Source organism: Emydura macquarii, unplaced genomic scaffold (genome assembly GCF_026122565.2).
Source record: "Emydura macquarii macquarii isolate MOO-44397 ecotype Brisbane River unplaced genomic scaffold, CSIRO-AGI_Emac_v2 contig_3114, whole genome shotgun sequence".
Classification (NCBI taxonomy): Eukaryota; Metazoa; Chordata; order Testudines; family Chelidae; genus Emydura; species Emydura macquarii.
Window position 1 is genome coordinate 2,060,617 of NW_027133251.1, and position 576,716 is coordinate 2,637,332.

Genomic DNA, 576,716 nt, shown 5'->3' on the forward strand with positions numbered 1-576,716 from the left:
TTGCTTGGGATTAAATTCTTACACAATCACATGCCACTGGATGGAGGACGACAGTTGAGTTGACCACCTTATTGGGCACTGCAGAAGCAGCTCATTGATTAAAAAGTTACCAGCTGGTGGCTGCTTGGTGACTTTTGTGAGAGGAGTTTTAGTCCAGTAACTAATGGACAACTGGTGAGGCCCGTTGGCAGAGGACGGCATGAAAGGAAACTTGCCCTGCTGCTGCTCATGTTCTACCTGTTTCCAGGAACAAGTCAGGATTCCAGCCTCCAGGGCTGCCCATTGCACCTTTTCCCACCATCCAGGTTACTTTTTAGGAGGTGATGGGAAACATGTGACAAACTGCAGAGTGATAAGACTTCGGACCCCCAGATTAGAACTTCAGGAGTCAATAATGGACCCAGTTGATATAGCTCAACCACAGAAAGTTGTTGGAAGCCTGGATATGTCCAAACCAGAGACTCAAGCCCATCTCCATTGAAAGCTCTTCAGAGTTAGAGCTCTTCATGAAGAGTCTGGCCAACACCGCCAGCTGCATAGTCCTACCCCCAAAGTCACAGGCCAGCCCTGTGGTCTGCAAGTTTGGATCCATTGCTACAGTTTCTTGTGAATTGTGTCCAGCTCTGTCAACCAGACACAATATAAACATGGGGCATTTGGGCATGGCAGGGATGGCCTGGGTTTGCAGGACCTACTAGGAGGGACTGATTTCGATTACATCTCTCCTCCCAATTGTAACAACGGTAGTTCCCTCTCCTCTACTGAAGCCAGAGCGCAAGAGAGAGTCAAACATGACACTGGGAATTCCATTTTAGGGTTTTATTTAGTAGTTTTCTGCAGAATCAAAATATTTAGCAAATTAAAGATTCATCAAGACTGCTTATATTTTATGTATTTAGATCTTTAACAATGTACAACATAATACACTTTGTACTATCAAAACCAAACCAAAAAACTGATTGATATTAACTAGATGTTATTGAATATGTAACTAAACCAGTGTGAAAAAAATGAAACTAACGCAGTGAGTATATTGTTTGTTTTTAAAGAAAGTGCTTGAAAGAAACCCGCTGCTTCACACTGAATATCATTTAGAACAGACGATCAACTGACTTCCTAGGAGGGCATTTGTTTAAATAACCTATAAACCTGGGGAAGAGAGATTGTGGAAGCCCAGCTCTCACCCTTTAGGTTCAAAAACCAGCCACTGGGTGAGAGTCCAGGTAGAGTTCACAGCTTGCCTGTTGTGATAAAACTTTGTTTACACACCACTCAAGCACTGAATACTTACGCCTGGCAGAAGTATGGGGTCTATGGGCCAAAAAGAAGAGGGAGAGGAACAGCTTCTCTTTTTATGCATAGCGACAGGTTAGAAACCAGTGTTCCACTAAATTACAGACTCATTTTCAACCCCCCCAAAAATCCATTGCACTAAAGGTCAGCGTCAGTTAATCTGGACTGTGATACAGTCAGTGTTCCAGTGGAAGCTGACATCAGAAAAGCAGCTTCAAAGAACCAAAGCTTCCTTGTTTCAAAACCAGCTTTGTATTTCTCTGTCCAAGTCCAGTAAAATAGTGAGAAAAAAAAATACTTCCAGCTTTGTCTATGTACAATTCCAATCGAGGTCAGGCAGGCTGCACCCTCCGTGGCCAAACCAGAAAAGGAAACTTAGGAAAGGGCACTTAAAAAATTTAATTGAAGAAAGGAAGTTAGCTCTTCTCACTGGGAAGAGTGCGCTGGAGCGATGCTCGCAGAAAAGCTGGGTCAGTCGCATTCTCCAATGCATGTGAAACGCAGGGCTTCTTCCCACAGAGAGAGCAAGTCACGCTCCTTGGCTGTGAAGATGGCAGGGGTCTGGTTACGTGGGCAGGCTGCCTTCCCCTGGAGACGCTCTCCATTACGCTCCAAGAAGCCTGGTGTTTTCAGCTGGCTCCTGCCCGGGTCATTAGATCTTCCAACGCACTGTCCTGGTCATTGTTATGTAATAAGACGACTTCCTTAATGTCTTTCAGTTCAAAGCCCATTTCTGTAAATTTACTCATTAGCTGGAGAAGTTCGGTTGTCTGGAAGAGAGAGACACATGAAGGGTTTGAGAAGGAGATGGTTCAAGGAAGGACTCAGCTTTGATTCAAGGGATGCTGACAGAGGGCTGGGAATACAATGCAGAGCTGGTCTCCGGCCACGGCCAGAATGGGAGTGGCTCAGTTAAATGGCCAAAACTCCCAGCTTCCAAAAAAACCAACAGTTCAATCTCCATGGTTCAAGCAGACGGGAGTAGGAGACATCTGAACTGGTAATTCACACAAAGTGGGTTCACAGGCAACCCACGTCCGCAACAATCCCCCGGCTTCCCTGCCTCCCACCAACCTCACTGCAGCCTTCCCCAAAGCGGGTGTCACCTGTGCACTGGCCATTCCCTGGGTTTGGGTGAGGCTGTGGCCAGGTCTGCAGGAGGGGCTGGGTGCAGATTCCTTCCTGCAGCCAAGTCCTCACCACTCCATCTTTCCCATGCCACGAGCTGCCCCCTTGGGCTTGGCTGCCCCTCCGCTGTGAGCTGCTGCCAAGTCCCATTCCCACAATAAGCCCAGGAAAGAGCAGGGAGTCGGCACGTACCAGCAGCACAAGCCAAGGGGGGAGCAGCCAATTAATGGCATAGATGGGTGGGACAAGGCTGGCTCTCTAGTCCTGCTGTCCAAGCCGTAAGCGAGGAGATTGCTTCTTTTACAAAGGGAATGGTACAGTAAAGGCACCGGGCCCAGCTCAGAGCACAGCCACATGCTAGAAGCACTCAGGGCACAGGACCTGGGACCTCAGCGCAGTGTTTGGAGAGTGAACGCAATGATCCTTAGGGTCCGACAGATTAAACACCAACCCTTCTTACAGTCAGCTTCCCAGCCACGGCTATTTGTCTCCAGCCTCCGGCATTAAAACAAAAGTCGGGGTCAAAATCATTGACTTCTGCTACTGGAATCAATCCAGTGTGACCTCGGCTGCAGCACAACAAATGGACGCAGCACTCAAGCAAAGCAGCTGAAGCGGGTGAGATGAGATCTTAAGGCAGGTCTCCTGTTTTCATGTATATGTTGCAGTAGCAAAAATAATGAAAGCGGCCGACATTTGGAAGCGGAGGAAACAGTTCTGTAATCTGAGCAGAACTGCTCCTGAATAAGCGGTTTCTCAGGGCGGAGCAGGCATTCACTCGACGTCCATGGCCAGAGATGCTCTCAAAGTCGGCAAAATTACCCGATGCCACAACAACACTGTATAGGGCACCTAAGGTACTTTTTGATGCACTTTCGCTACTTCCTTGGCAAGAAAGCCTCACCAAGACAGCCTCACCTTCTCCTCTGAACACTGGTGCATTTCCAGAGCTGCTTCAACAAGGAGCGGATCGAAGCCCTTTTCACACAGCTGGCCATGTGCAAACAGATAATCAAGAACCTGCGGGGAAAAAAGTAAGTTGGAGAGTGGAACACACCACAAGCTGCAAACTGTGCACCACAGCTGTGTGGGCAAAGGGCGGGAGCATTCCAAGTGACAGGACTTCCCAACAAGCAGTCAGGGATGACAGGTTCTCAGCAGGGCAACTTGTTCAGAGAAGTTGAACTAAACTCTTTTGGCCTTTCGTTCTCTCCCTCCCTGAAGCTTTGGTTTTCACTCTTTCAGCCAAAGAGGCAGCCTATGAATTCAAAGCTGGCCACTCTTTTGCCTTTTAATACCAATAAAACTTCTGCCATCGAGTCACTTTTTCGGAAGTGGCTAGCACTCTTACACAACAACTGTTTTTAACACCATGCTGAAGGTTCAGTGACCAAGATGAAAAGTCTTTTCAATCATGGCTCCCCCACAGACTTTAGGGAGCTGATCCAATCTGGACGCTATCACATCTTTTGAGATCAGTTTATCTGGCAGTATGTTATTGGGTGCCCTGCTGAGAAAAGAGCCAATCCGATCACAACTCAGGTACCTTAGAAATTGCTGTCCAATGGCCTACGTGTGTGGATGGCTGAGGTTCAATACAGTTAAGAAGGAATGCCTGGTAGAAGGGTGAAAGAAACTGGATGATATGGCTATACCTGCCCTTTAATTGAGAGTCGGCCTGTTGTCCAGTACTAGAACTCACAGACTAGGGATACTGCTCCATTAGGGTTTTAGAAAACCCTGTGCCAGAAGTTGGACTGTTGATAACTCAGGTACCTTATGCCGAGTCGCCAGACGGTACATACACCAAGTCTGCCTGCTCTTTGTTGCTCCACTGGAGAATAAAAAGCTTGAGACTGGCTAGAAAGAAGATGAGTCAATCAAGCAGCCAATACAAAGTATCCTTTTAGCAACTGCAAGCCCAGAGGGGGCACTAAACCCATCCCCTTCTCCCTGCCCAGCGAGAGAGGCAGTGGGGAGGGCATGGAGCAACTGTAAGAATAAGGAAAATTTGGCAGCATTCTTCCCGTTTGTTTGCATTGAAACATTTTCTTGGTCTGAAACGGATCCAACAGACCATAGCCGCCGCTTCACTCCGCAGTAAAGTGTGCTCTACGACCTGAGTTTAGCAAGTGCCTTTCTGAGGCCATCTGCACATACGCTACAGTGACACGAACTCCACACTCACAAAAGAGCTAACTGCTGCATCTCTGCTAGAGCCAGCGGATGTCACTGTACCCGTATCAAACCCCTTGGGGCCAGGACCTGCCGCCACCCATAACTGTGCAGTTGGTCCAGAAGCTGTGCAAAAGATCACCCTCTCTAGCTAGGCACTCGTGTGGCTTTCATCACCACGTGTCTGAGCAAGGTGAAGAGCCCCGCTCAAGTTTCAGAGAGTGTCTGACTGTGGGGATCTCACCTGAAGTCTGGATATCCAAGACCAGCCGTTCTCTCCCCACAAGAGGAAAAGCCACGTGTGGCTGAGGGCCTGCGCTGACTTCAGATCAGTGGGGAGGAAGCATTTCTAGGCTGGTGCTGACCTAAGGAATGTGTCTCAGATCTGAAGTCGGCCACTGGGCTGCAGCCAATGGGCATGCGCTTTCCTTGTAGCTCGTTTGCCTGGTACCAGAGACACCCAAACTTCACCTCCAAAACTCATTCCCAGTTCATCTGAATATTACAGCAAACCCAGACCTCCAGTAGATCCTAAGAGTTTTGCTTTTCGTAAGGCCAAGGCTCACGCTACTAATAGAGATGGCTGCACCTTGGGAGCTCCCACCGCTTTGCCAGGGGCTCTTACCTGTTCTATATTCTGTCCTTTCTTCTTCATGGCTGTCATGACATCTTCGTACGAGTAACCCATGTTGACGACTGTTTCCACACACTGCCTCTCGCTGGCGGAGAGGGCCTGCAGCAGGTCTGAGTACGTGGGGCCGCGTGACCACGTAGTGCAGCTGGTATTACTGGGCACTTGAGACACTGTGAAGTTTTGGTGCGTTACCTAGGAAGGGGAAGCCAATCACAAGTGAGTGGTGATACACGCCTATCGCAGCACCACGCTCCTTCCGCTCCCCGGCCACTGTAGGACTACTCCCTACAGCAGAGATCCCCAAACTGTGGGGCGCGCCACAGAGGAATGTTTGGGGGGAGGTGTGGCCGGGCCCAGGCCAGCCCCTGTGGGGGAATGGGAGGGAGCATCACCTACTCCTGCTCTGACCCAAGCTCTGCTCCAGGCCCAGCCACAGCCACGGCCTCTGCCACAGGTTGCAGCACGCGGCGCCCAATCCCTGCCCCAGTCACAGTCTCAATGCCCAGCCCCTGGCTGTGGCCCCCAACCCGTGCTCCCAGCCCTGACCGCAGCTCCCCGACTATGGCCCCACTCCCAGCTGGGGAGGAAAGGGGAGGGGGACGCAGACAGGAGTAAGGGAGCATGTGGGGTAAGAAGTCTGGAACCATTGCCCTACAGCATTTGCAGGCTTTATCTGATCTCGTCTGAAATGAACAGAGCACCGCTTCCCACCAATGGGAGACCAGCGCTGCTGGGATGAAACTGAGCAGGAGGACACAAAACATTCCTTCCGCGCCCAATGAGCTCTCCTACCATCACCCTAGGCAATTCCTCACTTCGTAGCTACCTTGAAAGGTGCTAGATCTGCCCTTGCTAATTTAGCGGAGCTCTGCCATGAGCTGAGAGCCGGCTACAGAGAATATTCGGTAACAAAAAGATAGCATTTATGGAGTAAGGAGAAGCAACGCCTGTCCCCAAGAAGGTACAGGAGACCACACCCACATCCTGACCAGTCTATTGACTGTCACTACACACACAAGAGCCATTCACTGTTTGGTAATTTAAGACTATACAATTCAACATACTAACGTATGTAGGTCATTTGGGAATTTACCACAGGAAGCTCTGACTCCTTGTAGTCTGGGTGTACCTCTAAAAACCACCGATGAGAGAGAAGATGGAAGGAATGAATGTCGACTATTCTGGCAAGCAGAGTTCCTAGTGAGAGGGGGCCTGGAAGGAGGGAGCCAGGAGAGATGGATAGGAGGTTGGACCAGTGGTGCAGCTAGTACGCACCTGTCTTTGCCAAAGAAATGTAAGACACTCTGTAGTGGATAATTACGGAATAATCTGCCCAGAAGAGATGTTTCTTCCTAGCCTGCCAGTTGGCAGATGGCTCATGCCCCGAAGAGGAAGGATTTATATCCCGTCTCAGAATAATTCTAAAACATTTTCATCTAATGTAATTGTGGGTGCCAATTATCCATATAGACGTCCAACAGATTTCTGAAGCCTACTAAACTCTTGACCTGAATGAGGTCTTGCAGCAATGAGTTCCACAAGCCGTTTTTGTGCTGTGTGAAAGTATTTCCCTTTATCAGTTTTAGGGCTGCTGCCTATAGATTTCATTGAATATCCCTTTGCTTTGGTGTTATGAAAGAAAGTAAAAGGTCACCCAGCAATTTACCTTCTCTACCCATTCAGCATTCGGTATCTCTTTCATTTCCCCTTATCAGTCTTCTCTAAAACTAAACTATCCCAATATTTTCTACTCTGTAGGCCCCTAACTGCTTCTGTGGCCCATTTCTGTAGCCCAGCTGTTCTATTCTTTTCCTAGATAAAGCCTACAATTGAATGCCGTATTCCAGGGGAGACCATAGCATTGATTTCTACCATGACAGAATTTCAGTATTTTCTATCCACCCTATTCCTGATACATCCAAACAAGGCTTGCTTTTTTGACTGCCCTTTCACTGACAAACACATGCTATCTAGAACCCGGGGGGCCCCTCACGGAACTTTTGCTATGTTGAAAATTGGCCATTTATTCTTACTCGGTTTTGTGTCTGAGCTAGTTTCTAATCCTCCCATCCCAGACTCCAGAAGCAGCTTTGGGTTTTCCCAGGACTATTTAAAATGCCACATGAATCTCTGGTTTGCTGTTATCTAGATTAAAAATCTAAATTCAAGAGCATTCATCTATCAAATACTGGAAACTGATCAGCGGCAGCTCTCTATTCCAGTTAAAGATTTGTTCCCCTTTCCCAGTGCGACAGGCTGTACCCCATGTTCACCCTCCCAGTGTAACTGTGCATGGTCTGATGCAAAGTGTGCCATGTACAGTGTTTTTGGCATGCTCCTGGCATGCTGAACATTACTTCTGGTAGCATGTTTCCTGCAATGTCACACACATGTACAGATCCAAAACTCTGCTGTGTCATATCCCCAAATGTGTCTCTCACATGGTTTGAATAGATGCGGACGAACACAAGGCTGTGTTTCCACGCCCGCAGAGGCAGGCATACAGGAACAATGGACTGACCTAAGCACCTGTGAGCACTTTGGCTCATGTGGGAAAAATCATGCCCATGGCCAGACAGGGCCGATCACCTGACCCCAGGGAGTGTTGGAGAAACTTGTTAAAAACTGAGGCATCTTTGTCTCTTGGCTGTCTGTCCTCTGGAATCCATCTTCTAAGCAACACCAAAGACTGAGAATCCACCCGCGGGGGAAGGGGGGACCTGGTTGCAAGAGGCATTGCAAACAGCCTGTGAAATAAACTGAATACAGACTGACATCTTAGTCTTAGGTTAAGATGTGAGTTATCTTTTAGTTAATTGTGATTAACTCCTGGACTCATTAATAATTAGACTTAGATTCACTTAAAATCTTGCTGTAGTCAATAAACTTATTTGTTTGCTTTATCTAAAACAGTGCAGAGATCTCACTTAGAGCGACAGAGCTGGTGCTTATCAATTTCTTTGATAAACTGACGGACAAGTGTAAATGAGTTTGCAGAGTGCAGTGTGCAGCACTGAGCCCTGCAAGACAGCAGTTCCCGGGGTTGCATCTGGGACTGGGGGTGTTTGCTGGGGGGCTATCCCATGAGTGGCTGGCCAGAGCGCTCCTTCACTAGGTCAGGGACCGATTACACACAGGAAGCTGGGCGTGGGCTGACCCAGGAGTGGGTGGTTCACACAGCAAAGCAGGGTAAGTCGGGGCCCAGGACTGAAGAATTGGGGTGACACAGCTACACACCAGTCGAGATTGCAGGGGGGAGGGAGAACGTCACACCCATGCTCAATAGAAAGGTGTTGCTTGTCCACTACTAATTCAGTACAGGCCACCATCCAGCTAGCAGGAATGCAGGCCCACTTAGGTTTATTCCAGGGCTGAATCAACTTTACCCAACCATGGGCCATGTTGGAAACTTGCCTGGAGCCTGAGGATCAGACCTATTTGAACAGAATTGTGCAGGTTGCACCTACCCAGATTACACATCCCAGCACACACAGCATCTCCAGAGTTGGCTGCCAGAACTTTACAGGACTGAAGCATCGAGTGAGCACATGGCCCAAACTCCCCAGCACTGTTTTTCAATCTTACAGAAACCACAAGTTGCATATTTACATGTTTTTCTTGTGTGGGAGCAGGACATAGATCATCGCTGGAGCTAAGAGGAAGTCACCATCTGACTTCCCTCTTCAGAAAGCTTTCTCCCAGAAGTTTCCTCTGAGCAGATGGCTAAGAGCCATTTGGAGAATTGAAAGAACAGAGATTTCAATCACAGATTTGCTTGGCGAGGGAAAGCATTGGATGCTAGCACACTGCATTCTCCATAGCCCTCACTACTATGCTGAAGCCACTGATGGTCCTGGACTGCATGTGGTCCACACTCCAGTCATATCTGGCTTACACAAAAGCCTTTAAATAAGGAAGCCAGTGAGCAATGCCCAACTCATGGAGATAAATTAAATGAAAATGAACTGTTACAAACCAGCCATTCCAGCCTTGGAAGCCCCAAGAGAATTCGATTTTACAGTTATTCATAGTTGATATCACTTCAGTGCAGGCGGGACAGGAAGCGGATTCTCTTCTGGGAGCAAACACTTGTTAGAGAAGGCTCATGTATTCGGATACTGATTTGTCCCAGAAAGTCTGATTTCTGTGGTGTAACAGGAGGTCAAGCTAATTAACGGTAGATCCCAGAGCAATTTAATTTTGGGAGGAGGCAGGAGACAAGCGAAGAGGGGAGTTGCTCCTCATCCTCCCCCACCCAAAAAAATATTCCCAACTAAAGGAGAAAACCACTGAGAAACAACAAGTGAACTGTTTTCTTTGCAAAATGAAAACCATTCACCACACTCACCAACCTGCTCTTCTATAAACCACAAGCCATGTTTATAGTGTATACACAGGATTGTGGCTTAACACTTGCCCTGTTCATGCTTTGACAATACCATTGCCTTATTCCATGCAGGCCAGGAACCACAACAACGATCAGATAGGAACTCCACTGAAAGCATCACGGTAACATTAAAAATTCAGTATATAATTATACCAATAGCCCAACAGTCAATACCCACATTCCAAGCAGTAGGTAGAAATCACACACTTCACAACATTAACACTACAACCAGATCCATTTAATTTCAAACCATTAGTTCTCACAAGCAGTTTTTCCATTCGTCTTCTTGTCTACTTTGCGTAAACTGAATCAACGGTGAAGATCATGAATCGTCAGACACTATCTGACATCCAGCAGGGCAGAACCAAAAAGTTCAACATCTAAAAGATCTAAACTCCGAAGAGGAAGCACCTTCTACAACAGAAGGCACCTTGTGCAATTTCAGGTAAATCCCAGTTTAAAATGACCAGAATTCTTGTGCAACAACCGTAAAATCTAGTCTCTATTGGCAATTATTAAAACATTAAAAACATTAACAAGTAACTCCAACTCCAAACAACCAAAGTTTGTCTCAATTATGAGAAAAGAAGCTGTGAGTGGACACCATCACCCATATGGATAGTCCTGAGGCTTCCCAAGCAGAGCAAACAATCCATCTGAAGACGTACAGGAAGAGGCTCTCTGCATGGACATTTTTCTTCAGACGCCAAGAGCGGCTCTTAATAAAAGAAACCCTCAAAATTTCCTCAGACCGCATCTGGCTTCCAGCCACACAGCCATGATTTCTGATGCTCAGAAGTTATAAAACTCACCAAGAGTACACTTCCTAAGCCCTTAAGACAGGGATTCTCAAACTTTTTTTTTGCTGGGACTCCCTTTAAAACTATTTCAGACTGTGACGACTCCCTCCATACCATCCCCCCTTTACTTCTGTGCTGCTGCTGGGGCGGCACTGCCTTCAGAGCTGGGCACCCGGCCAGCAGCCGCTGCTCTCTGGCCACCCAGCTCTGAAGAGCTCAGGCTGTCAGTCCCACACGACTAATAGCCACAGCCCTGGCATGCAGAGGGGCTGACAGCCGGAGTCCTGGCATGCATGGAGGCTGACAGCTCACGACCCTCCTCCCCCAAGAGATCATGGCCCCCCAGTTTAAGAACCTTTCCCTTATGACCATAGCATGGGAATCCAAAAGCCCCTTAAGCGTATTAAGACTCCTAGAAATTAGAAACAGGAGGGCCCAGTTACGTCAGCTTACCTATTTCTCAACCCTCAAATATTGTTGCCGACAGCATTTTTTCTACAACTTTGTCCAGTCTAGTGTAAAGTGTCTCAACTAAGGAGATGCCAATCACCTTCCTTGAGAAACAGCTCTCGTCTGGCTTTTCTTGATATCCAATGCAATTGTTGAGCTCCTTCCTTCATTTCACTCCACGAGTCCCTATCCTCCCTTGGTGCTTACAAGGATTTATCCAGTCTAGATGGGCCCAGCAACGACCACATCTCACTAACTCTAGCGGCTTAGAGCTATTAGTTAGTTTTTAATCTTTTCTCTTATCAAGCTCTCTAGAGCCACAGGGTATTCCACGGCTCCCCTGCCTGCGCCATCTGTGAAGATGGAGTTTTCACAGCCACGATTTGATGAATGATGCTCTCTAGTAAGAAACAATATTCAGAACAATGACTGCTCACTGATGGGTTGGACATATTTTCTTTTCCTGCTGCTTGCTGTATTAACAGTGTTTGCCTTCAGCCGCTGCACAATTCTGTTTTTATTGCTGAAGATAAAACTCATCCGTTTTGCTGTGCTCCAGCGACTAGTTATTTCTAAAACGCTGGGTTTCTGTATTCACATTATCCATCCCTATGCCTGCCTACGGATCTCTGGACTTTGGTTTCAAGACTGTATGTACAGACTGTGGTAAAAGGAACACCCAGATGCAAGAATTCCTCACAGGCTCTCTCCACCTTTGTATGGCTGGGTGCTAGGTAATTTGTTTTCTGGCATCCAGTGTCATGTAGCAATGTACGATGGCTTTGAATGGAGAACTTATACCGGTGTTACCATGATGTAATCTTTATATGGAACATGAGGGAGTCTCCCAGCATGGGACCTTCAAACCCTTCCCTGCACTAGCTATGCTTGCGATTTCCACAGCCAACTATGGGATCTGAATATCCAATTCCCATTAATTTTAATGGGAATCGGATATTCGGATCTCTTAGGTTCTCTGAGAAAGTTCAGCCTATGTTTTTAATGCAAAAGGAACAGACAGGAGTAAGCAAAGTTCACTTCTTCACTTCTAGCTTCGCTGGACTGAAATGGTCTCTGATCTCTAGTCCAGAGCCAATGTTTAGAAGCATTTACAAGTCATGACAAATTCGCTCAACCACGCAGAGCACAGAAAACAACTAACTTATTCTAAGCACTTTTCCCGACTGTTTTGATTGCTATACAGCAGCCAATCACAGTCCTGGTGGTTTGAGACTGATCCTTAGAACTGCCAAAAGGTCCTCAGAGCACGCAAGGCACTTTGGGCATGGGTTCAAGCCAGAGAAAAGCAGGCACCAGATTTCAGACAAGTGTCATTTTACTTAAAACCAAACCCTTAGGTGTTTGGAGTGGATGCTGGAGGGAAGAGAATGGAAAGGTGCACAATTTATCACACAAGTCAAGGCTCAGGCATACAGCTCTACACGGAAGCAGGGATACTTGCACTACCACCGTCTAAGGCAACGCTACATCAGTCTCCCAAGCTACAAGTTGCATCACTTTTAGCAGCTTGATAAAGTCATCTAAAACAGTCCTGCCGTGTCACTACTGCCTCGTGTTCCTAACGAAAGCATTTCAACACTATATAATTGAACCCATCATGGTAGTCGAGAAATGAATGTCTCAGTCTGGGATGAACGGGCAGAATGTAAAATAATATAGCAGTGAAAATCTTACCGTCCCTTAAACCCAAGGTGTCCAAGATTTGTCTAACCATGAATAACTCTAGCAATTTGCCAAGAGCCAGAAAACACATAATGGGCCTAAAATGAATCAGATTACAGTTGTCTACATCCAAAACAGTGACAGTCTCAGAGGATCACAACTCCCAGCATCCAATGTTTCATCTTTATCTTATCAGCTTTCCACTTCGATCAAGATGGAGCAATGCAGGAGGGGACATGTATTGTCTTCACTCCCCATCTGAGTATTAAATCAAAGGAAGCTACAAGACGGATTTTAGAAATAGGAATCACATTCACTTTCACCTTCCTTTTGAACCCTCCACATCTATTTTAACCTGTTAAATCCTTACCTTAGTTGCTGTGTTTTGAGATGATTGTTCTTCTGTACAAGGTGTTGACACAGACAGGGAAGGCAGCCTGGATGAAGAGGATAGCGTCATCTCCATCCCACTGTCCCCATTTAAAGCAACCACATGATGTCCGTTGAGTTCGCTAGCCTTACTCTGAGAGCAGGCCTGTAAAGAGCTGAGGAAAGTGCCATTGCGGAGACAGGTAGCGCTGTGGAAAGTGCTTGTGAGCTTTGACGTTTTCTGATCGCTCTCATCCAAGTCGAGTTTGGGAAAGGAAAGAGATTTGATATTGCTCACAGAGGTGATGGGGGAGAGGGACACTTTGGAAGACAGGGACATCTTTTCACAGTTTCCCAACTGTGGTAATGTGATAAAGCCATTGGGTTTGTGAAGGGGCTTGAAGTCCAAGGTAGCCCTTTCTATGGATGCCAGAACTTCCTGATCTTGTAACACAGACTCAGGCCCTCCTTTGGGCAAGCTGTTGTCCAACAGTTGGGCGACAACTGGCCCCGTAGTCCCAACGTGAATTTCAAGAATATTTTTCAGTTCTTCTTTCTCATCAATAGTTTTTAATTCCAGTTTGTCAAATGGGTCTTCTTCACATTCAAAGTCTGCGGGGTTGAAATCTGCCTTTGGGTAAGGTGGACTAAGGACCTTTTGCTTTATGGCACTGCTGTTCGCAGGGGTGGGAGTAAGAATGTTATTGTGCTGTAGACTAGCAAGAATAGGATTAATGGGAGGCGGCATGGCCTCGGAGAAGCTCATTTTGCTGTTGTCGTCTGAAGCAGCCTTGGAATTAGCTATTGCTTCCTCAGCCTTTCGCTCAGCTTCTCTCTGAGCTGCTTGGATTTTTTTGATGTCTTCGGCCCACTCGATAGTTCTCTTTTCCAGAGAGAAGTCATACTGTCAGGAAAAATGAGATTCAAGGGTAAGGAGCATAGTCACTACTTTATGATGCAACATGATCCCATATGTAGCAAGGAACATGGAGTAACAAGTTGGGTCTATTACTAAGAGGTGAGGGGGATTTTGCTTAACTAATATCTCTATTGATCACCTACAGACAAGTATGTTCCTTATGCCTCTAGTCGCTAACCCTGGTTATATGCCAATGGGTATGCTATATTTCAACTTCCCACATGATTTTGCTTAACTGTTAATCAAGATCAACACAATATCATAGCATTTATCTCCTACAGAAGAAAGTATGTGTACAGTAGAAATCAAGTGCACTAATCGATAGTAGACCTCTGTTTGGATCTAGCTTCCATGTTTGCCGCTAGGAGGCAAATTTCCTAATTGATGAACTGTCCACAAGCCACACAATACAGCAGATTCTGGATTAGCATCACTGGAAACATCATGGAATTGTTTTACCTCCCTTTAGAAGAGGTTAAAAAGTCTGAATCAGAGTTTACTATCCAAACGAAGGAAGAGGTGCTAACCTCCACACTTTACCAGTGATGCCAAGTCAAGGACCAGTCACTTGAACCAGCAAAGGAGTCATAGAACTAAGATATTAGCCACTAGCTTTGTGTGTGTATTTCTGTAGAAACAGATCTGTGTCACTATTACTAGCACAACGGGTTCCCCTGAGCTTTTTCTCATTTGAATATGAGCTCTTTCAAGGAAGTGCAAGCTCAAGGATCAACTTTTACACAACCCGCTGTGACCGAGTGCACCTCTGTATTCACACCCTACATACCACTGTAATAATCTGTGTGCGCCTTGTGAGGTATCACTTGAAAACTAACAATTTGCTGGTCAATAATATCATATCATGAGGAAATGTACATAGCAACAAGAGCTGAAATTATGACTGAAATGTGTTTACCAGACATCTGGGGAGGAGGGAAATCTGTTTCTCAAAGACAAGCTGACACCTCTAAGTATCACCAATGTTGACTGGCAATCACCCGTCAAGAGACCATTCTTTGGCAGCAAAGTGGGGCAGGAACAGATCGATTTGCATTTTAACCAACAACAAGGAATCTCCTTTACCATGAGACGCCATGCCTCCATCCTCACAGCTGGAAAGAACTTTATCTAGGAGTAACCCTCAGCAAAATGCATATTAAAGGGTGACTGGACCATAAAAGTAAGGAAAAAAACTCCAGGTACACCCTCTCTCTTGCCCTCCTCTTTTACCCAAGACGACAAAGGAACAAGCCTTTGGACTTAGTAAGAGATCCTGACTTGAAAATTTGATCAGCAATATTACTGGGAACCTGTGGTAAGGATTTTACCTAGAACCAAGTCTAGTTTGTTAAGTTTAGTTACTATAAAGATAAAACACTTTCTTTCTCTTGTAACCATTTCTCATTTCAATGACTTATACTGGTACTCAGTTAAAATCTATTACTTTGTAGTTAAAACTAACCCAGTTTTGTGTTTAAACTTAATTGTTTGGTAACTCCAACTGAAGTAGCAAACTGTTGTACATTGACTCCTTACAGCAGCAAGGGACCTCTAATATCTGAACTGTCCAGGAGAGGGCTGGGCAGTTCAGAACACATGTTTCTGGGGAAAAGCTGGAACTTACTACATCCTACAAGTAGTACGCAAGGATGCTGGAAGCCAAAATGGGGCTGGTGTGTACCTGACAGGCTGCTGGGTTAGTCAGAGTTGCTGGACCAGGACTGCAGCTACACGCAGACACTCAGGGTGTGACCTGCATGCTGTTTGGCTGTTTGTGAGAGGCCCAGGTCGGGAGCTACAGCAGCAAAGCATTGTGATACATCCAAGGTTGCACGGCAAGTGGTTACAAAACCCCTCACGTGTCTGGACTTCACCCCGGAATGTAAGACCTGCCCACAACCAGTTTGCAGGACAAGAGAATTGACAGTGGCACACCTGACAGAACAGTCCAGAGCCAAAATTCAGAACAGACTGAATTATTTGAAGGGCTAATACTTGATAAAACAAACAGTGACAGAGTTCACTGCCTTTTTGGCTAGCCATGATATGTTCTGAGAGCACAGGCTGAGCCTGTGGCTACTCAGTGGATATTCAAAGGTCAGACACTTAGCAAAGTGGCCTTCACCCTTACGCAGTGCTACAACACTTGACATGTTGAAAGCAGACAAGCCTGGCACCAGCATGCTGGACTGTCTTCTGCTGCAGATGTGAAAGGAAGCAGTGCACCTTCATACATCAGCAGCACCTTGACTTCCCTGCAGTAGACACATCAGGCTCATCCCATTTATGTCTCACTGGCTTGAGGGGAAGGAAAAGGAGAGTCAGCGTTACGTCCAAGACTAGCGATTTAGGGTTAAATAGACCTCTCACGCATCAGATCCACTTCTTGTAGAAAGTAAATTATGAAATCAAAAGATTTAACCATTGATTTGATTGGCTCTGTGGCCATGACAGAAAATCCACACTCCAGGGAACGCCGTAGAAACATCACATGGCATAAAGAACACAAAGCCACTCTATTGAGACCTGCCATTCTCCCGAGTCAGGACTGGCAGTAAGTAGGACCTTGGCTCCAAATTTAAAGTTCTGTTACATTAGCGTGGATGGATAGAGAATACCAATTTCAAATGATAAGCACGCAAGGATTTTTAAAAAGCAGTCTGTTTAATCAACTGATTTCAAACTAACCAATAAATTAAGGCAACTTAAGACCACATGCCTGGAAAAGGGTGGAGAGATTTATTTGCCAAGTTACATGACTTGGCCATGTGGTTGGGTAAACAAACTAAACTACAAAAGAAAACAAGAGTTAGAAGTGTAGTTCTCTACCCAACAAAGCAGGACAGGGGAAGTCAGAAGCCATACAATGTCATCATGAAAATGCACCAAAGCACAAAATCTACTCGTCCACTCTTTACACAAATTATTAAAAAAAAAAAAAAAAAGAAGAAGAAATTTATTTGGCCGTAAAAAAAAAAAAATTCCACTAACTCCAGACACACAGGATTTTGAGAGTGCCATAGCTCCTATAATTGAATTTTCCATGCTTGTTAAAACAAACAGTCCAGACTTGTAAGTGAAAACTGCAAAAGTGTAGGATAGAGTCCGGGATAGAAGGCGCAGAATTAAGCTTGTTGTTGGAATCCGGACTCTGAATTTCCCGACTTTCACACTCAAAAGTTCTATTTCAGTATAGTTTTACAACTTGAACTGTATTTCTTTGGCTTTTATTCCATTTTGATCAATTATGACATATAAAGCGTTTGTGATAAGTTCTGTAAAAATGCAATTACATCAGGAAAATAATAATGACCATATCTGTCTGTATGGTCTAGTATCCTGTGCAGCGCAGTGACTGGAACCAGATCTTTCAGAACAGGGGGCAGGAGACCCCGTAAGTGGGCAATTCTAGAACAATAGCTCTAGGGAACATTTATATAAGACCTAAATTGGAATATTTCGATTTTATGACATACCAAACACAACAACAAGGGGAAAAATAAACAAACAAAACACCCACTTACCTGGGCTTCTCTGACAAGCTGGGGAGAATCAGGCAAGCAGAAACCAATGGGTAAGCCAACCTTGGCTGGTGTTTTGAATTTGTCTCCTATCTTAAATGGGACATCATCAAGGTAACTGAAAGGCCCTAAGATCAAAAACAGAGGTTACATTAGAATGTATTAGGTCTTCCTGTTAGCTTCCAAATATGGAAATGTGGATCTATTTTATCTTTGCTAATCTAGCTGCACTAGAAGACTGCACAAAAATGAAAGTAGCCAGAAAAAACACACACTGAACGCATGCTTGAGTTTGCTGCCCCACTTTTATACAAAATTTTTTGTTCTGCACAATTTTCAAATGGCTAAAAGGTTGATTTCGTATCAGATTTCTGGAGAGATCATCAAGTAAGTTTTCCTACACTAGTTTCCTTTGCCTTTAGTTTTGTGTACACTTAAAAGTTATGTTGACATAGCTATGTTGGCCAGCAGTGTGAAACCACCACACTCATGACCAATATAGCTATGCCTATATAGCTATACCCACAAAACCCCTTTACAGACACAGCAGTGTCGACATAGCTAAAGGTGTTTGTGCAGGTGGTGTTTCTACAGCGACAGAAAAACTCCTGTTGGTATTAGCTGTGTCTACACTAAGGGATATGCTGGCATAGCCTCCATAGAGTAGACATACCCCTAAAAGGTGCGTCTACACAGATCTTTATTTCCTGTTGAACATGCATGATATTTTGATGTGTCCCTATAAAATAAAATCCTTAAATATTAGTCACTATTCAAGTTATTCAAGAAACAGATTTTAAAATAATCTCAGAGAGAGGGTGGCTGTCGCTAGATAAAATTCAATTTGTGGCTGAAGGAAAGGGCGGAGACAAATTTTGTTTACAAGCACGTCCAGAGTTAGGATGCATAGTGATGCTCACAAAACCTAGTCCTATGCCTAGAAGTAGCACACTGAACTTCTTACACACTAAATCAGTTCTCCTCAGAGAGAGTCTACAGTGTCTCAACTTTAGTTTAGGGACCCCAGCTTCTGTAACAATCTAATCTCACTTCCTTGGCGGTCAGTCAGCCAGTATACTGTATGGTATACGGACCACATGTGATCACTCTGATCATACACCTCTCACAGTTACCGTGTTCCTCTTGTTCCCCACAATCTGTTTTATCCATTTGTTATCTAGTCTTATACTTGGATTCTAAACTGTTTGGGGCAGGGACCATCTCTGTGTTTTAGGCCTGTACAATGCCTGGTGCAATGGAGCTACCAGAACACAAGTAATAAACACCCATTTATCACAGCACCCCCAGCTGGGAAATCAGAGTTCCAAACGCCAGTCTAAATGGCACTTCGTTTGAAAGTGATATTAACCCCATTACTATACCCTGGTCAATGAGCAGCCCATCTGTATGTTAACTTTTGGGACTGGAATATTAGAGAAGACACAGCTGCAGAGTACTGCCACCACCTTACAGGAGAGGCCGAGTTCAGTAACTCAACTCTTTTCACAGCTTAAGCAATGCCAAAGATCACTAATGTGTCATCTCCATCTGACCAAATTTCAGACTTACATGGCCATTCATAAATACCTCCTGCACGCCTCTGTTACTGAATCATCTACAAGAATGCAGTCAAGCACTTTAATGAATGAGGTTTTCAAAAACAGGAAACACCCTCTGACCTGGGGGCAAAAGACAGCCCAAGCATTGACAGCACTACAATATGTAGCACATCAACCGGCTCGCAAATGTGTGCTAAAGAAACAGTGAGTATCCTTTCAGCTTTGAATCCCTGGCATGGACTATTCTAGAAAGATGTTTCTCATCATGACTTTGAACTGAAGAAGTCTCTCAGAGAATTCAACAGTATTTTTATTCTTTGCTTCCTGAGCAGAATCAGCAACCTCCTCAGTGATTGCGGAACAGCACTGCAATTGGGTTGTCTGGAGAGGAACACGTTTAAGAATTTGTATTTGAACTGGCAAACAACTCCGAAGTCTTAGTTTATGCAGAGACAGTGACCAGAGTGTGCCCATCAATGCAAATAGTAATTACATGTAATCGCAACCCATCTAAACCAGACTAGACTCCCTTTGATTCTATGGGAGACACAAGATGGGTGAGGTAGTAGCTTTTATTGGAGCAACTTCTGATGCTGAGAAAGAGATGCTTTCAAGTGTACACAGAGCTCTTCTTCTGAGAAACATACTCCGGCTACATCCATATTACAGCTCTTATAATAGCGCAGCTGCACTGCCGAAGCGCTTATCATGGAGATGCTCTAAGCCCACAGGAGAGAGCTCTCCTGTTGGCTTAATAACTCCTGCCTCCACCAGAGGTGGTAGCTATGTTGGCAGGAGAGCTTCTCCCACTGACACAGCGCTGTCTAACACCGGCACTTAGGTCAGTAGAATTTACATTGCTCAGGGAGGTGGATTAGTCACACCCCTGATCGATGTAAGTTATACTGAAGTAACCTGTAGTGTAGACAAGGTCTCGGGTGTCACAGCTAAATATAAGGTGGAACCGATTGTTTAGCATAAGTGGTTAACACATTTCGGGGACCATTCACAGTGAAAGGGCCCGTTAGCACCCCTCCAATCACGGGAGAGAGGGGGGCTTTGTTAGAGGTTATAGACTGCTCTAATAAGCCATAAATCCAGTGTCTATTCAGTCCATGATTTTTAGTATCTAGCAAAGTTATGAATTTAAGCTCCCAGGGTCATCTTTTGTGCAGGTTTCCGTTGAGGAGGAGGACTGATAGGTCAGAATTAGAGTGATCACCTTGGGAAAGGTGTTCACCCACAGGTGATAGGGTGTTTTTATCTTTTATCACTTTCCTGTGAGAGTTCATATGAGAGCGGAGTGATTGGCTGGCTTCACCCACATACTTGCTATTAGGGCATTTAGTGCACTGCCTAAGTGAGATATGCCCATGTGTGATAGGCATGTGTGGGAGTGCTATTGCTGCTTTCTACCTCGTCATATCAGAGCACCAGGTAGGGAGAGATTACAAGCTATATGGTATTAAAAATAACCGTGAACTAAGATAGCACATATAGCACTAAGGTACAGTCACATAGACTGGCTGTTTTACTCAGGAACTTGCTTGATGCTAGATTCACCGTAGCAGTTGGTCATTACAAACACGATTGGAAACTGATTTTTAGTTTGTTCCCAATATACTGATTTTCTGAATCTGTGGCCACCACGGTAATGTGGTATTTAGCAAAGGTCTGCTGTAGACATGGGAAACACATTCTTTTGGTCAGGGTAGCCTTTCCAGGACATTTCATGATGGATTTATAGAATTTCCTTTTCTAGGGAGAAAGGAGAGGAAAACCCCAAAGGTATATTTCATTTGTTTTACCTGGGTCAGGGTATATGTTTTAAGCCAATAGTTTTTTTGCAGAGGGCTGAATAGTGCCAGTTCTCCTGAGATAATTTTAAGAAACAGATTCTACAAAGCAATGGGCAAAAGGAAATTGGATTTTGGTGCAGAAGCAGAGTGGCGATTGCACGATGTTCAGCGCCAGAAGCATAAATGAGTTTGTCACAACTCACAGTAAGTAACAGGATGATTTTTAATACATGGCTACTTGGAGTTTGGATGCTCTTTAAGCCACTATTATAGCAGCCTCAGGAAGTTCAGAAAAACCATGCACCCGCTTTATTCAAAGCATCCTTTCCGCCTCAGCCAAGGCTGTCAACAAAAGTGTCACTGCGTATCACTGTCTGTGTAAGCATCTGACAGATCTGACACCGGTGCGCTTCAGGTGCATCTGAGAAGTGCAGGTAATCCAGATATGAAATGTTATATTTTTGTAGCAACTGACGAGTCCCGAGCAGTAATATCGGCCTCCACAGTCTGGCAGCTCGATTAGTGAAAGCATAAGGAGGCCACCACTGATGTGGGAACTTGGTTTGAAACGATAAGGAAAGCAACTTTAGTCATCACACTGGGTGGAGGGGGTAAAATGGGGACCAGCCAGGAGTGCCCCTCCCGCAACATTCCCCGGAAGCAGAACTGTGCGAGGAAGACCCCCATATACAGGCACTCGGGGCAGTAGGATCCAGGTGGTGTCTCCCCTCCCTGCCACGTGGCCTTGGGGGGAAAGGTGCAGAGAGCAGCCAGCCAGAGACTCCAACGGGGAGGAAATGGAGCAACCACTGCAGGGACCTTTGGACAGTCTAGTCAAAGCTGTAGAATGGTCTGACTACCTCTGCACTGTCTCGGATTGACTGTTTGCTCCAGCCCTCCCTCTCCATCACTGCCATCACCTCAGCTTCACTCCTACCTCTCCCTCCTTGCCCTCTTTCCTCACACCCCTTCGCTTCCCTTCTCTTTCCATGTAGCTGATCCCTCCGGCACTAAACCCATCCAAAACCAAAAGAAAATCAAAAAGCCCTGGAACTAACACAACACTTGCTGCCATCACATTGTTCACTCTGCTTGCGTTCCCCCACCGTGTAACTCTGGTCTGCTTAGATTGCTAGCTCTTCCCAGAAGGGACTGTCTGCTTCGTTTGTACAGCCCCTAGCATGACAGGACCCCATTCTTGGCTGGCCCTAAGGCACTGCCATAACAAACATGAGGAATAATGGGAGAAGCACACACTGGAGCAGTTTTCAGACACCACCCAAGGAAGTGGGAGCAGTAGCTTTCAACCTGCGTGGCCACAATTAACACTGCAACAGCAAAACACTGCACACTGCCCTTGGAAAACTGCACTTCATCCTTTCAACCCCGCTGCAGAAAGCTACATTTCCAGGCACTGCCATTCACTCTGGTTGCAAGTCTCTGAGCTTCTAGTTCTTCAAACCACCACCACAGTGCACCGAGCTATGCGCTCAGAGAAACCTGCCGGAGCATTCTCTTTCTGAAGGATAAACTCAGAAAGGGCCTTCCTCACTGCTCCAGTTATAATCCATGTCCCATTCCCACACACCCTTCGTAATAGCCTCATGTCAATTCCCAAAAACCATGAGCATGGCGAGTGCGTTCTTGAGATGTCAACTCTGAAAAGTTCTGGCAGGCTGCTCTGCACGTTGAGCTGCAACTACTTGCTGGGCTAGATGTTTTGTAATAAGCTGCAATTAGAGGGACAACGTCACCTATTTGTCTTATGGACGCTGAAAAAGAATTTTCCCCACTAATTCCCAAAGAGATGACACAATAGAAGTTGCGCCTACCCTGTTCCAGCGAGTTTGAGTCAGCACAGCAATAAACTGCTTAGGGCTGGAACTGTCAACACAGAGGGCCTCACCACAGGGTATTTCAGTTAACTACCGATGCTGCAGAACCATTTGTTTGGTTCTTGTTATTTTGAATCCAAGGGGTGTTTTCCACCAGATTATAACAAATAGAGCCCATAACTGCAAACCTATGGCTCCAAATGTAATATTGATGCTGCATTGCACACACACTTATTATATTCAACAGCAATTAGCAATTAAAGATACTACTTATGCACATGGTCCAGCTTTGCTCCTGGAACCTTAAAAAGACATGTCATAAATTAAATCCCATTTCTTACCTATTTTCACACCTTTGATTAAAGAGAACCTTACAATCTAGTTTCTGTATTTATTATGTTTTCATTTTGCATTTCTCATTTTGGACAATGAAAGTAGGCTAGTCAGTCTGACTTGTTTATAGACCTTTCCCTGCTAATGTCACTTTCTGGTCCCTTTGCCCTAGGACAACGAGAAAGTGTGGAGGTAAAACTTAATGGCTCAGACTTTTCCAAGCCACCATGCTTCCCATATAGTGTGCAGTGTCATCTTGTTCACCTGAAACACTATCTAGAAAGAGAAGCGACTCTGTACTCTATGTAAAGAAAGAAGTCTGTGTGGACAATCATTGTAACTCAGTCACATAGGCTGGTACTGGTAATTTCACATGCAATTCTTGATTACACATACACTTCCAGGATTTGCATGTAATTGTAAAAATCTGACCCTTAATCACAGAACTTTGAAGGTCATAAGAGTTTCCCACCCTCCCTTCCCTACAACTGAGGCCCCAAATCAGCAAATGCACACTTAATTTTACACATACAAGTACTTCCAAAGACTTCAGTGAGATTATGTGTGTGCAAAATTAAGCACGGGCTTAAATGTGTGTAGGATCAAGACCTTACAGAAAATTCCTTTCCTCTCCTCCTTCACCAACCCAACTGTAAGTTACTTAAACGGATTTAGTTCAAACTTTGTTTGAAATAAATTCATCATACGGCTGACACCAAGCATGAATAGTTTCAGTCATAAAGAGACTTTATGGAAGTTATAAATGAGGAAAGACGGTTTAAAATTAAAAGTGGAGTTGCAACCTTAGCTATATAGAGTTTGCTTCTGCAAATGCTATTCCACTGTCCTACTATTGGCTTAATTTCACACATGCATGCACCCGACTACGGATTTTCTCTTTTCATGTATGAAGTCTTCTTAATGCCGTGAGTAAAAGATGCCAGACTGAATTCTGAAGTTCTGAGAATAAGCATAGCATGGGCAGCAGCAGTGCAAGATTCTTCAATACTGCATCCCCCTCCCCCCAAAGCCCTGTCCACCCGTGACATGGAAGGACCAGCTCTAGTAGAGACAGAGCAGACTAATCTCCACTGAGCATGCTGTCAGTCCCTGGCCTCTGTGCTGACTGCCAGTTAATGCCAACAGTGGAGGTTTCTGAAGTGCACACGTATCCATTGAAAACCTGGATTTAGACCAAACTCATTTCACACAGGTCAATAAACAGCCAACAGAAAATGGCTACTTTTGGACAACAGCAGGATGGCGAAAAGCTCTAGAATCTCCTATTAATCCCAAAAGCCACCCAATTTCCAGTCCTGTTATTAGATGAAACAAATGTATATTAGAGGCAACACAGAATGTTTTATGGGAGCTTCCTCAAATTAATCTTTTCAATACAAAAATGCTGCACTTCACTTACCATGAAAGTCGGATCCCGACTTCTTAGAAGCCATTTAGAACCTGAAAAACAGTTCAGAGGAGCATTAATAATCTTCCACATATGTAAAATAGTATTATACGATGAACTTCTATTGTTTCTTCCACCCAAGGATCTCCGGACGCTTTGCAAACATTTGTTCAACGTAGCGTAAAGCCCCTGAGACATGGGTAAACAAACCCATTTTATAGCTTGCAAAACAGACAGATTAAGTAACTCAAAGAGCACTAAAAGCCTGAACGAGTGCCCAGCTAGCTTTCAAACACACAGCAGCCCTGTCAAGAAAAAGTAGATGGCGGTTTAAAAACAACACGACAGCTATCATGTTTTAATTAATATTATTTTAAACAGCACTTCATGCCTAATGTATACAGGATTTAGATCCTAGAGTTTCATATTATGCATCAATCAAGGTCAGCACTTAAAATTTTAAATCTTCAAATGCTGGACCGGGGGAAGGGGCATTCTCCCCACTACTAGGCAATCTTCAAGGGACATTAAAATGGTCCGGCCCCATTTACACTAGCAGCAGACAAATCTCAGCCTTGGCTGGGACAGATCTATTGTTGACACCCACTTATCACAGGACATCTTCCTAGAGGAGAATAAGCCTAATAGACAGCATCATTAGGAAGTTCCCCCCAAAATATTCCTTTTCTTAATTTAATCCCCCCATTAATTCCCACGCATTTACAGCACCCAAAAAGGATTCTTCTCCTTCCTTAATGCCTACATCCTTTATATCTATGCACAATCACATTTTCCCTGTCCCCCACCGCAACCCAAAAAGGCATTGTTTGACCAAGCTCACTCTTTTACTTGGTCTTTCTTGGATACCTTCCAATATGTCTGCCCCCTTCTATCAATGAGAGGACAACATTTGAAAAGAGCATTTTTGGTGTAACAACACTTGAACCAGAGAAAGGAAAAGAACAACCTAACCTGATCCACAAGTAACACACATGAAAACAGCTACAAGTTTTTGGTGGGGTTTGTTGGGTTGGGTTGGGGGGAACAGACCTTGGGGGAAAAATGAAGCATGTCTACTAGTTCAAGGAGTAAATCTGCTAGTTTGCGCGCGCACACAAAAAGTTACACTTGCGCTGCAGTGATCCCTTCCATTTAAAGTAATAAGACAGCTGTGCGCTGTTTATTGTGAATTCAGCTGAATGAATGTTCCAAGTGTAACTTTAGTACCTCTCTTCCTATTACACTTTCCCTCCTAACTTCACTCTGTTGTCTCTTGCTTTTCATTCCTCTACTAAGTCCTGGTGGAGCTCTTCCTGTGTTGTATTCTGCACCTATGTGTCTCCTTTCTTCTCCCTCCATACAAGCCCCTCACACCCAGGAAGTTGTTAATGAATATCCAGTACACAGAACTAAACCTAGCAGCAAAGGGGATGTAATCCAGGTGCCACCCCCACCCCAGGTACTGTCCTAGGGACGTATCCAGGTAAAAAGCCAATCAACTCCCAACCTACTGCCCCTGGACCACGTTCAGGGTTACCATCTTTCATATCTGCATCCAGTTCGTATGAGTCTTCCTCCTCTATGAATAGCTCCAGTGCTGTCCTCTGCTGCTGCTGCTATTCAGAGCCGCAGCTGAACTCCAATCCATTTCATTGCATCCCAGAGGGTACTGAGCAGCAGTTTTTAGCATGCTCCAGCCTGACAAGTACTGAGTTGGAGCCATCTGCAGACTCAGGAAGACAGCAGTGCCTCAGTTTCTATTCAATTCTTATTTGGAATGTTTTCTTTGCAATTATAAGGGCTGGAAATGTAACGCACACACTGGGAAAGTTTCCTGCTCACCATGGGCAGAGGGTTCTTCAAGAACTGTCTTTAATACTGCTGTACAGCCATCTAGCTCCCATTCCTTCGTGACTCCATATGCAAGAGCTTTTGTGGAGGAGCAACACCCTTTATGACTCTCTGGGTTCTGTCCAATGGGGGTGATTTTAGCATTCTACCCAGCCTTACCTGCCAGGACTTGCATGCAGGTCAGCGGTACACAATCACTGACAATGATAAAGGCAACAGAGAGATCCAGTAGTGACTACATGAATGTTTGACTTTGTTCTGTGCTCTTAAGGTTCCCCATCACCGCCACCACATCTGTCAGTGCGCCAGGTCCCAAGATGAAACAATTGTCCAGAGTCTAGCAAGCCTTCCTGGAACGTGACTGGAGCACAGTGGGCGGATTTTAGGCCGTGAGCAACAACAAGTCAGGCAAGGTAACTCCGAATCCATTTGTAACTAAACCATGTGTAATTCTGCTGATGCTTTCTGTAGTACCCCTGTAAGCACTACAATTTCTCTTAACGTCTGTACAATTTCCCAAAACACACTTTAAACCAAACACTACTGGCTTTGGAGTCTGTTTGTTCCCTCTTCAGGGCTACCAGCTAAGTATTGAAGCTTCTCAAGGGATGTAGACAATATAGCATGAGGTGCCAGGCACTAAGTCTGAAGCCCAAAGAACACAAAGGAAGGCAGCCAAGGAGCAAACCACCTATGGATTACCTGGCACAGCTGCACTGTTTAACTGCCAGTGTGAATGGGACTTAAACGGCCTCAATTCAACGAAGAAAGGCATGAGACAGTAGATCTCACACACTTACTAAAGACACTGTGCCTTTCAGACACTAAATCACAGGGCTGGGCAACAACTGAACATTTAACTAAAATACAATGACTAAGCAAAGGAGGATTTGGGGAAAGTCAACTTGATATTTATTACAAGAAAAAGCAACAAGAATACATATGAGATAGAGACCATATTTGATTCCATCATCCTCACCCTTCATATGTCACTAACCTTGCATTGTAAGATCTCTCGGACAGGCTCTGTGTGTAACTCTAATTTCCGCACCTAGCACAACAAACTCCAATTCAAAACAAGGGCCTTTGGGTACTACGATGGGTTATTACAAATCCTACATTCCTTATTACGATCATTTCTCTATTTACCAGCTAAGATTGGAGAATTTTCAGAAATAAAGTTTGAAAAGATCCTTTAAAAGGAGGTGAGAAAAAAAATCTCAGTAATTAAAAAATCTCAGAGCAAAGGGGAGGGATTGCTATGCGAATACAACAGGAATTATCTAGAGTCAGCACGCACCCTATGCTTCTGGCTTCAGGTCAGAGTACCAGAAGCAGTTTAATCATTCTGCTGCAGGACCTTATGTAACTGGTTCTCCTCTACCAGCGTACGGCTTGGGGTTTTCTGAGTGGCTGCAGCTGGTTTTTCATTCCTAAGGTTTTTTTGTTTGTTTGTTTGTTTTTAAGTTAAAGAAGCCCTCTCCATACTCCACCGTCTTTATAGCTGTTGACCGTATCACTAACACTGCATTTGAGGCCCCAACCCTGCAATGAGCTTCCCACAGGCAGATCCCCACAACCACAAGGAGGAGCCTCAATAAGTAATAAAAGTTAGTTCCCCGTTAGTGTCCACCTCCCTGGAGCTCACTGCAGGAGCGAAGCCCTTATTCGCTTTTCCTCATTAAGTAAGGAAGGTTCCTCTTTCCCCTGTCCACTTTCAGCTTAGCGGTCACCAATAGCTCATGCAAAGGGTCGGTGCATATGCTACAGCAAAGGCCTTCTGAAACGAGAGCTGGTAAGTCTGCTTTCAAGGCACTAACTCCAGGGGCACGGCAAGCTCAGAAAGGAGAGCGCTGCACACCATAGAGCAGTCCTCTCCTGCCAACTTCAGGCTTTATTAGGCCCACTCCCTCTCAGAGAGAGGCTCAGATGGCACAGGAGGAGCCAGATAGATAGGTGTGGCCAAGGGACATTGTGGGACTGTCTCACCAGCGAGTGAGACGGGCATTAGACAGACTACTGCCAAAGTTACCGGGGTGGCGGGGATTTTACTCCTCATTTGCATATATATTCTGTTGCTGTATTTTTGCAAGTTTATGACTGTGTTCCCTGTCCCCTAATAAAGGCGTCCTAGTTTGTACACGGTCTGAGAGTGCTTGTGAGTGGGGAAATTCTGCCTGTTAAGGGCACCAAGGAGGGTGTGTTTATTTTCCTCAGGTATCAGAGTGGGCTCAAGCCAGTTTACTTATACGTCAAGAGGAACCCGAGATACATTTTTGCTGCCATTCACCACCTGGAATAAGGGTTACACTTGTCTAGATTCCAAACCACAGGCGCCCTTCGAAACCACTCTCCTGCTAAGATTCCCATCGCAATTGTGTACGTGGATTTTTGAGCGAGGGTTTCCTCAAGCTCCTGATAGAATTTTTCCACATCATCATCATCGCTTGTGGGAGCATAGATTTGGATAATTTTGAGGCTGCTGTTCAGTTGGAGATGTAGCATTCCAATGCATGATAACTTAAACTTGCAGGAGATAATTTTTGAAGACCATTCCTTGTTGACGATAAAACCGATTCCTCCAACGGTCCTCACACCTTCTCCTTTTCCTAACATGAGGGTGCTTCTGTCTCTCCACTTTACTTCCATCTCCTTTTTTGTTGTGTTTTGCAGAGTCCCAGGACATCACAAACTATCCTTGCATTCTCCTCCATTAGATAGTTGGTCGAGTCGTCCTTCATCAATGTCCAAGATTCAGATGCCTCAGCACAGGGGGCTGGAGTTGATGACCTCTCATAGTCCCTCTTCCAGCCCTGCATTTCTATGATTCTACCTGTGATTTGATTCAAATATGCAATTACTAACACAAATGCCATAGAAGGTATTTTAGATTTAGACCTTATTTTAAGGCTCAAATTTGATATTAAGTATGTGTGTTTACAGTAGCATCCACAGACCATAAAGAACATCTATTGTGCTAGGCTATGAACACACACAGATGTGTACAAACCCTGCCCTGAAGATCATACAAGCTACAAATTTTAGACAGAAATCTTTTACTCCAGATAAGTGTGAAAGCATTGTTACAGGATCCAAGTACTAATTATGAAGTCTAAAGCCTAGTAAAACCAAGGCTGGCCAGAGAAGATAACCAATGTACAAGGCACAGACTCAATTACCATTTTGTAGACACTTCTGTTTCCATACAGGTGATATTTCCCAAAAGTCTGCAGCAACTAGTCCAGCCTTGTACTTCTAATGAACTCTGCAGACACCAACTGCATTGATGTAACTGCTGTCGGTATTCCCCTTTCATAAAAGGAAATTGCACTGAACTACCCTCCATAATGACTATTTTGATATCTGATGTCCTTCGAAACCTTGATTTATGTCAAGTTACAACCACATTCCCCTGAGCAGAGGCTGCTACTCTTTCACCAAGTTTGGTAGAAAGGGAAGTCTGAAGCAAACCCACGCTAATCACTTCAAGTGCCACTGCAAGCTATGAAACATTCCTTGTTTCAGGGTGGACAAACATGAATAGCTTCCATTTCAGCTCACCTAAACGTACGGAGTTTGAAAGTCACTCTCTGAAATTAAAACAGTAAGACTACTAGCTAAGGATTTAACGAGAAATCCCACAATGTGACGTTACTCAATTAAGGAAGAACATAGGGGTTATATGGTATGAAAATACAGTTTAATGATACCGATAATGTTCACTAAAAGCTCCTCGCGTATAGCATGTCTCCAACAGTGACAAAGATTCAGCAACTGAACCATTTAGAGAGTCCAATTTCTTTTAAACACCCTCCATCTTTTATTCTTAAAGAAAGCGTATGTAGCATGTTATGCCTCCTGCTAAACCAAGACCAGACATCAATAGGAGTTAAACCTGAAAGCAGAGCAAAAGAAACTATAAATACAACGTCTTGTTTGAAAAGAATAGTTATTGTACAATACAGTGACTGTATTCACCACATTCAATATTACTAGGTACTGCTATGCAACTACTTTCACATAATGTTCTACTCTGTTCCTTAAAGAAACTAGACTTACAAGCACATCTCGAAGAGGTGGTGGTCTTGGACTTTCAAGACTCTTCTTGGGGGAAACAGGGCAGCCAAACAACAGTTTTCCTTTATAACCCCAGTACAACCAAGACACTATTGATCTTTACAGCCCAGATCAAAGTAAATTATGTTTCCCATTTAATTAATCTATATTTATCAGAAAGAAATTAAGGACTGGCGAGGTACAGTATGTGAGCACATTAATTTTTACATTGCTAAACAGCCCATCAACAAAATGAGTTAGGGCAGTGATACTCAGATCTCAGTGGTTCAGGAACCAAATTAGCAATCAACATTACCCAAAAAAGCCACAATCGTGTGAATTCACTTTTATTTACTATGTTTATATATATATAATTCTCACAGCAAAGAGACTGACCACGTATTATTTTTTTATCAACTACAACTTGTTAATAACAAAGTAAAAGCCTCCTGACTGGTTAATAATTAAATCACCCAGTGTTTTAATATCACACGCTGCAAAGAGCCACAGGAGACACATTAAAGAGCCACTTGTGGCTCGCGAACCTCAGTCTGCGCATCACTGATGTAGGGAGACAGCTGGGTTTACTAAACACGCATTTTTCTAGGACTACAAGTTTCAAAACACACAAACACGAGAAAGGGAATAACTGAAAGCTGGTCCTTCTCTTCAGCTAGAGGCCATCTTTGGACACAAGACAGTGGAAATTGCATGGAGAATGAGAAAGCTACGGTCCAAGCTTAAGTAAAGCACAAACAGTGGGACAGTGAAGCAGTGCAAGAATGGAAAATGCAGCCTGTTTAAAATGGGGGCTTTAACAAAAAATGGAATTCATAATGAGCACCAGTAGCACCAGAGAGAAAACATCACTACCCCTCATGTAGGATGTATGCAGCAGTCGAGCCATGCGGGGCTTCAAACTCTGAACTCGTCAGAGAGGAGACAGTGTGGTGATCAGAGGAGGTGAGAGTTCTGGTACCACTTCTGCCACTGATCCTATGCTAAATAGAGCAAGTAATTTACAGTTAATCTGAAAGGGGAGGGAATGGGTTTCTGCCTTTTCTGGCTTCTTTAAGGTCCATAAAGTGGGTTTTATGCCCACCACAAGAATGTTTCCTTGAATGTGTGTTACATTACAAATTCAAGCCTTATCTACTCTCTTCTTCTTGGAACACTTTATGGACAAGCAGGGAGCTAGCCGAATTATAGCATAATATATCAAACAAGTAAAATCTGATTGAGAAGGAAAATGGTAAGTATTCTACCTGTTTACATTTTATTTGGCATCCATTTAACTTATATATTCTATAAACAGTTGGAAGAGAAGATACACCACCATTACCTCTTCCATTATGGACAGAGAAAGCCCACAACATACCTCTGGGACCTCTAAGTCCTCTGGCAAAGCTAGGGAAGGTGAGACATGAAATTCCTGATATTTCTAAAGTAAAACAATCGTTTCTGACGAGCTTTCCAGGCCTAATTTGCTATAGAAAAGGAAAAAGAAGGAAACATGCAATTTTATCCCTTTTGCAAGTTACGTTTAACTTCTATTTTGGTTTGATGATCTGTAACATGCAGATAATACAGATACTAAATAGCTCAGAGATCCTCAGATGAAGGGCACTAAGTGCCTATTCTCAAATGATTTCATTTACTGGTTCAGCTGTAGTTTGTCTCATGACAGAACCTCGTACTACTAAGGAAGAGAACCAGGAAATTTTGAGAGTCTCTCTGAACTGGCCCTGGCCCTAGGCAACGTTATTAGCTTCTCCCCTTAACACAGTAAAATTTAACCTAAAATATTTTTTTTAAAGTAAAGCACTATCTAGATAGCTTCCTCTGGTCTATTTAACCACCACATATGGAAGAGCCGCTAACATTAAGATGAAGTGCAACAAACTGCAGTTTAATTTTATTCTATTCTGCTGACCAAGTTGAATGAAAAATACTAGGTCATTCTGCACATGTGAAAAAGATCTGGAAACCAAGTCAGCATATGATTAGAATGCTGTTCTAGTTGTTGCACACTGCGGGGAAGCCAGATGGACACAAAGTTTACCTGGACGTATTCAGCTATTATGCACACAGGAAAGTCTGCACAGTTTGACCAAAAGTGCCCCGACGACATTTCTCTAACTCAGCTTTTGGGACTGCCCCATACTACTAATTTTTTGTCTCTAATCCATAAATTCTAGGTAAAAGTGAGTGAAAAAATCTTACACTAATTAGAATTTCCTTATGCCTGTTAGGTTGAGATTATCAAAAGGTTTGAAGCAGGAATGATTTGGAAGTGTTTGTTCTGTTACCTAGAAGCAACTTCTGAGTTTCTGGATAACAAATGCCAGTCCCACCATTGATATTTAGAGATGAGCTCTGAACTGCTATCTCAGACTATTACATTTGACTTTAAACCTTATGGAAAAAACCCAACAGTTAACTAATGCCACAAGTTCAGTCTTGTGGAGGTTTAACACACCATAATGTTATACAAACTCTCTCCATGCCATGGGAAGAAATTCATCTCCGATGACACTCACTAAACTCTAAGCAACAGTTGCGCTTTTCTTTTTAATGTCACTTCTTACGTAATTATAGTAGTTGCTCCAGTTTTTAACTAGTGTTTTTGTGAGTCTTCTCAATTGTGAATGTTTATTGGATTATTGTTTTTGTTTAGTAAAACTATCTAAAATTCTACAAAGAAATCCACCCAGAAAAATTTGCAGCGAGTTACAACAGATTTTAGCCTTTACATTAAGCAGGTCAAATACCAGCCTATGTTTCATAATAGTGTGAAATCAGTCAGCATAATGGACATAAAACTGCCCAAGAATAATAGGCCCAGTGTTTCATTTGATTTATAAATTCAGCCATTTGCATTTAAACTAAAGTCACATGCACTGCCCTTTTTACCACATGCTTAACCTTTTCCAATAGGACATAACTTCTTGTTTCTATAAGTTTCACAGAGATGTCAAATATAGGAACTTCACAAAGCATGCCGTATTTGACTTTTCCAGCTGAAAAAGCCAACTCTCCCTACCCCATCTGGTTAGCTTCCCAGACACACTGCTTCCACTCCAGACCACCACAATTTCTCCACTCACCTTGTACAACTTCTGGCAACACCTTATTTCCCCATAATGCTACTTTTACTCCCCCTCTTCCAACACCCTGAAGCCTCCATCATTTTCTTCTAAGACATCTTAGATCTACCAGCCTCAGCAACACAACCCAGAAGAGCATTAAATATGCAGATTAATCATCAACCGCAAAATTTCCACCAAATTCCAAGACACCTGGGAGCTCATAACTGATACTGAAATCAGAAATAAGGCTCCATATTTAATGTGCCATTGACATCTCTTGATGCCAACAATATTAACAGGGAAGCTTTCCCATTAGGGACTGGATCCTACATTATTCTCTGCTGAAACATACCTCATATTAATATATGAAACTGGGAGTTTTGAAAATGTACTACTACTGCAGAAAACCCACTGCTGAAGGATCATGAAATGCATTGAAAAAAATGTGATTTTTGATTGGGCAACATAAACATCTGGATTCTGACACAAAGTTTCCTTAAAAACTTTATCTTGTACTCTATTAAGCACCCCATCTTACTAACAACTTTGTTATACCGGTCAAGTTAGAAGTGGACAAGAAGAAGGTTTAGAATGCAAGCCTCAATTCAATCTTACTACTATGGAATTGTGACCAGCTATTCCACAATAACATCTGATTTTAATTTAGTCAACTACCTTCTCTAATAGTCAAAGCCAAATGATTTTCAGCTCAGCCTGAATAAGTTTCAATGCTAGTTCACTCTATTCTATCTAAGGTCACACAGTGCACCCATCATTGGTATCCAAGTGCCTAAAACAGAAGAAGTCTGTCCTTGTGCAACCCATGTGGTCAGGCTGAGAAGAGAGGATAGCAAGAATGAGTCTTAGGATAGTGTCTATGCAAAAATACGTGCAAGGTGAAAAAACTGACTTTCCAATGGCACAGCTTCTAAGAAAAGTTCTCTCAATATAAATGCTGCCAAGGATTACAGCCAGGGGAAGTGACCATTGATTGCTAGGTCTTAAGGGAAACAACACTCAACATATTGTTTTGTAAGTCCAGTGAGCTGTGGTGTCAGCACTGAAACATTTCTTCCCCGCACATAACACTGTACTGTACAGCCAGAAGGCAAATTGTAAACTATAACCTAATAAAAGACAAGCCAAACTCATACCTACAGTCCTATGTCCAACTGTGACTAAAACATCATCAGAAACCTTGGCTCATCTCTGAACACTGTTCTAGCTAAATCTGTTTCTAAGTTTGTCCAGCCAGTCCAGAGAGGGCTGAATGGTGGGCTGTTTTATCGTTTTGGTTTTTTTAATTACAATCGATGGTAGAAGAAAGCTAGGTTTGGATCAGTGCACGTTGGCTAGCCACACTGGGTTAGAGAGGTTTCACAGGAACCATGTGTTAAAAACAATTAACCAAGGGTCAATGGTTACAATGCAGCTACTTTCTCATTGTGTACCCTCTAATCACCCTTTCGGGGAAACGAAAGCGGCAAGCAGCACACTGAATCTCCTGGACTCTGGTAACTGTGGAACTAAACAAGCATAAGGAAATACTATAAAAGATTGGCCCTTCAGCTGAATATCGAGGGCCTATCAGCTGCAAAGGGCTCCTAATTCTGTTTTAACCACAGAGGACGTGGGTCCCATAAAGAAAACCTAGAGAGGAAAAAGGTCTAGAAAGGGGGAAATATGGATCCAAAAGCAGACACTTAAAACCCTTTCACAAACAATTTATAGATATTTGCTTAAAGTCTGGGGAGAAGGGCTGAGGCTGATGTCAAGGGGGAGCACGTTCCATACTGCAAAGAGCACTCCTGTGAAGGTACGATCACCTGGCAAAGGACGACACCGACGTGTGTCAAAAGGAGAACAAGCTGTCAGAACAAGCACACACAGGACAGTGAGTAGGTGCTCACCTGGCTGTACTAAATGCTTTTCCGGAGCTCCAGATTCAGCTGTCCTTTGCCTCCCAAGCAACAACAGCTTGGGCATTTCCATTTTTGCTGATGGTTTGTCCTGCACAGTTCTATATGTTAGATCCTCACTTTCATGAGCAGAGAAATCATACCCCCCAAGTATGGGGGGTTTAACTACCATGGGGTGGGGGTGTTATATTATAAAATTAGAATGACAATTCGATAAGCAGCTTGTGCCACTGATGTCCACTAGGGATCCCCAAGTGACTAGGCTGCCTTCAGCTATACTATCCTCTTAACACAGAAAGGCATTTATTCATCAGGATCTCTTTACTTTCATGCTCTGCAGCAGGAGGCAGCCCTACCACAGGCCACTCCAGCAAAAAGAAATGCAGCTCAGATAGAAAATCTAATGACAGCATCTTGAAGTTTCAGAAAGAGGAAGACACAGGCTACAGTACCCTGATTCTGCAGTCATAAAAGGATGTTTATGTGAACAGCTGTACTTATAGTAGATAAGAAAAATTCAGGAGTGTGATCAAGCCCAATTCTTCAGGGCATAAGCAAACCAACTGCCTACCGCTAGGAAGCAGTGTCCCTCCAAGGCAGACAACTGCAAAACTGGCCCTTATGGTTGCCTTTTTTGGTTGTTTGTTTTTGTTTTTTAAACCTCCTCGTAACAGATGCAACCCCACCCTTCTCCTGAAGCAACTGATATTTGCCACTGTCAGAGACTGGATATCCAACTAGATGGATCGTGGTCTGGATCCTGTATAATAATTTCTATGTTCCAACAGCGGTACTCTGACTGTAATTATTTCCATTATTTAAAGCAACTACCAACATCTCAGTTTGCTCATACGGGATCACATGAGTGTGAAATGAAAGACCTCCTGATGATCAGGAGTAGGCTGTACATCAGCGCTTCACCAAACTGACACAGAATGGATTTGATTCAAATTAATGTGCAGAAAAACACATTAAACTACACGAGACTGAAGGTGACCGACAAACACAAAATTACACCTACCCAAGACCAAACGCCACAATGTATGAACTAGCATTCCCTGGACAAACGGCAATTTCATATTCATGTATGGGAGAGGGAAAGGAAAAGCACATCCAGAAAATAAGCTGCTTATAAATAAAAATTAGAAAAAACCATGGGTTTTATATCCCCCTCCCAACAGGAGGTGGTATTTCACTGTTGCATACACTTCCTTAACCATCCCCAGAGCAGAGAATTACCTTGCCACAGTTTCATAATAAATCAATCATAACAGTAAATAATAATAGCACCTAGTTCTTATACAGCCCTTTTCTCCAGTAGGTATCAAAATGCTTTACAATCGAAGGAAGAATCATTATGCCCATTTTACAGATGAGGAAGCTGGAGTACAGAGATGAAGTAACTTGCCCAAGGTCATCCAACAGCCCAGTAGTGGATCTGAGAACAGAATTCAATTCTCCCAAGTCCCAGCCCAGCATCTACATGGAGCATTTTATGAAATTCTCCCAGCTTTGCTCTCACACTGGTGCAGCTCAATTTTCTCCTTCCCTTCCACCCCTCACTTCCAACTGAACACACACACAACTTCCCCTTCTTTTATGTTAATAAAGCATTCATCTCCAGTTTATTCTCCTATCCTTTTGATATGAAAATTTGGTTTATGGAACAGTAATTCATAAATTGTTCCATGGTCTTCACGTAGGCTTGCAATTCTGCACTGATTTTTGCCTACACCACCTTCAGTCTGGCCCAGCAGTACACAGTGCAAAGTAGCATTTCTCTCTGCACATTAACAGTTTCTGCTATATCTTCAAGAAAGTAGTCACCACAGAAGTGTTTAGGACAGTCAATGCTATAACAAATCAAAGCCACTAGCTTTATAAGTAAGAGAAGTCTTAAGAAATACATTAACCTCTTTTTCCTCAGCCAATTCTAATGTCAATCTGACCCAATTGCCCCAGGCCCCATTCAGTTACAAAATGAAACTAAGACTAGAGTTAAACTGCTGGTTGTGACAGCCACATGACTGTCTAACAGCTGTGCCTGTCGATATCTCCACTGGGAAAACCAGACAGTCAGGTCACATTCCCAAGTGCAGTGTGCACAGCTGATAGCCATTACTGCAAGGTAGAAGTGGGGCAAACTAACCCTTGGACTATCTTCTAGGAGACAGAAAGCTGTGATGGAGAGTGTGACAAATCCCTGTACACTAGATTCTCACCCACATCACCTAGGAACCATTCCCAGTCTGCCTTTCTTTCCCAGTATGTCTGAGCCAAGCTGGCTTACTTGAGAAAATAAATCCAGTGCTACCTGGTGACAACATAAGTGTCACATTTATGTGTCTACAGTCTGGGTCGAAGATGACAGGAGAACATGTATTACAGGCTCCATGAGGGTGTAAGAATGATCAACTGTCCTCACTCCAAATTCCAAGAGAAACTAGGAGACCATTGCAATACTACCCAGAATAAAAGCCCCGTTCACCACACAGTACTGAAATCACAGGTCTTTTCATTAATGAAATGTTTCTCTGGAATGCATTTGAAGTCCTTCTTTGGACCAATACCACAATACAGTCAGCATCTCCCAAAAAGAAATAATATTTCCAGAGTCTGTACACTTCCTCTATCCGTGATGTGGAAACTCAGTGCAAAGAAAGGGAAGTTACAGAGCAAGGGTATGTCTATATTGCAAAAAGGAACCCGCAACAGCGAGTCTCAGAGCCCAGGTCCACTGACTTTGGCTCATTCTACAGGGCTAAAAACTACAGTACAGATCTCCCCCCTCAGGCTGGAACCTGGGCTCCATCCCTCTCAAAGGTTTCAAAGCCAGGACACCAGACTTCGTTGGAACATCTTTGCTGTTATCTTTAGCCCCGAAGCATAAGCCCAAGTCAGTTGACCTGGGTGCTCAGACTCCCTGCCAAGGGATATTTTTTAGTAGCATAGATGTACCCTGAGTGAAGTATTAGGCAGCTCATCTTAGTGGAGAGGCAGGGTCTCCATTGGTTAAAATGGGGATGAGGATTGCTTAATTCTATATGCAGTTCTTGTCTCACTGTGTGACCATGGGCAACTCACAACTATCTAGGTATTGGCACCAGAATAAGTGCTGTATCTAAGCACACCCGGCTTCACAATCTCTCCCTACCTCCCTTTACCCTGACTTTAAAATGGAGATAACATCACCCAGGTTCACAAGGCTAGAGTCAGTACAAGTTTGGGATCTTCAGATGGAAGATATTACATAAATTGGAAGTCTGTGCCCACACTAGACTTCTCAGGCTACCACTTTGCAATATCACTTAGCTAGGACTAAATCAAAAATTAAGAGCAGCATAGTTATAAGTTAACAAAAACTTTGACCTCTTCGCTTCCTAACTTAAAAAGCAGTTTAACTGCTCATAGTCGTCAGTGCCCAGGCATCACAGTGAAGGGCACATGATAAATGCTCGTAATAATAACCAAGGAGGTAATCCACATGACACAGATGTCAACCCACATCCTACACCAGAGGAGGAAGCTTTGGGGTACAGAATAGCTAAGTCAATTGGAGCCTCACCTGTCCTAGGACACAACTCAAACATAGTGATTCAGTTGTTCCCATCTGACAGTTTGGTGACTCATGTGAGGTGAGCAGATTATTTCTATCCAGTTCTAAGTACTGAAAGTCTAGGAGGTGGCAAGCCCCAAAATAAAGAGACTGAACATAATGAATTACTCTTGTCAGCTAGTTCATGGCCCATAATTGTTTTACAAAGAACCATTCCAGACAAAGGTAGTTCTGTGTCTACTTTCCTATTCTCATGATTCTGCAATTAACTCAGAACAAAAACAAATCTTTATAAAAATCTCTTTCCAGACACACACCTGCTAAGTCAGAATAAAAAGAGCTTCACTCAGAAGAGTACAAAAACCAGCCATTTAAATATAGCTATGTGATTACTTGTAAAATTACCCCAGAACTGTAAGTACAAAAAGCTTCCTGTCTGTCAATTACACTGAATTCCTGTCAATAATGTTAATTAGTAACTCAAGTCCAGTCTTGTGAGCAGCTTACATCACAATGATATGCAAAATCCTGCAATATCACAGAGAGAAGCAAAACTTTAAAGACACACTAAAAACTGAGAAAGTGCCCTTTTTTGTATTACTATCACAATTTTTCTTCTTTTTTGTTTTTAAACAATTCTTTTAACTGATGTTTCCATGAGGTCTATATGGGGAATTTAATGCTTTCTATGTTTAGTTAATCTTTTGTTTAGTAATAATGAATAATACTAGTACTGTCTATTTCTTATATAACACTTTTCATCAGTAGATCTCAAAGCACTTCACAGTCTTTATTTATTCTCACAACACCCCTGTGAGATAGGGAAGCATTATTATGCCCATTTTACAGACTGGGAACTGAAGCACAGAGGCTAGGCGGTTTGCCCAGGGCAAACAGTAGTCCACAGTAGAGCAGGAAATAGGATATGGGAAATCCAAGTTCAAAGTCAGAGCTGTCCTGCTTAATTAGAAGTTAAGATGCCAGGTACTCTTTTCCTAAGTTGCATAGAACATAGCACAATTGGATCCATTTTCCACACACACAACTCAATGTAGTCCAGATCATTAAAGGTAATTTTCCCACTCTTACAAATGCCCATCTCTACTAAACTGTATAACTAAAAGCACCTCCTATATTTCCATTTCAGCTTGTCTTTGCACAGAAACAGAATAAAGTGCATGACAATGAAATTCATGGTATCAGCATAGCACCCAGTTGTTCTGCTATAGTGAAAGGAAACCTAAATCCCACGTCATATATGGGATTCTTTCACTCGGTGCTTAACAAGAAGTCTAAGATTTTATTAAGACATTTTTATTTTAAGGAGTTTAGTGTTGGTGAAACATGCAAATCTGAAGGCTTAAGAATCCTGTCCACTGTCCCCAAAATAGGTGTAATACAGGCGCTATCATGCCAATATGCCTGATCGTCTAGAGGCACCACTTCCTTAGCCAGGAATGGAGGGAAGTAGGTTAACACAATGACTACACTACAAAATTAAGTTAATCTACTTTATGTTGGCATTCAGCTGCTGCTGTAAGAACATCACTTGTGCGTGTCTACGCTTTGCTCGTGTCCGTGGTGCACAGCCTCACCAGGAACACTTGTATCAATTGTAGTGTCAGCATGAGGCATTGTGGGATGGCTCCTGAAAGCCAGTACCAGTAAACATAAGCAACGCAGTGTCTACACTAACACTCCGTCGACCTAACTACATCAACCATGACTCTACGTCACTCATGATGGTGGAGTTAAGTCAGCATAGGAGGGCAGTTACGTCAGTGGGAACAGAATTTAAGTGTAGACATTTCCATAGTTAGATTGACATAAGCTGTCTTGCATCAAACTAACTCGGCAGTGCAGAAGACCTAAGTCTCCATAGCCATTTCAATCTGTGACCTGTTGAAGTTAATAAGTGGCCCAAATGTAGGAATGGGAGTGGGTGGAGGAGGTATACACATTTGTCCATTCAGATGGGACTTAAACTCACTTCACACAGGCTACCAGACAGCCACTGTATGGGTAGACAAGGTGGATGAGGTAACATCTGTGTTTGGATCTACTTCTGTTTGTTAGAGAGACAAGCTTTTGAGCTACACAGAGCTCTTCACTGGAGGCCTGAAGAAGAGCTCTGTGTAGTTCAAAAGGTTCTCTCTCTCACAAACAGAGGTTGATCCAATAAAAGATATTACCTCAACCACCTTGTCTCTGTAATATCCTGGGACCAACATGGCTACAGCATTGCAAACATTGTATGGGAATGAATTCTAGTCCCTATAACATAGGTTGAACCAACTAGCAGTTAAAAGCTCCTGATCTCGTTACCAGTCTCTGAACTATTCAGTACCACCAGCCAAACAGTTTTTTAAGTACAGTTCACGTTCAGCCTGTTTTTTAGCAGCAGAAGCACTGATGGCTTCAGAGGTGCAATTCATGCCCTCCTGAGCTACTGATCTTCCTAGTTAAACTATTACTCCTATGATGTCAGAGTTGCCGATAGGACAGCTAAAAATGTAAAGCATTAGTCAGAAATTTCTGGTCTAACCCTAAAAATAAAACAGCTGATGTAATATAGCATTTCAAGACATCTATTTTATTTTATAAATATACTACAAGTTTAAGGATCCTAAATAAAGCCTGCAGCATCTTTAAGAAAACCAGCAGAATCAACTCAAATTACAGACTGTAAAGGCAGTACTTCTAAAAGCCCATCTCCCATGAGCTATGTGAATTTCTCAGATAATCTAACATTTATGGAAATACCCAAGAGAAGCAAAGATTTAGAACAACTCAAATCTGATCTCTCCTACTGGAAAAAGGCAAAAAAACCCCACAACCAACATTGGCTTTTCTGAAAATAACTTCGTCTCAAGAATGCATCAACTGCAACCAGTTATGAAGGCCGCTGAACTTGGGCACTCACTCAAACACTGCCTACTCAAACTACATCAGAGGATCTTGGCACTAAGTAATGCAGAAGCATACCATAGGGGATTAGCTACCTAAGTGGTTAACATGGAGGCACTGTGTGCTCAACTTTTTAACAATCAACTACAATCCCAGAGGCTGATTAGAAAGCATGCTCTGAAAAAACAGTGATATTTCCTTCCTACGGCATCAGGGGTAGGTAGATTTAAAGCAAAGGGACAAGAAACCAAACAGTTCTGTCATGACACAGAGAAGCTTTTTTTAAAGCAAAACAGCTCTTTTATTGTTCTCAAATAACCTCCCTCTTTTCCTACAAATCTCTCTTTAAATACATCTCACAGAGCTTTTCTATTATGGCCCCTCCAGAAATTCTCTACCACATCAAACATATTGGACTGACTTGTTCTCTCTGTGTCCTAAGCAGACTGTAAGATCTCCTGTCAAACAGTAGCAGTTGATCAAGGCCATGGAAACTCATCTGAAGAGAGATTATAAAACAGGGACCATTTACCTAACAAATGATGAAAAAGAGAGGACACAGTAGAAAGTATATAAAATAACGAATGGGCTAAAAGAGGAAGATAAGGAGAACAGAAGCTCCCAATCTCTTTAACATGGCTTGACGGAATTCCAGTTTTATTTTTTTTATAATTGACAGATAATATTGATTCTTATTTTTAAAGAATTTTTTTCCTATTTTTATCCATTTAAATGTTTATAGTTGTGCAAATTTATGGGTTTAAGCATTTTTTTTTTTATATATTTGTCAATTTACATTTTCACAGTTGCAGGAATCTATGGGGGAAAACAGATAATGGAGGGGGTTGCACAATAATTTAATGATGGTAGATATTGAGATCCAAAAAGTTAAGGCTTTAGAACTATTAGAACACAAATTGTCAACAGCACGTGTCAAAATTTACATAATCAGTATCGTTAAATCAAACTCCATTAAGTTCTCAAGCACCATTTTTCTTACTTTACCTATCTGTAAATTTTGATTATTGTCAATTAATATATTTTTCATTAGTTTATATGCATCCGGACAAACTTATGTTTATCTTATCTAATCCTTCCAAGGCAACTCATAACACAAAGGGACAATCAATTACATTAAAAAGGTGGGGAATTTAAACCCGATAAAAGGAATTATTATTTTGTAAAACATGTCTTTTTTTTTCCCCAACATCAGGAAAATTAGGTTTTGTTGCTGTTTGTCAGATTTCCTGTGAGAGTAAGGACAAAACACTTAACTTCTGTGTCTGTTTACCCATCAGCATCATAAAGGCATTACCTACCATGCAGGATTTTTGCAAGGTTTAGTTAGCTGATGTATATGCTTTAAGATCTATACATGTACAGAACTAAATGTATTTAGCAGTGTGTTTTCTTGTCCTTTCTATGACATAACAATTTTTCATAAATAAGTGCACCACACAGTACTTTCAAAAGCAGTTCTAGATGTCTTAAAACTTAAGATTTGAAATGCAAGAAAAGATTTAAATACAGATCACCCCACTCTCACCAACAACTCTCATGCTTTCTCCCATTGAATTCCTCCAAAATGGGAAAAATTCTCATCAAAATCAATATAGCCATCACTTTATCCTCCTTCCAACCCCTCCACAAGACTCATCTTTGCTGTGATGCCTATAGACCATTAGCATCAGAAAAGAGCTCAACAGTTGACAAGCAGGGTACACTTACTATTTTGTAAAACACCAGCCTGTTTTAATGTTGCTTGGTCTCTCTCACCCCGTTTGTCTGTTTCATCCACCTGCTATGTCTTGTTATAAACCCAGACTGAGAGTTCACTGGAGAAGATTGGTTTAGCGGTCCCAACCAAGCCCCTAAATGGCAATTTCTCTAATAACCATAAACATTTTGAAGGTGGCAATCTGCACCTAGGTGTCATTCATCAATTCACAGCTGAACAACAGAGAGACACAATACTGTTCTCCCCTTTACAGCACAGCCTTTAGCTGAACTGCCTGGAGGACATTAGGAGCATACCACTAACCGAAGGAATGAAAACCTGTGACTAGGAAAGGTCTCACGCTGGGTGAAGCAACTGTGACTCAGGAAAAGGAAGTTTCACTTGACTACACTGAACTGTATTAGCACTGGGAGAGTCCAACAAGCCAAGAAGGTGAGTTCCTTCCTGCAGTCCGCCCTGAAAACCAAGGGCAGAGAAAATGGCAGCAGGCTTGAAAATAGCAAGTGTCAGGGGCCGGGAGTGGAAATGGAGAAGTCTCCCCAGCCCTGCCCAGTTGGAAAGCGAGGTCATTACACCTCTTGGGAGCCTTCAAAAGGGGAGGAAGAAATACATTCCTCAGTTCCCAGGAGAGGAATAGCAGAGTCCTCACTGTCCACCAAGAGGGGAATCCTGGAGGGTAATCAGAAAAGGGTAAAAGACTGCAGTCCTTATGGGGGAGAGGAAGGGGGCAAGAAATAGAGTATCTGTTATACACACGTCCTCCTGCTAGAGCCCTGAGGGGGCTGGTAGATGTGTGTAGTAAGGAATCTGGGGTGCGTGGGAGGGCTAACTTGACCCTGTTCAAGGGGCGAGAGGGTCAGCATGGGGGGAGAAGTATGAGACTAACAGAGGCCCTGCCCTCTGGAGGGGGGGGGGGATATGGGATGCATGAGGAGAGACTAGGGGGGTAACAGTCTCCTCCCGAAAATCAGAGAGGTGGCAGGGAGACCTGGGGGTAACAGAGGCTCCCCGCTCCCAGGATCGGGGCGGCGGGGGGGGGGGGGGAAAGAGGCTCCCAGGATCGGGGGGGCACAGAGGCTCCCCGCTCCCAGGATCGGGGGGGGGGGGCGAGCCGAGGGGGGACAGAGGCTCCCCGCTCAGGATCGGGGGGGCGGCTGGAACGGAGCGGGTCACGACACTGCTCAGGACACCCCCCCGCCCCACTTGCACTCACCCGAGCGGCGCCGCGCGGCCCCGCTGACGACTCCGGCTGTCGCTCTCGGCCTGGCCTCGCCCCGCCCCTAGGTCGCCCGAGCGGCGGCGTCTCCTCCTCCAGAGCCCCGACGGGACGACACCATCTTGTCTCTCTGACCCAGGCCCGGCCCCCAGACCTCCGCGACGGCGACGTGCTACGTCCCCGACGCCGCCAGCCTGACCTCGCCGGCCAATCGGAGGAGGGGACGCGCGATGACGTCTCCCTTCTCGAATAGGGGTGGGTGGGAAGATGGGGAGCGAGCCGGAGGCGGGGCGGCCTTTGACGTGGCTCCGCCCCCAGGGCGGGGTAATGGCGGTTGACGCCGGCCAGGCGGCGGCGCAGCTGTGGTGCGAGGCGCGTGCCCTGCCCGTCCACCTCCACCCCCCACAATTAGAGCTGGAGCCGCTGTTGGCTCCGCCCCTCCCATCAGCTCCGCCCCCTCGCCTGAGGCGAGGAGCGGGAGTCTCCGGCCACCCGCTGCATGCCCAGCCCCCCGCCTCACAGCACAGCAACGCGCCCCTAGGAAAGTGGGGGGGGGGGGTCGTGCACAGCGCCCCCAGCCAGGACTCCACACACCTGGCTTCTCGCCCCACCTCCGCCGCTGGCCTGCTCCGTGCCTCAGTTTCCCCATTTGTAAACCAGGGCTGAGGAGACTGAGCCCTCTGGAGAGGAGGCGAGCGCCCCGACTGAGAGAGGGCTAGGGCCGGGGTGAGTCCCTCACCCGCCCCAGAGGCCCTTTTCTAGGTCTGAGGTACACCCCATCCCCCCAACACCTGAGCACCTCCAGGCTGTAGCGTGTTTATCCGCCCTGGCCGATCCCCGTCGTACACGGGGCACTGAGGCAGCGAGACGCAGCGATTTGTACACAGTCCTCAGCGAAATATTTGGAAAATTTTGTTATTTTTCCTGAAATAAAACTGTGGATTAGAAACTGGGAGACATTTCAGGAGACCACCATATTCAGAGACGCACACGTTCATTTCGATGACATTAATTTTGCCCCCTGAGGGCACGGGTTCGCCGTATGCCCCAAACTCTCATTACCTGGGCTAAAATGGGCTCTCAATTAATTTTGACCAAATTCTCACAAAAAGTCTGTGACAGAGCAAGGAATCAAATGCAGGTCTCCCAAGTCCCTGGCTAGTGCCTCAACCGCTGGACAATCCTTCCTGTGTGTGTGAGGGTGAGGGGGGTATCCCTGTAATTCTCTTCCGGCTCTTAAGTGTTTGTGCCTCTCTACAGTGGAAATTGAAAAGCCGGCAATATTCATCTTGGCTTCCCCCTGCACCCCTCTTCCCAAGTCTTCTCTTTTTATAAGACAAAAAAAAAGACTATCTTTTAAATTAAAATAATATATTCTCTGACTTCAGGTGACTCTAGGCAGCAGAAGGTTTCAGGCGCTCAGCAACTGTCCTCTTTGCAGTCTGCTTGAACAGGACACATTTCTGCCTTCTCTATTCAGTTCAACATCCCTTTCAAAGCTGCACCACGGAAAGACCTGAAAGTCTGAAGACGGGTCTGACAGTGTAAGAAATCCCACATAAGCCTGAGGTGGTACACAGGTCTCACAAGCCTGAGACCGACAAAGGTCGGTCTCTACCACCTAATGTCAGGCTTGTGAGACCTTTGTCCATATTCATCCGTTTTCACCTCCCGCATCCAAAAGAGACATTTAGAAAATGGGGTTTCTGTTGTTTATTACTCTAATTTTCACCTTGATAAGTAACAGGAAAAAAACATAAGCTCATACATTTCAGGTATTAGTGCGTTATAGCCAACAAGAGGATTTGCCAAAGGGATGGAGGTTAAAAAGTATCACTAAGGCCCTGATTCTGCAATGAGCTGCATACATAGGACCCCTGCACTCACACATTGATTTTAGCAGGGCTCTGTCCTGACAGGGATCTGTCCACATGGAATTTGGGACAAAGTATTGCAAGGTTGAGTGGATGCATATGTATGCAGTGTTGTTGAAGCCGTTGTCAGTCCCAGGATATTAGAGAGACAAAATGGGTGAGGTTATATCTTTTACTGGACTATCTTCTGTTGGTGAGAGAGACAAACTTTTGAGCTTACACAGAGCTCTTCTTCAGGTCTGGAAATGAACACAGTATCACAGCTAAATACAAGGTGGAACAGATTGTTTAGCATATGTGTTAAATCATATTATTGGATCTGAGTTGTGAGTGAAGGAAGAAAGTGGGATGTAATGTCTATGGACAGATTCTCCCACAAGTGATCAGTCAGATACTTTAACTAAATTGTAAATGTTACGACCAACAGTAATGCTTCCATAGGCTAGCTAGCTATACATGGATATATATAGAATATGTATCTGCCTCTGAAGACAGATGTAATCTGTAGCTTTGATCTGCCAATGTACCCCTCATTACACCTTGGCAGTGGTGTCAACTCACTTTCTCTGGCCCTCAGCACTGTGATGTAATTGCCCTTCTGTCTCTCTCCCCCAGTGCAGGCATGGGGCTGCAAGAATGATGTCTGTTCCTGCCCTCCAGGCAGACTTGTAGCAAGTTTCAGTAGTTTTTTAAAAAGACACACGAGGAAAGCAGCCAGGCCTCTTCTGCCTGAAACTGGCAAAGAGACAATATCTTATAGGGTGATTTATCATATACAAAAGAAAAGCAATGGGTTTAGGATTTGTATGATAAATTTATCAGAACCTCAGAAATTTGCATGTCTCAAAATCTATCCACAAAATGCAAGTAGTATCTCCCCACTTCTCAGCAAATATATAAAACAGGAAGCTGGCAAAGAAAAGACAGCCAGAAGGAGGCAACACTAGCAGCCAGTGCACCCTGTCATAGCCCTGAAAAGATTTATGCACATGCTAAGTTTTAAACATGTAAATAGTTCCATAGAAGATAAGTAGTCTCACTGAATGCACAAGACTGAGAGTCAAGATTCCTGGTTTCTTATCTGACTCTGCCATTGAGTGACTTCAGGAAAGTCACATTGCCTCTACGTGCTGCAACTTCCCCATCTGTAAAACTGATCTATCTCCCAAAGGAGTATTGGCATGAATTTATTATTATTAGGAAGGAGGTGACAGATTGAATCAAAAAAGGCCACACATCACATACTGACATCTGCCAAATTTTCACTCAAGGAAATACTTAGAATGGGGCAGTTCAGAATATGCTCCCACAGATTATGCAAAATGGGCCAGATCCTTGGCTGGTGTACGTCTGCATAGACTCAATAGATTCTTGTAGATTCTATAGGTGCAGCAAAATGTGCATCCTCCTGGGAAAGTAGCATGTATAATACATTGCTCCCTACTTTTATAAATAAATAAATGATAAAATAAATAAATGATAAAAGAAGTGTATAAATAAATAAAAGTGTACGTAATAAAGGACTGTTATCCACAGCTTCTGTTTGACTGACATTCCAGATCAGAGACAAGTTCACTGCTTATTCCAGAACTAGGATCACTTAAAAACGCTGCTATTTTTCACATTTTGTGGCTGTGACAAGCCCAAAATGACTGGGCCCCAGTAGTAGGGGAAATTTGCCCAACTAGTTACTGTTATTGGGAGTTGGAGAGTGATCTTTGCAGTTTACTGAGGCAGAACAGTAATGAGTTTGCAAACACCCTCCCTCCTCTGTTACCTCACTCTTCCCAGATGCAGCCAGGACAGCTGGATGAGATTGGCAGGAGATCTTCCCCTCAGGACAGTCTCCAGAGCAATCAGACTGTTCCTTTGGGAATGGGATCTCTGTAAGGAGCGGATGCAGCAGTCAGAGGATTCTGGGGGTGAGACAAAGCATACAGAAGGGGTGGGGGTCAGCTTTCAGAGGGATTGCAGTCCTATGATTAGACACCCCCAGAGGGCACAGTGTTCTGTAGGCACTTGGCTGGTTTGAGGAATCTCCCCAGAACTGGAACACAACATTCAGAGAGATTGGGGTATTTTTTATTGAGAGAGGAGTTCCTAAGCCCAAAGGCGTTGAGGTGTTTTAAAACCCTTGTTTTACTCTCACATCATTAAACAGCTAATTGTGGTCCAGGATTTTCATAACAAAAAGGCTGGCCCAATCCTGCTGCAAACCATATCATTATATCATAATATCATAAAATGCCATAATATCATGGTAACCATTTATTAAACACGTTCAAAAAGAAGGGGTAAAACAATAAGTAAAAACTTAACTTTAATTATTTTCCTTGTTTTGATGTAAAGAGCCCTATAAAATGAATATCCCTTGATTGACAGTCCTTTATATGATAAAGATCCTTATTAGGGCAAAGCGGGTCAGTTTTAGATGGTAACTCCTACATTACTCTTGTTGAAGTCCAAATCCTGTTTCTTTTTAAGACAATACAAGAAGAGCAAACACAAAAAGAGAATGAGGAAAGAACAGCTAGAGAGGATCTTTCTAGGTGTATGAACAACAGAAAAAGCCGATCCACTCCAAGCATAAAACGGTTTTGGGACTATAGAGATAAAGGATGGGATTGTCAAAGGAGCCAGGCAACAACTCCCACTGAAAGTTGGATGCCTGCTTCCCTTATGAAAATGCCTACTGAAATAGCTACGTGTGATGGGATTCTGTACAAAGTATATTGTTTGCAAACCACACAGGATCAGGTTGAAAATACTAAGTGTAATCTATAGTTCCCATGCGAGTATTGAGAAGTTTAAAAACAGAGCTTGAAACGTCCTTTTCAGGCCAGACATAAATGCTGCTGTGTAAGATGAGGCATCCAAATATGAAATCTGCAATAAGCACAGGAAATAATGCAAAAGAACCACTGAACTCACATGAGATTTCTGAACACTTTTGGGTCAAGGTGGGCACCAGTCTATTGAAAATAAACAAGAAAGTTTATCTCTTATTGGTATACTATTATTCACATGTCACCATTGCACAACACGAGTAGTAATGTAAAAATACAGTATAAATTGCACTTTGCTTTCCATAGGATTCTAAATGAGTTAATAACAGATAATGTCCTGCAATTTATGAGTGTCATATTTCTGCAATTTCCTTTAAGCCCTTACTCCATCCAGTGTTTACTGTACACAGTTAAATGGATTAGCAGAAAAGTCTGTAGGGACAGCAAAGAAGTTGATTTAAAAAAAATCCTTTGGGGAGGTAACCCAGTGTTTGAATATATCAATGCACCACACAATGTCTAATTAGGATCACCCATTCAGACACTTATGGACAGAAAGACAACAAACTTAGTGCCAATATCTAACATGCTCCTTCAGCAAAAGACAACCCTGAAATAGTTACAAAAGAGCTTAACATCATGAAAACGGAACAGATGAAATGTACTTTAGCCCTGTCTTGGGCCATATATACACTAGGAAAATGGGTTTGTTTTTTTACAAGTAGATAGCTGACACTTGACAATCTCATACTTTATTAATGATGGGTCTGCTAGCCCCACCTATTATTAAGGTTCCCCAATACTTCCCATTATAAGACCTTGTCTTCGATTGCTGAGAACTTCCCAAACTTTAACCATTCAGGCTCAATTTTTCCATGCTGGATGTGTGTGCCTCAAACTGATCTTTTTCTGGAAATTCCAGCCATTTCTGAGAATAAGGCTAGAGAAAAATACATTGTCATGCCCATGTTAAAAAGTTCTGACGACCTTCTTCTACCCCCTTGCTTTGAACCAGGGACTAGAAATTTGTCAGGAGTTTGGCCTTTTGTGTCAGGGATATGACTTTTGCCAACCCAGTGAAAATCCACCCACATGTGGCCAAGTTATAAACTTTTGAAAAAACTGCAGTTTGAACATGTCCATAGAGACTTCTTTTATATTAGCAGCTGACATCTCCAAAGATTTTGTCCTCGGTGAGCGTTGTTGAGTCTCTCACAGCTCCTGTGTGTGACTAGACAGCATGTGTACCATCCCCACAGAGCAACTGAGTATGCTGCCTCCAACCCAGGATTACAAGGGCAAAGCAGGACTCTCCCTGTAATGGCTTCAGCCAGCTGCTCCAGACTAGGGTGGGGCTAGCCGCAGGGACCCCATCTCTCCTGTGCTGCCAGTGACCACTTTGCTGGCACCCAGGCAGAATGGAGGAGAAAGATGTGATTCAAATACAGAGGGGGAACAAGTTGGACAGGGCATAGGGAAAGGAGTAGATTGGGACATGGAGACTGGGAGTGGAGAGGAAATAGATTGTGACTGAGACCGGCTGGGCAAGGAAACTGGAGTGGGAGCTGTGGGGAAGAAAGGCTGGAATTAGAAACCAGGGAGGAGGGAAGGTTGGGATGAGCTGGGCAAGCAGACTGGAAAGTGGAACTGTGGGGAGGAGACTGAGACTGGAATTTGTGAGGGGCAGAGGCGACAGAAGAGTCAGTAAACTGTGGAGGAACACTGAGGTTGGCTAAGGAGCTTGGGGGAAGGGAGGAGACTGTGACTGACAGGTCTTTGTAGATGCCCAGCCAATAGAACTAGCTTGTAATTCTATCAAGGGTTTTCTCTCTTCCCAGGGGCCCAGTGGATGTTAGGAGCATGCAAGCCGAAGTAACTGCCTCCAAGTGGGCCGGGATACCAGAAGTTGGGCCCAAACTTCGTTGCTCTGGTGGTCACATACCAACTGGTAGAGTCGTTACTCTTTCCATTCAAAACATGGACATTGTTCTAGCTTCTGTTAGTTGGTTACCTCCCCATTGACAGTGGCCAGCTGTTTGGATCCCTGCCACAAGGTGGGATCTCCGTACTGTTCCCCTATGAAATCCTTGTTTGGGGTCAGTTATTCCATATTCAAATAGACTTGAATTCGCTGGCCCTGCCAGGGGCCCTCAGAGGCCCTTCCGCAGGTTGTGAAGTCTCCTTCCTCTGGTCTTCTCACACTCCTGAATCAGCCAGCTCTGTGGACCCAGCCTGAGAAGCACAGTCATTCCTCCTGGCCAGGTCCTTCTCCCATGCCTGCAAGACTTTGCTGAAGTACCTCCAGACTTGACCCAGGACCAATGAGTAGGTGAGAGAGGCCGTCACCCCTACATGGAGAGTCTCAATGTGGTCCTTACTGTCAGCAGTATCTCCTTTATGGGGTACCGGCGCACATCTCTGTGTACACACTGTAAGAAGATTGTGGTGGTTGGCATCCCATGGACCTCAACCGGCTTTTCCTTTACGAGGGTCTGGCTGCACCCTGAATCTGAGACTCACCAGAGGGTTCCTCATTTGCAGGTGCCAGTCCAGTTGCACATACCTGGGACAACCTTGCAAAATCCCATCCTCCCAACCCTTATTGACTCAGGCACAGCAGACTGCTTCAGAGATGCAGCGACAGTCCGGATCCTGCAGATCCTCCTGCGATGCAAGGCCATTCCTAACCTTATAGAGACTTGACGGTCCCCCTTTGTTTTCTGGTCCAATAACAAAGGATACAGCTCCCCTGCAGGCCGTGATTCAGGGGCATTGAGAAACATTACACATTGGAGGGATCCATTCTTCACATTTTCCCCTGATCCTCAGTATTGCCTAGTTGGTCTTCCACAACCTATTCATTTGGTGGCAAGCACAGGAAGTCTGTTTTCCATCAGAGTTTTGTCAGCAGCACTGTTAGGGACCAGTAGCTCCTGTCCCAGTATCCGAACCACAAGGGGCCCAGATGGGGGCAGCTATCCAGGGAGAACCTTCCATTGAAACCACATCTGAACTCCCCTCAAAATACCAAGACTATTCCAATGTTTTTGGAAAGAAGAAAGCAGAAATCCTACCTCTGCATCAGGACTATGACTGCCCAATAGGTGCAAAAATACCATTTGGATGCATTTATGCCATGTCAGAACCTGAGCTTTTGGGCTTCATCTTATCCCCAGAAGGGATCCAGATGGACCCATGCAAGGTTTGAGCCATACAAGATTGGCCGATTTCCCCAAATGGTATGCGACCTGCAATGCTTCCTGCTCTCCTCTGGAAAAATACCCATGGCAGTAATAATAAGATTACTAATAATAATTAATAAAGAGTGGGGGAGGCGCGATTGATATTGGATGAGGAGCCCAGGTGGGGAGACAGTGGTGGGAGGGAGAGAGAGTTCAGATGAGATGCTATGAGGGGGGAACAGGGACTGGTTGGGGCATGGAGACTGCAACTAGGATGAGAAGGCTGAGGATTGGAGACAGACTGGGTACACAAGGAGATGGGATTGGGAAAAAGAGTCAGTGGTGGAGAAGAGACAGAGCAGGGGCGGGAGAGAAGGGGTCAAGCGTGGGGGGAATGGGCAAAAGAATCTGTGCCCACTACAGCAAATCCCCTCCAGAGCCTAGCATAAAACCCAAGATCCCTGTATCTCACTGTTCCTCTGTTGTCAGCAAATATCAGTGAAACCTGGTTGCAAAGTGTGTGTCCCATCTCCCCTCTAGTGCTGGTCCACATAGAGTTGTCAACCTACTATTGCTCTCAGTTATTCCATTCACTCCAGAGGTCCGTGTGGTGGATCTAAAGGTTCCAACCCTGCTGATGACCTATATGGGTGTCAATATGATGTCACATAATAGAATTTCTGTTTTTTCATTCTGCTTTTTAAAAAAAACCTAGGAAATTATACATACAAAACTATGTTAAGAGGATATTATTAAGGTTGCAAAGTCCAGCACTCCAAAATTAGGAAATGCTGGGATTAATGTTACCTGCGCAACCTTATTTCAGCCCTTTTGTGCAGATACATTACAATACAGTCTTTAATGACATGGTCACAAACTAATTTTTTCCCTGGGACCCTTGTTTCATTCAGTGCACAAGATAAGCCTGGCTCTGGGGATGAATCAGGGTTGTGTAGAAAAGGAGGCTGTTGTCTGTAGGATCCTTGCCTCATTTATTGCAGAAGTGGGAAGACAGGGAGTAAATGAGGCAGGAGATTGCAGGAAGAATAAGGAAGGTTTCATGGTTAATGCAGTTGAATGCTACTGAAGAATTGGATTCTATCCCGAGCTGTGCCACAGAGTTCCTGTGTGATGCTAAATAAATCACTTAAACTAACCATTAGTAACAGGCAGTTACTAATTGTGTGTTCTTCATTTTCTGGGTGCCCAACTTGATATGCTTGGGTCTGATTTGTAGATGTGCTGTGCACTGCAAGCTGCAACTAAAATCAATGGGAGCTGTGCTTTAAACATATAAAGTACTGTATAATGAGTACTCTGAAAAGTCAGGTCCTAGTTGTCTCACACTAAATCTTTGGAAAATTATTGGAAACTTTTGAGTGCTTGACTCATGTGTGTGTGTATGCGTAATACAATGCTGGTGTAGACAATGCAAGTTGTAGCTTTATCTCAATGTAGCTGGTCAAAGCATGTCCTGACCTAGGCTTCCCCTTCATGGCCTTAATGAACATTTAGAGAGCTTTTCAGTCATGATAAGTTAACTCAGTTCATAAGCAGGGTTATTCAGGGAGAACTAGGGTTTAAAAAGCCCACTCCTAAGCAACCAGAGGAGCTAATCACCAAGGGCAGCTAACAGGGGAGTTTTGTGAGGGAGTTTAGAGCGAGAGTGGGGGTAGGGTGGGGAAAATACACTTCATTACCATTCTGTAAAGTAAAGACAATAATCCCCCCCAGTAAAAGACAAACAACGATAAAAAAGAGCTGCAGAAGTAAAAAGAGAATGCAGGCAGAAGTCTAGCAACAGAGTGGGACCTATCTAGTTTATTGAATTGAATGCAACATGTATGATTACCTGCCCTATGGGCGGGTGGCATATGTGTACATTCAGTGCAATGAGCTCCTGGCCCTCAGAGGCTGCATACGGGCTTTGGAGACCAGGGTTGCTGAACTGCAGGAGCTAAGGGAGACAGAGAGGTACATAAATGAGACTTTCCAGGACACAGTAGTATAGTCCCAGTCTCACTATGACAGCCTCTGTACTACTGAGGAGATGAAAGTCTCAGGGAAGGAGAAACATCAAACTGGAGCGGAGGGAAACGATCCCATAGTTGCGACCCTCCTTCCAGATGATGTCATGATATCCTCTCACACTGAGGATACCTCTCTGGGGGAGGGAACGCCAGTTATTAGGAAGAAACAGGTAATAGTAATGGGGGACTCGATCATTAGAAACATAGATAGCTGGGTTTGTGATGACCGAGAGAACCGCATGGTGACTTGCCTGTCAGGTGCGAAGATTGACGATCTCTCGGGATATCTAGACAGACTTATGTGTAGTGGTGGGGCGGAGTCGGTGGTTGTGGTACATGTAGGTGCCAATGACATAGGGAAGGATAGGAGAGAGATTCTGGAGGCCAAATTAGACTCCTAGATAAGAGATTAAAGCCAGGACCTCCATGGTAGCATTCTCTGAAATGCTTCCAGTTCCACATGCAGGGCCAGTTAGAGAGGCAGAACTGCAGGGTCTTAATGCGTGGATGAGATGATGGTGCAGGGAGGAAGGGTTTAGATTTATTAGCAACTGGGGAACCCTTTGGGAAAGAGGAAGGATGGGCTCCACCTAAAGCAAAATGGAACTGGTTTGCTGACACGTAAAGTTAGAAAGGTTGTAGAGCAGTTTTTAAACTAAGGGCTGGGGGAAAGCCAACAGGTGCGGAGGAGCACATGGTTCAGACAGAGACATCCCTTAGGGAAGGATCTATTAATGGAGATTCTCTATATCCTAGTAAGGAGGAGAGGATGGAAGAGGATAAAATATTGGTTGGATCTGATGAGAAACAGTCAAATGAAAAAGAATACCATTCATTACATCACATAAAGGCAGACAGTTAATAAGTGACAATTTTTAAGTGCTTATATACAAATGCTAGAAGTCTAAATATTAAGATGGGTGAACTTGAATGCTTCATATTAAAGGAGGATATTGATATAACAGGTATCACAGAAACTTGGTGGAATGAGGATAATCAATGGGACAAAGCAATACTGTGGCACAAAATGTATCAGAAGGACAGAATGGGTCACACTTGTGCGGGGGTGGCACTATATGTGAAAGAAAGCATAGAGTCAAATGAAATAAAAATCTTAAATGAACCAAACTGTGCCATAGAATCTCCATGGATAATAATTCCATGCTTGAAAAATAAGAATATAGAAGTAGGGATATACTAATGACCGCCTGACCAAGATGGTGATAGTGATTGTGAAATGCTCAGGGAGATTAGAGAGGCTATAAAAATAAAAAAACTCAATGGAGGATTTCAACTATCCCCATTACTGACTGTTCACCTCAGGTTGAGATGCAGAGATAAAGTTTCTTGACATCTTAAAAGACTGCTTTTTGGAGTAGCTAGTGCTCGGACCCACAAGGAGAGGTAATTCTTGATTTAGTCCTAAGTGAATATAGCTGAACTGCTTGATAATAGTGACCATAACATAATAAAATTTAACATCCCCATGTGGGTGGGAAGGGAATACCAAAGCAGCCCAACACGACAGCATTTAATTTCAGAAAGGGGAATTACAGAAAAATGAGGAAGTTAGTTAAACAGAAATTAAAAGGTACAGTGCCAAAAGTGAAACCCCTGCAAGCTGCATGGAAACTTCAGACACCATAACAGAGGCGCAATATAAATGCGTACCCCAAATTAAAAAACATAGTAAGAGGACAAAAAAGTGTCACCATGGCTAAATAACAAATTAAAAGAAGCAGAGGCAAAAAGGCATCCTTTAAAAAGTGGAAGTTAAATCCTATTGAGGAAAATAGAAAGGAGCAGAAACTCTGGTAAGTGAAGTGTAAAAATATAATTAGGAAGCCAAAAAAGAATGTGAAGATCAGCTAGCCAAAGACTCAAAAAGTAACAGCAAAAAAAATGTTAGGTACATCAGAAGCAGGAAGCCGGCTAAACTACTAGTGGGGTCACTGGACGATTGAGATGCTAAAAGAGCACTCAAGGAAGATGAGGCTATTGTGGAGAAATTAAATGAATTATTTGCATCAGTCTTCACGACTGAGGATGTGAGGGAGATTCCCAACCCTGAGCCATTCTTTTTAGATGACAAATCTGAGGAACTATCCCAGACTGAGGTGTCATTAGAGAAGGTTTTGGAACAAATTGATAAGTTAAACAGCAATAACTCACCAGGACCAGATGGTATTCACCTAAGAGTTCTGAAGGAACTCAAATGTGAAATCGCAGAACTACTAATGGTATATAACTTATCATTTAAATCTGCTTCTGTACCAGATGGCTGGAGGATAGCTAATGTGACACCAGTTTTTCAAAAAGGCTCCAGGCAATTACAATCCTGGCAATTACAGGCAGGTAAGCCTAACTTCAGTACCAGGCAAACTGGTTGAAACTGTAGTAAAGAACAGATTTATCAGACAGATATATGAACAGGATTTGTTGGGGAAGAGTCAACATGGATTTTGTAAAGGGTAATCATGGCTCACTAATCTACTAGAATTCTTTTGAGGGACGTGTGGACAACAACAAGCATGTGGACAAAGATGATCCAGTGGATACAGTGTACTTAGATTTTCAGAAAGCCTTTGACAAAGCCCCTCACCAAAGGCTCTTAAGAAAACTAAGTAGCTATGGACTAAGAGGAAAGGTCCTTTTATAGATCAATAACTGGATAAAAGTTAGGAAACAAAGGATAGGAATAAATGGTCAGTGTTCAGAATGGAGAGAGGTGTCCCTGAGGGGTCTATTCTGGGACCAGTACTGTTCAAGATATTCATAAATGATCTGGAAAAAGAAGTAAACTGAGGTGGCAAAATTTGCAGATGATACAAAACTGCTCAAGATAGTTAAGCCCAAAGCAGACTGCAAAGAGTTACAAAAGGATTTTACAAAACTGGGTGACTGGGCAACAAAAAGGCAAATGAAATTCAATGTTCATAAATGCAAAGTAATGCACATTGGAAAACATAATCCCAACAATACACACAAAACGTTGGGGTCTAAATTAGCTGTTACCCCTCAAGAAAGAGATCTTGGAGTCACTCTGGATGGTTCTCTGAAAACATCCACTCAATGTGCAGCGGCAGTCAAAAAAGCTAACAGAATGTTGGGAATCATGAGGAAAGGGATAGAGAACAAGATAGAAAATATCATGTTGTCTTTTTAAAAATCCATGGTACGTGCACATCTTGAATATTGCGTGCAGACTGGGTCGCCCCATCTCAAAAAAGATATATTGGAATTGGAAAAGTTACAGAAAAGGGCAACTAAAATGATAAGGGGGATGGAAAAGCTTCCATATGAGGAGAGATTAATAAGACTGGGACTTTTTAGCTTGGAAAAGAGACGACTAAGGCATGATATGATAGAGGGCTATAAAATCATGACTGGTGTGGAGAAAGTCAATAAGGAAGTGTCATTTACTCCTTCTCATAACACAAAAACTAGGGGTCAACAAATGAAATTAATAAGAAGCAGGTTTAAAATGAACAAAATGAAGTATTTCTTCACATAGTGCACAGTCAACCTGTGGAACTCCTTGCCCAGAGGATGTTGTGAAGGCTAAGTCTATAACAGGTTTCAAAAAAAGAACTAGATAAGTTCATGGAGGATAGGTCCATCAATGGCTATTAGCCAAGATAGGCAGGGATTGCTGTTCGCCAAAGGCTGGGAATGGCTGACAGGATGAATCACTTGATGATTACCTGTTCCATTCATTCCCTCTGAAGCACCTAGCTTTGGCCACTATCGGAAGACAGGATACTGGGCTAGATGGATCATTGGTCTGACCCAGTATGGCCATTCTTATGTTCAATTGAGCTAACACAGTTGAAGAAAGCATCCTTTTTGTCCATCAAGACATGGTCTACAATGATAATTCCAAAGAATTGCCCCATTGCAAGTGTGAGGCCATGTCTACTCTACATTTTGACACAAATGACATCAGTGTACAGCTGCCGAAGTTAGTTAGTATATCACTTATACATGTGCATATTTGACTGTTTGCATTGGTGCTGCGCATACTCGCCAAGCGTGTTTGTGTTGATGCTAAGTACTGAGCACCACAAGTATGTATCCCAGTGTGCCATATGCTGCCATCTATTTTGATGCCTTTTGGGAACATTTCCCAATGTGGTGGGATAGAAAAGACTCATCCAGGAATCTCTGGGACCTAGGAGTCAAATTCTCAGCATGCAACTTTCTCCATCCCATAATGTCATCCATAGCCCATAATTTGTGTGCTTTGTTTTTTAAATCCCACAAAGCTGCACAACACTTTTTGCTGTCCGCCATCTCTAACAGAAGCATGGAGCCAGAAGAGCTCTGCAGTATTCTCATGAATGTTGCAAATAATAGGACAAAAAACTCTCTTGTATTTGCAGACCTGCAGGAAATACATACCAGTGATTGACATGACGATTTCTTGGAGGACAGTTTGGTTAAGGACATAACACAATTCAAGATTGTTGGTGGCGTTCATGGAGCAGCTGCAAATGGTGGAGTGCCACTTCTGGGCTCAAGACACGAGCACTGATTGGTGAGATTGCATCATAATGTAGGTTTGGGGCAATGCGCAATGGCTGCAGAACTTTCAGATGCAGAAGGCGACATTTCATCAATCTGTGTGCTGAGCTTGCCCCACCCTTTCAGTGCAGGGACATCAGAATGAGAGTGCATTGACAGTGGAGAAGCGATAGGTGATCACACTCTGGAAGCTTGCAATGCTGCATCATTACAGGTTACTGGGAAAACATTTTTGGAGTTGGAAAGTCCACCGTGGGAGCCATTGTCATGCAAGTGTGTAGGGTCATCAATTGTTCCCTGGGAGGCTAATATGAGGGGGAAAGGAATCCAAGAGAGTTGGCTGTATTTTAAAGAAAGCTTATTGAGGGCGCAGGAACAAACCATCCCGATGTGCAGAAAGAATAGCAAATATGGTAGGTGCCCAACTTGGCTTAACAAAGAAGTCTTTGGTGAGCTTAAACACAAAAAAGAAGCTTACAAGAAGTGGAAGCTTGGTCAGGTGACTAGGGAGGATTATAAAAATACTGCTTGAACATGCAGGAATGAAATCAGGAAGACCACAGCGCAATTGGAGTTGCAGTTAGCAAGGGACGTGAAAGGGAACAAGAAGGGTTTCTACAGGTATGTTACCAACAAGAGGAAGATTAGGGAAAGTGTGGGCCCCTTACTGAATGGGGGAGGCAACCTAGTGACAGAGGATGTGGAGAAAGCTGAGGTACTCAATGCCTTTTTTGCCTCTGTCTTCACAGACAAGGTCAGCTTCCAGACTATTGCACTGGGCAGCACAGAATGGGGAGGAGGTGAACATCCCTCAGTGCTGAAGGAACAGGTTCAGGACTATTTAGAAAGATTGGACATACACAAGTCCATGGGGCCAGATGCAATGCATCCGAGGGTGCTGAGGGAGTTGGCTGATGTGATTTCAGAGCCATTGGCTATTATCTTTGAAAGCTTGTGGCAACTGGGGGAGGTCCTGGATGATTGGAAAAAGGAAAATATAGTGTCTATCTTCAAGAAAGGGAAGAAAGAGGATCCAGGGAACTAAAGACTGGTCAGCCTCACTTCAATCCCTGGAAAAATCATGGAGCAGGTCCTCAAGGAATCCATTTTAAGGCACTTGGAAGAGAGGAAGGTGATCAGGAACAGTCAACATGGATTCACCAAGGACAAGTCATGCCTGACGAACCTGACTGCCATATATGAAGAGGTGACTGGCTCTGTGGGGAAAGTGGTGGACATGATATACCTTGACTTTAGCAAAGCTTTTGATACAGTCTCGCACAGTATTCTTATCAACAAGTTAAAGAAGTATGGATTGGATGAATGGACTATAAAATGGATAGAGAGCTGGATAGATCATTGGGCTCAATGGGCAGTGATCAATGGCTCCATGTCTAGCGGGCAGATGGTCACAAGTGGAGTGCCCCAGGGGTCAGTCCTGGGGCCAGTTTTGTTCAACATCTGGAGGATGGGGTAGATTGCACCCCCAGCAAGTTTGCAGATGACACTAAGCTAGGGGGAGGGGTAGATACGCTGGAGGGTAGGGATGGGATACAGAGTGACCTAGACAAATTGGAGGATTGGGCCAAAAGAAATCTGATGAGGTTCAACAAGGACAAGTGCAGAGTCCTGCATTTGGGATGGAAGAATCCCATGCACAGCTACAGACTGGAGACTGATGGGCTAGGCAGCAGTTCTGCAGAAAAGGACCTGGGGGTAACAGTGGACAAGAAGCTGGATATGAGTCAGCAGTGTGCCCTGGTTGCCAAGAAGGCTAATAACATATTGGGCTGCATTAGTAGGAGCATTGCCAGCAGATGGAGGGAAGTGATTATTCCCCTCTATTCGGCATTGGTGAGGCCGCATTTGGAGTACTGTGTCCAGTTTTGGGCCCCCCCACTACAAAAAGGATGTGGCCAAGTTGGAGAGAGTCCAGCGGAGGGCAATAAAAATGATGAGGGGGCTGGAGCACAAGACTTATGAGGAGAGGCTGAGGGAACTGGGCTTGTTTAGTCTGCAGAAAAGAAGAGCGAGGGGGGATTTGATAGCAGCCTTTAACTACCTGAAAGGGGGTTCCAGGGAGGATGGAGCTAGGCTGTTCTCAGTGGCAGTAGATGGCAGGAGCAATGGTCTCAAGTTGCAGTGGAGGAGGTCTAAGTTGGATATTAGGAAAAACTTTTTCCTCTAGGAGGATGGTGAAGCACTGAAAGGGGTTGCCTAGGGAGGTGGTGGAATCTCCATCTTTAGGGGGTTTTAAGCTGTGGTTTGACAAAGCCTCGGCTCAGATGATTTAGCTGAGGTTGGCCAGCTTTGAGCAGGGGTTTGGACTAGATACCTCCTGAGGTTCCTTTCAACTCTAATATTCTATGATTGTCTCCTGCTATGCAGGACTGTGACTCTCAGCAATGGGCAGGACATAGGAGAAGGATTTGCAGCAGTGCAGTTTTCAGACTACAATGGGGCAATAGAGAACACATACGTCTCTATTTTGGCTCCAGTCCACCATGGAAGGGCTATTTTTCTACAGCTATGCAAATATTGGTGGATCACCAGGGACACTTCACCAATATTAATTTGGGCTGGTCAGGGAAGGTGCATGATGCTCACATCTTTAAGAACACGGGACTGTTCAGAAAGCTGCAAGCAGGGACAGTCTTTCCTAACCAGTGGATTACCGGCGCTGGCGATACTGAAATGGCACTGGTGATTCACGGGGACCCAGCCTTCCCTTTGCCATACACTGGCCATCATGACAGCACCAAGATTCAATTATTGGCTCAGTAGGTGAAGAATGGCAGTTGAATGTACTTTTGGTAGATTGAAGGGACGCTGGCAGGTTTTACACACTAGATTAGATCTCAGTGAGACAGATATTCCAATGATAATAGCTGCCTGTGTCCTGCAAAAATATCCATGAAGCAAAGCTGCTGCCAGGATGGACTGGCTAGCAGATGACTTTGAACAGCCAGACAGAAGGGCCATTAACAGAGTTCAAGGTGGGGCTAGACGGCTAAGGGAGGCTTTGCAAGAGCACTTGAGTGGTCAGCTACAGTAGTGGTCTGTACTGGACTGTTCTCTGGGCCTGCAGTTTTGTGGGACGTCAGGAATTGTGTACTGCTTGCTGTACGTTTATAGCTATGACAGTGTCTTTTACTGAAACTGTACATTGTATGGTGTTTTCTATAATGTATAAATGTGACCGGGTGTCTTCCTTAACCTGACTTCTGTGGTGCTGAACATGGATAAGTACTGTGTGCTTTGAGCATTGCTCTGCGTTCTGTAGTGTGCTGTGAACTAATAAAAGACAAGTTTATTTTCAAAAAACAAAAACGTAGTGAGTGGCAAAACCAGTGCAAGAAACAACAGGCAATGCAGTGCAAACCTTTAATGCAGATTAATGGAATGGAACTTTAAAATGGGAAAGGAGCAAATACTTCTACCCATTTCAGTCCACAAACGTAGTCCCTGGGCGCTACCCCGACTCCGACCTGTGAGAACCCTGGCTGGTGTATGTGAAGCTGTGCTTTTCCTCGCTGTGCCCTGGGGAAGTAGGAATAAAGATGGGGACTGGGATACCAGGTGGCATGTTTAGAGGCAATGGGAGCTGCTGCCATGGATTTCTCTATGGACTGCAAAGGGCGGGCAGTCTGGGAGTGTTGGACCTGTACGTCAACCTGGGTCTGCAGCATTGGGGTTTGCCACTTAAGACGACGACCCCATTACGTCTTGGTGCATCTCCCTCTCCTATGGAGGGAGGGACTCCAGGGTCAGAGGGGAGAGTGCCGGGGGGGGCAGATGGGAAGATCACGCTGGGAATAGACGGGAGGGTTGCACCGGGGGGGGGGAGGGGCAGCAAAAGAGGGTCAGGCTGGGGGGAGGGGCAGCAAAACAGGGTCAGGCTGGGGGGTAACTGGGGCAGACGAGGGTCACTCACGCAGCGCTCCGGAGCAGAAGACGACACAGGGAGATCACGTGGGCAGAGGGGCAGGCCACGCCCTGACTTTCCTGCTGCGGGCCGTCAGCACGACGGGCCGCGCGCTCGCCCTCGCCGGCCAACCACCGCCCGGCCTGCCGGGCCGGGGCGGGCCTGGAGTCGTTCCCGCCCGCCCCCGTTCCCCTAGCAACCACGCAGGGCGCGGCCTCGGCGGTCGCTAGGAAACCACGCGACGGGAAAGCTGCCGGAAAGTTGTTATCCGGAGGGGGGGGGCCGTAAAATGCCGTGAAGCCCCCGGCCGGCTGGGGCCCTGTGGGCGGTGAGAGTGACCGGGCCCGGCGGCTCCCCGCACTTATATGCCCTGTCCCTTGGCGGCCGCCTCCCCCTCCTGCTCCATGTGGGGCCCGGGCCGGGGCCTCGGTGTCTCTCTCGCCTACTATGGCCAGGAAAACAGTTAGCAGGAAGCGGAAAGCGGCGGCTGCCACTGCGGCGGCGCCCGGAGGGCTGCGCGGGGAGCAGGTAACGGGGGGGGGACGCGGGAGGGCTGCGGGGGGGAAGGTAACAAGGGGGGAGGGGCCCTGTAAGGTCAGCGGCTCTGCCTGAGGAGCAGGTAATCGAGCCCCCCTCCCCCACAGGAAGCGGGGGGCGCTGCGCGGAGAGAGCTGGGTCCGGGGGACAGGTAGTGGGGGAGGGGCAGGGGGAGCCAAGGGTGGTGGGGGAGGGGCAGGGGGGTGCAGAGAGCGCAGTAACGGACGCCTGGGGCAGGGGTGGCGGGGTCCCGGCTTTAGGGGAAAGGGGATGAGATGGTGGGGCGTGCTGAGGGGCCGGGTCCTCCCGTCCCCGGCCGGTGGAGGCTCGAGGGGGGACTCGCTAGGGACCGGGGGGGGGGCAGGTACCGGGGGCTGGTTGCTAATCGACCCAGCGGGTCAGGCCCAGCAAGACGGGGAACTGAGGGGCCGGGCCAGCTCTGTCCGGGCCGGGCTCCTGCCGTTCGCTCGGTTGGGGGGTGTTGTCCGTCCCGGCGTGGGCCCTGCCTCGCCCGGCACCTGCCCTCGCCCCGGGCTGGCCTGCTGCGGGGGAGTGCCGGACTTTGCTGACCGCGCTGGCGGGCGGGGGGCCCCCGTGGTGTCAGCTGGCAGGGCGGTCCCCCCGGGGAGCAGCGCCCGGGCAGGGTGCCGGGGGGGGGAGGAAAGGGGGGGGTCCCGTCCCCCCATCACAGCGGCTCCGGAGCGGGGCTCGGGCTGGCCCGTGTTGGGCTTCGATCGTTCGAAGCCCGTAACCGCCTCGCACTCCGGGCCCTGGGGCGGCGGCCGGCGGGCGCTGCTGCTGCTGTTCCCCTCTAGGAACCTCGCTCGGCTGTGTCCCGATACACCCACCCCATTCGCCCCTTCAGTCACTGACCAGCCAGTAGTGCTAGATGCTCCGTAGCGATTGTAAACGGAGCGGGAGGAGGTGCTTTGGCGCTAGGGTTACCATCCAGGTCGGTACTGAGCCCGGCTGTGCATTTTAAAAAACGCTCCTCCTTTGTGTTTGAATAGGGGAGATATTTGCTGGACCCCCCACTCCTCCCCTTGCAGTCAAAATTCACATCATTAGACCTGTGAGCTAAAAGCGTCCCTGATCAGCCTCTTTGAAAGTGCTTTGGGATTTCCTGTTGCTCATAGGCATCTTTTAAATTTCATTTCAACAGCAGCACACTGCAGTCAGAATTTCTTTACAACATCGCTGCAGTGATAGTTGTCTGACGAACATGCACTTTAAAATCCTTAATACTGCTGAAGTTTATGCTGAAATGGGTTTAACCCACTTGTATAGTATTTTAGGGCTGGTCACAATATTTCATTTGTTTATTGATAACTTCCTCCTTAATACAGAACCATAAGTTGTTTAAAATATATAGTGATTACAGCATTGATTTTGATTCTCATTCACAGTATGGCTGGGATCACTCTGCTCACAAAAGGAAAAGACTCCCCCCAGTAAAAAAGTCTCTGGTGTACTATCTGAAAGGCAGAGAGGTCCGGATGCAGAATGAATCCAGCTACTATCGCTTGTTGCATGGATATGCAGCCCAGCAACTTCCCAGTCTTCTGAAAGAGAGAGAATTTCATCTTGGGACCCTTAATAAAGTTTTTGCATCTCAGTGGTTGAACCACCGACAAGTGGTATGTGGGACAAAATGCAATACAGTAAGTATGACTTACTTGTTTTGTTTCTTCTGGTAATTACAACTAACTTTTTTTTTTTCCTGATGTTGCATATCATAGACACATTATATAGGTTGTTGGGGAAGATATTAGCAAAAACCTGAAAGTAGAATGTAATTTGATTGTATCTGGTTTGGTCAAATCACATGCCACTCTCTGTCTAAATTAGGTATTTATACAGCACTCATATCTGTGATAATGGAGCATCAGGCAAACTGACATAAAACCAAATGCATGGCCTATGTATAGATCCAGCCTCTTTATGGCACAGTTGAGTCTTGATTTTTGTCATGAGGATGGCAAGATTTGATCATTATTTGCTTTTGTGGAAGGTAGCTATAGAACTGTAGGCCAGTTGCTATTAAGGCTCTATTTTCATTTCTCATTACTCATTCTTGTATGTGTTGGTCTCTGTGTACCATATTGTGTAGGTGACTTTTAAGGGGCACTGTAAAGATAAAAATCATATACTGAAATGCAAAATTTTCTCAACTTTATGGTCCTAAACTGCTAAACTCAATTTTAAAAATCCATTTTTTCCATTTTGCTTTACGTTTGTCAGCTTCACTCTATTTGGGCGCTTGAACTAGATTAGTTAATTTCACTTGTTTCTGGTGAAGTTAAAGGTTTTCAGGTTCTTATTGCTGCAGTGTTTGTATTTCAAATACTGCAGAGACTATTAAAGTAAAATGTTTCATGTAAATAAAAACATTAACATTTCTATTCCTGTTGGATGAAATCCTGGCTCCATTGAAATCATTGCAAAATTCCATTGACTAAATTGGGGCCAGGACTGCACATATCAAGCTCCATGAAGCTTCATTGAGAAATAAATGTTGGCCTTACGCTAAGTTGAGGGACCTCACGAAAAGAGAGTTAGTTATGTGCTGGAACAAACTGATAAATGTTTGTCACAGCATGCAGGTCACCTAGACTACATGGTATATGAGAAGTTGATTTAACGTTGGCTTTTTGGTTTAAACATTTTGCAAAATGTGAAGAAATGCATTTAGCTGTTGAGTTATAAAGAGGTAGAAATGGTATTTTCTCACTGAATTCTTTTTTTAAAAAAGTATAACCATGTACAACAAAAGTGGCTGAATTTAGAAAACTTGGCATGTAGTATCTCTTAATGAGAACTAGTGCCATACTATATAAACTAAAATAGCTATATAGGCTCTGCTCAAGGTTTATTTAAACTAACAATGCTTTGCCCTTTCTGCTTGTACATTTTTCTTGCTCTGGGACTGCTGCTGGAACAGTTTACATGAGGGAGACTTAGTGAAACAAAACAAATTCTTAGAAAATCTTGCTTTTTTCTTGCATAAGAATTGCAGATCTTACAGGGTTACAGCAATTTTTGATTGATTAATTCATTCATTTTATCTGTACATTATGAAGATAGAAATGGGCTGCTGCCTTGTTAACACAGCCTTGTGGAAACCCATTGCTAAAGCATAGGAGTAAAAGTGGTTAAAGCATAGGTGTAAAAGCATAGGAGTAAAGGTGAGGTTATGCCCTCACCTCAATCACATGTAAATTCCAGAGACTAATGAGGGTTATTTAAATGTCAATACAAAGCACAGGCAGTATCCTTTATTAAAAGAGAAAAAGTAAGAGATAGAAGGCAACATTGCTTCTTCATAACTGAGACCTTAAGGAAATGCAAAAATGAAGTTTCTTACAGCTGGTCTATCTTGGCCACTTTATGGTACGTGTTTAACAGGGTTTTAAACCACATGTTTATTTAGAAAATCGGGTAGAAAGTCTTCCCTGCATTAGTCAAGTGCACTAACAATAGGAAAGTTAACTGATTCCCCCACAATGGGCCAAATTGTGCTATACTGGGGGAAAATCTGGAGTAATTAATTGACTTCAATTGAGTTGCATGTAGTTTATCTTAGCGTAAAGAATTTAGTTCATAGTATTTACTTTAATGCAAAACGCTGTTGGTGTCATGTTAAAGCTTTCATTTGCTATGTAAGCTGCCTATGGCTGTATCATAATAAAATTAAAATTACTTTTTCATCATAAACTGAAAATATATTGACACAATGTTAGGTGTGGCTTTTGTTTTTGATGAATCTGCTTATGAAGTGACCAACCATATGCATTGCAATGTTGTAAGGAATATAGACCAACTATCCGTTACTACAGTTTCTATCAGATATAGAAGTAACTTCTTCTCTGATTCTCTGAGTCGTTAATCTTTTCCTTTAAATAACCCTGTACATGCTCTTGCATATATAAGAGCTTGATCATTGTCCTAAGTATCGTGGATTTCACAATTGGCAAGTATCAAAGTAAAATTTGGCTTCTATTTTGTAATTGTTACTAATATATATGACAAAGGGGTCCTATCCTAGTATCTAGGTCTCCACTAAAACTCTCTCACACAATAGATTGTGACTTCTCTGAGGTGAGTTCTTATTTTGTCCTGATTGTACAGTGACTAGCACCGTAGGGCCCTGTCCCTTGATTGGAGTATGTAAGTGCCACTGCTGTACACACAACCAAATATAGCTATCAACTCACCACTGCCCTGCAACCTCGGGTGCCTTGTGGAAGTAGCTGCCACCTGGGCTGCTCGCAAACAGCCTTCTAGTATGCAAGCCACACCATGTCTATGTTTATCTGGAGCCTCTCAGCCACACTTGAGTTACTCTGGCTCCAACCAGCCTTGGTTATACTGCAGGGTGACCCCAGCACACTCCCCTCTTGGATTTGCCAGCAGAAATGTATGTCCTGTACTGCCCAGCCCTTTTCTGGACAATACAAGTTATATTAGGTCTGCTATTTCTTTAAAAGAATAACAGGCACACAGCTTGTCACCCCAAATGGAGTTACTCAGGCACTTCAGTTTAAACTCATTGGATCAGATAAAACAATAAAACAAGTTTATTAGCTATAAAGAGAGATTTTAAGTACGTATAAGTAATGAGGCATAAAAATCAGAAATGGTTACCAAAAAAATAAAGATAAGCCATTTGCGGATATCCAATGAACAAACTGTCAGATTCAAGCAAAATTGCTTACCACGTGCTTTCAGCAGTCTTACTGACCAAACCCTATAGGTCAGGACCCCTCCCTCAGAGTCCAACGAATGCTTCCTTTATTGCTTCAGGTGCAGTGAATGCCATGGGCAGAGGGGGGGGAGGGGGTGTCCCTTGGGATATTTGTCCTTTCTTTGTATAGTTTCAGTCCACCTCTTGAAAAATATTTCCAGCTGGGCACCAGGAGACAACAAGTCTTTGTGGAAGGATGTTCCCTGCTGCTTTTTTCTCACCTGTTTGAGCTTTCTTTCTGCCTGATGACTGTTTGCTGCTTAAATGCAAATGAAGCAGAGCACACATTCCTTTGTTTAGAACAGACCTGTTTGCCAACTTCTATTTGGGCAGGGCTGTGGGGTTTGGAACATGTGTTAATAGCACCCAGTGGGGATATCTTATAACTTCACATAGTATGCCACTCATTTTACCAGAACAATAATGACCAAGAAATTGAGTTTTCAAATGACACCTCACAAGGCACAATTTGTATAAAATTATTACCGTAGTATATAGGATGTGAACACAGGGATATGTTCTATCACAGGCCCTGTCTCTTGATTGGGGTCTGTAGGTGCTGCTGCAGTGAACATAATCAAATACAGCTAGCAACTGCTTCTCACTCCCAAACTGAGATCCTTTTACATGTCTGTCAAAGGATGTTTTAAGGCACATTGGTTAAATACAAATGATTAGTACCATGTGTTGAGGCAGAGGAGGGGGTATGGATACGATTGCAAACAAACTCTATGGAGAAACTTCTCAAAGGGATGAGTGGTTTGCTTGCTAGATGCTCATTAGACACCCATTCTCCCAGCTCAGTGGTGGTTATGTTGTGCTCAGAGCCTCAGCAATCCTGCTGCAAGTCACCAGCTCTTGTTTGTGTTTGAATATTTGTAGCCTGTGCAGAGAGCCCTACCTCAGCACTGGTCCCAATAAGAGGTTCTTTGCACTTAAGGAGATCAGCAGCCTAGTCCCACATGATCAGTCCTGGTTTGTGCCAGAGGAGTTGATCAGGTGATGAGCAAGCATTAGAGCACTTTATCTTCTCTCTTAAATGACAAGACAATCATGAGGAATACAACGGGCTTCTGATACTGCAATGCTTTGCTACTAGATAGTGTACATGGTAGTTCTCCCCCCTTGTATGGATGCAGGCTCTGATAGTTCCAGAGGGAAAAGATGGTTTAGCATTTGCTTTGCAAGCCATTTTACTTTCCACTCTTACTCTTAGGTTATGTCTTCACTGCAGTTAAACACCCATGGCTGGTCCATCTCAGCTGACTCGGGCTTGCGGGACTTGGGCTACAGGGCTATTTATTTGCAGCGTAGACATTCCAGTTGAGATCTTCCTCCCCTCGCAGGGTCCTGAACATCTACACTGCAATTAAACAGCCCCATAGCCTGAGTCCTGTGAGCCAGAGTCAGCTGACACAGGCCAGCCTTGGATGTTGAATTGCAGTATTGACATACCCTATGTGTCTGCAATGGAGAGTATAGGAGAAGAGTGTTCATCTCTGGCATCAGGGTTTCAGTCTTTTCTCTTGCAAGCCAGCATTTGGAGTTTGTAACCCTGAAGATGCAGCCTCCTGAACAGATTAAATCTGACTTGGTGCAAATGAGCTTCTAGAGCAGGCCTGTTGTCCAAGGCTTCCGTTCCCTGTTCTTTCAGTTGCATGTTGATAAATAGAGAGGTGACCATTTTTGTACCCTATAAGCAGCTGCTCTTCTGCCACCTGCTGTATGATGGCAGCCATTTGCATTAATATTTTTCTTCAAATTCTGTTTTGGAATTTCTCCACAGATATGTGATGGGGTGTCAAAATTGATGCCGTCGGTAGGCACAATCTCTATCCTCTGCATCCTTTGCAATCTGTTAAAAAATATGAACTATCTTGCCAGCCTCTTGCAATTAAACCCAATGGGAGAGGCGCATGAGAAACTGACAAGCTGGGCTTCTGCAAGGAGCTAATAGAACCATAACACTTTTCTCTTATTAACAGGCATCACCCCAACCTGAAAACAGTTTGTAATTTAAATTGCTGACTGCCTTAGGGACACCATCTCGGTGTAATGTGACATTTGGTCTTTGGTACTGTGAGCTAGTGTTTGAGTTGGCAAGCAGACTTATGTCCTGCTGTCATCATTTCTGTCTAGGTTCTTATTATGCCCATCACATGGTATAAAACTGATAGCAGCTTCTTTCTGCCTATTTGTTAGCTTCTCAAACAAATCTTCCTGTTCTACACTGCCCCTTATGCATGGATTGTTTTCCATGAACGGATTCATAAGGCCGGTACTCTCTTTTTATATCTGTCCCTTAAGAAGCACCAATACTGCAACACTGATAAGTGGATTTTATGCTGGAGGTACTGAGATTTATGCGTATTCCAATCTCTTCTGTGAGGGAGCTCTACCAGTTTGAGAGCTTGACCTTTTCATAAAGAAATATTACATGCTTAAAGAGTGAAGGCTAATGCATAATCTCACTGTAAACCACTTTCCATTCCAGTTTGACAAACTTACTGTCAGCTCTCTGTGACCTTACTTTTCAGCAAGGCAGCCATGGTCAACAATAAACTCAAATGCTGACATGAATAACCAAACTAAATTTTCGTTTATACGGAGGTAGCAATGTTACTTCCTACAAGAGACTGAAAATTGCTGTGCCAAATGAGTATAATCAGCATCTTTCCTTGAGTGAAAAATAAGAAGTCAATGTGCATGCATAACCCTGGTATTGTATAAATTTAAGTTTGTGCCTACTTATGATTGTTTATTGAAAATACACTAACTAGACAGTCACACATCTTATTTGGTGTATAGTTCAGCCTGCTTAAGCAATGAGAGCAGCATATTAATCACTTACCTGTGATACATGCGCAGCAGCAGTTTGCCAGGGAGAGATCTTCAGCACGAAACGGGCACTCTCAGCTTCGTAGTCCTCTCGCACCAGTGGAAATCAAACTTCCCCATCTTTCAATTTTCATCAAAATCAATAGTTCTGCCGATTGATGCATAGAGTGTTCCCTGGAATTTATCAAATGGAGTGTTCAAAATTGTCGTGTTGCAGACAAAGAAATGCTGTTGCGTGAAGACCTTGCTTTACCAAGCCAAACGTTTCTAGTTACAAAAGATAAAATTGAGCATGCAAATCATGCGGCTGTGTTTCATGTGCTGGTGAGTTTGGCTTTCCTTATTGCTGTCTCTGAAAGCAGGTAAAGAACCAAAATGGAACTGACAGAAGAAGTTGCAAACTGATTTAAGTACTTCATTAAGAGAGAAAGGATGGACTGTGATAAAAGCACTAACCTGTGTCTTTGGAAATCTGGGTTCAATTTCTGTCTCTGCCAAAGGCTTACTGTGTGACCTTCAAGCAACTTAATTAATTGCTGTCTGCCTCAATTCTCCCACTGTAAAGTAGAGAAAAAATCCTTGGTATGGTCTAGTTCGATTGTAAGCTCTGTGAGGCAGGAACTCTCCTGCATGTATGTGTACAATGGAACCCTGTTTGCTGCTGGGGCTTCTAGTTGCTACTATAATACAAATTATGAAGTATGCATAAAGTTAGTAATCAAAGAAGGTACAGTTGGGTGGGTCAAATGTTGCCATGGCTACCCTTATCTATAACCTAAAGGGGGTATGACTGTGGCAAATATAAGTCCCAGCATTCTGTGTCCTATATTAGAATCATAGGGTTAGAAGGGACTGCAAGGGTCATCTTGTCCAGTGGTTCTCAAACTTACTTGATTGTGCCCCCCCCCCTTTGTGTCTGTAATAGTTTATACCCCCCATCACACAACTACATATACCAGTTAACAAAAAAATCGACATGCATCTCTCACTAAATATTAAAAACAGTAATGCATTGATTCAGACAGAGCCAATGATTCATTGTAATAAGAGCAAAAGCAAAACTGATTGTGGTCGATGCCTAAAATTAAATGTGCACACCATATCGTAGCAAATGGATTAACCTACAGAAGGCAATGACTTCGTATAAGCGTAAAAGAAATCCGTCAAAATGCCCAGTGCCACCTAGAATCAAATACATAGCATCATCTGAGGACCTGATACGTCGGGAGGAATCAGCTTTGCTAGTTATGCTGTGGATAAAAAGTGTACAGTAAGGTTTTTTTCCCCCTAAATTGTCTCATCCCGTCCACTGAATATATTCCCTGCCCTCCAGGGGGGTCCATCTCGCAATTTGAGAACCTCTGATCTAGTCTAACCCCCTGCCAACATGCAGGATTGACTCCGGCATTCTCTTCTTGATTCTTGAGCAGTGTAGACATCACAGCCTATACCTCCGAATCAGAGATGAAGCATCATAGAAACTAGAGATGGGAAAGATCTGTTGGGTGATCCAGTCTGTTTTCGTGTTAGTGTAAGATTGTTCCCCACTGGAAAGCTTGAGTCTGCTCCATTTGATACAAATTAGGTGCGATCCTCTGGTTCCTGGTAGGTTGCAAAGCATTCTTTTGTCTGGTTAAAGCTTGGATGCCAAGTTACTGCATACTGACAATTGATACAAATCACTCTGCTGCTAGTTAATACATTTATGCAAGATGTTAAAAAAATAAAGCAACAAATATACATAACTAACCATTCAGGTATAGCAGCTGTTCAGTGCTTAGTATGTCAGCATAAGCTTGCACATGAGTTGTGGTTCTTGAGCCCCAGACCAGAGTGAAAGTTCCATCCAAATGATGGAGGGAGGTGTTCTCATTCTCACTTGAAATGAAAGAGGAGGAGGGGAAAACTATTAGGGTTGGATAGTGTAGCCATTTGATGCCATAACATGCTAGGTTTTAAAAAAACTATTGAATTTAAAGCAACCAAATATTTCACACTTTTGAATGCATGCATTGATAATAGATAGGAACATGATTGTTTGCCTTCGTGCCTCTTGCACTGTTTGACAGCAGAGCATGTCTTACTGGCTGCGTTAAAGGCAGTTCAATAGACTTGTCAGTGGTTGCATTTAGCTTCCTGTTGGTTCCTTCCAGTCCTAAACTTCTGTGATTCTGACTATATCATGAGCAAATGTAATGAAACCAGCAAGACCTGTCAGCAGTCAATTGTGCAAACTGAACATTGGCCACTGCTTCCTCTTTGTCACGCCTGCCCCCCTGCGATGGTCTTGGTTACTATGGTAAAATCAGGCTATTCTGGTTATTTTATTCTTTTCCATAATTATTTTTAGATCATCCAGAAATGTGCTGGGCACTTCACTGAAACAGTCCATGCCTGTAAGAGTTTACAATCTTAAGATTTATGTCCAAATTCTTAACACCACTAAGTATCTTTATTATAATTGCAGTGCAATTTAAGAAAACAGTGGCTTGCAGTAGAAGTAAGGGTTTTAATTTGCCTTCTGTTGAGGAGGTAGAAAGAGAAACAGAAACATAGAACAGGACTGACAGAATAGACTGGCACAGAAGGAGGGTAGAGTACTGTCATAGGTTCATAGCATGAGCAACAAATTGAAACTTAAATTGTTCGTTTGATTGCTTGCTGTGTGTGAATGCTATTGAGGATGGAAGACCAAATATAATCAAAACCAAGGGATTGGATGTCACTGAATCTTGATGTTGTTTCTTCAAGTCTCCTTTTGTGTGTCTCTCTAGCTTCTCAACCCTCTTGTAGATATTGGTGGGGCCTTAATGCTTTTGCATTAGTGTCAGTTTTTTAGACTTTGATCTACAGTGTCAAATGCCTGCCCTGGGTGCCTGATGCAGCCTGTATGATATATCAATGTGCATGTGGCATATTCAGATTCTACAGAATCTAAGGTTTTATTTTTTAAAGACGTTTCTAACCCACATAGCTGTGAAGAAAACCTTCCAAACATGAACCAGGTGTAACCAGTGCAATGCTGTTTTCCCGAGTCTGCAGGCATTCTGACTCAATTATTCTGAGTGGAGTGAATGAACTTGTCCCACATTAATCCAGCTAGGTGCTAGTGATGACACTTGCACGTAGGAGCACTATTTATTTATTTGCTGATGGCTGAAATAAAGAGTAGGGTAGGAACTTGGAGTTTCTCCTGGAAGAAAGGACACAAACAAGAGGGAGGAAAACAAAAATGGGGGATAGGGAAGAAATAGTCATAGTCCTAAGGAGTGTGGCGCTGCATGCGACAGTAAGGTACTGAACAAATAGTGATGTTCAGATATTCTGTAGAGGCTGTGTTCTACTCTGACTTCTTTGCAAAACTCCCATTGATAACAGTGGGAGCTCTGTTGTGAATTGAAAGTAGTAATCAGTCCTAGACTCTCATATCATCACTAAAAGTGGAATTCAACCCTCTCCACAGAATGAGTTGGATTTTTCTGGCTTACAGAGTTGTGCAGGTGTGTGGGGTAGTAACTGTAAGATCTACAATTGTATTACATGTTGTTGGTTTAACTCACTGTTTATATTTGATGGTTATTGGAAGAATGGAAAAGAATGACTATTTTCTGTGCCAGCTGACAAAGAAATGATACGTAAATATAAATTGTAAGCACCAGTAACTGCTATGCTGTCCCCAATATAGAAGTGTCTCTGGCAAAGAAAGAGATAATTTCAGAACATTTTCCCATTTTATTATTTCAGCTTCTTAAAAGCCTTGATACTAAGGTTATGTCTACACTGCAATTAGACACCACTAGCTGGCCCATGTCAGCTGATTCTGGCTGGCAGGGCTCGGGCTAAGGGGCTGTTTAATTGTGGTATAGATGAGTCTCAGGCTGCAGCCCAAGCCTGAAAGTCTAGATTGCAATTAAACAACCCTTTAGCCTGACCCTTGTGAGCTCAAGTCATTTGGTACGGGCCAGCTGTGGGTGTCTGATTGCAGTGTAGGCATATCCTAAGTGTCCTGTGTTTGGAGTTAAAGGAACGATCAACTTAATACTTCTGTCTGAGTGTTGGGCTTCTGTTCTTACAGGTAACACCTAAGAGGTTAACTTTTTAGCAACTGATTTTAACGTAGCTCTGTCCCTTTCAATCACACTTGTGGCATTTCTTTGAACTTAAATTTTTGTGGCTTAGCTTTGAATTTAAGCACCATTGTGAGAACCGACAACGCCATAACTTGGATCAAGAGTGGATCAAGTGACCTACCATTTTGTTTCTCTTCAAACTTAGGGTGTGAATTTAGTTTGATGGCTCTGTTTCTGCAACTTCCTGTACTTCTGTCTTTCAGCTGTTTGTGGTAGATGTCCAGACTGGTCAAATTACGAAGATTCCTATTCTGAAAGATCGAGAACCTGGTATGGTAAACCAGCAGGGCTGTGGTATTCATGCAATTGAGCTGAACCCTTCAAGGACACTCTTGGCTACAGGAGGAGACAATCCAAACAGCCTTGCGATTTATCGTCTGCCTACACTTGATCCCGTCTGTGTGGGAGATGTAAGTGAACATATTTGGGAAAGGTGTAAAATCACTCAGTAGGTACTACTGTGAAGCGTCCAAGGTCTGAAATTTCACTTTATGCAGAGTTGACGTTGTCAGGGTGAATGAACTGCAGATCTAGACACACATCTCTGTTTGATGTGGTCTGTGCACATCTTTAAAAATATTCTTTTTAGTCTGGAAGAGTGAACAGGCAGACAGCGCAAGGGATGAGTCTACCCCAGTAATGCTGGGTTATTGATTCTGTCTCTAATAAGCAATCTTCTTGCAAAGGCTTCACTGTAGAAAGAGCTTCTTTGTAAGCCACATTCCCCCCCAATAGACCCACTTTGGAGGCTACTTTACAAGAGTTACCCTTCATTTAGAAATTAGCAACATTGTGAGTTGCTAATGTAAAACTAAAATTTCACACACAATAAACCGAGGCACAAACTAGGCAGTTCATCATAAAAAATGTTTAGAAATGAAACTGGGGAGATGATCCTGTGGGAGTCAATGAGTTCTTCCCTACCCCAGTGTGACTTTCACATGGATTCTGAGGACAGAATTGGGCTTTGAGGATTAGTTCTAATTCTGTAGCTCTTGGCTGCATATGATGTAAACTGTACCATGCTCCATTTAAAAAAAAAAATTCTTATGACCCTTTCCACAAACCATGCTAAAAGGCGTGTCTTCTTGAAAGCTTTGTTCTTGTGCAGGACCCTCACATGAGCATCAATGAGCCACAGCAGCAGAGGTCATAATGTCTGTGGTAGCTGTTTTAGGTGATAACTTACTGCAGGGTAGCCTGACTTCTTCCTAAGGTTTATAGGATGTCACTTGCTGCTCAGCTGCATACTTCTGTGACTCAACCTCTCACACAGAATTACTCCCATTAAAGTCAAAAGAGAGCATCAGGCCCACGGTTCTTTGTGAACAGACTACAGTTGCATCCTTTGAGTTCTCTCGCTTTACTATATGAGTAATGATTGTGTATGAACATCTGTATTTCCAGCCTGACCTATTTTTCCAGAGCTGCAGTATGTCATGGGTTGTAAACACACAACTATTTTAATGGCTTCCTCATATAAAATGTATAACACAATTAGTTACGTCAATAATAGTGACGTATGTAGAGAAGATATACAGGAAACGTGATTGTTTTTCAGAAGTAAGGGATGCACCTATCTAAGTGCAACATTTGATTCTTCAAACTTAAATTTTGGAATTAAATTAAGTTTAGTCTTCATCAGGGGAGGCTTTTTTTCCTCACCACTGATGTTAAAGGGGCACTCTCTATTTGAAATCTATTTCAAAAAGTGAGTTAAAAGTAATTTTAGGTACTAAACTAAAATTTGCAGGTTTGTGGTGTTGCTATTACAATTGTCTATTTTTTAAATAGACCTTTCTTTTCATTGCTATACAAAAAACCAAACTCCCTGTTCAAGGTAAACTGGACCTAGCTGTACATTTGCTAGCATTTGGTATGTAAAATAAACACACTGATAAATCTGACAGGCTGGTGTCTCCTTTTTATCTTTTCAGGATGGACACAAAGACTGGATATTTTCTATTGCATGGATCAGTGATACTATGGCTGTTTCTGGTAAGTTTATCTTCATGTCAGACTTCTGTAGAGTGGTTGTTTAATGTCTGTGTCTTAAGGAAAGACTGCAAAGTGCTGTTGTGTATGTATGTGTTGTCTGACAAGGTGATGAGAATATCAGGAAGATGTATTTAGTGGAGGAACAATGGAGCACTATTTTTTCATGATGCTTCCAATTTAAAACATGTCAATCAAAGGCACAATCTACACTTGAAATATAATCATGCTATCACCAAGATGTCTGGTATAACTAGGATTGTCCTTTTTCTAATGCATCTTGTTTGTGGTGAGGATGGTATAACGTGGCTGTAGAACTGCTGTACTGGCCAGGCTACAAACAAAAAGCCTTGTTAGAACATGAGCACCTCAGGCCATGTGACAGACAGCCATGAACTAACATGATTAAACTTGAAGTGTAGTTGGGGCCTAATGATGTGTGTGTAATTTAATGTGGGTGATCTCTACCAGTTCTGTAGCTAAACTCTTTAGAGACAGCAAATGTCTTTACATGCAATGACATAATAAAACCATGCTTTAAAAAAAAAAAAAACAACCCAAACCCCCCACCCATGTAGTTATACTGAGTGAAATCCCCCTAACACAGTTCTTAGTGTGCATCCGGAAGAGAATGTATTCCACAAGGGAACGTTTCTGCATATCCATGCTTATTGTAGAAATAATCATTGGGAGGCCACTGGAAAACTGCATAAAGTGAAACAACTCTTGTGTAGGAGGTATGAAATCTCCAGGAACATGTTCTCTTCAGCACTGAACAGTGTTGTTTAGATTCTTCAGTTGGTAAGGTTTCATACCGTTTAATAAATCTCGTTGTAATTGTTAGGTATTGGATACCATCCCTCTGTATGTAGAGAGGGAGATTTGAACTCGGCTGTGGGCACATCTCCATTGAAAACCACCTGAAGCCTCAATGGCCCTTTTAAAAGTCACTTATTTTCAATCTTGGGTCAGCTCTGAACAGCATTGGTCTTACAGGGGGACTGGCCCTGCTTTCACACTTTTCTAGTTTACGGCTGATTGTAGCTTTCCTTTAATATTAGTTTCAGCCTTCAGTGAGCCTAGATTGAGGGGATGGGGGAAAGTGTGTCCACACAATGGGAAGTGTCTCAATAAAAGCAAGCTAGTGAAATTGGAGAAAAGAACAGATATTGGTGAGAATGTTTGGGGGGGAGAGAAGGGAACACCAGAGCAACAAGAAACCTAGTATATGAAGGCTGATTGTTTTACTGTTTGTTAACCCCAAATAGCTTCATTGTTGTGCATTCAGGGTAAGAGAGCCTGCCACATTGCTTATATCATGTGACACTTCAGGTTTGCTCTTTGGCATGTGTCCATGGGGCGTACAGGTTCTGCAGTCTGGACACGTCACTATAGCAACAAATAATAAATCCAAACATAAATACTATATTTAAAATTTTAGTCAGCTTGCCAAGTTGTGTTCCAGAAAACTTGTTTACCTGTGAGTCCTAGTGCAGAAAATGCCAAGGACAAAATGATGCAGAAGGAGAATTAAAAAACCCCTACAATATGAAACTAACTATATTTTGCCATTAAAGTTAAGAATCAGAAATATTTGAAATAAAGTTGGGGGAGGAGTTACCACATGCTTCTGTGTAGGTTGAGAAACTGACGGCAAAATTTCATGCCACATTCTGGGTGGCAGGTTAAACCTGATTCGCTGAGGAGAGAAACTACTGGTTCCACTGCAGGTCAGGTCAGATTGCCAGCCACTGTCTTGGGGTTAGAGGCCTGCTAGCCTCTGATGTCTCACATGGACGCTCGGAGAGCGCTTTTGTATTCTTCTCCAGAGAGTGCAGAGAAGGCTGGAGAGTTGACTTTCCATGTCACTTTTTCTTGCTGGTGTTTAGATGTAGGCAATGGTTAACCTCCACCCAAGCGGGTAGAGTAACTTATTCAAGGAGTTCATAGACTTAAAACTAAACCTCTTTTTATCTAAAGCAGCCTTGACTGAAGGAAGAATAAGTTGGTCATTATAGGCAAACAATAGGCTCTTCCTTGGTAAGTGCTTCTAATAGGATGAAAAATTCTCTAGATGATATTTATAAGCCTAGGGTGACAAATGAAATTCTCCCTCTGGCTTCAGGGCTAACCAGTTTAATGAGATACTGTGACACATTTCTCTGCTAGTAGTAATAAAAAGAACAGCTTCTTTAAAAAGCGTATCAGGGTGTTTAGAAATGAATGGGGGTGCTATTGAATTTTAAATCCCCATAGCAAACAAGATTATGCTCCATTAAAAGCCATGACCATATAAATTAATTGTGTGGTAGGACACTTGTATGGCAAAATGTTACTGGGAAACCCTTTGTTGTGATTGTCAGTAGTGAGCATTAGTGGGAGCTGATTGGATTTATTTGACTGTAAAAGACAAAATATGTTGAGCCAATGATGTCATGCCAGGGTACTGCCATGTCCTGATGACTCAGAATCCATTTTATACTTAAAATACTTAAAATACTTTTAAAAAAAAGTATGCCAAAGTCTGTAATTTCGAGGAGTGCTAATACTTAGCCTTTTCAAGCTTCAAAGGGACACTAAATTGACCGCACATGAACAGAGCCCTGTGTAGATCATGAATTCACAGAGAATGCAGAAATCATGATAATGCTCCCCCAAGCACGATCTTCTAATTTTTTTTTTTAAAGGAAAACATCTACAAGGTAAACAAAAAATTATCTTTGCTCATCAATTTCAAGAACGGAATGGATTTATTGAATTTACTTGTAAACTTCATTCCACGCAAACTGTGAAATTCCATACTTTGTTACTAATGCTGTCATGAATTTTCTTAAAAAATTACACAGGGCCCTATACGTGAATGCTGTGCAGACGTTATCCATATTGTATGGGCAAAGAAGTGGAGGTACAGATGGCAAAATTTAGGCCCAGATGGAAGTGAGTTGTCCAAGGCCCAGAGGGATTGGGTCTCAGGGCTGGGAATAAGAACTCAGTTTCTTGCTCCCAGACCCTGTACTCAGTGTGCTCCTCCGGTATTAGCGTGGCCTAATTTCAGTCAGGTGACTTTAAATCAGCTATTTAAATAATTATTTAAATTATCAAGTGGAAAGCCTCTGTTTAAATAATAAATTTTAATCAACCTTTTCATTTGTACTTATTTTCTAAAGAAAGGTGCATTCTCATTGATTGACATAATCCTTAAAACATGTTGATTGCCAACTCAATAGAGCCTTTACACTAGATTTCATATATCTTTTTGCTACTTAGAAGATTACGCTATGACGTAATACATTTATTTAAGCAGTTGTATAGCTTAATATTTTCAGATTCTTAATTATGCACTTTTAGTGTGTTAAGCAATACATTATTCACCATTTTCTGTTTGTTAGGTAATTAACTTTTTTCTCATGATTTGTGGCAAGCTACATTAGGATGGTAACAGGAATTTAATTAAATGCACAACAGCATATAAAACTTACTTTTATGAAACAAAACAACCTTAAATGTTTTGGAAACATGAATTTCTCTTATCAAAACATGTTTCACATTTACAACTAAATGATTTATTAAAGGAACAGAGGGATTAACTGTAGTCAGTGAATTAAACTAATTATTTCAGGTCAGCCTGGAAAAATTTTCAAATCTGCCTAAGTGAAAGTGATTGGAGCTTAAGTTCCTACTCACCTAAAGTCTCTTGAACATGAGACAACAGTGTCTTAAGTTACTTAAGCTGTCATTCAAACTTTTAAAACTAGTAGATGTCATCCCTAGACTGGAAGAGAGAGACAAATTTTCCTGCTTTTTCTACTTCCAGTTGATTTTCAACTTTGAATGAATAGAATATTTTCTTCGTTTGGACTTTCTGTGCCTGCAGAGGAGGCTATTGCTGTGAAAAGCTGGTTTAGCACTTAAACTTTGGTGCTTAGCTAGTGACGTCTACCATTTCCGTGGTGTGACTTCCTTTAAAACATCAGCAAACATGTACTGTTTTGAATGGTTCACTTCCAGCCCTGATGTTATTTTAGTTGTATGCAGTGTAGTTGTAGCTGTGTTGGTCCCACAATATTAGAGAGACAAGGTGGGTGAGATATCTTTTATTGGACCAGCTTCTGTTGGCGAGAGAGAGAAGCTTTCGAGCCACATAAAGCATCTCTCCCAAGGTAGGGAGAAGCTATAAAATAGCTATAATAGCACTGTTATTCTTCCCTTCTTAAGGCCCTGTGTTGCTTGACTGAAGTTGTCTTCAATAGGGAAATTGAGTGTGCTAACACATGTTTCTATGTCCTTTCTATTCAGGTTCCAGGGATGGCTCAATGGGTCTCTGGGAGGTGACGGAAGATGTGCTGAGTAAAAGTGATGCCAGGCACAACCTCTCTCGAGTCCCTGTGTATGCTCACATAACACACAGGGCACTGAAAGACATCCCCAAGGAGAACACCAATCCAGACAATTGCAAAGTCCGAGCACTGGCATTCAACAATAAGAACAAGGTCAGTAAGATATAAAACAGAGAACCTGAGAGGAGTGAAATTGGTAACCTTTCAGTCTGTAAAATTGGATGCAAAATTAGACTGGGATCATTTCAGTAAACTAACAGCAAGCCTGTATTTGCAGTATATTTTGCTTGCTGATTCTTTTGTCTTCCCTTTTTCTGATCATGTTCTTTGTCTGCTTCTTTTGTGTCTGCCATCAGCAAATAGACAGGGACTGGCGCAAACACAAAATGTACTTCTAAAAGGAACAATTTTCCTGTGGATTTTTTGGTTTTAAGCTCTTTGGCCTATACAGTGTGTCTGTCAACACAATAAACACAACAGGCAAAATATTAGCCTGGTTTGGACCCTGCTCGCTGGTGGTAATCCTTCCTGGCTCTTAACTGGTACAGAAATTCCCTCACCGTGTGCTTATCAATAGCATTGTTACTTATCAGTTTATGTCTATCAGTAGCCAGCTAGTGAACATTCAACTGATTTGACTCCTAAGACACGACATTAGACAATTCAACATTTTTTGTTGGCAGAGCTTGTTTTTGATGTTTGTCAAACTGTAAAAATGTGAAACTATCTTGCCAAACATGTTATGTTCACATCTGCATTAATACCAATGGGTAGGAAGGAGGAGGATATGGTTTCTAAAACACTCTCTCTGTTGTGATGCAGGGCTTGTGGTTTTGTTAAAATACATGCATGCAATCTTACTTAGTAGTTGTTGCCACACATTGCATTAGGTGCTGGTGCTGAGAATTGCCAGTGCTATCCTGTAATGCATTTTCTAAGGGTTGATCTCTTGATCTGACACGGTTCTTATACTGGCTAAGCTACCGTTTGGCTGTAGGCTCACCATTTCACTTCTGGTCCTTCCCCACAGTACCTTTCATGCTGTTGAGTTCCGCTGAAATCAGTGCACAATTAAGGCTTACCTTGTACAAATTCAGCAACAGTTCCCAGTAGAATTCATCTATATGTTCAACTCAGATCACTAAAGTAGCCTTTTAAGTGCAAAGCAGCTGCTAAACTTATTGTAAGAATGTATATCATATGGAAGCTAACTTTTCTTTCTTCTAGGAACTAGGAGCTGTGTCCCTGGATGGGTACTTTCATCTTTGGAAAGCAGAGCATACGCTATCAAAGGTTGCCTTTCTCTTGTGTTTATACTAAATTTCAGTGGTTAACCTACCAATTCAGGATGCATCCTACTCTACGTCAGTTTCCCTAGAATGTGTCTGAATAGACTCCAGCAGTGTCTTCAAGACGCCTTGCCCAAAACCTTGATTTGAAGGTTGAAAAGTCTCATGACAAAGGCAGTGTTTAGGAAGTTAGAGCACTGGACATGTGAGTACTCATTTCCCTCTTGACTTGAGGGAGGGAAGCTTCCAATTCCTTACTGATCTTGGACAAACGAGGGGCTTTCACTTGTCTTGTTCTAATGTTAGTTATACTAAGGGTTTATCAACACGAGGAAGTTGCGCTGGTTTAGCTTAGGCCTGGTCTACATGTAAAACTTATACTAGTGTAGCTATGTTGGCTAGAAGTGTGGGAAAATCCTAGCCAACAAAGCTGTGCTGGCAAAATCCTCAATGTAAATGCAGTTATGCTGACAAAGTACTTCTGTTGACATAGCTAAAGCCGTTCAGGGAGGTGGCACTGCTGTGCTGGCTGAACTCCTCTTCCTGTTGGTGTGTGCTGCATCTACAGTAAGGAGCTATGCCAAAATAGACTCTGTAGTGTAGATATGGCCGCAAGATGTAATTTCAAGATGGTGTAGGCTGGTGCAAACTGTTATTGATCCTTACTTTGGCTTAAACTAGGCTTACTTCAATTTAGCTTAAGTCAATAAAGAGCAGATTTAAACAAAACTGAAGCAAGAGTCTCTACACAGGGAGTTGCATCAATTTAACTAAACCTGTTTAAAAACAGACTTTAGTTAAACCAGTACAAATAAGGGCTAAATGCCTATCTCCCTCCCTTCCCTGCTCTCCAGGAGCTGCAATTTTCAACTTTTCTCCTTTGATCCAGTGGCATTACCTTCTCTCCCTCTCCTTCAAGTCTTGGTTCTATAGAACAAATGGTTCCCTTCTTCAGGAAGATCTTCCAGTTCCATGTTATTGCTTGAGTGTAGTTTCCTCAGATATGGTTTCAAGGATGTTTAGATTTTGTTCAGTCACTTGCATCCCTCCTCCACCATATGTTTTCCAGAGTTAACGTCTTTCTCCATTTATTTCCAGCTACTTTCCACCAAGTTGCCATACTGCAGGGAGAATGTGTGTCTGGCCTATGGTCAGGAGTGGTCAGTGTATGCAGTAGGATCTCAGGCACATGTCTCCTTTCTGGATCCAAGGCAACCTTCCCACAACGTTAAATCCGTCTGTTCCAGAGAACGAGGCAGTGGTAAGGAAACGCTGAAGTGAAGTTTCAAATTGTTGATCTTTCCACAAAGATAACAGTCAGGGCTGCAATAAAATACAGTCAGTTAGTGAATATCAAGGCTTTTCCTATGAACTACCCAGATCAGTAGTAATATATGTAAACTTAAACTTCGCACCAATATTCCCCAAACAAAACAGATTAAAACAGAGTCTATGAAGCTAGGGGGGAGAGGCAATCATTTAGCTCTTTAATTAGGCCTAATTAAATATTTTCTATTTAGACATTGTCACATTTAAAGGGATACTATCCCTTAAGAGTATAAGTTGTAAACTTTTTTACAGTTACTAATAACACAGTAGATTACAAATATATTGATTTTTCAGTAACTGTTAGTGCTCTGTTTACTTCTTGCATTTGTGTGTGCTATGAATGAATAGCAATTTAGCACCTTCATATACCCTATACTACAATCTTGAGCTTCAACGCTGCAAGAGAATATTTTCACTGGAATTTTAAAACCATGAAGGAAACGTTTCTACTGTTAAATTTTATAAACGGTTGTTCTTACAAAAATATAAGTTGAGCCAAATGTAAATTGTCTTAACTGAAAACTTCTGTCTTGTTTTGTGTTATACACAGTGAAGAAAACTTTAGGTACCTAGGTTTGAAAATTAATGCCTAAATCCATATTTAGGCACCTGGAATAGCAGCCTTATTTTCAAAGATGCTGAACATCTGTAGCCCCCATTAACTTCAGTGGGATTTATGGATACATAACACCTTCGAAAATAGGCCATTTTTATGTAGTTGATTCCCAGTCTAAATATGGGTTTAATTTTAGACACCCAAGCTTGAAAATATTGGCCAACAGCTCTTTGCTGCTGAATGTTCAGTTAGCATATTCAACACACTACAGATGCACTCTAATGTTTTGAAACTTCATTGTGACATGAGTGAATCACAGCAATGAAAGAATTTGATATTTAAATATTGTTCTGAAAGACTCTTAATTGTCAAGACCTGAGTTGACATTTCTGTGTTTTTCACTGCAACACTTGATGCTCTTACTGAATCTAAAACAGAATGGTATGACCTTGGGTAAAAGTCACAGCTGTGTCTGCCTCCCAAGTTGTAAAATACAGAAATGTCCTTGTCTTACAGGAGTGCTGAGACACAGTTCATTGATGTTCATAATGTACTTCAAGCACCACAGTATTATAGGAGTGCAGAATATTACTAAGGCACCCGCATAGTATAGCGATGGGCACATGAGAGCTTCTTTTGATTTCTCATCAGCTCCAGGTGCAGTTTTAGTTTAGTGCTTCTGGTTTAATATTTATGATGAATCCTAGTTACTTTCAGCCCCTTATGGACCAATTTGAAGTGCCATTTTCCAAAATGTGCTCTAAAACATCGTCCTAATAAACTGGGAGAATCAGTGATGTGCTAATTAGCCTGTGCTTAGAGAAGGATCCAAAGTTTTATTAATAAAAGCTATAAAATGCAGGAATTGGTTTGGAGTCCTATGTATTCATCACCACCTAATCTCCTTGTGTGAGCGCTCCTATAGATTGCTCTGTAAGAGCAGTTTCAGAGTAACAGAAATAAAAGGGCACCCCTCATGCTTTTTTCTAGCCCAAGTGACTGATCTCTTACTGACTATACTTAACTGACTGTTTTTAATCCCATTTTGTTAGGATGAATTAAATTTAAACTGTAGTTTGTCATAGCTGGATGGGAGCGGGACATATTATTTACGCACAACTTTTACTTCCATTTTGAATGTTTAATTTTCTCTTATTTTAAACAGACTAACATGCTTCATAAGCTTCTTGTATCATACTAAGAAGATAGCAGAAGCTGTGTGGTTTTTGTTCCTCAGTGATTTATTGGGTTTCTTTGTGGAAATACAAAACAAATTCTTTTTACAGCAAATAGTGAAGTGATGACTGACTGGACCTTAATAATAAAGTAATGCTACGTACTTTTGCTTGGGTAAATTCTCTCCCCAAAGCAGATCAGTTTAAAGGACTTGTTTAGTTTAGGGCCCAAACCTAGATTTTTGAAAATCAAAATTACATCCCTTTCATATAATCTAATTTAATGTCATGAAACGTCAAGTAAAATGCTTTGTTTGGATTGAAGCATCATCCTGTGTTCCCAGACTGTCCAACTTTGTGCAGCATGTGAGAACTGGGAAGCAAAACACCTAGCCCTGTGTTCATTGCGGAGGTTGAGTGAGATGCTAAAATGGAAACGACGTGGTGTATACTGGTTTTAAAAATCTTTGAATGTTGCTAATCTGAAGAGACATTTGGAACACCGGGAGATCAGTCTTAAATGACAGTCTCCTTTCTAGTGATTTGGTGTATTTGCATATGGTGACCCTCAAAGTCTTTATGGGCCTGCTCCTGCTCCCACTGAGATGAAGGAAGTCTTTCCATGGTTTCCTTGTGCTCCCCCTGTCCGTACTCACCTCTGTAGTTCATGTCTTATACTTGGATTGTAAGCTCTTTGAGGCAGGGGCCATCTTTTGGTTCTGTTTGAATGTTGTCTGGCACAAGAGTGTCCTGCTTTGTGAATGGGGCTCTTTGGCGCGCTACTCCAATATTAATAAATAGTGGGAGCTAGATCAGGTCCTTTGTGAGGAGAGGGAAAGATATTTGCAATAGCAACTGCTGTTTTGTAACATAAATAGAACCGTCTTGTGCGGTTTTTCAGTGAAAGGGAAATGAAATAACCTGCCTACTAATACATTCTTATAACACGGGGGGGGGGGAACTAAAGCAGCACCTACCACTGCATAGCCAGAGCATGCATCGCCTCTTAAATCTGGTTGTAACATTCCTTTCTCTTTGACAGGTATTCGGTCAGTGAGCTTTTATGAGCACATTATAACAGTGGGAACAGGGCAGGGCTCCTTGTTGTTCTATGATATCCGAGCCCAAAGATTCCTGGATGAAAAGCCCAATCACACCTGCTGTGGACAAAAACAGAAACTAGGAGGAAGTGAAATTTTAAAGTTGACGACTGGGAAAGGCTGGCTTGTGAGTAGCTTGTAGCTGTTGAAGCCTTTTTATATAGGGATGCTACAGGACTTGAAGACAAGTTAATTCTACAGTTTTGAGAATTATACATGTCAAAGAAGCTTCATTAAAACACTGACCCAGTGACTGAAATCCCTTTAACTTTTCCTCAGAAATAACGACCTAAGGGGAACATTTCTCTAACTTGTTGCAATTCTTAGGGAATGGCACTTTATATTTTCAATGTATTGTATTGCACTGTAAATCTAAGTACTCTTTAAAAATAAGGGTACATTCTCTACCTGAAGAATTTACTGTCTTAGACCAGGCAGAAGGAAAGGGTGGTGCAAAGAATTAAAGCACATACTAGTAAGTCTGAATTCAAATGTCAATTCTAACTCCTATTTTTCAGTTGCTCATAACTGTCACTCATTTACAGGTATTCTTTTTTTGAAAGCTTAAGCAAAATACAATGAGACAGTTTTGAATGACTCAATATTGACAAAATATTCTCCTAGCAAAACTTTTGCATAACTGCTACTGAAGGGACAAACTTCATACATTGCTATTTTGTAGTTCTCATTGAGATCTCAGAAGTAGCTCTTGATGTCAAGCATTGGTACAGTACTGTTAGTTACACATAGTTAAAGTAGATCTTATGTGGTTGTGGTAGACTTAGTCTTGGAGGCCTCTGTTAGATACCTGCATTCAGGAGGGATCAAGGTAAGAGCTGACATCAAAAAATTGAAACAAGTCTACACATAAACTACTGCATTAGAAAAAATGCCATCTCTGTTTTATACTTGTCAAATAATACATTATACTCCAACTGTATTATACCCTTACATGCAGCATACACACTGTGTACAGTAGGCTATTCTGTTGCTTAATAGAATGTACATCGAACCTGATCATTTAGGAGACCAGAAGTACACAGTATTAGTGGAATTGTATAGATTTTTCAGACTTGCTCCTGTTTGGTTAGCACATCTTCCCTTTTCAAACTGTGCGGGGGTGGGGGAACCCTGATGCTTGATTGAGGTTCTTAGGTGCTGCCATAATTTAAATTATTCAATATCAGTACAAAGTAATAAATTTAGCATGACTCTCTCAGTTCTAGTTATTAAATTAAGTCTGAGTGATTTATAAATGGGATTTCCAACCTTATTTTCCTCCCCTCCCTCCCAGTATTCTTTCTGAGGAAGCTTGCGCCATCAAACAGGCTGCAGGGAGTCCTTAGTATCTCCCAGTTCTAGCCTATCTGCCTAAACCCCAGGGATTGTTAATGCAGAAAACTACTTTTTAGGCTACGGAAACTTAATTTTGCTTTTGTGAAACAAGGTCTTGTCTTTGGCTCATTTTCAGTGATATTGATCTGAACTTTCCTTTAACAGAATCATGATGAAACCTGGAGGAATTACTTTTCTGACATTAACTTCTTCGCAAATGCTGTTTACACCCACTGCTACGACTCGTCTGGAACGAAACTCTTTGTGGCAGGAGGCCCCCTTCCATCAGGACTCCATGGGAATTACGCTGGTCTGTGGAGCTAATGATAACTCTTCCCAAATGCCCATCTTTACACTGATTTCCACTGTCTTTCCTTTTTTAACAAAGAAATTGTGTGATGACATTGATTTCTGGTTTAAATGCAAGTTATTTTTTGGCAGTTTTTTCCGTTGGTCTTCAACAGTTTTGTACATCTTTTTTTGAACCAGTTTTTGCTTTAAATTCCTTGATCCTTTATATGAAGGGTTTTTTTTAAATCCCTTTTTATTGTATTTACTCCAAATTATTCTCTTCCCCTGTGTAGGCTAACTCAGCCATATGCCCCCTACTTTGCTGTGAGGTAGGATTCCTTTCTTATAGAGTGGTTGCTGCCAGGCTTTCTGTGAAAGTCCAGGGGCTGTGTGTATGCAAGTACTTTGTGTTGGTTACGTTACCTGGAGTGAGGACTACTTGTAATTAAAACTATTAAAAATATTTATGAGATAAGCTACTACTTTATCTGCAGAGCCTGGCTTAGGCCTGGCTAGATCTTTTTTTAAAAGTACAAGTCTAATGACACTGTACACATAAAGGAAAGTAAGTCTGAACCATAGTCACTGGAAGCCAGGGCAAGATCATCTTATCTCATCCAGAGTGTAGCAAAGGCACCAAGCCTGGCATCCAATGATTCTCTTGATACCCCTTCACTCTCTGTCCTGGGTGTCAGCTTGCAAGGGTGTTGGAGCTTCAGAGTAGACTGCCTGAATTGCAGCGGGGGAAGTGTGTGACGTGCCAGCTTTTATGATGGCAGAGTGTGGTTTATTGGGGCACTAAGGGAAATAGCATCCCAGGAAGATTTGCATAGTGGCTAACTTAATTCATTCTGATGAATTTCCAGACAAGCTGGGATCCACAGGGTGGCTGGGGCTGGATGGCATGCAGGAGCCAGGGCTCAAGTACCTGTAGTCTGCCTACAGCCACAAATCTATCTCTGGCTGGAAACATTCCCTCCACCTCCCCATGTTTTCTCTCTTGTTCTCCAGCCAGCAGTGACGTTGGCAGGAACGCTCTTTGCTAGCCAGTTGCTGCTATTAAAGCTGGTGGGGGGAGGTTACGCTAATATTTTGGGGTTTTTTTTCCCCTTCCTTGCCTTTGGAAAGAGGGTGGCATATGCAGTCAGTTGATGCTTTTAGCAAATACAATTGTCTTCCTCTTCTCAAATGACTGTAGGTTTAATTTTTTAATGCAGGTTAGAAACTTACCAGCTAGTTAGACTTCCTGTTCAACTCATTATGTTAAGAAGAACATAGGCTGTCAGTTGGATTTTATAGGAGACTTTCAGTCTTCTCTGCGTGCCTCACTTATTGCTAAGTCCTTCCTTGGATTTCACCAGGAGCTGTGGGTGCAGAATGACACTCAGAATGCACTTAGTGAACAAAATACAGGCCCGGTCATGAAGGGTTTGTTCATTTCTGTTAAGGAAAAGATGGTCTTGTGGCTAAAACACAGTTAAGTGTTGCACTCCTAGTTTCTATTCGTGGCTCTGCTGCAGTTGCCCTGTCACTTCACCTCTCTGTGCCTCACTGTCACTATCTGTAATATGAGGTTAATACCACACATGGAGGCTGAGGCTTAATTTCTAATTTGTAAAGCACTTGAAATGATCAAATGAAAGACATGGTAAAAGTGCAGGTCTCCCCTTCCCCCCGCCCCCATCTGATTGCAAGTTAAGGAAAGTATTGTTCCATATGCACACCTGGATTTGAAGCATAGGTTACTTAAACTAATGCCTGACTTGATCACTTTCCAAACCAAGAAACTTTACTGCTGCATTCCAAACTTCTCCTGCTAGTGGATTGGTTGCTTAAAATCTGCATCAAACCAAACACTGAACATTAAATATGGTTTTATTATGCAGTTTCCAAGTAGTAGCCATTCAATTATAGGGCTGTACATGAACTAGTTTTCTCAGAATTTCCATTGTTAAACTAATGTAAAGATCCTAAGTATTTTTATACTGTCACCAGTCACTGTTCCCTGATTGGAACATGTTGCTTTTGGGGCTTCTTTTATGAATATTTGGAAGGGCAGAGATGTAGCATTTGTCTCTGCCCAGAAATATGCAAAGGAAAATAAATATTTAATCTAAATTAAATATGGTGACACTTCATCTCTGTGAAGGAGTAGTCTTAAATTGTGTATAAGATCACTCTCTTCTTCAGATGGGTTCTGCATTCTGTTGGAGTGTGTTTTATTCCCAGGCAGGTGCTGTTGTTTGGGGATAGATGTTCAGAAGCACTGAACACGCGGCTCCGGCTGACGTCTCTGAGAGCAGAGCTCAACTGTGTTAACATTGGGTCCACAATGTTCAGTACCATTTTAAAAGTTTTTAATGCTGAAGGAAGCAGTTTGGTCTCAAAATCTTACCCTCTACAGTTAATTTTGTTACTTTGAAACTCATTTGTTTGTAGGTGAGAGTCTTTGGGGAAATTGTTCTCTCCAGATTCTTTTGAGCACTGTCTAATGTAGATGTGTTGCTGTTAAAGGGACACCAATTTAAAATTAGTCACTTTCACAGGAGGGAAAAATTATGTGTTTTTAGGTGCTGCACTAGCCCCTGCGTCTTCTGCCAATGTTTGTGGTCCTATTAGTAACTGTTTCCTGTTTTGGGGGGGAAATTTTTCCTTTATGTGAAAAGTCCATCCAAACAAGGGAAATGGAATGTATATCAACTACTGTCCAATGCAAAAAGAAAACTGGGAAAGACTTCTTTTCTTTAACATAGTAATCATGTGTTGCTTTTAACAGAACTAAATGGTAGAGTTTCAGACAAGTGTTTTAAGTAGGTGTCCCTTTAAGATGGGATGCCTTATTGTGATGTGATCCTGAATGTCCAAAGTCAGATAATTTTTGATCCATTGAGCATTTATGGAAACTGAGGCAGGGAGGGGAAGTGACTTGCCAAATGCCATGCAGTGAATCAAAAGTAGAAAAGGAAAAGAGCCAGTTTCCTGATTTCCAATCCACGCCCGTTCCATTGCAGTATGCTGCCTCCACCACACAGGTTTAGATTGCAAATTGAAATACAGGAGCATGATGAAGTGGATAGAAGCAGCATGATGGGGATCCAAATGTGGGCCACTGATTCGCTGATGCAGCAGAGTCAGAACAACGGGGAAGTTACGAGCTCAGCCATAAAAGTTGGTGTGAAAGCAAATCTCCCATCTCTCAAGCAGCAGTGGAGAAGCCCTATTGGGGGCGAATCTGACCTTCTGATTAGATTTCAATGGCTTTAAAATATTGTGCAGAAGCCCAGTGGTGTTCTCACTTTGTGTCATTTGCAGGCTGGCTAACTTTTCCAAGTGCTCAAAGTCAGATATCCCTAGTGACCTTTTTCTTTCTCAGTCAGGTCAGTTGGGCCTCACACGGCTGCTCTGTCCTGCTATAGCCTTGCATTGGATGGGAGAGATCTGGGGTCATTGGCATTTGCCCAAGCTGTGTTATTGGGAGACTTCAAAAATAAAGCAAGCAGAGCGTCTACATTTCTTGCTTTGAGGCTTGGGCCAAAATCTGGGGAACCCTACCTTTGATGCACTAATGCATGTTAGCTGGGTGATGGGATTACTCCTTAATAGCCATCTACTTCTGAGAGGGTTTTCCAGTGGCTGGCCTTGGGTTGTTCCACTCAAGTTACTTTGAGGGAAAGAAGGTTCTTAAGGATCATTAAGACAGACAGGGATTTTTCACTCTACTTGAAATTGTATTAGCATGGTGTGCTGTTTGCATCATAGTGTCTCGAGCAGTTTATTTTATCACCCAGAATTTTCATAAGGCTCCTGCACAAATCATAGTATCTTGAAGCACCATATGCATTTGTTTTCACATAGTATGAAATTAATTATTTAACAGTGATGGTCTCAATAGCAGCCAACTCATGAGTTCTGAGCCCTACAGTAACTAACCAGTGTGCTTGTGATGAGAGAGAGAACCAATTTCCATTTTCTTTCCCTAAACTATCTAACTTTTTCCATCATCAAGCTCAGAGTTGTCCCCCCCAACACCATTTTCCTGTTAACCATTCCAACCTTAGTTCCTCATCTTGCTGCCTGTCCTGCTAGCCAAGGAATCTTGACACAGCTCTCTCCAGTACTGCTCTGAGTGAGCAAAAGAGGCCCCATTACACCAGGTGGTTTCCCATTGGGGCGGAGCGTGAAACACCCCTGTACTCCCAGCTCAGGAGAGCCAGAGACCAAGCTCAAGTTTCATTTGGATTCCTCAGTGGTAGCTTGTGTTAATCCTAGGCCAGTTCTAGTGGTGCCAAAGAGAAATAGATAGCACATATATTTCTAAGATATTTAAAAAAAACAATTAAGACTGGGACTATAAGGTCCAATTCAACACCCACTGAGGTCAGTGCAAAGATACACTATCACAGTGCTAATCCTCGACTGCATGGCAGTTTTCGGACCTTCAGGAGTGAGTCACTTCCATCTAAACTTCACTCTCTGGGACTTTGCAGCTACAAACTTCTCACAAGAAGACTTGTATTTTTCTGATGCCCATCTTTGCAGTGGTGTCAAAGAAGCTCTTAAAGTGACTCAACTTAAATTGCATCACCACCTGAAAATGCTGCATCTGCTGTCGAAAGTAACAGCAGGGATTCCTAGAATGGAAAGATAAGAATTAATTTTTTCCAGATTGACACTGTGGATTTTACAGCAGTTGGTGGAGTATTGATTTCACTGTGGTGTTGGTGGTCAGTTGCATCACTCCCAAGCCCTAATCTTAGGGGCAGAGAGTGGGGGCGAGGTGAATGCATTCACACTCTGCTCTAAAGGGAGTTTCTGCATGCTCTTCTTGGTCTGCAAGTAGCAGCAGCAGCAGCATAGGGGCAGGCACGAGCGTGTGCAGAAAGGAGGGCAGGTTTGGTATTGCTCTCAGAACCACCACCAAGTTCTATTTAAAAGGAAAACTGGATTTTTAAGTTAGTTTAAAAAAACTGAAGTTGATATTGTCCTTTTATGTGGAATCTATTCTTGCTGTTTTCTATGTGCTGGAATTTACTGCTTGGGAATTAGATAATCCTTTAACTTCATTTGTGTTGGGTGTTCTCATCCAATGATGTCATGCTAATCCTGTATTTGATTTTTTTTTTTTAATTTTTTTTAAAAAAGCATCCATCTTCTCAACAATTGTCTGAGTAGAATCTGGCCTGGTTTCCCCCTAGCATCCAGAGGCTTTCAGAAGCCATTTTTCACCTCTCCTTTAGCTGCATGCTGGAATCTGTAGTTCCAGCAGGTCATTCACATGTAAAATGAAATGCTCTGGCTGGCTGAGTTGTAGGCTGCATCTGACCAAGTGGGTAACTGTATTGACCATGTACAAATTGCTACAGTCATGGACTTAAGTAAAATACAGGGCTATGTAAAACACTTGAAGACATGTAAATCCTGTCTCTACCCCTTCAAACCCTGATTCTCTGGTTTCAAAACTAAAAACATGGCGATAGCATGTGATTTTTCTTTCTTTCTTTTCTTTTTTTAGGAACTGATTTTAGATTTCCTTAATTAGAAAGGAAGTTTCAGGTGCTGAACCTTAAATCTCATTAAACTTGTACTTTTTTGTTTTCCTGCTCACCTTGTTTCCTCTCCTATTAAGGCCTCCTGCTGTCTCAGGGTATAAAATCACTATGATTCATCCAAATAATAACAAAAAGGACCAATCAGAGGTTAACGTGCCTTTCTCTTCTGGTACCTTGATCTTTGTAAAGTTATCTGACGGAAACTCATTGTCTTTTTCTAAGATGTAAACGATAAAATTGCAACAAGTTTGTATTGTTAGTTGTGACATTTTTTTCATTTGACATTCAAGAATGTGGGGTGTGGACAAATCAAATGCATTAATTTGTCTTGAGATGGGTCCTTGCACAAACATCAGTGCTGACATGTTTAGTAATATGTACAAAAGATGCTGGATCTTCCCCACTTACCTATGATGTATGTGTTAGTATATACGATGCACAAACTACACAAGGTGTTTAAAATATGTGGTGATCACAACTTGTGGCTTGGGGTTAGGATGTCTTAAAGTGAACTGTTGTTCTTTTAAAATATTTTTCTAAATAGACTGCACTTCGTAGACTTAAATGTCCAAGGCACTGAAAATACCCAAACTTCTGTCACTTGCCTGCTTCTGTTTTGATTTCAGGACCCAATGATTCTTGGCATATGTTGCTATTGTGCATGCACGTGCGCACACACATTCTCAGCACAGTTTATAGCATCATCAACTATTTTGATGCAGTGCAGAATCTTGAACTTGCACCTAAGCAGTGAAGCCAAGGAAGTAGAGGTTTTTTCAAATATTCTGTCATTCGTGTGTTTAACGTGGAGGCTAAAATGGTTTAAAACTGTCCATGCAATTTGCAAATTAAACAGTGCAAACTTGCAGACTGCATGCAGAAACCAGCCTGTTCATTCGTGCAGCTCGGTGTCTGGAACGTTAGCCTATACATAGCTGTTCTTCTCTGAAAAATGACTTTAAAAAAGAAAAAGGCTTTGTGGGGTTGGTTCTGTTTCTCAGTGACTTCCAGTGTGCTGAATTTGAGTACAAAGGTGACTTTTCAAACTGCCCTGCGAACTCGGTCTGCTCTGGGTTTCTCCTTGTAGATCACCAATCCCCATTGCCTTCAGTGACTTGGTAAATGAGTCCCTAATTGGAACTTGGAGTAACTTAGAGATCCTATTAATGTAGCTTTTGTCCTGACCCCATCTCACTTACCCTCATTGGATCATACTGAGTAGAATTAATCTGACTTGCCTTCTGATTTGTAATCTTTAGCAGTTTAACTTTTTTTCTCTGTTCTTTGCAGCTCACTTTTAAGAATAAATTCCAAGCTTTTGTCTAGTTTGAAAAATATTGAAATAGTTTGTATGGAAAGTTGTACAAAAATACTGGTGACCCCCTGGTAGAAAGAGAAGTGTGTGCTGTGTCATAAACCTATTGCTATCCAGCTGCATGTGAAATGACCATTCCTGCTTTTTTGGCAACCTCCGCAGAAGCTGAAATTCTAATATCCGTATTTCATAAAGCAGTGGTCAGCAGGGTGGGAAGTGGTGGCACAAACTGCCTGCAATATGAGCAGCAGTGAAACAAAGAACAATATTGGTCATTCAACTTCAGAGTTCACCTCCCTTTGGAATACCGGGAGATACATCACACTTCCTGTTCCAGGCTGATGGCTGACTCCATCTGGTTACAGCACAGGGCTCTCTTCACAGCTCTAATGGCTAGAAAGGTCACTTTAATATTAAAAAAAAAAGCTGTTTTCTCCAGTAGTTGATGATGGGGGCTGCCAGAAGGCTGCTGCTGCAGCAGATCACTGAGCATCCAGCTTTGACCGTATGGTTAAGTGGCAGACACATATTGCAAACAGTATTGCCCATTTGAATTCCACAGGCCTGTTATTTTAGAAGACAGCAGCTATTTTAATACACTTGAACAATGGAGGCCTGGGGGTTTGGCTGCAGATCTTCATCAATCCTTATCTGACAGCAGTGGAAAGTGCTGGTCTTCTATCTTCAGAGAGGCAGTGTGAAGATAGTGCGGGGAATTACCAGTTTCATCATCATCATCAGCCTGCCACTTAACCCCTTCCTCCCTAGGCTCTTACTGCACTCGTCCTTTCCATTTTTCCTGACTGAGGAAACTGCTTAATTTCTGAGGTGCTATGGGGCAGCACTCTTCCCACTGCTGGCACGCCATAGTGCAGAGGGCCCTTGTTTGTGGCTTCCCCCGCTTGGCTCTGCCTAGTGATCTTGCATTATCTGTGGGTGTAGAAGGTGTAAAATTCCAGCTGGGCCTTACTACTTCAACTGGCTGCTTCCCCAGGCCCTCGCAGAACGTAGGAGGGGCTGCTGGTACCTTTGGTCAGATTTCCCCTCTCAGAAAACAGCCTGCAGCAGGCTCTGTCCCTTCTGTGGAAGAACAGCCTTTCGTCCCTGTTGCTCTTCTGTGGACTCTAGCATGTTCCCTGTTCCATCATGGCTTGCTGACTTGGGCTCTTCTTCAGCAAAACACGGGGGCCTGTGCGTAAGCCCTGCTGAAGCTGATGAGACGTCAAGCCCTTCCTTCAGTATGTGCTTAAGTAACTTTGCTGGATCAGAACCTCTCTTCTACAGTTTGATTCCCACCTTTCTAGTCCTCTCTCTGTTACCCAGCCCTAGATGTTTCCCTAAATATCTCTGGTCTGGAGGGCTGTGCTCCCAGTTCATTAATTCCTGCACTGCTGGCTGTCTCAATCTGATTTTATTTTCCACCTTATTGTTCTGGGAATCACTGCATATGTACAAACCCTATTGATTCCTACACCACACACACACACACACACACACACACACACCCCCGCCGCCGCCCCTTCTCTTGACATACTTCTGGGACCTACCCTGTGAGGCATTGAGGTTGTTTGTTTCCAATGTGTACAGAAGTAACACTTTCTTAGATGAAAACAAACCTTAGGGAGGAAAACAGACTGTGTGTGCAGAGAACTGGAAAGGTACCTCTAGTTCCAATAGATGAGGGAGAAGTTTAAAATCTTCTTAATGGAATAAGAATGTAGTTCCTGAATTTTGTTTAAATCATTTCCAGGTTCATGTCTCAGATTCCAAATTCATTGAATGTTGCAATGTATATCAGGGTTATTGTTGATCAATGCAAAATGTGCCTCTCAGATTTCCTTCAGTATAATGTACAGATCAGTCTGTTTTACTTTGTGTGTCCCCAATACGAGCAGTTTAACTGACGACTGATTATTCTTGTTTCTTGCTGTTCAGTGTTAACATCCATAGAGCAGTCCTCCCTGGTCTTGCTTGAGCAACATACAGTGCTATCTCTTGCTGTTTGAATGCAAAAAAAGGGGATATCGATAGCAAATGGAACCTGTGGGGTTTCCCTCGTGTTAGGGAGATGGTTTAAGGAAGGTTCCATGTGTTTTCATTAATTTTAAACCCCTGCAGTTACTCTGTCAGATCCAGCACCACTTTTTCTCTATTTTAATGTGGGATTGCAAACATATGAATCCAGCAACATGTGATGCCGGCTGGCTTACTTGCATAACTTTTTTTATGGGGGGTGAGGTTTTTTCTTGTGTGGAAGAATTCAAACGGGCTGCAAAGATTTGACTGTGACTGTCCCATGTCAGCTTCCTAAATGCAGTTGAGTGTGTTGGACAGAATGCAAGAGGAAAGCAGTTCACGTTGGGCTGTAACTGTGACTGCTTTAGGTCATCCGTGTGTTGCCTGATCATATGGACAGAATAATGAAGTTTTATTTGCAAGTTGGCTTCCTTGTATCAATCAAGGAGTAAAACTCTTAATTTGTGGTTTGGGAATATTTGTTAATAGATTCATTTCCAGATCAAATTAAGAGGTTAATTTTCAATCTCACATTAACCAGGTACTGTGTCCACATACCAGAAAGAGGCTGCTCTTGGAAAAAGCATGTCAGTGTATGTGGCAATGACCCAGGCACTTTTTAATACCTAGATCTGTACATTCTCATCTGAGTGTTACCCATTCTGTAGTCTGACAAATGGATCTTTTACTACTGCCCTGTTATATGGACTCATTGTCATTAACTGCAGTTTGTTTTTTCCACTACTTGAAGTTGTGTGAACTGAAATTGGTGAACAAAAGTATTTGTGCATCTTAATATGGATCTCTCTAAATAAAATGTATTTGTATAGTGTTAGTTGGTGGTGTCCTTTACTATTTACCCCGCCATTGTACGTAAATCCAGGGGCAGCCATGTTTAGCTGTACGAAGAGCTGTATTAACAACCTGCTAGGAGCCGGAAGTAGTGTCTAATGTTCATATAGCAGAGTATAAATGCCTAATAGCCATCAGTGCCATTCTAGGAATCTAACTTCAGACCTACTGTCTTGGTCATGCCTCTTTTAAACAGTCAGGAGGTCTCCTTGCTGGCATGGGTTGTTCAAGGGGAAATAAATCTGAAGTGCTTTTGGCATATTAATGATTGCATAGTGAAGAAAATAATCTCAGGCACACAACTGAGCACTCCTCTTGTCCCCACCTCATGGCCAAAATCTATCCCATGCCCTACCTGGCCCCAGCAGTAGAGTAGTCTCAATTTCACGAGGAAATTGACCTAAAGGCAATAGTAGGGATACTTTAGACGTCTAGGCTGTTTTATCAGAGGATCTGATGGTAAACATGAAGTAGCTATACACTGCTGCTTCACCCTTTTGTGGCAGGTATAATCTCCATTTAACCACCGCTTTGGCTACCTTAACTGTCGCAATTCCTTCAGGGTGCTGGTGAGAATGTAATATAGAGCCCTTAGGATGTCTGGAAGACCGGGGGCACACCACTCCTAAGCTTGTCTATACCAGCAGTTCCGAACCTGTGGTCCACGGACCCCTGGTGGTCTGCGAGGCTACTACAGGGGGTCCGTGGAAAAGAAAAATAACATCCTCACTGAAGAAATGTACAATTTCAATAAAACGAGTAGCATGTGGTGGTCCGCGAAATGCTTGAAGGTTGAGAAGTGGTCTGCACACTCGAGAAGTTTGGGAACCGCTTGATACTATTTGGCACCTCTCTACTTCTTTGCACAGGATACATTTTGCATCTGCCCATGACATTTTTCTCATTGTTTCCCTTCTCATAGTGAAGTTTTTTGTTTTTGTTTTAACCAATCTACAGACACATTTGCTGTGTCTCTGCATTTCCCTACCTATCCCAAAAGATTTGAGACTACTCCTTCTGGCTGAGGAGGATTGGATGCTGTTTCTTCAGTCCTTACCAACTCTGGGGAAGGAGTCTCTTAGGTGACTTAGGAGACATATTTCTTCTGCTTAAGATTTAATATATAGGAACAAAGCCCTGTACCTTGAAGAAGATCCTAGCTAGTTCAGAAACCAGCTGCTTGCGGACTCAGCAACACAGGTTCCCAGGTACCTCTCATCCTGTGTCACTGCTCTGTGTTGGCTCCTTCTTGAACAGACTCCAGTTCAAAGTCATGGCCTTTACTTTTTGTGTGTGTCCAAAGTGCTGTGTGGGTCCTAGCTACCAGAGACCATCTCTCTGATCACACAGCTGTGCTCCACAGGGGCAATAAAACTTGATCAACTGGGAGGGACTTGTGAGCACAGATAAAAGGAGATAGGCCTGAGTAGACTATAGAGATCACTGCCACGACTGCTACCCATCTGCTTTCCTGCAATAGTAACACTTCCATTCTATAAACCCTGCCCCCCCCATGGTCCCTCCGAACCAGACTTGCCAGGCAAGGCAGAGGGAGAGTGTTGTCACTTTCATGTGTGGGAGCTCTGGTGTCCTGGCAATGAAGGCCATGTAAGAACCTAGAACATCTGTACTGCACTTTGAAGGGACAAACCCTGTGTTAGTGCCACAGTTATTTTGCTTCCTCCCACTGCGGAGTCCTTTGTCTCGCTAGTGCTCCCAGGCCAGGTACTGCAGGGCTACCTCGTAGTATGAGTGTTGCTTGTGTTTTACGTTTTGTTGCTGTTGAATGTAATGTGGTGTCTTGTCTCTGCCAGTTGGTGGCGCTGCTGTTACAAAGCAAAGAATCACAGTGGAACAGTGCTAAAGGGCCTCGCGCATGGAAAAAGCCACTCCACGATGCTACCCGATCAGACACCGTTTGGTTTGCTCTGCTTGGGCCCAGTTCCATATTTCCTGAGTGGTTGTATGCATTTCCTGCTGATCAGTGTAATCGTACAGGGCTGCTCGTTGCACTTTGAGTCCTTTTGGTTTTCAGGCAGTGGCCTATGCCACCCTCTGCCGGGAAGGGGGATCAGTCACACCTTGAAAGTTAAATACTGTCCAGAGTAAAATATTATGACTAAGAAAATCTGTCTCAGATAATGCGCCTTTCTCCCCCGGAGGGGAGAGGAGTCTATTCTCAACCAGCTTCCAAACTCAATGCCCGTGGAAGGGGAGCTGCTCAGACCTCCCCAGTCCCTGCCTAAATTTTGGTAGTCTTTGAGTGCCCTCTGCATATTCCCACTCTTGAGACGCGCCGAGCCGGTGCATCTAGGATGGAGTTGCAGTGCCAGTTAGCAGTGCCTCACCCCTCTTCTATCCCCCGAGCCCAAGCTGGTCAAGGGGTGTGGCTAGAGGAGGGATGTTGATGCTTCTACTGCCTTAGTTCTTTCCAATTGCCACGGAGTTAGGGCACAGGCTACTGCACTAGCTTTAGTGTTCAAGGCCATGTCTTCACTTTTGTTGGTCAGGCGTGTGGGGGAAAAGAATTCTAACTGACGTAAGTTTCACTAACAGAAGCACCAGTGTGGACAGCACTATGTTGGTGGGAGATGCTCTCCTGCCGACATAGCAACCACTGCTTGTTGGGGGTGGTTTATTCATGCTGATGGGAAAGCTCTCTCCCACCAGCATAGAGGGGTTACATTGGAAATCTTACCCCTGTAAGCACACCTGTACCGCTGTAATGTCTCTTGTGTAGACATAGCAACCGAATAAATATAGTTGAAGTATTTTAGTAGTAAGATAATATAGATAATAATTTATAGTTGCTCATAAAAAAATAATAAATAGTTGACTTACCAGTTGTGAAGGATGTCAAAATGAAGAAGCATAGCTTCAAAAAAAAAATGTAAATTTGTGTCCAACAGTCTTTCCTTTCTCTATGCATGTCTGATGCTTAAAATGTCCAGGAGAAAGTCACTTGCCAGCATGCTGTCAGATATGCAACATGTTCACCCCCTGAGCCAGGAAGGACGGACAAAATAGACTTCAGGTCCTTCTGTTAAAGGAGGTGCTATCTGCTAAGCCTGTGGATCTAAAAGGTCAAAGAGATCTGGCTATAAAAGTAAGAAACCAGAATCAGCTCAGTCTACTTCTGGATCCAAGAAGTCATTCTGATCCACAACAGAAACTTTGGCTTTGATGTCAGCCTCCAGTTCCAAGTCAGCTGAGGACCTGATAGTCAGGCCCTCGGAACCGACTTTGACCAGGGTGCAGTCTACACGAGTCCTGGATCTGAACAAGCATAGTAAGGAGCTGCCAGATGTGCCCAGAACATCTCTCTTTTCTGTGAAAGAGAAAAATTAAGTACATCTCCAGCATCTCCTTTGATAGCTTGCATGGGGCAGAACCAAAGTCGAAAGACTCAGGGCCTCGACCTGTGGATCTGTTAACAAAGAGCCAATGACACATGATTGAGGCGACAGCTCAAATTCACCTGCACCCTTCTACAGATCCAATTGAAACAGTCTCCTCAGGACAAAAAACCAAGACTACAAACTTTCAGAGGAAGTTCCCTGGTTTTGCTTCTACTTTTACCTAAGCCCCTACAGGGTCACCAGGGAAGATCTTCTCCCTACCCTTTTTTTTTTTTTTTTTTTTTTTAAAAGAATTCCTATGTTGAGAGTCATCAATGGCTTTGGTATTGGATCTAAGATAGGGCCAGATTCTGCATAGCTGTGGAGTGGATATTCTTTTCATGGAAGAAATTGCAGGCAAGGAACGGTCCTGAATAACTTAGATGTCCTTCTGGAGACTGATACCTAACTGGGCAAGCTGGCAGGACTACCCTATGCCTCCTTAGATGCCATGGACATACTGGCTAACTCCTTTACCTTTGTCTTTTTATGCTAGAAGACTGGACTCACCAGGGCTAGAACAGATTCCACCCCATTCTATGGAGCCAAGATGTCTGGATCCATCAGCCATGGATCCAAGATCTTCAGATCATTCTGCCCTTCCCCCTGCAGATAGGAGGTAACCGCAGCAGAAGAATATTAAGAGGGACCACCACACAATGATTTTCCTTACAACTTAGAGTTACAAAGCAGCTCATCTCATGATGATGATGTTGGGGTGGTGACAGCTGTATTTCCCTCTGAGGACATGATTCAGTTTCACTAGTAAGTGAAAAGGATGGCATTGACCCTGAATTTAGCATTAGTAAGGAGGAGATTGCATATCCAATATTTGACATTTTAGGGTTGATGATGGAAACCTGAAGTCTTTTTGCCTATATTAGAAGGGGTATGGCAACCAACAAAGTCCCTTTGGTTCAAGTCATCTTTGTGCCAACCAGTTTCTAAAAAGGCTGATAAATTGTATCAAATCCCACAGGAGGGCTTGTCTTGTTTTCGTGTACATCCTCAACTGAACTCCCTGGATCTAACTGCTACACTTTCAAGGAATTAAATCAGGCTTTCAACCTTCTACTCCAATGGATAAAAAAGGAAGAAAGTTAGGGTCCATGAGCAGAAAGTAACTTTCTTCTCTGTCCTTTACTATGTGTATAACCAACTGTCAAGTAATGATGACTAGATATCCATTCTAATTGTGGGAGAAGATATCTCTATTTACCAAACGCCTACCAGAGGACCAAAGAAAGTTAACATCAGCCATTATTAATGAAGGCTAAAACATAGCCAAACATGCCCTCAGCGTGTCATTTGGCATCTGGGACACTACTTCTAGATCAGTGGCAACAGCAGTATGCATGGCTACACTCATCCTCTCTCCTACTGTGTACCAGAGCCAAAACAGAGGATTTACCTTTTGAAGGAGATGGTTTATTTAGTGTAAAGATAGATCATAGAAGATTAGGGTTGGAAGGGACCTCAGGTGGTCATCTAGTCCAACCCCCTGCTCAAAGCAGGACTAACCCCAGCTAAATCATCCCGGCCAGGGCTTTGTGAGATGAGATGACACATTGGGTAAACTGAAGGAGACTCTGTCTACACTACAGCTAAATCTCTAGGCCTTATGCCGCCTTAGAGAAAAATATTTTTTACCCTGGTGTTCAGATATGACAGGCAGTACATACCACCTCCTTTATCTACATCTTATCCAAGGAAGCAACCATACCATCAGCAGCGCCATCAGTAACAAACACTCACAGGTATGTGACGGGAAGAAACCCTTCAAACTTCATATGAGGGCAAAGAATCCCTCAGGCACATCTACTTTATCCCATGTCAGGCTTCAGGTTTGACATGTTAGTTGAGTACTTTGAACCAATTTTATTAAATCAATTTGGGGATAGTCTGTCCAAATTTTGCAATGCTTGGACACTCTCCCCTTGGACAGTTGGGTTTTGGGTACAGTAAAAGAAGGCTGTACCATCCAATTCAGGTCACTCTCTCCATACAACCCCTCACCTCCCTCTTCAGGGACTGACCACTCCCACAAGAGACTTACCGGTGGAAGTACAAGCTCTTCTGAATCTAGACTATACAATGAGTTCCCTTGAATCCCAGAAACAAAGGGTTCTTCTCCCATTACTTCTTAATTGCCAAAATAAAAATAAATAAATTTAAAAAAAAAATGGAGACCTCAGACCAATTTTTAGGTCTTTGAGATCTAAACAAATACATCAGGAAGTTTCCGTTCAGAATGCTTTCCTTGGCTCTGATCATTCCTTCCCTCTCTGCTCTAGATTGGTTTGCTGCTCTTAACCTCAAAGAGGTGTAGTTCCATCTTCCCATGGGAACATCCCACCAAAGGTACTTATGCTTTGTCCTTGGTTTTACACCACTTTCAATACAGAGTCTTACCTTTTCGGTCTCTCCACTGCACCCAGACTTTTTACCAGATGCCTGGCTTGGTAGCAGCACATTTAAGAAAGCAGTGGATTTTTGTATTCCTGTTTTTAGACAACTGGTTGCTGAAGGGCCAATCCAAAGAAGAATTGGTGGGAGCCATTCGGACAACTCATTCTCTGTTCAGAACCTTGGTTCTCATAAACAAGCAAAAGTCACTTCTCATCCCATCCCATCCCTTCATAGGGGCACTCCTTGGCTCTATAAGCAGAGAAGGGCCTTTCTGCCAAAGGAGAGGTTTTTGAAAATAACAGATTCTACACAGTCACTGACAATGCAGCCAGTGATAAAGGGTCTTCGGAGTTTCAAAGAATCCTGGTAACACACAAATGTATTAACTATGGGTGATCCATTTGGCCTTCAAAGCGTTTCTCCTGCAGATGCACAATACAGTTGGTCAGGCTGCCATTGACAACATGACTGCAGTTTATTACGTGACCAAACAAGGAGGGACTTGTTTGACCCACCTGTGCAGCAAAGCAATAGAACTATGAGATTGGTGCATACATCTCAGCATTTATCTGATTGTTTTACAGGTGGCATAAAATAACAAGTTAGCAGATTGTCTCAGCAGAGACCTGTCACAGATGTATGAATGGTCTCTAAAGAATTCATTAATTGAGGATAGCAGGGATCTCTTGCTATAGACCTGTTTGCCACCTGCCTGAATGCAGAATGCCCTCTTTTTTTGCTCACAAGTAGGAGTAGACAGTCAATCTTTCACAGATGACGTTCTAGCCATGTTGGTCCCAGGATATTAGAGAGAAGGGGGGGCGAGGTGATATCTTTTATTGGACCGACTTCTGTTGCAAAGAGAGACAAGCTTTTGAGCTTACACAGAGCTCTTCTTCAGGAAATAATGTGTTCCACCTTCTATTTAGCTGTAACATCCTGAGTATGTTTCCTAGACCTGAAGAAGAGGTTTCTGTAAGCTTGAACGCTTGCCTCTGTCTGCAACAGAAGTCGGTCCAATAAAAGATATTACCTCCCCAACCTTGTCTCTCTAATCTTTGACAGTGCATTTCTCCTAAACTGCTGAATGGATCTTGTGTGTATTTCCCCCTACTCCCGTCTAATTCTCAAGGGTCTGAACAAAGAAAAATAAGATTATTCAAGGATGATCCTAATTGCTCCAGTATGGACAAGGCAACAATGGTATACCGCTCTACCCTACTTATCTAATGGCAATAATGGGCCTGTACCTGTATCAACTGACCTATTGTCACAGCATCAAGGGAAAGTGCTTCATCCAGACCTCTGATCTCAACATCTACCAGGTTGGGCGATAGTACTGCAAGAGAAACAGAAAGTTCATGCTCCACTGCAAGGTTCAGCAAATTCTCATTAATGATAGGGAGCCTTCTAGTGGAAGTTATGACTTCAACTGGAAAAGATTTGCTATATGGGCAGAAAATAGAAACAGTGATCCAATTTCAGCCCCCATTCAGCTAGTCTTAGAATATCTGTTACACTTATATATGATATAGACAGACCGTCTGTTTCTTAGAGTGCATTTCACAGCTCTTTCAGTTAGGACAAACCTGTTTTCTCACATGACAGAGGGAAGAGATTTTTGAAGGGGTTACTGAACCTTTATCCACCTACCAGAAGCCCTGTCCCTTTGTGGAATTTGAATTTAGTACTGACTCAACTGAGATCGTCCCCTTTCAAGCCATTACAAGATTGCTCCGTTTCAACTTTTTGATAAAAATCATCTTTAGAATAGTAGTCTCTTTCACTAAATCTTCCTCCATGCTATTTTTCATAGGGACAAGATGGACTTTAAACTACATACTAAATTCATTTAAAAATTGGGTCTCTCGGAAATCAGAAACAATGTATAAACTTTTCCGTATCCTTTCTGACTCCTCATATAAGTAAGGGAGAGGCTTGGTTATATTCTTTAGATGCAAAAAGAACACTCTCATATTACCTGGATAGAAGTAGGGACTTAGAACTTCTCCTAAGTTGTTTATCTCTTATACCAGTTCTTTGAAGGGTAGGCCCAAGGCTGAGCTCTAGGCTAAACAATAGCTTGTGAAGTGTCCAGCCTTTGTACGAGGAACTAGTGTAAGTTATACTGCCAAAAGGATGTTTTTGATTGGTTTAAACTTTTATGTAGATTAGGAACAGAGAAATCCTAGCAATGGGTATAGGCCCATTCCTAGAAGATGGTAAAATTGTTAATGATGCAGAAAAGGCAGAAGCATGCAAGACTCTATTTAGAAAGAAGTAGGAAGATGTGCTTATATCAACAGCTGGATGACGACGTCCTCTCCAGTTACTTAGTAACCAAGAAGGATTTGAGTATATTAGGAGCAAGAGAAAGAAGACGGAGAGTGTAGATCCTCTACTGAGCAGAGGAGCACCAATAAGTGCTGCTAGCAAGAAGGCTGAGGAATTCTAATGCTTATTGAGCATCAACCTTCACTAAAAAGATACATGGTGACTAGATACTCAGTGCAATTAATAGTAACAAGCTAGAGAAAGGAGTGCAAGCCAAAACAGGTGAAAGAACATTTAGATAAGTTACAGGTTTTCAAGTCAGTTAGAGCCTAATGAAAATCACCCTATGGTGTTTAAGGAACTTGCTGAAGCCATCTCAGAACTGTTAACAATTATCTGTGAGAGCTCATGGAGGACACGCAAGGTCCAAGAAGATTGGAGGAGGACAAACATAGTACATATCTTTTAAAAAAAAAAAAAAAAAAAAAAAAAAAAAAAAAAAAAAGGGGGAGGGGGGGGACCACAAATAGGACCTGGGGAACTCTAAACCAGTCAGACTAGCTTGGACACATGGAAAGATCCTGAGTGATAAGGACTAGCCAACATAGATGTGTAAAGAACAAATCATGCCCAACCAACCTAATTTCTTTCTTCAACAGGGTTACTGGCCTAGAAGATGGGGGGAAGCAATAGGTATGATACATCTTGATGTTAGTAAGGCTTTTGATATAGTCCCCCATGACATTCTCATAAGCAAACTAGAGAAATAGGGTTGAGATGAAATTACTGTACCGTGAGTGCACACCTGGTTGAAAGAACATCCTGAAAGAGTAGTTATCAATAGCTCACTGTCAAACTGGGGGAGATGTATCTAGCAGGGTCTTACAGGAGTCTGTTCTGGGTCTGGAACTATTCAATATTTTCATTCATAACTTGGATAATGAAAGGGAGAGTCTCTTTATAAAATTTGTGGATGACACTGAGCTGGAGGGGGTTACAAGGCCTTTGGAGGACAGGCTTAGAATTCAAAATGACCCTGACAAATTAAAGAATGGTCTGAAATCAACAAGATGAAATTTAGTAAGGACAAGCACAAAGTACTATGCTTAGGAAGGAAAACACCCAATGCACAACTACCGAATGGGGATCGCTGGCTAGGCGTTAGTACTGCTGAAAATGACCTAGTTATGGTGGATCACAAATTGAATGAGCCACCCCTGTGATGCTGTTGTGTGAAAGGCTAATATTCTGGGGTGTATTAACAAGGATGTCATGTGTAAAACACAGGAAGTAATTGTCTTGCTCTACTCTGCACTGGTGAGACATCAGCTGGAGTACTGTGTCCAGTTCTAGGTGCCACACTATAAGAAGGATATGGACAAATGAGAGAGAGACCAGAGGAGAGCAACAAATGATAAAAGGTTTAGAAACCCTGACCTATGAGGAAAGTTTTAAAAAAAAACAACCCCAAAACTTGGCATGTTTAGTTTTGAGAGAAGAAGACTGTCGGGGGGACCTGATAAGTCTTCAAATATGTTAAGGTCTGTGATAAAGACTGCAACCAGTTGTTCTCCATCTCCACTGAAAGTAGGGCAAGAGGTAATGGGCTTAATCTGCAGCAAGGGAGATTTTAGGTTAGATATTAGGAAACATACTTTCTAAAGATAAGGATAGTTAAGCACTGGAATAGGCTTCCAAGGGAAGTTGTGGAATCCCTACTGTTGGAACTGATTAGATAACTCCTGTCAAGGATGGTCTTTTAGGTAGACTTGGTCATGCTTTACTGTAGGGGGCTGGACTAGATGACATTTCTGGAGTTACTTCCAGCCCTGAGTTTCTATGGTTTTATGATTAAACAACATCTAACGATAAAAATTTTAAAGCAGCAGCAGGCCTGGATAACTTGCACCCAAGCACCCTAAAAAAGCTGGCTGAGGAGAATCTCTGGCCTGCTGATACTAATTTTTAATAAATCTTGGAATACGAGGGAAATTCCAGAAGACTGGAAGAGTGCTAATGTTGTGCCAGTATTCAAAAAGGGCAAGTGTAGGCCAATTAGTCTGACATCAATACTGGGGAAAATAAGAGAAAACCAGCTATGGAATTCAACTGATAAAGAATTAAATGCTAGAAATATGCTAGTCAAGATAGTTTTATGGAAAACCGATCTTGTCAAAGCTGATTTAATTCTTTTAGGAGATTATAGGTTTTGTTGATAATAGTAATGGCATAGATAGAGTATACTTAAACCAATCTAAGGCATTTAACTTAGGGGCACCATGACATTCTGATTTAAAAATTAGTACTATACACCTCAATAGAGCACACATTAAATGGATTAAAAACTAGAAACTGACATCTCAAAATGTAGTTGTCAATGGGGAATCATTGACTGGTGATGTGATGTTCCAGAAGGATTGTACTAGGCCTCACACTATTCAACATTTTCATTGACGAGCTGGAAGTAAATAAAAAAGTCACTGCTGTTAAAACTGGCAGATGGCATAAAACTGGCGTAGTAGTAAATAGTGATGAGGACAGAGCGATCTGGATTGGTTAGTAAATTGGGCCCATTCAAACAAAATGTATTTTGATACAGCCAAATGCAAGGTCACTGCATGTAGGAACAAGGGCTGCAGGCAGTAACTTACAGAAGGGAGGGACTGTGTACCCTGGAACAACCCTGTTCAACATCTTCATTAATGATCTGGAGGATGGGGTAGATTGCACCCTCAGCAAGTTTGCAGATGACACTAAGCTAGGGGGAGGGGTAGATATGCTGGAGGGTAGGGATAGGATACAGAGTGACCTAGACAAATTGGAGGATTGGGCCAAAAGAAATCTGATGAGGTTCAACAAAGAAAAGTGCAGAGTCCTCCACTTAGGAAGGAAGAATCCCATGCACAGCTACAGACTGGGGACCGACGGGCTAGGCAGCAGTTCTGCAGAAATCTGCAGAGTAACTGGGTGTTACAGTGGATAAGAAGCTGGATATGAGTCAGCAGTGTGCCCTGGTTGCCAAGAAGGTTAATAGCATATTGGGCTGCATTAGTAGGAGCATTGCCAGCGGATCGAGGGAAGTGATCATTCCCCTCTATTCAGCATTAGTGAGGCCGCATTTGGAGTAGTGTGTCCAGTTTTGGGGCCCCCACTACAGAAAGGATGTGTACAAGTTGGAGAGAGTCCAGCGGAGGGCAACAAAAATGATTAGGGGGCTGTAGCATAAGACTTATGAGGAGAGGCTGAGGGAACTGGGCTTGTTTAGTCTGCAAAAGAGAAGAATGAGGGGGGGATTTGATAGCAGCCTTTAACTACCTGAAAGGGGGTTCCAGGGAGGATGGAGCCAGGCTGTTCTCAGTGGTAGCAGATGACAGAACAAGGAGCAACGGTCTCAAGTTGCAGTGGGGGGGGGTCTAGGTTGGCTATTAGGAAAAAGTTTTTTACTAGGAGGGTGGTGAAGCACTGGAATGGGTTACCTAGGGAGGTGATGGAATCTCCATCTTTAGAGGTTTTTAAGATGCATCTTGACAAAGCCCTGGCTGGGGTGATTTAGCTGAGGTTAATCCTATTTTGAGCAGGGGGTTGGACTAGATGACCTCCTGAGGTCCCCCTTCCAACCCTAATCTGCTATAAGTCTATGGAAAGCAGAGATTCTGGAAAGGATTAGGGTTCATAATGGAAAAGCAACTGATCATATGCTTCCAGTACGACAAAGTGGCAAAAAGGGCTTATGTGATCATTGAAGATATTATTATTTGTATTATGAGGGCACCTCCGAGCCCTAGTCGGACCAGGATGAGATGTAAACGGGGGAGTAGTGAGTAGGAAGAGAGAGGTAATTTTACCTCTGTAAAAGGTGTTGCTAGAGACTGGATGTCAAAATATTGCAGGGGACTCAGAAGAGAGACAGGTCTGGAGAAAATTCCTTACAGTGAGCGACTTAAAGAGATCCATCTATTTAGTTTATCAAAAAGACGACTCAGAGGTGACTTGATTGCAGTGTGAAAGTGCCTTCGGAGAGAGAATACTGGATACTAAAGGGCTCTTTAATCTAGCGGAGAAAGACAAAACAAGATTGATGGCTCCAAGCTGAAGCCAGACAAATTCGAATGGGAAGTAAGACACACATTTTTAGCAGTGAGGGTAATTAACCGTTGGAACAAACCACCAAGGGCAGTGGGGGATTCTCTTGTCCCTTGATGTCTTCAAACCAGGACTAGACGCCTTTCTGGAAGATGCTTTAGCCTAACACAAGTGATTGGGCTCAGTGGAGGGGTATGTGGGTGAAATGTAATAGCCTGTGATTTACAGGAGCTCGGATTAGATGATCTAATGGTTCCTTCTGTCCTTTGAATCTGGGAATTACCTCTACCCTAGGCGTGTTTGCCAGTACAGCTATACCGGCAAACCTTGTAAGTGTAGACAAGGCCAAAGTCTGGGCTCTGCTCGAAGATTTTAGCTCAGGTGGCTTAGCACATATTAAAGAGAGTGGCCCAGATCCACAATGCTATTTAGGCTCCTAACTTCCATTGATTGCAGTGGGAGTTAGGCACCTAAATACACTTGTGGATCTGGGCCCATGTGTCTTATTTTTACGTGACTTTTAAAACATTTTAGCTAACATCTAGCCTAGCCTAAAGGCCTAGTTTAGACTTTAAAGATTCTTTCTTTGGAGCGTTTCATCCTGGGTGTTCATGCAGCAGTGACCCATACCGTAGATGATGTGATTAACCGTTGACGTAACCCCCTTCAATTACTAATGTCCAAGCTTTTCTTTGTGCCTCCCACTGCACCGAAGTTGGAATTCCTGCCCTAAAACTCTTACAGACAGCATGGAATCTGAAAGGCAACCACAGTTCTCTTTGATCGTGCATCACCTCTACAGATTGTGTGGCTGGAACGGTGCTGCGCTGGTTATGGAGCACGAACAGAAGTGAAATGTAGGAAAAAGATATCCTCACTGAAGCCAGCTGGTCAGATTGTGATGCACACATCTCTTATTTATGTTATCGCTTTGCTGACCGTAGCTATAATTCAGAATTAGATTCTCAAAGCATTGGGGAATATACATGAAGGAACAGTCCTGAGCCAAGGGAGGCTAAATTAGCCAATCCAGCAAGTCGGGACATAGAAACTGCCATAATGGCTCACAGGAGTGGTCCCTTTAGTCTGGGATGCTCTCTCCAAGAGCAAGATGTACCTGATGCTTCAGAGTGGAAAGGAAGAACCCACCGCATGAGCAATTATGTACGTCTTTTAAAATCCCTTTTGAATGGCTTTGCAATGAAGTAATGGCTGTGCCCTCATTTGTATTTATTGCATGTACTGCTCAAAAAAACCCACAGAGCTTTCTGGATGGGTCTCCTCTCTTTTTCTCTCTTTCCCCAAAGGCTCATAGACTGACCTCTTGTGTGATGACCTGATTCAGCCTGCGTATCATTACTGAAACTGGCGCTCCACCATCTGACCGTAGCATCCTCTAAAACGTCGGTCTTTGTTGCTGTGCATTGCATGCCAGATATCCATCTTTGTTAGCATGGGACTGCCAAATGACGATTAAAGAATGCTAATAATACTCATTGATTGCACACAGATTAGGGAGTGCAGACAAATGTGTCACAGAGCTTGTGAAACTCTTGAGAGCTATAATTAATTCCCCTCCTCTATAATAACAAAACAAAATATCAGTGGCTGGCTTGAGAAAAGCAACTTTACCTGCTTGCTGTTTCATTTCCATTTAGCTAGCAGAAAGGGCCCTTTTAGACAGGGAACTTTCACTGGTCCTGGATGATGTGAATTGTCCTGGCATGTGCCCATCAAAAGGTACGTGTACACTGCATAACAAACTGTGTTCTCAATGTGGGTTAAAATAGCAGTGAAGACACCGCAACTTTTAACTCAGGTTAGCAGCTCAGTTTAAAGCCTATAGAGAGCCCGGAGTTGAACACAAGCTGCTAACCCAAGTTACAAACCAAGTTGCCCTTTCTTCACTGCTGTTTTAGCCTGAGTTAGCTAGCAGGGGTTAGCTAATCTGAGTTAAGACTGCACCTATTATTTGCAATAACCAATATAAATCAGGATCAATCCAGATCTCCAGTAGTTAAAATGTCTCCCTTGCAGAGTGTGACAGAATGGGAGTTTTTCATAATGTTTTGGATGAATATGGCGTGTGCCTCAGTTTCCCGTATGTGCTGCATGGTTAACTGGGGGAGAGGGGGAAAGGTTATTTACTCTTTGCAGAGTTCCAAGCATGACTGATGGCTGTCTGGGGTTTGGGCCCATGCCCTTGGAGAGTCCGAAAAAGACAATGGCCTCTTTAATAGCCTAGATGTTTATCATCTAGGAACTAATGACCATGGAGGGCCCACTCTCTGCATGAAGCCAGCCGCTTGTGGCCAGCTGGGGAACGAAGGTCTAAGGAGGACGCCAAGGTGACTATGTTTCCTGGGGATAAGAATAAAGGACTAAGGAGGGGCTCCTTGGGCTTGTTAAGTGTGGGCTGTTGGAGAAGTTTCTGGACTGGGTCTTCAGAGAGGGCTCTGGTGTAACCCAGATGGACTTTGCTGTAACTTTCTGTTCTCTCTCTTAACTAAGGACTATCTGCACTGTGTTCCAGACATCTAATAACCCCTCCTGCCTTTACAACGCTGGCTGAGACTCACTCCAGTTTAAGCAAGCTGGGGGTGCAGTGCTCCCTTTGGGTGTACAAGTCTCCCTCGGGTGTCCAGGTCAGGTTGACTGGATACAGGGCACTCAGGGCATGACGCAGGGGCACTGAAGCCACTGAAGTTCAATCCCAGGAAGTGGTGGAAGCAAGGGGCTGACGCCAGTGAAAGGGTGTAACCCTGAGGGGGCTGACACACTGAAGGGGTCCTCCCAGGGACTGTTCCAGAGCTGTTCCAGAGCACCACACCTGTGGATCCGTGACACAGAGCAAGGACTGAAGGCCATAATGCTATAATTGCTAACTTGGTTAATGCAGGGAAAGGAGGAGGTGGAGGCAAGGGAGGTAGGACCCCAGAACCGGCCAGAGAATGGAGAGATACAGCAACCATTCCTCGACTAGCATGGGGTTTTGTCACTGCCTGCCCTGTAACTGTGTGTCTCTGTGCTGTGCTGTGTAACTTAGGTGGAGAACCCTGACCCAGACTGTGCTCACAGCACAACAGCCTCAGCCTGCCTTTTACCAGCCCAGTTACTCCCCGCAGAACGATGCCAACCCCCTCCCAGTCCCACGTTCTTCCCAAAACCGTCTTTCTCTGCAGTGCTTAGCCCCTCTGCCATGACGCTGGCCCAACCGTATCAAGGTTGCTGCACCTCGCAAGAGACAGGCCACTGCAGCATGTTAACTGGGGCTGACAACTCCCCCCCACTTACATCAAAGCCCCCCGCAGGTTGATGGTAACAGGAAAAGAAGTTTCTGAGGAAAAGGACAGAGGTCTAAGTGATACCCAGCGTAAGGACGAAGGATGGAAATGATTGCAACCAAACCAGATACGCTTCTAGAACTCAACAAACTAGAGAGAGACCGTCTTTTGTTCAAGGAAGATTTTCTCACCGTAGTCATTCTTTCAGCAGGGCTGGCCTATTCTGTAACCTGGACCCAACACACTGTGCTCAACGGCGCTTGGTTTATTTAACTCCTCAGGTGCAGGATAATTTTAGGGGTTCTCTTCTCCTCTCGTTATAGTCCAGTACACTTTTGAAATGTATTCTTCTGAAGTGTATCCCCAGATAACCTCCTTTCCCCTGCTGGGTGTGGATGTCATGCTGGTTCCCTCCTCGCTCCCCTCCCCCCCCACTTGTGATTTTACAGTGCAATTGATCTTCCTTCAACAGGGACATGCACAAGGGGAGGGGGCAAGCAGGGACATGGGCACCCCCAATAATCAGTGGGGAGGCACAGAACTCCTCCATCCTCTAGGGCCCCACCAGAGGCACAGAACGTGCCAAAAAGCAGTGGAATTTAAATTCTTGTGTAATGCCCCTGTCCTCCAATCTCTGATACAAATGAATAGCCCACTGTCTTTGGCCGCATCTGGCTTGAGCAGTCTGGAAAAACCTGTTTGTTAACTTCCCCTGATGTGCCTGGTTTAACAGCATTTTAGTCACACATTTCCAGCACATCTGTATAATTCTTTGTAGGTGAACCATACATAACACACAAGAACACTCAGTGAGTTATTAGTTTTCCTCTGATAACTGTTGTCATAATCTGTACCTAAAAGATGTTGTGTAAGGTGAGTCGAGGGTACAGTGAATATGTCAGCCCTAACTAGAATTGCTGACACAGAATAATGAATCACCAGTGGGCCTCTGTGTGTGTGAAGCCCTCCGCTCATGATGAATGTAGGGAAAGGAGGAGGTGACAGCAAAGGAGGTGGGACCATAGAAAGGAGCAGAGAATAGAGGGGAAAGACAGCAGATGTTGCACTGGCTGAGTGGCCCATGGCTGAGCAAACACTCTGAAGGTTAAATATGTGTTGGAAGGGTGGGGGGGGGAAGAAGTTCTCCAAGCCACAGGAGGTGGCTTGGCGGGAGCCGCACAGCCAAGAGTGGGAGAAGGAAACTAGAGCTTAGCTGCCGGAAGGGGTGCACAAAGGCCCCACAGGTGACTTGAGGGGATCGAATGGGCTGCAGGAAGGGGGGATGAGGGGTAGAGATTGTCCACCTCTTTCTTTACGTTAGAAATCTTGCTTCTCACGCTGACATCAGGATTGTTCTGGGGTCTCCAGGAATTAACTATTCATTTTTAACGGAAGATTGTCACGTGATGAAACCACCAAGAATAGGTCCAACCAAAACTGACAATACGGATGCCTCCTCTTCTGCAGTCAGGCCAGCTCCTTCCCTTAGTTCTTCAGCTCTGCCTGCCTCCCTCCCTGCCAGTGCCACTGCTGCAGTGGGGTGATGGCCACTGCTGCACCCTGCATACCAAGTGGACTCCCACTCACACAGGTCTGCCATCTCCACTCATTTCAGTTTCCATTCGTCTCCAGCTGACACTCACCCCTGTGCCTCCTTGGCCTTTCCTTGGTGCAGCTGGACCTTGGACTAGTGCCATTCAGGATTCCTTCCCATTAACTGCAACACCCTTTCCTCGCACAGCCTGCTAGATGATCATTACATTTAAAAAACAGGCTCCAGGTTAGTTCCTCACTCCCAGACTAATGCTTGTTCTGATTTGCTGCCTGCTCAGGCCTCTTATTTCAGAGCTTGCTGCATCTAAGTGAAGTGCCAGGTAGGAGCCTGCCTTCAGCTTTCCACATAGTAATCGAAGACCTTTGCACCCCAAGTTTATCAGAATAGTTGGTTTCCTGGCAGCCACTCTGGCATTTCTTGGGGTTGGCTGTCAGCTCGGCAGTCCAGAGGGTCCTGCAGGATGGCCACTGCCTGGCTCAGGTGGTTCTCCCAGCAGCAGCTCTAAATCACAACATCGTTGAGATAGGCCGCAGTGTACTCAGTGTGGGCCTGCAGCAGATGGTCCATGAGCCACTGGAAGGTTGCGGGGGCCCCATGGTAGCCAAAGGGCATCTGGGTAAACTGGTAGAGCCCACTGGAGGTGGCGAAGGCTGTCTTTTCCTTTGAAGCTGGCTCCAGCGGGATCTGCCAGTATCCCTTAGCAAGTCCAGGGTGGTGATGTTGCAGGTCTCCCCTAAGCAGTCGAGACGCTCACCCACCCGAGGCATGGGGTAAGTATCAAATTTCGAAATGGCCTTGATGCGCCAAAAGTCAATACAGAAGCAACAGGTCCCATCTGGCTTGGGGACTAGCACAATGGAGCTGTGTCACTCACTCTGTGACTTCCCTATGACTCCCAGGTCCAGCATTGCCTGGACTTCTTGCTCCACCACCTCTCGCAGATGATGCAACTTCCCCCGAGTTGGTCTGGATGACGTGTTGGGCCCTGGTGGTTTGACCCGGCACAGCAGTAAATGTTCTGAGGTAGGCCTCCAGCACACATCAGGCTTGCCTCCACTGCTCTGTGGAGTGGGTGCCCCTGAGCAGGGGTTCATCAGCGGCGGAGACCTGGGGTCCCAATTCTGGCTCAGGGGGGTGTGGGGTAATCAGCGACCCCTCCCGTCTGCGCCTGGTCTTCAAGAGGTTTATGTGGTAGACTTGGCTCTTTGTCCGTCAGTCTGGCTGGCGGAACTTGTAAGTGATGGGGCTGACCTGGCGGATTACCTCATACAGACCTTGCCACCGGGCCAAGAGCTTGGACTCCTCTGAGGGGAGCAAGACGGGGACCTGATGCCCCGGCTCAAAGGTTCGTGCTGGGCTCCCCGGTTGTAGGTCCTGGCTTGGGCCCCCAGGATGGCCTGTAGCTTCTCTATGGTGTGGTTCCCAACCCGGGTCAGGTTCTCATACAGTTGCGTGATATACTGGAGGAGCCCCTGGGTCTGCTTCCAGGTCTCATGCATTAGGTCCAATAGTCCCTGGGGCTGGGGTCCACAGAGTCATTCAAATGGGGAGAACTGGGTGGAGGTTTGCAGTACTTACCGGATGGTGAGCACCAGGGATGGGATTGATTGGTCCCAATGGCGGAGGTCCTCCAGTGGGAACTTGTGGCACATCCCCTCCGGTTAAAACTTTCCATCAGGCCATCTGTCTGGGAAAGGTGGACCCAACTAAGGGTGGGGTCCTCCCTCTGGTCTTGGCTGAAGTCAACCCCTCTGCCAATGGGAGGGGTTCCTCACCATCTGGTCGGGCCAGAGCATCCTCCCAAGGTTCACTGAGTCCTGGGGGCGGGGCTGGTGGGTCATTCAGATGACTCCCCGCCCGGTGCCTCATCTTTGCCCTTGAGGGCGTCTCCTTCAAGGGCCTTGAGCGGGTCCTAGAGGGTCGTAGAATGCAGGACCCCATTGAACTCTGGCCAGTCTTGCCGGAGGATGATGGGGTACAGGAGCTTTGGGGCGACCTCCACGGTGATCACCCAGGTTACCCTGTCTACAGTCAGTGTCACTCAGTCATGGCCTCACGTCCCCATGGATACAGCACAGCTAGATCTGTCCTCCGGTTGGGTCTGTGGCTGGGGTGAGTCGCTGCTGCACAAGGGTCGGCCCGCAGCCAGACTTGACTAGAGCATCTACTTGTCCTCTGTTGAGGCCTATGGGATCACCACCTTGATGCTGGCGTGTCGGTGGGCTCGGGTCTCTCCCGTATACACCTTCCCGAAGGAATAATTGATGGTAGGACATTGCCACTGGAGGTGCCCGAAGCAGCCACAAGTGAAACAGGGCCCCATCTTCTGGCTCTGTCACGGATAGCCTTTATGCCATGAGGCTTCGGAGCGGATCGTGGCAGCCCAATGTCAGGCGAGGAGCGGCCTTAGGACTGGAGGGTCTTCCAGCAGCTGGGAGAGAGTTCCAGGAGGTGGTTGTGATTCCCGGCGCCACGGGAGTCTCTGCAGCCAAGGCAGAACTAAATATTATCTAGACCATCCCTGACAGGTGTTTATCTAACCTGCTCTTTAAAATCTCCAATGATGAAGATTCTACAACCTCCCTAGGCAATTTATTCCAATGTTTAACTACCTGGATACAATTAAAATTCAGAGCCAACTACTTTGGACAAAATGAATAAATCTCTGGTCCTTTTGCACTGTGGATCCCTATTGTAGCAGTCTCCTAAGAGACTAGGAGAAAATCCCTGTTACACTAGACGTTCTAGAGGTTGGACGTAGGCTAGGGAATATGCAATCCCTTCTTTAGAACTGTCACATTTGGGCATTGGGTATGCAATGAATGCCTAAAGTGTTCAAAGCCTAGGTGGAACTCCAGGGTTACATCTTATCACCTTTACTTGCTACTTCATCCAGCTGCTGATTTTGGAAATGGCACTGTTTACATCTGACATGAAGGGGATACGGCGCAGTGTGTCATATGCATACTGCAAGCAGCTCTCCAAACAACTTCACGGAGCAGTATTTGTTGAGTAACATGATGGAGAGGAGTGAGCTCTGTGTGACCCCATAGGGGAGCATTTAGAAGTGGAGGAACAGTTGCTTGTAATGAACCTCTGGATTTAGTCTGAGAGGATGTACCTGAGCCGTTTCAGGACTTGCTGATTGCTGGAGTCTGGGCAGACATGTCTGATGATCAATGATATCAATTGCTGTAGAAATGTCCAGTTGGATGAATATGGACATACTTCCCTTGTCTTTGGACACTACACAGATGAAGTAAGTATTTTACAGTTGTCCTAACTAATTACATAAATGTAAAACAATTTGTAAAAGAGGCAGTGTGGTCTGGAGTGTAACAGAGAGGTTTCTACCACCTGAGATCAGGGTCCTGTTCCCCATTCTGCCACAATATCCCTCCATGGTATTTTTAGTAAAAGTCAGGGATGGATCACGGGCTTCCGTGAATTTTTGTTTATTGCTCACAAGTTGTGACCTGTCCCTGACTTTTGCTAAAAATACCCGTGACAGAATCTTAACTATTGTTATAACTCAAGTGTTGCCTCTAACTCAAGTCCTGTCCACACAAAAAAATCCTTGAGTGTGATGGTGCTTTTTCACTTAAGTTGAGCGGCCCATCGGGCTGAAATTTGAGTTAGTGTGACACTTCTGCTGCTAATGTGACTACTTCGCAGGGTGGGTGCTAGCTAGCTCCACTCAGTGCCACTAATGCTCCAATGCCTTCCCACAATTCCTACCAAGTGCCCAGAAAGGACAGACAAGGTCTCCCATAATTCACTGGGAAAGAATTCAGAGTGGCGTAACTTACTGCTGTGCAAAGAACCATGGGATATACCCCCAGAAGTCTTAGTGCTACACAGTGAGTGCCATGCCAATACAGGCACAGCAGCTTGTGTGTTATTTGATAGTGTAGCAGTTTTGACCTGAGCTCTGACAACTTGAGAGAAGTAACTCAAGTATAGATAATTTGATTAACTCAGCAGGGAAGACGTACTCTTAGACGTGATTAGCTAACTGCACCTAACAGGCTAAAACAGTTCAATTCTTGCTGAAGTCAGTGGAAAAACTGTTTGACATGAATTTGAGTAAGATGGGGCACAATACCCACAGAAAATGAATAATTCATAATTTCCATGAGTTACACTATTTTCTTCAGTGAAGCCAGTGCACAAGTTTGCAAGAGGATGTAACTGTATGGAAAGTTGAAAAGGGAAGTAAGTAACATGCTGTTTCTAAGTTAGGGTTGATTTACATGAGAAAGTTACCCTGGTTTAATGTAAGGTATGATTTTTAAACCAACTTAAATTGTTGCAAAAGTTTGTGTGAGCACCCTTGTCTTTTCTCAGTTTAGTCTAAATCGATAAGGAACCTCTTTAAGCTAAACTGAAATAAGATACACGTAAACTGAAATAAAACTGGTCTCCACCCAGCTTTTTACAGTGGTTTAAAGTTAAGCAGACAGGGCCTTAGAAGAGGGGAACAAAGAACAAATGTCAGTTCTGAAATCAGGTTAATTTTCAACGACCTATAGCTCAAAAATATACAAGGCATCTTCTGCAAACATTGCAGATGCACCCTGCCCTGGCTTTAGAGTAAGTGTGACAACTTGCACACCAAACCGCTTTTCCAAACCAGAGTGTTAGAGGGGGCTGAAGGAAGGCAGTTGCATCTCTAATGATGGAGAGTCTGCCACCTTTACAGGCCCCCCCCCCGGGGTGCTGACCTCCCCTTGCCCCCCCCGGGGTGCTGACCCCCCGGGGTTGCCCCTACTTGCCCCTACCCCCTCCCCAGAGCTCCCCTCTCCCAGCCCCCCCCCCCGGGGTGCTGACCTCCCCTTGCCCCTACAGCCCCTCCCCCACCCCAGAGCTCCCCTCTCCCTTCCAGCCCCTCCCACCCCAGGGGGCGAAGACTGACCTGCCCCCCCTCCCGTCTAACCCCCGCTTGAACTGCCCCAACCCCGCCTTACAGCCGGAAGGCGCGCTGGACGCAGAAGCCACGCCCCCTGAGGAGCTAAGCTCCGCCCCTGCCGCCGGCGGGGCGCAGAGTCACTCCCCTTCCCGCTCCCGGCCTCGCTAGGCAACCCTGGTCACGCGCTGAGGGCGTGTCTTTGTCTCCCTGTGTCACGTGGCGGGAGCGGCTGAACCCGACGTCGGGGGTCACGTCCCGTGAAAAGCCGCGGGGCGGGCGGCGCGCGCGCGCGCTCTGTGGGTCACGTGGCGGGGGAAGAGGCGGAGGCCGCGCGCGGCGCTGCGCCGCAGCGGGGGGGTGGGGGTGGGTGTCACGTGACAGTGGTGGGCGCCGCTGCTGCTTTGTGAGCACATTGGGCAGGTAACGAGCGGGCCGGGGGAGGGAGCAACCCCCCCCCTCCACCGGGAACCAGCCCGGGGCCGGCCGGGGGGCGGGGAGAGCGGAGCCCCCAGAGCAGACCCGGAGGGAGCCCACCTCTCCCTCAGCGCCAGGGGCACGGCGGGGGGCGGAGCCCCCCCCCCCCCACCCGCCTCTCTCCTCCGGGGGGGGAGCGGAGCGGAGCCCGCTCATCCATCCCCGGGGCAGCGGAGCCCCTCCCCCGTGCGGCCCCGCTCCTCTTCCCCCGGCGGGAGCAGAGCCCCTCCTCTGCCCCACACCCCCGGGGAGAGCGGGGCCCCCCTCACCCCCTGTCTCCTCTTCTCCCCCTGAGAGAGAGCGGAGCCCCCCCCCCCGAGGGAGGGAGCAGAGCCCCCCTCGGCCCCCATTTCCCCTTGGGGAGAGAGAGAGAGAGAGCGCGGAGCCCCCTCGCCCCCATTTCCCCCCTTGCTCCCCCAGAGAGGGGGAGGGGAGCCCTCTTGCCACCCATCTCCCCCCCCTACCCGAGAGAGGGAGCAGAGCTCCCCTTGCCTTCATCTTGCTTCCCTCCAGAGAGGGAGTAGAGCCCCCCTGCCACCTCTCTTCTCCCCCCTCAGAGGAGGAGTAGAGCCCCCTACCTCTCTTTTCCCTGAGAGAGAAAGAAGACTCCCCCCCCCCCATTGCCTCTCTCCTCTTCCCCTCCTCCCCCGCCAGGGAGAGCAGAGCCCCCTTCCCCACTGTAGCCCCTCTCAGGAGGGTAGAGCCCCTTTGGGTTTCAGGGGGCAGGAGATGGGGGAGAGAAGGTCAGCAGAACCTCATCCCCTCCCCTGTTAATGAGAAGGGGCCCGGGTCTGGTGGTGGGGTGAGCAGAGTGGATCAAGAGAGCCCCTCCGCCCACCCAGGGAGGTCTTTTGTTTCCAGGCCCCAAACTCCCTTGTCTTTTCCCTGCACCTAGCAGGGAGCTCTAGTTTCCCCTTTCTTTCTGACACTCGAGGGGTGGTGGAGGAGCGGAGTTGGGGGTGTTTCTGCTCCTCGGGCTCCCCTCTCTCTCCCCTCAAATGGATTGGGGGAATCGAGCCCTCCTGGCCTTACTTCCCTTTTCCCACCAGAGAGACCCCATTGCCCCTTCCTTATAATCTCTTGCACTCCCCCCCCCCCCCCCACTCTCTGTCTCTCAGGGGAGTGAAGGCCCGAGTCTCCTTTCTCCATGCCTTGTCTGCTTCTCCTCCCACTGTAGGGTTGGGGGAGGCTGCTGTCCCCTCTCACTGGAGGGGGCAATGTTTTCTCTTCCAGGTCCTAGTCTCATCTCCCAGTTGGGAGGTCAGAAGCCTTCGTCAGCCCTTTCTACCCCGCTCCACCCCACATGGTTCCCCTAAGAACATCAGAATGGCCATCCTGGGTCAGACCAATGATCCGTCTAGACCAGAGGTCTCTAAACTGTGGGGTGCTTCCCCCCTAGGGGGAGGCATGGTGGGGGCTGGGAGGAAATGTCATCCAACTCTGGCTGTGGCCCTGCGCCCTGGCTCCTGGCCAACCCGGCCCCAGACCCATGGCTGCAGCTCCAACCTCCACCCTGGCCCCAGCCACAGCTTGGGTCCCGGCCCCTGACCGCAGCTTTGGTCCCGCTCCTGGCCCCGACTACTGATTGCGGCTCCTGGGGGGGCGGGGGAGGGTGCGACCCCAAAAGTTTGAGGACCACTGATCTTGACCAGTATCCTGTCTTCTCACAGTGACTGGTGCCAGATGCATTCAGAGGGAATGAACAGAACAGGGCAATTATCAAGTGATCCATCCACTGTTGTTTAGTCCCGGCATCTAGCTGTCAGAGACTTAGGGGCACCCAGAGCGTGGGGTTGCCTCCCTGACCGTCTTGGCTAAGGTTGAGGGCTTTGTGTGTCAGGCCTTCCAATTCTGTGCCTCTTACTAGGCCTAAATCCCCTAATGCCCGTTTTCCCTGTGCCTCTCATTGGAGGAAGGGGCTCTGACTTACTTCTCTTGGGACCCCAACTCTTGTGGTTTTCACTACATCCCCAGAGTCTTTCTCCCAGTGAGAGGCACAGGAAAGGGGCCAGGGAGTGTAGGTCAGGCTCTTACGGGAAGCAGGAGGGGAGAAAAGCCAGAATTGTAGGGCTCTTTACCCCCTTAAAACTGATTTTTTTTCTTTCCATGTCCATTTTCAGTGTGGGAGGGAGATCTGGTTTCTTCTTCCCCCAGACTCCAGTCTGTCTTCACTGGTTTGGAATTTGGACTTCGGTCTCCTCTCCCTCTCACCAGATTTTTGGTTGTCCTGTACCTTGGCTGTCAAGGAGAGGGGTCTCTGATTCCTCCCCTTCTCTTGTCTGCCTTGAATTCTTGTCTTTTTTATTGCAAAAAGGAGCTCTGTTTTCCTCTGCTGCCCCACTGTTCTCTGCTGCTTCTGTATGTGTGTTTTGTTGGGGGAGTCTAGTCCCCTCACAAGATACCAGGGTTGCTGGGAATGTCTGAGGTCTGCTCATGTTGGGGTCAGGGTTATGGGCAAGGTCTCTGTTGCCTTCAAAGTGAGGGTAGGGTTGATGCAGGGGGTGTGTCTTTGGTTCCTTTTCTAATTCATGTGCAGGCTGAATGGGAGCTGGCATTACAGGGAAGAGAAGGGTGAATTATTATTGAGCTGGATATTGTGTGATGTTTCCATGCTGCTTTTCTTCTACTGCTTCCTGGTGCTCCCCTCTTATTTTGTGAGGGAGGTAGCAAGTCAGTGGCTGTGATCATTGAAAGGCCACCCAAACAATAATATCTTCTTCTTCGCAGCAGGTTGCATGAGGACAAGACTGTGAATGATCATCTCTATATCAACACTCCCCACCCAGTCTTCTCTTGTCCCTGATTTTGCTTGGCTGCTGGAAAATTGGTGTCCAGGTGTTCCTGCATTTAGTCACTTACATTTTGAAAACAAATCTGCACTTTCATTGCTATTGTCCTTGAAGAAAATTATCTCAGGAAAGTGTAAACTCCTCTGCTGGGAATTGGGTGTAGAAAGGGAACTGCTGTCATTTCAGATCTGACTGCAATGGGGTCTGAATTCAGCTCAGACTAAAAATTTGGCTACTGAAGTATCTGGAAATGCTATTTAATATTTGTTATGAATAGACTAAAGTGACCCAGGTTTAAAGTCTCTCTCCTCTAGGAACATTTTGAGTGTGGACACACACAGCCATCTTGCTTATGTTCAGAAAAATCCTGTGAAACTGAAACCAAGGGTTCTGTGTTGTTGTGTGCATGCCCTGTAAGTAACTCAAGGGGCCAGCTCTCCCCTCCCCTTGTCACCAAAGAGCAATCAGTCCCCTAGTCATCTTAATTTGAGTAAATGATGTATGGTTATAATAATGCAGAAGATCAAGGCAATAGCCTCTGGGGTGGTGTTGCCTGGAAATGGTGGGGCCCTCCTGGCGTGACAGCAGCTGTTTTTTTCAAGGAGAGAAATTGGAACTGGATGTGAGTGAAGGAAAGGGAGGGGGAGGATGTGCAGGACGGGAGGAGCAGCACTTTCCATTGAAATGGAGCCCTTCACAACAAATGGCATCAAATAAGCCTTTGGAAAGCTCTTTCGTTTTTAATATCCATCAGCCTCTTTTAGCAATTCCCATGGTCTTATCATATTCCCCGGTGGAATCTGGGTTTGGATTCTTACCTGACTGGCCCCATATTTATATGGGAGCCTTAGTCAGGTATGGTGGTTTGATTTAATTTTTGCTTGAAGTGTTTATTTTTAAGTGTATCTATAAAACTTTAGCAACTGAGACTAAATCAGTTTGCAGTGTTGGAGATGGCTTTTTTGTGCTCCTGAAATGTTATATGCAGGTGCTGTATTAATTAGTGTAAATACATGCCGATGATTTATAATTTGGGGAAAATGAGCAAAGTTTGTGTTTATTAATGCTTCCGATATTTGCTCACTTATAAAAAAGTGGTTGTGAAAGTTCGGTTCCACTTCATACTAGTTACTGCATTTTTAGCTGATCAGTACAGAAAATGACCTTTACAAATGTTATAATTAAAATAAAGACAAAATCCGGGAAATTCAGAAATGATGGCCAGCTCTCTGTTTACCTCATGACACTTTGGCCAGCCTCCTCTATCTTCTCCCCCCCCCCCCCCCAATAAAAAAAAAAAATAAAAAAAATCCTCACATTACTGAGAGTTAAGGATGAATTGTCAGTATTATGACTACATGTAATTCTTGCTTATTTTTAGAGCTAACAACATTTTTAATATTACTGTGTAACCTAAGCAAATGCTAAACTCTTACACAAAAACAAGGACTTTGGTAGTTTATTTAACTTTAGGAATGGCTGCATTATTCTTTTGAAACTTGCTGTTTAAAAGCAGGATATTTAGGCAGGAGACAGGTCAGGTTTTAGGGCAGGTCTACACTTAAAATGCTGCAGTAGCATTACTATAGCGCTTCAGTGAAGACGACACTACGCCGATGGAAGAGCTTTTCCTGTTGGCATAGTTAATCCAACGCTGCGAGAGGCAGTAGCTATGTCAACCGGAGAAGCCCCGCCGTCCTTATAGCACTGTCTATGCTGGGGATTAGGTTGTTATAACTGCATTGCTCAGTAGTTAAAGCAATGTAAGTTAGTAGTGTAGACCTGGCCTAAGACTAGTGGATTTTTACATTTTTAGGGAAGCTTTTATCTTTCTATTGCTCATGCCCTCTTAACTACACTAGTTGTTACAGAACTGTCTAGTAATTAGTGCCCAAGACAGGTGTGGAATATTTGTATAAAGACTAGAATAGAATGTTACTACCATAGTAACACTTGGGGCAGGTATTTCAGAATGGAATAAACCTGCAAACATACCCTACTTTATCATGAAAACACTTCTTTATAGTCAGTCTTGTGGCTAAAGCACAAGACGGGGAATCAGAAGATTTTGCTTTTGTTCCTAGCTTTGCCACAGACTTGCTGCTGTGACTTGGATAGTCATGTCACCCCTCTGTGCCTCAGTTTACCCACATGTAAAAAGGGGATCACGTGGACAGCACAGGATGGTTGTGTGAAGTTTTATGTTTTTGAGGGTGTGTTGAAATCCTTGGACGGAAGGTCATATGAAAATGTGCACATTTTTATTTCATAATTTTTCTTAAGACATTTTTCAGATGTGTTTTTTAGTAAAAGGTTTTTGTTCCTTCAGAGCTCATCACATCCTACTTGCTCTTCAGTGAAGCCCAGATTTAGGGCTTGTGATACTTATTCCATTTAACTCACCTAAATGCATTACCATCTATTCATTGTAGGAAGCATGAGAGGCTGTGAGATGAAGCCTTTTATTAAGGCGCCAACCTGTAATAATAGCAAAAGAAATGCAGAAAAACCCTGTCCATATTACACCAATGTAATATATTCTCTACCCACCTTTAATGTCAACAAACTAACTTCAGCCAGAACTCTTCACATGTGGTTCCTGTGGATGGAATTGTTCCCACCTTCTGTGCTCTTTGACTGCTTCAGTTAAGACTGCAAGAAGCTCTTGCTGCAAAGTGTTTTGAAGGTAGATTTGACAGCCAGTTTCTCTTTGTTTCTTAAATCAATCTTCTAGCAGGTCAGATGGAGGAATTACTAACTTGGTTAAGTGTAACAGGTTGTGTTAAAATCAGTGGAGTGTTTTCCATGTTGAGGGAGCTTTGATCTTTCCCAGAACTTTTTTTAAAAAACTTTTAAACAGAAAAAAGTTCATCCTAAGTGAGCATGGCAGGATTTTTGCTTTATCCTACTGAAAACACAGTTTACTCCAAATTTGTAACGGGTGCATACACAGCAAAGTTTATCAGTGCTCTTAAGATTCAGATGCCAAACTTCTGTGGTTACTTGAACAAAACAAAAATATTTTGCTTTTCTTAATTTCTATTTTTGACCCATCAAGGTTATAAAAACGTCACCCAGTTTAATGGCAAATATCCTTTTCTTACTCCATTAAGCAGTCATATAGTTTAGTTGTAAAATTCAGATTTTACAGCTGAGTGTATTCCCAAATATGCATCGTGGCACTGTGTGGCATGGAATCTATTTGTGCAGTTTTACTGTGAGCAAAATAGATTTAATCTGAAACATTTTACTTGCATTTCTCAAGACTAAGATATTGTTTCTAGAAGTAAGAATTGTTTGAGGGAAGAGCTCTCGAGACCAAATTAAGATCCTTTCTGATATATTTATTTTAGATTCTTCGTACTAGATCTAAATTTGAATACTGTTTGGGCCACAGTGATTATAGTCATTCATAGTGGAACAAATGGTTAACTATTTGGTTGAAAATATTAAAAGCTCTAAAACTGAAATATGGTAAAAACATATCTGTGAGATTTGATGTTTTATCACATTGTACACATTTTTTGTGTGCGAAGGAAATTGCTATTGGCTATTTCCTCTGACAATTCTATGAACTGCATTTTGCTTGGTCTTAAAGCTTGTACTGTGCATAGCTGTCTGCTAGACCAGTTTCAGCTCAGTGTGACTCTTTTAACTTGTACTGTGGTCAAGTTTTGCTCTGTTGCAACGGTGTAATTCCAGAGTACCTCCACTGAAGTAATTGTGATGCCAGAATGTGGCTTACTGTCTTGTCTACACTGTGGGCATAGCTGCTGTGCCACAAATGTAGATGCTTCCTACATGGACAGAAAGTTTTTTTCCAGGTATGTTGGTGATCTGTTTCCCTGAATAGTGGTACCTCACTTGATGGAAGAATTTTTCCATCGATCGGCTGTGTCTACACTGGGGGTTAGGTTGGCTTCACTATGGCGCTCAGGGGTATATGAGTTTTTCACTGATTGAAATCAAGGCGATTTAAAGTGGCAACTTAAATCATGATTTTAATCACGAAGTGGAAAACCTTGATTTAAATCATTGATTTTAATCAGCTTTTCCATTTGTACTTCAGTTATTTTCTAAAGAGAGGTGCATTCTTATTGGTTGATATAACCATTAAAACATGTTGATTTACAACTAAACAGATGGTTTACACTAGATTTGGTACATCTTTGTGCTACTTAGGAAGGTACACTATAACTATGTACATTTATTTAAGCAACTGTGTAGTTTAATATTTTCAGATTCTTATTAGTTGTATGTTTTTAATATGTTAGAAAATGCTGAATGATATATTGCCTACTTATGTAATTAACTCTTTGCTCATGATTTGTGTCAAGCTACATTAGGATGGTAACTGGAATTTAATTAAACACCTAACAGTATATAAAACTTATTTTTGGGAAACAAAACAACCTTAAATGTTTTGGATATTTAAGCATCTCTTATAAAAACGTGTTTTACATTTACAGCTAAACGATTTATTAAAGGAACAGAGGCTTAACTGTAGTCAGTGAATTAAACTGATTGTTTCAGGTTAGCCTGGGAAAATTTTCAAATCTGCCTAAGTGAAAGTGACTGGAGCTTAAATTCTTACTCACCTAAGTCCATAGAAAATGAGATGACAGTCTCCTAAATTACTTAGGCTATCCTTCAAACTTTTTAAACTAGTAGATCTCATCCCCCCCTCCTTGTTTTTATTCATAGACTTGGAGAGAGAGAAGTTTTCCTGCTTTTTCAACTCCCAGTTGATTTCTCAACTTTGAATGAATTGGACCAAAAGAATAAAATATTCTTTTTGTGCCTGCAGGAGAGGCTACTGCTGCCGAAAGCTGGTTTAGCATGTCAACAAACTGGTTCTAGGTACTTAGCTAGTAACTTCTACCAGTTCAGGGGTGTGACTTTTCTTAAAACATCAGCAAACATGTACTGCTTGAATGGTTCATCTCTAGTCCTGACATTTTTAATGGTTGGCATGATTGATGGGTGATTATTAGATGCCCATGTCATAGCAGCAGCATCTTTTTCGGCAGTTAGGCTTCTATCCTGATATTTTGGGTTGAGAATATTGGCAAGAAAATGAGGTGGAGCAAGTGCTAGATCCATCTGCTTTTTTAATGACTACAATTGAATTTTGTTGTTGGATATTTCTTTCTTCAGTGTCTCTTGAAGTTCTCTCCAAATTTCAACAGCATCAGCAATCTTCAGTTTGTGTCCAAGACTATGGAAATAGGTTTCAGTATATTCAGCATATCTTCTACATTTCTTTTTCGTTCAATGTTGACTACTTTGGCTGTGATAGTTCCATCTATTTTGTCATGATTTTCTTCACAAATTGTCATCAGAATAGGCCAGTTCTTAATACATTGTTCAAAACACTCAACCACTGAATTCCGTTGTACATCTTGCAAGAGAATTAATTTGTATCTTTCTGCTCTCTTTGGTGAAGATGAAGCAAAGTAGTGGTTACAGAAATATTTAGCAATTTCAACAACTTTTTGCTTTATTGTCTGAGTTATGCGTAAGTCATTGGCTGAAAGATGCATCAAATGACCACCGCACCCATGTGTTGTAAGTTTCAGGTTCCCTTCATTATTATCTTCTAGATTTCTGTGACAAATTTATACAGTTGATGCTTGAATGTTCACAGTTAGAGCTTTTACTGCTACTTCTTTTAAGTGTCCTGCTGTATGGGCATTTTCTGATGTATCAGTTGTTTCTGTAAGACAAACAACCCCATCTTCTGTTGTCACACAAGCATTAGTTACTGAATCGTGTACATTTCTCCACCGATCAAAGATTCAGATTAACAAATTTCCCATTAATGTTTTTTGCATACTGTTCAATTTCCTTCTCTAACACTATATCTAGCGACCTTCCAGCAATGTCTACTATGCCAGGTGTAACGTTTATTCTGAAAAAGATGAAAGGGAGAACTTGTACATAAATGAAGAAGGTCTTTGTTTTGATACAGAAATGTATTGTCTTATGTATGTTTAGTTGCAGCACTGCTGGTGGTACCGGCAGGTGACTCTGAAGTTGTAGATGTTGCAGGTGATGGACATTTATAACTCCTTATGTCTAAGCCAGACCTTGCAACAAAATGGTAAACAAAAGTCACTCTCACTCACTGAGACTGTAAATTAATGATTGCTCCTACCGCAGCTATTTGTACCAAATCATAAGAGTATCTAAATCTATTTAAACTCTTATCTCTAGCAACATACCAAACAGCTTGGGGGGGAGGGGGATTTTTAAATGTTAAAATTCATAAATGTATAATAAAACTTTATTTTTAAACAGGAAATCTTCACCTAGGATGTTTGCTTATATTGAGCAACTAAAATTATCTCAGAAGTCCAGCAGTAATAGTAAAAATGTAATTGATAAATACTCCCTCAATAAATTAACATACCAATTATATTTTGAACGCAAACATTTTGAAATTCGTAAACCACCCAAAACACACATATATGACAATGGGGATAGATAGATTTATTTCAGAAATAGACTTTCATTTTGGCTTTAGATCAGACATTTTTTTGTCACTGTCTTGGGGGTGCAGTTTGGGATTTGGACATATAAGTGATCTCAGTTGCAGATGTTAAATTCTGGTGCTTAAATGCTATAGGGATGAGTGAGATATAAATAAATAGAATTGCACTGGACACCCTTATACTTCAATCTCATTTGGCCAAGTTGGTGCAGATGAGTAGATTATCCGATGCATAACTAAATATGGGGGGTAGGAGAGGGCTAGTGGTTGAGTCTTATTCCAGACAAGATTGAGATAATACTATGAGGTTGGGGAAAGCAATTTAATGAGTGAGTGGAGTGGTTGTTTTGGATGCTTTGAAGGGAAGGGCGTCTGCCTGTTGCTTGTGATACAGGTTCACAATCTGGGACTTCTGTTTCATTCCCAGCTGCTTCTAGAACTCCAGATAGCAGCAGTGGACAAAAATGTTTTTTCATCTGTCCTTGGGTAGAAGATGAACCTCTTCTGCAATAATCAGTGCTTGTATCATTTCACGGTTAGATTGCTGCAGTGCATTCTAGAGGAGGCTACACGGGAAGACCAGAATGTGGTCTTCACTTGCTTCATGGAGCTTGTCACAGGAGTGGTTTATACCCGAGCTGTGTCATCTGCTCTGGCTGCCATTTTGTGTCAGGAACATTTTGGGGTGTTTTATTCTATAAAACCCTAAATGGCTTGGGAGTTGCCTGGTTAACTGAGACACAAACTGTGGGTGGTACCATCAAAGCTGAGGTGCTTGAGCTTAGCAGTTACCCAAAAGGAGGTTGATAGCAGGGCATTTTTGGTGAGAGCTCATCCGTTCCAGAACTTGTTTACCCCTTTACTTGACAGAGCCTAAATCCGCTGACCTTCAGGGCACACTGAGGATCTGTCTGTTCTCTCAGGCTTTTGGAAAGGGGATAGATTAGAATCATAGAAGGTTAGGGTTGGAAGGGAACACAGGAGGTCATCTAGTCCAACCCCCCTGCGTTGGTCAGGTGAAGGAGACGCTAGGTGGATTTAAGTGTAATGTTGATGGTGGGAGTTACTAATTACTCCTGCTGAGGTGAAGGGGTGAGAGGAATTCATACTTTGATCTCTGTTGTCTTTCTTTTTAAATGAACATCTAAAACATAAGGATATATTCATGTTTTAAAGAAATCCACATTTTTGTGGCTGCAGAATGGAGACCTGGTTAGCCACCCATAATTCAGTAGAGGTAGCTCTAGACAGGGCTCCGGCATTTTACCACTGTCATCTGCACAGTGCTAGAAGTGCTTGAACTGTGTTTAGACAACAGTTATCACCGCAGCAGTTGCATGTGTGGTGAACGATGTCGATGTCCTTTACTGCCAGTGTACATACAGCAGTTAAGGCTGGGCAGAGTATTTGGCACCTAATATATATACCCTTTTGTAATTTAGAAAATAAGTTTTTTTTTGTTTGTTTTTTGTTTTTACCAAATTGTATAATACTTCAAAAACGCTTCTAAAACAAAACTTTGTTTTGAAGCATTTGCTGCTCATGTATTTCTGACTTGGGCTAGTGCATGAAATTCTGAAAGTGGAAACAACAGACTACCCTTTTTTTCTCCGTGTTAAGTGCAAAAAATAAGCAGACTGCAAGTGTAGTGACAATTGAATTAGATGGTTAACATTACTTCAGTTCTAATAATCTTGGGTATTAGAAATACAAGGAAGGGAAATCTTAAGGCTTTTACCTTTTATTTCAAAGGACTGAAAAGACATGTCAGGTTTTCCTTAGAAGCTTATGTAAAATGTTTCTGTATTGTGGCTTGTTTCCCTCACTGGTACTGACAGTGTTATATAGGATTGCTCATGAGTGCTAGGTCATTGCAATAGGAGGAATGCACAATATCCTTTTGTTTTTATTACTTTTCTCAATAAACAAGAGAGCAGATCAAAGATGAGAACCTTAATATTTTTAAATAATTACATGCAATTGGCTACAGGAGAAAATGGGGTAACATTTTGAGCCTAGAAGCCTCAAATGTGTCCCTTTTTTTGTTTATATTGTAAACAAATAAGCCAAAAAAAAGGGTATTCAGTGACTAGACTTACCTTGCCATCCGGCACAAGTGAATTTGACACTGAGTCAGTCTGTGATAACTAGAAGCTTCTCTCTGCCTAGAAGAAGGTAGCAAATGTTTATGGGATTGGAACCTAATTTAGGAGAGAACAGATGGAAGAGAATTAAGCATTCAGGGAAGCTGCCAGCAGCAGGACTCTGTTGTGGGGGAATGAGATGGGCAAGGACTGGCCTATGCATTCCCAGTCCCCTCCACTCAGAGACCTTGCTGGGAAAGCTGACCATCACAGCATCTTTCTCCTCTAAATTTCACATGGGAGGGATTGAAACAACTGAGGATAAAACTTTTACACACATACATATATGTATATGTATGTTTTTGGCCAGTCTGTTCTTTCTGACAGAACACGTAGCTGTTAATGGGGTGCGCATGGTGACAGGAGGACAAACAGGGCTGTCTGTGGCATGGGGACAAAGATGTGGCGGGGTTGGTTTGGTGACATTCAGGGGAAAGGTAACCAGTTCTATACTCTTGCCATGTGAAATGTATGTTTTTTGTATATTTGAATTTTTGTTGTGTGTACGCTGAGTCAGGCATTTTCAGACAGGGAACAAATAATTTTAATATGGCACCATAGATGTTCCTGGCACAGACAAATAAACATATAGTAAATAAACAATAAAAGTCCATGCTTAGAGGAATTTATAGTCTAGGTTAGATAGGACATGATGTGACGCAGGAAGAGATTAGGTCAGGCAGGGGGCATGATGGGAGCAGGGTTTGCCTGATAGCCATGTCCTTCCTAATCCTAATCTTCTCTCCTCTACCCATTGGTTGTATCTCTTCTTATGTTTATATTTTAAACTCTTCAAGGCTGGGGCTGTCTTCCACTCTCTAGGTGTTCTTTTTGTTTTTGTTTTTTTTGTTTTTTTACAAGGCCGAACACAATAATAATCGGGGCCTTCTGGTTCAAGTGTAATCATAAATAGTGTAAAGTTATGAGATCATCTTCTGCATTATATGCATTGTGCCAGTGACCTGGTTCTTTTTATAAATGTATTTTTATTAAGTTTGTGTGGGAGCATGGGTAAATTGCTGTTGTATTCCATAAACTTTAATATATAAACAGCAAATTTTGGGTGTAAGTTTTTTTAGATATAAAATGAACCACAAAAGGATTTTTGGTGGGGAATAACCTCGTGGTGGCTTTGTAAGATTCCAAATGAGGGAGAGACTAGCTAGCTGTTTAAACATGCTATTAATTCTGTAACTTAACAAAATGAGACCATTGCCTTCTCAGTTTCCTGAGAAATCTGAGCTGCAGACTTTGTTTTCCCTGCCAGACTGTGACCTCACATAAACATAGCTCATAAACTGACTTTGCGGAAACTTCAATAAAAAAAAAAAATCCCCACAAAACCCTCACCTTTGGTTGTGATGAAGCCTGCATATGTTTTCCTGAAGACGGAAATGTATGAGGGAGTGAAAACAGGACTAAACTTTGTCTGAATCAATCCATTCTGATGTTCGTGGTGGTTGTTTCATTTACAGTGGCAGAAGCAACAGGAAAGTCTGGAGTTTAGATTTCTCAGCATCTTGGGGCCCAGTCTGGTGAAGGTGTCTCAGCATGCTTAACTCATTGAAGCCACTGTGCGTTCAGGGCATTTAGCACTACACAAAATAGGGCCCAGGTGTAATTGTCTCAAATTTTGTTGAAATCCTGGGCTAATTATGCTTTAAAATGGCCACATCTACTTCCCCCTCTTGCTGAATAGCACACGTTTTAAAACAAACAAAAAATCTTTAGCAAAAGGTTCTGCCCCTGAAGGGATGCTGTTAATTTAGATATGACCCAAAACTTTGGTCTGAGGTTTTATAAAAACATTTTACAATTGAATAATGTTTCCATACACTTGCTTAAAAACAGGAAAATAGCTGGTTTTGAACAAACATTTCCCTGCCTTATTTGAAACCCAAACACTGGTGCATGGAGAGCTTGAAAATGAATCTAAGTGTTAACACTGATTTTCAGTGTCCAAACTCAGAGAGGCAAAAATAGAGCCTTTGTCAAGTTGGGTTTTTAAAATACTTCAACTCTGAATAATACTAAAATGGCTTTAGTAACAAAAGCTGGGATTTTCAAAGAAGCCTTTTAGGGCCCCCAAAACTCATTGAATTTCATGGTACTTGGGCAGCTAACTCCCGAAGCTGCGTTGTGAATCCCAGCCAGAGAAATATTTATGTGAAATATATATGATTTATAAATTGACACCACTGTCCTCTTAACTCTTAAACAGTCAATTGCAGTTCATGCCTCCCGTTGTCACTACATTTCTGATGGATTAAATGGGTCCCATGAAAACATTTTTAAAGGACTTTTTGTTTGAGATGTCTCCAGTGTCAAGTTACAGCTTTCTCTGGCTTCTCATTAAATGATGAGATTTTTATTTTCATGCACCAGGTTTAACTTCAGTCTCTTTTTTTCTCCTTGTCACCTCAGGTCACTGATTTCCAGACAGTCTCTTTATTTGATTTCATTCTATTTTTTACTTGGCAATAGTCGTCGTGACAGAATTAACGTTCGTTCAAGGTTTTTGTCGTCAATTCTGACTATACAGTAGTTCTATGTGAATTTATATATGAATTGTCCTTAAGGTGGGAGTTCTTAGCTTCACTGTGTGTTTAAAATGATGTCCATAATCTTTGAAAAATCAGAGTAATTTTAAAGGAGATGGGTATATCTTGTGTCCTGGAAACAAAATGGTATATTGAGCAGTGTTGGTTTTCTCCCTTCCCTTTACCTCTACAAAAAGAATCTCTTCTGAAGAGAGCAAGAATTGTTATTACTCTTGTAGTGTATATATTTTTAACTCTTCAAATGGGCTTTAATGAATGAGTAGGAGTAAAAGAAATTTTACACTTTTGGGTTTACTTAAATCAATTTTTTTGGGTAAAACGTCAATAATTACAGTGATTAGGAGAGCTGCTTCTTTACATGCCATTTATCTTTTCTATTTGATCCTGAGAATGAAGGTGTAATGCTTTTCTTGTGACCTCATGTTCACTCTCATGACCACAGCCTGATGTCACAAACTCAGGATTATGACTTCATTGCAAGATTAGTGAGGATAACAAAACTGGGCACTTACCTAGTGCCTCTTGCCTATGGGTCTCAAAACACTATGCAAAGGCAGGTGAGCATTATTCTCGTATGTTGCAGAGGGGAAAATTGAGTCACAGAGAGAGGCCATTGCTTGGATACTATGGTGACTGGTGTTCTATAAATAGAACACAAATTAGGTATGTGACTTGGCCAAGGTCATGCAGTGAAAGAGTGGCAGATTTGGCAGTTAACGTGTACCTCCTGACTATATAAGCTTTTAGGGTGGGCGGTGAAGGAGAAATTACCCAAATTTAAATACCTGAGGTGGTATCAAAGAGAATACACAGAATGACTTGTTGAGAAACATATATTTGTGTGTTCTGGTTTTTAGTTTCACCTTATTTGTTCTAGTGAAAGCTTCTTTTTAAGATAGTCTTTAAAATTCCTGTTCTTTGGAGGAAGTGTTGGCTGTGCTTGCAAATACACAAAGGCTGTTATGCCTTCAGTACATCTTAAAAATGACTAATGTGCAACTCTGTGCTTTACACTTACCATAAAACTGTTCTCTTAATTCATTTACGATGACATGACCTTTCAGCAAGTACAATAACTTACAGCCCCCTGTCACTGTGCCAGAATCGTACCGAAGGCTGTCCAGTAAATGATGTTGGAAATAAGCATATGGGTGTCACACTCATGTTTCAGATTAATCTTTTATCAGGTTTTTGATGTAAAATTTGGTGCTTCTGCTTGATAGTCCATAGCTAAAGTTCTTAAACTTGTAACATTTTGTCTAATTTACCATTCTTCCTTCCCTCCCTCACCTATGCATATATAGCATTTTTATTAGAGAGTTGGGTGTACATTTGCCATAGATCATCTACTAGAACAGTCCAAAAGATGGGGCATGCATTTAAGATATTTGTCCAGTGATGTTTCTTATAGGTGCAAAATTGATATTTGTAATATTTTAATGCTTGTCTGACAGATTCCTTTCAGTTGCATGGTTTCGTTTTGAAGTTGAGGGTGTTGGTGAAACCTACGTGATCATAACTCACCTGCATGATAAGGGTGAAATGCTGTAATAAAATAAAAGTAGCTGTTTTATAAACTTTAATGTAAAGACTGCAATGGGTTTCGATAGCTGTTTTAACAGAAGCCAGAGTCCACTGATCTTGCAGCAGATGTGCTGCTGTTTAGGTTCGCCTCTTGGTCAAATATGTATGTGGCTGCTAGCATCTCTTTTCAGTGCATGCTGGAGGATATCTTTGGAAAAAATAGTTGGCCCTATTTATGGTAGTATGTCTAAATGGACCTTGTTAAAGTAACACACACACAATTGTGTACGTGTGTAAATGTGTAAATTGTGTATGGAGAGAGGTAAATAATGGTGTCTCCCAGGGTCTGTACTGGGATTAGTATTGTTCAACATATTCATAAATCATCTGGAAAAAGAGGTAAACAGTGAGGTGGCAAAATTTGCAAATGATACAAAACTACTCAAGATAGTGAAGTCCATAGTAGACTGTGAAGAGTTACAAAGGGATCTCACAAAACTGGGTGACTGGGCAACAAAATGGCAGATGAAATCCAATGTTGATAGATGCAAAGTAATGCACATTGGAAAACATAATCCCAACTATACGTACAAAATGATGGGGTCTAAATTAGCTGTTACCCCTCAAGAAAGAAATCTTGGCATCATTGTGGTTAGTTCTCTGAAAACATCCACTTAGTGTGCAGCGGCAGTCAAAAAAGCTAACAGAATGTTGGGAATCATTAGGAAAGGAATAGATAAGACAGAAAATATCATATTACCTCTTTATAAATCCATGGTACGCCCAGATCTTGAATACTGCGTACATATGCAGTTGCCCCATCTCAAAAAAAGATGTATTGGAATTGGAAAAGGTGCAGAAAAGGGCAGAAAATGATTAGGGATATGGAAAACCCATATGAGAGATTGGGACTGTTCAGTTCGGAAAAGAGACAACTATATAGTGCCCATCTTTAAAAAAGGGCAGGAGGAAGAGTCGAGGAACTACAGATCACTCAGCTTCAACTCAGTCCTCGGAAAAATCATGGAGAAGGTCCTCAGGGAACCTATTTTGAAGCACTTGGAGGAAAGGATGGTGATCAGGAACAGTCAGCATGGATTCACCAAGTGCAAGTCATGCCTGACCAACCTGATTGCCTTCTATGATGAGATGACTGGCTCTGTGGATGTGAGGAAAGCAGTGGACGTGATATGCCTTGACTTTAGGAAATCTTTTGATAGTCTCCCACAGTATGCCGGCAAATTATAGAAGTATGGGTTGGACGAATGGACTATAAGGTGGATAGAAAGTTGGGTAGATCATTGGGCTCAACAGGTAGTGATCAATGGCTTGATGTCTAATTGGCAGCCGGTATCAAGCGGAGTGCCCCAAGGGTCGGTCCTGGGGTTGTTTTTGTTCAGCATCTTCATCAATGATCTCGAGGTTGGGGTGGATTGCACCCTCAGCAAGTTTGCAGATGACACTAAGATGAGGGGAATGGTAGATACACTGGAGGGTAGGTATAGGATACAGAGTGACCTGGATGAATTGGAGGATGGGCCAGAAGAAATCTGATGCGGTTCAACGAGAAGTGTATAGTCCTGTGCTTAGGATGGAAGAATCCTATGCACAGCTACAGACTGGGGACCGACTGGCTAGGCAGCAGTTCTGCAGGAACGGACCTGGGTACCTAGAGGTTACAGTGGACAAGAAGCTGGTTATGAGTCAACAATGTGCTTTCATTACCAAGAAGGCTAACGGAATATTGGGTTGCATTAGTAGGAGCATTGCCAGCAGATTGAGGGAAGTGATTATTCCCCTTTCTTTGGCACTGGTGAGGCCACATTTGGAGTATTGTGTCCAGTTTTGGGCCCCCCAGTACAGGAAGGATGTGGACAAATTGGAGAGAGTCCAGTGGAGGGCAGCGAAAATGATTTGGCACATGGCACATGACTTATGAAGAGAGGCTGAGGGAACTGGGCTTGTTTAGTCTGAAGAAGAGAAGAGTATGGGGCAGGGGGGATTTGATAGCGGCCTTCAAATACCTGAAATGGAGTTCCAGGGAGGGTGGAGCCTGGGCTGTTCTTGGTGGTGGCAGATGACAGAACAAGGAACAATGGTTTCCAGTTGCAGTGGGTGGTGGGGCGTCTATGTTGGATCTTAGGAAAAACTTTTTCACTAGGAGGGTGGTGAAGCACTGAAATAGGTTTCATAGAGAGGTGGTGGATTTTTCATCCTTTGAGTTTTTTACGGCCCGGCTTGACAAGACCTGGCTAGAATGATTTAGTTGGAGTTGGTCCTGCTTTGAGCAGGGGGTTGAATTAGATAACCTCTTCAGGTTCCTTCCATCCCTAATCTTCTATGATTCTATGACCAATGGAGGAATATGATAGTGATCTATAAAATCATGACTGGTGTGGAGAAAGTAAATAAAGAAGTGTTATTTACTCCTCATAACACAAAAACTTGGGGTCACCAAATGATATTAATAGGCAGCAGGTTTAAAATGAACAAAAGGAAGTATTTCTTCACACAACGCACAGTCAACCTGTGGAACTTCTTGTCAGGGGATATTGTGAAGGCCAAAAGTATAACTGGGTTCAAAAAAGAATTGATAAGTTCATGGAGGATAGGACCATCAATGGCTATTAGCCAGGATGGGCAGGGATTGCTGTTTGTCCGAGACTGGAAATGGCTGATGGGATGGATCACTTGATGATTACCTATTCTGTTCCTTCCCTCTGAAGCACTTGGCATTGGCCACTGTTGGAAGACAGGATACCGTGCTAGATGGACCTTTGGTTTGTCCCAGTATGGCTGTTCTCATGTAAATTATTCCCAGAAATAAAACTTCAGAGGTCTTGTAGAGAATATGTTGAGTTCAGGGGGGAAGGGGAGAAAAAGCCAGGAAGTTCTGTTCTAGTACCAGTCCTTGTGTTTGCCTGGCCTAGTCTCCCCATTTATAAATTCCCATCCCCCAAATCAGTTATCAAAATTTTCTTCTATGACAATGTAATCTATAGTCTCTTCTTTTTTTTAAATTAAGCACATGTAAATATTTGACTTGTATTTGGAGGGTGTACAGGATTACATCCTCACCATATAATGGGTCTAGGGTACCCTGCCATATATCTGGAAGAAGGGGTTTCTTGATGCCTACAGGGAGGATGAAGGGACATAGTAATATCTTCAGCCTATATCAGGAGGGTGTCCAAAATACAGTAGGGAATTCTCATACCACTAAAGGGGTGTTTTCTGACTTGTATATAAAGGGTGGGTATCAAATGGTTGGCCAGCTTGTATGGTGTGCTGGGGGGGAGAGGGTCTGTAGCTCTTATTGAAGTCTACTACTGTAGATGGAGAGTGAGCAGTGATACAAGGGCAGCATTACGGTTAATTTTTTTAATCTTAATTGTGATTTTCCTGACTTTCAAATGTCTGTTTAAAACAAATTATTAATGTATTTTAGATGTCTGGGAAATACTTTAGAGAGAGACAAGGAGCGTTTTACTCCATAATCTTAATGAAATGGAGTTTTGGAGATTGGGTGTGGGGGTGCAGTTCTGATCAGGGAATTTCTGTAGATTGTGTGTAACTAATACATTAAGTAGCTTTTAACTTGATTATTTTTGTAATGTCCCATGGGTGCCACATGAGAATAAAAAATGCTCTTCTGTTGCTTTTGTTAGGTCTATTCCAGCAATGATCACAAAACAGAGCTGGAACTATAGAATTTATGGGGTTTTTGTTTGTTTGTATTTTAACACAATTTCACTGTAGGTTTGATTTCTAAGTTTTCCACGAACCTTGCTTAGGATTTAAAATCTCATGAAGGTTACAAGTTTTGCAATTGATGCTTGTAACCATCACAGCTCAACCACATCTGAAACTACTTGGAAATTGCTTGTTCCATGCATATCTAGCAGCATATGTAAATTCCACAAGTGCAGTATTTTTTCTGTGGTGCTCAGTGTGATTACAAACTCAGTTGATAGTGCTTGTACAGCTGCAATTTCTGAGAAGCCTCATAAGTAGCTCTCTGAGGAATACATTTCATGAGCACTCATGAAAATTACAAGCTCCCTCAGCAGAGGGAACGTGGATCGTAATTTTTACCAGGTGGATGACAAATGTTTGAAACATTGCGTGAGAATAATAGTGAAGCATGGAACCTCAGTCCAGGAGCCACTTAATTCAGCATAATAAGGAATGGGCTCACAAAATGCAATAGTTTAGGTGTATTAGATTTCCAAAAAACAAATATTGAGGAACATAGTGAATGCATTGTTGTAAGAGGGAGTATTGAAGCCCATCAATGTGAAGGAAATTTGGAGAATCTTAAAATACGCTAATTAAGGTGCAACTGCCTACAGTTCCTCTGAGGAAAAAAGATTGCAAGAACCATGAAGCAGCCCTTGTGGAACTTTATCAGAGACTGGCTCCAAGAGCTGAAGGGAGGAGATTAAAACTTTGTACTGGAAATGGAGAACAGGGGTGACAGCCAAACTCTCAAGTCAGTTAAGATTTGCAGAGGAAAGATAAAGGCAGGAAAAAAAGCAGAACCAGTCAATGCTGGCCAAAAGGAGGAATAAGAAAGGCTTTTACAAACATCAGGGGGAAAAGAAGCCTAAAGTAGATCCATTAATAAATGACAAAGGGAATAAAATTTATGACGGAGTTACTTGACTCCTTTTAACATTTTTTCTTTAAGAAGAAAGATGATAAAACTTGAATTAGGAAGTAAGAAAGACCCCATAAAACACACACACGAAAAAAAAAAAAAGATGGGGAAATATGAACATATACCAATCAACTGATCTAGATTATATCTGTTTTTAGTTTGTATGACACATTGGGCAGGCATGATACTCTCATAGCCTTACTTCTGTGTAATATGTTGTATATAGAATCATTGAAATGTACGACTGGAAGGGGTCTTGAAAAGACATCGAGACCAGTCTGCTGTGCTAAGGCAGGACCAAGTAAACCTAGATCATCCCTGATTAGGTGTTGGTCCAAACTGTTCTTAAATACCTCTTATGGGGATTCCAGAGCCTCCTTGGTCTCTCTTTCCTTATTCATGGGGTTGTACAAGTGAATCATTTATATTTTAGGATGGCAGCATATCATGTTTCGGTTTAGTGGAATTTGGTATGGATCAGTGCTAGGTCTGACCTTATTAATGTTCTTAGAATCATATGAAGAACACATGAATGAAATTTGCTGATCGTTTTACATTTTGAGGTGTTTCAAATGATGAGGACAAAAAAATAGATTAAGATGAGAAACATGGAAAGAAAAGAGATTTAGTTTAGAAAAAATGCAATTGTTACACCTGGGGGAAAGCAATCCAGATTCAAGTAAACAGCTTCAGTGAAATGGGGGGAGCCTAGTAAACAGTAATGCCAAAAAAGACCTAAGGGACAATCATTAAGATATGAATTTGCTGTATAAGTGTGGACGACAAAAAAGTCAAATGCAGTTTTTTGATAGTGTATGCAGATGGGTCACGTAAGACAGCAGGCAGATAATATTCTGTCTCTGTACAGCTCTGGTGCAACTACACTTGGAATATTGCATTTATTTTGGGCATGCTCGTTACAGAAAGACATTGATAAATTGGAAGGAGTTCAGAGAAATAGATAGGGAAGAATCAAGTGGTTGGAGGAACTGACTTAAGAGGAAAGATTAAAAGAACTAAATATATAAAGCTTGACTAAGAGATGACAGAAGGCCTGAGGGGTGTCCATGATAAGCGTACACATTTGAAAGTTGTGTGCTTCAGAAAGAGGAATTATTTAGAAGGGCTCAAGGATGTACAACCAGGACTAACAAATTGAAATTAAGGGGGAGAAAATTTAGGCTGGATATTTGGGGGGTGGAACTTTACTGACTTTCAGATTAGTTACTCAGTAGACCAGTGTTCTATTGAATCTAGCAGAAACCTCATTATTTAGCTAATTTTAAACTAGATAAAACACTAGCAGTAGTAAAGGTACAGAAAGGAACAATCCAGCATTGGCAGCAACTCCAAATGCATGTCTATACTGTGCCTGGCAGTTTGGACTATATGGATCTGAATAGCAGTGCACACTGAAGTGCTGCGCTGTAACTTATTCTGTGTGGGTGATCCACGCACAAACTAAAAGCTCCTAGTTTGCATGAACATAGTCTTTGTCAAACAGAACTACATTACTACGAAGTAGGAACCTTTTAGTTTTAGTTTGCACCTGAGGTGTTCAGATGCGGGAATTACAGCGCAGCACTTTGGTGCACACTCCTATTTGCACCCCTCTCCGAAATGCTGAGCATTGAAGACATGCCTTAAGGCTTAGTCCTTGTCTGGTCTATTTTCATGATTATTCACACCTGAGCTTCTGACAAAAAATGTTACAACCAAGAACTTGGCCTTCTAATAACTTTTCAGTTGGAAAAGTAAAGTTTACCAAACATATCCTATCTGAGTTTTCAGCAACATATGCATAGTATAAGCTCAAGGTTGATAAAGCAAGTAACTTTTATATGGGCATAGAAACTGTTAGTTAATTTCCCTAGATGGATAAAATATAACTTTTCAAAGCCACACGTGTCTCAAATGACTTATCTGATACACTTCACCATTAAAAAAAATTGTGATGTGCCCTGAAATAAAATATGAAAAGTTTTCATTATAAAAGGAGACTTTTCCATAACTGGGCTAGAAATGTAATCTTCTTTTGTTTAGATAAGAGATTCCCAACTTTTTTTTGCTGCAACCCTCTTTTCCACGGGAGGTCACATAACAACCCCCCACGTCCCGCTACTGCTCGTTGGGTGTAGAAAGTGACTTACTGAAGGGAGTGGGGGGACTCTCATCCACGGTGGTGGCAGAACCCAGCTGGCTCCATCCCTGGAGGAGCTCATGGCAGCACAATGTGGAGTGGGCTGGAGCTCTTTGCCTACCTGCCCTCCTGTCTGGACCTCCCCGCTCCAGCAGGCTCTGGAGGGTTTAAAATACAGTAGAACCTCAGAGTTATGAACACCAGAGTTACGAACTGACCAGTCAACCACACACACCATTTGGAAGCAGAAGTACACAATCAGGCAGCCGCAGAGAGAGAGAGAGAGAGAGTCAATAAAGAACAGTACTGTTAAACGTGAACTACTTAAAAAAAAAAAAAAAAGGAAAGCAGCTTTTTTCTTCTACATAGTAGTGTTTCAAAGCTGTATTAAGTTAATGTTCAGTTGTAAACTTTTGAAAGAACAACCATAACATTTTGTTCAGAGTTATGAATATTTCAGAGTTACGAACAACCTCCATTCGTGAGGTGCTCGTAACTCTGATGTTCTACTATATGCAGGGCGTTAGCCAGTCGGCTGTCCTGAAAGAGAAAGACTGCACTGAGGCGAGCACGAGACCGCTCCCTGGACGTGGCTGCATTTCCTTTCCCTCTCCTGACTTGTGGGGATTCTGCACACTCTCCCCACTGCTGTCCTGGCCTGGCTTGGACACCTGGCTGGCCACAGACCCGTGCCCTCTCTTTGTGCCCCACAGTTTGGGAACCTTTGGCTTCAATCATAAGATCTTTGAGTCGGGGACCTTCCTTATTTTGTGTCTTGTGCAGGGACAAGTGCATTGTTAGTGAGTGACAAATAAGAAGCAGTCTGTTATTGTGGTTCTGCTTAAGAAACCACTATCAGGGAAGAAGTCCCCACTGTGCTAGATAATGTACAAACATATACAGTCCATGGAATATGATTATCAAAACTCCTGAAAATAGAATTTAAACTAATTTAATGAGATTTTAACAACATGCCTACTTGATGAGAGGACTTTCTAGAAATAGCGTAGCTAGGTTTTCATCAGTGTTTACTGTGATGATATTCTTGATGGCTGGTAATTTAGCCATTGGGTTTTGTGTTGGAAGCTGTAATGTGATCTGTTGAGAAAGTTGTAGGTCTGTATTAAGGTGGCTCTCTGTGGTTCAAACTTTAAACAGCAGCTCCTTCATGTATAGAGCTCTCTCTCACCTTTTAGTGTTTTCCATTTCTAATGTGAATTGGGGCTAGGCACTTTTTGATGCAGTGGTATGCAACAGTTTGGCACGCAAGTTTGCATTTCTTCCAGTTCAAGAAAGAGTGTCAGATGTGTCTGAATCCTTACTTGGCTATTTATAGATACAGTTGCTTGTATCTGTTTCTATTCTAGGAATTCATTTGGAACCTGTTCCAGGGGAACGCTATTTAGAAGTGCAGTGGGGGAGCAGAAAGGGGGCGGGAAGAACACAAGCACTGAGGATATTCCTGTGATCTGGCAAGAGTGTGCACCATGTTGGCCTCTGTCTTCTGCCTTATTGTTTCCCGTACAGCACCTTGTTTACAAGAACCACGGTCAAAGTAAATTCCCAGCACTGGAAGTTATCTTATCTCTTTGGTGCAGGGCTTCGTGTATGCTTTTTCTTACTGTGATTTGCAGCAGCCAGCTTCATACTCTTCAATTTGCAGCATGTCCTTAAGTCTGTTTTCAAACGTGAATGGTGGTAAACTTTAAGGGCTGCCTCCAAGTCGATAGCTATACCAGACTGAATAGCTGAAATCCATTTTCTCTAGTTTAAGAACTGAAGTTATCGGCTCCCTTCTCCCATGGTAATGGAGAATCCTTTTTATCCTGTTAAAACCTGTTTGAATCTGATTAACTGACTTAATCAAAATATTCAGTGTTCTTAAACCTTTTCTGTTTAGCAGCTAATTTGTTACGTGAATCGCCAGTCTTGTTAATAGTTGGTGGCATTGTTTCTTCAGTCGAATGTGAATTGCATGCTGCAATATTTCTTCTTTTGATTCTTACATTTCTGGTATTTCCTTAGGTTTGTTTTTTATTCATGTAAATTGTTTAGCTTGACCTGTTGAACTGTGCCACTTAATTGCCTTAACAATCTTTGTTGTTTAATTGTGCCTTTTGAAGGATAGGTCCATTTTCATGGAGGATAGGGTCCATCAGTAACTATTAGACAAGATGATCAGGGAAGCAACCCCTTGCTCTGGGTGTCCCTCAACCTCTGACTTCTAGAAGCCAGACTTCTGGATAATGGGATGGATCACTCCATAATTGCCCTGTTCTGTTCGTTCCTTCTGAAGCATCTAGCACTGGCCACTGTGGGAAGACAGGTTACTGGGATAGGTGGACCATTGGTCTGACCCAGTATGGCCGTTTTAACGTTCTTATATGTTCTCTTAAAAGTACTAAAGGCTTATGTTGGACAGGATCTAAGTGGTACTTATGAACGAAGAAAATTAATTATGAAAACTTTGTAAACCTCTATAGTAGGTATGTCTGGTTAACTTTACCAATAGTTTGTCCTTCTTGCCTTATTACAGGTAAAACTAGGTTAACTGCTGGTTTGTTGATGAGTGTACAGTGGCTTTTTGGGTTGTCAGCATACTTCTGATTTTATTGGGTAGTGACTGATACTGGAAAATGATTCACTTTAATTTTTTTAATAGCTTTGTCCAGCAACTGGAACTCTTGGCAAAATGTAAGCCTGCAGTGCCCTTGAACTGTGCGTATAGCTAGTGTTCAGCATGCTGCAGTAGCCCAACCTTGTACTGCTTTGAAAATGCCCTGCTGACGTCATGGAGACCTGAGGGAGTAATGGCACTGAAAGAGTAGGTAGTGGAGGCAAGAGATGGGCAGGCTTTCCTATATGACTCTTGCAATGCACCTCTGACTTGACTTAACCTATCTCTGCTGCTTCCAGTGTTACCTGTAATATTAATAGATGGAGGCAGTGAATAAGCTGAGGTCACAAATCTCCATTTGCATTTTGAGCTAAACAAATTTGCTTTTCTTTCTGTCTGAGGGCTCAGTGCCTCCCCTATGTGATTCCTTTTGCTCCATGTGGGACTGCTTCCCTGATCTGCAGTAATTCTGCAGTTGCCATGCATTTAGGGTCTCACCGAGTCTACTGCTATTCCCTGAACTTAACTGGGAGAGGAGAGGTGCTATGAGGTGCTGCACAAGTTAGTGCGGATAGCTTTCACTAGTTTGTTGCTTTGTCCTGTGGGTTTTGGAGGTAGTGGGGAGAATCCAATGGGGAGCAGCCAGCCCTGCCTCTTCCTAAACTGTGCGATGGGTTCTTCACCCTCCCACCCCCTGTGGTGGATTCCCGTGGCCTTGACTGGCTAGGGGGAGAGCATGCTACAGAGCTAGCTTTCCTTCCTTTTTTGCTCTTGCCCAAGCCAGATAGCAAGGTCTTGACTCCCTTGCAGAAGTGAGGGGAGTGTGGATCTCATAGCATATTAGCTTAGCAGAAGTTGACACTCAGCAATGGGACCAGAGGAAGCATGAAAGCCAGTGTGGTATCCAAATTATTGTAAGATGGTTGGAATTTCTAGAAGCTTATGCAATAGTTGTGCTTCTCTGGTAACAACTATTACTGCACAGAGCAGTTTACTCTCTTCTCTTGTTTAGTCTGCCAGTGAAAAGCTTGGTCTTTGATGGGGTGTGAGGAAACTCAGATTGCTACCAGCACTTCCCTGATTGAAGAAAAGAATTGAGTTACATTAAGAATATAAGAATGGCAATATTGGGTCAGACCGGTGGTCCATCTAGCCCAATATTCTGTCTTCTGACAGCCAGAGGGAATGAACAGAACAGGGCAATTATTGAGTGACCCACTCTCAGTTGTCCAATCCCAGCTCCTGGCAGTCAGAGACTTAGGGACACCCAGTGCATGGGGTTGCATCCTTGACCATCATGGCTTCATGAACTTATTCTATTTTTGAACCCAGTTATACTTTCAGCCTTCACAACATCTCCGGGCAACAAGTTCCACAGGTTGACTATGTGTTGTGTAAAGAAGTACTTTCTTTTGTTTGCTTTAAACCTGCTGCCTGTTAATTTTGTTGGCGGACCCATGGTTCTTGTTATGTGAAGGAGTAAATAAAACATTCTTATTCACTTTCTCCTTACCAATCAGGATTTCATAAACCTCTATCATATTGCCCATCAGTCATCTCAAAACTGGTCGGTGTTTTGAATCTTTCCTCTTATGGAAGCTGTTCCATCCCTCTAATAATTTTTGATGCCCTGCTCTGTGCTTTTTCCAAGTCTGATATTTTTTGAGATGGGGTGACCAGAACTGCATGCAGTATTCAAGGTGTAGTCATGCCATGGATTTATATAGTGGAATTATGATATTTTCTGTCTTATCTATCCCTTTCCTAACATTTTGTTACCTTTTTTTTTTTAGTAGATATTTTCAGAGTATTAGCCACAATGACTGCAAGATCTTTTTAAAGTGGTAACTGCTAATTTAGACCTCATACTTCTGTATGTATAGTTGGGATTATGTTTTTCAATGTGCAATACTTTGCATTTATCAACATTGAATTTCCTCTGTCATTTTGTTGCCTAGTCACCCAGTTTTGTGAGATACCTTTGTAATTTTTCAGTCTGCTTTGGACTTAACTTTCTTGAGTAATTTTATATCGCCTACAGACTTTGTTACTGCACTGTTTACCCCTTTTCCCAGATAATTGATTAATATGTTGAACAACAATGGTCCCAGTACAGGTCCTTCAAGGACCCGCCATTTCCCTCTTCTCACTATGAAAACTGATCTTTTATTTCTATCCTTTGTTTCCTATCTTTTAACCTGTTGCTGGTTTATGAGAGGACTTTCCCTCTTATCCCATGACTGCTTGTTTTGCTTCAGAAGCTTTGATTAGGGACCTTGTCAAAAGATTTCTGAAAGTCCAGGTACTCCATGTCCACTGGATCACTCTTGTCCACATGTTTTTTTAATCCCCTCCAAGAATTCTACTAGATTGGTGAGGCATGATTTCCCTTTACAAAAACCGTTGGCTCTTCCCAACTATATTGTATTCTTTTCTACAGTTTCAACCAGTTTGCCCAGTACTGAAGTTATACTTGTTGGCCTGTAATTGCCAGGATTGCCTCTGGAGCTTTTTAAAAAATGGGCATTGCATTAACTATCCTCCAGTCCTTGGATATAGAGGCTGATTTAAGCGATATATTACATATCACAGTTAGTAGTTCTGCAGTTTCATATTTGAGTTCCTTCGGAATTCTTGGGTGAATACTATCTGGTCCTGCTGACTTACTACTGTTTAATTTATCAATTTGTTCCAAAACCACCTCTGTTGATACCTCACTCTGGGACAGTTCCTCAAATTTTTCACTTGAAAGAATGACTTAGGTGTGAAAATCTCCCTCGCATCCTCTGCAGCAAAGATGGATGAAAAAATTAATTTAGTTTCTCTGCAATGGCCTTATCTTCCTTGAATGTTTCCTTAGTACCTTAGTTGTCCAGTGGCCCCCCTCACTGGTTGTTTGGCAGACTTCCTGCTTTTGATGTACTTAACACCAAAAAAATTTCGGTTAGTTTTTGTGTCTTTTGCTAATTGCTCTTCAAATTGTCTCTTGGCCAGTCTATTTATACTTTTACACTTGATTCGCCAGAGTTTATGCTCCTTTCTGTTTTCCTCAGTAGGATTTGACTTTTTGATCCTGAGTGCCTCTTTTACTCTCTTTAGCCATGGTGGCATTTTTTGGTCCTCTTACAGTTTTTTAAATTTGGTGTGCATGTGTGTGTGTATGGTGTTGTTTTCAGAAAGCTTCTGTGCTGATTAAAATAGATAGCGTGCTTGGGAGGACAAACAATTCCAGTGCAGACAGGCTTTATCATCCTCCTTTCTTTGGATAGAAACACTTCAAAGCCGTCTGCAAACAGGGATGTCTTATAACTACAAATTACTGAACACTAACACGTAACACAGGCATTTAGGAATTAAAGACTATTTCTCAATGAGGGTAATAATGACTTTGTTTCCTTACTGTAAATGAGGAACAGAATACATTATAAAAGAACAACAGATACTGAGACACACAGAACCTCACACTTGCAACTGATCGAGACCTCACTACTCCTGACAGATTCTTCCTTTGAGGGTTTTCACTTTTTAAAAGAATTTGTGCTGCTGCTGCAGAGTTATTTAATAATTGTTATGGTAGTGTGCAGAGGCCCAGTTGGGATCAAGACCCCACTGGGTTTGGAGGATGCACTGAGGAAGATTTGGTATTCAGAGTAATTGCAGAGGGTTTCAAAAAGGAGTATGCAGTTGCTGATTCACTAGACACTATTCATCAACAAAATACGTAGTTAAGAGTTAAAGCTGAAAGTATATTTCAGTGGAATCAAGCTAGCACCCAAACAACAGTTTTACACTCTTTATAGAAACTCTGTACCTTTTAAAAATAAACGTTAAATTTGGAAATGAATAATTAAGATTGCAACCAGTTCTCCACTGCCACATAATCTCTCTTGCCCACCCAGCCAGAAATTTGACCCTTGTTTTGTTTTATAAAAGAAATATGCTGTTAGATTTTATAAAATGTTTATTAAATTTATATAAGAAAGATTTCAAATGGAATAGAGTCCCAAGGTACATTGTTACATCAGAGTTCTGTAAACTTTTGCATAGTGTGATGAGTGTTTGGTGTAGAAAACTATTTTTATGGGTAGAATTGAACTTACTGTTCTGTTACAGTCTATGAAATTAGTTGATTATTTAGGTGTAAGTTTATATAAATGTATGTAGACCTTGCAAGTTTGTTCTAGTATCAGTATTATGTAAGAATGAATGTGTAGGTTTTTACAGTGACTAATTTTATGGTATATGTTAGTGTAAATTGGAAATGGGATTTTATAATCTTTGTTTGTTGGTTTGACGTACGTGTGTGCGCGTGCATGCGCACACGCAAATTTTTTAGGGGGCAAAGTTAAGGGTGGGTGGCAGTGTAAGGACAGGTGAGATGGTAGTGAGTAATGAAAGATGATGTGGGGAATTGGCTATACACTTTCATTGCCAGGCTCATTCTTTTTAAAGGCAGAATTTTTGGAAACAGGCTATTTTTGGGGGGTGTCTCCATTGGATAGCTTAGTATGAGTGTGGCACTTCATCCTTCCACTTTTAAGTCATATACGCACATCTGCATTGAGCATTGTACAATGAGCCAAGGTAGGCAAGGAGTCGGGAGCAAGGCTGTCTTCACCCTGCCTCTAGAAAGTAGTGAAACAGCCAGCAAAAGAAGTTGGTTTCAGCTGAGGGAAATAAGTCCTCAATTTCCCAAAGTCTCTTGTAAGCGTATAGTCCTGCGTAAGCAAGATGGCTAGTTTCCAAGTTTCTTCTTGTTCCCTGCTCTGCCCTTAGAAGCTTCCAGACCCTGTTAGTGGGCTGGGCAGAGATAGACGTCCTGTGCCTCCCTTTTGTATCCCTAATGAGCCTCTCGCTAACTCCTTTCTTGCTTCTCTTTGTATGGATAATGCACAGACCTTTTCAAACAGTCTTTATATTCTGTATCTTTATATTGCTCTAGCCCTCTCTCTAAAAGCCACTTCTCTTTAGCAAGGCCAGCAAAATAAGTGTGAAATTTGTAGGCTAAGGAAATTTGGAAAGAAGATACAAAAAAAAGCTTTCAAAAATTTGAAAACTTTCAAAATTATGGAGACTTTTCAGTGCTAACTTTTATAAACTCCTCTTTTGATATTGTCCCTCCTCAAAACCAAACCCTCCCTTCAGAAATTCTACCGTATGAGGAGATATGATGTATAATTCCTTTTGGGGAAATTGATTTCTCTTTAGGGAAGTTTAGAGTTGGCACATGAAAATTTGGCCTACATTGAGAAAATAGTTAGCTGCATTCAACCTTTATTGTGCAGCATTTATTACTTTTCCTTAATGTATCTCAGGCATCCTTGTATTCACTGTAGTATCTATCGTCATGGTAGTATCTAGGATCCTCAATCAAGGATCCAGGCCCCATTATGCTAGGTTCTGTACAGCCAACGGCATTAAATATGAACTTAAGACTTGCATTGTTTTTCCATAAATGCCCCCTGCTTTTTTCCACTTTGATGTTTAGCCAGCCACTGTTCTTGAAGACTTCTACAAATTCATTCTTCAGCCTTTGTTACAGTGGGAATGCTTCTGTGAGATATTACTAACGTGTTTAGCATCACATTCGGAAAGTGCACAGAGCAGGTTTCCTCCAGATCTCCTCCTCCAGTAAGAAGTTTCTCAGCACTTGAGAAGCTAAACAGTATTCAAAGTGAGGGGCTTTTAGCTGGTAGATCATTTTCTGATAGTGTGAATTAGCATCTCCCAGATGAGGATGATCTTAATTTACATGGGACTTGCTGAAACTGCTCCCAAGTAGCACAATTTTTACTGTTGTAAGGGAAAGTGTGACTGCTCCTTTATAGCGGTGTCTGGAAGTCCAATCTGTTGTGTTCCTAGAGCATTTTCTCCCTCCTCCAACATTTATGCTGTGGTGGTCTATAGCTTAACATGAATCCATTTATTCAAAAAACAGATGTTCTGGGTGCATATTAGAGCAGCAGTGTATCTGGAATACTTGTCTTTGCAAGGTCAAATATGAATCCCTGACTTTCACACTGGGCTAGACATCAACATGGATTGTACAGATACACAAATCCATTTGTCAGATTTTTGTAACTTTCCTGAATAGATCTTTAACCGAGAGTTTTTCTTCGAGTGCTTGCTCATGTCCGTTCCCTTGTAGGTGTGTGCGTGCCATGTGCACTGTCGCCAGAAGCTTTTTCCTAGTGTTATGTGCCGGGTTGGCTCTGGTGCCTCCTGGAGTGGCGCATTCATGGCATGGTATATAGGCAGCCGCTGCCCCCTCAGTTCCTTCTTTCCATCAGTGATGATCGCTGGAACGCTGTTCTCCTCTTGCTTTGCAAGTAGTATCAACCGGTGGTTGTGCCTGTAATTAATAGTTATTAAAGTGTAAATAGTTAAGTAGTGTATATTTGATTAGTTAAGCACTTAAATTCCCCGCCCTGCGGGGCTAACTCGCCTGGAGCACTGGAGCATGCCTCGTTCCCAGGGCTTCAAGCAGTGTGCGAGCTGCTCAAAGAAGATATTGGTGAGTGACCCACATGACAGCTGCCTGAAGTTCCAGGGCGAGGGGCATGTCCTGGTGAAGTGTCGAATTTTCAAGAACTTCAGGCCCAGGACCAAAAAGGATTGGGACAGTAATTGAAGTTCCTTCTAATGGAGTCCTTATTTTGCCTGGCATCGGAGCACCAACCAGACCCGGTGCTGAGCACCTCCTCGGTGAAGAGTGCACTGGCCTTGATCAGGGAGCCGCAAAGAGGCAGGGTGTCTCCGCCACTGAAAGCCCCCAGGTGCTGTGATTCTCCCTCGACTGCGGAACATTGGCACTGCTGGTTCGGCACCGTTCCACATCACCAGTGCCAAGGAAGAGGTCGAAGAAATTGGCCATGGATGCTCCCTGACAAGGAAGGGCACGGAGAGGGCTAAGCTGTTAATGGGCCTCTCTCAGGTGGCAGGCGGCCAGCCGGCCCTATTGACTCCGGCCCGTTGGGTACCATCAAGTCTGGTGCACATAGACTCCCCATTGAGGGTGAGCCAGGAATGGGATTTGACCCTGGCAACACCATCAACACCAGAGGTTTACGAGGCAGTGAGGAGTCTCTTGACCCTCCTGGCACCTCCCTCTCCCCCAAGCCAAGGCTCACAAGATGCAGCCCGGTCGCATGAGACTATCATGTGGAGACTGACCCCCTGCCCTGGGCATGATGTTAATGCACCATCCCCCATCTCGTCCAGATTCGCGAGCCTCGATGCCAAGACAGCATTTGCCAGCATGGCATAAGTCAAAATCACACCACCGGCTAGAGTCCTGGTACCCGTCTCAGTCGCAATGACGGTCTGTGTCACGGTTCTATTCTCAGTCATGGCACTACTCTGGGTCGAGGCACCGCTCATCATCTCGGTGCTGTTCACCTTCTAGGCACCGTTTATCAGCTTGGTACCGTTTATCAGCTTGGTGCCGTTCACCATCATGGCACCGCTTGATATTATGGCATTGATGCACAGCACCAAAGGGTACGGCACTGCCATGGTTGCCCAGAAGTGACTCCTCTGAATCAGCATCCCAAGCGGACACAAGTATCACGGTGGAGCGGATACTGATCGGGCCGGAGATATGAGGCAACATCTCAGGGGCCCATGCCACCAACATGGACCCCATCCAACTGGTAGATGCTGCTCCAGTGGCCAGTGTGGACCCAATGGATGCCCCAGACCTTCCAAAACTCCTGAACAGGTTGGTCGTAGTTGTCCCCCTCGGAAGCAAGAGCCTCTCCTTCTCTTCCTCCGTTGGAGAGAGGGTCAGTACCGGGAGCAGAGGTGGTGGAAGCCTGCAAGACTTTACAGCATCGGAGGAGCCCCAAGACCCTAAGATGTGATCCTGGCCACATCTTCATCCTCCCCAGACGAGGCTGTGGTGGGTATGTCCATAGACCCAGTGCAGAACAATTACCAGGCCTACTAGGAACTCTTAAAGAGAATGGCCCAACACCTTGGTTTGAAGGTGGAGGAAATCGAGCTCCAGCATTGTTGGACATACCGACACTCTCCACTTCAACGAGGGTGGCCTTACCCCTCAGTGAGGCCATTTCAAAGCCAATAAAAGCACTATGGCAAATTCCCGCATCCCTCCAGCCCACAAGTCATGAGGAAGTACTTTGTGCCGCCGCCGCGCGCCCTCTCCCTCCCCCCCCAGGAGTACAAGTACTTGTGTACACACCCTCCTCCGGGATGCCTAGTGGTGGCTGCAGACAATGAGCTGGAGTGGCAAAGGCAGCAGGGGCCATCTCCCAAGGCTAAGGAAGTCAGGAAGTTGGACCTGCTAGGGAGAAAGGTATGCTCCATGGATGGACTCCAGTTAAGAATATCAAACCATCAGGCCCTCTTAAGCTGATATGTTCATGTCTAAGTTTAAGAAACTCCTTCTGTCGGAGACTAAGGCGGAGTTCGCGCTTTAGTGAAGGAAGGCAGGGCTATAGCCAGTGCATCCCTATAGGTCTCCATGGACACGGTGGATGTGGTGTCACGCACCATGACCACAGCGGTGGTGATGAGGCACAGCTCCTGTCTCCAGTAGTCAACTCTAGCCTACAAGGTACAGATGATGGTACAGGACCTACCGTTTGAAGGAGGCCCCCTCTTCTCTGACCAAATGGATGCAGGACTGCACAGCCTGAAGGACTCTCGGACCATCTCTGGGCCTTCACACACTGGCCCCTTCCCAGAGACACTTTAAGCTCCAGCCTCTGGGCTGCTTCTATGCCCCACAGAAAAGGCAGGACTCTGGGAGGCGGTGCAACAGGGGCCTCAGAAGAAGGGACCCACACTTCTCCTTATCGGCCCCCACGACTAGGTCCACGAGGCCACCGTCGGGGCCTAGACAGAACCTTTGAAGGTGTGGTCAAGGACGACACACCAGTTTGGATCCTGGATTTTACCCCCAGATTTGGAGATCCAGAATTTTACCCCGCTTTTACCGGGCATGGGCCAACATCACATCGAACTGCTGGGTACTCTGCAAGGTAGCAGTGGGATACACCCTTTAATTTATCTCTTCCCCTCCTTCCCACCTTCCATCCCCGTCCCTCTTCAGGGACCCTTCTCATGAGAGACTTCTAATCCAGGAGGTGCAGTCCCTCTTAAAGGTGGGTGCAATGGAGGAAATTCCCAACAGACTAAAGGGGAACGGGGTTTTATTCATGTTACTTCCTGATCCCAAAGTCCAGCAGGGATCTCAGACCCATGCTAGACCTGTGGAACCTCAACAAATTCATGGAGAAATTGAAGTGCTGCATGGTCTCCCAGTCCTCAATCCTCCCTTCCCTAGATCCATGGACTGGTATGCTATTCTTGACTTAAAGGACACATACTTCTAGGTAGTGATATTCCCGGGCTGCAGGAAGTTCCTCTGATTCATCATAGGCCAAAACTATTATCAATACATGGTACTACCATTTGGCCTGGTGGCAGTGCTGAAACTATTTACAAAATGCCTGGTGATGGCATCGGTATACACACCAAGCTGTCACCTTTGGACTAGGTGGTCACAGTCCCAATGGCGGTGACCTTCGCCTGCAATGGTGGCTCGACCAGGACACTGTGTGTGATGGTGTCCCATTTTCAAGACCAGACCCGTCAATATCTCTGGTCATGGATGCCTCAGATATGGGATGGGGAGGACGCCTTGGGGCCCTCAGGATCCAGGGCCTATGGGCACCAGACAAACTGTCCCTTCACATCAACATCAGGGAGCTGAGAGTGTTATGCTTGGCGTACCAGGCGTTTCAGCCCCACCTGTGAGGCAAATGCATCTCCATACTCACAGACAATATCAAGGCAATGTACTACATAAATAGACAAGGCAGGGTCCGCTCCTCCCACCTATGTCGGGAGGTGGTGAGTGGGACTACTGCATAGCCCAGTCCATTCACTTGGCGGCCTCTTACCTGCCAGGTTTGCAGAACAAGCTGGCAGACCACTTGAGCAGATCCTTCATCTATTCGCTTGGATGGCCTAAATGCCATTTTCCAGAAGTGGGAATTTCCCCAAGTAGACTGGTTCGCAACCAGACTCAACAGAAAACATCCCCAGTTCTGCTCATACCTGGGACACAGCTCTGGATTCCTCTCGGGAGCCTTTCTCCTTCCCTAGGGAGGGAGCCTGTTTTATGCCTTCCCACTCATGACTCTGATCCACAGGGTGTTGGTCAAGGTCAGGAGGGACTAAGCAAGGATGATCTTTAAGGCCTGGCATGGCCACAACAGCATTGGTTCTCGACCCTCCTGCACCTGTCAGAGGACAAACCTGTCAACTTACTGATGCTCCCAGACCTGATCTCGCAGGACCATGGCCGCCTGCTCCACCCAAAACTCATGTTGCTGTATCTGACAGCAGGGAAGCTGCATGGTGGAGCGGGGCTGCTTGGCTCTTGTGCAGACAGTGCTTGTGAATTACAGGAAACCATCAACCAGATTGGCATACCAGGCAGAATGGAAGAGATTCTCGTTGTGTGCCTTGAGGAAAGTAGTCCTGCCAAATGAGACACCCCTGCCTCTTATCCTAAATTATCTGCTTTACTTGAAGGAAGAAGGCCTTGTGGTATCGTCCATACAAGCGCACTTGGTTGTGATCTCAGCTTTCCATCCACCGGTCAATGGTGAAACAGTCTTTGCTAACCTGATTTGCTCCCTTTTTTTTTTTTGAAAAGGGCTGGAGTACTTATGTCCCCAGGTGTACCAGTCCCTGCCTCCCGGGGGACCTCAACCTGGTGCTGTTGAAGCTCAGGTATGGTAATGTGTTTCTTACTCCACTTTTCTTGGAAAGTAGTCTTAGTTGCCATCACTTCAGCTAGAAGGGTTTCAAAGATGGCCTTTACCTCCGAACAACCATATACTGTCTTCTTTAAGGATAAGGTGCGACTTCGGCTCCATCCATCCTTCCTTCCAAATGTGGTCTTACACTTTCACAGTAACCAGGACATTTTTCTCCTGGTCTTTTACCCAAAGCCACATAATACCAGGGAGGAACAAAGGCTTTGCTCATTAGATGTTAGGTGCGCCTTGGTGTTCTACGTAAAGAGAACCAAACCATTTTGAAAGACCGCTCAGCTTTTTGTAGCAATTTCAGAAAGGATGAAAGGGGATCCAGTCTTGGCCCAGACAATCTCCTCATGGATTACATCATGCATGTATATGTGCTATGATCTGGCGAAAATCCCACCACCTCGTCTGACAGCACACACTACAAGATCACAAGCTTCATCAGCAGCATTTGTAGTACAAGTTTCAGTCCTAGACACCTGGTCATCTGTACACACATTTACTACTCACTATGCCATCACACAGTAGGCAAGGAATGATGCTTCCTTAGGTCAAGCAGTCCTGAATCCGTCTCAGCACAGAGCTCTGACTACTTGACTCTCGGCTTGGAATCACCTACATGGAAATGGACACGAGCAAGCATTCGAAGAAGAAAAAATGGTTACTAACCTTTCCGTAACTGCCATGTACCACTAGGAAAAAGCTTCCAATGACGGCGCACATGGCGCACGCACACCTGCATGGGAACGGACATGAGCAACACATCTTGAAGAACAACAGTTATGAAAAGGTTGGTAACCATTTTTTCTATCCCTCCCAGACCATCTTATCCTTGACACTTGATCTTGCCGTCAAGATGTGATGCTTGAATTTGTGACATACTGGTCATTTCCATGGCAACAGACTGTCAAACAGATTTGACTAACTTGCAGGATCAAGCTGAAGGAGAAGCCCATCTGCGAGGGAGAGAGGCTCTTGTTAAACCACATCTTAAATAATTAATGATATACACTAAATACTGGAAATTCTCAGCACCATACTAACCCCTGATTTAGAAAGCAGCAGGTGTCTGTTGCCCTCTTTTTGTATTTGTTCCTGAACCTCTGTAAAGGATGATTGCGTGAGTTTGGTGAAATTCTAGTGAGGAAGTGATACAGCAGGGCCCTCTCTATGCTGCATTAGGGAGCAATGTTAGCACCTATCTAGAGAACTGCCCTAACCCTGTTGCTGCTAGAAAGGTGCTGTGTTTCTTTGCCTGGTGCACATGGTGTAATTGTGCAATAAAACCATTTAAAGCGTGATTTCTTAGGGCTTGTCTACGTGGCGAGTTAGTGCGCAGCAAGCTAGGATGTGTATCTACAACATGCCTGTTTGCAGCGTGCTAACTCGCTGTGTGGACTCTGCTAGAGCACAGTGAAAGTCCTGGCTGTATAGTAAACTATGCTCTGGTACTTTCACTGTGTTGTAGCGATGTCTACATAGCAAGTTAGTGCACAGCAAGCTGGTGTGCTGTAGATTCCACCCCGTCTTGCTGCACACTAACTCGTGTAGACAAGCCCTTACCTTGTCTGCTCTTCAGCGCAATTTCCAGGGTATGTCTGAGGCATAGTGTGGGGGCTGCCGGAATACAAGTGGAGTAATAGTTTTTATTTGTAAGGTCGCATCTGCACAGGCCTTTCAGCTGTGTTTTAAAGAACCATGCTTAAATTTGAGTCACCGAAGGACTGTAGTACATTATTCTAATCAGATTACTGGGCTCAATGCAGGAGTAACGGTGTGGGGTTTAGTGGCCTGTGAATGTGCAGGAGGTCAGATTAGATGATCTGACAGTCCCTTCTGGCCTTAAACTGTGGGTACATCTACACAACAAAGCAAAACACCTCCCAAACACAGTGCAGCAAGTCTCTGAGCCTGTCAGCTGTCTCAGGTTCGTGCTATGGGGTAGCATAGCATAGCAGTATAGACATTAGGGCATGTACTGGAGTCCGGTCTCTGACGCCCTCCCCACTTGCCAGGTCTCTGAGCCCATGCTCCAGCCTGGTCCTAAAAGTATACATGGCTATTTTTACCCCCATAGTGCAAGCCCAAGTCAGCTGACCCGGGCTCTGAGACTTGCTGTCATGTTTTTTTGTTTTGTACGTGTTGCTGTGTAGACATACCCTGTGACTCTAAGCATGATTAGTCTTGCTTGCGGCTGAGCCAGATAATAACATGATCTTGCTGGTCAGGGTGGATGGGCTCCAAATGAGTTACAACTGGGTTTAAAAATAGCGTGTTAACCTAGGTCTCTAATCTGGGCTAACATTTTAAAACAACCACTGTTATAACACGAACAGTACTTGGCTTTGTGCACGTTGGCAAACCATGCTGTACAACTTGATTTCCCAGTAGAATTAATACCATGCTTTTGTGTGTGTTTTTAAGAGTTGTTTTACACTGGAAAAGTAAACATGGTTGTGAAATGTGGTTGTGGCCCAGCTATGTAATAAAACGGCTTATTTTTGTCTGTGGGGGCAGGAATAAAGGTTATAACTCTATTATAAGGAACACTGTGTTAGCCTAGGTATCTGAAGGTTAAAACCTGGTTAAATCTGTCTTATGTTTATACAGGGAAAAAAACCAGTGTTATAAAATAGCTGAGCTACAAGCATATGTTAAATGTGCATATTTCCGTAATACAGAGATGGACTTGTTTAGTGTAAGTAGATTTAGACAACATTTCCAGTGAACGCCTTGCTTTGGGAATCCAAATCTCGATTTAGCCACCAAAATGGGCTGCTTTAGGGAGGGCTGAATCCACACAACTCAAATTGGAGTCAGTGGGAGTTGCAGGTGCGCAGCACCTCTTAAATCAAAACTGCCCCATTGTTTATTTAGGTGCCTAACTTCAGGTACTCAAGTGTGAAACTATCAGCCATAGTCTTTGAAAGGTATTCAGGCTCTTTCCATGCTCTGTGTACACAGGGCTGTACTCATTGCTTATAAGTTGGATTCAGTGTCTGATGTCGTGGGCAGTACAAAACAAAAGTGACTCAAAGTTATCTGTCTGAACTTAAATCTTTAACATTCTGGAGTTCAGACGGCTGCTAAGTGTTTTTCCAGGCAGTATAGTTTAAAAGCTTTTGTAAAGAAGTGCTAGCAATAGAACGGAGATTTGCAAGTTTCCCATTAGAGAACTTTTATCCAAGGAAGTTATTTTAAACTGCTGAAAGCTGTACTCTTGCAATACCTATTTGAAGTATTACCGAACAGCCAAGTTGAGGTAGTGTGTGAAGTAATTGACGCACTTCTAGTTTAAATGATGTCCTCTACTACTCAGTATATTAGTTTTCATGTAGATCAGACTGTCAGCTGAGCTTGAATTACATGTGGTCTGTTTTGATCCGGGTCTTTTGAATGCAAAAACATAGTTGCTGTGAAGATCTATGTATGTTGGAGCTGTGTAGACAAACTTAGCCTGAAGGACAGATTGGCTTTGACAAACCTATTCATAAAACCAGGTGAAACTGTCTTCTGGTTCACAGCATGCTAGTCAATTCCTGGTAATGGCAGCCTTTTTCCAATGAAATATGTAAGAGTTCAGGAAATACTGTGTTTCTCTTCAGAATCTATTGAATATGTTTTAACTATCACATCAGAAATCTTAGTGGCCGAGTTCAATCTTCATCAATAAAAATTGTATATATCTGTAAACTGAAGAGGAAGAAGAAGGTGAAAAATATTAAATTAGACCAGCATATAGCAATAATGGGATTAGCTATAAAATTCCTAGGTAACCTTTAAAAAAGGCTCTTTTACCCTTTAGGCCTGAATTTCAAAGAGTTGGGCATGCGGCTGTCTCTCTAATTTCTGCATGTAGCTACCGCAGATGCACTTTAGAATATTTATGCATGCTGATGGCCAGTTATACATTGAACTGGCCCTTTGCCTATGTAGTCACAGTAGTGGTCTCCATGTATGCGGTTATGCATCTAGCCAGTTGAAAAAGTTGTACATCTATTTTCATCCCTTTATGGTACGAGTTAGGCAATAAATCCTTTGGACAACGAGTTTACCCATCCCTCTTGTGTTTGTATGTGTAATATATGCTTGAACCACGAGATATGTATCCTTTTTTAACCAGCTGATATGTTTTTTCCTGTTCTTTCAGATTTTCTATTTTGTACATACATTGTTTTGTATATACTGTATATGATGACTTCGGTGGGCAGTGAACGTACCCGGGGCACTCGGGACAAAACACAGATATCAACCACACAACCAACGCAACCACAGAAACAAGTAGTACAGGTAGGTGGTGTGTAACATCTGTCCCTCAGGTTGAGAGTAAATGCCATATAATTTGTAACCATCCCCTAGGTTCAGTGAGGGTGAGAATGGGGGAGGGAAGAAAGCATTGCATCAATTTGAAGAACGTATCTGGTAGCTTGTATTTTAATACTCTGTTGGGTTACTGAGCAAACTGCTTGCTGGCTTCAGTCTTGGGAAGGATGTATATTCCTACATCCATGCTTGTCTTGCATTCTTCAGGAGTGCTCCAGATCAGCAAGGAACTTCAAGGCTGTCTGCTAGTCTTCTGCCAGGATCTTATCCCACGGGCTCTCTGTAGACTTCAGCTCTTTGTACTGGCCAGAGGCTAGAATCTTGTTGCTAGAGGATCTGCAGTTAGTGCTGGACCTTGGGTGGGTGAGAGAAACTTCTCTCAGTGGCTGAATAGGGACCACACTCAAAAAGGCATCTGTAGCAGGGTCCAGAAAGCCTCAAAGTCATGAATAACCCCCAGACCTGTCAGGTGGGGGTATATACCCACAGAAAACAGTACAATGAAGATTGATTAAAGAAAGAGATTTGTATTTTGAGGACATTGAGGTTGACACTGTCTGTGAAGGACTTTGGACATCTTTCCATTGTTTAGAGACCTGAAACCCTGCATGATGGTCTAGGCCAGTTTATCAGAGTGGGGGAAGAAAAGAGAAGCTGGGCACTAATAGGCAGATTTTCAAAACAGCTATGGAGCTGCTGGATGCTGAGCACATCTGAAAATCTGGCCTTAATTCATGAGTCACCTGACTGTTCTGCTGGGCTGACAAGAGCCTCTGTCTTAGGCCTGCATGTCCTAAAATGCAACAGGCTGTGGTCCTCTCCTGGGGAATGGTGCCTGTTGTTGGCTCTTGGATTGACTTGTGGTATGGAGAGGCTGACTTTCTACTGCAGTAGTCTCTTTTAGTATGTAACCCCAAGTTTCCCCCTCTGATTTGCATTCGTAAGTCTTTAAGCTGCTATCTTGTTCAACTGCACAGACCCAGAAAGTGGTTTTCGTAAGCTTTGTTTTTATAACCTGACAGCTTGTATACAGTAAATCTTCTGAGTTTTCCCATATGGTGTCTAAAGCTATGTTTACACTATAGAGCTTACAGCGGCACAGCTGTACAATGGCAGCTGCGCCGCTTGTAAGATCACTCGTAGCTGCTCCATCCTGGTGGGAGAGGGTTCTCCTGTCGGCATAATAAAACCACCTCCATGAGCAGCAGTAGCTATGTCAGCGGGAGAGCTTCTGTTGGTGTAACTTATGTTGCTCAAGAGTGGTTTTTTTTCCCACACTCCTGAGCGACATAAGGTTGTCCCAACAAAAGTGGTAGACAAGCCCTAAATTCTTCTCTTCTCCCTTTGTATAAGGTGATGCTGGTTTAGTCAATTGAAGAGCTGCTTATTTTAAGTACTGACTGTTCTGTTCTCACTATGCGGTCTTTAGATATCACACTGGCACTTTTGCATGGAGGAGTTTACAAACCAACAGAAATATGCTGCATTTTATTATGTGATCACTGTTTATTCATTTCTCTGAATTGAGAGGATGCTGCTAACTTTGGAAGCCACCTTAAAACCCCATAATGTAATGCTGATCTTAATTTGAATTGTATAAGACATGACATTACACATTTTTCCTTTCTCTCTGGATGGTAATCCAACTAATATATCACTACTACACTGGGCTTGTAGTATTTTTGTTACTTGATTTTGTGTGTTTTGCCTTCTGATGTTGTGTGTTATAGTTAGACAGATAATTAAAAATTACTATGTTTTGTGCATCTGTTACTGTGAAGAGCAAGGTTTTTCAGATAGGTAGAACTTAGCTGTCTTAACATGTTAACATTTTATTAGTCATAAGAACTAAAATTGACAGCGCTACCTTTTGTAGGCTAATATGAGGTTAGTTATAGAGTTGACACTCATACGATAAGGGCAAACCAGACTGCAGATATTGAAAGCGACACTTCCCATGACTAATGCTGGTTTGGTAACTGTCTGTGATTTTTGGACCCATAATTCAAAATGGGTGCAATTCCACTGATGATAGCTGGTCACACCTTGTATTACAGTCAAGCTTCAAAAGGTTTTGGTTTTTGTCCTGGACAAAAATTCAAGAAATTCTTTGAGCAGTGATAAAACAACCGGTTTCTTGTTTCTGGTCAAATATATAGTTGTCTCTGTTCAGGAATTCTACTGTTTGTGGTGATTGCTGTCTAAATTCTTCACTGAGATAAATTAGTGGGCAGATCATCAGAAATGGGGAAACAGGTGCCTTAGCATGACAGGAGTATTGTGCCCCTAGATAAGCCTGAGCAAGTGGTTTTTACTTATCAGGACTTTGTTCCTAAAATTATTTGTGGACCTTACTCCTTTACAAGAAATGTGCTTAACAGCTTACTGGGGTGTGCTATGCTTACATGCATTTGGTGCTATTCTGATTTGAATAGCTTAGGTATTTTAATGGAGGCAAAATGGTCTGTCAGGTTGAATATAGAGCTGGGAGTTAAGGACCCCCTGAATACTCTCTCAATTCTGCTTCTGACTTACTTTGTGAAGATAATGTATGTACAGCACCTTGAAAATGTAAACTACTACGTACTGTTATCAATACAAAATGATTACTCTGCAGCCTGGAACCTGACTTTTCATCACTGCATATGGCACTTCCCTCAAGGAACTGGGACAGCTGCAGTGACTCCTCAGTAAGTCGGCAACTGATGGCTGTGTGTTGAAAACCATTTTTAAACTCTTCTTCTCGGTGTTTAGACTTGTTGCAGGAGTGATAGCCATCTGCCTCCTTTAAATCGTGCGCTTGTGGTAAACTCCTAACAGCACAAGCATTCTTCTTGAAAGAGGTGTTGGCTACTTTGACTAGCAGCCAAGGAATAGAATTTCGCTGTGCAACCTTTCTGATGTGGCCTCATAGTAATGAGATTCAGCCTCGATGGTGGGTTTTCACCTGTGTTCTTCCATGGATAACTACGATCCCCTTTTTCCACTAAGAAGTCTTTCTCAGTGCGTTAGCATCAACTTGGGACCTCAGTCATCTCCCCAACATTCAGTTTAGTATCCTGTGGCAAAGGTTTCCAGTTCTGGGTGGGAATGGAATGAGACTCATAAGCAAAAGGTGGCCCAAAGGCATTTTCATTTTTCCTCTGGATGTTCATCCCACAGAGGCTATAGATCCCCGAAAGCCATGTGATCGATCAAAATTTAGGATTCCGTGATGTGGCCACTAATATCTGCAGGCTGCTGCTGCTTCACAGGAAAGACGAGGGCAGCTGCAATCTGCTCCATGTTATGCCAGTTCAGCATGGCTCTTGGGGTTCCTAACGAATTGCCAGTGTGGCTCTGTTGTCCAAATTATTACCAAGGCACCAAACATTCCAACAGCAAAAACAGACATTACCAAAGATATTCAGTGACAGATGGAGAGATAAAGGAAACCAGCTTAACACTTTATAGGGGAAACAAGTGAGACTGTTTGCAAGTGAAACCTTGAGCTATAAGACTATAGCATAGTCTAGTGGCGAGTTACAGCGCTGACAAAGCTGTAGTGTAGATGGAATCCGTCCCTACAACTAGGCGAAAGCTCTGGACTCTTTAGGGCTTTTACTCTTACAGGAACATGGTTAGGACTTACCTAGATTCCCTGACTGTGTCACAGTTGTAGTGTAGATGGATTTATCTTTGACATACCTTCAGCACAACCCTAAAGCTAGTCCAGATGAGGCCCTGTTTAGTTCTTTCCTCACGTAACTTCTGAGCCTGTGCCCTGTATTCCTCTTTAAAATCTGGGAAGAAAAATTGGTGAGAGTTGGCAGTGGAAGGGATATTACACAAGTACAGAAACAAGTTTTTGTTTTATATTTTAATTAAGCTTTTTAAGCTCCTTACTGGATATTTGTACTTTTCAGGCAACAGCAGAACAGATTCGCCTCGCTCAGATGATCTATGATAAGAATGATGCAGATTTTGAAGATAAAGTAAAACAAGTACGTTTCCCACGTTATTACTGGTGCATTGATTTTTATATATAGCTTTAGTCTGGCACTTAATGGTTTTGTTTGATCAACTTTTGAGGACCGTGATCTCTCTAAAGTTGTCACACTGCATCCTCCCATCCTTCAACCTTCCCCCTTAGTTAAGTCTTTTGGTGGCAGCGGATTGGATGGCCTCTCAGCATGCCCTGAAGGTTAATGAGTCAAGGTTGTGATGGGAAGCAAGTTCCAGAATGCAAGACTTCTCACAGAGAATGCCCTGCCAGTAGCCGCCTCCCATTTTAAATCAACCTGAACACCTCCGCTAATTGCAATTGTGGCCATATTGCCCGGGTGATAGGTGTGCAAATAGTCTCCCACCTAGGCATGTCTCAAACAATTTGGGGCTTTTGTTGGTCAAAGTTACCAGCCAGAATTCCACCTAGAGGATGATAAGTAGCCAGTGCAAATTTTGGAGCACTGATGTTATGCTCTGTCTACTAAACCATGTGTAATAACCAGACAGGTGCCTCCTGCACTAGCTTCTGGATGATCTCAAGCAACAGTACCATGTAGATCAGTATTGCTGTAGTCTAATCTCAGGGTGGCAAGTGCATGGGTAATTGTAACAAGGTGTGCTTTCAGCTGAAACAGTCACATCCCACAGGTGAAAACAAAGTGATGTTCTTCCCAGGTAGGAACAGCCCAAGGTATTTCAAGATCCTCAAACTGCAAAACTCAGTGACAAGTGCTAGCCTCAGTCAGAGGTGCCAATATCATTGTCATCGATTTTTCCAATTGCTCAGTTTTCCATTGGGCTGGTTTGGGCTGAACCTTATCCAGCGAGTCCTCATCGGTGCCCTAATTTCCTACAGGTGCTGTGTTCCTTCAGTGGGCTGCTGTTGCTTAATAATCCTGAGAATACAGAGCGTATTTAGCTTTTATGCATATACATAGATGGGACATATCTATCATCTGTGTAACCTGAATGTGCTAACATCTTGGCTGATTTCCATGAAAAGTGGAAGTTTAAACATAGCTCAAAGGTGAACTGAATCTTTTTAAAAAAAGTATAATGACAGGTCATTAAGAGCATGTATAGGCATAAATTTGCAAATAAATGCATTGTAAAATCAAAGTGCTTCATATCAGTTCCTCCTCCACTTGCATGCCCGGATCTGAGTATAGGCCCTACGGGTTCTAGCTATCTTGCTGTAGTGGGTAATCACTAGCAATTCAGGCAGTGTAAAGAATACAGTTCCTTGCTGTGCTGTGGGTGTTGATATTATCACTTGCTGTTGGGTGCTACTATTCGGGTTACTGTTGAAGACCAGTCAGCAGCTTCAGCTGATGCAGATCCAGCAATCCACCTACTTGAGGCCCAGGTTAGTGTGAGTGTGTTGTAGCTTCCTTCCTTCCAGTGGCATTTTCTTGGTTTTCATTTATAAAGCCTGGTCTGAGGCATTGTCTTTATCCCTTACTTTTTTCTGATTTCTGCATTATACAGTTGTCTGGTATGTGCTGAGTTGCCATGGCAATGGGTGCATGCCAGGAGCCAAGTTGTGTACTCCCTGCTCGAGCCAAAGGGCCCTGCGTATAGCATAACTTGTGTGCATCTGTTGTGTGCGGAAATAAATAGGATTCCAAGACGCTGCATAGGAGGGCTACATTACCTGCATGGACCAGAATGTGGCAGAGGCTTCCAACGAACATCATGTTTCTGTGGGGGGAAGGGGACTGGGTTGGTGGATCTGCAACTGCAGAGATTATATCTAGTCAGTCATTCCTCCCCCCCCTTTGAAAGTGCACTGCCCATGGTGAGGAAGGTTTCCTCGGGCTCCTGCACTTCTCCGCTGTACACAACTACCTGGGCTGGGAACAGCATCTGATTCTAAGAAGTTATAAATATAAATAAAAATCAAACCCAGAAATCAGGGTGGATTGATTTAAATCAAAGTGGTTTAAATCATGATTTAAATCACCAAGAGAAAATCATTGATTTAAATCAAGTTTCTTGATACTACTGATACTGATACTACTTCACATATTTCTTAAACAATGGTGCAAATCTGATCACTAAAATATGTTAATTTACAACTCAGTACAGAATTTTACAACATCTAGGAGGGTATACTTTGTGTACTTTTTTAGATAACATGATTTTTATTAATTTAGGAAATAGTACACAATACTCATTACCCGTCTCAAGCTGCAGACGCAGCAGCAGAACATTAGGAATGGTAACAACTAAATCACACACACAAATACAATAGCACTTATATTTTATTAAACTAAATATTAAATGTAACATAAATGTTTCACATTTGCAATTGCAGCAATCTCCTGAGTTGCTGGCTGACGGCTGTCCTTAAACTCTTTTTTAAAATTTTTTTATTTTTTTTTATTTTAATTTTCTCTGTTTCAAGGTGGCTGGCTGATGATTTCCACCAATTCAGGAGACGGACTTTGTTCAAAACATCATCAGTAAACATGTACTGTTTAAATGGGTCTGCTCCAGCCCTGAAATTTATTATGACTGGCATAACTGAGGAGTGGTTTTTGAGATGCCCATGCTATGGCAGCATCATCATCTTCAGAAGTTAGACATCTACCTTTATATCTGGGGTTGAGAATGTTCGCAAGAAAATGAGGTGGAGTTAGTGCTTGATCCATTCACTTCTTTATTGCCTGCAGTTTAACTCTGTGGTGAGGTATTTCTTTCTTCAATGTCTCTTGAAGTGCCTTCCAAATTTCGACAGCATCAGCAATGCAGCAACTATTTCTATGAAGTTTATTTAAGGCTATGGATATAGGCTTCAGTATACTGAGCATATCCTCTAAATTTCTCTTTAATCCAATGTTAGATACTTTGGATGAGATACTTCCATCGGTTTTATCACTGTTTTCTTCACAAAGTTTTGAGAATAGGCCAGTTCTTAATAAATTGTTCAAAACAATCAACCCAGAATTCCATCGAACATCTTGAGGGAGTATTAGTTTGGAACCTCCTGCTCTCTTTAGTGAAGCTGAAGCAAAATGGTTGTTACGGAAGTATTTTGCGACTTCAACATTTTCTTTTATTCCTGGAGAAGACGTACTTAAGTCTTTGGCTAAAAGATGCATTAAATGGGCACTGCAGCCATATGTTATTAAGGAGCATCCTTCCGTTTCTTCTTCTAAGTATCTTCTCATCTTTGCCACGTTTACAGCATTGTCTGTGACAAAACTGCGCACATGACAGTTGAAATTTTGTTCACAGGTTATTACAGCTTTCACTGCCACTTTTTAAATATTCTGTTGTGTCGGCATTTCCCGATGTATCTATTGTTTCTGAAAGATATGCAACCCCATCTTCTGTTGTCACATAGGCACATATTACTGGATCATTGTGTACATTGGTCCACTCATTGAGGCTTAAACTGGCAAATTTTCCTTCAGTATTTCTTGCACACTGTTCAAGTTCCTTCTCATACACTGTATCTAGCAACCTTCCACCAATGTCTGCTCTACCAGGTGGAGTGTAGCCTGGTCGTAAGAATTCAACCATGTCAATGAAGTGTTTATTGTTAACAATGTGAAAAGGAGAATTTGTGGCATAAATGAACCAAGCACTCTTTTCATCTATGGTGTCTTGTTGGTATTTGCTGGTCCTTACTACAAACCCATCCATGGTGGTGGTTTTACTGGATGATTGAAATCTTTTGCTTGCTACTGATACTTCGTTGTCTGAAATACGTTTAGTTGCAGCACTGCTGCTAAAAGTACCAACAGATGACTCTGAAGTTGCTGCAGATAGACAGTCACAGTCAGTCTCTTATGCTTAAATGGAATCCTGAAACAAAATTCAAAAATGATTTTGAATAGTTGTTTTTCTCACTCTCTGTTATTCAGTTAATCATTTACAATTTTTTAGCAAGGATGCAGATCCAATTCCAAATTACCAAAAAAGCTAAGACTGACTGCACTTAGAGTGCATTTAATTTTGTAGGAAGCCCCATAAAATTCACTGGCACTTCTGGTTTTTGAGAAAACAAGTATAGGATGGAGTTCCCTTGGGAAAGCTGAGTTATGCTGAAGTAAAATAGGAAATAGACTTATGGCATCACCATTGTGGTTGGTGGCCATGATGTTCCAAAATAAGGGGCATGTATTATGTAATATAAAATAAGAAAATGACACCCAGTGGCAACTGCAACTCTAGTGAGGCTTCCCAATCAGCCACAAACAATGCTTCTGATTCCCCACACTTGTTATCAAGAAGCTAAAACAAAATATACACAGCCCCCTTTATTGCATTTCAGTCTCTGGCTCCCAATCAGCCACTAGGTCTAGTAAAGAGAGAAGTTATTTAAAACTCTATGCTCTTTACCAAAAAGGTTCTCCTGACCCCCAAGGGTCAGCCACATTACCAGGTCGATATAAGTTTGGATCTTACCCAAAATACCACGCTGCCAGCCAATCCTTTAGTAACTAAAACTAAAGGTTTTTTATAAAAGGAAAGAAACAAACTATAAGAGAAATGTTAAATGATTAAAGCACTCAGATACATACAAATGATTTGAAAGTCCATATACATCAGGTTTCCAGTAGAATTGTGGAGTTTGCAGGCTAGTATACTCCCACTGGTGTACATCCAGTACCTGGATGGGTCTCAGTCCTTTGTTTCACAGCTTCAGTTGTAGATGAGTTGATCCAGTGGTAGGTGAAGGCTGAAGACTAAAGACTCAGTGAAGATGATATGGATGTGGTGCAGCTGCCTCTTATGTCCCTTGGCCGTTACCATGCTGCTGTGGAAATTTACAGAAATAAGATGGAGTCCAGGGTCACATGAGTAAATCCTGGTGATTCATCAGATGTAGCCCTGGCTTCTCCTCCTGGGCCCATTTTACCTGTGAGTTTCCTTAATGGGCCATTTAAGCAAGCTATTGCTGCTGCTCTCCTGCCTGGGGAGTCACCCAGAAATTTGAAATACAGATACATCAAACATATCCATAACTTCCAGTACAAATGTGACACATATATACAAACAATATCATCATCCTTAGCAAATTATAACCTTTCTAATGGTACCTGACATGGCATATCTCATATGAATTACTGTAATTCTGAAATATCATAAATGGTCCCCCTAATCCAGATTGTGTCATACACATCATTTCAGTTCATCTTTGGTATAGCAGCTATGTTCTTCTTGGGAGAGTCTGCAGTGGCACTCATTCTTGCCTAATTCCTCCTAAGAATGCTTTATTTGACATCTAACATGTTTGTAACTTTTTTTTTTATCAGCTTATGGAAGTGACAGGGAAGAACCAGGATGAATGCATAGTGGCGCTACATGATTGTAATGGGGATGTGAACAGAGCAATCAACATACTGCTGGAAGGAAGCTCAGACACAGTAAGGATCCACTTGTGAATAAAACTGCTTATTTTTGTTACGGTCTCTTTTTCACTGGGCGTGGATTGTGGGGGAACAATCAAGCGCTCAACCTCAGGAGCCTCCAGTTCCTCTATCTCCTTCCAGATCTCCCCAAAAAGAAAAGAAAGGCTGGGGAGACTTCTCACTCACATATTGGTAGAGTAAAATATGGACTATCCTTGTAGTGGAAAAATCTTTCATGCCAAGAGAAGTGTACGCAAGAGAAGTGCTAAAGAGAGCATAGGTTTTGAGAAATTTGCATGCTCAGAGGAGAAGGAGGGTTCCCCAGCCAGCAAGCCAGAACCTTTAGCCAGGTTCTTCGAATATTGACCTGATCCCGAATAAGTAACGTATGATGTAGCATGTTAATATTTTATTGTAACTTTACCTTAACAAAAAGTTTAAAAAAACAGAACTCATGCACACACAACAAGGTTTTGAGAACATTACTGCTATCATGTCACTTCACTGCTGAGTTCCTCTGATAGACGCAAAGACTTTATATAAACAAAACCACTTTAGCTCCACCTCTAGATCTGATACTTTGTGACAAAGGCAGTCTTATTTGCTGTCATGTCTATCATCAGTCTGGTATCTCAGGCAGTTTGGGATGGTCCAGAGTAAGCAGCCTTGTGTGTTTGCCATGAATGGCCATTTTTCACTACTGTAATAGGAGGATCAGCCACTGGTAGATACTGTATAGTTTCAGAGGTGTGCGCTGCACTTAGCAAGTGTAAAATTAAGATGAGGTCTGTGCCCGGAAGAGTTACAATTCAAACTCTAATAATGGACCAAGAGGACATAGCTACTAGTTTCACTAATATCCTCATTAGTGAGGAACCCTTGAAAAGAAGGGCAGAAAATATCTCCAGATGTGTGTTTAATAATATATGGAGTAGTACAAACTTCTTGACCCAAGAAGTACTGGACAAGAGTCGTAATGTGAGGGAAGTTGTTCCTGCAGTGTCTTTTAAATGGGCAAGATGGGATCCAGTCTGCTTCCTCAGCTCATCCTAACTGGGAAGGAAACAATGGACTTCACTTCTTTTCTCCTCTTATCTCTCCTGTAACTAGTCAGTGCAAAGACATGTCCTGGTTAGATGTTGCTATAAGCCAGTTATTTTTCTTAGAGTGCTTGCTCATGTTGATTCCAAGTAGGTGTGTGCGTGCTGTGTCGGAAGGTTTTTCTCCTAGCGGTACCATTGGGTTGGCTTAGGTGCCCCCAGGAGTCGCACCACCATGGTGCTGTATAAAGGACCCTGCCGACCCGCTGCCTCTTCAGTTCCTTCTTACCGCCTGTGATGGTCATTGGAGCTACTTTTCTCTTTTGCTTCAGCAAGCGTTCCTCTAGTGTCTTGGTCGTAGATATCTGTAAATAGTTAGATTAGTTTAGTAATCAGTTATTAGTTGTTAGTTAAGTTTCAGTTGGGGGATCCTCCCCCTCCCACTTTTCTCCCCCTCCCCAGGGAGTCAGGGCATGCCTTGATCACAGGGGTTTAAGCCGTGGGGGTCCTGCCATAAATCTGTGCCTGAGTGACCCCCAAGAGTCCTGTTTGAAGTGTTTGGGCAAATCCAACATACAGACCAGTGCAGAATTTGCAAAGGCTTTGCTCGTGGATCAAGAAGGAGAGGAGGGTCAGGCTGAAGTACCTCCTCAGGGAGGCAGCTCTATGCCCCCAACCAGCAGGCAATTTGGACCCTAGCACTTGGTGTGGAGTGCGCCATTGTCAATTAGGGAGCCGGTGGCACCAAGAAAGAGCTCAGCACCCAGAGACTCCCAGCACCGTCTCTGATTGACACCAGTCAACCTGGCACTGCTCCCACTCACTGGTGCTGTGCAAGAAGCACAAGAAAACAGACAAGACTCGCCCACAGTGAAGTGGCGAGAGACCATGAGGGTGTGTGCGCCGGACAGGAACGTGCCGCACTGTAGAATCAGGTCCCGCAGAATTGTGCATCGAGTCCAGTACCCCTGGACTCCCCTGCAAGGGAGAGTCTGGTAGAGGAGCTGGATTCCCCTTCCACTGATAGCCATGATGGTACAGCAGTCTCCCACCAGGCCAGAAAGAGCACCAGTGGTAAGATCTCCGGCATCGCAGCGGCGTGGTGCCGTCTAGAGGCAAACCGGCTATGATGTGGCACTGTTCACCTTCTCCACGGTGCTGCTCACAGGCAGTGTCCAGCCTGGCACCTCCGTGATCCCCATGCTCGAACTCAAGATCTTCAGACTCAGAGGCTGATTCATACACGTCATGGCAGCCGGCACCAGTCGAAAAGGCACCAGCACGGACAGGACATGGGACAAGTCCCTCTTATGGGACCATGGTCAGCTCAGTGGCAGATGCTTGTGCAATGGCCCTTTGGACACCATGGGCATATTACCAAGCCCAAGGGACTTTCTTGAGAGATCCCCAGTCCCTAGCCTTCAAAGGACAGGCTCCCTCAGCATCCGAAGACCAATGATCACCATGCAGCACCAAAGCGGGCACCGAGATTCAGCACTGAGGTGTAGTCAGAGAGAGAAGTAGGGATTCGCATCGGGAATGACCCAGGCACCGAATACGACATCCCTATACAGGGAGATTCCCACGATCCCAAGGATCAGGAGGATCAGACACTGCCCAAGGCATACTCATCCTCATCCCCCATGGACAACAGGGCCCATCAGGAGTTGCTGCAGAGATTGGCCCAGAACCTGTTGATAGGGATGCCTTAGAAGACAACCCTAGGGAAATCCAGACTCCTCTTGGTGCCTGGGGGAAACTCACCTTCATGGAAAGAGTAAGATCTGCAAAGGATTTGGCCCTCAAACCAAGAAGGACCGGGACATTAGACTCAAGGCCCTTCTCATGGAATGAGCACTCAGACTGGTGTCGGAACTGCGATCGAACTCGGCACCCAGTATGGCGGCATCAACCAGAAGTGCTTCCTCGGCTTTGGTGCCCGTACAGCACTGATCGGCATTGCCAGCCCCAAAGAAGAGAAAGGTGCATGCTGAGAAAGACCCGAAATTGGCTAAGAAAAGCTCGGGCACCGCGGGGAAAGCTGATTTGGATCTGAGAACATCTCCGTCCGCAAGGGCGTCGAGCATGACTCCAGTGCCACTGCCAACGCTGGGCAGTGGCAGAGGCACGTACCGTTTACTGGTCCCTTCGATACCTGAGGCATTTAAGGCAATGAAGGACCTGTTGGCCTTGCCCGTGCCACCTACACCGCGGGAGGGTAGGGCAAGGCACCGAAGTTCAGATGCTCAGGCCAAGGGCCAGTTGAAGGGGAAACTAGCCCTGGTTCCATCACAGCCCCTCCCTTCCTCGGCGGTTTCACAGTGGTCACCGGAGTCCCAATACCGCTCCCCGGTACCGCATCAGCATACATCAGGGTTGAGTCTTTGGTCTCCGGGTGTTAGATGCCGGTCACTGGCGCATTGGTACCAGTCCGAAGAATGCTGATGTCGATCTCCAGAACGCCAGCACTCCCTAAACCCCTGGCACCGCTTTGAAAGCTGTCATGGAGGATCTCTGGAGCCCCGGCGTCTTGAAAGTCCCTATAAGAAGCCTAAGGACAAGACGTGGTCAAGGCATGGACCGTGCTCGGGTTCTCGGCACCACTCCTTGTCACTGGCGCCTCGACACTTGAGAAGCAACAAGGAGAAGCATGCGGCGTCGGCGCCACCATGGTCGCTAGCATTTAGCTCCTCGGACGCTGGAGAGGAAGTAGTCATCCCCTCAAAAGGACAAGCCCCAAGCAGCCCACTGGGTTTCCCATGCTGCTACAGATGGGAGCATGGCTGCAAGGACAATGGCCAGGTCCCTGGCAATTTTGGAATCCGTGGGGATTCCCTCAGGGCACGATGTCATACGCTCAATTGTCTGCAAGCGCCTCAGTACCACGATCTTTTAAGGGCCTGGCTGTGACACCAGAAGTAGATATTGGGTCGGACCGGGAAGGCTCTCTTTCGGGTAGCCCCTCGGTTACCATCCCGACCATGGAGAAAAATATAGCTCCCCCTCAGATTCCTGCCTGCTCATCCTCCTTGCCAGACGAGGCTGTAGCGGTACCCTCTCATGCCGCCCCTCTCGATGATGACAGGGTGCACCAAGACCTGTTGAAATGGGTAGTGGCTAACCCGGGCCTCATAATAGAGGAACTTTCTGAGCCAGCTGGTGAACTCTTTGGCATCCTGACATCTGCAGTTGCATCCAGAGTGGCCCTCCTGGTGCACGATGGGGTGCTGAAGCTTGCTAAGGTGCTGTGGCAGACCCCAGCCTCCCTGCCCCCAACATCTAAGCGGGCGGAGAAGAAATTATGTGCCTGCCAAGGGGTTTGAATATTTATTCATGCACCCATCTCTGGACTCGCTAGTTGTGGCAGCAGCTAATGAGCATGACAGGTAGGGACAAATGAGTTCAACACCCAAGAATAAAGAGGCCAAGAAATTAGATTTGTTTGGTCGCAAGGTGTACTCAACAGTGAGCCTGCAGCTGAGGGTGTCCAATCAGCAGGCGCTTTTGGGACATTACCATTATAATATCTAGCAGTCGCTGGAAAAGTTCACCGGCTCCCTCCTGCAGTCCTCCGAGCTGGAATTTGAGGCAGTCCTGGAGGAGGGGAAAGCAGTGGTCAGAGCCTCCCTACAGGCAGCATCGGACGCAATGGACTCGGTGGCATGGGCAATGGCTTCCACAGTGTCGATGAGGAGAACGTCTTGGCTCCAACCATCCGGTTTTTCACCGAAGGTCCAGCAGTCCATCCGGGACCTCCCGTTTGAGGGTTCCAACCTCTTCGCGGACCAGACTGACGCCAGGCTGCGTAGGCTGAAAGACTCAGTCTACTTTGAGATCATTGGGCCTCTACACCCCATCTTCGTCCAGGAGGCACTTCAGGCCCTCTTAATAGCAGCACTTTGGGAGTCAGGCCCGGATGGAGCCCTCCGACAGGAGGCATAAGAACTATAAACACCATCGGAGCAATTTGCCAGCTTCTGCCTCGAGATCAGGGTCGAGCTACCATCCTTCTGGGGAAAAGTGAGGCTTTTGAAGGTGTGCCCGGGAGCAACCTACCAGACTTATTCAGGATCCAAATTCCTGATTATTTTCTTCCCGCCGAGCATCTTTCCTCCCAGCTTGGGGGGTCATAATGACAGACCGCTGGGTTCTAAGCACATTGGCTGTTGGCTATATCCTCCAGTTTCTTTTGCTCCTGCCTTCCCACCATTCCTCCCCACTTCTGGAGGTACTGCTGGTAAGTCACCTAATTTTTGAATGGACATGTGCAAGCACTCGAAGAAGAAAGAACCGTTACTTACCTTGTAATTGTTGTTCTTCGAGATGTGTTGCTCATGTCCATTCCACAACCCACACTCCTTCCCCTCTGTCAGAGTTCTGGCAAAAAGGAACTGGGGGGGTGTCCAGCAGCGCTCTATATACGAACGTATACGCGAGCCACTGCAGAGGGTGCTAGAGCCAGCCCTACGGATACCACTAGGGGAAAAGTTTCTGGCACCGGTGCATGCAGCACACACATACCTAATTTCTGAATGGACATGAGCAACACATCTTGAAGAACAACAGTTACAAGGTAAGTAACCGTTCTTTCTCATCAATTCAGGTAAATTCTCTCTAAGGAGGAACTGTGATCCTCTGCTTCTGAAGTAGATGCTGTAGTAGCCTCTGTTTTCAGCAAAACATCTCTTCCCATATTGGGGGACACCAATTCCATGGACTTGTTAGAAAACGTCCTGTGTAAATTTGCCACTACCCAACTTCTTCTGATCTTTGCACTTACCTTATGCCTGAGCAAGCTACTGACAACACCTTTTAAGACCCATCCCATTTAGGGTGATTTGTAGGTTATCTACCCTGTAGGATTTACTTTCCTTTCATAGATGTCTCAAATACTCTTAGGGTTTCAGCATATAAATAGACTTCATCCGTCATAGTGCTTGGACCCCAACGGTAATTGTCCTATACTGGAGGAGAATCAAGCCTTCTATCACATTAATGTCGTTTGCATACTTTGTCACTTGTCTGATGAGCAACTCTTAGTCCCGGCTCTTGTCAGCTTAGGAGAAGCCCTAAACCTATGACACTTCAGCCTCTCATACCTGAGAAGAAATTGAAGTAGGATTGTAACTATCACTTCCTCCAAAAAATATCAAGTAGCCATGAAAGGGAATCACCAGAGTAACTGTTCCTTTAGTACTAACTCTTTCCAGCGGAGAAGTTCAAGCAGACTACATCCCTGGTATTTCTGATTTTTTACTTTTAAAATGTTAAGTTACTTGATATTCAGTTTGTGTTGCTACCTTGATAACTTTTGGGCCTTTTGCTTTGTTTAGCCACCATTGGTTAGCTGGTCACTGCTCATACTACAGGAGTGGGGACTTTGATTTGAGTTAAGTGGAAACTGCCTGAGGGGTTCAAGAGAGACTGGGCAGGACCTAGAGTTAATGGCAGTCAAACTATTGTCTTCATTATGTTTGGTACCATTTCTTCTCTTGAGGTTACAGCTCTCTCCAGCATTCCAGATGGTGGTTGAAAGTATAAATTGCCCTCTGTTTGTATGTTGTCTGTCTGTACTGGAAGCTCTTTTGAGGCAGGGACTTCATTCTCATAACCTGTATACAAAGTGCCTAGCACACTGATACTGTGCAAATACATTTTAATCTTTCTCCCCTGCTTTGTAACTATGTGCTCAGTAGCTTAATAATTACAATTACATAATTTATTATCAACTGCCATACTATTCTGAGCAGATTTTTTTTTAGATATTTCATTTAAAATTCCTATAAATATTTTGTAAATCCTAAGGGCCTGACATGAATCTTGAATTTACTTTAACTCTGGATTTAAGATGAGAGCAGAGGTCTGACTTTCAAGCCTTGATTGTTTGTCTTGCTTGGGTATTGCAGAAGTTTCCGAAAAGAGCAATGTTACAGGTGTTGTGCTGCAGCCCTTGATCAAAGTGGACTGACTTGTTGTGGTCCAATTTTCTCAAGCTCTTATTCTGATACTCTGATCATCAGTGCTTAGATTCCAAGGAAGTCAGGTCCATTGGTTTTATTTTCTAATCCATCTGCTCTCTGGTTGACCTCTTTCTCCCTCTTGCCTATATGCATTCTCCTCTGTCCTGTTGATAGACGAAAAGATTTAGTCCTGTTTGCTTCCAGTCAGACTTCTGAAAACAGTTGAGAGGATAAATGCCAACCTCTTTGCAGATTTTTTATTACGCTGTCTACCTAGACTTCTTTAAAGTAACCTTGAGTCAATTGTAGCCAGCAAGATTTGAGATACTAAATGCATGCTGCCTGTGTTCCATGGGAAAACCCACTCTCAAAAAGCACTATCTTCTTCACCCTCACACATAGTGTTGTCCTCCTTGCTCTCTGTCCTAGGTTAGCATGTGTAAAGCATGACATACATCTATGGCTTTATACACATAAGATCCATTTATCTACGAAGTGGGGGTTGGGGCTGAAAAGTTTTGCAAAATTAACTGTGAATATCTCTGCTTTTTGATGTGTTGTGTCTAATACTTCTCCATCCAAATAGACTTCATGGGAGACTGTAGGGGGAAAGAAGAAAAGTATTGGAAAAGAAAGTTCAGAAAACAAAGAGAACAGAGAAAAGCGAGGGGACAGAGAAGTGAGCCGTGGACGGGGAAGCTCCAGCAGACAGGGAAGAGGAGGCAGCCGTGCCAGAGAATGTAAGCACAGAGACCTTCATTCGTAAAGCACCAGTCACCTTAGTCTTTCTCTTTCTTGCAGCTGCAATTGGTTGAGTTATGAAAGAGAAGAGGATCTAACGGAATAAAATCCAAGCAGAGCTTCAGTGTGTTGACTGAGTTATTACATTTGTTTTTTTGGCAACAGGTATACATGATGGTGTTACATGTCTTGATTCCGGGATGATTTATTTTTTATCTATCTTTTTAGAGACAATTTGAGTTTGTTTTAAATCCCTTCTGCCTTTTTATGATCACATGATCTTTTGCGACTTACTGTTGGGCACTTAAGTTTGGAATAGATCATTTGTAAGTACTGTGTGCTGATCATTTTAGAGCAGATAAGTCGCCATAGAGCTGATACATTTTCTGTTCATTTCTTTAAACAAGCAAATTGCCCAGTTTTGACTCCATGTTGTATGGGTGGGAGAACCTGAAGGTGATCTGAGTTTTATGAAACGTTTTTCCCCTTAAGGGAAAATGAAAAGGCCTTGTTATATCCTGGGGATTAATTATTAGCGCACACATGCACAAAAGATAAGTTTCTGCACAAATAGAAAAGATTCCATTTGAACCTAAACATTAAGTGTATTCAAGGGCAGTGATTGAAACACATTGCACAAAAGAGTTCTAGTATGCTGCAAACACTATTTCCAAAGTTAGATAGTACTGAATTAGATTGAGTACGTTGCCCATTATTTAAGCCATTTCTTAAAGTGTGTATATATATTTTTTAAAACCCAACCCTCTGCCCATAACAAATAGAACACTGCACACACAATTCTCCCCCTTGAGATGATGAGAGAGAATGAACTTCATGTAGGAGATGTTAGTCACATTGCTTAATGCACTACTGGAAGACCCTCAGATATTGCAGTGATCAGGATGATGTAAGAACCTACTGTATATAGAATAGAATAATATCTAGATGCTATTTCATTTAATGATCTGGAAGATGATGTAAAAAGACTATTAATGAAATTTACAAGTTGCTTTTAGAACAAATAAGGGAATATTGAGACTCAGTGCCTGGGAAGCCCAGGTGTGAATGTACAGTGCTCTATTGTACCATGCACTAACTGGCCATGTGGACCCTTCTGCTGTGCTCCAGGGAACTTTTAGTGCGTGGTAGCAGGGTCCAGGCTGATTTGTTAGCATGTGGAAGGCTGCAGCATTGTAGATTAACACCCTCTCTTGCCACGCACTAACTGACCATGTGGACAAGCTCTAATTCATCAAAACAAAAAGTAGTTACCCAGATTTTGTTTTGCCAGAGCCAATTGCAGCTTGGCCTTCAAGTTTTGGGCTCTGTGCTAAATTTGGAATTCAGGGTTTTCAGATGCGTTCTAAATCTTGCAAAATGTGCTTGCCGCACCTTTAGGTGCATGTGGTTATGTACCCATTGCAGTGCTGAATACAATCTCCATTTAGCAATAGCAAATGCTGTAAGTGATGAGAGTCATAATTTTCCTTCAGGGAGCCCCTCCTTTAGATTGCAGCTAACTCTTCAAAACATGCAGCCAGAAGTTTTCCAATGAATGTAATCGTAGAGCTCTTGTAAAAAACATTCTGTCCTATGCAGGTTAAATGTAAAGGATGAGATTCAGGTGGAGTGTGTGTGAGATGGGGGATAAGGAAAGGCACAGGACGGGAGGGAGGCTTCTAACTCCTTCCCTCCCAACCCCAGCCCCCTGCTAGTCCCTCCTGGTTCTTTCACAGGGGACCGCCAGAATGTGGCTCGGTAGGGAAGGCTCAGTTCAAGGATAGCCTCAGTACCTGCCTCCTCAGAGGGGTGAGATCATGACCCTGTCCTCCTTCAGATTGGTCAGCAGAGCAGGCCAGGGACTGGGTGTGATGCACACGCTTCACTCTTCCAAAAGGTGACAGAGTTTGTTTCCCCATATTTCCCCCTGCAGCCCCAAGAGTTCTGGTTGATTCAGAATTACTCCTAGGGTTCCTGGTGGAAGGTGATCCCCCCCACCCCCCCTCCACTCTACAATGCAGCTCTGTAGCCCAAGATTTACAAACTTAAGTTTAGGTACTCAAATCTATGTTTAGATACTTACATAAGTGCATTGATTTGAGAGATGTGGCGCACCCACATCACCTCCAAAACTCATGTGCTGTACCAGCTCAGCGCCTCCGAAAGTCCAGCGGCTCATGTAGCTGCTCATTAGAAACTGTGACGCTACACAGACTGTTGTTACTCTCCATTGTTTTCAAAGCTTCCTACAAATAAAAAGATAAAATGTCCTTCCCTTTCAGTTTTCTGTCTTCTTTCCCCAGTTCGAGCAGAAGAGAATGGAGTGGACAACAGTCAAGGGGAGAAGCCTTCAGACCGTGGGAAACGTGGCCGTGGGAGAGGTAAGATGGTGATGCTGCTCTTTGGCCATCACGGCTTTTCTCTTGTTCAAAGGATAGCAGGCTTTTTTTGATTAATTAAAAAAGAGGTGTTTGAACAGCCCAGCCATATAGGGTGTAATTTGATTTTCAGTAAATGTTTGGCTTGAGTGACCTAAACCAGGGGCACAAGCCTGCATGGCAGGTTCGCATGTGGGCTGGCGTACTCGGATCCCCAAAATTGACCCCAAAGACACCCTACATTTGGACTGTGAGCCCCGAATAACCTACTGTTGTGGGGAGTGCCAGGCCCTCATGAAAGTCAAAACTGAGGGGAGAGCTGTGGGCTCCCCAAGATGCACTATGGCCTGAGGGGGAGCACTGGGCTATTTCATTGAAGATGATAAAGGGGTGGAGGGGTTTGACTTGCTCTCGTGCCAGTCCCTCACAGTGGATTCTGGCAGCGTCAAGAATGCCATGTCTGCTTTGAACCTGATCAGAGAGCACCATGCTTCTCTGAGGCTTCCTAGCTAGGAGGGAGGATGGCATGGAGGGGTGGAGGGAGCTCGGGTACTGTGATGGAAGAAGGGGGATCAAGAGGAGGAGGAAGGAATCTAGATTGTGTTGTCCTGAAGATAAGGGAAAGAAGTGAAATCTGGATTTACAGGTGATTTGGGGGTCAGGGGAAGCTAGTGTTGGTTTAGACTTGCATAGGGTGGCTTTTGGGAGTGGAAGTGATTTCCTTAGCATGGGGAGAGGGTTTGTGGGAGCTCTAGTATCTTGTGGGTTGGAAGAGAAAAGGTTGTTGCTAGGAGGAGCTGGGGTAAAAGTATGTCAGAGCTAATAAAAGCAATAAGTAGCATACTTCTAATTTCATATGCACAGAATATTTTTGCAATACTCCCTATCCCTGGCATAATACCTGATGATGATCACATGTTCAATGACACATGATAGCAACAGTTAATCTGTATCCAACCTGCTCCTTTAAGGACTGGAAGGAAACAAGGGCATGTAGCTTCCAGAGCTGCATGGAAACATGACTAGGTTGTGCATGTGAATCAGCAAATACCAGGCTATGTGTGTGTGCAGATGTAGCTGTTCATAAAGGGGTATGTGACAACAAACTGCTACAGTTTTCAGAGTTTTAGCACCAAAAAACAAAAGGTGCAAAACTGGTGGAGCTCAGTTTTTATTTAGAAAGTGAAATTTCTGCTTAAGCTTCTGAGGTATAAGGAAAAGAAATTGGAAACAAAAAATTAGGGGTTTTTAAATTGATGGTGCCCACCTCAAGTTGAAATGTGTTTCAAGAATTAGTCTGACACATTCACCCAACGCCTTACAATTTTAATAAAATTGTAGTGAGGCTTAAGTGCAATAGGATAACTAATTAGTTTCTGTAAATGTTTCACAACTAGGCATTTAATAATTGCTAATAGAAAGCTAGAGTACCTTACTGACAAAAGGAATGCCTTCGGGTCTGCCATCTTCAGCCAGATACAATTCATTGCATTGTGTGGTACTTCTAGGTCTGCCTAACAAATAAACTGCACATTCACATAAATGAGCTAATGTTATGAAAGGCCATCTGTGACTCTTAAATATCCATGATAAACTCTCTCTTCTTATGGCTTCTGGATCACTGGCTGATAAGTGCATTTTGTGGGGGAAAAATACTCAAGGTTAAAATTTACTAAAGGAATCCTTGAAAGCTGCAGGGATTGCTTAAAGCTGTACATTTCACTTCCTCCCTGTTAAGTCTTCCGTTTTCAAGACCACATGAGCTTCTCCATCTTTGCACATTAATAGAAATATAAACTTTCTTGAAGTCAGCTTAATGCAATAAAAACTGGTTTCTTGCTGCTTCCATTAAATACAGAAAAGTTGAGGCCAGGAATAAAGTTTCCCTTTCAATAAAGAGCAAATTGGCCACTTGTGATCAGCATGACACCCTTACTTTATGTAATCGAGTAATAACTATGTTGAAAGGCATCCCATGCGGCATTTCTATCTGCATTTCTAATGCACGTGTCACTCAGGAATCTAGGCACCAGATACAAAATTAGGGGTCTGTTAATGTCTGAACAATGGATGGACTCTGTCTCTCCCTTCCTATTTTAAGCTGCCTTCTCAGGCAGGAATAATCTTACTGGTTGTTTTCTAGGAGAATCCTTGCTGGGCCGTTGTGTTACTTCTTTATAGGAGAACAACCTGATTTAAAGAGATGACGTATACTCATCCCTCAATGTGGCAGGAAAGGGGCTAATCTTCTGGCGATAGTGGTGGAAGCCCCTGCCCTGAGATTTTCAACCTCTCATCTGTATGCTGCATACTTATCCAGCAGAGATGCTGTGATCAGCTGCATGACACTCCTTCCAACTATGTGCGCTTGACATGGTGCTGCTATGTTTACAATGTACGAACAGTGCAAGTTGGTGTAACAGCTGCTTGTCTACCGGGCAACCGATCTGGGTTTTGGAGCAGATTTGTGCTATTGGCTGATTAGTAGACGGCAAAAGCCCTTGTGTGTTAACATATTTCCTGCTGGAGTGGCTCTGCTGCTCAGATATTAATCTCTGCTTAATAAGCAGAGGGCATAATCTTTGATTTGGAAAGTAGTCAAGGAAGGAAAACTTTTTAGCTCAGTCTTCAGCATCTTTATCTCTCATTCTCAAGACTGAAATTCTTGAATAAGCTTAATTTATCCCTAAGGAGTATTATAATGCTGATGGATATTTTTCTTGCAATTACTGCCTGATAGTGTTACAACATGCAGTTACAATATATACTGAGATATCTGGAAAGATACTGGAACAAATTATTGAACAATCAATTTGCAAGCACCTACTGGCTAAGGGGGTGATAATTAATAGGTAATATGGATCGGTCAAGAACAAATCATACCAAACCAACCTAATTTCCTTCTTTGACAGGGTTACTGGCCTCGAGGATGGGGGGAAGTAGTAAATGTAATGTATCTTCATTTTCGTAAGGCTTTTGATAGTCTCACAGTCCCAGACATTCTCATAAGCAAACTAGAGAAATGTCGTCTAGATGAATTTAGTATAAGATGAGTGCACAACTGGTTGAAAAACTGTACTCAGAGTAGTTATCAATGGTTCTCTGTCAAACTGGGAGGCTGCAGGTATCTTCCAATGTCTGGTACTTTTCAGTGTGTGCTTATAAAATTTGTGGACGACACCAAACTTGGAGTGGTTTGCAAGTATTTTGTAGGATAAAGATTTACAATTAAGAATGATCTTGACAAATTTTGGTCTGAAATCACTCAGATGAAATTCTGTAAAGACAAATGTAAAGTACTATACTTAGGAAGGAAAAAAAAAAGCACAAACTATAAAATGGGGAATAACTGACTAGGCAGTAGTACTGCAGAAAAGGCTCTGGGGTGTTACAGTGGATCATAAATTAAATACGAGTAATAATGTTATGCAGTGGCAAAAAAAGTTGATATTCTGGGATATATTAGCAGGGATGTTGTGTGTAAGACATGGAAGGTAATTGCTCTGCTCTACTCTGCACCGGTGAGGCCTCAGCTGGGGAGTACTATGTCCAGTTCTGGGCACCACACTTTAGGAAAGGCGTAGACAAATGGGAGAGAGTCTGGAAGAGAGCAACAAAAATGAGAAAAGGTTTAGAAAACCTGACCTACGTGGAAAGGTTTAAAAAAAACAAAACAAAAAACTGGGCATGTTTCCTCTTGAGAAAAGAAGTTTGAGGGAGGACCTGATACATTTTCAAATATGTGAATGGCTCTTATAAAGAGGACAGTGTCAATTGCTCTCTATGCCCACTGAAGATAGGACAAGAAGGAATGGTCTTAGTCTGCAGCAAGGGAGATTTAGGTTACATATTAGGAAAATCTTTCTAACTGTGAGGATTGTTAAATGCTGCAGTAGGTTTCCAATGGAGTTTGTGGAATCCCCATTACTAGTGGGTTTTTTAGAACAGGTTGGACAAGCATGTGGCAGGGATGTTCTAGGTGTATACTTGGTCCTATCTCAGCATTGGGGGCTGTACTAGATGACCTCTTGAGATCCTTTCCCGCCCTACCTTATTCAATAGATAAGGACTTTTAAAATAATACTACGCAAGGCATACTTTGTACAGAACATATAATTACATGACATTGGTGAATATGTAGTTTCTGGGGTGCTCTTTCAGACACTTAAGTGTCACACCATGGAAATTAAAATAATGAAAAAAGTATGCCTGTTTTTACAAATCTAAATTTTGGGCCTATATTACCTGACAGGTGTCCTTTTAACCTCCTTTCTGGGATGCTTAAGGAAAAAAGGCTGCTCTTTATTCTTGTGCATGTTTAATTATTGCAACAAATAATAAATATGCCTTTTGCCTGTGGGTTACAGCCCACGAAAGCTTATGCCTGCAGAAATTAAATTTGTTAGTCTTTAAAGTGCTATAGGACTCTCGTTGTTTTTGCTGTCTTTTTTTTAAAGTATAGCAAGTTTCTGTCTGAAGGAGACTGTCTGGTAAAACGTTCAGCCTCTGTAACCAAAACTACATGTCTCAGCATTTTCTTGTTTTAAAACCTTAACACAGTTGGCACCAAGTTTGTTTTGGACCTGCTTTTCCTAAACTCGTAGGAATGTCATTTGTCTTTCTAAACTATATGAACATAGAGCAGACCTTTTGGAGGCCACAAGCTTAAAATCCGTCTAGTTAAGCTGTAGTAGGTTCTTCCTTTTAAGTAATTAGGCTGAATATGTTTACATCTTTTTACTTCTCTGATGTGTTTCTGATTTAAAGTAGCCTGTTTTGTGTGCTGCATAATCAGAATTTTATTCTCTCAACATGATCCTGAGATTTGAAAAAGCTTGTTCTGAAAGATCAGTGTGTGCATGTTTCTAAAAACGGTTACAGCAGTAACAAGCTGCATATAAACTGATCCAATGTCTCTAACTAGACAAAAATTAGTACAAAAAATAATTCTCTGGCCTAGTAAATAACAAAAATAATCTTTTTTTTTTAACTTGGTCAATTGGGTTGCCTTGAATATAAACTGTCTGTACTAAAGCTTGTGTTATCAGTTCAAAACAGGCTAGTCCTTTTCCATCTGATAACATGGACTGTTGCCTCAGTAGGTCTGAAGATGCAATACCAAACTGACTGAAGTGTGTGTGTGTGTGTGTGTGTGTGTGTGTGTGTGTGTGTGTGTGTGTGTGTGTGTGTGTGTGTGTGTGTGTGTGTGTGTGTGTGTGTGTGTGTGTGTGTGTGTGTGTGTGTGTGTAGCGAACCCAGTAAAAATAAAATAAACCCAGTGACTTTTCAGTCTTCAGTTTCCATTTCCTTTCTGCTGTTCATAGACCTAGTCCTTAATCTTGAACTTGTCCATGTCAAAAACTCAGGCTAGAAAGCAAGTCTGCGTCAAGCTGATGGGATCTAACTCACTTTAAAGGTGCACTGTCCTGGTCTGCAAGCTAAGCTAACTTTGTTTACCAAGTAATGAGCTGCCAAAACTTAATGGGATAGCCTGTTTCAAACTGTGGGGTGCTGGAGGCCACATCAGGCTCCACTTCAGTAGGGTTTTGTGTGAAGGGGAAAGGAAGTGTCTCTGACTTGGAGCCATCAGTTTCAACCACTAAGTCGCACTAGGGCTTGATCCCGTGGGTATCGGTGTGTTCAGAACTCTCAACGGACTTCATTGCCAATGGGGAATGCTCAGCACCAGAGGATCCAGGTATGCTATCTCCTTTAACTCAGATGCTATGGAAAATCTTGCTAAATGCAACACAGCAACAACAGCTGGTGTTTGAAGTTGAATAAGAGTGTGAGATACATTAGAGAACAGAAAAAGACCAGAGTGCTCAATTACTAAAATGTGGGAACAAGCTAGAGTAAAATGTCAAAATGAGCAAAATAATTAATGGTTTAGGGAAAAAAATGGCAAGAATTTTATACAGAATCAACTTAAAAAAATCCAACCAACTTTCCACTGCTGGCTGCCTGTGGGCAGAGAGGCATAGCCATGATTTGGCTTGACACTTGAACCCTTTGTTTGCAGATTTAGGTGTAAAGGAAGTTGAGAAATGTCAGGATTAGGAGTAACAATGAGAGCTGTAATTTTATCCTCTGCCATTATTTGGTTTTGTGCTCAGTAGTTGATTAATTGCATCAAGGCCCATTCATGCAGCCTCCTTGGGAGAGTTTAAATGTGCTGCTACAAAGTTGCTCCTTCTCCTTTCTTAGGCAGATGGAAATTTACAATCACAGAATTGCCTGTTATGTAGCCAAAAAACCTGTGACTTCCTTTTTATTTTGAAAGCTGACAATTATGGTGCATTTTGTGTTGTGGAAAATATATACGCACCATCGCCTCCACTAAAGTAACATTAAGGGTCTGCTTTCCCTCCCTTCAATGGAGGCTGCATCACAGCACTATGGATCCATCTGCACTGCAATCTGTTGGTCACTGTTAAGAGACAATGTTTAAAAAGTTTCCTAATACAGGGTGGGGGGAACCTGTAGAGAATGGTCACCTTCAGTCCCTACACCACCAGAATACTTCCAATTCCACTTGTTCAGCAGGTCTTTTGCAGTGTGTCCAATGGACTCTTCTGTGATGGAAGCAAAGATGGCAAAATATTGTAGGTGCTCAGATTGTGCACAGCAGGTTTTCCAGAGCAGGGGCAGGTTGCCACGCATGGTAGTAGCATGTCTCCTCTTTTTAGGATGCAGCCAGCCTCTTTTGATCACCCAGTCCCCTCTGCAGTAACCGTCTTGTGTCACTTCATGTTGGAACTCTCCCAAAGGACACAGGAGGCGTTAACGTCAAGGAAAGTCGGGGCTTGTCTACATGGGGACACTCAAGAAAATTAATCCGAATTAACTTTTAAAGTGGATTAGTTAAATTCCAATAAAACCCTGAATGGATGCTCTTATTCAGAATTAGTGACCTTAATTTGGTTTGTTTAATTTCCCTTATTGAATTAAACTGAATTAAGGCCACTTTAATTCTGAATGAGAGCATCCACATGTGTTTAATGTGGTTTAATTAATCCACTTTTAAATTTACAGTCTTATGCTTGGTCTACACTTCAAAGTAATGTAGTCATAGTGGTGTCAGTTGGGGGTGTCAAAAAAACAAAACAACCCAAAGCCAAAACCCCACACCCTGACCAACTTGACAAAACCCTGAGTGTAAACACAGCGGAAGAGGGCTTTTGTTGACATAGCTAACGTCTTTCAGGAGGTTGTGTTCCTACGTAGACAGAAATATTCCTTTTGTCAGTGTAGGCTGCATCTGTACTTGGGGCTGTGCTGGCATAACTGTGCTAACACAGCTGTGTCAACATAGGCTCCATAGTGTAGTCATACCCTTTCTTAATTTGGATCAATTTTCCTGAGTTTTCCCACATAGACATGCCCTGAGCTTGTCTGTATCCCTTTAACAAAGATCCAAAATGGAACTTCCTGGATAGTTACCTAGAAGACCACCTCTCTCTCGGGGTCAGAATATGGTGTGAAATTGCTGCAGGTCATGATGTTTTAGCCCTAACCAGTAACTCCATTTTTCACTCCTTAATGAAACAGCAGAAATTAGTTAATGGCACCAGGACAGGAACTGGCATTCTCCTCCCGAACTAAATTCTCATCTTTCCTCTACATGCCAGCATTCTCCTGTAATGCCTTCACCTGGTCAAATAGAAAAGGGGCTGTGCTGTTCAGCCCCTGTTTATATGCTTCCTATACCTCTGCTTTAGCTATTCAAACAGACGTCTCCTGCTTCATTCAAAAATACCTTTTCTGCTCTAAACTCCCTGACTAGTTCTGTAGGTTACTATCCACGTGTTTTGCCTCTGTCAATGTCCAAAACGATATCGCTGAAGAGTCCTTGAAACATTCCTACTCATCAGCATGTGTTAAGTATTTCAGCCATTTCCAAATGCAGCTTCTGGCAGGACATTTCCCTAATCATCTAAAACTAGTCCTCTCTATCTAAATCTTTATACTGTGATCTTTGGGGTTCTCTACTCTGTTTCTGAAGGAACCTTCACAATGTCATCTTTTCTTCAGCCCTGTTGTGCAGTCCAGGTACCCTGAGTTGAATAGTTCCTCCTCTTTTGGAGAGCGGTTAGAGAAAGATTGAGGCAAGACATGCCAATAACAGATAAACATGCTCCAGATTCCTCATGTTCTGCTTGGAGCTCACTCAGTTCAGGGCTGGCAATGCCTTGCTGTCTTGTACATGTGTTTAAGAGCTTAAATTCCACACACTCATCCAGTTGCTTGATGACCTGGAACTAGTACTTGGGAGCCCTAAAAGATTACAGTGCGAAGGTAATGTTACAAATCCATACTTGTCCTGATAGTTGGGGCAACCTAAAGATCCCTGTTTTGGTAACCTGTGATTGCATCCCTAATAAAATATTCTGCTTTGCTGTATTGAGGGAGATCTAGGCTTCCAACTGTTCTGTTATGCAAATAGGTAGTCGTGAACTCTGAATGTATTTTCTTCTCAAAAAGTACGCCATCACATGTTGCAAAAAATGAGGAGAACCAGGTGTAGAAATGCACCACACACAGGAAATACTGTTACAAAATGCTAAAATAGCAGACTGCTGTCGGGATTATTAAGTGATATAAATAATTCTAGTATATGGTCAGCTCTAGGCAAGACATGAAAGTAAAGAGAATTCCTGTATCGAAGAGTTTATAATCTGTGGCTGATGTCAAGGGTGCAACCCAGAGGAGGGAATACTTTGGTGTTACATAAAATATAAACTATTAACTAATCAATTTCTTGTGGGAATTGTGTAAGAAGGGAATCAATGGGTATAGTGCGAATAAGGTGAAAGTTGTAGCTTGGTGAGAGGAGAGGTGAGTAGGAGAGGAAAACAAAATGGTTGTTGAAGCTGATATTGTTGGTAGAGCAGAGGAATGAAAGAAAGTGCTTTAAGATTAGGCCACAGGTATCGGCATGGGGCTTGTTGTGTAGGGTCTTCGAGTCAAGCACAAGAAATTTAAAGGTAAGGACTGTACATTGAACTTACCTCTAATAGTTGTACATCTCCATACTAGACCTAAAAAAAAAATACAGTTTGAGTAGTTTCTAGTATATATTTGCCCACCTAAGATTAATTTGTGTGCTGTACAGAGCTAGATTGAGTGATTGAAATGCATTCAGCAGCAGGGGCACTGTGTTGCATACAGTGTATTATCATATAATCATAGAATATTAGAGTTGGAAGGGACCTCAGGAGGTCATCTAGTCCAACCCCCTGCTCAAAGCAGGACTAACCTCAGCTATATCATCCCAACCAGGGCTTTGTCAAGCCTCAGCTTAAAAACCTCTAAGGATGGAGATTCCACCACCTCCCTAGGTAACCCATTCCAGTGCTTCACCACCCGACTAGTAAAAAACTTTTTCCTAATGTCCAACCTAGACCTCCCGCCCTGCAACTTGAGACCATTGCTCCTTGTTCTGTCATCTGCCACCACCGAGAACAGCCTAGCCCCATCCTCCCTGGAACCCCCTTTCAGGTAGTTAAAGGCCGCTATCAAATCCCCCCTCACTCTTCTCTTTTGCAGACTAAACAAGCCCAGTTCCCTCAGCCTCTCCTCATATGTACCTAAAGATTTTATGTTGGCCCTTGGTCTGTTTGTTGATCTCCACCATTATTTTTAAGAGGAGGGGAAAGAATTGTTGCATTACCAGACGACTAAATACTAGGGTGAATTGGCTTTTGTTCTTTGTATGTATCAGAGGAGGGTTTTTTACTTTGATGGGAATCGAGGAGGGAGAAGTTTTTAGTAAATTCACCCATCCTAGCTTTCTTTCTTAAACCCAGTATTCTCCTGTGTGACACATCAACAATCAGCCCATCGGTACTGGTGCTTTTAAATCGTTTTCTCTCTTCTTGTAGGGTTTGGACGTGGCAGAGGGCGAGGAGCTGGGAGGTTTTCAGCCCAAGGCATGGGGTAAGTGATGCGCAGTAAGCGTAGTTCGCAGGGAAAATCAAACAGAGCAGCAGTGTTAATTGCTGTCCAATCTGTTAATACTGCTTGACAAATGTGTCATGTATTTTGATATGGATAGAAAATGTACAGATCTATGAACCATTCATTTGATTCATTGTCTGCATTATGACTATTGCCATCTCTAGGCAGACTAACACTAGTGTGAATACACAGGATGTTAACATGTCCGAGAACTCAAAAAACCCCCAACAAACTCCCCAGTCCTCAGAAGTCTGAGCTTGTCCCCATGCAACTCAACCCCCTCAGGAAAACCCCAAGTCAATCAAGAGGCTTTGCAGGCATCTGAAGGTTGAAAGTTCTGCATGGCTGGTTTGTAGCCCAGTTTGAAAGGAAACTTGTGTGGCTGTAGTTTGAAACACCTAGATTCTAAAAAAACACCAAAAAGACAAGTGAATCTAATCTTTTCTACTAGAAAGTGCAGGAGCTTCCTTCCATTCTCAGTGTTTCATATTTTAGACGTTGTTCTTTGTGTGCACATGCCCCTTGATACAGAGTCAATAGAAGCTTCTCCCCCTGCTGAACCTACAACTCTGAAGATTATTCAGTTTTGCCATTAGAACTCTTAATCTGGATTGAAGAACTGTAGCCTCACGGCCTCTGGCCATTCTTTGTTCTCAGCAACTGTGTGTGTAGTATCAATGGAGTCAAGATAATAAAAATTAGCTTTTTCTCTTCTCTTGCATGCCTTGGCTTCCTTCACCACCCAGATAATCCTTCTCCTTGCCCTTTTCCTCTTTTCAGCCCATTCCCATGTCATAGGCTGAACAACAAGCCCATTTTTCTTTACCAAAAAATCAGTTTCCATGTCACCATTTGGCTACCTCTTAGATATTGAGTTGTTTTGCCTTCAGTAGGTATTTCAGAACACTTTACTGGTACGCTGAGTGTTGGCCTGCATAGAAATCTGGCACACTAAAAGCATGTGACAAGGGTTTTGCATCAGTAATATCTTGCTGAAAAATGGTCAATTGATAAGCTTTGTGCTGTGACTATAAAATAGTGTTTAACGAGGATCGGAATGGTTTGCCTGCTATTGTTGTTTTCCCAGGAACTAGGTTTTATTCAGATTCTTTACAGTGTCTGTTTTTGTTAATGTCCTGATTTTTGGTGCTGGTCCCTCCTCCTCCCCCCCAAATTATGACTTCTTTGAAAAACACAAATTATCAAAATGGCTGTATATGAAAGACAAGGACTGTTAAAAATCTAATACAAATATAGACCATAAGTTGGGACATTTTGTTTTAATGTGTGGTTTTTATATTCACTTTCTGTGTATTTCTATCCTTCTCAACCTTTTTAAATCCGTAGGACATTTAACCCTGCAGACTACACGGAGCCTTCCGCCACAGATGGCTTTGGGACAAAACCAGAGGTTTGGGAGACTGGTCAGAATGATGCAGATGATGGCACTGGTAAGATGGCTTCCAAAAGCAGAAGAGCCGGAATGAAAAGCTGTGGCAGGTTGCCCTTAAAATAATAGTTCTGCTGTTTTTTCATGAGCATCTGAAAATATTAATACTTCTCACCTGACATGGGTATTTGCTCACTTATATATATACTTACACTGTACCCCAGCCTCAGTAGGGCTGTATGCTCACAGCTCTGTGGCTAGACAATGAGAAGGGCAGTTCCCGTTTGCAAAATGCTAAACAATTCCCCACGAGTCAAAAGGGGTTGAGCTATTCAAATCAGCTGTACATTATGGTGGGATTTTTCCAAAGCACGAATGACTTACAAGCACGTCTCATTAAAAGTAATTGGGGCTGGTGCCCCTAAGTTAATCATACACGTTTGAAATTCCTATCCTTACCATACTGGAAGGCAAACAGATGAGTTCTTGAAGTGGGGGAAAGTTTCTAGATCTTGCCTTCTTCTAGGAGAACAGGATAACTAGAAGTGTGAGTAGGCCATAAAATGGCTATCAACGGAACAGTTTGTATCTTCATATGAAGATTAAGAAGGCTTAGTGTTTATTGATGGAGTCTTAAGGGTGGAATGTGCATTGCTGGTTAGATGCAGAGGACAGAAGTAGTTTGAAAGGGGAGTGGTCTTGTCCAGTGACTGAAAAGCAAAGAACGTAACCTGACTCATCTGTGACTCAGCAAAAGAAGAGGGTTATATGCTGCCTCTTTGAGTTCCAGGACAAGAGATGTGGTGAGGACAAAAAAGATCCTGTGTCATGCTGGGGAAATGCCACTATTTACAGTAGTCCACTTGAGAAACAGCAAGAGGAGGGAGAGATTCATTAGCAAAATGGATAACTTGAGCATCTGAGGACTTGCTTACAAGATAGAAGAGTTTCTACCCAGGTCATCTTTTTGATGACCCTTCTACTGTCAAATGAAAGGAAAAGGCTGATACTGGAAACCAGCTGCTGATATAAGGAGAAGGATTTCAGCTTCATTGAGCACTGGAGAGGGCTCCATGTGTTGTGATTTCCTGGGTTAGACATTCTCCATTTAGGCAGAGAGAAGGCTAACATCCTCAGCTCAAAACTGGCATGGTTCCTTAGGCAGACTTTAAACTAGATGGAAAGGAGCTTTTACTTAGCTGAGAATCTGGCATGTATTTCCACAATGAATGATTCTAAATAGATTTGTCCTGCAGCAAAACACACATAATTGGAATAAAGAGTATTAATGCACTTTTGTTTTTTTAAAATTAATTTTTAAGGCCATAAGAGGCGGTAGAAGTGATACCACACATTGTGAAAATCCCACCTATGATGTTAACATTGGTGCTTGTTATATAGATGCAGAGAAGAGGGATGGGAGGCAAGGCATGCTGTCCTAATTATTTTAGAAGTAATGAAATTCTACTTTAATTGAAGAAAGGAAAATATACAAGAAGTGTAGATTCTCTACACTGAGAAATTGATAGTCTCATCCTCACTGAGAATGGAGAGCTAGAGAAATTTGTGGACCAGCTATTTATGTTCAAAATCATGAGATAGTATACTGATGGGGGATTCTACTCAGATATCTGGATAACAAAAACAGCTAAATATGACTAAGCAGAAATTCTTAAGTTACATAACGGACAATTTTGTAACCCAGATGGAGAAGCTCTTCTTTATCTACTTACCAAGAGTAGAAAAATTCACTGAAAAACCATGTGGCGATAATAGAAAGCTTGGTGCTAAAACATGAGCCACTTAGGTTCTCCTAACCCCTAAATGGGCTAGAAAACACGAGTACAAGGATATTAAATTCCAGGAAACCAAATTGTGAAGAATATGGAAGGCTGATGAACATGGTGCAGTGGGAGGAAAATGTGAGGAGAAAATGCTGGAACACCCTAAAAGTTGCCAAGTGACTAGAAGAATAAGAATAATGCAAGAAAAAAAGAAGGCATGCAGAGGAAAGATAAGGGCAGCAAAAACGGCAGAGTGAGGACTCTCTAGGTAGGAGCAGAAAGACCGATTGAGCGAGAAGGGCTTTTGCATGTTTAGCTGGAAGAAAAGTAATACTGGACAGCTAATGGGGAAACACTAAAACACCAGTTCTAAAAGATCTGAACTGTTTTGTGTTTGTAAAAGATGGCTTCCTAATCTCAACTCAGTTTTGAGTTCATCATACTCGCTAAATTGTCCCCCACTAACCAGGCTCAATTTTTCCGCTTTTTAAACCTTCTTAGCTTGTGAAATCCATTTGCACTAAAGATGCTTTAGAATGCGTTGTCCTGGGCTGTTGCAGATGGCAGAAGGGTTGCAAAACACTGCATGGATACTTTTGAGATGCATCATTCTGGGGGCATCATAGGAAAAGCCAGCAGGTTGCATGGTGTTACAATGCAACACCAAAGTATTGCTGATTCGAAGCGAAAAGGGGAGGAGGAGTCTAAACTTCTAGAACCTAAAAAAGTTAAAACAAATCTATTCCAAATAATAGACGAGAGATATTTATAACACCTGCCCTACTATTTGCTGCTTCCGTCCACTATTTTCTATAAATAGTTTAGAGAACTTTTTAAAAGTGCAAAATGAATGATCCGTACTTGAATAGCAATAAACGTTAGCACTGCGTGAGTTGGTAGATTAGTGGGGTATTTCCCAGGTGGCCAAAAGCACCTCCTGCTTTCAGATTTCTTTTGCAATACACCAATTGGGCTCACTTTCTTAAGATTTCTTGCTATGAGAGAAACCTGTAAGCATCTAGAGCAGGGGGTGGCCAACCTTACTGACCCCTGAGATCCCTCTCCCTGCTGGGCAGAATCCTCTAGCCCCACCCCCCTGCTTTAGGACAGAAGCTCCAAGCTCCCCACCCCAGTCTGGTAGGTGGAGAATTGGGGGGACACAGGGGGTTCTGCGAGCCATACTTTGACTGTAAAAGAGCCACATGCGGCTCATGAGCCACAGTTTGGCCATCCCTGATCTAGAGACTAATGGGATGGTGAGCATTTAACAGCACAGGTTTATATACAGCAAGTCGTGGCAGACTCAATCACTTTTTAAACTGGGATTATAAACGCAGTGAATGAGAAAAGTGCAGTAGATATTACCAAATGTTTAGTAAAGTACGGATACTGTACCTCACAAATTTACTAGTGAATTTAATTCAGATTGGCTTGGATGTGATCAGTCACATGTGACATATGAAACTGTCTGAAGGGCCACAAAGAAGAGAGAGCAATAAATCTCAGTCTTTGGAGGATGGAGGTAATGGCGTGCTGGGGAAGCTGCAGGGAGTTGGGTTTTAGGTCCATTGTTGAAATGGAGAGAGCATTTTAATGAAAACTGCAAATTATACCAAATTGGGAAGGGCTGTAAATTACAAGAATAACAAATAACACAAAAGGGAGCTAGGGAGGTTAGAAATATAGACAGGGATAGAATGAGTTTCACACTCAAAAAATGCAAGCTAATGTATCTGGAGTGTAATTCAGAAAGGCGGAAAAAATCCCAAAGGTGTGATCAGTCACCAGAAATTAGGAGGAAAACCGTTGCAATTTCTCCAAGAATAAATAGTAGAATGTGCACTTTTATTGAACTGCTGAGATGCTGCAAAGCAGATAAACTAGCTTTTACAGAAAAAAAATGGAAGTAGCCACAGATGGAAATCCAGGATGAAATTTGCATAATAAACATACTTGGAAACACAGAACACAAACTTTCAGTGGAAAGAAGATGCTTGTAAAAATGGCAGTGCTCTGGAAGACCTAGGGTAATAGTGGAGAGAAAATTATACATGTTCGCAGTGCTGAAAGGTGGCAGTAAAGTCAGCATGTGGGGTTTTGTTTTGTTTTTTTTGGACTGCAGAGGCGTAAGGGTGTGGAACCAGAGCACGTTGAAGAGAGGGCCTGTTGTGCTAGTAGCAAAATCATACCTGCAATACTGTATGCAGTTCCAGACCCTTCAATCCAGAAAGACATTGACAAACTGGAATTAATTCATAAAAGAGCAATAAAGTATTTGAGGCTACTTGGGACTTTGGAAGCAAGAGGGAGAATGAAATACATATAACTTGGCTAATCTACTAAAATGTGTAGTGGCGGAGACATGTTGATTGTCACCAAATGTTCGAAGGGTGCCAAAACAGAAAACAGGGTGATCCAGTGTGGGTATTACATAAGAATAATGGGATGAGCCATTAGGCTGAATGTCAGGAAAATGTCCTAATTGTGCCATCTATTAGTTTGGAATAATCTTCCAAAGGGACTGGTGGAAGCCCCATTGCTGGATTTGTGTAAAACAAGACTAGACAAAACACTTGGAGCACCATTATTTATTATTAAAGTACTGACACAAGACACAAAATACAGAAATCATCCTTACCCTGAAGAGCTTTACAATCTATGCAAGACAGACCTAGAGTAGACAGGTGGATGCATTCTTAAGAGAAACAGATAAAAATATGTATAGAACATATCCTGTAGGGAGCAATCCTGCACTAGCCAGGAGGAAGAAGCCAGAGGAAAGGCTGATCTCTAACTTCCATGTCTAAATTATACTCACTTGGTCTTACTCCTTTCTGAAATATCCATGGACACATGGGCTAACTTGGGAGTTTGTCCAGGAATTTGTGACCTGGTGAATTTCCCTGGGCCCATCAAAAATTCCTTTGCTTAGCTTCAAGTACATGACAAAACACTTCATACGGAGAGCTTCAATGAGAGGCTATTTGGTATAGTGTGTTTGAGAGACATTTCAGGCAATTTTATATTGCTCCACAGAGCCAGCCCAGAGTGGACATTATCTTGCTCAGGACCTGCCAAATAATTGTGGACTCCAAGGTATAAGTCCTCTTTCTTTTTTGGGGGATGTGTGTGTTGGGGGCAGGGTTGTTCAGGCTCCCAAATCAGCGGCGTTCAATCCTACTGTCTATCGCTTAGCAGCAATGTAATGCACACAGAAGAATGAGCTAAAATATATTGATATATATATACACCTATATTGAACTAATTAGCGCAGACTGGATTTGTCTTCAAAGGGATGTATTTTAAAATTCATTAATTACAAATGGTTCATAATGAATACAAGAATGTGATTAAAACCGAGATGTTTTGTGAAGCTATATTTGATCAAAGGTGATGGAAACTGAAATTTTACTGCGGGTGGGTTCTTTGCTTGTGGTGTAGTTAATTTGGGGGCTTTGTTACTGGGATAACCTCAAGCGTGTGTGCCCCAGCACACCTGCCTTCTAATAATTTCCCACTGTTGTGTGCCCCCACTCTCCCTTGCTGCTCCCTGTGAAAGAGACCAGTTTTTAAAACACTAGACACATTTCCGACTCCTGCAAGCATTAGTCTTTCTGCTGCACTGCACAGTCTGCTTCCTACTACGTGGTACCATACTGCCAAGCTGGAGTGGCCGACCGCCATGCTGCCGCTGCTGCAGTAGGAATGATATTTTTACCCCTGTAAAATGGCTCTCTTCCACCTTAGGGGAAAGTGGAAGGGGGTTATTCTGGCCCGAGGAGACATCCAGCAGGCTGGAAGGGAGCATCTTAGAAGGGACAGCACAGTAGTCTCCAGCTCATGAGGGTCTGGACTAGTGATACTCAGGTTGAGGTTCACGATCCGCAACCGTCTCTTTAACGTGTCTCCCGCGGCTCTGTGCTGCGTGTGAATCAGGAGGCTTTTACTGTTCTTACCCAGTCGTAGTTGATAAAATAATACTTGGTCAGTCATTTTGCTGTGAGAATACTTTTTTATATAGATATATACTTTAAAAAAAAAAAAAAAAAGTAAATGAAACAATGAATTCACACGACTGTGGCTCTTTTGGGTAATGTTGATTTCTAATTTGGCTCCTGAACCATTGAGGTCTGAGTATCACTGGTCCAGACACCGATTTTGGATGTCTAAGCAGGTCTTGCTCCACTATGCATGAATCCCATGTTTATGGGGATGCAGAGCTCGGATTCTACTCTGCAGTTAGGATTCCATCACTGTTAAGCTTAATCATCAGGGAAAGGTGAGTGGGGTGAATTTCTCACCATGTTGGGTGCTATTGATTGATTGCAGATTTAAGGACACTGTAATCTTTAACATAAACCATTTCTAGTACCAGAAGGGCTAGAAATGTCCTTACATTCTAGAGAACATGTTAAAAATATCTCCCAAAAGATCCTAAATCTGCAGAGCATCCCATGATCTTGACCATAATTTCCTTCATGTACTGCATTATCATTTTTAATGTACAAGCTGAAATATGATATTGGGCCTTAGGATTTGTGCCTAATTTCTCTTTTGTCTCAAACTGCAACAGGAGCATGGAAGAATTCAATCGAAGAATGGACGGCAGAAGACTGGAATGAAGATGTAAGTGCATGTGGATGGGTAGGCAGCAACTATTTACTCTGTGCTCTATCTGTGTGTCTCTTTCAGAAGGAAAAAATAAATGTCCTGTGTAATATTTTGCAACATATGTGGAGTTATTTTTCTTACAAACATTTTTCAGTTAATTCCTATTTAGTGGAGATCATAAAACCAATTATTTGATACATTTCATTGTACTTTTTGTTTCAAATGTAACAATATTTTAGCTCTAGTTCATCTTTGAACAGCTTCTAAAATCGTGCATTAATTCAAATGGAGCTGGGGTAGGAAAAGCCAAGAAATAGTCAAGATGACATGAAGTTCAGGTCTACAGCTGGCAACTTTCTAAGGCTTTATACCATTGTAAAGCTGATAATTTCCATTTTCCAAAGGTATAAAGCATTGATGTCTATCTTTAAAATTGTCAGGGCTATATTGGTCCCACAGTCAACCATTGTTGCTTTTAGGACCAGTCTAGCAATTCCCTGACCTTGAGGCAGCATCATTTCTGTTCCGTGCTTAATACTTGTATAATACAGCCATAGGGAGGTTAATAGGATGTTTAGACAACGTCTAGTAGGTTTTTAAATCAGCAGGCCCAGATAAGAGTCCTAAAAGAGGAGTTGGTTGAGAAGATCTCTGGTCTGCCGATGTTAATTTTTGATAAATCTTGGAATATCAGGGAAATTGCAGAAGACTGGAAAAGTGCTAATGTGCCAGAATTCAAAACAAGCAAGTGGGATGACCTGGGTAAATATAGCTGGTTAGTCAAACTTGTCTGGCTAGGCAAAATAATGAAAAGCTGATATGGGATTCAATTAATAAGGAATTAAAGATTAGGAATATAATTAATACTGGTCAGCGTGGCTTATGGAAAATAGGTCTGGTCAAACAAACCTGATTTCATTCTTTGAGATTACAGATTTTTTTTGATAAAGATAACGGCATGGATTTAATATACTTGGACGATTGTAAGGTATTTGACTTAGTATGGCACAACATTCCGATTAAAAACTTATCTCTATACATATCAACAGAGTGGGTGCTAAATGGTTTAAGGACTGGCTAAAAGTCTCAAAATATAGTTGACAATTGGGAATCATCATTGAATGGGGAGTTTCTAGTGGAGTTCCTCAGAGACTGGTACTAGGATCAACTCTACTCAACATTTTCATCAATCACCTGGAAGTGAATAGAAAATCATTGCTATAAAATTTGTGGATGGCAAAGTTGTGGAGTTGTAAATAATGATGAGGATACAGGGTGATCTGGATTAGTTGGTAAACTGGGCCTATTTAAACAATGTGTTTTAATATAGTCAAATGCAAAGTTACACATCTAGGAAAAAGGAATGTAGGCCATTCTTACAGAATGGGGGAGTGTATCCTGGAAAGCAGGGATTCTGAAAAGGATGAAGGGGTGGTAGTGGACAAGCAATTGACTATAAGTTCCAGTGAGATGATGTGGCAAAAGGGCTAATTGTTGGATACATAAAGAGGGGAGTAGTGAGTATGAAGGTGATTTTTACCTCTTTACGGCACGGGTGAGACTGATAGTGGAATGGTATCTTCAGTTCTAGTGTCCACTTTTTAAACAGAATGTTGAAAAACTGGAGACAGTGCTGAAAAGAGCCATAAAAACGGTTTGAGAGCTGGAAAAAATGTCATAGTCAGACTTAAAAACCTCAATCAAAAAATTGAGAGATTACTTGAATTTGTTCATATGTTAGACAAGAGGGCAGACTAAACGATCTAATGCAGTGGTTCTTAACCTTTCCAAACTACTGTACCCCTGAAGCCTGAGTCCCACCCCCACGGGGCTGAGGCATGTAACTTAGTTTCATGGCGCCCCTGTGGCTCCAGGCAATTGCCTTTCTTGCCACCCCCAATACCAGCTCTGCACTTGCGACCCCTCTAAAACCCCAGGTTAAGAAACACCATTCTAATGGTTTCTTCTGGCCTTAACTGTGAATCTAGTATAGTGGTACTCTGCATTCTGTTTAAACAGTATCAGACACTTTGAATTACAATATATAAAGATATTCCCTCACCCACCTTGTCTCTTTAATATATGAATTTGTATTTTGTTAAAGGGACATTGTCAGTGTGAAGTCAAGTCAATTTAAAAGCAAATCTGTTTTCAGGTACTACAGTCCTGAGTCTTTCTGCCAGTTTTTGCAAAGTTTCCTATTTTAAATTTTTTTTCTTTCTCCAGTCGTACATGAAACTTATAAAAATTGCTGTCAAATGCACAAAATAAATTGAAAAATAAATCCATGTTGTTTTTCTTATTTCTGTTAGTGATCTTAATTTTTACTTGCAACCGTAGATCTGTTTTATAAAATGGACAGCAGTGTGATTACATTGGCAGTGTCCTGTCTTAAACAGGATTTAAGACAGCCTGAAAACCGTCATTTTTATTGAGTTTTAACTTCTTAGGCCCCCAGTGTTGCTGGGGGAGGTGCCTCCCAGCCTAGGTCGATAGATTCATGCTAGCTGGGCTTGATTGAGCATGTTAGAAATAGTATTGTGGCCTTGCAGCACTTGGCAGAGGCTAGGGCTAGCCACCTGAGCGCCGACCCCGGGATTTGGGTGGGCTTGTGAACCTGAGCCATAAGGTCCAGGCTGCTATTTTTAGTGCACTAGTTTGACCTGAACTAGCGTGAATCTGTTTACCCAGGCTGGGAAGTACACTGCCAGCTACTACAATGTAGACATACACGTTAGGGTCCTGATTTTGCTGGTTTGTTACTCTTACATTGTGTTTCACTTGGGTTCTTAAATGTACATCTTGAGTATTCGCTCCATCCCATTTCAACTGCATGTGGGAGATGGTTGGCAGCTGGTAAACGTTGCATATTTGATGACTAGGCAGGGGTTTTACAACTAGAACTTCCCTGATGTTTGTATTAGAAAGGATGTCACTGCAGGAGGGGGAGGTGCCCCCTGTGAAGCTGACTTTTAAAAACAATTGATGGCCATTGTTTGTCATCCATCTATTTCTAGGAATGTGCTAGTACATTAGTGTGAAGGGTGGGTTGGTTTGTTGCATAGCACAATTGGTTATCCCAGACACTTAGTCAGAAACAGATAAAATTGCTTCTAAGAAATTCTGGTGGAATCTGACAAACGCCATAATCCCAGCAGACTCTCATATCAGATGCCTGTTTACTGTTTGTCACAGTCCCATAGCATAAACTTATATACCGCAGAGCTACTAACCTGCATCTTGGGAGTTGTTTTGCATGACGTTTTCCTTGAATAGCGAATATTTTTTTCCCCTCCAGGCGCAAGAGGCGCTTTTGTAATTGTCTGTCTGTCAAGCTCTCTAGTTAACCTGCTTTCAGGATTTGTCAGTGATTTAGTCACAGTCAGTCTTACTCCAGGTTAAGTGGGCATGGGAAACTCTTAACATTATATTAAGGATTTAATATTTAACTAAGGGATTGCAGACCACAGCCTACCACTCTGCTCTTAGCTGATCTCCTAGTGCCTTAATAAGGCAGGAATCTCACAATGCTGCAGAAAGTACAGTACAGTCTGTACTACAGTAACATGTAATGGGGGCAGGGAGCTACTGATGGAGCAGGAGCCTTTACTATGAATTTATTTGGTCTGAAATTAAGCTCTTAACTGTCCTTATCATGGTTTATTTTGTATTTAGAGCTGGAGGCGTGTATGGTGCTTTGCATAAGAGACGTAGTTGGAATCTCTGCAAGAACTAAGTTAAAACAAGAACAGGCAGAGACAGCACGGAGAGGGATCAAGGAAGGGGCTTTGTTTCATTTTCTTATAACATGCTGTACTTTGCATGAACTGTATGCCAGCATAAAATCAAATACACATCCATCCAGCTCTTCCAGCACAACGGAACTAGATCTTACCATTGATTGGTGGCAGGCATTCACCTTTAAAATACACATCAGAATCAGTCCTGGCATGTAACGCTCAGTTTGGATGAGCATCGTTCCGTAAAAGAATCCCAATCACATGAGCACTCTTGCGGCTTAATTTAGCTGTAGCATATTTAGGGATGTAACTCCCAATGACTTCAGTGGAGCTGCAAATTTGGCTCTTGCTCTCAAAGGCCTCAGTGGAACTGCTCACAGTGTGTAACTAACTTTAAGTACATGTGTAAGGCTTTGCAGGGAGCAGACCCTCAAACTCTAGTGAACAAGCCTTGCTAACTCACTTTTGTGGTAGTTCAGCTGCCCTTGCGCTTGGTCTACACATAAAGTTGTACTGATATAACTAAAGGGACGATTTTATACTGAATTAGTTAAACCAGTGCAGTGCTGTGTGTGGGTACTCTTAGATCTGTTTGAACTTTTCTTCATAACAGTTTAGCAGCTGTATAGATATAATCACTTATATCGATGTAACTGCATCCACACTGGAGGGGGTTTAATCAGTTTAAAGTGGTTTCTTAAGGCTTGTCAAAACTCAAAAATTGTCTTGCTTTAACTATGCTGTGTACTAAAAGCAGGACAGTTCCCGTAGAGTAGACACAGTCAGACCAGCATAAAGATATTTATACTGTGCTGGTGTAGTTTATGCCAGTATAAGGTGTCTTTATACCACTATAACAGCATCCACATTAGGGTCTGTACTGGTATAACTATTTGGGTAAAAAGTCACTTTAACAGATACAGTTATACTGGTACAAAATCTGTGTGTAGACCAGGCCTTACACCAATGAACTTAAATCAGTGCAGAACTGTGTACAAGACAGTACTAAAATTGGGCTGTTTTCTTTGCCTTTTAAAGGTTATCTGCGGTGCAACTTGTGATTATGTTCATGTTTTGGTGTTACTGATCTCTTAATTACATAATCAGGGTTGGCTTATTTATTCTGCATATTGCTGCATGTACAGTTTCAATGCACATGTAACTAAAACACACTTTCACGCTCCTTTTTTCTTCCCCCTTTCTCAGCTTTCTGAAACAAAGGTCTTCACTGCTTCCTCTGTTCCAGCTGAGAACCACATCACGCCTGGGCAAAGGTAGGGGAGGATTTACATCTTTTTTTTCCATTGACTATTCTCACAGTCCCCCTATAAAGTAGTGGAAGCTCCAGCATTTGGCACACTTTAAAATTCCGTTGGATAAAACACTTGAAAACAATCCTGCACACATGCAGCGTGGTTGTGACTGGACAAGGTCATGTCTAATCAGAATTTTGGGGGTAAATTTGCTTGTGTTAATACTTGATTATATCTAATGTTAGGCTCTAACTGCACTGTAGCATACAAGAAGCCATACTAAGTATATGAAAGGTGTGCGTTCCGAATCCTAATTGATATGTAATGTGGAGTAATTTCAGGCACATGCCTAGGATTTTCCTGCTTCTGTCACAGAATTCCTATATGATAAATGGGCTAGTAACTTCACTGCTATGTGCTTGAGGTTCCCTATCTATAAAATGGGAATAATACTCACCTCATGGAGGGGTGGAAGCTTGACTCAGTAATAATTATAAAATGCCTTGAGATTCTCAGGTTGGTATAGACCCGTAAAGTACATACTGACTGAGAGGCAGGATCCACTCAAATAAGCAATTAACACCTCTTGTTACTTACCCCCCAATTACTCTATCATGTTGGTCTCCATGAGCTTATCAGGTACGCCTATTGGTGTTTAGCTACTGTGGTGGTAAGTACTTTGGACACACCCAAGAGACATGATATTCAAATTACATTGCATTTCGCTTTGAAATGCTAAAATACAGAATAACAGTCAAGGTTTTCTTCAATTCTGAAGTGGTAAATGTGGCCGTGATAATAGGACTTCCCCATGCTCAGGCGGCTAGCAGGATCTTACCATCTGAATAAAGAACTGAATTCTTTCTCTTCATCTGAGCGGTGCTGTGTGATGCAAAGACGAGACCCAGAAAGGTTAAATAATGTTGTTAGTATAGTGTCCTTCATTAACTGATTTTCTTTGACTCCTCAAACATCCCAATTTTGAGTATTCATGACCGCTTCTAACTCTTTTTTGTAGCATTGACCTTGTAACATTACTTCAGAAGCCTGTGACTTCTAGCCAAGAAACGGAAGGCAACTCCTTTGAGTCTCCCCAGCAGCAGAGCTTTGGCCAAGCCCTCGTCTTCACAAATTCCCAACACAACACCCAGGTGGCATCAGGAACTGGCAATTCCAATGCTGTAAACTCCTATTCTCCTCAGAGTCTGGTAAAATTCATCTTGGCTTTTTAAAGACTCAGAATCTTAAGGAATAAATACTTCATACTTAACTTTTTCTGTTAGCATATTGTTTTTTCATGGCTTTTCTTTGCCGCACTTAAATTGCAGGTGGTTTGATATATATGAGAGGACCCTGGTCTAAGAATGTCCTCACCAAAAAAAAAAATATCAGATGACACCCGATGGATCTTTTTGGGCTCATGAGTCAGTCTAAGTGAACTGCTTGTATTGATTCTTGAGAAAAGAGCAGATACGTTTTCTGCATATTGATTAATTTGTTGAACAATTTGTTCATAAAGCAGGGAATTCTAGACCAGAAGACTGTGATGTGATATTTTCCAAGCACATATCTGATTTCTCTGTGTGGAAATCAACTATTTCTGAGTTTTCTGGACTAATGAAAAGTTGGCTGCCCTTTGTTAGTTTTAATAGAGTTGGAGATTAATTTGATTGAAAACATTTTCCAACATCTAAATATTATCAGTAACTTTATCTTTACACTGTTCTAAGGCACTATATAAATGAAACTGCATGGGTCAGATCCTTAGCTTGGATAAATCAACATAGTTCCATTAACAGTCGTGGAGCTAAACCAGGATACAAGAGCTGAGGATCTGCCCCCATATTGTTAGTGCTCAGTTGGATTTTCTTGCGAAATTTTAACTTTTCATTTTTAATTAGAAATCTTGGGATTAAGTTAAATTGAATTGTTGTTGACTGGAGCTATCAATACTTACCTCCCAGGCTTGTTCATGTTAACATATAGTGAAATATTTCTTCCTCATTTTCTTGCTAGTCTTCAGTTCTCTGTTCTGGGTTTGGAGAACTTGGATCCTCTAAACTGGCAAACTCCACTGGATCTCAGCTCTTGGACCAATTGAAGTCTCCCGGTTTGGGTCAGTTCACCTCTCAGAACTCTCAGCAAAACAGCAGTAGCTCCACGGCCACCACTGCTACCACCACTTCATCCTGGGATCTAAAGCCCCCTATTAGCCAATCCTCTGTCCTCAGTCAGTTTGGTAAGTGTTTAGGGAGAGTATGTTTAAAAAAAAAAAGCCATTGACTGAGAAACTTTGACTCTTCAGTGTCAGACATTATGTAAGAGATTTTAAAAATGATATTGAGAAATGGCTTATCTCTTCTGAAATTAGACTCCTAAAGGAGAATAGTAAACTTGGTCACATTATACTGAGGTTCCATTTATAAAAGTGTAATAAATAATAAATAGATGTTATAAGTATATTAGACATGAGTAGCATTTTTATAGATGACTTCAATAGATGGTGTTACAGATGGTTGTAAACAGCCTGTTCAGCTCACCTCTAACCATTGGTTAGCCATTAATTTTTTTTTAAAAAAATCTATAAATCATTAACCCTTTATAAACGGTTTGTAAATGGTACCTTAATATAAAGTGTGACTGTAAATGTCTCTAGGAATCCTGGGCAAAGATCTTTTTAGGTTACCTTGGCTATACTTCTGCCAGCGACGGACTATAAATGGATACTGTATCTTATGCATTTTTCAGGGTTTTCAATCTTAGACTAAGTTAAGGCCACCTTATAATGGGCTCTCTGGCTCTTCATAGTTGGATTGCAACTTAATACTGGAACCTCCTGCATAATTCCCTTCCTGTCTATGATGGAATAGATCACTATCCCTCCCATTCACAGTTCCATAGACTCTTCTCTGAGGAGAGTTAGAAAAGACAGTGATGAAAAATTGCTTGACCAATCTCTACACTGTAGTTTCCAGTGGTGTGCCTACTGCAGAGAATTAGAGGTCCTGATTTTGCCAGTATAGAAGCAACCATTGTGGTAGCAACTACAGTTGTTCACAAAAAGTAATATTAGGAAAACGTTTCATGTGTTTTCAGCTGTCTTTTAAGGCAGTTTAGCAGCTGGAAATATGTAGAAGCTGGCACCATGTGACCTGCAATGTTCTGTGGATCTCTTGTGTTTGTGAACCACAGTTTTGAATCATTGGTTATACGCCTGTCCTCTAACAACTAAAAATTATGGCGGAGATTTACAAAGGGCAGTTAAGCATCTAACGCCAATTGAAAGTCAGTGGAAGTTGGGTATCTAACTCCTATATGAGCCTTTGAAAATCTTCTCCTTAGAATCAGGAGACCAGAAAACCTAATTACGTTGTCTCTAACGTGTCAGTATTTCTTGAGAAACTTTGTCCAAAAGTCACGAGTTTTAGCCTTTGCTGTGAATTACGCTTCCCACGTTTGACAGATACTCACACTGCAGAGCAGTATGAGGTCTCACTAGAATAATATATAGAACTTGTGCTAGGGACTTGTGTATAATGTAGTTGTGTGACCATGTGAATAGCTGCGTAATTCCATGTTTTAAAATGACACATAGTCCTACCTCAAAATCTTTTTTCATTTCAAAAAAGGAAAATTAAGTTGCCAACCTCTGTGGTTGCAACCACAATCTTCAAAATCTGAAGCTCATGTAAACTAATCTGGTGACGTCTGACTAAGTGTGCACACAGTCTGTAGCAATAGCTCTGAGGGGGAGAAAAAAGCACCAATTCTTTAACTACAGTTACTGAGATGGCGCATAAAAGCCCTGGGCACAGAGTTTAATGCTTCAATTTTGATTTTCTTTTTCCACATGCTGGCTAGACTTTAAATCCCAGCCTGAACCATCCCCAGTTCTCAGCCAGCTGACCCAGCGACAGCAACAGCAGACTCAGGCAGTCCCTGTTCCTCCTCCTGGGTTGGAGTCCTTCTCCTCTCAAGTAAAACTCCGAGAGCCATCGCCTGTGGACAGCTCTACAGCTGCCAGCAAAATGCTCCAGCTCCCCAGCTTGTCTATGGATAACCAGGCAGTGTCTGCCCATCAAACACAGCAAAAACAGATCAAACCACCGAAACGGAAGATACCCCCAGCTTCTAAGGTGAGTAACATAACAGAGGCAAATGTATGGCAAATGTAAGCTTCAAGATACATGGGGGAGTGGGGAACTTCTATAGGGCTGGTCTTGTTGCACTTTTCGTTACAAAGCAGGAATTCTAAGGTGGGTGGTTTTACAGTCCAGAAGACAGTGATGTGGTAATTTCCAAGCACATATCTGATTGCTCTGTGTGGAAATCCAACCATTTCTGAGTGTTTTTGGACTAACTCGCGATGGGGAGTTAAATGCTTAATACAAATTACTCTTTAGTAGGTACAAAGGACAGCATGATTTAATCTTTTAGGCCCAAAAGAGTATGTAGGACCAACAAATTAATTTTTTAGATGGAGGGACTCTAGTCAGGTAGAATTATGCAGCTCTATCTGAGAGGCAGCTGCTGTTGCCAAGAGATACAGATTAAAAGCAAAGGCTGTGAGCTTGTAAGAAGTCGGGTACTTTGTGTTCTGTGTGTTTGTAGTTCCTTCGAGTTCAAGGTGGTTAGGTTGAGTGATTTCTTTCATAAAAACTGTGTAGAAACAGGATTTGGTTTTTACTTTCAGATCCCTGCCTCTGCAGTGGAAATGCCTGGGTCAGCTGATGTGACGGGGCTAAATGTTCAGTTTGGAGCTCTGGAGTTTGGATCAGAGCCTTCTCTCCCAGAGTTTGGATCAGCCCCAAGCAATGAGAATATCAGCCAGGTGCCCAGCAACAGCTTGTACTCGAAACCTGTAAAGTACGTAAGAGTTCCATTCCTGCATCCTTATGTGCTCTCTTGTACCAAAAGATTGGCATGTGAAGATAAAGGCCTCTTGAGCAAAGGCGCTGTTTGGTGTAACTGTCTTGGGAAGCAAAATATAATAGCTTGTAAGCCTCAATCTTTATTTTCTGAGGCTGGCACGCTTAAAAGCAGAAAGGTCCCTTTTCTGATGGGGTGGAGGGGAAATGATTGAATTTAAATGCTTGTTTCATGAGCTACCCTTCACATTGTTGCTTTATCATTTTTAATTATGCTGATTCCGAAAGCTGTTTAAGTGAGGATTTGGCTTCCTCCCAGCCCATCTCCTCTTATAATCGACCCAACAAAGATAAATGCGTCACAATGTCCATCTCTGTCAGCAGACTGACACCATAAACTGAAGTCTGACTTCACTGTAAGCTCACCCTAAAGGCAGCCAGGCTCTCAGGGAGGCAGAAAACCCTTATTAAAATGCGAATATCTCCAGTAATAATAATAGAAATGCAAACATAGCAACCAAGTACATTGCTTACCTTCAAATGTTCTTTCAAAAAAAAATTTCAGTAACATCTTCCTTACAAAGTTTATGGAGAATTTTCAAGAATTAAGATTTGCAAAAATAAATTCCTCCATTCATCTTAAGTTTTGTAAATGTTTTTAAAAATCCAAAACAAATATTAAAAAAAGAAAGACAGACCTAACATGCAGCATTGTACTGATGTACTGGAGACTGTATAAACAAAATGGAGGGATTCCTAGTTTCAGTATCTAAGACATGAAAAATACAACGGGCCTGCATTAACTGTTTTAAAGCAATGTTTGTATCACAGGCAAGAAAATTTAGTTTTTTAAAAGTGCTTTTTAACCTTTAAAGTCCTACAAGACTGATGTTGAATCAAGCAATACTGGAAAGATGACCAGCGTAAAGAGATTAGAAAGATCTAGGGGCAGGGAACAAATCTTAATCTGTGTAGGTAAATTGTCATGTACGTTTGTAGCACTGTGTTATGTGTAGTAATAATACTGACCTCTTATTTAATGCCTTTCATCAGTAGATCTCAAAGTATTACAATATTGACTAGAGGCCTCAGTCTGATTAGACCCCATAGTGCTGGGCTCTGGTGCAAATATATGGTAAGAGGCAGTCTGCCCTCAAAACCTTACAATCTAAAAGCAAAAGAAACCACTTAACAAATAGAGCACTCATTCTAGCCATGAATATAATTATTGTAGCTAGCCTCTTTGGGAGGCGGAAGAATGGAATGTGTGATGACGAAATGCAGTTGTCCCAGGAGGGGGAAATGTCCCCTTATGCTCAGTGCAGATGCTGGCTCTGAACAAAGGGCAGCTATAACTTTGTCTAGGTCCACATTCATCTCTGTTATGCTAGGAAACCGGAATGTGAGCAGCTTCTAGCTGAGCAAATGGGTGTCCAGTTCCAGCTTGCTGTGCAGGAGCTGGTAATGTCATGAAAGTGTCTGAAATGACATTTAACAAGATGATAAATAACTTTTACTTTTTTCAGTGATCCTTTGAATACCTCTTTGCCAATATCCAATACAGTACAGGAGTCCACCTACACAACCTCTGCCATCACCTCTTCCAGTCTGACCTGCTCATCCCAGAGCACTAGCCCCGTAACAACAACTTCCTCCTATGACCAGACTTCTGTGCATAGCAGGATAGCATACCAAAGCTCCATGGCTCCGTCTGAATCAACCCCTGTTGCAGTCACGGTTAGTAGATTTCAGAAACCTTTGATATTGAAAAGAAATGAGTTGGGTTAATTAGTGATGGATTGGTTGTTAATGACACACTACGGCTATAGCTCAACTGTTTTGTAAGCTCGGAGATAGTACTGATGATGCTCTGATACTTCCATGGCTAACACAGAAATTATGTTCTGTTAACGTCTCTTGGACTGGTTAAAAAGATTCTCTGTTGACACCCCCCACTCCCTTCCCCCAAAACTCTGTCCTCCTTTGCTGTTGCTTTTCTTGCCCTTGGGTTCTCAGGTATGCAGATCTTTGTGATGTTTCTCTGGATTTTGATTTCTTGATTCGCCCTTCGGGCTGTTTCTAGCTAACATTCTCAGTTTGGTTGACTCCCCTTTTCCTGGAGCTTAGCATCTTGATTTTTAAAAAACAAATTGACAGTGCATGACCACCATGGTATCTTGCCAGCATAACTTTGGTGCAGAGATGGTTTGTTACATTTCCCTGCCATATGATAAATGTTTAATAATAATAATAATAATAATAAAAATACCAAACCAAAGGGAACATGTATGTTGCATTTTAAAGATCAGCAGGTCCAAATAACTTGCCATCCAAGCATTTTAAAAAGATCTGGCTGAGGATCTTGGTGGGCTGTCAGTGCTGATTTTCAGTACGTCTTGGAACATCAGGCAAGTTCCAGAAGATTGGAAGAAAGCTAATGTCGTGCCGTTATTTAAAAAGGGTAAACGGGATGACCTGAATAATTATAGGCCTGTCAGTCTGACATTGATCCTGAGCAAGGTAATGGAGCAGCTGATCTAGGACTCAGTTAATAAAGAATTAAAGGAGGGTTAATACCAATCCAATGTAGGGTTATAAAAATAGATCCTAGCAAACCAACTTGATATCTTTTTCTGATAGAATCACAGAATCATAGAATATTAGAGTTGGAAGGGACCTCAGGAGGTCATCTAGTCCAACCCCCTGCTCAAAGCGATTACACGTTTGGTTGATAAAGTTAATAGTGTTGATGCAATATACTTAGACTTCTGTGAGGTATTTGACTTGGTACTGGATGACATTTTGATTTAAAAATCTAGAACAATGTAAAATTAACATGGCACACATTAAACGGATTAAAAGCTGGCTGACTGATAAGTCTCAAAATGTAATTGTAAACGGGGAATCATCACCAAATGGATCTGTTTCTAGGTCCTGCAGGAATCACTTCTTGGTCCTACACTATTGAACATTTTTATTAATGACCTGGAGGAAAACATAAAAACATCACTGACAAAGTTTGCAGATGACACACAAACTGGGGGAGTGGTAAATAATAAAGACGATAGGTCACTTGATAAGCTGGGCATAAGCAAACAATGTGTGTTTTGATACAGCTAAATATCAGTGTATGCATCTAGGAATAAAGGACATAGACCATACTTACAGGATGGGAAACTCTGTCTTGGGAAGCAATGATTCTGAAAAAGAATCATTGGGTCGTGTTGTCTAATCAGCAGAATGTGAGGCTCCCAGTGTGACTCTGTGGCCAAAAGGGCTAATGCTATCCTTGGATGCATAAACAGGGGAATCTCAAGTAGAAGTAGAGAGATTATTTTATCTCTGTTTTTGATACTGGTATGACTGCGGCTAGAATACTGTGTCCTGTTCTGGGGTCCACAATTCAAGAAGGATGTTGATGAATTGGAAAGGGTTCAGAGAAAAGAGCTACAAGAATGATTCAAGGATTGGAAAAGATGCTGTTTAGTGATATACTCAAGGAGCTCAGTCGATTTAGCTTAACAAAGAGAAAGTTAAGAGAGGACTTGATTATGGTCTACAAGTACCTAAATACGGAGCACACATTTGATAAAGAACTTTTCAATCTAGCAGAGAAACATATAACAAGATCCAGTGGCTGAAAGTCAAAGCTAGACAAACTCAGACTGGAAATAAGGCATACATTTTTAACAGTGAGGGTAATTAACCATTGAAACCACTTACCAAGGGTTGTCATGGATTCTCTGTCACTGGCAATTTTTAAATCAACATTGAATGTTTCTCTAAAAGATCTGCTCTAGGAATTATTCTAGGGAAGTTCAATGGCCTGTGTTGTACAAGAGGTCAGATGAGATGATCACCACGGTTCCTTCTGGCTTTAGAATCGACGAATCTATTAATCTAGAGGACAATAACATCTCCTTTTGTATTTCTCCATATGATCTGCTTTCAGCAATTTCAAACATAATTACGTTCTGGTCTCTGTAACTTAATGGCTCAATCACACTTATCTTCTGAACCAAATCCTATGTGGTGCTCAGGGTTATAAATCTAGAGCATCCACTGTTGTAGTCTAGAATGATCCTAAGAAGCAATTGTTCCCTCTCAAACCTTATCTCCCAATGGAGTGTTTCCAGCCTCTCTCTAATTTGCCTGGGTGCAATTGTGTATTCTGTTAGATCAAGATGACTAAAGCTTTTCATGTGTTTCTGCCTTTACCATCACTCATTCATACAGCTTTCTTGTTTCATTTTTATTCCTGTGACCCTGGGGTGTGGATCTCAAACATTGTACATGTACTTTCCTATATTGTTTAGCCCAAGGAATGGCAGTTGATTATTTTACATCCCTCTTGACTTTGTTTGGAATGAATATAAAGTTTTGCAATGAGCAGCCTGTTAAATGTCTGAATCATTGTCGGGTTTTTATTACCACCTCTGTTAGGTGGCTTACTCATTTGTTTTTCCTTTGTTTGCAGAATGGGCACAGTGGTGTTCGAACACAGCCAACTCTTGACAGTAAGTTTGTAAAGCTCCATTATGTACAGAACTATTTTTCTGACACTCCTCTACCCCTTGGTATGCACACCATTGTAATCAGAGATAGCTTAAGGTTCTGTACAAATGTCTGTTTCACTTTTGGCTGAACAGTTTGCATTTTAAACTTAGTATCAAAAAATAAACACACAGCTTACACAAGTCCCATTGCTGCTCAGTCCTTTCAGAGAACACACTGCTGCTGCAACAGAGCTGTCCCCTGACTCCCTCAGAAAACCATCAATCCTTAAAGGGACAGGGCCTAGGTACATTCAACCCTGACATTCCCTTGAGTGCTGCACCCCCCTCTTGTAAATGTAATGTTGTCCTGACATTTCTGTTAACAATGTTTAACATACAGCCCATTCATTTGTTTTATTAGCAATAGTCTGCAAGTTCCACAAACTCATAATTGTCATTCTCAGCTGAGTCTTTGGGTCTCTCCCATCACAGGTTCTGGTACTGATGGTGGAAACATACGCATCTCTCTTCAGTTTATTCAGAAAAATTCTCTGTCAATTTTAGTTCCACTGTCCAACTGAATAGTCAGTTCTGAACATCTTAATTCCCTAAAGATAGTCATGTATCATGAAATAATAGTTCCTGTATGAGCATGGCAAACTATTTAGAGAACATACTAAATTAACATAATAACAAACTATCCAGAATTACAAAACACCTCATTTCCAGCAATAGACATACCATAAGTCAAAATCACTTTACCAGTATGACATCAGTCTTTGATAGACTGCAGGATAAGGTACAAGAATAGACATTTGGTATGGCATCTGACAAACATGAGGATAACTGCATGGTGCATTCACTAGTCCAGTAGTTGGATTTAGGCACTGATAAGTAGGTGTCTCTAAATGTTCATATGTCCGTGTCTGTGGGGCTTGCTTTCTAGTTGGATGACTTTGAGTGTCAGTGGATTGGTTTGGTGATCTTCCCTCTTGTGCACGCTGGTTTCAGGTTCCATGGTTTTGTTTTGGCATTGGTGTCTTTCAGTGGCTGGTGTGAATGTCACATCAGCCTAATGAGCAGTTTCCAAGTTCACAGGGTCAACCACATCCTCATTTCCCCGATGTGGATGCATGTTTCTGCCTTGGGATTCCCAGAATCTGTGGCCTGGGCAGTATCCGGTACTGACGTCACAGGGAGCTAAAAGAGTGTAGTGAAGAACTCCCCACACATCCTTCCCCATTTTTTGCTTTTTACTTCACAGAGTGGACAATACCCTTTCCTTTCAAAAACCACATGAATCTTATCTTCCCAATAGGGTCATAATTTTCCTGGTCATCCTCTCTGAAAGATTCTGCACAGGCACTGTCCCCTGGCAGGAGCGATGCAACATGCACTCTCTGACCATAGTGATTTTTACCACGAGCAGCAGATTTTTGGGACCACTTCGATGCCAATTCATAAACGTCTTCCGTCTGCTCTTTCCATTTCTCATCTTAATCTTTATGGTCCCCAGGTGCAGATTCAGAATTTATAGGTAAACCAAATGCAATGCCAATGGACAAATGTGTGATCTTCCATATAATACACAGAAGGGAGAATACTGGAACCTCATTTTGTGTAGTTATAGGCTTAGGTGACCTTATTAAGGGAGACCTTCCAGCTTGACTTTTCTTATGGCAAGGTTCTCAACATAGCAGAAGAATTCAGTTCAGCCTTTCCACCTGCCAATTGCCCTGTTGGTGATATGGGGTTGTGAGATGTTTCAGTTTTGCAGTAGTGCTGTAACTTTCTGAATAAATTATTTTCAGCCTCTGCTTTTTGGTCACGATGAATCCTTTTGAGGAAACCAAATTTTAAAACAGTCAGTGAAGATCTTGTCTGCCACAGTCTTTACTGCCTTTCTGGCGTTAAGTTAGGCTTGGACAAACCTAGTGAAGTGATCCACTGTGACCAAAATATATTCATATCCTCCTTTACGTCTGCCTTGATCCAAGAAGTCTATTGATACAAGCTCAAATGGCTCTGTTGTAACTGTTAGTGGAGCCTCTGGTAGTTTGGGTGAGGTTTCTTTTGCTTGACTCATGTACAGACTCTAGTAATATGATGTTTGATTTTCATCTGTGGCCAATTAAACCAACTGCTTGCAACACTGATCACTTTCTCTGTTCCTAAGCATCCCATTTCTTTGTGTAGCTCTTGATATACCTTTATTTTTTATTTTTCAGGTAATACCAGTTGATTTTATAATTTGGTTTTCCAGTGAAGTACTCCATCTGTTTCCAAATGCAGTGGTACCACTCATGCATCATAGTGCAGAACTCACAGAAGGATATGGTGTTCTCTTGGTTACTTGGCTTTTACCCCAATGACTTCTTATGAAGAATTTTAGCGATAGCTGGGTCTTCCTTTTGAGCTGCCAAAATGTCTTCTTGTGGAATTGGCTTGATGGCGGATTTAATGCCCATGGAGAAGTGTTTCTGCTGTCAAAGAGGTGGTAATAATGGCTACTAAGATACTTTGCCATCTCTTTGTACATCCAAGGATTGTAAAACAGCATTAACATCTTCGTTGGTTTCTATGACAGAATGCACATGATATTTTTCCATATCAAGGGGCATTCTGGATAAAGCACCTGGCTTCACATTAGATTTCCATAGATATCGTCTAGTTTTGAGTTAGTCAGCTAATTCTGCAGCCTGTATGCTGTGGCATTCAGCGTGGCAGAGGTGAAAGCATAGGTTAGTGGGCTGTTATTGCTGTACACTGTGAAGGATTGTATGTATAGAATTTGTCAGGAAGAGCCCACTTCAAAGCTAGAAACCCCAGCTTTTCTGAGTCAAGGTGATAATTCTTTTCAGCTGCAGTAAACGTCCTTGAATCATAACCAATTACTCTATTTACCTTCTTGATGTTAATACAAGAGTGCACTTAGTCCCTTAATGGAAGCATCTACATGATGGATAAATGGCAAGGCATAATCAGGATAGGCTGTTGTTGTGGCTGTACCAGGCACTCACTCAGCTCTTTTAAAAACTTTTTGATGTTGCTCAGTCTGGATAATTGACTGGAGGGTATCTGTCCAAATGTCTTTCTTTGCTCTTTAGCTTTCTTCTTTTCCCGAGCCACTTTTGGCAGTGTTGAGTCAGATTCCAATAGAACAATCAATTAGTCAAACAGTGGCTTTGCTATTCTAGAAGTCTTGAATGTAGTGTGACAAAGTGCTTCCTCTCCCTTGGTGGATCCAGCGCTTCCTTCTAGCGGTAGGTCAGGGAACTGTTTCACCCTTTAGGGTTCTTCCAACCTCTGGTGGTGGGGGAGGGTAATACAGCCTCTCTAAGATGGCCGCACCCTGCTGGCTCCCAATCCGATCTCTGTTTCTCATAGGCCCTTGCCTCTTCGCTGGGGCTCTTGCCCCATCAGTGAATGGCCGGTAGGGGGGACCTGGTCCCACCCTTGAATCCGGGCCCCAACCCAGGGATGCTGTAAGTAGCAGCCTCGTGCTGTGACTTCAGGAAAGCTGCTAGTTTCCCTGGGTTACTTCCCCACTCCCCTTGGCTTAATGTCTGGACCCTGCTTGGACAGGGGCCTTTCCTGGCCCTCCTTGCCAGGGGAGGCTCTTGGCCTCTGACAGCCCCACTGGGCATGGTGGTGCCGAGCCAAATGTCCAATTGGATCTTCTCCTTCTGGCAGGGTCTCTTCTCCTAGGCCTCCAGGCCTGGGAAAGGTCCTTTGCCCTCTTTGGGCAGGGTTTTCCCTGCCCCAGGCTTTGTACCTGCAGGGTTCTTTCCGGCCAGCGTTCTGCTCCTTCTCCGTAATCCTCCTGGCTCTTGACAGAGTCTTGCCTGCTCACCTCACTCCCACAACTCCAGCTACACCCTTGGACTTGCTAATCCAGGGGCTGATAGATCAGCCTTCTGGAACTCTCTGTTAGCCATGCAGTCTGACCCTGTCTCAGTAACTTCAATACTAGATGAGGAAGGCTAGCAGCTTGCAGAGTTCCCTTGTGGTGTTCGATGGTTTCTTTGTGAGAGCCTGAAGTGCCAAGATGTCAGCAGGATCCATCTTATAACCTGCAGCAGATACCACCATTCCCAGGTAATGTACCGCTGTCTTAAAGGTCGCATTTAGACGTTTTCATCTTAATAATGAGATTCAGTAACTGTTGCAACACTCTCCTTATGTTCTCTGCGTGTTCTTGAAATATGCCACTGTCCACAATGACATTGTCGAGGTAGGGAAATAGACACCTCATCTCATCTTCCGTCAACTTAGCAGCTGCCTCTCGAGGGGGTGGATTTACTACAGTGATGGGGAGAAACCTCTTCTGCTGCCGTGGCAAGTGTCTGCGCTACCTCGGCGTAGCTGGAGTGCTGCAACTTGTACTGCTGTAGCTCTTGAAGTGTAGACAGAACCCTAAACTGGCTACTTTGGATTGCAGCTTGCATGTTTAATGGCAAATGCCGGCCACTCCTGGTAGATCAGTTACTGTGTCAACTTCGCCTCTGCTCTCTTGTGGCTTTCCTGCAGGACATCCTGACTGGTCCAGTTCTGTACTGCCACATCTAAAACAGCGGTCACAAGTACCGCCTCTGCCAGATTGTCCACAGCTAGCACATCGTCGTCTTTGGGGTTACCTTGTCTGCCTGTCGGTTCATACCATTCAGTGCTTTTGTATGAACCCGGACAGCTTGCTTCGATATAATAACTTCAGCTTCCGCACCTTTGAGTTCATCAATACTGGCCTTTCGTTTCCTTATCTCATTCATCAGCAAGTCACCTTTTGAGATTCTTTTTCCTCGAGAGGAGGTGCTGCTTCCCATTCTGAGCTGTGTAGGGGGATTGCACAGAATTACAGCTGCTGCCTTAGTGTGCGCTCCACTCCCCAGCTTCTGGTGTTTCTCTATTTCCTCACCTACATCAGCGTGTAGCTTCTCAAACGATAATCATCTGCAACTTGATTATCTTTTACATGAGGTTGCGTCACAATCTAAACATCCCATCCGGACTGAATGGAGGAACGTGTTTTATGTAGGGACAGGGTTATATTTAAGGTCAGAGTCAGCTCTTCGTGTGGCAAACAATACTTTCAGTTTCAAATCAAGTGCTCAGACTAAGAAATCCTGAGGTGTCTTCTGCCTCTTGCACTGGGCTTAAGAACCGCAGGTAAAGTTCAGTTGCATCTTTTTCCTGCTAACAGGGCCTTGAGATGCTCCTCCGTTTTGGCAGGCTCAGTTAGTTTTTTTCTTCCAGCTAACTCCTGAGGCTCAATTCTGGGCAAACTGCCCTAATTACGGCGTCTGTGATCTCTACCTCAGCATACCCCTTTCAAATCCCACTTTCAGTTTGATAAATCAAACTGCTTAGCCTCAGTTAACCTGCCCTTTTGGTGGTAGTTCCCAATCTACCCTTTTATAAAATATATGAAGTGTTGTTGTATCCGTGTTGGTCCCAGGATATTAGAGAGACAAGGTGTAGAAGATACTACCTCACCGACCTTGTGTCTATTATTTTACAGTCTTTCTTTAAAATTGGTTGTTTTCTGGGATGGGGTGACAGATTTTCCCCAGGGGTTTGCCCTTTAATTTCTTTCATGCTTTCTGAAACTGTATACAAAGTGACTTTGCTGATCTTGATTCTTAAAGGGACAGGGCACAGATAAATCTAACCCTGATATTCCCTTGTGAGTGCTGCACTTCCTTACTGGCTAACAACGAAATGTTAAATCAGTCTTATTAAATCTGCTCCCAGGTGTGCAACACTGAACAGTCTCAGAGTCGCAGCAGTGTTGCCAGTTTTATTTTTTAATTCATGTTTTGTGAACAGCGGTCGTCAGTTTCCAGATTTGTAAACATGGCATGTTTTATCAGCACAAAATTGAGTTTAAGGGTGAAAAAAAACTTGAGAGTCAAACATCTTTGAATCAGTTGCTCTCAAAATATTTGGTAAAGTGTATTAGGAATCCAAGTTTGAGCTGCCACCAGGGAGCTGTGGAAGTTGCCTTTCTGTATCACAGTGGTCTGCTTTTGTATTTCTTGGATTTGTCCATCTCCCAAGTTGCAAAGTTCTCTGCAGAACACTTGGCTACTTCTTTAGTCTCAAATTCTTTGCTGTGCAAAATAAATCATTCTTAACTGACCTTAGAACTCTTAAATGTTATGTATTTGTTCCAGAAACTAGCTCATACAGACTCCCCTCTGCCCACCCCCAGTCCACTATTTTTATTAACATCACTATCCTCTGTCACACAGGTTTGTAAACTGAGGGCTGTCTTTGACTCCTCCTACCCTTACCCTACACATCCAGACTATGTTCAAACCCTTCTTTTCTTCCCTCTTAATACTCTCAAACTCTGACCTTTTTCTTTCTGTCTATGCTGTTAAAACTCTACTCCAAGTCCTCCTCATCTCCCATCTGGACTTCTGTCACCTCCTCTCTGATACCCACATCATGTCTTCTCCAATCCCTCCTATCCTTTCAAAATACGGCTGCTGGGATTATATTCCTGCCCATTGCCCTAACTATGTCACTCCTCTTAAGTTCTCTTGCCTGGTTTTCCCCCTCTCAATACATCGTGTTCAAGCATCTTGTCTTCCCTGTCAAGGCCCTTCATGACTGCCCCCCTCTGCTTGTTCTGTCTTGTCTCTTACAGCGTCACCCTTGCTGCTTCCTCCTCTGCAAAGGATGCCAGCCTTGTTCATCCATTTATCAGCTTCTCCTACAACCATCTACATAATTGGACTCCTTAGGGAGTCGCAATGTGGCTATGTTGAGGTCGTGAGTTGTGAGCCCCAGCCTGGCCAGACACGGGGCTGTGAGCCTCCCGGCTTCCTCCCAGTGGAGGAACGTGTGTGTGTGTGTGTGTGTGTGTGTGAGCGATGACACAGATACTGCTCACCTACTCCCCAACGTTCCTCCACACACCCCGGGGGGGGGGGGGGCTGTGAGAGGAGGAGCAATGCCAGGGCTCCCTGCATCCAGGTCAGTTTCCCCACCTGGGAGATTGTTTACAAATAGATGTTTTTAGTTCTATTTATTTCGTAAATGTGCCTGGAGCTTTAAAGGCAAATACGACACAGATCCTTATCACAGGGAGTTTATGCTTCAAGTTAGATGAGGTGTAACAAGAGGAACAGAGTGATATGGGAGAGGCAAAAGAAGAAGGAATTGAAAGGCAGAGTGTTACCTTAGTTGCATACAAGCCATTAGCACCTTTATTATTTTCTATTGGGGTTGGTGGTGACTAATAAAGTCATTATACTGGAAATTTGAGAGAGCAAAACCTTGTAAAGAGGGCAGGAATGGAGGCCACCTATCCACAATAAGTGAGCCTTGAGGAAGGATCACGAGGAGGAGGCGGCTACATCAGGGTTGTGGATGATGTTCAGGGCATGGGGGGAGGCGCAGGGTTGTCGGAGGAGATCGCCATGGGATTATCCGGGCATGCTGTGTTGGTAGAGCATCGGGTGGAAGTGGGGCAGTTAGGAGAGGGGCAGAGACACAGGCAAAGGTTGGTCAGGGCCTTAAAAATGAGGATGAGGAGTTCAAAATGGATGTGGAAGAAGATTGGAATCAAGGCAGGAGATTCAAAGAGGGGGAGTGACCAACCAGTAGGCCGAAAAAAGAAAGAAGCCATAGTAGATAAGTATCTAAAGGAGTGTCACTCATTAAAAATACATCATTGGAAATCATAGCCCTGCAGAAGGAAGGTAACATATGCCGTGGCTTTACCAATGTCTGTGGAATTTACTCCAGTAGCCGAGTCAAGCGGGTCACTAAGTCATTGGCGCCAGTTCATCACACATTGACGGGAATGTTCTGCCTTTCCTTTAAAGTCTCTGTCCCTGAATCAGATATGTGGGGTTGTGTGTGTGCAGGAATTCCTCTCTGATTGGCTTTTTCTAACTTGCAGCTACTTCATCAGTTCCAACGTCTAAGACAGAAACCTCTCCCTCGCTACCTACTGCGGGGTCTCTGCCTAACACGGCGTCCTCCACTGCTTCGCTTCTGCCTTCAGCTCCACAGCACACAGCAGCATTACCCAGCTTGCCCCAGCCCAGTGACTTGGTCAGCAGCTCACTCTCCCAGTTAAGCAGGTACAGTAGGAGACATGGGACAAAGGAAAGCGTGTGGAATTTGGGGTTAGTGGCAGTGTGCACAGAAGAGAAATGGGTCACTGTACAGAGAGACTGACTCCAGAGAATGGGGTCTCCTCTCTTGTTTTAATCTGAACTAGGACAGGTATTCACAAGAAATCCAGGATAATGGTTCTGGTTGGAATATATGAACCATATACTACATTTCAGTGATGCTATGCCCACAGATCTCTGTTCTTGGAGTCTCCTACATCTAGCAACAATATTGTATTTAAGGGTCTGCTGCTTCAATGGGACTCTGTCTGTAGTGACTCCAAATGAGACACTTCACTTGATGTTTCTTCCGCCTTGTCCATAGCACCAGCTATTGATCTGGTCAGTTGGTTAGTGTATAAACATCCAATTCTTTAGCAGTTTCTTTTCTGACCATTTTTAAATGTTGTAGATATTTAAATCCTTGATTGTCACACTTTTAAAAACAAAAGCTTCTCCACTGGGATTGAGGGCTGAGTGGGTTCTGAGTGCTTCCTGATAAAATGCGGAAATGTGAACTATCAGTCCCTCAGCACTCGGCTCTTCTGTGCCAGCTGTTTGCTTCCCCCTGCATGTTGTTAAAACTTCATTCTCCAACAGGTGGCAACCTGAGTCTATTAATTATATAAGCTACTGTCACTGTTTGACTTCTGCACTTTATTTCTCGAATCTAGCAGTGGATTGAACCAGGCCTCAATGGGTCTTGTCCATCATCCAGCTGGTGCATGGTTGTGCCCTATTGGACAGTTACTGTTAAGAGTGAAGTTTTAAATGCCTCAAGTGACTGGGATTATTTCTTTCACATGATACTCAATCTCCCTTGTATTTGCTGTACCACCATTCATCTAAACGGTTCACAAACTGATCTAGGCGCCTTGCTAGAAATTTGGGTTGGAGTGTGTGCGCTTTGTCTTGGGGCAGACTTTGAGTAACCTGAAAAGACAGTGATGCCTGATTTCCAAGCACATATCTGACTTACATGTGCAGACAGCTATTGAGTCTGAGTCTTTTCAGTAGTGGGCCTCCTGATGAATCAAAGCATCAGGGGGGATGTGCATTTCAAAAACTACCTGTGCGTGGCCGAACCACTTCCCTCCTCCTGCCACAATGTCTCATCATCCTGATGGCTGCAGGAGAGGGAGGCACTGAAGAGTCGTAGTGAAATTGGTCTGTAAAGCTGCAGAGGTGTACGCTGATCCTCCTCCTTGGCATGCGGCTAAGGGCCTGGTCCTGAATTAGGAAATGCCCTTCCTTGTTAACTTTCAGTCTGGTTATGAAAACTACTGATGTTTCTCATGGCCATCCCCAAAGAAAATGCCGGTATTTAATCATGTTCAGGACACTTGTCCCTCCTGCCCTTATTGACGTGAGTGGGGCTTTCTTAATGCCAGAATTCTGAAGGGAGCATGTAGATGTATGGGTGGTGAGCAGACCTGGTTCTCAGCTGCTCTACTCATCTGGATAGTTGGCTTTGTCTGTGGTGGTTTTATTTTGTTTGCTCTGTGTTTTGCTGGGGTGGCTTTAGTTTTGGGTGGGAGGAAAGGTGAAGCTGTTGGTTATTGAAAACACTTAAAAAAAAAAAAAAACTTTAGCCACCTTCCATGAAGACTTTTATAGGATTGCTGCTGAAAGCTGGTGCTGGTGTTGTTAATACTATAAGCTTGGAGATTGATTGATTGAAAACAAGCAGTTGTGGAAAGAATGGATTTACTTCCTAAAAGTAGAATCTCTATAGGAATCCATTTCCATTACTTACAAAAATTTTGAGCCTTTTCCCCCAAAGATTAAAAGAAGCTTGAAGATAAAGTGGTTGAGCTGCAGAACTTCTGTGCCGGATGTACTGGGACAGACTAACTCAAGGAGGGGAAAAACAAAACAGTGCAGTGCAAGAAAGATGAGCTGATTAAAAAAGTTAGGGTTAGGAGTTTGAGAGTGGCTAGCTTGCCTGAAAACGTAGGAACTGGGAAGATGGAATTCCTTCTGCTGTGGTAACAGAAGAATCACATCTAGCAGGAAGAATTTGCATCGCTTTCCTTAATTTCTGCTAGGAGACTTCTGAGGAGTAAGTCTGACTCTGAGAACTGTCCTAATGTATTTGAATCCCTGATGGTGAGAAACAAGCACCTTATTATTGCAAAAGGAGCTGATCCTTTGCTGATTTCAAAGCTCAGTTCTGTTCTTAATTCTGCATATCTTAGGAGAGATGATGTGGCTTTTCTTTTGTAAGCAGGATGAGGGATTTAAGCTTTAAATCATCTAGTTGAATGAAGAGTATACTTTGGAAATCAAGTTTGTTTTTTAAGTTCAGAAAGTGAAGACCTGCCTTAAAGCAGTGAAGGTTTGAGAGCTCAGAAGTTGCTCCAGAATCTTAGTTTGAAGAGTCATTGTGAGATACAGATACATGCAAACTTCTGTTTAGTCTTTTTTATTTTTATTTGAGCCACTCTTTCTTCACTAATCTTCCTGTATCTTCTCACTGTCTTTCTACCTAGAATTTCTATAGTGGATATTCTGTGTAATGGACACTTTAACGGGCTCTGATTCCCAGAGTTTTACGGTGTTTGAATATTTTACAACATAATTGGAAATAGTGTTATATAAGAGCGACGAGGTGGATGAGGTAATATCTTATTGGACCAACTTCTGTTGGCGAAAGAGACACGCTTTCAAGTTCCACAGAGCTCTTCTTCAGAAGTTGGTCCAATAAAAGATATTACCTCACCCACTTTATCGTTCTTGAATCCTGGGACCAGCCAACACTGCAGATAACAATAGAAGATATTTAGTATTGTGTGTGCATACTGTGGGTGATTAAAATGGATTTGGGGGGTAGGTGGTGTGATTTCACTTTGATATTGGAATTCCCTTTTGGTGTTCTGAGAAGAGTTCTTCCTGCTTTTACTTCACCCTTTTTAATCTACTCTTCTCTGGTCCCCATTTTCCTGAAGAGGTTGAAACCGTTAGCAGACTTGTGGTGTTAATACCATGTAATGTTCATTAATGTGGTGAGAGTTATGCTGTTGAATTCAGAAGGGATTTCATTTCTCATTATAAATGGCTTGGAGTCATTACTTTGGCAATTCCAGAAGAAACTTTTACTCATTTTAAAACATGAGAAATGTACAAGCACTAATGAGCAATGTTTTCAATGTCTGTCACAATGGCTGTCTTATAACACTGAGAGGAGGGAAGTTAATTGCGATTCTCCATTGTAAGAAGCTCTTTGATTTCATGTTGCTTTTCATTCCAGACCTGGTTTTCTGTATATCTAAATAACTTCTTTTTACTATTCAAATAAATCAATAAAACATTTAAAAGTAATTTTTTAAAATGCTTTTATAAAGTCCAGTTGTGAGAAATTTCAGGGTATGAATTAGTCTATTTAGTGTAGTTTTAGTCATTAATCCTTTAAAATGTGTCATTCTAGTTCCCTCTCCAATCATCAGAGCAGCCTCTCCTCTGCTGCCGTGCTGTCTGCGAGTACCTCACATGCGGTAAGTCCCATTTGCATCATAACAGCTCGTAAGCCTACATTGTGGTATGCAGTATTTGCAATGTGTGTCAACCTATTGAAGCTAAACAATCTGTTCTGCCTTACATTTAGCTGTGACTGCATTTCCCAGACCTGAAGGAGAGCACTGTGTAAGCTCAACAGCTTGTCTCTCTCACCAACAGAAGTTGGTCCAATAAAAGATATTACCTCCCTCACCTTGTCTCAATCAGTCTCCAGTCAGCTTTCTTGGTAAAGGTTTAAGATACCTGTTAAGCTGACTGGACTGCCTCAGAACCATAAGTATCAGCCTCAGGGCAGACTTAAGAAGCAGCATACAAACCCCAAACTGGCTGTGAGTTCTATCCTTGGATTTCAAGTGTGAACTCTTCAAGCACTATAACAGCCTGACCAGGGAGTCACAGACAGTCCCTTGGGCACTCTGGTCTATCTTGCCACCCATGCAAGCTGCCTTTGTGATAGACGGTCCCTTACACCAAAAATCACCAGAAATATGCAGGTTACTCCCAGTCGATCAGTCACTTACCCCAGGTCAGTTGTATCCTAAATTCTATACCAAAGACAGCCAATCCTATAATAAACTATCTAAAGATGTATTAACTAAGAAGAAGAAATATGAGTTATGTACAAGGTTAAAGCAGATAAACATACACACAGAAATGAGTTAGTCTTAAGTGCCAAAAAGTGGCAGAAGCTTCTATTATAAGTATGCTCTATAAGTCCTTTACGGCTAAGCCACATCAACCACTGGGGATGGTTTGCTTCTGTGTAGTAATCCTTGCCCCTCAGTGTCCAAGCAGCATAAAAGACCCAGTTTTTTCTTGTCAGGGATTTTTATTCCCTTCCTCCCAGAGTTCATGCTGGTGGGATGAACTCACACACAGGTCTCCTCTTCATGGGGTGGCTGGAGGAATGTTGGTAACAAAGTATTTGTCCAGTGATGTTTTGTTTGGTTTCAATGGGCCTTCTTGCATGTAGCACCTAACACCTTCTGTAGGAAGCCAGCCTTTACATTAGTTACTGCTTCTTCCCTGTTTGGTGAGCTATGCAGTTAGAGGTATACAGTGGGAGCATTCAATATAATCTAATCGCATGGGGTACAAATGTTAAGTAAGATTAATATATGCAGCATCCTACAAGCATTACATAAAAGTCTAAACACTAAACATTTTTATAAATCTAATACCTATTTTAATAACACGCACAGGTGAGTCAGACTAGTTTCCAGCCATGCATTCCTCCGTGTTCACTTGGGGCCGAAGCGTGAGCTGGCACCTGGCCTGCCAGCATCACAATTCTTTTTTAAAGTGTCACACCCACCAGGGACTGAGACAAGTGCTTAATCTCACTAGGGAAGAGGGGGAAATGTCCCAGGTCTCTCGTAGTGTAAAGCTCCTGTCTCTAGTACTGATGGCTTGTGATTGATTGGACATTAAAGCTGTCAGTAGTCTAGCACTGAGTTTTGCCCATCCTGGCCCTCAGAGAAGTGTAACTCCAGAGGAAACTTCCACATCAGGGAGTAGAGAGAGGGAGACACATTTTTGTCCAAAGTAACATTAAAAAGTCATCGTAGGAGTGGCTGTTTGAAAGTGTTTCAAAGTTTGGAATGTTATTACTAGCCTAGGTGGTGTGGAGTTAGTAGGCAGTGTGCAAGTGACATGGTCTAAGGTGTATGAAAAACGCCATGTAAGACATGATGATGCTGGAATGTGTCGTCTTGAGTATTGCCATCACCTGCATCTGTTAGTGTGTTTCTGGTAACAAGGCAGCCGGTACTGAACAGATGTGGTTGTACTAGAGCTGACTAGAAATATGGTTGCTGTCTTGCTCTGTGGTGGGCTGCCTCTGGGTATGCAACCCCAAAATGGCATGTGGATTGGTTCTGGTTAGTACGGGGCTTTTCTGGATGGGTTCAGTATATGTAATACTCCTGTAAGTGTTAGGAACCATGATGTCATCCGCAGTTGGCAATTACCTTGAAATGTCTTACTTAGCTGAATGTTCCCTCTGCCCATTCTCTGCTGAGCTTTAGCTTTTGCCATTATGGCACTTCGATTTCTCTCAAGACACTATTCTGCAAGCTGCCTCCTATCTGGCTTACAGATCTGTCTAACACATCCCCTTCATTACCACTAACGGCATCACGGGTTTTAAGTTTGTATTTCGTTTTTAATTTCTGCAAGTGGCCTGAAGAAATCCTATTAGCAGAGTCCCTCTCTTCTATTAAAGCAAATATCCTTTTCCATAGATAAACATCTAGACTCTTTCAAAGATAACACAAGGGCAACCTTATCTAAGTGAAAAGGAGCATTCTGTCGAGAGCCAGTGTGGCCATATTTAACATGGTAAAGAGGCAACTGAACCACAGGTGTATAATTCCAACTCAGAGCTGGTGACTTGCGCTTCATTCTCGTGATGTAGGTCTCTAGAACCTCTCAGTGGAATTACAGACTTTGGCTCACCGTTGCCTGTCGAGGATGTGTAAAATACAGATAATGTTGCTGGGATTTTCTTGCATATGCTGCAATTACCTAAAAGGGTTGGGTGATGTTTTTACTTGGGCGTTTTGCAGTGTGGTTTGTCTGCTCTTTGATCCCCATCCTTTTTGTCTCCTTTCTAGCACACTAGTGTTGAGAGCACAACTTCGCTCCAGCCCTCAACAACCTATTCAACTGCTTCAACCTCCGCCACTAGCACCACCTCCTCGGCTGTCAGCATGGCGAGCAGTATGAACACTACAAACAGCCTTGGCCTGAGCGTTACCAGTGTGTCTATGCCAGCTGCTACTACACGGGCAGCTCCCTTAGTGTCTTCAGGTTCGCAATATTAACAGATCACACGGCTAGACAGAGGACATCAGTCTGCAGGGCTGTCAGTTGAGCACCACGCCAGCAATAACTACGCTAAGAAATATACTCTCTTTCAAGACTTGGTTTTTCAGCATGCTTTATTTGCTGGCCTATGAAATAAAGTTGCCTGCTTTTATGTGTTGGGAATATTTGATGGATAAAACTTAGAATTTACGTAGCATGTTCCATCTCCAGAAAGCTTTATAGATAATAACCAGAGCTGCACCTGATTTAGTAAGTGTGGACCTGCAGAGAATTGGTTTGCAAACTAAGCAACATGGTCAGCTCTTGGCTTTAATTCACATTAGCTTTTACTTCTCGCTCTCTTCCTGCGGTCCCAATTCATGTGGCAGAGTCAGAATCCACTACAATGCCAGCCTCCATTACCACATGCCAAAGCATTGCTGCCTTGGTGACTGAGGAGAGGAGGAGCTGGACTCAGGTCTTGCCCATGCCATTACAAATGGCCCTGGGAAAAGGAATGCACCAAACATACAGGGCAGTTCATTTCGTGTGGCTGGCTCTTATCTTTTTCTGAGAAGGGAGATGAGGAGTCGTCTTGTGCTCAATTCACTGCTGGCTTTGTAGTCAGCTTTGACTGCCAAAAGGAAATGTTATGGGTCAGGTTATCCCTTAGGGAAAGTGGGGAAGGAACTGAGCAAGTTTCTGGCTAAATTATATGCACAACCATTCCTGTCTTCCCCTTCCCACTCACACGGTCAGTGGAGCGTCTGATTATTGGCCAGACAACGTGCATTTCTTTCCCTGTGGTCCTCAGCACAGCCCTGCTTTGTAGCGTGGGATCAAAGTTGCATTATGACCCCTCCTCTTGGCTCTTCCTGTCCATAGCTGAAGCCAGCAGTACCCATAAAAGAGAGCTAAGGATGCGTCCATTTTGATTATGATATTGCTGACTAGTGATTCCATCTCGCTGTGTGGGTTGGGGGTAGGAATGTACTGAGAGCAGAGCAGAAAGTGAGACCAGAGAGGTTGCTGTCTGCTGCAGTGAGAATAAGGCCTGGACTCTTCCTCTGAAGATGGAGCAGTGGCCCACATAACCCTTTCCATCATTTCGGACACCTGCTGACCTGAGAACTAATCCACCAAACCCAGACTGATCTCTGGGATGGGACCATAGATCTGTTCCTCTGGGCCCCTGTAGAATCCTTATCTCTTAGTAGTCTGGTCCCTTAGATAGCAGGGGTCTCTTAGGATGTTCAGGCCTCTTTCAGGTGGTGCTAGCTTGCAGTTTTTGTTCGCTCTTCCTCTGGAGCAAAACTCTGCTGTCTAGACACTGTGTGATAGTGCAGCCTTCAGGGCAGGCCAGCGAACTGGTCTCAGGGCTGAAGCCTTGCGTTTATGAGGGTTGTTAAAATGTTTGTATTTTGGTTCTACAGGCAAAGCTCCCCCCAACCTGCCCCAAGGTGTACCACCCTTGTTGCATAACCAGTACATTGTGGGACCTGGAGGACTCCTGCCTGCCTACCCAGTAAGCAACTTCATTGTACCTGCCCTAGATTACTTAGCTCCTTGGTCCCAATGGGTCCTCCGATCTGCTGCTGTCTATGCCAATGGGTCTTTTTTGGCACGTGCTGCATGTGGAATCCTTGACTCCTTGCTCCAGGTGCTGAAGGATACGGGAAATATGTTCTGTGCAGGTTTGCAGTTCTTCGCCACATTCAAAACTAAATGTCTGAAAATCCTTGATTATAGGTTTGATTATGCTTCCACTGGAAAATGGGAGTTTTGCCATGGACTTCAATGGGATCAGTATTAGGCCCTTTCAGTTGAAATAGAATCATTTGAGTTAAATGTTTGATGTTCTGCGATAGATTTGGGTAGTGCAGTGCTCAAAACCAGCCCCGGGTCCTATCACCCATGTTTTCAGATTGTTCCAAAGCATGTTGACATCCGACTTCATCATAGTTCAGTGCACAGTTCAGTCTCTTCTGCAGGCAGCTGTCCTACCACTAGTTCTTTTCCTTCTCCACCTAGGGGAGGGAATAGTCATTCCTCAGTCCTAATCTAGAAATAAACAGATTGTATCCTGCAAATTTAAGGCCTGTTCACTGAATCTGGGAGCACGATATACCAGGGAGCAGTAATAGCAAATGATGCAGTTAAGAGGGTTGATGGACTCCTAGCTCTAAATGCCCTGTGGTTCAATTACCAGTAAACTGTCCCTTGAGAACTATACTGAAGTTTGTATAGTTAGACCTCAGAGTGCTAATGACACTGGAAAATCAGGATTTGTAATTGACGTGTCAACCAAACCTTAACTGCTCTTGCCCTGGGAAATACCATTCTATATCTTGATAGTACAAGAACTTCTATAGCCTGGTGTTTTTAAAATAGGCTGGGTCTGGATTAATCTCTAGTTTAAAACCCCCAAATTGGCCACTGTTAGAGAAAAGTGTTATAATGTCGTTGTATTCTTATCTGTCTTCAAGCAGATCTATGGTTATGACGATCTTCAGATGCTCCAATCCAGGCTGCCAATGGTAAGTCAATGAACCAAATGGCTTGTTTTCTCTGTAAAGGAGTTAACTTTTCAAAGTCGTCCTTCTGCCCAGCACAAACCACTGCCGTTTATAGTGATTTTTAAGAGCTGTCCTACTTCCGTGAAGTTGTTGTTGATGTATTCTAGCTGTTCAAGTATCTCCTTTCAATGCAATTACTAGAAGGTGTAAGTTCCTTAAAGTTCGTATTTGAGTCGAGTTCCTGTGGGTGCTCCACGTCAGGTGCGCATGTGGCTCTCAAGTCCTTGATGGGATATTTCTAGCTAGCAGTGTTCATTCAGCCCTCACGTGTGCCTTATTCCCTCCTCATGGCAAACACCAAGGCAATATAGGGATGCGCGGGTGAACCATCCTCAGTTCCTTCTCTACTGCTTTGGCCTAGAGTGTACTCTGTCTTCTATTTTTATTACAGCTAAGTAGTTCATAGTTGTAGGTTAGTGTTTAGTATTTACTATAGTTTAGTTAGTTTTAGGTGTGAAGAGTGTTTTACTCTCCCTTTCGCTCCAGTCGACTTGTCTTCTCTTGGCAGGACATTACTGGCTTGTTAGGCTTCATGTGTGTCTATTGCCGGGGGGAGGCGGGGTCCCGTGTTTCTCAGTAGTGTTCCTTCTGCTTAGCCCGTAAGTCCAGAATAAGGAAGAACAAGGTGATAAAGCTCAGACTGTTAGTCTTGAAATGATCCCTGCAACCACCCTCTGAGCCAGGTCAGGAGATTCTCTTCCCCCGTCCCGCATGGTATGTCTGTCCCCAGAGCAATCCAGCACCCTGTCAGCCTCAGTGCATGCTTCTCCTAAGGAAGGGAAGTCTTTGGAGCCCACTGAGAAGACTCCCAGAAAGAGGAGCACTAATTCTTACTCTAAGGAGCCAGCTCAAAAAAAGACCAAATCCCCATCAAGATCCTTGATCTCTGTGGGCACTGTGAAGGCCAACGACTCTTCCTACAGTACTGGTGGGCCTGTGACGTTCCGGAGCTCCAAGGACAAGAAGCACAGCTCCGATAGTGTGCCGGTACCCTACACCGTAAGCAGGGCAAGCGCAGGGCACCAGCAAGTTCAGCCCTGCCATCGGTACCTAAGCATTCCATTTGTGCTGTCACGTGCCTTAACCCAGCCATTGGTACTGATGCAAGCAGCTCAGCCGGGGATGCCTGTGCAAGCCGTACCCTCAGTACTAAGCAAGCAACAGTGCCAGACATCGACAGTGCCAGCTGTACACCCATCATCATTGGTACCGTTGACTTCAACTACAGCGACCTTGCCTACGGCATCGGTACTAGGCTCCTTCCCAGTACTGCAGAGATTCTGATACTCGAGGGATCTCTTGGTGTCGGATGAACCAGAGTCCCTGTTGTTGTTGGGTGCTGAGCATCTCTCAGGACTGAGAACTTGGCCATTGAGCAGCACAGGGCTCTCCTCCATCTTCAACAGCTGCCCCCCGGGAGGATGTGGAGGCAGAGGACTCCCAGTTGGTCTCCTTGACTTCAGTGAGGGGTTCTCCTACGTACTCATTTGGGAGTCTGCTTTTGGCTGGCCGCAGGGAGGACCATGTGGATCACCAAGCGTGGTGAAACCAGCCTTGCATGCCATTCCTACTTTCTCATGGATCCCTGCAATAGCCATATTGGGAAGAACTGTGGTTCTTCGTGGTGTGTGTTTTGTGGCAGTTTTGTGGCTGCTGCTAATTCTGAGCTGCAGTGACACGGACCAGATTGTGTTAAATTTCACATTGCTTTTGCTGCTGGAGCCATGGGACTCAATCATTTGTTGCTGGGATTAAGAGCTGCAATAAGAATCTTGTGAGTAGCAGTGAGGAGCAAACACCGATGAGGCGTACCAATGAAAATGGCAGTGCAGTTGTACTGTCAATCTCAACCTGTTTAGGAAGGCTGTGAGAACCAGAGGTGAAAGAGGAAAGACCGAAAGGAGTGGAGCAAGAGTGGAGCTGTTCCCCCCCTCTTAGTCATGAGATGGGATTGTGCGGAGAGGATTGGGGAAGCATCCCGTCTTTCTTCCAGCATCGAGAGTACAAGGGCAAGCGTGGCAGGGAGTTGGTGGTGCAGGTAGTTGTAAGGCAGATGGGGCGGAGTTTGGTTTTTAGCCAGGAAGGGGGAGCTGGCTTCTCACCAAGGTTTCCCGGGTTGTGACATCTTTCATGTCAAGCCCCATGCATCTCAACATCAGTGAAATAGTTGGGGGTTACAATGACATTTTCAGACTTAGGGAGAAAGCATGCAAAGTTTGGCTGCACTTGTGTTGTGCTTCTTACAACCAGTAGTTCCTGAGCCAGGCTCTGCCTGTGGCAACCATTCCAAGAAGTGGATGTCTGGCGAAGAGGGCTTGGTATTCTTCCTGCAGCAAGGTGGGGAAAGAAAGAGACTACCAGGATACTGCGGTTCTCTTGCTCAGCTCACCAGGCATTGTGACTAAATGAGGGACAGTGACTGTATTCTTCTGTGCTCTTAGTAGCTGCGAAGGCACTTAAGGCAGTTATAGGTGCTTTCTTACGTAATACGTGGAAAACGCATGCAGCTGGGAGGCACTGGTCAGCTTAGAGGAATCATTGTCTGCTGTTTTGTAGCTTCCTGACTTGCCCAGCTTCCAAATATCCAGGAAGTTGGCAAACATAAACACCATATTAAAGCTTATTGTCAACTGGACCCAAGCTGTGTGTTAGGTTGAAAGTTTTTTTTAAACTGTCCTACAAGCAAGGAAACAAAGTTTAGTGCAGTGGCTCTCAATCTTTACAGGCTACTCTATCCCTTTCAGGAGTCTGATTTGTCTTGTGTGCCCCCAAATTACACCTCACTTAAAAATTACTTGCTTACAAAATCAGACATAAAAATATAAAAGTGTCAGAGCAAACTATTACTAAAAAATTGCTTGCTTTCTCATTTTTACCATATAATTATAAAATAAATCATTTGAACTATATAAACGTATATTTCAGTGTATAAACAAGTAATTGTCTGTATGAAATTTTAGTTCGTTCTGACTTATCTAGTACTTTTTACGTAGCCTGTTAAACTACTCGAATATCTAGATGAGTCGATGTACCCCTGGAAGACCTCTGCATACTGGCTTAGTGTATCCCATGGGTGAACAAAACCTGTTTTTAAATAAGGGAGTGTGCACCAAGGACATTAATTTCTTTCTCCCTGGGAAGGGTTAAAACATTAAAATGTTCCAGGAATGGATAGGAAAACCAGAAAGAATTCAGTTTTCATTCATATTGCACTCACACATACAGACCAGAGCAGGAAGGGTTGCTAATTGTAGGGGATTCTTTTCAAGGGGCTTAGCAAAAATGGAGAATGGTTTTCCCTTTCCCTGAGCACTGCTGACGGGGATTCCCTAAAATGGGTTCTTAAACTTTTTTTTCTAGGACCCCTTTTGAAAATACTTCAGGCTGTGGCAGCCACCCACAAAAGTAACCCCCCAACCCCATGCCATGCCACTCTTACTTCTGTGTTGCTGCCGCTGGGGGTGGTGCAGCCTTCCGAGCATCCAGCCAGCAGCCGCTGCTCTCTGGCCACCCAGCTCGGAAGGGCTCTGGCAGCCAGGGCATGTATGGGTGCTGACCGCTCACAACCCCCCTTGAGGGGTCCGGACCCCCAGTTTGAGAACCCCTACCCTAAAACAATCCAGCCTAAAAAAGCCTTTCGTACAGGACCCATTGCCCAACCAACCATATCATATTGGCTTTTGATTGTGTCCTACTTGTCTTGGTCTTTGAAAGGGGAGAGTCTTTAAAAAAGTAATTTAAAATGTTTACATGCAGCATAGCAAAAGAACACCCTGCTGCATTCCCTGGCAGTGCCTGTCCTCTTTTGACAGACCTCCTGATTTTCACACATCTTTACCCTTTGTGGATCTGCTGATCTCTAGGAAGTCTCTAATTTTGTGTCCAGTTACCATCCATTACGATTCTGTTCTACCTTCGTTTTCCCTGGAAACTGTTGGTTCCGATCAGATCACACTATCTTTGTCTTCTTCATCTTTCCTGAGACTGATATGGAGGCTTGGGAGCCGCAAGTGCCTCTTTAATGCGTCTCCTACAGCTCTTTGCAGTGCCTGATATTAAAACACTAGGTGATTTAATTATTAACCAGTCAGGGTGCTCTTACTAAGTTATTAAGCAACTGTAGTTGATACAATACTTGGTCAGTCATTTTGCTGTGAGAATAAGACACATACATACACATACACATACACATATACATACACATATACATATAATAGTAAATGAAACTGTGAATTTACACTACTGTGGCTCTTTTGGGTAATGCTGATTTCTAATTTGGCTTGTGAGCCACTGAGGTCTGAGTATCACTGCCTTAGACCAATATCAAGAGTTACTTTCAACTCTTAAATGTTATGTGAGGCTCACAGAAGCATAGGGATATTAGTTATGCCACAGAACACACCAGCCAGTTACTCAATTTTTTTATCTGCATTTTATTTTTAAAAATTATAAATAGTTATAAATAAATAAATAAACTATAGATAGATATGACAATCTCCATTCCCATAATCAGGATAAGTTTGACAATGCAGAAAGGGAATAAATAACACTTGCAAAATATTTTCCCCCTCCACCTGTTTAGACTAAAATATTACTTAGCTTTTGGATGAGACTTCATACACAGTACATGAAATACATTCATAAAGTTCTGTAGCTTCTTTCATCTTTAAACAATCTTTAAACATCTTTAAACGATCAACCCGACCTGATGAAGTGCATGCTATAATCCCCATTTTACCAATGGCAAACTGAGTCAAACATATTGAGTTCATAAGGGTCACAAAGTCTGTATCCGAGTTTAAGCATCAGGTCAGTTGGCTTCTTGCTTCCAATTCTCTGCTTCACCCAAACTTCTCAAATGTCCGTAGTATAATGTTTGTAGCCTAGTTTTTCATCTTCTTTGTGAGCTTCTCAGTATATTGAAAACACCTCAGCACTTCCTCGTGGACAATCTGCCAGGCGCATGTGCTGTATTTCTTCTCCCTGAGGAAATCTTGGATTCTTTGGAAGTATTGCTTCAGTTTCCAAATGTTGGTCCCTCTCTTAGTAGGTAGGCATGTCTCAAGGCGCTCAATCTGCAGAGCGAGCCCATTTAAGAACCTCTCCACAATTCTTCTATCCCAGCCAGTTTGGGACAGGTTCCTGCTGAAGATGCCAAAGAGCTGCTGGAGAATTTCATGGACGGCCATCATGGCTTGTTGTGGAAACTTGGGCTTCAGAACCTTCTCAGGAAACTGGAAGGATGTCTTGTCTTCCAGACACTCCAAACGAAACTTCCCACCCATTCTTTTTACCAGTTGTAGGCCAGTCCAGTTAAATTTGCTTTGCTGGTGATGAAGCAGGTTACAATCCAGCGACATGATCCCAGCGGAGATCATCAGTAGCAGGCAAATCAGCCACAGGCATCTTTGAGACTTGATAGTCATGATGATAACGTCTCACACAGCTTATGCAGAACCACCTGTAGCTTGTTGGGTATCTGCAGTGTCCTGTGTATGCCTTCCATGTCCCTGAATTTATTTGGTGGGATGTTTTTCCTTTCATCATTTTCTGGTTCTCTAAAATTTCCCTGTTTTCATTTTCACTTTCCAACTAGCGACTTAAGTGTCTTCCAACACTTCCATACCCATATTCACGGTTTTCCCCAGTAATGTTAAACCTCCCCTCTATGCACAGCATTACTAGATGCTCTACCTGTTTGACCTCTGACCTTTGTATGTATTATGTAGTGCAAAACCACGCTCAGAAATATTTAAACAGCTCAGCCACTAGGGTTGTAGCAAAAGGAACCACTATCAGGTATTTCAGGCTATAAATTGTAGGCTTTCTTTTTAAATGTCTTATAAAATTTATTGTATGCAGTGTTGTAGCCGTGTTGGTCCCAGGATATTAGAGCGGCAAGGCGGGTGAGGTAATATCTTTTATTGGACCAACTTTTCTGTTTGGTGAGAGAGAGATGCTTTTGAGCTTACACAGAGAAAGCTTCCTTCTCTCACCATCAGAAGTTGGTCCAATAAAAGATATCCTCACCCACCTTGTCTTTATACAATGTATTGAACACAGTGGAACCCCGTTTATCCAACCTTCCATTATCTGGATCTTCGTATTTATTAACTGAACACCTGCGCACGTAGGTCCCGAAGTGGGTGACCTGTCTTCTGGCCACTAGATGGCGGCACAGCCTTTCACGTCCCCTTCTCCATATTATTGGAATTTTTGATGATCTCATCTGGTCCCGGCCCCATTTAGATTGGATAAACGGGGCTCTGCTGTATTTACATTGTTAAAAGCTAATTCCAAAGTTTCATGGGGATTTAAAACTTCCCCTCTGTGGCATTTGCAGCCCAAGCTTTGCTGGAGTGACAGCTCATGAGATCTAGAAAGTGAAACTGGCTAGAAAGAAAAGTGAAAACGACTGCTCACTCTAGAAACTTGGGAGGGAAATGTGAACACGCAGTGTAGATGATGAAAAGCAAATGATTTTTAAAATTATTTTCTTAAATAATCAAATGTATCGGAAACATAAGTATTAAAATGGATGGGGTTTAACCTACTGTATTAATGTCCTTTTTAAGAGCATATGTGGAAACTACACATCATGGGAGTAACTAAGGGGAGACAGGGCGTCCCCAACCCTCACTACGTCAATGGTTGTTACACAGTGAGATAGTGGATAAACCACAGATTCCTTCTGTAATAGCAACCCAAGAAGACTATGATGCTTTATATTGGAATAAATGGCTTAGGTTTGTGCTTTTGTGTGAGATATTCCGATAAATGCCTAGAAAAAAGATCAATGCAGTAGAAACTATGTACCTGTCTTTCATCATCTGTGAGTGATCGCATAACAAACTCCTGCCAGGTCTGCGGGGGTGTTCTCGCTGGAGTTCCACTGTGGTACAGCTCCTTAGGATAATGGCCATGATGGTAAACTTGAAGACCAGCAGGACTAGCAGATGGTATGCAGGCAGTTTGGTGCACCTAACTTTCTTAACCATTCCTAAGATTTTGGAGCACTACGTCTGGGTGTTGGGGTGCTCCTACCGGCTATGATGTGCCCGTTCTCCACACCCAACCACACATCTCCAGCATGCATACAAAGGTTTCTCTGTAATGTTTTGCGGGACTGGTGGGGTCAGATACCATTGGAATACGTTTATCGTGACTTCTTTCATAGGCACGGATGTAGCATCAGACCCGCCTTTCCCAGATTAGGTAGCATTGCTCCATTATTGACCTACTAAATTGCTCTGTCCTCTTGTGTAACTGTATTGCTGCTCCATGTATATCTGCATCTGATCCCTTTATATAACCTCGATATCACACCTATAGGGTCTGTGCTTTGTGATAGTGTGGACTTGGCTCTTGTGTTCGTGTTGGGCCAAGAACAAAATGCCTGAGCTGTTTTTAAGATAAACAACATAAGTGCACCCCTCTACTCCCACACCCATACACTTACGTATGGGTGTATGTCGATTTGCTTTGTAAACAACTCATAGCTTCCTCATGAGGTATTTGTCCGTGCTGGTTCTCCTGTGACTTTTTTCATGGGGGGGGGGAGAAAATCTGGATTTTCCTTCAGTTGATCTGAAGGCAAATGGGATGTAACATCCTGCCCAACCTTATTCAACAGAGTTGTCCTCATACAAGTGTGAATGTGTTTGTTGTCCAGCTCATCTAGGAATGTGAGTTCTGACCCAGCACCTTTCAGATTTCCCTTGAAACCACATTACTGTTGTTTCTCTTGGAGAGAGAGAGAGTCATGGTAAATATCACTTTAATTTGACGTCAGTTGGGGTTTTATTAGAGGGTTTGGTAGTGTCTCATTAAGTGTCATTTCCAGGCCAATATGAAGTAACTATCACATGGGTTTACAAACTGGGTGGAAGATGGGTAACCAAAGCGTGTAATGATAAATGGCAATATATCCAATTGCAGGAAGGTGTCCAGTTGGTACTGTAAAGCTCTGTTAAATTTGGTCTTATTTAGTGTTCCTCAGAGATGGAACAGAGTGTGTAGAGAGTATGCTCACGACATTCACAAACGATGCAAAATTAGGAGGTGTGCGCTCAAGCGAGGAGAGAGGTGTGTGATCCAAAGGGATATTGAGATTAGAAACATGGAGAATACTTTCCCAGTGTGGAAAAATGTAAACTGATATACTGGGGAGGGCATTGGGGGGAATAATCTGAAGCAAATATATTTAGTGGCAAGGAGGGACCTGGCAAGCTGTAATACTGAAAGGCAGGCTTAGGGGTGAGGAGGGCAAAGCAGCACAAAGTGTGAAAGCAAAACAGCCAATGGAGGTTTGGGTTACATATGTACAGGCATCTTGCATCATGTATGGGAAAGAGGAGGAGCATCTGGAGCAGCTGTCAAACTTCTTTCTTTCCCCAGATGAAAGTTACTCTGTGTCTGTGGGGGCACAGTGGGTGGGGGAGTGCAGGTTGGCTGAGAAACTGGACTGGGGCTGCTGGTGGTGTTCCTGTGGAAGGGCGGAGAATTGGGAGAAATTGTAATTTACCAGTTCTGTACCATTGACATAGTGCTTCTTGTGTGTGTGTCTGTGCTGGTGGGTCCTGTCTTTAGATTATAAACTGTCTGGGACAGGGATCATCTTCTGTTGTGAGTCTGTGCAGCACTTACACAATGCGGTCCTAACCGTCTGGGTGCTACTGTAATAGGAATCATACAAACACATCCTCCCTCTGGGATGGTAACTGTCCCTTTAGCAGCTCCTTCACTGATCACTTCAACTTGTTTGAACCATTTTTTAGCTAATGTTGGGGTTTTTTCTACGGCAATGCCCGTGTTACAGACCTGGGGCACGTGTCACCAGCTGATGAACTGTTTTGAAGGAGGAAAGCATTAAACAAGTTTAAGAAACAGGTGTGTGCAGAGCTGGGGATTCAAAGGCTGCCACTCCAGATCTTCAGCTCTGCCACAGCCTGTCTGGATAGGTTTCTGGCCATGCTTTCCTGATTTTGCACGTTTGGCAGGAAGGAAAAATGAACCCATTCACCTTGTCCCAGTGTTGTTGGGCTGCTTCTGCTTTCACGAATCTTTGCGTACATGTGAGAAGCGTTCATAAAACTGTCTGGCTTCGTTATGCAGTTAGATATTAATAAATACTGCCTTTTTTCCCCAGGATTATTATGGAATTACATTCCCTGCTCCTGCAACCTTGACAGGCAGAGATGGTAGCCTTGCGAACAACCCATACTCAGGTTAGTGCCATTCAAGATGAGGAGATGGTTGGTCATGGTAGAAGCGTTGGTAGGGCATGCTGCTATGCCAAAGGAGCATTCCTGGCCGCTTCTCGACAGGCCGTTTAGCTCGCCAGTCCAAACTCGTCAGACGAGAGCAGGAATCATAAGTGGCGACATTTCAGCTTCTGACAGCTGATTTCCTTAAGATGTTAACAGGAATACTGAGCCGATAACTACTCCATACACAAATCCTTTCATGCTAAAGAGGGATTTAACTTTGGAACTGTAGCCAATGCAAGGTTGTTCCTTACGGTGCTGTGTCAGGATTTAGATGACGCAAGTGATTGAACTTCTGCTGCTGGGAGGGTATTCCACAGAATATTTCTTCTCCTTGGTAGTTAGCCTCCTTTGCTCAGCTGCAGTCTGTTACTCCTGGTTAGACCCTTTCAGACCCCTCTAAACCCCTTTCACGTCATATCATTGCATCGTTATTGTTTATAATGTGGTAGCTCCCACAGGTTCCCATTGGGGTCTGGGGTCCTGCCCTGTGTTCACCACATGAAAGGTCGGCCATATCCGTCATCCAGTCTAAGAACTTGGTCTCTCTCTCCCCACCCCCATTCTTCAGACCCAGGCCTGCAGAGCAGGATTTTTAGCCAGTGGTTTGCTCCCCATTTGACAAGAAAAGCCCATTACCAGGTGGTGTCGTAAAATCAAAGCTTTAACGTGGCACCTCCCAAATGCAGTTCCTCCCAGGCCTCAAATACCACTCCTGGTCAGCCAGGGGCCGCTGTGGAAGAGCAAGGTGCATCGCTTCTGCCTCCACACCCCCAGAAATGGGTGAGCGTGCCACCCTGTGGGCTGTCCCCAGGACACAAGTGTGTTTCGGGTTCCTGTTTGCATTACCCAATGCTACCGGAAGGGCTCTTGTGGGCTAATAATCAAGTTTCCTTTCCTACATCTGTAATAAGTTGGCCTGAGAGGCGAGCCTGGCTTTCCTGGCCTTTATCTACTGTCTACAGAGGTGTGGTGCTGTGAGCAGCCAGAGATCTGATCGGTCATGCGTGGCAAACAAACAGAGACCTTGCTGTGACTTGCATGTTTTTGTCAGAGGCCCTCATTCCCTCTCAGCCCATGTGATGTTGCTAATCAGGTTAACTTCTGGGAGAGTGGCACTTCAACTCAGAGCTTATGCGTATAGTACATTTAAGGTAATGATCAGGGACCCTAGAAATCCGTTTGCCACAGAAAAACATGGAATTTGTGTTTTTACAGAGAACCTTTAGTTTTTACCTTTTGTGAAAAAATAAAACAAGTGTTAACTGTTAACTAAACCTTACCAAAATTACCAATGGCACTTATTCCAGTGGTGACCAGGACAGGAGGGTCTAAGCACAGCCTTGTGTGGGCCAAACAGATTATACACATTTTAATCAGATCTCAAATGACAGACGAGCCCCCTGCCCTCCGGGGCTGACAGTAGGAGCTTTATTTTTTGTGCATGTAAAAAACATTTTTTCTGAAAATAAGAATACAGACATGGAAGTATTGGGTATATTTTAAAAATAGAAATTGCAATTCTATACATTGTATGATGACTGACGGCACTGGTAGGCTTCAGACTTGCTTAAAAATTGTAAATATATCAACGTTCAATTAGGCCTCAACTGAAGTATTGTGTGCAGCTCTGGGCGCCACATTTCAGGAAAGATGTGGACAAATTGGAGCAAGTCCGGAGAGAGTAACAAAAATGATTAAAGGTCTGGGTAACGGAGGCACAGAGAGTTCTCTTGGCCAAGATGTCACAATGAGTTGATGGAATAGACCCCAGGAGTCCTGACTTCGTAGTCCTTGTTCTTACCACTAAAACCACATACCCTGTTAAATGTTTGGTAGTTTTTGCCTGTGTTGGGATGATGGAAAACGATCCTTCTAAAACAGTTGATGGCTTTTCTTGCAGGTGATGTAACAAAATTTGGCCGTGGGGATTCTGCCTCCCCTGCTCCCGCTACCACCCTCGCCCAGCCGCAACAAAATCAGACGCAGACTCACCACACAACTCAGCAGCCCTTCTTGAACCCTACGCTGCCCCCAGGATATAGCTACACTGGGTTACCGTATTACGCCGGCGTGCCAGGAGTGCCCAGTGCATTCCAGTATGGGCCCACCATGTTTGTAAGTCATGGAAACTAAACCTTGCACTATCAGCTGTCCTCTTTGTGTTTCTCTGGCTTTGCCCGGTGCAGTCCTGGCCCTCTAAAGTGCCCCGTGTCCTGCAGGGGATTTCCAGTGAAATAAGGCTCAGTTTATGTGCGGAACTTCTTCCATACGGCAACTCGACAAGCCACATTAAAGCTTGATGACAAAGTTGGTCATCCACTCTCTCTCTTCCATATAGAATGATGGTATCCCTGGGGAACAGGAGGAAATGTAAAGGGCCAGGACTGTACTATTATAACTTTATGTGGGTAATGGTGAGTGATATAAAGCGACAGCAGAGAGATTGTTAACCCCGGTCAAAATCTGTTTGGAGGAGGAGAGGATGGTTCATCCAGGAATTACAAGTTTGAGCCCAATAGCATTACAGCTGCCCGATGGCCTCTGGAGAGGGAGGCAAGAGCTGACACAGTGGAGTGGGAGAGGCAGGAGAAGTCAGGTAGGGGGAAGAGGCTATGGGGCAGCAGTGGGGGCCTGGGAGACGAGGGCTCCCCAAGGGGAGGAGAAGGAGCTAGAGCAGTGATTCTCAACCCGTGGCCTTCTTGCGGTCCCATCAGCACCAGCTGTGACCCGTGTGACCTCCTCAGGGCCCTACAGGTAGTATATACATCGTGTGGATGTGGCCCACATAACACAGAGAGCTGCACGTGCCACCCCCAATGGTGAATAGGTTGAGAACCCCTGAGCTAGTGGCAGAAGTGCAGACGGGGAGCCTGTACAGGGCATGGATCCAGGCTTTGTAGGTGTGTACGTTTCTATTTGACGAAATAAGTATCAGGCTCCCTGAGTTATGGGGCTGTAATCTCCCCGGTGTGTGTGTGACACTCTGGTTTTGTCATTTCCAGACACTTGCGGGAATTCACTGTTGGTTTTATAAACCCGTAAGACCTGGACATGCACGGCCTCTCTTGGGGTGGGGATTACTTAGCAGTTACAGGGCAAAGGTAGCATATGTTGAAGCTTGGGAGAGCCTGTCCTTATTTTACAAGAGGGGTAAACTGAGGCAGAGAGGCTGTCACTCTCACAAGGCTATACAGCAGTCAGGGTTGGAAGTTGGATTAGAACGCGTGGGTCTGGTTCCCAGTCCTGTGTTCAGGGCACTGGGTCTCACTGCTCTGAGGTACTGCAAAAGGCATCTGGGATTTCCTGGGACTTTAAAGTCTGCTATTTCAGAGCTGGGAGATGCAGCCAGGGCTGCTGCAGAGACGTGGCATCATCTTCCTCACTAGATGGCAGTGGAAACTACCTTTTTATGCTGTTTTCTAACTGAGAATGCCTTTTACCTCCAGGTACCTCCAGCATCAGCCAAACAGCATGGCGTCAATTTGAACACTGCTTCCACCCCCTTTCAGCAGGCGAGTGGTTATGGACAACATGGTTATGGAGCAGGTAAGGTTACTCCAAAGGGGGGGAGCGCATCTGTGCCATTTAATGTAATGTCCCCAGAGCAGCTCGTTGACTGCAGCACCATGTCTTGTCCACCGTGGCAGGCTACGATGACTTAACACAGGGAACGGCAGCTGGAGATTACAGCAAAGGAGGCTACAGTGGGTCATCTCAAGCACAAAGCAAATCAGCTGGCACTGGACCTGGGAAAGGTAACACATAAGGGGATCTGAGGTGCACATAAGCACTTCAGATCAGGGATCTTGCAGGGCAAACGCGCAGTATTCCCAGTATCGAGTCAGCGTGACGACCGCTCTCAAGTGGGGTGGTGAGTGCCAAGCTGTTTCTCCACCTCTCACGTTCAAAATGCTTTTAATGTTCGTTCCTTCCAAGCCAATGGCTGAGTTCGTGGAAGGAGGCGAGCGGCTGAAGTCCAGCTTTGCTCAGCTACACGGAGGAGAAACAGCAGACCCTTAACTCTGCCAGCTGGAAGCTCATGTCCAGGTGTGGTGGAGAAGTAGTGGCACCCCACCAGTGCTAGGTCCCTGAGCCCAGAGCAGCTGTCCCTTTGCTGAAACGGTCACCTGTTCGATCATGAATGTTCTTCACAGTCGTGATTAGGCTCCAGAGTCAACACCTTGTGAGGTGAAGGGGGCAAGTCACACACCTCTTCAGTTAGTGTTTCAGGCGCTGTGTGTGGAGACTCCATCACTGAGAGCATCGCTTCCTACCTGGATTGCTTTCTTTGCATACCACAAGGGCTAGAACATTGACTTGTTTTATATGAAAGCTTAAATTCTGCAGATGCTACTGGGACCACTAGAGAAATGTACAGTAACACACCTGGCACCAGCTAAGCCAACCCTGACTTAAGTAAATACTGGCCAGAAAAATCTTCCTGAGTGATTGGGGTTCATCAGACCAACTGCTCAGTACCTGTATCCTCAGCCTTGTTCACATGTCCCTGGAAACCCAGCCAGCCCAACCCTTTCATCCATCAGCCTTGAGAGACCTTGATCTTTGTTTCTTGTGTAAGTGAAATGGCTCAAGTTGTGAGCCGTGATTCTACCTCAGATGGGGAATGAACTGCCAGCTTCCCAGCTGGTGAGCCCCTGCTTGGCTCTGATCCTGCCACGCTAGTTGGTTGAGCCACTGTGGATGGGGGAACCACACAGTATCTTTTAGTGTGCTCCCTGATTCGAGGGGAACATTGACTTCTCTTGATCCGAGTGCCCCTGGGTACCACCCAGCTAGCTGCCTTCGAAATGGCGACCTAGCTTGTGGCTAGTGGGCACGGGCGGCATACACCAGTGGTCTCACTCCCGATCTATAGATCTCAGGAAATAGTGCAAAGGCCTTTCTTTTGACTTCCAATACAGGGAGTTGTAGAGGGGCTGGTGTGACATGGGAGGGAGCTGCACACCCAAGCCCGGAGCTGCCTCATTTGATGTAGTGTGTGGGGCAATGACACAGGATGCAGACGACAGCCCAGGGCCCGTGGGGATCCCAGGAGCAAGGAAAAGAAAGGGTTCCACTTGGGTTGCCTTTGGCTGGTTGTTGTCAGCAGCTTTTTGTTTTCCAGGTGTTTCTGTGACCTCAAGTAACACGGGTGTGCCTGATATCAGTGGCTCAGTCTATAACAAGAGTCAGGTGAGGCGCTATGGCTCATTCTTACTGAGAAGCATGAACATGGCCGAAGGTAAGGTTGTCCGCTCCCAGGCCAGTGGCATTTCGGCAGAACTCATTCTCTCAGGGAGACTCTTGGGCGCTGGTGATTTGTCAGCCCTGTTCCACGGGAGGAATCCCGGACTCTGCTTTCGCCAGCACTCACTCCACTTGATTTTAAAGAGGCCTTTCACTTAACACCACTGCTCTTCGCCATCCTTAGCCAGCTCTTGCCATGTTGACTCATTACAAAGGCTGTTAATGTGGAAGCAAAGATTCCCACAGTATTGCCTAACTTCTGTTGAGCCCCGAGATGCTGTTGACAGTTGACATCACAGATGTTTTAGGGCTGCACTGTCCTAAACACAAGGCTGTAACATCACCTCAAGAGAAGCGGGGTAGTGTGGACATGTGCTTCTGTCCAGAAACACAGATCTGAAATAAGGGCATTGACTTCCTCTGTTCCTTTTGGGCTGCGTATGCTTTGATACCAGATCACTCCATCTTCCACCCAGTGCCATTGTCTTGGGGCTGGTTGGGGTGCTGTTAGTCTCCCAGTTCAAGTGAAAGAAAAGGCACTTTCAGAAGCTGTGGAATGAATGGGGTTAAGTAGTAATTCCCTGTTTCGCTCTCAGGAGCTTGGAATCCCCCCGCACCCTTTGTAAGTGCATTGGGCTGGGGATCCATGTAGGTATTTCTGCCCTGCTGGGATCTGCTCCTGCATTTCTCATGAATGGGGCTCAATGAACAAACGCAGCCAGGCCTCAAGTCTACTGCACGGCACTGGATGTTAGGGTTTGGGTACTTGAAGCAAAACTCCTGCTGTGATCTCTTCTGCCATTTTTACTGGGTCAAATATTTCCTGTCTCTGAGAAGTTATAGCAAATAGATTGCCAAGAACTAGCTGTTTTGTTTTGTTTTTTGCTGGTCTGCTGCATTGTATAGAATGTGCATGAATCTCCTGCCTGTGGCAGCATGTCTTAGGCCTGTGAAATGGTTTGGGGAAGCCAAGAAGCCATCTTCTGCTGTTAATGACAGGCACAATTTAGTATCTGTCAGTGGATCACTTAATCTTCGGTCACAGGCACTTGCTGTTTGTGGTAGTGCCCACGATATACTAGGGACTTTCTAAACACTTAAGAATGGCGTCTGCTCTGCGGAGCTTGCAATCTAAGAACAAACAAGTAGAGAGACATCAGAGAAAGTGAAATGGCAATGGGCAATTGATAGCCCCGGCAGCCGATTCACTCCATGCAGTGCAGAAACGTGAACTCTTGATTCTAAATATATAGCTACAGTGCTGGTGCGTATTGGATCTGGGTTTGTTTATTGGCTTGGTAGAGGGTTCAAGTTCTCTCTGTTCAGGCATCTCTTGTCCTTGTTCAGTCACCTGAAGGGCGCTAAGGGGAGTGGCTAACTGTCCCTGTTGTCTCCCTGCAGACGTTTGACAAGCAGGGATTCCATGCCGGCACACCGCCTCCTTTCAGCCTGCCATCTGCTCTTGGATCCACTGGGCCCTTGAACCCTGGTGCTGCCCCAGGTTATGCTCCAGCCCCTTTTCTCCATATCCTGCCCGCACATCAGCAGCCTCATTCCCAGATGCTGCATCACCACCTTCAGCCAGATGGGCAGGTGAGTCGATCAATCCCTGGAGCCTTCCCGAGGCCGCTGCTCAGAGAAACTCTATGACCATCAGTCAAACAGCAGGTCCAGATGGACCCCCACCTGTCACAGGTGCCCTGTCCTGTTCCTTCTGGCTCTGCCCATTGGCAAAGTACCTCGTTAGGAAATGCCAACTGAGAGCGGCTGTGTAGCTTAAGGGGGTGGGGAAGGGAGGAGAAATGCTGTTCCCAAGAGTCTCAAGTGGCTTTGGGGCAGTTTCCCTTGGCGCACAGAGTCTCAGTGCAGAGACTAGCAGCCAGCAGAGACTGCCACGTCCCTTTCCTGGGCGAGTCAGGGAGATGTTTACAACCCCACACAATTATTCTGTGACAACAAAATAAACACAGCTAGCAGCAAAATAAGGACCCCCCTTAACTCCCCTCCTCCTCCTGCCAGCTTCCTAGTATCTCTGGTGGTTTTGCATTCAGTTTCTCTGACCAGTTCATTTCCCTTCATCTCTATTAATGTCTCTTGAAAAATATGCAAAGTTCTGCTTTAGGAGTCTGCACATAGACACATTGAGGAACGGGAACAGTTTGCTGGTGTCTCACACCTGGGTGCTCAATGTCCCAGCCCTCCCTGGAGTGGAGCTCCTTTACCCATCCAACTTCTTAGCATTTTCTTCACTCCCCTTGGTTTTTCAAGCCTAGTCTAACTAGTTTTCTGCCATGTGGCTTATTATCTAGCGAAATCTAGCTCAGGTCACGCGGCTGGTCACATTCATGGTGTAGACTTGGCTGGCCCTGGGGTCAACCAGTTGGATGGTTTTCCTGTGTCACAGACCAGTCATTGCCTCCTGCTGCTTGAGGTTGGGTACACCTTTCCTTTTAGGCTTGGGAACTTGTTTTGATCCTCTGCCCTGAGAGACTCGTGGCAGTGAAGCGTTGCTAGAGGGCACGGAGGGAAGGCGGCCCTGTCCCTTTGACAGACGGCTCTATCAATGATTAGATAGGGTTTAATACGTCTTTTCACCCCCTACCCTCACTGTAATGACCCACAGTGTCCTAGGCCTCAGCCTTGTCCTCCTAGGTTATCTTGGTGAACAGATGATCAGCAAGGGAGGAGGTCGCTTGGGTGCCAGTTGGGGAAGTCTCCGGCTCACTGCATCGAAGATTTTTAAAAAGATCTTTTATTGTGAGTGCGCAGGAGGCAGAGAGGAAGAGGCGTCTCTGCTCCACTCAGTCAGCTGACTTGGTTCAGGTCCTGGGCAGCTTGGTTAATCCTAGTTCTGCTCGGCTGAGTTGAGTTTCTCCTGTTCTGAGGAAACTGCTAGTTACTCTGTGGTGAAAGTCACGGGGGTTGTCTGCGGTCTGGGAGGCAGGACAGTGTCTTGGGAGCAGGGGGCAAATGCTGCAGCATCTCTGCTTGAGTGTCTGCCTGTGGCATGGGCTGAGCGCTTGGCACCACAGCCTGTGCGCTGGGCCCACGTCCTTCTTGTCCCAGATGGGGCAAGCCTTGTGAAAATGAGCTGACTCAACACTTCTGCCACGTGTGCCTGGTGGCATTTGCTGTGGCCATTTGTCTGGATTTTGTTGAGGCCTGGGACTGACTCTTCGTCCACCACAGGGACGCGTTTCCCTGCTTTAACATCAACATTCAAAGGCCATGGTCAGGGCTGGGAGGATGGATGGGGCAGGCAGCTCTCTTACTGTTCCCAGGTGATAAATGCAGTACGATCCCTGAGACTTTGGCAGCAGGGATCCAGCTGTGGTGGCTTCTGATCTGAACATGTGCTCCCTTTTCATTCCTTTCCAGGGGGGATCTGGCCAGCGCAATCAGCCAAGCACCATGCAGCAAAAGTCTCAGGCTACCAAAACCGCCTATGGCACTTCTCCATACTGGACAAACTAAAACGAAACAAGGAACAGGGGGTGGGGGGGAGACTGAGAAGAAGAAAAAGCAGATGCCCATTCCTGGAACTATTAGGAGAAAAAGTAACTGCTCAGCCAAACGTCTGTGCGGGGAGAACTGCAGCCAGCCATCCTTCTGTGACTCGCCCGCTCCCTCTTTGAGTTGCTGTTGTATGTAATATATTTATGTATGTATTTGTAAATGTAATAGAGCCTAAATGTGGTTTCTGCATCTTTGCAGCCTGTTTTATTTTCTTTGTAGGGAGAATTAATTATTCACTTCCATTCTGCACCAGAGCATCTTCGGGTTTTTTTAAGCTCTATGGGCTTTATACTCTGTCAAACCGTGCCATTTTTGTTGAAGGAGCCCGTTTATTTAATGCAGTTCTTAGTTCAGGCAGATGGGAAGGCCTGGCCCAAAAGATGAATCAAGGGTTCTGTCTCCTTTTGGTTTGATTTTTTTTTTCCCCCCCCTTCCAGATGTAGCTGTTACTTTTAAAACCATTTTGTGGGCCCTTCCCCCACCGCCTCTGGTGTGGAAGACTAACTCCCGTGGGCAGTTTTGTTACTGTGGCCGTCAGCTGCAGCAGCATCTTTTTATTTCACAATTTTTAAAATAAAAAAAAAATGGACAGGATTTTTTTGTTTCTGTAGCAAGAGACTTCGGATGGCTCAGTCAGTGTGTCCTGGAACCTCCTGTGCATCATTAGAGGCGAAACTATGTAGCGGTTTCTTAAATAAAAGGATAAGCTGTGTCTTGTACCTCTTCTTACCCCCAGCCCCCCTGCCCAGGATAGCCAGAGCTAAGGGATGGAAACGTCACCTTTTTTTTTTTTTTTTTAAAAGACTTTGATGGAGGAAGCTCGTGGTCCTGCCTGTCCTGCACCAGTCCGGTGAATGTTCTAGACGTTTCATTTCTTTTTAGCCCTTACTCCACCTAATAATAAAGATCTGAGCGTGTAACTGGTGTTTGCTGTCTCCATTCACAAAGCCTCAAGGAACAGGTGGTTTGTAAAACCCTGCCCGGACCCTCTCCTGCAGACAATGGGATGAAACCAGGGTGTCGGCTGAGGAATTCTGGGGAGAAGGGCTGACATTGGTTGGAGTGTCTGTGCCTGCTTGTTAAGCTGAGAGATGTAAGGGGAACCCTGATGGGTGCAGGGTGAGATCTGTGCCCTCATCCTGCAGCTATTTAGCTAGCTGGAGCCCATTATTCAACAGCCCCCTGCAGAGGAAAGTGTGTCTCCTTTCTTCATCATGTTACCTGTCCCACTTGTTCAGTTGATGACCTTCCTGCTGCTCCTCTCCCTGAACTGTAGCTGTTGGGCTTTCTAAAAAAGCTGCCAGTATGCAGGGGTTAAATCCTGTAGTCAAAGTGCCACATTCTGCAGTGATGCTCCAGCCTGTTTGAAGGCTCTAGAGGCATTGGTACGGTAGGGTCGAGACGAGCTGCCTGCCAGTGGTTCTTTTAAAGAAAGGATGGTGGGGTAGGCGCAGCTGTGGTGTGAAGCGCAGGAGCTGAAAAACGGAAATGTGAACATGCTCCTTTCACAGCCAGCACAAGGATAGCAGGGTGTGGACGAGCAGCTTGTACTGACCCAGGGTGTGGATGAGCCTGGAGGGCTGGTTTTGATTCTCAAATGCCTAGCTTAATGTTGCCTACATCTCAGCACTGCAGCCCACAGAGGCTGCTTGGGCACAGCTTGAGTGACCGCCCCAAGGGAAGGTTGGCCATAGGATGCAGGAGTTGTGAGCTGCTGGTGTTTATCTTTGCAAGTGGCTGTCAGACCAAGGGTGTCTGCTCTGGTCCCATTTGGGAGCACACATGCACTGCCACCAGTGAGCGGCACCGCCTCAGAGGTTAATGTCAGCAGTGGACCAGTGCCTGTGTGCTGCTTACAGGTCAGCTTCATGAAGTTCCTCAGGCCACAGATCTGAGAGGAATGACATGGCCTGGCTTGGAGTTTTCATGCTGGCTTGAGTTTGATACTCTGCTAAAGGATGGGACAATCCTGGGGGGGCATTCAGGGCAGCACACAACCAGCCAGGCCCCCATGTCACAGACAAGATCAGCTCCCAGACTGCTGCACTGGGTGGCACAGAATGGGAAGGAGGCGAACATCCCGCAGTGCTGAAGGAACGGGTCCAAGACTATTTAGAAGGATTGGACATTCACGAGTCCATGGGGCCGGATGCAATGCACCCGAGGGTGCTGAGAGAGTTGGCTGAGGTGATTTCAGAGCCATTGGCTATTATCTTTGAAAGCTCGTGGGAACGGGGAGGTCCCTGATGATTGGAAAGAGGCAAAGATAGTGCCCATCTTCAAAAAAGGGAGGAAAGAGGATCCGGGGAACTACAGACCGGTCAGCCTCACCTCAATCCCTGGAAAAATCATGGAGCAGGTCCTTAAGGAATCCATTTTAAGGCACTTGGAGGAGATCAGGAACAGTCAACATGGATTCACTAAGGGAAAGTCATGCCTGACCAACCTGATTGCTTTCTATGATGAGGTGACTGGCTCTGTGGATGTAGGGAAGGCGGTGGATGTGATATACCTTGACTTTAGCAAAGCTTTTGATACTGTCTCACACAGTATTCTTATCAGCAAGTTAAAGAAGTATGGGTTGGATAAATGGATAGAGAACTGGCTAGAGCATAAGGCTCAACGGCTCCATGTCTAGCTGGCAACCGGTCACAAGCGGAGTGCCCCAGGGGTCGGTCCTGCAGCCAGTTTTGTTCAACATCTTTATTAATGATCTGGAGGATGGGGTAGATTGCACCCTCAGCAAGTTTGCGGATGACACTAAGCTGGGGGGAGTGGTAGATACCCTGGAGGGTAGGGATAGGATACAGAGTGACCTAAACAAACTGGAGGATTGGGCCAAAAGAAATCTAATGAGGTTCAACAAGGACAAGTGCAGAGTCCTCCACTTAGGAAGGAAGAATCCCATGCACAGCTATAGACTGGGGACTGACGAGCTGGGCAGCAGCTCTGCAGAAAAGGACCTGGGGGTAACGGTGGATAAAAAGCTGGATATGAGTCAGCAGTGTGCCCTGGTTGTCAAGAAGGCTAATGGCATATTGGGCTGCATTAGGAGGGGCATTGCCAGCAGGTCACGGGAAGTGATTATTCCCCTCTATTCGGCATTGGTGAGGCCGCATTTAGAATATTGTGTCCAGTTTTGGGCCCCTCACTACAAAAAGGATGTGGACAAGTTGGAGAGAGTGCAGCGGAGGGCAACCAAAATGATTAGGGGGCTGGAGCACAGGACTTATGAGGAGAGGCTGAGGGAACTGGGCTTGTTTAGTCTGCAAAAGAGAAGAGTGAGGGGGGATTTGATAGCGGCCTTTAACTACCTGAAAGGGGGTTCCAGGGAGGATGGGGCTAGGCTGTTCTCGGTGGTGGCAGATGATAGAACAAGGAGCAACGGTCTCAAGTTGCAGGGCGGGAGGTCTAAGTTGGACATTAGGAAAAAGTTTTTTACTAGGAGGGTGGTGAAGCACTGGAATGGGTTACCTAGGGAGGTGGTGGAATCTCCATCCTTAGAGGTTTTTAAGGTGAGGCTTGACAAAGCCCTGGTTGGGATGATATAGCTGAGGTTAATCCTGCTTTGAGCAGGGGGTTGGACTAGATGACCTCCTGAGGTCCCTTCCAACTCTAATATTCTATGATTCTATGTCCTGTGCAGGATATCTTTTCATGCTGCCATAGGGGAAAGTAAAGGGCCCGCTTTCTTGCCAGTTGCCTGAGGAACTGAATCTCATCCAAACATTTCAAAGGCTACTCAAGCCTAGGGAAAAACATTCACCCCCCCCAGGCTTTTCTACATGTTTCCAGCATGAAGCACAAATAGTTCTTTGGTGGTAGGAAGGTCTTTTGAATCATAGAGAACATCCAACTTGGTATTTGGGGCAGGAAAGTTAGATTTTGAAATGTGATTTTTTTTCTTTCCCTCAGGAGGCCTGTGAAAGGTCAAAGTTAACCATGGTTTGCAGCCCTCCCCGGGAGGAGCATACAGATAACACTCACCTGCCTGGGGGATGAATTTAACTCCTTATTAAGAACGTCTCCTAGGCTGAGTAAATTACTGGTTTGCTCTCCCAGGGCCATGATGGGTGCAGCCACAGAATTTGGTAAAACCTCCACACACTGAGTGAGGTCACAGAGGTTGGATAGGTATCACCAGCCCTCACTGGGTAGCCAGAGCCCAGGGGGGGCAGATCACAGCTGGATGTGGATTCAAATGTTATAGAGGTCAGCCACTATCTATTTATGGACCCTGCTTGTGGATTTCAGCTTGGAGGGGGATAGAAATTTTGTACCTGCAGGTTTCTACAGCTGGCCTCAGTTTGCTAAGCTGATTTGAGCTCTGGAGAAGAGTGCGTCCATTAGTTCATCTAGAACAAGAGCCTGTGTCCTTTCCTAGAGGTAGAGCTCGCCTAAAATCCTTTGCTGCTTCTGCATCCACACCTGCCTCTTAATGCCTTTGTGAGCAGGATTTCTTCACACGAGGACCCAGCCCTGGTGCTTCACCCTTCTCAGGTGCTACTGGAGGAGTAATAGCCCTGGAGGCAGCTTCCAGCTGGTACAAAAATAAAGCATCACCATGCACTTTTGTGCCTGCTTGTGACTTTGCCAGGGAGAGGCTGGCACCACGCTGCTTTCCAGTGACTCAGAGGGGGGCAGGGGGAGGGTTAGTCATCTTCCCTGACTCCTCAGCCACCGCTTTAGATCTTCACCCCCTACCTGTATGCAGGGGGGCTAGGTGCACATACACACACTAATACAAGCAGCGCTTTATTTGATACAAACATGACTTTACTTACCATGGTTGTAGCACCAAGAGTGCTTGGGTGGTACACTGGGAAAGCAGAGAAGAGCTCGTCCACCCCTTGAGTTACTTTAACATTTCCACATAGGGCTTCTCTCCAGCTATCCACCACAATGACTGGCACCAGACTGCTCTGCTCCAGCAGAGCTTCTGAAAGGTTTGTTTGTAAGGAAAGGTTTTGAAGCCCTGACGCTGAAGGAGGAACGCCCCACAGCCCGTTTTCCATTCTCGGTGTGTATTCCAGTTAGAGGGGAAGATGACCCCACCACAAACCTGACAATAGTTTGTGCAGGCAACAGCCCTGCTCCGTGCCTGTTTGCATTCGAGACGCTCTAGGCAACACAAATGAAAACGTGTTTGAACAGTGGCATTTAGCAACCCGGCTTGAAGTTGTGAAGAGCGGATAGTCTCTCACCCCTTTCCCTGGAGAGGTTCTTCCAAGCTACAAGGTCATACCTGCCTGTAGCAGCTGGCCCCTGCCTTATACCATGTAGGAAAGAAGGGGTGACTGGGGGGGTAGTTACACTCCATTGGCTTTGATACTCACCCCCAGGCACTGCTGTGCAGCTCCCGCATACAGTCAACAGCAGCTTGTCATCTCCCTGAGGTGCAGCTGACAGGGGGAAGGCCTGCTTGCTGAGACACTTTAGCAATAGGTGCAGGGATGCACTAGAAGCATTGTTGGGTGACTTGCCCTGGGGGGTAGCAGAGGAGGAGCACATCTATTATAACCCCTGGTAGCATTTCTTCATTCCCACCTCAGCAAATACTAGTTCACAGGGGAGTGAAATAGGGAGATTCAGCTTCCAAACTAACCTGACCCAGTACCCCCCATCCATGAGACCAGCCTTCTTCCACAAACTCTTGGCTTTAGAGCTGACAGGCTCCTTCTCTGCTCCTTAAAGTCCATTTCCACTAGGCAAACACCTGTTGGGGCTGCAGTGACCCCATAAGCCCCATTTCTTCACTCAGGCCTCGCTCCCACTAAAATCGGTGGTAAAGCTTGTTACTTCCAGAGGAAGACGCTCAGGCCCTGTATAAAGCAAGCTACATTTAGAGTAGAATTAATGCTGTTGCTTAAGAAGAATCTTGGTCACCCTCTACTAAGCTTTATTTTACAACAAGCGTAGAAGTCCTCTTGACTGTGTCCATGAAACTTGCCCTTTTCTAGGTATACTTGGTCCTGCCTCACTGGTGGGCTGGATGAGATGTCCTTCCCTGCTGTGAGTCCAAACCCTGGTGAGCGTAGCTCAATACTTTCAGGGCGGTAACTCAGCTCTTCATGTTTACAGAAGTGAGTTCTGTGATGGTCTTTCCAGAACCCATTCTTGAGGATGATAGGATTTTCCCCACTGGGACCATGCTAAAGGCTAGCTAGCATTTTGGGGGCAGGATCCAGATCTTCATGTACGGTGGGGGTTGCAGCATAGACAGAACCTCAGCAGCGCTTTAAAGAGTTGGCATTCGGCACTTCTAAGCCATGCACGTAAAGAAAGTGGTCTGGTTGCCAGGGAAGTAACAATACAGGGATATTTTTATTTCACATTTTATTAGTAGACAGATGTGCAGAAAAGACAAAATAAACTACTGAAGGGGAAGACAACACAAAATGCATCAGTTAATCCTTTCTGGTAAATTATATTGAAGAAAAAAGGAAAACATCCAGGATTTTCAGCTAAGAAAACTACTAAGAAAATCTAGTGCACCCTGCTGGTTTCAGAATGGTTGAAAACTGCACTTGAATTATAAATGTAAACGTCAACATTGGTTGGGATGGGAGAGAGGGTTAAGAAAAGAATACACAGGTCAGGTAAACATTTTTCCTCATAATCTCTTAAATAGTTTCATAGTCATACTTCAGTTGTTTGTATTTTGAAAAGGAAACCAGCAAGTCAACAAGCAATGACACTGCGCAGGGGACGGAGGGAGAGAGAAGTTAGTCTGGCTATTGTAGGAGCTCTTGGAATAGTTTTGTTTTGTTTTTAAATGAAGGGTAATCATGATAACACATCTTACAACACCAAGCTTGAGAATACAAGTCACTGGAGAGTATACAGTGAAGACGGTCAAAGTACAAGGGAAAGATCCTGAAAAATGCAGTATCCTCATTTCAAACAAGTCATCAGCACAAATGGTGTTGCATTGATTGGGTTGTTTGCTTCCCTGTCTTAAGTCACACCCATTCCCTTCACCTTCACCACCACCACCACACACACAAAAGTGAGGTTAGTTTCTAGAAAGCACCGACAGCCTCAGAGGGAACAGTTACTCTGCTGAGAACTAGTCCCATGAAGGAGTTCCAGGGATACGCGCTTGGTTCTTGCAATCTAATTGCACTACTTGTATACATTCCCGTTGGTTTTCAAGAAGCTAGTTCACCCCTGGTGCTTGCTCTGAAAGTACACGCTCTGACTAAAGCGGATTGCCTTAGTGGTAACTGCACTACATGCATCATGCAGGCGCTCCAGTCGCCTGCTCCAGAAGTGCTGCAGGGAAAAGATCTCTCATTCTCGGAGAGGAGGGTGGGCAAAGCCTTCTGGGACTGCAGAACCCAATCTGAATGCTTAAGGAGGCCATGCAGGCAGGCCCTTGTCCCCAGCACGAGAACACGGGTGGGGGATGCAAGTTTATACTGGAGGCTGCCTTTAAGCAATAATACACGATAGGGCTTGCTGGTGTCCACGTTTCTCATACCATGCCCTGGAATGTCTTCATACGATCACACAGTGGGGCCTTCAGAAAGAAACAGCCACCTTTTACAGTTCAAAACTTGCTCTTGTTTTATCGGCAAAAAAGGCTTTAACCAACGTTTTAAAAAAGAACTTACGACGTGAATCCTGCATTTGCCGTCCCTGGTGTAATTTTCCTGCTCTCCTTGTACGTGAGGCTGGACTGCTTTCAACTGCAAACAGCTGGCACCTCACTTCAGTACCTCTTTTAAATCAGCTCCTAGCCTGGGAGGGGAAGAAACACATCCCGTCTCTTCTACTATCAGGAAGTCACAGCCCTCGTGCTCACAGAACCAGCACTCCAAGCTTTCACTTTATTAACAAGTTAGGCAGCGTCCCCAGCCACACAACTTTGAGAAGGCAGTGTTAGTGAAAGGTAATGGCATGCCACTGAAGACCCTGAGAACAAGGGGGCAACCAAAATGTCATGAAAGGAGCCTCTCAGGGCCTGATGCAGCAATCCTTACTGGGGAAACTCCCCCACATCGGCAAAACTCCCACTGAAGCCAGAATGACAGCACACAGGCTGAGTGACTCCACCACTAGATAGGTTCTTGAAGTGATTAGGCTCAGTATACTGAAACGTACTCCTAGCCTGTGGACAAAAAGTCATCCAAAAGGCTGACCCAGACCACCACACGCCAGGCAAATCACAAGAGCACTGTATAATGGATGTGTGGTGTCAGCAGGTTAGGCCATCAAATTCTGCTGGGGGGGTGAGGAGGGGAAATCAGCTTTTTCCCCTCCTCCAACTACTTTGAGGAGAAACAGATTGTCTGCCAAAAGCTACACAGCACATGGAGCTTCGTGGTGGCTGAACTGCCTGAACTTTGCGCATCACCCAAAGCTAAATGCTACGTTAACACGTCAAAAGCCTCACGCCAGCTATTCTAATCCTAGTTCACGGAGTTCTCCTCAGCCAGGAACAAGCCTGCAGCCTCTGCGAGTTAAGTGATCACAACAAAGCTTTGTCACCAGGTTCCCTTTCCCTCTCCAGTAATGAGGATAGTCTTGGTTTGACTGCAGATGCAGAGCGTGCGTGCATTAATAATCGGGGGGGAGGCCAGATTGGTATTTCTAGTCCTTGTCAGGGCATCGCTGCCCAAGGGAATTTTGGATTCTACCTCCAGGCCCACAATCCACAGCAGGAAGCCTTAGGGGGCCCTGTCATTTGCCAATTCACAACTAGTCTCACCCATTTAAAGAAATAAAAAAGGTAGATGCTAGAAGTCCATAGGAGGCATTTGGGGTGCAGAAAAGAGCAACTGGCAGCTACAGTGAACACCCAGGCTAGACTCTCCAGAGGTGTAGTAGCTTCTTGAAAACAGCAGATTCCAGACACTGCACACATGTTCCTAGGACTAATACTAGCTGACACCCTGCCATGACCTTTAAGGAGGCCAACTTTGCCTTCTAAAGGAGGGGAGGGGATTGAAGTCTGTATTTTCACTATTCCAGCCCAAGAGTGGGACCAGCAGCAGATCTCAGCAGCATCTAACCAACGGCATAGTGATTTTTAAACCCCAAAGAGTCTGAAAAATAAATAGCAACCCGGGGCTCAGCTGTACAGATGTGAAGTGTTAAGTGTTTATTTTAGGGTTCATATCACATGCCTTGTAAAAAGACAGCTGATTCTGTCCTCTGGGCTCAAGGCGCCAGGGGCTGTCTATTTCCTAACTAGAACATGCTGAAAAGGAATATTCTACTTTTCAGTAACACATTCCAACAAGCTCAACACACAGCAGCTTACACTCTCCGCCCCGCGCCTTGAAAAAAGGGAAAAACCACCACCACAAAGCTACACAAATTTGCACACGCTATTATTGTAAACAGAGCAGCTAAACCTTGGCAATTTGCTTTGTGTGGGTTTTTTTTTTTGTTTTGTTTTGTCTTTTCTTCCCAGTAAATGCAGCACTTGTCAACTCCCAAGGACCCAACTTCCAATGGGTTCGTTCCAGCTTTAAATACATTAAACATCTCGATGTACGACTGTGTTTAATTAAAGAATCTAAACACAGACCAAACCTGTTTCACTGTGAACGTTGCGTAGAGAAGTGAAAGGGGGAGTTTCTTTCTTGAAAAAGAAATCATAATACAGTGATGAAAGGGTTAAGAATGCAAGAATTCAGACATTCTGTGGAGGGTCTCTCTCTCTCTCTCTCTCTCTCTCTAAGAGGTCCATAAAAAAGAGCAAACAGAGATCCGTACAGCAGGAGACAAGAGTTTGTTGTTGATTTCCCCCGTGTATTTTTTGCTGGACTGTTGCTAGGTTACTACGGCTCCCTTTTGGCCTGAGTCGGCAGGGCAGTACAGCATGTAGGGAGCAGGTCACGACTCTTCATTACCAGAATCATCATCATCGTAACACTCAGCATCTTCCTCCTCTTCATCTTCGTCATCAATGTCGTCATCGTACAAGTCGTCATAAAGCAAATCTGAACTGTTGTCATTGGAAGGCACTTTAGTTTTGATGCAGTACTCTGCCAGCGTAGTGGGGACCTTCACGCCATCCTTTTCCGCCTCAGCCTTGGTCGCCAAAACCTGTTTCCTGCAAGGTAGAGAACAGAAAGCAGCAATGTGACCACAGGTTTGGATTCCGAGAGGGCCATAGCTTTCACTTCCAAAGCAAGGGGTCATTTGAGGCTAACATCTCCAAGAACCAACATAAACCTGGCTGAGATAATGAAGCCATTTCAGAATGTGCATTCCATAGGAAGCCAGCAGGTGAGTCAAAATATAGCAAGTGAAATTAAAAACAGATTTGTTTTCTTTGATCACCGGTGTGGGACTGTTACAAGTTGTTTTCAGTCCCAGTAAACTCTTTCAAAACTCCAGCAACATGAGATAGAAATATATTTTAAGATTCAGTATTAGTGACCTGCATAAACTAGTCACAGGTAGCAAGTTTCATTGCATTGATCAATCTTCCTTTTCCCAAAAAAAGGGGGTCCATAATAAAAAAAAGAAAGCAATATCAAGCGGTTTCCCTGATGGCTATGCTTTCAAAGTAAGGCTCTCCAAAAGCATTAAGTCCCACTAAAAGTTTTACCCAGCTATGCTTAGGGTAGTATTTTCATACGTGCTCAGCATTGCTGTGCTCCCACTAAGGCAATGCTCTGGAAAAATCCAGTCTGTCTAAATGTTGGCTACCTTGAACTACAGCCGTCCAGTCCTTTCTAGCATCACTTTTTGGAAGCTATCAGGTGTCAGAGTGTTTCCTCTTACAGAAATATGGGTAGACTAGCAGGTAACTACGGTTCTGCCTTTAAAGATGATGCATCACCCTCCCTCCCAATTAGTTTGCCCTCTGCATTTTTCACTGTATTTTGCTGTATACAGACTAACACAGCTATCCCTCTGGAACTTTTCACTGAGGAAAGTATTGCTTGTATCATTCTTACACCATGACATTTTACCCTAACACTTGGGGCCATTTCTACACAGGCATAGGATCTTTCCCCAAAATGCATCACTCTCTAAAGTTGATTTAAGGATTAGAAGTCATCAGCGCTAATCCTGAGCTCTTAACATATTCCTGAAGTGTGCCCCATATAAAGTACTGGCTCTGTATAGGTCTAGTCACTACCACCCGGGGAAGGGAGAATCCTCCAGAAGTCAAGAAGGCTTGCTGACAGAGAGGACCTTACTGTGTTACAAGGCTTCTTCAGTAAACATGACTTGACAGAACTAGGGACTTCTAAGGATCACCTTCTAAATGAAAGAGGCAGGATTTTAAACAGATGTGTGTTGGATATTTCTGTTATTTGTTCTAGAAATCCACCTCCTCTTCCTGATCTGCGGGTCTACAGTAGATCCATACCATGAAACATGGGGCTGGAAGGGACTTGAAGATGTCATCAAATCTAGGCCCCGTGCTGAGGCAGGACTAAGTACACTAAATCGGCCCTGATAGGTCTTTGTCCAACCTATTTTTAAAAACCTCCAACGATGGGGATTCTACAGCCTTCCTTGGAAGCCAACTCCAGGGCTTAACTACCCTCATAGTTAGAAAGTTTTTCCTTAACATCAAACCTAAATATCCCTCGCTGCAGATTAAGCCCATTACTTCGTGTCCACTGAAGGTAGGACGGAGAACAGTTGATCAACATTTGCTTTTTAACAGCCCTTAACATATTTGAAGATTTATCAGGTCCCTCTCAGTCTTTTCTCAAGAAAAAACAAGCCCCGTTAACCTTTCCTCAAAGATCAGGTTTTGAGACCTTTTATCTTTTTTTGTTTGTTTCCTCTAGACTCTCTCCAATTTGTCCACATTTTTCCTAAAGCATGGTGCCCAAAACTGGGCACAATACTTCCACTGAGGCCTCACCAACGCAGAGCAGGATAATTACATCCTGTGTCTTACATACAACGTTCCTGTTAATACACCCCAGAAACATATTGTTTTTCGCAGCTGCATCAAATTGTTGGTTCATTCAATTTGTGATCCAGATAACCCCCAGATCCTTTTCAGCAAGACCACCAACTAGACAATTATTCCCCATTGTGTAGTTGTGAATTTGACTTCTCCTTCATAAGTGTAGTAGTACTTTGCACTTGTCTACTGAATTTCATCTTGGGGATTTCAGACGAATTCTGTAACGTGTCACGATTAGATTTGAAAATGACCTTGTCCTCTAGAGTATTTGCAAGCCCTCCTAGTTTGAGGTCATCTGCAAATTTTATAAGGACACTACTCCATTATCCAAGTCATGAATGAAAATATTGACTAGTACCAGACTTTGCAGGACAACACTAGGTATGCCCTCAGTCTGATAGCAAGCCATTGATAACTACTGAGTTCAGGCGTTCAATCAGTTGTGCATCCACCTTATTAGTAATTTCATACAGATCACTATTCCCTAGTTTGCTTATGAGAATGTCATGTGACTGTTAGATGACTTACTAAAAATCAATATATCACATCTACAGCTTCTACCCAGACAACAGGCCTGTAACTCTGTCAACGACGAAAATTAGGTTAGTTTGGCATGACTTGTTCTTGACAAGTCCATGCTGGCTATTCCATATAATGCTATTATCTGCAAGGTGCTTACTAACTGGATTGCTCAGTATTTTGTTCTGGTATCTTTCCGGACATCAAAGTTAGACCAGTTAGGCTAATTCCCTGAAACCTCTTTGTTCCTCCATTTTAAAGATCAGTACCATGTTTGACCTTCTCCAGTCTTCTAGGACTTCACCCATCCTCCATGAATTCTTGAAGATAATTGCTAACAGTTCTGAGATTGCTTCAGCTAGTTCCTTAAGTATTTTGAGATGAATTTTATCAGGCACTGCTTACTTGAATGCATCTAACTTATCTAAATATTCTTTAAGCTGTTCCTCCCCTATTTTGGCTTGTGTTCCTTTCCCCTTGTTGGTATTATGTTGAGTATCTGGTCATCATTACCCATTTTAGTCAAGACTGATGCAAAACAGGCATTAAAGATCTCAGCTTCCTGATGTCATCAGTTATTAGCTCTTCTTTTCCTCATTAAAGGAAACTGTAGGTACTCTCTTTTTCTTGCTCTTAATGTATTTAAAAGAACCTCTTATTGCCTTTTACGTCCCTTGTTAGGTGTAACTCATTTTGTCCCTTAGCCTTTCTGCTTGTGCTTTTTTTTTTTTTGTACACAGCCTTAGCAATTTATCCATGTTTCCACTTTTTGTAGGATTCCCTTTTTGATTTTCAGATCATTAAAGAGTTCCTGATTGAACCATACTGGCCTCTTTCTATTCTTCCTATATTTCCTTCGATTGGATGAGTTTGTAGTTGTACCTTTAATATTGTCTCCCTCAGGAACTGCCAGCTCTCCTGAGCCCTTCTCCCTTCGAGTTTCTTCCCAGAGAACCCTACCTACCAGTTCTCTGAGTCTGTTGAAGTCTGCTTTCTTGAAGTCCATCATCCCTATCCCTCTACTTTCACTCCTTCCTTTCCTTAGAATTATGAAACCCATCATTTCAGGAGCAATTTCACCCAAATTGCCTTGCCCCTTAAGATTTGCAACCAATTCCTCCCTGTTGATTAGAATCAAGTCTAACATGCTGATCCTCCTGGTTACTTCCTCCACTTTCTGAAACAAAAAGTTGTCCCGAAGAAGTTCTTGGAAGTGCTGTGTTTTGCTAAGTTACTTTTCCAACAGATATCTGGGAAGCTCTCATTAGTAAAGTCCCCCATTACTAATAGGCCTTGTGTGTTGGATATTTCTGTTATTTGTTCTAGAAATCCACCTCCTCTTCCTGATCTGCGGGTCTACAGTAGATCCATACCATGAAATCACCGTATTTCCCGTCCACCCCCTCCCCCTTTTATATTTACTCAGAGACTTTCAACTGGTCTGTCACCTTCTTCCAGATCTCAGGAGGAGCATTTATATTCTTGATATACAACACAACACCATCTCCCTTCCCCCCCCACTGCCTGTTGCTATCCCAGTCTACATAAATATTTCAGTAGAGACTTATCCTGCCATGTCTGACACCAGTTATGTCATAATTTAGTTTATGTGCTAACTTCCAGTTCTTCCTATTTATTCCTCATACTCTTTGCATATGTATATACATATTTAAGATGTTAAGCAGATTCCCCCACTGATTTCACTCATTGCTCCTATGACCGTATTGTAATTTACCATGTCCCCCATCAACATCTAGCTCTGTTAAGCTTCAAGAAGCTTTAAAATAAGAGAGGTTTTAAATGGTGTGTGAAGCATCAAGCTGAATTCTTATTGCAATGTCTCCTGCACAAATAAGACTTTACCTAATGATTTCAGCATACTCTTTGTCTTTTCCTTTACTGTCCCTCCATTTCCTGAACATGACTGATGCATCCACGTTGGCCGGAGAGAAGGTGTTGGGCTCATTAAGCAAGGAGATTACACTCAGTAGGATAGTCCTGAGGAAAAAAAAGAAAAAAGCAACATTAGAGAGGTCAGAGATAAGCATTCACGGAGCAACAGGAGAAGCCTATAGTTGACGTAAATTGAGGCTGCCATTTTAGGAACATGTTTCAGACTGTAAGTGTAAACTTGCACCCCACAGCTGAAATGAAAGCAGAGTTAACAGCACGACTGGATTTACGTGCGCACACCACCACTAGCCAGGAGTTTGAGTGAGGTGTGGGGAAGAGAATGGGGTGGTAGAGAACAGGAGTGTTTTGTTTCACTGAAGATATTGCAGAATAAAAACTTGTGGGGAAACATTTTCCCATCCTGCAAGAAATTTTAAGAGTTTAGAAATTGTTCCTGTATATGAATTGGGACGGACTTAAGGCCTTTTGAAGTTTTTCTTCCACAAAAACAACAAAAGCCAGAGACACACCCCCACACCCCCCCACCCACACACACACAAAACAGCCACTAGCCCAGCAGTCAGGACACTCACCTGGCATATGGGAAACTCAGGTTCCAGTCCTGCCTGATTTGGACGAGGAACTTGAACCTGCGGTCTCCCACATGCCAAGTGAGTGCCCTAACTCCTGAACTATTGGCTATAATGGTGGACATGATGTGTCTGATCAGAAGTTTAACACTGGAGCCACCAAACTTTTCCCAATGAAAATTTCATTGACCCTGATAAATTCCCACAAGGTCTTGAGAAATCTGCATTTTCCAACAAACAGGGTTTTGTTTTTGTTTTTTTAAAAACAAATTTCCCTCATCAGCTCTAAGAATCATAGAATATTAGAGTTGGAAGGGACCTCAAGATGTCCTCTAGTCAAACCCCCTGCTCAAAGCAGGACTAACCTCAGCTAAATCATCCCAGCCAGGGCTTTCTCAAGCCGCAACTTAAACCTCTAAAGATGGAGATTCCACCATCTTCCTAGGTAACCCATTCCAGTGCTTCACCACCCTCCTAGTGAAAAACGTTTTCCTAATATCCAACCTCGACCTCTCCCACTGCAACTTGAAAACATTGCTCCGTGTTCTGTCATCTACTACCATTGAGAACAGCCTAGCTCCATCCTCCCTGGAACCCCCTTTCAGGTAGTTAAAGGTTGCTATCAAATCCCCCCTCCTACTTCTCTTTTGCAGACTAAACAAACCTAGTTCCCTCCATCTCTCCTCATAAGTCATGTGCACGAGCCCCCTAATCATTTTTGTTGCCCTCCGCTGGACTCTCTCCAACTTGTCCACGTCCTTTCTGTAGTGGGGGGCCCAAAACTGGACACAATATTCTAAATGCGGCCTCACCAATGCCGAATAGAGGGGAATAATCACTTCCCGTGACCTGCTGGCAATGCTCCTACTAATGCAGCCCAATATGCTATTAGCCTTCTTGGCAACCAGGGCACACTGCTGACTCATATCCAGCTTCTTATTCACTGTAAGACCCAGGTTCTTTTCTGCAGAACTGCTGCCTAGCCCATCCGTCCGTAGCTGTGCATGGGATTCTTCCGTTCTAAGTGGAGGACACTGCACTTGTCCTTGTTGAACCTCAGATTTCTTTTGGCCCAATCCTCCAATGTGTCTAGATTACTCTGTATCCTATCCCTACCTTCCAGCGTATCTACCACTCCCCACAGCTTAGTGTCACCTGCAAACTTGCTGAGGGTGCAATCCACCCCATCCTCCAGATCATTAATGAAGATGTTGAACAAAACTGGCTGCAGGACCGACACCTGGGGCACTCTGCTTGTTACCAACTGCCAGCTAGACATCGAGCCATTGATCACTACCCGTTGAGCTCAATGATCTAGCCAGCTCTCTATCCATTTTATAGTCCAATCATCCAACCCATACTACTTTAACTCTCTGGCAAGAATACTGTGGGAGACCGTATCAAAAGCTTTGCTAAAGTCAAGGTATATCACATCCACTGCTTTCCCCACATCCACAGAGCCAGTCACCTCTTCATAGAAGGCAATCAGGTTGGTCAGGCATGACTTTCCCTTGGTGAATCCATGCTGACTGTTCCTTATCACCTTCCTCTCTTCCAAGTGCCTTAAAATGGATTCCTTGAGGACCTGGCTCTATGATTTTTCCAAGGATTGAGGTGAGGTTGACCGGTCTGTAGTTCCCTGAATCCTCCTCCTTCCCTTTCTTGAAGATGGGCACTATCTTTGCCTCTTTCCAATCATCAGGGACCTCCCCCAGTTGCCATGAGCTTTCAAAGATAATAGCCAATGGCTCTGAAATCACATCAGCCAACTCCCTCAGCACCCTCGGATGCATTGCATCTGGCCCCATAGACTTGTGTATGTCCAATCTTTCTAAATAGTCCTGGACCTGTTCCTTCAGCACTGAGGGATGTTCACCTCCTCCCCATTCTGTGCTGCCCAGTGCAGTAGTCTGGGACCTGACCTTGTCTATGAAGACAGAGGCAAAAAAGGCATTGAGTACCTTGGTTTTCCTCACATTCTCTGTCACTAGGTTGTCTCCCCCATTCGGTAAGGGACCCACACTTTCCCTAATCTTCCTTTTGTGGGTAACATACTTGTAGAAACCTCTCGTTCCCTTTCACATCCCTTGCTAGCTGCAACTCCAATTGCACTTTGGCCCTCCTGATTTCATTCCTGCATGTTTGAGCAGTATTTTTATAATCCTCCCTAGTCATCTGACCAAGCTTCCACTTCTTGTAAGCATCTTTTTTGTGTTTAAGCTCACCAAAGACTTCTTTGTTAAGCCAAGCTGGGTGCCTACCATATTTGCTATTCTTTCTGCACATCGGGATGGTTTGTTCCTGCGCCCTCATTAAGGTTTCTTTAAAATGCAGCCAGCTGTCTTGGATTTCTTTTCCCCCTCATATTAGCCTCCCAGGGGATCCTGCCCATCAGCTCCCTGAGGGAGTCAAAGTCTGCATTTCTGAAGTCCATGGTCCATATCCTGCTGTTCTCCTTTCTTCCTTCTGCCAGGATCCTGAAATCGACCATCCCATGGTCACTGCTGCCTAGGTTGCCATCCACTTCTACTTCCCCTACCAAATCTTCCCTGTTTGTGAACAGTAGGTCAAGAGAAGCACAGCCCCTAGTTGGTTGCTCCAGCACTTGCACCAGGAAGTTGTCCGCAAGACCCTCCAAAAATGTCCTGGATTGTCTGTCCTCTGCTGTATTGCTCTTCCAGCAGATGTCGGGGTGATTGAAGTCCCCCATGAGAACCAGGTCCTGTGAACTGGAAACTTTCCCTAGGTTGACTGAAGAAAGCCTCATCTACCTCGTTCTCCTGGTCTAGCGGTCTATAACAGACACCCACCACGACATCACCCTTATTGTTCTTGCTTCTAAGCTTAACCCAGAGATTCTCAACTGGCTTATCTCCAGTTTCATACTGAAGCTCAGAGCAATCACAGAGCTCTTACATACAGGGCAACTCCTCCACCCTTTCACCCCTGCCTGTCCTTCCTGAACAGTTTATACCCATCCATGACAGTGCTCCAGTTGAGAGTTACCCCACTAAATCTCGGTTATTCCAACCATATCATAGTTCCTTGACTGTGCCAGGACTTCCAATTCCTCCTGTTTCCCAGGCTTCTTACGTTTGTGTATAGGTACTTGAGATAACTGGCCGATTGCCCTACTGTGCAATTCCAGAGGCCTCCCCTGTTGCACCCTCCTCCTTCTGCTTCCTCCTGGTATCCCACTTCCCCACTTACCTCCGGGCTTAGGTTTCCAACCCCCATTGAACCTAGTTTAAAGCCCTCTTCACTAGGTTAGCCAGCTTGTCTGCGAAGATACTCTTCCCTCTCGGTTAAGTGAATCCCGTCTCTTCCTAGTAATCCTTCCTGGAACAACCCATGGTCGAAGACTCCAAATCCTTCAACAGGGAGGATGAATGAGATCACCACTTGGGCCTCAAACTCCTTTATCCTTCTTCTCAAAGCCATATGGTCTGCAGTGATCCGCTCAAGATTGTTCTTGGCAGTGTCATTGGTGCCCATGTGGAGAAGTAGGAAGGGGTAGCGGTCTGAGGGCTTGATAAGTCTTGGCAGTCTCTCCATCATATCCTGAACCCTAGCTCCAGGCAAGCAGCACACTTCTCTAGTTTCACAGTCCGTATGGCAGATGGATGACTCCGTCCTCCTTAGGAGGGAGTCCCCGACCACCACCACCTGTCTCTTCCTCTTGAATGATGCACTAAGATCTTCAAACCAGGAAGATTTGAAAGGTGAAAGTGTTACGGTGCCCGTGCACACTGGTGCTGAATACAACATCCCCACACCTGAGGTAGAGGGGGCTTTCAGCACATGTTAAGTGCTTATAAGAAGACAGTACCATAAACATGCACAGCTAGAGTCCCTGGCATGACGAGTTTACAGCTTAAGATGCAATAACAGAGAAGATAAACAGGTATTTCCCCCATCTCAGCCTGCCAATTGAAAAGTCATAATTTAAAGAATCCATTCAAGACTCTAAGTAGTCAAATGCCCCAGTCAGGATTAGTTCCCCATTGCGATGGGCACCCCTACACACAAACTAGAGCACTGCACATGCCAATAGCAGGTGGGAGCACAACATAAAGCACAGTGTTCAGGGCAGTGATGGGCACCTGACTTGTCGGTTCCATTTACTTTTGTTTGTTTGCTACAGGGAATGGAAGACAGGCAGGGAGCACAAGACTGGCTGCAGACAGAGGCGGGATGTGACTGAGGCAGACGCCAGTTGGTAAACTAAAAATGTCCATAATTCCAGCTGTAGAAGTCTGCTGATATCCAGGGGCTGTGTAGGTTCAAGGAGCCAGGCTACTTGAGAAGACTCGGGTGCACTTGGGAGCTCTCTCACCTGGGCTGAACAAACAGGGCAAGATAGGAGGAACTGGCAGTTGCTAAGGATTCCTCACACTACAGTTTGGAGTCTAGGCCTTGGAGTTTCCTTGCCTGACTGCTGTTCAGGATGTCTTGGATCCTCAGTAGGTCCTGCTCGGATTCCTCCAGCCCACGCAGTGTTATGGATGACAGCTGCTGGGCAACGTAAGGTGAACACATAAGGCAAGAGTTCTACAGTATCCAGTTACAGTGTCAAGCATGACTCTCAGTGAGCTGTGAATCAGCACAAGGCCAGTTATATAACCCCTAGCAGACAGCCTCCTTTATCTCCACCTGCAATAGCAAGCCAAAAGAGAGCAAAGCTCACTTCAGTGGGATAGATGTGTTCATAATACCCACTGACAGCAGAGTGACAGTTTGTTTTAAGAGACGAAGTTCTAGACAAGACCATGAGAACAGGAAGGCCAAAAGTTACATATCATACAATGATCAACGAAGCTTCAGAGCCTGTGCTCTTGGGTGTGTGCACACACCTTATGACAAAAAGGCACAAGCGTGCAAGCACAACAGTGAACTAATCTAGGCAATTCTATACTCCCAGGCATGTGGGTGCAGTTACTGTTATGTTTACTGCACTTGCCTGAGGCCGTACTGGAAACAAAGGCATTAGAAGTTAAGTGGAAGAAAGTATATGTGAAATAGGAGGAGATGGAAAAGACAAGGGCTGACAAGACAGTGCCTGAACACTTGCTTCTACAGAACAGAGGGAATCTTCCTCTTATGGCTTTTATTTCTTAGCCTGATAGCTGCTCATTATATTGATCTAAAGAGTGAAACATTACCTGAGGGGTGCAGATCACTGTCCAAGAATGTGTTAAGTATATTAATGTATTTGGGATATGTTTCCTAGATAAATACTTGTTCACTTCGGCGTCACGCAAGTTATTTTTAGGAAACATGTGCCCATGTTATTGAGTCACAACGGATGGCTTTTACACTGGTCTAGGATGGCTTTTCAGTGTAACCCTCTCAGAATAAGCAATTCAGTAGAATTCAAAACAGCAGCAATATAAAGATCAGCCAGATACATAGAGGTAAGCCATACCTACAAAGTTTGACACCGTTTCCCTCTATTGATAGCTAGGGCACAGAGGGTAATGAGCCAGTTCCAGTCTTGGCTATGGATCTTTTAGCTCAGGCAGTAGAGATCCAGAGATCAAATTCAATCCCCACTGTTGATGACCCAGATATGTGTCAGCATTACATAAGAAAAAGATGGGTAGATGGAAGTCACTCCTTTTCACCTCTTACTTTAAAATAAACCCTGTATATGTGTATTTAGGCAGATGGCATAGTAATTGTGCATCAACACACTGGATCTTGGAGATATATGGAACACTCAAGAATTTCCTATTGCGACAGACAGGAAGGATGGTAGCAAACTGGTTACCTGTAGGTTGTCCAATAAGCGTCTGTTTTCTAGTGAGAAATCTCCAGGAGATCACATGGAGACGTTACTGCCATTTAGATTAATCAATTCAAGGCCAGAAGGAACTATTGTGATCATCTGGTCTAACCCTCTGCACAACACAGGCCACAGAACTTCCCCAAAATAATTCCTCGAGCAGAGCTTTTACAAACACATGCCATCTTGATTTTAAAAATGGCCAATGATGGAGAATCCACCCTAAGCCCTGGTAAATTGTTCCGATGGTTAGTTATTCTCACTGGTATGCCTATTTTCAGTCTGAATTGGTCTAGTTTTAAATTTCCAGCCATCGGATCATGTTAGATCTTTCTCAGCTAGATTGAAGAGCCCATTATTGAACATTTGTTCCCCCTGTAAGTACTTCTAGATTGTAATCAAGGCACTCAACCTTCTCAGAAGGCAATGTAAAAAAAAAAAAAAAAAAAGAGCCTTCCACTTGCAAGGAAGGTGGTCAGTTACTGGGAGGGTTCATTCCACAGTATCTGACCACCCCTGGAGAAAGTTCTGTCTTCAATCTCATTGTCCAAAGAACTGCTTTAGTCAGAAGCTGTTTGTTCAAATCATTGTACAGATGTTAACCCATACTCACAGCATCCCTAGAATATTGATAATATCCCCATTTTACAGATAGGGCAAACAGCAAAGTGATGTGATTTGCACAAGATTACACAGGAACCAGCAGCAAAGCAGAGATTAGAACTCAGGATCTTTTGACTTCTAACTGTGTGCGCCCTCCTCCAGACAGACTGCCTTGATTTTTATGGCATTTGGGCATAGTGAGAAGAAGAGTTAGGCCTAAAGCTAGTGTCCCTGCTGAACTGGGAAAAGACAGGGCAAATATAGTGCCCATCTTTAAAAAAAAAAGGGAAGGATTGACAATCTACAGACCAGTCACCGTCACCTTGGTCTCTGAAAAAATCATGGAGCAGGTCCTCAAAGTATCCATTTTGAAGCACTTGGAGGAAAGGAAGATGATTGGGAACCATCAGCATGGATTCACCAAGGGCAAGTCATGCCTGATCAACCTGATTGCCTTCTATGAAGAGGTGACTGGCTCTGTGGATGTGGGGAAAGCAGTGGATGTGATATACCTTGACTTTAGCAAAGCTTTTGATACAGTCTCCAACAGAATTCTTGCCAGCAAGTTACAGAAGTACAAGTTGGATGAATAGACTATAAAGTGGATAGAAAGCTGGATAGATCATCAGGCTCAACGGGTAGTGATCAACGGCTCGATGTCTAGTTGGCAGCTAGTATCAAGCAGAGTGTGCCAGGGGTTGGTCCTGGGGCCAGTTTTGTTCAACATCTTCATTAATGATCTGGAGGAGGAGATGGATTGCATCCTCAGCAAGTTTGCAGATTACACTAAGCTGGGGGAAGTGGTAGATATGCTGAAGGGTAGGGAAAGGATACAGCGTGACCTAGACAAATGGGAGGATTGGACCTAAAGAAATCTGATGAGGTTCAGCAAGGACAAGTGCAGAGTCCTGGACTTAGGACAGAAGAATCCCATGCACTGCTACAGACTGGGGACTGATTGGCTAGGAAGTAAGTCTGCAGACAAGGACCTGGGGGTTACAGTGGACAAGAAGCTGGATATGACTCAACAGCATTTCCTTGTTGCCAAGGCGGCTAATGGTATATTGGGCTGCATTAGTAGGAGCATTGCCAGCAGATGGAGGGAAGTGATTATTCCCCTCTATTCGGCACTGGTGAGGTTGCATTTAGAGTACTGTATCCAGTTCTGGGCCCCCCACTACAGGAAGTATGTGGACAAATTGGAGAGAGTCCAGCAGAGGGCAATGAAAAAGTTTAGGGGGCTGGAGTGCATGACTTATGAGGAGAGGCTGAGGGAACTGGGCTTATTGAGTCTGCAGAAGAAAAGAGTGAGGGGGGGGACTTGATAGCAGCCTTCAACTACCTGAAGGAGGGTTCCAAAGAGGATGGGGCTAGGCTGTTCTTAGTTGTGGGAGATGACAGAACAATGAGCAATAGTCTCAAATTGCAGTGGGGCAGGTATAGGTTAGATATTAGGGGAAGAAAAGCTTTTTCAGTAGGAGGATGGTGAAGCACTGGAATGGGTTACCTAGGGAGGTGGTGGAATCTCCATCCTTAGAGGTTTTTAAGACCTGGCTTGAGAAAGCCCTGGCTGGGATGATTTATTTGGGGTTGGTCCTGGTTTGAGCATGGAATTATACTAGATGACCTTCTGAGGTCCCTTCCATGCCTGCTCTTCTATGATTTTAAGTCCCCAGTCTTTAATCTCTCCTCATACAGAAGCTGTTCAATATCCATAATAATTTCTGTTGCCCTTTCTATACTTTTTCCAATTCTAACAGATATATTAGAGATGGAATGACCAGAACTGCATGCAGTATTCAAGGTGTGAGCCTACTGTGGATTGTATAGTGACATGATATTTTCTGTCTTACCTATCCCTTTCCTTATAGATCCCAACATTATTAGCTTTGACTGCTGCTGCACATGGAGCAGATGTTTTCAGAGAACTATCTGTGATGACACCAAGATCTCATTCTTGAGTGAGAACAGCTAATGTAGACCCCATCAGTTTGTAGGACTAGTGGGGATTGTAATACACTGGCTCATTAAAATGCCTAGTTTTCAGCTAGATCATGCTAGTCCAACACCTTGCAGAGGGTCAGGAATCTTCCTCACCCCCTCTTTGCCAAAGTACCTGGTGAGACAACAGTTCTTCCTAATGATACATTAATCTCTGACTAATTTGGTCTTGTTAAAGTCATGGACTATGAGACAACCCTTCTGAAAGCTAGTATTATGCGGAGAAATTGGCTGAGGAATGCAGGGACAAAGCTCACTACCCTAAGGATCATAATAGCAAAAATGCCATTACTTGGCTATTTAAACTACCGAGGCAGAAACCCTGCTGTTCAGTGCTATTGTTTGACTCTTTCCAAATATTAGACTTCTCTCCCTCCAATAGGCTGGGACCTCAATCCACTCTACCAGTAAAAATAGAAAAAATAAATCAAGGGATAGAGTAAGATCTGAAATTGGAGAATCACTGGTTAGTAATAAATAACACTGTAAACATTGGATACTTCCACTTGTTGACACTTTTCTAAAAATACAATGCAGATTAGAGAGTTATTTTTAATTTATCTTTTGGTTGTGAATCAGAGGTAAACCTGAACACAGCATAAAGCTTTGCTCGGAGTTCTTAACATCCCTGCAAGAATTCTTTCCGCTGTGTAGCTAGATAGCTATTACTGCTGCATGGTTCTCTATTGTACATATGATAAAGCAAATGTCATAAGAGGCATATTGTCGCATAGGGCACCAAGAACTAGAGAGGACATACAAAAGTTAGGATTTTCAAAGGGCAGGTCTACACTACACAATTACTTCAGTATAGCTATGTTGCTGAGAGGTGAAAAATCCACATCCCTGAGAAATGTAGTTATACTAACGAAAGCGCCAGTGTAGAAAGCGTTATGTTGGTATGAGAGCTTCTCCTGCTGACACAGCTGCAGCCTCTCAGAGGTGGATGACCATGCCGATGGGAGAACTCTAGGCATAGAGCATCTTCATTAAAGCACTACAGTGACAATGCAGCATTTTAAATGTAGGCCTGCCCAAAGAAAAGAATGTGTCTGTTAGGAGTGCTCAAAGCACTCCAAGCTGACTCATTCAGCATTGGGCAGCATGGGAAAATACCTGGCCAGCCAGCTGCTTAGGTCAACACTCCAAAGGACAAGATTGCCAAATACTGGAGAGCAAGGAAGAAAGTAGGAAAAGATCCAAGGTACAAGAAGGGAGCATAAGTCATTGGTGTCAGGATCCTTGCCCACAAGCTGGATCCTGCTTGATTTAGTCTGTCACTAGGGCTACACTGAAGGCCACAGAAATACCTTTTAAAGAGGATCTTTCTACCCCTTTTGGTTGTATGATCCTTCAGGATAAATCTTGAATGTCACTGAGTCTGCAGGCAAATCCTGAAAAGATGGGTCTTTTCTATTTCTGGTATCTCAGTGGGATATTTACTCTAAAGTAGAATGGTAGTTTAAATTCACCCTATCCTTGTTATTTAGAAAGGCTAGTCTAAATTTGAGACAGCAAGTTTATTAGCTGAGCAAATTTAACAATAATACATCACCATACAGCGGAAATCTCAACAAGGCAGTACAGTATCTGAACACACTGCAATCCAGTAACTGGAAGATTATTTTTCCAATTTAAGATGCTTATTTCTGCCAGATTCAGACTAGCTATTTTTAGGGATGGTTGCCAAGCCAATTTTCCCATTTCCATCTGAGGCTGGAAGACAGGCTATGGTATTGATGGACATATGGACTGCAAGAGAACTTTCAGAAGGTCTACACTGGTGGAGTCAGTGGTCTCGTATTTTCTTACCTGACATTCTGGGTGGGGTTCCACCTTTCGGATGGCAGTTCTCCACTTTGTGGGTCATCTACAGGTGGGTGAAGAATTGAAATACATACATCTCCGTTCTGCAAGAGAGAGGGTGAAAGATTCAGTCAACATGAACAATGGAACACCCACCCGAGGACTTGGGATAGTTCCTGGGCAATTTCACCCAGAGAGACAAGAAAAGATCAAAGTATTTATTAAACTGTAAAGTAGGGCACATCTGTGCAGCTGTACAGGATCAGGAATACCACCAAATTCCTCTAGCCATTTTACATATTTCAAGTGGAGGTCTTTGTACATAAGGACAATAGTGTAAAAGTTGTGCATTAGTCTACACAAACTGCAAACAGGATGGATAAAAATATACTTTTTTTAAAAAAGCAAAAGCAGAATCTAATTTAGTGTAAAGGTTACATTTAGTTGCAAAATAAACATATTGTAATGGCTGCCAGCCAATGAGATTCAAACTTTTAGGAAAATAAACTAAAAAAACACAAATGCAAAACAAAATTAAAATGAATTATTTAAACCAAGGTTTCCTGTTTACTGATTTAAAATCATGGATTAAAACCACTGATTTTAAGGGAACTGATTTAAGTCAATCCACCCTACTACACAATGCTACAATTTCTATTCAAGATGTTTAACCATTTTGAATTGCGGCAGTCTTTATTTAAAAGACAAAAGGTAATAAATACCAAAAGTCACACAAGTCCCCAAAAAATACAGTTCATAAAGTTGACTACTATAAAAGCGGTAAACTGCAGTCACAGGGCTTGAAAAGAAATTTTATGTTGTTCCAAATGGTTACTGAAATATCCAACTAAATCACTGTGAATCCCTACGAGAACAATGGCCTGCCCATAAACTTACATTATACTTTGCTTCCTTTTGAGAGAATAAAACTTCAGAGGACTACAGAGATTTTAGAAAGTATCAAATGGCATATACTCTGTGTCAGAGAAAACTCCACATGGGTTACAATATGAAACTTTTGCAAATACAGGTTAAGATCTCAGAACATCACAACTAGAAGCTTGAGCACATACTGACCCTCCTCTGCATGCATTCACATTCCTTCTGAGTCCCACACCTGCAAAATAAGTCTGTAAACACAAGACCATTCATATTTCCTCCCTCATCCAGGCTGGCTCACTTCTTGCTGTGAGCAACTGAACAAGACTCCTGTGCCAAGGTGCTTAGCTGAGTTTGGCATTCTGTCCTAACCCAGGGAACCACAGCAGAGCTCCTCACTGGAAGCAGAGTAAATATCTGGGGCCAGATAGCATGATGCAGTCTTAAATGGCTCCAGCAGCAGGCAAGAACATCGGGGCGAGGAGAGAAATGGAAGAGATGCTCTCTGAAGGTTACACAGACTCACTCTCCCAGCATCACAGAGAAAGAAAGAGCTACTATAGCAGCAGCAGTCGCACCCTTACATAGTCCTTTTAATCTATGGCCTAACTCCAAATGATACAGAAAGGAACTGGGTATGGATTTAAAGCTTTATATTGCCCTGTGGTTTGTGATCTCTTCTATGGGACAGACTGAACACCGATTCATTATGGACCAGTACAGTCCCATGGCATACCACAAAGATGAACGTGAAACACTGTGGTGACATTACTCAGTGTAGGCAAAGCCTGTTATATAGGATTAGATGGAACTTCAATTTTTTTTGCATTCCCAAAAAAGTGGAAGGAAGTTTGTTACTTAACCTGAGGATCAAAACCAAAACTCAAGGAAAAGCCCAGTTATGGTTTTTTTTGCCACTTTCAGTAACATTCCCTGTTAGCACAACACGTCCCTTCTTTAGCATTAATCAAGTTACAAGTGGATTTAGGCAGATTAATTTTAAATACATTTATTTTTAATTTGAAATTATGACAACCTAAATTAAGGCCTAGATTTACTAAATAATCTATTAATATTTTTAAATGTAAATCTTCCATATGGCTTGGGCAGGTAAATTATTACAAATTTATATCTAGATTGGATAGCCAGCACATTGTCGCAGCAGTGAGCTGCTGCACGTCCTTCAGGCTCCTGGCAAAAGAACAAAGGGGGGAGGCACTCAGATATGATGTGCTCCGTTACTTGTGACTGGTACTTACAGTCACATAAAGGTGTTTGCCTCATTTTCCATTTAAAAAGGGTTTGTCCACATCTCCCATGAGATGTCCTGATGTGATTCAATCTGTACCAGTCTTTCCGACATAAATCAAAAACTGGTAGTTCCTCAGCAGGGTCAACGATGAGGTGTTTGTTTTGAGCAGGCGAAATGCTCCATGTGGCTTTACACGGAGCCTCAGCTTCGAAATTGAGTGCAAAGGTTTTGATGTGGTTCCACAGAGGGTTGTGGGATTTTAATCTTGTTTTTGGCAGGTTCTACAGGTCATCATGCAATGGGATCCTCATATTCGCATTGACATGGTAAAGAAAGCGAGATGTCTGGGCAGCTCTTCTAATCTGTGGAGGCTGGGTGTGCGATAGGACCAGAAGCCAGTCGACTGGGGGCAATTTGAGCATCCCTGACACTACGCGCATGACAACATTGAGTTGAATATCGAGGAGTTTAGCGTGACTACTATAAGATCACATTGGTGTGCAGTCTTCAGCCACAGAACATACCAAGGCAATTGTTACAGTTATAGGGTCTGTGGACTGAAGCCCCAAGATGTTCCCCGGCCAGTTTCCTAATGTAAGTGACTAAACAGTACATGGTCTGTTGCCAAGTTTTAAAGAAAGTGAAACCACTGAACTGGAGGAAGTCACTGGCTAAGTGCCTGAAACCAGAATCTGTAAACCAGCATTTGATAATAGTAGCCTTTTCTGCAGGTGCTGAAAGAATACTTGCTTCATTTCAGTTTATTCAATTAGTTTAGTTCAATGATTAGCTCATTCAACTGGGAGTTGAAAAAAACAGGAAAGCTTGTTTTCCTCTTCCAATCTATGCCTATAAACTAGGTATGAGATCTACTAATTCTAAGACCTTGAAGGACATGGTAACCAGAAATAATCAGCTCAATTCATTAACTACGAGCAGTACTTCCCTTGCTTAATAAAATCAGTTTTCAGATGCAAAGCATGTTTTGATAAACTTTCTGAAAAGGTTTTTGTATCCAGCATTTAAGATACTTTTAACTAAAACAAATAATTTTAAAATGCTGGTTTTGTGCAGTTTAGTTTCCATCCAAATAGAGCTTGACACAAATCACAAGTAAAAAAAATTTAGTGAAATAAATGCATTATTCAACATTTTCTATTATAAAAAGTAAGAATCTGAATAAGCTAAGCTATATAATTGCTTAAATAAATATATCAATATTGCGTTTCCCCCAGTTAGCCAAAAGAAGCACAAAATTTAGCGTAAAGGCCATCGTTAATTGCAAATCAACATGTTTTAATGGTTACCAATGAATGAGAATCAACCTCTCTTTAGGAAAAATAGAAATCCAACTCAAGATTAAGAGATGATTTAAATAAAAGATTTCCTGCTTGCTGATTTCAGTCATGATTGAAGTCAGTGGTTCTCAACCTTTCCAGACTACTGTACCCTCAAAGCCGGAGCCCGCCCTATAACTTCATGGAGCCCCCTGCGACGTGGGGCCTCAAGCAATTGTGCTGCTTGCCACCCCCTAATGCTTGCACTTGCAAGCCCCCCTCCCCTGAAAACCATCCTGCGACTCCCCTCACGTTGAGAAACACTGATTCGGATGACTTGATATACTCCCCGTATACATGTACCCTGGTTGAAAACCACTGATTTTAATCACGTAGCTTTAGAAACCAATCCACCCTGAACAGATATAAATGCCTTCCTGGAACTGAATCTGAATAACTTGGATTCTCACGGAGTTCCCACCTAATCAGGTTGGCAAAGCACTCAGGTCAGGGACCTTGCCTGTGAACTCCCACTCAGAAATGTTTGCTGGGATGCCTAGGCAGCAGTCTTCAAGTCATTGATCATTTCAGCCTCACTGCCTGGCCTTACTTCAAGCACTGTTGCCCATCGATACTTGAAGGATTTTTATTTGCATTCCAGCATCACCCACAGTAAGCAAGTACTGCTCTCCCTCCTAAGAAGGAACAAACCCTGCCTCAAGAGCTTGGCTGGTTTCTATGAGCACTAAGCCCAATTTCCTCCAAGACCATGCAGCAACCCAGATACTAGGATCAGTCACCTTTATTGGTAAGCAAGTAAGATACCTTTGTGTTGAGTGAGCCAACAACAATACACCGTTACTCAAGCAGGACTCACTTCATTTTAGCAAAAACTATGTTTATCCATTTGACACGGATATTCACAGCTTGACTGGGCCTTACTCTTATATCAGAAGGTGATGGATATAGTTAAAGGCTTAGGGCTTATTAGCATTTAGAGCAGCAGTTCCCAAACTGTGGATCGTGACCGCAAGTGGGGTCATTTCATCAGCAGATGGGGTCACGGCAATCCCTAGCATGCAGAGAACGCCATTTTACAAAATGGCCTCCTCCACAAGCATGACCTCACACGCACCATTTGCACGAGGTCACGTCGCACAGAAGATGCTATTTTGCTCTTCAAAATGGCACCCTCCACGCAGCCTGGCCTGGCCTGCACTGTATGTGAGATTATGCATTATCCAGAGGACGCTGTTTTGTAAAGCTCCTTGCAGCGTGACCTTGCATGTACAGTGCGTGTGAGGTCACACTGCAGGGAGAACACCATTTTTAAATTGCAACTTCCATGCTCTCTGGGGTAGTGGGAAATGGCATCTGAAAATGGGGTCATGCAAGGAAAATGTTTCGGAACCACTGATCTAGAGGCTCAGATGTTGACCTAGACCTAATCCATTGGAGCTTGCTTCTTTTGTTAAATATTTTTTGCTTCTGGTCAGGGAAGTAGTGTCTTGTGGCGGTTTTAGTTACCAGACAAAGCCAGCAAGCACTGAGGTACAGGAGGGAATACCATGTATGAGAAGTTAGTTCCTCAGCTGTAGGTTTTATTTTGTATAATGGAAGGTGTCACTTGGCTTGGACAGTCCCTCCCTACATATAGCAATATTTTTCAAGTAAAACCAAGTTTGTAGATGTTCTATTAATCCTATGGTCCACAAGGGTTTGATTAGTATTCTCTAGTATTTATGTAGTTTCAGCTTTGAAGTCATGGGTCAGAGTGCAGTGCTGCTGTACTTCAAGGGAGTCTGAACTCAGGAAAGCCTTATAGTGATGGAATGAGCTGGTCTAACCCATGATTAGTGCTCACACTAACAGATATTTTGTGGGACAGCAGAGAGGGAAAGGGGCCTTTTTTTTCCCCCAGCACTCAAAACTGGTGGGAAATTTAACATCACATACATTCAGCTTCACACCTCAGATAGATGAGAGGGAGCTCAGAGAAGAACAAAAAAGTGAATAGGGGCCTGGATGGATGAAGCTATTTTAAAACAAATTTAAATATAAATAAGGGGACATGAGAACATGATAAATATTTGAAAGCTGTAAACAGCGGATGGAAAGGAACAGAGGATGGTGTAACGTGGCATAGCTAAGAGTAACTGGATGTAATACAAGGGAAAAATTAGCCTGAATATTAGAAAAAAGCTTCCTGAGAATTAGTAGTATTAAACTTAGAATTTATTTCTCATGGCAAATTGAAGCCACATTGCTTGGGGCATTAGAAACTGGACTTAAACATTGCATTGTCAAGATTGTGGTCTAGATGGCCTAACAGAAAGTCGAGATAGAAAATATCTATTCTTCCTACCAGGATACATTTAACTAAGGTTTACTTTCACTCCTCCTCTCACTACTGTAGTCAGAACTCTGACACCTTTCCATGTGAGCTGATCAGCACCAATTAAATATTTGGTTCCTTTTGTCTGCTTGTTACTACTTGATTCAGTCCACTTTTGGCAGCAGCATACCATCACATGAAAGTGTAGCTATCCCAGTTTCTCCTATTAATCGCTTGGTCTTGTGGGATACAACAGTCAGCCAACTGAAATATTACTTCAAGTTCTTTTGTTTTCAGGAAGCTTCACACTCCTCGGTTTCACATATAGTGTTTACTTTCACAGCTTTGCTCAAAAAGCAACCTCCAAACACATGAACATAGTTTTGGACTAGTTTCTTCCTTCACAGTTGTAGGAATGCCAGCTTTTCCCCCCTCTCAAAACTATGGAGGAAAGGTCTTTCTACTTCATCCCAAGTTAAAACTTGGTCACACTGGTGATTCAGATAACTGACCTCGCACATCCCCACATCCTCACTTCCTGCATGAGGATTCTGAATCCACAGCTAAACCCACTTCCTATTTGGTATGGAATAGTTTTTATTGGGCTTCAGGGTCACGAAACCCAATGCTGTTAAAGCAGAGCCCTGAGGGGGAAAAAAATCCATGACCCTGGCCACATGTTTAAGCTCCTGTTTCAAGTTTTTAAAACAATAGGAGCATGCAAAAGTTGGAAGATTTTCCAAATGACAATGTGAGGTTACAGGATGCTGATCACCATGTTCTATCAGAACCCAGGATAATCCTTTGCATGAGAAAGCAGCCCCTTCCTTAGCATCAAGTAATCAATATGGAGTATGATCTTATTTGCCAGTGCAGATTTGGAAAAGCCACTGGTCAAACAATTACGACTAAGCCATCAGATCAATAACTAATTTCCAGTGAAGACAGATTATGGAGGAAACAAAGTTTAAGAACATTTGTTCAGGACTGGGCATTCAGGAGCAGCACAGGGTACTTCAGTGATGGAGTGAGGGCATCCAAGTCCAAAACTTGGGCTGGAGTCTCATTCCTCAAGAGATCCAGAAGTGTGCTCAGACCTTAGGAAGGAATGCCTTCCTCATTTTCTGTTGAGCCCATTAAGCAGAAGCATAAATGACTATCTTTCATCATAGGAAAACCTTGTATTAAGGCTACTGTTGAAAGAAGGGAGGGTTTACAAGGTAGAAAATTTGAGGGGTAAGGGAGTAGTATCCTTGGAGTGTATTTATTTCTCATGAGAGGGGACCCGTTAGTGAAAAGATTAACAAAATTTCTGTTCTTAAGAATAGTTAAAGGTGGAAGGTTCCCCCAGGATTTATCTGGACTCCTCCACTAACAGCCAATCTAAAATTTATTTCAAAATGGAATTTCAACTTCTAAACAAGACTTTGGAAATTAGGCACTTTTGTGTAGCAAATTCCATAACACGCACACGTTGTCAAATGTGGAATGCTGCTGCAAGGTCGCCGGCGGCAAAGGCTTTACAGACTAAAAAGTGCTAAGAAAAAGTACAGGCAGAAAAAGGAAGATCAATAGGTTCCATAACAACCCAGAAATCAACACGAGGTTTCACATTTGTTTGCACTGACAAACTGCTGAAGTTGCCAAGAGCTGCTTTTCGGATAGGTGTCATGATACCTGATGCTGACTACTAAATTCATTAACTCTGTCTTGGAGTATTGTCTTCAGTTAAGACTGACATGGTACTTAAAAGACCAGCAGGAAGTGTAACACACAAACTAGAGGACTTTTTTACTAACTGCTGAAGAAGACAGAGTGACCACTACCATAATATCATGAAATGATCTACAATACAGTTAGTGATAAAGAGTAAGGACTTTTTGGGGAGCAGGGGAGAACATAACAGGGGGAAGAGCATTCATATTTAGCTTGCTTTACATTTAACTGTCTCCTTACATTTGAGAATCTCAACACTAGTTTGCTTACATAATGTGCAACCCCCCAAGTCCCAAAAGTTGCTTACTTATTGCTTTAATATCAAAGGGGGGGAAGGTTCAAAATAAGCTCTTTTGATTACATTTAAAGTTCACTGTCCACCAAATTTCTGACTAAGCCATGTAAGATAAAGCTGATTGGAGAAATTGTTGGTCATTAGTTATTTAGATAATGCCATGGTGGGGGGTAAGATCCCAAATGAATCCAGATGGAAAAAATTGGTTACAGCCAACAATCCAGGCAACAGCAGCTTCACAACAGTAGTAAATCTGAGGAAGTTACAAATGGGGTTATATGCCAGGCTTGAACACCACTCCGAGGTAGAGGACCTTCCAGAAAGAAATCTACGTTTAGCTTTTTATATATGAAGCCTAAGTTAGAACAGCTAGATTGAGGCTTAGTTGTGACTAAAGACAGACATGCATTCAACATTTGCTCAAGTCTCAAAACCAAAACCATGTCTGGTACACCCAAAGAGAAAACCACCACGAAAAGTATCTTACCTCATAAATGTTGGGGTGCCACATTTTGGTCAGGAATCTGAAGGTAGGTGGTGAATATGGATAGTCGATAGGAAATTTAATGTGAGCCTGCAACAAATAAAGTTAATCTCAGTTTTCATGTAACAGAAAGCATGGAACCCAGCAAATTAATCCATATTAGTCTTTCACACTGGAAGGTTTGGAGGCAAAAGTGATTTGTTTTAAAGGACACGAAGTTGGTGGGTGGGTGGGTGTGTGTGTGTGGACATTTAGCCATCTGACAAATCTACACAGTATAGCTCCATTCTGGAGTCTCTTGTGGGCAGCCTGCTACTTGAACAGGAGAGTTTGAAGATCAGAACTAAGTTGATTGGACTGGCAATCTTTGTAATAAAGAGGGGAAGCCAAGCAAGCAACAGCTCAACTGCATTGAGCTCTAGCTTGAGTCATTCCAAGTCCCGAGAAGTCTTAATTAACTGGTTTAAAAAAAAAAAAAAAAAAAAAAAAAGACACTGACTCAGTTAAAAAATCACTTAAGAATTCAGTGCCCAATTTTATCAGTTTCCTTTTTTTAAACCTCAAAATAGGGTAAACCTTTTGGCCCCAGTAAGAGGATTTTTCTAGTGCTCCAGGCACGTTAGTGGGGCTAACAGGATCACTACAAAGAGGTAACAGAAGAACATTTGTATCGATACCTGCGCACTGAACAGACCAAAGCGTTTTATTAGGCACAAGGAATATTTGTTGGCAGTTTTGAAGGACTTAGTTGGTGGAAGTAATGGAAATTCTACTCAAGGCAGACTAACCTGTCTATCAAGCTGGGTATTTACATTACACTAGTTGCCATGGTATCTGAGCACTTTACACATTCAAATATTAGGAGGCTTATGTATGTTTTGCAGACCTGTGTAATCCTGCCGCAAACCAAAAACTTGATAAGAGAATTTTATTGTACTAATGGTGGGTTAGGGTGCCCACAGCCTTAGACATCTTTTTACTAAACAAAGGTAACAAATAGACCTTTCGATGTCAACTAGATAATTCTACACTACAGTTAAAACTAGAGATGGGTACAAACCAGAACCTTAAAACCCACTCTTAATTGTTAAGGAGACTAGGTAGGTTGAAATCAAAACCCAGCCTGTTTTGCAATTTAGGCTTCTCCAGTGTAAAGCAAAACCTAGCATTCTTCAATTTGTTTTGGAAGCACATTCACATAGAGTCCACATTACAGGGGGGACAGCATGTCACGGAAGTACAGTAGTGTCCAATCCTAAGCAGAGGTGGTTTACTGGAGTATACACTTTTAGAAAAATGCTAACTAGATTTTCACCAGATAATGCAACAATGATCAGCCAGCCTTCTAAGCCATTTGAATCCTATTAGAACAAGAGAGAAAAGTAATGCTCAAGTGTCCAAATTAAATCTGGCAATAAAAATCCCAGAGCTGAGTTAAACAGAAAGCTTGCTTGCAGATGGTCAGAGTAATGAGTGGGAAACTTTGCATCTCATTTGCTAAAAACATCCTAACACACTGCTGGACGTGTTCAAGACAACTTCAAACTAAACTTTCAGGATTTTGCGCCCTTAACATGGAGCCTGATTTGTATTTAAATGTAGAGGATTTTAAATTTGAACAGCAATTCAGATGCATCTATTTAATTTTGATGGGCATTTTCCCCACTGTTATGTTGTGTTATATTCCATCCAGACATTACACAGATCCAAAGGCACTGCCTTTTATATAAACTATTAAGCCGGTTCTGGGTTGCTAACACAACTATAGGGTAAACTTGAGGGCTACTTAATAACCATTTAACTGTTTATTCACACACACACACACACACACACACACACACACACACACACACACTACAGAATTGAACAAATTTAATGCACTGAGTGTACAAAAACGAATCCATATGCACTGTAGAGTGTCACACAACATTGTATACTTGTTATCTGCTACCCCAACACTAGATAACCACATTCAGATGTGCAGGCAATTGATCGATTAGTTATAATATAAACTCAGCCATGTCTTTTCAGAAGGCTACAGAATTTGGAAACAAGCAATTATTTGCTGCTCTGTTTTGTTTAGCTAAACTGAAGTACTGAGCACACAGAGGTGCTCTATTGTAGCAACCCAGATACAGAAGTTGGCTTTCCCAGCAAACAGCTTTTTAGCACCAAAGGTCAGGATTTCCCTGTAGCAGCTGTTCGAGCTGTAGTGGAAGGATTAAGTGCACAGGGGAAACCCAAATGATCTAAAAAATGGGGAATTTTACAATGATCACTTTCAGCTCTCCTTCTCCAGATCATTAGTTTGAAAAGTGAAACTGAATACGTATCCAGGACATTCATGACATTTTCACAGCCAAGTTCCCAAGTATTATTCAACATTTTACTTTCCTGATAGAAGTGAACAGTTTAAAGCAGCTTTCCACCAGTTGAGCATTATTAAAACATTTAATTTGAATGGCTGAAGGAAGCCAGGAGTTTCAGAGACAAGCTGCCAGATGGCTGGTGAAGACTCACTAATCACCATAGCTGGGAATCCAGCACGATCATTAACTGCCATTTTAAATATTTCCAGGATTAGATATGCCAGAAGACCACGGATCATTAAGACCATTATTGAATGACAGTTGGTTACGTGTGGCACACAAATTTATACAACTTCACAGACCTGCGATGAATATTTGGATACTTTTTATGTGACATACCCTGAATTGCTTATTATCCTCGGTCGGGCTAAGACCGGTTCTAGTGTTTAGAGTGCGTCAAAGTGGCACAGACCTGAGGTGGCATGCCTTTGGTCAAAGTAGACCTAGCCTTCAAGTGGCATTTATTTTTTAGAGCGAGTGCCCAGAAAGCCCCAGAACAAATCAGGGGAAAAAAAAGAGATTAAGTTTACAGATATCCAACGTTCTCCCCATCCCCATCCCCACCCTCCCGCACACAGCCACTCACTCAGGCAGCGGCACAGGAGCCAGCAAACAGAGTTTGAAGTTTGAGGGGGCCTTAGGGGCAGTGGGTGAGTTCTGTGGAGTTGTGCGTCTTTGTTTGTTTTAACTTCAGTTTGCAGGCGCCGATACTGGGTGGTGTACAGAGATCAGCTGACCATAAGTAGGGGGCCGGGCTTCCATAATTAGGGGGCCCTATAAAGGCAGCCACCCAATCAGGCAGAAGCACAGGAGCCAGCAAACAGAGCTAAAAACAGGGGAGTTTGAGTGGGAGTTTGGGGAGGGAGTATGTGGTGTTCTAGTATTGTTGGGGTGCTCGTTGGGGGTTGTTTTGGTGGGTTTGTTTTGTTTGTGTGTCTCACTGACAGGAAGTAGGGGAAAAGGCTATAACAGATACAGAGGCGGTAGCCACTCAAGCAGTAGAAGAGACAATGAAGATGACTGATGTGGAAGCTGCGAGATGTACATGATCATGGAGGGGGTACCTCAAAAGAGCTTTGTTTGTACAGGTGCCGCCTCATAGAGCTGATAGAAGAGAAAATTTGAGGGATGGAGATGCAGGTGGAAACTCTGGTTGCGTTTAGAAGGGGTTAGAGCAGACGATGGAGCATAGGAATGAGGAGGCTGAAGGGAAAAACCCAGACCTGCAGATGGAAGCAGGACCAACGAACTCGGAGGGGAGAATGCTGGGTGAGGAAAGTGGCCAGTGGAAGCATGACTGCGAAAACCCGGCAGAGGAAAAGACGGGCTAGTGAAGGAGAAAGCTCAGAAACAGGTTTGCGGAGCTGGAAAATGAAGAAGGGGCACAGCAGGTGGTTACTGAAGGTGGGAGGGCAAGGAAGAAGAGAAGAGCAGCTAGTCCTATGCAAAGAGTGGATGAGCCAATGGAGATACCATCAAATAAGAGCCCCAGGAGGATACAGGAACGGTTGCAGAGGACAAAAGTAGACGAGATGACTTGCAACCGAAAAGAACAGGGGATAGGCTGGAGAATCGCACCGTTACCAGGAAAATGCAGGTCTACGTGACTGAGGATTCCCTGCTGAGAACAGGCAGGCCTGTAACCCCAGAGCTGATCCGGAGAACAGAAGGGTGTGCTGTTTGCCGGGTGTTAAGATATGGGATGAGGACCTGAGGCTGAAGAGGATCCTAACAGGAGCGGAAAAGAATCCACTGATTGTCCTTCATGTGGGTACAGATGATGTAGCCAGATTCTCGCAGGAATGTATCGAAGGAGACTGTGCCAGGCTGGGGAAGACACTTAAGGAAATCGAGGCTCAGGTGATCTTCAGTGGGATTCTGCCTATCCCTAAAAGGAGGGCAAAGGTGTGACAAGATTCTGATCATCAACAGATGGCTCAGGCAGTAGTGCTATAAGGAGGGATTTGGGATGTATGGTCACTGGGAGGCATTCATGGACAGAGAACTGTTCTCTTGGACTTCACCTGAGTAGGGAGGGAAATGCACTTCTAGGACGGAGGCTGGCACAACTGATTAAGAGAGCTTTAAACTAGGCAGTTGGGGGAGATGCCCAGGTAACCTCCACACCTGATTTTAGCATTGAGAGGGAGGAAAATGAAGTAAGAAAAGACACAGCAGTGGGGAGCAGAATGGACATTAAGAGAAAGGGTAGCGTAGACACCAGTCTGATAGGCGATGGCTGTAGAATGACTGCGAAAATTGGGTAAGGACAGTGAGCAAAGCCAAACAGCAAAAAATAAGGTGTTTGTGTACCAATGCGAGGAGCCTGGGTAACAAAATGGAGGAACTAAAGCTACTGGTAGAGGAAGTGAAACCAGATACTATAGGGATAACAGAAACGTGATGGAATAGTAGTCACGACTGGTATACAAGCATTGAAGAGTATGTGCTGTTTAGAAAAGAAATATAAAGGCAAAAGTGGTAGAGAAGCATTGTATATCAATGATAAAGTAGACTGAAAAGAAATTAGAAGAGATGGAATTGATAAGACAGTGTCTGGGTAAAAATCACATTAGGGAAGAAAACTACTAGGGTGTCCCCTGGGATAGTGCTTGGGGTGTGCTACAGACCACCAGGATCTGATGTGGACATGGACAGAGACCTCTTTAACGCTTTTAATTAAGTAAATACTACTGGGAACTGTGTGACCCTGGGAGACTAACTTCCGAGATATAGACTGGAGGACAAGTGCTAGTAGTAATAAGAGGGCCCAGATTTTCCAGGATGTGATAGTTGACTGATTCCTTCACCAAATAGTTACTCAACCAACATGAGTGGGTGCCATTTTAGATTTGGTATTGGTGAATAGTGAGGACCTCCTAGAAGACCTAGTTGTAGGGGACAACCCTGGTTTGAGCAACCATGAGTTAATTCAGTTCAAACTAAATGGAAAGATAAACAAAAATAGATCTGTGACTAGGGTCTTTGACTTCAAAAAGGCTAACTCTAAAAAATTAATGGAATTATAGTTGGGGAAGTGGACTGGACTGAAAAACTCAGTGATCTAAAGGTGGAGGAGGCTTGGAATTACTTCAAGTCAAAGTTGCAGGAACCATCTGAAGCCTGCATCCCACGGAAGGGGAAAAATTCATAGGCAAGAGTTGTAGACCCACCTGGATGAGTAAGCATCTCAGACAGGTGATTAGGAGAAAGCAGAAAGATGGGAGGGATCAGCAAGGAAAGCTACCTCTCGGAGATCAGAACATGTAGAGATAAAGTGAGAAAGGCCAAAAGTCAAGTAGAGTTGGACCTTGCAAAGGGAATTAAAACCAATAGTAAAAGGTTCTGTAGCCATATAAATAGGAAGACAACAAAGGAAGAGGAAGTGGGGTGACTAAGCACTGAGGATGGGGTGGAAGTTAAGGATAATCTAGGCATGGCCAAATATCTAAACAAATACTTTGCCTCCATTTTTAATGAGGCTAATGATGATCTTGGATATAGTAGTAGGGCAGCTAATGGGAATGAGAATATGGAGGTAGAAATTCCCACATCTGAGGTAGAAACCAAACTTGAATAGTTTAATGGGACTAAATTGGGGGCAGAGGGGAAGGCGGATAATCTCCATCCAAGAATATTAAAAGGAACTAGCACATGAAATTGCAAGCCTATTAGCAAGGATTTTTAATGAATCTGTAAACTTAGGGGCTGTACCATATGACTGGAATTGCTAACATAGCTCCATTTTTAAGAAAGGGGAAGAAATGATCCAGGTAACTACAAGCCTGTTTGATTGACCTCAGTAGCATGCAAGGTCGTGGAAAAAATTTTGGAAGAGAAAGTAGTTAAGGACATCGACACTAACGGTAATTGGGATAAAATACAACATGGCTTTACAAAAGGTAGATTGTGCCAGACCAACCTGATCTCCCTTTTTTGAGATGATCAGATTTTTTAGACAAAAGGAATGCAATGGATCTAATTTACCTAGATTTCAGTAAGACATTTGATATGGTTTCACATGGGAAATTATTAGTTAAATTGGAAAAGATGGGGATTACTATGGACATTGAAAGGTGGATAAAGAACTGGTTAAAGGGGAGACTACAACAGGTCATACTGAAAGGTGAACTGTCAGGCTGGAATGAGGATACTAGTGGAGTTCCTCAGGGATCGGCCTTGGGACCAATCTTATTTAACCTTTTTATTACTGACCTTGGCACAGTAAGTGAGAATGTGCTAATAAAGTTTGCGGATGACACAAAGTTGGGAGGTATTGCCAATACAGAGAAGGATCGGGATATCATACAGGAAGATCTGGATGATCTTGTAAACTGGAGTAATCAAAATAGGATGAAATTTAATATTGCAAAGTGCAAGGTCAGACATTTAGGGACTAATAAATTCTGCAGTAAGCTGGGGACACATCAGTTGGAAGTGACAGAGAAGAAGGAGAAGGACCTGGGTGTATTAGCTGATCACAAGACGACTATAAGCCGCAAATGTGATGTGTCTGTGAAAAAAGCTAATACGGTCCTTGGATGCATCAGATGAGATTTCTAGTAGAGACACGGAGGTGTTTGTACCATTATACAAGGCGCTGCTGAGATCTCATCTGGAATACCATGTGCGGTTCTGGTCCCCCATGTTTAAGAAAGATTAATTCAAACTGGAACAGGTACAGAGAAGGGCTACTAGGATGATTTTAAGTTTCCCTTAATCCCACTATAGAAAGTGACCAGAGTAAATCCTACATTTCAGAGATTTGAACACTTGACTTCCCTCACTATAGCTCTTCTTGAAAACACTTAAGGATGCAGTAGGATGGAGGGTAGAAGTCAGGATCATATCTGTGTTTTACCAGTTCTGCGACGTGTTAGTTAAGAGGTTTTAAGGGGTAAATTAAACATCATTATGACATTATGCTTGATAAAAAGGGTTGGCTGCAGATTTCATCCCTTGTAATCATTTGACACTATATATGGACTATACAGTCTCTTCAGCTAGATTGCTGCCAGACTGCAGTATGCAATTTAGATACATTTGTAGAAAAAGCATAGCTATTTTAGTTGACGGCTTCCTGTTTATTGCTCTACATGTCCCAGATGCTGTCATTAGTGTTCTACATTTGGAGTACATTGTTTGGCTTTGCCTGCATTTTCCTACTACTCTATACCTTTCATATTTAAAATGGGTCAAATAAAAGCATGTGTACACAGGGAAGCCATTCAAGGGAAACTTCAGAAAACAGCAGTCAGCTAAGTTAGCCATTTAGATATTACATTTGTTTTTTAAAATATTTAGTAAGCTAAAAGTTTCCAGTCGTTTCTTAAATATGTTCGCAGAGCTACTCAGTATGGGTAGGGTGTGGTAATTACTGTTTTTCATTTCTAGAAGTATTGCTAAGTATTTATTCCATCCAAAATACTTACATACCACTCACCGTCCCCTCTATGAACAGTACTAACGAGAGCGTGTAATTGAGTATCAACAGTTAAAATTTGTTTGAGGAAAAAATGTGGATGTTTCATGCAAACAAGTATTCAGAAGGCTACTGAGCTGATTCTCAGCTGTGCAGAGGACCAGCAGTTTCCACAGCCGTCAATGGATGCTGCGGGTGCCCATTTAAAAAAAAAAAAAAAAGTTACATTCCTTATGATAAAAATGTTACGTATTTGGTTTTTATTCCCAACGCTCTTTACAAGCTATGAACACGCAGCATCATGGAAACTTCGCTTATTAGGGAGGTGCAGAACAGCAGACAAAAGTCTTAAATTGTTTACACTGTCCCAGATTCTGGGAGGGGGTTGCATATGCACTGAAGGTATGTTATTCCTTGCATCTCACACTGAATGTGGAGATACACAATGAATACCCCTGCCATGCTTACACTAGAAAATTTAGTAGCTTTCCAGAAGACATCAATTATTTCTTCATACTACAAATACACCCTCTTAGCCACATAGAAGGTTCCTTAATAGGGCGGTATGGAGGGACATGGGCAGGTGGTGGCAGTTTAGAAATATTTATCCACTTTTTTTGTATAGATATTAAATAAAAGCATCACCAAAACTTGTCATTTCTAGATACTTCAACTCAATCTCTGGCTCCTAGAAAAGGCACTCAAACTCCTGTTTGAAGAGGACTATATTAATGTGAACTCAGAAGCTTTCAGTTTGCACCCACAGTGTCCACAAAGAAGAGTTACAGCATAGCACTGTCGCACACTGCTATTCACACCCCCATCATCCAAATTGCACAGCAGTGCCGACAAGCCCTTAGTCTCTACCTACGTCAACTGTTTATTGTAATAGGAAGTCAGAAAAATCCATTTTAAAAACAAACCTTACGAAAAGTTATTGCTGTTTCAGGTAAGCTCAGGCGTAAATTCAAGCACATTAGCTTATGTACCTCATATGTAAGAGGATTCTGTTTTACCAGATCTCTCTCTCTAGTTTATCACACAGGGTGCACAATTGTCAACCAATAGTTTGGATTATATCCAAATTCCTTCATGTGTAAAGAACTTAACACTACTACAAATAGGGGCATTGTCAAGTAGCTTAGGCACAGAGTGCAGGTTTACAGAAAGGATTAATCACAGCGTCAAATGTTTGTTAATTTTAGGTTTTCACTTAAAACATGTATTCGACATTTCCCAGCAGGTAACTGGAATATTGGCATTGAAGATTTCCCCACTTGTCCCAGCTACAGCTTACTTATGTGGCCAGTAATCCAGTCTTTCCACACCAGAACAAAAAAAAACCAACCAACCACTTAGAGCAACTTTGTACTCACCCATTTGCAAAGTAAGTATTTTCATCTTCATAAGGGCAGACATTGTGTCAGAGTAACTCAAGATTTGGAAATAGATGGGAAATTGACATCTGGACAACTGAAAGTTAGTTATAGCAACACCATTGGGTATTTCAGTTGAGAGAAACTAAGGCAGAGAGTTCCCATCAATGATTTATTCTGTACTGGCTGAGAGTCTTCAGTTGTCTGCTTATATCAGACCCTGAGATTAGTTCTCAAATATCAGTGGCCAAACTATACATGGTACTTCTACAGATACCCACACACTGTAATACTTATTTTTAGCATGGGTAAACAGTGCAATTACCTCTGAGCATGCTACAAGCAAGCAGGAAACTCAGGCTCCCAACTATGCACCTTATTGTCTTCAGCAGTTGCATTCTAAATGAAAGCCTGCAGAAAAAATGGCTGCATCTGCACTGCACTGCACATGCACACACTTAACAGGAGGCAGAAGGCCAACAGAAGTACAGGAACTATACAGACCACTGCGGTGTTAAATTTTAATAGCTAATCCCACAAAATGCCTTTTATTGCTTCCTTGTACATCACGCCTTTTTAAAACTCACTTCATGGAGTCGCTCTTCCACATTAAGCCTTGATTATTGAAATGTGGTGTTTAGTACTACGTCCTGGAAACCATTTAGTGGAGGTCATGGTAAGTATTAATAGTCCATTTAGCAAGGCAGTCAATAAGCTAAAGCACCTTGATGCCGTCCAACTTCAGAACCTGCAAGACCAGCATTACTACTAAAACTAGCTAGGCTAACTTGCCATTAATACAAAGTAGTGGATCGCACACTTGTGGCTTGTGTAAGCCAAGCTCACTCAACACAGGAGGGTCTCCTTGCATCCCTATATTCCACCCCACAAGCTCCCTGGGTTCAACCCTCCCAATCCCCCGGTATTTCAGGGACTCTGCAAATTCCAGTTCCTCCCTGATGCCCTGGCTTTTGCCCCTCCATTTTCCTTTAGCAAGGTCCTGTCTTCTCCCTACCATGCCTGGGGCTGTCTGTCCCCCTACCCATTTCCATCTCCCATCACAGCAGAGGCTGTGCTTCCTCCAGTCCCACCTTCCCCCGTGCCAATGGCTTAGCGTCTCCCCTCCACTCTGGACTGGAAGGGAGGGATGGATGTCTGGTGCACTCCCCGCCTACAGACCAGGAAAGAACCTAGGAGAGAGGACACTTCATTCTTTCCTCTCACTTCTCTTTCTGGCTGCTCCTACTGGCTGAGAATCCACCCCCAGCAGGGAGAGCACAGATTTCTTTTCTGTCAGAGAGAAGTCATCCAGGGCATCGCCTACTAAATGCTATTAGGAGGATAAGCAGGAGGGATTGTTATGCTGGAAGGCAGTAAATGGATGCCAGCCATCAGTAGTTTGATCTGCAGAGGTAACTGAAGCTATGGCTGTGCTAAACAGATAGCAGCTACATGTATTCCCTCCCTTCACTCCCCCCCATTTCCGCTAAAATCAATAGCTCACTGATGCCGAATATATTCCCTGGAATTTTGGTATTGATCTGATGTGGCATTCAAAAGCTATTGCATTACACACAGAAATGCCATCAAGTTGAGTGCAAGGTCTTTGCAAGCCTGTCCAATAAAAAGTTGTGCCAAGTGATGTACTGAGCTATCACACTAGCTTTTCACCTCTGGAGCCTATGTTTCCAGTTCTGATTGAAATCAGACCCGAACATGAGCTCCCAGTATAGTGCCCGACTGCACCTGTAACTTACTTCACTTTTCAGAAGCATCACATTAAAGGAATAAAAAAAAAAAAAAAGTATAAGCAGAAAGCGCCAAGCCAGAGTTCCACTAGAGACAATTTGGCTTTCAGCTATGCATGTTAGAAAAAACAAGTGGCTGAATTAATTCTGTCAACCAGCCAAAGTTAAATGTAATAACCAAATATTTGAGAAGCTCAGACAAAATGTAGCTAGACTTCCAAGTTATACTATGACAACTGACATTACTATAGTGAAAAAACTAGTAAGTGCAGGGGATATGCAGGCACCTAAACAGATTTGCTAGTTTTTAGCAATTTTATTTCTGAAAAAAGATTATGGCTTGTTCTGTACCAATGATAATCAAGTCATAAAATCCATAATTGTCCACAAATATGAAATGATGACATAGTATTTACTGAAAGCAGGCATTTTCTATAGGCATTTTCTTGCTTATGAAATTTACAAATTAAGAGTTTTACTATTATTGTTATAATTGGACATTAACTTATATTTTGGATGGTGTTAAAATTGACATGAAGTGGACAAATAAGGCAGGAAGCTGGCACACTGACCAAGTTCAAAATTACAGATGCACTCTACTTATGATAATTAGGGTAAAATATATTCCTCGTTAGAAGAATGGAGCACAAATGTGTCTGGTGAAGCTCTGGTTGTTAAACTAAAATGCATTATTCAGCCAAGTGGAAAAATGGAGAGGATTCCTTGTGTCTTTTGTTCAGTTGGTACACACCTAGGGCTCTGGCTATCATAGAATCAGAGTTGCAAGGGACCTCAGGAGGTCATCTAGTCCAAACCCGTGCTCAAAGCAGGGCTAACCTCGGCTAAATAATCCCAGCCAGGGCTTTGTCAAGCCGCATCTTAAAAACCTCTAAAGATGGAGATTCCACCACCTCCCTAGGTAACCCATTCCAGTGCTTCACCACCCGACTAGTGAAAAACTTTTTCCTAATGTCCAACCTAGACCTCCCCCACTGCAACTTGAGACCATTGCTCCTTGTTCTGTCATCTGCCACCACCGAGAACAGTCTAGCCCCATGCACCCTGGAAACCCCTTTTAGGTAGTTAAAGGCTGCTATCAAATCCCCCCTCATTCTTCTTTTCTGCAGACTAAACAAGCCCAGTTCCCTCAGCCTCTCCTCATAAGTCTTGTGTTCCAGCCCCCTAATCATTTTTGTTGCCCTCCCCTGGATTCTCTCCAACTTGTCCACATCCTTTTTGTAGTGGGGGGGCCCAAAATGGACACAATACTCCAAATGCGGCCTCACCAGTGCCTAATAGAGGGAAATAATCACCTCCCGCGATCTGCTGGCAATGCTCCTACTAATGCATCACATTCTCATTTCTCCTGCATTGACTGTCTATTGGATCTGTGCAAATTGAGCCACATTTGGCCCTTTCCTTCAAATGTCATCAACAAGGAAAGGGTGGAGATTTGAGCAATTATTCTATCATTTCCCTATACTCAAAGTCAAAGAAAGGAACAATATTTTTTTGTTAAACCTTCTCCCTTTGATGCCAAAGGAGTCAAGCTCAGAGATTTTAGTCTTCATGATGTATTACAGCGGTTAATCTTCATTTACAAACTCCTGAGCCAATCAAAAAGTTAGTCTAAGGGCAAACCAGTAGAGTGTTTAGGATCTTAAAGCAGCTTTCAATTAATAAGTCATTCCTACCTTCACGTCAAATTTTATTAGAGATAGTTCACAGTATTGCCTGACTAAGTATTGCTATTAGGCACAAGTGATAGGATGGCTGACTCAAATGCTGATGAGTCAAAGGTAAACGGCTCTTGAAATGTAAGAGGTCAACTAAAGCCACTATCTGCAGTAAAACTACATCTGTGCTAATTCATTGTCAGCATCCTTACATTAAATAGGTGTTCAACCTTAAACATAGTAAATGTATCTTAAAAATATTTTAGTTTTGACAGCTTGCTGTAGAACTGTTTAAAAATCACAGGGGTATGCTGAAAGCAGAATCTACCCCCCACCCTACCCCCACCCCGGCAACAGGCCAATCGCATATTCCTGAAACTATGTCCTTTCCCTGCCATGCTATTTATTCTCATTGCTTTGTCAGCACTGGGATCAGCACATGGCTACCATTGCCTGCATTAACCAAGCCAACTCTGCAATGGCCATTTTTCAATGCAAAGACTTACTAGCTCAGCAATCTGCACTGCCAATAAGAACTGGACAAAGCAAGGGCCTATTTCAAAGCTGGGCTGGACAAGTGACCTGTTCAGTGAGTTATATCCAGGCTCACAGTGTTAGTAACATACACTTTTCAGCAGCACCAGCAGAAAAGAGGAAAAACTGCAATTAGGCACATGGGAAAGGAAAAAATGATGAAGAGTTATTTGGTCCCTTCTGTACTACAGGTCACTAACCTAGAGGCTGTGCAGCACACAATCTCCTTCCATTTAGGTTTCAACACCAACTACACAACATTTCACACAATACAGCTAATATCACATTAAAAATGGTCGTTTGTTAGAAACTTCAGCATAGATAACATGGGGTGAAAAATTAAGTTCAACCTTTAATCTGATTTGCAACCTAGCTTTTATTAAAAAATACACTGATCATATGATCAGATTTTTTTTCCAGGTTAAAATTCAGGAACATGGCAAACTATTTGGGGAGAAATATATATGCCATGTTTTTACTATGTCAGTCTCTAACCATTAACAACCTTTCAGAAACAGATATTTACAGAATGACTTCAGATCCCTCCCCTCCCCACCAAGTAAGCAAGCTATTGTTCCCATTCCACCACAAATCTAAAAGGGAACATTTGAGTTAAGATTTAGATTGATCAAAATATTTTGGAGTCAGTTAAGACCAGAAGTGACCATTATGATAACCTAGTGTCTGTCCTCCTGCATAAAAGGTCAGCAAAGATCATTAAACTTGGTTCCCACCCACCCTCCCTTCCACCCACACTTGCAAGAATGGAATCTATTTAATCATTCAGCATTGTCCAGTAGTAGCATCTTTGTTTAGAGGGCAATCATTGACCCTAAATATTTTCCCTACACATATGTAATCTACAAGCCTGCCCATTGCCTTGACTGGCCTTGGGCCCTAACTGCGTTCAACATTCTTTCTACCTCGTGTTTTACTATTTCCCCCACTTCCTCTAATGGAAATACCTTCTAAAAGGTCTCCCCAAAGCCCTGTTCTCCAAGCTTCAGGGAGCCAGAATTCCAGACCTTTCACTTCACGTGCAGGAGAGGACAGGAGTATATTTGTGGCCCATATATTTTCACAGATGGATACTGAGCACATGCACTTCAGAGTTCCCATTCACTCCAAATCCCAAGGCAATCTTACATCATCCACTGATACATCTCTGCTTTGAAAGTCAGGCTTGGAGTCCGGGAGCCTGGAAGAATTTCAAACTCATTTGCATGATTTGACTGGAGAATTTCCATGAACACTTAAGTGTTGCCAAAAATGGTGGTGGTTTAGTAGAATGGTTCTCTTACTCTGTATAATCAAGAGTTTAATCAAGTCTTCAAGTTGAGTACATGAGAACTTTGAAGGTGACAAAAAATAGGACAGAGCCCAATTGGTTTTAAACTTATCCTCTGCTATAAATAGCATGAGGAACTGTGTAGCTGAACTCCACTAAGGGTTTGTCTACACTAGTATTTATGCTGGCAAAACTTATGTTACTCAGCAGTATGTTTTTTCCCACACCCCAGAGCAACAAAAGTTTTGCTGGCATAAGCACCAGTGTAGACAAGCCCTTTGTTTCTGTAGCATTACATGGGTAAGATGAAACCGGTCCATTCTAGTCTGTCTGGAAGACAAGGGGGAACCTCACAGATTCCCAGCCAGGTTCTGTGTACGAGATGCCAAGTTTTCTGGATTTTTCCAAACCCTTCACTTACAGCTCTAGCTATTACACATTTTGCTTTCTTATGCAAACAAGTTGTGTAGCTGTTGTCATTGACTGATTTTATTTGAAGGCAGGGTCCTGGAGTAAAAAGACTTACATTCCAGATCATTAATACATTGCGTGACCTTGAGCAAGTCACAAATTATTCTTGAGTTTAAACTGCCAACTCCACTCCAGACCTGAGAAAAAGATACTTGGCTAGGTCTCTAAAGCATTTTGAGTTACAGCTGAAAGGTGCTGTGTAATTAACAACAAGCATCCTAAGGTCTAACCTCCTCTTTCAATGACCCTTTTCTTCATGTAAGATTAGAAAAAAAAAAAAAAAAAAAAAAAAGAGGAGCACAGGACTATAAAACAGTGAAGTTTAGCATAAGCCTCATTAGTTCCAGTTCCACTTTAAAAATATTTTACTATCTACTCAGTGCTTCAGCAAAGTGAGGGATATGGTTTAATAGGTCTTTGGCACATGTGTTGTAAGGAGAGGGCTTTGAACAGGTGTAGTCAACATTATCCAAGTCACAAAGCAGCATGAAAGGCAGAGAGGAAGGGGAAAAAAAAGTTTTTGTTAGAAAATTCAGAAGCTAGACTTTCTGTTGAATCTATGACGGAAGTATCTGCCAAAATTTACTTTGAACAACTTCAGGAAAGATCCTTAAGCCTTTGAAAGCAGTTTGTGTGTGCAGTCTGCACTACCTGATGGTTACATGAGAAAATACTTTTCAGTACACATATCAAGTTCTGCCTGAATCATTTCTACTTCCAGTCCATCGCTAGCAGCAATACTAGTGCTATGATTAAGTAACTACCTTTAGTACTGGGACATTCTGCTCTCTCATTAACCTAGTACTCAAAGTTAGACAACTTACAATGGCCCTCAAAAATTACATTCATCTACCTATTAAGAGGAAACAAAACTAAAGATATTAAAAAAAAAAAAAAAAAGACAATAGCACTCCCAAAACTTAGCAGCATTTCTTGCAAAAATTGAAGTCTAGGCAGTCATCACTGGAGTGTAATAGTGTGAACAGGACCCAACAATGGCATATGAAGTGGTTCAGGCTGAGAGGCACACTTGTGATGTCTGGTGTGGTGGGGATGGAGAAAACGGGCAGACTGCATTAGATACTAAGAGCATGCCTACAACTGCATCTGGGAACAAGCCTGCAACCTGAGTCCACAGACCTGTGTTAGTGGGGCTCACACTAGTGCACTAACAATAGCTGTGTAGACTGTGCTTTTATGTTGAGATGTGGGCTGGAATTCCAGCTCGCAGGCTTGCGAAGGAGTTGGCTCAAGTCACCACCTCAAAACACAGTAGACAGACATTTTTAGCACCCTAGCACAAGCACCACTAGCACAATTTTGTGGACCTGGCTTGCTCCCAGATGCAGTGCAGATATCCTAAGCGGCTGGTTGGATTGCACTATCTCAGCAAGTCTAAGTAAGCTTCTACCAACCAGGATTCACACTGGGTCTTAATAGCAATATTGTGGAAAGAGCACTCCTTATTAGCATTGTCACCATCTACATAAATCTGAAGTCCAGAGAGCTGTGTCATTTACTAAGAGCTGCATCAGTCTATGGTGTAATTCTGTACATATTCCAGACAAATCTTATTTGGTCTACAGAACTAATGTTTTGAACTTCAATGATCTGGATAAATGACTCAGCTTCTTAAAAGTAGATTTACCATGCAAGTGCGCTATGTAATGGCTGAATCTGAAACCATGCTATGAATGTAGTTCTTCAGACCTGTTTTTAAACACTACTCTATTTTGATTGTATGTGTACTTCATTCAGAAACTGATTTATAAGAATGGTAAGCAAATCTTTTATACACAGCCAGTCTCTCAAAGACAGAAGCCACAATGAAATACACTAAAAAAAATTTAAATTTCAGCTCTCCATTTTTCCTCCCCCTCTACTATTATTTGCATTCCTCAGATAGTTTGTAGAGTTCTAAATTGACAGGTTTGGATGAGAAATTCAACCTCCTCCTTTGCTTTGTGGCTGTATACGTACAAACGGAAGTGAGATGAGTAGATGCAGTCAGTCAACCTTTCAGGTATGCCATGTAATCTAGTATGTCAACCTTTCATTCACAGGAGCTGGAAAATGGTTTACTATGGAAGCATCCTTTCCTTCCACTCAGGTTTAACTAAATATTTTTAGATAGTACTTTAAATGAATATCAGCCTAACCTCTCTGAACATTCATGAGTCATTCACTGAATAACCACCCTGATTCCATCTCGTCATAAGCAATTCAGAATCTGTATCAGCTAAGTTTTCCCCAAGAGACTGCCAGTCACATGTTCAGCTAAAAACACAGGGCAGGTCTTGATGCAGTCACCTCTTTCATAATCAGCCTTCCCCCTGCTGAAAGCAGCAAGGGAAGAGAATTATTTATAGAACTGTAAGTGTAAACCGAAGCACTACTGCTGCAGTGTTATACAACTCAGCATTTATCACCATCAGTTCAGGCAGCAATTCTTTTGGGAGAGAAAATTCTGAAGCTAGAAGCACTGGCTATAATTTAAAGAACAAAAATATGGTTTCTGAAGACTAAGACATCAGGATTAGCTAGGTACCTAAAAACTAGAACTATTTGAAGTCTCCATTTCATTGACATACAAAAACCAAAGAGACCAAATAAGAACAGATGCCACCATTCTGCTCATATTCAAATTAATGCATTAATAAATAGTTCAACTCTTCTGTTTAAAGGCGTTCTATGTGGACATGGGTGAGGAAAATAGGGGAAAAGCAGTTAACACTCACTTGGCAGTAATAAGCACATCTGGTCTGCAATGCAACTTACTACAGGAAGGGCTACACAGTTACACGCCCCTCTCTGACAGAAATTCTGTGTTGAGTCTTGAGGATTAATTTAAAATCAGAAAACTTTACATTTGTTTCCTAGCTCTAATGTCTAAGTCTACAGAACATCATAAGGGGACATTCTTCTCTCAGCAAGTTACGCTAGGTATACCTATACATGCTGCTGCTCAGATGGGCTCATGTCAGTAACCCAAGTGACATGTCAGCAGTTATCTACTGGTGAAAATCTGTATTTAAATAAGTGTGGTAACCTGAGGTGCTTTTAAAACTGAGTGCCTGGCATCTCCATTAGCATGGGCTGTTTCAGATAGTTTAGTCAGAAGTTTAAACTAATGCAAAAGCCTCTTCCAGGGAAGCAGCCACTGAAATTTAACAGGTCTTACTATGGAAGTAATAATAGCCTGAACAGTCCCATTTGTGAGATTCCACTTCTGACTTATAAGAGGTTCACATTCTCTCCCCATCTCCTCCCCCTTCCCACTCCTTTCAAGTTTAGAGGATGTTCTGGAGAGCTCTAACCAGATTAAGTGATATAGTTTTATTCATAAGTGGGCGATGACTTAATTCATGGCACGATGCACCATAAGGGATATGATGAATGAAAGAAGCTGACTCTTACATTAGTCAGTTACTTTAAAAAAGGAATCTATTCACAATTGCCAGGAACACTGCATCTTCTCTCTTGGTAACAGGGAGATACTGAAATTAAGACTCAGAAGCTGTCTCAGTGTAATAGGGAGGAAAATTAGTCCATTTTTGGCACTATAACTCTTTGAAGGCATTCAGACACTATAGTGATAGGGCCCAATACAGAAGCTTGGATAGAAACTACAAACTGGGTGCTGTTTAAGAATTATCACTATACACCAAAAAGGTCTTCTAGCTCTGTAAGACAGCATGCAGCAGCAGCTTCTGACCTATTACTATGATTTCCAATGAACTGCTTCCCAAGTCTAACAAATGTACTAGAACAAGCAGTAAACTTTGTGATTAGCATCTGAATTTCTCCTCCCACTTCAACAGAAAGAGGCCATTAGTTATATCTGTTGCTGCAGTCCAGAAGAAACAGCAGCCTGCTCTGGCCTTTATTATTCGTACTACAGTAGCACCTGGAGGCCCCAATTCAGATCAGTATCTCACTGTACAGATAGATACCTAACAGCCTCCAATCAACAGCTTACAAAGGCAAATACCAGAAGAGAGAACAGGTACAAACAGACAGGAAACACATGGTGGTTATAGTGAGGATCTTTGCAATAAGTAGCAGTCATGATATACCAGCTACCTAACCACTGTCAAGAATGTTGTATACATCACATCAGAGGCGAGTTAAGAAGGGATCTGAAGAAGGAAAACGTGGCTTTGTGGATATTTAAAAAGGGAGCTCCTTCCCGGAATAAGGGACAGCAAGGGAGAAAGCATGAAAGAACTCTTGAAGATCTGAGAAGTGGACAATGGAAGCTGGTATTGTTGGAGGAGTTGCGGCAGAGTCATTGATTCTGTAACATAAGGCATGATAGATATGTTGGGCTAAGCTATAAAATACCCTAAAACGTGCAACAGGTCATTTATGTTTGATATAGCAGAGAAGGGAGTGTCAGTGAAAGGATGCAAAGAAGCGTGACATGGTCAAATTGGCAAGTTAAGAAAGTAATCTTTGCAGGAACTTCTGGACTACTAATCAGGGCAACATGGCATTTCTCTAGGCCAAAAATGAAGTTGCAATAGTCAAGATGCAAGATGAGAATCGGTGCAAGAGATAACTGTTTGGACAAGAGATGAAAAGCTAGTTCTCAGAGATGTTCATAAAACAGTGTGTGGGTCTTCGAGAGAAGTCAAAAAGAATGCCTAAGTAGTAGACATCAGTGAGGTCTGCAGTGACAGAGGGAATGGGGAGTGTCTGGGGGAGAAGATGAAGATCTCTTTTTTGCTGTGTTGTGCGTAAGTGGATGGCTGGACATTCATGACATGAGGTCAAAGACAGGTGGAGATTTTAGTTGGACAGAAGTAGGCATGCCCAGAGTAGAAAGGAATATCTGAGTCATCTGCATAGAGATGTTGACTACTGGTGAATGAGGTTGCCTAAAATATAGTATAGCAGGAAAAGAGAAGAGGGGTCAAGGACAAAGCCATGTGGAACTCCCTTTCAGGGAGTGAGGGAAGAGCCTCCAAAGCAAAACAGTAAGGGATTAATTAGAGAAATAGGAGGAAAACTAGAGAAGGATAGTCCCAAAAGCAGATTGACAACAGGATTTAAGGCAGAGGTAGAACTGCTGTAACAGAAGCCCACACAAGGAAAGGCATAACTGATGTAGGCTAAGGGGATTTGTAGCTGAACACCCTAGAGGCCCTGGAGTAGAGGATGTCAAAAGAATGAAGAAGGTTCCCCAGCAGTGCCTAGTGAAGACAGCATGAATCTTCTATGGGGAGAGAATCTGTTTTGGTTCTGCCTGGACCCTTCCGACAATGACATGGGTTTCTGGAAAAGGACCTTTTTCAGTGTTACACTGTCCATTTTGAACCTGCCATGCCACTAGTCTTTCCTCCGGTCTCTGTGGGGACTAGTAGAAAGAGGGAACCCTCTCTAGGAATCTGCTTTGTGTATGAAACAACGGCAGCATGGGATTTCCTAGATCTGGAGCTCCTGCAGGAGTCAGCCATGTTGCACTCTTGTAAAGGCTGGTTTGTGGTGTGTAGGAAAGCTCACAGGGTACCAGTAAATCATGTGATACTATAATGACCGCTACACGCAACTATACCCAGAAATACTGACAAGTCACTTAAGCCTGGTCCATTCTTTGTCCATGCCTCTCTTCTCCAGTGAGAAGGTCTCTAAATGCTTCACCTGACGGAAACAAACAGCTGTGCTCTGTGCAATGGTAAGCCCGATAGGTTATCACTCAAGTCTTAACAATTGTCTCAGAAGAACTACACTCAAGTATCTGGATTAGTATAAAAAGATCCAAAAGATTCATACATACGAGAAAGGAAATAAGCTCATGTTAACAATAAGTTTAAAAAAAAGAGAAAGGTAGAAAATAAAAGTAATCAGACTCAAAGTGGTGCACTAGCTGCAACCATGTGGTTGCATCACTTGCCTTTGTCCTCCCTTCCTCCTCTCCCTTGTGCTGTTTTGTTAAACCCATTTATGCCTTGTCTTAATACTACACTGCAAGCTCTTTGATCAAAGACAGCGCCTTACCTTTGTGCAATACTTTGCACAATAGAACTGATGTTGACAGGGCCCCTCTGCACACTACAACTCAGAAATATTGTATTATATTGCAGTAGTACTCAAATGTGCTTGGTCCCTGCCAAACAGATTCTAAAGATTTGCTACAAGTACCAGCCCAACCAATGGAATCCTATCCTAGACTCAAAATATGGAGGGATTATTTGAAGTCTAGAGTAGTTTATGGTGTTTGCAATTCCACTGCCTAAATTAATCTAGACTGGACAAGAAACTAGAGATGCTCTATTTCAGATATGATCTTTTACCTCTATATGTTTCAAAAGGAGAATTGTCTCCAACATGGTTCACAGTAACTGAAACAATACATTTTTATCCATACTGATGGCGTAGGTCTCCATTTAATTGTTTTAAGTAGTACACCAACAAAATTAGCGACTAGATCACTATGGAATTCTATGCCTCAATTATCCATGCCAGCAAGAGGGTGAAGGGTAACAGGTATTTTGAGATTAAATCAGTGCTTGTGAAAAGGTGTTGGACTGACAGCTTTGGAAACTGAAGTTCTGTCCACAGTTCAGCCAGTAGAAGCTTCCTCATACTGGCAAAATGAATGAAGTATGACCTGGAGGAACCTCTACAAGTGATAAAGTAGATGAGTAAATATGACAATTCTTGGCCTCTGCTAGAACAAGGTTGTAAATTATCTTTATACCTATCCAATGAGCAATTGGATAAAACCATTAGATAACTACTGGAATGCTTTGAAAGCTGCCGATTAAGAGAGTTTATTAGTAGTACCAACCTAGCCTCCAGCTTCAACATGGCACTTCAGTTTTTTACCCCTTTTCCGTACTATGTTATGAACAATCCAATCTCTCCTAATGTTCTCCATAGATACCAGGACAGGTATTAAATAAATACAAAATGTTTAGACTGAATTATCTGTATTACCACCGCATCTAGGAGCCTTAGTCATGGACCAAAACCCCATTGGGCTTGGCTACAAGTCTGAAACAAAGACGGCCCCTGCTCCAAAGAACTTACACAGGTGGATACAGGTAGACTGAGAAGTACAAGGAAATTGTGAAACAATATCGGTCAACATCATAGGCTGCAGCACACCAGGACCCTAAGCATTCCCACGTTTTGGGGTGTGGTTTTTTGTTTTTTTTTTTGGGGGGGGGGATGGGAAGATTAACAAGAGGAGAGAGTTTTAAGGAGAACAGTGAAGTGGCTTTGTAGACATTTATGGGGAGTTGTGCTCAAGTTCGAGGGGCAGCACAAGAGAAAGCAGGAAGCTGCTGGTGTGAAAATGTAACAAGTGACAAGGCAGGCTGATCGGAGCCAGGGGACAATCTGTCAACACGAGAGAGAATAAAAATGTCATCACTCGTCTAAAGTGTCATACAGGGCATAGACCAGTTGTTATACTCCCTTTTTATACTTCAAAGGCTGCATGCGAAAAGGTAAGGTCCGATATTTCCACAAGCTAATATTGTACTTTAAAATACCCAAGTGAAATTTGGCAGTTTAAGCTCCTGCACTGATGAAAGCTTACAGTTAGGAGACAAAGGGTTATCTAAGCAGTCTACCACGTGTCATGTATTGTCTTGGGGGGAAAAACAGCTTCTTTCCTAGCTAGCAACAGGAAGAGATCCCAAGTCAGCTAAGTGCAGAACTGACAGAAGGATTTCCACCTCCCTGTCACCCCAGTCATGTCAAATCACAGCTCAAGACTTTGTCTATGGCAATACCCACTGGTAGTAAAGAGTTAGGCTAGCCTTCTTTACACCGAATTTAAAGGCGCTGTACAATAACCAGCTGTTTACTTGTTACATGTGTGCCCTAGTTGTGTAGGAATCACTTCTTCCTCCCCCCCCCCACACTAAACCATCAAGCATTTGTTCTAAGAGCTCACCTCTGTGCAGAACATCAACTTTCTACTACGCATTACACTTCCATAACAAAATAGCTCAGAATCAGATACCACAACTAGGAGCAGCCACAGTCAGTAGGACAGGCAGAAGTGAAATAGGACGAATGAAAAGCTAGCTTGAGTATTATGGACAACACTCCAAACATATGGTAAGCTTCCCCCCCCCCACACACACACACCTTTTTATTTTTTAACAAACAGATACCAGTGTTTGGGAGTGAAGATAAGCCAGGAAAGAATGAGCACCTCACAGTAGCAACCAATTAACCACATTTTACTAAAAACAGGAACTCCAAAAATTTCTGGACACTTGTTTAGTATCAAACCAGACCCATCCATGTTGTAGACTTGTTTAAGGAAATGATGGAAAGTAGAATGAACTGTTGGGCTATGTGGCTCTATAGACCACATCAGATGCGGGATGAAGATGAGTATTCAAGTATTAAAAGGATTAACCATCATTTCAGCACTTCTAGTTTGGAGTTGGTGGTGAGGAAGATTTAGTTAAAGTTTTTTTTTTTTAAGGGTTTGTTTTTAGTGGCTATGAAACAGCTTCTTTATGACAGCAAGATTGAGAAACTGTAGGTCACTAAAATGAGAGCACTTGACAAGTAGGCTAACAAATCACTCTCTTAAGATCTCAAATCATTTACAGAATTGAGGGAGAAGTTGAAGTTTCCTTTTAAAACCCGACACATAAGGCAGGTGAGGTAATATCTTTTATTGGACCACCTTCTGTTGGTGGAAGGGACAAGGTCCTGAGGAAGAGCTCTGAAGCATGCAAGCTTATCCCTTCCACCAACAGAAGCTAGTCCAGTAAAAGATATTACCTCCCCTATCCTGTGCATCTCACATCCTGGGACCAAAATACCTACAACACCATGGCAAACAATTTTTAAATCCGATCAGAAAGGAACACAAATTATGACCAGGCCACCTGACAAGCTCTTAAAAGAAGATATACAGACTAATACAGCACATTTACAGTAATTGCCACTCAAAGGGGTTCAGTTTAAAAGAACTAGATTACATTAAAAGTAGACACACCTCCAGACACATTCTAGCTAGTGAAAAGTCCTGAGTTTGTTTTTTAAATTAAGTTGGTGTTCTTGCGCTCTACCTGTACTCCAAAATACAAGCTTAGCTACAAAATGGTTAGGGGTCACATTTGATTATTTTTCCTTTAAAAGTCTGGAAAAGTTATTTCCTTTCAGCTACTTAAAATTCTGTTCCTGGAAGAAGTTTGATATCTTAAGACAGACAAAATAAAATAGTTAACTGATTACTATTGTGGAATAGAGTGGGCAGGTAGCATTTATAAACTACATTTGCCACTGTTACATATGCTGTGGTGGTAATAAGGGAAAATAGCAGGACACATTGTGTATGCACTCTGACAAAGTCTTGTAGCTGATTTACAACAATTGACAGGAGTTCTCATAGGCTTGGCAAACATACCGTGTTTCTACTCGTGATCTCACTTGACTACAGAAATGGATAGCTGGTAGTTTAGACAACCCTCATTCCTGTATATGTAACTTTTTAGAGTTCCAGCCACACAAGTAGTGATAGGAAAAGAGCAAGTTGTAGAACACACTTAATCAGCTAATGGAAAAATGTGTTAAGGGATATATGGTGTGTCTGCCTCAAAATAGGAATTTTTCTTAATTTGAATAGTTACTGCATTACCAAAAGGGGACAGACAATACTACAAAATAACCGGCTCTAAATTCCCTTTCAGGAAAAAGGGATTATGTTTTCATTCTTGAAAACTTCAGCATGTTTCACTATATAGCCAGTAACATTCCCCCCACCCTTCACAACAATTTTCATAATTGCTGGAGCAAATGTTTAATTGGACTATTTTCATTCAACTGAAACAACAGAATGGATTTCACCAGAGACCACACTGAAAATGGTGGAAGGGAGGCAATCTTCCCAAATCCTGCCTCTAATCCCAGAGTAGATTAATGTGTCTGTTCAAATGATCAGAGAAATATAGTTCTAGTATTTAAGTTCTTAGGCATCAGTGTTACCAACTCACTGAGAAAAGTAGGGGCATTTTTAACATCTTAAAGCAGTGGTCCCCAAACTTCACATTGTGCCTCCTCTTACCCACATCTTTGGCCCCCTTGGCCCAAGGGCCAGAAGTGGAATCCTGGGCCGAGGCCACAGCCCAAGTTAGAGCTGGGGGTAGAGTGGGACTGGGTGATGTTCCTTTCCCGGCTGGCCCAGGCCCTGCTGCACACCTCCCTCTATATGTTACTCTATGACCCCCCTAGGTGGCATGCCCCACAGTTTGGGGACCTCTAAGGGTAGTTGTTTCTAAGAGCTCATCCTATTGTCCCACCAGACAAATGTGGCTGCTTCCTACTGTGGTGTTTGGTTTGTCAGTGCCAAACACCACACTGAATTATATGTACAGCACTAAGCAAAAGATTAATGACTGATCCACAGCCTGCCATGCTACCACAGACCTCTTCTGGGAAATATCTTCCCCCTGCACAAACAAACGACAGTGGATTTTCTATATTTAGAGCCTTCTGTACATTTGGCCCTCCAGCTGTCGTCAATTGCAAACTCAGGGATCAGTTTGCATGCAAAATGTTCTCTGCTACCACAAGGGCTAGAAATTTACGGCTGTATTTTCGAAGTCTCTCACTGTTGGCTTAACTCACTCTTCACTGAAAGTAGGTGCTGACTTCAATGTGACAGAGCAAGGCCAATGTTAAGTGCTTCTAAAAATCCCCCACTTCAGTGTTTTTAAAACAAAAGTTTGAACAGCTCAAGGAACACAAGATGTGTGATGATTCAGAAAGCCGCCACATGCCACCTCAGGCCTTTTCCCCTGCCTTGCATAAGCATGCGCTTGGAGAAGCAACACTTACACTCAGGGCTCATCTACAGGACCACTAAGGCCTGCTTTACACTTAGTTAGATGAACCTAGCTATATTGCTCAGGACAGTGAAAGATTTCACAGCCTGAGTGCCACGGCTAGGTCAACCTAATCCCAGTGTAGATGCAGCTAGATTGATGGAAGAATTCTTCTGTCGGCCTAGCTACTGCCATTTGGCCAGGTGGATTGAAAAGCACCTTCTGTAGATGTAGGAAGTGTCAACAATAGAACAGTACAGCAGCAGTGTAGACGTAACCTTACTTCTCGCAAGATGGGGCATGAATCTACCCTGCACTAGCCTGATGTACCCTAACTGATCGTGTAGGCATGCTCTTATTGTAATAGAAACATTCCTTGCCATTAACACCTTGTATCAGAATATATAGATGAGATCCATTAGTTTTTAAGCTGTGTTTTATGCCTGAATTTGATTTCTCACTCCGTTTTTAGAAAAAACTTTACGTTTTAATTTTACACTTCCATTTTTCATAGTTTTGGCAAGTTTTTGGTTCATTTTATACATGCATCAGCTGACAGTTTATATATTTTAGTTTATTAAACACCTTAAGATCAAGATGTATTACAATAATTAAAATTCAAAAAATTAACAACCTAGCTAGGTTTGAATAGCCTAGAATAGTCACACCAAAATAAAGATAGCCATCCAACAACCTCCCACCCATTACTATAGTGAATGGATACTTAACTCTTACATAGCATTTTTAATCTTTTTTGTGATTAATTTTTCCCTTTATGAAAGTCAATAAGACAACAGAAGTACAAAAAGGTAAGCAACTTACAGCTTGTATATGTTTTCAAATATCACACACTTCATGGGATCTCAAGTAGAATTATGCAATTTTACAACTTGTCAAAGCTGCAAGACCAGACACTACTACATAGATCTAATATGTCAGGGTGGGGATAACAGTAACAAAACAGAAAACATATGAATAAAGAGATGAGTGAAGGAATGGACTGGGAAAGGGGAAAAAAGCTTAAGAGTTATATGGAATGGAGTTCTGGCATTCTTTGAATCTCAGCATTTTTATCTAAATGTATTTGGAGCCTGTTTCTAGATTTCTTCAAAATTCAAAACAACTGTCTCTGCAATACGCTAGTCTCTCTCTTTGGCTGCTAACTCAGACAGGTCTGAATACTACTGCTTTATTCTGGGCATAAGTCTATTCTTCCATTTTTGTAAAATTATACACTTGGTGATCATTGTAGCTTTCAAGCACCAGAGTTTCTGTGGTAGAGTTAAACTGATCTTAGCAAGTAAATACCTAGGATATAATTTTCAACTGAGGTCTGGCTGCTGAAGCTGAATACTATTTTAACCCGTATTCTCCTCTTTTCACCACTGCCTGACTGTTGGACAGTCCCATAGCATACACACTTTTCTTTGTTACAGCACCAGAGGATAAGGCTTCTGTCTTATGCACACTCTGTGGTGCCCAGTACATTTTAAATAAACGCTTTTGTTGCATTAAATGTAGTCTGCAAGTATAACAAATACTTCTGTGGCTATGTAATAGACTCTGCCATTGGGATTCTTTTAAGGGTAGCAGGTCATAAAAAATACATTCCTTTAATGAGCCCTCATTGACTAATTGGGAAATCCATGATGCCCCTGCTCAGCCAGTTTTTCCAAGTTACAGGTTTGGTCTCCATTTGAAAGTCTGAATGGCCAAAAACAGGCATTTTTGTGTGATGATGATGATTAAATTGATGCCTTTTAGCTAAGCCAGACCAGACCATTTGCACAGCCACCAATGTAGCATTTTAGAAATGTTAATTAATGCCTTTAACACAATCAGTTAGGTCAGCAGGAATCAGTACTTTTAGAAAGCTACTGCAAAACAAAAGAAACGCTCATGTACAATTGTAGTGTGAACTTCAATTTTTATTCCCCCCTCCTTCTCCTCCCAGGCCATATGTATCATTATGTAGCAGAACCTTTGGACAGGAGTTATGGTGTCAGTTCTCAATATGTCAGTTTCATGGAGGTGAAATTTAGGATGAGGCCAGACTGACAGCATTTACAAGACTTTTTTTCAGGCAGAATTGCACTTGTGTTCTCACAGCTATGAATTTCAAACCCTAATCTCCTTACATCATACCCAGGCTCACTTACTGAAATGAAGGAGATCTGGAGTTCTATTAAGTCTTAGTCAATTACTAGCATTACATGTATTTGTTCAAGCAAAACTGGCTATTAATTTAGACAACCAAGGTTTCGGTCTTGAGGTAGTTACTTCATCCTTCCAGTAATATAGTTTGTGTCTTCACTGAGGTGGTGGTGGGGTTAAATTCCAAATTAGCATACTGGGCTTTGGGGAGGGAAATCTTATCCAAATTTCATTTACTGCTACTTCTCACCATGCAATAATTATATTCATTGCAAACAAACGAGATATTTCCCGTTTTTTCTTCTTCGAGTGCTTGCTTATGTTGATTCCAATCAGGAAACTCCCAAGCTGACCCAAGGTGCAAGGGTCAGAGCTTACGGGATTGCTGACTGAAACACAGCCTTGCCAAATGCCACCTCTTTCTTCACCTGACCAGTGACGGTGTAGTGTGCAATGAATGTATTAATCAACGATCAAGTAGTGGCCCTGCACATCTACATTGAGGCGTGTGCCAGGAATGCCGCCAAAGGGGCCTGAGCCTTCATGGAGAGTGCAGTTATTGGCGAGGTCGTAATAAGTTCTGATACAAGAGGTGATTCAAGAAGAGATCCTCTGGGATGACACCAGTAGGCCCTTCATCCTATCAGCCACAGCAATGAATAGTTGGTTTGACTTACAGAAGGGTTTAGTTCTCTCTATATAGAAGGCTATGGCCCCTCCTGACATCTAAGGTCTGACATTTTTGCTCTGTTGACGTGCGGTTTTGGAAGACGACCAGGAGGAAGATTCCCTGGCCCATATGAAACTGGGACACCACCTTTGGTAGGAAGGCCGGATGTGGTTGTAGCTGCACCTTATCCTTGCGAAAGAGCGTATGGAGGATCTGATGTTAGCGCTTTAAGCTCTGACTTTCTCGGCTGAAGTAATTGCCACCAGGATGCCACCTTACATGAGATACACAGAGGGGAGCAGGAAGCCAAGAGCTCGGAGAGAGGCCCCATCAGCTTATTAAGCACTATGTTAAGGTCCCAAGCAGGAATCGGGTTGCAGACTGGCGGGTAGAGTCTATTCAGACTCTGAGAAAAATGGGACCCCATCGGATCAGCAAATATGGAGCACCCAAATGTGCCCAGGTGAAAAGCAGAAATTGCTGCCAGGTGTACCTTTATGGAAGAAAGCTCCAGCCCTATATTTTCAGGGCATCAGATAGTCTAAGATAACAGGAACAGATGCCTGCATTGGGGAGATGTCTTTCTGTGCCGCCCATATGGAGAATCTCTTCCACTTCACTAAGTAGCCAGCCTGGTAGATGGCTTCCTGTGACTTAGGAGAACCTCCCTAACCAGATCTGAGCAGACTGGCTCTCTGGGGCTTAACCATGGAGCTCCATGCTGTAAGGTGCAGGGACTCGAGGTTGGGGTTATGCAGGCTGCCAAAGTCCTGCACGGTAATGCTTGGTACCAGAGGTAGGGATAGGGGCATGGCCACTGACATCCCCTGCAGTGTTGTGAACCAATGCTGTCTTGCCCAGGCTGGAGCTATCAGTATGGTTGATGCTTTGTCCCTTTTGATTTTGAGCAGACCCTTGTGCATTAAGGGAAACGGGGAAATGCATACATTAGACCATATCCCCACGGCAGAAGGTATGCATCCGCAATTGAGCTTGGGCTGTGGTTCTGGAAGGAGAAGAACTGCTGACACTTCTTGTTGAGCTAGGTTGTGAACAGATCCACTCGGGGAACTCCCCGCTGTTGGAAAATATTGTTCAATATGTCTGGACGGATGGACCACTTGTAGTTCTGGAATGACCTGCGGAGACAATCTGCCAGCAAATTTTGGACCCCCTGAAAGTAAATGGAGTGAGCGATGCAGAAGTCCCAGAGCTTGAGGGCTTCGTGGCACAGGGGAGAGGAGCACGCTCCACCCTGTCTGTTTTAAACAAACATCGCTGTTGCTTTGTCCGTCAAAAACTGAAATGCACTTGTGCTTTAAGTGCGTCTGGAAAGCCTGACACGTTAGTCAAACTGCTCCTGCCAGCAGTCCAGTCTGTGACCACTGCCTGCTGTGCCTAGACACATGAAACTCTGCTTCTGAGTTAGATGACGGACTCAGAGCGTGGCGACCATGGCGGTACCAAGCAAGGTGTGTCTAGGCCAGTGTCGAGGTGAGGACGATCGGTGTCGAGCCATCACAGGTTTGCCTCTGGACGGCACTGTGATGGGGTGCTGTGCCAGAGGGCTTACTTCCTGCTCCTCTCTTCTCATGGAGGACAACTGGGCCGCCATGGCTATTAAGTCCTGAGCCACCTCAAGTGTCTGGGGTGGACAGAGTGCAGTTCCCCCACATGGCTACCCCTATCAGGTGAGTCCAATGGCGCCTAACCCAACGGACCCCTTCACGGATCCGAAGTCGATGGCAACAGTCCTGGTGAGAGGGGTACCAGATGTCCCGGCGTGGGGCATACCCAGGCCCTCTCCCTTGCCTGCAGTCTGCACGGTCAGCAAGCAGCCCATCAGACTTCCTCTTCTTTTGAGGTACCAGCGAATGAGAGCAGTGCCGGGGAGCATCGATGCCAGTGTTCCCTGGGTGCCGAGTCCCTCTTCGGCACTGTACCCTCTCAGAGAGGCCAGTGCAATCCACACCAAAGTGCTGGGTGCAGAGATGGAACTCAGCTGAGGATGAAGTGCTGACTTCATAAGGAAATACTTGTCTAGCGCTCCTGTCTTTTTTCGTCCTCAGTTGAAAGCCCCTGCATATCATGAACTTCTCTGCTTGGAGTACTTCAAGGCACTTCAGGCAGTATTTGGGCAGGTCTCCTCTGGGCATGGACTTCTGGCGGGTCCCACAGTTTGAAGCCTTGGGACTGAGGCATGTCCTGGTACCTGGGCAAGGGTTGGGGAGGGGATTCCTCCCTCCCCCCCCTCCGACTTAAAACTTATCTAAAGCCAATATAAGTCAACTAAAAACTGGTATCAACTATAAGTACGTACAATTAAAAGGTTTTTTGTTTGCTAGAAGAGGTTTGCCAAGGAATGAGGCAAGAAGTTCCAAGGACCAACACAGGCAGTAAGAAGGAACTGAAGCAGCAACGGGTCAGCAGGGCCCTATATACAGCACCATGGAGGCGCCACTCCAGAAGGCACCTGCTCTGACCCAACAGGTGCTGTTAAGGGAAAAGTCTTCCGGCAGCAATACATGCGGCGCACAACCCCCTGACTGGAATCGACCTGAGCAAGCACTCAAGGAATTACTTTAGCTTATTCTTAATTTGATGTGATTTTGAGTGGGAACCTTAACTTCCCCGGTGAAGAGATCTAAGATTTCAACTCAGGGAAAGGAGATTGGAAAGGTATAGGTTCAACGATTTCTTACTGGGGGGGGGGGGGGGGGGGGGAAGAGACAGTGCATCGCTACCCCACTACCTCTTCCTCTGCCTGCATCTGTGGGGGTCCTGCCAGGCAAGTATCCTAACGCTGAAGGCTTCCACCCAGGCCCTAGTCCTGACTTGCTGGGAATGTTGCCTGCATGTCCCTACCAACAAAAGCCAGGGAGAGGGAGCCACCCAGTGAGAGATGTCTGTTGGTGGAGTCCTTCAGAAAGCAAGTAAGAGCTGTAGAAATAGATGGCTTGTACACACAGCATCCAGGAGTACAGGGACTTATGTGCATCCTGTTGAAACATCTGGGACAACATCTGCTAACCAACTACAGCAACACCAGAGAAGGAAGGAAAACTCACTCCAAGGTTCTTGACCACAATGGATGGGGGACCCTGTATGCTCTACTAGCAACAGAAGGACAGAAGCAGACCCTATGATGGCTAAGGAAGAACCATCTCCCCCAAGGCTGGGAAGCTCATGGCAGTGTAGGGTGCTGGTGACCAGGGAATCCCTTCTCAGTGTGAGAGAGGCATTCATCTGCCAACTGGATGTGGTGTCTTGGGAAGTGCGATGCCTGCCTGGAGCCCACATTAAAAACGTAATGGAAAGGGTATCCCTCTGACCATTACCCCATGCTGCTCATCTTAGTGGTGCTAATGATACTGCCAGGTGTGACCCTAAGCAGATCAGCAGTGACTACAGGGTTCAGAAGTGAGGATGGAAGGATGTGAGGAGCAGGTTGTGGTCTCGTTCATCCTCCCAGGTGCAGGTAAGGGCCCACGGAAGAACATGTGGGCACTGGACATGAATACATGGCTGCACAGGTGGTGTCGATAAAGGGCCTCAGATTGCTCAACCACAGGATGCTGTCCCAGAAAGGACTGCTGGAAAGATATAGGGTCCACCTGATCAAGAAGGGGAAAATCATCTTTCCACACCAACTCTCAACCCAGTGAAGAGGGCTTTAAACTAGATTCAAAGAGGGCAAGTGACAAAAAGCCCACAGGTAAGGATAAAAAACGTGGCTTTAAAAAGAGGGTAGATATTTGGGTGGAGAGGAGAATGGGGCAGGGGATATGAAAAATTACAAAAGGATAATAGAAGCAACAAGAGGGAAATCTGCTCAACATCTTAGATGTCTATGTACAAATAGGAGTATGGGGAATAAAACAGGAAAAACTGGAAGTATTACCACAAACTAAATAATAACTTAATTGACATCAAAGACTTGGTGGCATAAATCCCATGAATGGAATATTGGCATAGATGGAGATAACTTTCAGGAAGATCAGGCAGGAAAAAAAAGGAAGACAGTCTTGCATTATACATCAAGAATATATATACTTGTTCTGAGGTCAAGAAGGTGGTGAGAGGCAGACCAGTTGAAAGTATCTGGATAAAGATAAAAGGAGAAAAGATAAAAGGAGGAAAAAATAAATAGTGATGTCATGGTAGATGTCTACTATAGATCAGCAAATCATGAAGAGAAGGTGGATGAGGCATTTCTAAAATAAAAACAGAAAAATCTAATACACAAGTTCTGGTAGTAATGGGGGGCTTTAATACAGCAAAATACAAAATTTCCATTAAGTTCTTAAAACATATTGGGGCCAACACTGTTTCAGAAGGTGGAGGAAGAAACCAGGGGGACAGCCATTTTAGATTTGATTCTGACCAACAGGGAGAAACTGATTGATGGCAGAAGGCAATTCGGTAAAAGTAGTCATGAAATGATGGATTAATTGTTCTAAGAAAAGGAAGGAGAGGGGACAGAATAAGGACAGTAAAATTCAAAAACAGCAGTTTAACAAAACTCAGAATTGGAAGGTTATGTTCCATGGGAAGAAAGGCTTTTGACAGTCCCACGACTCTCATAAGCAAGGGAAATGTCGTCTAGATTAAGTTACTATAAGGTGGGTGCACAACTAGTTGAAAAATGTACTCAGAGTAATCAATAGTTTACTGTCAAACAGGAAGGATGTAGCGCAATGGAACATTTTGCTGATCATCTTCTGAGGAAGTCTAACATGCCATCATCCAGACGAAAAAAAGGTACCTGTCCCAGACAGCACCCCAGCTGAGGTTTTTAATCCTCCAGCACAAACAGTGCTCACGCACAAACTCCACCAACTCCTTGACAAAATCTGGACCTGTGAAGAAATTCCACCTGACCTTCAGAACACCAACATTGTTACAATATTCAAGAAAGGGGACAAATTTTCATGTGAGAACTAGAGGTATTGCCCTCCTCTCAATTGCAGGGAAGATCCTTGCCTAGATCCTACAAAACCGCCTCCTGTCCCTTGCCAAGGAATTTCTCCCCAAATCATAGTGTGGCTTCAGGCCATCTCGAGATACAACCGACATGATCTTCATGGCACAACAGATTCAGAAGCGTAGAGAGCAACACCAGGAACTGGTTAGATCAATGAATGCCATAAACAAAGCCTTTGATTATCAATCGCAATGCCCTATGGAAGGTGCTGTGTAGGCGTGGCTGCCCACAGAAATTCATTTCCATCATTAGATTACTCTATGATGGGATGACTGCCATCATTCTGTGCAACAGCTCAGAGACCAAACCATTCATCATTTGCACTGGTGTCAAGCAGTGCTGTGTCATTGTGCCAACACTCTTCTACATTTACCTTGCCATGATCCTTATTCTCATCCACGACTGCATTCCTGACGCAACTGGGATTGAGTATCGTATGGACGGTCAACTCTTCAGTCTCCAACAACTCCAAACAAAATCTAAGATCACGAGAATTGGCATCACTGAATATGCAGATGATTGTGCAAGGATGACAAACAGATGCTGACTTGCAAAACACCCTACATCTTTTTGCAGATGCCTATCACAGCCTGGGTGTGTGTGTCAACATCGGAAAACCAAAAAGGTACTCTATAAGCCCTCACCTGCACAAACTACTCTTCGTATGCCACAAAATCACCCTAGGCAAAGAACTCCTGGAAAATGTGGACCATTTCCTATACTTTGGCACCCACCTCTCCCAAACAGCCAGCATTGACACAGAAATTAAATACAGGATCCGCTGTGCCAGCACATCCTTTGGAAGACTACTTAAATGAGTCTTCAACGACAGATACGTAAACAGGCACCAAGATCTTGGTCTACAAGGCAGTTGTCATCCCCCATCCTCCTCTATGGGTGTGAGACCTGGATGACATATAGACAGCTCAAGCAGCTGGAGTGGTTCTCACAGCGCTGCCTTAGGAGAATCTTCAGGATCAGTTGAGAAGACCAATGCAACAACGTGAGTTCTCTCTGCAGTCATCAGCAACAATGCAAAAGCGCAGGTCATGAAAAAACACCAACTTTGTTGGGTTGGCCACTGCGTTTGTATGCCTGACACTCGCCTCCAGAAGCGAAAAGTCCTCTTGTCTCAGAGAAGGCAGGGAAGAAGGACTTGTGGAGGGCACTAGAAGTGCTTCAAAGACATACTGAAAGTACACTTTAAAAAGGGTGGTATCAATCCAACGAACTGGGAGGACTTGGCAGGAGAACAGAACACAGTGGCGCCATACCATACACCAAGATACAGCCCATTTTGACGAGAACAGATGGGCTCATGAGACAGAGAAGTGACAAAGGAGGAAAGAAAGGACAACTAAGTCTCCTTCAAGGTTACTCTGTGGGAAAATCTTCAGGACATGAATTGGGCTCTTTACCTACCTAAAAATCAACCGACAAACCCTTTGTGCAGACATCATTCTTGTACTGAGGGATAGCCGAAGATGCAGTAAGATCCCTTCGGAGGTCAGTCTTGGGTCCAGTACTATTCACTATTTTCATTAATCATTTGGGTAACGGAGTGGATAGAACTTATAAAATTTGTGGATGACACCATGGCTATGCTGCAAGGGGTTGCAAGCACTTTGGAGAACAGAATTAGAATTCAAAATGACCATGACAAATTAGAGAACTGGTCTGAAATCAACAAGATGAAATTCAGTAAGGACAAGGGGAAAAAAAATCAAATGTACAATTACACAAATGGGGAGTAACTGGTTAGGCAATCGTACAGCTGTAATGTAGTTGCAAAAAAGGCTAACAGTCTGGGATGTATTAATAGGAGGTAGTGTCCCACTGTGCTCAGCATCGGGGAACCTGCGAGAGTACTGTGTCCAGTTCCGGCACATTTTACAAAAACGTGGACGAACTGGAAAGGGTCAAGAGGACAGCAACAAAAGTGATAAAGGTTTAGAAAAATGTGACCTATGAGGAAAGGCTAAAAATAGGCATGTTTAGTCTTGGCAAGAGAAAACTGATGGGGGAGACCTGATAACAGCCTTCATATAGGCTAAGGGATGTTATAAAGAGGACAGTGAACACTTGTTCTCCATGTCCACTGAAGGTAGGACAAGTAGTAGGGGGCTTAATCTGCAGAAAGGAAAATGTAGATTCACTATTAGGAAAAGCTTTCTAACTATAAGGGTAGTTAACTTCTGGGATAGATTTCCAAGAGGTAGTGGAAACCCAGTCATTGGAGACTGAAGAACCGTTTGGACAGGATCCCTGTCCAAATGTCATCTAGACGATATTTGGTCCTACTTTTGCACGGGAGGCGGGACTTGACCTCTCAATGGCCCTTTCAGATCTACACTTCTATGATTAAGAGAAGTCACTGGTTTTTCAACAGTGAATGGGAGAAAGTTAAAAGCCTCTTAACTAGCACAAAGATTCTGTTCATGAGAAACTTCAAATTGAGAGTTAATTTATTCCACTCTAGTATTAATGAATAAAGTCAGTTCTGGACAGCAAATCAAGGAACACTACAGAAGGCCATCTCATGGTGCTAGGTTTATTCACTACACAAAACATGCTTTCTCCCGAACCCAGGAGCATCTAAAGTTGCAGCTAGTGGTGATATTCTTTTGTGCCTTATACAGCTGTGCGTCTCATGTGCAAACTGCTGCAGTGTGCTAGTTGCTAAGGGAAACTAGCAATAAGCTCAGGGTGAGGAAAAGATGCATTAATACCAGGAGAATGTGAAAAAGCACTTTTTATTTAGACTCACTGGCCTCAGTGAAGTAAGGACCAACAGTTTACCACCTGGAATAGCAAGTATGACATCCTAGTGTCAACAGGTTTATCACCACGATATAGTGTTAAAGTTAGTCTGCATCCACACACTTTGGGAAACAGGCAGTGATACAGGATTAGTAAATTGAATTAGTTATACAAGCAACAGTGAAATGGTGGCTTAACATGGAGATATTTTGTAAGACTGAGAGAAGTGTCAGTACACTTTTACACTTATGAAAGATTCAAACTGGGTAATTTAAAGAAGGCATTCCATTGAAAATTGGTGTAACCACTTCAGATCTGATAAACCTCTAGTGTTTCAGCTTGCTACAGTTTTTCCAGTTATGGATATAAACACTCAGGAGTTAAATGACCAGTCAAATGTTGACATAGCTGTATTTTTCTAATTGGAAAATAATATTTTAGATTGAGTGTCTACCAGATTGTTTTGATGAATGCTATGGTTTGAATCCACAGATAGTATGCACACAATAAACTCTGATTAGAGCCTGATGCTACTGTAATAAAATTTTGCATGGATCTTTCTGTAATCTATCAAAGCAGATAGTGTGCACAAGGCTCATCCATGGACGAAGTATGTCAATGTTAGCAAATGTAACCTGTAGCATTTATCAAGACCAACTGGTATGCATTCAGTCTCAACTGATACCTTTCTGATCTAAAGAACTGTTAGAGTTTTATTTTATACACATGATGATTATTCCACTACATGCAAGAAAACTGAATATTTAAAGTCATTTTAATTCTCTAACTTAAAAATGTAGGTAGTGACTAGGAGACCAAACTAGACATTTTAACCAGATTTCAGTTAATTACTTCAGTCTTGGACATTTTAAAGCTTGTCAATTACTAGATTAAGGCTTAATGGAAAAAGCAACACACTAACTCCTGACAAAGATGCCATATCTACTTCTGTTGTATATAAATTCTTTTTCAAAGCTGCAAAACAACCAAATATTATGTAGAATTCTGCTCATTCATATAACCCAGTTACTGAAAAATTACTTGTTCACCTCAAGAGGAGGATGCATGAGGCTTGCCAAATAGCAGCTTAGAAAATTTGAATGTTATATAATACACCAATCAATTTGTCTACATTTGCATCCACACAAGCTGTACAGTTAACAACTGAACAAGTGTTATTTGTGCAATACATTAATATCCAGCAAATCTTTACTGCATCATGTACTGGGATGAATTTTAGATTAATTATTTATACTGTTGCTGCACCCAGATGCCTGAGTCAGATCAGTGCTCCAGAGTATTGGGTGCTATAAAAACAACATCTCTGCCCTGAAGATCTCTGCCCTGAAGAGTTTACATTTTAGATTTTTCTGTTATATGCAAGTGGCATTTGTATGGTGTCAAATTCTGTTCCTTATGTCTCAAAAACCGCTCCATAACAAGAGGGTGGAGGCAAAATTCAGCCCCAATGTGCTTAAATATTTTAATACTAAAGTATTTTGCAAATATGTTCAGCAAGAAAGAGTAAATTTAGAAGTGTTTACGTAACTGGAATTTTCTAAGTCAGTACAATTTACCTTCTGCCAAATCTTAGTTGTGCATGGATTTGGGAAAGACCGAACAGAGGAGACCTGTTTAACTTGGATGCAAAAACAGTTTAAGCACTGTGGGGGTGAGAACAGGAGAAAAACTATGATGCCAGAAGCAGTGAAAGAACTAGCAATTTTAATTTGGAAGGACATCTCAAGCGGGGCATTTCTTGCTTTCTGGTCAATTTTGGCCCTATTTTATTCTTTGGGTAGCATGCTGCTGTAACTTAAATGGAGACTGGGGTAAAAAAAACTTTTTTTGCCCCATAGTTTGACCATAGTTTATAGTGTTCCTTGGATAAGTCAGTACAAAAAAGCCACTATCCTTGCTATGGACTGTGCATTGCACTTAATTTTTGCTGCTTACCTAAACTGAGGCTTGAGCTTTGCTTTACAAGGCTACCAAGTTCTTGGGGGACAGGGGAGGGGAGGTATTACTTCACCTTCAGAAGAAAATGGCATTTCCATATGAGTGTTTCCTTGTAAGTATTTGGATTAGAGATCTTTCTTCATATACCAGTAGGCTCATTTAAACTACCTACTGTTTCTTCTTTCAGAAAAAAGACAAAGCTGTACCTGACCACTCCACAGTTTTGAAGGCACCAATGCTAAAAAGCAGATATGCAAGATCTTCATCAAAATCACCAAATTTTATGCCCTTAAAAGGAATACTTCCACCACAGGACAATGAAGTGTCTGGAGGACATCTGTGTAAATAGCTGATGTGCATAATTAAGCTACACTTAAACAGCATCTTTTGAACACAAAGATCCCTAAAAGAGACACAGAGAAAGTGGAACATTGCAACTTTACAATGCACACCAACATTACGTAAATTTGACAGGATTCCAGGTTCCAGTAGCCCGGATCTTCCTAATATGGAAAGACTAAGGAGTCAGATGTTAGGGAAATGACCTCAGGAGTATGTGAGCAATGGCATGTTCAGTGCTAACTGCTTGATGTTTACTGGGACACTGATCCTCAACAAAAAAAAAAAAAGTGTAGCTTGCATTTGGATGAAAGATTTAGCATTTCATTTTGGATATTTTTATCAGGATAGGGGAAGAGTAATCAGGTATGCCCAATAACAGGACTGAAAAATCTTCTAGCTTTTATTTTAAGAATTGTTCTGGGCAAATCAGACACAAAACAGCTCATGTAGCCTAGATAATGGTATGTACTGCAGTGTGTGTATCCCACAATCAATTATGTATTAGGCTTTGCAGCATATGTAATAGCCCGTTATTTTGCAGATGGAACAGAAGCACAAAAACAAACTTACAAGACAGCATGTCCAATTACACCTAAAGGTAAAACATAGTTCATTTGCTTTTCAACTGTGATTAGAGTTGATTTTAATAGAGTTAGAGCAATAAAACAGATTAATGATCCTATGAGTGCCTCACTAGTTCATTATCCAGTACAGTTCAGTTGTTTAACACAAAAAAGGCACAACAGCAAGATTTTAGTTTGCAAATTAGATGTACAAGAAAGCCAGATTAGTTAGCATTTGCCAAAGGACTTTAAAACTGTTTAATGTAAAAATGAAGCTATTCCTTAAGTCAGGACTGTATCTAAAAATGAATACAGCAAACTAATTAAGGCATTTTTGTATATTCTTAACTTTTCACCAATGAAAATGAAACCAGACATGAACTGTGCTTTAAAGTTCAGTAAAATTCCGAGGGATACTAGAGGTTACAGGGCCAGGTTTTAGATAGCCATTTAAGTTTAAATTCCTCCAGTGAAAAAGGGAAGGTAAAGGAAACAGCAGTGAGCACCATTCAATTATTAGAGAATCTGTTCTGGTGGAGATCACACCCATGGATCCTTCTTCACATCAGTACAGATTATTGGTAGACCCTCCTCTTATAGGTAAGCAGCAGTTAAGAACTAAGGACTCTGCACTTTCTACCCAATGCAGTTTCCAGAAATGAAACATTTACTGATTTGTAAACATAACTATAATCAACAAGAGTCTACTCTATCAACAAGACAGAAAAAATGTATAAAGTATTTGTCCCATATGTCTGCACTAGTAGGAACACTTAAGATTGGAAAGAAATATAAAATCGTACAGGTGCATCTTTGCCCTTCAACAGCCATGCTCAAAAAAAACACTAGTGTGACAATGTATTTGGGGAGAGAGGAAACAGCAGGTAAAAGCAAGCAAACCTTGGTCTTTTGCTGGGCTTTAAACAGGGCAATACCATAATAAAAAGTCATCTTTTGTAATGACTTCCTGCTAACAGCTATCCAATAAATCTGAACCCTGGCCACTTTGCCCGGAGGCCCCTCTACCATGAACATACCAACAAGGAAAATATTTCTTTCCTTTTTTATAATCCAAGGAAAAAAGATGGAAAAGTCCCACTGGTCTCAACAATGCAGGCATTTCTCAAGTCTACAAGAAAAAAGAATGCGTGTTCAGAGAAGCACAAAAGAAAGATGAGGAAGCCTTTCGCTGGGGACTTCTCCCAAGTAAGAGGCAGGACATTTAATTTATATGGTGATGGATTTCTTCAGGAAAGGTGGGGACAAAGTAAAAATTCTGGGTCCAAAAAGATGCGAGACAAGACCTCTTAGCAGTATAGAGACACCTATAAAGCAGGTCTGCACATTACACAACCAGGAAGGTTCAACATCCACCTTATAACAGTACAAGCTGTAGTTCAAAATTTTGGGGATTTCACCACTAAATAGCTACAAGTTTAAAACTGATCATAGGAAACAATTCAAAAGTGACCTCTGGAAATAACTGCCAAACAGTATCAAGGCCAAAAGCTTAGCAGGATTCAAAAAAGGATTAGACATTTATATGGATAATAAGAACATCCACAATTACATCAGCTAGGATAAAAGTTTATGAAAAGGATTAAAGGTATATCAGCCCTCATGTTTCAGGACCCATGTGAGAAACTAACTGCAGTGCCACATCAGTCTGGAAACTTTTGTGATAGGAATGGAGCAGTGGAAGCCATCCCACTGTTCTAAAAATTGTAATTAAATAAGTTACTAGAGGGCAAGGGAACACAAACTTGAGCTGATTTAATTAAGTCAGTTCCCTTAAATCTATTCAGTTATTTTAGTTGAAGTGTATGTGGACAGTTATTTTGGAATAAAAGGGTCTCAAAGCCAACCAAGTTGGCCCAAATTAACCTTAGCCACTTTAATTCAGACTTGCAGCAAAATAACTGAAGGGGCTTACGGTAATGTTATTTCAGTGCAAGTTTGTGTGTAGACCAGCCCTAAATCTGACTGTACTATAATGCAACATGAATTTTTTAGGATCCAAGGGAGCATTTCAGGTGCTGAGGTTTGTGATGAAGTAGCATTTGGAGCTTCTCTAGATTAGGTTTTTAAAGGTTCATCTTTAGAATCTTAGAGGGTTCAGCTCACCCTGCCTACAGAGTTTTAAAACGTATTAGCTAAAATGTTTTTAAAATCCACCCTTTACCCACCTTGTCAGTAAATTCATTGAGGACAGGGTGTTCTTTTGTTAATGAATAAGAAGTTGGATTTACTTTTTGTTCAGCACTCTGAATGCTCCTGCAAGGGGTGGTTTATTAAAAAGTATTTAGGCAAATGCTTAGTCACTGGAAGCACTAAGGGTCACCCAGCAGAACTAAGAGTTTGTTAGTATTGCTATTAAGGCTTGTTTCAGGTAAGTTAACACTTTGGTCTGACACCGGGGAGTGTGTGTGCTCATCCCACAAGCAAGGATCTTTAGGGAGATTTAAAACATGGGTTAGTCATCTTTTTTAAATATTTGGTTTTGCTCCTCTTTAACAGTTTGCTTCTCTTCACATCTATAGAAAGCAGTTTACATTTGGTGTTAGCCCCTGAAGTAAAGCAGGCCCTTTCAGAATTCCAATAAAGGAGTTTTAATTATCAGATTAGCACTGGCTGACGTATCAGACACTGCACGCTCTTTTCAGAAAGAGCATGGAATACCCTTGTGCACAGTTTCAGTGAGATTTGGTATTCCGAGATTCACATCACTCCAGATGCCAGTATCTATACTATCTTTCTGTGTCTCTCTATTTTCACCATTGTAACAGAAAGAACAAGACAGATATTTTACAAAGTCCAAAACAAGATTACCAGACCAACATCTGAATAGGTTACTATATCAGAGGGTTTTTACATGCTCATCTCCAGGCCTTCTAATAAGAACTAACTAAAAGCCTGCAAAAACATTAGCTCTTATAACACGGAAGTAGCATAGTGTCCAATAGGTAGGGCACAAAAAAGAAGTCAGAAAATCTGGATTATATTCTTAGACCAGTCACTATCTCACTGTTCAATCTTAGGCATTTTTTTGAAAATTTTACCCTATATGTTTTGCATGTCCTGTTCTTAGAAGTGACTTGAAAATGGGACTATGTCACTTACTATGGGGCCTAATTTTCACATTTAGTGAGCACGCACATTCTCAGCTGACACTCTATGGCAGCAGCAGATTCTCAGCTCCCCTGAAAAAAAAAATTAAGTTCTAAATGTCTCTGCATCTCTGATTTGTATTATCATAGCAATTGGGAGCCTTGGTCATGTACCAGGATGCTACTGTGCGAGGCACTGTACAAACACAGGACAAAAACATGGTCTCTGCCCCAAAGAATTTACAACCTAAATGTAAAACATGAGATTGATTTAGACAGATAGGGAAATACAAGGAACCAGAATGAGACAGTTGGTCAGCATAACCGAAGTGGTCTCTGCATTCAACCGTCTACAAAAAACTTGACAATGGTTAGACATCATAGCAGAGGAGAGTTTGAGGCAGGATTTGAAGGTTAACCATGAGTTAGCTTCGCTGATAGTTACGGGGCAGGCATGTGAGAAAGCATGATACTAATTTAGAAGTTTAACATGTGGGCAGTGGAGGCTGCCATCATGGCTGATCAGAGGCAAGCATCAAAATCTTGACAGCAAACGAGAGAAGGTGGGGATTGACTATAAAGGGCTTTAAAAGTGAATACAAGCAGCTTTGTGAATTGTCGTGACAACTGAACCTACATGTATGTGAGTTGTGAGCTCATCTGTAAGAAGTATATAAAAGTTCATAAAACGCCAACCACCTGTAACAAATGCTGATGCGAAAAGGGAGGCAACAACTGAATTAGTCTAAACAGAAAAGACCAATACAGTCCTTGAATCATATTAACTGAAGTTAAAAACAGGAGATATGCTGCTGAAAATTAGAGCCAAAATTGGTATGTTAGATATTAAGTCTATATGGTAGATAAAATTGAGAGGATATATTAAGGATAAAAAAGGCATGTTGGGTAGAAAAAGATTGTGGGGGGAAAAACACAAATAGAAAAACAGACAAAAATAAATATACAGGCAACAGGAGCAAGCTTCACCATCATGGTTGCCTCCCACAAGCATCCTTTGACCATGGGCCTCACCCTGATCCTAAGAGGTGTGCTGACCAGAATGAGCCAGAAAGAGGGACCCAGATGACACTGTCATCCCAATCAGCTCAGATGAATCCCAGAAAACTCCTTTGAGATCACTTAAGCCTGTCAAACAGTTTTTTCCTTCTAAAAACTGTTTTTATAGTTAAGGGAAAAGGAGCAATGGATGTTGCTCAAATGAAAGCTATATTTAATACTTTACATTTCAGATGATTTTCTCTCTTTTATGTATCTTTAATAAAAGGTTAAAAAATGTTAATGGTGTTTGTGCCATGATGCCTAGGTGTCTGTTAAAGTCTCAGACCTTGCTGAACACTGTTTAATGTCAAACAGTGATTGAGTTATGTTAACAGTAGCCCATTTATTCCATCTAAATTAATATAGTGCTTTGCAATCTATGACCAAAAGTTACAATACATGTCAAGGACTGGGTTAGGACCGTTTATCCTAGCCTGAGGAATAAGTCTCCTAGCCAGAAGGAAATCTATTGTGTTGCTATGCATCTACCTCCAAAAAGGCACTTTCGAAGAAAACATTGCATTATTTTCACAACCGTAAGGATTATATATGTGTACTTCTTAAATGGAAGCTTCAGTACTGCTTTGAATTGCCAAGTATTAATTATTACCCATAGGCGTGCTGATGTTGCAAGTACAGACCATCCAACATTTTAGGTCTGCTTAAAGCAGGTCCAGATGACATTGTTAAAAATGTCATCAGCACTCTGTATGAACTAGAGTGCTCAAATTGCTACCACCCATGGAGCTGCGCCATAAAAATGCTGTTGAGAAGTTAAGAACAAGCTGAGTTCAGAAGATGCCTTAGACAAATCCTTAACACTAGTAAAGAAATGAGGTAGTTTTTAAACAGATGCTAGCATTTATGCAAAGCTATTTTATTAAGCTTGGAACAGAGATGTCATTTTCCTAATAGATTTTGAACCTACCACTTACTTTTGCCCAAAGCTATATTTCCACTGAATGCTCTTCACAGCTAAAAGTGCACTAGAAAAATCCCTGCTTCCATCTGAATATGGTGCTTAACCATTACAAATCATCCTTCGCTATTTCTCTTGCACAACGACAGGTTCACATACCAGATACTGGCAGATCAGAGATGTGGGAAGTTTATGACTAGCTTTCTGTAACTTTCTTCTGCCAAGAAAGTAACACCTGGTGTTCCTTAACATGAAGTGGTGCCTACACAAACATATGTCACAGCTGGCAATTACAAATAAGTCCTTATGGCAAAAAAGGCATGCTATTCTAACTTTGCTTAGTTTATTCAGTTGTCAAGTTTTTTTTGCCAATCCACATAAATGAATTAAGTGCTCCACAAGGAAAGACGCAGAAGATTAAAACCAAACCTACAGATTCATGGCAAAGTTTATTGGTTTCCTATCCGCCGCATGACAGGCGACAAAAGGAAGAGCACCAGTTATAGAGTCCCAATGTGCTAGACACTGTACACACTTAACCCAACTTGTCCCAAGAAACTGTAAAGAAAGAAGATGTTCCCCTGTTGTTAATTTGCTTAATTTTGACAGTAGAATGGTACTCAAGTAATTATCAGTAAAGATAAGATTACATCACTGAGGTGATGGATTCTGGGACTTTGAGAGACCTCTGACATTTTGCACTGTAGCCCCGGCTCCCCTGCCCCCCACCCTTGGGCTTCACCCCATTATTTTTAGTATAAGTTATAGACATGTCATGGGCTATAAATTTTTGTTTATTGTCCATAACTTGCCCATGACTATTACCAAAAAAAGCTGACAAAATCTTAACCCTAATCAATCAGTTCTCTCCTGAGCAACACAAATTGTAGAAGGAAAGGTTTGCACTTCTATTACACATAAAGAGGTGTATGCGATTACCACCATTAAACTACAGTAAGAGTGTTACGGTTGTCAAGTCAAGCACTCAAAAGTTGAACAATGCTGGAACCACCTTAATTCAATTCCATTGTGCATTCTTTAATTACATGACCACATACTCCTCTCTTCTCTCCCCCCTGACCCATCCCCCAGACTCCTGCCTCATTCAGTGGACCGGATAGACTCCTTCACTACACATCTGACTAATTGCCAGAGCATAGACCAACCTATGCACTGAATGAATGAAACCCTCTCCACTTGCAGTCTGAGTCCAAGCTCCAGCTCAGCCTGAATGTCTACACTGCAATTGTATAGTCCCAAAGCCCTAGTCAGACAAGCCCAAGTCAGCTGTAGATGTACTCAGAGATATCAACGCACCACACACCATATTTATGAATCTACCATTTCTACATAAACATTCAAGAAACCACAGAAGCTCATTCTTTAATCATTTTTAAAATGTTATCAAGAGAAGTGTAGAATGATTTTCAGTATCCATTAGAAAATGCAGAGGGACCAACTGAACTCATAAGTGAATATCCATGCACAAACACTTTTACAAAACATTTATTCTCTTAGAGAGCGTTCTATGGGTGGATAATGCCATAGCTCCTTGCATATTTGTATCTTGAAAATAATTCAGCTGCTTATATATGGAAGTGTGGCTGCATAAAAAAAAGAGTTGACTCTAGAATTGAGTATTTTAACATTGTATCATGGAACTCAGGAACAGTTTAGTACTGTGAACCTTCGTAACTTGCCATTGATGCTTCATTCTAGTAAAGAGCCAGTAATAAGCATGTGTTCCTTCTTTGTACCTATTAAAACAAGGTGAACAAGAGCAAAAATGGAAAAAAATTAATTTGATTTTATAGTTCTTAATCTCTCCATTGCAATCAGCCATTTTTCAGCCTAAAATAATAAATATTAAGCCACTACATATGGTAATCAGTGCCTGTTTAAATGTACAGGAGTTTAAAAATTGGAAACACTAGCTACCTTACAGCCAAGAAAAGAATTATCTGCAGGCCATCCAAGCTGTAGTTTTCTATTTAAGATGCTCTCTAAATGTAGAGACTGGCTTTGCGTGTTCTAAACTCAATGTTATGGCATAGTGTTTACACTGCGGCTCCACAGTGATCAATGAAGCAGGATCAATTGAGCGGGTCACGTAGATCCGCTCAGTTGATGGGAAATGGGCTCTCCAGTTGACGCCATTAGTCCGCCTCCCCAAAAGGATTATGGCTGCGTGGACCGGAGGGCATCTTCCAGTGACGCAGCACCTTGAAGACGTCATGGTACATAAACGTAAGTACGTCGAGGGGAGAGATGCAAGCTACATAATGGATTGGTTTTCTGAGAAAACAAGGTAGAATAGACAAGGCAGTTCAAGAATTCTTTAGTGGTTTAGCAAACTCTTGATATCCTCCTGAGTTACTATTGGAATGAAAAGTTAATTATAGCTGGAAATTGTTTACAAACATTTTACTAGATGGCCCAAAAGCCACAGTCTAAATCTATAGAGAAGACCACACTGGTGTTTAAAAAACAACAAGCTGGCTTAGAGCAAAAGTAAAAGCAACTAAAAATATAAAATAAATGGAATGAAATGGGAGTTGACAGTAATGAACGTAAATCAAAGCTAGGAACTGTAGACAATTGATAAGGTAACCAAAAGGACAAAAAACTATGACTAGCAGAATTAAGGACAAAAAGAAAGTTTAAGTATATTAGAAACAATTCTATCATTTCTACTGCTGGATGGAAGTGGTAGAATTGTCAATAACAATGCAGAAACAAAAGTGTTCAATAAATATTTGTTCTGTATTTGGATAAAGCCAGATGCAGTCATATCACACAATGATGATGAAACTTTCCATTCCAACAGCAACTCAAGAGAACGTTAAATGGTGGCTATTAAAGTCAGACATTTAATTTAGCAGTTCTGGGTAACTCAAATCCAAGAGTTTTAACAGAGCTGGCCAAGGAGATATCTGGACTATTAGTGTTTTCACCAATGCTTGCGACACTGGAGAAGTTCCAGAAAACTAGAAGAAAGAAAAAGTTATGCCAATATTTAAAATGAGCAAGCAGGATGACCCAAATAAGTATCGGGCTAATCAGCCTGACAAATCCTGGACAAAATAATGGAGCAGCGAGCATGAAACGCTAAAGAATTAAATGATGGTAATATAATTAATGCCAACCAACATGGGTTTATGGAAAACAGATCCTTTTGAACTAATTCATTTTTATGAGATTATAGGCACTTTGATAAAACTTGAATTTGGATTGATGAAGGGAAAAGAGTTGATGTAATATACTTAGACTTCCATAAAGCATTTGAGTTGATACCATTAAGAAAGTAGAATACAACATTAACACCACATATTAAATGGATTAAAAACTGACTGGCCTAAAAATGTAATTGTAAATAGCGAATCATCATCATCAAGCAGGTGTGTTTCTAGTGGGGTCCTGCAGGATTGGTTCATGGCCTTAAGCTATTTAACATTTTTTTTTTTAAAAAGTGACCTTGAAGAAAACAGTCACTAAAATTTGCAGATGATACAAAGGTTGGGGGTATGGTAAATAAAGAGAACGAATACAGAACAACCTGGATGGCGTGGTAAGCTGACTGCAAGCAAATAGTGTGTTTTAATACTGCCAGAAGACTACACATCTGGGAACAAAGAACTTAGGCCACATTGACAGGACGGTGGGCTCTATCCTGGGAAGCAGTAACTCTGAAGACAACTTGGTTAAGGTGGAAAATCAGCTGAACATGAGTTCCAAGTGTGATGCTCTGGTCAAAAGGAGTTGGATCCGTAAAATATATAACAGGGGAATGTCAAGGAGGAGTAAGGAGGTTGTATTACGTCTGTATTTGGCACTAGTGTGATTGCTGCTGGGATACTGTATCCAGTTCTGGTGCCCACACTTCAAGAAGGATGCTGATAAATTGGAGAGGGTTCAGAGAAGAACCATGAGAATGATTAAAAGATTAGAAAGCATGCCTTATAATGGTAAGCTAAATAGACTTAAGGAGCTCCATCTAACAAAGAGAAGGTTAAGGGATGACTTGATTACAGTCTATAAGTACCTACAGAGGTACCAGAAATTTGGTAGGAGACTCTTTAGTCTAGCAGACAAAGAGTAACAAAATCCAATGGCTGGATTTTGACGCTAGACAAAAATCAGACTAGAAATAAGGTGGATTTTTTTTTTTAAACCAGTGAATGCCATTAATCACAGGAATAACTTATCAAGAATTGTGCTGAATTCTTCATCATCGGCAATTTTAAAATCAAGACTATGTTTTTCCTAAAATATGCTCTATTTCAAACAGGAATTAATTCACAGAAGTTCTATGGCCTGTGTTATACAGAAGGTCAGACTAGAGGATCACAATGATCCCTTCTGGCCTTATCGTCTATGAACAAAGTACGGTACACTTCAGAGGACTGACTCACTAGTTCTCTGAGCAGGAAAAGTATCTGGTCTCCATCTAGTAACACTGCTGATATAAGGGACTCGTGTGAAGAAAACTAGTGGGTCCCTATGGGCTTCTTCTTCATCTTTTTTGGAGAAGACTTCCTTGGCTCAGGAGACTGTGAAGACCTCTCTTTACTATATCTTGCTGAAGATACCAGCGACAGGCAACATGCAGGTAGAGTCACAAGGAGAAATTTAGAGTTTGCATTGCTGGCCATTTGAGCCCACAAAATGACAGATTTTGCACCAGGAAAAAACAAAACAACCCCCCCCCCCCCCCCCCAAGGTGTTTATATGGGATTACAAGCCTCAAGATGAATTTAGTACTAGATATAGTACAAATTTATTGCAGCTTGCTTCTAACAAAAAGTCCTAGATTATGCTCTCATAATATGCAGACAAAATCATATACTAGGAAGTGACAGACAGCACTGTTTACAGCTGCCTCATGCACAAAAGACGACAAATTCCCAGCATAACACTGTAGGATCCATCCTTCAGCTCTACAGGAAGGAAGCCTGAATTTTTACTATGAATAAATAGCCCATATCTAAAGATTTTTGCAGCTTTCCATCTATGCTAAAAGGGACAAGAAAAGCAATTTTGCTTTTACAAGAGTTTCCCCAACCATCTGCATACTTGGAATATGTACTGATCTTACACCAAGTAAATTTAAAGTGTACTTTTAAGCTTACAAGGTGTTTCATTCCACAAGAAAGCTCTCTTATGCTGTTTGTCATAAACTTGGAGCTTTCCATCCATGGATTTCAAAGGCACTTCACACAGTAAACCAAGTATTATTATCCCCATTTTACAGATGAACCAAAACCAATGCATTTACCTAGGATCATAGAAGTCAGCAACAGGCCCATAACAAAACTAAGTCTCTCGTCTATCAGCCCCAGGGTTTGTTCACTAGACCACACTGTATCCTATTGCTATATTCATGACTTAGTTTCATAACAAGTTCAGTGTACAGTCCACACTATATGCAACAAAGATGACAGACTTGGTTTCTGCATTTTCCCCCTGCCTTTAACCCAGGCCACCTGTCCCTCACGAGTACCTTTTTCAGTCACCAAAAGATCTTAAAACACAGTCATTCATTTTTCCTTTCACACTACATACGTAGTAACTGCAGACTATTCTAGATAGTGCATGGCCTCCAAAAGACGAGCACAGCAGAAGATTAATTCTGGATTTTATTGTCCTTTCCATCCAGTCTGACATCAGGCTGAAACATCACCATTCAGGACCATGACTACAATAGCATGACAGCAATATTTAAGTTTTCTGTCTAAGGGATCTCAGTAATACATAAATAAGAAACTGTCTTCCCTAGCTATTACGTACCAGAGACAGGACTGGCTGGCCATTGTCATACATAGTAGCATCTGATACCTTCTGAAAGGCACAAGGTGCCCCTTCCATGGGAATGAAGCAGTTAGAATATCCCTTAACTCTTTAGTCCACCAAACTGACAGTTTCTTGGTGCAGTAAGAGATATTACCTCCTCCACCTTTTCCTCTCTAAAGACTGAGACGTAAGATATGGAGTGATCATTTTGTGAAGATGCAGTTTCACAGCCTTTCCCAGATTCTCCTCACACCCTCAGCCAAGCCAGTGCAGTCTCTTGGAGGTTAGTCTTAGACTAAAAATACAGGAAGCAGGCAACTGTTCACTGTAGAGAAGCTGTATCTTGTGTGCTCCAGAAAGAGAGCATATACTATTCTGGTGGATGTGCGCAGGAGCAAGGGAGTAAAACTTATAGCACCCCTGCCCTGAATTTATTTTGAAGACTAGAACTATAGGTGCTCACCTATATAAAGAGAACTCATTACATATGTTTACATACAACGTAAATGCCACGGGGATGCTAATGGCTACAGCATTTAGTCTATAACCACTACCCTTAACAAAGGATTTTGCTTGATTTGTAACCAAGCCCCACCACTCCATTTCATAACCACATTTGCTTTCTATTGTTTTGTTAGAAAGCGTAAAGCACTAGTCAAATTAGAGTTGTGTAAGACCAATATTGTTGGCCTGGGTAAGTAGTCAGAATTTATGAATGCCTCTAAACTGCAGGAATGAGACTGCCATTTGGAATACTGGCACTCAATTTAGACATGTTATAAAATCTGACCTCCTGGATGCCCAGATAGTAGCTGTGGCCAAGAGCAGTCATCTATTGTTCCCTTCTTCCCACATCTATATCTAGCGAGAAGACTTCTTCAATCGGGACCTTGCCATAGTAATAACTTTACAAGCTCCAGATTAGATTGCTGTAACAGCAGAGACCATTTAAACTGAAACTAGAGCAGAATATGGCAGCTCAGTGTCCTTGTCTACACTGACATTTCTGATCATCTCTCACATTTTTCTATCACCAATGCTCTGGGATCTGCATTGGCTAACCAAAAGTGTCCAAGAAGAATGTTAGTTTTCACCTATAAGCTCCTGAGTGGCTGGGTCTTCACAACCCTTGAGATTGTCTGTTGCCCTGCAGTGATATTGCCACTGTTGAGATCAGCAGAAGCGGCTGAGTTGGCGCTTCCACAATACAAGCTAGGGATTGCTGATGGCAGGGCATTCTCTGTTTTGGAACTTGTTCCTGACTTTTGTCTGCCAGAAGCTGCATTTGTTAACTTTCCTAGGCATACAGCAAGACTTATCTTCCCACCCCTTAGTCTTTTAGCAAGAGGATGATCTGAGGAGTCGAGGGGTTTATTATGGGTTTTATGAATTTATTTTGTTATTTTATTTGCTGGTGAATGTTTATTTTATGTAACTGTGGCATGTAACTCTTGTAGATTACATACTTAATCTTTTGTGGGTGTGTATACATACACTTACAAAGCCTAGCACAATGAGGTCACCGTCAAAAACTGGGGTTCCTAGGCACTGATGCGATATAGATATAATAGCCCTGTACATCAATAAACACCTACTTTGATTTATAGCTACAAGAATTTAGGCCACTGTGCAAAAGAATTGTTTCCTATTTTACACTTTCCACATTCAAGTTTTGCCACATTCAGTCCAGTGGCCTGGGTTTCATTAAATGCACGCAGGAAGGGCACTACATAAATTTGTTCCATCAAATGCATGAAAGGGAAAGTTTTGGGAACTCTTACTTTAGTGCAGGCACCAATAAAGTAGGCAATTTTGCCAAACCACAATCTAAGCCTTTACAAGTTCACATGAGACCCCCCCAAATTCATTTTGCTACAATCGTAATGCTCAAGTCTTTTTGGCTACAGTCATGGCCATATGTAATAGCATTTGTCTATAGCTGGCCTGAATCAATTAAATTTAAATGGAAGGAGAGAATTATTTTTACAGTGCTCAAAAGTGCGCTTTAGATGAGAACCAGATTAAAGTCGTCATAACTGGTGGAAGATGACAATTAAGTGATCAAATTGAAATGAAGCTTTCAGCTCAGTTTGAGCACACAATTAACATCTTTGTGTGCAACTACATTTGAAAGTTCACTAGCCTTTTCATACAAGACAAAAACATACTAGCATCTGTGTACAAAAGCTTAAAGGCATTTGTGTATATCAAAGAACACTCAAACACATGACACCAAGAGCGAGGGTACATCTACACTTAAACTGCTACAGAAGTGCAGCTACACCACTGTAGCGCTTCAGTGTAGACACTAAACACTGACAGAAGGGTTTCTCCCATCAGTGTAAGTAATCTACCTCCTCAAAAGGCAGATGCTAAGTCAACAGAAGAATTCTTCTGTAGACAGTGGTAGGTCAACAACAGGTGTTAGTCACAGCTACATCTCTCAGGGGTGTCGATTTTTCACACCCCTGAGACACATACCTATGCTAATGTAAGTTCCCAGTGTAGGCAAGTACTTTGAAGTAACTGCAAAGCAAAAAATAAAAATTACATTAACCCCAGAAATGTGTTCTGAATGCTCATTGCATGCAAGCTAGTGGGGATGTTCAGCAGAGGCCTAACTCAATTTTCATTTTGGCTTTGCAGATCACCTTAGAGATTTATTCACTACAACATACTGTTGCCAACAGCTGTCCCATCTTAAATCAGGTCAGAGAGCTTGACCCACCATGGGCTGTGAGGCTATCAGCATGCAGACAAGACATAGAGCTATTCTTTCCATCAGAACCAAATGGTGCTGTGGGACTGCATCCGAGAAATGTTTGGTTCTGGGCATCACATTACCAAAAGACAAAAACTGGAGGGTATTCCAAAAAGAGCTAAAAAAGCAGTTAGCATGCTGGTGGGATAGACTCCAAGGACAGATTAAAAGACATAAACCTGTGTAGGTAAAGGGGTGAGTAAGGGGGTGTGGAAGCATGTTTACAAATATTGAAAGGGTGTGAACATCAAGGAGGGAGAGAAATTTAGTACGGTGCAAGGGATACAATTAGTAGCCATGGGATGAAGTTCAGCCCCAGGTTACAGTTTTTTGTACTAGTGCATTGGTTAAAAAAGCCAAACAAAACAAACCCAGACTCCTAAACTAAAATAGTTATACCAGTATCACCCCTCTAGTATGGCTGCAGTTACATACAGGGCACATACATACAGTTACACCCCTGCAAAGTTGTATTATACTAGTATAGCTTATTCCCACAAAGGAAGGTGAATACTGGCATAAGCACCTTTATACTGGTATAACTATGTCCACACTAAAGGGGCTGTATTGCTGAAACTGTACTGGTATTATCGCAGCAGTAGACACTGTCTTTAGAAGAGCCCAAAGAAGGTAGCAAAGAATCACTTTTCATGTATTTCTATAGTGGCTATATCTAAACTCTAATTATCAAAGAAATCTGATAGTGATGTGCTATTGGCTGTGGAAGAGTCTTCCAAAGAAAGAACCTCCACTGCTTTGGACTTTTAGAAAACAGCTTAACAGAAAATTGACCATAGGAGACAAACCAGCACAGAAATATAGCAGGTCATTCAGTCTAAATGGTTAGCTGGATTGCCTCAATGAATGTGCATCTTGTACAGTATTCTAATGCCATCTAGCAAACAGTTTCGTATTATGGAATCCTAGCCTTTCCCGAAGACCTTGGTGGGATTAGGGGATGAGGGAAAGCCTATATTTGAATTTTAATGAGTTCTCAAATACAGGATACACCTCTTTGCTTGGATAAAAGTTACTTGTCTCTTGCAGGCTTGCGTCCACTACAATGGACTCAAATTTTGTCTCCGAGGGCAAAATTTTAAAAGATAGCAAATTAATGTTAACTGTGAAAGCTGGTGTTTGTTGCATTCCAAAACACTGGTAAGAATCTAAAGAGACACTGTAGTTAGTACTATAATTCAATTAGAGTCTGATATCATTACCACCTTGAGACTGAAGAATCTGAGCTGTAGCTTACTGCTAGCTTCCTCGTTATTCAACTAACAGTTGCCATAAACAAAGGTCAAGAGTCCATCCATTTAAAACACCCTCTATTCTTTTTTTTGGGTGACACTTGTGAGATTATTCACAGGCCTAAAAAAAACAGGAAGCCTGCAGGCCAGATTTCTCAGGATCTCAACTTGTTCTATTACACTACTGCACCAATTACTTATTTTAACAATAACCACATTTTGCTGTGTTTTTTAAACCTTAAGAGTGTTTGGGACTTTTAAAAAAAAAAATTACATGCAGGTCACCTTTGGCAATACTATAGATTTGAAATATGTAGTAGTCTTTTATATGGATGGACATTACTAATAAATTAAGTTACTGAGAGAAAGTGCTGTGGACTAGTCTTAACTGCTAGTCTTTAAAATAGAGGTTCCAGAATTCTATCATTACATAACTATTGTTACCCACTCAGAGGACAGAGTGAAAAGGAGTTCTCAATCTACACAGATGTGTAGAACATTCCTCTAACATGGCTTAAGTTACCAGATATGTTAAGGTCGTAAAATGAAGTACACAACAGTCAGGAATTGCCGCACAATCTCAATTGCCCATTTCTGTATCTGCATTTCTATGTATAGTCTTTAGTTATATGATCAATCCCTCATTCAGTATTTCTGCCAGAGTGCTGAGATCACTGCCTACCATGCTGACTAACATTGTTTCATTGTACTCCCAAGTTTGTTTGCACCCATCTTTTATTTGTCTTAGACTGTAAACTCTTGGGTGCAGGAACTGTTTGTTTGTATAGCACCTAGCACAATGGGATCTTGGTATATGGGCAGTGCTCGAGGCACTACAGTAATACTAAGAAATACACAGTGCATTACATAGTTACCAGTGCAGATTCACTGAAGTTTATGCATTTGTACCACTTAAAAAAATATATATATTATATATATTGGGCCTTGCACATCTTTGCCCTTTGGGTTTCTCATTCCCTGAGTATTTCCTCATTCATGCATGACATTGTGTGCACTACATAAGGAATAGAAAGGGTACTATAGATAGCCTTAAATTATATGGTCATGCAGCGTATCAATGTATATTAACAAGATGCAGAGTGTTAAGGGAGTGTGGATAGAACAATTTTGGCATTCCCTGGTTTCTGAGTACTTCATTTTGCAACCATGTTAATGAAGTTTCCTTAAAGAAAAAATTAAAATAAATTCCAGAATGTCAAAATATGCCAGATAGCACTAGAATACTGTATAAGATACACACATTCAGTGGAGCAACAGCTTTTGCAGAATCGTATCTCTTTAAGAGCATCCTCTATCCACTAGAAGAGGAAAGATTTATAGAGAACCCTGTTTTATTCATAACTCATTTATGTATTGAATGAGGCAGGGTTCTCCTTTTTAATAAAAAGTAAAAAAATTTCACAAACCTTGTTATGCATGTGCAAATGTCATTACAACTTTGGGAGATCTTTATTAAACGTCAATAAGTTTCCACATGAATCCTGACAATGCAGCCAAATCAAGAAATTTCTACTAGTCCCCAGAAAGGAATACCTGGTCAAAATGCCTACACGCCATGCTGAAGTTTAAAAGTGTTCAAACTTCCAAGAGAGGTCACAATTCTTTTCACTATTGTCTGTACTCAAAGACTGCACTACTTTCCCCAATTATTTTCAGGCAGACAGCTGGAAAGTTTCAGCCCAAATGATGAAAAATTCAAGAAGATATAATTGAAGTCCCTATAGAATAGCAATGTAGGGGTCACCTTAACCCTGGGACCATATCTATCAATCAGGATGTTCTCAGATTCCAAATGCATCTAGTACTGGTGGAGCTACACTAGTGCTAGAACAGTGAGATTGAGAAAAAGCCATCCTGTACATAGGTACAGCCTAGCTGTCACTATTCACTATAGCAGTAGCTCACTGAAACACAAACTTTAAGACAGTAATGATCAGCAAGCAATTCTAACTTTTCAGTAATGTACAATATTTACATCCTTTTATTCAGTCAATTCTTCATACATTAGGAGTATCACTTGATCCATGTAGGAAACAAAAATTGAAAATAAAAGACACCAACGTGTGGTTAGAGGAGTAGTTTTGTAGAGGACAATTTAAGGCTTTTTTACCTACTCTTCAACAAGACGAACCACATAGTTCATCCACAGCTCTGTATAATATTTTACAACATTAATATTCTACCCATTAAGTAATCCAACAGGCTGTAGATGGAATGGTTAAAATTTTGATCTTCTATTTGCTGAATTTTAAGCTTCCTGGAAAGTAGCCCGCAATGTCAGATCTCTAAATATAGTGCTCTTTTCTACTCACTCTTTAAACTGTTAAGAATATTTATTCCATCTGACTCTTTGCCCAGAATGAAGACAAACATACCCACATATTTAGAATTACATAGAATTCAAATCTAAATCACCTGAAAGAAACAAAGACCCAATAGTACAGGATTCTGAAGAACATTACATGGTTAGTAAGTTACAAGAATCAAGGGAAACAATAGCTAAAAGTTATTTAGCTTCCAGATTACTCTAGACAGCCAAACATAAGTCACATTTTTTATTTACATTTGCCAAGCCTTGTCTTTTGAAAAAGACCTAGTGAAATCATGAACTGCCTTGAGAAAAGTAGTCTTTAATTTTGCACGTTGCCTGTTAGGTGTACCCACTTCAGTCTTCCCCAACACAAGTCACTGAAAATTGTTAGTAATGACTTATGCTGTACATCAAACAGAACTTTGGACCCCCTTGTCATGATGTATTTGGCCAGCATTCTTTAAAGTTCAATTCATCTGATTCACAATAAAGTGTTTAGATTAGGATTTATTTCACTTACATCACCATTAAAAACAGCTACAGAATTTTGCATTTATTCCAGTTCATGGTGAACACTTAAGTCAATTGTTAACTGGAAGATTTTCCTTTGTTCCAGGGACCATATCTGTAGATAGTTCTAACAGCCATTCCTTCTATTTGGCATCATCAGCCATAATTTGCTCTTTCATCATTATCTAAGGAGATTTGTGAATCTGGATAACTTCTTCCAGGGAATTGGAGGACAGATGGTTCAGATATTTCCAACCACTATCCTGGTTTAATACTTTATTCCACCAAAAAAAGATTTTACTGTGCTGGAACAGGCATCAAGGTTTGAGCACACTGTCTTAGTAGCTACTTTGAAATGTTGCTGTGCCATGCATGCTTGGCCCTCCACATTGCTCTTAATTGGTCACTGAGGAAAAGTGGTTGTATCACAGAGGCAAAGCAGCAAGAAGTAAGCTAGCTTCAAAACCCAAGAAATGATATGAGATATTAGAGTTAATATTTCATCCATGAGGCTTTCCTGAAGCGGTGGAGAAAAAGCCACAGCAAGGGTCACAATCTGTTCAAAAAACAGAGATTGGAGACAGATATAGTAAACTGTCAAAGAAAGTATGAATGGGAAGCCTTAATCTCAGTAAGCCGTGAGGTTAACTGGTAAAGCCTCAAACTGCATGCACTGGGCCTGCAACTGATCAGAATATAAGAAGCCAACTGCTATATCAAACGTTAGGATGTCATGATCTTGAAGTGAAACAACTGGCAGCTTCAGTGAGAAACTATGCTAGTGTAAGAGACAAGAGTTTTAAAATAAAGTGTACATGCGTTAAGGCCCAATATGTTTGATAAGAGGGTATTGCAAAGGAAAGTTCAGTTACTAGCTTACTCTAAGTGTTACGAAGGAGCACTGAATTCCTTGCTGGAAGACAAGGCGTTCAGTCATCAAGTGAAGTGGAAAACAAGTGTTTGAAGCAGTCACCACTGCTTGAGCATCTTTTGCCATTGCCACAAGTTTGTCTATTTTTCTAAATATGCATTCCCAGGCACTTTAGCAGCTAAACAGTATGTACTAGAAGATTTGAGTGACTGGAATTAGCCTGTGTACAGGCAATTAGAGATGTTTATTCTATTCTTTTTGTCCTAGTACTGTGACATGTCAACTCCAGATAAAAAGGTTGAAAGCAATTTGACAGTGAAATACTTGAAAACAGATCCTGAGATCTGGAACATTGTTAGGAAAGTTAAACACTGCCAATTTGCTATCTAGTCAATTAGAAGTTTAAAAGCGTTTCAGGTGTTAAACCTGTCCCTCAATCCCCCTGCCAGTTTGTGGTTTTACAATCACATTTCTTTATTTTAACCAAAATTTCTCTCCTATGTGGGTCTTGGACATAACAAACAGGAGAAACCAAGTTGACTATACAGGAGAAAGAGAGAATGACTAGCTTTGTTGTAAGCATGTTGGTCTCAAGATGAGAGAGAAACAAGGTAGGCGATTAGTATCTTTTGTTGGATCAACTTCTGTCGGAGGAAGGGACAGATTTTCAAGCCTCACAAAACTCTTCCTCAGGCCTTGAGAAGGTAATCAGAGAGTGTCCAAGCTAAATACAAGGAGGGACAGATTGTTAAGCATAAAGGGTTCACATACGTTGTAGACCACTTAAAATGAAGTGGGCAATTAACACTTCTGCAGCTCTAGAACAAAGGAGGATTAAGCAGGGAGCAGGGTGTATTACAAATTGTTTTAATAAACCAGCAACTCTGTTAAGGCCATGGTTTTTAGTGTCCAGCAGAGCTATGAATTTGAGCTCCCAAGCTCATCTGAAGGTGTTATGCAGGTTTCTTTTCAGGACCAGAATTGAGAGGCCACTTCTGTCATGCTGCCTACAGAGAATCTAGTTGACTTGTATAAGAACCATCCCCTCCTTAGCCTCTCTCCACCTGCCTATCCTTAAACTGTAAGCTCCTCCAGGCAGGAACCATCCCATCTTAAATGGCTGGAGAAACATCTAGTAAATCTTTAATATCAAATATAACTTTGCAGACAAGTGTGATTTTTAAATCAATTTTGTCCTTTTAAATAATTTAAAATTTTGCTTTTCTATTAAATATATTAAACTATTAGTTTTATGATTTCTCTAACTTCTAATGCTACCTACTGTTCCTATTAACATGACAGAAGTCGCACCCTTTTATAAGCAATTTCTCCTCTATATGCTGCCACTAGGTGAACTGACAAGACAACATGATTTTAAGTGTCAACAATACGTATATGACCATTCTAGCTATCCTTTACCACACCACTACCACCAAGATAGCCCAATGCTTGGACAGGATCAGCTCCTGAATGAATAGTTGGTGGAAGCTGAATCCAAGCAAGAAGGACATTATGTTGGTGGGCAGAGGAAAGCACTTAGAGAAAGCACAACCAAAGGAGACTGCAGCATGGCTGCAAAGTTGTACACATGCAATTGGTGAATCATTTAGCTTAGACTGCTCCTGGATTCTTCATGGACACTAAGATCTCATGTAGCATCCTGAATAATGCTTTTAATATCCCCAGTTGGTCAAGGGACCCTACTATTACAGAATGCTGAAGCTCATCTCCTCAGTAACACAGGCTGCTGTGAGTATATCAAGTCTCTGTTCTGTTCTCTATGCTGGCATCCCGTAGAACATAATTAAGTTCAAGGTTCTAGTCCTTATCGTCAAGGCACTCAGTGGCCCGGGCCCAGCATATCTGAACAAATCGTCAAAGCTCCAGGATGAAGACCTTGGTCAGCAACTCCACTCTCCAGGTACAATGGAATTTGCCTACCATAATGGTAAAACTAGTCTGTGTATCAGACAGTCAAGCTCACACACCCCACCACCTTTCGCTCCAAATGTGAGGTGCACCTTTTGACCTGCCTTCTCAAACATACAGAGCTGTGTGTACATTTAAAAGAAATGCCCAAACACAAAACCCTAACAAAACAGGAAACATTTACACTGTCTTCCCCTAGGGAGAAAAGGAGAGAGAACAAACCACACATGACAAATGTTAGTCACACTGCTTTATGTACTATTGGAAGACACTCTAATACTACGGAAGTAGAGTGAAATAAGAATCTATATAGAAATAAAATACAATCTCTTCTGTTTTTTATATAGCACCACAGACCTGTAGAATAGGCCAATTGTACCAGGCAAACAACAAATCTCTCCCCAAAAAAGCTTATACAGGAAAGGCATAGCAGGTACAACGTAGCATGGGGAAAAAGCATCACAGCCATAATCATTCACTGCTTTATCACAAGTCAACTGTGGCCTCTGAGCTGAAACTTAAGCTTATTAAGTGCATTTCCGAAGAGTACTTTTATCAGCTTGCTCAAACATTTTACAGCCCAAAGACAAATGCAGGACCCAGCAAGTAACTAAACCCATACAAAATACTTGAGACTCACCTCCCTGTTTTATTAGTTACTCACCAATTCTGAAGTATAGGTGTGAAAGTTTAACTCCACCTTATATGACGCAAATCTGACCCAGTTACTAGGCCAAAACTGGGGTGGCTTCCTAAGTAATAATGGAGGTAAGCCTAAAAATACATACATCACACCAACGTGACTAAGTCAACGATACTCATTACAAATGAAAAGAGGCTTGTGCCAAAGTACTCCCTTCTTTCAAAACAAGAAGGCTAAACTAAATGTGACTCATATCTATTCAACAAATACAGGCTGTTAATATTTTGGTTTCACAGAAGAAAGTTTCTAAACCCTGATCCAGAAAGGCAATAAGTCATTGCAGGTGCAAGGAACCTGATGTAAACTTGTTCACATTTTTCTTCAACTTGCCAGGAGTCAAAGAACACCAGCCAGTGGGCATAAAATGGAGCAAACTGGAGTCATGTCAGAAAAGGGAGTCCCCTGGGAATAAGTTGCAGCAGGTGATATCACATCAGAGGCCAAATGGACAATGCAGAATTCTGATAGGCCACATTTGACCATCGGGGTACCATCAGCAGGAACCCCCAAAGATGTTGTTTGTAACAAGTGGAAAATTAGGTCATTCCCCATATCTCCATCAGGCAGTTATCTTCTGCACACCTCACATTTTGGAGCCCTCTCCCCTCAGTTCCTTTCTCATGAGGCAAAGTTAAAAGACTTGTTTATTCTAGTCACAAAAGGAGAAATAATGGCTACACTGTTTTCTGGAAAGATGGGAAGACCAGAAGGGGAACTGAAAGCATTTCTTTGCCTTCCACACTGAAGCAGATTTATAACCCTTTTAGACCCTCTTCCCAATTTGGGGAGAGATGGAGGAGGGATGAACCGGAAGGTAACTGGATGACCCAAGGAATAACTGCAGCAAGAAGAAACCCTCGCTTGAAGTATCCATCCCGATACAGGATGCTGCTGGAAATAAAGGAGTTGGGGGGGGGGGGACCTCCAGAGTCATCCCCTTACTGTGAAACAGTCACACTCTTACATGTTAGTGACAGCTCATGGGGAAGGGACAGGAGAATGCCATAGGGGTTCCTTATCATGAAGTAGCTGTCTTTCTATATGGTATTGGCATGGATACATTACTCGGAAAAGGGATGAAGGAACACTCAGAGGGACCATTGGGAGAAAGAATGGGAGCCGTTCTAAGCAGAGGACAGATCCCTCATATTGAAGCAGCCCTCTTTTATACATAACATTGCACCACCATCCCCAGTGTACGGGATGACAGGCTTCTGTGGGTTCTTTGAGTTAAAGTGACCTCCTTATACAAAGTATTGCTGAGCTGAAAAATGTAGGGGATTACTTGGAACAAGGGGAGCCCCTAGATCCTTTATCTTGAAGGGATCCACATCCAGACAACCTGGGGAGGCGAGTGACCACTCATTTTGAAATACTCTTCCACATGGATTGGCAGGGCCTACCTCTAGCTATCCTTAGGCAACAGAGGTCCTAGGGATCCCCCATTCTGAAATACTCCCCATTACACAGGGTATGAGGACTCAAGGATAGGGTCTCTTATTTTGAATTAACATGCAGAGTTCTGAGGTCCCAGGGATGCAGTTTTCCTATCCTGAGTAGGACTCCCTTAGACAGGCTGAAAAGCAACCAGTGGGTGGGGACCCCTTACCTTGAAGTAGCTTCCCTCATACAGGATGCAGAGGGGTCTAATGGGAGAGATGGTTTTCCTATATGTAAGCACCACATGCAGGGTGTTGGGATACCTGCCAGGAGGAGATGGAGTCCAATATCTCATCCTGGATCACTGGAAGGCCCGGAAGGAGGGGCTAGTTGATTTGAGAGGGAATGGGGGAACCCCTCACTTTGATGCACTCCCATACAGCATAGTGGGGGCAGCAGGTCCCTTACTGTGAAGCAACCCACCCATACATGTGGGGAGCTCCCCCACAGAGCCACAAGGAACCTGAGAGTAGGTGTCAGGGCCCGGGGGGGGCACCTTACCTTGAAGGGCTGGCCATACAGGGTGATGATGAGCCTATTCAGAGGGTCATGGGGAACCCTGAGGACAGGCATCAGGGGACCCTGAAACACACTCCTATACAGCGTGGAGGCGGGGGCCACTCCAAGAGCTATGGAAAACCCAAGAGCCGGTGTCAGGGCCAATGGGTTCCAACACCAACCCCGCTCCACACAGAGGAGATTGGGGAAATGTGCTTAGCTGCAACCCCCTCACAGAAGGATCTGGGGGCCCATTACGTTTGAAACAAGAGCAACCCCAAAGGGAGTACATGGGACCCCTTACCTCACAGCACCACCAGCCTCCCCCCCACACAGAGGGGGTGCTTGGGGTCCCCCCCTTACCTCACAGCACTATGTGCACCACCCCCCACCACACACACACAGAGGGGGCGCTGAGGGGGACCCCCTACCTCACAGCCCCACCCCCCATCACACACACACACACACACACAGAGGGGGCGCTGAGGGGGACCCCCTACCTCACAGCCCCACCCCCCACACACACACACACACACACACACACACAGAGGGGGCGCTGAGGGGGACCCCCTACCTCACAGCCCCGCCCCCCACCACACACACACACACACAGAGGGGGCGCTGAGGGGGACCCCCTACCTCACAGCCCCGCCCCCCACCACACACAGAGGGGGGGGGCTGGGGGCCCCCCCTACCTGACAGCCCCGCGGCGCGCCCCCCCTCGGGCACACCCAGAGGGGGGCTGAGCCCGCCCCGAGGGCGGCGCCGGGCCCTGTACCTTGAAGTAGCCGCCCTCGTAGAGGGTGTTGGGGGGCCCGAAGATCGCCACCTCCCAGTTGTAGAGGTCGGACTCGTCCACCAGGGTGATGCGGAAGCCCTCCACCGGCTCCTCCTGCAGCGACTTCAGCTCCAGCATCAGCGCCTTCTGCGAGCTGCTCACCTGCTGCTGGGCCATGGCGCGGCGCCAAGCGGGCCCGGGGCGCCCCCGGCCGCCGCCGCCCCGGGGCCCCCGCCTGCTGCTGCTGCTGCTGCCGCCGCCGCTGCCTCCCGCCGCCGTGGCACCGCGCCGCGCTCCGCCCGCGCCCTCGGGCTGCGCGTGAAGCCGGGGGGAGGGGGCGCGCGCGCGCGACTCCGCTCCGCTGCCTGGGGACAGGCGCCGCGGGGCCTCCGGCCCAGCTCGCCACTCGCTCGCGCCCGGCTCCAGGCGCTCCCCCCCCGCCCCCTGCGGCCGGCCGCCACTTCCTTTTGTGACGGCGGCGCCGCTCGCAGGCAGCGCGGAGCCGCTGACCTCAGCGCGCCGTTCCACGCCGAGGCCACGCCCACACCGCTCCCCCTCCCCCGCCGAGGCCACGCCCACACCGACCCCCCCTGACAGCTGACCTAGCAGCTGTTCCTTCCTCGGGCCACCTCCCCTCCCCCACAAGGCCCCGCCCCCTCTTAAAGAAGCCGCCTCCTGCCCCTCCGCCTCCCGTGGAGAGCCAGGGGTTTGTTGAGGGGCAGAAGAGAACCTCCCTCCCCACCCCCTCTCTGAGGGTCACCCTTCTGGCTGCCCCCCCCAAGTCACCCCGCTTGCCCCGGGGTGCTACATCTCATGGTTCCCTCCCCTGGGGCCTGCATTGCTTGATCCTGGCTCCTACCCTGGGGCCATCATTTCCCCACCCCAGGGGGCCGGTTCCCTCTTTTTATGGGGCTGGCATTATCGCTTGCCAGGTAACAGCCACCTCCAGCTGCAGCTGTGTAGAGCTTTGGCCCAGGCGGCATGGCCTTGTCTGCAGAGGGGATTGTCTTGATTAAAGCCAGAGAACGTTACGGGAATGGGCAATGCTGCAGACTGAAGTTTGGAAACCTCTGGTCTAGATGGATCCACCGGTGTTTTCCCCGCTCGCAGCCACCGGTACAGCTGCACCAGTGGAACTCTTAGAACTGTGAAACTCACTGCTGCAGGATGGTGACGCGGCCAAGAATTTAGCAAGAATCAAAGAGAGACTGGCCCTTTAGATAGGTAACAAAATCCAGTCAATGCCAAAAGGGTATTGAAATGGATAGGAAATCTAATGGTTGAAGTTTTAAACCATCTTTAGTAGGGATTAAGCTGAGTCATTCAGGTGGGGCAGATTATCCCACAACACCTACTACAAGGTTCTTGCACCTTCTTCTGATGCAACTGCTCCTGGCTACTGTTGGAGATGGAATACAGCACGAGATGGACTAGGAGTGTGAGGCAGTCTGGCGATTTCTATGTACCTATTTTTGTTTTCCCCGCCTCTTATCCCTACCTCCACTGCTTACTTTCGTAGAGGTACGAGGATCGCATGGCATTAGCGTAACTAATAGATATATCTTCTACACCCTTTCGCACACTGAGGTATAGGCAGGGTGATGTACTGGTTGGAACAGGAGTCAGACCTCGTGGTTGGAGCCAAGGGTGTGCACAAGGGGGCAAGCAGGGGCACAGCCCCCCTCCCCCAATAATCAGGGGAAGGCATAAAGCCTCCCTGGACCTCAACTGGGAGGAGGAGACAAAGCCCCACAGGGCTCCAGTGCGGGGAGAGCATGCACTACTCCAGCCCCCAGGATCCCTGCTTGGAGCACAGCCAAAAGGCAGAACCCCAGTTGCAGTGGGGAAACAAGCCAGCAGTTGGAGTCAGAGCAGAACCGGAGTCAAGCCAGGAGTCAGAGCAGAACCGGAGTCAAGCCAGGAGTCAGAGCAGAACTGGAGTCAAGCCAGCAGTTGGAGCCAAGAGTCAGAGCAGAACCGGAGTCAAGCCAGCAGCTTATTGGGCCCAGCCGGGCTCATTGGGTTGCCACGTGACCTCACCCAGAGCCAGCTGAGTTCCTGACACACTCTCGCTGCATCAAACCTTTGTTTGCCAACTACAGCAGGGTGAGGCTGGATTCATCTAAATTGCCTGGTTCCCTCTCTTATGTGTGCATTTGACAGACTCATGTGATGGGAGGGAGAATTGTGAAACTGCTTTTGTGGGAGTGGGGGGGTGCTGAGTGAGTGCCTACCTTGTGGGGTGGAGACCCAGAGAGGCCAGGGGCAGTAGGATGGCAGCTTCTGGCTGTGGGTTGGTGGTGGGTGTGGGGTAGTCCTTTGGGAAGCCTGGGTTATAGATGGAATCTCAAGTCTTCATTTGGTACTCAGCACCAGCAGCTGATTCTCTTCAATAGTCATCTGAGAATGGATGAGACGGCCGAAGAGAGTGGCCATTTTATTATTATGTTTATTTATATTAACATAGCACCAAGGGGCCCTTGTCATAGACCAGGATTCATTGTACCAGGTGCTGTACAAACAGAATAAAAACATGATCTCTACCCGAAGGGGTTATAATCTAAGTATAAAACAATAGACACCAGAAAGATACAAATAGATGGGGGAGTACAAGGAAACGAGAAAATATCGGTCACCATGATAGACAGTGGTCGCAACATGCCGGCAGCCTCATTGTTGTCAGGATTTTTGAAGGCATCACAGCAAAGGAGCATTTTGAGAAGGGATTTGAAGGTGGTAGCTTTGTGAATGTTCACAGGGAGCGTCCCCCAGGTGTGAAAGGCAGCAAGGGAGAAAGCACAAAGCTAGTTTAAAAATGTCACAAGTGGGAGATGGAGGCTGGTGCCAGGGGCTGAGTGGAGGTGAGCGTCGACAGCTTGATAGGGAAGGAGAGATGATAGGTAGGATGGGGATGGACCATGAAAGGCCTTGAAAGTGAAGATAAGCAGTTCATGTTTGATGCTATAGAGAAGGGGGAGCCAGTGGTGCAATTCAAAGAGGGGTCAAATGGTCAAAGCAACGGGTTAGAAAAATGAGCTTTGCAGCAGCAGTCTGTATGGACAGGAGTGAGGCAAGTCTGCATTTGTCCAGGTCAGAGACAAGGTGTTGCAGTAATCAAGACACAAGACGCTAAGAGCTTGGATGAGATTTTTAGCAATGTGGATGGATAAGAAATGCTGTATCTTAGAGATGTTCTGCAGAAAGAATCAGAAAGATTTAGATATAGCCTGGATGTGAGGCCCTATAAAGAGGTCTGAGTCAAAGAGGACACCTCGGTTACAAGCCTAAGTGACCCGCAGGATGTTGCTGTTGTCCACAGTGATTGAGAAAGGAGGTCGTGGGGAGGGAGGACTATTAGGAGCTCTGCTTCAGGCATATTTAGTTTGATCTGATGGTTAAATATCTATGAGGATACACCAGAGAGACAAGTTGAGATTATAGTTTGGACAGAAGGAGATAGGGCTGATGTGAAGAGGTAGATCTGAGTCATCAGCATAGAGGGGGTAGTTGAATTTGTGTTTGCAGATGAGATTACCCAGAAACAAGGTGTAGAGGGAGAAGAGAAGACCAAGGACAGAGGCCTGTGGACCTCTCGCAGAAAGGCGGGCGGACAGGAATATGTAGGCCCAGGGTGGAGGATTGGCTGTGAAGGTTTGGGTCCCTCAATCCCTGTGGAGGTGGGCAGAAGAGAAGAAGGCAGGAAAGGATTTAGGGGGACTTGCAGCTGCTTTGAGGTTCTAAAAGGTCCAATTTGTTAGACAAGCTCACTTGTCGTGCTCACCGTTCTCCATGATCTGCTGTCTCAGCCACCATTTTTAGCAGCTTAAAACCATGTGCTTGTAGTCGGGCTACTGCAGTTGTTCCTTTGAGCTAGAGAACGTGAGAAACACAAAAACTAACACAGCGACTGGCAAACATAAGAGCATCTTTGCATCACACAGAATCCCAGAGGAGTCAGCATCAGCCATGGATTCCCCCTGTACAATTCAGTAAGATTCCAACATGGTGTGGGATCACCTGTTCAACAACTCATGAGCGATCATTGTTGATTTTGCCTTCCATGGATCAGCAGTTAAAGTTGTCATTCTAGCTAAACTTTAAGGCTAAACAGGTCCATTCAGGACTGGCTTTAGAGTCGCTAAGGCCCAGGGCAGAGAGCCAAAGCCCAAGCCCCGTCTGATACTGAAACCCAAGAAACTTAGCTTCTGGGAGGTCCCCTGTGGCGTGGGGCCTTGGGCAATTGCCTTGCTTGCCACCCCCTAACACTGGCCCCATATCCATTATTGTTACACCCAAACATGAGGCCCAAATCTAGATGTAGATCCGTACCTGTATTGTATTAGCATTGCAAATAAGTGAGATCTACATCTGGTGAAAATTGCAGTTGGAGCTAGAATCCAAGTCTCCCATGTCCTTGAATGAATTCTCGGCTGTTGAGTGAAAGGAGCAGCTGCAGGAGGACAAGCCAGAGGAGTGTCTGTTACATTTCACCCAGGCTTCCCTGCAGACTCTGAGCCTTCCTCTAGGCCACAAGCAAAACTTGAGTTCCCACAAAAAGGCTGACAGACAAGCCTCTCCCACTGTCACAAGTTAATGGGCTTAAGTCTTTTCTCTCTGACACCAGTTCAACTGCAGTGGAGTGCTTCCTGATTTACATGGATGAGAGCAATCATATTCAGGTGCAATGTTTTCTGAACCATTAAAGGTCCCAGATATACTTATTCATGCACCTAATTACTGAACATAATTACTGATGGGATTAAAGCTGGGGTCACTGTCTTCCAAAGCATTTGCTCTGCCATTAACATGAAAGCGTTGACAGTAGTAAGAGTCTTCGTTTAATCCAATTCTCACACTCTTCATCCTCAGAGCCTGTGGCAGCTATCAAGTACACACATACCCATCAGCTGTCAGTGTGGACACTCTGCAGCACCTATCAGAGAAGCTGTACATTCTGGGGAGATTAGACTGTGCATTGTGGTGGTAGATAGATATTTTTGCTGATGAGCATTCAGTTCTATCTTCTTACTCTTTATTTTTCAAATAGATCCCTTCCGGTTTATCCAACAATGTGTCTTTCTCCCTGTGCATTCCTAACTGGCCTCTCAATACGGTAAATAATATTCGATCCCTTAGTGTCCAGATCTATTGGGAGTACATTGTACTATAACATGTACGATCTGAACTGGATTCTGAAGAAGCAGTCTATTCTGATCTATGTAGGTTCTTATACTGTCCTCATCCCTATAATAGCCAAGGGCCTTGGCCAAGGCTGGAAGTGCGGCAGAAACAGCCCTCAGGCCCTAAGAGAGAGCTTCACATCTGTCTATAGTGATCCAATCTGACATAGCGAAAGGGCAACAGTTCCAAAAGGTCTAGTCCACTGGGCCATGTGGCCTCCTGCACCCTTGATGTTGCACTTTGATTACCTGCACATTTTGTCCAATTCATCTAACTTTGTTTCCCAAACTGCTGTGAAATAGATCAAAGAGGCTCCTCTCTGCACTTGGGCCTTCGGGGAAATACTTCGTTGATTGAACTGTCTGGAGTCTAGTTCTTTTTGGCTTGAGCTGTCCCTATCTCTGCAGTAATCAAAGCACCTTTCATTGCTGCCAGCCTCAAACAAAAGCTGACTGAACTAGCCTGCTGCTGGGAATGATGGAAAAGTTGAGTTCACGGCTATTCATGAGTTAGCTGAGCCTGCTGCCATTCTAGAATGTGGGAACAGAGTTACTTGTGTGAGGCAGAATAGGAAGAGAGTTCTGGTGTATCTAGGGGGCTGGCTGAAAATTTTCCATCAAAGCTGCTTTTAGACAGATAATTGGGGGTTTTGACACAACGAGATCTTTCACAAAAAGTGTCTGCTTTCCACAGAAAATGCAGCCTCTTCTTCAAGAAACCAAATACTCCAAAAATGTTTTGGTTTTTGGCCTAAAACGGAAAAGTTTCAATTCTGAGTGGCTGCCACAGGTTCTCATGGGAGTTGTAGTTTGGGTGCTTGATGCCCCTGTTCTCTTTGTGGGCTGGGTTACCCAGCCAAACTACATCTCCCATGATGCCTTGTGGTTGCACAGCAAGAAGGGAAAGCATGATTCATCATGGTAGACGTAGTCCAGCTAAGGAGCCTGGCCCATAGAGGAGAAAGGAGACATGAGGCGCCCAAACTACAACTCCCAATAGACACTGTGATTGGAATTTTTCGAATTTAAATTTTCTCTTCCCACCTTTATGTATTGGAGGCTTCTATGTGCTGCAGAGATTGGCAGCCATATTGTGTCCAGTTCCTGTGCAGACTGTTAGAAGAGACACTCCCCACCACTATGCACACTGAGTGCCTTCTCCTGGAGACCATATTTTAATTCTTTCTTGTTCTCAGTCTGACTTAAGTGTTACTCTGACTTAAAGTTTCTGTTTGCTTTTTGTGTATTGAAAGCGTAACAAGAGAGAGGGCAAAAAATGTGAGAGGCACTAAGACAAGGAATGGAAAGAGAAAAATATTGCACCTGGCAAGAAGAACTGGGTATGTAGTCAATTCATCTACAATGAGCTGATCAAGAACCTGTCACTATGTAAAGGTGGCAAGGCCAGGGCACGGGTGGCCAGCTGTAGGGATTACCATCAGGCACAGGCCAAGGATCCAGTGGCCAGGAGCCAATTGCCAGGAACCAGGTTAGATCGGGACACCAGGAGATCAGAACTGAGTGACAAATCAGAGTGCCAGAAACAAGAGACAGGTGTCAGGAGGTAGGTAGAGTCACATCACGATTAGATGGCAGAAACAAATCATCACCAGGGAAGCACTCCTTAGCAGCAAAGAACCCACTTGTGCAAACAGCTTCCTGCTTCCTCTTCCAGCTTAAATAGGGGCAGCAGCCCAATCAGAACCCTTGGAGCTCTCCCCATCACAGCATAGGTGTGATGTTCATGTCCCAGTAGGGCTTCATGGCGCCCGGTCCTTGCTACTGTCCATGAGCTCCTGGGTGCAGGATTGGAACTGAGAAGGGAGGGCCCAGGCGCCAGCCTGCGGGGGGGGCTCCGGGCTGGCCCTTCAGGAGCATAGGAGGTGGGGGATGCAGGAGGCTCGGAGGGGCGCCCCTCAGCGCCTCCCCCCCCATGTCGTGAAGGGCTGGCCTGGTGCTCCCCCCAAGGCTGCGGGACTGGAATGGCAGGCAAGTGCGGGGGCGCCGGGTTGGCCCTTCACGATGGGCAGGGGGCGCAGGGGCTCTGAGGGACACAGAACCTCCTGCGCCCCTGTGCGTTGTGAAGAGCTGGCCCAGCAAGCGCCTTCCCCCAGGCTGGCGGGGGTGAGGCCGCCCCATTCGAGTCAGTGCTAGGCCAGCCCTTCGTGATGGGCGGGGGGGCGCAGAAGGTTCTGAGGGTCCCTCAGCACCTCCCCTGCCCACACGTCATGAAGGGCCAGCCCAGCCCCCCTCCCCAGGCCGGGGGTGTGTGGCCACCCCGTCCAAGCCAGCACCAGGCTGCGGGGCTACAATGAGAGAGGCAGGCGCCCTGCGGCGGGTAAGTGCGGGGAGGGGGGGCAGTGGAGCCAAGCCTGCATTTGCACCCCCCCCCCCAAGTCTCACCCCCCCCGCATAGTTACAGACCCTCCCCCTCTCCAGGGTAGCTGGGGGGTGGTGCCAAGGCCCCTCCTGCCCTGCGTGGGGGGGGGAGAGGGGGAGAGGCGTGAGGCCTGGGGGAGGACACAAATTTAGGCTTGGCCCCTGGGCGCCGGAGACCCTCGGTACGCCACTGGCTGATCTGCAGACCCCCAGCTTCAAGGTTGGTTGGTCCTGATAACAGGAATTGAAATTCTGCTGGCACATTGTGCAGATCTTTGATAAAAGCTTCTCTTCAAATACTTCTGCTTCTCTCTCATCACCTATTTTTAATATATTTCCTTCTCTTCTGTTTCCTTTTTCCTGAGTGCCTGCTTGTGAAAGATGCCAAACTGAGACTCAGATCATCTGCTTAGCAACAGAACAGGTTCAGACGAGGCCGCTTTGAAAATGCAAAGTGCTACATTGCTGCTAAAGATCTTTACCGCCCAATCAATTAATAGAGTAATAGATATTAGATTTGGGAAAGATTGGTAAGGCCCCTTCCTGCCTGTCCTTTGACCAGGGCATGATTTGCCCCTGCAACATATTTTTCAGAGCTTTAGCCAATCCATTTTTTGAATAATTCAAACACTGAAGCATCCTCTAGGAGACTATAACCCAGCCTAATAGATGGTACCCCCAAGAAGTTGTTCCAGTTATTTAGCTTACGTTTTCATGTGTTCAGTTTCACCCCATTACTCTGCTCTCCCCAAACATTTGTCACCTAGATATTTATACCCTTCAAATATTCGTAGGGTTATCAACATCCTATTTCTTGAAACTCCAAATGACACCGTCTCTTCTCTCTCTCCCTGTTTCCTTTCTCGCTTATTGGATGGTTTGGTTTGGTTAGGCTCCTACTGACTATGCTGCATTTGTTCAATCTTCACACACCCAGCCCCCCTCCACTACCGCCTCACCTCTATCAGGCAGCGTGGAGAGTACTCCTGTGATTGAAAAGATCAGACAGAGTAATGAATGGCTCAGTTCTGTAGATTCTCTGAGAACCTCCTAAAGGCTTTTCAGAAACTGTGTGAGATTCATATTGAGGATTGGTCCAGAGATTATTGCTGCCCATCTGCCAAATGTTGGCAGATTTTGAGGCTTTGCAGGTTGATTTCCTATTGGAGCAGAAATCTGTGACGTGGAGTCTGGGTATTTTATTAATGCAACTTATTTTATTTACACTATATATGCCAGTCCTGGAGTGGAGGTAGTCACAAGCAGCATACAGGCAAACCCTTCTTTCAGGAATCTCAGCCCACACACCGAAGCCTGGTACACAGGGAGCAATTCTGCCCCAAGAACTGACTCTAGTTAGAGAGATAAAAGCACAGAGTAAACTCTTTCGCTGTTTGCAACGTCTTCCCCCATTAGAACCCCTTTCATAAAACTGACAACCTCACAACATTTCTTCAAAGACTGAACACTGTTCGCATGCTAAAGAAAAGAGCTTTTAAGACTGTTTAACAGCATCAGCTGATGACTTCTGCCGTAACAGTAGATTTTGTCATCAATATGAGAGTTACTATGTTTGGGATACAGAGTTATCTAGTGATGGGTTTAAGAGATTGAGATGCAGGAGACATGGGTCCTGTTCTCAACTCACCGTTGGGCCTTAATTTCGCCTTTCATAAAACTAGGCTAATGATACCAAACCACCTTTGTAAAGCGTTTTGCAATCTTCCTCAGACATAAGGTGCAATAGAAATGCAACAGTGTTGTTATGACAATTACTCAACACTTATTCATGCTAATGGATGTCACATGCACCTATTGATGCCAAAATGGGACCCCCGAATATGTGAATTTGAGAGAAATTGGTAGATAAAGCCCAAGAAAAAACTAGAGGAAGAACAATAACCAAAAATGGCTTTCATTTCTTCTTGCTTATTTTGATTTCTCCCATTTCCTGCTTGTCTTAATTTGAATGGAATTATGTTATATATTTTCTTTCCTTTTAACTCTAGGTTACTCTTTTAAAATTCATGAGGTACATCAGAGGGGCTGATAAAAGAGAGCTATGAAAATGCCCTGCTGTTACTCACATTATTGTGATGATTAATAAATAATAAGCACATGAGAATGCTATTTTATCTGTGATTCCCAGGACCTTGCGATTGGGATGATTATGTCCTGATGTCTCTCCTGAAAGCCCTCCGACAATGGCTTGCATTTCCAAAATGTTTGTGTAAACCACTGGTCAGTGGCTGTCATACCCCATGTGCCTGCCCCACAGAAGAATATGTCTGCTATAGCGGACAGCTAAAGGATTTAGGGTCAGATTTTCAAAGGAAATTAGCCCCTAACTCCAATCAATGGGAGTTAAGCATCTGAATACCTTTAAAAATCTGCCCTTTAGCTCAAGCTGCAGAGGTTTATGCTCTTATCTACAGAAGTTCCTGGTTCAATCCCCAGTGATGGCTAAAATGATGGTCACTGCATCTGCAAAACTGCTATACAGGGGAAATAACTGTTTATGAGCAGGAATACTACAAAGACTGTGGATGGGCTCAGTTCTGATGGTGGTTTTGGTACTGTGGGCACCAGGGCCCTAGGAATAGGACTGAGACACACCAGACTAAGGTCTCACAGGTCACTGAGCAACCATCAGATATTTACAGCTTTTAGTAACCAGGGCTGCCTTCAAACCAGTGACCTAGAATGAAAGTCTCCTGAGCCTCCCATCCCCTTTTTCTCTCTGGGGACAGGAGGTAGCTTGTCAGCAGGTGTGGGATAGTGAAGGAAGGAAGACAGGAGGGGTGTGATGGGGTGTGCCAACCCCACACTGGGCCAGACGACTCCATGCCCGTCCTTGTTTTTTCGTTCGTTGTCCCCTGTAATTAGCTGAGTCCAGGTCCCGTAGCTCCTCCCCTTAGGCTGGGGGAGGGGCTTTTAGCTGTGGGCGGGCACAAATAGTACTCAAATAGACCTGGGACAGAAGAGGTTAATGAGAGCCTGTGGGCTCAATCAGCCTCAACCTTCTACACCTGTCCAAGGGGTCAAGCCTGGAGGAAGGACTTAAAGGGGATCAGGTGAGGGCTGATAAGGGAACAGAGCAGATTGCTGGCTTTAACTCAGTGAGAGAAACCTGGTTAGAATAAAGGAGCTGACTTGGACTACTAGTAAACAGGGGCTCCTTGAATGTAGAGGAGCCTGCAATGGGGAGTACAAGGCTGTGGGGAAGGAAAGCTGAAGGAAATGAGTCTGTCTGGGGTTCTCTGTGTATGCCAAGGGGCCTTAAGGGAGCAGGAAAACTCCTGCTGGGTGAGAGACAGCCCTGCCCTGCTCAGGGAGTGAAGTAAATGGCCCTGCAGCAGAATCAGCTGGAAGACCAAAAGTGCTGAAAAACCCTGCGGTGAGTCTGGGGAAGAGGTTAGCGAGAGGGGCTGATACCTTGAGGGCCTGGGGAAGAGGTGGTATGAGAGGCCTAAGAGAAGGCAAGGTAGGAAGTGGACCAGGGAGGTAGCAATGGGTCTGTGTGGCTAAGTCTTGGCTGCCCAGAGGAGAGGGATGGCCTGGTTTCTTCCACCACCTGTTAAGGAAGGCGGTGCAGAAACCTATGGATACAAGGGCTATGGAAGCACATCAGACCAGGGGTAAAGGCTAGGGAGTCTGGAGTTGAAACCAAGGCCTCACGCGAGGTCAATGGACTTGTTCAATGGACTCCTGGTTCTCTCCAGAAGAGAAGGGACTGCTTGACCCAGCTGGAGAGCCAAGTTGCAAAAAGAAGCAGACCCTCCCCCTCCCCCCCGGCACTAGAATGGCTGTTAGTAGGGGTGCCAAAAGGAGGTGAGCTTGCTCTGCCATGCCCAGCCATGTGGGATATGCCAGCTAGTGAGAGCCATCTGTACAAGAGGGAGGAGAGGAAATGGATGAGTGAGCAGGTGTCTCTGAAAACAGAATATCCCAGTTCTCAAGGTTGGGCTTTGCCTCCCTTTCAATTCTCTTCTGATTTCCTAATTCTGTGGAGGTGCGGTCATCTCCGAGAGATGCAATGCAGTGCCCAGGGATATCAAAGGCATGTGGTGGCTACTGGAGTCAGGGTTGATAGAGGGGATTAAGGGGGAGGAGACACAAGGAGGGCTTCGAAGGGTGAGGGACTGAGTTGCTCTTCTGTGGTTTTCCTGAAAGCTTCCAGAAGCAGTGCCTGAGACTTTCAGCGGGAGGCAGGAAGCTCCCTGGGGACGCTAAGGAGCAGGTGTGGGGCTGCAGTCATGCAGTTTTGCTTGCCAGACCATCTGTGACCTATCTGTCTCTCCAGCACCCTCGCCATCTGGACTTCATGAGCAATAAGGCATTGGGAGGGATTGACTCCACAGACTGGCGGAACAGCTGTGGGGAGGGGAGGGGAGGGGCAGTGCCAGACAGCTCAGGGTTGCTCACAAACACTGGCATTTGGAACAGCTACTTTTTTGGGGAGGAAGGGGGGGAGTACTTCTCTTCCTGTCCTGAACAGGCACAAATAGCAGCAGCCTTATGCAAAAAAGAAAACGGATGGAACAAAGCCAAATGCATTGAAAGAACTGCCTCAATACCTTGAAACCATGTGCTGTGTGTAGACCAACACCATGGTCATCGGTGGGGACAGAGCCTAGGACCTTTTGGTGTCAGAAACTACGGCCTCTGCCACTTGAGCTAAAGAGTCCTCCATAGCCGTTACTCTGTGGGCTTGCCTCCAGAGGTGCTGTCACCAGACACTGCCTGTCAATGCATCTAGTCGGGGTTCACTATTCCAGAAGCGCCAATCCCTTGCAATGCTTAGAGAACTCAACAGAAAGAGTTCCCCTCTAGCCATTAGGACAGCGATAGAATTGGCTTGGTAATGACATTTATCACTCTTCATTTTTAAGTAGGTGCATTGTAGCCTATAAATGCAACGGAGTAAATAGAGTTGGGCCCACTTGCACCAGGGTTGAATTGGGCTCTTCTATGCCAGTTCCCACAATAAAGGTGAGATCCATAGGAAGGAAACCAAAGTGAAGACTAAGCACCAAGCCCTGTCCATCCCTAGGAGAACTAGCTTTTACAGATCCTGTGTCGAGAGAACAAGAATTCTCTCAACATCTAGCCTTCCATTGGCTTCCACGTTAGTGTAGCAAACCTAAGAGATTCCTCTTCCCCTTCCTGGCCTAATCCTAATCCCACCCTACCGTGTGACCGATTACAGAGCCAGTCATCCGCATGCTCCCTGCTTGGACTTTGGTATCTACAGGGGCTGGCCCAGTGCAGACAGAAAGGTCACATGGTCTCTGTGCCCTCTCCAGGACAACATCATTCTGTTTTTTCTTGCTCTCAATCTGGAGTAAAGGTCATTCTGACAAAGTATCTGTTTGCTTTTTTTTGTGTACAGAGCAAGGGTGCAGAGTGGCAGAGGCAATGATGCCAGGAAGGGAAACATCTCACTCACTGAGACTCCTATGGTAAGGTAGTTCTTACACCTTCCAAAGAAGAGGCAATGGACCGGTCCTGCCGAGCACACCTCAAAATGCTGCAAAGAATAAAAACCCCTGAAAATGCTTCTCTTCAAATACATGTGGCTCCTCTCTTGGCATCTGTTTATGTATTTTTTATGCTGAGTGCAACTCTGGTAAAAGATGCTAAAATGAGAGCCCTGGGAACTCGAGTCCTATGCATAGCAACAGAGCACATACAATGTGGGCAGCTTGGGAAACAGCTAGTTTTTATATAGTGCTTTTCATTAGTAGATCTTGGAGCACCTCACAAAATCCCTGTGTGGTAGGGAAGTGCTATCAGCCCTGAGTTAGAGATGGAGAATTTAGGCAGACAGGCTGGAGCCCCCTCAGAGGCATTCAGGTGCCTAATTCCTGTTGGTTTTGATAAGAGCTAAGTGCCTAAATACCTCTGAGGATCTGGGCTTAAGTGACTGGTTCAAGGTCCCAGAGGAAGTCTGTGGCAGAGCAGAGCTACATCAGGGCTGAGCTGTATATTGATTCTCTGATTAGTGATAGAAATCTTTCCAGGCCAGTTTCATGATTCCATGTGGGGACATGTGATACTTCCCTTGGGAGACTAGAACACAATCTCACCCACAGGAAACTTGTCCTGATATTTAGCCTATGTTGTTGATGCTTAACTGCATCACATTGCTCCTCTTTATACTCTCTCTGCCCAGCCTATCCATTTGCTGTCACACCTGGGTGTTTACACTCTTGTCAGTATCCTATTTCCCCTTAGTGTTAAAAGGAGGTGTAAGGAGTCACAAGCTTTCTGCTCTTTCTCTTTCTGTCTTCTCTCCTGTTCTGTTCTGTCTTCTCTCCTTGGAGGTGATGGGTAGGATCCTGCTGTTTATGGTACATTTGCTCCGCAGTTTGATTTGTCCTTGTATGTAACGTAATTCCATTCAAATTAAGACAGACAATTTTTTTCTTTCAAATCTAGTATGCTCTTTTAAAATTCATGCAGGACTCATGGTGGCTGATAGAAGAGAGCTATGAAAATGCCCTGCTGTTATTCTTACTATTCTGATGATTAATAAGTAATAAACATATTAGAATTGTCTTTTATCTGAGACTCCCTGGACCATGCATTTGCAATGTTTATAAGCAGGTGGCCCGCCTGGAAATTCTCTCCCTGGGAGATGTATTTCTAAATGTTTTGCAAAGCAGGTAAGCCTAGGAGTTATTTATTAACAGGAATTGGTCTCCTGGCTCCTGTTCATCATATTGGAAAATGTTTAACCCAAACTTGTATCTTACTGGGAAGAAAAGGAGCACATCCCATGTTACCTGGACTCAGGACACCTGGGTTCTTCTGTTACAATCTCTGACACTGGCTTGCTGCGTGGCCTTGGGTGAGTCACTTCACTTAGCTCTTCACAGCTGTGAAACGGGGAGTATGATACTTGCCTCCTCTGTAAAGTGCTTTGTGATATACAGATGCAAAGCGCTAAACAAGGGTATGGCCTCGTTATTCCTTACTAGGGCAGTGGAAGGTAATAGGGATTATGATATTTCTTCACCTCCTAGGTACAGCCTTGAAACCAGTCCAAGTGATCAAAACTTATTACCAGCTGCTGGCCATTCAGAAATTGGGGCAGCTCAGTCGGACTGCGACCAGTGCAGTGCTTTCATTTCCAAACCCACCATCAGCATTGACCCCACTGGAAATCTCAGTAGTGACAGCAGGACAGAAGTAGGTCCTGTCTTGCCCCGTAGAACGCGGCTGCATTGGGACGCTTGACGTGCTGCCGTAACTGCTCAGTGCCTGTTTTCTTTACACTCAAAGAATCTTCAGGCTGCTTTCCAGGTCAAGAAAATGAAGAGAGATTCTGGCGTAGTTTTCTTCCGGCCTCTGCTTGTCCCTTATCTTGTGGCCTTCAGACAAGGCTTCTCCCCTGGAGAGCAAGCAGCTGTTCCTTTATCAAGGTTCCACACCAGTCTTATTCATGCTAAATGATCCTATCTCAAGGACCCTGGCTGAACTGGCTCAGCCTGATGCTTTATTTTTACATCACTCGTCAAGTCCTGCTCCTTCCTCCGCCAGGCTCCGTGCCCATGACGAAATCCTTGCTTAGCAACACAACTGGAAACACCGCAGCTCAGCCAGGTTGACCTTTGCTATGCCATGGCTACTCCTAGCTCCACCCCTGCCTGCATCTCGGCTCTAGGATCAGAGCCTGCTCCCATTACACTGGTGTATATCACCGTGTTACACCAGAGTAAATTAGCAGAATTTGGCCCCTCCCATCCCCATCTCTAGTCCTTCACTCTTCTCATCCCCCTGTCTGTTTGATTCCCTTTTTGCATGCTGTCCCATCCACTTGGAACAGCCCCGTCCCCTCTGTGCCTGAGCATCAAGCACCCTCCTTCCCCCTTCCAGGTCTCTTTAAATTCCACTTCTTTCACCTTCCATTGCTGCTCAGCTGCGATTCTGTCTTCTCCAATCCTTGCCCCTCACCCTTTCAATGTATTGCCCCTTTCCAATTTACAGCATAACCTCCCTGGGCTGGGAGCTAGTCTCAACAATGGGCCTATTCCAGCCGTGGTGAACATCCATTGGCTTCAGTGGAGCTAAGCCAGGGATGAGCTTGACACACTGGTGTTCCCTCGGTGCTCTCAAGTTGGAGGTCCTGACCATGCCAGAAGGTCATAGTTACCCTGCTTTTCTTTCTGGCTAGACAGGAGAGCAGTCCAAAAACTTCTTTCTGTTGTCGGATGTGGTCACCGTAGGGCAAAGGTTGAGGACCGCTGTAGCGAAGCCTGTGGAATTATGCCAGCCATGAAGAATTGCAACAAACACTCATTGTTCCAAAAACAATCAATCAAAATTAACCATCACCAAGGAGGAGGGAGGAAAAATTGTTCTTCTTAAGTGTGAGGCTAGGACAAGAAGCAGTGGGCTTAAATTGCAGCAAGAGTGGTTTAGGTTGGGCATTAGGAAAAACTTCCTGTCATGGTAGTTAAGCAGTGGAATAAATTGCCTAGGGCGATTGTGGAATCTCCATCATTGGAGATTTTTAAGAGCAGGGGAGACAAACACCTCTCTCAGAGGGTCTAGATAATGCTTGGTCCTGCCATAAGTGCAGGGGAGTGGACTAGATGACTTGGAAGTCCCTTCCAGTCCTATGATTCCATCAAGAGACATGAACTAGCTTCCCCAGTGAGCTCATTGTCCTATCCCTCATGCTCCCTCTTCCCTATCCCCTTTCCTCTGTTGTTGCTATTATCCCCTTTATCTAGACTGTAAGGTCTCCTGGCCAGGAAGTCTGTCTATTTGTTCTCTAATGGGCCATGCACATCTGTGATGCTATAAAAATAGGAGAGAATTATAATAAACTATGGAACTCACTGCTGCATATTGAGGCAACTGGCTAATTAGAAGTTAAAGGAGGATTAGATACATGTCTATTAATTTGCACTGATGGGATAAAACTATGGGTGCTAGCAATCTTTATGCTTCAGGGCACAAGCTAATCAACGGCTGGGCTAAGGATGATATTTCCCATCTTGATTTAGTAATGCGCATTCAGCTGCCTGCTGGGGTTTATTCATCTAGCCAAGAATGTAAAGTGTACCCATCATCCTTGTGTCCATGCACCCCTAGGGTGTGAATGCTAATAATGGCTTTCACTTATTGCTGATCTGGGCTCTGAAGATGCCACATGGATTGGATTCCTACTCCTGGTTCTCAGATTCCCAGCGTCATCTAGTAGGGAACTCTTCTATAGGCTTTCTCAAAGATTTCTGGATGTTGGAGGCAAAGCTGCTTTGGAACTGCTTCTGGATTCTCAAAGAGGGGTGTCTGCCTCTTCCCCTCAGACTGGGAATCACAATGTGCTTATGTGCACACCATCAAGACACATACACAAGAAAATATACCCTCACATGAACCTATGCACACAATCACAAGTAATGGTACAGCCAGGCCTTGACAGGTACGCACAATGCTGTTACACACACACACACACCTTCTACTCCAACTCAAACTCCTCAGAGTTTTGATAATACAGACATACTGACCTGCAGACTTCTGGTGCCTTCTGACTCGTTCCCATTACAGACTCGGGCCTGCTTCCGCTCCTGTCAAGTCAGTGGGAGGTTAGATGTTGCATGATAACATCAGCGTAATCTTGTGGAGTGTGGGGGAGAGGGTTATTTCAATTTGAAGTCACGATACTAATCTGTACCTATCCTTTTCTTAGAGGGAGGCGCCCATACTATAAGCAACAAGGACTGAGATTCCTGGACCATGAGTGAATCCCAGCAAGACTGATTGAACCCCCCCACCCAATCTAGCTAAGGCAGGGAAGCTGAGCTCTGCATTTCCCATGGGTGGGTCTTACAGAGACCTTCAGAACTGAGCTTCTGTCCATTCTGCACAAGATAGACAAAGCCTCATGCAAACTCGGACTCTGGCTTCCTGCATGACATTGGACAAGTCACTGACCCTCTCTGACTCAGTTTCCCTATTTGCAAAACAGGAATAAAAGCTCACCTCCCTCAAAGGGAATTGGTGAGGATTCATTGCTAATGGTTGCAATGCAGTTTGAAGATGAAAAGTGCTAAGTGTAAGATAACTGTATTATTATTTATCATCATCTCAGGGTACTTTTAGGAGAAGCAGGGGGTTTATCTTAGTGCTGTTGCCCAAATTTCTCCCTCTATCCCTTGACTTTCATCTCGTTTGCTGCCACCCTCCCCAGAAGTGGCTGTGTTTCAGAGGTGCTGCCTCTATATCCTTAGCAAAGGGATCTGGGATCCTTTGGGAGTAAAAGGGGTGTTGGGTTTCTAGAGCGATGTAAATATTCTAGCACATTTGTGCTGCTGGAGTTGGTTTTCAGGCTGCAGGTGGCAGATTCCCTCTTCCTCCCAGCTGCCAAGAGCACAGTTAATATTTGGAAGTAGGAAGCATTGGGGCCAGCATGGTTTGTTGCACCACACATATACACAATTTCCGTTATGTTTCAGCAAACGGCGGCAAGGCAGAGAGCAAAGGCCATCTAGCCAGGGTTTCGCTGTGCATTGTACAGTAGCAAGCACATACGGCTCAGGTTTTGCCTGAAGAGAATGGAGTGAGTCAGCAAGCAAGTAGACCCAGATTGCCGGCCAACTTGGCAGCAGCTGATTTAACGCATACATAAATAAATGCAGCATTTGCATGTTCTTGAGTCTTTCCAAGAAAATCTAATCTTAGCAATTGCACCTACCAATAAAAAGCCTGGGTTATTTCGGGAAAAAAGAATAAGAATTCTGGAGAAAATGCGGAGTTTTATTTCGGGGGACTCCTCATCCAATTAGGTCAGATGATCCTTTTAAAGGGATGCCATCCACTTCAGAACCAAACAATTTCCAGAAATGGGTTAACAGTAGGTCCAGGTCCTATGCCTCCCTTAGAGTCCCTCGTCATGTTTTCGGGGGTTTATGGTCATTTTAAAAAATGTTTTGCTCTTCACTGGTGATGTGTAAAAGACCCGTCCCGCCAACAACAGGAAAAACTGAAACTGACCATGCATGAGAAAAGGTGAAAAGTCTGGTCACAAAGTAAACAAATCAAAAAAAGACAGGAGAAACCTCCTTAGCAATGACTAATCCTCTGAGCCATTCCATTAGCTCCCCTACCCCCACTTAATTCAGGTCACATTGTTCTCTGAATGTAGTTTCTAAGATTTCTGACCCTAAACCTTAACAATCCTGAATCAGCCCCTCTCTCCCACAAATCATAAGATTGGCTTAAAATTCATGAGACTTTAAAATAATAGATTTGGGGATTCTCTGTATTTGCCTTCAGATTTTTAAGTCTGTAGAGGTCATGTTTTCAAGCTTTTCTTCATACCCCTGAGAGCTAGAAACTTACTTCAAATAAAAAAAAGCGGAGAGTCTCATAATCACATAGCTGCAGAAGGTGGGGCTTTAAGGAAAATAAAAAATATGAGAACATAAGAATGGCTATAGTGGGTCAGACCAATGGTCCATCTAACCCAGTATCCTGTCTTCCGACAGTGGCCAATGCCAGGTGCTTCAGTGGGAATGAACAAAACAGTAATCATCAAGTGATCCATCCCATCTTCTATTCCCAGATTCTGGGAAACAGCAATCCCTGCCCATCAACTAATAGCCATTGATGGCTATCCTCCATGAATTTATCTAGTTCTTATTTGAACCGCATTGTGGTCTTAGTCTTCACAACATCCTCTGGCAAGGAGTTCCACAGGTTGACTCTGCATTGTGTGAAGAAATACTTCCTTTTGTTCATTTTAAACCTGCTGTCTATTAATTTCATTTGGTGACCTCTCGTTTTTGTGCTATGAGAAGGAGTAAATAACACTTCCTTATTTATTTTCTCTACACCAGTCATGATTTTATAGACCTCTATCATATCCCCCCTTAATCGTTGGTTTTCCAAGCTGAAAAGTCCCAGTCTTCTTAATCTCTCCTCATATGGAAGCTTTTTCATATCCCTAATAATTTTTGCTGCCCTCTTCTGTACGTTTTCCAATTCCAATATTTTTTTTTAGAAGAGGTGACCAGATCTGCACGCAGTATTCAAGATGAGCGCGTACCATGGATTTATACAGTGAAAGTATGATATTTTCTGTCTTATTATCTAACCTTTTCCTAATGAGTCCCAACATTCTGAACTTTGAGTGGATGTTTTCAGAGAACTAGCCACAATGACTCTGAGATCTCTTTCTTGAGTGGTAACAGTTAATTTAGAGCCCGTCATTTTATATGTATAGTTGGGATTATGTTTTCCAATGTGCATTACTTTGCATTTATCAACATTGAATTTCATCGGCCATTTTGTTGCCCAGTCACCCAGTTTTGTGAGATCCCTTTGTAACTCTTTGCAGTCTGCTTTGGACTTAACTTTCTTGAATAGTTTTGTATCATCTGCAAATTTTGCCACCACACTGTTCACCCCTTTTTCCAGATCATTTATGAAAATGTTGAACAGTACTCGTCCCAGTACAGACCCCTGGGGGACACCATTATTAGCATCTCTCACTTCTGAAAACTGGTAATTCATTCCTACCCTTTGTTTCCTATCTTTTACCCAGTTACTGATCCAGGAGAGGACCTTCCCTCCTACTTTAGGACCGCTTACTTTGCTTAAGAGCCTTTGGTGAGGGACTTTGTCAAAGGGTTTCTGAAAATCTAAGTACACTATGTCCACTGGATCACCCTTACCCACATGCTTGTTTGACCCCCTCTAAGAATTCAAATAGATTGGTAAGGAATGATTTCCCCATATAAAAACCATGCTGATTCTTCCCCAATAAATCAAGTTAAACTATGTATCTGATAATTCTGTTCTTTACTATAGTTTCAACCAATTTGCTTGGTACTGAAGTTAGGCTTACCAGCCTGTAATTACCAGGATCGCCTCTGGATCTTTTTTTAAAAATTGGCATCACATTAGCTATCCTCCAGTCATCTGGTTCAGAAGCTGATTCAAATGATAGGTTACACACCACAGCTAGTAGTTCTGCAGTTTCACATTTGAGTTCCTTCAGAACTCTTGGGTGAATATCATCTGGTCCTGGTGAGTTATTACTGCTTAATTTATCAATTTGTTCCAAAACCTTTTCTAATGCCATCTCAATCTGGGACAGTTCCTCAGATTTGTCACCTAAAGAGAATGGTTCAGGTTTGGGAATTTCCCTCACATCCTCAGCCATGAAGACTAATGCAAAGAATTCATTTAGTTTTTCTGCAATAGTCTAATCTTCCTTGAGTGCTCCTTTAGTATCTCAATTGTCCAGTGGCCCCATTAGTTGCTTAGCAGCTTCCTGCATCTGATGTACTTAAACATTTTTTTGCTGTTACTTTGGGTCTTTGGCTAGCTGGTCTTCACATTCTTTTTTGGCCTTCCTAATTATATTTTTACACTTCACTTGCCAGAGTTTCTGCTCCTTTCTATTTTCCTGAATAGGATTTAACTCCCACTTTTTAAAGGATGCCTTTTTGCCTCTAACTGCTTCTTTTACTTTGTTATTTCGCCACGGTGGCACTTTTTTGGTCCTCTTACTATGTTTGTTAATTTGGGTTATACATTTAAAATTAGCCTCTATTATAATGTCTTTTAAAAGTTTCCATGCAGCTTGCAGGGATTTCACTTTTGGCACTGGACCTTTTAATTTCTGTTTAACTAACTTCCTCATTTTTCTGTAGTTTCCCTTTCTGAAATTAAATGCTATTGTGGTGGGCTGCTTTGGAGTTCCCTTCCCACCCACATGGGGATGTTACATTTTATTATGTTATGGTCACTATTACCAAGCGATTCAGCTAAATTCACCTCTTAGATCAGTTCTTGTGCCCCACTTAGGACTAAATCAGGAATTGCCTCTCCTCTTGTGGGTCCCAGGACTAGCTGCTCCAAGAAGCAGCCATTTAAGGTGTCCAGAAACTTTATCTCTGCATCCTGTCCTGAGGTGACATGTACTCAGTCAACATGGGGATAGTGGAAATCCCCCATTATTACTGAGTTTTTTACTTTTATAACCTCTCTAATCTTCCTGAGCATTTCACTGTCACTATCGCCATCCTGGTCAGGTGGTCGGTAGTATATCCCTACTGCTATATTCTTATTATTCAAGCATGGAATTACTATCCCTACAGATTCTATGGCACAGTTTGGTTCATTTAAGATTTTTACTTCATTTGACTTTATGCTTTCTTTCACATATAGTGCCACTCCCCCACAAATACGACCTAGTTTGTCCTTCCGATATATTTTGTACCCTGGTGTAACTGTATCCCATTGATATGATAGAAGAGCATGAGATTGGGTGATCCTGCATTGCTATGATTCAACAGAGAAGATAAATGCTTCCTTTTGCCTGCTGACATGAGACTGAGAGGGAAGACAAGACACAATGGGCCATAAGACACAATGGGAAGGCAAGACACAATGGGCTATAAAATGGATAGAGAACTGGCTAGAGCATAGGGCTCAACGAGTAGTGATCAATGGCTCCATGTCTAGCTGGCAACCGGTCACAAGCGGAGTTCCCCAGGGGTCGGTCCTGGGGCCGGTTTTGTTCAACATCTTTATTAATGATCTGGAGGATGGGGTAGATTGCACCCTCAGCAAGTTTGCGGACAACACTAAGCTGGGGGGAGTGGTAGATACCCTGCAAGGTAGGGATAGGATACAGAGTGACCTAAACAAACTGGAGGATTGGGCCAAAAGAAATCTAATGAGGTTCAACAAGGACAAGTGCAGAGTCCTCCACTTAGGAAGGAAGAATCCCATGCACAGCTACAGACTGGGGACCAACGAACTGGGTAGCAGCTCTGCAGAAAGGGACCTGGGGTAACGGTGGATAAAAAGCTGGATATGAGTCAGCAGTGTGCCCTGGTTGTCAAGAAGGCTAATGGCATATTGGGCTGCATTAGGAGGGGCATTGCCAGGTCACGGGAAGTGATTATTCCCTTCTATTCGGCATTGGTGAGGCCGCATTTAGAATATTGTGTCCAGTTTTGGGCCCCCCACTACAAAAAGGATGTGGACAAGTTGGAGATAGTACAGCGGAGGGCAACAAAAATGATTAGGGGGCTGGAGCACAGGACTTATGAGGAGAGGCTGAGGGAACTGGGCTTGTTTAGTCTGCAGAAGAGAAGAGTGAGGGGGGATTTGATAGCAGCCTTTAACTACCTGAAAGGGGCTTCCAGGCAGGATGGGGCTAGGCTGTTCTTGGTGGTGGCAGATGACAGAACAAGGAGCAACGGTCTCAAGTTGCAGGGCGGGAGGTCTAGGTTGGACATTAGGAAAAAGTTTTTCACTAGGAGGGTGGTGAAGCACTGGAATAGGTTACCTAGGGAGGTGGTGGAATCTCCATCCTTAGAGGTTTTTAAGCTGAGGCTTGACAAAGCCCTGGTTGGGATGATATAGCTGAGGTTAGTCCTGCTTTGAGCAGGGGGTTGGACTAGATACCTCCTGAGGTCCCTTCCAACTCTAATATTCTACGATTCTAGGTTATCCATTCCAGCCGAATGACTACCTGATTCAGCAGGGCACATGTCTAACTTGACTTCAGCAGGAATACTCCCATCTATCTCAGGTACTCTTTGGGCCCCGATTTCCTTAGCATCTCAACATCTATAATACACTTGTCCTCTCAATCCCCCTGGGAGTTAGGACAGGGCTATTCTCCCCAGCGCACAGATGGGGAACTAAGACACAGAGAGGTTATGTGACTTGCCAAAGGTCACAAAGGAGGTCTGCGGCAGAGCAGGGAATTGAACCTAGGTCCCCTGAGTCCCAGTCAAGTACTGTCCTCTCTATATTATTGTTAGGCAGATGCTTAAGTACCTTGCTGAAGTGTGACCGAAGGCACTTTGGTATTTTTGTGGTAGAGTAGCTGGAACTGATTTTTAAAAAGAATTAGTTTTGTACATATTTTTTCCCTCTGTGGCATCGGCAGAGTTAGAGTTGTCTGGGAGCTTCAGTTGTGTATTTCCATAATATAGCACATTTGGACTTAAGTTAGGGGAATAATTACTGCATTCTTGTAATGTTGTCTTACCCTTAAACTCCTGATAAGTACTCTCCACTTTAGCAGTTTTTTGTCTGGGAATGATTAATAATCGCGTTGTACAGATGTATAGTGCTGTACACTGTGCAACATGATTATTAATCATTCCCAGACAAAAAACTGTCATCCTGAAGGATCCCAAAGCACTTTACAAACTTTAGAGGAATTTTTTTCCCCAGAGCTGAAATGCATCATCTTCTGGACTGGAACTAACAGCAACACTACATTACAGTTTAGGACAGGAAGTAAGAAACAATGCCATAGGCAACTGAAACTGCAGGGAGGAATTAGTTAGGCAGAATGCAATTACCCGAGTTAGAATTTGGGAAAACTGCCATGGGCGCTTTGATGCCCATGAGTGGTCAGGACCTTGGTTTTATGTCTCATCCCAAATGGAGGAGTAATATTAGCACCTTACTCATGTTTCCACGTAGGTTGCCAGCTCTTGGCACTTGCCTTTTGTTAGCCTCCTATTCCAGGTCCTGCATGCCATAGGTTGTGATGTAGGGTCTGATTCAGCAGAGATGAAATTTTTCTATTGTTGCACATACTGGGTGGAAATAGGACAGTGATCAATAAGAGCATAACTTTGGGGTGGCAGTTCTAGCATCATTCTCACTGTGCTTGTGCTTTAACCTACTCCTTGGACTGGCGATACAAATATTGAAAGAATCCCTTTTTCTAAACAATGGATGAGGCTTGATTTTGGCTCTGAAATTGGGAGGGGGAAGGTGTTGGCATTTTCACACCATGGCATTATACTATGCAGCCAGCCTGTGGAGTCTTGATTTTTTTAAAGGGATGGCGTAAGGCAACTCTAGACCCATCTCTCACCATATATGAGTGTAGTGAGTGGGTGTGGCCTCCTTCTGAAACTGACAGGGAGAACAGGCCGGGCCTGTGGGGGCAGAGCCAGAGACTGTCTGTCGGCCCACCCAGAAGCGAGTGGGTGAGACAGGAAGTATAAAAGAGAGGCCCAGGAGCTCAGTTGGTGGCCAACTCTTGGAGGGGAAGGACTTCCCTCCCCACCCTCCAGAGCTGCCTGGTACCCAAGCAAGCAGACCAGGGCCTAGGTCCGGGTGCTGGCAAACGAGCAGCGCGTGGCCTGGGGCCCAGAGGTATCCCCGGATCTGACGACCCCCCCCCCCACCGGACCCGGTGATCCAGAAGGGCCAGGACCTGGAGGAGCTACCGGACTCAGACAAGGAGGAGGTGACCATACCGAGGCCAGACTTGGAGGAGTTGCCCTTGGAGTTGCCAGAGGATGACGATGAGGTGCGGGCCCTGACCGGACCGGACTTGGAGGAACTGCCCCCCGCCAACCTCCCTGATGAGCTGCCTGACCTACTGCCCCCTGACAATATCGAGGGGTTCTGCAACCTGCCCCTGGGTGCCTACCCCAATGAGGTCGACTGGATGGTACCAGACAGTGAGTCAGCGTGTTGCGGTTGGAACCCCGCTGACTCCGTGGCAAACCCCTCTGCCACGGCTAGGGACCTGGGCTGGGACGCAGTGGAGTCGGGTGGGCCTGCGTCCCCCTCCCCCTTCCCTGACCACCCAGTCTGGGGCCTCTGGACTGTGTGCTGCCCATTGGACTGGACTATTTGCTGCCCGTTGGAACTCGGGCTATTGCCTTTGGGCTGCCCGGCCCGAGCCCGGAGTCCATTCCCCTGCCCCAGGCTGGGCCAGCCCCTGCCGGAGCAGGGTAGGGAGTGGGTGTGGCCTCCCTCTGAAACTGACAGGGGGGACGGCCACCCGTCCTACAATGAGCAACAGAAATATTTCCAGGACTGCAGTGTTTGCACAGAAAGCGAAAATGACAAGAGCGGGCACAGGGGGCTGTGTGCAAGTGTGAGTGCATGTCCACAGGTGGAACTTGGCAGGGGGGACAGTGCTCTGCATGGGATGGTTGATGGTGACGTATGGTCAGGGGGCAACAGAGCAGCCTTTTCCATCTTGGGCTTCTTGCCTCTTAATTGTAAGAGCTAGTGACTTGGCGTATTAATGGATCAAGCTGGCAGCTGCTGATGGCTGGGATGCCAGCAGCTACTCTGGCTGATGTCCCCTCTCAACAAAACAGGTTCAAAGATCCAAGGCTGCAGGCAAGAGATTACCAAATGCTAGCTGCACTTGCCTTAACATACTTGCTGCTCTGCTGCTATTTAACTCCGTGTTTGTAAAGAGCTTTGGGATGCCTGGGCAGGAGTCTGATCTCAGTTACACTGGTGTAAATCTGGAGTAACTCCATTGAAGCCTGAGGATCTGTCCCACTACTCTAACCGTACCCCATCGCTAGTAAGATGAGATGCTGGGCTGGGTATGAAAGGTGCTCTAGGGAACCACATCCTGTTCTATTTATTTATCACCACGTCTTCATATAATCTCCTTTATTTACCTGGTTTACATATCTGCTGAGGGGGAGCAAGGTCCTCACCACTGCACAGAGCAAAGCAGGGGAATTTCTAACATCACCCAACAGAGTTTATGGACGAATTGTCAAAAGTCCAAGGGCTGCCCCTAATTTCCATAAAATGGAGCAGCAGCCACTTTCCCCTCTAGAGGTGACCTGTGAAGGGAAAAGAAGGGGACTTGGCCACCTTTAAGACACACAAACAACTGCCAGGTCTTTTTTCTATATCATAATCATAAAAGATTGGGGGGGGGATGACAAACCTCTTTTTTCTTCCCCTTTGCAGTCATTTTTAACAGAAGGCTACAGATCCCAGCATGCTGGATGGCTCAGAACCACTGCTAACCCCCCCCCCCCCTTCTGATCCTGAGGAATGCAAGGGGAAAAAACAGCCATGGTGCAGCATGGTGACAGCAGGAATTCCGGATCAAACAAGAAGTGAGAAACAGAAAGAAAAGGGGGAGGGGAACCCGGAGGGGGGAAATCCAGCTAGAGGCTGCAAAAAGCCTCCGTCCCTTTATCAAATCTACACATCCTTAGTCAAGAGAAACAGGACAAAATCCGGTCAGCTTTGACATGGGTGATGAAGTAAGGGATGCTTATAAAAACAGCAAAAGCAAGTGAGGAAAGGACGGAAGAAAATCAAAGCAGCCTCGTGTTGAAAGATGAAGCTCATGAAAAATTGAGACGTGTTGGAGGAGGTGTGAGGGTTCGTGGTTAGCATGAAGCTGGGAGTCGGCACGCCTGGCTCTGCCACTGACTTTGGGGCTAGACTTGTCTCTCTGCGCCTCCGTTTCCCCACCTGTGAAGTAGGGATAGAGACTCATGAAGGAGATTTCTGAAGGCTAATGAAATAAGTTCTAAATGGCTATGAGATCCTCGGCTGACAGACAGCAGAGCCGCAAAGAGGCAGCGTGGCCTAGTGGATAAGGTCTGCTCTTTGGACGCAGGAGATCAGGTGTGCCACTGATCTGCTGCAAGGCTGTGGGTGAGTCATCTCCCATCTGCTTCCACTGTCATGTTGGACTGTAAGTGCTGTGGGGCAGAGGCTGTCTCTCTCTCCATTTACACTGTGCCTTGTGCACTAAGGCCCTAATCTGGGTTGAAGTCTGTACGTGCTACGCTATAATAGGGATAATGATTCTGACTTCCTTTGTAAAGTGCTTTGAGATCTGCTGATGAAGAGCAATAAATAAGAACGAGGATTATTGTTGTGGTGTTAAATACAAATAATTTATGAATGCAGGGCAGCACACAATTAATGACCAATTAGACTTGCTGGGCAGATCCTGGCACTCTTTATTACTTGGCAGATTGCAGGAAGCTCATCGTTTTTCTTAATTTGCCTTTTCTTTTATGCTCTTGACTTTTTACCCTTTGCAAGGTCCTCAGGCTAAGCAAGTCAGACTAGTTCCCTCCAGGCAGTTCCAGGTTACAGACTTGCCCATGGGCAGACCAGGCAGGGCTGCCATAACCTAGAGCAGGTCAAATGACATTGGGAGCCATTTTGGTTCCCTAACCAGACTGGACTGTCAAGGGGGCAAAGGTGGCTTCTCCCTCCCCCTGGACTGTGCCTGTGTGCGCAGTGCCTCCTGGAGACAGGGTGCACCAGCTCACCTACCTTGCAAAGATACACTGATTCACATTATCAGGGCTAAGCCACGTCCTAAGGCTGAGCGGAGCAGGCAGCTGCAGCCAGAGACTGGGGGAGACTCAGAATCCTCCCACTTCGAATGGCAAATGAGTTCACAGTGGGTCAGACTCTCACACCCTTATTCACGCTGTGTAGGGCTTTACTCAACAAATGGTCCCACTGAAGTCTCCCTGCTACTCAGTGGTATCAGTATCTGGGCCTGCGTTCAAGGTGTGGGATTGCAATGAATTGCTTTGTTAACCCTCCTTAAACCCACTCTGCAGAGTCAGGTGGTAGTGGTGGGCAGGAATTGGTTGCGTTCAGAGAGGAGAGCAGCAAAAAACCGTTCTCACAGACCCTTCTGAAAGTGTTAGGACAGCTCTGTTTAAACCCATGTGAACAAGAAGAGACTTGGTCCACTACCTCTTTATACCTGTGTCTATGATATAGGGAAAGGTTGTCCAATGAATCATATTTTATGTGATCAGTGTCAAGCTGTCTGGTGTGGTTCAGGAATGTGAATACCAATGTCAGGGCAGAACTGTCAAGAAGCAGGGCACACACCCCAAACTGGTTGTGACTGCTGAATTTAGATTTCACCAACCAAGTATCAAGTGTGAACTCCTCAGGCACTACAACAGCCTTAACATGGGGTCACAGCCAACCCCCTTGAATACTCCGATCTACCCTGCCATCTAGGCAAGCCTGCCTTTGTGACAGATGGTCCCTGACACCAAAAATCACAGCAATAGTCAGGTTACTGCCAGGCCCAAAGGACCAGTCAATTGCTCTTTAGATCCTACGTTGAAGACAACTCTTGTAGCCAATCCTATGATAGACAATAAATATTTAGTTAAGTTAAGAAATAAGAGGTTACAAGGTTGAAGCAGGTAAACACACGTTTGGGCTTCTGATTGGGCTGTAGAGTGAGCACATGACACCCCATCGCTCCCTGATTGGAGGGGCAGGGCATAGAGATACCTCAGCCAGGCTCCTTTTCCCCCCCCACAATGTTGCTGCTCACCTTCTGAACATTCCTCCGTTTTGGCAAAACTGGGCACTTGTCCCATTTGCTCTTGCTAACTGATTAGTTGGGACGTCAGGGACAGGGCTTAAAATATGTGCTGGCCAAAACAGGACATATGGTCACCCTACTTCTTCCGAATCTAAACCATTCCTCATCTCTTGCTTCTCTCTCATTTTCCAACATTACTTCTAATCTTTCCCTCTCAGTCTGTATTTCCAGCTCTGTTCAGCCACTCCCAAGTTCCAAGCCCCAGCTCTCAGCCTCTCCCAGCCTAGGTACTACTTGGGTTCCAGGATGTGGGCAGGCACAAGCTGAAAGTCCGTCCATCCATCCATCCGCTCCGCCCAGCCCAGCCCAGCCCAGCCACTCCTAAGCTTAGGCCCTCTTCTGTTCTCAGCCTCCTGACTTTATACTAACCAGCCTGCTCCTACCCAGCTGGACTTCATGATTAGGTAAGCCTGGTTGTCCCTCCAGGTACCATAATTGGCCTCTTGGGCCCACATTAACACCTTCAGCCCCTGTCTGGGGTTCATACCCTATTACAAACACAAATGAGAAGTATCATCATTCATCCCCTACTTCTGCCATCCCGACGAACATTCCGTATAGTCAGTAGTATGGCGCCATCTAAAGAATGATGAAAGACAAGGATATATAAGAGCAAATTCCAGCCTTTCAAATCCTTTACCTCTGCACCTGGAAGCAGGAAGTCTACCTCTTGGCTCTTTGAATCCAGATCCTCTTTTTCCTCTAGTGCCTCTTTGAGGAGGTTAAAAGAGGAGAACAAGAATAACTCCAAGACCTTGTCTTCACCTAAAACATGACATCAAGTTAGAACATGAACTTAAGGAGCTGTGTTAACTAACATGATGCTGACCACAACTTTGTAATCAATATACACAGGTATATGTGGTGTCCAGCACTGTGTCAGCTGGTCGTGGTTAATGCTTGCACCACATGTGAGGTAGGCATTATTATCCCCATTTTATAGCTGGGTAAACTGAGGCACAGAGCAGTGATGCTACTCAAGGCTAGAATGTGAAATACAACCGCTTTGAAACAGCGCACAGCAACACCACACAAACAGCTCTGGCTAGGAAGCAATGAACACTTGGTATGAGATTTAAAACTACCAGAATCTCTTTTTTAGGTTAGAGAGAATAAAGTCGGAAACTGACTTATGTAAGATTATCATCAAGGGGTGGTTTAAAAAAAAATGCAGGTCAAAATATGCTGAGTAAGAGCTGTAATATTAGCTTCTTTGTAAAGGTCAGTGCATGTATACAGTATAATCATTGGTATGTACTAAACAGATGCATTCGTCCCCATCATTTAAGCATGTTTCCCTGCTTTAAATTGTTAATTACTGCAGACCTACTCCTTCCTCACTTAAACAGTTGCCTATTGTCCTGAAGACCCTACTGAACTAGACTGTAGACCAGGATGATATCGGTAGTCTCCCACTGCCATACACGGAGCTGATTTCCTCCCCAAGTTCAAAAGGCTCTGGGACCAGGGTTACCCTATCCTTACGAGGCTGCACTAGGAACTGTGAGTGAAGGGGGATCTTCAGGGAAAATCAACGACAAACTTCCAACTCTAGTGCTCAGTTGACATCAGGTTATATTGCTTTACATTTTCAACACTCTTAACAAAGACAAGGACTAAAGCCTAAGATTCTCCACGACATCCCTCATATCAGGAAGGGCTGTGGACTGATGAGGCCTGAAGGCTGGCTCTGATTCTGCCAACAAGGCCAACCCCTGACCTGGTAATTTTTTCTAACATAATTCTGCTAATACAACTTCATCTTGTGCTTCCCAGAATAGAGTCCCTCATCCTGTAGGCATGGCCTACATTCTTTGTTCCTAGATGTATACATTTACATTTAGCTGTATTAAAACACACACTGTTTGCTTGTGCCCAGCTTACCAAGAGATCCCGATGGCTCTGTATTGGTGACCTATCCCCTTCATTATTCACCCCTCCCCCAATTTTTATGTCATTTTCAAACTTCATCAGTGATGATTTTATATTTTCTTCCAGGTCATTGATGATGATGGTAAACGGTAGGACCAAAAACCCCACTGAATATCCATTTCAGGCTGTCTGCATACTCAGGCAGACCTCATTGCATGGCTGATACTCATTTTGTATTCAGGAGGTTCCCTCTGCATGAATGAGGACTAGAAACTTGCTTTAAAAAAAATCTGAATGTGTCATGCAGGCCACATAAATATATCATACGGGCCACACGTTGGACAAACCTGACTTAGCACAATCTCACTTCGAGCCTCTAGGTATTACTGTAATACCAATAACATTGTATGTGGAAAACTAGATTCTTGTCTCATGGTGTCTTATCATAGGTCGTGAACATGCCTGAGTATTTTTCTAGTTGGAGATACTTCCTCTAATATTTCCCCAATTTGATTTTAGCAAAACCTAAGTGCAATACAGAGGGAATAATGCTGCAAAATTTGGATCTGGTTTGAAGACCTGGATTATAAACTCCCTGGAGTTTGGGTGGTGTTCTGCACTAAGGACCTGGTTTGGTCCCTAATACAGAGAGAAGGCCGTCTGAAAAATATCAGATCTGATTAGCTCATATGGAATTTACATTGTCTCAAAACACCTGGCCCATACTTATTTTGTTATTACTAACATAATTCCAGTCAACTTATGGAATTTGTTACCATGGGATACTGGGAAGGCCAAAGGTATAACTGGGTTAAAAAAAAGAATTAGATAAGTTCATAGAGGATAGGTCTATCAATGGCTTTTAGCCAAGATGTACTGGGATGCACCCCGTGCTGCAGGCGTCCCTAAACCTCCAACTGTCAGAAGTTGGGTCTGGATGACAGGGGATGGATCCCTCAAGATTGTCCTGTTCTGTTCATTCCCTCTGACTCTGAAGCATCTGGCACTGGCCACTGCCAGAAGTCAGGATACTAGGCTAGACAGACAGATCATTGGTCTGACACAGTATGGCTGTTCTTATGGTAATATTTATTTATTTTTATTAGTGCCTATTGTGCTAGGGGTTGTACAAACACCTAGTAATAATAATACCTTGCTCTTACCTAATACTTTTCATTAGTAGATCTCAAAGCACTTTACAGATGGGGAAACCGAGGCATAGCGAGATGAAGTGACTTGCCCAAGGTCACCCAGCAGGCAAGTTGCAGAACAAGGAATAGAACCCAGGTCTCCTGAGTCCCAGTCCAGTGCTTGGTACACAAGGCAGTCCCTGCCCCAAGAGGTTATAATCGAAATAAACAAAGGATGGGACAGGAAACAGCAGTGAAGTGACTTGTCCAATCACATAGCAGTTTGTAGCAGAGATGGGCCTCTAGAACCCAGTTTCCCGACTCCCACTCCTGGTTCCGATCCACCCAGGAGTGACCCTAGCCATTTTGCTAGCCAGGGTGGAAAAGGTTTGCGGTACCCCTCCCCTAGCGGCCGAGCCAAAACAACAACAACCTACCACCATGCACAGCTGACTAATCAGGGGAGGGAAATACATTTTTTAAAAAGCCCAGCGACAACAGCAGGTCAGTGGCCCCTGGAAGTTGGCACCCAAGGCGACCCTGCTGCCCCTAGAACTGGTCCTCTCAAATATGGTGTTAGTGTCACACCTTCAGTTTATAGATCCAAGGCATAGAAAAGCTAAGTGAGATGTTCAAGTCACCCGAAAAGCCAGCTGAATTGTTGCTACTAGAACTAAAATCCAGATTGTTTTTCCTAATTCTATTCCGTATCCACTGGAGCACAGTGCTTGGTTGGGCTTTTAAATATCCTGGAAGTCCCGGGGTGGTTGGATTTGGGCTTTTATTTCAGTCTCTTCTCTAACTCAGAATAAATTAATCTTAAGAGTGTATTTTCCCCCCTCTAAAAAGCCATGTATAGATTGCAGGTAAACTGGACCAGATTGCCCTGTGTGCTCCAGCCCTTCTGGGAGTTTGCCATGTCAAGCCAGGCTGCTGCTGCATCAGTCTTTCCTTTGTGCTCTCTGCAGGTTAGATATGGGATGTCTACACACATTAATCATGAAATGCCAGGCTCTAATTCTGCAGAGTGCACTCAGCCCCTGAGTTCGAGCTACATGGTCTCAAATATGCAGTAATGGATATGGTCTAACAACTGTATTTTTCTAAATCAAGCTGTTTTGTGTGCATTAGGAAACAATTCTTTTCCCCTAATTTTAAACATTTGTGTGTTTCTATCATAATTCAAGATGGCTCAGACTCAACCCCTCAACTCAGAAATCTTACCTGACTCTCAAACTCATCACAATCTTTAACATATTTACCCTCACTACATCCCTCTGATGCAGGGCAATGTATTTCCACGTTACAGATGGGGAACTAAGACCTGGAGGGTAACAGAAAGAGTACGTCTATATTGCAATAAAAAACAAACAAACTGCGGCACCAGGTCTCGGAGCCTGGGTCAACTGCGTCATGTGGGGCTCAGATTGCAGAGCTAAAATCTGCAGCGTAGATGCTGGGACTTCCCCTTGAGCCTGGGCTCTGAGACCCTCGCACCCAGGCTCCAGTCAAAGCCCAAGTGTCTACACTGCAATTTTTAGCCCAGCAGCCTGAGCCAGCTGACCTAGATCAGTCATAGCCATGGGTTTTTATAGCAGTGTAGACGCACTCAGAGAGGCTAAATAACTTATCCAGGGACATGCAGGAAATTTTTGGTAGAGCAAAGAATTAAAGTCAGGTCTCCTAGGCTAGCACCCTAACAACTGGGCCATCCTTCCTCTGTGCTTTGAATTCTGGGAGGCATTTGCCAAAATCAAACCACTGCTATGGTGTCCTATATGGCTTCCACTCCAGTTTAGACACAAAGCTGGAGAAGGCCTGTTTTCTGGATTCAGTTCAGATGTTGCCTAGAATGGTGAAAACATTGTAAATTGCAGCTGATCTTACAAGATTCCTATTGATGGCCAAGATCTCATGAGATCTTTCTGGTAAGAGTTTGGCACCATCCACTATGAACCCAATCTGAACCCTTTGTTTAGCACCAAACCTAAACCTTACCTAACCTCTGGATACAAACACCTTTGTCTTTGTCCTATATCATGTAACACCAGATTATATAATACAACCTCAGACTTACAAGCTCACTGGTCAACCATACATCTCATTTGGAACCAGAAGTATGCAATCAGGCAGCAGCAGAAAAAAAAGAAAAAGGAAATATAGTACAGTGCTGTGTTGAATGTAAACTACTAAAAAAAAGGGAAAGCAGCTTTTTTCTTCTGCATTGTAAAGTTTCAAAGCTGTATTAAGTCAATGTGCAGTTGTAAACTTTTGAAAGAACCATAATGTTTTGTTCAGAGTTACAAACAACCTCCATTCCCAAGGCATTTGTAATTCTGTACTGGATAGAAAATCTGAGTCCAATACATGTGTTATCCCATGTAGTAAACATTTTTCTCTTGAAAATCTCATGAAAATGATTGAGGTCTATTATGTGTCTCATAAATCTGGTTTGCAGGATCTTATGTGGATTAATTTAGAGGCCCCTGGGGGAACTCTCAAGTGGAAACTGGCTCTTTGGGTATGTCTACACAGCAAAATAAATAAATAACCCAACCCTCCCAGCAGTGACTCTCAGTGCCTAGGTCAACTGACTTGGGCTCATGCCATGAGGCTAAAAGTAGAAGTGTAGATGTTCCTATTTAGGCTCTGAAAACTTGGCCTGGCAGATGATCCCACAGCTATATTGCTAATTTCAGCACTGTAGCATGAGCCCAAGTCAGTTGACCAGGGCTCTGAGATTCGTTGCCACATGTTTTTTGCAGTATAGACATACCCTTAATGCTCCCAAGCAATTTGGCATAAGCAAACAAGTTTGTGGGGCTAGAGCAGGATTTCCAACTCCAAGCACTAACAAGTCATGTTGCGCTCCCAAAAATCACAATATTAGTTTACAAATTATGTTCTTTTTCTTTGCCTTCAGGGTGCTCTCAGTTCACAATGTCAGGCTTTTCTGTGCAACTGTGAAGGCGAGGAACCTGTTTGCTTTTCTTAAACAAAAGCTGAGAGTCCCATGTAATCACTTGCTTCCAGGAGCCAGGGCTTCAAAAGAAACCTCAATATCTGGAGGTGCATGATAAAATCATGAGAGTTGTCAACACTGCTAATGGTACCTAGGGCCTATGGTTCTTCTAGTGGGTGCCTAGGAGGATCAGAAAAAGGGTTCTAGCAGAGCTGCTGGCATTTCCAGCAGGGCAGCTTCCAGCCCAGTGGGAGGGTGGCAACTCCCTGGGCCTTATACCACAAGGGCACTTGCTGGAGGTGAGATGGAGGTTTCAGGGGGGCACTCACATATTCTCAGAATACTGGACCTTCCGGTGCTTCTGGGACCGGCAAGACCTCGTTCCCTTGGCACGTGCAAAGTCACGTTGCATGGGGGAGCGGGGCGGGGGAGGGGGGGCGGAGAGGGGTTGTGCCATTTTGAAACGAAAACTCCCCTGACCCCACTCCCCTTGGTGTGACCTAGGGTGACCAGACATCTCCATATTATAGGGGCCATCCCAATAGCAGGAGCTTTGTCTTATACATGCAACGATTACCACCCTCCCCCCGCCCCAAAAACATTGTCCTCACTTTTCACACTTCCTCTCGGGTCACCCTAGCATGACCTCACCTCTTTGGCACGTGCAAGGTCCTGCTGCAGGGGGGGGGGGGGGGGGGCCGTTTGGAAGAGCACACCGCCCTGCCCCCACCCTCCTTGGCGTGACCCCCGCCCCCTTGGCACGTGCATACCGCCCTGCCCCCACCCTCCTTGGCGTGACCCCCGCCCCCTTGGCACGTGCATACCGCCCTGCCCCCACCCTCCTTGGCGTGACCCCCCGCCCCCTTGGCACGTGCATACCGCCCTGCCCCCACCAGCATGAGCATGACCCTCCCCCTTGGGGCGCTCTTCACGGGGGCGGGCGCTCGTTCGCCCCCCCCCCCGGCGGTCGCGTTTCGCCTCAGCCCCGCCCACCCTCCGAAAAGCAGGGGGCGGGGCCTGCCGTCAAGGGCTGCCGGGAGCTGAGGCGAGCGTCTTGGCGGGTGGGCGCGGGGCACTCGAGGGGGGCCGGCCCCAGCGCAGCGCCCTAGCCTCACCCCACCCCCAGCCAGCGGCGGGGCGCAGCTACCTCAGCCAGGCCGGGCTCTCAGGCAGCCACCCTGCTGCCGTAAAGCTGTAACCCCGCCCCCTCCCAAACGCACACGTCGCAAAATTGCCGGAAATCGCGGAAGGGGTGGGCGGGGGGAACCTTCCGTTTTCTCTCAGGCAAACTTGCTGAATGCCGCTGGCACCCGTGGGCGGGGCCAAGAGGAAAACACCCGCGCCGGGTTGCCAAACTAGCCAATCAGAGGAGAGGACTCGTCCCTTCAGCCAATCGGGAGCCGGCTGGGAGAGGGCGGGAGAGGCTCGGCGGCGGCAGCAGCAGCAGCAGCAGGGGTGGTTGAATTTCACGTGGGGGGAGGCGGCGGGCTGTTGTCCACGTGAGGGCGGCCGGACGGAGGGGAGCCGGCGATGAAGACGAAGCCGAAGCTGCGAGCGGCGGGGGGCGGCGGCCGGGTAAGGGGCGGGGCTCCATGTCCCACCGTGCCCGGGGAAGGAGGATCCCGCCCCCTCCTGTCCAGCCCTGCTGGGGGGGCCCGTCGTTACCCCCCCGGCCGGGCGTGGGTGAGGGCTAATGAATCCGGGGGGGGGGCAGGGAAACCCCAGCCACCCCTCCCCCCCGTACCCCCTGGCCACGTGGCCGCCGCTTGTGGTGCCCGCCCGCCCCGCGAACCGCCCGCAGAGCTGCCGCCGGGGGTGGCCCTGATCCGGGGTTCGCTCGGCTCGCGGGGCTGCCTGGGCCGCCGCCCAACACTTGGGGGGGGGTCACGGCGGCCTCCCTCCGGCGCGATCAGCCTGTTCCCCCTCGGGGCGTTTACCCGGCACTCCCGGGAGCTGCCCCCGGGCCGAGGGGACGTGCCTTGCCCGAGGAGGGTGCAGTGAAAAGTCCCAGAGCGAGCGGCGTGCTGGGGATGCAGGGCCCCCTTGATGTTAATTAGCTGGGTGTGTGTGTGTGTGTGTGTGTGTGTTACAGTTGTGAGACACAGGAAGATCGTGGGTCGTTTGCCTGGCAGGTGAAATTCTTCCCAGCGCTGCCCATTTCTGCTCTCTGTTAAACACCCTGCTAGTGTGCGCCGGGGATGAGTTGTGCAATGGATTGCAACCCACGTTGCCTCTCTAGGTGTGGGCCTACGTAGTGCATGGGAGTATCGGGCAAGAAGTCATCTAATCCATGCAGAACTACCTCTCCTTCTGAAAGGTCCCGAAGTGCTTTGCAGAGGAAGGATGACCTAACTATTAAGACGCTAGCCGCAGACCTGGATTGAATGCCTTGCGCTATCCCAGGCTTCCTGTGTGACCTTTGGGCAACTGATTTAGTCTCTCTGTGCCTCATTTCCCCATCTGTACCGTGGGGATGACAACACGGTCCTACCTCACATGGGGCTGTGAGGGTAAAGACACTAAAAGCATGTGAGCTGCTCCAGCACTCTGATACCCAAATGCAGGCACACAAGGTGGCAAATGCAGAAAGAAAACCACCTTGCTTTTTTTCTCTAATGTGACTTACACTGATCATAGTTAGTGCGTGTAACGGTAATAGAGAAGACAGCCTGACTGAAGTGACTTTGCTTTTAAATTGTCAGTGCCTCAGTTTCCCCCTCTTTGAATGGGGATAGCATTTACTGACCTCTCAAGTGTGTTTTTGTTTGTAAAGCACTTTCCAGATGGCAGAGCTCTGCATCAGAAGTAAAACACATTTGATAGTCTGACTGGGTATATAATTTATCATTCCAGTGGCTGTGCAAGCTTCCTTACCCCATGCTGTCTGTGCTTTCAACCCTTTCGTTTAAGGCAGAGAATGGCATTCGGTCTCCATGGCCTGTTTAGTCCTTGTCTTTTCTGTTAGACTATTACAAAGGAGGCCTGTCGGTGCCAGTCCTGGAGGTAGCTTGGGCATTAAGGTCACTGACCCATTAGGAACCAGGCCGAGACCCACCAAACCTTGAGGTTTCTTACTGACTCTGCTTTGGTGAAGCTGAGCTGGTTGCTGGTGATGCTTGCACCTTCTAATGGCTCATCGTTTTCATCATTGCAGGCAATTGACAATGTGGAGGGAGACATGGAGGCAGAGGAGGAGAATCAGGATCTCCCCAAGAAAGGCAAACTTCAAGGAAGGAAAAGGGCTTCAGCCTCAGACGGCATTGTGAAGCCAGTGAAGATCAGCCGGGCTGATCTGTACAAGCCGCCCACCAACGAGGAGCTGAACCAGCTGAAGGAGACAGAGAACCTTTTCCATTCCAGCCTTCTCCGCCTGCAGGTCAGGAAAAGCCAACGAGTTAAATAGGACCCATCTTGTGCTGCATTCGATATGGTAGCCTGATTCTTTCCAGCCGGGAGTGCATGTTGGGGACTAGGGAGGCTTGGGAAGCAGCAGATGAATTACGGCACTGGGAACTGCCAAGCTCCGTTCCCAGCTCTGCCCCGACTCATGCTGTGACCTTGAGCGAGTCCCATGATCTCTCCAATTTGTATAATGGGGATAGCAACATTGAATTCCTGGCAAGGGTACTGGGAGGAAATTTGATGGGTTTCTTCATCTGGGGTGATTTCATTTTCAGCGGGTGAACAAATGATCCTCTGATTTTTTTCTCCCTTGACGTGATGGGTGGATAGTGGAGCTGGCTGAAAAATGTATGAAAATTTTGGCCCCAAAAAAACCTGAATTTTGATGGATCAGAATTTTGTAAAATAGATTTTGTGCCTGAGGTGCTAATTTTCATGATGATATCACAAAGACTGTGTTGTTGCTGTGTGCTCTGTGTGTTTGTAGCATCGAATGAAATGCAGGGTGCTGAGCTTTGGATTTTGCTGCTGCTTTGGGATTCTGCAAGGTCATGTGGGTCAGCATGAAGGGATCTTATTGCAGAGTCTGGCCCTCAATTTGGGGGAAGAAAATCAAGGAGGTCCTTGATTTTGGCTGTTGTTTGGACACTGGGTTGATTTTATGAATGAGTGCTGTACGTGCACCTGGAATTGGGAATAGCACACTGGGATACCTCAGGTGTGGGTGGGGCATGTTTGCCTGTTGGGGGCAGGGAGGCATTTGTCATTTTTTTGGAGGTGTTGGAGTGTGCAATTACTGTAGAATTGCAGTTAGTCACAGAGCTAGATAAAATGGCCCAGTGGCCTAGTGGTTTGCCTTGTGTTTATGGTGTCAGAGGCCTGGAGTTCAAATCCCACATGAATCCTGGCTGGAAAACTCTACACACAAGTTATTAGCTCAATACAGGGGTAACTCAGTGAAATGTAATGGTCTGTGATAGACAGGAGGTCAGACTAGATGATCTAAGGGTCCCTTCTGTCCCTAAACTCTACCAATCTAAGAGGAGCGGTTCTGACCCACATTCTGTGCCAGCTTGATGGCCAGGCAGGCAAGCCCCCACAGCTACCTCTCAGTCCTAGCTTCTGGAGCCTGGATGCTGCAGCATCTTTTGCTGTACCAGGGACTCTTTCCTTTCACCTGTCCCAGTCATAGTGAAACCTGTGTCAGTGGCACCCCTTTGTTCCAGCTGATCATCAGATGGGAGCGGAACTGATACTTGTAAGTTTCCATGCTGTTTGGCCCTTGTGCTGCTGCAAGTTCCTAATGTGAGTCATCACTGGCCAGTGGAGTATCCTGCTTGGAGAGTAACGTTTGGTATTTGGTGTCATGCAACCATCTTCCCTATATGTCTGGGAGCTGGAGAAACTTGTTGAGAACTCCCAGCCCCTCTTCTCTCTCACCCTTCAGAGAGCGTTGTGCTCTGGTCCAAGCTGGTAATCCCCATCCAAGGGCAGGATAAAAGTCAGCAGTGATTTCTGTTGCTGCCTTTCATGGTCTTCCCTTCTCTTTGCAGGTTGAGGAGCTGCTGAAGGAGGTGAAGCTAAAGGAGAAAAAGAAGCAGAAGATCGATGCCTTCCTCCACGAAATCAATACCCTGCTGAGTGCTGTCCCGGAGACCCCAGAAACTGATGTACGTCCTGCGTGGCTGGGAGAGGCACTGGGGCTGTCTGCTTATAAACGAATGGGGCTGGCAACGAGCCATTTCCAACCAGCTTTGCCCTTCGTGTTTCACTTCTCGTGTTTATGCCTCGGCCGAGCGTTGCAGCCATTGCTGCACCTGCTGAATGTACTGCGGCTCCCCCGCATGAGTATGTTTCTGGGGGTGCATAGATCCTGCCGTCCCTACCCTGTAGCTGAAGGGTCCATGGAGCTCACAGCTGGGGTGTGAGAAACAGAGGAGGATCCTTGCAAGATCCATTTCCGGCCCTGAGTGATAGCCTTGCGCATGTTCCTACGCTCCCCCTCTGATGCCCTGAGCAGTATTTTGGTGGGTGGTGCAGTACTGTTCAAATGCTCATTCACTTAGCCGAGTCCTGCTAGCGCCTGGGTGAGCTCAGTAGCTGCTTCGGCCTGGAATGCAGGCTGCCCTTCACCTCTTTCTGCCTCTCACAGCTTGTTGACCAGTCCTGGCTCCCAAAGGATGTGAAGGTCCCGTTCCTTCAGGTGCCTTTCAGCGTGAAGGGGAAGTTCCGCTTCCTGCCACCAGCCACGGTGAAGGTGGTGGGGAGCTACCTGCTGGGCACGTGCATTAAGCCGGAGATCAACGTGGACGTGGCACTGACAATGCCCCGGGTGAGTCCGAGCACGCCTGGCAGGCATGGGGTTGGTGTGCTGCCCCAGTTGAGTCTGCAACCGCCCATGCTCCGTGGCTGATGTCTTGTCCTATAGAAGCTTTACACTGAGTGTTATCACAGGGTAAAGGTGCCCAGTGTATTTCGCCCCCGGATTCCCTCTCTAATGTGCCAGGCTTGCTGCTGGATCTCGTCCTGTGCGGACCCCATTTCCCGCACCCTCCTCCCCTCCAGAATCTCACCAGATCAATGCTTCCTGATGCTGAATTTCCAGCACAGCTGAAGAAACGACCTCTCCTCTTCTCCTGTCTGCTCCCTCTGCCTGGGTAGGGACTGGGCCTTTTCCTTAATGCCAGTGAGTTTGGCTAGGGTCTGGCTTCCTTAGCCACCATACGTATTGCCCTTGGCCTCTTCCTGAATCTGTGTCAAAGAGCAGGTGAAGCCTTTGCACCATTCACCTGCACTAGTAGTAGGTTATTGACCAAGAACTTGCAGAAGAGCCCTTTCCATACCGGGACTTCTATCCATCTCTTCAGCTCCCTCGTCAGAACCGCTCTGCCTTTTATGTGCCTGGCTTTGAGTTAGTGTCCCACCCGGGCTGGCTGTCAGGGTGAGTCAGCAGAATAGCTCTGCACCTTGGTTTGCCAACGCTTGGTGCACTGAACTGGGCTCTGGAAGCATCAGAAATGATTCCTCTCTCTCCTTCTGGCTCAGGCAATCCTCCAGGACAAAGACAACCTGAACCAGCGATACCACCGGAAGAGAGCCCTGTACCTGGCCCACATTGCTCATCACTTCTCCAAGGAAAAGCTCTTTAGCAGCGTGAAATTCACGTACATGAACAGCAACCACCTCAAGCCCATCCTGCTCCTGCAGCCTTCAGGTACCATGCCTGTGAACTCTGCACCCATCCCTCTCTCCCCTAGGGCCTCCTGATCCCTGGTGCTCCACTTATCTTGTCAGTGACAGCTGCATACTTGGCCAGCATGTGGTGCTGTCACATCAGGCAATGCCAGGTCTGCGTTCATGCTGCAAACTCCTCACATTACTGGCAGGCCTGTGCTCAAGGGTCTGACACTGGTACTTGTTTGCTCCAGCCACTGGGGCCGTGGAGAAAACTGGTCTGGAGTCGCCATTGAGCTGAATCACTCTGGGAGCTGGACTCGGCCTCTTGGCCTTGTTACCTGCCTAGTGTGATCAGCAGGAAGTGGCAAAACAGAGGCGCTAACTGGAGGGGGTTGCTCAGGGCTTTGGAAGTAGCCCAGGTGCCCGGGCAGACCACTCGGGGGTGGAGAATGGGCCTTCCTGGGTCCTCCAGGAGGTAGGAGTCTGTTCGGTTGCTTTAACAAAGTGCTAGAGAATGGCACGGACCCCAGTGAAATGCCACTGTGTGCAGAACTGCTGCACCCCCTTCTGGTCCCCCTTCTCTTGCTGTTCATGCAGCACCCTCTGTGCCCATGGCACTTTCCAGGCCAGCTGGAAAAGGCCCACCCCTGCCTGGGAGCCAGGTTAATCCTGGGGCCTAATGCTTCGGGCCCTCCCTGCTGGGTGTGGTGCTTGCTCCCAGGCGTCATCTTGGTCGTCCCTGTGGGTCTGTGGCAGGTTGGGAGTTGAAGGCCTGATCCTGCAGGCACAGAGTCAGGCAAAGAGAGAGCATGGGGGACAGGGAGCGAGGGTACTGGGAAAGGTGAATGAGACATGTTCTGTGTGTTCCCCTGGCTCCTCCTGGCTATGGGAGAGCGGGGTGGCTAGAGACATGGACAGGGGGGTAACTAGGGTGAGTTATTGGCTCTGTTGAGGCATCGTCCTCGATACCAATGTCTCTGTCTCTTGCTGGGTCTCACTGGGAACTCCAAGGAATAAAGGGAAAAGGCTGGCGCTTCCATATTTCCCCCAACCCACCCCTGGTCACTCTCTCTGACCTCGCTTCTCTTTGGTGCTTGCAGGTAAAGATGAGAAGCTGGTGACTGTCCGGCTCTACGTCTGCCCTGCCCCCGGCTTCTTCAAGCCCAGCCGCTTGTACCCCAGCAAGAACAACGTCCGGACGGCCTGGTTCCTGGAGCAGGGCTCCCCTGGGGAAGGTAGGGCTGGGGCATGCAGAGTTGTGTTGTGGCTTGGGGTGCACTGGGGCACCCAGACAGCTCAGCTGATCCTGGGACACAAGTCATGTGGGGAAGGGAGCAGCATTCCTGCAGGCAGAGGTCATGGTGGAGCCAAGAGAAGGAATCTGTATGTGGCTTCCTCGCTCCCTCAAGGGCCTTTGGACCTATCAGCATTCCCTGCTGGATCCTGTCTGCTCAGTGGGCTCGGTACGCCCTGTAAAGGGGCATCGAGTCACTGGGTGGTCTGCCCTCGCATTGCATCCTGTTTCCTTTCCCTGCTCGCTGCAGTCCGGCCAAGACCTTCCCCCACCCTGATGGGGAAATAGCAGTGGCTGCTCCTTCACTTCTCTGCCAGAGCTGGGAGGCAAGGCAGGGGAGGCTACCAGGCAGCACCAGTTGGCGTCTGCAGCCTCCCGCTCTGCAATGCTCTGGTGCAAGGGGCTGCAGCCAGCCCCTCGCAGCGCTGCAGGTTCTAGGAAAGCTTCTGACCTGAGAAGGCTGCGGAGGGTTGGATTGGGTGAAAAGTGCCAGTAACTCATTGGGTCGGGCTGGCTTGTTCCCTCAGCAGGAGCCGCCGAGCCTCCCACCCCTCACTACAACAACTCCATCCTCTGCGACATGGTGCTGGAGTCCAACCTGCTCTTCCTCTCCGGGGCCGGCGCCGACTTCCCAGGCATGAGGGATGGAGTCACCCTCCTCAAAGTCTGGCTGCACCAGCGGGAGCTGGACAAGGTAGTCTGGTCAGGGGTCTGGGCTGGCCTGCTCAGCTCAGCTCGCTCTCTCCTCCAATGCATGCGTGGGGTCTGGCCCCTTTTATTCCTGCATGGGGAGGGAGGTGCATTGTCACCAGCCCACTCTGCCTTTCACAGAGGGAGGCGCACCAGCCTGATATGCTTCCCACTGATCTGTAGAGTGGTAGAGATTGATTTCTAATTGCTTGCACCTGCCCTCCTGGGTCACTGCTCTGTAGATGGGAGAGGGGACATGCAGGGTTGTCATGCCATAAGGCTGAGCTGCCTGGCCGTGTTTGGTGCCTCAAGATCCCATGATGCTTGAGACAACCTAGTTCAAGTGGTTGGTTTGCTCCCCTGGCTGGGGAGCCGTGTGTTGCCCTGGGGCAAGCTGGCCCTCAGCCTGCCTTCTGTCTGCAGTTCAGTGGTGGTCTCTGGCATCAGCGCCCGGCCCTGCCATGTTCCCTTTGTGGCTGTGCTGGCTCCCAGGGGAAGGGGTTTTGGAGCCATGGGAGATGGACAGCGCTCAGATCCCCAGAGCAGTCCAAGAGGCAAGGGTTCTCATGCAGGCACTGCTATGGGAAGTGCAGCAGAAGCTGGCATCATTACTTAGCTGAGCCTGGCCCTTCAGGGGCTTAGTCTGCATGCTCTTGGGCTCTCTGGAGGTGCCGATGCATTTTCGAAGGCAGCTCGTGACTCCAGGCCAGACCTGGAGCTTGCCCTAGCCCTGTGTCTTGTCTCCCAACAGGGCTTGGGGTGTCTCAATGGCTTCCTGGCCTCCATGCTGGTTGCCTACCTGCTGGCCAAGCACAAGATCAGCCAGGGGATGAGTGGCTACCAGGTGCTGAGGAGTGTGCTGCAGTTCCTGGGTGAGCTCCCCAATGGCTCTCGGAGCAGGGAAGGGCGGGGGTGGGGGGGTGCGTTGGCAGCGCCTGTCGCCTGGATCGTAGCCAAGCCTAGAACCAGAGATGTAAGGCTGGTGCATAAACCTCTGTGCACCACACAGCCTTGGCTGGGCTTTGAGGGATCTGGAGGATGGACGTGTCTGTCTCTGTAGGATCTACTGTTAAATGTCCCATGGCAGAATGGTAAGAATCCTGAGCATGTGAGCAAGACAAGCCACATCCTTGTAGCCCGGGGTGAAGGCAGGATGACGCCCTGTGACTTGATCCCTAGAGAGAGAGAGAGTGGGGAAGGGTGACAGTCCTGTTTATCCGTTGGTCCGGAAACTTACAGCAAAATGCACCCTGTTGCAGCCTAGATCCTCACACCACAGGGTTAAAAGGCAGTTCAGGGAGACAGCAGAATATTTGTACCGCACCCCAGGATTGTGTTGTAGATAGACTCACCCTCCCCAGAGCACTGATCCCTTCTTTGTTCACAGCTACCACAGACCTGACTGCAACTGGGATCAGCCTCTCGAAGGACGCAGAGAGCTCGCTGGTAAGGAGCAAGGGTAGCTCAGCAATGTGGGCTGGTGGCTAGGACGGGGTATGGACTCCTGGGTTCTATTGCTGGCTCTGCTGTTGACTCAGCAAATGACTCTGGACGGGTCACTTAGCCTCTCTGTCTTGGTCTTTTCTGTCCGGTGGTGCAAATGCCCACCTGCCCGCAGTGCTGCGTGGCTGAACTGCCTGTGCGGCATGTGGGCTGCGCGCCACGTTTGCATGTTGCTGTTACTGTCAGGGTCCGGGCGGCGCAGAGACGGTCGCTGCTCCTATCTCTGTAGGTGCTGCTCCTGGGTGCTGAGCTGCATGCTCTCTCTTCCAGCCCACCCTGGCCGACTTCCACCAGGCGTTTGAAGTTGTCTTTGTGGACCCCTCGGGGTTGGTGAACCTCTGTGCCGACATGACTGCTAGCAAGTACAAGCAGGTACCGGCGGTGTTACTGTTGGGCGTCCCCTTAGTGTCCTGCCTCTCCCAGCTTCCTCCCCAAGGGGCCAGGCTCCCTCTGCCTGCCGTTTCCAGGCTGGTCTTGCCAAATGGCTTTGTCCTGGCACAGACCTGTTGGTTGGTATTAGCAGCCAGATTTCCTCGTGCCTTGGTCATCCATTCCCTTTCAAAGTCCCAGGCTTTTTGTCACAGCCGTAGTGTATTAGAGACAAGGAAGCGTAGGAAAGATGCTGCCTGTGCATTGGCCGCTTGTGCTGTGCCCTACACAGTAAGCTAAACAGGGTCAGGCCCTGCCTGTGGTTGGATGGGAGACCTCAGAGGAACACTCAGGTATGTACGTCTTCGGTGGTGCTCTTCCTATCAAGTGAGAGCTGAGCTAGTGTCCCAGCATGTTCTAGAGGTCGCTGTGCAGCTTACAGTACCATCTTAAGAGGACGGGTAAAACCTGGCTCTGCCTGCTCGTGGTCGTCGGAGACCCTTGGATTCTTTCCACGGGAACTGGGGTCCAAGTAGGAACATCTGCCTTCCCAGCCCTCCGGGAAGGCGGGATTCTTCCTCTCCTGAACCCTGGTGTTCTGTCCTAATCCACGTAGGTTTTTATACTGCAGTCTGGGCTCTCAGACACTGCAGTGTTCCAGTAGTGCACTAAGCAATGTGACTAGGGTGTCATGTGTTGGTCGTTCTGCGGAGGGAGGAATGTGTGGACTGGAGTGTCTAGTTTTGGTAGGGGGGGAGGTGATTGTTAAATGTACTTTTTGCTGTGAGCAGCTGGATAGGTTGAGAGCTCACTGACCAGGGGGTAGCCTGCTGTGCTTTGATCCTTAGCCCCACCCCCATCAAGGGATCCTACAGGGGCTAACTCGGGGAGAACAGGGGTTTAAAAAGCGACCAGAGGAGCTAACAAATGAGCTGCTAATGGGAGTTTTGCGAGGGAGTTCTCCAGGTGAAGGTGTGACCCTTGAGGTGAGTTTGTCTGGTTGTTAGTTGTGTGCTTGCTTGCCATGTGCCTGCTTGATTAAAAATTATAGCGGGGGTGTTGTGGGGGCGGTGGGGTGAGCCCAGCAGCCTGCTGGGTTAGTGACTAGGAGCAGCAATGGGAGTTCTGTGAGGAAGTTCAGAGGTGTGAGAGGCAGACACACCGAACAAATGTTCTCTAATCTTAGACCAGTCACCTCCCCTCCTGTCCCACCCCAAAACTCCTGTAAGAGTGGAAACAAGGCAGGTAGAAGTCCCGCACTAGAGCGGAGATGAGAGAACTATTGCATTTGAGTGCACCTTGTGCGGTTACCTGCCTGTGGGTGCCTACGCTGCGAGCAGTTCATGGCCCTTGGAGACATGGTACTGGTGCCTGAGGACAGAGTGGCTGAGTTGGAGGAGTTAAGGGAGACGAGGTACATAGATAAGACTTTCAGGGTCACAACAGAGTGGTCCCACCCCCAGTCTGACAGCCTCTGTGCTGTTAGGGGGATGAACTCTCGGGGAAGGAGGACATCAAGCTAGAGCAGAAGGAAACAATCCTGTAGTTGGGACCCTTCTTTTAGGTGATGTCTCGGACTGAGGATACCCTTCTGGGGGAAGGGACCCTAGTTACTAGGGAGAGCCAGGTAATAGTAATGGGGGATTTGATTATAAGACACATAAATAGTTGGGTTTGTGATGAGCAGGAGACCCGCATGGTGAATTGCCTGCTGAGTGCAAAGGTTGCAAACATCTCAAAATATCTAGGCAGACTTATGTGCAGTGCTGGGAAGGAGCCAGTGGTCGTGGTACATGCAGATGCCAGAGATAAGTAGGGGAGAGATCCTGGAGGCCAAATTTAGGTTGCTAGGTAAGAGATTAAAGTCCAGAACCTCCATGGTAGCATTCTTTGAAATGCTTCCAGTTCCTGCACGTGGCCAGGAAGACAGGCAGAACTGCAGGTCTCAGTGCATGGATGAGACAGTAGTGTGGGGAAGGGGGTTTTAGGTTTATTAGGAACTTGGGGCACCTTTTGGGAAAGGAGGAGCCTGTACAGGAAGGAAGGTGGAACTCTATATCCTAGAAAAGAAGTTGGTAAAGAACAGGTAGGAGCGAGGCAGGAGCAGTCAGACGTAAGAGTCCCATTCAGAGAGAACGCATGAAGGCAAGTCGTTGAATATTGACAAAACGTGCAAATGCTAGAAGTCTAAACATGAAGATGGGTGAATTAGAGTGCCTGCCATTAAATGAGGATATTGATCTAATAGGCATCATGGAAACTTGCTGGAATGAGGATAATCAATGGGGTACAAGGGTACCAAATATATAGGAATGCCAGAATAGGTCATGCTAGTGGTGTAGGGGGGAATATGTGTGAAAGAAAGCACAGAGTCAAATAAAGTAAAAATTTTAAATGAATCAAACTGTGCCATAGAATCTCTATGGCTAGATATTTCTTGCCTGACCAATAAGAAGCTAGCAGGAGGAATATATACTACCAACCACCGGGTCAGGATGGTGACAGCGATTGTGAAATGCTCAGGGAGACTAGAAAGGCTATAAAGGCAGGAAATGCTGTAATGGGGATTTCACTATCCTAATATTGACTGGGTACATGTCACCTCAAGATAACATTTCTAGACAGCCTCTGTGACTGCTTCTTGGAGCAGCTAGTCTAGGAACCCACAAGGGGAGAGGCAATTCTTGATTTAGTTCTGAGTGGAGCACAGGATCTGGTCCAAGAGATGCATGTAACTGAACCACTTGGGGATAGTGAGCATAACGTAATTAAATTTCATATTCTTGTATGGGGAAAAATGCCAACAAAACCAACCCCGGTAACATTTAACTGCACAGAAGTGAGGAAGCTAGTTAAACAGAAATTAAACGAACAGTCACAAAGGTGAAATGCCTGCATGCTGGAAACTTTAAAAAACATGATAGAGACTCAAACTAAAGTTATACTCCAGCTCCCTCTCCCCTCCAACAAAACAGCAAGAGGGCTGAAAAAAAGTTACCATGGCTAAACAGCAGAGTAAAAGAGGCAGTTAAAGGCAAAAAGGCATCCTTTAGAAATTAGATGTCAAATCCCAGTGAGGAAAATAGAAAGGAGCATAAAGTCTGGCAAGTCAAGTGTAAAAATACAATAAGGCAGCCCAAAAAAGAAACTCAGGAGCAACGAACACAAACTAACAGCAAAACATTAAGTACATGTGAAGCAGGAAGCCTGCCAAACAATCAGCGTGACTACTAGATGGTCAAGGTGCTAAAGGGGCACTCAAGGAGGACAAGGCCATTACAGAGAAGCTAAATGAATTCTTTGCATGGTCTTCACGGCAGAGTATTTTGGGGAGATCCGCATACCTGACCCATTCTTTTAGGTGACAGATGTGAGGAACTGTCCCAGATTGAGGTGACAGGTGGGTGAGGGTAATATCTTTTATTGGACCAATTTCTGTTGGTGAGAGACACAAGCTTACACAGAGCTGAAGAAAATCCTCTATGTCTGTCTGTCTCACCAACAAGTTTCTTCAGTTCTGTGTAAGCTTGAAAGCTTGTGTCTCTCACCAACAGAAGTTGATCCAGTATAAGATATTACTTCATCCATCTTGTCTCTAATACCCTGGGACCCACACAGCTACAACATTGCATACAACCACGCCAGATTGAGGTGTCAGTAGAGGAGGTTTTGGAGCAAACTGATAAATATGTCACCAGGACCAGATGGTATTCATCCAAGAGTTCTGAAGGAACTCGGACATGTAATTGCAGAACTACTAACAGTGGTATGTAACCGGTCGGTTATATCAGCTTCTGTATCAGATGACTGGAGGATAGCTAGTGTAACACCAATTTTTAAAAAAAGGCTCCAGAGGCAATCCTGGCAATTACAGGCTGGTAAGCCTCATTTCAGTACCAGGCAAATTGGTTGAAACGATAGTAAAGAACAGAATTATGAGACACATAGATGAGCACACTATGGAAGAGTCAACATGATTTTTGTGGAGGGAAATCATTCCTCACCAATCTATTTGAATTCTTTGAGGAGGATCAACAAATAGGTGGACAAGGGCGACCCAGTGGATATAGTGTACTTGGACTTTCTGAAAGCTCTTGACAAGGTCCCTCACCAAAGGCTTTTAAGCAAAGTAAGCTGTCATGGGATAAGAGGAAAGGTCCTCTCCAGGATCAGAAACCGGTTAAAGGGTAGGTATAAATGGTCAGTTTTCACTATGGAGAGGTAAATAGCGGGGTCCCCCAAGGGTCTGTACTGGGACCAGTACTGTTCAACATATTCAGAAATGATCTGGAAAAGGAGGTGAATAGTGAGGTGGCAAAATTGCAGGTGTTACAGAATTACTCAATACAATTAAACCCCAAGCTGACTGAAGAACTACAAAGGGGATCTCACAAAACTGGGCGACAGAATAGCAGATGAAACCAACTATATATACAAAATGATGGGGTCTAAATTAGCTGTTATCACGTAAGAGATTGTGGAGTCATCGTTGACAGTATTCTGAAAACATCTGCTCAGTGGGCAGTGGCAGTGGCAGTCAAAAAAGCTAGCAGAATGCTGGGCGCCATCAGGAAGGGGATAGATAGGACAAGAAATTTCATAATGCGACTATATGCATTCATGTGGAGCAGGTTTGCGCAGGCTCCCCTGCTGATCAGGTCCTCTGCGCCCACAAACCACGCACAGACGTCAGCTTCGTGCTCCCCCAGTGCTCTTTATTTACAACTTCTATCCCACCACCATCTACTAATATACAGTCTGGCCTACCAGCCCCGGAGCCTCACTGCTCCAGCCATGGGTCAAGGGAAGCTCACCCTCCTGCTGCCCCTTCTCCCTTTGCTGGCTGTCCCTACCCCTAGCATGTCCTTCTTGGGAGCCTTTATGGTGCCTGGCCTAACAAGCCCCACAGTGGCTCCTCAGTAATCCATTCCGTGCAGGGTTTACTTAGCCTTTTCCATTCCCTTTAATTAGGGCATCAGTGGCAGGGGGCTGAATCAACCTGGTCTGACCATGCTGTGACAGGGTGCGGGGAATGTCCACGTCTTGAATACTGCATGAAGTACTGATTGCCTCATCTCAAAAAAGATATATTAGCATTGGAAAAGGTGCAGTAAAAGGCACCAACAATATTTAAGAGTCTGCAATAGCTTCAGTACGAAGAGAGATTAAAAGACTGGAACTGTTAGAAAAGAAATGGCTATGGGGGGATGTGATAGAGGTGTATAAAACTATGAATGGTGCTGAGAAAATGAATAAGGACATGTTATTTAGCCCTTCATGTTAACACAAGAAGCAAGGGTCTTTTAAAAAAAAAAAATGAATATCAGTTCATGAAGTGATAGGTCCATCTGTGGCTATTAGCCAAGATTGTCAGGGATGTAACCCCATGCTTTGGGTGTCCCTAAACTCCCAAGTTCCAGGAGCTGAGACTGGATGACAGAGGATGGATCACCTGAAATTGTCCAGTTCTGTTCATTCCTTCAGAAGCATCTTGCATTGGTCACGGTTGGAAGACCAGATACTGGTCTGACCCAGTATGGCCATTCTTACGTTCATGTTGGAGAAGGCAGGTCACAGACGTGCTTTCCCCTAATTGTTGAGAGTTCCATTGTGCCGGAGGAGCGAAGTTGTCAACTGTGGTCTTCGTCCTCGAGCTGTAAACGGCCTTTTAGGTACCCTGGGTCCAGGCCCTGGAGCACTTGGATGATAAGGGCCGAGACCTTAAACCTGATTAGAAATTCTGTGGGAAGTCGGCGTTGAGAGTGGAGAATGGGTGTGATGTGCTCACCCTAGTCTGTGTTGCTGAGATGAGACGTGGCAGCATTTTATACTAGTTAGAATTACTTAAGTGCTGAAGTTTTCATGCCCGGGTATGTTACGTTGCTGTAGTCCAGCTAAACAGCTGCTGTGTTCCACCTCCGAGCTGGCTGCATTTCAGTGGTGTAGGTAACTCAGACCCTTCCCAGTGTCAGAAGGTGGGGTTGGTCAGTGTTGTGTAAGCTGCTTTGAGCTTCTAAGGCAAAAGGCCATTATTTACAAATCTCTCGGTGGGTTTTTAAAGTGTGTATAGTGCTGGGGAACGTCTCTAGATTAATAGCCCTGAGGACTGAACTCCTCGATGTGCAGAACAGCTGTGACCGCACCAACATACTGCCACCCCCACGGGCAATAAGAGGTCAATGTCTGGGGCCCAAGATAACCAGCCATGGGGGGATGGGGAACTACTGCTTTAAGCTGGCCATGCACAAGCACCACTGGATGTGGCGAGGGATCTGCATCCCCAGGCACAGCTGTTCTTGGCTCTAGCCCCAGAACTGTGTCTGATGGATCCGAGAGCTCAGCACTGGTGCCTTCTGCCTTCTCCCCAGGAAGCTGAATTGGCACCAACCTGGAGTCATTTTATTTAGGCTGCCTCCTTCCCACCAGTGATATCTGGTCCTGAGGGACTGAGAATTGGCTGGGCTCCGAGCCAGGACTCCCTCTGGGCTCCCCCCAGATCAGGGACAGGGTGGGGTGTGGGTTGCAGCTGGGCTGTAGACCAGGGTGCTCTTGGGTGATGTGAGACCTATGATCAAGCTGCCTGTGGAACAAACTCCTCCTCCCTCAGGTCCAGTTTGAAGCCAAGCGTTCGATGGAAGTTCTGGACGACAGAAGGGTGGATGGATTCCAGCTGCTTCTCATGACCCCCAAGCCTCTGATCAGAACCTTCGACCACGTCTTCCAGTGAGTCTGGTCGCCTTGGTTGGGGGGTGGTGCGGGGAATGGCCACCCCAGGCTCTGTGCAGGATCCTGGCAAAAGCGCAGCACGGACGTGTCCCGCGTAGCTCTGTGGTCACCCTCCGCCCCCAGCGGGCCCCTGCAGGCTCAGGGTGGCAGCATCCTGCTTCCCTGCCTCGGACAGGGCAGGCTGCCGCACATGAGGGAGCAGGGGCCTGAGGGAGCAGGGGCCATTTCAAGGGCTGATCTCTCCTGAGCCATGAGCGCTGGGAATTCCTGGTATACACCTGAGGGCGCTGGGAATCCCAGCTTAGCTGCTCCACTCTGCATCAGCCTTTACCTTCCCAGCTGGATGATGCTGTGAGCACTTGGTCCTGTCTCTGTGGCCCAGTTCCTGGCCTATGCCCTCCTCCCAGCATCCCTCCTACCCTGGGAGCATCCTGCAGGCACAGCTGCAGAAGCGGCTTGGTAGGGGCATTTCCCAGGGTGACTGAGGCTCTCTCCTCCCTCTCTGCAGCCTGAAGCACGTGTCCAAACTGCAGGGGACCTGCAAGAAGATGCAGCTGCTGAACGAGCTGATGGATCATGGCGGCAACTACGTAGCTGCGGCCTTGCCCTTTGTCACCTCCCTGCTGGCGCGAGGGCTGGCCGAGAGGGTGCTGCTGCTGACGCACTCCCTGCCCCAGGCACCGCAGGTAACTCTCCTCCTCCCAGCGCCTCTTGTGTAACACAGCAGCTACTTCTCTAATCTCCCCTTCTTGGGGTGCCCCCTCTCCTGCCGACTCTGCCCTGCGGTCTCCTGTCTCCTTCCATTGCTGTGCTGCTCAGAGAAAGGTGGGATCCTTGCCCTGTGCCGCTCTCGGAGGGGGCTGGCTTGCTCAGGTGATTGAGATGAGCCTGCGGAGCATTTTGCTCCTAGGCTGCTGAGTCATGTCTAGCCCACAGTCAAAAGTTGTAGCCCCCCAGTAGCTGTTTGCTGGCTGAGTCAGGTGGAGCTCTGTTCATTTTCCGGCTGTCCTGGCTTGGTGGTCTCAGCAGAAAGGCCAGGGGGATTACACCCCCACCCCCTCTCTTAGTGGAGTCTCTCCTAGACAGGGGTTGAGGCTCATTGGTGATGGGGGTAGTGAGCGAACTTGCACTGCTGCTGTCCGGACCGTAGCTGTCAGGCACCCTGCCCAGCAGCACTGCAGCAGAAGCGAAAGCTGGGAGGCGGGAGGACTCTTGCATGGGGCAGAGCTTTTGAGTGCATGGCAGCCCTGTCGCCTGGCCCCAGAGATCAGATCCTCCAGAGGACAGGGGTTCTGTGGAGCAGCACTGTGGGGTGTATCTGCCCAGCGGGGGGGGGAAGGAGGGGTGCCTGGGCAGATGCCAGTCTATTGAGGGTGGCTCCGTTCATGCAGCGTTTCCCTTTTCTCCCTAGTGGCCTATCTGCGCAGAGCCCCCAAAGCACAAGGATGCTGGACACCTGTCGTTTGGGCTTTTACTCACTCCTGAGTTTGCTGCTAGTATTTTGGAGAAGGGACCGGAGGCAGATCGACCAGAGGTGAGGACGAGACTGCTTCCTGCCCAGGGATGGCGCTGTTATTGCGGTAGCCCCCAGAAGCCTCGGTCAGCGTCCGGTTGTGCTAGGTGCTGTATAAAGGGCTGACAAAGCTGGTTCCCTTCCACAAACTGCTTATGATGCAAGTACCAGAGATTGCAGGGAGATGCGGGTGGGGAGCAGGTGATAACAGCCAGATGATCGTTGCAGTAAGAGCAGTCCTGGCCCACCGGCTGCTGAGATGCTGCCGCGTGTTCTGACGGCATCGCAGTGGAGGTGAGATGAGGAGTGATCTGAAGGAGGACAGCATGGTGGCTTTGTGGATATTTGCATGGAGTGCCTTCCCACCATAGGGGCAGGCCGGGAGGAAGCGCCCAGGTGTTTCAAAGGAAGTTGGACGTAGTGGCTGGCATCAGTGGCAAAGCAGAGGTGGGGGTTGAGCCCTCGGTATCGGTGTGTGGGTGGCGGTAGGTTTGGCGGAGCTGCGGTGCGGGAAGCAATATGCTGTGTGTGTTTGTGCTGGAGGCGGGAAGGCCAGGGGAAGAATGCAAAAAGGGGGCTGTCAAAGCGACGAGCCGGGAAGAGGAAACTTGGAGCTGAAATGAGACCCTGCACCTGATCTCTTCCTCCACACCCCTTGGGATCGGGATCCCAAATAGGGAAAATCACAGCAGTCCTCAGGCCTTAGAGGATGGGCAGGGGGATCTCTGATGCATCAGCTTTAGCCAGATCCTGGAGCATCCCTGGAATCTGTGGGGCTGTGGTCCCTGCAAATCAGACTCTTTCTGCCTACCAACCCTCCCCACCGCCCCATGTGCCTGACTCTGCTCAGTCCATTGTAGTGGCTGCTGGTCTCAGCTGTGCCCCAGGGCACAGTCTGAGCGTTCCATGTCCTGTCCTGCCCTGCCAGTGTCTCTCCTGCTCCAACCTGGAGGGGCACCTGCCTCTGTGGATGATGGGAGTTCAGTCTCCATGCCTTTCTAGCAAGGTTGACCACTGGGGTGGCTCTTGGGCTGGAGACACCTGTCTAGTGGCAACTAGCCTGAGACCCAGCTGACCAGACAAGGGGTGGTAACAGCTGGCGGTTGCAGTTGCCACTGGCTGGATTCGAACCCCTGGCCTGCTCCCCTGAGCCGTGTGCTGTGCTTTGCAGCGCTCTGACTTTTCTCTCCTGCGGCTCTCTGCAGGCGGCCGAGTTCCGGAAGTTCTGGGGGGAAAAGTCGGAGCTGAGGCGGTTCCAGGACGGCGCTATCTGCGAGGCGGTCTTGTGGGGCGCCGAAACCATGTGCCAGAAGCGCCTCATCCCCGAGCAGATTGTCAAGCATCTGCTGTGGCTGTGAGTAGGGTATGGTGGCTGTGGAGTGAATGCCACGCTGCCTGATTTCTGCACCAGGAATGATATGGGGGGGGAGGCCGGGATCTGCTGGTGGACTAGCAGGTGGATGGAACCGGGTTTGCTCTCCGTGGCCTGGATCAGCTCTGTAAACCCTTGTCACATCAAGACTTAATGCTGTTCTCAGACACAAGTTATTGGGCTCAGCACAGAGCTAACTGGGTGAGATTTAACTCTTGAGGATGCTGATGGCAATTAGATGGCGTTACTCCATCGATACAGCCAGGGCTATTGGGAGTAGGGACTCCTGGTTCTCTCCCTAGCTCTGCCCCTGGCTCTGTGTGACTAGGGGGGAGAGTCACATCACCCCTCTGTGCCTCAGTTTCCTTATCTCTAAAAGGGGGTACAATCCCTTTTGTAGAGGTCTCTGAGACCTTAAGTTGGCAGATGCTGTATCCGTTTAGGGTGTTCACCCATCCAGTGCTCTGAATGGCTTCAATTGTCAATTCAGGCTTAGTCTCCAAAAATGAGACCCTCACCCCGAACTAAAAGCTTCCCCTGGCTCTACTTATCCCTTCTGCCCCTGCCCCGAAGAGATCCCAGAACAGCAGCTGCGGATTGCAGTCCAGCCTGCAGGTGGGGAGGTTTGGCTGTGAAACCAACAAGACTGTTGCCTGCTAAGTTCTTCCAGCCGTTCTGAACCCGTGCCCCTTTGGGCGTGTCCCTGATCATGTCTTTGTCCTGGGCGGGGGAGGAACTAGAGGATCTGCTAGACCCCTTCCATCTCATAACCCTTACCTTCCTTCAGTGATGAATTCACAGGGCTCCCGCAGGCACTCGCCAGGGATGGGGGGTGTATCTATAGGCGGCTGGTCCTCTGTAGGTGGGGTACCATGCATCTCACAGCTTCTCTTGCTTTGCTTTGTCTCTAGCCATGCAGATATTCCCGCATCCTCCATCTGCTACATGGGAGCCGTGCTGGAGTCGGTGATCAGAGCTGGGCCAGAGGTGAGGTCTTTTCTAAAATCCCAGGGCTGGGGTAAGGGGTTTTTCTCGGGTCTGTGGAAGGAGGCAGGGTGCGAGGGGTTGTGCTCTGGGACCCAGAGACTCCTGGCTTGCTACTTGTTAAATGTTGAGGTTAACGAAAGGACAGGGAACGTACCTGTCTGAACGCTCAGCGAGGCCCAGAGTCAGTGCAGCAAATTCCTTGGCTGTGTGGCTGTCTCATAACCCTTTCCTCCAGTCCCCGGGCTATTCCAGCCCTGGGGCTCCCCACACAAACATCTCCTGCTGATGCCCTCGATCCTGACCCAGAATCCTCCTGCTATTCCAACGCTGAGGCTCTTCTCCTTTGAACTCCACCTTGCCTCTTATCTCCAGGTCTGTGACTAGTTTGCCTTGCTCTGCTTCCTGTAACCTCTTTCCCTTCCCCTCCACTCTCTCCAGGATTCTGCTGCTAAAGTCCTCTTCCTCTCCAGCTGTTTAGCCACCTCTTTCTCAGCCTCCTGCTGGCTCCCCATCTCTGCCCCCATCCAAGCCATGCGCCTCCTCTTCACCTTTGAGGAGCTATGTGATCTCACCCCCTCTCGCTCTCTGTGCACCTCCCTGTTCTCACCGCTGTCTCCTTTTCACATCCCAGCCAGGCTACCTGTGCCAGGGAAGGTCTCATGCTTCTTATTTGCACCCTGCACTGTCTGTCGCTCTTCTCCAAAGCCCTCCCTAAAACTCACTGCACACATTCTTTCCTCCGGGAATCCTTCTCTCCCTCCCTTTTGAGATTAGCCATCCTGGGACCTTCATAGCCTAGGTTTCTCGTCTCTTCTATATTAAGCTCTTCAGGGTAGTGATGAAGGGCTGTGTAAGTTTATAGCAGTATATCCATGACTTCTACTGCCCCTGCTAACCCGTGCTCCAGAGCTTCCCTGGGTCTGTGTGTCGTATCTAGAATATCATTGCTGCTCTACACATTGGCTTCAGCAGCTGGGCTTCTGTCTTTGGGAAGCTGTTCCTGCCTTTGCTGGTGAGGCTGATTTTATTACCACAGGGAAGGCTCTGTGTGATTTCTCCACCAGCACGAAGCACATTGTTGAAATATCCCGGTTTCTTTTTGGTGAAAAATCCAAAGCAAAAATACTTTAGCCAAAACTGGCATCGTTTCAATTGGAAAATGCTGTTGTGCTGCCTCATGGGAGTTGTAGTCCGGGTTCCTCATATTTCCATTCTCCTCTATAGGCCTTGCTCTCTGGTTGAACTACATCTCCCATGATGCACCACAGTGTCTCCATCTCCTTTGCTCGTCATGGGAGTCCTAGCCCCTAGAGAAGAATGGGAATGTGGGAAACCCAACTACAATTCCCATGAGGCACCCAACTCTCTTGATGTAGGATATCTAAATAGAAATATTTCAGGTTTTAGACAAAATAACTTGGTTTTGGGGCATTTTTTAATCAACATTCAGAAATTTCCACAGAAAGCATTGCTACTTCCTCAGCTTCTCCCTTAGTGTGTACAGTATAATTCTTTGTGCTTCTTTTAGTGCCTTTCATAGGGATCGCTTCCCCTGCCACTGAAAAGCAGCCACTTCTGGGGTGGGACATGGCAGCTGTTGAACAGCCCACAGCAGCGTTGCTCTTGGCCCCTCGTACTCCTTTCCCTCCCTGTCAAGCAGAGCTGCGATTGCAGAGAGCAGCAGCTAATATGCAGACAGCTCCCACTGCCCCGATGGTGTTGGCTTGGTGATGGAGAGAAATTGGTGGGGGAAGCAGTGGGTTGGCAGAGCTGAGCAATGGGAGAGTCAGCAGGAGGGTTGCAGCTCCCTGCTGTGGTTGGGGATGCCAACCTGGGGGAGGGGAGGGGTCTCTGGTTGGTTCAGTTGTACCTGCACTCACAAAGGGGGGTGCCATCTGACCGTCTGGGGCGTTTTCAGCCTGCAGGGACTGGGGAGGAGGCCATGGTCAGCATCGTCCGCTCCTATGACGACTTGAGCCGCAAGCTTTGGAACCTGGAGGGGCTGCCACTGACGGTGACAGCTGTGCAGGGGACCCATCCGGCCCTCAGATACACAGACGTGAGTCTGACGTAGGGTTGGGGGGAGCGTGAGTGATGGGGAACACTGTGCCCCCTTCGCCCTCCAGTGGGCTCAGCATGGGGGGGCTTGGGTAACATCTTACCCGTGGTGAGGTGCCAAGCGTGATGGAGATGGGAGCTGGTAGCAGGGGACAGGGAATGGCTGCTGTGAGGTGCTGGAAGGGTCCTGAGGCTGCTGCGGTCGCTTCAGACCCAACCTGGCCAGAGGGTTCACTAGGGAGCAGCGCAAGGTTCCCTTCTCCCTCCAGAGGCTGAGCCCCCGGCCTTCACAGCACTCCCCGTGGCTGCCCCAGGGGGCAGAAGACCAGGTTCAGAAGGCCAGCCTGGGTCTCGCATGGAGTTCACTAAGGCCCCTATCAGCTGGGGTTTGGACGGCGGCATTGCCGGGTGGGTGGGAACAATACACTGACTCTACCGTGATGGGGAATTGTCTCCTTTTGGTCCCGTTGTTTATACTGCAGTAATTCTCCCAGGCCCTGATCAGGTAGGAGGCTCCACTGTGCTGGGTGCTGTACGTACACACACACACACGCACAGACGAAGGCATGGCCCTGCCCCAAAGAGCTTACAATCTCCGTCGACTTTGGGCTCTTCTCATCCTAGATACTTGCTCACAAGCATCCTAGAGCTGCCACGGAGCAACGGACCCAGTGGCTTCTCTCATCTGCTGTCCTGGCTCCTATGCAGCTTCCCCGTGCTCAGGAGCAAGAGGCTGGTGTCATGTGCACATCTGCTTGCGTGGCTGTGCTTTTGGCTGTTGCGATGGGCAGCACAAGTATGGCACTGTTCAGGAGGGGCCTGCCGCCTTGCTGTGTGCACCCTGCTTACTCCAGTCTGGCTGTGTCCTAGGTCTTCGCTCCAACCCCCATGAAACCGGATTATTCCTACCATGAGAGAATCAAGGATAAGGAGTCACTGCTTCCATTGGCCGAGAAGCCCTGCCCGGCGTATATAGCCCCAATGAAAGGTAGGGTAGTGAGGAGGGAGCATTAGCTGAATGAAATGTGGAAACTGAGGCACAGGGAGGGGGAATGACTTGCCCAAGGTTACATGTGGAGTCACTCATCTGCATCTGAGCTGGGAAGGCTCCCGGTGCCTTGCTCTAGCCACTGAACTGCCCGTCCCTCTGCGCTGTGTCCTGGCTCCTCACTGCTGCCCCAGGCTCACCATGTTCCTGTTGCTGATTTAACCCCTCAGTCGTGTGCCACATGGAAGGGAGCGGCCAGTGGCCGCAGGACAAAGAAGCCATCAAACGTGTCAAAGCTGCTTTCCACCTCCGGCTAGCTGAGCTCCTCAATCAGCAGCACCATCTCCTCTGCCGGCCTGCGGCCACCCACACAGATGTATACAAGGTACAACCTGGGCGAGGGAGGAATGGATCCTTCTCTGATGGGCTGGGCTGGTCTCAGGAGCCAAGGATCTTTTGTGCTTGGCTTCCTGAGTGGGAGCCAACGGGGCTGTGGGGGTGGGTTCAGTGGCTGGCATGCCAGCAGCAGAGCTTGGTTTCTCCCTGACAGATCACAGGGACTGCCAGTCCCTCCCAGGCGTCAGGCTGGCATACAGCTCTTTTTCTTGGCATGCTGGTCCCTGTGTGTATTCCCCTGTGGGTACATGTGCACCAGGAGCTGGAGAATGTTGAAAGCAGAGTCTGTTGGTCTGCACACATGCCCTGACTCACCTCGGGATAAAGGGTGATCACCTCCCCAGTTGCTTCTTGTTGCCCTGTAGTCAGAACCTCCACTGTCTGAAGCTTCAGCTTTATTCCTTTATCTGTGAACATGTAGTTAGATTATCTGTAAACAGATTTTAGAAGTTTGGATTTAAAAGCTTTTTATCTGATAATTTTTAGTGTTTTTTAGTTTTAACTGGGGCGCTCCCGTTCCACTAACCCATCCCCATACCCTGTTTTTCATACTGGGCTATGCGCAGGACTCTGGGCTGATCCGGCTGGGGGAAGGCTCTCCCCTCTTCCCCCCCGGTACATCGGCCGGACTCAGCAAGGAGTATGCCTCCTGCCACAAGGTCTGACTCAGGAGCAAAGGAGTCTATCCCCGCAGATCCCTCGGCAGGGTCTTGTCAGGAGAGCAGGGAGCATTCTCATAAGCATGAGGCTTCGGGTATGTCTACACTGCCAGGGCTGCAGGGATCTACTGGGGGTACTCAAGCTACAAAAGCTGCCGGCGGCAGTGTAGACCAGGTGTAAGTCTTCCTCCAAATCTGCTCTGAAGAAGGAAGTCTGATTTAGCCCTGCCTAAACTGAGCAAATCTCTAATCTCAGCCCAAAAAAACTTAGTACGTCCTAGGTCTCAGTGGCATAACAAGAAAGCCTACAAATCTAGGCCTCCCATCGGCACCGGATGGCCATCCGGCAGCACTGGTACCTCCTAGCACTAACCTTGGGATCTGCGGCCACTGACTGAAGACAGATCACTGAGAACATTGGTTACCTGCAGTACCATCCTTGTCTTCAATGGCAGTGGCACACACTGTCTCTACTGTGGCTCCAGGGGTTCAGGCACAGGATCTTTCTCACTGCAGGAAGAGCCAAGAGCTATGCTCCTCCTGAGAACATTGAGGTGTCGGGTCCCTCCCTCTTGAGAGAGAGATTAGGACTCCACCAGGAGAACTGACCTTTGGGGGGAGTTTGTCTCCCATTCCTTCTTCGGGCTATGACTTCCCTCCAGTGGCACTGTCGTTACTGCTGTCGGATCCAGAATCAGCTTTCTCCTCATCAGGAGATTCTGAACCGCCCAATGAACTCCTTCCTCCAAGACACACCTTCCCGGTTAGAAGGTGGGACCAACCTCCACTTCATTACCTGCCTTGGAACTGTCCGTATCCCTTTGCCGTGAGAATCTCCGTAACCCCCATTTGATCCATTCTATTGGTTATACTGGGGGCTATGGAACCAGTACCATCCTGCAGAGTCCCTCTGGTCTGCTAGGAAGTCTCCCCTTCCCTCCCTTTGAGAGGGCAACTGGAATTGTCCCCAATCCAACTGAGGAGGAGTATGCACCAAAACTGATGAGATTGCTTTCTCCATCTCCAGATGAGGTGGTGACTCCAGTGTATCCACCCCCCACTCGTGACTATCAGCACTTCCAAGAACGTCTTTGCAGAAGTGCAGGGTAGATGTAGATTCCTCTTAAGTATTGAAGATCCTGAGCCTCAAGCTCCTAGACATCCTCCAGTCCTCTGGTTCCAGTCGAATAGCACTCCCCGTTAACAAAGCCATCCTGGAGCCAGCTAAAGCAGTCTGGCATCTCTACCTAATTACTGTGCCCATACCCCTAAGAGAGCAAAGAAATGGTACTATGTCCTAGCCAACGTGGTGGAATTTCTGTTCTCTCACCCTGCCCCTAACTCTAGTAGTCCAGGCTGCCATGGAGTGATCTAGGTGACAATACCTACGATCTACTCTGACTGATAAGGAGGGAAAGTGTATCAACTTACTGGGAAGGAAGGTCTTTTCTTCTTCTAGCCTCCAGTTCAGGATAGTGAACTACCGTAAGAACAAAAGAACGGCCCTACTGGGTCACACGAATGGTCCATCTAGCCCAGTATCCTGTCTTCCCACAGTGGCCAAAGCTAGGTGCTTCAGAGGGAATGAACAGAATCAGGTAATCATCAAGTGATCCGTCCCGTTGGCCATTCCCAGCCTCTGGCAAACAGCAATCCCTGCCCATCCTGGCTAATGGCCATTGATGGACCTATCCTCCATGACCGTATCTAGTTCTTTTTTGAACCCTGGTATAGTCTTGGCCTTCACAACATCCTTTGGCAAGGAGTTCCACAGGTTGACTACACTAATGGCTAAGGACAACTTCCTGAACTATTCAAAATGCGTGGCCCTAGTTTGCAGGCCCTCCTAGAGGAAGGCATATTGGTTGCCAGGATTGCTCTCCAATCAGCGGTAGATGCAGCTGATACATCTTCCAGGATTGTGACCATTGCCATCATAATGCTCAGGGAGTCCTGGATCCATGCTTGGGGTTTCCCATGGAGGTCTAGAGCACTGCTGAGGACGTACTCATTGATGAGACTCAGCTGTTTAATCAGAAGACAGATGAGTCCATACACACACTCAAGGACTCCAGGGCCACCCTGCCACTCCCTGGGAATATATACACCTGCCCCAAAGAGAAAATTCCACTGGCAACCATGTAAAAAGCCTGACCAATGGCTCAGCTGTTCTACCACCAGAGACTTTGTGCCACCCTGTAAGAGGCAGAGGGTCCGAAAGACGTGCTTGCCCGCACCTGCTACAGCAGGTTCCTCATCCCAATCCCAGCCCTCAGCTAAGCATGGTGGTTTGATGGAAGCTCGAGAGCTGCAGACCACTGAGTCCTTCACCTCCTGAGGCCATGCACCCTTTGGAGGCCCTCTGGCTCTCTCAGTACCTGGAGTGCAATAACAATGGACAAATGTGTGCTGAAGGTCATTCCTTCTGGCTACATGATAGAATGTATGCCTCTCTACTCCCTCCAAAGCACCCGTACCCACACTTTTGGCTGCCACCCTCATGAGAAATATTCTCAGACAAGAAGTGGAATCCCTCTTACAGTGAGGAGAGAGAGAGTGGGTTCTTATTCAGTACCAAAGGAGGAGTTTTTACTTGATGTACTTCCTAGGCAGTTGGAGACCCATTCTCGACCTCTGCCATCTCAACCGCTTTTATTCACAAACTCAGATTTTGCATGGTCACGTTGACATCTATAATTCCATCCTTGGAAATGTGGCTTACAGCTCTTGACATGAGGGACGCCTACTTTCACATGGACACCAACCCCACTCACAGACACTTTCAGATTCATGGTGGGCTCCGACCATTTTCAACAAAGAGTGCTCTCTCTTGGCACAGCCAGGATTTTTACCAAGGTAGCAGCCTATATCAGACATGGTTTCATTGTCTTCCCCAACCTCGATGATTGGCTCCGTGTCGCCGGGTCATGCCAAGAGATCTGTGCATCGACTTGACAGTTCTGCAACTCCTTTCTTCTTTGGGGGTCAGTGTAAATGCTGAAAAATCCATTTTCACCCCTTGCAGACTTTAGGCTTCATTGGGGCATCCTTAAATTCAGTCATGGCAAGGGCTTACCTGCCGAGTTACAGGTTTCAGGCTATGACCAATCTCATAGACCATGTCATAAGCAACCCCCAAGGACCTGCCAAGATTTTTCTCTCTCCTAGGTCATAGGGCTTCATGCACTTACGTCATGCCATTTTGTTGCCTCTGTTGCCAACATGTGTGGCTTCAAAGAGTGTACTTTCCAGACCGGCACTTCATAAACACCATAGTGACTGTTCCTGTCAAAGTGATATCGTCCCTGTCATAGTGGAAGAATCCCTGGCAGCTATGTGTTGATGTTCCGTTTCTTGACTCTACCCTGGACACAACGATCATTACCAGCACATCCCCGTTGAGTTGGGGAGCCTACATGAACAACTACTGCACAGGGCATCTGGACATCTAGAGAGTCCAGGGTGCACATCAATGTTCTGGAGTGGCATGCTGTTCGAAGGGCTTGCGAAGCCTTTCTCCCGTTCATTCAAGGTCACTGTGCCGTCATAATATTGGACGACACCACAGTCATCTTTTGTATCAAGAAACTGGGAGGAGCGAGATCCATTCCCCTGTGCGCAGAAGCCGTCAGTCTGTGGAACAGTTTCACCAGTCTGCCTCAAAGGAAACTAGAATGTGCTAGTTGACTCTCTCAGCAGACATTTTGCTGTTGATCATGAGTGGGGAGCTGCATGACTCTCTGTGGTGAACTCGGGACTGGGGGGAATGCCACCAGGGACCTGTTTGTCTCCCAAACAATCAGGACCCATTAGCTTCTTGTGCCATATCTCTCCTATCCATGAAGGTCGCATTCCTAGTAGCCATCACCTCAGCTAGGAGGGTTGATGAGCTTTGGGTGTTGATAGTGGATCCTATTTACACTATATTCCATATGGACATGGTTTCATTATGTTTACACCCTGAATACACCCCCAAAGTAATTTGTTTCATCTGAACCAGTCAGTTTGCTTACTAGTGTTCTTCCCAAAATCTCTCTCACCCTCAGAAGAAAGGAGATTCCATTCCTTTGATGTTCGGCGAGCCATAGCCTTTTACCTGCAGAGAACAAAAACAGTCAAACTCTCCTAGATCTTTTGTCACCATGGTGGAAAGGGTCAGGCTCTATCCTCTTAGAGATTCTTTAAATGGATCTCAGTAGAGCAAAATGCAGCCCATGCTGCTGTCTGATCTTCCCCTTCCTCATGGGGTAAGAGCTCATTCCACTAGAGCGCCAGTGATATCTGTGGCGTCACTTCAAGAAGTGCCTTTACTTGATGTCTGCAAGGCAGGTACATGGAGCTCCATTCACCTGCCTTGTTCTCTGCAGGTAAAAGGTGTCTGCTTGGGTCTTCTGCGATTTGTGGTGGAGAAGGAACTGGAGAGGTGGTCCTTGGATCGGCTCTGCCATCTGCAACCTCGCACACTCCTCCTTTTGGAGTCCTTTCTCAGTCCCCAACAGTCGAATACACCTAGGGACCAGCACTCGAAAAAAGAAGAGAAAGTTGCTTACCTTGTAGTAACTGGAGGTTTTTCAAGATGTGTGGTCCTTATGTGTTCCAAAACCCCCTCCCCTTCTCCCTCTACTTGGGTCTACTGCGATTTGTGGTGGAGAAGGAACTGGAGAGGTGGTCAGTTCACCCCACCCTTTATCTCCTTGGTCGGAGCCACGAGGTGAGCCAGGGAGCATGTGCAGACTAGTGGTCGCTATTTTCAAAATTCTCCAGCTCCAAGCACGCAGAGCGCATGCATACCCACAGTGGATAGCAGAGAGGGACGAGACCTCTCCAGAACTGCCAGTAACTATAAGATAAGTAACGTCTGCGTCCTTTCCTTGGGGATACATCCCTGTCTCAGAGGCCTTAGCCAAGTTTAAGGCATAGACTGTGTATGTTGCCCCGGTGCTCTGGGCTTCTGCTCCCACCTGCCATAGTTCACTCTGCAGCCCCCCCTTCTCTCTCTCTCAGGATGGCTATGTTTTCCGTCTTCAAGTGGCCTATCACAGGGAGCCCCAGATCCTGAAGGAGGTGGTCACCCCAGAGGGGATGCTGAAGTACCGAGACACAGAGGAGTCTCAGCGGCTGGAGCTGGAGACGCTCCACCTACCCTACCTGACTAGCTCTCTGCATGGGTAAGGAAGGGGGTGTAGGGTAGGGAACTGGTCCTCCAGTTCTCTGCCCAGGTAAGGAAGGAGGAGAATCGTGCAGGGGGAGAGGAGTGTATTGTGGGTAGGGAATTGGTCCTCTAGCTCTCTACGCTTGAATGGGCAGAGCAATGTGGGGGCAGAGGGAGGGAGAGTAGTTCATTGTGGGTAGGGAACTGGTTGGCAGCTTTCTGCTAGATCTGAAAGACCTTCCCCTCCAGTTAAGGGATGGATGGGTGGGTGGGGTGGGTTGGTCTCTGAGTACCAAAGATGTAGCAGGAAGACTACGGAGTGAATGAGACTGACCCATTTCCCCCTTCCCTCTCCAGAAAACTCCAGCACATCCAATGCTTGCAGCACGCTTACAGCACATGATCTGTTCACTCACAGCTCTGCAATCAGTAGCCATTTGGGTGGCATGGGTGACTGGACTATTGAGGTGATGCTGTGCCTTGTAATGCCTGCTGCTTTTCTTCCTTCTCCCTGCAGGCTCCAGCAGCAGTATCCTGCTTTCAGCGGCACCTCCCGGCTAGCCAAGCGCTGGGTCCGTGCCCAGCTGCTGAGTGACAGCCTCTCGGACGAGTGCGTGGATCTGCTGGCGGCATCTCTGTTCCTGCACCCAGAACCTTTCACCCTGCCAAGGTGAGATACCTGGCTTTGCTGCTTTTTGTGTTGTATTAACTCCCTCCTGTCTTCTTGGCGCGCTCTGGAGCCAAAGTGAAGTGACTTGCCCTTCTGCTGTAACCACTAGACAGAACTGTCTCTCTGTGGAAGAGGCGGACACAGGAGATAAGAAGGACGGAGGAGAACGTTTTGCCCTATCCTCATTTTCAACTGCAAGGACGTGACCATGGGAGCGGCTCCCACCTGACTTTATTGATCAGTCCCTACTCAACAGGCCAGAGAGGCTAAATTGCCCACGGTCCCTGGCAGAGATGAGATTCCTTCCTAGCTCCTGCAGCTGGGGCTCCCTGTTAGGGACTCTGCAGAGCCTGGCTTGTTGTCATACCACGCCCTGGCCCTGAGATCCTGTCTCTGCAGGTAGTGTGTTCTTGCTGTCTCTCGCCCACCCATTAAAGTGGTTTCTGTCTTGCCTGCAGCTCCCCTCAGGTGGGCTTCCTTCGCTTCCTCCACCTGCTGACTTCCTTCGACTGGAAGAACAGCCCCCTCATCGTTAACCTGAACGCCGACCTCAAAGGTGAGTCGATGGGGCCCCGTGTGGCCCACGGAGCTGCGCAGCGCCTCCTCCAGCTGCCCTTAGCTTAGGTGTGGCTGTGAGGAGGTGAGTGACGCCAGCGGATCCTGCCCTGTCTTGTTCTCAGGGAGAGCCCTGCAGATAGTACTGCTAACACGTGGCACCGTGTGGGGACTGGGTGGCTCTGGGCGGTTGGTAATGGGGTATACGGAACCTTCCGCCACAAGGTTGTGGGGCTCATGACCCAGGCGGGCAGCCCCTGTGGAATAAGATCGATGGATCTCACTTCATCATGGACAGGTGAGAGAAAAATATTGTCCCAGCTGGCCCTAATAGCACTGTGACTGTCATGGAGACTCCTCTTCCTTATCGTTTCTCCATGGGGTGGCCTCTCCATGGCAGGGGAAAGGTGTGTTGACTGGGCCATGTGAGGAAACCCTTTGTATGTTTGAATGAATCGTCCTGCCTGAGGGTTTTGTCTCCTCAGTTAAATCCCCTGGAAAGGGTTGGATGATCCCTGTGCATATGCTGGGGAAGACGGGAAAGGCGAGGGACTCCGCTTGTTCACAGAGGCTAGTTGGGTTGCCATTTTTGTGGTGGGAGCAGTTACCTTTCTAGGAGCCAAATCGAGGCTGCCACCGAACGGCTGTGTCAGGAGAAGCTGCTTTTCAGATGCTGCTGATCTGAGCCAGTTTGAATGCAGAAGCTGAAAGCCTCCGTATCCTGTTACCGATCGCCAAAGCTCCTCTCTCTGGCTGGGAATGCCTTCCTGGCTGGAGTGATTAGCTGGGAACCCGAGCAGCAGATTATCTGGGACTCAAAGCATGGGGGTGTGTGCTCTGCTTTCTTGTTCTGTTTTTCCCTTGTAGGTTTTACTGTCTTAATCCCCCAGGAGTTTGGGGGTGGTGGAAGGTAGGCTTTTTTGTGTTTTGTTGGTTAGAGGAAAAACTGTATTTTTTGAAAATCAAAAATGTTTACCCAAACAAGATTTTTCATTTTTTAATTTTTTTTCCATCTAAACCAAGAAAATTTCAAACAAAAAAAAGTTTTTTTTGTTTGTTTTTGTTTTGGTTCAAAAGCCATTTTTCAGAGGAAAAAAATGTAGACGAAAAGGTTTTGCGTAGCTGTATTGAATTTCAACAGTTCTGCCGGATCGGCGCATCGCCCAGTTGTGCTGCTTTAGTTATTACGGTAACTTGTGCATCGTCCATCCCAAAAGTTTTTACATCCTTTAAATGTATCGCCGCCCGCTAAACGAACTGCCTCTGCGTGGGATAGAGCAGCCATTTTGCACCAGCAACAGGTCTTTTTAGGAAGGGACTTGAAAGAAAACTTCGCTTCCTAAAAATGATTACGTCGTGTTGCTGTACGCTGTTCATCAGGTGCCAGGCTCTGCCCTGCGGTGGCTACATTTCGGTGGTCAGTGGTGTGATCCCGGAGCATAGTTGGTACAGCACTTCATAGACTGCTAGAGTGAATTTAGTACTGACAGAAGATTCCAGCCTGTCCGCTTTTGGTGACGGAAGGTCTCTATTGATCTGCAGAATTGGTTCTACATACACGGCTCCATTTTAAGTTCCCGTTGCCCTCCTAGTGAGCTGCAAATCTGCTCTGCAGTGACCACCCCTAGGAGGTCAGAGGGAAGTTTAGTCCTTGGTGCTTCTGCTGTGACGGTCAGTAGGGTTACCTGTGACATACAGTTTTTTGCCCTGTGGCACGTCTGCCCTATGGAGATTGGACTGAGCGCCACCAATTTATTTCATGTTGCGGCCACTCGGCAGTAGTGCCCCACGTGGGCTGTAGTTGAACCAGCACTGTGGAGGTGAAATGTAAGGTCATTGTACAGAGCAGTCATCCCAATACAATGATGCCAAGGCCTGGTCCAGCTCAGGGAGAGAATGGGAGGAAAAATGCATTTAAATCAATGAGTAAAAATAGATCCATCCTGTTCCTTGGTTTGTATGAAATTTAAGCAGAACTCATATTTATGAGATTTTTGTGTTATCTGTTTCATGCTCTCTGGGATCTAGGAGACGTATGTTGGTCCTGGAATATCCCACAGGGAACAGTCCAGTTTTTCTTGAGATGGGACCAGATCCTCTTTTCCATATGATATCCCTAGCCAGGTTTCCAGCCTGTTTTTTCCCCTTTTCACTTATCATTTGTCTGAGCTCAGCTGCTCTGCCCTTGGTCTGTGACGGTGTGATGAAGGGTTTTGTGTTTACGGGTCATGTGTTTCGTTTACGAACGGGCTCTAAGAGGGATCTCACTGAACTGGGTGGCAGGGCAATAAAACGGCAGACGAAATTCAGTGCTGATAAATGCAGAGTAACGCCCATTGGGAAACTTAATCAAAACGATATATACAAAATGAGGGGGGCTAAATTAGCTATTACCACTCAAGAAAGAGATTTTGGCGTCATGGTGGATAGTTCTCGGAAAACAGCCGCTCAGTGTGCAGCAGCAGTCAAAAAAGCTACCAGAACGTTAGGAACCAGGAGGAAGGGGATAGATAGTAAGACCGAAAATGTCATCATGCCACTATGTGACTCCATGGTACGCCCACACCTTGGATACTGCCTGCAGTTCTGGTCACCCCATCTCAAAAAAAGATATTTTACAATTGGAAAAGGTACAGAGAAGGGCAATAAAAACGATGAGGGGTATGGAACAGCTTCCATATGAGGAGAGATTAAAAAGACTGGGACTGTTCAGCTAGAAAAGAGATGACTGAGGATGGATCTGATAGAGGACATGAACGGTGTGGAGAAAGTGAATAGAGGAGTGTTACCCCTTCACATAACAGAACTGGGGTCACCTGATGCAATTAACAGGCAGCAGGTTTAAAACTAACATGAGGAAGTACTTCACACAGTCAGCCTGTGGAACTCATTGGCAGGGGATGTTGTGAAGGCCTAAAGTAAAACTTGGTTCAGGAGAGAATTAGATGAGATCATGGAGGACCGGTCCATCAGTGGCCATTAGTCAAGATGATCAGGGACGCCACCCCATGCTCTGGGTGTCCCTAAACCTCCAAATTCCAGAAGCTGGGACGACAACGGGATGGATCACTTGAAATTGCTCTGTTCTGTTCTTTCTTTCTGAAGCATCTGGCACTGGCCACGGTCAGGATACTGGGTTAGACGGCCCATTGGTCTGACCCGCTATGGCCGTTCTTCTGTTCTGTAGTGTGTCTGCCCAAGAGAGGGGCCCATGGGCTGGGCTTGTAAAGACCAAACCGCTTCTTGTTGAGGACGCTTCCTGAAGAGCCTGGGCACCTCCTAAGGAGCACCGTGCCTGATGACGGCAGCTGAGGCCATGACTGAGGCTATGTCTACCCTGGGGTTGTGAGCGTAGCACAAGTAGGCTAGCTTTAATCTAGCCAGCCTGGGTAACAGTAGTAGTGTAGACACGGCTTCATGGGCTCGCTGCGTGAGTGCAAGCCTGCCAGGGACCCTAGGTAAGTTCTCTGGAGCCTGTGCTGAAGCCCGTGCCATCACATCTACGCTACTGTTGTTACATGAGCTAGCTAGATTAAAGCAGGCACAGGTACGCCTACCCATGCTACAGTCACACCCTCTCTTTCAGTGTAAACGTACTGTAAGTGTGTAGGCACTGGGAAAGGGATCCCTTGGGATGCTTCTCCTTTCCCCCTCCCCCAGCCTCTGTGCCTCAGTGGCAGTGCTGCAGTAGTTTATAGACTCTTGACGTTTCAGTGTTTAACGTTTTGCTATGGGGCTTGTTACTGAGTTGTTTTCAGGTGTGTTGGGTTGAAACTTTGCATGCAAAGTCTGGTGAGCCCGGGAAGGGTGGTTTTGTAGCCAATTCCTTTTGCTGCGCAGAGTTGTTAGACACAGAGCGGAGGAGCAAGTGGCACCGCCAGGCATTGGCAGGGGTGCCGGCTGAGGCTGTTATATTTCTTAAGCTATTTCAGCTGGCATCAAAGATAGCTACGGGGCATCAGACACTGACTGTGGGGTTAGTGGTACAGGCAAATTCCACGCTAGCGGGTGATACTGCTGTGTGTGTCCCTGACCTCAAATGGGCAGTGAGAGACCCTGGAACCATGCCAGTGGAAGCATCTTGGTCAGGATTGGTCTGTGGGCTTTGTATTTAATTTGTGCTTCTCTTCACACCACCACTGTCTCCTCGCTCTGCTGCCCCGATCCAGGCATTTGGCTTTGACCAACTTAAGAGGGTCAGAAAATGCAGAGCTAGGGCTGTGCCCACGTCCCAGACGGTTCTCTGCTCAGCTTTGCGTTTGGTGACCCGTTCTGAACACCCACGTTCAAGAGAGATGCCTGGGCCTGACCTACGAGAGGAGACTGAAAGAGTGTGGCTTGTTCAGTTTAGCACGGTGAAGGCTGAGGGGGATCTGATTGCCGTCTGTAAATACACTAGGGGGGCAAACACCAGGGAGGGGGAAGAGCAGTGGAAACTAAAGGGCAACGTTGGCCCAAGAACAAACGGGGATAAACTGGCTCTAGGTAAATTTAGGCTGGAATTGAGAAGAAGGTTCCTAACTTACGGAGGAGGGAGGTTCTGGAACCTATCTAGGGTTAAAATGAAGCTTGATAAGCTTATCCAGGGGATTGTGAAAACTGGGTGGCCCATGATAGAATGGGAATGAATTCGGTGACCCAGTCCTGTGTTCCTGTGGTGAGATTGCAGAGCGCTGAGAGGTGGCTCCCCATGCTGTGTGTGCTGGGCAGGGCTGCTGGGGGTGAAGAGGCCCATGGCGGGCGCCTGGATGTGGGTGATGGACAGGGTTTTTGATAGTGGTTTTGGGTTTGTTCTCCAGATGCAGATTACACGGAGATTAGGAACGAGTTTGTGGCTGCCCGATCTCACCTCCCCGTCATGTTCATCTCCACCCCCAGAGACCAGCGGAGCTCAGTGTGGACAAAAGAGCAGCCTTCAACACAGGTGAGCTAGGCTGCATCTCTCCTCCTCCTTTCTGCTACGCTCGGGTGCCCGTCAGCAACCAGCCAGGGGTCATTTCTGCTCCCACTCTCCCATCCCTGCACTAGCATGCTCAGATTCCCATCCATCTCCTCTGTCAGGGCTACTCCAGAGTCAGCTCTTTGCTGGGCCTGCTGCAGAGCTGGCATTGTACAGGGTGCAAGCCTTGTACAGGCTATATTTACCCCCTTCCCTTCACCTGAGCAATGCCCCTCAGTACCTGAGTCCTTATCCCTCCCTTCCTCAAGCCCCTCCCTGTGGCACTGTTGTCTGGCTGAGGACAGATATCTCCCCTGCCCCCTTTGGAGCAGGACACCGTCCCTGCAGCTAGCGGGGCATCCCCATTGCAGTGCAGGGGCTATGTGATGTCTCGGGTCCTTGGTTCTACCCTCCAACTCTCTGCCCCTCCTCAGATCCTGCAGCGCCTTCTTGTGCTGGCGCTGGAATCGCTGCGGGCGTTGGAGAAGCAGCTCACGGACCCGCTTGGGAGCCAGGATGTGAAGGTAGTTCCCTAAGGCGCCTGAGTGGAGCATGCCGTGAATTGGTGCTGGTGAAAAGAGCACGGAGCCTCTGGCGACTTGAATCCGGTGCCCCAGAACGGGTACAGCACGGACGGCAGCAGTGCAAGTTCTTCCCCCTCGCCTCACTGTGCCTCACCCCTGCCCTGGAGGGGCAGTGTAGGGACAAGAGGCCTCCAGGGGTCTCTGCAGCTGCAGTTATTGCCTGCATCCCTTGCCTATGCTTAATAAGAACAGCCATGCTGGGTGAGACCAATGGTCCACCTAGCCCAGTATCCTGGCTTCCGACAGTGGCCAGTGCCAGGTGCTTCAGAGGGAATGAACAGAACAGGGCAGTCTCTCGAGTGATCAGTCCCCTGGCATCCAGGAAGACAGATTTAGGGGCATCCAGAGCAAGGGGTTGTGTCCCTGCTCATCTTGGCTAATAGCCATTGATGGACTTACCCTCCACAAACACCCCGGCCGTGAATTCCACAGGCTGACTGTGCGTTGTGTGAGGTAGTACTGCCTTTTGTTTGTTTTAAACCCAGCTGCCTGTTCATTTCATTGGACATGACATTTTGTGGGCAGGAGGGAGGGAAAAACCCTTAAAAAATGGTGTTAACAATGTTTAGCAAAAAACCAAAAATCAATCGTTTTTGAAAAAAGGCCTTTGTTTTGGTATGTAAATCTCTCAGGCTTGAAAAATTTCCACCCGCTGTTAGACCCAAGACAAGGGTAGATGTAGCTGAGAGAAAAGAGTATAGAGCCAAGGCTGATCCCTGTGGGATTCTGTCAGGGTTCCCCATAGAGGTGCTGCCTTGTGCTGGGCTGCTTTTCTGTGCAGTCAGTGCCAAATTGTTACCTCTTAGCTCACTGCCCTGCTCCTCCTCCTCCTCCTCATTCTGCTGCACATCTGAGTTACGTGGCAGCACGGGGCGTGGAGGAGAAGAGGCTGTATTTTGAAAAACAACTGCTATGGAAGTGTCTGTTCTCTGAAGAGCCCAGAAGAGGGTGCTCTTGCTTCAGGCAACTGGATCCTCTTTCCGATAAGCATTTGGCCTTTGGGAAAGTGAGGATGATTACATTTACAGTACCGCCGTTGTGTAAATGAAAGACTCTTCATGCTAGGCCAGAGCCATGTGGGGTCAGTAATGATCTTCAGTAGCTGTTCCCTGCGGTATTGGAGTTGCTTAATATTGCTCAGAGGAGCCTGAAGCTCCTCAGGGGAGGATTAAGCTACTAGTATTACAGTGTGGTAGGTACGGGATGTACAGAATTTCTTCCTCCACCTTTGAAATACAGCCACCTCTGGGGTGCAGCGTGGCAGCAGTTTCACGTTCCAGCCCAGCGACATTACACTACTGTTCAGAATGGGAAGGGAAGGACCGTGTAGCTAACTGGAAGTGCAGGTGGAATTCAGGGAGGCAGAATGCAATGACTGGAGTAAGAATGTGGCCCAGACACTGGGGCTAATGCCCTGACTCTTGCAGAAGGATCTCACTTTTAAACTATCAACAGAAAAGTAGCACCCCCTAAAACTAGGTTTGGGTATTTGTCTGGAAATGAGTCAGAAGGCGGAGCACCCCTTACTCCGTGGCCAATGTCGCTTCTTGCAGAAGGGGTTCTTGGGAGGTCTCCTAAACAAGTACCTGCCTAGCTGGATTTAGCTTAGCTTTTAAGACTGGAGCACAATGCACCATGGTATAGGTGCATTTTGAGATCAGTACAGCTGCGTGCAGCGAGAGACGTCCAAGGGAGATCTGAGAGTTGGATTGTACCTGTGTGCATGTAGGAAGCGGCAGTACTCTGCCCTAGCTTGGCCACAGTCCTGAACTCCTCCTCCAAGTCCAGAGTAGCCGCCCATTTCTGCTAAAACGCTCAGCAGCAAAATTAGTTAAGTGATATTTCCGCCTTGTCTACACTAAGGAATTGTTCAATTGCTGAGAACTGATTCGACTTAGACAACAGTAATCATCAGGGTCACACTTTCTCCTGAAGATCTGTATTGAGTCTCCTTTTTTTTTTTTTCTGTTTTTAGGCTGCCCACCATCAGTAGTTTCTCATGTCTCCTCAAATATAACTGACAGGGGTGCAATACGTTTGTTTGCTCGTTCTCTTAGGGTGCATGTCACTGATTGGTTCAGATCTTCTAGTGGTCCCTTATCTGCTCTCTAAGTGCTGTGTCCCAATCCTGCTAGTTTCCCTGTGTAGTGAGATCCCTGTTGAAGTCAGTGGGGCTCTGTTCAGGCATATGGTTCAACCATCCAGAATCATAGAAGATGAGGGTTGGAAGGGACCTCAGGAGGTCATCTAGTCCAACCTCCTGCTCAAAACAGGACTAACCCCAACTAAATCAGCCCAGCCAGGGCTTTGTCAAGCCGCAGCTTAAAAACCTCTAAAGATGGAGATTCCACCACCTCCCTAGGTAACCCATTCCAGTGCTTCGCCACCCTCCTAGTGAAAAAGTTTTGCCTGATATCCAACCTAGACCTCCCCCACTGCAACTTGAGACCATTGGTCCTGGTTCTGTCATCTACTACTATTGAGAACAGCCTAGCTCCATCCTCCCTGAAGCCCCCTTTCAGGTACTTAAAGGTTGCTATCAAATCCCCTCTCTCTTCTTTTTTGCAGACTGAACAAGCCTAGTTCCCTCAGTCTCACCTCATAAGTCATGTGCTCCAGCCCCCTAATAATTTTTTTTGCCCTCCGCTGGACTCTCTCCAACTTGTCCACATCCTTTTTGTAGTGAGAGTCCCAAAACTGGACACACTACTCCAAATGCGGCCTCACCAATGCCAAATGGGGGGAATAATCACTTCCCTCAATCTGCTGGCAATGCTCCTACTAATGCAGCCCAATATGTTATTAGCCTTCTTGGCAACCAGGGCACACTGCTGACTCCTATCCAGCTTCTCAACCACTGTAACCCCAGGTCCTTTTCTGCAGAACTGCTGCTCAGCCCATCAGTCTGTAGCAGTGCTTGGGGTTCTTCCGTCCTAAGTGCAGAATGTCCTGGAGAACGAGCTGTTTTTTTTGTTTTTTGGTAAGGACTTCCTGCTTGTGTTAGCATCGTCATTTTGTTCCTTGGCTGAAATTGAAAATGTGGTTCGGTGTCTTAGCCATTTTGAGTCATTAACTCCATCCTCTTCATCATTTGTGAGCACTTACTTTCTCCCCACCACCTCTTTCCACTGAGATATGTCTAAACCCTCTGGTTTATTCCACATCATAGCCTGCTTGGATTAGCATGAACACATGATGCTCACTTGGCTGCCCTTATCTTTACCCTGCAGTCCTTTACTGACACTGTGGGCTCTTGTTCTGTCACCCCCCCCCCCCCTTCCATTTCCAGAGCAGGTTTGTTTTTAAACCTCCGATCTCTGAGCAGCCCTGGGGAGGGGAGGCCCCTTTGTAGTTGCTTATTCCTCGAAGACTTGTTTTCAAAGGAAATTAATTGGTTGGTTGCTAGTGCTTTTTAAAAGGGTGCTTTATCTTGAGCTTTACCCAGTAGAATTCCCTGTACTTTGGATACTGTGGTGTCAAGGGAGGAGAACGTTAATTGAACCCGCAGGATGTTACTGGGGGGAGGGGGGAACTGGGCTTCTGATTATGAGTAGCCTTTAGCAACCTCTAATGAGGCTGGTCACAGTGCTAAGCCTAGGCCCAGATTCTTAAAGGTGTTTCGGCGTTGCAGTGCTGGGTGTTGCCGTGCCCAAGTCGGTGCCAGTTTGGAAAGTGAGGAGCTGAAGTGTCACTGCCGTGCAGTGAGACGTTGGTTTGTGGGCATTGCAGCTCTGAGCAGAGCAGGGCTTGAGGACCTCTCAAAATCTGGGCCTGTGCCTGGTAGTACGCGTGAGCAGGATTGGGCCCCGAACATTTTCTACTTCTTTTTTTCTCTTTCAAGCGTCCAGGGCCTGATGCTCTCATTGAAACGAGTCGGGCTGAAGAGGAAGGATGGCCTTGTGGTTATGACAGTGGATTGGCATTCGGGAGATCAGGGTTCCATTTCCAGGCCCGCTACAGATGTCCTGTGTGACCGTGGCCAGTTCCTTGGGCCCGCTCAGTATCGTGTTCAGTGCCACAACCCCTGAATAACGTCACAAAGCTGGGCCATAATCTCTGCTGATCTCAGTCAAATGAGGAGAATAGCTTTCTTTCTTTCTCCAGGACTTCGCCTAGCCTGTCATTTTGGATTGCAAGGCTTTTCAGCACGGCTGTCTGTTTCTATATGTTTGTAGAGCTCCTGGCTTGATCAGAGAAGGAACCTCTGATTCACTGCTGCAGTACAAACAAGTAGTAATTAATGGTCCTGCACACTTTGCAGTGCTGGGCTCTACGGTCTGTTTTGGCAAAACACTCAGGCTTTTTAAACTTGTGTTTATAGACCCTTTACACTAAGCTTTTTAAATATGAAAGCAAAAATAAATGACTCTGATGTGGTTGAGGATGCCCAGCCAGGCTGGTCTTCCAGGATACCCAGGTTGGGTCAGTGACTACAGTCTGTGAACTGATCCACACTGCAGAGCACTGACTCCATGTGGAGTGCCACTGGGAAGCAAACGGGTGCTGCATAGATACAGGTGTCTGCGTGGATCTGATTGCAGGATCGGGGCTTAATTTTACCTAAGCGCGACAACTAAAGAATAGCAAACGTCTCTTGTTTTTCTAGACTGTGTTATTGTAGCAGCTGTACGAGGCTCGGGGAATCCTCTTCCTGAATCCAAGCTGATCTTGGGTTTTCACAAGTTGTGGTGTAAAGTTGAATTTAATTAAATTTTTATTATCAGGGACAACGTGCAGTTTCAAAGATTCTCTATAAAACTGGCTTTTGTTTAATCCTGCCTGCATTTCTTACTCATCTAAATGGCAGCGTGGGAACTGGCAGCCAATTTCCTCAGAAAATAGGAAACCAAGAGGAGTTGCGGGAGGAGACATTAAGTGCAAAACAATATGTGAATGCCCCAATCAGAGTTGAGATTTAAAGCATCAGAATTGGTTCCTGTGACAACTGCTGCTCCAGCAGCCTGGGGCATAAGTGTTGTTTTCATACTGTCTGTGCTGTCAAGTTGTACGTAAGTTTATCTCAGTTACTTCTGACTTCACTGGTGGTGCTGCCTGAGTAAGGACTGCAGGATTTACGTGCATGTGCAAGGCGGCATATGCTTTGTATGGGACCGTGTCTTAACTAACTTGTGGCATCCATGTCCGTGAATTTCACACTCTTGTACGTTTCCTGCCTCAGCCCATGATGTTTCATGGACACTGCACGTTTTTCCGGGGGGTCTTCTAATTTTGAGCACTTTCACTTTGCATGCCCTACTTGGGACGTACAAGGCCAGATGTTTCAGAAGTTCTGAGCACAAGTACAGCTCCTGATGACTCTTGTTGAAGGTGTGAATGCTCAGAACCTCTGAAAATCGGGCCCCAGGTGTCTGAAGTTGGGCCTCTGGAGATGCCTCTAATTTTGGGTAGCTTTTGAAAATATTTTTTTAGGTTTACACTTAACGTCCTTGTAGCTTTGGTTTTTTTTTAAGAAAATAAAATAATAGCTAATGGTGGACCGCTCACTGCGAAGTCAGAACCAGTCTTTGCTAGATCACTGAAGACCTTCTGAGTGAGGGCTGTCCATCTCCCTGCCATGTTTTGTTTCGTGTGCCCCTCCTGCTTCGATGTTACAGATGGTGGAGGTGAGAATTAAAAGAGAATAAAAAAAATTTTTTTTAATACTGGGGAACTTGTAATCGCTTCTTTCTCCCCCCCCAGAAATGGCTCGAGTATTCTTGTTGAAATTTTTGCATGCACACATGACCAATTTTTCTGTGGGGCAGAAGCCAAGCCTGGAACACTCCACCCTGAGCCGTGGAAACTTCAGAAAGTCCTGAGTGACTGGGACTGATGTTAACATGGGCAGACTTGGCCAGCTGGGACTCCAGCTTTTGCTAATGCTCCATCTGTAATCCCCTTGTGCACACACCCCTTGTTCCCGCCCCTCCTCCAGCGGTTGGTTGTGTCACTCGGCCCGTGTTGCTGCAGAGGCAGGTGGAGGTATTCCATGGAGCCAGCCCTTGGCAGGGCTCCCGGTGGATTGGGCGCGGCCGTGCATTCCATTGGGTCAGGGATTGACAGCTGCTGTTGGGTATTTGTGCAGCTTTTTTCCATGGTTAGCCTGGGCCCTGCTCACTGGGGAGTTTGGTTCTTGATATGTCTTGACGTCTCTCTTTGTTGGACTTAGTGGAAAGCTGCCTAGAATAATTCTCTGGAGCCACCTTTCTTGGCTGCTGTTTTGTTTCCATGAGGAGGTTGCCTCTGGCTTGGGTTGGCTTTTATATTAAACCACTTAGCTGGAAAGAAAAGGCATCCAGAAGCAGGACGTGGGAAAGGAGGTGGATACGGGCGACTCCCATGAAGTTTGCTTCGTATTTCCAGGGGTGGGACTCTGGTGCTGCCTGCAGGAGTATGTGGGGTAGGGATGTGCAGATCCAGCCGGTGTGGTTCTTGAGCCCCCCCCATGGCCTGGCACGAGAGTGGAGCTCTTTCTACACCCGGAAGTCTGTATCTGGAGGTGGTGGGGTTTCCAGAATGGCTGCCCAAGGGAAACACCCAGCTCTGACATGCAGGGCCCATTTGAGTGTGGTCCTAGCGCTCTACTAAGAGGGACTGCTGCAGCTGAGAGAAAGCAGCAGCAGCTATTGAGGGGGTGCCCTCTCCACTTCCTCACCTGCTTCTCTCTCCAGTAACCCCCTCCCCCCCCTTGCCCCCTTCGTCTTCATTGGCTCCCCGCCATCCTGGCTCTCTTTGGCTGGAAACTGCCCCCCAGCTCCATGCCAGATCTGCTCTGGCCGTTGCTGCTGACTCTGGTTCCCTGAATGAGGCACGCGATGGTGTCTGTACTGACAGAAGGCAGGACAAGCCCCAAACTTGCTTGGGCTAGCGAGGAGGCAGGGGCAACGATTTGTATTAAATTGAGGCTGTGCGAGTGGTTGGAAGTGAGGATAAGGGTGGAGAGGGGGGGAGGCTGGGCTGCAGTCACCAGAGAGTTGTCGTCAGTCTTCAGCAGCACCATCACTTTGTGGCTGAACAGTTTTTCAGTGCAAAGTGGTTGAGAGGCTCAGATGAATCCCTAGGAAATGGGCTGTATAATTTCTTATAAGTGATACTTGCACGTCACCTGTTCTCTCCATACTGTCAGGTCACTGGGGTAGTGTGTGTGAGACTAGCTCTGTCACTTCCCTTCCATGTGACGCTGAGCAAGTCACTTCCCCTGTGTGTGATGCTATTTCCCCGTCTTGCCTACTTAGATTGTAATGAATAACAACAGAGCAATGTGCAAACATTAAGTCTCAAAACCCGAGAGAGGTTTTATCCCCATTTTACAGCTGGTTAAATTGAGGCACAGAAAGATGCACTCGCTTGCCCAGTGGGTCACTGGCAGAACTGGATACTAACCAATAAGCCATGCTGACCTGTGAAGGTCAACAGGCAGGAACTACAAAGACTTCAGAGCAGAGATGCTGTTCATAGTAGTAGCTGGAGAAAAAGCAAATTTCTGAGCTCACAAATCTGTCATGCAGCAGCTATGCTGACCTGATTTATGTTCTTGGCCGGGATTGCCGTGCCAGACAAATCAGACTGGGGCATGAAACCCAGACTTCCAGAGGTGCTGTGAAGTGTACTAGTTTTAAAATAAAGAAGTTGAGGAGCTGACATTAGAATGGAGCTAACAACAACTCTGAAAATCTGTGTCTTTCCCAGACACTGCAATTCTGGTAGCTCCATTCGTTTCCCAGCAGACCCAGTGTGATTAAGGATCAGTGAAATATTGACTTCCATTGCAGGAATTGTGTGCACCTTTCATGGATACAGGGGGAATGGGGGCATGATTTTGAAACCCCTTGTTTTGCTTAAGAGGCCCCAGCCAGATGAAAAATCCATGGCTGAGATTTTCAAAGCAATTTAGTTCCAGAAGGGTAGCCGTGTTAGTCTGTTTTCAGCAAAACGACGAGAGTTCTGTGGCACCTTAAAGACTAACAAATTTATTTGGGCATAAGCTTTTGTGGCAAAAACCCACTTCATCAGATGCATGAAATGGAAACTTCAGTTAGGTAGATATATGTACACATGCAAGGATGGGTGAGTGACATCACAGTGAGGCGGGCAAGTGTTAGCGAGGTAATTCAATCAGGGTGGATGAGTCCCATTCAGAACAGTTGATGAGAAGGTGTGAATGCCACAAGAGGGAACATTATTTTTGTAGTGGGCTAGCCACTCCCAGTCTCTATTCAGACCTAGTCTGATAGTGTCAACTTTGCATATGAGTTCCAGCTGTGCAGTTTTGCACTGAAGTTTGTTTTTGAAGTTTTTTTGTGGAAGTATGGCAACTTTCAAGTCTGTTACTGAGTGTCCAGGGAGATTGAAGTGCTCTCCTACTGGTTTTTGGATGTTACCATTCTTGATGTCTGATTTGTGTCCATTTATTCTTTTGCGTAGAGAAGCAATTTAGGGAATTTAGAGAAATTAACCATAAATGTCAGTTGAAGAGATGTCTGAATCCCCAAGACAGCTTTGAAAATCTCAATCTGTGTATTAAAGGAAAATAAAAACCCAGGAAAACTATATCCTCTGCCGGTATTACAAGTAATGGATATTAAAGCTGAGAGAACCTTAAAAATCAAATGTATTTTTGACAGTAGTAGCTCACTTTTTGCATGTGTCTCAGCTTGGGCAATGAAAATAGACTAGTTCCTCTCACTTTTGTGTCTAAGAAGTTTCTAGTCAACTTTCCTTTTGGGTTCTCATTCAGTGCTGTTATGTTTGGGTCGCAAACATTGCGAGGAAGATTAACAAACAGGATTTTTTTTGTAAAAGTAAAAAATAAATCAAAACCTTCCTGTTGATCTGTATGTGTGAAAACTCATTTTAATAAGGATTCTTTTGGGGCCAGTTGGAAGTGACAGCTTTCTTCTAATATGTAGCCTTATTTAGTAAATCTTTTTCTAGCTGCCAGTTCAGCTTTCTTTTCACTATAGCTGTTGCTTGGAAATTCTTACTTATTCCCAGAATCAGAATCTCCCTGGTGCAAAGACTTGAGCAATATGATCCCTATTAAGCAATGTCTGCAGCTCAGCAAAGTCAAGCACCAAATGATTTGGGACATCTGGAAGATGCTATAAAAGAAGCTGCAGATAAACATGTCGGGAAGATGTTACTAGCTAAGAAAAACCCATGGATAACCGATGAAATCATTGCTTTGATAGACGAAAGAGAGGAAAGTAAAAGCACAAAGATCAACAACAGATAAAGAATATCAGAGATTAATACAATGATAAAGAATAAATGTAGATTATCAGAGTCTGAATGGTTGAATGAGAAATGCAAAGAAGTTGAACAATTGGATGAAGATAAGGTGAGATGTATAAAAAGAAAAGAGCCTTTATTTACAGGAAAAAGGTGATCGATATGGCCCTTAAAGACATAAATGGACAATGTTTGACAGACCCTAAAGATAAGAACGAGAGAGGGTGAGAATATATCAAGGAATTATATGGTGGTGATGGGCCTGAAAAACCTCAACTATAGAAATCAGTCAAGTAAGCACACTAGTAATGGATAAAGAAATCATGGAAACAGTAAAAAGTCCTCAAAATGGAAAAACACTAGGAAGTGATGGAATATAGGCTGAATTATTAAAAACCATAGGCAACAAAGGCTTGAAAGCCCTGTCAGAGATTATGAAGCATTTGTTTGAGATGGGAGAACTGCCAGAAGATTTTACAACCTCATTGTATATTCAAATCCCCCCAAAAGAACAATGCTGGGGAGTATAGAATGATTAGCCTAGTATCACAGGCCTCTAAGATACTTTCGCAAGTTGTTTAAGACTGAATACAAGAGAAGAGTGATAAGTAAATCTGTGAACAGCTTCAAACTTGGAAAGGACACAATAAACACTTATGAACTTGAAGCTCATATTAGAAAGATCAGTCGAAACGGGGAAAACAGTGTACTTGTGTTGAGTTCCAGAAAGCATTTGACAAAATCTACCACTACAAATTGTTGAATGTACTAAGACCTGTAGGGATTGATAGAAATGAGCTCTAATAAAAGTTATGCTGAAGTCAGAAGGTGATTGCAATGGGAGATCGAGAGGAGTGAGAGAAGGTTGTGTAATGTCACCAACTTTTTATTCAACATGTACAGTGAGTATTTTATAAAATTAATTGAAGAAACAAAGGTATTTAGGTGAATGGGAAATGGGTTAATAACATTTGCTATGCAGATTGACACAGTGCTGTTGGCTGATTCAGAAGGTTTGATGAAGTTAGTGGAGATTATAAATGAATATGGCAAGGGAGTATGGTCTGGAGTTGGATGTGGACAAGACAAACTATGGTGATATGCAAGGATCAAGGGAAAACATGCAATATTCCAGTGAACAACACAGCCATATAGCAACTGAGAAAGTATTGCTACTTAGAAAACATTATTACAGAAGATAGAAGATCGGATACTCAAGTCATCATGAGAATATTAAGAGCAAAAAACACATTCTGGAGGAATAAACATCTGATGAGAAGAGACAAATCTGAAGACTAAATTCCGACTCTTAAAAACTTACTGTTGGTCCATGTTAAGTTACGGCTGTGAAACATGGACATTGAAACTATCAAGAATAAAAAAGATACAATCCTTTGATTTATGGTGTTTATGGAAGAATTCTGAAAATATTGTGGATAGACCGCACAAACAGTGAAAAAGTATCGGAGATGATTGGATCTCAGCAAACGCTAGTTGGAGATCTTACGGAAAAAGAGATGTGATTTGCAGGGTACGTTTTTAAGAGGTTCAGTGGGTGATGCATATTTATGGGCACTGGAAGAGAAAATTAATGGTCGAGGAACACAAGGCAGAAAAAGAAGATCTTGTATGGATGATGTGGTATCCTGGGTGAATCAAAAGGACTATTCATCCACAAAGAGATTCGCAGAATGGGCTACTCTGGTTGCAAACTTCTAGTGGTGGAGAAGCCAAGCAGCAGAAGCAGGGCAGCTGTAGTAAAAGAAAGAGCCAGAGTGTGGCTAATCCCTTTCCTCAGACTGATGGCTTGTCTGCACACCAGAATTGAACCTATTTCAGCTGAAGGTTTGCTGATGTACACTGTTGTTAAACTGCTTCAGCTTTGTGTGTAGACTGGTTTAAATTAGATTCCTCTGTATTGGATGCTGGCTGGGCGAGGCCTGGCCATACCTAAAAATTAGCTCTGTGTGGTTGATATGACACTCAGACCAAAACTTCAGCTGCATGTGGGAAGATAGAGCAGAGGTAACCAAAGCCATGGCTATTGAAAGGAGCTGGTGGGACTGAGTTCCCTGTGGATGGATATTAACATCACCATGCCCCCGTCAGGGGGCTTGGCGTTCATTGTTGCCCTGGTTAGCAGTTTCAGCAGGGAGGCTGAGGACTGAATGGGCCGTGGAAATGGAACTCCTCTCCCTGTCTTCGAGGTGGTGTCTCCAGACCCGAGTCATGATAGCAGGGCAGCGTGAGAGAAGCTATAACCGTCTGTTTTCAGGGCCGTGGGAAAAAACGCCTTGTAAAATGCATTACAAACTGCACCCTCCTCCAGAAGGGCCCAACTGCAAAGCAGGGAGTGGATGCCATAACCAGGTGGTGCTGCACCCTGACCTCTCACATGTTTTGAGACACGTGGGGCTGCAGTTCAGACTTGTCCATGGGGCTAAGCATCACTTCTGTCCAAGCCCCAGAACTCTGTCTTGGGCTGTGTAGGGCAGCAGGCCACCTGCCTTTCTCCATTAGCCTCCTAGCTGTTCAGGGTCCTTTGGGAGGCAGCACTGAACATCTCCTTCCCATCAAATCTCCTCTCCCGCAGAATCCAGGCTTCCCAGGGCCCTGTTCTTCAGACAGGACCACCTGCCAACCTCCTTCTCTCTTAGCTTCCTGCTCCATAAGGGTGGAGCAAGCCAGAGGCCTCCCTCTGCAAAGGGACCTTGGCGGGTGCTCTGCTGTAGCCTTTCCCAGGGGAGGAGGCTCAGGCTGGAGTAACTCTTCTTCCTGGCCCTGCAGGCTGGGCCACAATGTAGCTAAGAATTAATTACAGGCTGTGCAATCATTACCCTCCACGAAGCCTGGCTACTGACCAGCCTCTCAGCCCAGCAGATATTTTTAGCCCACACCTTCCTGGGTGGCGTTCCCCAACCCATGTGGCTCTGTGCTGATGGGTCTGTGGGTGACGACGTCATTTATTCCGCAGAGGAGCTGCTTTTTCCATTTTAACGCAGCAGTGGCCACATCCCCACATCTCCGCTCTCTAAATATTTATCCGTCCAGCATCGCTCTGCTCTGTTAATAATAAACCTGTCCCCTCCTCCCCCTGTGCATGAACGCAGACTGACTGACTGTCCTCCTAGGGACCAGCTGCAGCACTGGGGTAGTGGAAGTCTGAGAGGGAATCCTTCCAACCCCTGGTGGGGCGCAGAGGCCGAGTGGCTTTGAGGGAGGAGACTGTCTCGCTGTGTTACATAGCCCTTAAGACTCCCTTCAGCTTAGAGCAGCTCCCCCTGCCCTCTGCATGCCGGGGGTCTGCACCGCTCTACGTCCTCTGTGTCTGTTCAGCCAATGTCACCCTCGACCTCAGCGATCTTTGGTGCCTCAGGGGTGCAGTAAGGAGGCATCCGTGACATTCAGTCCCTCCCCCAATCAGTTTTCTCTCTTCTAGGCCGTACCCTCATCTCACCCACACGCACATGAAGGAAGCCCCTTGGGTCCACCGGCTTCAAACCCAGGATGGGAGAGGATATGCTTGGGTTCCTGGGAAAGCCATTCTCAAATCTTCCGGCCAGGGCTGCCTGAGGGTCTGGCGCTCCCTTCTGCCTCACCGGGGAGCGAGTGGTGTTGCTGATCCGCGTTGCTCCCAGCTTCAGCGGGCCTGGGGAGTGAGAAGCAGAGTCCAACTGGCCCCTTCCCGACCCCTGGCCAGAACACAGGAGTGAGGGTGCTCAGCAGTCCTGGGGGCACAGATTGGCGTGGGAAGCAGCCACCCTCTCCCTTGCCCCCATCATCCCATGTGGCCAGGTTGTGGCTGGCTCTTCTCAAGCTGTGTGTGGGGGAGAGAGTTCAGATGGCGTGACAGCGGCTGTGCGGTGCATTTAGTCCCTTCTTCGTGGCTGGCGCCAGGTGGCCTCGCAGCACAGCAAGGGCTGCAGAGAGAATCCCCGACTGATGAGGACAGGCAGCACTGAGCAGGGTTCCAGGAATCCTGTTGTGGTTAATCGCTTCCTGCTCCTTCTGTTTGAACTTGGCACAAACCTCTCCTTCTTCTTCGAGTGCTGGTCCCTGGGTGGATTCCATACGTGGGTGATTCTGCGCCAGAGCCGGAACTGTTTGAAGTAGTCTCTGTCGATCTGTGCTCCGTGCGTGGTCCATGTGACGCGTCTGAGGTCTTGTGCGGCTGCGCGGGTCGACCCACCCCTCAGTTCCCTCTTACCGCTGCATGGCCAGCATCGGAACACCTCTCCCCTTGGCCTTCGAATCTGTTAAACACCCTCAGCCGTGCCTTCCACTGCAACCACGAGTGGGACTTGCACGACCCCACTTTCCACGGCGTATTTCATTGGTGGAGCACACCATGATGGGATCCATTCGCAATGCCCGACAGCCACAAGCCTCCCCTCAGGCTCGCAGGGGGTTGGTCTCCTCCTTTCCTGGACACCTGACCTACGCTACACCTTCCCTCCCATTCTGCTTTTCCCACAAGTGCTCCACAAAGTGAGGCGAGACCGGGCAGCTCTCATACTCATTGCCCCCTTCTGGCCCCCGTCAATACGGGTTCACAGGTCTTCACCTGTCCGTGCACTCACCCCTCTGCCTTCCCCTCCTCCCACAACAACAGGGCCAAATCCACCACCCCAGTTCGGACCTGCTTCACCTCACGGCCTGGTCTTTGGATGGGGCTGGTGAATAGATAATGTATGCTCCGCACAGGTATGGGATGTACTTACTCATAGCCGCTGTCCCACGACCAGGGCCTGCTACCAAGCCAAGTGGCGATGCTTTATGGAGTGAGCATCACGCAATCATCACTCCACAAACAGTGTCCATACCGGCCATCCTTGACTATCTACACAACCTTTGCCTTTCTGGCCTCGCTCACTCCTCCATTCACGTCCACCTGGCAGCTGTCAGTGCGCTCCTCCCACCTGGGGAGGGTTTCTCTGTCTTCAGCCATCCCACCATGGCTTGATTCCTTCATGGTCTCTGTAAAGGTCCCCTGTTGTGGGCGGGGCCGGTGGCCCTCCCTTGCCGTCAATCTCTGAGGGAGGCCACACCTCCTGGCGTTTGGCCTTTGGGGAGTCCAAAAAAAAGGGGGACCATCTCCTGGCTTTAGTAGGGCGAGCCCCAGTTCCAGGCCCCAGCCCTTAGGCAGGGTGGGCCAAGCGAATGGGGAAGAAGTGTCTGGCCTTCAGTAGAGTGAGCAAGCAGCTCCTGGCCCCAGCCCTCAGGCAGGGCAGACCAGGCACACGGCGAAGTCTCTAGCCCTCTGTAGGGCGAGCACACAGTTTAAGGCCCCGGCCCTCAGGCAGGGCGGGCCAAGCCGAAAGGAAGCAGTCTCTAGCCCTCCGTAGGGCAAGTGAGCAGTTCAAAGCCTGGCCCTCGGGCAGGCAGCGGGGAAACAGTCTCTAGCCCTTAGCAAGGCGAGTAGCTAGTCCAATGCCCAGCCCTGGGGCAGGGCAGGCAGCGGGGAACAGGCTCTGGCCCTTAGCGGGCTATCACCCCTAGGCTGGAGTAGGAAATGGGGAGGGGGATGCAGGCCCACCCGACTCCACTGCGTCCCAGCCCGGGTTCCTGGCAGTGATGGGGTGTCCCGTCACTGGGTCAGCGGGGTTCCAGCCGAAACGGGCTGACTTGGTGCGAGTGTAAGCTCAGCTGGACCGTAGTCCGCTCCCGTGGGCTACGTCATCCTACCTTCTCCCTAGAGTACCTAGTCCCTCGAGTTGCTCCCGTTTCCTCAGGGTACTCTGCCCGGGGGAAGTTCCAGAATCCCTCGGCCTCGTCAGGTCCAGGAACTCTTCGGAGTCTGCGGAGGGCAGTACCTCTAGGTCGTAGGGTCCTGGGGTCTCCTCTGGCTCGCAGGGGTTGGCAGCTCGGGTAGCTCCTCCAGGTCCTCAGGGCCCCAGGCAGTGGGCAGCTCCGGCACCCTCTCTTCCAAGTAACGGGCAGGTGCAGGCCCAGGCTCCGGCACCAAGGGAGAGACGTCTTTCTCCTTTGGCTGCCTTCCCCGACTGAGCGAGGAGGCCTGCCTTTTATACTTCCTGCCCTGCCTACCTCTTTCCGGTCAGGTGGTGCTGTACTCCCGGGGGGGTTTGGCTCTCCCTCACCTTCAATCTCCGAGGGAGGCCACACCTCCCGGAAACAGTCTCCTTAACACCTTTCCCATGGTCAAAAGACCTACCCCCTACCTGGGACATCAACCTGGTCCTCTCAGCCCTCACCAAACCACCCTTTGAGCCTCTTGCCACTTGTTCGCTCACCCACCTGACCATGAAGGTTATCTTCTTAGTGGCCATCAATTCTGCCCGAAGAGTCAGCAAACTGGCAGCAGTGATGGCGAAACTGCCCTCCACCATATTCCATAAAGCTAAGGTCTCCCTATGGCTCCACCCCAAGTTTCTCCCTAAGGCAGCCTCACCATTCCACCTCAATCAGGTCATCCATTTCCCAATCTTTCATCCAAAACCACGCGCCTCCGCCAGAGCATGTACCTTACGCTCCCTTGACCTCTGCCACGCACAGGCCTTTTACCTCGAGCGCACATGTGCTTTCCGAACCGCACCCAGACTCTTCCTCACTATACTGGAGAACTGTAGAGGCCACACTTTCTCATCACAAGGCATCTGCAAATGGATCGCCTACTGCATCCCGGATTGCTGCTCATTTTCAGGAGACTCTCCACCACCTGGCATTACGGCCCACTCTGCCAGGACTCAGGCCACCACGTTGGCCCTGCTTGCAGATGTCCCGTGGCAGGATATTTGTAAGATGGCAACATAGTACCTCCATCCACACATTCACTGCTCATTACACCATATCCCAGTCGTCAGGTACCCGTGTCTGGAATCCACATAGGGACCAGCACTCGAAGAGGAAACGGAGGTTACTTACTGTAACTGATGGTTCTTCGAGGGGCGTGATCCCTATCTGGATTCCAGTCCCTCCCCCCGTCCCCTCTGCCACAGGCTCAAAGCCTTTTGGTAAGAGGGAACTAAGGGGGTGTCGACCCACGTAGCCGCACAAGACCTCTGATGCATCACAGGGCCCACGCATAGCGTGCGGATTGATGGAGAAGACTTCAACGGTTCCGGCACATGGCGCGCATATGCACCCACATATGGAATCAAGATTGGGACCACGCCTCTCGAAGAACCATCCATTACAGTAAGTAACCTCCTTTTCAGAGAGGAAGCGGGAGCATGCGACCCACCAGAAATAACCCAGCATCCAAAATGCATTTTTCTTCCCTGGCCTGCTGATGAGTAATCTTAACCTCCTTTCCATTCCTGCTCCCTTTACTTTGTAGTGATTCTCAGACATGCCCTGAGTGAATAATGCAGCTGCTGTCCTACAGAGAGAGACCGACCCAACTTCCCATGCTGTTTGAGACACTGGATTTAAATCCCTTCATCAGCATATCCACGTTGCTTGACCCCACTGGAGGATTTTCCCGTACTCCTGCAGCACCCATTAGTGAGGGCTGCTCTGTTTCCCTGAAGTGTGAATCTGATTCATGGGGAAGCTTTGTTTGCAGTGACATGCATGTAGTTACTGTCCCACATGCCACCAATCCAGGCAGTGTAATCATAACATGTTTCTCTTAGGATCTTTCGTTCTGAGGCTGTCAAGATGCTTTGCAGGGTAGACACAATTAATCCTACTTCCCAGAGGGAGAAGCCAAGGCAAGGAGAAATTAAGGGTGTCTCTAGACAGCCACTAGACACCCATTGCTGGCCCATGCCAGCCGACTCAGACTCACGAGGCTGTTTCATACCTGTGTAAACTTCAGGGCTCAGGCTGGAGCCTGGGCTCTTGGCCCGTGCTTGGTAGTCTACGTGGCCATAAAACAGCCCTGCGAGCCCACGGCCGCTGGCACAGACCAGCCGTGGGTTTTTCTGTGCTGTGTAGACATGCCCGAAGTGACTTGTCCATGGTCTTGCAGCAAGTCAGTGGCCGAGCTGTGAGTAGGGTCCAGAAGTCCTGACTCCTCTTCCTTGCTCCAGTCACTAGATCACACTCCCGGTCTCCTACTCTAACCGCTTGTGTTGATTAAAAAGCCCTTTCAGTAAAGGCACTGACACGCTGCACCAGATGCTGGCCTGAAATGACACATTGGAGAGTTAATGATGCAGGGAACTTGGTGGAGGATGATTTCCTCCTCCTGGATACCTGGGCATGAGATCCAAGATTCCTGCACTGTATCCTGCCTAATGCAAGCAGCATTACCTCTGTCTCCCTCTCCTCCCCTTCTGCAGATGGTCTTCCGCCCACCTCTGGATTTCTATGACATCCTCATCCACCTGAATGCCAAGCATATCCCCAGGCACCTGGAGGGCGTGGACCGACCAGCGAAGTCATTCAGCCGGGGAATGCTGAAGAGCGACGCTCCAGTCAAGACCCTCGTTTTCCCAGTGGTGGGTTACGATCCAGTGCAGTGTTACCTCCAGGAGCTGAGGGTAAGTGTGGCTTTGATACTCTCTATGGGGGTATCTTGTGTGCAGATTGCTTTCACTGCAGGAGTTGGATACTGGAACCTCTCCATCTTCTGCATATCCTGGGGTTTTTGTTATTCCACACTTACATGAAATCTTTATTTCATCCAAAAGCCCCAGTAAGTGCATCTCTATTCCATGGGAGTGCAGATGTCAGCTGAAGAAAGAATCACCATAGTAGATAGCACCTGGAGCCCTGCATCTGGACCTTGCAATCCTAGTGCAAATGATCTCCCTAAGGGTGTCTTCCCGTTCAGTGAATGTAATGTTTCTGGTCCTCTAACCTTGCCCGTGGTGGGTGTTGGAGCAGTTGGATCACTGCAGAGAGCTCTCTTCCAGGGCCTGATAGAAGAATGGAGCACAAGATCAGGGGGGATGAGTGGCTCACAGGATGGATACGGGTAGAGGGATCTGTCCTCTTGTAGGTGATGCTGCAGGGAGGCATGTGATGGCTGCTGGGTGGCCTGTGTGACATGAGTCTAGATGCTGCGGGTGTCCACAGCATGGAAATCACAGCAGCTGGCACGAATTAGCCCTGTGGTAATCTCAGCACAGAAGCTAAGGACCAACTCAGCCGTCTGTTCGCTCATGGTCTCTCCAGGGTTGGTTTCAGGCACGTTGATGAGGCAAACCTGCTCTGTGGTAAACAGAGGACACCAGTGCAGCACATTTCATCATCAGTGCACGCTGGCAAAGCCCTTATCGCCCCACTTGTGTCTGCCACCAAATGGGCACATGGCAGCAGCTGGTTAGCAACGTTAAATCTGGGCGGTAAATGCTTTGCAGCCGCCCGGCCCTGTCTTGTCAGCTGCTGTGGAGGAGCTCTTTGGGCAGAGGAGCACTCTGGTTCGGGAAGGGTCTGTGAGTGGCTCCCTCTTTGCATGACAAATCATGTGCACAATGTGACTGGCAGGTGTGACGCCAGTAACCTGTCCTTTTCAAGAGCTGAGCTTCCAAAACCAGGCTGACATTTTAAAGACCAGTTTTCAGATGTTGCGGGCCTTGCCTTGGCTCATGCGGTGGTTTTCAATCTTTTTTTCATTTGCGGGCCCCTAAAAAATTTCAAATGGAGGTGTGGACCTCTTGGGAAATCTTAGACCTGGTCTGCAGGCCCCCAGGGATCCAAGGACCCCAGGTTGAAAACCACTGATCTGTGGTAACATCATCCTTTCATGGACCCCTTAGACATAGTCTACAGGCCCCCAGGGATCTGTGGGCCACAGGTTGAAAACCACTGGGCTGATGCCATCCCCCATCGTGCTCACGCTTTCTTCAGATTTTGTCCAGAGCGATTAATAAATATAAATATTTTGACTGCTGTCAACATACAGACCGGGACGGACCACGGATCCTGTACAGGGCTCTTCTTCTGTTGCAGCTTGCTAAGAGGCAGAACCAGTCAGGGTAGGATGAGATTGGCCAGCCCTTTGAAGACCCGTCAGTTCTGTCTCTAGGGGTTTTAGGCAGATTCCACCGGACCCACTGTGCAGATCAGCTATTAATCTGTCTTTTTTATCCTTATGGCATATGTTATTCCGGGGAAGGACTGCAGAACTCTCTCAGCTCTCTTTAGTGCTTGTCTAGTCAGAGGCCCCAGTGGTGGCTTCCTTCCCAGCCATGTGGCTGCTTCATGGTGTGGAAGCAGAAACACAGGCAAGAACTCTGCCTAGGATACTCTGCTCCAATCACAGTGTGTGTGGATAGGGACCTTTGTGTGCTCTGCCAGGGCTAGCCGACTGCTCCCCGACTCAGCAGGGCTCAGGGACAAGGCAAGGCCAGGCAGTTACCACTCTCCTCTCCACCAGACTGCACCCTTCCCTGTTCCAGATGCGGAGCAGGCTGTTGGGAAGAGCAGCTAACCGGCTCCCAGGTCTGGAGAAAAAAGGCACAAGGCCCCTGGGCTAAGAGCTCTGATTCATGCTGGAGGGCACCATGCCCCTGCAAGCTCCTCAACTCTGACCCCTCTCCTCCCCTGCTCCATCCCAAAACCTCACCAAGAGGGGGAGAGAGCCAGGGTGCTCCGATGACAGCCAGACAAGTGGTAAGGGGCCAAAGAACCCCCAACGTTTATCTTCTGAGATTTCCCTAGCCAGAGAGCAGGGGCAGCCTGTTTACTCCCTGGCTTCCCACTACCGGAGATTCTCCAGGCAGCCAGATTGGAGACTGACTCTTTCCCCCCTTCTCCCTTCCTGCAAGAATCCTCTTCCCTCTGATAAACCTCCTATTGGGAGGCAAATAGAGCCATGGAGCTGCCTTCAGGGGTAAAAGCGTCCCAGTCCAATCCTAACAACGAGAGTCCTGTAGCACCTTAAAGACTAACACATTTCTGTGGGCATAAGCTTTCGTGGGCAGTAAAGCACTTTGTCAGATGCATCGTATGCCCACAGAAATGTTAGTCTTTAAGGTGCTACAGAACTCTGGTTGTTTTTGCTGTATACAGACTAACACGGCGACCCCTCTGGAACTTTCACCAGTCCAATCCTGTTTCCAAATAGGGAGATACAGATCCTGGGGAGTCAAGCCTTTGCACCCAGGGAAAAAGGCAAGCTCTGTACGTTTACAGGAGGGACCCCTCTGTCAAACTGCTCTGAAAATCCTATCACTCTCTCCACCTCAGAGTCTGAGAGAGGCAGGGGGAAGCAGGAAAGGCCACCAAAAAGTGTGCAACAAGCTTCCTTTTCCAGATGTGTGGTGGATGGCAAGTGTCTCAATATCAGCAGCTCTGCTTTCAGACTGAGTGTGGGGAGCTATTCTCCAGACTTTGATGCCTGGAGCTGAGAGATGGAGAGGCTATTCTGCTTCCATAGAGAGAGAGAGAGGCACAAAGGAGGAGATGAAATCAAGAAGGGGCTTTTCAGTATCTGGTTCTTGTTAAGAGACAGGTTTTTTTTTTGTTTTGTTTTGTTTTTTTTTAATTCCAGGAATAAATCCTGGAGGAGGAACCTCCAAGAGTTGGTTCAATTTTGTTTCCATCTTAAGCGTCGTATCAGGCCTTGCCCTACTGCCAGGTAAACCTGGTGATCGCAGCTGAGGGTGATTTCCTCCTCAAAGACCAGACAGATGGGAGGATTGATAAGGCCTCCTGGATGCGGATATCCGCAGACCATTTCTTGCGAATCACGGTCAGAGGGTCACAGAGGTCGGGGGGGCTGATCAGCTCTTAGGCAGTTGGCAGGGCTGAGCACCTGATCATCTGTTAGGCAGGTGGGGCTCATCCGCTATTTGGGGTGGCGGGCTCAACTGCTGGCTCCAAAACAGCTGATGTGCAGACATAGGTAAATCTAAAAGAGGGGATGGCGGATTGCGGGTCAGGTGAAAGTTTATTCCTGTGGATGCGGATCCATATACTTGTATCCACGCAGAGCTCTAAAGATTTCCCCCTTCTTAAGGAGGAACTTGAAGTCTCTTCTGCAGCCCTCTGGGTAGCTCTGGCTTCTCTATCCTTTGCCAGTGAGAACCTGGCATGGACTGATTGCCTAAATGACTCAGTCCCTTTCAAAGTCAGAAAATCCTTCTGTATGGGAGCCACTTCAAGAGAGATTGCGTTAGCAGAAGCCTGTGTCGCGGATGCTTCGCTCGACATCCTCAGTTATGGCAAGGGCAGTGGAATACAGCCTTGCTGCACACTTCATTTACGGTTAAGCCCTTGGAAGGCTGACTCTCATGTCAGAAGGAGTGGTAAGGCTCCGCCGTGAAATCACTATCCTGGTGTCTTGGAAGTCAAGATACTCAGGGTCCCAAGATTTCAGGGCTGTCACCACAATTCTCTTCAGTCGATGCCAGTCTCAAATTAAAAAGGGGGAGCTCATTCAAAGAATAGATTCTTATAAGGTCATGGATGGACAAGGAGCTTTGACATGATTTAGTGTTAACTGGCTTGAGCTCAGAGCAGTTATCTATATCTAATAGCGCTAACCGCAGAGTTTAGCAACAGATGTTCTAATGATGCCCATCAGCACAGCTCTAGTCGCTTATGTAGTGAACAAGGAGGCTCCAGATCCACAGCCATGTTATGAGAAACCAACCTCTATGTTCCTTTTGTCCTTTTGAGCTTTTGGCATAAGAGGAGAGTTAAGCACGCAGGCAGACTGGTTGAGCAGACAGGATAGATTCATAGAAGTGGAGTCTTCACCCAGAGGTCTTCGACACAATACTTAAAGCCCTAGATCACCCATTTGCTTCCAGATTCAGTGCAAAGATTCCCACGTTCTGCTCCTGATGAAGGGTTCACTCAGCCATAACCATGGATGCACTCTTCAAACGGCTGGAAGGACTGCTGCTGTATGCCTTTCCACCATTCGCAATGCTCCCCAACGCAGTTCATCCATTCAAACCTCTGTCATAAGTGTCCTTATTTCTTTAAAAGTGGATTTCCTTGTTGCTGCCACTGCCACAAGAAGAGTCTCAGAACTAGAAGTCTTCTCAGTAGAGCCACCTTCCATCAGGACGAAGTTTTAAGAAGCAATGCAGCTTTCAAGTCCAAGGTAAATTCAGTATTCCAGAGGACGCAAGAGAGTCCTGCCCATCTTTCTGTCCACATGCTACTAAAAAACTTTGGCATATCCTGGATGTCAGGGGAGAGTTGAAGATCTACATCAAAGATACAAAAGCTTTCAGGAAATCACTGATGCCTTTTGTTTTATTCCATCCTTTGGTGAAAGATAAGAAAACATCTAGGACATCGATATCCAGGTAGATAAAATGGTGCAAAACAGAAGTTTACAGGGCTAGAAACCTCAGAGCTCCCCCAATGGCTACCTCCTGGACTGAAAGATCTTATACATACTACAAAGAGAGATGGAAAGTAGCCACCTTGTCATCAGTCCACAAGTTTGAGTGTGACAAGCTTCTCAGAGGTAGCGTTTGAGTAAAGGATTCTGCATATTGTGGGTCCACAGTGACAAGATTGAGTCTATTTACTCAGCTGTAGAGAGTTTTGTTATATTGTACCCTCCCTGACCACACACTGCTACTGGACATCCCACTGTAAGGGACCAATGGATCTTCCCTTCGCGGAAGAAAGGTTTTCTTTATCTTCCTTTCTTCTGGTGGGCAGGCCTGCAGATCCCTTACAGTGGGTCTCTTCTTGTAGCAGCTTGCCGAGAGGCAGAACCAGACCTACCAGGGCAGGATGGGTGTGGCCAGCCCTTTGAAGACCCTGCCAGGTTTTAGATGCTTCCATGCAATTAATTCTCAAAGGATTAACTAACAGTTATTGAACATAGTGAAATTCAGAAATTTTAATATGAACATTTCCACTGCAGAGCAACTTTTATTTTTGCCTTAACACACGTTGGGCAAATATATATGCTCATACTTTGTGAGAGGAGAAAAAACAATTCTGGGGATGAAGAAGGTTCTAGGTATGGTGAAAGGTATGGGTCACCTTCCCTCTAGAAGAAAGGAAGTTTTCCTATCCTGAACAAAGGCCCCTCTGACAAGTGAATCTGGCAAGCGGCTTTAGCAAATTCCCTGTTTTCACATTGCAAAACAAGTACATGACTCGTAATGTACAGGCAGTTGTGCTGGTGTGTGTATGTACACACACTCACGCATATATCAGAACAACTTGTCTTGCGCATTCTCTGTGATGTTAACCCCAGTAAGAGGATATTTATTAGTCACTTGTTATTCTTTATTCTCCACCGTTTGCAACACACTCCTAGAGATTGCAGAACGCTCTCTGTATCCTTACCGATTCTGTGGCGCAACCTTCCAAAGGAAGGGGTGAAAATTCAATTGTAAGAAATGCACAAGACAACACAGTGCACCAGTAAACGTACTAGAGGCAACAATCCTTCGTTTGCCCGAGAGATGGATCATTGGGGCTCTCCCACCTCTACCTTGTGCAATTCGCTGACTCACTTGGCAACCTTTTATTTAATGCAGCTCGAAGAACATGTTTTCCTTCTGTAGTTGGTGCACACAGAAAAGTATGTCAGCAGGCCGGTGCAAATCTCTGGGATTTATGCATTATCTGCATATTTATCTGCATATATTATTTATGCATTATCTGCTCTGCCTAGAAGCCATGGGAGCCCACATATTGGTTTTTAGTGTGTCCCAAAAAATGGTAGCTCTTCTGATTTGTCCTTCAAATTTCTTGGTTTCTTTCAATCCCCTCCATAATGCCCTGGGATACTGAAGAAATCCCCTGGCTGGCTGCCTATGTGTTGTCAACTTGCTCTTCTCACTAACCCTGGGAAAACTAGTTCCAGATGTGCTCCTGAACCTCATCATGCCAGTCAAGATAGTGATTATCCAAACAGTGAGGCCTGCCGAGTATGAATGGCAAATGCAGTAGCTTTCATGAAGTATCTTAAGCAAATAGCTACAGTTAATTTTAATGAGGATTTATAGGTAGGTTGTTAATGAGAGCACTTAGCGTGTTCAAAGCACCGAACAAACCTTAATTAGTGTATTTACTATTCGTATGATAGTAGCGTAATGTGCTGGGCACTTTCCAAAGACAGAATAAGAGACCGCTTGCTGAAGGAGCTCCCCGTCTGAAGGCAGGCATGATGCAGAGTAAGAGCTGCAGCAGGGAAGTTAAGAGGAGAACCGGTGAATGATGATTAGAAAAACAAGGTCATCCAGTTTAAATCATTCTTCATGCTCTGCATACCCCTTCTCTAGACAATCTGCCCCCCACCCTTCAGCACAAGTCCTGCCACCTCCACCCCACTCCTGAGATCAGAGGCTCCCAGGTAGTGGAAGCCCAACACTTTAGGTTCTGTTAATTTTTGGTTCCCTAAAATCATTTAACTGAGAGCTTTTAATGGACTTCTAAAACCAAACCCATAGTGTTTGCAACCCCAGAATTACCCCCAGAATGACAGTACTGGGTTAAAACAGCTAGTGGGGGAAACTGACCGTATTTGTTTTCGCTCTCCATGTTGAGTGAGACACAGGTACTCTACAAACAGCACAGAGGCTGCAAATAATAAATTAGACCTTTAAAACTGTGATTTTTCAGGTAGCTGAACGTCCTCTAGGTGGCTTTTTGAATCTCGGCCCAAATGTTCTCTGATTTCAGGTGATGTTAGTAACACAGGTTCACAGATCTGCTTTTCCGTAGGGTTTTTAACCAGGTACTATCCCTGTAACGTCCCTGCTGGCCTTCGTTACCGAGATGAAGGATGCTATGTATGTACAGGGTAATAACTTTATTGGGAAATAATCTCATTGCTGTATCCTGTGAAGGCTAATGTCTCTTGTCCAGCCAGATATGCCTGTGTATCACCTCTGAGCCCTGCACATAGGCATCTGTGTGTTACTCTGGAACTCATCCCTTTGAATAACCAGGGCTTTTTGCAGATTGTCAGAGACCCTGTTCCCTTTTAGGAAGGATGGTTTTCCCTGGTTTGAAACATACATGCACTGCATGTTCAGTGTGTGCTGAAATGTATTCCTTTAACGGAATTCCCTTCATGCCCATTCTGTGGTGTTAGTCTTTCACCCAAGAGGAATTTGGCATTGACCTACCTCTGAATGTTCTAGATTTGCCCAATTCTAATAATAGTGGGTGGATACTTTGGTTTGGGGGCACTGATGTCAACGCTAGTTTGGCAAGATGTCCCCTGACCAGCCTAGCCTGAGTGAAAGTCCTATCGATGGGTGGAGTTGGCAGGTATTAATTAATCCATTTCCATCCCATCAATCCAAGCACGTTGCTCTCTGCTTTAAATCTCTCCCTTCGGCACCACCTCAAGTTCAGATTTGTAGACCTGCCTTGCAAGCCTCAGATGACCGTGCCGCTCCCTGTTTATCCACTCTTGCCTTGCCTCTTAAGACTCCATTCCCCCCACCTACTCTGCTCTAGTGCTGGTGATGCCAGCCTGGTTCACCTGCTCCTCCCACAATGGGCTATTTTCTTCCATGCCAGCCCCTGCACCTAAAAGTTCCTTCCTGAGATGGCTGGCCAGGCTGCTGCTCATTCTCAGCCCTTCTTAAGACCCACTCCTACTGTGATGTGTATAAGGAATCAGGTCAGTGTAGCAGCTAGGTAGAGGGACGAGGGACACTTCGGAAACAGCAGGACACGGACCATGGACTTCAGAAAAGCAGACGGTGACTCCCTCAGGGAGCTGATGGGCAGGATCCCTTGAGAGGCTAATATGAGGGGGAAAGGAATCCAAGACAGCTGGCTGCATTTTAAAGAAACCTTATTGAAGGTGTAGGAACAAACCATCCTGATATGCAGAAAGAATAGCAAATATGGTAGGCGCCCAGCTTGGCTTAACAAAGAAGTCTTTGGTGATCTTAAAGACAAAAAAGAAGCTTACAAGAAGTGGAAGCTTGGTCAGAATCCCATGCACAACTACAGACTGGGGACCGACGAGCTAGGCAGCAGTTCTTCAGAAAAGGACCTGGGAGTTACAGTGGATGAGAAGCTGGAGATGAGTCAGCAGTGTGCCCTGGTTGCCAAGAAGGCTAATAGCATATTGGGCTGCATTAGTAGGAGCATTGCCAGCAGATCGAGGGAAGTGATTATTGCCCTGAATTCGGCACTGGTGAGGCCGAATTTGGAGTATTGTGTCCAGTTTTGGGACCCCCATCACAAAAAGGATGTGGCCAAGTTGCAGAGAGTCCAACGGAGGGCAACAATGATGCGGGGACTGGAGCACAAGACTTATCAGGAGAGACTGAGGGAACTAGGCTTGTTTAGTCTGCAAAAGAGAAGAATAAGGGGGGATTTGATAGCAGCCTTTAATTACCTGGAAAGGGGGTTCCAGGGAGGATGGAGCGAGGCTGTTCTCAATGGTGGTAGATGACAGAACAAGGAGCAATGGTCTCAAGTTGCAGTGTGGGAGGTCTAGGTTGGATATTAGGAAAACGTTTTTCGCTGGGAGGGTGGTGAAGCACTGGAATGGGTTACCTAGGGAGGTGGTGGAATCTCCATCTTTAGAGGTTTTTAAGGCCTGGCTGGGATGATATAGCTGCGGTTACTCCTTCTTTGAGCAGGGGGTTGGACTAGATGACCTCCTGAGTTCCCTTCCAACTCTAATCTTCTATGTTTCCAAAGTTTATTGGCAAGTGCCCACCTTGCAAATGCCACCACTGTTAGCCCCTTCTTGGCTGTCTCAGCAGAGAAGTGAATAGGCATGGCATGGAATTATGTTACATTCCTAGAGGGGCTCTTCTCCACGTGGGATCAGGGTTGTGTCACATAAGCAGGGTAGTTTGGGAGGTGGAGTGGGCAGGGGGAAGCTTGTACTGCCACTGCCCATGGAAGGAGTGGACTTCAGTTGACAGGGCTAGCAGAAGAAAACATAACACCATCCATGGCTGGAAGTCTGAATAACAATGAGAGTAATAAACCACTGGAACAGTTTCTCAGAGGTCTTGGTGGATTCTCCATCACTGACCCTTTTTTTTTTAAAATCAAGATTGGATGTTTTTCTAAAAGATCTGCTGTACAGATTATTGTGGGGTGAAGTCAAACTAGATGATCACAATGATCCCTTCTGCCCTTGGAATCTATGAATCTAAAGGACTATCAGTCCAGCCCCAGCACAGAATTCACTTTTAACCGTAAGGGGGATAAATCTACTCCTGGCAGCAACTCCTGTGAGTGTGGCCCTTGGTGTTGCTCCAAGTGGATTTCTCCTATAATTATCCCTGTCTGAGATCTGATCCCTCTTTCCCAAGTGTCTGGGGACATGTGTTTGGCTAGACCCACATTGGATGTTGTTTACTTAAGTCAGCAGTGAAATCCCACATGCCTGCCACCCTGGGGAGATCAAGCTGTGGGTTTTAGTCGTCTTTTGCAAGTGTTTCAGGCAGCCGCCTGAGGAGGCTGGAAGAAGGCAGGCCTAGTGGTCATTCAGATTGTTGTTGATGTATTCATGCCATGAGAGCAAGCCTCTGCAGAGTCCCATGTAGTATTTCAGCCATTTTAATGGGCAGATTTTTAAAAGGAAACTTAATTATCTAGTTCCCCTGACCCCAGGTGCTGTATTGCTGGGAAAGAGTCTTTCCTTGGAATTATTTTACAGTTTCAGGGTTGTGCTGGCAGCGTCTCTGTAGCATTGTGTGGGAGCTTTGCTATGTGGAAAAAGAGCTGCGGGAAGGATCTTCATTAGCTTTGGTACTCAGATCTAGTGATTGAAGCTATGAGCTGGCTTCCTACCCTTCTTTCAAGAGCAACCTGCAGCAGAAAGAAAACTTTCTCCTCTTGAAGGAGTTAGTCTCACTAGAGCAGAAACTTCATAGCAAGGAAGGCCAGTGCATGGCACGCAGGCTAATTGCAAACCTCCTCAATTTATCAAGGGGAGCACTGCATGCTGGGAACTGTAGTCATCTGGACTGCACCTGGAGCCTATTAAATGTTCAGTCTGCTCCATGTATGCCATGCCAGGGAGTGGGAAATATGACTTAGTTTAGAAGAGATATTTGGGTATGGGTTGAAGTCACTCACTGATCTTTGACCAGGCTGTAGGCGCTTCCTATGTTGCCTTTACGCTGCTGTAGGAAGCAAAAGAGAAACCTGGATCATGGGGGTGCTGCTGGCTGGCTGCCCGCCCCTCTCGCTTCCCTTACGCTCCAGTGAGCGGTTACATCTTGTAGCGGTTTCCCTGGTGTTGCTGCCTCATAATGAACTTTATTACTGCAGAGTTGGTGGCTGGCAGATCCCACCCCCTCCTGCATGACCAGCTCCAGTGCACTGAAATTGGTATGGTTTCATTGCAGGAGAGAGCTCGGTTGCCAGCCCCTGGATAGTGGGTCATTCTCATTGAAATTGAAGTGGGGATTTTGTGGTCCATGCAACAGTTGTAGAATCTGCGCTTTCAAGGGCTGTCACTGGATCCTAGTTCACCGTGAGCCACTGTCTTGGTGTGCGCTCCCTCGTGGGGAGTGCTTAATGGGATTTGATAGCCACACCTGACATGACTTCCTTTCAAATCCTCTTCCAGGAGGCCTTTGGAGACCTAGCCTTGTTCTTCTATGACTCACATGGTGGGGAGGTGATTGGAGTTTTGTGGAAACCCTCCAGCTTTGAGCCCCAGCCTTTCAAGGTGAGTTTTTGACCCTCTGCTCTTTAGTTTCTTGTTGTTTGTTGTAGTGTTGAGGGAAGTGTGGAGGGGACTGTAATAACACCAGTGCCACCTACTCTTGCATAACCATTCTCAGAATGCTTTACGAAGGTGGGCAGCATCATTACCTCGTTTTACACTCGGGACTGAGGCAGAGAAAGGTGAAGTGACTTCCCCGAGGCCATCCAGCCAACGGTTGAGTTGGGAACAGAACCCAGGTCTCCTGAGTTCCAGTCCAGTGCTCTAGCCACTAGGCAATGCTACCTCCCTATACACACATCTTTTGACCAACACTAACACGCACATACTCCTTACTGGACAGTAGGTGAGTGCTGTCTTCATTGACAGGTAGGGAAATGGAGACAAAGAGCCCCATTTTCAAAAGAAGCCTGCGTTTTTTGGTGGCCCAGATTGACACCCCAGGGCCTGATTTTTCAGACGTGCCAAATAGCTCCCCCGGACCAGTAGGTGTCCAGGGCAGCAGCACTGGGACCCCAGAGCTCATGCTGAGTTTGTGCCATGCTGTTTAACATGCAAAGCTATTGGGAGCAGAGGTGTGGCTGAGTCCCTGTGGGATGGTAAAGGTGGCTCCGATGCACAGGTGCGGGTGTGATTCATGCTGCTTTATATGAGGAACTGATCAACGATGCAAATGAACTTGTGATTAATGGCCCACGATTCTTCTGGCAACTGCCCTCCCTTTCATTCCATAGGATGATGTGTAGCTCTTCTCTCTACGCCTGGGGCATTTGCTACCCAGCCGTGCTGCTGCTTTGAAATCTAGCTCTTCATAGCGATGAAATGAGATGATGCCCTCCAGCACGTGCCTAGCTTTACACATCTGAATAGCTCTATTGATTTCAGTGGGATAACTCATGCTTACAGTAGTTTGCTGGCTTGGATTCTTAACCCCCCAGTAACAGATCAAAGCAAAGGCAGATCAGACACCTTGTCCTTGACCGTTGACCTTTAAGGCACCTTCTACACATCGCTTGCCTGGGTCCATCCTCACCTCCTAAGATCTTCAGTGAGTAATTTTCCAGTGTTCAGAATGCACACATAAGGGGCAGTTGTGATTTGGGTATTGAATCCTTGATACATTGAGGGACTGCTTGATTGTGTGTGCTCTGAAGGGGACGCTCTTGCAGCCCGCTGGTTTACCCTGTGTATCATGCAGCTCACTTGACCATAACGGGAGTTCTTAAAAGTGAACGTAGTGCTAGCAAAAGGGACAGGATTGGAAGAGAAGTAGTGAGACAAGACAGCTTGGACAATGGCAGCATTTACCTTGTCATGTTGGGCTCACTGCAGAATTGGGGGGTTGCATTACACCTTTAATTTCCGGAGAAGTGTACATCGTTGCTGGGCATAAAAGGCAGAGGTTGGTTAGCTCAACCCACATGCATGTGTGTTACAGGCATCCAACATGAAAGGAAGAGTGATGGCAACTCTCAACGAGGAGCTAGTCACCGTTCCCAACGTGGAGGCCATCCTAGAAGACTTTGAGATCCTGGGAGAAGGTCTGGTCAGATCAGTGGAGGCACGTACAGAGAAATGGACTATCTAAAACCATTGAGAGCTCTTGTTAGGCCTCTCGTACCATACCTGTAACCTTTTCTGTTTATAAATCTGTTTGGGGGAGGAAAATGTTATTCTTGAGCAATATCGCTAATCCTGTTTATCTTGTACACGTCTCATTCATAGAAACACTGCTGCCCTTGAAAAGGGATAATATTTTCTGTAGCAGGGCTGCCCAAACTGCAGCTCGCGAGCCCCCTTGTGGCCCTTTTACAATTGAAATGCGGCTCACGGAGCCCCCCACACCCTGCCCTCCCATTCTCCACCTACCAGATGGGTGGGGAAGGCGGGAGCTTGGGGCCTCTGCTCTGTGGCAGGGTGGTGGGGCTAGGGACTTCTGCCCTGCAGGGTGGGGGTTTTGGGGCTTTAACCGTGGGGGACCACTGAGACAGGGCCACTCCCCGCAGGGCTCCAGGCCCCCCTCTCCTAGTCTGGTAGGTGAAGAATGAGGGGAGAGATGGGGGGCTCCAGGAAATACTTCAAGATTGTGCATGTCTTGCGGCTCTCAAACTTCTGAAGATTATCATATGTGGCTCAGGATCAGTAAGTTTGGCCATCCCTGTTCTACAGAGTAAGAAGTAATCTCAGGGTGAGATGAATTGTTCATAAATGTTCCTATTTGTTCATCATGATGAATGTTGATATACAATTTCCATGTCTCTCATACCTGCTGGGATGTAAAACGGGAAGGGCATTTCCTAGTATAATAAAGAGTTATTTATAACAACTGCTTTTGTTTTTGTCACAAATAGCATTTCTGTGGTAAGAGCACTCCACCACCACTGTCCCAAAAGTGTGCATTTGTAGGGAGAGCAAGATTACCCAGAGTTGTTTAAAGTACGAGAGAGAAATCAGAGGGGCCATAAGAGTACATACAACAATGAATGGGCTAGAGAAGGTAGACCGGGCGCTTCTGTTCTCCCCGGGTATGTCTGCACTGCCGGTGGCATTGTTGGCAGTGCGGGATCGGGCTGTGGAGACCTGCTCAATTGAACCTGGAAGTCAACGCCGTTAATCCACCTCCGCAAGAAGAGTAACGCTGCATTGACTGGAGGGCATTTCCCCTTGGCGCAGTGCAATGGGGACGCTGCGGTAAGTAGAAGTTAGGAAGTCGACGGGAGATAGGCAAGCTACTCTACATAGCTTGCGTATCTCCCGTTGACTGCTGCTGCAGTGTAGACCAAACCCCTGTCTCGTAGCTCGAGAACAAAGGGACATCAATGAAATTAGAAGGTGAGGTATTCGGAATTGATTAAAAGAAATACTTCCTCCTCACACAGTGTGTAATTAGACTCTGGAACACACTGCCATAGGATGTCGTTGAGGCCAAAAGCTTGGGAAGATTCAAGAAGTGATTGGACACACCACTTTGAATGTTCTCAATATCCATATAGTTCCTGCCAACAAGCGTTCTGGAGGGGACGTGAAACCTGAAGCTTCAGGACTTAAGTCAGTCTCTAACTACTGGAGATCAGGGTAAGAGTCAATATGGAGGCACATTATATCCCACCTCTGCCACTGCAGGGTTCTTGCACCTTCCTCTGAAGCAGCTGGTGCTGGCCACTGTCAAAGGCAGGACACAGGGCTAGTGGACCTCGGCTCTGACGTAACGTGGCCACGCCTATGCTGCTGTCTCTCAGAAGTTCCTTTTGGAAGTTCGAACGCGTCTCGTGAGGCAGACGTGATTTTTAAATGTTGGGTATGTTAATGTTTTTGAGGAGTTACAAGTGCCAGGCGTTAAGCCACCCCCAAAGGGTTAAATTGCCTGTAAAAAAACCCTTTGTTGAAGCATGTTTCTTCCACCCCACCCCACCCCCACACACAACCACAGCACTATGTGCCAGGGGTTATTGGTGCAATTTAGCTTGAATGTCAAAAACACCGTACCTGTGTCAAATCTGAGAGCAGAGCTGATTTCTGCCTCTGCTGTGACTTCTGAAATGGGGAGATGCTGACAGGTCCATGCTGAGTTCCATTAGCCAATGCCATGAGCAGCTAAAAGAAGTTTGGAAGCAGTTACTTTAAGTTTTACCTTTTAAGGCCCTTTACAGCTTATCTTCGCCCTGGCTAATCATCTCACGGATGGTGTAGAGTCATCCAGCCCGGCCTTAATTGTTCCTTCGTCACATTTACCTCGCAGCTCCTTCGCACTTAACGCATGGGACGAGCACCCTGTAAACTGAAATCGGCCTGTTTCACACTGGGCTGCTCCAGATTCTTCCTTACAACATGCCTGTGCCGGGAGGCCTACAAAACACTGGGAGGGTAGCTGGTGTGTTGGGACCATTGCTTCTCATCCTGGTCCCATGAGCTCCCTCCCTGGTCTGTTTGTATCCACCACCTGTCTTCTGTTGCCCACTTAGATTGTGGGAGGGACTGTATTCTCCCCAATTGTGGCCTCGTCCTCACTAGGGCAAGGAGGGTTTTTCTAATGGGTTAATATTCTGGTGCAGACCAGGCAGCTGTAGTTCTCACCTGTGCTTAGCAGGCCCAGGTAAACCCTAGACTGCTCCGTTGAGGGTGAGCTCCACGCCAGGTCCAGGCCGAGGTCCAGTAGCGGGGTAGGGCATAGAGAGAACTCAGACCTGCCGCAGCCTGTGCTGTACCTGCCCTGTGGATTTTTTAAGCGGGGGACAGTCCCTGTTTTGGAGCCAAGAGTTGCCACATTCCCCCCAGTTCTTCCAATGGCTCCCCCCTCCAGTGTTTCAGTACGTTCAAAACTGGGTCCCTGTTTTCCTTCCTAAATACCCCAAGTGCTAGCAGCGACTAGATGTTGGCACACAGGGGTGTGGGCTCATGGTTCACTGCTTTCACCCCAGCGCCTGTCCCCAGCGCTGAATGCTCCACCAAGGTGTAGAAGCGAGTTTTCGTGGTGGGATGTCTCAAGCCACAAGCTGTGCTCCCATGATGCAGCTGTGCACAACCCCCCCGCCCTCCCCATAAACAGGGAAGCCAAGACAAAAGGTAAAAGACTTCCACTGTAGGGTGTGCTGGATCCAGCCACTAAACAGTTGATTAAAGGGACATGGTTAGCCTTATAGGTGTCCCAGATTACCTTCCCCAGCAATATTTTGGGTTTATGTCCATACTTTACCCTCTCATGCACCTTTACTTCAGGGATCTGGCTTCCTCCTCTCTTGTCTTTGTATTCTTGTCACTGGTATCAAACTGCAGTGTGACCAACTCTCATGAGTCTCTCAATCTTTAAACCTTTTCTTAAAGCCCCAGCTCCTGGAGTCATGATTAGAGCTGAATCTCGGCTTTCCCTTAAAAAGGTAAGACAAGATGGGTGCGGTTAATATCTTTTATTGGACCAACTTCTGCTGGTGAGAGAGAGAAGCTTTCGAGCTCACACCTGAAGAAGAGCCCTGTGCAAGGTCGAACGCTTCTCTCTCTCACCAGCAAAGGTTGGTCCAATAAAAGATGTTACCTCCCCCACCTTGTCTCTGTGATATTCTGGGAGCAGCATGGCTACAAACGATGCTTCATACAACAATTGAAAAAGAAAGTAAGTTTCTAACCCCCATGATTGCGAAAGGCAGTTTGGAAATGTGACTTGAATGTAACCTAAAGGTGCAAGAGCCAAAAGGGTAATGAAATGAAACCCAATGTAGGTTTTTTTTGTTTTCGTTTAAAGTCTTTGTGTATCCAGTCTCATGATTCTTAGTTTTTTGAGACCTGATTTTTCAAAACACTTGGGGTTGATAATATGGAAACAACCTGTAATTTTGGGGGGGGGGTTTCTCCCTCTCTACCCAGAAGCCGGAGCCTCTTTTGCTGAGAACTCTGGTCTGTAAACACACCCAGATCCTAGTGTATCTCAGTCCAGTTCTTAATGGGGTGGCTGGGCCGGGTCCAAAGCCACTGCCACTACTTAGCAGTGCTGAAATCGCAGAAGCAAAGCAAATAATTGCATGGACCCTAGAGACTGACAATCTTCTTCCCACTGGTGCAGCTTGCTGTGATGGTGACTCAACAGGCGGGGTTCTCCCCCCTGAGTCCGTGACAATGCTTAATAGCGCTTTTTACTTTTCAGATAACTGCAAAAACACCAACTAATTCTTCCAACACCCCAGGGGGCAGGGAAGTATCATTATCTTCGATCTTACACCAGATAACTAGTCCCTTGAGTGCTAAAGAGATCGTTTTACTCTCCCACTGCTGCCTCCTCCCATTGACAGTAAGAACCCACTCAGATCCAGGCCAAGTCAGATTAAATGGATACATCTCCTGCTGCAAAAAGCTGAGAAGTTCAGTTCTTGATCGGGACCCCCCTGCCTGTTCCATTGTTTTCCATACACAATGAGCAGCTTCGACCTTCACTGGAGTGACTTTTACTTAAGATTAAGGGAAGCAAAACTAGAAAGAACAATAGTGAAGTGATGAGTATTGAGATGGCATAGCCATGAAGAAATGCTCAGGGCTTGGATGGGGCAGGGTTTTCTAGCCCTTTAAAAGTTCCAGCAGTAGCTCTTTATTGATCTTAGAGGCCAAGATTTTTCAAGGTGATTCTTGGGTGCCTCCTATTTTTGGCTGTCCAATCTGAGACTCCTTAAAGGGGCCTGATTTGCAGAAGTTCGGAGCACTTGCCCTCTAACCATCTGGCGGCTTTAAGGTGTCTCAAGTTAAGCACCTAAAATCACTATTCGCTTTTGGCAACCTTGCCTAAATTCCCATGTCTGAGCAGCTGTCTTTGCATGAGAAGAAAATTGGTAATGGGGCATGCTGCCAGACTGCGGACTTCTTAACAATTGAAAGGTGAAGTATTGAAAGGGGACGGAACCCTGCTAAATGATACAACAGGAGCAATCCTGCCCTGGCAGAGATAGAGGCTGGAGGGCCCTTTCTAGATCTGTAGATGCTCTATATATACTTCAGGATAGACTGTTTCTCCCCACCTGGGGTCTTCCGAGCTCCCCTAGCAGCATGCCCCCTGTCGTTCAGGTCTAATCAAGCTAATCAAGTCTTTTAAAGGAGATTGCATTCGTAGATCAGCTAAAGTCAGAAATGGCAGGGAAGGCTGTCACAATTCTGTGGTTACAGCTCTTGGTAAACAACTTCAAAGGGATCATTTCATTGCTGACAAGCTTTGTCCTGGCATGACAAAGTGCAGGAATAATTGATCTAATTACAATTTAGGACAGATAACCTCCACGATGATTCATCTGAGCGAAAGATCAGGAAAACACAGCCTTTGGGAAATGAATACCTACTTTCCCAACCTGTCAGGGTGATGAAAACAGTGCGATTATCTCTTGCTGTATGGATTATTGTTTGTGTGTGTACTATCAAGATGAAGAGGGCATCCCCTGAACACAATTCACATATTCTGAGCCATGTCATTATCTTTGGCCAATGTAGACAGTATCCAGTGGGTTTTGCATGGCATTCATAAAGCAGATAGGAATCAGCTGGGCTAGCTGTTGAAGGTGAAGATCTATCAATTTGTGATACACATGCTCACATTTTAAATGCGCAGGAGTCATGGAAATCTGGGTTATGCTAGTACTGCTGTGGATTCTCAACCTTTTGAGAGATTAAGAAAACTAGAAAAATTCTTCAGATGCCAGCGTCTGCAAAAGGCTGCTGCCTGCCTCCTGCAGGGTACAAAGGAATAAGACCATCTCACCCCTGTCCTCAGACAACAGGCTGCCTATGTCTTAAGACCCAATAAAAAACGGTCAAATCAGGCATTAGAGATGGAAAATACCCACTAGGCCTAACACCAATGAAGGATTGTTTCCAACAAAAGTCTCATAGTGTTCCAAATGACCTTCATTTTAAAATAGATCTTGTCTCTTTCTACTTAAAACACTGCTTATCTGACATTCAGATATTCTCTGCCTCTCCCGGCCCCCCATCACTGTTAGTGACAGAGCCTTCTGTGCAGTTCTTAGCACCTGGAATACCTTCCTGTGTCCCTAGAACATCCACCCAATCGTTGTTACCGCTTTTGACCTGAGCCGATAACCAAAGTTCAGGGCCCTGTGGGCTGCTCCCGCTAGGAGGAGTAATTGATAGAGCCAGGTACTTTCTTTGCTGCAATCTTGTTTGTTTACAAAGATTTATACATTATTTTTCTTTATTTTTTGTGTTACCATGATGCATAGTCATGGACCAAAGGCCTGTTTCCCTGAACACAATAGGAACCGAACAGCAGGAGACGGTTCTTTTGCTTGTGGTTTCAAGTCTGCTTTTCCAGCCAGCATTGTGTGCCCCAAAAGCTTTCTCTCAGGGCCATGTTACCGGCGCTTCTGTTACCGTCTGCTTGGCCTTCTGGCTGCTTCTCTCTCTTCCTGCCCCTTCTCTCACACACAGACAAAAATAGCTCCCCCAGTCAAAGCCCTATCCCTGCATTTGAGACCCTCGGGTCTCATGGTTCAGCTTCTCCTCAAGCTTTTCTGTGTCCCCGTGTTTTGGATGCTCTGCTGTTGATTCATTTATCCTACATTTATCTTGAATGAAAGTTGGTTATGCCCAACACACACACTCTTTCTCCCCTGGTCTAGGACCCCTAACTTCTTTCTTCCTCTGCTCTCTGCTAATCATTACAGGGCCTGACGTTGTACACCCGCAACTCCCACTGGCTTTAATGAGAGAGTGCTACAATTTGGTCAGAATGTATAAGCGCCAGCAATTTTCAGAATTGCAGGTGATCAGCACCTCTTGGGATCACCTCTTGTAAAGTTTTCAGGGGGTGCGGTTTGGATAAAAAAATACTGTACAAAACAAAGCCATATTGCAGTGTGCTCTTTGCATCTAAGTGTCTATGTAGAATAGGCAGGTAACATTAGAGTGACCATACATCCTGGTTCTACTTTATGCAGTCTTGTAGCCATGTCAGTCCCAGGATACTGAAGAGACAAGGCGGGTGAGATATCATCTTTTTTAATGCACCAACTTCTGTGGTGAGAGAGACAAGTTTAAGCTTTCAAGCCACACAGAGCTCTTCTTCAGGTGCAGACCTCACTCACCTTGTCTCTCTGGTTCTACTTCGACAGTCCCAGTTTTTCATGGGATGTCCCCAGAACTTTGCCAGGAACACACAAAATGTCTTCGTTTTTCATTGACTCAATTCAGAATGTGTGTGACAGGGAGGCTGCTGCAGAGTAGAACAGGTTCTGTATTTACCAGGAACAAGTATTCCAGTAGAATAAACAGAGTAGTGGGGTGAGAGAGATAAAGGAAAAGGTACCTGATAAACAATCTTGCTGACAAAGGCATAACCAGATCCAATGGCGGGAGGTTGAAGTTAGGCAAATTTATCCTTGAAATAAGACCGTTTCCTAGCAGAGAGGGTGGTTAAACATGGGGACAATTTACCAGGGACGTGATGCGATCACCATTGCTTGGAGTCTTTAAAATGAGGTTAGATATCTTTCTCAAAGAGCAGCTTTGATCCAGTTTCTGGGAGAAATGCTATAGCCTGTGTGTGCAGGGATTCGGGTGGACCAGTGCTCTGAGGGGATACTGAGAATGCTCTTTCTTAGATGCCTGGCTGGTGTGTCTTGTTCACATGCTCAGGATCCAACTGATCTCCAGAGTTGAGGTTGGGAAGGAATTTCACCCCCGGTCAGATTGGCGGTGACCTGGGAGGTTTGTCACTGTCCTCTTCAGCCTGGTGCATGGCATCTGAGCATGTCTCACCTAATCAATTCCCTCCCATTAGCAGGGGTGTCAGGGCATTGGTGGTACCGTGGTTTCTCCTGTTTTCTGCCTGTGGCTCACAACCATTTAGTCTCCTGGGACCTGAAATGCTTTAGTTAACTAAAGTCATTGGGCTCGATACAGGAGTGGGGGGGGTGAGATTCTGTGGCCCGTGTTCTATAGAAGGTTGGACTTTGTGATCCAATGATTCCTTTCTGGCCTTGAACTCGATGAAATCGATGTGAGTGTAGTAGCTACCAAAGCTGTACTTTTGTTCTGAATCAATGTTGTTAACACCCTGGTCAAGTGCTTAATGCTAGTTTTATTCCAATGCTCGTTTACTGAAGCCTGCCTGTGGAGCAGCTTCTGATTGCAGAGGGCTGTTTAGTTTATCAGACAAAGGCTGATCAAGATGCAGTGGCTGGAAGCTGAATCCAGACAAATTCAGACTGGAAATAAGGTGCAATTTTTTAACAGTGAAAGCCAGTAACCACTGGCACCGTTTACCCAGGGATGTGGTTGAGTCTCCATCACTTGAAGTCTTAACAACGAAATTGGATGTCTGTCTAAAAGAAATGCAGCTAACGGGGGGGAAAGAGCAGACCAAAGAAATGTCGGTCACCATACAGGGAGATCAGCCACTGGTAATGTTATCTCAGCCCCTGTGGAACGGGACGCCAGGCTCGTTTGCATGGTGACACTTTATGGAATACTGGTAGTTCTGCTATCTGTGCTGTAGAGGACTCTCTGGCATCCCATGAATAGAGAGGCCTTGGGTCTGATTCTCTCGCCGATGTTGATCTGGTGTAACTCTATTGATTTCGAAGGCGATACTGCTGATTTACATCGGTATAAGTGCGAGGAGAGCCAAGCCCATTGGGTTTTCATTTCCCCCACTACTTATGGGGAAGTTAGTACGGCTTTGGCCTTAGAGAAGTCTGAATAAAACTGCCTGGCTAAAGCCATTTGCATCCAAAGTGCCTTGTATTTGGCTGCATCATTCCGGGTTAAGCTAGCAACAGATCATTTAAACTCACTACTTATTTTGCCCAAGAGAGCCTTCATCTGTCAGGAAGGGCACCGGAGAGGTCTCCAGCCCAAGAGGGCCACACAAAACTGATGGGAAGCAGTAGACTCTTTCAGATCCTGTCTGTGCTAAGTTGCTTGAAAAGTGCAGATCAATTCCACAGACAGTGAGCACGGCCCAAATTCAAACCACAGTGGGTGGAAGGGTTGTAATAAACCCTCCTGCACCCAGAGTTCCTCCTGCTTCTGGACATAAGCCAGTCTCTGACTAATGGGAGTTAATCAGAACCTCCCCAGTGGGCAAGTCATTTCATAACTGCCTACTGCACGTTCCTCTGAACCCGTGCCACTGCTGCAGTCCGGCTACTGGACTAGGTAGACGGTGGGTCTGTTACAGCATGGGAGGGGACATTTCAGCTGGACAGAGGCAGGTTCTCCTACCTCCAGTGTAGTCAGGCTTCATGCTAATAACTCCACCAGCTCCACTTACACCAGCGGTATCACAAGGCAACAGACCAGGGCCACCTTATTTAGTGCCGCATTTTAGGCCTGCGAATGACTTCGGTTAGGTATATTGGACTGTCCCGATTCTAATGTAGCGTGCTAATGGACTTGTACACAATGTGCAGAGGAGCACATGACATGGGTATTAGCCTCTCTGTATCCCTGACTGATGCTGTGTGACTAGGGCTGGGGCGTAAATCCCAGTCTCCCCCCAGCACTGCTGCATGTCACGCTTGTGCTACGTGATAGCAGAAGGAAATTCATTGCAGTGCACGCTGGTGTAGTTCTAGTTGCAGCCCGTGGAGCAATGCTGGTCCCCATCAGCTGAGGATAGGGCCCGAACTCCCAGGCAACAGTGGAGCAAATGAAGCCACCAGATCCAAACGTCATCTAAGATGGGGGGTGTCTGGACCCAGGGGTTTGTGGCAGGCCCCATCCCTCATTCCTCCCTTCAGAGCTGATACGGAAGCAGTGAGGACTGGGCTCTAGTGCTGAGCACGAGAGGCAGGCGAATTTTTTTCTGACGGGACAACGTTCCATCCAAAAACGCTGATTGGACGAAAGCAAAATGTTCCCTGGGCACGTGTCGGAACTTTAAGGTGGAAGCCAGGCCGAGAGGCTGGCTGGTGGGCTGCCCGGCTCCCTGGCCGCCCTCCTGCCATGTTCCTCAGCGCTCAGGGTCCCAGGCTGCGTGTGTCAGGAATCAGGGTCTGCAGCAGAGCCAGTCTCCGGGCAACCTAACGAGCACAGCTGGCCTGTAGTTGGTGCCTAATTGGCTATGTGGCCTGATTGGTGGGAGCTGGCCAGCGGCAACAGCAGTTCTGTGGCTGCCCAAAGCATTTGCCTGCAGCCGTGATAGTTCCTGTGCCTGCTTGTTCCCAGCCTGGCTCCCGCCTTGGACCCAGCCGTGCCCTGGCCCCAGTTCTGACCCTCGCCTCCGATTCCTGGCTACTGACTCCTGCTCTAACCACGAGGCCGAACTGCCCGGTCACGTGATGCCTCGGCAGGCTACCCGGCTCCTCAGTAACACGCATGGCGGATTGCCGAGGAGTTGGGCGTCCCACACTGCCCGGGAGCACATTTCGGGTTGGAGGCACTGAGCGTTTCTGACATGCAGTGTCGTGCAGTAACAGCTCTGGAGGGGAAAAACGTAATTTTTTGCTTTTTTATCCCAATTTGTGATGAAAAATTTGCCAAAAACACACAATTTTTCATGGCCCCATAATTGTATTTCCTAGTCAGCTCAGCTAAAAACCAGACTGGAGCTGGGGCAAATTTTCTTTGCCTGCTCTGAAACTGCCTAGACAGGTTTTTGGACTAGGCGAGGCGCGCTCTGTTGGCTGTTGAGTGTGGGTGTATGTTTTAGGTTGGAGAGAATCAAGGTACCTCAAGGTTGCATCAAGCAACAGAAAGGATGAAAGTCTCCTGACACAGGGTGAGGCTGGCAGTCGCCCTCGTACCCTGGCTCATCCCTCTGCCTCGCCGTTCTCATCTTGCTGGGCTGTCCCCTGCGTTCAGGCTGATTTGCGCGTTGCTCTGAAGCTGTGAGTGTGAGGATTTCCTGGCCTCTGGCTGAATTCATCTTCCTCTCGAGATGCGGCTCATTATTACTTGCGTTACAGACGTGCCTGGTGGCTCCAGCTGGCTAATTAATTAAAACCAGGTTGGGACACAGTGTCAGCTCGGCCTGATGGAGTTACAACCCCTGCACCTGTGGGGTGGATCCCGCCAGGTGGAACTGCTCAGCTGTTGGTGAGTGACACTGAGTCTCCTGCGCCCTGGGTAGGATCAGAACAGAAGGAACAGGGCGAGGCCTGTACAACATCCATCCAACGAACAGGCTTAGAGGCTGACCCAAATCGCTTTGTCATGCCTTGGAGATGGATTAATGAGCTTGTCTAAAGGCTTGCCCAGGTGGAATCATCAGCAATTTAACAGGGTCCCTCCCGTTCCACCTGTGTCCTGCGCCTGACCCATCCGCTCTCTGATTCAAGGTGGAGGGACTGATTCCAGGGGCGCGTCCTGTGCTCCTGCTGACAGAAGTACACCAAGGCGATAGGCGGCCCGTGTGAGAACAACACCTTGCCAGAGCTTGTAACTTTTACAAACTTCATTCTTCAGGAGCATGCTTGTCACCGTGACGCAGACCGCTGGGGCAAATCGTGCTCTTGGCTGCACTGGTGTGAACCTGGAGTAACTCCAGGAGAGTGCAGTGGGGCCAGCCCATATTGATCTCCCAGGTACAGCCATACCAGATGCAAGGATGTCCAGCGCCAAATGCCCATCTCAGCTCACCCACGCCCTTTTAATGGGCACAAGAACAAATGGATATAAATGAGCCAGGAACAAATTCAGACTGGAAGTTAGAAGGAGGTGTCGAACCATCAGAGGGGTGTGGTTCTGGAACAGCCTCCTAATAGGAGTTGTGGGGGCAAACTACTTTTAAGAGAGAACTGGAAAAATTTCTGAGTGCAATAGTATGAGAAGGTTGCTTGTGATGATAGGGGGCAGAGTTCAACAGCTCCGGGGCTCGCTTCTGGGTTATGTCTTGTGTTCCTAAGGCCCATGCTTCAGGTTTCATAAGAATTCAAGAACATAGGAACGGCCCATACTGGGTCAGACCAATGGTCTATCTAGCCCAGTGTCCTGTCTTCCAACGGTGGCCAATGCCAGGTGCTTCAGAGGGAATGAACAGAACAGGCAATCATCGAGTGATCCATCCCCCGTTGTCCTCTCCCAGCTTCTGGCAGTTGGAGGCTAGGGACTCGCAGAGCATGGGGCTGTGTATCTGACCATTTTGCCTAATAACCATTGATAGACCTGCCCTCCATGAATTTGTCTGCATTCTTTTTTGAACCCCATTCTAGTTTTGACCTTCACAACATCCTCTGGCAAGGAGTTCCACAGATCGACTGTGTGTTGCGTAAGGAAGTACTTCTGATGTCTGTTTTAAACCTGCTGCCTATTAATTTTATTGGGTGACCACTGGTTCTTGTGTTATGTGGGGGAGTAAATTTCAGCTAGTCAGTGGCAACGGCAAGCGTCAGGAAGGGATTTCTTTCTGCCTAATGAATTCTGGGAGAGTTTTTTTTTTTTTTTTTTTTTTTTTTTAAATCTCCTTCCTCTGAAGCATCAGGGATGGCCATGGCTGGAGATGGGACAGGGGACAGGGAGGGCCAGGATTCTGAGGTGGCACTGAGCATTTTCTGTCTCAGGTGCTTGGCTGCCTGGTTCTTTCTCACATGCTCAGGGTCTAACTGGTCGCAGGGGGGGGGGGGGGGAGGAAGGAAGTGTCCCCCAGGTCAGCCTGGCAGTGACCTTGGGCGTTTTCACTTTCCTCTGCAGCGTGTGAGTGCAGGTCACTTCTCAGGATGATCTCGGTGCACCTCACTTCATCATTCCCCTGCCATCACGCTTCTGGTGCACCTCGGTCCCCCCCCTTCCCTGCCTGTGGCACGTAATAGCCTCATCTCCCGTGGGTCTCGTTTACTTTGGTCTCTTTACAGTTGTTGAGTTTAGTGTGCGGGTGCTGGGTGGTGTCGGTGGCCGGTGATATACACGAGGTCAGACTAGAGGATCTCCTGGGCACTTCTGGCCTTAAACTCTGCAACTCCGTGACGGAATGGGCATTGTCCTGCCGGCGGGGATAGGACCCGCTCCAACCCCTGCTGTTACAAAGCCTGCCCAACATCTTGCTGAGTCAGGGTTCTTTGCTGTTTTGCTTAACTCCGCCTGTCTGCAGCAGACAGGACAGAGCGCTGCGGCATCGACTAGGAGCACCCCTCGAGTGTCGGAGTTGGCCCGGCACCGTTTGACATCCCCGGTGCTGAAGAAGCGCCCCAAGAAAGTGCAGACTGCAAGAGAACACTCGCCAGCCCCGAAACCGGCTAAGAAAAGTTTGGGGAAACCGGAATCAACCCTGAGAAGGTCTCGGCCCATACTGGCATCGAGCCTGGCACCCGTGCCGCCACTGACTCCGGGGAGTGGCAGAGGCCCGCGCTACCTCTTGGTCCCTTCCACACCTGAGGCATTCCAGGCGATGAAGGACCTGTTAGCCATGCCAGGGCTGCCTACTCCATCAAAGGGGAAGTTGGTGTTAGCACAACTGCAGCGCCCCCCGTCAACTGGTCGACGCTTGCCAGTCCAGGGTGGTCGCCGTTCTCAGCACCGATCCCCAGAATGGCGCCGAGAGAGGTCGGATTCGCACCTCTGCTCGCCGGACGTTAGGTGCTGATCCTCGGAGCGATGCAGTTCCCGGAGCCCCGGCACAGCTTGAGTGCTTACAGAAAACCCAAGGACAAGACGCGGTCAAGGCATAGTCAGTGCTCAGGCTCTCGGCATCGCTCCCCAACACTGCAGCTCCAGCAAAGTGAGGCGGGGAAACAGGCGGCAGCGGTGCCCCCCTGGTCACTGGGGTGCACCTCTTCGGACTTGGGAGAGGAGGAGATTGTTTCCCCAGAGGGACAGGCTGCGAAGCACCCAATGGGGTTCCCTATGCCACTGCAGAAGGGGAAAGGCTGGCCACAAGGACAATGGGCTGGACCTTGGCAGTTCTGGAACCCTTGGGGGTTCCCTCAGCCCACGGTGCCTTATCCGCTTTTGTCCGTGGGAACTTCGGTGCCGCGCTCGTCCAAGGCTCCGACCACGGCACCGATCCGAGATGTTGATGTGGACCGCGAGGAGTCGCTCTCGGGCAGCCCGTCGGCGACCACCCCGACTAGGGATGAGATTTCAGCTGCCCCCAGCTACCGGCCTCCTCCTCGTCTTCACCAGAGGAGTCAGTAGCAGGCCTTTCTCCTGCTGCCCCACTGGACGACTACAGGTTGCACCAGAAACCGTTGAAGCAGCTGGCAGCCAATCTAGCCCTCAAGACTGAGGGACTCGCAGAGCCTGTAGATGAACTCTTTGGCATCCTGGCATCTGCAGCCCCTTCCAGGGTGGCCCTCCTGGTGCAGGAGGGGGTAGTGAAGCTGGCCAAGACTTTGTGGCAGACCCTGGCCTCTCTGCCCCCACCTCCAAGTGGGCGGAGAGGAAATACTATGTGCCTGCTAAGGGGTTTGAGTACTTGTACGCACCCACCCCCAGGCTCGGTGGTGGTCGCGGTGGCCAATGAGCAGGACAGACAGGGACAAATGAGCTCAACACCGAAGAACAAAGACACCAAGAAATTAGATTTATTTGGTGGTAAAGTTCATTTGACTGTGAGCCTGCAGCTGAGGGTGGCCAACCAATAGGTGTTGTTGAGTCGATCCCATTTTAACATATGGCAATCGCTGGAGAAGTTTGCTGACTTCCTCCCACAGTCCTTCAAGCAGGAATTTGAGTTGATCCTGGAGGAGGGAAAGACAATAGCCCGAGCCTCCTTACAGGCAGCATCAGATGCGGCTGACTCTGCGACACCGTCAATGGCCTCTGTGGCGTCACTGAGGAGAGTGTCGTGGCTTCACGGAATCATAGAATATTAGAGTTGGCAGGACCTCAGGAGGTATCTAGTCCAACCCCTGCTCAAAGCAGGACTAACCTCAGCTATATCATCCCAGCCAGGGCTTTGTCAAGCCTCAGCTTAAACACCTTTAAAGATGGAGATTCCACCCCCTGCCTAGGTAACCCATTCCAGTGCTTCACCACCCTCCTAGTGACAAACTTTTTCCTAATATCCAACCTAGACCTCTCCCACTGCAACTTGAGACCGTTGCTCCTTCTGTCATCTGCCACCACTGAGAACAGCCTAGCCCCATCCTCCCTGGAACCCCCTTTCAGGTAGTTGAAGGCTGCTATCAAATCCCCCCTCATTCTTCTCTTCTTCTCTTCTGCAGTTGTCTGGTCTCTCGGCAGAAGTCCAGAAGTCTATCCAGGACCTTCCGCTTGATGGCTCAGCCGTGTTTGCGGACCAGACTGACTCTAGGCTGCATGGGTTAAAGGACTCAAGGGCTATGCGACGCTCTCTGGAACTTTACACCTTGCCTTCATCAAGGAGATGACCCAATCATCATAGTCAGGTAGTCACTGGGAGGTCACCCAATGAAAATTAATAGACAGCAGGTTTAAAATAGACAAGAGGATGTACTTCACACAACGCACCGTCAACCTGCGGCACTCATTGGCAAGGGGTGTTGTGGGTTCAAAAAAGAAGTAGAGAAGCTCCTGGAGGACAGGTCCATTAGTGGCTATTAGCCAAGGTGGTCAGGGAGGCAACCCCGTGCTCTGGGTATCTCTAAGTCTCTGCCAGAAATTGGGACTGGATGACAGGTGATGGGTTACTCAATAATTGCTCCGTTCTGTTCATTCCCTTTGAAGCACCTGGCACTGGCCGCTGTCGGAAGACAGGATGCTGGGCTTGATGGACTGGTTGTTCTTCTGTTCTTAAAATAATTGTCCCAGTAAGTAACACTCAATAAGCCTCAGTCACTACTGTTATTTTGCATGAGTAATTATCCGCTGTCTAGCACACAGGTTACACCGCACTTTACAAACAGGGAGTAAAATACTCTCCCTGCCCTGAAGCGCTGACCATTGGAGACAGACGGACGAGATGAGACAGTGCAGCCGCACCGCTGAGGAAGCGTGGAGTGATTGCTGGTGACAAAAACAAGGCCAGGAGAGTTCCTGCAAGAAGGGGGTTTTTAAGGAGGGGGGGCAGGGACATCGGAGAGCTAGAAGTGGGAGACTCTCCCAGCCACAGAACGGTGTGCCTAATGAAACCACGTGAGGTCTGGATGTCTAGAAGGCCCAGAAGCAGCCGCTCCTGTTATGGCTGCTGCTTGGATTTTGATTTGGAGTGAGTAAATCACTGGGATTAAACGGGGTACTTCATTCAAGCAGAGGCACATGATACAGTGCTTCCCCTCCCTCCCCCGCCTGTTCTTTCCTCTTCTCTCTAAATTCCACCCCACTGCCACTATCCACGGGCCCCATCTGAGCACCAGCGTCATTTCTTTATACTCTGCTCAGCACTGCGACCTGCGCCCCCCCACCCCCCTCACTCTTGGAGGGCACCGTTTCAAAGGCGCGACACAGCACCCCTTGCAAAGGTATCGGCACACTCTGCTCTTCGGCTTCGGTTTTGCTTTGGCATACAAGATGTAATCGGGGTGGAAGCGATGAACGGTTTCTTTTCCTTTTCCCAACCGTTTGCTCTGGCATGCCAGTGGATTTCACGCCTACTGTTGTCTCCTCTCCACGCAGATCAAAGTCTATAAGAAAAACATGGTTTTTTTACTGCATGATTGGGTGCTATAATGGTGATAACTCATTTCTGTCTATAGCGCAAATATCAGATCCCTTAATGAAACAATCTTTGTGAGCAGCCCAGTGAGGCATGTATCTTTAACCTTGTTTTACAAGGGGGTAAACAGAGATGCACAGAGGCAGAGAGACTTGGGCAAGGTCACAGAGTGAATCAGTAGCGGAGCTGGGATTGTGGGGGAGAGGATGAGGCGGGGGGGTGAATTATAGCCTCACATCGTTAGCATACTCCTAACAAGACAGCCCTCTATTCCAGGCTGCTTATGATAGTCTAATGTGCAGGTGCATGTGTCCGAAGAACAAAGTTAAAACAAGCGAAAGCCGCCAGTTTCTCTTTAATCCAAGTGGGTGTTTGGAATCGGACGGCTAACTGACCGGTTCGATGCACTGCAGCGTTTCAGGGAAAATCCATTACAGACTCTCAGGCAGAAACGTACTTGATCTCTTTTCAGCTCCAATGAGCTGCTAAAGCATTTCAGCAGGTGTCAGGACAGCAGCGGGTCCCACTGCCGTGGGCAGGCTGGAAATCGGAGAGCTCTAAGCTGCCCGTTTTCCCAGGCTGACGGGTAAATAGTGCCACGCTTGAATGGCAGTAGCTGCCGAGTGTTTCTGCAGCGCAGTCTCCTCAGCAAATGGCAGCTAGCTTGCGCAGCGCTCATTGGTGGCGTAAAATCATTAGCAGCTCTGTGAAAGGGCTGAGCGGCAGGGCAGGGAGGGAGAGCGCCAAGAAAACCTCAGCGTGAGGAGGAGATCCCAAGGAAGGCTCGGAGGGCGTCTTCGCTAAAGTGTAGCAATGTAGCTGCTGGGCTGACAGGGTAAATACCCGGGGCAGATGCGGCTGGCATGCCCGAGTGGGGTGCTCCTGTTTTTAGATGTTGTGTCTGATGCTGCTCCATGGCTGCGCTCGGTGTTGCAGGAGAAGCGGAGAACTGGCCCCTCGGCAGGAGGCAGAGCCGACGCCGCGAAGTGTAGTGTCTCAGAGCAGTAAAGCCGAGAATTGGGGGGTGTCCCCAGCCGCAGGTGGGGCCCGTACCACCTTCGGGGTTACGGCGTCTCTCCGTGACTTGACGGGAAGGCAGCGCGTGCAGGGCGCCAGGGGCGAGAGACCAGGAACGCCAGGGCAGAGAGCAGTTTGTTGAGGGGACAGGTGTCAAACAAAGGAAGGAAAGAGAAGAAAAGCTATTTATTGATGAGAAGATGGTGACTTAGGGCCAAACCCCCATAGGTATTTAGGCACCTAACTCCCCTCAATCCCTGGGAGGCTGTGGGTCTCCCACAGACCAAGGAAGCCCTGCGGCCTGTTAGTGAGACATGGCCCAGAGGGCCGGGCACCAGGCTGTATTGTTACAGGAGCACCTGGGCCCTGCTGGAAGAGCCAGCGCCCCGTTTGTGTGGTGCTCGGATTTGGGCTCTGGGCCCAGCTCGTTAGAACCGCGCCGGAGAAGGGCCAGCTGCCTTGCTCATGCCCTCGTGCTGGCCCAGCCTCCCAGCGTCCTGTAGCCGACTCCCGGCTCTGGTTCATGCTAGGCTGGAGCGGAAGCTTCTGGCTGCTTTGGGTGAGATTTGCCAAAATGCCTTAAGTCCCATTTTCCACAGTGGCCATTATCTGCTACATGCACAAGTCACTTTTGAAGATAGAGCTCAGGCTCCTAAGTCACTTCAACACTTTGACAAATGTCGCCCTCTGCCCCTTCTTAGCTCCTTCAGGATCAGCCCCACTGATCTGTCCACCCAGCCTCCGGCCAATTCCCATGGCCCATTTCGTAGGCCACCTCCGCCAGGGGAGAGCTCCGGGCGTCAGATCCTCCCCACCAGCTCCTCAGCTCATCCCTCCCACCATCAAGGCGCAGCAGGCCAGGACTGAGAAGCCTGAACTCCCCTCCGAAGGAAACCCCTCCCCAGGACCGCGAGCATCTCGCAAAGAGTCTGGGGGCAGCTCCCAGAGAGTTAACAGCAGCTTGCGACGTCCCGGCATTGGCAACCTCCCCAGTGGCTGAAGATGGACGAAAAGTGTCTTAACAGCCCCTCCCCAAACAAGGTCTCTTGCCTTTATGCAGCTGAGCAGGCCCCAGGGCAAAGGGACGCGCACGTGTCTGGAAGGAGCAGCGGAATCCGTCCCGCAGCGGCTGGAGCGCATTAGATAGCCCAGAGGAGCCCCGGAGCCAGGGTCGTCTTGTGATTGAAGGGCAGGCACCTGAGTGGAGGGATCTGGGCTTGGCTCTGCCACGCGCTCCCCTGGGAAAATGACGTCATGCTGCCTCCTCTGCGGTTTCCTCTCACTCCGCCGGGCGAGGCACCCTGGGGATGCACTCGGTCAGTGCTTGCTTGGCCTGGCCATGTTTGGGTAGCGGGAAGCTCTCCAGCGAAGCGGGCACCGTGGGCTGGAAACAGAAAGAGCTTCAGGTGCCTTCCTGCCGCTTGCGGCGCCGTGGGGCCCGTCTGCACTGCGGCCAGGGTGTGACTGCAGCTAGACGCACCTGAACTAGCTTCGATCTGGCTAGCTCCAGGGACACGAGCAGTGACGCCGCAGCAGCACAGACTGCCCTAGCCCACCCGGGGTACGAATTCCAGCGGCTGGTGCCACCCATGCTGCAGCTCCTTCCCCGCTCGAGTTACTGGAGCTAGCTAGACCAGAGCTCACGTCGGGCACAGCTACGCGGGCTGCGGTCACCCCTCTGAGCGCAGTGTAGACAGACCCGGAGAGCCTCAAAACCCTCGCTCAGCTGCTGTCTCACCCTGTAGGAGCCCAGGTTCCCTAAGTGCCTACATTTCTGCTGCTGGCCGCGTGCAGAACTGCCCCGGTCTGACACCCCTTTGCCTCCCCCCCACCCCCCCAAGCTGCTCAGCATCCTAGTTCACTCCTGAGCACCAGCAGGCTTCTCACACTAGGCCTAATCCCCCGTCGATCTCGCCTCCGGGGCCTGCTCCGGTGGGTGTTCTCAGAGCATGTCTATCCTGCACAGAAGACAACCGGGGCGACCAGACTGGGAATTTTAGGGGCAGAGGAGGTCTGTCCCAGTACAGCCAGTAGGCCAGCTGTTAGGGCACTCAGCTGGGTCGTAAGAGACCGAGGTTTGAATCCCTGCATTGTCTGATTTGGTGCAGGGGTTTGAACAGCAAGTCTCCCCGTCTCAGGTGAGTGCCCCAGCCAATAGCCCAGCTGTTATCATGGAGCGGGTGGTCTCTCTCTCTCTCTCTCTCTCTCTTTTTTTTTTTGGAGAAAGGGCTGACCTGACTTAAAAACTTGACTCCTACAGAGTTCACGGCTGAGAATCCCAAGCAGGGATCAGGGCCTCCTGCCTGGAGTTAAACACCTGCGAGGGCAGGACGTGGGTCTCACCCCTCCTCGGCATTTCCTACTGGTTGGCTTAGACGGCTCAGCTTGCTAACTTCTGAGTCCCATTCTTAGGCATCTTACTCTCGCTCTGTGCATTGTATGGGAGCCCGGGCACCCATCTCGGTGGGGGGATTGCACTAGGTGGCAGGGAAGCTAGGAGTTAGGAGTTGCAACCCTCATCAACATCGAAGACCTTTGTGGATCTAGCCCCTTGTGCTGCTCCAACCCCTGGTGTGTGGGGGCCTCCAGACAGTGGGGTGCCTCCGGCGAAAACCTGTGTAACCTGGGATCCATCCGGTCCCTTTTACTTTGGCTGCATGAGCGGGTCACACCCACTGAGGGACGCTTTGAATTTCAGGCTTGAACGAGCTTGAAAACTCCACATGAACCTCAGCCAGACCCATCGATTCCCACCTGGTTTAGTCGGGAACCGGGTTGCCTTCCAAGCCTAAGTGCCTGCTGGGCGTTTGCTCCAAAGTTTTGGAACCTTTTTCTGTGATTTAAAACTTCAGCTGGGCCCCCTGAGCAACGTAGCAGTTGCAACCTGATCTGGGGTAAAACCAGGGGTGCCAGCAAAGATTCACTCTGAAGCTCTGGGGTACTTTCGAAGCCAAAAAGAAGGATGAAAACTCACAGGGGCTTGAGCCCTTTTGCAGGGAAACTAACCGAAGGGAATGAGATGGAACCTGTAATCTGAACTCTCCTCCCATCCTGTGGTGGACAGATTCTCTCCACTCCATGGCTTCTAAGAATAGCAAAACATTTTGCATGGGTCCCCGTGAGCCAGGATTGCTGGGTTTCACACTACGCTGCCTGCAGTTCTGTTCGAGCAGGCAGACAAACCATATTTTGCTTGGAATTGGAGGAAAATCCTCCACCCTTATGTACGGCCCTGCTTTGTTCAATGGACGACAACAACAGATGTGTTGCAACACACTGGTGGGCGGGAATCTGACTTTTCTTTGTGATGAGGATGCATTCGTGTGTCAAGAACACATGGTGCCAATGAAAACAGCATACGCCAAGAGATGCAGGTGGGGGAATGCAGGTGCGAGACGCACACACTTTACAGCAGGAGAAATGAATGCAATGGGGGAGCTTGTTCTCAGGTTACATGGGCGTGACAGGCAGATGGTAACCTCCCATTCTGCTTTTACTCTGGGTTTTCAATGGCACAGACGGCCAATCTAGAATAACCTCACAGACTTTAGGGGATTGCTGGCTGCCCCCTCAGCTTTGCCAATGATGCCCGTCTACCCCCCGGCTCCCCATTGCCGGATGCTCTCACAATTGTCTTTGTGCTTTCTTCTATTGCCGAGCTCATCTCTAATCAGAATATTGGGCTTTCTGACCGCCTGGGCTAATTTAACCTGACACAGCCTCTGGAGGTTCACAGGGCAAAGCCCCAAGAGGAGGACCAATGCAGATGCCTGAGAGCCCCAAATCCTTCCCCCGGAGCCCCAGGCACAGACACAAGCTCTGCCGTGAGCGTCTCCTGTTGGTGTAGCTAATCCATCTCCCTGAGCGGCGGTAGCTATGTCAGTGGGAGAAGCTCTCCCGTCAGCATGGCTCTGTCTACATCGGGGATTAGCTCGGTATAACCGCGTCGCTCAGGGCTGTGGATTTTTATAGTAGCTCTACCGATCTAGGTCTGCAGCGTAGGCCTGGCCAGGGTGGGAGAGGGAATATCTTGTGTGGGGCCAGCCTCTATTGGGAAAAGAGACAAACTTTCGAGTCCCACAGCGCTCTTCAGGCCTGTCTGGAGTTGCCATCTCAGGCGGCAAAATTCAGTATCTTCCTTTGTTGTTTGCGTTGTTTTTGTAGCTTTATTGGTCCCAGGATAGGAGAGTGACAAGATGGGTGAGGCAGCATCTTTTATTGGACCAGTTTACAGCTATTGTAAGTCACTGTGATGGAGGCCAGTAGGTTGCTTCTTACCATACACAGTAATCATTTCTCATGGTTAACCCTTCATAAACTGCTGGCAAATCACCCCTTAGCACAAAGTGTAGTAAATCTGGTTTGATTCGGAGCCCCCAGAAACTGCCTGTAGCAAGAGCAGGTCCAGTGCTCTGTGCGGTTAAGGCTCTGCCTCTGGTTGAATTGTGTGCAGGATTGGAACCTATATTCAGAATCGAAGATAAAACTTCTCTGAACTCCGTCCATAAACAAAGAAATCCGAACCTCTTGTAGCAGGGATGGCTTTAAAGAAAGTGGGGGCGGGGGAGGTGGGATCTGATGAATAATTTCAGTATATCACTGTTTAAGTTTAGAAAGGGTTTGAAATTGAGCCGTTTGGGGTTTTTTTTTTGAATTTTCATTGGCAATATTTTTATTGACAATGTCGTCAAATGTTTTTTGTTCGCCAAAAAACTTTCAATTTTTTTATTTAAAAATAAAAGTCACAATTAAGCTTTTTGAAGCCGGGCGGACTGTCTTGTTGTTCTGTGTTTGTACAGAGCCCAGCACATTGGGGACCTGGGCTGTGACTGAGGGGCTGCTGAGATGCTGTGGTGATAAATGGTTTTTCATGTCAATTTTCATTTTAGAAAAAAATCCATTTTTGATGAGAACATAAGAAACGTAAGAACGGCCATCCTGGGTCTGACCAAAGATCCATCTAGCCCAGTCCCCTGCCTTCTGACAGTGACCAATGCCAGGTGCTTCAGGGGGATTGAACAGAATGGCAATTAGTGAGTGACCTGTCACATGTCGTCCACGCCCAACTTCTGGCAGTCAGAGGCATAGCATCTTGGCTAATAGCCGTTGATAGACCTATCCTCCATGAACTTATCTAGTTCTTTTTTGAACCCCATTATGGTTTTGGCCTTCACGACTTCCCCTGGCAATGAGTTCCACAGGTTGACTGTGCATTGTTTGAAGAAGTACTGCCTTTTGTTTGTTTTAAACCTGTTGCCTATTAATTTCATCAGGTGACTCCTGATTCTTGTGTTATACGAGGAGGTAAATAACATTTCCTTATTCACTTTCTCCACACCATTCATGATTTTATTGACCTCTGTCATATCCTCCCCCTCAGTCATCTTTTTTCCAAGCTGAACTGTTCCAGTCTTTGATCTCTCCTCATATGGAAGCTGCCCCATGTCCTCAATCATTTTTGTTGTGCTGCTCTGTACCTTTTCCAATTGTAATGTATCTTTTTTGAGGTGGGGTGACCAGAACGCGATGCAGTATTCAAGATGTAGGCGTACCATGGTGTGATATTGTGGCAATGTGATATTTACCGTCTTATTATCTATCCCTTTCCTAATGGTTCCTAACGTTCTTTTTCTCTGAAATATTATTTTGACCAGCTCTAACCTAAAGCAACCAGAGTCGGAGAAATCAGCTGTCTCTACACTCTGCTGTGTCATGTTACATCTTAAGTTGCTTCAAGTCTTTCTCCTGGCTCTTTTCACAGTATCAATATTGTACTGGCTTTCACATAACACCGGTTGTAACGTTGGACAACGTGTACTGGGAAGAAGCTGCACAGTGTTGGGAAGTATAGAATGCAGTGAATTAAACTAACACCAGAAGGAAAATGCAATGTCAACGATTCCTAAATTAAGAGAAAAAGACAAATTAAAAAACACTTTTATTTATGTTCCCCTTTCATCCTGACAGATCTCAACGGGCCTTGCAGACCGCGGAAGTGACCTTACAAGCACTGAGCTCAGTGATGGAGCTCCCATTAACTTCAGGGTATATCCAGGTACCACTCACTCTCTGCTAAAATGTGGGGTGGAACGTAGCAGCCCTCCGGCTCAGTGACTCAGCTCAGCATTTTTGGACCTGTGTCTAACTTGTCCATTTAAAACGGCGTGGGGAATCTGGAAAGGCAGAATGCTTTGGGTTCTGCATTCATCATGGCCCTGGATTTGGCCCGGCCGTCTCTGAGGATGCTCACAAATGTAACTGGGTCATGGTGAGGGCGGCAGATTTGTTACGGTGGCAAAAATCTGGGCGAGTGGCATCGCAAGCTGGCGCATGGGGTCACAGCACCGCTCCTTCAAATGTGGCCTGGCTGCCCCTTCGCCATGACGGAGGGGTGGCCAGGCCACACCTGAGCGGCACTGCGACCCCACATCCCAGGTGGCAATGCCTGGGGTGGAGAGCCGGGCCCAGCCCCGCAGGACAGGGCTGCCACGGCGGGGTGAGTGTCACGTGCTCCAGGAGGTGAGGGCGGCTCCGCCTCCCGCTTCTCTTGCGTTCCTTGAACAGCTTCTGTGGCACCTCTCACCCCGGCCCTCCAGAGCTTGCCATCAGGCCCCTGCTCCTCCGCCCGCCCTGTGCAACCTCAGCCAGGAGACCACCATCCTGCCGGTCCGCCTCCGAACTGTCCCAAGCTAACAGCTGCACACGCTTCCCACCACCCGCTTCCCCACTCTCGTGTCCCACCCTGACACCGAATGGCAGGACCTACTGCCACCTGCGGAGAGCGAGGAGCTCCGCTGGGCCGCTCTGGTCTGCCGGCGATATTGGTGGGCGGCTCCTTCACGGAGCTGTGCGCGCCGGCTTGTGCCTGGCGGGGTTCACCGGTTGATTCCCCCGACCCCTGGGCTTTCTGCGGTGAGGAGGCGGCCCTGGTGCACGGCTGTGCAGAGTGCATCAGATCGCAGCCCCTCTTCCGGCTCCTCCAGAACCTCTTACTGAGGGTCTGGCCGCATTTCTCCCCGCACTGTCTCATCCTTTGGCATCCTGGTTTTGCATTCCCCGTCTGCGGCCCCACAAAGTCCCGGGACCACCTTGTCAACCTCCTTCTGGGGCAGGCCAAGATGGCCCTGCACCGTATCAGGAGGAAGCCGGGTGAGGGATACTCTGAGACTGTGGGGCCTATTTCCATTCCCTTGTCTGGTCACGCATCTGGGCAGAGCTCCTCTGGGCGGCATCCACTGACTCCCTAGCGCCTTTGAGGAGCAGTGGGCGCTGTCAGAGACTCACTGCTCCATGTCCCTTTCTGGCCACCTGATTTTTTTGCCCTATAACCTTCACTCCCATCCCTGGGTTTTCACTTGTTGTCCCCTGGAATTGGCTGTAGCTCGGGTCTGCTAACCCCACTTACCTTGGCTAACAGGGAGGGCCTTTCGCTATGGACCTGCTTAGGCCGCCGTTCTCGCTGGGTCTACAAGAGGCACAGCTCCATGGATCCATGTAATTGACTCTCAAAAAAAGATCTGACCTGGTTGTTGCCAAAAGAATGACTCGGTGATCCAGCACGTGCCGTGTGTGGCATTCAGGCAACCATCCGCCCACTCACGAGCCCTGGAATGTGTTACACTTAGAAAGACCAAAGCTTTATTTCAGTGGCGTTTTTGTTTTTGACTCATGAGCTCTGCCCCATCCACAGCACCTGTGTCTCTTACAAACCTTGGCAACTTCCTAGACACGCTGATCGCTTCCCAATTCTGCACCATGATAGAGAAGCCAATGATGTCTCAGTCCATGCTTACAGATCAGTTTTGCATTGATATCAGGTGCTCCAAATGCTTATTTAACGTTGCAGCTGTGCTGTTAAACACCTGTTGCATCCCAGCCTGGAGGAGGCTGCAGTTATGAGTGGTGGCTAAAGGGATCCCTTATCTAATATCCCTTCCCTACCCCACCAGGGTGCTGTCTGTGAGCCTGGATTTTGTTTAATGCTTGTAAAGCCCTTTGGCATGGCCAGATGAAAGGCGTTATTGACTGAAATGCAGCGTGGCTGTGTTTTGGCCCGGGGACGTTCAGCAGTTAGGCTTTTGGAGCCAGTACTGCGTACACAGGCACAATGGCTTTTTGTATTCACTTTTCATTTGCAGAGAGTCTGCACGTTACAGACTGATAAAGGGAACGGCCACAGAACTTGTGATTTCCCGCTTCCTGGATGTCAAAGGCCAAAGTCTCTGGGGCTGACTCGCCGCTGCTTTGGACCCTGTGTAGTCATTTAGAAGTGGATTTAAAATGCTACCACATCCGATTGTAAGGGTTCTCCAGGCAGTTTGCACAGGTATAAATGACAACACTGAAGGGTCTATCTACAGTGCTTATATGGCCCCCTTTCCATGGTATCTGAGCACCTCACCCCGTAAGGTAGGGGCAGTGCTATGACCCCCATGTTACAGATGGGGACCTGAGGCACAGACAGGCTAAGTGACTTGCCCAAGGTCACACAGGAAGGTCTGTGGCGGAGCAGGGAATTGACCCCTGTCTCCCAAATCCTAGGCTAGTGCTCTAACCAGTGGACCGTCCTTCCCCTCACACTTTACGCAGGTCCTCAATCCCAAATCTCGCTTTTGTTTTTGAAAACTGATAAGAAAAACCACCAACCTTGGAAGCTATCCATCTTTATCTTACTTATCAGAAGAGCAAGAGATGACTCAACAAGTAACTTCCCGGAGAGAAAATAACAGGTACAAAAGGGCCGTTTAACCCAGGTGATTACAAAAGGCATTACAAGAACTGATGGCTGGAAGTTAAAGCCAGACCACTCCAAATGAGAGAAGGGGCAACATTTTAACAGTGAGGGTGATTTCCCAGGGGAACAAATTACCATGGGGAAGTGGTGGATTCTCCATTTCTTGATGTCTTCAAATCAATGCTGGCTGCGTTTCTGGAAGAGATGCTTTAGCCGAACACAAGTTATCGGCCTCAATCCATGGGCAAGATTCTCTGGCCTGTGTTATGCAGGAGGCCAACGAGACAATTTAATGACGATGCAAGTGAGACAAAGTGGGTGGTGGTCCTGTGGAGCGAGGCTGGGACCAGCGAATCGACCGTACTGGTGAGCTGTATAATTCAAACTCGGATCTAAAGACCTGTAACCCTACTGTACAGTCACAGTCACGTCTTGGATTGCTGACGGCCAGACCCCCTTTCATTAGTCAAAGCAGAAGCATTTGACGGGGTCCGGTTAGCACAGGGGACGGCTAATAGTTAAGCAAGTGTGTTACCTCTTGGTCACCAATCTGAATGCAGGTCAATTAGTGGCTGAATACAGCTACCAGGTAATAACTATTTGGCGGTAAGGCAAATTGGTGCATCTCCATCCAGCTCCCACTAAACGGCTATCCAGGTCACAGCAGCCGTGAGTGGTGATGACTGTTCCCTGTGCTGGCAGTATTGGCAAAGAAGCCAAGGACTGAATGGCACATAAGCTCCTGTCACACCCATCCCAGGGATTTCTTCCAGGTGAGGGTTCAGGTGTGCTGCCAGGAGAGAGAGAGGGAAAGCTTGAATTGTCACAGCCCGTGCACCGCTGCAGAGTGGTCAACCCAGCACTGAACAACCACACACAAGCATTTAAAAAACCATCTCGTGGCCATTTCTGCTTCTCATTCACTGGGTGCCCCTAGCTCCTACCAGCCAATTACACGAGCCGTGTCAATTTCACGTTCTGGTTCTCATGCATTAGCCAGTGCTGTGGTTTGGCTCCCCAGCACGGCTGTGAGGTCTTTTTAAATTGCCACTCCTCCCATCCTCTGTTTTCACCGAATTTATTTTTAATGGTAATGAAAATATTTCCATTCATGGTGGGCTTTGTAAAACCTTTTAAATATCTCAGATGTGGGACCCCTGCTTGACCTTTAAAAATATTAATTACTCTCCCAACTCCTGTGTGGGAAGTGTAAGGATTGCCCCTAGTTTAAAGATGGGAAAACTGAAGCACACAGAGGTTAAATGATATTTCCAAGGTCACAGAGCCAGGACCCCTTCCACATTTCCTTGACTCTAATTTAACTACTAGCCAATGGTCCTGTGTGACTAGCAAGGATTCAGCCCTCCAGAGGCTTTTTCTCTTCTTTATGCAAGAATTTGACAAGATAAAAATGCAACTCATAGACTTTGTGGCCAGAAGGAATCATCATGATCATCTAGTCTGACCTCCTGCACAATGCAGGTCACAGAACCTGACCCATCCACTCCTGTAATAGACCCATAGCCTCTGGCTGAGTTACTGACTGATGTAAAGACTTCAAGTTACAGAGAATCCACCATTCACTCTAGTTTAAACCAGAAAATGACCCATGGCCCATGCTGCTTAGGAAGGTGAAAACTCCCCAGGGTCTCTGCCAATCTTACATAGGGGAAAATTCCTTCCCAACCCCAAATGTGGTGATCAGTTGGATCCTGGGCATGTGGGCAAGACCCACCAGTCAGACATCTAAGAAAGAATTCTCTGTATGAGGTCAGAGGCCTCCCCATCTAATACCCCATCTCTGGCCATTGGGGGCATTTCCTACTAGCCGAACAGATGGGCCATGTGCCATTGCAGGCAATTTCATCAGACCATCCCCACCCCTTGCCGATGTCTCCTTGCAATATTGGAATAACAAGCCCAAAAAGCCTGAATCATTTGCTTCATCAGGAACCCTAATTCCAGAAAAATTGTAATTCCCTTCAGCATGTGTGGGACTCAGCCATTGGAAGCCGGGAGGGGTGAGAAAGCAATATTCACAGCCAGTTATTTAAAAGGAGGGGGAATTATCACCCCCAGAGAGTCTGTAGACTAAGTGTTGACCAACCCTTACAACTGTCCCTTCTAGGCTGTAGATATATCTTTATTTACACTAATACCGCTTAGAAAGCAGACATCCCTCAGGGCAGCCCTGACTAGTCACGGGAGAGAGTGTGGGAGAGAGAGAAAAATCCACTCTTAAGATCTAAGATTTCTCACTTCTTGATACTTCAGTGGAAGTAAAGAAACACGTGGCAGCTGAGAAGGAATGGGGTTTTTAATGCATTTTCACGGATAATGCTGAACTTACTTCTAAATGTTGGTCACTGATTTAAAGTTTTTGCACCAACATAATGTTGGGGGTGGGGAGGGAATCACTCAGCATTTATTCAAAAGGTGATGGCTGAAATAGTCAAGCCCAGCTGGCAAGTGGTGGGAACCAGCTAAGCAGTTGTTCCTGCACCACAAAAGAATGGGGCAGAATCAGAGGCATAACAACGCCTCAATAATAGTTGTGCCTGAAATGTTTAACCTCTGCTGGAAGTTCAGAGTTGCCACCGTCCTGTAGGACACTAAGGATCACTTTATTTCTGACTCTGCGACACAGACAGGAACCAGTGGCCGAGACTGAGAGACAGAAGAACGCCAGGCTAGATTACAGCAGCATTGCTACGGGGTTTACTTCTCATGTTGCCCTAAACCTGGACTCTGTCACTACCGACCCACTGGTGGCTGCGCCGTGGGAGGTTCTGTACACATCCTACTAAATCACATGCCACCTCTCTGTTGGTCACTGATTTAAAGTTTTTGCACCTCCCAGATTGCTGGAGGGACTGCAGAGGTGACTACACCTGCATGGGGGTGCAAATCTTTGTGACTCCTACAACAGCACAGTGGAGAGCAGGGCAGCCTGACCTTTAAGGCAGCCAGGAGGCCATGTACAGGAGTTATCTTATGCCCAGCGGGTATTAGTCCCGGAGAGGGCAGGAAGTTCCATCTCCAGAACCATGGTCTGTGAACAGGGCAGAGCACAGGTATAAAATGTGGCCACTTTTGGAGGGGCAGTTTCTGTGCCCCCCGCAACCAGAGGAGCACGGTGCTCCCCGCTATGGCCCTGAGGCCCAGTGGCGTTCTGTGGGTCTCCGGTCCCCAGGGGCCAATGCTTACATTTGCACATATCCCCACCAGGCCGCACACGCCCCCCACGCAGCGTAGGAGGGGTCCCTGGCTCCCACTGGACGGCGCCGCCCCCCAACTCCCCCGGGGAGGGGAAGGTCTGTTCCTGCAGGGAGGGGAACACGTCACATTCCTCCTCCTGTGCCCTGGAGACTTTCCACATCCCCCACCCCCGAACTTACCAGCCGCGTGGCGCCCGCCTCTCCCGCTCAGAGCCTCCTGTGCCCCCAGCCCCCTGTGAATCCGGGAGGGCCTAGCTGGTGCACCCCCCCCAGGCTGGCGTCTGGAGGCCTGGGCCTCCCTGTCCCCCCGCCCGGTACCCCACTGCCGTGGCTAGTGGATCTGGCTCTTCCTCCTCCCCCGCAGCCTCCCCCCGGCTGGAGCAACTGGCTTTCCCTGCATGGTCCCAGGGTCGGAGGAGCTGTCACCCCTTACCCTGGCCCCGGAGGAGTTCTGTGCCCCTGCCGATTGGGGGGGCCTGTGCCCCTACTTGCCCACCCCCCACTGCACACGCCCCTGTCTGTGAAGGCACAAGATATGAAAGCTGACAGCTAAGCAAAGTCATTCTGGAAAATGTTAACCTACTTGGACTCTGTAATGATATCTGTGAAGGGAAAGACACACATCAAACACGTAACCATCAGTATAACCAGCCCCGGCCCCTATAGGGGCTACAGTTAGAGCTTTCTGTCCTGTGGGGACGTTCCGCTATATTGATATTTGTTGATATTTGTTTTCATTCCACGTCAGGATGCAAAGTCAAAATATCGCTTTTTTAATTTTGTTTCTGCAGCATGGAAAGTTCCCCAAAATTTTGATTCAGGAAATGTTGCAATATTTCATCTCGAGTGAGTTCGCGAGTGAACGGTAGCCGCCTGAGTGCTGTGGTGCCTCCTGGTAGCTGTAAGTCGTGTGGTTTGTGCTCCCCATTTCCTCTCTAGGCCAAGCTCGTTGGCCGGACTACCTCTCCCATGATGCACTATGGTTGAGGAACTCTCATGAAGCAGTGCAGTATAGACGATATAGTCCAGTCAGAGCCCAGCCCATTGAAGAGAATGAAGGTATGTGACACCCACATGACCGTTCCCATGAGACACTGTAGCAGTTTACGGGACACAGATTCATGTGAAACTGACCTTGAATTAAACATTTTGATTTGGGTCAACCTGACTTGAAATATTTTGTTTAGATTTTCCCAGTGGAAATTCCCTGCCAGCTCAGACCCCAAGACCTTCAACACTGTAGCACAGCGCTCTGTCATTTGAGCTATAGGAATCATTTGGTTAGCTGGGAGCAGAACTAGGTGGCCGTTCTCTGTTGGACCAGCCTTTAGACGGAGGAACAACATAAACTTTGTCCGTGTATGGCGCCACTTCCACAAGTTCCTTTGCAATTGTTTTTACCAGACTGGTTATTGGGGTAAAGACAAAGGGGCAGCTTTTCAAAGGCATAAAAGCTGGCTGAGTCCCCAATTCCCAATTGCAAAACTCCCCTACATAGATTAGTGCAGGATATTCTTAGGTTGGCATGTCCCACCTACCTGACCATTAAACATTCTTTGGATCTGTCTCTTACATAATTTATGTATTTGGGCTCAGAGTTTTGCCCTCCACTTCTATGGGAGCAGAATCAAGCCCTTAAACTGGTGCAAATGATAGAGAGGGGTGTGAAAAAGTTCTGGCTCACCCTGTGAAGGAATTGGACATGTAACATTCCACAATCAAACCAACAGTCTGTCTAGTACAACCATGGCTACCGCTACCTGATGTCTCAGAGGGAGGTGTCACCTTCATTTCTCCGTATGCCTGACCAGCTGTGCAATGCAGCTTGATCTAGAAGTACCTACCTAGGGAACAAATATTTGATAATGGGCTCCTTGGTCTAGCAGACCAAGTTCTAACAAGATCCAATGGCTAGAACTTGAAGAGAGACAAATTCAGACTGGAAATAAGGCATACATTTCTAACAGTGAGGGTAATTAACCAGAGGGACCCCCTCTGTCAAGGGCTGTATTGGGTTCTTCATCGTTGCTGATTCTTAAATCAAGGTTGGATGTTCTTCTAAAAGCTGTGGTCCGGTTCAAACAGGAATTAACCACAGAAAGTTCTGTGGCCTGTGTCATACAGGAGGTCAGGCTAGATGACCACAGTGGTCCCTTCTGGCCATGGAATCTATGATCAAAGGGCTGAAGAGAGGAAGTTAAAGGTTGAAGGCCTGGTGGGAAGCTAAGGACCAGTGCATAAAAAAAAGTCAAGGCTTTCTCCAGACAATGAAGGAGACCAGCTCAGTTGTTGAGCTTGCATAGCAGCCTTCTCTTCTGCACACCCTTCTGGCTGTGTCCAAGTCCTAAACATGCCCTGGCAAGACATGGGTGCGAGTACCACAACGAGTCGATAATTACCTGAGGCCTGACGCTTCTGCCAAGTTTTAAGACCAGACTTGCCAATCAGTTGTATTAAGAATTTCTACTGTGCTACTGCAGATCCCCTGGGAAGGCTTCAGTTCTCAGGCCAAGGAGTGGCACAAAACTGGGGGCCAGTAGGAGCCGTGCCTCAGATCTTCAGCCGCTGTAAATCAGTGTTGCTCTATTGGAACGGTGCTTTTTACCCAGCTGAGGAACTGACCCTTGGGTGGGGCTCTGAGCTCACAAAATGCCTTTTAATTTATGGCACGCAGTAAAGACAAAGGACAGTTTTATGTCAATAAGAGGTAGTTTCAAATACATTCTGTCTGAATAATTTAGTGGGGGAAATAACAACTAATGTGAAAGTAATTGTGAATTGTCACCATAAACACAAATCTCTTCCCATTCTTATCCCCTTGGCAGGCTCTTTCCCCTGGAAATAGGATGGAAGAAATGTATTCTCTCTTGTTTGCATTCTGGTGGCATCACAAGACTCTGATCTCTCTCGTGCGCGCACACGTACATACGTCATGACCCAGTCCCTGCCCTGAAGAGCTTACAACAGGGGTGAGCAATAATTTTTGCAGAGGGGCCACTCCACGAATTCTGGTAAGTCTTGAGGGCCACGTGATTCTGGAGCGTCAGGCAGCTTTTGGCCAGTCGCTGCCTGAACTTCTGGCTTCTGGTCACATGACCGGAAGCCAGAAGTTCGGGTAGCAACTGGCTGAGAAACTAAGCTGCCCGATGCTTCAGTTATCTTGGCAACTGGAGTGTTGGCCAGCTTAGTGATTCTCGGCCAGTCGCTCCCCAAAAAAGCAGGAAGTTTGGGGAGCGACTGGCCAAAAGCTGCCTGCCTCTGCAGCGTAGCACTCCTGCACGGCGCCAGAAAAATTAGACGGGCCGGATCCGCCCTCATGGGCTGTATTTTGCCCACCCCTGGCTTTCAATTTAAGCTCCACTCACCAAAGTTGTCTTTTGCTGTTTTAAGTAATAACTCCCCACAAATGCCCCTGGATCAGCTGTCATTACTTATTATGTATCTGCATCACAGCAGCACCTGCAGGCCCCAGCCAGGTCTATCTGCCTCGGGTACTTGATGGATGCCCCCATCACTGTAGTTTCTGAGCACCACACTATCTCTAAGACATTTATCCTTATAACACCTCTGTGACTAGCACCATAACCACCTGTCTTGGTAGGGTCTCCGTTCTATTCTGTACTGTACTGACTTGTATTAGAAGACGACAAACAACTGCCATAAATTTACGATCTTAATTTCTTTTATTATGTATCATGCTAGAAATGAACCTTCAGGTGGGATTTAAAGGAGGAGATAGTGGCTTTATGGATCACAAAGGACATCCCGCACATAAGAGATGGATTTAGTCCATCTTCTGGAACCTGCACGGCATCATTTGCCATTATATGGGTTTTCAGTGTGCTGTCTAGTTTACATGTCTGGTGTTTCTTTGGAAGACTCTGCCACCACATGATAGATCTCGCTGTCATGAAGCGTCTCCTGATTGCCTACGTTTTCTTTCTCAGTTTCATCCAGTTGCTTCCAGTTGCACCTCCTTGTCTCACCTGAAGGAATTCCTCTCCTCTCTTCAGCCACTTGCAGTCCGTTGTTTTGTGTTCCCGAGCTTGGCCAAGTTACACACATTGAACTCTTTCCACGGTTCCCCTTAAGCAAGTCCCTGGAGCACCCTGATAATTGTATATGGCTCTTCTCTGAACTCAGTTATAAAAGGGAGCGTGTTACTTCTCTGCAATAAAATCAGTATGAATGGGTTTAGAAGGGCTCCAGGGTTGGTACCAGCATTTGTTGTTATGCAAGTTAAGGGTCTGTTTACATGGGGGAAATTGACTGGAACAGCTACTGTGGAATAAACTGTTCCACATTAGCTATTCTGCAATATCTCCCTGTGTGGACACTCTTATTCTGTAATACGAGTGCCTTTTTCTGTTTAATCTTCTTCCATAGCCCGGAAACCCTTTTACCCATTTAGAGTGAATTTCAGTAGACTTTGATGGGAGCTTTGGGTGAGTAAGGACTTCAAGCCCGTTATTAATGATCTTAAAATTACCCCTGTTGTTATCTTCACTTGTGTAACTGCCAATAGGAAGCCTGGTTGTCTTTCGAACCAGTGAGGATCCATTGAATGGATGACGTAGGTGAGGCATAGAGGCAGGAGAGGGAAAACGTGTCATACTGTGGAAAGTGTGAATGGAAATGCCAGTTTAGGTCTATTCCACACACACAGTAAGAGACTGATCCTGATGCTGATATTACTTGAGACACTTTCTCCAGATGCACGTTGGAACTAGTTTACAAACCGGACTAGCAGGAGAAAACCAGAGACAATATTACAGCTGGTGTCCTTCTTCCCTACAAATTTTACTTCAAATACAAAAGCCTGGAGTCATCTTTTGTGCTAAGTGTGCATCTAGTCATGCTTGGAAGTTTAACCACAGCCGTGTGCAGTAGCGCTCTCACTATTGCATTGCACACACCACCTAACATTATCTCCCCTTCAATCAGATCCGACTTGTTGAACCAGTCAGAAAATAAACTTTAACCCATAAGAGTCAGTGCACGCTAAGCCACCCATACATGCAACAGAAACGGCTTTTGGGGGAAAGGGATGACGACGCAGACTGGCGGCGGCAACAGCTGTTAAAAACCTCGGTTGCAGTGGAGGCTGTTTGATGCAGATAGATGTTTCCCAGTCGGAGACAGCATGATCGTTACCTGGTACTGTAGAGTGGTTGTGAGCCAGCACATACCCATGCCAGTTTCACCCCTCCACTGGTGTCATTGGGAACACGACACTAGGCATAGAGCATGAGAATTCCATTCCTGTAAATGGTTTGTGCATCTTCTACTCCACCTCATTGCAGCAGCTGGGCAATGCCAGCCGGGTAGGCAGCTCTCAGTGGCGCTCACAGCTCTAGCTTCATGCAAGACCATGGTGAACCTACCATTGACTCGCTTTTACTCTGTTTCTATCGGAGGCTGATTATTATCCTGCCACCCTCAGTACATTCTCCTTGGACTAGACCTGCAGCTGCGCTCCTGTAAGGTCTCCAGTGTAGCCATTCTATGCCGACGGGGGAGAGCTCTCCCGCTATGTCCACACCGGCGCTTCTGACAAAAGTCCTAGTGTGGACCTAGTCATATTTCCAGGATTCCTTTAATTTTCTCCCCACTCCCAGCCACCCCCGCTCCTTAATCAGCTCCAGATGTTCTCTGTGGTTTTACTCCCTGGGATCTGAGTCTCTGATGAGGGACAAAATCTCTGACCGTTCCATCCCAGAATCTGCTGCCAGTTAGCTGTGAAGCAGAGAACAGCTGCGGGACTATAGCACCACATGCTCCCGTTTGTGCACCATCTCTTTCTTCCCAGTTCCCATGCGTAGGGCTGGGGCTGTTGGCTGCTGAGTGTGTTGCAGGACCCAGTGCTCCGACTTGGCTAATGCAGGAGGAGCTATTAATACCAACATGGCCCCAGGGCTCAGAAATGGCTGGCGCTCATCTGTACACCATCCTGTCACCTGTCTGAAGCTAATATCTTGTTCTCTAGAAGCTCATCATCATCAAGGCAAATCCCAAAGAGATGTAGCCTCCTGGCAGATTGAGCGCCACTCAGCTAGTCTCTAGTTATATCCTTAAGACAGTCTGTCAGGGTGTGTAGTCTGTCTCTGTTACTGGCAATCTTATCATGCCACCAAAACTTTGGCCAACCACATGATCGTTGGCTGTGTATTGGCATTCCTTGGTCAATGGTTTGGCAATTTGTTGGTCTTCCTTCCTACTCATTTGCCTGCACCAAGAAAGCTGCTGTACCGGTGCTGATGGAGGCAGCTTCTGGGTTCGGCTACAAATATCCTCATTGCTGATCTTGTCATGCCACTTAATGTGGAGCTGCTGACAAAGATGACGAATCCTGAGTAAGCGCATGTCTACACTTACAACGCTGCATTGACACAGCTGCGATGCTGTAGCGCTTCAAGGCAGATGCTCTATGCTGACAGGAGAGGCGGTAATGCTGTCCGCACCGGGGCGCAGGTGGATATAACTACAGTGCTCCGGGGTGTGGATTTTTCCTGAGCGACGTAGTTACACCAAAGAAATTCTGTGCTGTAGACCTGCCCTAAGTCGCCAGCTGTTATGGTTGTAAAGAACACCTCAAAAATGTGACCCGAGCGGAGTCATTGTAGAGAAGAGTCTGCAAAATGACTGGTGCAATAGCTCGGGGAGGTGTGAACTGCCTGGTCATCTCAGGGAGGGGTAAATCAGTCATCCCATGAGGATACTGTAACTGTATTCATTGCTGACTATTTCACTGATGATGTCAGAAAGGCGAGGGAGGGTCACAGAGCTACACCATTTACTGGGTGCAATGGCACATGCTGGTGCCACAACTGGTTGGCAAGTGGGAGGTGCCACTACTTATTTCCCGTCCCCACCCCCAGTCAAGAATGAGCCAAGCCCAAGAACCCAGGGACACATTCAAGCCCCACTGAGCGGGAAACAAGCTCAACCGTATTTTGAACATTTGAGCAGCTGCACAATCTACCATATTGTCTCATCTTGGTGACGCCCATGGGTGGGGCTTATTTTATGGCTGGAGCTCGAAAGAGCACGACCACCATTCTCCCCCCTCCTTACCATATGACAAAATGCCTTGTCCAGAAAAGGAAGATGGAGCCACAAATACAACACCCACCACCCACCCACTACGTGCCGGGCAAGGAAGGGGTGTAATGATCAATTCTGCAAAATTCACTATTTTTGCGCAAATGTTGTTTTGTGCCACTCTCGACACCCAAGCCCATCACAATTTACTTCAGGGCATGAAAGTTACACCGGCCTGAGATTCCAGACCTGCTATATTCAATCCTAGGCATGTACTAGAAACAGAAGTGCTAGACATTGTAGCGTAGTTAGCATCCTTTCCATGACTGCTTAGACCAGGCTTGGAGTCCAGGAGACCCAGTGGTATGACACGAGATAGAACAAGCACTAGAGTCAGATGGAACTACAGCAGACTCAATAAGGAGAAACCTCTTTCCATTCATTACAGCCTTGTTTGCTTTACTGAGGCACACTGTGGCGTGAAGAACCTGTGATGATTTGAAGATCCAACATTTCATGAACCCCTTGGGGCTAGGAATGTATGCAGTATCGGAGAGCGAGGCTCTTCCACTTTCCAAGAGGACAGCGTTCATTTGTAGTCCATCAGATATTTGATCTTAAAACCATTCTGATTACCATCTTGCTCCATCCCCAACTTCAGCTCCAGGAAAATTTCAGTGCCAGCTACACACAAACCATTAGAGAGCTGCAAACTAATGCTTTATCCCATCTGAAAGCAGTGAGAATCCCAGCTATCCGGGCCAGAAGCATTCATTTCTAGTTCCGTAGCGGTTCATGACAGATCTGCTGCTAAAACCAACTTGGAACTTAACCGTGTGTGTGTTTGGGAATTGGGAAGCGGAAGAAAAGATGGCCTGAGACTTTGTAGCCTATCCTGGCTAAAAAAGGTTTGGAAGTATCAGTACAAAGGCTTTCAGGACCAATAAACCCTTCCAAGTATAACACGCTCACAAAGCATGTGTTGTGTCCCCATCTATTCTGTTCCTTCTGTCCCCGCCTCTGATTCTGAGCATCATGGGAAATGAAGTCACAGGGTTCTGATGGTCATCAGAGTTGTAATCCTTTTGGTAGGGCCCCCATAAGCTGAGTCCAGAGTTCCAGGACCTGGGACATGCCAAGTGGGGGTGTTACACTCGCCCTTGCCTGGGAAACTTAATATCCCCATTGAGGGCATCAATATAAACACAAAGTAATACTTAACCATGAAATTAATGCGCACAAGTACAGTGTCCTATTGAAACTTGAGGACAGCAGACAGGAGTATCCATAGTGGGCAGAACCTGCCTTGACATCCACTTACGGGTGACATGAAGAGGCACATTAGAGGGGACACCAGAGGAGTTGTAGGTTAATTGAATGATGGGTTTCACCTTGTGACCAGAGTGCCTGAGCATTGCCTGATGTTCTGTGGGAGCAGGGTAGGCATTTCCTACCTCAGGCACCACAACTTCTCCCTCCGGAGGTGTTCCCACTCTGTCCAGGGCTGTTTCTTCTGGATGGCATCAAGGGTTTGGCTGGAAGCTTCAATTCATATTGAGGGGCATCGGGGATGGACTGGTTCGCTAGGTCTCCACAGGGCTCGTTCAACCTGAACACCAACAGAGCGGGGCGTTCGTAGAATAGTCTGCCACAGAGGAAGCTGCACTTCTTGTCATCTTCAGAAGCGACAGGTTCCTCCTTCAGTGTAGCTGAATGAACGTAAGATCCTGGGGGTTAGAACCCAGGCCTGTAGAGCTACCAGATTCATGCCACCTCCTGGCTGCCACCTAGCAGCAGCTGTAGACATTTGGACCTCCACTTCCCATGACTTGCTGTGGACACAGGCCATGGGACGTTCCACCTCAAGATTTGACAGACAGCAGCTCCAGGGCTCCTGACCGGCTCCCTACCCTATATAAATCCAAGGAGCGTTCCAAGAAGCGTCCTGGCAACCGTGTTGCTGCTATGACTGTTCCCGTCCTTTGCTCTTGAATTCCTGGCTTGACCTCAACTTCATTTGGACTTCGCCTCCCGACTCAGACCCTGAAACTTGACTTGGACTCTGACCCTTGGTACTGACCGCGGCCTGGACCTGATCACGAGCTCCTCTGCTACCCCCAGCCTGAGGGTTGCCCTTGCTCTGACTCTTGGGCCTGACTGCCCTTGTTGGAATCTAGACAATGAGCTATATCAGGAAGTGGCACTGGAGCTGTGGGGTTCTCTCACCTTTCTTCCTGCTCTGAGTGACAGGAGGTCTTTGGGCAGGTTCCAGGACTGCAGTTTTAGTACCGGGGTGAGCTGTCCAGTTGATCTCTGTTCCTTTGGCCAAACATTGTAGACAGGAAGGTCTGGCAACCTCTCTTCTATGACATAGGGTTCAGCCTTCCAACGGTCAACAATATTAGGATTCCAAGATTCTAACCAGTCTCCTGGTTGTAAGGCTTTAATCTTTCATGTGCATATCATATCTGGCTTTGTTGTGCTCTGTTTTTTTCCTGCAGCTTCTGTTGCTACTTTATAGGCCTCTTTCCACTGCTCTCTCGGTCTCATACTGGAGAGAGGTTTTCAGGGTAAGCTCCATCAGCACAAGGTTGGGAGGTATTGCCAATACAGAGAAGGATCGGGATATCATACAGGAGGATCTGGATGACCCTGTAAACTGGAGTAATAGAAATAGGATAAAATTTAATAGTGGAAAGTGCGAGGTCATGCATTTAGGGACTAATAACAAGAATTTTTGCTATATGCCGGGGACTCAGTTGGAAGTGACAGAAAAGGAGAAGGACTTGGGTGTATTGGTTGATCACAGTGGGGGCAAAACACTTAGCTGGCTTCAAAACAGCTTGATACATTTATGGAGGGGATGGTATGATGGGACAGCCTAGTTTGTCAATTGACTGATCTTTGACTGCTGGTGATAGATATGCCAATGGCCTGTGAAGGGATGTTAGATGGGGGGTTCTGAATTATTACAGAGAATTCTTTCTTGGGTGTCTGGCTGGTGAGTCTTGCCCACATGCTCAGGGTTTAACTGATGGCCATATTTGGGGTTGGGAAGGAATTTTCCCCCAGGGCAGATTGGCAAAGGCTCTGGGGTTTTTTTCGCCTTCCTCTGCAGCATGGGGCAGGGCTCACTTGCTGGTGGATTCTCTGTACCTTAAAGTCTTTAAATCATGATTTGAGGACTTGAATAACTCAGTCGTAGGTCAGGGGTCTGTTACAGGAGTGGATGGATGAGGTTCTGTGGCCTGCATTGTGCAGGAGATCAGACTAGATGATCATATTGGTCCCTTCAGACCTTAGCGTCTATGAGCAGACAATCCAGAGCACAAGTCCACAGGCAGCCTATCTTCTCTTCCAAACACCAGAGAGTAAGGGGAATATCTGGTATGCTCATTCAGTGGCCAGAGGACCCAAGCATGATCAGACCCCATTGTGGTAGGCATTGTGGAAACTGTTATGAAGACGTGGTTTCTGTCCTGAAAGAGTTTACAACCTATGGGTCCAATCCAGCACCCATTGAAGTCAATGGACAGACCAGCAATAGGCACTGTGATGACATATAACAATCAAAGATGTTGGAGTTGTTATTAATATAGGATTCTACCATGATGCCAATTTAACCATAAATTCCTTTATTAAATCTAGAGGCCAAATGGTATGTCTACCATTGCTCTAAACATGTCTAAAAAGCCTAAGTAATAAGCAATTTAACACATCCAAACAGTAACAAAACATTTATAAGCCTGTGATTATAAATACTTATAAAAGGGATGCTTAGATATCTATTGGTTGTCTCCACCGTGGTCAGGCAGATATTAGCAATGAAACCTTTAAGAGTTTACTGTTTTTATACCCTTTAACAAACAAGTGACCCCATTGCCAATTATTGGACCCTAGTTAAGGCCAGATGAAGCAGTTTTTTTATAATACATGAAAAAGACTTATTCAGCCAATTATTACTGAGCCTGATACCCAGTTAACTGGGTTTTATTTTACTGCTTTAGCCCAAACCTTAAATAGGATAAAGCGGTGTGTCAAAGGGTCATTTCAAGTTGAACAGAACAACTCGTCTTTCTCATTCTTTTTGGGCACATGCCGTGGGCCTGTCGCTCATGCTAATATCCCAACTCAATTTCAAACCTTAGTTCACCCAAGTCTAATGTGGGCCTGTATTCCTATGAAGGAGTAGACAGGGGGTGGCTGTCTGCCAGCTCTGACATGGTATGAATCATACTCCGATGGCTGATCTAACAGTCCCTTCTGGCCTTAAAATCTGTGAATCTGAGCACCCTTGAACTTTGGGGGGATTCGAGATCTAAGGCCATGTCTATACTAGCACTTATGCCAGCAAAACGCATACCGTACAGGTGTGTGGACCGCCTCCCGAGTGACATAAGTTTCATGGGCGTAAGTGGTCGTGTGCACAGCTCTATGCTGGTGGGAGAGCTTCTCCCACTCACGTAGCTACTGCCGCTCATTGAAGTGATTTTATTATGTTAACGGAAAAGCTCTCTCCTGTCGGCATAGTGCAGCTACACGAGCGATCTTACCGTGCAGCCGTGCCGCTGTAAACGCGCTAGTGTAGACATGGCCTTAGTCTGGATCTAGGTTGTAACTGTGTGGCTGTAACAGTCTGTCCCAGCTCCATGAGCTGCACATTACAGCTGTCACCCTGCAGCTTGATACTTGAATCTGTGTTGAAATGTTCTGTGTGGCTATTTCCTGCCGCTTTCAAATGGAAGAGGAGTCAGGGCAGGGAAGCTTGTTTGGATAACATTATTCATGTGGAGTTTTTCTCTCCCCTCTTCCCCCCCTTGCAGACCTGATGGCTCAGGGGTTTGGTGATGGAACACGGACCCTTTATCTCTACGGCACCAGATTAGGTAAGTGGTGGCTGAACATTATGATGACCTGGCCAGGGGCGTAGGAGTTGGGGGCTTGATCTCCTTTTTGGGGTCCGCTTACAAACCACATCCAGCGCATTTCTGGCAGCCTGAGAGAAGAAGCCCAGGATTGCTTTAGGAATGGAGACTGAATTTGCTTCTTAGTCCTTCATCCCTGTGCTGGCGTATTGGCCATGCAAGCATGTGTGTTACGTAGAGAGAGACAGTTAGAGACCTGGCCTATTCATCTCTCTCTTTTTTTTTTTTTAACATGCCTTTGCTCCACAGCAAAGACGCCTGCAACCCAAGTCACACCTCAAAGGGCTTGTCTACACAGGGAAACTGACCGGCATAGCTATACAAGTGACCTCTGGAATAGAGTGTCTATCTGGGGGAGTTATGCCAGCATCGCCGTAGAAGAATAATCATTGCACTAGGGTTATGCCGATCAATTTCCCTAGGTAGACAGGCCCAAAGAAATTCTAGTCGCCAGACACCACCTGGGCAGCAGTGGAGTGAACCCAGCCTCAATGGCAACAGAGGATGGGGTCAACTGTAACTGAGGGTAATGAATTAGCATAACAAAGGTCTGCAAAGAGCATCAAACGCCTTCCTCAAGCTGTCCTCAGGTTGCTACTGCATTCCATTGGCCTGCCTGACCGTGCTGGGAGGAGAGGAGTGAAGCTGCCCTGAAGTCTCTGCCTTTCTTTTCCTTTTTTTCTTTCCTTACTGTGTCTTGTTCTGTCTCTTTTTCTCCTGTAGCAGGGCTGAGTGCTCTCTGGATAGGCTGTGACCTGAGTGTTATGTGGCCGTTGTTGTGCAATGTGGTTTATGCAATCAGGGGTTTGTTGTGTAATGTATTTTCAGTGCATTATCAAACTCAATGTCAGGTTGATTCTCCGCATGGCGGCGGGTGGGGCACAGGTGCGCAGATGGCTCCGTGCCAAACTGGGTGGCACTGCAAGGATGCTGAGGGAGCTGCAGAGGGTAGCGTTAAGTGGTCAGAGCCTCGGCTGATGTAAATCAGTGTCATTCTGCCACTGGCTTCAGTGGAGTCATCCTGGTTGGCAGTAGCTGAGGATCTGCCCTCCAGAAGTTCTCAGTAAAAGCAGCCAACCCACCGGAGTGAATCCCCCTCCAAAGAAATGCAGAGCGAAGTGTACTCTCAGACCCTGGCCAATGTTACGAAAACCACCAGTGCTGTGGTCACAGTCTCCTCATGTGCTCAGTCAGGTTCACGCAATTAATGGATTCGAAGCAGGAATTAATACAGGGGAAGTCCCGTGGCTTGTGTTATGCTGGAAGTCAGACTACACGATCACTGTGTTCCCTTCTGGCCTTGAAATCTATGAATCAGAAAGGCCAAGAGTGAATGGGCTCAGAGACTGAACTCCACATTTGGTGTGGTCTCTAGGGCAGGGAGAAGCTTGCACAGTCATGGAACGTGCCGTATGTCTTGCTGGGAATCAATAGATTTCAGGCTCTGGGGCCCTCAGCCTGACCCCTGCACTAGGTCACCCAGCAAGTCAGAGAAGGAAAGAGGTATTCGTTCTGATTCTCCTCTCCGTTTCAGTTATGCTGGTATGAATCCGGAGTAATGCCATTTAAGGTGAGTCACACAGTTGTAAAACTGGAGCAAAGGGGCAGGGAGGCGGGGGGGGCGGGCAGATCAGGACTGTTATGTGCATCTTTTCAAGGAGCTGGATGGGACCCTGGCGGAAGTGGATCTAGGAAATGGGGTGAGCCGGAGCGTGACTGAGACAGTCCTGGATTGAAGACGTGACCTCTGCAAAATGAGACTAAAATCCAATTGATCTTCAAAGCTTCATGCATCTAGCAGGCATAATCCAAACTAACGAAGCATGTTAATTATTCATATTGCCTGACGAAGCATATCATGTGTGAACCCCGCCTCGTCCTTGCTCAAGGAGTGAAAACACACACGCCCAGCTTGGAGCAGAACAACGAATGGATTAGAAATAGCCAGCAAATACCAATGCCTGCCAAAAATATCCTCGGGCGCAGCAAATGACCTTCTACAGAGCATTCTTCATAGCCGTCAAGCTGATCCGCACTGCTAGCGCGGCCATGTCACCTGGTACATGCCTCTTCTGGGCGAGTGAGGGAGATGATTGGGGCTCTGACTGGGCTCGGGTGTTGTAGCACCTCTCTCATGCTGCCTGCTTGTTCTCCAGAATCTCAGCTTTCACGTGGGAAAACATGCACTGTTCTGGATGCAAAGAAAACCTTAAAAACCCCACTGGCCACATCTACTGAACTGTGCAGAGCCTGAAACAACAGCTCTCAGAGGAGTGAACTCATCTCACATTATTTATTGCAGCATCTGATTTTTGTTTCTTTAAATCCAAAGAAAGGGATTGAAGCGGTGGGGAGGATTTTGGTTTGAATACTCTTTTACAGGGTTGTTGGCGTGCATTATTGCTTGCTAGCCACGCTCTGGATCAGGGTTATTCACCTGGACGGCCGACAGAGAAACATTCCCTGTACAGGACTCTTTGACGTGACAGCTATCAAGAAGGAGTGCTCTGTTAAGGAGAAGAGAACTTTGTCAAGAGAGAAAAGAAGGGGACACCCAGTGGTGAAGCTAGCCTTCTCTTGGGGAAGGCTTTTTTTTGGCTTTTTTTCTGCCTCTGGGAAATCCACTCAGTACATCCTGGTCCAGTGAAGATCACATGAAATTCATGATCGTGCCATCACATGTCGCAATGGATTGCAATGAAACTGTGATATTGCGTTCGGGGAACCAGGAAATACCAAGAGGATTTCATAGCGGGCGGGCGGGGAGTGGTGAGCGAGGGATGGGGAGGAATTTGGAATAGTTAGTTGTGGTTTTTTTTAAACCACTGTTGCACGTGGAGCAGAGGTTTTCACTGAGTTCTCCACAATGACACCCAGGTCTTTTTCTTGAGTGCCAGGAGGTGATGAGAATCACGCAATGTGTCTGAAGAGTTTCAAAGCCAGACAGCAGCTTGTTATATTAAAGCCCTTCTGCCGATAAATGAGAATTCCTGTGGAGGAGGCGGAGGCCTGGCTGGAGGTGGAAGACAGAGCCTGGAATTCGGGGTTGGACGTAGGTTAGGCAGGGCCTGGCGGGAAGTGATACGAGGGAGCAGCTTGCTGGATTCCAGAGGCACAATAGGCCCCACCCCTGGGAAGGAGCTACCCCCGACTTCTCTCTGAAAGGACTAGGTGGGCTGGTAGGTCAAACTGCGGCTTATAACTGCGGAGCGGAGACATTGTGTCTGCAGAACACAAGAAGCCCCTCTTGCCTTGAATGGACTTCCCTGGGCGTTTGTGACGTTGGCCTGTCCCCGCTTCTCTTCCTACCACTCTGGAGTTTCCTGTAGTGTCTCCCCTTCTCCGAGAGAGACGGGGCGCTATGCTTGGCCCTCCCCCCCTTCTTACTCACCACCCCAGCTGAACTCATCTGCTTGTGCAGCTTTCAGCTCCGCGCCAATACCCTGTGAATCGACTATTCTGCTCCTGATTGGTCTCCATCCCGTCCCACTCCGCAGCCTGTCACTCTGACACCTCCCCGGACATCTCAGCATCAGCTGAAACTTAACACGGCCACAGCTGAACTCGTCTTCCCTCCCAGTCCTTCCCCTCTTCCTCCATGTCATCCCGCCCCACAACGCGGGAGCCAGCTCTGGCTCCGCCCTCTCTCTAGCCCCACAGCTCCAGGCCGTGTCTGGGTCCTGCTGGTCCTTCCCTCCTAATGTCTCCAAAATAAAAGCTTCTTTCCATCCAATCCATGGAAAATCTCAGCTAGGCCCGCATCATCTAGCACCTCGACCACTGCAGCGTCTTCCCCTCCCGTCTGACAACCACCCTGCCCCGCCTCTCTGAGCCATGCAAAATGCAGCTGGTCAGATCAGCTCCCTGGCCTGCCACTCTGAGCACATCAGCCCTTCCTTGATTCCCTCTGCTGTGGCCTAATGGCTGGAGCTCTGGGCAAGGACTGTGCAGAGCTGGGTTCAATTCCTGCCTCTGCTGCTGGTTTGCTGGCTGACCTTGGTCAAGTTACTTCCCCTTTCTGTGCCTTGGTTTCCCTGTTTAAAATGGGGGTAAGGGTACTGCCCTCCTTCGTAAAGAGCTTTGAGATCTGCTGCCGACTGGTGCATTATTCGTCACGCTTCTTGACCTCACCTCCAAAGCTCTTTGCAGCTTGCTCATGAACGGGAGAGCACCTGTAGCCCAGCTGTGCTACAGCCCCGCCCGGGCAAGGGCTGCTTGGGCAAAAAGTCAGGGGCCCAAGGGCCACTGCTAACGCCTGTCACAGGGAGCAGATTGCAACGTGAGCGTGAGTGCAGAGGTTGGTCTGCTGAGTCTCAGCGTGGCAGGTCTCCCTGCAGGGGGAAGTGATAGGTCCCAGCCTAGGATCCTGTTGCAGAGATGGCAGCCCCTCAGTCAATACTCCCTCTGGACATGAGTGGCAAACGGCTTGCGTTAAGATGGAGCAGAGGTGAGGTGTTTCGCTTGCCTATTAAAGCGCGGGGGGCCGCGGGCTGCTTTGGGCACAATTCTCTATGGGCTGGGAGGGCGTTGCTCTGTTCCCTTGTAGCGGGGTGCACCAGCCGGGTTAATGTCTGCCCCCACACTGCCAGGTGAGGTGGAATTTCGGCCAAGGACGGAGAGTGGCTGAGGGAAAAGCTGGGGCTGTTTTGGGTGTGCGGAAGAGGGGCTCCTCATTCTTTCCCTCAGTTCAAGCACTGATGAAGCAGCTGCCTTAGAAAAGCGTTAGCCGGTGGGCTGCCCTGAATCCCCTGTTGCAGGCTAATGAGATATGCCAGCCTTCGACGGCCAGGTGATCATGAAAATGGGCTCTCCTGAGGACACGGCGCTCCCAGACTCCACCTCTTCCCTCTGATCGGAGCGGGCAGCTGCTTTAACCAGAACGGATGGAAAAACTGACATTCGCTGAGCATAGTGATTGGCAGGAATATCCATTGTATTGTCCCTGGGGCCCACGTGAAACAAATCCATGGTGTCTCAGCTCTCCCATGAGTCATTCTGCCCCAGGTGTAACGTTTGGATTGGGCTTTTATTTACTGCGATGCCAGGTTTGCTACTTTCCATGCAGCATGGGACGTATCACAGTGATTTGCCAATGCCTCTGTGACTCGCCAGCTGTCAGTTCAGTCCAGGCAACCTGTATTTTGCTTGACGGTTCATGGTACCTGTTACCTTATTTAAAAAAGAAGTGTTTTTGGCTCTTTCTTCTTCAAAAACCAAATAAAGACAAAATAGGAAGGAAAATAAAGTGCGTGCTATTTTTGGTTTCATTTATGGCACAGTCTTGTCTGTCTTGGTATTTCTAACATGCTGGAGGCTCAAGTTATGGCATGTTCGTTCCTCCCTTGTGGTTAAAACACACTCTGGGTTTGCAGTGGAGTCAGGAGCAAACTCCGATATTCGTGATTCTTTGTGCTACACTAACAGTTATAGGCTTCAGCCAACATCAGGGCCCATGGGGCTAAATGCTGCGTGCTATACAGCGAGAGACCCTCCTGCCCTGAGGAGCTGACAGTTTAAATAGACAGGACAGCATAAAGTTATCCTCATTTTATTATCCAAGCGGGGAACTGAAGCCCAGGGAAATGAAGTGATTTGTCCAAGGTCTGTGGCAGAGGAGGGAATTGAGCCTGAGTGTTCTGAGTCCCAATCCACTCTCTCAACCGAAAGACCCTCTCTCCCCGTCTGTGCCAGCGTTTTTCAGAGTTCTGTTCAGGGACATGATTAAAACATAGTTTGGTCCCATCCGCACAGCAGGACCAAACTACGTCTGTAACAGCCGGGAGCTGATACAGTGCACGTAGGACCTAAATTCAATCCCAGCCTGTCTCTCCAACATCTCTTCCAGCGTGTCTTGCCAACAATCTACACTTAATTTGACTCCCTTGAGCTCCTCATCTTTCCACCCATGCAGCCTCCTCTCCCTCAGCTGAGAACATCGCTATCCTTCTGGATCCTAGACTTGCAGCCTGGTGGTCCTCTTCCATGCTTCCCTCCAATTCTCCCCTGCTGGTTCTTCCCCCTCCAGATCTGCCCATGCCCAGATAATCTCCCATCCTGATTACTGCAGCCTCCTGCTCTCTGACTTTCCAGACACCCCAATCCAGCCGGTCCCAAACTAGATGGCCAAATTATCATCTGATTTATTATTTGTGTTACCGTAGCAACGAGGAATCCCAGTCATGGGCCAGGCACTCCTGGTGCTAGGTGCTGTGCGCACACGGAACAAAACAGACATCACAGAGCTTCCAATCTGAGTGTGAGACAAGAGGTGGATGCAGACAGGAATAGACGGGGGGAGGGGGCACTACAAGGAAACAAGGTAGCTCGGAATGATCTGTAGTGGTCTCAGAAGACCATGGTCCAGTATTTTGCAGGCCTCCTGGCAAAGGAAAGTCTCAAGGAGGGATCTGAAGAAGGACCACACATTCATTGGGTGGATGTTTAGGGGCAGGTCCTCCCATGCATGAGGGGCAACAGGAGATTCTTGTTTGAACATGGGTGGACGCTGGCATCGTGGGCCGACTGGAGCCCACCTTTCAACAGCGAACAAGAGACGATCGGTAGGGCGGGGCGGTGTCTGGCAGAGCCTTGGAAAGTGAAGACAAGTTGCTCCTGTGTGATGTGATGGAAAAGGGGGAGCCAGTGGAGAGCTGCCAAGAGGGGGGCGATATGGTCAAAGCAATGGGTTAGGAGAAGGAGCTTTTGTTGTGGCTTTCTGAATGCCATATAAGCAGGGCAAGATTGCACTTGCCATGCCAGAGACAAGGATGTTGCAATAACTGATCTGTGATTCGGTGAGACGCACGAGTTGTAGCTGTGTCGGGGGGGGGGGGGGGAAAAGACTGCACCTCACAGTGTGTCTACACTGTGGCTGGGAGCGTGTCCCCCACGGTGAGTAGACAGTGGGCTAAAAATAGCCTGGTAACTAGCTGCTGGAGTATAAATCTGCCCACGCCCCCTCTGTACACACTGGGGTGGCCTGCCCGAGCCACTGCCCGTGCTACCCCCGGCTACACTGCTAATTTCAGTGCACTAGCTCCCGCAGAACCGACGTGTGTCTGTCTGCTCATGCTGGGGATCCTGCACCCAGCTGCAGAGCAGATGTGCCCACAGAGATGTTGTGCAGAAAGAATCGGCAAGATTCAGACCTAGCCCCATATTCTTCCCAGGCTGCTCTGACCATATCCCCAGCTCTTCTGAACCTCCTCCCGGCCTACCCCTTCTCCATCACTTCACATAGAATCATAGAATCATAGAATATTAGAGTTGGAAGGGACCTCAGGAGGTCATCTAGTCCAACCCCCTGCTCAAAGCAGGACTAACCTCAGCTATATCATCCCAGCCAGGGCTTTGTCAAGCCGCAGCTTAAAAACCTCTAAGGATGGAGATTCCACCACCTCCCTAGGTAACCCATTCCAGTGCTTCACCACCCTCCTAGTAAAAAACTTTTTCCTAATGTCCAACCTAGACCTCCCTCCCTGCAACTTGAGACCGTTGCTCCTTGTTCTGTCATCTGCCACCACCGAGAACAGCCTAGCCCCATCCTCCCTAGAACCCCCTTTCAGGTAGTTAAAGGCCGCTATCAAATCCCCCCTCACTCTTCTCTTTTGCAGACTAAACAAGCCCAGTTCCCTCAGCCTCTCCTCATAAGTCCTGTGCTCCAGCCCCTAATCATTTTTGTTGCCCTCCGCTGGACTCTCTCCAACTTGTCCACATCCTTTTTGTATTGGGGGGCCCAAAACTGGACACAATATTCTAAATGCGGCCTCACCAATGCCGAATAGAGGGGAATAATCACTTCCCGTGACCTGCTGGCAATGCCCCTCCTAATGCAGCCCAATATGCCATTGGCCCTTGCCAACCAGGGCACACTGCTGACTCATATCCAGCTTTTTATCCCTGTTACCCCCAGGTCCTTTTCTGCAGAGCTGCTGCCCAGCTCGTCGGTCCCCCGTCTATAGCTGTGCATGGGATTCTTTCTTCCTAAGTGGAGGACTCTGCACTTTTCTTTGTTGAACCTCATTCGATTTCTTTTGGCCCAATCCTCCAGTTTGTTTAGGTCACTCTGTATCCTATCCCTACCTTGCATTCAGGCTCCTTGTCTGAAGTGTCATGGCCCTGCGCAGCTTTCCCATCGTGTCCTATTCTGGCACCTCCTGCCCCCTCCGTTCCGCCTGTGATGCTAGTCTTGATGTTTCTTTGGTCTGTTTTCTCCCTCCAGCATCTCTGTGTCTGTTTTTGCCTCCCCCGCCCCATATGGGCCATCCCCCTCACTGGGGTCTACCAACCCACTCATTTAAGGCCTGATCCAGAACCAGCTAGAGTCAGTGGAAACACTCCCATTGACGTCAGAATTCTTTGGATCAGGGCTTTAAATCCCACCCGAAGATCCACTTCTACTGTGATTCCAACAGCAAATGAACCACCAATGCTCCCTATCCCATGTCTTTTCCTGACTTGTTTTTTATGCACATAGAAGTACATCACCCCCAGCACCTTCCCTCCTCATTAAATCATCAAGCTATGCACACACAGTTGATAAATGGTATATAGTCAGTTGCTTGACCATACTTGGGTTCATTATGAAGTATACTCAAGAGACCAAATAACCAGTGTCAGTCAGATTTAGTACAGGAAAAAGGTTCCATCTGATACCAGTCTCTGGGAAGCTGTCTCAGGCAGAGAAATGACATTCACCTTATGCAGAAGATGTTTCCCAAGTTATGCATTTCAGCTGGTACTATTTATATGGTGATTTTACAAGTTACACATCTCTTTACACATCACTAATATCCAACCATTCAGTTTGTCCCAGTTCCCTGACTTGTTCTGTTCCTTTCTTATCTGTGTTTTGGATACTAGCATTCCAGCTGTTGATCCGTGAAGGTTCGTCCCCAGCTTGTACTAAGACATAGAATAATGTATCTTGATTTCGACACCTTTCCTATCTGCTTTTGCCAAATGATTACTTCAGCAAATGCAAGGAGTTATGGGATATTTAGCTTAAGTGAACAGGATTATAGCATAGGCCAGTTTAGGCTAGATCACTGTTGCAATATTTGTGCTTAATATTACTGGTGCTCAGTGTATACTAATATATATCGTGCAGATAATTCATATTATTAATATGGGGTGTGTGTGTGTGTGTTTGTGCCAGCGTATATTAGTCAACAACACCTAAAGTGACTGCTATCATCACTGTAACTATCATCCTTCCTGGACCCATCTCCTTCTTTCTGTTCTAGGTGTTTCACACATTCTTTAGTTGGATTCCAGGAGTGCTACAAGGCCCTAGTCAGGGATCAGAGTCCCATTGTGCTAGGTGCTGTACATGCATATAAGAAGACACAGCCTTTGCCTTGAAGCGCGTACGGTCTCAATAGGCAGGACAGACAACGGGGGGAGGAGGAACTGATGCAATGTACAAGCAGAATGATCAAGGTGATCGAGTACAGTGGGGATGGCGGCTGCGTAAGTATCTGGATGGAGTGGAGGATGGCTGGATAGTCACCTGTGTTCGCTGGACCATCTCTAAACCTGAAATTGGGAGATCTTTGGGGCAGAGGCCATGTTCTCTTGTGCACAAGGCAACACACTTTTGGGTGACATATAGTGATAACAAGAAACGGAAATGTGCTGAGAATGTCAAGGGAAATCATTTTAAAAAGTAGGTTGAGAATCAATAGTGAGGAAGAATTCAGACATCTTTCACTCACTAGTTAATGGCCAGATCGCCCTGCATGGGAAAATGTCATGCCGATAAGACCTTATTTACCATCTGTTTTGCTTTTCTGTGTTATAACAGTTGTACTGCTCCCAGCTGAGAGGGCTGATTGCCAGAGAGAGAAGACAGGGCAAGAGTGCAGTGCTGGAGTTGGGGGGTACATATGTGGGCTGGCCAGGATGCTCTTGTGGTTAAAGCACTGCAGTGATGGTCAGGCGCTCCAGATGCAATTCCCAGCTTTGTCACAGACTTCCTGTGTAACCCTGGGCAAGTCACTCAGTCTCTCTGGGCCTTAGTTTCCCTTTTGTGCAGTGGGGTGAATAAATAGCCCTGCCTCACGAGAGTGTTGCAAGGATAAATACATTAAAGAGCGAGGTGCTGACAAGCAGGTAATTGGACAGAGATGTGTCTGAATCAAACAAAGTAAGGAGACAGACATCGGTGAAAGACAATCCTGGGCTGGCTGGGCCATTCTTTGCCCAGGCTCAGTATAAAGTGGTCCTGATAGGGTTAACTGGGTTACCCAGAGTATTATGAGATGACACTATCTTCCATCATTCCCTTAGTGCCTATTTAGCCAGTGTGAGGCAGCAGAGAAAAGCAGCAAGTTCCCAGCCTGCAGAACTATGAATAGAGCGTTTTGGCTGGTTTTGGTTGAACTGAGCATCCCTTTGCAAAATTCAGGATGGAAAAGGAGTAACAAAGTTGCGGGTGACAGCAGGGACCATAGAAGTACCTAAGTTGGTGGAGTGGGAACTGCCAGTGCTGAGAGACACTGAAGGAAGCTGGGGTGGCCTTAAAGGTGACCTACAAAGTATTTTTTAACAAAACGAGTTGTGCCGTTTTTCATTGTGATGGATAAAGGAGGCCTGAAAGGCTGAAAAAAAAAAAGTTGGGTGATTTTCTGTGTGTTTTTTCACCTTAGAAATATTGGGAATATCCAGTCTGGTCTTTGCCTCCTTGGAGGTCTCAGGGATTTATATTGTGTGCTCTTGAAACGTAACTAAAAAGGCAAGGTGTACGGGCATGCATGTGTGTGAATTTTTAAGAGATTGTCCTTTCTCCGAAGTGTGTGCACGCATATACGTTGTGAGTCTTTAACAAGGATGTCCTTTCTCCCTAGTGTTTGTTAGGCATTGGATCAAGGAGATGTTCACAGGACAACCAAAACCCAAAGTTTTTGAAAAGCTAATTCCTTTCCCTTCTCAACTGCTAAACTTTCACTCTGTTATGGCATCATTTCACTAATGCTCCAGTCACTGTTGACGCTTCCAGAGTAGTGAAGAGCTAATGTAAAAATCAAGCAGCTCTTCTCCCACCCACACACGCTTTTTACAAAATACACAAACCTTCCAGGCCTTCCTTATTCATCATCAAAGAGGAACAGAGGTTATTTTAAAGCACAAGCAAGCCTAGAGCCTACTTGGGCGCTGACAGCTCCTTGATAGCTTCAATGACTCATTGCTCCACACCCACCCGTGAACAGTGGGACTGGAGGGGGAGATAACTTGCAAGGTGGTGATCTGAAGGAGGAGAAGGCCCAGTTCTTCTTCGAGTGATTGCTCATGTCCATTCCACTACAGGTGAGTGCACGTCTCCGTGCACGGCTACCGGAACGTTCTTCCCCTTAGCAGATCCCGTGGGGCCGGCTCTGGTGCCCCCTGGAGTCCCGCGCACATGCCGCGGTATATGAGGCGCTGCCGGCCCAACGCCCCCTCAGTCCCTTCTTTCTGCCCGTGGCGGTCACTGGAACTGCCTGCGCTTCCATTGCTAGCGCTTTATTCCCCGTGTTTAAACTTTAAACTAGGGTTTTTGTGTGAATTAGTTAGTTAGATTAGTCACTGCTGTAGTGGTAGTTAGACACTTGAGGATAGTCTAGCTGAGTTTTTTTACCGGGAGTGGGTATGCGCCGGTGTCATGGCTTCAAGCCGTGCTCTCCGGAGGGAAGGCTTTCCCGCTAACTGACCCCCACTGGTGGGGGGAAGCTCTTCATAAGTGAGAGAACAGATGGATAAGGCTTTCAGACTCCAGGAAAATCCACATGAAAGCCGGCTCATGGACCCCCGAGCCGGCTCCGAGCCAACCGCTTCGCTGCGGTATCCAGCGTGCTGCCGGTACAGAGAGCACCGTCGACACTGACCCGACACGGCACCGCGGAGATGGAAGCACTCGGATTCCCCCGCACCGTCGGAGCAGGCGGGTGGAGCACCGATCCGCACCGAGGTCGGATCGCGGAGACCTGCTGCCGGAGCCAGCGTCTCCAGCCAGGGAACCCCTGACTCGAGGAGTGGGGGAGCCCCTCGGCACTGACCGGCTTCGGTGGCCAAAGGGCGTCAAGAGCCTTGTTGGCCTGGCATACGCCATCGCCGCCCCTACCTCCGCGAGAGAGAAGGGGCTGGCGTTAAGGGGAAGCCCGCGTTGGGACCCCTGAATGGCTCAGGAGATCCCCGATACGGGGAGGAAGATCTCCTGCAGACCGGTTTCCTAGGGTAAAGCAGGATCGCTCCCCTAGAAGTCATCCCAGGTCGCGGTCGCTGGACCAACCTGCATCGAGGTGGAGAGCGAAGTCGCCCGCCCGACACCGGTCTCGACCCCTCAGCACCGGGTGAGGTCCATCCCACCGCTCCCGCACCGAAGAGCTTGCCAGCAAGAACGCGGTGCTGATCCCGGTCACCGGAGACAGTCTTGGTACCGAGGAGCTGGGGCGGTGCAGAACCCGGATGCCAGAGACGGACTCGGCACCGAGGAGTTCGCCCTCGGCGCCGAGACACATGCAGAGTGCAAAAAGTCCTCGGTGCAGGGATGATGCCTGGGTCACCCCAGCTCGCTGAGCATTGTCCGTACCCCTGCTCCGGCCGCGGCACCCACGACGAACTTGCTAGTCGAGGTGGTCGTCGCTGAGGGGTCGCTCTCTGGAGTGATGATACTGCACAGTAAGAGGCTTCGGGCAGCCCGAGCAGTGGTCTGTCAACGGTGCCTCAGTGTCCCTTTGGGGATGCAGTACCTGGGGAGCAACCATCGGCGAAGGTGCCGGAACCCCAGGCAGATGGCCTCAAAGGCAATGCTCACCCCAATGGCCGTATGGGGGCCTAAGGGGTTTCCCGAGGGGGGACAGGACCACGGTCCATCAACCCCTCAGGGATGCCCTTAGTGCCTCAAGTACAAGGACACCATGCGCCCTCGGATGACGACTCAGCCCCACGGGCAGCAACTTCTGTGGGGACTGCCTGTTGGCGGGAAGAGGAGCTGCAGCCTGCAGGACCCCCTTCTGCCCCCCCCACCCCCCGCTTGCCAGATGAAGCACGCTCCCGATCCCTGGTTGTTTCTCGGGCACACCGGGAGCTGCTCAGGAGGTGACCTCCCCCTGGGGGCTGGAGGCAAAGGAACAAAAGGGGCGTCAGACACCCTTTAATATGTTACCGAGGGGTTTGAATACTGTTCACCACCCCGCCCCGGGCCCCTGGTGGTGGTCGCCGCCAGCCACAGGGATAGGCGGGGCAGACGGGCTCTGCTCCAGACAACCAGGGCGACTACAGGCCAGACTTGTTTGGGAAAACGTTATTCAGTAGCACTACCAGCAAGTGGAAGGTGAGCCCCTCGGGGGACTCAGGGAGTTGCTTTGCTGAGGCTCTGCCCGGCAGCAGATGCTGAACCTGTAGCCATTGCAGAGCAGGGGACCGCGGGAGCTAGACCAGCGCTCTTCCCACCCTCAGTGGCTGCCTATTCGGTGGGCAGAGCCATCCCCTCTGCCATCAGCATGCCCGGAGGTTAGTGGCTGCAATGCCGGGCTATCCCAAAAAGGTCCAGCAGCACATCAGGGGCTCTTCCGTGGACGGGTCAGCCTTCTCTTCGTCCGCATGGAGGCGGAGCTGCCTGGTCTCAGGGACTCCTAGACCATGCTCCGTTCTCTGGGCTGCTACGCGCCACAGACCTTCAGGTGTCAGGCAGGTCTCCAGGGACAGCAGCAGCGGAGGTGCCAGCCACGGCCGTCTCACGTCCTACGGGCAAGGGGACAGAGTCAGGGGATTTAGGAAATACCACCCACCCTGACTGGCTCCTTCGGCCCTCAGTAAAAGTCCTCTCGGCTACGGGGCAATCGGAAAGGCCCTTCTGCTGATGAACGTATGGGCAGCGGCCTAGCCTATACCCTCCTTCAGGCTTGGGTGAACCAGAATTCGGCCCACTGGGCCCCTGAGATGGCTCGGCGAGCTAAGGCAGGAGGGCGAGGCTGCCTCAGCCAGGAGCAGCGGGAGAGGTCCTGCAGGCGATGGCGGGAGAGGTCCCTCTCCAGGTACTTCCTCGTTCCCCCCCTCCCCCCTCCCCAAAAAAACGAAGGGGGATTTGAGGACGGTGACAGACCTATGTCGTCGCACAAAAAATGCCAAACAAGGGGCTCAGGTCTCGCATGGTCCCCCCAGCTCCAGTAGTGGGAACAGGAGCCCTGGATGCCGCCCCGGATGTCAGGGACGCACATCCTCAAGGTTCCCCCACTTCATAAGGGCGACCCCCTCTAACGCTTTACGGCTTTCCCCGCGGTCTGTTACTTGGCCGATGGGATTTACTGAAGGCCGTGCGGGGGTAGCTGCGCGCTTGATGGGCTTGGTCGGCCCAGACAGGCCCAGATCCCAAGCCCGGAGCAGGGTGAGCCGGTCGGGCGTCTTGCGACTGGCGGGGTCCTGCTGGTAAAGGCACAAAGCTCACGTTAACTCAGGTGCAGCCCACGGAACGCATGGGCGTGACCAGACCAGACCTTCGTGCCCCAGCCGTGCTGAGGGTCCGAGTCCCTCAGGATGGGCCACATGCCCAAACGCCCGACGACAACAGCCCAAGGTTGTGGGCAGCGGGTAGGGCACAGGATGGCCTGCACCAGTGGGGTGAGGATGGCTAGCCTGACACTAGGCCGCTTCCGTCACGGCCCCAGGATACAGTCTGAGCAGGCAGCTCAGACACTGAGAGGCTACAATCCCCCTTCCCCCCCCCAAAAATAATAATAATAATAACCCAACAGCAGCAAGCCTGAGCCTCCCGAGTCTGCTGAACGGCTCCTCGGGATGCGGGAAGGGGCGTTCCGTTCAAGGAACCGGCTCCTTCAGTTACCCTGATAGCGGCCGCCTCGAGCGAAGGGGACCGTGCCGTGTCAGCGCTCACCTCGGCTCGCAAGGCGTCCGGCCAAGGAAGGACAGGCGTCGGCACACCGAGGAGAAGACCCGCGAAACGCTCGCTGGGCTTGCGGAAGGTCCCTCCGCTTTATCAAAAGCTGGGAGGTGCAGGCGCTGTCAGTCAGTGCAGCGACCACGTACCACACCGACAGGCGGCGGGAGCCCATTCATCAGTCTTGTGAAGGGAACCTATCGGCCCTTGGGCCCTTGGACTCCCCACGGCGTCATGCCCTCTACTCTGGCCATCCGGGAAGGTGGCCTTCCTGGGGTGTTTACCTTGGCAAGGAAGGTCTCCAGGATCAGAGCTCTTTCCTCATACTGTCGTCTATAAGATAAAGTTCAGTGAGACCTCACTGGGCCCTCCGGCCCCAGGGGTTGCCCAGTCTCAGTGGACCAATCATATATTCTCCCCAGGTTCCCCGAACCACACGGCTTGGAGGAGAGAAGAAGGCAGCACTTCTAGAACGCGAGTGGGGCCCTGCCTTCTACATCAGGCCGTTACGGAGAGCGACGCAGCTCTTCCTTGCAGCATCCCACCAGACGACAGGTTCACCGGCCTCTGCTGGCGCATCTCCTTGTGAATAACTCCCTGCTTTGTGTTCGGCCGGGAGCAGGTGAAGGTGCCGCTTCCGGGCGCCACCGCAGCTCACCCAAGAGGGCTCAAGCTCCATCTACAGCCTTCCCAGCGGGAGTGCTAGGGCAGGCTGGCGGTACAGCCCTTTGCGTCCCACCACGCCTCTGTCCAAGGCGCAGGAAGGAGTGGGCTTCAGCAGAGCTGGGCTACAAGCAGTTCGTCGCTTGTTAGTCACCCAGCGTGGAATGGACGTGAGCAATCACTCGAAGAAGAAAACAGGGTCACTTACCAGTAACTGCTGTTCTTCAAGATGTGTTGCTCATGGCCATTCCACAACCCACCCCCCGTCCCCGCTGCCAGAGTTGGCAGAAAGAAGGGACGAGGGGGTGTAGGACCGTGCACGGTGGCGTGCACTCACTTATAGTGGAATGGACATGAGCCACACAACTCGAAGAACAGCAGTTACTGGTAAGTAACCCTGTTTTTCCAGGCTCCAGCCATGGGAATAGAAGAGGTGCTTCTGTCACAGCGTCACTGCTTGGCCACGCATTCTAAGGGGGCGTCTCCAGTTTGAGCTGGAAGTGGAATTTCCAGGCCGAGGAGACACGGCCAAATGTCTGTGCTGGCTGGGCCATGGTGCTAAGAATAGAAGGGGGCCTGTGGTGCGAGTGGCGGGACGGCCTAGCCACCCAAACGCATACGTAGTGTCCTGGAGGGGATCGTTCTTAGGTGGCCAGTTCCCCCCGCCGCCCGGGCTACGCTTCTATTTTTAGCACGCTGGCTCAGTCAGTGCTAGTGCTGCTGGTGTGTGGGCCCTGGAGTGGGCCGGTTTGGGGGCAAGGTTTGCACGCAATGGCTGAAGGCCTCCACCTTGTCCTGCAACTTTCCTTGCAGTAGGACTGGCAGGGTATTCCAGTAGGAAAGTCAGAGCCCTTTAGAAAGGTGGCTCAGGTACCATTATCGCCATTTTACAGACAGGGTCACCAAGGCTCTATGTCCCTGCAAAAAAAAAGGTGTGTTCTTACCCAGCGATTGCTATGGCCACTGGAAATGTTAGTGGAGACCAGGCACGGTCGCTTGTACCTCGATATAGCTAGTTGAGATCCACCCCAGGTGGAAGGGATAGGGTTGACCTTGACTAGCTACGTCGAGGTAAAATCAACCTGTGGCTTGTCTTCACTAGGATTTCACCCGGAGCTACTGATCTCTATGTAAAAACACATCCGTTTTGCGGTGAAGACACAGTCCAAGGTTTTAGGAATGCTGCAAAAACTTCCTCTTTGAAAATTAGTTCCACCATAAGAACAACACTCTGCCAGCCTCCAAGAACTTGTCCCCCAACCTACCCAAAACCCCTGAAAGCAATCCATCTTAAAAAAAACCAACCCAGTAAAATTAAATTAATATTTTAAACACCCCCAAACTGAAAACCCAAGCAGAGTTTTCCATCCTGAAAAGGGAGAAACTCCAGAGCCTCCGTGGAGTCTGCTGGGGATGTCGCTACTGCTATTGATTTTACACGACGGTGATGGGGATAAAACCCTAAGATTGAAGACATGGAGAGGGGAAGTGTCTGGCCCAAATTCGCACGACGTGACACTGCTGGCAGAGGTGGGAAGAGAACCCATCTCTCCTGTCTCCCCATTTTGGGCTCTATTATTATTGATAACGATCAGTTGTTCTCCCTGTCCACCAAGGGAAGAACAAGAAGTAATCAGCTTAGTTTGCAACAAGGGAGATTTAGGTTAGATATTAGTAAAACCTTTCTAAGGCCAGGTCTACATGACAGACCTATATCAGTATAACTGCATTGCTCAAGGGTGTGAAAAATGCACACCCATGAGTGACGTTGCTAGACCGATCTAACCCCCCCGTGCCACAGCGGTGCGCCGATGCAGCATTTTACGTGTAGACCCGTAGGCATAGCTAAGCTCTGGCACAGGCTTCCGGGGGAGGTTGTGGAATCCCCGTTATTGGGGGCTGTTAAGAACAAGTTGGACAAACGCCTGTCAGGGGTGGTCTAGATTTACTTGGTCCTGCCTCAGCGCAGGGGGCTGGGCTAGGTGACCTCTCGAGGTCCCTTCCAGCCCCACAGTTCAGTAGTTCTCTGAAGCAGCCCGTACCCTGTGGCTGATTGTCTGTAGGCCGTGCTCCCTGGAGTACTCTGCAAACTTACGCAAACCCCGTGGCAGGCAGGCCGAAGCTTTGGTGAGGGAGGGACGAGGTGGGGTGGGAGCAGGGTGGTTGCCGTGGGGGCTTGTAAATGCAGCAGCTGGAGCAGAACTGTCATGCTTCCTGCCTTGCTGAAACCTTTCTGTCCCTCTGAGTCATCTGCTGGGTGCAAGAAGCATTGTATCCCAGGGGATTAGTCAGGCAATTGAGCAAAGTGTGAAACTGAACCATCTTCCCTTTCTCCCGCTTTCCTCACCCTCCTCTGCTGTCTCACAGCCCATCGTTTATCTGCTCTGGCATCTTCCAACAGCAAGTCTGTCAGCCAGGGCTGGCTGGTTTGAGCGGCGTGAAGCCCTGGAGGCCCTGACTCAGGACTGGCGCCCTGGAGGGTTGTACTGGGGAGGCGCCAGGAGAAAAGTCCCTGTGGGTGAAGAAGGGTTTATTAAGGTTGGGTCTGTTTCAAACAAGGGGACTTGCTCCTGATCACAGCATCAGCGCTAAACCCGTCCAAGTAGCTGGAAGGCCTTTCCCAGGCATACGCCCCTGAGTGCACAGTGCTGGCTGCCAGCAATACAGCAGCAACTGGCAAATCCTGCTGCGAGGGCAGTTGCTAAATCTCTGTGCCTCCCGCTGTGCTTGTGAAAGAGCCTGATTAATAGCCGGAGCCAGGCGTGGTGCACATGCAGGTGCTGTGCAAACTTCCCCGAATACATTCCTGTCAGCGCACCTCAGTCCTGAGCTGCGGCCCTCCTGCCCCCTCCTCCTCCCGCTATTGCAATGCTGGGTTCTCCAGAGCACTGCACACACCGTCCTGGCCTGCAGCACTCCCTGACGGGGTCTGGGCAGGGCTGAATTCTCCCAGAAGGTCACTAGATGTGGCCCCGCAGATGCTGCTATTGTACTCGAGTCCATATGTGATTGACTTGGACATCTGATTTGTGGACATCTACATGTTACCTTCCGACTCTGCTTTCTTCAGCCTATCTGTGGATCTCCTCCCCTACTGACCACCCGGCCGCCTCAAAGTGCCATCAACACTTGGGTGTTTGTTCTGCCTCTGGGTGTTGCACATGCGCCAGTTCCAAGCTTTGGCACTGGGGAACGGCGGGCAGCGGTGGAAGAGAACCGAATTCCACCATTAGGACCTGATGATAAGTGCTGAGCACCCAAGAGCTGACCCAGAGGGCCCATCTACACTACATAACTGGGGCTAGGTTTTCAAAAGAGCTGGAGCTCCACCCTGATTGGCCCTGGCCAGGGGACAACGTTGGGTTCAGTACAGCTCGGCGGGACTGGTTTTTTGGAAAGATGGAGGTTTGACAGCCTCTGGACCCAGGAGGAGAGCTTAGCTAAATCATTCCACTCTGGGAAGCAATGTTGCTACAGAAAGCACATGGCATTTTCTGGCAGCTCTGATGCCACCACAGCAGCCTGCCTAATCAGAGCCGAGTTCTGTGGTGGCATCGGGGGTTTGAGGCTTAATCAAATCCACAAACCTCCCGGGATAGATGGGAAACCAAGGCCCTAATTAGTTAACTGGCTTCCCCTGGGCCAGACAGCAAGTCAGCCTCAGAGCTGGGAGCAAAATCCAGGAATCCCGAATCCAATTTTAAACCCTAATCCATGCTTCCGCCTGCCACCCGCGTTTTTGAAACAGGAAGTCTTAGTCCCTGCATGGCTACTGGAGAACGGCAACGGTTTCCTGATGGGAGCTGTGCTCTTAATGGACGTGCCTCCCCTCTTGGGGAGCTGTAACGCAATCCTGGGGGGGGGGCACGCAGCTCAGAATCTAAACACCCTCACGACAGTGCTGGGGTTGGGTTCCTCCACCATTGCTAGTGATGAAACCTGAGGCTAAACCAAGATGTCCTGCTGCAGAGGCAGTGACGCTGCAAACTGCTCAGGCCATAGCGAATGAATTCTGAGGCCTGCCTGTCTCTTGCACCCGTCTCCTCAGCCAGGGGGACTGTAGGGTCGTCAGACTGTGCAGCCTCCTGCTTTGAACACTCCTGGGCACTTTGTCTTTGGACTGATTAGGGGGTACCCAAACTTTGCCCAAGGGCTCAGCAACCTGTCTCCACTGGCAAGCACCGCTGGCTTGGTACTAACTGTATTCTGGCTTCTTGGAGTCAGCTGTACCTTTGATTTACTATCATTCACTTTCCCCAGTTTGTATCAAGCCTAGGTATGTTCCTCTGGAATAATAAACTGCAGCCTGTGACTACACTCATGGGAGCTCTGAACCAAGATCCCAGATTCAACTGGCTCTGCACCTTCAGGATATTGGGATCCAAACTGTGTGGCTTGGGACCACTTTGGGTATAAATCCCCTGGATCTATGCGTGTTGTTCCTCCGATGTGTTCCCCACGGTATATGAGGAATCAGATTATGAGTGCAGTGAATTTTCCTGATATTCAGGTAGCATAAAATAGTCATGGCTTTTACTTTGAGCCAGGTTGTATATTGGCTAAAGTTCTTCCCCCTCTGTACAATTTCCACAATCCAACCTTTGCTTTTCACCCACACGACTAAATATCTCATCCAGGCTTTCATCACCTCTCCTCTCAGTGACTGCAGCCTCCTCCTTTCTGACCGTCTCAATACGTGTGTTGCCCCCTCCTCCGGGCCGTACAAAACACATCTGACTACATTGCCCCTCTCTTTGAACTCCTCAGCTGCTTCCCCATTTTCTGCCACCTCACGTTCAAGCTTCCTGAAAACATGCATATGGAGACTCCAGGGTTGAGGAAGCAATTATCCAGCTGGGGAGCACTGCGGTAGTGCCACTGGGGAAGAGGAAACGGCTCCTTCGCGGGGAGCAAGCTGGCTGTCCTGGCAATGAGCAATGAGAAATCTCCCCGAAAGACAGAGGAGTAGACGCCATGGACCCCCAAGGTGGGACGATCACAGCCCCCATTCCCGAGAGGAAAAGAAGGGTGGTGGTGGTTGGTGGCTCTTTTCTAAGGAGGCATCCATCTGCTGGCTGTCCTGTTATCCGGAGGCGGTGAGGTGCTGCCTGCCAGGGCCCATAACCAAGACATTATTGAAGGACTGCCGAGGATCGTCCAGCCCTCTGACTACTACCCCATGCTGCTCGTCTAATGATATTGCAAGTGTCACCCGGAGCAGATCAGAAGTGACCTCAGGGCTCTGGGTGTGAGGGTGAGGGAGTTGGGGGCGCAGGGGCTGTTTTCATCCATCCTTCCAGTCAGGAGTAGAGACCAGGGCAGAGACTGATGTATACTGGAGGTGAATGCATGGCTGTGTAGATGGGGTCACCAGGAAGGCTTTGGCTTCCTTGACCGTGGGATGCTGTTCCAAGAGGAAGGACTGCTGAGCAGAGATGGGGTCCAACTATCAAGGAAGGGGGCAAGTATCTTCAGACAGAGGCTGGCTAACTTAGTGAGGTGGATTTAAACTAGGTTCAATGGGGGCAGGAGACAAAAGCCCACAGGTAAGTCCAGAACATGGAGACCTGGGTGAAGGGTTGGAAACTGGGGGGAAACAGGGGCAATCACAGCAGGAACAAAGGAGAAACTAGAGGGAATATAAAGGGGAAATCTAATGAACATCTTAAATGTCTGTGTATTAATGCAAGAAGTATGGGGAATTAACAGGAAGAACTAGAAATACTACTGAATAATCACAATTGCAACATAATTGGCATCACAGAAACTTCGTGGGATAATTCACATAACTGGAATATTGGAACAAAGGCCATACCTTGTTCAGGAAGGACAGACGGAAAAAAGGGAGGAGGTGTCACCTTGTATATCAAGGATGTAGACACTTGCAGTGAGGTTGAGATTAGAGTGGAGGCAGACCTGTTGAAAGTCTCTGGGTAAGGATCTAAGGGGTAAAAAACAAGGGTGATGTCATGATAGGGATCTACTATTGACCACCTAGCCAGGAAGAAGAGATGGAGGAGGATGTTTTTAAATAACTAACAAAGTCATCCAGAATATAGTACTCGGTGGTGATGGGAGACTTCAGATACCCAGATTTGGACAAATAGTACGGCAGGTCACAGATTATCCAACAGATTCTTGGAATGCATTGGAGGCAACTTCTTATTACAAAAGGTGGAGAAAGTGACTAGGGGAAAGGCTATTTATTCTAGATTTGATTCTGACAAACAAGGAGAAACTGGTTGAGAACTTGAAGGCAGAAGGCAGCTTGGGTGAAAGTGATCATGATTCTAGGGAATGGGGGAAGGGAAAACCGCAGAATAAAGACAATGGACTTCCAGAAGGCAGACTTTAGCAAACTCAGAGAGTTGATAGGTAAGATCCCATGGGAGGCCAGTCTAAGGGAAAAAAGAATTTGGGAGCATTGTCAGGTTTTTAAAGAGATGTTATTAAGGACATGAGCAAACTATCCCAAAGCATAGTAAAGAAAGGAAGTATAGTAAGATGCCGTGCTGGCTTAAACAAGGAGATCTTCAATGACCAGAAACTCAAAAAATAATCATACAAAAAGTGGAAACTATGTCAAATTATGAAGGATGAATATAAAAAACCCCCACAAGAATGTAGGGACAAAATTAGAAAGGCCAAGGCAAAAAACAAGATTAAACTGCTAGGGATTTATGGGGTAACAAAGAAAATATTTTACATATACATTAGAAGCAAGAGAAAGACCAATGGCAGGCCCATTACTCAATGAGGAGGAAAAACAATAACAGAAAATGCAGCAATGCTCGAAGTGTAAAATGCATTTTTTGTTTTGGTTTTCACCAAAAAAGTTAGCACTGTTTGGACGATTCACATAGTGAACATCAGTGTAAATAGGGTAGGATTTGAGGCTAAAATATGAAAAGAACAAGTTAAGAATTACTTAGACAAGTTAGATGTCTTCAAATCGGCAGACATCCTAGAATACATAAGGAACTGGGGGAAGAGATCTCTGAACTATTAGTGATTATCTTTGGGAACTCCTGGAGGATTGGAGAGATTGCAGAGGACTGGGAAATATAGTACCTATCTTTAAAAAGGGGAATAAGAACAACCTAGGGAATTATAGACCAGTCATCTTAACTTCAGTACCTGAAAAGATAGTGGAGGAAATAATCAAACAATCAATTTGTAACACATTAGTAGGAGCATTGCCAGCAGATCGAGGGAAGTGATTATTCCCCTCTATTTGGTACTGGTGAGGCCACATTTGGAATATTGTGTCCAGTTTTGGACCCCCCACTACAGGAAGAATGTGGAGAAATTGGAGAATGTCCAGCAGAGGGCAACAAAAATGATTAGGGGGCTGGAGCACATGATTTATGAGGAGAGGCTGAGGGAACTAGGCTTGTATAGTCTGCAGAAGAGAAGAATGAGGGGGGATTTGATAGCAGCCTTTAACTACATAAAAGGGGTTTCCAGGGAGGATGAAGCTAGGCTGTTTTCAGTGGTAGCAGATGACAGAACAAGGAGCAATGGTCTCAAGTTGCGGTGTGGGGAGGTCTAGGTTGGATATTAAGAAAAACTTTTTCCCTAGGAGGGTGGTGAAGCACTGGAATGGGTTACCTAGGGAGGTGGTGGAATCTCCATCCTTAGAGGTTTTTAAGGTGTGGCTTGACAAAGCCCTGGCTGGGATGATTTAGTTGGGGTTGGTTCTGGCTTGAGCAGGGGGTTGGACTAGATACCTCCTGAGGTCCCTTCCAACCTTAATCTTCTCTGATTCTATGAACGTTTGTATACTGTGCCACGAATGTGCTTGGTGTCCACCTACATCCCAAACTGACGCACTGGAAGTGCGACTTAAGTACATAAATGCCCATTAGCTGTATGGGAGCCATCAGGAGATTTAGATGCCCCACAGAGCCCCACATTAGAAAACTGTGTCCATTGTATGAAAGAATTTACTACTAGCACGTAGGGTGACAGTGTTCACAGTATCAATCAGTAACTGTTCATTATTAATGGATCTGTTATTATTGATGTAATGCCCATAATGTTCTGTGTACTTTCCAAACACAGAGCACAAAACAGTTTGCAATCTAAGAAGACGAGCAACATCAAGGGATAGGGGGTGGATGTTAAACACTAGGGTGGGAGAAGAGCTATGGAAGCCAAAGGACAGTGATGGCCCAGGAACAAACGGGGATAAACTGGCTCTGGGTAAATTAGGATGGAAATGAGAAGAAGGTTTTTAACCAACAGCGGAGGGAGGTTCTGGAACAGTTTCCTGATAGAAGTGGAGTGGGCAAGAAACCTCCCTACTTTTAGAACGGAGCTTGATAAGTTTATGAACATGATTATATGACAGGTTTGCCTGAGATACCAGGGCCTAGAGTCGATGACCCAGCAGGTCCCTTCCAGCCCTATGTTCCCATGAGAAAGGGATAAAACATATGATCAGATAGATAGATATAGATCAGCGGTTCCCAATCTTTTTGGCTCGAGGGCCCCAAATATCGTTTTTGCAACCCTGAAGGGCCATCAGGCTGTCAACTCATGAACAATGTATTGACGTTCACACCATTAAGGACTGCAAATCGCTACATAGCTAAAGTAAACATGTTGATGCTACTGTGCTCATGTTTTACATGCACTGTTTTACAATTATAAGTGACTCACAGGAGGTCACCCGCTCACAGACAAAGCACTAGTGTTGATGAGCGACTGTCGCTGAAGCACGTGGCCTGGCAGCTAAGGCATGGTGGGTGGCTTGCTAAGTGCAGGCCGAACCCAAGGCACTGATTTTTAGAGTCCTGCCCCTCCTCAAGCATGGTGGGTCCTGGCTGCTCCACCAGCGGTGCCCCTTCCCACACTGCAGCCAGATGGAAGGCAGCCTCCTCGCTGATCTCCCGTCCCTCTGGCTGCAGCAGGGAAACCGCACGCGTCCTGTAGCCCCGTGCGCTCCACCTGGGTGTCTAGGGCAGTGGCTCCCTTCTCTAGTCAGGAGGACGGGAGATCAGTGCTGCCCTGATACTCCAGCTGAGGCCTTATCAGTGCTAAGAAGAACGGAAGAATTACTTCTTGCGTCTTGCATACAACATTCTGGCTCATACGTCCCAGAATGATGTTTGCTTTTTGTTGCAACAGCATTACACTGCTGACTCATATTTCGTTTGTGATCCACTATAGCCCCCAGATCCTTTTCTGTAGTACTCCTTCCTAGACAGTCATTTCTCCTTTCTTATCTGTGCAGCTGACGATTCCTTCCTACGTGTAGTACATTACATTTGTCCTTATTGAATTTCCTCCAATTATTTCAGACCCTTTCTCCAGTTTCTCAAGATCATTTTGAATTTTGATCCTATCCTCCAAAGCACTTCCAACCCCTCCCAGCTTGGTATCATCTGCAAACTTTATAAGTGTACTCTCTATGCCATTACCCAAATCATTTATTTATTACATTGAATCAAAGTTAGAACAGATCCCGGTGGGACCCACTCAGTATGCCCTTCCAGCTCAGTTGTGAACCATTGATAACTACTCTGAGTACACTTTTCCAACCAGTTGTGTACCCACCTTATAGTAGGTTTCTCTAAGGCAGCTATAGTTCTCTCATTTGTTTAAGAGCAGTTTATTTTGAATGTTAATTACTATTTACGTTATATTTATGTTAAGTGATACTAATAAAAATATCCATATGGCAATGCTGGGTGAACTGGGCTCCACTTCTCTAGTGTCATAAAACGCCGCACCCTCCTCTGAGCAGTGGGTAAAGGAAACAAACAACTGGCATCTCTATTTTATTTGCATTAATTATAAGTAAATAGGAATGAACATTTTGCAATCCCAGAGCACCTTGCATTTGAGGAACTCAAAGCACTTTGTGGACATTAATTAGGCACCACAACAACCTGATTAAGGTAGCTAAGTGCTGCTGTTTTTTACAGGTGGAGAAACTGAGGCACAGAGCGGTTCAGTGATTAGACACGCTGAAATTCAGCCCAATGCAGGGGGGCTGCAAAATGCCTATATCCAGCAGCAGTCCTATTTTGAAGGCCTCATATGCAGCTGGATGAAATCCTGGCCCCGTTGAAGTCAATGGCAAAACTCCAATTGACTTTGACGGGGCTCGGGTTTCATCCCTGGAATTCCGATTCCCAGTCCCTCCCTGCTCCAATCACCACACAGCAAATGAGATTCCTCTGGTTTTGCAGTTATTCAAAGCTCTGCAGATAGCAAACATCCCCAGGTTGGTTCTTCAGGGGACTATAGGTACGTTTTTCAAAAGCATCGTAGTCCCACTTTCAAAAGATTCTTAAGGGCCATATTGTCAAAGGTTATTAGGCACCTACAGATGCAGAACACCACTCGGTGAGATTTACAAATCCATGAGAATTCGGCACCCAGCCGCCGCAGGCACTTTTGAAAATCCTATTAGGTACCTAAATACCTTTGTAAATCTGTCCCTAAATCTCTTTTGAAAACTGAACACAGGATCCTAAGTCACTTAGGTTTAAACCAGGCAGCATATTCAATGCAGAACCTGATAGTTCCTCCAGAACCCTCCATCTCTCTTAGTCACATATTTAACAACCAAGGACTTTGTTCTCCTGTCATTTACATCCATTGACATCAGTGAAGCTACTCCTGATTTACACCAGGGTAAGAGCGTGAGCAGGCCCCCAAATGAGCAGGACAGCTCAAGTTTTTGTTTCGTCACAGCTAATTGGAGGGCATTACTTGATTGCGCATAGGTCTTGGTTGCTTAAGGAAGGGATACCGGATACTGTTTGTATCCGTGATGCAACGATGCCAGCGACAACTGGGAGCAATCAGTTCAAAGGGAACCCAAACTCACAGCTGTGGTGTAGTCTGTGTCTGAGGGCTCTGTTCTCTTCTTGATGCTCTCCGATAACTCTCAACAACATCAGCAGGAGTTACGCATGTGCCTTCGCTGGCTGACTAGGCCAATAAATCTGTGTGTTCTGCTCTGTTCCGCAATGGTTATCTATTGGAGCGGGGGCAGAGGAGAGCCACAAGAATGATTAAAGAATTAGAAAACCGGCCTGATAGCAACAGACTCCAGGAGCTCGATCTATTGAGCTTAACAAAGAGAAGGTTAAGGAGCGACTTGATTACAGCCTATAAGTACCTCCACGGGGAGCAAATGTTTAATAATGGGCTCTTCAATCTAGCAGAGGAAGGTCTAACACGATCCAGTGCCTGGAACCTGAAACTAGACAAATTCAGCCTGGAAACGAGTCATACATTTCTAGCAGTGAGAGTTATTAACCATTGGACCAAGGTACCAAGGGTGGTGGTGGGTTCTCCATCGCTGAGCATTTTAAAATCAAGAGAGGGTGTTTGATTGGATCTGCTCTAGGGATTATTGTGGGGAAGGGCTCTGGTTGTGCTAGCTGGGAGGTCAGACTAGCTGATCACAAGACTAACCTGCCTTCTGGTTTTGGAAACGCTGAATCCGTGCTCACTGCGCATTGTTCAGCGTTGCTGAACTCGGAGAAAGGAGGTCCGTCGTTCTCCAGCAGCGACAGCAGCGGGACGCTGGTTGGGGGGAGGTTGCCCTGTGACAGCTGCCGATCATGTTGTTCACAATCATCTCACAGTTACCTCCTGCTCCCCCGGGCTGGCTCATCCACGTGCTGATTCTCCTCTTAGACTTAGATTGTAACCGTCGTCTCTGTGGCCTATGTGTGTATCGCAGTGGGTCGGCGCTCCCGCCAGACCCGTCAGAAATAACAACAATGGAAGTTGTAGCATAGGCAGCGGTTTGTAATACAGGGCCACACACACCCGTGCACAGCCAGAGTGCCTGCTCCCCCAGCGCTCTCTCACACACACACACACACACACACACACACACACCCCATGCAGCCAGAGTGCCTGCTCCCCCAGCGCTCTCTCTCTCACACACACACACACACACACACACACCCCATGCAGCCAGAGTGCCTGCTCCCCCAGCGCTCTCTCACACACACACACACACACCCCATGCAGCCAGAGTGCCTGCTCCCCCAGCGCTCTCTCACACACACACACACACACCCCATGCAGCCAGAGTGCCTGCTCCCCCAGCGCTCTCACACACACACACACACACACACACACACACACACACACCCCATGCAGCCAGAGTGCCTGCGCCCCCAGCACTCACTCACACACACACACACACACACACCCCATGCACAGCCAGAGTGCCTGCTCCCCCAGCGCTCTCACACACACACACACACACACCCCAGAGTGCCTGCTCCCCCAGCGCTCGCGCTCTCTCTCACACACACACAGACACCCTGCCCGCCCCCACAACTCTCTCTCCCCCACCCACACCCACACACACACACACACACACACACACACACACACGTCCGCTCCCCCACCTTTCTCTGTGTCTCACACACACACACCCTTCTACACACACACCGGCCGCTCTCCCAACTCTCACACATATACACACACACACACACATCCGCTCCCCCAACTCTTTCTGTGTCTCACACACACAGCACAGACAGCTCCATCCCACACCCTGGTTCTCCCCCCCCCCCCACAACCCGTCTGACTATTCTCACACACACAAAAGGCAGAGCTGGATTTTTCTCTGCTCCCCTCTGTGTGCGGCCATATGGTCTCCAGCCCCAAGGACCACCACCCTCCAGTGCAAGGACCGGGCATCCTTCCATCTCCCCTCACCCAGTGTGCACGGCTGCATCCCCCCAGCCGCCCCACCCATCCTGCATAGACATCTCCTCCTTGCCCGGCTGGGTGTGGGGAAAGGGATGGGTGATGCAGCTGTTGACTGGGGGTGGCCATGGTGATGGAGGGGCACACTAGGCACTCAGGGTGGGGGTGTGTGTGTGGGGGTGTGTGATCCAGTTGTGTATCCTGGGTGGGGGGATGAGGATGGAGGATGATGAAGGTGTCCTATTGGTGGGAGATCCAGTTAGTCCCTGGGGGAGGGGAAGCAGACTCTCTCTGTCTGTGCATGGTGGGCAATGGAGGGGAGATAACCCGCCTCTGTAGTGTGGGGTGGTGGGGTTGTTGGACAGAATGTGTGCTCTGGGGTGGGGTGGGAGTAGCAGAGATGATCTGGCTCTGCATGGGGTGTGTGCGCTGGGGGGGTGGCTAATCTGCCTGTGGATTGTGCATTGTGGGTGAGGAACAATCTGGCTGTGGATTGTGTGTTTTTTGTGTGTGTGGTGGGGATGGGGGACAATCCGGCTGTGGATTGTGTGTTGTGGGTGTGTGGTGGGGGACAATCCAGCTGTGGATTGCGCATTGTGGGTGGGGAACAAGCTGGCTGTGGATTGTGTGTTTTTTGTGTGTGTGGTGGGGATGGGGGACAATCTGGCTGTGGGTTGTGGGTGTGTGGTGGTGGACAATCCAGCTGTGGATTGTGCATTGTGGGTGGGGGACAATTCGGCTGTAGATTGTGTTTTTTGTGTGTTTGCTGGGTATTGGGGGACAATCCAGCTGTGGATGGTGCGTTGTGGGTGTTTGCTGGGGGTGGGGGACAAATCCGGCTGTGCTGTGCAGGTGTGTGGTGGGGAGTGGAGGCAGGGCGACGGGTGGAGATGACCCTTTGGTGCCCGGGCTAGGTGGGAAGAGGAGAGGGGAGGACAGGCTCCCCGCAGAGCCGTGGGGTGCGGGGCGGGTCGCTGCCCAGCGGTGGAATTGTCTCTGTTCCGGGCAGGGGCTAGCGGTTTAAAGGCGGGGCTAGTGTGCCGGCTTCTTCTGCTGGGGCAGGGAATTATCTCTGGTACCGGGGCACTGAACCGGAGCAGTGGCCGTGGGGAAAGAATGGCCACTTGGCGAGTGCTCAGGGGAGCTGCAGGGGACGGGCCCTGTCTGCTGACGCAAGGGAGTCCCACGGGGTTGGTCTTGGGTGGGTGAAGGGCAGGAATCTGAGGGCAACCCAAAGGCTGCTTCAGAGCCCAGGGCCCTGCCCCACACACCGGCACTGTCCCTTAGCCACGGCTTTCTTGGAGCCTCTGCTCAGGATCCCCTTGCAAACGTAGCCACCCCAGATCTCTGCCGTGCACCATTCCAAGCGCTGCACATCCCACAGGCCAGGAGGCTGCTTTGCAGAACTGAGTCCCCCCCGTCAGCCAGGGAGAGGGACAAGGACAGGGACAGGTCCCCCCTGGGCGCTCGGCTTGTCCAAGGGAAGGAATCTGCATTTTGCAAGTCATCCAGGGCTTGCGTAATTGTTTATCCCCACTTGGCATCGGCCAGCTGCGTCTCGAGCAGGCTGCGCAGCACGCCTCCTGCACGAAGGCAGCGGAGCCTCGGGCTAGCAAATCACTCATGGCTGCTTCTCCCTCTTTTCACCGAAGTATCTCCTTGTCTCACGGGGGCACGATGGGGCGTGCCCGGGAACCAACGCACCCACTGCACTTTGCCATCTAGGAAAATCCTCCCGCCATTTATCAGGGCTTCTTGCATCGCTCTCCCCGGCGACAGGTAACCCCCGCCGTCTCCCTGCGTGTGAGCGGCGTCAGCCAGATTCGTCGCTCTTTGGAACAAAGCAAGCGAGTCTCCTCATTCTCCTGGACAGCTGCCCAGCTGCATCTTGGTCGACACCAGCGGCACAGTCTGTTTCAGCACCTCCTGGGGGTGGTGGGCACGCAGGAGCCACTTCCAACGCCTGTTGTCAAACACGGCGCATTTTTGTAGTGTGACATAGCTGGACGGGCTACCGACTCGATGCACGAAGGGATTTAGGCACTGCCGTGCTCAGCATAGCAACACCGAGCCCCCAGGCTCCCTGTACAAGGCTTGGCGAGGGTGAGGTGCCTAAGACAGCATCCTCAGATGCCAGCAAGCTGAGCGGGGAGCTGTCTAAACGAGCCAGGACCGTGTGCGAGGAACAACCCCGTAGATGCCCTTTGGGAACGCTGACAGGATTGGGCCCCGCTGGGGAGGTAGTCAGGTCCATGCATCATGTGAGAATCCCACCGGGGGTAAGGCATGAAGTCCAAGCAACTGGTTTGTTGGCGGGTGGTGTCAGGACTTCGCTGCTTCCACGTGCCCACCGGCAGAAACTCGGGGGCCTACAGGGTCCGGCGGCAGTTGAGCGGTAGTTCTGAGACCGTCAGCGGCACCTACCTGTTGGATACCCAGCCAGGCAGTTAGCACCTCGGTGGGTCTAGCCGGAAGTGGCTTGCCCAAGTCTGTGCAGGCAGTGAGTGGCGGAGCTTTCCGGTGCTATCCCTGCTAGGCAACGCTGTCCCCCTTTCTCTGCAGTGCAGATCTGTTTGCCGTTGTAGGTTTCAGTACCCCTGAGTAGCCAGGGTCTCTTCTGTGACACGGTCGACCAGGCAGGGGATTATCTATCCCTGATACACAAGTGCAAACGAACGAACTATGGCTGTGTCTTCACTGATGGTGGCAAATTCACCGCCGTCAGCTCAACTTCTCTGGATCGACTGAGGGGTCAGTGAAGACCCACTCAGTTGATCCAGAAATCGACGTATCAAGACCCCCTTCTCCAGTGGCGTAGCGCTGTGCCCATCACCTGGTCCATCACCAGGTCCATCACCTGGCGTAGCGCTGCGTCCATTTCATCACCCTCCTCAACACGAACCAGAGAGCAGGATCCTGGGGAACGTTAATGACCTGGCCTGTCTGTGAGAATGGACGAGACCCTGAGATCTGGATACCGTCTCCTTCTGCTTAATCCCTCTGGCTCCCCTTTCTGTCTGCTACACCCAAGCATGGGGCCAGACCCCTGTCAGGATGAAATCCTGGCCCCACTGAAGTCAACCATGGAACAGTCGTCCTGTGGATCCCACCCCATGTATTCTTCTGTTCCACAGTGTAACGGGGGTTGTCCCTTAAGGGCGAGGGACCTGGGGCCACTCAACCCAAGCAGGGATCAGTTGCTTCCCGTATAAAGAGCAGCAGGAAGCTGCAGAAAGGGGTCGGGGGCGGATGCTCAGAGAGAGAACAGAGTGGAGCACAGAGGCTGCTGGGAGCGTGAGTAGGGCCCAGTGGAAGAACCTGGGATTTGGAAGTGAGACGACAGGCAGGAGAGGCCTGGCTATGGCTGGAGAAGCTGGACTTGAGGAGGACTAGAGAGCTTTCACGTTTGGTATTTAAGAAACCAGACCCCAAGAAGAGAGATGAATGGACAAAAAGGGTGTGGGAGCCCTTTAAATGGACAAAAGGGGTTTAAAGAAGCCCCTTGAATGGGGAAACAGGCAGAATCTGCTTGCAGAGCCATCTTGAGCTTTGAGGGGACGCATGGGAGGTGGGATGCCCTATGACATGCAATCTAAGGAATCTTCCTCTCAAGAAGTTTTTCTTGATATTCAGCCTAAATTTGCCCTGTCTTTCATTCATCCTACTGCATTTCTCCGAGTTATAACGCCTCGTGCCCTCCCAAACTGGTCCTCCTCTCAGTTATCAGACCCTTCAGATACATGCAGGCAGTTTCATGTCTCCCCGCCTGGCCGGGCTAGTGGGCTGAGTCTGCACTTTCAGCCCCCTGAACATTTTTGTTCCTCCTCTTTGAACACCCTCCCCGTCGACTGCCTCTTCCTGGTATAGAGAGGCCCAGATCGAAACGCTGGTCTCATAGAATGGGACTTTCACCTCCGTTGTCTAGGAGGGAAAAATTCTGGCACGCTGCAATCTCAGAGCAGTGCAGAGCAATCTTGGAAAGCAGATTCAACAAGGCAATTTAAGGCCTGGTCTACACTTAAAAGCTTTGCCTTTTCCCCAACCAACACAGCTGTGCTGACAAAAGCCCTAGTGGAAGATGCTGGGGTACTGGTTGAAAGCCTTTTCCCAGTATAGCTGATTTCATTTGGGGAACTGCTATAAACTATACCTTGGGACAGGAACTGCCTATTTCTTCTGTGTTTGTACAGCCCCTAGCACGATGGGGGCCTGGTCCATGGTGTTACTGTGGTAACACAAATAATAAAGAATAATAGAACTCTTCTGCTGGTATAACTGTCTCCACTAGGAGGGTTTGCCCATATAGCTATGCTGGCAAACCCTTTCTAGTGTAGACAAGGCCGGAGGAAGAATAGACTGCGAGCTAATAATACCCAGCCTGCCCCTTATGAATGTTTTTGCAGCTATGGAGTGGTAAGAAATTTCCCCCCTGGATAAGTTGCTCCATAACTGGTCAGCTTGGGAATTCTCAGACCTGTCTCGGAGGCATCTGGCTTGGTCACTGTCTGCGGCCAGTCCTGCTTTTTGGATGCAATATGGCGATAGCTAAGCTCTTTAAGTGAACCCTACTCCTGCTGGCGTATTATTTCAGTTCATCACGGGGGTGTCAGGAGGTGGTTCACTTGCCTCTGGATTCGTGGTTCACGCGAACTGAACAAGCTCTGGCTAAGAAGTAAGCCAACGTGAGAGGTTTGGAGACCAACACTCCAGTTTGGTGCAGCCTTGTGTAATCCCAGCCCCCCCTTGATTTGCTGGAGCCCCATCCTTCTTTTTGCCAGGCGAGTTATATTCGCGATGGGAAGGTGGGTGCGTAGGTTTTGACCCTGTACATTTTCGTGACAATTTTGCAAGGCCGTCCCCAGCTGGACACGTAGGAAGGTTGCTACCCACGCCTCAACTGAACTGAATGCAAGTGATTTCAGCTTGTAATTCAGTCAAATGGGCACAGGCTGCGCACGCCTGCCATCCTACTCAGCCCTTACAAAGCAGACGTCGCCGTTGATGTCAGTGAGATTTTTAGCAGAGGGAGTAAAACCTAAGTGGGGATGTGAGGATCTGGGTCCTGTTGCCATAGCAGGCCTGTTGGACTACAATACACAGAGTCCTTAATTTAAGGGGGAGTCTGTCCGTGTCTGGAGTGAGAAACAGAGCAGGGGGATTCTGCAAAGGCTCTGCCAGTCATCGGCAGTGACGTTTTACTGACACGAATATTTGCCCAAAGCCAATTGCAAAATCACACACAGGAGGTTCCACCGCAGCCGCTTGCAGCACTGGAGTGAAACAGATGCAATCCTGAGCGGGCCAATCACAACGACCCAAGGGGGCTAGGCGAGCGACTAGTCAGCACTGAACGTTCGCCATCAACCCTTAGATTCAAGGAGTTCCTAGCGATTCCAAATGAGGACTGAACTGCAGGCAGCTGCTGGCTGCTCTGAGATGTTCTGCCTGCAGAAAAAGCCGACATTGCTATGAGCTCTTCACTCATCTCTAGTGCAGAATCTGGGTTCCCCACAGCTCTGACACAGCCAAGAATGTACTGGAGATGTTTATAATCCAGGAGCGCCTCTCGTTCAGAGTCAGGGTGAATCCACGCCATTTCCTCAGACACAGCAGGGTCCATCTGCTTCCCACCATGGTACCATTCTGAATTAGACCCCCCCCTGCTGCCTGCCCCATGCCCCGATACATGCATTTTAGCCGGTGCAGTTTGCTTACTATCATTTTCTTGCAACCCAGAGCTGTGTGGAGGGGACGCAGCAATGGAGTCTCAGGAAGTGCTGCAGGTCAGGATTAAGGTGCACCTTCAGGGCAAGGGACCCAGTTCAGGCTCATTTGTGGTGAACGGAGAGTGGTGGAAGGGCCTACAACTCAGCACCGAGCTGGGTCAGAATTGGGTCAGCTGCCGTCAGAGCCGTATGCCAGGGGAGATCGTTTCTGCCCGGGCTGTCAGTCCTCTCTGCCTCCGAGGCAACCCCACTGACGGCAGAATTTGGCTCATAAAATGTTGACTTTCCCTGAGGTTTTCTTCTCTCTCCCTGCAAGGGTCAATCAGTGTGAGGATGAAGGTGCAAACTCAGTACTGCCAACGCCAAATGTTCAAAAAACGTGACTTCAAATATCATGAGATTGGCTTTAAAATCGTGAGATTATGTAAAAAATTAACAGATGTGCTGATCTTTCTATTTGTCTTCTGCTTTTTGAGCCTTCCAGCTGCAGTGGGGGTTACATTTTGAAGCTTTCTTCACAGCCAGGAGGGCTAGAAACTTACTTTTTCTTTAAGAACGAGGGTTGAAATCCTCACAGATCCACTTGACTCCGGGAGCTGGGGCTTTAAGGAAAACAATAATCATCACGAGACTTGTGACACAATCATGAGAATTGGCAACACGGCTGCACTTCACTGACCTATTGACCGAGCCAAGGGAACGGTTGGTTGATCGTTGGCTGGTTGATCGTGGTGAGTAAATGCTGGATTTTCAGCTCTGGGGTAGCCCCGGCCAATTGTGGCTTGCAGGGAATCTAAACAATCTGGGCTTGATGTGACCCAAACCCTAGCATCAGCATAGTTCAGCCAGATGGAGAGAGGGGCTCAGATCAGAACCACATATCCACATTCTCGTCTTCCCTCACAGGCCTTTGTATAAAATGGAACCTGGATCCAACTCAACCCGGTTTGTCACAACTCCAAACCACCCTGGGTTCCGTGTCCAGGATGTGAGCTATAAGGCAAAGTACAGTTTTTTTTGCTTCTTCTTTGGCAGGATGGGCCAGGTCAAGTATGAAGTGGGTGCTTAAATCTATTTAGATTTTGTGTATTTCATCTACTGATCGGTCTGGCCCTTCTGTTTACAGTCCTATTATCCTGACAGCCACAGGCATTCTGCTGATGGCTTGCCCAGGCCAATCACCACACCCAATATTACATCTAGGGAGCTAATCCTAAAAACTAACTCTGACTGTTAATTCCTGGGCCCACTGGCTTATTTCATTATGGAATCTCAGAAATGTACATTACAATGCAGCTCCTTAATGCCTATTTACTTGAGGATGATGTTTTGCACTTATATTACCTGGGGAAAAGAATCTAGTGCGTAAACTCCCTAAAGTCCTCCTGGGTTCATGCTCGTGCACAGGCAGCTGGGGATTGGGTGTCCTGAACAAGTGCATTAGGTTTTATTTTCTGTTGTGTAAAACATGGGCATGTATCCATAGTTCCAGAAGAGGTGGATTTAGAGAGGATCCTGGGGAACTGGGCCCAGTGGGGGTTATAGGAGTTGGAGCTATGAGACAAGGACAAAGCAGCAGCTGACAGAGAGTTCACAGCTGGCTGAATTGTGTGAGAGGAGGAGAGACGATTTCAATATTCCAAGGGGAGGAAGGCTGGTCTTGTAGTTAACGTGTTAGCCTGGAATTCGAGAGATCTGAGTTCAGCCAGCATCTCTCCGTATGACCTTGGATAAATCACCTGGGGCCAGATCCTCATCTAAGATAAATCACAGTAGCTTCATTGCCCTGGAAAAGCCTATCTCCTGACTTCAATGGGGTTATGCCAATTTACGCCACTTGAGCATCTGCCTCTCCTATGAAGAAGATCGAAGGGCCTGATTCTCATCTCACACAAGTTTAAATCAGCCGCAGCCACTTTGTAGTCAGTAAATGAGGGTAAATCAGCAATATCTCCACTGCGGTCTGTAGAAGGCTTGTGTGCCTGGGGAAATTGGCTGGCATAGCTCTGTGCGCACACTCCACTTCATAACAAAAGTAATTTTATTCTGGAGTAATTAGGTGCATCCAAAGCAGCATAATCATTCTGGAATAAAGTCACTTTTATTCCAGACCAGATTGTCCCCCCGGGGAGCTATTCCAGAATAGCTCTTCTGGTCAGTTTCCCTGTTGTAGACAAGCCCTTCGATGAGGGTAAATCAGGAGTAACAGGGAACTTCCCCATCCTAGAGAAATGCCAGGTGGGAGCTGGCTATACTACCTTCACAACAGCCATTCCCCAGGTCTGCGTGGCACAGGGGTTCTCAAACTGGGGGTCGTAACCCCTTAGGGAGTCACGAGCTTGTTTTGGAAGAGTCACAAGCGATCAACCCCCACGCATGGGTGACATGGCATGGGGGAGGTCATCACTTTTGGTGGGGGATCGTCACAGCCTAAAATATTTTCAAAGGGGGTCCCAGCAAAAAAAGTTTGAGGACCCCTGGCGGAGCAGGTGTTCTAAGCGTGTGGCCAGCATACACTGTATTCTAGCAATTCAAGCTAAATAGGAGTCAACAGCGTCACACTGTTGCAAAAAAAAAAGCAAACATGGTTCTGGGATGTGTTAGCAGGAGTGTTGTAAGCAAGACTCGAGAAGTAATTCCTCCGCTTTACTCAAAGCTCATCACGCCACAGCTGGAGTATTGTGCCCAGTTCTGGGTGGCACATTTCAGGAAAGATGTGGACAAATTGGAGAAAGTCCAGAGAAGAGCAACAAAAATGATTAAAGGTCTAGAAAACATGACCAAGGAAAGATTGAAAAAACTGGGTTTCTTTAGTTTGGAGATGAGAAAACTGAGGGGAGACTTGATAACATTTTTCAAGTACATAAAAGGTTGTTACGAGGAAGAGGGAGAAAATTGTTCTCATTAACTTCTGAGGACAGGACAAGAAACAATGGGCTTAAACTGCATTAAGGGTGGTTTAGGTTGGATATTAGGAAGAACGCCCTGTCAGGGTGGTTAAGCACTGGAATAAATTGGCTAGGAAGGTTGTGGAATCTCCATTATTGGAGATTTTAAAGACCAGGTTAGACAAACACCTGTCAGGGATGGAGATAACCCTTGGTCCTGCCTTGAGTGCAGGAGACTGGATTAGATGACCTCACGAGGTCCCTTCCAGTCCTATGATTCTATGAATTCCCCAGCTGATGGATTGGTCCCTAGAGGACCGTTTATGCCGGCATAACACATAGTTCAGCCACTAGGATCGTGTGAATAGAAAGGTGGCCTAGGGCTACCTTCCCCCCCTTTGGGCCTGTGCTGTGCCCAGATCAGCTGGACTTGGGGGAATCTGGTCCAGAGAGTTTAAGGGACTTGCTGAAAGTCACACTGCTAATGAGTGTCTCAGCCAGGTCTCCATCGCAACCCCCTTGGGCAAAGCTGTCTTTCACATTCACCTAGATCAGACAGGATTTCAGGTTCTAAAGATTCATCCAGAACAGCCCATCACAGGAAACTGATCCACACTCACATCCTTAGCTGATGTAAATCAACATCGCTCCATGGACTTGCCCATTACTACACACCAGCTGGGAACCTAACCACACATACCTCAGCAGGGCTGAGATGACCCAACTGAGTATTAAACACTCCTTATTTCCCACTCGATATTGCTGAGCAACCTATCATTTACGTTTTATTACATCTACGGATTTACATGTCTCCTACTTCTGCTTCAGCAGGCTCCTGGAGACGAAGGGAAATGCGATGGTCACAGACGCTTTCCAAAGCGAGATGTCGCAATGGTGAAATCCTGTGATGCTGCGACCCAGTGACTTCCCCGGCCTAAAGGTGTTTGCGCCAGGCACTGATTTATGCGTAAATGTAACGAGTGAGTCATTACAGCTTTGTATGATTCACGCTTTATCCTTCATGTACTGTACTGTGCATCCAGGGATGGGTGAGTCAATCTGGATTGAATGAGGAAAAGCTCCAACTGTTAGGCCATCCTGCGTGCCAAACCAAGCCAACCGTCTTTACAAAATTCAATGGGGCTGGTAAACTTAGTGTGAAACAGGAAAGTTAAACGCAGGGGAGGGTGGGGGGGCGTAGATTAGCATCGCTCCACTGCAGTCAAGGGATTAATAAGCTTCTCTCTGACACTGAAATCAATGGCACTACAGAGGCTCTGCAGCAGATGAGAATCTGGCCCTAGTTTCGTAACTTTTTAAGTGTGTGGAAATTCTCCAAAAGAGGAAATAACAAGAGATGGAGCCGAGGGCAAACGCAGATGTCAATCAAGAACTTGCATCCCGGGTGTTGGCTTGGGGCCTCTGCTAGAAATGACAACGTGGGCTCAGTTGGGGTCCTGCAGCATATCACAACATCCCGCAGCAAGCAAAGCAAGATCTTAAGAAAAGGATAGATGGAGAATGCTACTAAGAAGCCCTCATTGGGCGAGAGGATGAGATGTTCTCGCTATTCCAAGGGGAGGAAGGATGGTTTTTGGTTAAAGCACCAGCCTGGAATTCAGGAGATCTGGATTCAGCTCCTGGCTCTGCTCACAGCATGCTCTTGGTTAAATGACGTAGGGGTAGATTCGCAGCTGACATAAGTCACCAGAGATACATTGCCATAGAAAAGCCTGTCTCCTAATTTCAATGGGGTTATGCCAATTTACACCAGTTATCTGGCCCTTAAACCTTCTGTATCTCAGTTCCCCAGCCATAAGGTGAGGTCAGGAATATTGTCCTGCCTTGGGAAGGTAAAACCAATCGTGTCTGTGGGGTTCTTAGATACTGTACAGATGAGTGCCATCAAAACATAAGAAGAACATAACACCCACACTGGGTCAGAACAGTGGTCCATCTAGCCCAGTATCCCATCTGCCGACAGTGGCCAATGCTTCAGAGGGAATGGACAGAGCAGGTAATCCCCAAGTTGCCTACAAATGCAAAAGAATCAAGACAAATGAATTCTGTGTGTTATTGGCACTGAAGCAAATAACCAAACCACTATCATTCATATTAGAATAGCCTCCAGAACTGGGTTTAGATGAATGTCACAGTCAAGACATTTTGAAGCACTTGGAGGAGAGGAAGGTGATCAGGAATACTTAGCATGGATTCACCAAGTGCAAGTGATACTCTGTGGGTGTGGGGAAAGCAGTGGATGTGATATATCTTGATTTTAGCAAAGTTTTGGATATGGTCTTCCACAGAACTCTTGCCAGCAAGTTACAGAAGTATGGGTTGGATGAATGGACTATAAAGTGGATAGAAAGCTGGCTAGATCATTGGGCTCAACGGGTAGTGATCATTGGCTCGATGTCAAGTTGGCAGCCAGTATCAAGTGGAGTGGCCCAGGGGTCAGTCCTCGGGCCGGTGTGGTTCAACATCTTCATTAATGATCTGGAGGATGTAGTATATTGCACCCTCAGCAAGTTTTCAGATGATACTAAGCTGGGGGAAGTGGTAGATATGCGGGAGGGAAGGGATAGGAGTCAACAGTGTGCCCTGGTTGCCAAGAAGGCTAATAGCATATTCATAGAATCATAGAATATTAGAGTTGGAAGGGACCTCAGGAGGTCATCTAGTCCAACCCCCTGCTCAAAGCAGGACTAACCTCAGCTATATCATCCCAACCAGGGCTTTGTCAAGCCTCAGCTTAAAAACCTCTAAAGATGGAGATTCCACCACCTCCCTAGGTAACCCATTCCAGTGCTTCACCACCCTCCTAGTAAAAAACTTTTTCCTAATGTCCAACCTAGACCTCCCGCTCTGCAACTTGAGACCGTTGCGCCTTGTTCTGTCATCTGCCACCACCGAGAACAGCCTAGCCCCATCCTCCCTGGAACCCCCTTTCAGGTAGTTAAAGGCTGCTATCAAATCCCCCCTCATTCTTCTCTTTTGCAGACTAAACAAGCCCAGTTCCCTCAGCCTCTCCTCATAAGTCCTGTGCTCCAGCCCCCTAATCATTGGGCTACATTAGTAGGAGCATTGCCAGCAGATCGAGGGAAGTGATTATTCCCCTCCATTCAGCATTGGTGAGGCCACATTTGGAGTATTGTGTCCAGTTTGGGGCCCCCCACTACAGAAAGGATGTGGAAAAATTGGAGAGAATCCAGCGGAGGGCAACAAAAATGATTAGAGAGCTGGAGCACAAGACTTATGAGGAGAGGCTGAGGAAACTGTGATTGTGTAGTCTGCAAAAGAGAAGAGTGAGGGGGGATTTGATAGAAGCCTCTAACTACCTGAAAGGGGGTTCCAGAGAGGATGGAGCTAGGCTGTTTTCAGTGGTGGCAGATGACAGAACAAGGAGCAATGGTCTCAAGTTGCAGTGGGGGAAGTCTAGGTTGGATATTGGAAAAACCTTTGTCACTAGGAGGGTGGTGAAGCACTGGAATGGGTTACGTAGGAAGGTGGTGGAATCTCCATCTTTAGAGGTTTTTAAGGCATGGCTTGACAGCCCTGGCTGGGATGATTTAGTTGGGGTTGGTCCTGCTTTGAGGAGGGGGTTGGACTAGATGACCTCCTGGGGTCCCCCCAACCCTACTTTATGAAGTCTAAAAGAAAAGGAGCTATTCAAGCGGAGAAATAGCTAAGAAGATTGCTAATCAGGAAAAACAAAGGTTAACTGCTTTATGCAAACCAAAACCCATCTCAGATCTTGTCCTCATCAGAAGTTGCAGCCAAATTTGCTGGTAGGGTCCTACTGTGGGCCTCATTGAAATACAGATGTGTCTAAAGCTAGGGCCAGTAAAAGGTGGCAGACTGAAAGTGCTGGAGATGATATTCCTTATCCCCAGTATGGAGAGCAGCAGTGCACGCTTCCTTTGTGTCTGCTAGTGTTCTTCAATCCCAAGAGCTGGGGGGACCATCGCTGGTGGTGAGAATGGAGTGCAGCTTCCATCAAGGCTCAGTCAGGCCTGGGACTCTCTGCTAAGGGCTTTGTCTACATGGGGAAATTTAGGAAAATTCATCTGAATCATCATCCCCGGCCCACACGTCGGAGACATCTGCTTCCCTAGGTAATAAAACCACTGAGTGTACTGAGAGAGCGTTGCACAAGCATTCATTCGTTAATTATACTTATAATTAATTAATGCCCTGCTGCATCTCTAGCTATGGTGAGTCACCGTCAGAACACCAAGTGAGGTAATCAAATGTCACTGTCCCCCTTTTACTGATGGGGAAAACTGAGGCCTGGAGCCATGAAGCAACTTGCTGAAGGTCACAGAGTGTAGCAGATTGGGGATGAGAACTCAGGACTTCTTGCCTTCCCTTCCTGGGCTCATCCCTCCAGGCTCATGTATGTCTAGAGAGTTGGAAATAGCCACCTTTAATGCTGACACTAATGCCTCTCTCTATCAGCCTACCATTGTCACTCCACCACCTCTGCAAGTATGTCTGCACCCACCAATTTAGGGTCACCAGAAAACCACAGAGAGACATTTCTGCTCTCTTGCTTTCCAATATGTAGCATAGGTGCTCAGATACTCCAGTGACGGGGTGAGAGGCAGCTAAGTACCTGGACGGAGAGCATTACCGCCTACCCATTTCTCTGTCTCCTTGGTGCCCTCTCTGTTTCCGAGGCTGCACTACACTGGCACGCAAGCCAGGTCTACACTCAAAAGTTACATTGACCCCGTGACGTTTCTCAGGTACATGAAAAATCCAACCCTGAGCAACGTCGTTAAACTGACCTAATCCCTGTCGTAGACAGTGCTAGGTGGATGGAAGAATTCTTCTCTCGGGGCGATGTATGGACTGCGCCTCCTGTTGCTGCAGTGAGAAGCTTCATGGTAGCATCTTAAGGGTAGACATAGCCTTCGTATGGGCGTGAGCCTGAACCATTGCCATTAACGGGGGCGCGATCAAGTCTTAAATAAATGAATCCTAATGAAGGGGTCACGCTGGGACAGTTGAGCAAATGGAGCAGCCGTATGCTTGCTGTAAAACACCTGATAGGGTCAAGAGTTCAAATCTTAAAAGCTCAACCCGGCAACTCATCAGGCTGACTTGTCTGAGTCCAACTTTCAGGGCTTGACCCAATGCGTGCAGGTGCCCTTTGAAATCTCTTTGACATAAACAAAACACTGGCTGCAACGGTTTTCAAATAGCTAGGCTTGGAAGGATTCGATCTTCATGGGTAAATGTCGGTAAATGTTGATTTCACCGTGCACGCACAAACTGACGAAAAAATATTTCCATCGATCAGGATTGGAATTTACACAGAGGCAAAGCCAGAAAAATGCTGCATGAGAACTCAGGGTTTGAGTTAAGGATATTGACTTTGTACGTTTTGACATGTGATGATTCCAATTTGTGTTTTAATGGTTAGAAAGCTTTAACCTTTTGGTCGTCAGTCTTAAAGAAATGAGTGTTTGGGCCCACTATTGTCTGACATGAGAACTTAAGAATGGCCATACTGGGTCAGACCAATGATCTATCTAGCTCAGCATCCTGTCTTCTGACAGTGGCCAATGCCAGGTGCTTCAGAGGGAATGTACAGAACAGGTAATCATCAAGTGATCCATCTCATTGGCCATTCCCAGCCTTGGGCAAACAGCAGTTCTGCCTATCCTGACTAATAGCCATTGACGGACTTGTTCTCCATGAACTTACTTATTTCTTTTTTGAACCCTGTTATAGTCTTGGCCTTCACAACATCCTCTGGCAAGGAGTTCCACAGGTTGACTGTGCATTATGTGAAGAAATACTTCATTTTAATCACCTATTTAATGACCTATTTAATGACCCCTAGTTTTTGTGTTATGAGAAGGAGTAAATAACACTTCCTTTTTTACTGTCTCCATACTAGTCATGATTTTAAAGACCTCCATCATATCCCCCCTTTGTTGTCTCTTTTCCATACTGAAAAGTCACAGTCTTATTAATCTCTCCTCATATGGAAGCTTTTCCATACCCCTCATCATTTTATTTGCCCTTTTCTGTACCTTTTCCAATTCCAATATATCTTTTTTGAGATGGGCCAGATCTGCCTGCAGTATTCAAGAGGAGGGTGTACCATGAATTTATAGAGGCAATATGATATTTTCTGTCTTGTTATCTATCCCTTTCTTAATGATGCACAACGTTCTGTTAGCTTTCTGTTAGCCACTGCACAGTTAATGGATGTTTTCAAAGAACTATCCACAATGACTCCAAGATCTCTTTTTGAGTGGTAACCGCTAATTTAGACCTCGTCATTTTATATGTAGAGTTGGGATTATATTTTCCAGTGTGCATTACTTTGCATTTATCAACACTGAATTTCATCTGCCATTTTGTTACTCAGTCACGCAAAGGCGGTGTGAATGTGGAGGAAAAGAAACATTCTTGTGGTTGCATTTTCAACCAGATGGTTTGACAGTGATTGATTCTTTCCTGTGTTCTTGCCTCTTTAAGTGTCTTTCCATTTTATTTCCTCTGTTTGGCTGCAGTTTGCATTCAGAATAAAGCTCTATCAATGACTGCACTGAAAATCTCCACTTGTTTGGTGGAAAGGTCAGTGGCTAAATAAAAAAGGCTGAGAAATCTTTGCTCAGGGTGTGACTATATGCAGGGTGTGGGGTGGGGAAGGAGGGTAAAGGGGTGGGAAGCGCAGCAGGGGAAATTGTTTTCACCAGTAAAATTGGCAGATTCCACTTCTTGGGCCCTGATCCTGCTATTCAGCTCTGGCTTGGAGTCGGAGCCCCAGTGAAGGCAGGCAGGGCTCCACGTGCGTGGAATATGATCGGGTCCCTATGCTGGAATTTTTACTGCTTAACTAAGAGGAATGAGGCGTAAATAACAGCACCTGGCTTAAGCTGCCAGCCTTCAAACCGGACAATCTTGAGTGTGCTATCTTTCCCCACGCTGTCTCTAAAACGCTCCACAGCATGACATAAAGAGGTGGCTGAGATTAAATAAAAACTGGGTGTGATGATTCATTTCAGACAGGTTCGATGAAACGTGCCAGAATGGTGCTGTTGTAACCCCAGCACACAGCTCTGCATGGAGCACAGGCACTTGGTTGCAGACAGTTTGCTGATTGTGTGGTGCGGCGTCACCTATGGGTGGCTCGTGAGAACTGAGCTGCTCTGTGGCAGGAATCTTTCACGGCTTCTTTTTGCTTTCCTAGGACAGGTCGTGCTGAAATGAAGGCACGTTACACTGCCCAGTCCTTCAGCCTTGGGGAGGTGTGTAAGTTATGTAGACATGTAACAGGTTTGGCTGTGCAGCTGGATCTGGGGTTTCGAGTTCGGACTGTTTCTGGACCTGATTCTCTTTCCATTACACCAGTTTGATGCCAGTATAAGGGAGTGGAAAATCAAGGGCTCATTTTCCATTATTTTATTGCAAGGGCAACTAACAATCTCCCACAGCGAATATCAGCATAAGTCACCAGGGAGCTGACAACATACAGTCAACTCTGGTAGGGAGGAAAACAGAAAGCGTTTTAATGTGTCGAGTTTAGATGCTGCGTTTGTATAGGTGTGACTTCTTGGCTTTCATCTGAATTGAGAGAGGGACAGATTCCACATATGTGATGTTGGAGGGGCATGGATATAATGCAATCAGGATGTGAAGGTTTCCACACAGTCTTCTCTTTCACCCCCCTTGCAGAGATCCTGACACTCCTGCGTCTGCAGCCCGCTTATGTGAGTAATTAAAAAAAAAAAACAAACCAAGCAAACCACCTACTCAGTCCTACTCAGAGACGGAAGAAGTTGCATGCAAAGAGAGGGTGGGAGGGGTGTGGTTACTTAGGGGAGGCGTTTCAGGGATATCTCAACTTATTTATAAGCGAACACAGGTTAGGATAAGAGCTACACACCAAGCTGAAGACGAGCTGAAAACTAGCCAGCCACCTCTTTACCAAAGCAAGACTAGAAGGAAATCTCAGCCACAATGGGCAGGCAAAAGGAAGTTCTTGCTAGGATTGGGGAGATGCTGAGGATCAGAAATAAACTAGTCAGGCAAGCGCTGGCCGAATGCCTGGGGACCCTGATTCTGGTGGTAAGTGAGCCTTTTACTACTTAACGATACTGATGTGGTTTTTTTAAATAAAAACCTTTTTATCAAGGCATAGTTACAATACAATGTTGCCATCCTGCATTGTACATTACTTATTCAGGACCAGGTTAATAGTCACAGAATCTGGCTAAGTTTCTGGCTTGCTGGCTGGGTACTGTTTAATTGCAATAATCTGGATGCAAAGTTAAAGTGATGTGTCAAAGCAGCCACATTCATCCCTGGAGTTTACACCAGTGATGAAACTGGCCAGAAGCCGCTAGGAAAATACACCATATGGGATCTAGATTATTAAAACCGTGATGACCTGTGTGAAATGATGTACGAAGGTTGGTAACCAATCGGTTTTAGAGTTGCTTCCAGTTCAGTGTGATGTGTGAATCTTTTGATGTATTGAAGGATTTCACCTTCTGTGTTAGCAGCAGAGTAGAACCGATAAGGAGGCGCAAGTGTAAGCAGAAAGTGTATTACCAGAGATTATGCAAGACTTGTTCTGGAAGGAAATTGTTCTCACGCCTCTATGTATTTACCTACTCCTGAGTCCTGAAACTGTATGAACTTTAAAGCATCTCACCAGTGAAGGAAAGACGATGCATAAAGAGGAAAGTTTCTCTTCTTGGCGCGTTTTCTTAAGGCATCGATTTAAAAATGGGCTGCTGCTGAAAGTGTTAATAACAGTTCTCACCAGCCTGCCATGGGATAAAGTGAGAGGGGTATAGCAGGGTGATTTTTGAGGCTCAATACAAAATACTAACCCGGTCTGACGGGATGGCTGAATGCTTACCTCTGCTTTGCCACGTGTCTAGCATCAGGGAGCTGTCACCCCTCAGACGTGTAAATGGTAAATAGACACAAGATTCAGTGCTTCCACCCCGAGAGAACAGGCGCCTTGGCCAAAGGATTCAGACTTTCATGCCTGAAGTTAGGAACCTTCATTTCTATCTGGACTTTTACATAACGAAGTGACCTGATTGAGGGGTGATCTCTGGGCTGCCCACTCCGATGGAAGAGTGTGTCTCACTCCGGCGGCACAGCTCCAGCTGTGCAGTGCAGACGCTTCCTACAACTGTGGAGTGATGTAGTTAATCCACCTCTCTGAGGGGCAGTACCGAGCTTGACAGAATTATTCTTCCATCGACCTAGCTGTGTCTACCCCGGTGGTTAGGTCATCCTAACTGCTGTGCTGAAGGTGAGGCATTTTTCACAGCCCTGAAGAACAGCTCAGTTTTAAGCGTGGACCAAGCCTGATGCAGTAGTAGTTGCTAGTGCTCCACACCTCTGACAATCAGGGCAACTATTTCGGTGGCTAAATATGGATATAGGAGTCTTGCTTTAGGCATCCCACTTTGAAAATGTTGGCCCTTCCAAATATGGTAGGTCGGCGTACGGATGACACCGCAGACAGGTGTAATTTGTCTAGTTTGCTGATGTTCTAGAACCGGTCGGTGAATGTATGTGCAGCACTTTGGAGATATTTGATCAGATTCGAATCTTATTTACCAAGTGTAAATCCCAAGCAATTCTGTCAACGTCAGCTGAGTTACTGTGGATTTACATCCTCTGAAGTGAGATCAGAATTTGTCTCAGACGTTATTCGGTAGCTGGAATAGCTAACGGTGGGGCAATTTTGACAAAGCTGTCTGCTCCTCCAGCCCCCTCTCATAAATGCAGGACACAGCCTATTGTGTTTTAAAAAGCAGCGGGTTTCCCATTGGGGCAGAGAGGGGAATGTATCTTCTGTATCTCTCTCTGCTGGGTTCAAGAGAAACAGTAAAATGCTAACAGGGAAGCTAGGTTTCCTATAACATATACATAAATTTTTTTTTATCTGCAGACAGCAGATAACTATGTGCAACCAAGCGGTGGTGCTTTCCTTTGAAAGGATTATTTGGAATAAGGGTGGGCAGGAGCTGACTGAATGCTTGTGCAGTTTCTATCTGTGAATCACCTGCGCTATTTGGCAGGGAAAGAAAATCAAGCACATTCCAGCTGGTCAGAGCCTGATCCAAAATCCCCTGACATCAGTGGGAATCTTTTCACTGATTTCAATGAGCTTTGGATCCGGCCCACTCTGTACAACTTTAGGAAAATCCACGGGTATGTTCTTCCAGGTACTTTAGGCAAAAGCTGGTGAAAGTAGCAAGGGGAGCAACCAGTGTATAACCCTCGGGGCACATGGCCTGTTGTGTTCTAATAGCCCCAGTCAGCAGCGGCAGGGTGGGGGAGAGGGAAGTGAGAGCTATTCAGGGTTCAATGGTTTGGACAGAGCTCTAAGGCAGGATTTAGACAAGTCAGGCTTGCAGACTCTCCACCCTGCTTAAAGGGTTTGTAGAAACCACCCAAGCTTTTTTACAACTCCTCTTGGAAGTATATTTGCCGAGGACAGATGGCAGGTCTCTGCCAGTGGTTGATGGGCCAGGGCTCCTGACAGACACATCACCCATATCATGGAGTCTGGAGTTAGGAGCCAGGAGCATCTTTTAAAGAGACTCAGCTCAGGGAGGCTGCTCCACTCCACACCCCATGCTGTTCGCTGCCTCAGTCTCCCTCGGTACTTTAAGCGTTGTTAGAGGCTGGCTGGTCTCCTTTAATGCAGTGGGATTTCTGGCTGTCAGAGAAGAGACGGGGAAGGTCCATTTCAATAGGCCGACGATTCCCTTCATGAGCCTGAGTTTGCTTTTTCCAGTTTGCTCTCAATCCCAGATCATCCTCTGTTGTGGGGGCTGGCTGAGTCTCGGAGAACATGACCTATATTTTCCCCTTCAGGTAGGCCTGGTAGCAAGTAGGGGTTGGTTAATCCTGGGACACTGACACCCTGGCTCTGCCTGGAGGGGAACCGATCACATGTACCAATCCCATGTAATATGGTTATTTTTATAGGGTAGTTTTTAATCTCCCACAGAGCCTGATCCCAGCTTCCATTTGCACCCAGAACTCCTGTTAACAACGGTGGGACTTTGGGCTCTGCAAGGGATGTAGGACCGGGCTCAGAGGTGGCTGAATTTGTCCCCGTCTCTCCAGGTCTAGTATATATTCAGATTCAGATTGAGGGTAGGCTTACGGCTTGCTTCTGCTCCCACTGAGTCTATCGATTTCAACAGGAGTAGGATTGTGCACTTAACATTTGCAACCCATTTAGACCTGCCCTTTGCAATGGAAGATTTGTGACACCCAACGGCAAGGGGCGTGATCTCAGTTTCTTCCCAACAGATCTCTCTCCTTTCACTGGCGTAATGATCCCAGTGCTGAGTGAGGCATCTTACTCTTCAACCAGTATCTTTGTACAGGTACAAAAATACTGTCAGGGAAGCTGTTAAAAAAAAACAAATGTTCCTCCTTCATCAGGGAAATCATGTAGCACAAGAAGCCAAGGAATTAACTTATTTAAAGATGCCAGTCCATGACAGCTCACTTCTCATTTTAGGCAGGAGAGATTTATGCCCCAGTGCTTCTGCAGTTCACCAAATTCTTACCATCTTTTTCTCTTTCAAACTCACTTCCTAGGCTGTGCCATGTCTTCTAACTTTTTTACCTGGACTAAAGAGCCACCTACTGGCAATAGCTAAGCAATGCAATTCTCAAACGAATGTCACAAGTCCTCTGTTGTTTGTGTTATTACTGCAGCCGCCAATTAAAAAAAGAAAAATTCCATCAGCACAGCTTTTCGCACCCTGCTTAAAATAAAAGGGTGCAACTGATGCATTGCGAGAGACCTTCTCTGTGTTAAATATCAGAGTTTAGCTAAAAGGTCAGACTTTGTATCCTTTAGAGGTTTATCTGGCTAGTATAAAAGTTTGGCTCTGGGACTGACTTTGCATGTTGGATTAGCTGGTTTTCACTGTTGTTTAGACGGAAGCAAGGAGCAAAGGGCAGTTTTGAGTCAGACTCCCTTTGGTCATTCTTCAAACAGAGCTGGTCTGATGAAAGACTGTACTGTTACTCATTGGAACTTCATGGGTTTAATTACACCACACACCATAGACACCTAAATTTCATAGTGTGATGGTAGGGATAAAAGGAAAGGAGCATCTCCTTCAGTTGCTAGCAGTATAGGGCCTATGAAACATAGTTAAGCTGTTCTGATTCCATCCAGTAGAGGGCAGCGGTACTCAGTGATACTAGGCAGTTTGCCACAACATGTTTGCTTATATAGGACTTTGAAAGGCTGGTTTGCTTTTAGTCTCACTAAGTGTGGTCCTTGCGTTATGTTAATATTTTGCTAGAGTTTTAAAAACTTAAGTGTAAATTAAATCAACTTCCAGCACCAGCAAAAATGTCACTTGCAGGTAATGCTACCAGAGAGCCAAAAAAGTGGTTGTCGTGAGTGTTTCTTGTGGGCATGGAAGTCATTTAATGAAACGGTAATAACATCGCCTTCCTCTAGCGCCTTCCATTTGAGGATCTCAAAGCACTTCACAAGCACTACTGAGGCCAACCCCACCCCCAAACCAGTGAAGAAGGGCAGTATATGATTTCCCCATTTTACAGATGGGAGAAATAAGGCACAAATAAATTAACTGCCTGATCCTGTGCTCACTGTACTCAGTGTCTTACTTCCTTGCTGCAGGGTCAGGCCTTAAATGACTTGACCAAGACCTCATGGGAAGTCTGTGACAGAGCTAGAAATGGAACTCCGGTCTCCCGACCCCCTCATCTTGTGCATTCGCCTTCATACCAGAAATCAGTGAGAATGGGTGATCTTGCATCCGTGGGGAAAAAATAGCTTATGCGTTCTGTCACAACAGACTCTTCCACTGTCACGTGTTTGAACTTTCTCACATTGGGTGAAATTCACTCCTGTGCAGGGAGCCAGCACAAGATTTGTGTACCACAGAAGTCCCACTTACGCCCTCTTCTCTTTTGAATTCTTAAGTGGTGCATAAGCCTTGGGCTGGGCCTCTGCACGGGGTTGAATTCCGACTGTTATGCAGAAAGATTCATTACAAACTTTATTGTTACTGGCTCTCCCTCGATCCCCCCTTTCCACGTCAGTATCTGCTGCCGTGTGGCTCTGAACACACTGAATATCACTGTGCTAGGGAGGCCGTCCGACTAGATGATCTAATGGGTCCTTCTGGCCCGAAGAGCTGTGAATTCAAAGCTGTGAATGCATACAGATCTGAACTTGAAAAAGACGGATTTGAGGCTGAGCATGGGCCAAAGCCCCGTGCAGCTTCTACCCTGATTCTGCCTTCGGAGAATGCCACAGCATTCAGCCATTGTAATGGACCACTTGGGTTGCTCCCCAAACTACGTAGCGCCAGATTCTGCCCTCGGCTGCACCAGAACCACCCGTCGGACTCATTGCTGCGTGTAGCTGCGTGTAGCTGTGAAGGGGCTGACCCAAAGCCCCTGGAAGTCAAAGGGAGGCTTTGCATTGACCCGCGGGCTTTGAACTAAGCGGTGGCTTTGCAAAAGAAGGGGGTGAAGAGGGCATTGCAGCCAGCTGCAGAAGGAGAGCCCCAGACCTACCCAGCCTCACCCATTTGGAGGGAGACTCCCTCATTTGGGCTCTGGCTTTAATTCGCACTCTGATTCAGGGTTTTGCTTTGTGTACTGAGTGGAGCCACTTAAAATCTCCCGCATTCAAAGCTGTCACCCCAGCTCAAGAGTTTTCAACAGCCTCATTCAGGCGTCTTGTCTGCAAACCAGTTTGACCGCAACCCGACCTGAAGTTCCTTCCCATTCATTGCTGCAAGGAGACTAGATTTACACAAGGCTCATTGCCTCCGAGCCTGCTCTCTTTGCCTGCTCGAGAGGAAAGGTGTCACTCAGATGAGAACGTTCTTGCGGGGCCCGTGCCAATCTTACAAAGCTTGCCCAGCTTGGTGCAGGGATCAGGGCCAGATAAAGCTCCAGAGCAAATACAGCCCAGCCTTTTGTGGCTCCTCTGACGGTGCAGAAAGCCGCGCTGGGAGATCAGAGGTTAATCAGAGAGCACACCTGGCTGTTGTGTAGAACAATGGCAGTGATTCTATCCCTGCTTGGGTGTGAAAACAGAGTCACTATTCTCCAGACCTGTTTAGAAACCCATTAGTTCTCTAATCGCTCCATTATTATTTACCCATTTTGGTTATCTGCCAGAGGCCTGTGTTACTTTCCTGAGTCAATGCTGGACCTTGCCAGTCTCAGGCCTTGTCTTCACGGCTAAGAGCGGTGTGGTTTTTAGCTTGGTGTAACGAATACGCTATCCTGACAGACAGACAGACACAGGGAAGGCCAGGATAAATGAGGGGAGGCCACCCCCAGGTGGGAAAGGGTGTCAACTGCAGCTCACTGTGTTTTTATCTCGGGATAGCTCATGAATCTTCCTGGGATGGGAAAACTCTTTCCTGCCCCGCTCTAGTCATGCCCCATAAGGAGCCACGTTGGAGCTGGGCCAGCGTCGCCTCCCGTACGTGCTAATGACCGAAAGGCGTTTATGAACCCGATCTGCTAGCTGCACTCACCCAGCTATACAGCACTGGGCAGTCGCCCTCCCTGGAGTGCAGCAGCTGCTGCTTTGCATCCCCTTAGTGGTGTGTCTGCTGCATTACACTGCCTTTGATTGCAGACACGCACAGCAAAAGCAGAATTTGATGTGGCTTTAAATGCCACCCTGCCTCCCCCTCGGCTGTGCTCCTAGGGCCAGATTTTCCATTGCGTTACACCAGTTTTATCCCATTGGCCCCCTAGCTGAATGGATTGTCCCAAGCACAGGTGCTCGCTCACCAGACTTTTGTGCACTCATACGGAGGTGCCATGTGGCATTTTGCCTGATTGGTGGGTTTATTACCACTCATGGGGGGGATGGGAATTAAGAACTTGGCTCCTGGCAAATTTTGAATTCCTCCAGGCTGACAGCAAAGAGCTTAGCGGGAAATGCAGGGCAATTTTGCATTGTTTTCCTGCAATGCATGTAGATAGCTAGCAAACACTGTCAATTTGCAGGACTGCCAGTTCCTTAAGCACGAGGAATATAAATATTTGCCTAACAAAAATAACCCTGAATAAACTAAAACAAAGGAAAAGACACTCCTGACATTACAGCTTTTAATGCTCTTGATCCGCTCCTTCTGCGTGGCCGGACACGACAGCTGAAGGACCACATGTCCTGAGAGAGGAGCACAACAACAAGCTACCGTAGCAACCGAACCTTCAGCTCCCGGCGTCTTGGAGGCGATTTAAGGGTCCAAATGAAAAGGGAAGAATCTCACATTAGCTCACTTGCGACTATTTGTTGGCTTCATAATGCATGTCAGATTTCACCGTTGCTGCTCCACTGATGCAGACAGGAAAGTTGGGTTAGTGGTTATCAGCGCTCCTGAGGTCTGTTTCTAGGTTTGCCACAGGCCTCCTTTCTGCCTGTCTCCCCATCTGTAAAGTCAGGATAAAATTTCTTCCCCTTCCGCGTAGGGGTGGAGATCTCGTTGGGTGACAGTCACTCATCAAAGGGCAAAATATTGTAAGGTGTCTTTGGTCAGCTGGCTGGGGCTTCACTCTGCCGCACACTCTGCATTCGGTGAGGTTAGCACTGGGAGCCTCACAGCCCCATAGCAAAGGAGAACCGATGCTAGCAGTGCAGGGTCCATGCCGCCCAAGCGAGGAGTTCTCTGAGAGAGGGTGGCGCTCTGCATCCACCCAAGCCAGTTCGTTGCAGTACCATTGTCAGTTCCTTTCTTGTTTTGCTTATCTGCCTCTCAGCCTGTGTTGGTGGAGACGTGGGCTCTTTGGTTCAGAGGGACTTACGTGTGGGAAGTCCTTCTAATGAGTCAGCCTGGAGTCTATCTGACCATTGCCATCCTGGCCTGGAGGCTAGCAGGGCATGGTGTTTATTTTATTACCCACTTATTAGCTGCTGATTGTATGCGAGGAGAGATATTACATGGGCTGAATTCTGGGTCCTGCTATCTTGCTCCCAGGGCTGGCAGCCAGGGGCATCCTTAAGCCCTCAGGGGGAAGACCCATGCATCACTCAGCAGAGGACCTGTCAGTGTACGGAGGACACTGAAGGAAACCTGCTGGGAGCTCTCCATTGAGAAAAAGGGTAGGCGCTCACTCCATCAGGAGCGGCTAGAAGAGGAAGTTGTTCCCATGCAACAGTTTAGCTAGTGTTGTCAGCCGGGCACTCAGGTACCCTGGGGATAGCAGCCATATAAGCAAGCAGATAGCTAGGTCTCACTAGTAATGGGGTAGCTGTAAGCCTTGGCTCTGAGCATCACTGGGGGCCAGTCAGGATAGATGCTTTGGGTCCCCTGTGTAATACAAGGAGGCAGCCCGACACTCTCCAGTGTAAATCAGGAGTGATGCCACGGAAGCCCTTGGTGATACACTGGAGATCGGACTCTCCTCCCCCCCGGTGGTTAAATAAAAGATAATGATTCAGACACCAGCTTTAACTGGAATGGGCTAGATTGCTAGTGAGGTGGAGCGGGGCAAGTAGGATGAGGCTGATGTGTAGCGCTTGGACATGGGCCAGAAATGAGAGTTTGCCCTGAGCAAACATCTTTGGGCTGCAGCACACTTCCTCCCTTCCCTGCCAGCAAACCGCCTTTATCGCCCTGCACAAATAACCGCCCGCACACCAACTGCCTGAGAGTCCCCAGCCCTTGGAAGGAAGCGCCTCACCCACTGCCAGAGACAGCGTGTAATTTACGAGGTGGCTGGGCTGAAGCGTTAAACGGCTGTGGTCGTCTTAGATAGGTTTGTGTCACATGCAGCTTGAAGCCCCCCAAGCAGGTTTCAGGACAGGGAAAAAATAAATGACTTGGTTCTTCTGTAGGCTGGTGTTTGAGCTGCGGTGTAAATCCTAGTACCAGCTGATGGCAGACAGTGGCTCTGACACCATCCAAAATTTGCCTTGCTGACAGCTGCGGCCAGCCGCCAGGCTGCTGGAAACACCCTATATCACGGATATTGTTCCTGCAGTGTTTTCCAGCCAATTATACTCCTCTGTGCAAACGCTGGCAAACTAGGAGCTGATCCTGTTGTCAATCCAGACCCCAAACTTCCACTGATTTAAGTTCCATATAAAAAGCGACAGCAGGCGAGGTATAGTGGGTTTAAATGCCTCATACAGCATCCCTAGGTGTGGCAGGTGAGGGAGAAAAGAGACTGTTGAAAGCTGGAGGTCTCTGGGGGAAGATTTTGATGGTTGTATCAAAGGGAGGGTTTGGGAAAGAGAAGAGCTGAGTCTTGGGCTGGGATGGAGTTGGAAAGGGTTAAGGAATCAGCCAGGTGCAGATAGGCAGGAAAGGGAGTTGGTAGAAGCAGCCTTGAGGAGGGACGTACCACCCATTGTGGAGAAACAAGGAGAAATGGGGACAGAAAAGAGTTGGGTGTTTTAAGCAGCCAGGGAATTTGCTTGAGGCAGGAGAAAGGGGCTTGGAGAAAACTGGCAAGCCTATGGAGGATCCTGAAGTCCAGCATGGAGAGTATTTTGCAGGGCCCAAGCATCATTTTTTCAGGCTCAGTACAAACTTGTAACACAGGCCCCCTCCCACACACATACCACAATCCCTTATCCCATACGTACAATCTCATGTGCCATGAAAAATCATTTTCCTCATGGTAATGGGGATTGTAGCCTGGGCCGGGCCCCTGTAGGGCCTCCGGGTCCCAGTAAAGTGTACCTTCCCCCTCCCCCTCATGTGGGGATCCTGGTATTTTGTAGGCTTCAGAAGAGGGGGTGGTCAAATCCCAGGTGAATTCATGAGCATTCTCCCTGGCATTTTCCACCCAAGCCAGCAAGTTTCCCTGCAGCCTTTCCCGATTTGTACCGCAGCACAGGGGCACGGAGGGGAGTTGGGCTGGAGAACAGAAGTGGGAACCACTCAGGAGTCCTTGGTCAGTTTCTCCCTCCTGAAAGAAAATCCCCAGGGGACAGTTTTGATCCATTCTTTTCTTCTTTCAGCTGTTTGGCTGTGGCTCAGTCGCTCAGATCGTGCTCAGCAGAGGAAGCCACGGCAGTTTCTTGACTGTGAACCTGGCCTTCGGCTTTGCGGTCATGCTCGGAATTCTGATAGCAGGGCAGGTGTCAGGTACGTGGATCGATCTCCTGGCTTTGCTGCAAGCCGAGGGCTCCCTCTTGCTCTAAATTCCTGCCTGTGAGCAGGTGCGGATCCAGAGGTCAAAGGGCATCGCTTCAGAGTTTATAGCACAGTTTCCTCTCTGCGTGCACGCAACTGAAGAACCCACCCTGCGGAGAGAATAGATCCCTTTGTTGGTCATTCGCTTCTCAATAGCTCTTGCTCTTTGCTTCCAACTTTCCACCCCTCCCTCCCGCTTTGCTGAATGTCTGCTTCTGGCACAGGAGAACCAGTACGAGTGGACACTGTCGTTGTTGGAAGTCAATGACACAGATGCTGCGATGATGATGCTAATATGGATGGATGGATGGATGGAGTGTATAGTGTATAGGGATGGATGGATGGATGGTGTGTATAGGGATGGATGGATGGATGGATGGTGTGTATAGGGATGGATGGATGGTGTGTATAGGGATGGATGGATGGATGGATGGTGTGTATAGGGATGGATGGATGGATGGATGGTGTGTATAGGGATGGATGGATGGATGGTGTGTCTAGGGATGGATGGATGGTGTGTCTAGGGATGGATGGATGGTGTGTCTAGGGATGGATGGATGGTGTGATAGGGATGGATGGATGGTGTGATAGGGATGGATGGATGGATGGATGGTTTGATAGGGATGGATGGATGGATGGTGTGTATAGGGATAAAAAGAAAGAACAGCTTTTCTTGCTGAGAGCTTCACTGGGTCATAGAAATTAGAGATGGAAAACAGCCTATTAGAGCAGCTAATCCTTTCCCCTATCCTGTTCCCTACAGTATATTCTCAGGGGCTTTATCCAGTGTAGCTTTCAATGAATCAAATGTTGGGGCTTTCCCTTGGTGAACCCCCCAATAACCTCTCAGTGCGTTTCCCTAAAGACCAGGTATTGGCTTAGCTCTGAGCATGTCGCTTAACCCATAACTTCCAGTGAAGAGGGTCACATATCTGACCTGATTCTCAGTGGCTGCACCTCCGTCGAGGATTTCATGGGGACTTAGGGTACGTGTGGGCCGTCTGCTGCTGTCTTGGCAGGTGAATTCGATCACACACACAGACCCAGCCTACCCCAGCAGTTCTGCTTTTTACATGAATGTAGGCACGTCTCTCTGAATGTGTTGGTTCCTCTCCATGTATTATGGAGCCAGATCCTGCACCAAGAATGCACTAACAAGAAACTCTTTCACAGGTGGCCACTTGAACCCTGCTGTAACTTTTGCTATGTGTCTCCTGGCCCGGGAGCCGTGGATTAAGCTGCCTATTTACGTCCTGGCACAAACCATTGGTGCTTTCCTAGGAGCGGGCATCGTCTTTGGTTTGTACTTTGGTAAGTGAACAAACCGCTCGGCTTTTATGTCATCCCTTTCGCTGTGTTCTCTTATGCTGTGAAAAATATCTTCGCCATCCAGATCGGAGCATTTTCCTGCAGCGGGGCTTATGGTCATCCTGGGATCTCTAGGCTGACGCTCCCTTTTCCAGGGTGATCTCAGATTCAAGGCTTTCGACATCAATCGCACGGCTCCATGTAACATCTTCACATGGGGCACCACGATGCGATGCGACGTGCTAACGTCACACTATTGTGACAGCTGAGTTTGTCCCCTCAGGGAAAGTCTATTCTGAACAAACCCATTCCTGGTGTTTTTGTGTCTCTTGAGTGCAGCTCCGGGGGTGATTCTCAGTTTGTAACAGTTACCTGCTCTTGTTTTACACTGCCAAGGGAAAGAATGAATAAGGATTAACAGCAAGGTAACATAAACAAGTGCAAACAATCAGTAATTAACAGAGCTTCTGAACCAGCTTCCGTAATTTAATGAGCTGGTTGGGGCTTGTCAACATGGCCGGATGGTGAAGTCTATAGGGGTATGAATAGTCGAGTGTGCTAATGTGTTGCACTCTAAGTGCCCCATGTAGACGCCGCTGCTGGCATGACCTAAAAGGTACCTAGTTCACATTAATTTAGTCCTGTTTCAAATGGGACTACAATCAGTGCAAACTAAGTACCTTTCAATTCAAAAAGGAGGAAGTTAGTTAAAGAGAAATTAAAAGGTCAAGTGCCAAAAGTGAAATCCCTGCAAGCTGCATGGAAACTTATTTAAAGACACCATACAACAAAGTAAAAGAAGCAGTTAGAGGCAAAAAGGCATTCTTTAAAACGTGAAAGTTAAATCCTATTGAGGAAAATAGATAGGAACATAAACTCGCGTAAGTGAAGTGTCAAAATATAATTAGGAAGGCCAAAAAAGAATTTGAAGAACAACCTGTCAAAGTACATCAAAAGCAGGAAGCCGGATAAACAACCAGTGGGGCCACTGGATCATTGAGATGCTAAAGGAGCATTCAAGGAAGATAAGGCTATTGAGGAGAAACTAAATGATCTCTTTGCATCAGTCTTCATGGCTGAGGATGGCAAACCTGAGCCATTCTTTTTAGATGACAAATATGAGGAACTGTCCCCGATTGAGGTGACATTAGAGCAGGTTTTGGAACAAATTGATAAATTAAACAGTAATAAGTCACCAGGACCAGATGGTATCCACCCAAGAGTTCTGAAGGAAATCAAATGTGAAATTGCAGAATAACTAACTGTGATATGTAAGCTATCATTTAAATCAGCTTCTGTATCAGATGACTGGAGGATAGCTAATGTGATGTGAATTTTTAAAAAAGGCTCCAGAGGCTGTCCTGGCAATTACAGGCCAGTAAGCCTAACTTCAGTACCAGGCAAATTGATTGGAACTGTAGTAAAGAACAGAATTATCAGATACATAAAAGGCTACGATTTGTTGGGGGAAGAGTCAACATGATTTTTGTAAAGGGAAATCATACCTCTCCAATCTACTAGAATTCTTTGAGGGGGTCAACAAGCATGTGAACAAAGGTGATCCAGTGTATATAGTGTACTTAGATTTTCAGTAAGCCTTTGACAAGGTCCCTCACCAAAGGCTCTTAAGCAAAATAAGCTGTCATGGGATAAGAGGGAAGGTCCTCTCTTGGATCAGTAACTGGATAAAAGATAGGAAACAAAGGGTAGGAATAAATCGTCAGTTTTCAGACTAGAGAGAGGTAAATAGTGGTGTCCGCCAAGCGTCTGTACTGGGACTAGTACTGTTCAACATATTCATAAATGATCTGGAAAAAGGGGTAAACGGTGAGATGACAAAATTTGAAGATGATACAAAACTACTCAAGAAAGTTAAGTCCAAAGCAGATGGCGCAGAGTTACAAAGGGATCTCACCAAACTAGGTGACTGAGCAATAAAATGGCAGATTAAATTCAGTGTTGATAAATGCAAAGTAATGCACATTGGAAACATAAGTCCAACTATACATATGAAATGATGGAGTCTATATTTGCTGTTACCACTCAAGAAAGAGATCTTGGAGTTATTGTGGATAGTTCTTTGAAAACTGTGTGCAGCAGCCATCAAAAAAGGTAACAGAATGTTGGGAATCATCAGGAAAGGGCTAAATAATAAGACAGAAAATATTGCATTGCCTCTTTATAAATCCATAGTACACCCACATTTTGAACACTGCATGCAGATCTGGTCACCCCATCGCAAAAAAGATATATTGGAATTGGAAAAGGTACAGAAAAGGACAACCAAAATGATTAGGGGTATAGAACCGCTTCCATATGAGGAGACATTAATAAAACTGGGACTTTTCATCTTGGAAAAGAGATGACTAAGGGGGGTTATGATAGAGGTCTATAAAATCATGACTGGTTTGGAGAAAGTAAATAAGGAAGTGTTATTTACTCCTTCTCATAACACAAGAACCAAGGTTCACCTAATGAAATGAATAGGCAGCAGATTTAAAACTGACAAAAGGAAGATTTTCTTCACACCACGCACAGTCAACCTGCGGAACTCTTTGCCAGAGGATGTTGTGAAGGCTAAAACTATAACAGGATTCCAAAAAGAATTAGATAAATTTCATGGAGGATAGGGTCATCAATGGCTATTAGCCAGGATTAGCCAGGATTGGCAGGGATGCACAATCATGATCTGAAGTGTCCCTAGCTTCTTTTTGCCAGAAGCTGGGTATAAATGGCAGGGGATGGATCACTCGATGATTACCTGTTCTGTTCATTCCCTCTGAAGCACCTGGCATTGGCTACTGTTGGAAGACAGGATACCGGGCTAGATGGACCGTTGGTCTGACCTAGTATAGCCGTTCCTATGTTCTAAAAACATGGTGACTCTCTATTGTAATACTAATAGGTTTTAAGTCCAGAAGACTCGTTACACCCACCGCCCACACCTCACCCTGCCTCGAATTCTGCGGCGCTGTTGAACAATCGGCTGCAAAGAGTGGCAATGAATGACTGACCCAACCCTGTTTTCCATTCTAGATGCCATATGGGCTTTTGGCAACAACCAGTTGTTCGTAACCGGAGATAATGGCACCGCTGGCATTTTTGCTACTTACCCGTCTGAGCATCTGAATGTGGTGAATGGATTTTTTGACCAGGTAAGAGCATTGAGGGGCTGGTAAGAGATCTTGCAGGCCAGTCATGGGCTTCTCACTCAATTTCAAGAGGAACAAGGCTGCGTTTCCTAGACTTAATATCAGTGACGTTCCCCAGTCGGGACCCCAATAATCTATTGGTCAGCATGAGGCTCAGAGGGCAGGAGTGTGCCTGGGAGCAGAAGGGTTTAACAGTATAGATGGCCAAAGTGTGGCCTGCACATGGAACTAGACTAAAATATGGCCAGGACACAAGGGCTAAGACTCCTACTCTAGTAAAAAGAGTCACAGAACCTTTAATGATCACACGTGGGCGGAACCCTGGTTTCATTTCTCTCCATAAAAGCAGCATCCTGCAACACTCAGGGCCACTAAACTCCATGCTGGGCGGGGCGTACCCACAGAAGGAATAGTTTCCATAAGGCCATTGCTGCTAGGGCTGGGTTCTTTTCTGGACATGTTCCCCACTTGGTCTTGCCTTCGGTGTTCCCTGCGCTGCAGGGGGGAGGTGCAGTTTTAGTGATGCGATCACATCCTTCGCCACCCCTGCTCGCCGCTCCAGAGGAAAAGTTCTACACATGCAGCATTTCATCTCGTAGTCAGGTGACTTTGTTAAAAGACGGGTCAAATCTCAACCACTTCTGTTTCCCTCCCTCTCCTGCTAGTTCATTGGCACTGCATCCTTGATTGTTTGCATCTTGGCTATCGTGGATCCCTACAACAACCCGATCCCGCGGGGCCTAGAGGCTTTCACTGTTGGCTTTGTGGTCCTGGTTATCGGGACGTCCATGGGCTTCAACTCTGGATACGCCGTCAACCCAGCCAGGGATTTTGGGCCTCGCCTTTTCACAGCCATCGCCGGCTGGGGCTCTGAGGTGTTCACGTAAGTGTTTTCTCCACTGAGTGTGCATTACCTAGATCTGATGGGATCATGGCGCATGGTGGCCAAACAGTAACTCACCCAAGCAGGTAGTGCTCCTGGAAGGGGCCGTCGGAGAGGGACACCTGAGCAGTCTCTGCGTTTTGAGGCACCTTTGGGTCACATTCACATTCCTAAAAGGGATTAAACTCCCTGGAGATTTCCTGAGCAGCAAGAAACAGCCAGGAGCAGAGCCCTTTCCTGAGATCAGAGCTTGTGCCCTGCCATTGCTATCAAGCAATAGGCCTACCGCAAGTGTGGGAAGTGCAGCCATTTCTCTAACCTTTCACCCTTGTGATGACTGTCCTGGCTATTAGCAAATGGAAGTGATGGGGAAATAAAAGGGGTGGGACAGTCTTCTCCACCCGGACGTGAGTGGGACCGCACTGACAACTGTCTAAAAGGCTGCACTCACACTCCCTGTTAGGAAGTCACTGCTCTCGGGTAGGGTGACGGCAAAGCATCTCAGTGCCTCTGAAAACTTCTCTGTGTCTTTCGAGCTCAGGGGGGAACATTTTCAAAAGCACCTAGATGACCGAGGAGCCTAAGTTCCGTTTTCAAAAGGGACTCAGGCACTTAGGAGTGTCTGTCTGACCAAAAGGCGTTGGGAAGATTTGGGGATGACCAGAGTTTGGGTCATCCTGGTTCCAAATGCTGATGTCCCAGTCCTGATTCCTCATCTCTCATTTCCTTGTGTCTTTCAGTACTGGTAAGCACTGGTGGTGGGTCCCGATCGTGGCCCCCTTCCTGGGGGCAGTTGCTGGAGTGCTGGTTTACCAGTTGATGATCGGATGCCATGACGAGCCTTCTCCACCATCCACGGAGCAGGAGAATGTCAGGCTGGCCAACGTGAAGCATAAGGAAAGAGTCTGAGGAGGTCGCCACCCACAGTTGGCAGATACGGACACTTTTCACAGGACTGCCGTAACCGAAGAAGAGAAGGAGAAGACAGAGAAAGATTCAAGAACAACTAGAGACTCCACTTCATGAGATATTCTGCCCTACTTTCTTTGTACACCCTGATGCATTTACTTTAGAAATTTGCCCATGAGTCATTCCCAAAGGCACCATATAGTCTTGTCCTGGTAAAGGGAGGGTTGGCTGTGCTGTGGGAGTGGTTAGAGCGCAGGCCTGACTCAGGCAACCTGAGTTCTAATCAGGCTCTGCTACTGGCTTACTGTGTGAACTTGGGCAAATCACTTCACCTCTCTGCACCTGTTTCTCCATCTGCAAGGTGGGGATGATGAGACCTCCTCCCACGCACCTTCATCAAGTGCTTTGAGATCACTGAATGAAAATATCTACCTAAGTGCGAAAGAAAAGCAGGCAGTTGCACGCTGCTGTCGAATTCATTCCTGATGTAATTCCACTGACGTCAATGGGGTTACACTAGGGATGACTGCGGCCCATTAAATCTGTAGTACGTGCCATTAACAGCAGAGCATTAAGATCCACATCAATCAGTCTTTTCCGAGGTATTAAGTCACGATAGAGAGAAAGCAACAATGCACTGGACTTTAATTTTGTATTAGGACAAAACCTTTACAAGCCCACTTCACTTGTATATTTGATCCTCAGCGTTCTCTGTCTCACCACGTCATTGAAGACAATATTTAGGAAGACACTGATCCACCAGAAGCTTACCTGGGAAAGCAGCCTTCCTGAATGCATTAGTGATAAGACCCCAGGCTTTGTATATAAAGTGCAAGTAATGCAGGTAGGGTCATGTTTCATTGAAAACATGGTGCTTGACTCTCAATGAGGTTGCATTTGTTCATGTAAATTTCACATTAGCTTTATGTATATAATACCAGGCCAAGGAAGAATTAATTCAAGGGAGCTGTTTATTCACTGACCTGTTTTATGACACTAGTGTTCATTTTATTGCGTTTTCAAAGTACAGTTATGTTGGCAGAGAGAATCCAACACCCATGTTATTAGAACATCTTTGATACCCATGGCACCATACTGTCAGAGCATCTCAATTCCCGTGGTGCCGTGTTATTAGAGTCTCCAGTACTAATGGTCTCATGTTATTAGCTCATCTTTGATACCCATGATGCCCTATTGCCAGAGAATCTCTAGTTTCGAGGGTGCCGTGTTATTACAGCATCTTTAATAGCAAGTGCGTCAGAAAATCTCTAGTTCCCATCATGCCATGCTTCTTTGATACCAGTGACACCATGCTGTGAAAGAATCTCTGGTTCTCATGGCATCATATTATTAGAAACACCTTTGATACCTGTTCCTTTAATGCATGAATTCCTTTAAATCTGCTTTTCATATACAGTGCATATTTACAGCCAGTAAAACTTTGTATTCTTTCGTGCTTTTGTGTATGTGTTAATACTGAGATTGTAAAATGGCTGTTCCACTTTTATTTTTTATTTTTTTTTAAATTGTTTCCAGTAAACTTTGACGCTTGGAAAGTCAGCTGTGACAATAACCTGCGTGTTAAAGTTCTCTCAACCCATTTAATCTCTTGAGAATCTGTAAAAGGAAAGGGAAATTTAACTTTACTGGGCAAAATACTGAGTGCTTCCTTCATGCTGTATTCCTCTCCTTCTGAATTGTACTTTGTGGGGCTAAGGGGAGGCTCTGCAAAGATCAGGGATATGGAAGGGATCTACTGCAGGTGTAAAATCATGAATAAAAACAAGAAGACAGCGCCACAGCGTGCACTGGGAATTGGTTCATAAGTTTGCTGGAAGACAAGGGAAAACACAGGATGAGATGAACCCATGCTGGCTTTGAACACCCTTTAAAAATGAAGAACATCATCTGAAGATGACTAGATGACCTCCTGAGGTCCCTTCCAGCTCTAATATTCTATGATTCTATAAGATATCTCACCATGTTCTTGCTTATATCAGAGGAGCAGTTATAGTAAAAGAAATAAACAGAGCTTTCTTTGAATCTCCGTTCATTTCAGTCTAATTTGGAAGAGATTAACCCTATTCTAGGTGCATATGCAGATTCAAATTCAAGATATGTCTGCTCCATATGAGACAACGATCCATATGGTAAACCTATAAAGATGGCAGATTAGAGAGTGTTTTTGGTATAAACAAAATCTTAGTACACAGTTTTAGAAATATTATTAAACTGCAGAGGGGAAAGGAAATCATAATGTTACATTCAGATGTCACCTTCAACAGAAGCTGGCATTCCTATCAAGTTGTTGTCCTGTTTGCATTCTTGTTAGATACCTGGAAAGAAAAGAATTGTGAAAACTATTCTTTCAGTTTGTGTGTGACTGTTAAAAATATCAGCCTCTCCCTCGTCTTTCATACTTAAATTTCAAAACAAGTTATTTTGAAGATAACTCTTCACCACCTTGTTCAAATGTAAATGTCCTCTTCAGCTTTTGTAATAAATTTATTTTGAAATAAAAACAAAATCTACTATTATAAAGCAGACTTTTGTTTTAACCGGGGGGTAATTAACCACTGGAACAGATTACCAGTGGTTCTGGTCGATTCTCGGTCATTGGGCGTCTTAGTCAAGACTGGATGGCTTTCTAAAAGCGATGTTCTAGTTAAACTGCAAGTTGTTGGACTAAATGCAGGTACGGCTTGACAACGCTCTGGCTGGGATGATTTAGTTGAGTTTGGTCCTGCTTTGAGCAGGGGGTTAGACTAGATACCTCCTGAGGTCCCATCCAACCCTAATCTTCTATGATTCTGATCATGGGGCCTGTGTTACACAAGAGGTCATACTGGATGATCACAATGTTCCCTTCTGGCCTTACAGAAATTTGGGAAACCAAGTAGTATTACCTTGCCTTTCCTGACTTTCAGCCTGGTTTAGGATATGATAAAGGAAGATTCAAACTGATCTGTGGAATATCAATGTCTGTTGTTCATTCTCCCAGCTACAACAATGAAACGGTGCTTCTAGTCACCCTGATTAGAAAGTGAATAGATGTAATATCTTTTATGTAGTACTTTTTATTCCCAAGGCTCCCAAAGTGAATTACAGTATTAACAAACTGATATGCAACATTATGGGTCCAGTTCGCTCACACTGGTGTAAACCTGGAGCAACTCCAGTGAAATGGAGTTCAATCTGCTTAGTTAAAATCAGAATCAGGACCTACATGTACGGGGATCATTTTAGCCACCAGTAAAATGCTGGTGAGCAGCACAGCAGCTATTTAATTGCACATGGTGACGCTGTGCATCAATTTAGAGCAGGAAATGTCAAAGAATAATGCATCCAACTGAAACAGCAGCGGGAGGAGAATTCAGGGAGGCAGGTTGCACCCCTGTGGCCAAATCAGGAAGTTTTGGGATTCAGAAGTACTATAACCCCTTGAATACATGCTCAGCCATCCTCATGAGGTTACCATTGTTTTAGATAGTATTCAAATCAATTCTGATCTGAAGAATCAGGTGCAGATCCAGGAATTCAAAAACTCTAACTCTGGGGAGGAGCACAGACGTGACATGCTGAGCCAGGCGGTGGAGGTCATTGCAGCATGAAAGGGAGGGCGTAATACAGTGTGACCTGGTTAAGTTCTTCCACTGCTGCACCCACTTGAATGGGCTACAGGGGATGCTTTCCTGAGTTGTGGACTGCAGGGGCATTTCCTGGGCGCACCCTTTACAGCTGCAGTGGCAAACAGCAAACCGAAACTTCAGAAGAGGAAACAAACCAGGGAGGAGAGTATTTTGTGGGTTGCTGGCCTCACGTACTTCTGCAGAGAGGGTGGTGCAGCTAGGGTGGACAGCTGAATGTGGGGGAGAAAGCGGAGGGAGCCGAAAGGTGCAGCTGGACTGGGGGGGGCGGGCGGAACGGAATCCTGGCAGATGGAGGCTAAAGCGCCATCGACACTGCACACAAACCACAACAACAACCCCTGTGGCAACAAGCAGCACTGCCTGATTTGCTTGACTTAGGCTTGTGCTCTGGGGCTAAAAAACAGCAGCGTAGCTGTTCCCACTCAGGCTGCAAGGAGCGTGGGGCTCAGAGCCCAAGCGGGAGCGTCTGCACTACAGTTTGCAGCCCCGTGGTGCGGGCGCTGCTAGACCGATTCGGTCGACCTGGCCTCTGAGACTCACTGCCATGGGCTTTTTTTGTGGCTGTACCGTAAGCGGCTAGAGGGCCGTAATTTTATTCTATGCTGGATAATCCTTTCGCAGCTGCCGTCTGCCACCACCAGTAGGAGGCGCTTAGCTGAGCCCTCTTAGACTATGGGGGGCAACTCTAGGTCGCGGCGAGAGACAGGAAAGAGTCTCGTCTTGTAGAAGGGGGCGAAAAACACCGAGCTGGCTAGTGCCCGCCGCTGAGCCAGGCAATGCGTGGCACGCACGTGGTACCTCTGCAGGGGTTGGGATGCTTCGCACTCAGGCGTCTGTTCAGGGCCTGTCTACACTTGTCAATTAACTCGGATTAATTGGTGGTTTTTTGCAATGAACAGCGTTTGGGTTTCACACACACGCACATCATTCCCCGCCCCACCTTATCTGACAGCTCATTCTGCAGTAATGAATCCAAGCTGGGAACGCATTCGCTCACATTTGGAACGAGTTATTCTTGAATAAGATCGGTGTGCTCGCATCCTCATTCTGAATTAGCCATTTGGCTTCTGATGGTCCTCCCACTGCTATCCCACGCTGCACTGGTGCACACCTGGGTCGGCCTAGCCGTCTGCTTGTGCGCTCCCTCCTGCTCCAGGGTCATCTTGACCAGTTGTCACGTCCCTATTGAAACGCTGGTGCATGGCCAGTTGCACCCCATTGTTACTGCAGCTTGAGGTGTGCTCACACCTAGGTCACGTACCCCTTACAGCAGCCATGCCCCATGCTTCTGTGTGGTTCTGTGCTGAAGTCCTGGACTTCTTTATCTTATAGGGAGAGAGTCCAGTCCCATCTTAAGAGCGCTCACCGGAGTGCAACCCAAACATGAGAACAGCCATACTTGGTCAGCCCAATGGTCCCTCCAGCCCAGTGTCCTGTCTGCCAACCGTGGCCAGTGCCAGGTGCTTCCAAAGGAATGAACAGACCAGGGCAATCAGCGAGTGATCCATCCCCTGTTGTCCGCTCCCAATTTCTGCCAGTCAGAGGCTTATGCACACCCAGAGCAGGGGTTCGCCTCCCTGACCATGTTGGCTAATAACCATTGAGGGACCTGTCCCCCAGGAGCTTATTTCGTGCTTTTTTTGAACCCAGTTATAGTTTTGGCCTTCGCAACATCCCAATATCAAACCCAGCGAAGGGGCGGCATCCCTTCTGACTCACGGCCCACGGAGGGGCGCTCCGGCAGAGTTATAAAATGCTGGGGACAGTAACACGACTTTCAGGAGCGCTCGTTGGACTGGGATTTTTGTCCGGGAGGCCACGACCGAACCCCAGCCCATTCTGAATAGCACTGAAGAGTCTCCGGTGGCCCCTGGCCAGGACTCGCGGCAGGAGGAGATTCAGGATCTCTTCAACGTGCAAAATCCTGAGGCTGGGGCAGAGACAGCACCTGAGGCCCACGAGGCAGCAATCCAGCCCGACTGTGCTGGAGAGGGGACCTCTGCCAGGCAGCTGTAGTGCATTACATTACAACACAACTGCACAAGAGGATTTAAACAGCTTTCTTCCGGCTACCGTCAGGGTGCTGCCAGTCCACTGTCATTCCACAGCTAACCAGGGCAGCGTTAAACAGCTCCTTTCTCCTGCCTCTCCAAGTGTCTAGGAAATGCTTCCCGAAAAGCAAAGGTGAAGCTTGGGCTCCCAGCAAGACAGAGGGAATGGCAACACCATGAGTGTCCACAGTGGTTCTGGGAGTAAAAATTCCCAGGGGCAGAAAACAGGCCGGAGTTTCTAACGATCCTGCCATCGGCCCCACGTTAATAGCGGCGAACAATGGTCTGCTCGGCGGCGGGCCTTTGCTGAGCGACCGCGTTCCTTCCCGTGGGCGAATGAAGGGGAAACCGAGGCATGAGCAAGGCAGTTGTTCCATGGCCTGCTGCAGGAGGGAGCAGCCCGATGAGACGTCCCTTACAGCACCATGGTGAGGCCACCTATGTAAAGCACATACATGCCCCCATCACCGTAGTATCTGAGCACCTCACAATCTTCAACCAGGCTGTCCCAGGGCACTGGCCCCTTTAAGAGTCCAGTGCACTTGTGACTGGTTGGAAGCCTCCCAGCTGGGCTTAAGTGAGGGCACCTGGGCTAGGAAGAGAGACAGGAATTGAAGAGGAAACCAGAGTCAGACCGGAGCAGCGGTGATCTGGCAAGTGTTACTGGGCGGGAGCCACGGGAGACCAGGGAAAGACAGCGCTAATGGCGCTGAGCAGTGGTACAAAAAACCTGTTGGGAGGAACAGAAGGTGAGACAAATTGTCGGGGAGGTCTGGCCGGAGCGGGGGAGCCCTACTGAGCTCCAGGAGAGCTGGTGCAGATGCCCCCGGGCAAGTTTAATGCTGGAGGGTGGATGTCAGGAACTGGGGTCGCACTCCCAAGGGAGGAGGCCCGGGGAGTGGGACGCTGTGGGAAGCTCTCTGGCCGGAGACCTGACTTGGGGGCCGTGGTAGCAGCATTGCGGGAAAGAAGTGACTCTAGCTCTGAGGTGGATGGGCTGGGGCCCTGGAAAAGAGCAAAGGAGCTGGGAACAGCCCTGGGACTGACAGTTGCCTGGGTGCCCCGGATCTTCGGGCTCTGGAGGGGGCATGGAAAAATGCCGTGATTGAACCTCTTGTACTTGCGGGATTTGGGAGAACGTTTTTCTCATGGGGGGTCAGTGGATTACTGAACGTGAACATGAACAAATTATGCTCAGCGGCGGGCAGAGAGAGACCATAGTCCTTCTCAGGGTGAAAGGAAGGGGAAACTGAGGCAGGAGCACCAGTTGTGCCATGGCCCTGCCGCAGGAGGGAGCAGCCCGATGACGCGGGCCTTGCTGGATCATGGAGAAATGCTGCTCAAGCGTCTCTAGATGAAGTAGTCACACGGTGCCCCTCACCATAGTACCTGAGCACCTGCCAATCCTCATTGATCCGCACACCCCCCCTCGGCGGGAGAGACGTGCGGTGCACCCCCACTGCACAGCTGGGGAACGGAGGCCCAGAGTTTTAAAGGTATGAAGGCACCAGTCAGAGAGTCTAAGGCCTCGTCCTCAAATGTATTGAGGCTCCTAACCACAACTGATGTTAATAACCTTAACTGAGGGGCCCAAGATCACAGAGGACATCTGAGGCAGAACAGGAAACTGAACCCTGCTTTCCCAGGTCCTCGATGAGCGCGCGAACCACTGGACCATCCTTCCTTCCTGCTGCGCTGTCCCTGAGCTCCCACGCTTCCTCCAGGCCTGATTTTCCTGGTCTTTACCGTCCCTGCTTGCCGGCTGGAAGGCACCTCCCAGGTCACATCGGCCAGTTTGGTGTTGGAACCCCACGTCTGCAGCCAGCTTCCCGCACCAGCGGCTCGCTTCCCCCCCAGCTCTGCCCGGAGATCCATTCGGGTCTGAGAGAGTCACTGGTGGCTGGCGAACGTGGGGGCAAGTGAGACAATTTCCCTGTGCAGCAGGGAGGAGCTGGAGGGGAGTGGGGCGAGCTGGGGGAAAACAGGGACAGTGCGGGATTCGGGGGAGGCGCAGGGGAGCAGGGCTTGACGCCTTTCAAAGCTCTTCCATCCCTGCTGCCTTTTGCCTGTGCTCTGCGCCTGCTCCCCTGGGGGGTTCTGCTGTCTTAGTGGTCCTGCTACCCGGCTCCCAACACCCCCTGGCTCCGAGTCCAGCTCTGCCCCAGCTTCCCCTGCGTTTCCCTGCCAGGTCCTGGATGCAGTGTCCCCGGCTCCCTCTTTGTTGACCTGCCACTGAGTGCCCCCGCCTGGGCTGCCAGCGGCGGCACCTGCCAGCTCATGCTCTGCACACAGGGAGGGAAAGGGGTTGCCTGGCCTGTGACCAGCTTCCTCACCGGGCGCTGTCACCGGGCCCCCCATGCTGGGGAGAGTTTGCCTCCCTGGCCGCATCCCTTCCTGCTGCCGGGTTTGCCCTGCTCCTCTCATCCCAGCAGCTCAGGAGTGATGGGGGAGAAGCCACTGGAGTCACCACCCAAGCCCTGGGCTGCAGTGACTGTATAGTGCTCGAACGGCCCCGGGTAGACCCGGCTGACACACTCTACCTTTTAGAGCACACCAGCAGGGTCTACGGGGGCAGTTAGAGCACGACACGGTAGCGCAATCTGCAATCATCACAGCCTGTGGCTTGGGCAGTGAATCCAGCACCCCAAGAGCCACTGGAAATCACCTCCCGTCCGATGGCGCATCACGTGTACCACGGGGGGCAGTGGAGAACAGCCCACTATAGCTGTGCTGCGTTCGCTGGACCTGTGCGTGCCACACGCAATCATAGAATCATAGAATCATAGAATATTAGAGTTGGAAGGGACCTCAGGAGGTCATCTAGTCCAACCCCCTGCTCACAGGACTAACCTCTGCTATATCATCCCAACCAATCAGCCGCACAGCCTAAGGATGGAGCTTAGGTAACCCATTCCAGTGCAGTGAATCCAGCACCCCAAGAGCCACTGGAAATCACCTCCCGTCCGATGGCGCATCACATGTACCATGGGGGGCAGTGGAGAACAGCCCACTATAGCTGTGCTGCGTTCGCTGGACCTGTGTGTGCCACACACGCAATCACACCCGTGTCTATAAATATGCGGGCGTTCGCCCAAAGCCCTTGACACAGGAGCCGCCACTGCTGAGAGCATGAGAGACGCAGGTGCGGGGTGTCTGTGAGAAATAGACCAAAGAATCCTGAGAAACCATCCCGGAAACCCAGCTGTTGCTAACTAGCCTTTCATTGCTGCCAGTTGCCATTTGACTGGGGCAAGGAATAAAAGCTCATGAAACTGCCTCACGCCAGGAAGCTGGGGGCTGATGGTGCAGTCAGAGATGTTTGTCAGATCAAAAATATTTTATGGGCACCTATAAAAAAAGCCCAGTTAGCAAGTCAAAGGTCAGTGGTATAAAAATGTGGAACTACAGCATGAATTAACCATTTAAAAGGGCAATGGCTTTCTACTGAAGATGCAGTTGAGATTCTCCGACAGGAAAGCGTTTCAAGACGTACTTATCATATTTGTTATGTTCATGGCATACAAACAGACTGATTTACTGTGTTTTATCTAGCTTCTTTTTCTGGAAGGTTGCGCTGAAGCCGTTCCTTATTTCTTAGAATCCAGAACCTTAAAACGCAAACACCAAAACCAGAGAGCAACAAAAAAGGCTGCTCCTAAGGCAGAGAGGCAAAGTCCCTCACCTGGCTGTAGGCCGGCTCGCTGCAGACTGATTGCTTAGGACACAGATTGCACGCTGCCCTAGAGACTCTTCAAGCCTGCAAGGAGAGGCAGGAAATCCCTAAGGATTTAAAGTGACAATTTGCACACAGTTTTCAATACATCTCGGCAGGATCTGATTAGACTCTGGCGAGGGATTAAAAAAAGACAACCACGGAGTTTTCATTAAAATGCTACTTCCACTACACCATCAGGAGGGAGACTTAGCAAGAGTATCCCCACCATGAGCCTGAAGAAAGAAAGAAAAGGAGAGGCTTCCCTGTTAAGCTAGTTAAATACATCTAAGGTTAGGAAAGGGTTTTGATTGGTTGCGAGTTCGAATTTTTAAAGAATTATTTTTAAATGACATTTCTTTCTTCAAAAAAAAAATTCTTGGCAAAGATTGGCTGGTTTCATTCAAAGCCGCATAACGTTGCGTTTGGCGTCAAGGCTCCACCCATGCATGCGATGCTGCAACTTGCTGAAGTACATGGACGCAGGGATCGGCTTGCACAGAGTAAATTGCAGAGCTGGGACCCGAAAGGTGGTGCGGATTTACACACCCAGGCCTAAACTTTGCCCTCCCTCTTGTGAAATCCTTGAGTCATCATGGCTTCAGAGAGCCATAAAGATTCTCTTATCTGCTCTGTAAGTCCCAAGTTATCTGGGCTTGTGCAGACAAACGGAATTGGCAGCGCGTGCTGCTGTCATTACATTGACAGCCCGGAACTTTATTGAATGAAACTGGTCAGTTTATGAAATCCAGTAAGAACAATGCAGATAAAAAAGTTACATAAACACTAGTGAGTGCAGGAAGGGAAGCGAGAGAGAGGGGCTCCTTTTTGGGGAAGTGTTGTTGGACTCAGCGATTGTTTCCTCGTCTGGCGGGTTATCAGTTTCCTAGAGCTCAAAACCAAGATGTGGTATCTGTTTGCTTCCTGGCCCTTTGCAGTGTCACCCGCTGCTGGACAGAGTGCATTCCAACTGGACAGATTTCTATGGACCCACTTGTAACGGCCTAATTCGAACCTCATTGAGGGCAACAGGACTTAGGCTTTATCTACACCTAAAACGTCAGTTGACTGCGCTGCATTGCTCTGGCTTGTGGAAATTTTGTACCATAAGCACCATAGTTAGGTCGAACTAATCCTCGGTGTAGATGTGGCTAAGTCACCAGAAGGATTCGTCCGTCGCCCTAGCTACCACCTCTTGGAGAGCTGGATTACCTGCGTTGATGGTAAAATCCCTTCTATCAATGTAGAAAGCATCTACGCAATGGCACAGCTGCAGCGTAGACATACCCTCAGGCTCCTAAATCACTTAGGCACGTTAAATGTTTTTAAGCTCCAAATAACCCATTTCAGGAGCCGCATCAAAATTGCCTGGCTTGGTTGAAAACTGTCCATGCACTCGCTCCAGCCTGTCTGGGAGACTCGCGTCTTTCTTGCCTCCGCTGCTCAGCTAGCAGTCCCGTTTTTCTGCCCCACCGTAGCAAGGTAACCCCTTCTGGGACGAGAGCCGCCTTCGCTGCAACCTCCTGTCCCCCAGATCAGGCTTCCTCATGGACTCTCCATCCAGTTTCGACTGTCATCTGGAAACCTCTCTCCCTGTCGCCTGTGATGCCCAGTTTGTTTCCCTCTATTAATAGTTGCCATCTGGCTCTGTGAAGAGTTTTCAGTGTGCAGCCCCCATTGCTGGAAAAACACAGGGCCCAGTGCATGATCGGATCAGTCATATGGAAGACACTGTAGGCATTAAAAGTGGCTTGGCTTGTGTTGTTCCTGTGCTCTATAACCAGAGAGTATATTGCTACTGTTATTATTGTTTGTAGGACTGTAGCACCAAAATGTTAGATCAGGGCCCTATTGTGGTCTGTGTATGAACACATAGCAAGGCCTGGTCCACACCTAGAACCTAGGCTGACCTAGCTACAGGGCTCAGGGCTGTGAAAAATGTCCTGCCCTGCGCAATGTAGTTAGGTCAACCTAGCCTCGACCGTAGGTGGGCTCGTTACAGTCTGCATACCTGCCGTGCAGAGGCCCCGTCCGAGAGGACAAAAGCCCAGCCTGGCCTGGTACATAAAACTGTTTATGAAAATTGGAAGCAAATCGACTGGGACGTGCTGGATTGTTTAGGTTCAAAGAGCCAAGGGGTCTGCAAGGCTCCTGGAAAAGTCACTTTGTTTGGCCTTCGTCATGATCCTGAAATGCATTCTGAGCGGACTGGGCCACAGAGGGGAACCAGGCTATCGTCACCTCCTCCGCCACCAGCTACATTCTGAAGAACACCTGGCAGGTCAGATTCAGATTCCTGACATCACCTCCTCGTGTGTCATTTTTCCTTCCCCACCTGATCTCTCTCTCTCTTCCTTTTGGCTTTTGTCTAAAAAGAGTCTGGCTTAGCCAGCCAAGACAGTGCCACCCTTAACAGCACCGCTGTGAGTCTGTGCCCAGAGAGCCAGCTCAAAGCAGTTCATAGAAGATTAAGGTTGGAAGGGACCTCAGGAGGTCATCTAGTCCAACACCCTGCTCAAAGCAGGACTAACCTCAGCTAAATCAGCCCACCCAGGGCTTTGTCAAGTCGCAGCTTAAAAACCTCTAAAGATGGAGATTCCACCACCTCCCTAGGTAACCCATTCCAGTGCTTCACCACCCTCCTAGTGACAAAGTTGTTCCTAATATCCAACTTAGACCTCCCCACTGCAACTTGAGACCATTGTGCCTTGTTCTGTCATCTGCCACCACCGAGAACAGCCTAGCTCCATCCTCCCTGGAACCCCCTTTCAGGTAGTTAAAGGCTGCTATCAAATCCCCCCTCATTCTTCTCTTCTGTGGGCTAAACAAGCCCAGTTCCCTCAGCCTCTTCTCAGTAAGTCTTGTGCTCCAGCCCTCTAATCATTTTGGACTCTCTCCAACTTGTCCACATCCTTTCTGTAGTGGGGGGCCCAAAACTGGACACAGCATTCCAGATGTGGCCTCACCAGTGCTGAATAGAAGGGAATAATCACCTCCTGCGATCTGCTGGCAATGCTCCTACTAATGCATCCCAATATGCCATTAGCCTTCTTGACAACCAGGGCACACTGCTGACTCATCTCCAGCTTCTCATCCACTGTAACCCCCAGGTCCTTTTCTGCAGAACTCCTGCCCAGCCAGTCGGTCCCCAGTCCGTAGCTGTGCATGGGATTCTTCCATCCTAAGTACAGGACTCTGCACTTGTCCTTGTTGAACCTCAACAGATTTCTTTTGGCCCAATCCTCCACTTTGTCTAGGTCACTCTGTATCTTGTCCCTACCCTCCAGCGTATCCAGCACTCCCCGCCAGCTTAGTGTCATCAGCAAACTCGCTGAGGGTGCAACCCACCCCATCCTCCAGGTCTGCATCAAGAACTTCAACCCCAATTAAGTACCCCAGTCAGTACCATCGTTAGTACTCTTTTTGCCCTCTGACAACTTTCTCTACAGCTAAATTGAAAAGGAATAAGGGATACTCTTAACTGAATGCCTTACTTCGTATTTTTACATTGCAAAGGTTTTAACTTGCTTTTCCTTCTTTTTCTGTATCTTTAATAAAAGGCTAACAAGATGTTTAATGGCGGTTGTTACAACAAAAGTAAGCCAGCGATGACGTGATCTGAAGCCCAGGCCACTGAATTATGTAATGTAACAATGAATAAGGGTGTCGTTAACATCTTATCGCTTCTTGGGGCTGAGACGCCGCCTTTCCCACACAGCATTCCCTACTGTCAACTCTCCCTCTAATGAGTTGGCACAGCAATCTTTCTTCTTCCTTTCCCCACTATCCCCAGTAAATCTCTCCCCCCCAGAATTGTTCCTCTGAGAGACAAGGCCAACTTCCCTGTGTCCTTCCAGCACCGACCCTTAAAGCCTCTCCTTCAGAGACAGAGTCCTTATCAACTCAGGGCGTTGCAAATAGTATTGGCGTTTCAGGAAAGGGAAATGGAGGTCTCACCCTGTGCAGGAACCAGTTCCAAACCTATGCACGAGTTTCGCTTCCTTAACGCTCTCGTGGTTTGTGCTCTGTTCCTTGATCAGATACGATCTGACTGCTAATATAAACAGGCATGACAGAAAGCTGGGGCCTGCAGCTTTGGTGAAGGGGTATGGGGCAGGCTAATTCACTACTTCTTGCACGTATTTGCCATGCTATGATTCCTATCTGGCTGGTTCACGAGGCATGGCTGATGCCTGCATGGCGGTCACAGAGAAATTAACCACCCCTTGGAATCTCCTGCATTGCCTGCCGGAAAGCCAGGGGAGCGGAGGTCAGCAAATCCATTAGGCTTCCTCTGGATTCAGGCGACATCTGCACATTGCGTTTTCCCTTCAGCGCTGTGTAACGCCTCCGTCGGTTAGGATCCAAGGGACCAAAGACGGAACTCTTGGGAGAGCTGAGGAAATGCACTGTGCATAAGTGGTCTGGGCTTGATTCTGCTTTTTACTGGTGCAGGAAAGTGCAACTTCTGCTTCATTTCCATGCGCAGGATCTGCTGTGCCCAAGGGGTGAGTGTGGAGTCACCCCTGTGGGACAGCAGCTTTGTAGTACATAGCGGTTCCATGAGGGCTCTCGCAGGTGGAGGATGCAGGAGGAGAGATTGATTCAGCACATCCCCTGCCCAGCCTGGCCACATCACTTCACTCTACCACGAAGTGCCTTTTATTTTGTGTTTTGATCAGATATCCCTGGAAGCTGGGGCTTAGGGAGGGTCTGTCATTTTTCATAGCTTCCTCTACTCACCTGCAGAGATGGGCAGAGACCCATCAAACGCTCTGCCACAGGAGCTGGTCCAGTGCCGGGTGGCGGGGTAGAGGGAAGCGAACGAAAGGAATGGGCGCAGAAAGCAGAGCCGGGGGTCAAAGATACTGGAGAAGCAAGAGCACCAACTGGAGAGTCAGAAACTGCTTCAAGACGCCCACAGCATCCTCCATCCGTAGCCAGCTTCACTTGCTTCCTGTTCACAACTGTTTAAAAATATCAGCTCCCAGGATTTGCCTTGTTCAGGCCACAGACCTCTCTGCTCCTCTCCCTCCATCGGTCTAGCACCAGCCTCCTTCCCGGGCCTGCAAACAATCTCTGCTGGGGTGGGATCTCGCCCTCCGGCCCTGCAGTTCCTGCTGCCACAGCAGCCTCCCTCCCTGGGTCACTGCGTCTTGGCGACTTTCCAGCTCATTTCAAGTCTCCAGGATCAATTTCCTCCCGTGCTTATGCCTCCTATGTCTACAGGGCAATCCGGGAGCATGATTGCAGCATGTGCAGACCCGGGGGGGGGGCCAGGTTCGGATAATTTTTGGTGGTGCCCAGAACGGGTCCAAGTCCCCCCCCACACTTGCCTTGTAAGCTGATATATTACGGACGCATTTCAAATGACGCTGGATCAGGGCCTTATTTTTGAGAGATGCAAAGGTGCAGAGTGGGCGAATTCGTGACACACGGACTTTCAACCGTCTGCTTAGCTGGGGACGAAAATGACGTGGCTCTGCAGAGTGGCTTACTGGGGCGGGTGGGGGCTTGGAAAGGGGCCAGGCCCCAGGGCCCCGGCCGGGCCCATGTGGGAGACGGGTGGGGCTGGGAGGTGGGGGCGGTAGCCGCGCTGGAGCAGCTCCTAGCCAGCCACTGTGAATATGTCTGGTGGGGGGAGAGGGGCAGAACGGCTGGGCCACCTGGGTGCTGGGGGGCCACTGCGCTCTGCCCCTGCACGGCTAAGCACCACTGGCAGCTCCGCGGCCAGCCCCCCAGCAGCATAGGGCCCTGCTCCACCCCAGCGAGGCAAATTGGGGGGGGGCGGGGGGGCCGCAAATGCCGCATTGGCCGCCTGGCGCCGGAGACCAACAGTAAGCCGCTGGGTCTGTATCGCAGTCCCGCGTCATTTTCGTCATTGTGCGTGCAGACTGCCGGAAGCCTGCACATCGCGAAAGCACCCTGCTTATTTCGCCCGTTTCTCCCGACACACAGTTGCGCTACCTGAAGACAACAAGGCCAGGCGTGCCCTTCAAGTTGATGCTCAGTGGAGAAGTGGGAACAGAGAGACTGTTCACATCAGAAATGTATGGAAAATATAAGCCCATGTTCCTGAATGTTGGTGCAGCATGGGCACCACGGGCCCATAGGACTTGCTGTCTTCGGTGCAGACGTAGCCTCAATTTCTCTCTCTCGCTGTGATCAGTAAATACGAGCACGGCAGCATCTTTGAGGCGCAGTCTGGCCAGAACGCGTGCGTGCGATGCCGGGAGCGCTGTGGCCAAGAGAATCGTCCGTCAGTGCTGCCCGGGAAAGTGCGAAGAGCCAAGCCAGCGGGCTACGGGATAAGAGTCGATCTCTCCTGGCTCTGTTCAAGGAAGTAGCTGCGGAAGAGGGACAGTCACGGATATAACACGCGTGACAGAGGGACGGCCAGCATGTCCCTGCCCAGGAAAAGTCTGGTGGGAGATGATCAGAGAAGCTGCCCTACAAAACGGTGAGGCGTACTGTGATATAATGAGGGTATTTAGCACAGAAGAGCTCCTTTCCCTCCTCATCACTGGCGACTGCTTGATCCCCACTAGGCCAGGATAACCCACTTATCGGACCTTTTTTTGCCAGCGTACCTTTCTTGGGCTGGCCCTTTAAATATAACCGAATCCTGCAAAGTGCTGTGAGAAGCCCAAGGGGGACCATTCTGGGCGTAGGTGCTGCTGCTGGTTGCATCTGCCTTCCTCCCCGCTGGTGAGCACTCCTACCTCCTGTTGTGTGTTCCCCTCGGTATTCCTGAGGTGATGCCATATTTGCCTGGCACAGAAAGGGCCGGATACTTTTGTTTCAGAGACCCCAGTTCTGGGGGATCATTACTTTGTAAAGCTAACTCTCCAACGGGCCAGCAGCGTGGGATCTGATACGACACTCTGAGAGCTCCTGGGAAGAGCAGGATGGCCTAGGAAACAGCCAGTGGGACCGGAGTTCTCCAGTAGTCTGCTCCTCTAACTAATGCACTTCTCACTGTTTTGTGACCTCCATTTGCTATCCACAATCGTGGATACTGTCGTGCATATGTCACTTCACCTCTCTGTGCCTCGGTTTCCCCATCTCTAAAATAGGGGAAATGATACTGACCTCCTTTGTAAAGTGCTTAGAGATCTGCAGATCTGAGCTAGGTACTACTGTTATGTGTCTGGCCAGTGCCTGGCAAAATGAGGCCTGTTAGCACTGCTATAACACAAAGAAATAACAATAAATGTACACTGGGTCTCTGATATTGGCCTGTAGGAGAGCCACGCTGAGACAGACAAGTCAAATGTGATAGGGATTACCGATAAGCTTGTCAATCATATGTAAAAAAAGTTCTACCAATCCCAAAGGACTGGACACATGACAAAACCAGGTCAATGAATATTTCAGATCTTCCCAAAATACACACTGAGAGCCAACGCTTATTAACTAAATTAATATTTATTAAAAAAGAGAGAGAATATTGGTTAAAGTGCATATTCATACAGCTGAGAATAAAGTCCATAAATCAGTTTCAATAGTGGAGCTCATGTAAGTACCTGAGAGAGTGGGCAAAGGAGGTAAGCAAGAGGAGGAAGCAGTGACAGAAAAATGCATGAAGTACAAGCTTGAACTTGATCAGGAAGAAGAACAGAAGCCAGTGCAGAGTCTGAAGCAAGAGAAGATTCTGCCCAGAGCAGGGCAAAATGGAGATAGGTCTGGGAATTGTTTTAGATGGACTGTAGGGGAGACGAGATGGGCGATGGGGTAGCCCAGAAGGATAAGGTTGCAGCCATCAGAGCCTGAAATGGCAATAGTCTGGACTAATATTTTAGCAAGAGGGATGTGTTGGTGCAGGTATTCTGATTCAGTGTTGGAGAGGAAGGATGGTTTGGCACTCGGGAGACCTTCATTCAGTTCCCTATGCTACCACAGACATCCTGTGTGACTGTGAGCACGTCACTCAGTCTCTCTGTGCCTCGGTTTCCCATCTGTACAGTGGGGATCCCTACACTGCTCTGCTTACCAGGGAGGTTGGGAGGGTAAATACATTGCAGATTGTGACGTGCTCAGCTACTATGGGCATGGGGGGCCAGAAGATGTACCTAACATAGATATCAGATGTACCCTGTCTTTGCAGAGGGAGAGCCAATGATTTGAACTGGTCTTTTCCATCTCTATATACTAGGATACTGCCCACGCCTGTGAATGCAGAGCCTGGTGGAAAGGGGGGAAAAACATGCAAACACCGTAAGAGTTAACAGGTATTTTTCACACTCCCAAAGATTGTTTTGGATTTGGTTCAAGTTATGGGGGAAGTTTCAAGCTGGTTTCTGTTGTATTTGAACCAGTTGGTCCCTCCTTGCTGGGAAGGTTGCTACTTTTACTTGATCATGTCAGGAGGGGAAATCCGAGTCACAAGGAGGCCACATAACTCACCTTAGGTGAGCAGATTAATACTTATTAAATGAGTATCGCCTTTCTGCCTCTAGTTTGTGCATCAGGAGGCAGGTTCCTTGCCAGACAAAGGAGAATCTTGTTCCAAAGTTGGTCTGGAAAGTTACAAGTTGCATCTGATATTGACTGTCATGAAACTGCAATAAAATCTCCCCATGGAAACACAGAAACAAATATCACCAGCCTATTGATCCCATCTTTGGGAGTGTCCTCAGAGGACATTTTCTTCCTGGGCCCGAGGGACAGCTGCAACCCCCTGCTGGGCAGAACAAGGGCCTGCAGGCCACATACCCCGGAAGTGGAGGGGCGGAGCCAGGACAGGAAGGGGAAGTATAAAAGGCTGGCCTAGCAGCTCAGTTAGGGGGAAGCTGTGGCTAGAGAAAGATGGGCCTCCCCCTGGTGCCCTGGCACTGTGTGCAAACACTTCACTGACTGGAGCTTCCAAGACCTGGCTGGGCCACCAGGCCCTAGTGACTGGGAAGAGCTACCTGAGACCACTGATTGGGAGAAACCCCCTGATCTACAGGAGCTGCCTGATGCTGGGACCCATGGGAGCTGCCTGAGCCTGGTGTACTGCAGGACCCCCTGTGACCCACAGGAGTTGCCGTCTGTGGATGGCTCTGAGGCGTTTCCAGACCTGCTGGTGGTGAGGGACTCATGGGACTCCTGCTCGCTCTCTGCCCCAGTGACTTGGAGGAAGACCCCTGGCTGCATGACCTGGGTTCAGGGTGGGAGGAAGCAGCCTGGGGACAGCTGAATATCACTTTGCTGAGTCTGTGGCTGAACCAGTCGGCGTGTTGTGGCAGCAGCCCCGCTGACTCAGTGGCAAACCACTTTGCTGCTGTGAGGGCCCTGGGCTGGGATGCAGTGGAGTCGGGTGGGCCTGTGTCCACCTCCCTCTTTCCCTAGCCACCCCGGGAGTGCGTGGCTCCTCTGAACCTGTCTGCCAGAGGATACCAAGCTTGCCAGCCCTGCCTGCCTGAAGGCCGGGGGCTACAGACTGCATGGCTAGCCTGCCCCGCTTGGGGGCTGGGGGCTAAAGACTCAAGACCTGCTAGCTTTTTCCCTTAAAGCAAGGTGCTGTGGCCTTCCTCGGAGCCTGGGCCCGAGGAAGGGTCACGATGCCCCGGCTGGGGCGTGTCGCCAGCCTACAGGGGCGAATGCACTGTCCTAGCTCACAGGGGTTGTTGCAAGGACAAATGCGTTAAAGACGGGGAGGATCTCAGCGAGGACGTTCATGGGGGCCAGGTCAGGATCTGAGATCGAAGCCACCATTGAATCCGAGATGCCAGTCACTGTACAGAGCACTTTCTGTACAATAGTATTTTGGTGGGGGGAATTGATCTCTTGTTTTTCCCTCTCCTTTTGCCTGTTCTCTCCTTTGCCTCCCAGGCACTCTTTCTTCCATGTTCTTCTGTATCTGCTTCCCTCAGATTCATTTGTTTTTAATTTTCATCTTTATTAAAGAATTCAGCTCTTTCCCCTCTCTCAAGACCCCTTCCCCCTCTCGAAGACATTTTCCTCTTATCTGCTTTCACCTTCAATGTGTGTTCTTTTTTCCCCCTCTCTCTGTCCCAACCTCTTCCTACTATCCTTCCCAGCACCTTGCTTCCCTCTTCCTCCATTTCCCCACCCATTAGTCATCACAGGATGGGAAAGTCTCCAAATGGAGGCGGTGAGAGTCCTTGAATGGGTGGCCTAGTGAATCTGTGGGTGTCTTCCTTCAAACCCTGGGGAGTTGGCAGCCATGTCTCACAAATCTCCTGTAAACAGCCTGCATGGTGAGATCTCGAGGATATCATTGGTTTGTGTGTTCTTGTTTCCATCACAGGGTTGGTTCCTTCCTGGCTTCTTCCCTTCATGTGCCTTGTGCTTGTGCAGGAAATGTTTGCTACTGTATTGGCCCGTGGGAAGAAAATAAGTGAGCAGATTACAGGAGCTAATGGGATAGCCTTTTACTGAACCAAGATAAAAACAACCTTATTGTCATCTCTTTAGGCATTTGGGACTGGAACCCAGGTCTCCAGCACAGAGCTGCAGAACACTGGAGTAAGAGGCCAAGGCTGGGCATCAGAGACAGAGCTCCCATAATATCCCAGAAAAATGCAGTCCCCCTGGAATGACAAATAGACTCAGACTCTAAGGTCAGAAGGGACTATTATGATCATCTAGTCCGACCTCCTGCACAACGCAGGCCTCAGAACCTCACCCACCCACTCCTGGAATAGACCCTCAACTATGACTGAGTTACTGAAGTCCTCAAATAATGATTTAAAGACTTCAAAGTACAGAGAATCCACCAGCAAGTGACCCATGCCCCATGCTGCAGAGGAAGGTGAAAAACCCCCAGGGTCTCTACCAATCTGCCCTGGGGGAAAATTCCTTCCTGACCCCAAATATGGTGATCAGCTAAACCCTGAGCATGTGGGCAAGACTCACCAGCCAGACACCCGGAAAGAATTCTCTGCTGTAGCTCAAATCCACCCCATCTAGCATCCCATCACAGGCCACTGGGTATACCTTCCTTTTTTAAATTTCTTTTTGTCAAAATGGGAAATTTTCAAAATTTTAATCTGTACAAACATTGGAATTTTGGTATTTTGAACCTTTTGGTTTCTTCCCCTTTCCTCCTCCTCCTCTACTATTGAATGCTTTAGAATGAAGGATGTCTGAGGGTTTGTTCTTTTTCCCATTCTGTAGCTCTTCAAAACAGCCCCATCTTTTGAAACTGTGGAGTGGCAAAGATAGTTTCAATTTACCCAGTAGCAAAAGGAAATGTTTCAAGAGATGAGGAAGAGTTGGAAAAACTACAGAAAGAAAAAGAATAAAAGAGGGGGAAAAATATCAAAACCTGGATGTCATTAATTCTATTGCATTCAACTGAAAGAAGGACTGGGGTGGGGGAAGAAAAAAAATATAAAACATCAAAATATTGAAATACTGCAATTGCAAAAAAAAAAAAATTCAACTTTTCAAAAAATATTCAATTTGTGTGTGTGTGGGGGGGGGGAATCAACGTTTTGAAAAAAAAAAAAAGTAATCCAAATTTTAAAAAAATAGTTTTAGACATTTGAAGGCAATTTGGCAAAAGCTGTGTAAAGCCAAATACCCTGCATTATGGAATGAAAGACTTTGAAATTTCAACTTTTTTCACAAAACTGGTTTTGTCTTATTTTAGTTAATTCTCGCCATGACCAGCAGACTGGCCCCGATCCTGCAACATAGGTGGGGTGTATGCCGGTGGCTGTAATAGGATTACCCACAGGCTGTAAAGTTAAGCATGTGTCAGTCTTTGCAGGACTGAGGCCTCTTTCTTAGAGGAAAGGTGAGAGGACTGGATCATCCCCATGCCAGCTAGATAACACTTTGAACCTGGTTGTCTCATGCTGGCCAAAGTATGAGAGAACTGGTGTAGGTGGAACCAGGCTTTAGCTGAATTCAAACACAACTCCTTCACACAGATTGATGCCTAGTGTGGTCATGACAGCAGGCCTTGTGGGACAGCTCAGCTGAGACACCTGGGAGAGGAAGGAGGGTTTTGAGGCTGAGGTACTGGAGAAGAGTGCACGAGATCTGTTTTCAATTCCCTGTTCTGCCACAGATGTGTGACCTTAGGTAACCCATTTCATCTCTTATTTCCCAATCCCTTGCTTGAGCATTCTCTGCCGTTCTCCCATTCTTTGTCTTGTGTGTTTAGACTGCAAGCTTTTCAAAGCAGGGCCTCTGACTATATGTTTGTACAGCACCCTGCGCAATGGAGTCCAGATGTGGGGCTGGAGCCTGGAAGGTGCTACTATCATACAAATTAAAGTTTAGTAGGGAATCAAAGAGAGTGGGTTTGGGGTAGGTGAACTGGGTGGCTGTCCAAGGTGTCATCATGGGGTGAGATGAAGGAAGGCATGGGTGAGCAAAGGAGAGACAGGGCAGGGCAGGGCAGGCGGTGGGGTGAAATGGATATGGAGATGTCGGGAGGAGAAATGTGAACTTCATGGGGAATCATGAATAACTTCTACAATCAAGCAAGTCTCATTCTGTTTTGTTCTACCTTGAATTCGCTTTCTCAATATGGAAGGAAACGGGTAGTGTCTCCATCTTTGGATGTCTTCAGATCAAGGTTTGGATGCCTTTCTGGAAGCTAAGCAGTAGTCAAACACAATTTTTTGGTCTCCAGATGGGGCGTAAGCCAGTAAAATTCTCTGGCCTGTGTCATACTAGGTCAGACTATGGTCCCTTAATTTTTAGGGGTTTAATAGATATAGCACCACACAGAACTTCTAATCATCTGGTGTTTTCAAGTGCAGGAAGAAAAGGATCAGCATGAGTCACGAACAGAGGCGACAGATACAGCCAGAGGTCCCAGTGTCTGGATTTCACACCCTGCCTGCCCCCACGCTTCAATGAGTAAGGGACGCCGAGGCTCCTCATAAATGAAGTATAAAAGAGAGGGGGGGAACCGCCCTCACAGGGAAGCTCATTAAACTCCAATGGCAAAGAGGGAGGGACAGGGACAGGCACATACTTTCCTTGTCAGGAATCAGTTTCCTCTTTGCCTCCTTACTGTAGGAGAACATCTGGCCCGGAAATGTCCCCTGCTTAATGTCTCCAATGCCCTGATGATATTATCCAGTTTGCCTCATATTCTTGTGGCTCAGACGAGCTCCCTTTAGGGCTTCCAAGAAGTGCACTTTCCCCGCGTGGCTCATTTTTCATTTCTCCTGACAGAATAATAGGAAGGCTGATAACTAATCAAGACAAGACCTTTCCTCCATGGCCGTGGAGGGCCAGGAGAACAGATTCCAGCAGAAAGCTCCTGTCTCCAGGAACGAATAGTGCTCAGTTCTGTGGGAGGGATGTTGAGCCTTGATCTTACACAGAGCGTTATCAGCAGGTGATCAGTCAACTCAGCTGCACAGATTAGCATAGACAGAACAGGCTTCCCTCTGAAGCAGAGACGGAGACTGTGCTCATCATCCCCCTGGGTCTGTCTCGGCTCGAAGCAGGCACGAGTGCCCAGCGTGGTGAGGCACTTCACCACTAGCAGCCCTTAGCATGAATCAATCTTGTCTGTGTCTGCTGTAGCTCAGCTCCCAACAGCCGCTGACCAGCACTGACTTACAGGTCTCCCCAGACCTCAGTCCCTCTGTGCGGGCACATGAAAGGCACACTCCCCCGCCTCCCCAGAGTCCTTGGCCCGGCCATTCACTGTCCAGCCACTAGACCCGGGACGCTCACAGAAATGACCAGGTTTGCTGTCTCCAAGGGAACAGTATGCCCACACCTTGAACGTTACCTCTCAGGATCGGGTCCTTGCCAGCATCGCAGCATTGAAAGGTATTTACAGTGAACACGATCCTCCGTTTGTTATCAAAAGCTAAGATCTCAGAGATGGGGAGTAAGGAGCATGGAACTAGAAATGGTCACACGTAAAACAAAATCCTAGACCGTGAGCATGGGTCTACGGCTGATAATTGTTACTTTCCGATATAATAACGTCGAGCTTTCCCCAAAAGTTCAGTCTTTTGCAAAGTTGGCTGGTTTCAGGCAAACCAGGATCCAGATGTCCTCCAATCACCCGTTCTCTGTGAGTTTTTCCTCAGTGAATTGAAATCAGGGTACTTTCCTTGTCTGCTCCATTATAGTCTAGTAAATTTTGAAATGCTCCCTTCAGTGCTGTGCTCCAGTGGTTGATTTCCCGGTTGGTTTCACATCGCCTGTTGGTTCTGTATGCAAATGGGGCTTCCACTGTGTTGGCTTACAATGCGTACTGTACATATGAACCGCGTCACACAGGTGAATGTATGTTCTTATCAGGCAGGAGCCTCTTTGGCTGGTGACAGACTTTAGAACATATTTTCAGTTCACATGCACATCTCCTTAAACGTCGTCTGTATGTACCTCTCGCAGTGATTGTGAGTCTCTGCATGACGTAAGCTTTTATTAGTGGCCTCACCATGAAAGCGGTGTTAGGTGTATTGAGATTGTCAGGCCAGTTGGGAGTTGCTGACACAGGGTACTGAACTCTTGGCCAGCAGGCACCAATGGACCTCTGTGTCACAGGCCCACATTTCCCTAGTGTCTGAGAACTTCATATCTTTAATATATTCAGCCTCATGGCACCCTGGGGGCTAGGGCAGTGCTGTTAGCCCCATTGTACAGATGGGGAAACTGAGGCATGGACTGGCTGGCTGTGGCAGACCAGGGAACTGAACCCAGGTCTCCTAGAGCAGCACTCTAACCACTGGACAATCCTTCCTTCCTCAATAGGACATTAGAAGAAGGTTTAATGAGACCAGAGTGCCCCAGGATGCTGTAGGATCTAGGCCAGATATGACAATAGAAGTGAGGTTGTCTTTTTGTTCTATATGTATACAGTGCCTATCACAGTGGGGTCCTAGTCCATGGCTGGGGTTCCTAGGTGGTGCTGCAGTCTAAATAAATAAATAATAAATTAATTATGTGGGGGGAAGAGTCGTTAGTGCTGCAAATCTTGCAGAGGGAAGAGGACAGAGAAATACCTTCTTCCATTCTGCTGACAGCATAAGGCTTAATAATTAGTGAGAATGAGTTGTGCTGGGGGAGGGAGGTAGAACACGCAGCTCTGTATTTCCTTGCTCTTCTAACAGCGTGTGTGCACAGACTGAATGGCCATGTAACTCCGATAATAATGATGGGGGGGGGGGGGGAAGAGAGGCACCTGAGAGCTGAGCTTTGGTTCCGATTCTCCACTCACACTGCTGCAAATCAGGAGTAATTCTGCTGCATTCAAGGTGCCTGATTCTCGCTGCCTGGCTCCTTGTATTGTCATTTACACATCCCTGAATGTCCGAAGAGGAGGAAATTGCCTGGATTCGGATCTAACTAAATTGCATTGATTGTCTAGGTAGATCATCCTCAGTCTGGCTTTTCAAATGGAGGAACCTGAACAGAACAGCCAAGTCCTACATTGGGCTGCTCAACGGGACGTTTGACTGTTTCATAGGCCAGTCTGGGCACTTGGCAAAGAAGGGGTTTAGCATTCTGATTTGTTAGCAATTCATGTTCAGTTTGACAGGTGCAAATGACTACGCAAAGTGCAAGCCAGTAGAGAATTTGGGAACCAGGTATCTGGTTAGCACAAAGCTAGGTAGCACTCACATTGTCTGCCCACAGAAATAACATTATCACCTGACCCAGCAATCTGTCCTCGCCTGGATTAATTTTTCTGCCTGTGGACAATGAATACATTAAAAACATGAGTTGTAATGATAACAAATTAAGCTGAACTCAGGAGCCAGGGCAGAGTGGATGAAATTCATTTTGAAGTTGGTGAATTACTTGCACCAAAATTGCTATGCTAGGTTTTCCTGGGTTTCTTTTGAAGAAACAAAATGAACTGTCTTGTGAGTCACAGGTAAGAGGAGAGAAGTTATTTTACCTCTGTACATGGCACTGGTGCGACCGCTGCTGGAATCCTGTGTTCAGTTCTGGTGTCCACAATTCAAGGAGGAAGTTGATAAATTGGTGAGGGTTCAGAGAAAAGCCACAAGAATACATAAAGGATTAGAAAACATGAGTTAGCGTGACAGACTCAAGGAGCTCAGTTTGTTTTAGTTTAACCAAGAGAACACCTAAGGGTGACTTGGTCACAGTTTATAAGTATGTGCATGGGGAACAAATATTTGATAATGGGCTCCTTAGTCTAGCAGACCAAGTTGTAACAAGATTCAATGGCTGGAAGTTGAGGCTAGACAAATTCAGACCGGAAATAAGGCGTAAATTCTTAACAGTGAGGGTAATTAACTATTGCAGCAATGTACCAAGGATTATGATGGATTCTCCATCCCTGACAATTCTGAAATCAGGATTGGATGTTTTTCTAGAAGATCTGCTCTAGTTCAAATGGCTTATTTCGGGGGAGATCAGACTAGATGATCATAGTGGTTTTACAATCTACGTGTGTACTATGTCCATACTATGACGAAAGAGCCCCATGTCCATGCCTTGCAATCCAGTGCTTTGTAAAGCCAGAGATGGAAGAGGCCTGGGAAAGAGGTGTCACTATCGGCATGCGGGAATGCTTCTTTAACTTAAACGGCAGCGCGGCTGTTTTGCATATTCAAGTCCCAGCAGGGACAGATTCCTCCTGTTGGCATTGACTTACGTGCCAGACCCTGGCCTTCCCTCTTGTGGATTTCACAGAACTCCAAACTTGGTCCGCAAGGCATAGGCTGAAATTCGCCTACCAGTGTAATTTCTGCAGCTATAATCTAACTGGACACAGAATGTAGTTGTTGCTCTACGGCTCACCATCCCGCCTTTGGAGATGCCCAGTTGGCATCCCAACAGCACACCGGGCCAGGGTTGCCCTCAGAACTTTTTCACATGGCACGCACAGCTGAACCACTCCCACTTTTACTTAGCCGGGCACCTACACACAGACACTTTTTATCTTACAGGAGGCAAAAGCCCTTCCAGGTTTGCCCCCTGAAGTTCCCTGCGGCCCATCTCCTCGCTGGCTCCCCGTACAAACACTCACCACAGCTCCCTGTCACTTCTTGCAGGTCGTGAGGCTGTCACTGCATGAGTGCTATGGGCAGAACAGAGGGGACATAGGCTGTTGGGAGTGGGGCGAAGCCAGGTAGGCCCCTACGGGGCAGCCCCGGTGCGGGAGTGGGCCCCACGGCAGCAGTGAGGAGGAGTCGTGCTGGCTGGCCCACTGCCCACGCTGGTTTGGCCCCGGGGCCTCCATCATGATGGGGTGGGGGGGGAGAGACCAGGTGCCTGGGATCGCATGTGGGCCTTCTGCTCCCTCAGCATGACAGAAACTGTGCCTTTGGCCTTCCCCGGGGTATGCGCCATACTTATGGCTGCGAGCGCCCCTGCCCCGGGCAGCATCAGATCTCACGCGCTAATCTGGGTGGCACAAGGCCGTCACTCGAGAGCCTGCGAATGAATCGCAGAGCTCCACGAGGCAGTGGTGGGAGGTAGGAGGCCTGTGCTTCTCGCTGAGTCGCTACCGAACTCCGTGCCCCAGCAGAGCGTTAAGCAACGCCGCTGTGCAGGAGGCAGCATCTGTCAAGTGACACCCTTCTCATCTGTGGTCTTCAAAGAGCTCATCAAATGTTGCAAATGATGCGGGGTGGTAGCTCCGGCGTCTTGGCCAAATTCCAGCTCACGTACTGCATCGTGTCTAATTAAATTCCCCTTTGACAGGGTTCTTGTGAACCTCACCAGGGTTTAAGGGAAGTGGGAGTCACCCTGGAGTCAGCGTATACTCAGAGGCAGAGGCAGGGAGGTCCTGCAGAAAAAATGACGAACATCTGAGGGTAGGAACCCTGGGAGGAAGTTCTGAGCTAATTTCCTGGATAGATACAGCTGTGTTAGAGTCACGCCACTACCAGTTAACGCAGCACTGGATATAGGTGTGCTCTCTCTTCAAGGGGAGTGACAATGAGGGGAAACTGGAAGCCATCAGGACTTGATGTGCCCCCACCCCCTCCAAAATTCCCACAGGACAGTCCCAGGTGCTGAATAGCACTAGGAGGACCACAGGCTATTCAGTTGAATTGCACATTGACGTTAGCGAGGATAAAGAAGGGGTTTCCAAATGGCTGTACACAGCAATAAAATGAACATTAAGCAAACCCCCATCTACTGCACCGTGGCTGCCAGGGCAAGCTCTGTGGTTTTTGGAGTAGACGCTGTCTATTTAGGTTCTTATATTTCATCAAGCCCCAAAGTATCTGAGCACATTGTCTAGGTGAAGAAATGGCAGCTGGGATATTCTGAACACCAGCTGCAGAGAGATGGGGATTAACTGGGGGGAGAGGATGCTGTTGTATTCCAGGTTAACAGAGTGGTGGTTCTCAGCCTTTCCAGACGACTGTACCCCTTTCAGGAGTCTGATTTGTTTTGCGTACCCCCAAGTTTCACCTCACTTAAAAACTACTTGCTCACAAGATCAGACATAAAAATACAAAAGTGTCCCAGTGCACCGTTACTGAGAAATTGCTGACGTTCTCATTTTTACCATATAATTATAAACGAAAACAATTGGACGATAAATATTGTACTTGCAGGTTGGTGTATGGTATTTAGAGCAGCATAAACGAGTCATTGTCTGCATGAAATTTTAGTTTGTACTGACTTCATTAGTGCTCTTTACGCAGCATGCTGTCAAACCAGGCACTTATTTAGACGAGTTGATGTACCCCCTGGAAGACCTCTGAGTACTTGACAGGATATGTGTACCCCTGCTTCAGAACCACTGGAATAGAGAACTTCATTAAAGAAAAGGAAAAAAGCCAGCAGCTTTACTTCAGGAATATAAAAATGGCCATACTAGGTCAGCTCAATGGTCCATCTAGCCCAGTATCCTGTCTTCTGACAGTGGGCAGTGCCAGGTGCTTCAGCGAGAATGAGTGGAACAGGGCAATTATCGAGTGACACATCC

At 45.9% G+C, this 576,716-nt stretch overlaps 7 protein-coding genes, 2 long non-coding RNA genes and 3 other non-coding genes across 23 annotated transcripts; 8 read left to right on the top strand and 4 right to left on the bottom strand.

Moving 5' to 3' along the window:
- Positions 1-810: 810 nt before the first annotated feature.
- UBAP1 (ubiquitin associated protein 1) lies at positions 811-44,849 on the bottom strand. 2 transcript variants are annotated; one of them, XM_067530905.1, is made up of 7 exons: positions 44,623-44,849; positions 24,306-24,346; positions 17,363-17,487; positions 12,921-13,823; positions 5,222-5,422; positions 3,340-3,441; positions 811-2,063 (listed from the first exon to the last, which is right to left on the bottom strand). In XM_067530905.1, the coding sequence occupies exons 2-7, from the start codon at positions 24,337-24,339 to the stop codon at positions 1,923-1,925; spliced, it is 1,506 nt and encodes a 501-aa protein (XP_067387006.1). In that variant the 5' UTR covers positions 24,340-24,346; positions 44,623-44,849; the 3' UTR covers positions 811-1,922. The 2 variants fall into 2 exon arrangements, with proteins under 2 accessions (XP_067387006.1, XP_067387007.1); XM_067530906.1 differs by lacking the exon at positions 44,623-44,849 and adding an exon at positions 43,400-43,990.
- An 18,380-nt stretch (positions 44,850-63,229) lies between these two features.
- Positions 63,230-89,065, top strand: DCAF12 (DDB1 and CUL4 associated factor 12). Its single transcript, XM_067530838.1, has 9 exons — positions 63,230-63,474; positions 64,890-65,144; positions 75,399-75,605; positions 77,133-77,193; positions 81,487-81,680; positions 82,755-82,820; positions 83,915-84,077; positions 86,919-87,103; positions 88,477-89,065. The coding sequence occupies exons 1-9, from the start codon at positions 63,394-63,396 to the stop codon at positions 88,633-88,635; spliced, it is 1,371 nt and encodes a 456-aa protein (XP_067386939.1). The 5' UTR covers positions 63,230-63,393; the 3' UTR covers positions 88,636-89,065.
- A 27,966-nt stretch (positions 89,066-117,031) lies between these two features.
- LOC137141803 (uncharacterized) lies at positions 117,032-118,495 on the bottom strand. Its single transcript, XR_010916742.1, has 2 exons — positions 118,459-118,495; positions 117,032-117,819 (listed from the first exon to the last, which is right to left on the bottom strand). It is a non-coding gene; the product is annotated as an uncharacterized lncRNA (long non-coding RNA).
- Positions 118,496-120,555: 2,060 nt separating this feature from the next.
- UBAP2 (ubiquitin associated protein 2) lies at positions 120,556-247,594 on the top strand. Of its 9 annotated transcripts, none has more exons than XM_067530851.1 (29): positions 120,556-120,666; positions 160,601-160,740; positions 164,679-164,756; positions 170,028-170,138; positions 177,710-177,863; positions 180,168-180,245; positions 190,127-190,181; positions 191,550-191,653; positions 196,413-196,472; positions 197,950-198,020; positions 202,934-203,001; positions 203,999-204,188; positions 204,997-205,219; positions 206,842-207,116; positions 207,674-207,846; positions 209,375-209,585; positions 212,326-212,365; positions 220,257-220,440; positions 223,901-223,967; positions 226,605-226,800; positions 228,231-228,322; positions 229,284-229,334; positions 238,522-238,600; positions 240,543-240,757; positions 242,089-242,188; positions 242,290-242,397; positions 243,768-243,835; positions 245,291-245,482; positions 247,268-247,594. In XM_067530851.1, the coding sequence occupies exons 2-29, from the start codon at positions 160,642-160,644 to the stop codon at positions 247,361-247,363; spliced, it is 3,438 nt and encodes a 1,145-aa protein (XP_067386952.1). In that variant the 5' UTR covers positions 120,556-120,666; positions 160,601-160,641; the 3' UTR covers positions 247,364-247,594. The 9 variants fall into 9 exon arrangements, with proteins under 9 accessions (XP_067386952.1, XP_067386953.1, XP_067386951.1 ...); XM_067530852.1 differs by lacking the exon at positions 120,556-120,666 and adding an exon at positions 143,554-144,586; XM_067530850.1 differs by lacking the exon at positions 120,556-120,666 and adding an exon at positions 144,667-144,835.
- LOC137141815 (small nucleolar RNA SNORD121A) lies at positions 204,512-204,595 on the top strand. Its single transcript, XR_010916746.1, has one exon. It is a non-coding gene; the product is annotated as a small nucleolar RNA SNORD121A (small nucleolar RNA).
- Positions 207,252-207,337, top strand: LOC137141816 (small nucleolar RNA SNORD121A). Its single transcript, XR_010916747.1, has one exon. It is a non-coding gene; the product is annotated as a small nucleolar RNA SNORD121A (small nucleolar RNA).
- LOC137141817 (small nucleolar RNA SNORD121A) lies at positions 221,406-221,488 on the top strand. The gene has a single exon (XR_010916748.1). It is a non-coding gene; the product is annotated as a small nucleolar RNA SNORD121A (small nucleolar RNA).
- Positions 234,257-234,799, bottom strand: LOC137141798 (interferon beta-like). The gene has a single exon (XM_067530895.1). The coding sequence runs from the start codon at positions 234,797-234,799 to the stop codon at positions 234,257-234,259; it is 543 nt and encodes a 180-aa protein (XP_067386996.1).
- Positions 247,595-253,710: 6,116 nt separating the features above from the next.
- On the bottom strand, positions 253,711-344,235 carry UBE2R2 (ubiquitin conjugating enzyme E2 R2). The gene is made up of 5 exons (XM_067530839.1): positions 343,799-344,235; positions 280,737-280,823; positions 272,502-272,599; positions 261,681-261,815; positions 253,711-257,471 (listed from the first exon to the last, which is right to left on the bottom strand). Exons 1-5 carry the CDS (start codon positions 343,973-343,975, stop codon positions 257,252-257,254), a joined length of 717 nt encoding a protein of 238 aa, XP_067386940.1. The 5' UTR covers positions 343,976-344,235; the 3' UTR covers positions 253,711-257,251.
- A 10,184-nt stretch (positions 344,236-354,419) lies between these two features.
- Positions 354,420-356,915, top strand: LOC137141775 (uncharacterized). Its single transcript, XR_010916737.1, has 2 exons — positions 354,420-354,754; positions 356,750-356,915. It is a non-coding gene; the product is annotated as an uncharacterized lncRNA (long non-coding RNA).
- A 23,020-nt stretch (positions 356,916-379,935) lies between these two features.
- NOL6 (nucleolar protein 6) lies at positions 379,936-446,567 on the top strand. Of its 3 annotated transcripts, none has more exons than XM_067530872.1 (26): positions 379,936-380,053; positions 381,633-381,854; positions 383,434-383,550; positions 384,033-384,212; positions 384,926-385,094; positions 386,158-386,292; positions 386,879-387,045; positions 387,793-387,913; positions 388,429-388,487; positions 388,815-388,916; positions 395,521-395,636; positions 396,148-396,325; positions 397,051-397,173; positions 398,358-398,506; positions 399,436-399,511; positions 401,430-401,570; positions 402,440-402,557; positions 402,788-402,942; positions 408,617-408,780; positions 409,282-409,434; positions 409,893-409,990; positions 414,789-414,913; positions 415,363-415,452; positions 432,990-433,190; positions 444,143-444,244; positions 445,680-446,567. In XM_067530872.1, exons 1-26 carry the CDS (start codon positions 380,009-380,011, stop codon positions 445,827-445,829), a joined length of 3,456 nt encoding a protein of 1,151 aa, XP_067386973.1. In that variant the 5' UTR covers positions 379,936-380,008; the 3' UTR covers positions 445,830-446,567. The 3 variants fall into 3 exon arrangements, with proteins under 3 accessions (XP_067386973.1, XP_067386974.1, XP_067386975.1); XM_067530873.1 differs by having other exon boundaries at positions 386,882-387,045; XM_067530874.1 differs by lacking the exons at positions 432,990-433,190; positions 444,143-444,244; positions 445,680-446,567 and adding an exon at positions 419,354-419,513.
- Positions 446,568-531,995: 85,428 nt separating this feature from the next.
- AQP3 (aquaporin 3 (Gill blood group)) lies at positions 531,996-550,962 on the top strand. Its single transcript, XM_067530914.1, has 6 exons — positions 531,996-532,113; positions 542,021-542,147; positions 543,369-543,506; positions 546,540-546,658; positions 547,321-547,538; positions 548,279-550,962. The coding sequence occupies exons 1-6, from the start codon at positions 532,006-532,008 to the stop codon at positions 548,445-548,447; spliced, it is 879 nt and encodes a 292-aa protein (XP_067387015.1). The 5' UTR covers positions 531,996-532,005; the 3' UTR covers positions 548,448-550,962.
- The last annotated feature ends 25,754 nt before the right edge of the window (positions 550,963-576,716 follow it).

Bases quoted from the DNA above. Each gene is read 5' to 3' on its own strand.
- UBE2R2 (XM_067530839.1), bottom strand. From the start codon at position 343,975: ATGGCCCAGCAGCAGGTGAGCAGCTCGCAGAAGGCGCTGATGCTGGAG. The intron at 272,600-280,736 runs GTAAGATACTTT...TCTCTCTTGCAG, and splicing joins GGCACCCCAACATTTATGAG to AACGGAGATGTATGTATTTC. The intron at 257,472-261,680 runs GTAAAGTCTTAT...TCTACCTTGCAG, and splicing joins GAGTATGCTGAAATCATTAG to GAAACAGGTTTTGGCGACCA.
- UBAP1 (XM_067530905.1), bottom strand. From the start codon at position 24,339: ATGGCTTCTAAGAAGTCGGGATCCGACTTTCATG. The intron at 13,824-17,362 runs GTAAGTGGGTGT...TTTTCCTGACAG, and splicing joins AGCTTGTCAGAGAAGCCCAG to TATGACTTCTCTCTGGAAAA. The intron at 5,423-12,920 runs GTAAGGATTTAA...TCCCCTTCCTAG, and splicing joins CTCAAAACACAGCAACTAAG to GTAACGCACCAAAACTTCAC.
- AQP3 (XM_067530914.1), top strand. From the start codon at position 532,006: ATGGGCAGGCAAAAGGAAGTTCTTGCTAGGATTGGGGAGATGCTGAGG. The intron at 532,114-542,020 runs GTAAGTGAGCCT...TTCTTCTTTCAG, and splicing joins TGGGGACCCTGATTCTGGTG to CTGTTTGGCTGTGGCTCAGT. The intron at 547,539-548,278 runs GTAAGTGTTTTC...TGTGTCTTTCAG, and splicing joins TGGGGCTCTGAGGTGTTCAC to TACTGGTAAGCACTGGTGGT.
- NOL6 (XM_067530872.1), top strand. From the start codon at position 380,009: ATGAAGACGAAGCCGAAGCTGCGAGCGGCGGGGGGCGGCGGCCGG. The intron at 380,054-381,632 runs GTAAGGGGCGGG...TCATCATTGCAG, and splicing joins CGGCGGGGGGCGGCGGCCGG to GCAATTGACAATGTGGAGGG. The intron at 383,551-384,032 runs GTACGTCCTGCG...TGCCTCTCACAG, and splicing joins CGGAGACCCCAGAAACTGAT to CTTGTTGACCAGTCCTGGCT.
- LOC137141798 (XM_067530895.1), bottom strand. From the start codon at position 234,799: ATGACTATCAAGTCTCAAAGATGCCTGTGGCTGATTTGCCTGCTACTG.
- UBAP2 (XM_067530851.1), top strand. From the start codon at position 160,642: ATGATGACTTCGGTGGGCAGTGAACGTACCCGGGGCACTCGGGACAAA. The intron at 198,021-202,933 runs GTAGGCAGCAAC...CCCCTTTCTCAG, and splicing joins ATGTAAGTGCATGTGGATGG to CTTTCTGAAACAAAGGTCTT. The intron at 207,117-207,673 runs GTGAGTAACATA...TTTTACTTTCAG, and splicing joins AGATACCCCCAGCTTCTAAG to ATCCCTGCCTCTGCAGTGGA.
- DCAF12 (XM_067530838.1), top strand. From the start codon at position 63,394: ATGGCCAGGAAAACAGTTAGCAGGAAGCGGAAAGCGGCGGCTGCCACT. The intron at 63,475-64,889 runs GTAACGGGGGGG...TCTCATTCACAG, and splicing joins GAGGGCTGCGCGGGGAGCAG to TATGGCTGGGATCACTCTGC. The intron at 65,145-75,398 runs GTAAGTATGACT...TCTGTCTTTCAG, and splicing joins GTGGGACAAAATGCAATACA to CTGTTTGTGGTAGATGTCCA.